The sequence below is a fragment of the Athene noctua genome, chromosome 4 (genome assembly GCF_965140245.1).
Source record: "Athene noctua chromosome 4, bAthNoc1.hap1.1, whole genome shotgun sequence".
Lineage (NCBI taxonomy): Eukaryota > Metazoa > Chordata > Aves > Strigiformes > Strigidae > Athene > Athene noctua.
This window is the reverse complement of record NC_134040.1, coordinates 39,639,727-40,216,442: the sequence shown is the minus strand read 5'-3', so window position 1 is coordinate 40,216,442 and position 576,716 is coordinate 39,639,727. Positions and strand designations below refer to the sequence as shown.

Here is a 576,716-nt window from a genome sequence, read left to right as displayed (position 1 = left end):
GAATGTTATGCTTTTCTCCACAAAGTCGGCAGCAAGCAGCCACATTGCTGTGAAATCCAATCAAGTCCTTTTAACTTGGTGACTTCTGCTTTTGGGGATTGGTTCTTGCTAACTTGCAAGTCTGAGTCCAATTCAAGGGAAGAAGACCAGTGAGTGGAACAGAGACTAATAAACCACCTCCTCAGTCCTGAACAAACATTTAAACTTACTGTCACTAGAAGTATTGAAGGTTATGGGGCTGTAGGAGCCTGCCTTGTGTACTCAACAACTCAAGCTTCAAAAAAGTCTCATTCCTTAGCTCACAGACTGCTTTTCTTGTGGCACAGAGCAGCCCGCAACAGAAACTAGAACCATGTATTTAAGTGTCCAACTCGAAGTAAAAATAAAATCTTTGTAGATAAGTGTGTATGGAGGTACTTGCTGTTTTCAATTATATTGTTTGTAGGATTAAAAACAACCAGAAAATATTCCTTTTGCTACAGCAATCAAGTATACCCACATATAAATTTTTTAAAGAAAACTTTAAAAAAGGAAAAACCTAATTGTCTTTTAGAACATAAGTATTCCCTCTTAATTGTCTTATTGATGGAGGAAGAGAAACATCAGTTTGCATATTAGTTAAGGATTTCCCTTTGTTTGAGAAATATAGTGCTTTAATGGCACTTTGTTTTTGGTGTCAGTAAAGGTTCTTGAGTCCTTGAATTATCCCCCCTGGGCTATCTCTAAATCTAATCTTAGCCAAGCATTTACTAGTTATATGATAAAGTCGGAGATTACTGGCCAAATTCTCTTTTCAGTTATTCCACTGAAACCCATTGAAATCAATGTGAGATTGGACTTGTGTAACAGGGAAGAATTTGGGCTACTGTCTTCAAGAGATAAGAACAGGGCCAATACTATAACAGCCTTTTTCAACAAAAACAGATTCAGACAAACTTAGGGTCAAGTGCTGTTCTTGATGTGCATATAGAGCTTCAAGGGTTCATGTTGGACACATTCAGAAAAATACTTTTTTTCTAGTTGCTAAGTACAGAAGGCATTTGGGTGGAAAGTATCTTAAATTTAATTCATTTTCATTCAGGGTTATGAAGCCCTATATTTACTTCATAGGTGAGCAGCATTTTCAACGTCACAGTGTGGCATAGCGCAAGTGACCCTCCTGAGAAATAGCTGGTATTATAACTGTAGGTGATGAGGAGTGTAGGCAAACGAGGCTTTGCTGCAGAGTTTCAATACCTTTTGTGGAAGTAATCTGAGCTCTTCTCGCTTCACTACAGCACTTATGAGAAACAGTGATGCTTGGTGCTATCATGGAGTTTCAGTTTCTAAATCAAAGCACTCAAAAGGGGTAATTCTGGTTATGTGATAGTAAAAACCTCACCATAAACCATTAGGTTAGTTTGACCATGGAGGTGAATAGAGAACGAGTTCTCACAGTGTCAGGACTTTCATTTAGTTGGGACCTAGAGACACAAGAAGAGTGGTTTTAGTTTGCGTTTATGCTAAGCAGCTCACCTGCCTCTTCCATAGATCTCAAGCTTGGTGCATTTCTTGTTTGAGTGTTAGGCTTTTTTGATATAATAATGATTGAAATTGCACCTTAGCATCTTAGACACAGTTCTCTATTCTTGAGTTACTTTCATCCATTTTTACAAGCAGTGCCTCAGGCTCCCCTTAAATTTACTTTTGTGGGTAAGCAGACCTGTGGCCCTGTTTTCTTGGTAGCAGTGACCATAGGAGCAGCAAATTAGTCCATACTGATACCTTCTAACATTGCTCTGCTGTGCTTCTGCACCGGGATGCTTGTGATGCTGTCTTCTGTAACTGATGTAGTCATATAGACATGTTCAAAATGGTGTAGCGCTGCTTTGTGCTGTTAGGCTGATGTGTTGCATGTTAAAAGGAGCTGTTTTTCAGTGGCAGCTGGAGCAATCCATAGCATTATATCCAAGGAAAAAAAAACTATTCATAAAGTATTTTAGGATTCTTGGATGAAAAGGGTTTTATATAAATGTAAGGTAGTATTATTATAGTAATTTTATTAAATAACAATAGTAGGTGTCTTTCTTTAGGCATAAAATCTATGCACATGAAAAACAATAGTTGGCAGCCTGCAGGAACAGCACAGTGTGCTGAAATGATGACAATAATGAATAGCTCTGGAACACCAACAGAAGCCACTGTATTGCATGTGTACTGTGCAGTATGTGAACAGACTGCAATAGTTTTATCGAGGATTGTAAGGAAGTGTGTAAAACCAAGCTGCGACAGTGTAAAAAACACAAAATAAAGTGAGCAGGCAAATTGTAGCTGGGGGTCTTCTTAGAGAATAAATTGGATAGATAGTAAAGCAGAACTTGTGTTGATTGGCAGGTGACACTACCTCTTTCTTAAATTGGATATTTATTTGGGATTTTGCTGTAGCGTTGAACAAGTAAAGAGACCCATACAAGTTTGTCAGTGTGAGTCAGAAGTGCCAAACCTTTTGGAGGACCTGCCAAACTGAAGGTTTGTTTATTCCCATTTAAACAGATTTTGTTCTCTGAGATGTACCTAAAATCCTCATGGTAGCTTGACACCTTTTGTTCATTTGTGCCTGTTCTCTCTTTTTTTTTTTTTTTTTTTTTTTTTCCTAATTCTTCAATGAATGCCTGGATTTCTGTAAGGTATTGCTGAGTGTGAAAATATTGCCTTATTTCCTTAAAGTGAAGCAAGAATATTTCTTAAGAAAAGTAAAGATTTTGCTAGCAGCAGCAAAGCAAATGTAGATAGATTTGGCTGGAAAAGAAGAATTCCACATGTAATACAATATTGAGTTTTCCAAATTTATTTTTGTTCTTGGTTGGAGAGAACACTGCAACACTAAGTTCCAAATTATTATGAAAACCCAGAAATAGAGCCCTAATTACATAGCCTGCTGATCAAGGCAATCATCTGGGCTTTGGGACACTTGTATACACATTTCTTTCCAATTAGCATATTCCAGATGAGGTCCCAGTAGCTGGCCCAAAATCAGCTTGTCATAGATTCAGTAAATATTTTTCTGTGCAAAGGGGAAAACCTCAGGTAGTTGTGGGATGAGTAGATGATATCTTTGAACATTCTATTAGTTATTACCCTCTTGCTTAAAAAGTACAGCACATAAGTCTTCAGTCTGAATCTGAGAGCAAAGGTGTCAATTTTCCTCTCTTTTTTTTTTTTTTTTTTTACACACAGCTTTGTATTATTGAGTCTAAACACAGAGATTTGACTGAAAAAAATGCTATAAATTAAAACATTAGCATGTCATTGCATGGTTGTGTTTCTTGATAATGCTCTTTGTAATTTTTATCTAATTCGGGTTTAATTTTACTTTTTCAACTTTTTGTAGTAGCTTCATCCTGGATTAAAGTTTTGACCAAAATCTTTACATGAATATGTTTGGCTTAAACCACCCACTTCCCTGTAGGGAGGGACTTGTTTTGTTGCAAAACCAGTGCTATATTAACCTTCTCTTTCTATTAGAAAAGTGCACACAAGAACATAATAGTTGCATAAGTGAGAACTGTAGTCAGATTCATAAAGTAGGAAAACCTGTACCACAAGAAAACTTGCACTCCTGTTGTCTGATTTCAGGAAAGCCTGAAATTCTCAGAAGCAAAAGGCCATGTCACAAGAAACTAGCTGGAAGGCTATGGAAGAATTCAGAGAAGGGGGGAAAAGCTTTTCGTATTTGAGAAGTACGGTAACAGAATATACACATTTCCATTTATCTGGAATAGCACATTTATTGGGCAAGTCAGAGAAGTGCCTACATATTTTATTGCTGTGATTTAATTTTTCCTTTTTTTTGGTTTTTGTCTTGCTGCACAGGGTACATAAACCAGCTTTTCAAGAACAAAAGCAAATGAAAACTATGATTTTCCTTTTTCCATCTGCCCCAAGTGTTCTTAAGCCAACAAATAAAAATATGACTAGACATAATTTTTAAATACAACTCCAGGTAAAACTTAAAACTAAAAAGAGTCATTTTTCAACCCACAAAGCCTTTGAGAGACTCAAGAAAATGAGTGAAGGTAAAAACTATATATGTATATATATATATATTTTTTTTTTTTTTTTTGTGTGTGTGTGATGACAGCTTCTGCGAGGAGGAGTTCAAGTTAGAATTGACTGTCACACTAAAATTCTACTTTCCTGTTTTCCTGAATTTTTCTAGTCCACTGTTTCTATCAGTCCATTAGTCTTTGTTTCATGGTAGTAATTATATGCCCAAGCTCTTCAAGAATGAGTGTGCATCAAACACAGTGGTGCTCATGCTGTGGGTGAATTAATTAAAGCACCAAGAAATTCATGCTCAGCAATGAGAACAATTGGCTTGATGCACTCTAATGTAGATTTACTTGCAAAGACCTAAGGGCATGTGAAGTAACTGCTGTGAGCATCTACCACATATTGGAGCATACTGTAATTTCTGTGTCTCTGTTCTGAACTTAGCCTACTAGTCATACAGCAAGTGGCTCCTTCACCCACATCTGTTCATCCTGTCTCATTAATGGCGAAGACAGCTGTCCCCATTATGCTTCAGTGGGGTGGAGTATAGCGAGAACAAAAGTCTGGAGAAGACATTATGTGTAGGAAAGAAGGGCAGGAAGGTGTCCAGGACCCTGGAATGGAGGTAATTCAGATGAAGCTCCTATCTGACAGCAGGACCTGGAGGAGCGTTACTGCCAGGCCATATGGGATGGAAATTCATTAATGAGAGAACACTACTACACCATTCCATCATCTGTGAAGATTTCCTGGAAATTACAAGCCTTGATACATCAGGAAGTCCAGAACTGTAGAACAGAAGAGTGAGGACTCAATTGACAGCCTTTGTAAGAATTAAGCCCAAATGTAATTAGATCTTAACAGCTTAATTGAGTTACAGATGAAATTTCAGAGGTTTCACTGTGAATAAATATGTGTGTGTGTGTGTCACAGTTCATCCATTATTTAGCCAGTTACTGTTAGAAACTGGGTTTGCATTAGGTTACTGGGAACATGCCTGTGGACATGTATAGGCAGAAACAATCAATACCAAGGGCCTACTGCTGTCCTTATCAATGTCAATGAGTTTTGCAAAATTACTTCAAAGAACAGGGATAGCATTTAGGTCCTCTACTGCATATCTGAAAATAGAACAGAGTGAATGCAAACTGATCAAATAAGTCTGTGTCTATAGAATGTCTGTTATTGCTATTCATCAGCATACGATCTTACCACTCAATTTCACATGAGCTGCATTGCTTTTGTTAATACCATTTTTAAAGTTTATTTGGTTAAAACTATGCAACTTCCTGTATGGACAGTTTTATTAATTTAGTTCAAGATTCCATTGATTTAGTTTTATATGAGAAAGAAATCACTTCAAATTGATATGAATTGGGTTTAAATTGGTTTATGATAGATTGCCCGTAGACACTCTTGAGTCCACAAACTTTGGAAACCTAATAATAACTTCAAGCTTTCCTTCGTTTTCCTTCTTTCAAGCTCTGTAATAAGTCAATTGTTTCTCACCCCACTCATCTTGCAGAAAGACTTCCCACAGTGAATTAGAATCAAGTTCAGCATCTTTTTACACCTAACCTTGTAAAACCATAGACAAATATTGCCTAAAAGCCAGAAGGATTGCACGTGTAATATAATTTAAAACTATTAAAATCTATCGGTTGCATTTAGTCTTCTAATATAGCTTGGGGGCTTTCTGTTTTGTTTATACTGAGGATTTTTTTTTCCTATGTACTATGTCTTAGTAGGAAATTTTAAGATATTTGATTGACTTTCATAAGTTCAGACCAAGTGTCCTGATTTAGCACAGTGCAGGTTTAGCGCAATGTACTGCGATGGAGTCAGCTAGCTTTGAGCTACTGTCGCACCCCTCTTGTTCTAAAATTGGCCATTGGCCAGTCTGATTTGCTTCATGAATTAGAGAAAATTAAAGCTTATTGCCCTAGTGGTGCTTATTGGCAAATAGGAGTTGCTGGAACTTAGGGACATTGCAGATCTGTCCTTTTTTTTCCCGATTATGTTCTCTGTAGCAGAGCCCAGAAAAAAAGGGACATGGCACCACACCAGTGTTCCCGCTCATTAGTGACAGTCCTGTCCCTAGGGAAACTGTGGTATTGGGCATTTCCATTGATTGGCTTCAAAGCAGCTAAAATGGTGCTATGGCTCTGGTATTTAGTGGATTATTGCATTTAGTGCTACCAGCTGTGTCCAGAAAGTTTTTAAGAACTGAAATACATTCCTTTATAAATATGTAAAAGATGAGATACTGGAAGAGAGATAATTGTCACCTTGTGACCAGGTAGGCTTTAACTTATTACAACAAAAGCAAGAGCAAGAATGTTTTACATCCTTTGATTTTGCCTTTTTGTTGCTGTTCTGAGGAAACAAAACTATGCACTAGGAAGCAGAAACTGCCGGTTTGAAGGAGAAAGTACAGGTGAATGAAGGTGGTAGGAGAAAAGTGGTGAGACTTGTGGCAATGGAAAGACAAAACCAGATGCATTTGCAAACAAAAATCTCTGTTCTTTAAGTACTGATTCATCTATATCTTCTTTCTTCTGGTGGTTAGGCATCTCATTCCCGGAGAATGTGTAAGGCTAATGTCTGAAATATAAAGACAGTGAAATTATATCAGATTTGAAAAAAAGCCATTTGTTCAAGGAAGCAGCCTGCCAATGGTTACCTTGTGCAGTGGTAGAAAGCTAAATAATATGAAGTTATTGTTTAACATTCATCATCAAGATGTGACATTGGTCGGCTGAGGGGCCTGAATGAGATCCGTAAATATGTTAGGAACTAAATTATTCTAGTAGCACTCAAGTAGTAAAGTTTCATTTTAGAATGTTGTTTCCCTGTCAGATGCAGTATGAAAGAATTTGCAGAAATTATGATGTCTAGAAACATCTGAAAGAATTTGCAGTCTTTTTTTTTTTTTTTGTCTGCACGAATATATCTGTAGCCTGTGACAGAAAAGCAGACAAAATTACCAGATGTTGATCTTGCAGGATTTCTATCCAAGATAAGAAATAGTATTTCTTTCTCCTAGAAATAATATTCCCTTTGAAAATTTTAGGCATGTTTTTCAGACTTAAGAATTCAAAATAACTTTTACATTTCTAAAGGCATGTCTGCACACAAGCTGGTTGAATGTGAACAAGGATCTGCATGCAGATCATGCCGTGTATTAGTTACACAACAGGTCAGATTAGATAGTCTTTACTTGTTTCAAAATTACTATGGACCAAATCCTGCTTCTGAACTTTGGTAGCATCTCAGATTTTCTTTTCATATGCAAATTATGTCTATTTTTTTCCCAGAGTGGTTACAAATCATCTGCAATCAATGTCACTAGGATGGGATCAGGTTAAATCCAGTTCACTGAACTGAACTGTTTCATTGGCTTTAGTTTCTTTGAAGACTACAGAAAGCATTCATATAAAATAATCAAAGTATTAATTCCTGCTGTAAAATATACACCTGAACACAGTGTGGCCTGTATTACCACGGACAATGGAAATATGAACCCACTCAAGGGTTAGATCGTGACAGCTGTATCTCACATGGGGTTGCCACTTGTCTCATAGGAAATTATACTTCTCATAATACATTCATAACACATTCTGGTTTGGAGGTGTGTAGACTATTACTTGTATTTTCCAGTTCTATATGAAAAAAGGAGTGAAATCTGGCAACAGTACTGCTACAAAATCTTTCATTCATCCCTAAATTATTGCTGCTGCTTTCCTCGATGGATGGGAACACCTGCTTTGTTTCCTAAGGTTGCAACTGAAGCAAGATCTTGTGATATGTACTACTGGATACCTTCATTTTCTTCTGCACCTAACAAGGTGAGATACTATTGCAGTATCTCTCTAATCCTGGTCTAGCATATCTGGTGGATCCAGGAATTCAGGATCATTAAGGGCTGGACATTAAGTGATCATCACGGATAAGTGCATTAAAAAAAAAAACAAAAAACAAACACCCTTGATCCACTGCTTCCTCAGCTGTTGCTGGGGAATGTAGGTGGTGCATCGACCCTGTGGCATTGGTATTTATTTCCCTTATGCTTAGCAACTTCTTAATTGTCCCTTCATGAGAGAAAGGGACATTTGTGTCCAGTACATTTTAAAATGTCTTTTCTGGCACTGTAATCTTGGTCACTTAGCAAATGCAGAGAATTTGGGTCCCAACATCTATATGACCCACCTGAATGACACTTTAGCTTCACACTGCCAATTGCTGAGGCTACTGTGCTGGTGAAGTTTTAGAAGTGTAGAAGTGAAGACGCAGCCTTCTCGGATACTATTTACAAAATGAAAAGACCGTAAGAGGAGGTTTAAACCCTAAGGATAGCTTGATGCTTCATGCATTACTCATGTATTATAGTTCAATATGAGTGAATTAAAGAGGCAGAACTATGAGTCCTGAAGGCTGTTACTTTACAATGTGATGAAGCAGCTTAGTGCCCCAGCTTGTATGAAGAGTTAACTGAAATAGTTTGGTCCTACATCTTCATGGTGATATATCAAATACAATATTATTTTACATAACTTCAAGTTGTAAACTTTATTATGATTATAAATGATAGACATTACTGGATCATTACTGGATCATTAATCCATATAATAATACCACATTTTCATAAAACAATTTCAATTCGTTTAAAATTCTCCCTAAGAACCTCTCTGACACCCTCTACCAGAAATTGACTTTATTTTATTTATCCCTAATCATTCCACACTTCATTGGTTACACTAATTACTGCTTCAATTTTCAACTGTTTGTTCAGATCACCTTTAACCATAATTCCCATAAATTAAGAAACAGCACCAGCTTGTCAGACTTTAAATGAATGTCTGAGTGTATTAACCAAAGTACTAACTATAAGATAATGCCCAGCAAGAGTCCACGCATGAATCATGTGATTATATTCTATAGAATACAATTACGTTTATTGCTACACCATGTATAATTACTCAGGCAGGTGTTTACTGTCTTAACTAATCAGTCAGTTAATTCATGTTTCGAGACAGCCTAAGATCTGCAGCTAATGATTATCCTCTTTTGTTAAATTTTGGCAACTCGATTTTTCTAAGCATGACCTCATGAAATGCTAATCATTAAAGTTCTGAAGTCATAAACTGAGACAAAGGTCATTAGCTAAAAAGATAATAAATGAGGTTGTATAGTTTGATCCACTGCTTTGGAAAGCAGTGTCTTGGTCTTAGGGGAAAGAAAAAACCTTAAGCCCCAGGCACTCATTGTTTACCTTCGTGTACTATGCAAGTTTTAATTGAAGTCCACGGTTTGTGGTTGATATCAATTGGCCAGGTTCCACAGAAGTCAGGAAATCAAGCTCTATTTATACCTAATGCAACAAAACTGCTCACAATGGAATGAGTAAATAAGCATAGGCACAAATCTCAAAGATCAAGATCCTGAAATATGTTATATTCATTTATAAACTAGATTAGCATGTTGGATCTACAGTGGTATAATAAGGGCTCGAAACTACCCACGCAAATTTGGAAAAAGTCTAATTGTCAAATTTGAGTCTTTTTTTGTGGTTGATTGAGTCTGAGAATGTGTACATGTGTGGTTTGTTTATTAAGTTGGAATAAAGAATACAGTGGAATAAATTACAAACTTGTATGGTCATGGCTGGGAAGTTATAATTAATAAGTATAAACCAACTTTTTCATTGTTCAGATTCTTTTCACCTTTCTGTAAACCTACTTCAAAATGCACCTAAGGACAGATACATCATTTATAGCTGCCTCCAACTACCTGTTTCTTTCTAACTTTCCAACTTCCTGATCCAGTCATATTTCCGGGTGCCTCTCCCTCACTCAGAGAATTACGTTTCGTAAAGAATCAGTGTATTACTTGCCCTACTTCTATTCACATACACTGCTAAAGTTTGACTAGTGTCAGGAGCAGCGTGATCCCCCAAGTACTGCTCATTGTCTCAAGATCCCACTTGTGAAACAATGACTGCCTGCTTACAGATTAAAGTCCTTCATGTTTATCATACTGAAATTCTGTTAATAAATTTATCTGGAGATTGATTCTGACCACTTCTGTATAATTGCTATGCTTATTGAACTACAGCAGTAACCCATTATGAACCATATAAATAGGCATCAGCAAACTCCCAATAATTTAAGAAATGCTGTGTATAAACCAACATATAAGCAATTTTATTATTTATGTGAGTGCATCTGTCAAGAAATGGGTTTTCCTTTTTTAAGCTAGAGGATCCCTGAAGTAGGGAGGTGATGGTCCCCCTGTGCTCTGCGCTGGTGGGGCCACACCTGGAGTATTGTGTCCAGTTTTGGGCATCTTGGTGGGAGAAATATAGAGGTGCTGGAGCGAGTGCAGAGGAGGGCAACGAAGCTGGTGAAGGGCCTGGAGAACAAATCCGATGAGGAGCGATTGGGAGATCTGGGACTGTTTGGTTTGAGGAGGAGAATGCTGGGGGGAGACCTCGTCATTCTCTGCAGCTGCCTGAAAGGACATTGTGGAGAGGCTGGTGCTGGTCTCTTCTCACAGGTGATTAGTGATGGAATGGGAGGGAATGGCTTTAGACTGCAGCAGGGGAGGTTTGGACTGGACATTAGGAGAAAGTTTTTCACAGAAGGAGTGGTCAGAGAGTGGAACAGGCTGCCCAGGGAAGTGGTGGAGTCACCATCCCTGGATGTGTTTAAGGGTTGTTTAGATGAGATGCTGGGGGATATGGTGTAGGGGAGAACTTTGTAGAGTAGGGCTGATGGTTGGACTCGATGATCCCAAGGGTCTTTTCCAACCTGAATGATGCTGTGACTCTGTGATCAAAGACTTGTAATGTTCTGGATGCAAAATGTTTGTCAAACTTGGCATAACTTCATAGCCAGGCTAGGGGATATCTGAATTAAACATATCGAGATTCTCTTGTCACTTCATTTTAGTGGAGCAAATGCATTCTTTTAAAGTCCATCTTACTTGTTTAGCTTTGAAAATTAATTAGTAAATTGATCTAATATCTCAGGACGAACTGGCAGCTTCGCAATAAGCTCAAATAGTGATGAATAAGCGTACTCCGAACAAGTATATTCTAATGATTTGATTTTGAATTATGATCCAGTGTTCTGAAAGCAGCTATGTGAGGAACCATTTGAGTTTTCTTAGTTGAATTATTTTTTATAATTACTATGGAGCTCCAGTTTTATGAGATTTTAATTGTACTTTTCATCAGGCTCCTGTTCACTTTTGAATCTCTCTTTTGGCTTTTTTCTTTCAGAATTTTCTTTGAATAGTCCAAGTTTAGTTCAGTATTTTCAGCCAGGTATTCCATAAGATTCACATGTGAGCCTCTTCAGTATAAGCTGATTCTTGACAATACAGAAATTATTTCAGATATATATGGAAATGCTTCAGTATTTTCCTGCTGTTTGTCAGAAAGTGTTTTGCTTTTACAAGTGTCTTTTTTCCTTGATCTTCGCATTCTGATTGGCAAGATTTTTCTAAATAACTTTTTTTTTTCCTTTACTGTATGAAAGTAATTTGAATAATTATCATATTTCTTCACTGAAGTATTGCTGTGCTTTAAAAAATGCTTATCCAAAGACTATATGCAGTGACTTTTTTTTGTCTGATCTGAAGAAAGGTGATCATGAATCAGTTACTGGATTTCCCAAGGCTTGGATGTCTTGGAATTAAGACACTATATGCTTCTAAACGTTATCCAAGATGCAGGGACAAACACACTTGCAAGAAATCTCTTTAAGGAATCAGTTCAAAATTCATATGAAACCAAAGCTAATGCTGCTTTGAATTCAGCCTCTGTCTGCAAACTTTTCCCTTCCTTGGAACTGGACGTGTACAGAAATGATAGTCCTAAAGAAGCCGGCAATCAGTTTCTTTTCTGGCCCAGTTCATATATGAATCTTCTTCAAAGAAGTAGGATAAACCTCATTATGTGCATGTTATATCTTTACTTTTCCACGTTCAGAGAAAGACTGTCTTTTTTTCAGGAACTTAACTCACAGAGCAGGAAAAAGGGTGGCATACAGAAGCCGTGTACATATATTTATTATAGCTAGTACAAAAGATTTAGGCTCTGTCCCTATGAATGATCATCTATAATATTACCAAATTATTAGTTTGTGGAATATGTACTTAATTTTCCTACTTTTTAGTTCCTGGTGTGTAAAGAATGCAGTATGCAAAGTGGGTAATGCTACTCTACCTAAAATAAGGATTTATAGAAGTATTTGTGGAAATGTCATTGTTCAATGATAAAGCTCTAATTTGCAGAATTCAGTGAATGCTTTGCAGTGATTAATTTATCTACTCTATCTACTTTCTTGTTCTGCAAGCAGAACAAGACTAAAACACAATGTTTACAATTGAAAAGCTAAATGATAGAATTACTCTAAGTAAGACACATAAGGAAGTCTAGAAATAAGGATTTGTTTGCCGGCTTTTTTCTGCCTTTCTTTTAAAATTCTAATGTATGTGCTTTGTATGGGCACTGAAAAATAAGCTGGTTTTAGGACATTTCTGAATGGGAGAGAAGTCATTTAACATAATAGCAAATACCTTTGCAAGTGTTCAAACTGTTCTATTCAATATACAGTGTTATAATTTTGCCACACAGGGCACACAAGGAAATGATAAAAAAAAAGCTGAATTATGATGTGGTGATACTGTAAATGGACTATGATTTACAATGCATATGTTTTTCTGAATCTGAAAAGAATAGAAATTATATGTAGTCTGTTTGGGTTTTCTTGCAAACCATCATATTAAAATTTTATTACATGTTAGAAGAAAAATAGTACAAGTATTGGAGGAGTCTGGCAAAGAACATTTAACAAAAAGTTATCCAAACATTCTCTTTTATATATATATTCTTTAAAGTCTCATCTGTGACTAGTTCTTCTTGTCTATTGCAACTACAGAAGTAATTTCAGTAGATGTATTTTGAAATCAAATATTGAAAATAAGCCTGCAAAGATCAATAAAAAGATGAATTATTCAGTACCAGGCAGAACAAAACATTTTGTTCCACCTTTTATAAGTATTGAAATAAAGCCTCTGCGTATTTCTTAAGCAGAGGAGTATTTTAGTATCTTTATAAAAAGAAAAAAGGCTGATGCTAAAATCCACCTGGATGTGAATGATAGTATATTTGGTTTTGAAATGCTGTTCTCTCTTTAAATTGTAGAGATTTTAAGACTAAAGCCTGTCACATGCTAAACTTCCCATATAATTCAAGAGGAAGATGTTTGTTATTAACTTTTTTCTGTTATCTAGTCTCCACTTCCTCAGATTTTTTTACCAGTCACAAGGCCTTATGAGGAACAAAACAAATAGTTTTGATTGAAGAAGAGTTTTTGGTTTTGTTTCTTAAATCAAGCCTACTTAAGATACATTTGATTGGAGAATATTCACGTTTGCAAAGCAAGTCAAAAAACATTGGCTTTGTGCCTATAATGCATTTTGTTTTGCCTCTGTAAATAACGTTTTTGTATAGCATTAACAATCCATTTCCTTTCCTCTATGATAATAAGTATTTTACATGTCTGTATTTAGTTTAAAAAAAAAAAAAAAAAAAGAACCAAAGTACTGCAGCCACATAAGACTTGTACATGCTGGGTCTTTCATGATGGATTCTGCTGAAATCTAGAAGATTTCTTAGGTCTTAATAGTTTTTTGGTTGGCTCATTTGAATTTAGACCTCTGACGTGCTTTGCCTTTGCAAAGTGCACTGCAAGGACATAAGTATCTGGGGTCATAAGACTGTTCCAGCCTTCATAAATTGTAGCATTTTCTGTTGTTTCAGTTAAGTCTCTTTTGTTTTTTTTTCCCTTTTTTTCTATTGATATAGAGAAAAGAAAAACGGAGAATTTTCAGTTTTCTGGTCATGTGATCATTGAGTGCTTTATGTGAGGCCTCATATAAAATTAACTGAATTTAGAGAGGAAAGTAGAGAACATGAATATTCCAGTGGCTGGAAGAGAGATACTGAGATAGAAAGCAGTCCATTTTAAATTTTTTAATGAGCCTTTAAAATACACTGAGTCTTGCACCATGTAATACAGTATATAGTTCATCATAGCACATGCCCCAGTATATGGCCAATGGCTAGGTTGGGGATATCCCTGTATTCTTTTGAGTTCTGATGGCTAATTTATAAGTAAAAAATCAAGACCTAGATCAGTCTGGCACACTGCAAGATGACATCAGCCCACTCCATTTAGCAAACTTCTCTTTCACAACTGATATGCCAGCAGAGACATAATCTTGAGATTTCTTTTGATTTCTTTCCAGAAGGGGTTGTTGGGCATTGGAATGGGCTGCCCAGGGAGGTGGTGGAGTCCCCATCCCTGCAGGCGTTCAAGAGTCGGGTCGATTTAGAGCTTAGGGATATGCTGTAGGTGGGAACTCTGCTAGGCGAACAGTTGGACTAGATGATCTCCAGGGTCCTTTCCAACCCAGATGATTCTGTGTGTGTGATTCTGTGTGTGATTTGTCTTTGGTGAATAGCACATTATGATACTGCCGGCTCTCCGGGAGAAGGCAACTTGCTGTTGATGACAGTGAATTGTATAGCAAGGTGATGGATACCACCGCATGGAGGACAAACCAGCAGGCAGGTAAGAAGCACAAAAGCAACCTGGGTCACACAGCCAGAAGTAGGTGGTAAGACTCGTGCTCTTTAAGGATGTGGATTATCATGCCCTGTTCAGGTCTATGGGGTTTTGCAAAGATGTTTGGTGGAAGAGAGCACCATCAGAGGCTGAGGAAAGCGTGCATGCTCTGACCACTGAGGAGATGGAGAACAAGCAGGTGATGGCAATGGAGAGGCAAGTTGTTTGATAATAGCTGTTTTGATGATGGTGGAGCTGCCAGGTAAAGACAACCCCTAAGAAGAGATTTGTGTGCATCACTCCATCCGTTACACACTGCCAGGCATGCAATTAAGCTGCAGTGAAGCAATCATTAAAAATCTAATTGTGTAACATGCAGCATTATGGGGGGCACAACCCCAACCTTTTTCTTGCTCCCTGTTCAGCCAGTGGGAGTGTTTCCTCCTCCCTCTGCTTGTGAGGCAGTTATGTTAATACAACACAGCTTTCAACCCTGCAAAGACTTTGGTTGAATGAAACTGTACTTTTTGTGGAGTAAAGGTTGAATACAGTCATGCTTTTCTTCCTTGGTCAGATAACAGACGATGAGTTAGGAGCTGCATTTGATGCTCATTGTATAACCCTGTGCACTACAGAAGAGGCAGCTCATGATTTTGAAAGGTTTACTTCTAGCAGCTTGCAGCAAACTCATGTCATATGTACTGCTTTTCCAGTCATTTAAAGACAGGGATTTTTGTGATGACTTGCTTTCATGTAGCCAGGCTATAGTGTGTGCTGAAATAACAAACTATAATTTATTTTTATCAAGAAATGAATTTTCTGAAATTTGCTATGTTTGGTGCTTGTTCATTTTCCCTTTCCAGCAATGGATGGTAGTGTACAAGTTCAGAAGTTTCTAGCCTTGGAGAAAGAAGAAAATTGTGACTTAATTCTAGTATTTCTATCACAAGATGGAAAAATAAGAAAAGTGAGTGGGGAAGTAGCAGAAGTGGCTTACAACAGAAATTCAGAAGACAATTTAAAAGATTAATTTGAGCCTTAAGTATATTATACATTTCAGAACTGCCATGGAGTCTTCAGGTGTCCCCATTGCAGCTAATACCATTTTTAAAATGTGGCTTTCCTAGCATTAATTTGTTGTTTGACTAGCTTACCATGACTTCATGCTTTCTGCATGGGGGGATGTAACGTTGCATGTGTTGATCCAAAACTTAGTACCAATTTGTCACTGCCACGACCTAAATGGTAGCTAGTGCTTTCAATATCATGCTACTGCAAAAGTGCAGGGTTTTTAGTTTTATTTTTCTTCTCATTTCTTAGCCTTATGAGTCCCACCTCTTTGGCTTAAGACTTGTCAGGTGTATTTATGTTTCTGACCACCTGCAATTCAAGAGATTAAAAAAAAGAACTTTAGAGTTTGTGTAAATATCAATGGATACAACATTTATCCATGCAGAAAGTTCTGGCATTGTAAAGACAGCTCTGTACAGGTTTTACTAACAGCTTTAATAAAAATTCCTGGCCTTTGTCTTTTCTATGGTTATGGAGGTTTGGGATTTTTTTGGGGGGTGGTTTGTTGTTTTTTTTTTTTCTTGTTGTTTTTAGTCTAGAAGTGCTAACTGATGGATAAAATAGGTTTATGTTGTATTATTTATTTGGAAAATCTGCTGCCAGTTTCCACAGCAGCTCAGAGATCTAAAAAAGTGAATGAATTTTAAATATTTAAAATCCGGTGTCACCACAAATAGCATATATTGGAAACTCCAAAGATACTGAGGAGAATCATCTTGTGGACATTTGTTAAGTCTAATGCTTAGCGGAAAGGAAGAGATTCTATCTGTATCTTCAAGGAGGAAGGGAGTAATTCAGTTACTACATGGACGTTGAGAGCAATGCAGTGTTTGTAGGCGTAAGAGAGCTGAGGGAGTATATTAGCTTAATGTGGACCCTGATACAATATACCTGCCTTTTCCCATGTGAGAAGATATATTTGCGGATATAACCGATATTTCTTCAATGCCAAAATTTGCTGGCTTGCAAATTGCAAGATGTTTGTCATCTATCATACCTTTTAGACCACTCTTGTGGCCTGTCACTATAGCAACTCTATTGGCTTCTACAGCAACACCTGGTCCTATCAGTAGCTTTACCCTGTTGAAGTTTCTTCATAAATAATCCATGTGAAAGTGAATGTAGCTGTCATGTTAATTTGTGGCTAACCTGGTTCTGGCAAGTTTATAATTATATTTATGAAGCAAATAAAGCAGATTGTTTGCTTTTTCTTCAGCAGTGACTTAACACAAACTGACAGAAACAAATAAAAGAAGCTTTACTAATCATAGTCAAAGCAAAAAAGAATGTCATAAGGAAGTTCTAGTTCCTATCATACAAATACATTACTAAATCTGGCCTACTGTCTGTCTGACCTCTAGTTAATAGACATAATAGTACTCTTTACAGAATTTGTTTACCTTCACAGTAAATATTATATACAACCTTTGGTTGCTTAATCCCCTTACTCCTCCACTTACCCCCTTCAGCTCTTTTCGTTTTCTCCATCCCAGTCTTGTCTCCATCCCTTAAAGTTGGGGATAGCATCCGTGGATGATGACATAGCATTTATGCTTTAAAATTTTACATTAAATCTTAAAGGACACATTTGAGTTAAGCTTCTGTTACCACTCAAATGGTGGATAATAGTAGGCTGAGGCTTTGCATCTCCCATGAGTTACAGTGTCTCGTCTCCAGATTTGCTCTTAATTTTGTGGCAGATCTTTTCATATGTAGGTCAAAGAATCTCTAGCTTAAGGAGTTAAAAATTGTAAATTGTGTTAAAGCTTTTTCATTGCTCTTGATACCTGAATATAAGGGTGGGAGGTAGTTGGAGCAGTAGAAGTCTGCAATTCTACCCTTCTGTCACTTCAACAGACAGTCCAAAGAGAAAATGCAATATTGCTGGTATAAAGTAGTAGCAAATAATCTTAGACTGAAAATAAACTATTTGAAAAACTGTAAGGGAAAAGTGTGCCCACAGGACATAATATCCTCCAGAATTACTTCTTATACATCACTGTTCAGGTCTGATGAAAACTTTCTGATTACTTTCAGAGGACTAGATTGTTATCTCTTCAGCCAAGATAAACAACTAAGTTCACAAAATACCGATTGTCATCAGTGGGCAATGCAGTTTGGCACTGAAAAAGATATCATAGTATCCTAGAATGGTTTGGGTTGGAAGACACCTTAATATCATCCAGTTCCACCCCCCTGCCACGGGCAGGGACACCTTCCACCAGCCCGGGTTGCTCAAAGCCCCGTCCAACCCGGCCTGGAACACTGCCAGGGAGGGGGCAGCCACAGCTGCTCTGGGAAACCTGTGCCAGTGTCTCACCACCCTCACAGGAAAGAATTTCTTCCTTATACCTAATCTAAATCTGCCCTCTTTCAGTTACAAACTGTTACCCCTCATCCTATCCCTACACCCCCTGATGCAGAGTCCCTCCCCAGCTTTCCTGTAGCCCCTTTCAGTACTGGGAGGCCGCTATAAGGTCTCCCAGAGCCTTCTCTTCTCCAGGCTGAACGACCCCAATTCTCTCAGCCTGTCCTCACAGGGGAGGTGCTCCAGCCCCCTGAGCATCTTTGTGGCCTCCTCTGGACCCGCTCAAGCAGGTCCATGTCCTCCTTATGTTGGGGGCCCCAGAGCTGGACAGCACTGTAGGTGGGGTCTCACAAAAGTGGAGTAGAGGGGGAGAATCACCTCCTTTGACCAGCTGGCAACTCTTGTTTTGATGCAGCCCAGGATATTGTTGACATATGGTTATGCAGATGACATAATTATAGTTCTTTGTTTCTATTCCTGTTTGACAAAATGACTATTTAAACCATTGGTAAATTTTATGGATTATATTTCTGTTCATACAGATATTCTGCACTATATTTATATTTCTGGCAACTGAAATAAACTTATTTTATCTGTTAAAGAATTACTAAGGCATATGTTTAATTTATTTGAGACTCTATTTCTTACTATTTCCTGTATTACAGGAGACCTTCATTAATTTAGAGCAGTGTGACACTTTTTGTAGTTCACATCATATAGAACAATTTCTCAGTTCATAATTATACCATCCTGCCAATTATTCTTTCTGCCATTCTCTGAAAAGAATTCTTTAAATACTTTATATAAGACATGACTTACAAACCCAAAGTAACCAAATCAACTGAAATCAAAGTAAACCTTTTTTCAGGATTTAAATGAAGTCAGTCTGTACAAAACAACTACAACTTATGTTGTAGGATCATTGTTATAAAAAATTAGCTTCTTCTGTTTGTTGCCTCTTCTTTTACAAATGCCAGTTCAGTTAAGACTGTCTGTGAGTTTATATCGGTGTATATAATTCAGAGAGGAATTACATCTGGAGATGCTGCCTACTGAAATAGCTGACCTGCTTTTATCCCCTGAAGGATATTCATTCAACGCATCCCCTGAAAAAAAGGATTTGCTACCTCATCGTAGTGTAATACTTAACAACAATGAAATACATGCATAAAAATCTTGTTGAACTGAACAAGGCCATTAATGCAGGAGCAGTGAGTAAGAATGTAATAGAAAATGAGAGACAGAGGGAAGATCACCCTTGTCAGCTTCCTCTCCACGGTGTATGGAAGAGTCAGGGAGGACAGCCTGCCTCTGTCACAAGAATGCAAAGTCCAGCTGGTGACTCTGACCTTACTACTTCCAGTGTGTACAAAGAAAGGACCATCCCTATATACTGTGTATCTCATTAGGATTTTGAAAGAACACCATACTGAAAGCTGAAGGGAGTTATGAATATGGGTGATTGAGTACAATTTTAGACATTGATACATGTACAGGTGTGGGAAGTTCTTGTCTAAGCAGCATATTATGTGAAAATAAATAAATTAGACCAGAGCAACTTTGAAATACCAGGTTGAATAATCTCACATGTACTGGATGTATGTATTTGATATCAGTTCAATAATTCACTGGCCAAAAACGTAATTACTGCTGCATGTATATCTTGAAGATCAGGTTATCATATGATCCTAAACCAGTCTTCAAAACAGAATCATTAAGGTATGGCATGGAAAGGCTCTGCAATCCATTTGGGACCGGGTCCTAGTAGAGACAAGTGCAAGATTTGCTCTTGGCCAAACCAGTAACACTACCTATTTCAGAAAAAAAAAAAAATCAAAAAAAAAACCATGCAGTTCTCTGCTCTTCCTGGTCTCGGGTATTGAGGGGAACCAGAAGCAACATGCCTGCTCCTTTGGCTGTGCAGTTTCTGCCTGACATGTCTTGGTTGTTCCTTCAGGAGACCAAATTGTGGAGTGAGTCATAAGTGTAGAGGTGCTGAGAATTCAGGAATCATCTACTTTAGTCTTTACAGTGTACTGTAAATCTTTAACATTTGGCAGTGAAAGGAGCTGAAGTGTATCATCACTAAAGTCTGCCATAACCAGCTAAATTATTATGTATACCTGGAATGTTTTTCAGGGTAAATGAAGGTCAAGAAATGTAGGTGTGTGTATGTGTGTGTGTGCAGGGAGAGGAATGATGCATCTCCAGAGTCTCTATTAAGAATTATTAGGTTCAGATTTTACTTAACATTCCTCACACATGTGTCTGCGTGAAAATGGTAACATTTCTCATTATAAATTTTAAGAAGATTGCAACATTTTAAAATGTTACCTAGATTTTCTGGTATGACTTTACCCCATTGTCTACAGTAAGACTGCTGATGTAAAAAGGTGAAATGAGATTATTTGGTTATCTTTTGACTTCTTGATTAGTCTGTCTACTCTAATTCTAGTATCATCTGTCTTTAAGAATCAGTGTTCCTTCAGTCTTTCCGGTTTCTTCTTGACTACTGTTAGTTAATTTTAGATTCAAATTTGGAAAACACCATATACAGTCCTGCTCTTCCCTGTTTTCTTTTTATTGCAAAGGTAGAAGAAATATAGAGTGCCACATTTGTTATATGAGAGAAATGGGATGGCTTTAAAAAGTAGGGAAGATTGTGGCTAAATGTGCTTTTTGAGTACAAATATTGCTGTACAAAAAATGAGTAAATTTGATTTGATGCTGAAAAAATATCAAGAACAAAAGCCAAAGAAATTATCTACTAGAATAGGAAGCAACCCACCCCCACCCCCCCAACTGTATCTTAACAGTGTCAAATGATGATTTGCCACTTCCTTACATACAGCCTTACAAGCAGCTTTCTAAACTTCAAGACTTTTAAGAAGTAGCTGCAGATAATAAGCAAGACACAACAAATAAATCTTACTATCATTTTGTGGAGTTACTAGATGTTTCTTAATTTATAGCTACTTACTTGGGATGGGGAAAAAGATAATTTTTTTTTTTTTTAAATTAAAATTAACTTGGTATTCTTGGTATAGTGTCAGTAGTAATTCTATTTTGACATGGAGCTGAACAGTGGTATGCTTATATTTTACTGGAACAGCAGAAACTTATTCTAATTGTTATTAATTACTTCAACCCACAGGAGTTTCGCAAGTATTTTTGAGCTTGTAAAAATATTTGTGTCACTTTGAATTTGCAGGATACATTGTACTTGTTTTTCTTCAAATTATTTCCTCTATCTAAAGTTACTTTTTTATGATTTTTTTTTCTCCTTTCTTTAGTTAGCAGGAAAATGTTGCACAGTGACCAAGCAGTCTCAAATCTCAAAGCTTTTCCCACCAACTGATCAAAATAGATTTTAGGTGGAGAACTGCTATTTGAGGTTATAATTCTTGGGTGGTTGGTAAACCGCTTTAAGGTGGCTAATCCCATTCATCACTGAAATAAGAAAGCCTATTGGATTGGAGAACCAGATAACTTTAAATCTCAGTTTGAGTAGGAAAGTTCAAGTGTATATCTGAAATAATAGCAAATGCTGCACCCCAAATATTCTCAGCATAAAGCACAACATATTTTGATCAGAGACTATCTAATGTGATGTTTGCAAACTTCATAAAATATACATATCCTTCCCTGTCTGATCTTAAAACATTTAGTCTTTAAAGAAATTATTATGAAGTGTCTCGTGTTTATGTGTTTTTGTTAACTTTACTGCATTTTTGGGTAGAGAAGAAAGATAAAATAGAAGGACCTTGTAAAGAGAGAAAGCGAATTCTTGTTTATAAAATTAATACTGCCCCCCCCCAAAAAAATAAATACAGAGGAGTCTTAAATGCTTCTTAGGAATTATTGTATCTACAATACGCATCAGACTAGGTATTTTAAAGCTAGGTGCGAATAGGAGTCCAGTTCAGAAGATTTATTGAACAAACTGCAGTTTCTTTGTATACACACCTGGGTTTCCTTCCTGTGGAAATTGAGGAGTGTGAAGATGGTGCACAGCCATGTCCTGACCCCCTGTGTGCAGGGTGGAGGAAGCCCAGCAGAACTTGGGCCTAGAAATGCTGAGGTGCCCCCATTTCAGATGTATCCAGTGCCCATTAATTTATGCTTCTTCTCTGCAAGGTAGGTCACCCGTCAGGACTGCTGCAGCAGTGCTGCTCTCCATTAATTAGGCAGCTTGGCTACTGCTACCATCCAATATGTGTGTCCTAAACTGGATGTGATGCTACTTTGAAAGGGATAGCCACAGCAAAGAGAGGATGGGAACAGCATTAAGTGAAATACTGGTGTTAAAAATGCTGAAATCTTAAATGTGTCACCCTTGGTAAAGTTGGCAGTGCAGCTCTCTGCCTTCTGCTGAAGGGAGAGCAATGAAAACAGGAGGGAAGAAATAGGAGCAGTCTGTCTGGAAAGGGGCAGCACTAAGAGGTGAGAAACAACCATTTGCATTAGTCTGCAGGTGCAGAAATTGTAGGGAGAAGAAAGAGATGTTCAGCTAATCTGACTGCTTTGGGACAGGGTCCTTGACTTCTCTGTTTGCTCTGCCTGTGTCCACTCACTGACCCTCAAGATGTTGCATGTTTTTAGCCACCTTTTCACCCATTGTAGCACCTGGTATGGTGTGGCTCGCCACCAGTAGTTGATAGGTCCTGATATATCCATTTTGAGATCTGATTATGGAATCAAGTCCCACTTTGACTAATCCCACAGCCTCACCGGTGACTTTCCCTTGGCTCCTTATACCATCACACCGCAGTGGTTGTGGTGCTGTGGCATAATACAGAGCTGTCTTTGAAAATTCTGGGATGTTTTGGAAGAAAGATTTCTGCAAAAAGGTGCAATGATGTGAACCTGAGTAACAAATTCAGGAATGCAGTGTAATTTTTGTTTAGGAAGGGTTTCCATCTGTGCTTCAAAGCTGTTGTAATATTCAGGTTTCTTGCTTTCCTACTTTTATTTAGACTTATTTATCCTGGTCATCTGGCTTTATTTGTTCTGTGAACATGACTCTGTCCCCCTCAAGTAATTTTTAAACCTACTAAGCAGTCTGATTTTGAGAGAAAATGTTTTTTCAAACCTCTCAGAGGTTTGAACTGCCTACAATTTTCAGTGGCCCTCTTAAAGGAAGACATTATGTCGGTGATGAGAATTAGGGAAAAAAAAAAGGATAGCTTGAGTTGATCTGTTTTGTTGATGTGCTGGATGAGTTACTCAAAATATTTGTGGCTCAGAATCAGTCATGGTTGTTTCTTCTTTGTTAGTAGGTTTTGGAGGAGATGGGACAGGGATGGGAGAGCAGTGGGAGGAGTTTAAAGGATCTGGAGAAAGGACTTAATATTGCAAAAGTGAGAAAGATAGATACTAGAATGCAAAGAAAAGAACTAGAGTTACTGTAGAGAGGGACAGGGGATAAAAGAGTGTAAGTCATAAATGTATGGGAAGAACTTTGTTAGCCATACTCCTTGTGAAAGAAGTAATTTAAATGCAGAAAATTTCTGAAGTCTCAGATCTTTTCATTAATCTCCAGGTTATCACTTTTAACAGGTTTGTTATAAATTCAGCACTTGATAGTTTTCTCCCATTGGTGCAAGACTTCCCTGCATTAGACTTTACACCACTTTTTTTTTTTTTTTTTTCTTTCTTTCAGAATTAGCACCAAGCAGCTATATGGCACATGCACATTTCTCTATTATAGGCAAACCCCAGGAAGTTCATTAAGTTTTCTTTATGGCTCCTATGCACTGCTGGAACCGTACCTAAGTGGAGTGTTTGACTGTCAGTGATTAGATACCATAAGGGTATATACTTTAGAAAATATCATAGTTGGCATACAGAAATAGACAAGTATAACAGCACTGCAGAGGACCATTTATTCAACAGGCATTTCAGTTGCATAAACAGTAACACTTACCGAGTTCCTGACATTGGCTTCCAGCTTCAACAGTAAAATTGTTTCTGAAAGAGCTTATGTGTAACCATACAGTATGGCAGAAATAAATATATCCTAAATTCAAGGAAATTGTGGATGTCAGAGATGAGCAGATTCCTACTAGTTTAGAATTTTACTGTTTATAATTCTATTTTCAGTGTTTTGGTGCAAAAATACTTCTTTCAAGCGAAATACTCTTGTGAGAAATATGACATTGGTTGAATATTTGGTTGGGTATTGGGGGAAAATAATCTTGTTACTCAAATAGTCCCACTGAACATGATGCTTAACCTAAAGACGTTAAGTGGCAGACTGGAATAATGCCAGCAGATAGGCTACTCCTGAAGCAAAACATGCCAGGTCTGCAACTCTTCAGAGTTTTTATTAGCTCTTTTGTTGGTGATCATGAGGAACTGGTGCTGTTATCAAGGTAATCTTTAATAATACTCTAGTAAAAGTACTACAAAGAAATCTTCTTTTCCTTCTTCCTTTATTCCTTCCCCTTTTCCCAAAATTTCTGATTATCTGTTAACATTCTTCAGTTGTCTTTTTTCATAACCGATCATCTTTTCTATTTTAGATCTTCCTACTTCCGCGCCACACTGCTGCAGATTTATTGCACAGGTTTTGTTATATTTGAGTGGATGGGCTGATCTTTCATACTAAAATGCCAGCTTCCAACACTTAGAAGAAGACAATAATAAAAAGATCATATGGATATCATGCCCTGTGGTGTGTGTGCTTTAAAATGTTGTCATGCAGGGCCCACAAAGGTGTTTGTACCACTCATGTTTGAAACCCTCTTGTGAAAAGTTAGCCAATACGTTGCAGTTTACTATCGAGGAGTAGTTTAACAATGCCATTAGTCAGTGCATGCTTCTATATATCAGTCTGACTTAGACATGAAAGTGTATTTAAAACATCTGTTCCCTTCTTTAAATTGTTTGGTACGGTCTAAGCTGAACTAAATAATAGTCTCTGTTTTGCAGAGCAGCCCTACTGTTTTGATGTGAAACAACCACCAGTTCTCAGTAGCTTTTAATGCAATCTTACACAATGAGGTGTAAATTTCACCAGCAGCATAAAATATTATTAGTACAGTAATTTTCCGAAGTTTTGCCACCTTCATGATTTCAGCAGGGGCTAAGGCCTGCCTGTGCTGCTGTGATCTCTGGGCCTGGCAGGATGCACCCACAGTCACAGGAGGACAGAGCCGGGCAGCTCCTGCCACGGCTCCCCCATGCAGCCCACGCCAGCAGCGGCAGAGTGCAGGCTGTCATCGGCACCTTCTGACCCAGCAGCCCCGGGTATGACTCGACTTCCCCCATAAGTTAGAATAACCATGAGCTGCTCTAATTTTTCTTGGCAGAAAGAGCTCCCTGGAGGCATTCCTCTGTTTCCGAGTACTTTGTGTTTGTCGGAGACGCTGCCTCAGATACTCTCTGTCTCTGTGTCAAGGACAGGGAATACGTTGCATAAAAGCACTTTGCTCAGAGGCCTATTAAAGGCACCTTTATGTCTCTAATGGACTACAGCAGTGCCCAAGGGATTAATCAGGGGGTAGGAATGATCCCCCTTCCTTGTTTCAAGAAATGTTAGTATCTCACAGACCACGTTTTCATTTTCTTACAGCACTTGACAAGCCAACTTCAGGACAAGTTGCTTATTACTCAGGGACAATAAAGGATAGGGGTTCACTGAGGCAATATATTTACTCCAGGAAGAGTATCTTCTGTCAATTCTCATTTTCTCCTTGTTTTTGAGCTTGCCTAGGAGCAATTCTGGCAAGATCTGAAGGGAATTGCCACGGGAGGTCACTGGGATAGGACTCCCGTAAGAAGGTCTCAGAGGCCCTCCAATAGGAGATAGGGAGACATTTTTTACTTTCTCTAATAGCTTTGACAAAACAACAAACTCTTCTTCACCACCCCCAATGATAACCCACATGTTTTTGTGAGATGGTGTAGTTTTTCCATACCTGAAACAAAATTAGAGGTGATACAGTAATGGGTTCACAGCATTGATTATCTCCATGGCAATATATCATATACTTTGGAAACTTCTCCGTCTAGATGTTAACCCTTCATTTGTTTTCTAACTGGGTGCCTGAACTACGCTAATCAGCTACTTTGGTACTGTTATTCTTTTTCTTTTTTTTTTTTAATATCCCCTTTTTCTGTGTCCTCCCTATATCTTTCTTACTCTGTTAAGATGACATGATAATTTTCAAACCATTGTGTATGATTATCCTGCCATCAACTACAGGTGAAATTGCAGTTCTCCAGCCTCTATATGAAACAAAAGCAGCACTCCTACACTTTCCTCTTAAGCACCAAATACCCTAGAGGTGTAGAAGGTGGATGCTCTGAGCACATATCTTTCCCCTTGGGCTATCTTTCAGCAACTTCTGTGCTGCTTTAGTTGGTCCTGGCCTACTAATACCCAGATAGAAACCAAAACCATAAATTAACTCATGATGGGTAAATATTTATCACCACCATTCAATGTTTTTTTATATATTTTGTTTTGTAACACAGTGTTGGTTTCTAAAAAAATACATAGCAAAGTGTGTCACTTATCACATTTCCACTTCAAGGAAAGGGCAAAGAGCCTTTTCTTAAGGGACAGGTTCGTCATCAAAGTAATGCACCAAAAAATGGAAGAAAACAAAGAAGAGAATGGTAGAAATGTTGGTTGAGAAACGAGGTCACCCTGTGGACCATTCCTCTCAAACCAGGACTGTCACCAACCCTAGATCAGGCCAGCCAGGGCTTTTTCTTCTGGAGTCTGGAGAGCTTCCAAGGATGGAGTTTGTACTGCCTCTCAAGTTAACCTCTTCTCGCCCTGCCCCCCCCCCCCCTCCCAGCAAGGAACTCTCCTCCAGGATATTAAACTATCCACCCATACTAAGAAGATCTGGGCTGCGTCATGTTTGTAAGCACCCTCCAAGCAGCTGCAGGCTGCATAACCACCTACTCCCTTAACTAAACAAATCCATCTTCCTCAGTCTCTCTTCACAAGTCACGTGCTGTAGGGTCATTACTGTCTTAGTAGTCTCCTGCTGGATTTTCTCCAAATTCTCAACATCTCTCTCTTGGGCTGAAGAGTCCAAAAACTCTTTGCAATATTTCAGGTGATCCTCAACAAGTGCTGAGTTAGAAGGGTATAATAATTGATCTACTAGCTCTTCTCGTCCTAACAGGCATGCTTGCCTTGTTGCTATGAGAGCACACTTTTTAGCACATTTTCAACTAGGCATCCACAGTAACTGCCGGAAATTTTCCAGCATAGCTGGTACTTTGCAGGTTAGTTTCCAGACTCTACTGACACACAAGGTTATTCTGCCCTAGGTGAAGAACTTTTTGCTTTTCCTTGTTGAACTTGAGTTGGCCCCACTCTGAAGATTTTCAAGGTCCTCCTGGACTGACTGGGTATATCTCTCTATTCAGAGACTGAATCTCTAAAACGTGTTAGAAGTTCAGACTTAGCCAATTTAACCACACTGAATTAAGTTTATTACAAGAGTGAGTCTCTTCATTGTTATTAGAGACACATCAGGCAGTTAATTTCTTTCCCCTTGCTATAAAACACTGTGAACAAGAGTATTCCGCTGATATAGGAGATCTATGCCTGATCTTGACCCATGTGCTCTAACTTGTGTTATCATCTATTCTGTAAACTCCCAAAGGCCTGAGTTTTATCTTCCTCATTTGTTGTACTGCAATCAATCCAGATCATACTAAATCAAAAAGTTTCAGCTAGTCCGGCTCAAAACAGGCATTCTGAATTCTGGCTTGCTGTTGCAAGTATTACTAATCTTGTAGGAAGAGTTATTTCACAGGCTAATTTATTTCAGAATCATCTCAAGCATCAACAATTTTTAAAAGGCTACAATGCTACATTCTGCCAGGACCCAATGCAGCAAGTTCTGCTAGTAATTATTGCATTTTATTTCATTAATCAACATAAAGCTATTCCTCATTTTCAAATGCAAAAGAAGTAAGAAGAGCATTAAGATCAATTGTTTGTTTGTTTGGGTTTTTTTTTAATTGACTTAAAAGGTCTATTTCTTGTTTTACTTCACCACTGAATCATTTCAAAATCAGTGAAGGCAAAGGTGTTACACTAGTATAAAATCAATAAGAAGGGAGTTAAAAGGGCCATACTTTCTACATGCAGTGAATGAGAAATGAAAGCGAGGTTTATAATATCATAAACCTTGGAACTGTGTCTGGTAATTATCCCTGATATGGCCTTCCAGGGAAATGACCACCATCTGCTGCTGCCCACCAGTGCCCTGAAAATACAACCAGGCTGCTAGTATTCACTGGAACCAGCAGTAAACTAATCCTCTCAATTTCAGCTCTTAAGATTACATGTAATTGTGTGCAAGATGCAAGCTCAGTCTACACAGATTTTTCAGGCTCTGAAGTTGTGAAGGTTGAAGTAGTTCACATTTGTCCTATACTTGCTGTTCAGCTTCCCCCTCTGTATTTGTATTTCACTGCTGCTTTTGTTTTTAAATTGCTGGCAAAATGGCTACCTGCCGAGTTTTTGGTGTATTCTCTCTGGTTCATGCATTTAGATGTGGGACTTTTTGTCATAGAGCAGCTTTGGGCTCCTATAAGACTGCTTTTAAAATAAAGAAAATGTTTCAAGGTTCTAAGGGAGTTTAAGTAATATACACACATCTCTACAAGGAATATACAGAAAGTAGACCATGGTAAGACGAAGCATGATAGAGAAATCTGCTGAAATGAAAGACCTAACAGTACGAAGACATGACACGGAGAAGTTAGATTACAAGGAGGAGGTAAAATAGAAAGGGAGAGAATTTGTAAAGAATACAGGGCAACGCTAATTCTGGTTTGGCCATTTCTACATGCTTCTAACTTTCAATGCAATATAAAAGGATACCTTCACAGAAGGTTTTCTTAGTAAAATAAGTAGAATAGTAATAGAAAAACATACTGTGTGAGTTCCTAGTACTTCAAAGTACAGCAAAGAAGTACTAATATATTCAACCAATAAAGTCTAAAAGTAGAGGAATATGGAATTTAGGAAAAAATTGGAAAACGAATAAAGCAGAAAAGGAGAGAAGCTGTGGAGGGATTCTGTTTTGTTTGCTTTCCTTCCCCCATTTCAGATGGATTAAAGAATTATTAAAAATTAAAATGCAAAATCACTCTCAGACAAACCAAGTAAGAATGGGTTCGGCTGAAATGGGTAATATCTGGATCCCAGGGGACCCAATTCTTCATCTCGTTTTGGCTATGATATAAAGGGTCTCTCTGAATCATTTGGAGTGGCCTGCAGCAGTAATAATGTATTCCTTAGAGCTTATTGACAGAATGCAGGACAAGAGAGGCAAAAACCACCGGAGAGGCTTTTTTCGGTGTGAAACGAAGCACTTTGGCTTCTGTGAATGAAAACAAGACTGTGGTGGCATTAGATACAAATTAAGGATGAAAATAGGCTCTGTCATAGGAGGTATTTCCCAAGAGATAGCCATCTCAATTTTTTGGTCAGTGTTTGAAGGCAAAAAGGGTGTAAGGCTCAAGCTGAACTCGAATAAACCATAGAATGAGTTTGCAAAATCAGGGTTGTGAATATTTTAGAAAAATGTTATAAGGTTTTGTTCGTTTAATTGTGGAAGCATTATTAGGGATTCAGATAGAAAATGTTACACTGATAATGTTACAAGGAAAAATAAACCCACTGGTCTTTCAGGTAGTAATGGGCACTGAACACATAATTTTCACTCCATGACACAGAAAACCTTGTTCCATACATAAATAGGGAGGAAAATAAGGGTTTACATATCATGCTAAAACAACCCAGTGGTCTATATTAGGGACTCTCATGTGTAAGCTGATGAGAGTGAAAGACTGGAAATTCCCCCAACTCCCTTGCCTGCCTCCCTGGCTCAGTACGGAAGGGGAGAAGGGAGAGCAGCTGCCTCCAGCAGCAGGAGGCAGAGGGCACAGCAGAAGGTACTTTGGTACCTTGGGACTGGTCCTCTGAGACAGCTGCTGCAGCTCTTAGCTGCTTTTTTTTTTTTTTTTTTTCTTTCCCCTCTGTCTTAACTTTCAAGTCCGTGCTTTCCTTCTAATTATAAAATAATAAAGGAACCTCACAGTGGTTCTGTGCAATCATCTCGAGGTTTTAGTCCCAATTCTCAACTCGCAATATTTTTATTTCAGCTTAATTTCCTTCTCTCCAGTGATATTACTCCCCAGTTACATTGAAACACGACTTTCTGAACTATCTTTATGGATAATGTATAGATGCAAATTCAGCTAAATGTATATTAAGCAATTTATTGCAAGTGCCACTGTACATACAAGGAGGACGATGGAACCTAACGTGGCAAAAAGACAGATCGTTGTAAGACAGGTTCTGTTTCTACCTTTGCGCACACAGTGAGTGAAAGATGGCACAACGCGTAACTGTGAAGACAAAGGTACACTATAATACATTTATCCTTATACCACTCAAGTGAAACAGCTGTGAGAAAAATAAGGGTCCTAACCTCACAAGGCATATAAATGATGAATGTTCTATAATGTTTCCTATCTCTCTGTATTTTTTCTCCTTTGATAATGCTGTTATCTCAAGATCTCTGCCACAATATTATGGAATATATTTTATTGTTATATAAGTTGGTGTGCTATCTTTATAAATAAATATGTCTGGCATATCAATATGTTAAATGAAAACACTAACACTCTCATAGCATGCCTACAAAATGAATAGCATCTTTACAATGGTATTTGACACTATGAAGCCTAATGATATTTCTTGCTCAGAGTCTGTAGCCATTCAACTCGAAAACAAATAATTAAAATAAATTATACCCTTAGATCTACAAACTAAGGAGGTGAACAAAAATAGCTGTGCAGGAGGGAGGTTAACACAGGGATATCTGTTGACAACGTTATGAAGGCCTCGGAGGGATTCATACGTTTGCCTGCCTGAAGTGATGTGTGTGAGGAATCCCATGTCAGACTGTTAAGTTTAGCAAACAAGATTTCCAGTAATAGATTTTCAGAAAAATGTGGTTACCCAGGGGTATTGTGTACATCCCAATTACTTGAATATTCTGAGAGACGTTGGCCTTTTTCTCCTCTGTTTGAGTGTGTGTATATGCATATAATCCTTGGGTTTGCATGTTTTCTCTGTTGTTCTGCTTACGTGGTGCTGCGCTTGATGTAGTGAGAGAGATTTCATGACCTTTAACACAGCTGCCAGTCACTTCGTATAGGTGCCAGCACAGAGGCACACCAGTTTTTCTGATGGTGATGAGTTACTCTCACAGCTGTTGTCATTTCACCTCACAGCTCCTGTTAGTTTTCTTCCTGTTATTTTTTTGGTGCTCAGTGGAAAGTTCCTGTGTTCTCGAAACTTTAGGTCCCTAATATTATTAATGCTGAAGGCTGTGAGATGCAGGCCCCTCTGCTATGCTGAATAGCTAATGACCGTAAAGTTTCTACTGCAAGGAAATCATCATTAACAACCCCAAACTCTCAGCTTGGGGCAGGGCATCCTCTCTAGTCTTTCTGTGTGTTCCGATATCTGTTTATTGGCGCTCATTGTTTCAGAGGAAGCAGCCAACTGAGGTGATGTATGAGTAGAAACAAGGAGAGAATTTTAATAAGGAAAGCAGCATGGGCCAAGTGGCCTGTTCTGTACTTTAATATGCCTTGTGCTCTCCTTGTCTCCAAACACATCAGACTATAAATAGCTTCATTTTCACCAATCTGCTACTCTTGCAGAAGAGAAAAGAAGCATTAGGCAGGCCTACACTGTCTTGCTGGGCAAGAATGACCCATGTCAACCCCCTCGGTGCGTGAACTGCTGAGACAGGTCGTCAGGGCACATACAGATCACAGGTGTCCTGCCCACTGAGCACCTCACCAGGGTGTTTGTAGGCATGACACGCACCCCAAAGGGCTTATGGCACCCCCCAGAAGGCTTGACCCATTTAGAGTTATGTGTATACCCTAAAAATCAGTCTTCAACAGCTGACAAATAAATGGACTTACATGGCTTATCACCAACTGAAAGGGGGAAAACTGGAGGGACTGAGACAAAGGGGTTTGTGGTGGTCCGCAAAGAAGGTCCTGTTCCCCCCCGCCAAGGGATGTCGGTAGCTGTGCCACAGCAAGCAGCCAGGCTCCTTCCCAGGCTCTCATCACCTGAGTGCCTGAACAGAAGATGATGATGTTCCACACAACAACTGGAATCCAGCCTAATTTGAGATCTGAAGGTTAATTTGCCTTTGGACTATAATCTTTCGATGATCTAGGCTTCTCTGAATAAGTCTGGTTACAAGATGCTTCTTTTTCTACTCTTCTCTCCCAGCTGCTTTCTGAGGAGATCTGAGTCTGAAAACAAAAAGCAGAATAATAAAAAGTAAGAGGGAAATGAAGGAAAATATTCACAAAAAAAAAAAAAAAAAAAAAAAAGTTAATTCAGATTCAGAAGATGAGAAGACTTCTGGCTAACTTTTAAAATTCTTTTAAAAATCACTTACTTTCTCTAAACTAATGTCTGGAAATATTTTTTTTGCATTTAAAAAGGAGCCAGTATTTTAGATTTAGTTCTCCTTAGGGAGAACTATTGTGAGCTTGAACTTGTATCAGACTTATTTTTTGATATAAGTTTCATAATTTCGGGTATATCAGTGAACATTGTCACACTTAGCAGCTGTATTTATCTGCCTCTTTGGATTTGAAATAGAGTAAAAATACTTCAGTGATTCAGTTACAAGACCAGAAGTCAGAAGATCTGGGGATACATTTACGACTGGTCAGAATTCATCTTAGTTATTTATGACTTCAGAGTAAGTAACCTAATTTATATTAGCTCAAGACCTGTGCTTTACCACCTCTTCCCATCTGTTTTCAATTCTGGTAAAAAAAAATACTTACATAAGAAGTCCAGCAAATTAATTAACCCCTGTACCCCAGTTTTCTCTTTTGTAAAATAGGCTGACGATGATGATAATTACAAATGTTACTTGGATAATGATACCGAACAATGGAATTCAAGATTTTCAGCATGAAACATCTGTGGAAAGAAGAAACTGTATGGGAATGATATCTAGGAATATCTTACAAGGAAATGGCATACAGAAGCAGTTTGGGTTTAGAAGCCAAGCCTGTTTTGCCCATGTTTTCATCCAATCTAGATCATAACTCTACGAGGATAGATACCTTCACCTCCTCACTCTGGTTTCTGTACAGCTCTGGATATACTGACAATAAACTTTACTGAAAATGGCGAGTTACTGGTGACACAAGAATGTGCCTAAAGCACAGTTATTGCATTCATTGCCTTTGCCATTTCTTGGCCTATACATGTCTTTGTAGAAATCAAAGATTATTTCCGTCCTGAAAATGATGTTGATGTTATTTCATTGTGCTGAGCTTTCATGCAGTGCAGTAGCTAAAAGAAGTGAGAGAGCTGTCCATTTTGGAAAGAAAAAGCTGAGACCATCCATTTAATGTCACTTAGGACCTATTACAGCAGAATAATTTGGTCATTTAGAATTTTAGATCAAAGTATAAATAGTCTACACTGCATCCCAGAGGTGAGAAGATGGAGACTATTTGCAGTCATAATACCAGATGTTTAGCCACTGCTATAAATTCAACAACAAAAATGGAAAATAAAAAGTGAGCTGTTAATTGGGGATATTTGGAGTCATGTCACAGGTGAAAGATGATCTAAAATGCTGCTTCATAGCACAATGCAATAGTGAAATTAGCACATGTCTATTATCACTGCTTGCAACTCTGCAGGAAACTAATGGAAATAGCTTAATCTTTTCAAGCTCCTCTAAAAGGAGAAATATAGGATTTCACCTGTGTTACTGAGTTTTCCCTCCTCTCTTTATTCCTTGCCAAATTCTTACCGCACAACAGATTTTTATTATTTAATAATAATATATTGCCTTGATGGTAGATTGAATAAATAACCATAGAGATCAGGGACCTGATCATTCATTTTTAGAGGCAGCTGTAGAGATCCATTGTGGTTATGGTTAGAAAGGGGAAGGGTGCAATCCTAAAATTCCCCCTCTTGAACCAGTTTCAAGGAGTTCTTTTTCTAAAGCAGTAAAAGCAAATGCATTAATTATACATTTCCATTATGACAGAGCCAACATCAGCAGTGACTAAAACATAATTTGTTTAGGTGGCAGTGCAGGCTGTTCTCTGATCAAGTTTTGTTTCCCACAGGGAGGCATCAGTCTTAAATTACACAGCAAGCAGGCAAGAGAAAGGAAGCAAACAATAAAACACTTCCCAGAGGAAGAAAAGAGGAAAATTTGTCTTTTAATGTCCTATTAAATAAATAAATCTACATTTTTGTCACTTAACAAAAAATCAGCAATGGGGTTCAGCTTTAATTAAAGGAAGTATGTTTTCTGTGGGGCTTCATAGGATTACACTTTAGATTTCCAGTGATAAGTTGCTTTTAATGAAAAGGAACTTTCTCACTGGAATGAAAGAAGGAAAGGATGATAGAAAGAAAACTCCTTGGGAAGTGCTGACAAGGGGGAAACATGGGTTATCTTTCTTGTCCAACTGTAATCCATAAAAATAATTTGGATATTCTTTAGTAAGGTACGCATAGAACCAGAACCAGTCTCTATCAGCATATTTAATTGTACAGGAACGCTGATATCTATATAATTACGTACAATTAAAGTTGGATATGCATCTCTCTGAAGAAATATATATATGTTTTAAGCTAGAATTCAGTTTAATGCTATTAAGCACAGGCCTAATTTTACTTTATCTTCAGTTTCAGTGGATCTATTATTCTGCATAAATCTGTGAACATATTTTAGTACCTTACCAAATGAAAGACCCCAAAGGAATGCTTTTGTTATTTGCTTTTAATTTTTGGCTGCTATAAAGAACTGTTGGTTGTGATTTTCAATTGTAATTTGACTTTTAATATCACATCCCCCGACTGCTTCAGCCACTCCATATTTGGCATGCATAAAGCAAAAGCAAATATAAGCTGATTTCTTATTATCTCCAACACTTTCAGGAAAAACAATAAAAACTAGGATGAACTACGTGCCATTTAACAGGAGTATCTTCCTGTTCAACGTACCATTCCCCCTCCAGTGGAGTTTGCTGGCAATTTTAGATAAATGAATAGAAACATCAAAAAATGCACGTCATTTACCCCATGCACGGCAAATACCCCTTTGGAACTGCTATTGTGCAAAATTAGATTCTCTATAACACAAGCAAAAAACCTACATGTTATGAAAATCATTATGGAGAATGTTGTGTGAGCTTAGCTGGTTTGATTTAGTTGAGGGAGTTAATATTTCCAGTATTTAAAAAATAAAAAAAAATGCTTCTGACCACTCAAACTTTCCACAGCGATTAGATACTAAAGAGAGTCACTGCCAAGTATTACTTTGAAAGGGAATGAAAGCACCATTGTCTTCTTATTGCAAGCCCAGACTAGTGTGGTTTGTTTTATAATTTAAATGTTTATCTATGCTGTAATTATAAAATTAACTATTATGTACTAGTTACTTGGAACTTTAAACTATAGTGGTCTAAGAACATATATCTCAATACATCTGTCATTCATAAATGGCCAAGTTGCATTGTTGATTCTCCAAGAGGAATGATGGAAACACAAATAAAATGTTATATAAAGCCATAAAAAATGCTAAGAAAGTGGTCTGGGAACAAATGATCTCAGTCTTTTACATGTGTTTTCAGTTTCATTGCTCGTAAATGAAATAAGGAGCAAAGGATTAATATGAAGACTGGCTGACCTGGTGTCCCAAGATTAGATCACCTCAAGTCAGAATTTTGTGCTCATTACTGAAGTGGCAAAGGCTGCAAATCCCATTGATATATTATTAGAGTGTCTAATGTGGGGGGAGGGTGTCCAGGTTACATTATACATGGACACCCCCTTCTGGCTGTTCAAGAGGTAGAAACTCTAAAATAGCCTGACCGTTTAGAACATAGTCTGCATCCCTATACTACATGCATAATTACCTCTGAAGCATTCTATTAAATTATAACTGGATTTGCTGATCTGTATTGAAACTGGCTTTCAAATGGCACACCTACAGCTCCTAGCGCTGGTGAGCTTTGTGCAAGTAGGCAGATGAACTGCCTGCCTGCAATCAGTAATTTTCTCCTGAACACTTCAGGACAGCTGAGACAAAACCAGGGCATTTCACAGGCACGCCGTTTCCCTCTTCCTGCAGTGGAGGATGACTGTGGGAGCAAGGCAGTTCTGTGCTGCTGATAAGTATTTGCTTGTCTTTAATCAACGTGGTCAGACAAGAGAGATCGTATGAAACAGTGGCAAAGAAGTAAAAGATGTGACTCAGGATCTAACTTCTAATAAGCAGGATTAATTTTAGTTGGTCTGGTTACGTCCCTGAAATGCAGAACGGCACAGAGACCAGTGAAGTGAGAACCACGAGGTACAGTCCATCAGACTTTACAGTCATGCCTGACCCATCCAACCCATCTGTGAAAGCCTTTTGCAAAGGCAGAAAGTCAAATGAGTATATGTTGAAAAGGTCTGCTGATAATTTTTCATCCTTACTGACCCTCTCTGAAGGCCTAGTGAATTCACAGGAAAGAAGATAAGACCGTAGGAAGAGAACAGCTCTTCTTTCCTTGCTTTTTGGTGCACCTGCTGTAAATGAGGTGATGAGAGCAGAAACACTTCTGTGACCTGACAGTGCTCAAGTGCAGGAATTCTGCCTGTTCCTTGGAAGACTGTCTTGTCTCCTACCCCAAACATGCCAGTTCATTCTTTTAATGAGTTTTTCCTATCTAATATATACAGTTAAACCTTCCTAGGTGGTCCAATCCTTCACTTCCATCCTTGTTAAAGCAGAAAATAAAAACTATGAGTGGAATAAGTCTGAATAATCAGCCCTGCATTGCTCATAGCAAGAGTGTTGTATCATGGAGCAATGGACATCATGTTTTTCATCCAGGTCTCCATAGCTAATATTTCAATTTGGTGAAAAGCACCTTTTTTTTGTCTCTTCACCACCACCTTTTCCATGGGCCAGTTAATAAGACAGAGTTGCCCTGATTTATGATAATGATTTTACTTCAAGGACAGGAAAAGATTAAATGACTGGATGGAGTTTTGTGGGTTTATATATACACCAGTATGTGTATCCAATCTCATCTGTTGAAAATGGATAATAACAGGACAATGAAGTATGTAAATGGCACAAATAAAATGAGCAATGCTGATTAGATCTGAAGAATAATAATCCTGGCCCTGCTGATATTGATTGGAATAACTCCCACTGACTTGGTACAGGCCAAGGATTTCAACCAAAATGTCAACACTGAATGAACAGTAAGAGAATTTTATATAGACTGGGAAATCTTGTTCAGTAATGTACTCCTGACTAAACAAATTGTTAAGACTATTCCGAACTTAAAGTCCTATATGGAATTATTTCTGAACATGATGAACATTCAGGTCAGAAATTAAATGTAGTAATTCAGGACCAACCCTACATATTTATCATTTGGTACCATCGTTGTGTCCTTTATAAAATGTTCAAGTTAATAAAAAATTTCTGTTGAGAAATCATTCCAAATTGTGTGACAATTAAGCGTGATGACCGAATGGTCTCACTCTGATTGTCTCTTGATTTGGTTAGGGTAGAAGATTTCAGGGCTGTGGGAGGCAAGAAACTGTTCAAAACAGGAAAGCAGGCGGGAGCGGGAGTGCAAAAACACAACTGCAATGATAGACGCCAGCCTGCTGGAGCAGCTACAAAGTGAATTCCTGTGTCATTTGGATAGTTTTCTTTCTGTTTAGTTCATTTTAAAAAAATAGTAAAACCCCCTCTTATCTCAGTTTTCTGTATGCATAATTTTTCATAGGTCTTGTTATGTTTTGGTAGTTTAGATCCAAACCAAAATGAATCAGGCAACTTGAAGAAGTGTGTTCATTTTTTTTGATGCTGGAAGCTGTGAGATTAATTGGGTTTTGAAATGTTTTCTGTATTTCTAGATGTTGTTTATGAGAGGTGAATATTCCTAGAGAGAGTTTTGCATCTTTGTTTTTTTCTTTCCTTCAAAAACCTGTTATTTAATGATAATATATTATGTGACATTGTACATTCTGTTTGAAAAGCCATCTTTTATTTAACAGTGTTCTGACAATTTTTTTGAGATAATTTACCTAAAGTTATTGTCATTTATTCATACTGTTAAAATATCATGCAGGCTTCATGAATGGGGACACTGAGAACATCTTTGAAAGTTCAAAAATGCATTTTCTGCAGCAGCAGCTGTAATAGAGCTGCCTTGTGTTTATACAGCTTTTATGACCTTAAGGAAGATCTCAAGCTGATCCATAGATGTAAGATTATTTTCTTCCTCATAAATGTGGCACATAAGACTGACTACCCTGATTTACTGAAATCACTGAAAACATCTTCAGTTTCTTCATGTTGCAGATGAAAGCTGGGCAGCGGGAAGAGCTTCCCCCCTGTGTAAATGTTCTAGTTTTCATCTGTAGACATAGGGGCTTCCTGGAAGATGCCAGACTGAAATGGTTTGGATGTGAAGAGTGCCATTTGGTTATTATCCAGACGTAGTGAGCCATTATCTAAATTGTTCTTTTTTTTGGGGGGGGGGTACAATGAATGCTGGAATCTTAGTAATTTCCTTTCCAAGACCATTGAAGTGGACTAAGTTTTGGACTAAATACTGTTGTGAGCAGATTGGAGACCCAGATAAAAGGAATTAAGAAGAAAGGTTGCTCTGGCTGTTCATCTCTGTAATGTGTGTATTTGAAATTTGGAAGTCTGCTGCTCCAGATTGACTGCTTGTTTCCCAGGCACAGGCATTCTTAAGTCCCTTTTTAACTTGCTCTCCTCAGCAGGATTTCTTCTGCTTGCTAATTGCCAGCAGTGAAAAATCTACAGAGGCAAATTGATGAGGAAGAAAAGGTTTCCAAACCAAAGTGGCTAAAAGAATTCCAGCCACTGGGGGGGTGAAAAGAAAGGCAAAAAGCTTTTGGCATTCTATCTTCTTTCTCTCTCTCTCTCTTGTATATATATATATAAAATAAGGAAAAGATCTTTTCCTAGTGATTCGATTGACAACGATTTGGCACCTCGGAAAATATTTCTGCACAGTCTCATAGTCCCAGCTCCATAAATAGGCAAGAGATCTACAGCTGAAAATAAACATGGTAACTACAACTTCTAGATTCATGTAAAGATTATATATTTGCTATTTTTCTTCAGCTCTGAATCACAGTATAGCTTGAGCAGAATGGCACACAGTCCCCATTGGTGTGGATCAGCAAGGACATATGTTTTACAGCTTCAAGTAAGTGCATTTGTTTCTCCCTTCTGATCACGCTAAATAGCAGATATCTGTAATATAGAGTGATAGAACTTAAAAAGTAATTAATTTTACATAGGAAATCTTCTGCTGGGAGAATTTGTAACAGTTTCTGAAGTTTTCTGTTCTTGGTCCAGTACTAGCCAATATTAATATCTATTAACCAAAGTCATAGACCTAATTGGTATTGTTCTAAGTAAAAACAGCATTTGGCTGCACTGGGCTGGCAGGCTTACTGTGGGCCACAACGTTAAGACAAAGTACTAAATTTTACAGAGAAATGTATTTTCTCTGAGGTAAACTGATGAGACAGGTAGTTTTTACAGAATTGTCTAGGCCATCACATTTTCCATATTTCCAAAGTGTTATATGTATATGGATCAATATTACTCTTGAAACAAGAATATAAGTCATGCTACTGATATGACGTGTAGCATCACAAGTTTAAACCAGGCTCGTTATTTAAAATTGTAGGACAGGATTTCTGGATGGAAACTCAGGAGAATATGGAGTAAAAGCAGGTATTTGCTGTTTTACTGTATTTAACATTTATGAGAGCATTATCAATTGTTTTGTCACATTTTGTTGTATTTTTAAAATGAGTTCAAGAAAGAACTGCAGGAGTAAAGTTAAAAATATCTGTTTTTCAGCAGGAAAGGAAAGAAATACTAGGAAGCATACTATTCTAGTACCCACTCAAGAAGAAGGTTTTTGATGATTTTTCAGTTAGCATGCTAACTAACAAGAAATTCTAGGGATAGAAAGTTGAATCTAATTTCAGATTTAAAATAAGATATGTTTATAACACAGGATGCAATTAATTACTGAAGCAACTCTGCTGGGGATACTTCACTTGAGGTCTTCAAATGGAGTTTTAGGGACATGTCTTAACTAAACCAGAAGTGATAGATTCTTTGTAATGCTCACATGAAGTCAGTTTCTAACAGTCAGAGCTTTCTGTGCTCTTCTCAGCAAAGTTGTGAAGATTTTCCCATACATTGTCCCTATTCTAATCTCAAACATTTTTCCATGACTGTGTAATACAGGATGATCACTCCCTTTTCTGCAAGATGAAAAAGCTGAATTGCTTTAACTCTTTCACTAGAATGAGAATGAGGCCTGGATTTTTTTTTTTCCTTTGCTGAATTCCTTTGGTTTTTCCATACTCATTTTGAACTGTTTGTATCATGCAGAACAAGACACAGATGATAGGCATTTAATAAAGACCTTCTTAGCACTGTGTGTACATTCTTCAGTGTTAAATTCTCCTTTTTTGTCTATTCAAAGACTTCATTAGACTTTTAGCAATGGCAAGTTTATAAACTGATTTGCTTATAGTTGATGACTCTTAAATCCTGTTTTCTCAGAAAGGTTCTTTAGTCATAGCTTGAGTGTTTTCTTCATATATATCTTGCATGGAATTTTCCTGTATTAAAACTTACGGATATCCAGAAAATCTGATCATTCTTTAATGGTTCTTTTAATTGCTTATTATTCTTAAAAACTTTTGTAGATGTGGCAGAGTTGCTGGTAATTATATTGTAATCTGAATTACTGATGAAAATACAGAAGAGCATTTGTCAAAATATGGACCTCATAAGGGTCTGTTGATGGTTCTCTATCGGGAAATTTACAAGTTTACTTTAGTTAAGTAAAATGACCTGAAAAATGGAAAATAACAGCAGTGGCTTTATCAATCAAGCCTGAAATCTTAAAAAAAAAAAAAAAAAGCAAAACCCCTGTTTGCTAGAAGAGATTTAATCTTAGAAACCTGTGTGAAAAGCCCTCAATTATTTTTATGAAGTTTACTCCTCTTAGAGGCTTAAATAGATAGTCCCATTAAATAGTCCTATTCAGGATTCATCAGGACCATCACTTACAGGTTCCACGGGGCAATTATCCTTTCTTGGGATGAATATTATTATGGCTCACTGCAGAATAACACTGGAAGGTGAACATCTCAGAAATACTTCAAGCCAATATTTCCAGCCTCCCTGAGAGACTGAAATGCTCTCCTGGCCAGGACAATTCCCTGAAAGGAAGCTGAAGAGCCTGGTGATCGCCTGACGCACGGCTTGCGATCGAAGCAGCCATGCTAAGGAACGCTTCCTAGAGAATCAGTGATCCCTGTTGTGTTTCTGTAGTTCAGAAAGCAGAAGAAATCAGGAAGGTACAAATATCTGAGGAAAAAAAAAAAAAAGAGGTTTAAAGAGCGACTGTGTCCTAGGAGGTCACTTCATGGACTTTTTCTCCAGCAGCCCCTAGAGCCTTGTGGAGCTCAGGTCAAATGAAATACCAGGCGTGACTGCACGAAGTGGCCTTGCTGAGCTGCCTCCCCTCCTCTAGGGAAATACGTGATCTCTTAAAGGAGCTGTATGGGAAAAGCACTGGCTGCTCTCTCTGCACCTGCTACAACCTACAAAAATGCCGGTAGAGGTGAACAGGTGTGCAAGGAGATCATACTTTTCTCTGAGCTAAAGGGGAAAGTATGGAAGGGGGACATAACCCATTCCCTAGGCTCTCCTGCTGTGACAGAGACTGTTAATTTGACAACTTGCTCCAAATGCTGAGAGAACATTCAGACTATCTCAAATAAGAAAAGGGGATGATGGTAATTTCTCCGAGATCTCAGTGTGAGAATTCAAATTTAATTTAAAATGCAATTTTAATTTAAAGTTCCATCATCCAAACATACTTTGATATTTTAATGCCAAGTAAATTTTAATTCTTGTTCATATAGGTTTCCAAAGTGAAGACAAAGAAAAGCCATAGTAAGAGGTGAGAAACATTCTTGCTATAGGTTCAGAAATGAGCTAGAAATAAAACCTAAGTAAGGGAATTATTTATAGAAAGCAGAATTTGAAGAGAAATGCCAAGAGATGTCAAAACTGATTGAAACATGCAGCCTTGACAGCTCTGAAATTCATAGGCTGCCTGCCTGCCAAAATTTGTTCATGATGCTTTATTTTCTTCAACCGCTAGGTTTGGCTATCAGTATGGTATAAATGGGTGAAGGAAAACAAGAAACAAGGAAACATTTGCTAGCTCTACTTCCCTCCCTCAGTCTTGTGTGATGTACACTATTAATCACTCTGATGCAGTTGAAATGATAAAACTAATGTGTCTCACTGAAATACCACTCTCTTCAATTAGTAAAAAAAGATCAGTTTAAAGTAGATTTCAAAAACATTAAATTAGACACACTTCCTATGCAAAACTGATCGTTGATTATGATGCTGAATAATTATTATGTTCTGATCTTTTTAACACTTGTCCCAACAAAGTTATACAGAGAAGCAGCAGGTGGGAATGATACATAATGAACTCTATTTTGCTGTCGGGGTCCATGAGTACTATGTTTTTGCACTGAAAACTTTGAAGTTACACTATTATAAAAGAAGTATAATAAAAAGAGAATGAGATACAGTATTTTTTTTTTCATTGTAGCCATAGATTAATCATAGTTCTGTAACAGCAGCCACATAACTTCAGTGTAACTGAGGCATATTATATAAGCAAGCCTTGCAGCACCACTGAAAATATAAATATTATTATACTGTATTATTAGGTCTTTACCTTATTATTCTTTCAAAAAAAGCAAACTGAACTGTACAATAGTTAACTGACCTATTTAAAGTTGCACAGTATCTTCAGAGGTACATCTGAAATGAGATCTCAGATCGTCTAACCCTGATGTCTGCATGAGGACCAATAAAATGACTTTCTTTTCTACAAAAAGAAAAATAAATAGGTTTTGCACAATGACATCTTATGTAGATCCATATAAAGGCTTTGTCAGATGTAACACTGTAGGGATTCTCTCTTATTCAGGACCAGTTATAATCCAAATTATCCCAGAGACTTAGATGAAAGCAAGATACATGCCTTGTTCTTGTTTTCCTGATAGTTTAGAGGAAAACTATCTTAAATAGAAATAAAAATAGCAATTATGATTCTACAGTTTTAATTTACTTGTAAAGCTCTTATAGAGATACAGTAAAATAAGCACAGAAATGTGTTAGGAAGTATTCATCTGATTCCATTACTATACATTTCAAACTGGTATGTGCAAAGAATATAATTTATCTATTCATAACCACTTCTTAGAGTGGAAAAGTACACTCTTATAATAAAAGCAAATTCAGAAGTAATACATTAAAATTGTAAACAGAAGATGAACACTTCAGTATTTCAATAATCATCATAAATACCTTTCCAGTTTCAAGACATAGATATGTAATAAATTTTATCTTTCTTTAATTATGTTTCTTAGCATAACCTTCTGCTGACAGACTACTCAAGGCTTATGTCAACCAGAATAATAGGTTGCACATGTTATTGATTTAACTATCACTTCTAGGAACCGATCTTACGGTTTTATTAGACTGGTTTTAACAGTTCCTTTTGGACAAGCTAATTCTACAGATCTAAAGAAATATAGATCATGTCCTGTCAAGATGTACAGTTGTTATCCCTTCCTTTTAGCCATCTATGATAATCAATTAAAATTATGGAACATTCAAGCAGGTGCTCAGATGCATTATGTTGGACGCATTAAAGATAGAAAGATGCAAGTTAAGAAAGTGTGCGTATGAGGCAGGTTTACACAGAGACATTTTATCGACAAGTTGCCCCTTAAAGCTTATCTGTAGAGTTTCTGACTACAAATCATAAGGATTTTGTTTCCTCATTTCAGTTTCAATATATGCCCAGGAATTAAGGAACTCCACCAGGTTCTTCAGGGTAGGAACACCATCAGACCTTCCATAAAATAACATTCTTTGAGATTTGGTTGCAACTGTCTTAGTTAATGTTTTAAAGTCCTTTCTTTTAGATTCAAATACTAATTCAGTGTTCAATGAATTAGAAATAGTGAGACTTTTCTTTCACCACTGATATGTACCTGCATTTTCTCTCTTCCCTCTGCTTTTAACCTTTCCCAGCTGTGTGCTTCTGAATAGGCATTTAGATTTCTGCATTGTGTATTTGTGACCCTTACCTTTAGGTTCATGTGCGCACATTTACATCCTACACCATTTGCTACGTGCCCACAACGTCTGTCTGCTATTCATAGGTGGTCACTAAAATCCCAGGGATTATACTTAGCAAATAAATTTTGCTCCACTGAGGTGAACAGAAGACTGCTGTTACATAAGCTGAAGCTGGCATTTACACTGAAATCATGAAGTCTCAGCCTGCAGTGCTGGGCTGTGCAGTACACAAAACCCCCACAAAGTTTCAGTAGTCCTTCAAGCTCATGGGAATGGTCAGGTTGATACCTGTATTTACATGCTAAAAGCTGCAGATGCCTGGCTGGTTCTGTTGGGCACCAAAGTCCTCACAAACAAGAGATCAAGAATCTGAAGCAATGACATCATGTTTTTTAAAAACTCTTTCCCTGAATTTAGCAGTGTTTCTTCTGGAAAGCTCAGCTCACCTGTTTTTCTCACTTGATATTTCCAGGGATTTTTGACAGGTGACAGAAAGGTGAATATCTTTCTTTCCATTTCTATGTTTCCTATGTTTAATTTTCTTCATTGTCTTTCTTTTCTTTAATAGAGTTGAATAATTAATGGAGTTTCTGCCTCCTAACTTTGTAGTACAAACTGGTGAATCATCACAGATCTTTCAGTGTTACCTTTAGGGAAAAAGGGAACTACCTTCAAAAATCTCCTATTACAGGTAAGTAATATGATTTCTCTTCCCCATAAATCATTCTTTTTTAGAATATAAAATTAAAGAGATTTCTTGACATTTACCTACCCTTACCTAGAAAGAAAACAAAACTGAAAGACACTCCTTTTATGTTTGCTGTACTAAAACTTTGCAAGTCTTTTCAAAGTTGGATGTGTACAAGCTTTACCTTAGTTTAAAAATAAAAATAATAAAAATAAGATAAAGAAAATACAAAGTTTTCCTGTGAAGCACTCTGGGACTGAATTTCTTCCTTTGCACTTAGGCTGAGATGCTGATGAAATGTCAAATAGATGATGTCTGCCTCATCTGCTGAATATAAAGCTCTTGACAATCGGAATTCTTCTCATGTGATAGCATGTAAGCTTGGTTTGAACCATGCTTTCCATAAAGTTCAGAAAGAGATGAACTTATTTTACTTCTGGAACTCCACAGGAATCATATGGAAATACTTGAATTGCCTTCCAACTTACTATTGCAACATTTTGGTGAAATCAGTCTCACCAAAATTATGGACAAAACTCCACTGACATAAAAAACCCTTTACAACTTTACATTGCATTATTTGTTTTTACTTTATACTTACTGCTGTTCCTGTTTTACAGTAGTATTAGTATTATAGGAAAGAGGTTGAAAATAGTCAAATCATAGCAGAATTTTTCTTGCTTTCCTACCTTTTTAGCTCCAGCAGAATAACTACAAATGCGTTGGGAACAGATGCGTGTATAGCTCACAGATTTGCTTGATATGATTCAATCTTCTAACTCATTCTGTTGTACTTCTGCATAACATTATTCAAATCCACTGATGTTATTACATAGGCATATAATAGTAAAGATTGTATTCAACCCACTGTAACATGCTCTATCTCTTATAAACATCTTAAAGTTCATTAGAGTATCGTATTGTTTAATCCTTGTAGCACCAGTTTGAGGTATCTTAATTTGTTCAGAGGAATGAAAACTTATGTGTGTGTATACAGTCTCTTATCAGACCCACTGTGCACATATAATATATACAGCTACCTGTATATAAATTTATTCAATCTCAGTTGCTTTATCAAAATTCCCTTACTTTTCATTATAATCAAATACAGGCAGGCTTTCTGATGTTTTGGCTCCCCTTTTTAAAAAAGTGTTTTGAAAATGCCTTTTCATATGGTATTGCAAGCTTTCTAAATAGGTCAATTTTCATAGATATTTTCTTAAAAAGAAATCAAAACCACTACTGAACTCAAAACACCAAAATAGGTCCATATACTTGACAACTGAAAGGTTAGCAAAGATCTGTGAAATGTATCTGTGGTAGTAATTGCTATTTAAATTATTTTGCTTCTTTCTAGTTAGTGTGGTTGTCTCCTACAGCTGTAAAATATTTGTGATAACTAGGCAATGTAAAAGTTGTACTAAGAATGTGCTCTTTATCTTTAGTCATTTGATAGGTGTAATACATTTTAAAGAACAGGCAGAACATTTTGTTTATACAATTATGCCTATTTTAATGACATGCACTGCTATTTTAGGCCTGTTCAGAACAAAATCAGACTTGTAAAATATAGATTTTTTTAAAAAAAACCCTCAATAATAGACAAGTTACAGCTTGCAGGATCAATGCACTGCTGTGAAGAAAACTAAGAGGGATGAAAAACTGGAGGGCAAGACTGGTGAAAGCAAAAGAGAGACTGTCAGGTAGAGATGTGCTCTTGGAATATTTTAATTACAGAGTGTGTGCTAGTACATAGAGCTTCAACAGGGTGTAAAAATAAAATGGTTGTTCCTAATTCCTTATTTCTGTAGTGTGAATTTTTCCATTGAACGGAATTTTTAATTAGCTCTCTTGGTTTTGCACGATTTGTAGTGACCATACTGTCTAAACAATGCTTCTTTCAGGATACCTGTGTCACTAATTTATACTTACAGACTTTCATCAATCTTTTGTTAACAGTCATGGTAATGTTTCCCAGAACATCTTCTACCTAAGTACTAGTTTCTAAATCTGAGAGTTCCATGGATCCCAAGCACAGCTGGAACATAAGAAGAACCAAAAATAAGAAATTTTTCAAATCACAGTGTGCTTTATCCAAAAAGAAATTGATCTTATAAACTAGTCTTTAGGAATCTTTAGCATAAGCTACTTTATTCTGCTTCAGAGATTTGGAACAGAACTGTACTTTGCGCTACTTTTTATTAAGAACACTGTAAGCATAAGTAATATTAAAACTGAATATGTAGATAGAGTTGAGAATAAATGAGGTCTAAAAGAACTGAGACTGGTATTTAAAACTTACATTTGAGGTCAGGTAGAGTGCAAGTTAGTGCCTTCCTGCTTGCTCCCATTCTTTTTAGGTACTTGTTAAGTCAAAGTTAAATTGTACTAGGTATACAGTAAACAATTTTTTTTTTTTTTTTACTTCAGCAAAGCATATGCATAATATTGTATTTCATTTTTACATAGTATGCCTTAGATTATGTTTTAGCTGGTTTCTAGAAAAAGGTACAAAATAAAGGAATGTGCTGTTAAAGAAATAACTGGATATTAATAATTTTAGAAAATGATACAGCACAAGTTTATTTAAATACAATGGAAAGACATATTAAATTCTGCAAGAATTTGTCGGGTTCTAAACACAAATATCTATATGGGTGCAGTTACAATTCACTACTAGAGGTGTATCTTTCACTCACAGCAAGAAGGCAGTGTGGTGGTGTGTTTCTACAGAGCTTTAAACTACCTTCTTTGGAGTCAAAAAACTTACACTAACGAGAAACCTTGCAGTGATCCTAAGACACATAGTGTGAGATTTGTTTCCTAAATTCCTGAATATACTGTATGTGATCGATATTTGAATTATATTCATTTGAGAAGCCACTTATTTCATTTCACAGAGTCTCATTGCATTTTTATGTTACTTTCCACTCTTCTAGAGCACAGTATTGCTACTGGGTTGATTCTGAACTTTTTATATTTTTCAGTTACTGATAAATCTGGCAAATTATTTTTCCTTTTCTTAAATAAAAACATGTAGCTACAGCAATCTATGATTAATCCCATATGTGATGTTTAGCTTTTGCAAGTCTTTCAGAACTGGGGAATTTTAATGGAAAATAAAAAATCTTTTTTCATATTTTTATTTCAACTAAATATATTTTATTTTGCCAACGAAGAGATGATGACAGCCCATTTAAAATGTCAGGTCCTTATCTTTATTGTTTCAGTGAATTGGGTTAAAACCACCTTAAATCTCACCTGAGAGAAGGACCTCTGTGGGCACACAAACCCAACACAGAAACCTGAAGAAAAGGAACATGGATGGTGAATTTCCATTACTTTTACTCTGTCTCCTAGTTTGGTCCTTTCGTACACATCAAAGCATCCCACTCTTAATTAGATGCCATGATGCTGAGCAATGCTCAGGTTAAATATGAGACGAGAAGAACCAGACGGTAGTTTATTTTTGCCCAAATCTCCCATTCCTGGACTAGGTGAAGTTCTCATTCAGCATAGCTGCAAACATAGGGTTTGCTTACTCTGTGTCTTACACTACTTCCAGCATCACTGTGCTTGAGGGCACATCTGGGCCCAGATGAGTCAGTTTTCCTTCACCTTGGCACTGCCACTGGCACAGCGTGACGTGGCTCCACGGTGAGGCGACGGGAGTAGCGTGGGTCTCGCCAGGTGCAACACTGAGCATTTCACCTTTATGCCTGTTGTCTGAAAATTTTAGCTCACTGCGGACCACCCTGTGCTCTCCTGACTAAAAGGTCTGATTTCAAATGAACCAGTGACCAAACAAAAGTGGGTCCTAATTACTTAAATCGCATTTTTTTCTCTGATAAAGTTTAATGGGTATGAAGTGTTACTATTGATTTCCATGGGAACAGGAAAGGGCTCGTATTATCCAATGCATACTGAAAACCATATGACAGTTACTGGAAGGCAAAAAGACACACTAACTCTCCTTTAAATTGCAGGATGAAAATTGTGTATTAGAACAATTATGCCTCGGGGTGAATGTGTAAGTATAATGATACTGAAACTTGGCTTCTTTTCAAAATATACAAGTCTATGACAGTTTGGTATTGAAAAGCTAGTGATTCACGTATGTAAAAAATAGAAGCTGAGCAAAAATGTCAAGGTGCGGCAGAGGGCAAACCTAAATTACTTCCAATAACAAAAAAAATTGTTCATTTTCAAAAGAATAATTGCTGAGTCTCTTTCTAGAAATATATTTATATAATTAAAATATCATTTATGTATTAGACATAATTATAAGTTAGATGGAATAATTTTTTAAAAGGTGCAAGTATATAAAGAAGCCTCCCACTCTGCACATTTACGACACACAGAAACAGCTCACAGTACGGAGAGTAGGAGTTAATGGTCAGTTTTCTTGCTGGAAGAAAATCACCATGGAGTCCCACAGGGACGTATTCATCACTGATCTGAAAAAGAGAATGAGCAGTGAAGTGACACAGTTTGCTAAGTTATTCAGGGTAATGAAGGCAAGGGTAATGACAAAAAAGATGTGGAAGGTGCTCTCAGGGACTGGGTGGTAAAACAGCGGATTAAGATCCATGTTGATATATGTAGTGTGGTAAATGTAGGAAGAAAAATAATTGCAATTTAAAATACATAATGGTAGATAGTGAATTACCTCTTACACTGAGAATCTTGTTACTGAGTATTGTAAGAAACAGTTTTATGAAATTCAGTTTAATTTTCCTCCGTGATCAAAACCCCCAAATATCTTTAGGTAAAAAGATAACAAAGCAGAGAGCATTGTAACCCATTATACATACAGCTGTCATGTCACCTCTGTTTGAACACTGGGTGCAGGTCCACCCTGCCCTCAAGCAGTACTGTAAATGTGATACTATAGCATAGTAAAACTTGGTAAGATACAAAGAAAGGCAACCAGGTTAAGGAGAGGTTGGGACAGATTTTGGGCAAGTATTTGGGAAAATTCAGTCATGGAATATGGGGCAAAGGAGGTGGTTATATATAAAGTATATAAACAATAACGTTCCTGTGCTCCTATGCTCTTCTAGGGATATCTATAATTGATCAGTCAAAACCACACTGGTTTACAGACCACACTACACTAGCTTGCTTTTGAGTTTATGCTGATACCGCTATACTTATGAAATGTATGTACCTGCATAGTATACTGTTGAAACATTCTGATTATTTTTATGAGAGAAAATAACCTTTATATTTGCACAGACATCATCCTTATATACACTTGCATAGCTTCTGCTGAAGTTACTGGAGGTTCTCCAAATTCTAGTGAGATGATAAACAATTGGGCACTGAACTGAGTAACAGAGGAATTCATATGAATCCGTAAGTTGTGAGTAAATAGCTTAGCACCCCTTCAGGCCTCAAATCATGCATCTTGGTAAGTCAATTATATATAATAGTTACACTTACTGCCTTTACTGTGATCCAGTTTACAAATGAACTATACCACTCTGTCACATCCATTTATTTCCTATTTAATTCCTTTCTTTCTGGCAATTTCAAACCACTCTGTTTTTTTATTATAGTTTAACCTAGGACAAATTGAAGAAGAATCAAGAGACTAAATTACAAAAATATTTTTTCACTTTATCTCAATTTTTAAAAGTCTCTTACCTTCTTTTTTTCCACCATATTGCTAATACCGCCTGTTACTTTTTGTGGAAAATGTGTTTTAAAACAACATGGAATGTGTGCAATATACAGGTTTATGATGGCTCTCAGGCTTACAGTCAGAGTACTGTTTATCTCCAGTCAAAGAAACATTTAATTGTGAAGGGCCAAGACTTATTTTCAGGACTGGTTGCAATGTGGTTGGTTCAGAGATGCACAGTACTGCTTTGATTTTCATCATGCTTGGTGTGGGGAATCTCTGAAGTAAGTATTGTAAAAACTAGCCTAGAAGGATCTCCTTAGCTTGTTTGGGCAGTGGTTGCTTTTGAAAATCTGTCTTTAAGTCTATGTCAGCATTTTGTTTTGCCATAATGAAGATTTTGTTGTATTATGGTTATAATTCATTCAGTTAACCAGGTTTTTTTGTGTGGGTTTTGTTTTGGTTTTTTGTTTGTTGGGGTTTTTTTTGTTTTGCTTTGACAACATGTTTTGATTGCATGGGATATCTTCTAAAGGGACACCATGCTTTCTTCTTATGGTGACCCTTAGGTAATATGATGGTTTTGCTAAACCATTGTACCTGTCTATTGCAGGATAGACTGTTAAGAATCAGAGTTATACATTGTGAATGGATGGTTATGTTTCATACAGTGGTGATCAGGCCAGAAATTTTGTTCTGCTCCTGAAGAAAATCAGATCTGGAGCAGTTCAGTGTTCTCTGATCATTTCCACATATGAAGGAGTATTTAAAAGTATAATGTCTTCCATGGTCTTATTTCATCAATTTGAGGGAAAAATAATAACAGTATTAAATGAATTCCTATGTAGAAAATTGCCTAAGGATTCAGGCCTCAAATGGTTTGAATTTCAATATAAAATGAGAAATAGTTGCTTTTCACCTATCACAGCAATTTTTCCCTTCAGCTTTTCAGTTCTGCCTCTGCATGTTGTGTAGTTCCAAATGTACTGATACCCTGAGCATGAAGACAAGCTCTTCTGGATATTCTAAATCCAGATTTTTATGAATACTCTTTTGAAGTTACCTATTTACATACAAGCCTTTTTCCAGCTTTGTGTTCAGGTCAGACACTCTCATTTGGACAAGTGGGGAAATTGGTGTTTATTCATATTAAATCTATTAATATTGTTTTTATTTCAGCTTAAACATACATTTATTAGGATGAAACCTTACAGTGAATAAGATATTCATCAGCTGAGTGGCAGGGGGAGGGACAATTTTGTTGATTAGCTCATAACACCTTTTTGAAGCCTAAGAAGCATCAGTGTGTAAAAACTACAGATGCATGAGTCAATATTAATTAATAAACCCAGTTAACCCAATCTGACTATTTCTTTAAAAAATCAAGTAATTTCAATAAAGCCTGCCACTTAAACTCAGCACAGTCACGTTTAATTTGGTCTTGAACTCACTAGGAGATTCTCCAACATCTTAAAATCAGCTTGCAAATGGTAGAAACATTTTCCACTTTCAGTGAAAAACGTTAGATGTTCTAGCAAGACTGGTTTGAGCTGCAGGTCTTCAATGGTTTTGGTTTTCCTTGAATAAGTTTAAAAAAGTTCAAACAGGGAGAATTTAGTCTACTTCATTCTGATAAATCACTTCATGATGAACCTTTCCTTTATTTATCAGGCTTTGCCACCCCTTTAGCTCACACTTAATTCTCCAGCTTCCTTTTTAAGCTTTTGTACTTTGAATCCTACTTAGTAGGAAATAATAGTGTTATGCCAAAAAGCACTGTGAAGCACTCTCCCAATCACATATAATTTCCCATATATTTTTTTAAAGTTTCTGCATATTCAAACCAGCTGTTTCCAGCTCAATATGATATTTAGCAATGCAAGCTTTATTAAATATTCCAATTAATTCCATGCTAGCTGCTAGAAGGATCCAGGATTTATTTTCCATTTAAGTCTTTCCTCAGAAACAGACTTCATGCTCTTCTGCCTTTACAGATAAGAATAGGCCAAGTTGTTCGAATCTGGTAGCAAATGTTCAAGACCAAGGACATACATAAAATACAAATACAGTCCCCTCTCCTGTAAGCACATGATCAGCTACAACTACTACAGCTTGGATAGATTCCAAACAGCTGCCCTTACACAGCAAAACTGAGATACCAATAGAGAAAAATAACCTCTGTACAGTGCCAGAACTTGAACTATGGAAGCATCACACGAGGTGAAATGGGACTGCTTTGATTCCAAAATGGTGCTCTCTTTAAAATAAACTACAGATTAAAACTTGAAATTCAAAGCATAAGGGCTAAAGAATTTCACCAGATATGCAATTAAGAAGATCTACAGACTATTACCTTCCAATCTTGCTTGAGAAAACAAGGAGAGTCATTTCAGAATAGCAGAAAAAGGTATTTGTATATTCAAAGGGACCCCTGAGCTTCCCAGGCTGATGGAAGGGAAATGAAGGTCAGTGCTTATGCAAGGTGAGGTCTCTCAGAGACAATACCAGCAGTTTATTACGGGTGAAAAACATTCTGATTTGACCAAGGTCATGCAGAACAGCTCATTTTTTCTGGTAAAAAAAAAATATTTTATTTATTATGCTACATATCACACGATTTAAATCTTTCCAACCCTGTGCCAAGCATGTTTCTTAGGCCGTATTTCCTCTTGTAATACACTTTTTTGTAGAAATGTCTGTAAGAAAGAAATGTCTTTTTCACAAAAGGATCATCTCCACTGAAAAAAAAAGCCCTTGGGTATATTAAACGCTTTTTTTTTCTTCCTCAAAAATTATAAGACTAAGGTAAACATTCCACTTCTTTTACATCATTAATAATAACTGATTAGGGGGGAAAAATGGAGAACTTTATTTTGGAGTTCTGTTGCTCTCAGATTATGCTTTGTGGAGTTCCGAACACCTATTGACCTCCTCTTTTTCATCAACAGATTGAGTTTGCATAAGCTGTATTGGTTCATGAGCTTACATAAATTGTACTGCATTGTGCAATGACATGAGAGTGTGGGTTTTCTAGGAACTCTGAAATAACAGAAGCAAAGATCGATCTTTAACCGTAGAGCAAGCACTTAAACAAAGAAATTACGCAGTCTTCAGTTTACTGAGTCAGCACTATGTGAATTCCAGTTTCTTGTTTCTTATACAAGTCTTTAACTTACTTATAAGTTACGTGTGGAGCTCATGAAACTAAATTATAGCAGGATGCAGTTAGAACTAATTTGTTCATCCCTACATACAGATTTGCTAAATTTGAGCACTAAGTAATGCCGAATCGGCGTCACGTCTGTGGCAAGAAGCGGTAACTAGAAGCTGGATGTAAAATCATGTCATTCACTGATGCCACACCTGAGCCTGCCACCTGACTTTCCACACGCTGCTTTGAGGTGAGCAAGAAGGCTCCCCTCCATGAGTAACTTCAGACCATCTCCTCAGAGATCATTGTATGTTATTGCCGCTCTTCCCTGCGATGCAGCGGCAGCACAAGTGCTGTTGCAGAGCCTGTGTGCTGGAAGACTGGCCACGGGGTTCTCCTGCTTCCCTCCTCCAGTCCAGCTTCCCAGATGACTGAAATCCCTTGATATTTGCAGGGGCCTGAGGACACTGCTGACTCATGGTAACCGTCACCTTTGCGTTATGAACAAAGAGCCGTGACATCCATTATACAACATTTTCTTTGGGATCTCGTTAAAGACTGTGTAAGCTGGGAGTCTGCCCAAAATAAGATCTCTAACATATCATCTATGAGGAAAATCACCTTATTTTCCTGGGTTTATCCTGTGCTGGAACACTTTCCATATCGTAACTAAAACTTTGTCACAGATTCCTTTTACAAGACATTTAACAATAACATAAGCTTCAGCTGAGCCCTTTTATGGTAGATATAAGGTGTTATACATAATCTTCTTAGGAGCTTTGCATGCACTGCCTTATACAGGCGGAATAATAATAAAGTTACATTAACTTGCTCACCAAGAAAAAAAGATGTTACTACAGCAAATTAAATATTCTCCTAAACAAGCAATTAACAAAACAAGATACCGTAGTTATTGTTGGTCAATTAGAGATGTAATAATTATTCCCAATTAGCTGACAAGAACATGATAAGTGGGCAATTACAGTAAAAAACTAAAGTGCAAGTAAAATCAACTAAAGCATACATTATGTTGAAACAAGTAACTGGTAACTGAAGTACACCATCAAGTCTTCTGTTCGTCTTTTCAAGTACGTGCTAAATTTAAAAAAAAAAAAAGTCAATCTAGAATGGGAGAACTATTATTATAATATATACTATATAATTAATAAATTATATACTATGTTATTAATATAGAATAGCATAGACCGTCTCTCTTCCTCACTCTTCACTTCAACTTGCCCCAATCTCTGTAAAAACAAGAAAAAATTGGGCTTCCAGATTGTCTCAGATTCTTCTTAGAGAGAAATTCAGGTTCAAATGGGGATATATTTTTGAAATATTTTTTATTTTTAACATTTATTAGAACTGGGGAAACAACATACAAAAATTAACATATTCAAGATCGTATGTCCTTATTCTGTTCATAAATTATTTCCAGAGTGAAATGAAGGAATTCATTCTTATTCAAAATTACTCAAAAATAGATTGTGCAAAGATAGACTAGCTGTTCACTAGCTCTTTTTGTAATACCTAAATCATATTCCATTGTTCCTTTACTTTGATTAGATCACTAAAATATTTATAAATCTGTAAAAGGATAATCAAAGATTTTCTAGTGCTGAGTTCTTGAAGCTATCACTGAGATGCAGAGACTAACAAATACATCCATTAATGAAAAATAAATTTGATTAGCAAATATTTAATCAAATGTCATTGACAATAACTTAACCTTTCCCTTTTGACAGGAAAGGGTGCCTCTATTAGACACAAAGTAATTTTTATAATATTTCACATAATTTAAAGGGAGACACTGACTGTGGACTGCACTGCAGTATATTTTTTGTCGCTCAGCTGCTGTAAAGAGATTACAAAATAAACTCCATCTGCTCCAAGGGATAGCTCTAAAGCATGTTCAGAAGTGAATAAGTACTTTACACATCTTCTAAGGCTTGGTTTTCAGGGATCAGATCAGGGGTGAAAGTGGCCATAGCCAGAGTGCTTTTACAGGCATTGGGGTCACGGTGCAGCCTACGCACCGAAGGTTTTTAGTGGCTCTCTAATTTAGATGAGGAGCATGGACTCTTCCCAAGAACTGAATTCTCTCCCTGAAGAAGGGTGCCACAGGCATTTCTTTGAAGGCAGTACTGGCTTAAATGTCCTTATCTCTAACACTGTTCCCTGCCCCTCTTGCTGCTGGTACCTCTGTTTCCACAGCTTAGTAGTGAACTGGACACGAGAACTGATGCCTTAAAAAAAAAAAAAAAAAAAAAAAAAAAAAGTTGTGGTTTTTTTTTTTTTTCCAAGGGGATCACTTGCCACTTTTTAACTAAGTATTTCTTTACTCTCTGCCATAATATCCAGAAATAATGGATGCACATATTAGATTCCTATTTTTAGGACAAATTATGTCATTTTTAGATGTAATCATATTTCCATTGTCATACACTTTTAGATGTGCAAAAATATTTTCTAACTGTAGCCAAATCTTCTTTTGAAATGAGGTTCAGATCATTTTCTTATTTAATTATTCTTAGTTTAATTGAAATGTTCAGTATAATTAGGTAGATCAAATAATGACTGTGAACCTGTGAAGTGATGGATTCTGAATTCTAACATCAAATACTTCTATTGTTTTATTATTTCCCATTCATCATGTGCAACTTAAGAGGGGATCCATTGATTACACAGCTCTTTTGGTTCTCCAAGTACTTTAAAGATGCTCATCCCTTTTGCTTTCTGAAGAAGCTGCAACTTAGACCCAATGTTCAATTTATGCAGTTTTTATATTCCCACTTTGGGAATAGAAATCACTGCAGGTAAGTCCTTTATAATGATTATCGTCTTGTTGGTATGGAAGATGATGTGTATAGACCTCATTGTATTAGATACTGTCCTTATTTATCAACTTCTTTAAATAATAATACTGAAGGGTTGAGGGTACGTTAAGTTAGTGAGAGGTCACTATTAGGTGGAACTAATTTTATTATCCTACCAGGAAATGAAAGGGTCTTGCTTTTTCCTGATGGTGCTAGGACAAAAAATCATTCCATGATGCATTCATTATCTGCATATCAATCATCCTGGATAAGGGTGCACAAATTAATTTTTTTTTTTCCTTAAGCATCTTTAGTCCTTAAAGTCATAGAAGTCCAAAGCACAGACTTGAACAGCTGACTCTTTTTTAGTGTTACTTTGTAGTTTCATCTTGGCAAGGAATGTTACAATGCCAGCCTATTTTCCATTGGTTTTGTAATGTTATTTCTTAATCATGTCTAAACCACAAATTTGATGAAAGCAGAAATGTTAAATGGACAACTATGAATTGAGAGCTTAGGTCTATGGTCTGCTGCACTGTAGAACTGGACAGAAGTCAAGAATCCCTTCAATTATTGCTTAATGTTACGGGCAGTAAAATCTTAGCCTGGGAATTTGGATACTCAAGAGAATAATAGGATCTCAGTATATGTTCTTTAGCACGGTTCACAAAATGAAACCTTTTGTCTTTGTTCTGTAGAATTGGCTCTTTACTCCAGCCAGTTTCCACCATAAATTGTGTTTTGAACATGTGAACCAGAAGGATTCTGGACTTTCTAGTATCTCTGTTTCTTTACTGTGTCTTTTAAAATTGTTTTCAGAAATACCTGTGTTGCAATATTTCTTAATTCCTAACCTCAGAGATACAGATTATCTTGCCTATTATCCATTCAGTTTTAATTTCAAATAAACAAAAGGTATGCATCCAAACGTTTGTAGAGGTGTAGTCATTTCAGTGGATTTGAAGGCAACTCTTTAACACAGGGAACAATCTTTTTAGTGCAGAAATCACTGGATCCAACAGTGGACTACACTGGCAGTGTTTAATCCCCCGCAAAACAAAGGCATTTTCAGCTCTGCACAGACGTATCTTTGGGGAAAGTTTGATGGTATAGAACTTTCACAATAACTCTTAAAAAAGAAAACCTTTCTCCATAAAGCCAATATGTCGGCCTGGACAATCTCAATCTGCTGTTGGCAACTAAAATGAGTAGGAACAACTTTTGTGTTTCTCTGGCCTTTAACCATTAGATCAGCTGACATCAAGCATCGCCAGAATCCAAGGTCACCTTCTCACTGCACTTTTCATCTGAGCAAACTTGGCTACAATGGGTGAGAGCCTGGACCAATATATACTGATACGAGAAATCAATCTTTAATTCAGCAATAATAGCTAATTAAACATTGGTAATTTAAATAGAGACTCATAAGGAACATTTCCCTAATTAATGTACTGGCAAGAAAACTCTCTCAAGGAATGCCAGATTTATGTATTTTGAAATCACATTATATATATGTAATTTGTTAATGTGACTCTGGAGAAACTTGACATCAGAAACTCTAGAAAAGCGGTCTGTACTTTAACGTCTTTAGCCTAATGGAAGTTGGAGCATTTAAAAAAAACAGATGGAGAAAACTGAGGGGAAACCATGAAGAAAAGTACATTTAATTTCTAAGGTTCCAGCAATTTAGAAATATTGGAACACACATTGAAATTTTCATAGTCTTAAAATCATATCCAAAAATCTAATATAATTTGCTGAAACCCAAATTTGTTTAACCTCATATTTACTAAAAAATAAAACCCAAAGAAAACCAACCTCAACATTTATATATTACGACGGTTGTAGAAAAGTTAATACGTCAAAAGAGACACTAAGTCTAATGATCTTCTAAGTATTATAAAGCACAGTCATTTTGCATTTTTTGATTGTCAATAAGTGTATTACTATGTAAGCAATTTTGTTGACACAAATTCAATATTTCCTTGTGTAACCTGGATTTTCCCCAGTGATGGCGTCCAAACCATAGAACATATCTAGGGCAAGGGTAAAATATAACAATATTAAAATATTCTTCATCATCACCAATATCGTTATTACTATTAGCACTAGATTTAAAAAAAAAATCAATTTATTTCATTATTGATAACTACTAAATAACTTACTTAGCAGTAAGGTTCTGCTGTGGTTATTTTTTTAAAGAATGTCTGATCTTTACCTCTGTTTTCCTGAAAAAAAAATGTATGGACGTATTCTAATGGTTGCAGTTGTCTGGTCATTCATATAAAAGTGTAAGCAACGTTATTTCCAAATTTAGATTTATGACACAAAAATAAATTATACTTAGGTGTTCTCCCACAGAAAGGTGGACTTCTTAGCTAATGTTGCTGTTATTCTGTGATTCCCAAAGGATTTTTATTTAGAAGTTAGGTTCGTGGAGTGATAGTTAGCCATGACAGCTACAGAGTGTTCTTGGATAACTCAGATTTTTGTAGGAAGACCTGTCAGAAGCCAGACAGGTTGAAGTATTTCACAAGCTGTCCATTTTTAGAAGAGAACTTGGGAAGTACTGATAAAATTTATAGTTGAGAAAGAGCAACCTGCTGTGTAGTCTCATGGAATGTTAGATTAATCACATAAGAAAGACATTACTTTCAGTTGTATTTTTAAGAGATCAGAAATCAATAAAATGAGAAGACAATAACCTCTTTTTATCCTCTAAATTATCATATTTATTTTTGAGGGGAATATAAGAGGGAGAACGTGTAACTTCTTTGTGAGCTTTCAAATTTTGAGCACAGCTGTGGTTCTTTCAGGTACCACGCTGAAAGAAACCGTGCTGAGATAGAGTATTTTCTTTTTCAGAAGAGACTTCTGGAGATGTCTGATCCGGCACCTGGCTTAAAGCAACTTCAACCCTGAACTCAGATTCCACTCTGGAGTTGAACAAGGTTGCTCACGGCCTGGCCCAGTTGAAATCCTGGACGCATATTCCAGTCTCTCTAGACAACACAATGGCTTTCTACCTCATCAGCAACCAGACTACACAGGTGTGTGCGGATATTGCATCCCAGGTGCAAGGCTCTGTGTTTTCTTTTATTGAGTTTCATGAGGTTCTTCCAGTTTGTCAAGTTTGAATGGCAGCTTTACTCTGCAGCTTTTCAGCCTTTCTCCTGATTTAAATAATTTTATATTTCACCTTTCACTTAAAGTCTTCATAGAATGTTTTATGGGGAATAGTATCATAAGAAACATTCAGGAAATAAGGAAACTGTAGCACAGAGATGTAGCACGAAATGTCCAAGGTGACTGAACTTTGGTAATTGTACTGCACAGTCAAAATGGAAATGAAAAACAGTTTTTTATATGTCTTTTCTGGTCACAAAATGTACCAAAAGTGAGTATATAGTGTCTGAACTTATGGGTCTTAGGCAAAAACTCCCTTCAAATACCACTGCAGAACAGTCAATGACAAAACATGATAGCGAGGTAAAAGGGATGCAGAACACAGATCTAGGGATGGAAACCTGGGGAGGAACATCATGACTGAGTCTCTTAGAAACTGTGTACCTTCTTAGATATTTATTCTCTTAGTGGCTTATTAATATTTATCATGTGTGTGTTAATATCAGTACAGACTCCACTAATAATAACTTCTATATGATAGAAAATATTTTAAGATATAGCTACTTTTTTATTTTAGATGCCTGAGTTTAAGAGTGCCTGAACTGCAACAACTTCAAAAGAGCTAATTTTCAGTGGGTGAGTGGCAGGTTTTTTTCTGTGTCAGACCTTTTGACATTTCCCCTTAGGCTGAGGAAGGAAATAAGTTTTTTTCCCCTAAAAATCTAACTTTGTATTTGGTCAAGTACATACATTTATCAACATAGATCTATTACTACACAGACCTATGGGAAAGTCTGTTCTTTTTAGATGATTTTTAAAGGAACTGAAAAGTCTATTTAGATCCTCAATTATACAGGAATGTTGGAAAGTTTACCAGTAATCCAGTTAAAGCCAATTAACAAACAGTAATTAACAAGCAACAGTAATAACAGGCTAATAATAAGATAGTTACATTCATGATGAAAAAGATGAGAAGTGAAATCCTGCCAATTTGAGTACTGGATATTGAATATCTTCAGATAAAATTCCCCGGTGATAAGTTTGAAAGAAATGCATTGAACATTTAAACCTAAAATTTAAGGTGAAAACCACAGCAATAAAAATTGTCATTAAGCATAAATTTTATGGAACTTGAAGTACTCTTTTATTCTCTATAGACTCATATATAAATAAATTTTGCAAGTCTGTACTGATCAGAGAAGGAAATGCACTATGTTCCATAGTTAAAGTGCTTATGCAAATACATGATGCAATATTACATCTGGGAGACATGATATTGCTGCAGTAGCTCTAATATATCATACTAATGCACATTGTCATACACACAACATATTCAGAATATTAAAACATTAAAATGTTGCTAGTTGTAAATGATGCATTAATATGGTCTTCAAACGTAAGAAGGTATAGATTCTTGGGCATTAAAGGTAGAAGGGAACATTAGATAATTTAGTTTGAACTCTTCTTTACCAAAGGTGTTACATTTCATTTACTCCCAGGTATTCTGTCCAAAGAAACAGAGAATGTCTATTTTCATTTGTCTCATAGTTCATCATCGTCACTGCTTACAAATGTATACAGAAGTATATCCTTACAGTCTCCAACAACTGAGTCTGAAGTCATTAGGTTAAAATCATCTCAGCTGGTCCACCTGTGTGAGGCAATCATACTTCTGTCTGTATGGTACTCAGGTGTTTGATGTACCTTTCTCCAAGAGATAAAAAGAGAACATCTCAGAATTCAGTATTTTCTTGCCTTTCACAAATAATTCTACAATCAGAATTTGTCCCATGTTTTTTTCTGAAAAGACAAGGAGACTGAGATCTTTTTTTCTCACTATAAACATTTTTTCTAGTATTTGTGACTTCTCATTTTCATAATTTTTCAGTTTTGCTTTTGTAATGTGGATATGAGATCAGGATAAAACATTTGGCATTGGTATCTTCAGTGCTATGTAGGATTAACATCACCTCACTGCTCCTGTCCATTATTTCTGAGTTTAGAAGACTGTAAGATTGCTTTATTTTAATTTCATTTTTCCATACCTAAGTTTGTTGATCCACTATAATCCCCACAATAGATTTCTGTCCTTGGAAACCTTCTCTCAGTCCCCTGTGCTATAGGTAGAACTCCAATTCCTTTTCGTTAGATGAAAAACATTGCATTTTCTTCTTTTAAAACTCATTTTGCTAGAGTGAGCCCAGAGTATCAAGGGTGAAGGGATTTTTAAGGAAGACACAAATGCCTTCTACTAATACTGCAAACCCAGACAGCAGCAAAACTGAAGCTGTGCAGTCACAAGTGGCAGGATGGTGTGCTCAATAAGCTAATGAACACTGCTGAAAGTTCAAACGCCCTTGTTAGGCAGACTACATCTGCATGCTTTTTGAATCAGAGCTAGCACAAGTCTGGCTGCCTCAGAGCAGAGCCAAAGCCAACAGAAGTCAAATAAATATAACTATTGTAACCCAGATCACTCCAGATGAATGTGAGGCCTGATTATAATTATTTACCACTCAACCAATCCTTGCATGAGCCGTAAATTTTATCAGCAGTGATTTTGTGCTTACTTCCAAACCATTGCTCAAAATATTGAGAAGCCTTTATCGTAGAGGCCTGTAGCGGAGTCCAGTATCACTCCACTACATGCAGTGCCATATGTTTAAAGTCTGACTCAAGAAATATGCACCTATAGATGTATTCTGGTTGGAAGCGTATATATGTATATATGATTGGAAGTGTACTTTAATAGCAACAGATGATTCTAGAAAACTATTTATAATTTGACTAATGATATATTTAGAAAAATCACATCTAGCAATCATATACAAACCTTACAAAAAGGTTTTTATCATTAAAAGGCTGTGAAAACAGCTTGCCACACATAGGAGTCACAAAGGAAAAAGAGATACACTCAAACTACAGTTAAAATTCCTGTCCTGAAAGTAAGGAAGTCTGCATACCTTTTTATTTAAAACTAGTAGCCTGGATTCTGGCATCCATATGACAGTCTCAAATGAAAAACATGAGCGATTTTATATTCTTTAGGATTGCTCTAAGTTGTAGTCTTGAGCAACAACTGAATCCTTAGAAGACTGACAGAATACAATGTACTCTGGTCACTCCTCCTCTCTCCCCTCGGACACTCTTTTCTTTGAGATAATTAAAATAGTTGTTTACCACTCAGGTCTTCAATTATATGGTCAGTATCCCCAGCTGGCCACTTAATCCAGTTTTGGGTTTCTTTTTACCAGTAGTACAGCATAAAAGTACCTTTTATGCAGCTGGATCTTGTCTATACTTTTCAGAAAATCAATTAGGTTTTATTTGCTAATTTCATTACTGCTGTCCAACTGATGACTTTGCAGTCTTGTGCTTTAAGTATATTAAGTATATGCATCAAAATCAAATCTCTGTCTGCATAAAAAAAGCACTGGTCCAAAATGCAGATGGAAGAGTAACATGAAATTTTTTGGCTTTAAATATCTACTTAAGAAGGATATTTCGTCTTCAGATGCAGCACCAATAGAGAAGTATGGCATGGCTATCCCAGGGTAGCTCTTCTGACTTAAGTTTTCTTATACCAGTTTAGATTTTCCATGGCAGTGCCTAGAGGACATAGAGGGATAAGAATATCATTAGCTCAGTAATTCAGAGCACATTAGAATGACCTGGCTGTCCTAATTTTAAAGGTTATTTTAATTTTATGTAAATCTGTAACTGCCATTCACCCTAAAAAATCTGCATAATATGCTTGCATTTTAGTTTTACTTGTCATCCACTTCTGTACATGAACATGAGTTAACTTATTTTTTTTGTGTCTTCTGGTACACCAATGTCTTCTCAAGTGAAACTTGAAGAACTTAATTAAAACTGAAGAGGCTTTTCTCTGCTATCCTTATGAAATGCAAACTAGTAACTTTCCATGGTTATGGAAAGTTACGTAGCTTTTTGTTTTTATAGCTTTTATGGAAACTTACAGTCTTCTTTTTTGTTCACCGAACAATTTTCAAAATTATGTGCAGCTAGAACAGAAAAAGCTGACATTTTCCTACCTATGAAAAGAATAACCTGAACCAAGGAAAATATTAAAATGCTTAGGGTAGACTCTGACCCCAATACTCATATTAGTGAAGGGTTATTCACCTTATTAAAATTAATCCCATGTTCATGTCACTACCTGCCCCAGAAGACATTTCTTTATTTTAATATTTATTACATTTCATATTCTGTACTTTTAATTAATTTTTATCTTTAATAAATCCCCTTTTGCTTTGTTTCACCCTCTTCTGTGATTCACTAGAGAAGTTGCAGGGTAGGAACTCTTAATTTCCTGATTGGTTAAGCCTACTTCCAGAACAAATCTCTAAAGCTGAATGACCACGTTTTATACGCTAACAGAAAGATTGGCACTGGCCCTGGCTGAAAGAAATATCAGAGGACATTCTTTGAAAATCACCTGCTGGTCATTTTCCTGTTTGGTAAAAGAAAGACTTCACAAAGGATGATGTGCAAACATGCAAAACAGCATATGCTTTTTTGTTTTAAACAGAGGACATGAATTTAAGGAGGCATGAATTTTCACAGCTATTGGCACACAGTAACATGTATGAAATTCATGACACAGAGCCTCAGTTATGTAAGAACTAGACATCTACTCTCAATGGGTCTCCTAGTCCTCTAATCAATGCACAGAGAGTAAGAAAGGAGAATAAATTAATGCTGGAAGCTTCTATAAGGTAATGGGGAGAATCACCCTGTGTAAAACTCCGTCTTACCATTAGTAATGCTATAGATCAAAAAAATTTTCCAGAATGGTAAGAATCTTTACATTTCTGAAGAACAGATTGACAATTAAACAAAGATCATTACTTTCTGTCATGAAAATAGTAAAATTGAGTAACACCACAACATCTTTTCAAAAACCTGAGCTCCAAAAACTCCTCTTCAGGTAAAGAGATGCACCTCAGATACTAACACGAGTACATTTACCTTTCTAGCCATACAGTAGAATTATTTCTGTTAGTTTTGAAGTATTCGAATAATCTAGATTTTAATTGTTCCTGGATTTTAAATGTCCTGAAGCCTACAGCAATTTAGGGTGGACCATGAGTATCTAATTTATTTTCACATCACACTCTACATTTGTTAAATCTTCCTGTCTTTTCACACCTTTGTTCTGAATACGAACACGGTGATAATGAAGTCCTTACAACAGCAGCATCATATTAATCTTTTATCTGTTGCTGTTGATTCTGGACTTTACGATTTTATAGTTCTTTTTAGTTTAACTCTCACAATGACTTTGTTCATTGTTCTCATTTTATGTTCCGCAAGGCTCATCAGGAGGAGGAAAAAAGCTTGAAGCACAGGAAACATCACAGAGACTGTCAATTAATATCTCATTAATAAAAAAACCAACAAAATGAACAAATAAACAAGGAAAATAGGCTAAATGGAAAGGTGTTAATTGAGGAAGATCTGAAAGGCTTGAAAGATCTAAACATAAAGAATTAAGAAAAGAGTGAGTTTTTCATGTGAATTCATCTGCTTGGAGGTTTGAAGAATTGGTCCTGCACTGCTGTGATGTTGTGAAACAACATGAAGAATACAGGCATAAGCAAAATTGACAGAACTGGGAAAGAGAGTAGATGGACAGTCAGGATTCTGGGTTAGTGTAGATGGAACAAACAGTCAAAGACTTTTCATATTCAGATATCACTGGAAAAAAATATTCCAGTCATTTCTATTAGCTGAACACCAAGCCAGTGACCTGAAGTAAAGAATAAAAAACTCAACATTCAAGATTCCTGCTCTTCTTGAAGGGCTTAGTGTAAGGGATGTGTACCATGTTTCAGGTCTTTGGAACCAAGTCTCCCATACTGGTCACTCTAAAAATTTTACATTATTCTCTTGACCTAGCTATGTTGAATGCCAAAACAGATGAATGAAATTTGAAGACTAATTTAGTTTTGGTTTTGGTTTTTTTGGTTTCGTTTGGGTTGGGTTTTTGATTTTTTTTTTTTAATTTTATTTTATTTTTTTTTAAGAATGACTAGGAGAGGTGGGAAAATTGAAAAAAAAGGGAGGTATAAAAAAAGGGACAGACAAAATCTTTCACACATAAGCTACGTCTACTTAAAATCCAGTTAGGACAACCAGTGATAAAAATGAATTCCTGTGTGGTAGCTTTAAAGAAACAAGTTGGCATGTTCAGTGGCAATTACAGGCAAAACTAGTCAAACTAGAACTCTGACCACTGCATTATTGGCCCTCATTGAGTATTCTAATTAATTACAATAATTCAATTTGTTAAGGAAATTGCTTCATACTGTTGTGTAGGTCTAGCTATGATTAAATAATAAAACATACAAACAAAATATGAAGGTAAGTTTGATGCATTATGTTTAAGAGAAATTTTAGCTTCAGTCTTCTGTATGATTCTCATTATTAGCATAATGATCTAGTATTGTGTGTTATTGCTTCTCTTTCTTATTTTCAGTAAAAGAAACAAAAAAAAGCGTAAAGATCTTGGGATGTTCATATTTTTAAAGATTTGTTTTAATCTAAAGATTTTTATAAGATGGAAAAGACTAGCTGAAATCGGCATGGAAAGGAAAAAAAAAGCATGATTATTTTTAGAGATGGCCTCTTGGGCCGGGTGTGGGCATTTCAGCTCAATGGAGAAAATCTTGCAGTTCTAGTGTCATACTTTCTCATTGCATATTTTAGTATCTAATGCTGTCAAACCGTTTTATCAAAACTAAATTGCCTGAACTAAAAAAATAAAACCAAAACAACAGCAAAACCTAGACCTTCTTCATTAACCACAGTGAATAAGGTGTACAGTATTTTTTCCCCAAGACCAATTTATTCTGTGAACCATGCATGCAAGCTATCAAAAGCTGTAAATTAGTGGTCACCTCAGGCATTAGAAATAAGAGCTCCTTTACAGGAGCTCCCATTGAGTCAGTCTTTTTCATCTTTGCTAATTAACACTTTTTTACCATTGCCTTATAATAAATAATTGAAACTATCATGTAGGACATGATTCAGAAAAGAGAGAGCAAAAACTTTAAACTAGATCATTTTCAAAGAAATCTTTCTCTGATTGGCTTCTTCAGGAAAACCCTGAATAATTAGAAAATAAACTGTTTTCTGGCTTTAGAAAGTCTCTGAAACTCTCTACTACCTGAACAACTTTAATTTATGTACATATAGAATATCTTACTGGTGCTGAAAACCAAAGATTTCATTCCCTGAAAAGTGCAGGTAAGCCATAAAATACTTCACAAGCAGCCCAAGGATTGCAGCAGTGTACTCTCTAGTATGTAAGAATGCTTCAGAATCACAAGATTCTAAAATGAGGAAGCGACTTTTGGTATCAAAAGGAGAGAGTTAATCTTAAAACTTTTGGACTGTGTGTCTTTGATCCTGATTGTACAAGCAGAACACCCAGCCAACCACACAAACAAGGATTTGCCAATATTTTCTCAGCAGCTTGTAAACCATCCCAACTTTGTACTAATTCTGAGCTGGTATTAGATCTTGAGTACCACCAAGGGCAGCAGTTATTTGCATATTTTGAGCTACCCAAGGTAACATGATCACAAAAGAACATTTTTACAGTCCTGGCTCTCACCTGCACTTTTGTGTGCTTCGAGCAATTCTGTAATAATTAGACACACCTGCATAGCCCTCATTTGCAAGGAAGAAATTTCTGCCATACTGTGATTGTCAATATGAAGACTGGTTTGATTAAGCTGTGTTAGGCAAACGTTGAGTTTGCCTTTTTTCCAGGATTGGTCCACAGAGCTTCACTGCAAGGAAATGCTTTATGAATAAATATAATTACAGCAGAGGAAAACCTAAAGGTAATTTGATAACCCTCTGCAGAATTTAGCAAAGTGTCTAAAAATGAAATGTTGACATTTCTATGGTTACTTTACATATAAAAGAGGTACCTTTCATAAAAAGCAAAGCACTTACTTAACATTCCTCAAAGGTGGATCTAGTATTCTTCATTAGCTAAGTTTCAATTGCCTTTGTCAAGCTTGTCTTCCCGGCAAAGGTCTCTGTCAACTGTGAAATCCACTTAAGGTAATTAGTATTCTGTTAGATTTAACAGAGTCTGTGAATTAGAACTGTAACAAAAGAGAACGTCTACTTGTTTCTCCGTCATCAAACGAGTGGAGTTTCCAGCTCCTGTGGCAGCTGAATCTGGCTCATTTTCATGTCATACAGGCCACACTTAGAGTAAGGATTAATAGCCCTGCTCAAAAATTTGATTTTCCATTTTCCAGAAAATATGACATTTCAAAATGTTTCTTTTCTGATTCATAATAGGAGGAAATCTCATCCTCTCCACCATCAGGAAACAGTTTCCTCTAAATCAGTGTAGCATTTTATTTTAAAATTTTCTACAGCTGTTCAAATTTTAAGAAATTTGACATTTTCTTTGATTTTTATTTGTAAACTATAGTCATATTGTTATTTTTATATTTGATTATCTCACAGAAGCAATGGCCATGATGAAATGTACAACTGTTACAGACCTCTGAAACTCTGACAGGAGGTAACATTTTAAGTATTCTAATGCATACTTGATTTTTAACATCTGTTACTGAATGTTTGCCACTTGTTGACTGGAATATTTTATTTTCTAAGCCAAAGAGAGGGTTTTTTGATCCAAAAAAATGATGCTGGAATAAAATGTAAAGCTTTGCTAGCATCAAGCCTGAACAGACTTAGAAACAAAAGGTCTCAAGTAATTACAAGCAGATATAAAATCTGAACAAGGATATAAAAACTGGAAAAAGACTGAGTTATTCATTGTAAGGTCAAAGAAGAGACAAGGAGAGATAGTGGATCGATTGGTTGAAAATCTTACTGTCTGTATAGTAATGCCAGAAATATGGTGAATAAACAAGAGAAAAAAAGAAATCTTAATAGCTTATGAAAACATATGTTTTCGTCTCAATTTAGGATTTTGCTGGCATAACAGAAATTGATAGGGCAAGCCTTCTGACTGGAATATATTCGTGTTAAAACTCAATATATTATCAGTAAAAATTGACATCATATGAAATGAAAATGCGTTGCCCTGTACTAACGCTGCATGTGCACCCTTTGAACTGCAGACTATAAAAACGAGATGGTTCTGTTAGTGATCTGTTAGCCACAAAGAATGGCTCCTTTTTCTTCCTTTGCAGCCAAGGCAGTGTCCTCATCAGTCTTCTACTAGATTATACTTAGACATGCAGGCTGTTACATTACCCATGCTAGCTAAATTCAAACTAGAATGGATGTCTGTACTGTCATCACATCTTCAGTATGCTGTGTAGACATACTTTGAGATCAAAGTGTTTTCTGTTTGTCTTACAGTGACACAGTTTGACACTCTGGAGTATGAAACCTCTTCATTACAACACAAATAAGAGACATTTTTGAGGCAGACAATCTGTTTCAGTCTCTAGGAAGGGTTTGTCTACACGAAGACACTAGTGAGAAGCTGGGAAGAGTGTGAATTGAGGAACAGCAGCTGTTGCAGACTAACTCTCGTTTGGGCAGTTTCAGTAGGTGCTTATGGCCTTTGTGTGATTTAGCTAAAACCATTTGAAAATGTTTTTAGTAAGAAATAGTAACAGCCCCACCAGGGACTAGAATACATTAATAACACGGGTCATTTTAGAAAACAGGGTTTAAGTAGAAAATTTTTCTCTTGCCATGAATTAAACTGACAAAAACATGAAAACATGACAGAGTTCTGTACTGTTAAGTGTGAGTTTGAATTTCTGAATTTTTGAGTTTTTCACCCAGTGCTCCTCCAGGCAGAACTTCCACATTCCCAGCTGTCCTGTGTACGTCCTTTGTATCGCTAAGTCACGTGCTCTCAGGGTAGTGCTCAGGAAAGGAATTATTTTGGTCCATCTCATTTGTGTGTTCATGCAGTTGCCCTGTGGCACACTTACTACTGATAGAATTCTTCAAACAGCTTTCATATCTCTGCTGACATACGCATATAGCTTGCCTTACTATCTTATTTATGTATATGTTTTAGTTTTAACTATACCTATACTTTTTCCTAAGTGCCTGCTATTGTTATGAATTGTCCAGGGGCGCTTTTCAGAGCTCTGCTAATGCATGCACATGTGGCTGGAGAGAAAGAAAGAGTCCGGCTTGCCATCTTATTTATGTATTTATTTTCTTTAAAACATACCTATATTTTTCCCTAAGTGCCTGGAACAATATATGCAATAAACAATATTAATCAATAACCATGCTCAAATCATTCGGTTTCTTCAGTTCAATGCTGTGAAACAAATGTGAGAAACTAAATAGACCTTGTAGAGTGCCCTATAGTTCAATAAATCCAAGGCCTTTCTGATCACAGAGACAGGGTAATTTTAGCGATTGACATCTCATCTGCAGTACTCTCCATTTCCCTTCAGCTTCAACTGGAGAATTATGAACCTTCTTTTTCCGCTTTCAATTTATTTTAACTGTTATGTCATGAAATAGGAGGAGAAATAGTTAAAAAGAAGTAAATGGAAAAGGCTCAAACTGTTTCAAGACTGTCAGAGTACCACAAATAGCTTAATTTTTACTCAGGAAAAGAATCTTGGACAAAGAGAAGAAGAAATAAGAAACACTTACTGGTAATCTTTAGAAAATACTGAAATTCAGAAGAAAGAGAGAAGAGAGTTAGAGGAAAAAAGAAGAAGAAAGTGCCAGGCATAAGTAAGTACAGCTGCGTGTCTGAACTGTTAGTTGTATCTCTACGTGTGTTTTCAGTTCTTCTATATGCTTTGCACAGTTAATACTGTATTCAGTAGTACTCCATAGTAACTCTCATTCCCATAAATCTGGGAAATAATATGAAAGTAGTTTCTTCTCATCAAAAGCTGAGAAGAAAAAACAAGTAATTTTATTTTTCAAAACCATTATCACACCAAGCACTGGTTATTATAAAAATAGACTATGCTCAGAGTTTTCACCTTTGTATGTTGTAAACTTTTCCATTGCTGAAGTTTCAGACTATTAAATGGAAAAATGCAAATGTCAAGAGATTCCTGTCATAGGAAAATTAAGATATTTGCACAGCCATTGTGTCTTTAGCATCTAAGTGCACTAATAGAATAGGCCTGATACAATAGAGAAAATGCATCAAATCTGTATAATAAAAAATGTAAAAAGTGACAGCTAACAAGCGTTTATCAAGTTTAATTTTTATGACTCAATTGGGTTTTTTATAGCAGCTCTCGGATATCTTTAAAGGGTTTGAAGTTGAAATTACATGGACCCTCATAACCCTTGAAATATAGCTCCTTTGATAGTGGTCTTTAATTGAGTAACAGAAAGTGAAGACAACCTCTTCCCCTCCCTCAAAACACGTATCTATGACAGCAGTATGTTTGTGAATTTATGTAAGAAAGAAAACAGGCACACATCTTTCTGTTGTACTTATAAATTTATTTTCACTTTAAACATACCACTATTTTTCCCTGTGTGTCAACTATGGATATGAATTGTTCAGATCTTTTTTAAGTTCATGCTAATATCTTTGTATTTTCTTCACGTGCTTGTACTGCAATAATGTTCAGGAGACTCAATCATCAATGAGGTCTCTTTGGGCTGTGAATGGTGTATAAACCCAGAACAAATTATTAGTGATCCAATTAATCTGATTTTGTCCATACTTTCTTCTGCCCTTTAATAAGACTGCTTTTAAAAGCTTTTCATCGTTAGTTTTGAAGTTAGAATAATCCTTTTCTTTGCTGTGGCCTGATGATTTATTTAGCTTAAGTAGACTGCAACTTCAAAGTCTATATATTATTATTTTTTAAACTGCAAGACACATTTGTTTGCAGAGGTTTTATTGGTTACTGAGTAATTGTACTAGAGACAATATGTTGTATTGGCAAATCTATCTCCAATTTGTATGCACACAGCTTGATATTCTTCTGAAAGGTTCATATTTTAAGCACTGCAGTCTAGATGTTCAGGTTGATATCAGTCAAACAAAATGAAAAACTGAGAACCAAAATGCCTGCTTATCCTCAGGGATGCCACAACAAATTAGTAAAACGAACTCATATTACAACAATGCTTTCTGTTGTTATGGCAGTTGTCATATTTTAATTCTTTATGAGCTTTCATTTGGGCACTATCATCAAAATTCTTTGTACTAGCTAATTTGCTTTTGAGGTAAACCTCCCTTATTTCCCAGTTCTTCCAAGTATGTACCAGCCTGGTCCCCTGTGAATCCAGGCATCCTGAGAACTGCTCCATTTGCTAAGAGACTGTGTATTCCTGTGTTTTGGCAGCAGCTGATGATGGAGACACTACAGCCATTCCCGCTTGTCCCTGGCTGTGGTGGTGGTGCTGCTGCAGAGAATAAAGCAACTCTGAGCTACTTATGGATTAGGCAGGAAAGTAATCTGAGAGCTCTTTTAGTTGGGTTACAGCTGTTCTATGATTCCAGCATGGCACGAAGTGTCTATAAAACAACATTTAGGGCATGGGGTGGGATGACTGTCCTTTTGTATTCTATTCTAAGCTGTTAAGTAATGCTTCTGTTAATATTTGTCACCAACCTGACCAGGTTCAGACTGAAAATCGGTAGATAAATTGATACAACTATCTTTCTTAATCCTTGAGTCACTTCTGCTGTCTAACGAAAATGCTGTTCATTGGCATGCTGGGTCTTTGGCAAGAGGTTCTTCAGATTTCCATTGCATTTCTTCATTTATCTGGAAAAAAAAAAAAATTAATGCAGCAGTGAAGAGTCCACTGTCTTTATTCTTAAGATATGAAGTGAGTAGTAGTAGCCTTCAGACAGTGTAGATTACACTGTCCTGTACAGCTGTATTGTGCATCTCCATCCTCTAAAATGAATCTAAATAAACATACAAAGCAGCAAACCCCAATCTCGCTCTGATATCATGCATTGTGTGACTAATCCACTCTTGCTAGACAGTGGAAGTCTCTGTAGATGGAGAAAAGGTGTCATTAGCTGATTTTCATTCCAGGACCAAAACCATATAAAGCCAGAGCTGAAAAAACACAAAAATATATTAAGGTGACAAAAAAACTCTCCAGTGGGAAATGGAAGACAACTAAAAACAATGCTAATAACATTTTCATGTGCTTTCATTACTTGAGCGATTTGGGGATGTGCTGAACAATTCAGAAATATTTCAAATTGCTGGGTATATGCCATAATTGCTGGTTTACAAATATGTCAGATTCTTTACCATGCAGGCTTCTTTTATCCATTGCAAATAATTCTGATCAGATGTTTTCCATTTAAACAGTTAGAAGAAAATAGTGCAATCCAGAAATAGTATTAATTTGCATGGCTACACTGATGAGGATTACTGAAGCACAGTATCATCCTGGCATTTATCAACATGTAATCCTAATTTCCATAGTGTTCTCAATTAGTCCCATTCTGTATTAACTCAGTATAAGATAGAATATATATACTTGCAAATGTAAGTATAAAGCTGAGTAGCCTGGAACAACAGTTAAAATGAACACCTGCAAAGATGTTAGAATTATATGGCAATCAGCTTTCTTTTAGATTATCTGAATTAACATTAAATAATTGAACATTTATTGGTGTTTGTATATATATTGTAGTAGTAGTCACCCAATCTGAGGGTTTAGCAAAATAATAAATCTCTTTAACCGCTCATTAAATCAGAACAACTTTGATATCATTGTGGCTTTCTAACATTGGAAGGGTAAATTTTATATTTTAAAAATCACAGAATTTCCCTCCCCCCCGGGGGAAAAAAAAAAAAAAAAAAAAAAAGTGGAGACCAGAGTATCTCTTCTTTGTCTGATTTTACTGGTTAAGGAGAGAGAGAGAGAGAGAGAGGGTCAAAGGAAACCTTTTTGCAGTTAACTGCCACTTTAGACCTAGAGGAAATACCACCACTGATCAGGTGTTTGACAATCAAAGTTCATGGGGCAGTTCTCACTGACTGCTTCTCACTGTCTGCCGAAGATGAAGACAGGTGATGTGCTGTTTAACAGATACTCTGCCTGGAACAAGTTATTCTCATGTTTTCCCTCATATATTTTTCCAGGTTATCATCTCCATCAAAAATAAATGCTATTCCAACATGGTGAAAACTCTGAACAGCATTGGTGGGCCATGCAGGCATTGGGCAGTTGCTTTGGGATGCATCTACACAAAATTAATCTCCTGACCCATCTCGACTTAGAGTATGTTGGTTTACATTGTGGAACAGCCTCAGAGCTTGAGAAGCACCTCCTTTTGGGTGAAACAAAACTTGACAGATGCACACTCCAAGAGCTTACCTTCTGCACTTCAACCATCAAAGAACGCTCAGTCCACAGGGTGAGTATGAAGTAGCCCCTGCAGAGCACAAACAATCTCAACAGTGAATCCTTGGCAGCAGTTGTTTTGCTTTACTGTTGTGCTTCCACTCTACTGTAGAATTTGCCCTGGTAGCCATTGCTTTTGGCTGGTGGAATGGTACCAGCACCAAGGCTAAGAGAATAGGTGGTCTTGGAATTTCTTGTATTGCTGTGTAAAAATTAGGGAATTCCCTAATTCCCTTCACCTTGTCACAATCTGGGTAATTTCCTAGGGGATCTGGGAAAATCTTGACAAGTTTTAGTCTGCTTACATCGCCAAACAGTGCCACAAAACATGCTGGTCCCCCTGTCTTCGTATGATAAATTAACAGATATGTGTCTGTGAATCGCTAACAGAAATGAGCTTTAAACAAGATTCTAGAAATTTTCATTTTCTTGCAATGCCAAAGCCATACATTGCAGAAAACACTGCACAATGTCTGAGTAAATGTTTTCTATGAAACATGCACAAAGAATGATACTTTAATTGGAAAGTCTAACCCGGTAGAGGTTTTAGAAATGGAGTAGATTATAAAAACAAAGATTTGTTTGGGGTGGATTGTTTGTAGAAGATTTAAAAAACAGAGGTTAGAAAAAATATGAATGCATTTATATTATTTTACTTCTCTCTTGCATTCTCTGTAAATAGTCTGGAAGCAGTATCCTGTTAACACATTCATTTGCCGTAATACAATTACTATATTAAAATTTATGTTGTTGATTTACGGATGTCTGCTAAAACTGCCAAAGCCTCCCACTTGAACCTTCTGTTACCTTATGCTATTTAATGTGACATGATTATCTTAACTGATTTTGAAATTCATATATGGATACACAATGCATTTGAATGGCTTCTTTCTTATATAGACAATTTGCATGAGATGGCATTGATATAACTTAATTATGAGATGACTGTAAGCAAAATTCTAAACATGGACATAACTGTCCAGTACTGGAGAACTGCCAACCAGAAATCCTACACTTAAAAGAAGCTTAGGTCTCCAATTTATAGCTTAGGCTTGACTCTTGCTTTAATAACATTTTCCTATTTACACTATCATACCACTTTCAAGTCTTCCTGTATGGATTTGAGGGCCTCACCAGACTAAGTAAGTAAACTCAGAAGAGATTATCTAGGTCTGTGTCATTAAATAATGTAGAGGATCATGACAGAACAGTGAAACTAAGCTTATTATCATGATACATACTGGCCACCTAAATAATGACCAACATTTTGTAAGCCAAAAATATTTCTAACACTTATTAGATAATAACATGAATGTGAAAACAGGTAACTAAGCATATAGGTCAGTAATCATCTTACAGTATTTTCCTTTATGGTAAATAAGCAGTTGCTTTACATTTGGGAAGTAAGACTAGAATGAATCTTGATGAAAATAAGCAAGCAATGGATCTTGTGAAGGTGCAAACTGCAAGTGGTAGATTCACCATCACTGATTCTGCGCTGACAGTAAGTCACATCCAAGATCAAAGTCTGAAGTTTGTTCAAACTTTGAAGCATTTCAGACTTAGGTCCCTGTATTTAATTTGCTCCCAGACCTACTTATGAAGGAGAACTGGTGGCATATATATATGTGTGTGTGTGTACATGGATATATACACCAACATATAAATCTTATTTAGAAAATGGTAATCCCAAAATGTCTTGGTAAAGGAAGCATTTCATTTTGTCCATTATTACATTCCACTGGATGTGCTTCCTTATTGCATGTCATATAGTGAATTGAGTTCACGTTTGACTAGGCAGTAGGAAGGTTAAAGCAATCCTATGTTCCGATTATGTTACAGTGATCTCTCAAAGAACAAATATTGTATGATAGAAAGAATATGCCACGGTAGAAAACTACAAGGAACACGGCAGCGAACAACTGCAACTACAATTTCAACCTTACCCTGAACAACATTGGTAAGGCTCTGTTCAATAAATATTTAGGTTCCTTTCATCCATGCTCATTCTTAACATTCCTCATAAAGTTAGAACCAATACATTAAACAAATGTAAATGATATTTGTTTTATGACATGATACACCCATCAATAACTGAGTATTTCTCATTATCAATGTGATAACATGTGTGCATAAAAAAATCTGAGTTAAAAAATCAAATTCTATTTTAAATGTAGGAAATACACTGACAAGCACTGAGTCAGTGTAACCTTCAATACCGTGACTAAAACTCAGAATATTAAACTTTGTAGTTTTGTTTACTTTTAACATTCAGTGATGTGCTTGTGTGCAATACTGTAGTCCTCCTATCAATGGATACATGGTGGAATATATTAATAGTAATAATGCACATATTCTTATATATCTGACACATTTGAAGGATCATATAATTAAAATATAAGTAAATATATAAATAGATCCGATTCTGGAGCAGTTTCTTTAAAAATTAAAACTTCCTTTCTTTTTCTTGCAGTCATGAGAAGAATAGTATTCCCCCTTTAATCTGTAATTGGAAAGTCTTTCTTTTGTAGGCTTTTAGAAAAATGCAGAATACATTGGCAAATTATACATAGAGATCCAGAGTTTTCTCTATTATTGCAAACTGTAGATAATGGCTTCTTAAGTAACATACAGCAAATGTGCTGAAGTATTATAATTTTTAAAAATCAAATTGAATATGAAATGCAAATATAATTATGCAGTGTTCAATAGTAACTAATTCACTTGAGTGTCTATCTTAATACATGAAAAAGTACAGGTTTTTCAGTCTGAGTTTTCTGTAATGTTGAGATTATCTTCTTTGAAATCATGGCCTTACAATTATTGCAGTTATTATACTAATTAGAACATAGAGTAAAACTGTTTATATTTATATATAACTTAAGTACAGTGAAAATTTGGAGGACAAGACAAATATCTGAATAGTTTCCACACCCTGCTTTGTGAAAATTTCCATTCCAAGATAATCTTGAGCAGATATGATCTATAAGGAAGTGTGTCTGAAAAATAAGATCTTTCTATGAGAGCATTATTTTTTATCAGCTGGATGAACTGTGCAGCTGTTACTTTGGTAGTGTTTTAAGAAATGTGATACACAGTGGGACAGTTCACAAAAAGGATGAGAATTCTTGAGTGCTGACATATACTAAGTGTGTTTTCTTCCTTATGGACAAAGAAAATGTTCTTTTCTTTAACAGTGGCTGCACTGTGGAAATGAGGTGCTTGGTGGGTTTTTTTGCCAGGTAAAGTTGTAAAATTTGAGCATGTTTTCTCTGAAATTAAAAAATTTAGTTAACAAATGTTGAAAAGAGCTACTATTTTAAGTAAAGGCCACATCCACGGCAGAGCTTATCTTGCAACACAGAACATGAGGCACACGGGACTGATGCTGTCAGTCTGCAGCAGCAGCTGCACCATGGGATGTTTAACACTGTGCTCTTCCTCTGGTGAGTGCAAGCTGTAAGAAGCCATCAGTAGTTTTATTAGTAGAGACAGAGGCTCTACAGAAATATTCTGCAACATGAATCCTGGTATGCTTTGGTTAGAGTTTTATTTTTAAATGTTGATCTTTGGTATTTGACAGTCCAAGAAACTACTAGTTTTGTTGTAGGTTTGCACTACCAGTTGAATATAGTGCTGATTCATAAACTGCCCTGTCCGTACTTGGTTTGATGTGCTCCAGATTCTTATGTTGCACTAAGATTCTGTGCCCAGATATCTTCTGCAATAACATTCTTGGCATCTGTGTTTTAGTTGGTGTTGTGAGGAACAGTTTAGCAGCTACCTAGGGTTGAGGACTCTTGCCTCATTTGTCTCAGCTCTTCAACAGAAGCAGAAGGCAGCAAGTAATGTTCAAGCTCAGGTCTGTATCCTGAAGTGCAGCTCAATATAATCAGAGAGACTGGTAGGCAGCATTTTCCCCCATAATGCTGTGGCAAGGAAAAGCCTGGGGCTGAGAAAGAACCAAAATGGACACAGAATAGGGATGGATAAGCAAGAGAAGAAATTCACTATCTGAAATAGAATATATGGAAAAAGATTGGACTGTATGTAGGGAGGATTCACAGATATGGAAAGTATGTGGATGAAGATTGAAGATTAGGGAAAATAAAAAAGAATTCAGAAGAAATAGGCAAAAAAAAGAACAGAAATCTCAAAGTGCAGAATATCTTTTAGGTGATGCCCTAAACCTCGTCAGTTCATCAAGAAAAGAGAAAAGCTTTATATCCCCCAAGAAAAAGAAATACTGCAGACAAGAAAAGTATTTATCTTTCTCCTTAAGAGCAGGTTGTCTTCTGCAAGACAGAATAGCAAAAAAGAGAAACAGAGAAATGCCTGTTCTGAGGTATATACTTGCTAAGTATATGTCATCTACTCCAGGAAACATGAGAAAGGAAAACAAGAAGAGGCCCTGTTCAGCCACAGCAGCATTCAAATTTATAGATGTTTAAGTATTCCTTCAACTTTCACAAGTTCTATATTTAAACATGCATTTTTAATTGACCTCAGAAATAATTTCAATTTATATATAGATTTTATAAGTCTGGGACCTACCTGTCCTAGACCTATTTGAAGATGTATCTACAGAATCTTTTATGAAGGAAGGAGGGAGGATTTCATTTACAAAGGCCTAAATCCAAAAGCCTGTTCTGGAATTTGTCTTAATTATTGATGTGCAGTTACACAGGGATTTCCCACACAGCCTCCCAGCAGCATCAGATTACCTTGAAGTTACAGTAACCACTGTAATCTGAACAGGTCCCTTGTAGAGAGCAGAAATATAGGTCTGGATATGAAAAATTCTTTAATGCATTGCACACTGCCAGCCTGGGACCACACTAAAACTGTTCTTAAATGATGCAAGTAATGCCCTTTGCTACTTCAGATCCTTTCTTACCTATTTCTTCAAGGAAGAGAATCTCACAGGTTTAACTACAGTAGAAAGAAATGGATTTGCTTGGTAAAGTAAAATTACACGCAGCTGGATAGTTTCAGGCTTGAGGTCGCAGTATATGGGGAAAGTCTTTTAAAGATATTTGGGGTTGTATTTCTTGCATATTGCATATCCTACGTATTAGATAGATTCTGGCTTCCTTTCTGAGTCTTTAAGTACCTAAATATCTGCAAAATCTATCCTACAGTTCTTTTATCTCTTTGGGGGGTGTGTGTGGGGGGGAGGGGGTGGGGTGGGTGGTCATTCCTACACCCATATGGCAACACACTTACAATTTAAGGGCTGTATTCTTGATGATAGTCCCTGGAAATGCTCTGAACATGTATGGAAGACAAATCTTCCTATTCTTTCTGGAGTGCTGTTAATAGGACACTGTGGGAAAGGTTTCATTATTGCTACCCTTAAAGTGAGCATAAACATGGGCATACAAAAACAATACTTAGCAGTCATAAAACTTATATTTACCAACTTTCATCCAGCAAAAATTCAGTTTGTTTTATATATTGTGTTTTGTATATAGGGATCAGTTCAGTCACCTCTGGGGCAAAATTCAGCAGCTGTTTAATAGTGGCAGCAATGCTGCAGAACAGTTTTAGGACATAAAGAGTAGAAGAATAACTTATCTAATTGAAACTGTGTGGGGAATTTAAGTAGGCAGAATGTAATTACTCAAGCTGGAATTTGGCCATTCAAATATTGAAGCCTTTAAAGAAATGCTAATAACTATTCACAGCTTTAGGAATATATCTTCAAATCACAATTTTAATAAGAATAAAAAAGGGGAAAATACATTTAGCAGCTTCTGTTAGGGAAATATTGTATTAACTGCAGAGGACAAAAATGAAGGTAAATATTTAAATACATCTGTTATCATGGGATAAGACTTTGATGTATCAATCCTATCTCCACTAAAGCCTCCTACTATAAAAATAAAACTCCCACATTGAAGTATGTTTCTGTTTTGCTTTTGCTATGATAAATACCTATCACAAAAAAAAGGAAATTTGGCATAAAAGATGTGATTTAAGAAAATAACTTAAGGCAGTGGTTTTCATTACAAAAAGGTACAAAAGATGGAGCGGAGCAGTGATTTGTTTTGCATAAACACTTTAAAAAATATTGTCTTTGTGCTGGATAGCTTGTATACTTGCTATTCCACTGTATTAGCGATTGCTAGCTGGTGTGGTTATTCCTGAAGATCAAAAAACTTGGCAGAGTTAAAAAGGTGGCCTATAATTATATCAGAAGACAACTGCAGTGTCTATTAGGTAGAAATGATTTACACTGATAATTTCTAGACAACCTAGTCTTCTTCAAAGTTTAACTCTGAAAGCTTATATAGCATAACTTATGTCCACTATCAGGTTGCTGACAGCAATTAGAAATTTAGCAAGCCTCTTCAGTGATTCTATTTCATTAAAAAAAATCCAAGTAATATTTAAAATGCAAGTTGAAATCTGTTTCAATTTGGATGGTTAGCTGAAGTTTAGCTGGACTGCCCAAGAATCTGCAAGCTGACACAAAGGACTCACACTGGCAATGGTGGTACTTATATCTTCCTCTGCTAGTGAGAGTGATACCTATTGTTATCAACCTTGTCACTGATGGTGTCAAGCAAGGTAAGCTTGTGAAATCCTCCTAGAAATGCAACATTATGCAAACTAGTATGAATATCTTCTATACGTGGTGCAGTGCAGTGCAGTGCATTCCTAGGCAATAGCTACTGGTTTGTCTTGAAAGTACCAGAGCTCTGTTAGTGCAGTACTTTGTCTCAGCTTATTATGGTTGAGCTGATGAGCTTTATTGCTTTTGGTTTGGTCACGATGGGTTTAGAGATTGCTGCCTGGTGCTCCAAAACACACTGTAGACAGGCATCAAATTTATCTTAGGCTTAGATACAATTAAAAAACAATAACAACAAAAAACACAAAAGGAAAACTACAGTGCAGAGGGACAGTTAAGCACTTCTGTTTGAGAAACAAAACAGTCAGCATACTGAGTAAGGTTGGCTGCAGGATATAAAACTAACATGCTTTTCACACATTAGTTGAGCAATGAAGGACCAGAGTGCTGTTCCCTCCTCATGACAAAGATTTCAAATCTCATCTTTCCAGAGTCTGCCCAAGGCTACTCTACCTGTTCCTGTTGAGACTGGGACTACTTACTGCACAAGATTTGTGGAGACCAGGGAAAAGGGCACACCTGTATTTGCCACTGCTGTAATGTGGTGAGTCTGGGTTTGTCCCTTGGGCCAAACTGTCCTTCCCATCCTCTTCCAGGTGAGAGCTGCATGCATTCCTCTGAGTGATTACGCTCACACTGGTTTGCAGTCTGAAAATAAGTGAGAAAGGAAACAGGACAATAAACAAAATAGGGAAGGTTGAATGTCAGTACCTTTTTCAGCCTCGTTCCCCACAGCTGTCATCAGACTGCAATTATGTACCTTTCAAGATGCATCTGTGTGCCCGTCTGTGTGCCTCCCACATCCCCCAATAACTTTTGATAATTTCTGCATGGTTCGTTGCAACCAGATTTGGTGGAAGGCAAAGGTCTCAGAAATAATTACATGGGTTTGAGTTTTGTAGCCACGGACAACCTACAGAGAGAAACTGCACAGAGTCTTGCATAAATGCAATATTGGACAGCAAAGAATCCTCCCTGGAGAGGCCTCCTATAAACACCTTTATGGCAGGAAATTCTTTAATGAAGATTTAATTTTCTATCACACTAAACTAGACAACAACAAAAAAGAAAAAAAATATGAGAAACTTAGTTTCCTTAGTTCTATTGGTCATGGAACTGCCTTTTTTTTTCTTTTTTTTTTTTTTTAAAAAAAAAAGGCTTAATCATCCATAATTGTTGTAACAAGCCTCCCAAAAGGTAATAATGATATGCTATGACAAATTTTATACATTATGATACATGTCCTTTAGGCTTTATAGAGGCTCCTTGCGATGGGTTTGACAAGCTTCCCTGAGGCAACTGGGGCTCCTTTACATAGTTCATTAGTTGAAAAGAGAAATAGCCTTCAAGGTGCTTTAAAAAAGATTAATATTTTTTCAGTTCACTGTTCATGGGGAAAAGTACATATAAGATAATTCAGGGCCAAATTTGGCTTAAATCAGAAAAATATGTATTTGGGGGGAAAAAATAAAAAGATTTATAGCTAGTTGCATAGATTGATAGGTGACAGTTCATGAGAACAGAATGTGGCTCAAACAAGACAACTGCTGTCCTTAATTTTAAAACAGAAGTAGTTTATCCTCTTTGTGCCAGATGCTAACTTCACACTTTCTTCTCCAAGATCACTGTTCGTAACATGTATATCAGAGAACATTTATAATAAGCTAAGAGCATTAATAATAGGATAACCTAGGACAGGATAATGAGTGTTTCTCAGTCACTCAGGGAGAAAGAAGTGCAAAAACCTGACTCTCGTCTTGAGCTATACTGTCTTGTCTAGAGCTCAGCCATTAGTAAAGGCCTGTGCCTTAACATATTAGCATAACCTTTCCTTGTATTGTAGGTCAGAGAAAACTCCCATTTAAAATCTCCCTCATTTGTCAAGACAATTTCTCTTTTGACATCATCCAGAAGGTAGTTGCTCTTATTGCCATATCTCTACTATTTTTGCTGGAAACAGATTATGGGAGCAGCATCTATGGTCTTCCACATAATTACTCCCCTTCTGCCTTGCTACCAATCTTGATTTTTAGAGTGTGTCATTTAAAATGAACCACTGGCTTTTTTCCTCAGGTGTAAATCCTGCATAGGAGTCTCCACAGTGGCAATCATTACAATGTATCAAACAACACTAATAAAACAGATAATTAATGGTTTTTTACTCCTTCCTCTCTCTCTTGCAAGTCTTATATTTATATATCCTTGTCTATGTTAACATTGTAGGGCTTCAAAGTTATGATAACATGACTGAAATATTGACTAACATCACCTGTTGCTGGTAATCCATGTTCATAAAGTTCATGGGGATTTACTCCAAGCGAGCTTTAGTACATCTAGTAACATGTATGTAACTCTGAAATGAACTAGTAGCAACCATAATGGCAAAAAACATCCCAAGGAACTGATGTATAGATGTAATTTATGAAAATATTCTGTTGGCATTAATATTATGTTAATTTTCCCCATCAGGAAAAATTTAGAAATGTATGTGCTAAATAACTGGCAATTTTTTGACATCTGTTTTTTTAAATTTATATCACAATTAAAATGGCGTCAATAAATTCTGAGATTTAGTTATCAGACAAATCATAATCCATTCCTCTTCCTTGCCTTCAGTCATTCTTCAGTTATATTTTGTTAGAGTTACAATACTGTGAAAAAATTAAAAAACTTAGAAAACATACAAGTTAAATTGTTATTCTAAGAAATATCTCCAACTTATATGGCTGGTATTTTTTTTATTTTGGCTGGTATTTTTTTTATTTTGAACATTAATGAACTGCATTTGTTATCATATGCATGTGTAGTTATTGCTGATAGAATCAGCACATACAGGCATAACAAACCTGTAAGGGAAAATCTGTAAAGCTGGTCACACAAAGGTTTTTTATCTCTGTCTCTACCCACATAGCTAAGTCAAGCCTGGTTAAAAAAATGAATGCATGCAGCTTATATTACAGACTAATACAGTCTTTTGCATTCAGGGGAACTATCATGCACCATCACTCAGATTATATAACACTACATAAATAGGAGTGCCAATGGTTTATCCCTGTCTTTCAGTTACATATGTTTGCATTTCAGCCAAGTTTTCTATCAAAACTTTCAGTAGCTTGCTAAAGATCAATGGCTAGAACAAAAAAGGTCCTGATGTTAATTTTTTTCCCAATCGCAATTTCACAAGACTTAGTTTTAAGAACTGATACAGCTAAAAATTCCTCCTTGTTCAATATTTGAAAATATCTACATACTGTTTGTTTCAGTCCCAAATGTAATATTCTTTTAAGCACATCTGTACTACCATCTACTGGAAAGGTGAGTAACTATGTATCAGCAATCACTGTTTCCATCTGCTACTGAACCCAGACTAAAAATTAAAAAAAAAAAAAAAAGGTGAACCTTACATTTCTCCCACAAAAATTGCATCTTCATGTGCACTTTAAGCTGTACTGACACTAGAAATCTCTCATTGGTAATCTTTTGCAGAGATCAGGTTGAACTAAGGCTGGATAGTTTTCATGAGGATATATTTCAGCCAAAAGTGAGATATTCTTTATCATTTTCTTATGATAAGGTATTGCACGTCAATAGTTCTCTTTCAGCTTCTGAGATAAACAGAGGGAGGACAGCGAGTATGTCTCTGTGTGTGTGTACAATTACAGTTCTCAGGCAAATAAGGGAGTCAGAAAATTCAACAGAGGACAGCAGAGACAGGTACTGTGCATGCTATTTTCTATGCTTCTGGACTCCAGATCTCGGGTATGTTTTCTCACGATTCTGTTATGCCTTTCTAGGATATCTTGAAACAGCTCTGCCAAGACTGGCGAATTGTACTCTTGTTTAGCAAGATGAAGAAACATCTTCTGAAGTGATATTAGATTACTTTTTTATATATATACATAACAGCCTGCATTCTTCACTAAGCAGCTGTGCATACACACACACACACACACACAAATGCAAACACAACAGGAATTTTGCAAATAGTACAGCTGGATACCATCAAGGGAATATGAAAGCGATCTCTAGCTGCCTTGCATGTTATCAGCCTCCTAGACAACTGCATCATTTCTGCAACTGGTAACATACACACATTGTTACCTGCTTCTAGGCAATTAAATAATATTTGATACTGATTACAGACTTTTCCATTTTTATTCTTCAAAAATATGCACAGGCAGATGCAGGGAGAGATGTGCAGGAGTGTAAGATGAGTGTACATAAATGAAAAGCAGAGGATGGCAGCAGTGTTATTAGTTTCTGGATATGAGGAAATGGCTGTTCTCTGTACATCTATTTAAAACTTCAGAATATTGCGTATGAATTATTATAAAGAAGGTCATTGTGTTGTTCTTAGTCACATCAAGGACAGCTAAAATAATCATTATTTGTTCAAATAACAGTTAGATGAGGAACTATTAACAATGTATACTGTTATTAACATACATTATTTCAGCACATGTAAAGCAATGAAAAGTGTTGCAAAGAAAACTTTAAAAAATATATTTGACACATTAGATCAAGCCTGTAACAACTTAGATGTAGTTTACCTTTGTCCTTTTGCCATCTACCAGGGAGTGGAAGAAGGAACCCTATCTTTCTTTAGGAAGCCATGTAAGATCCATTGGGCATCATCGGACATCAGTCTAGCAGCTCATTTTGTGTCTCTAAAAGCAGTGATAACTTATTTCCAGTAACACAGCATGCAGCCCCTCTAAGAGGATATGAAGTGAATGCCTTCCACAAAGTGGACATGACATCAGGACAGATAGTGGATAATCTCCCTCAGTCGGGGAAAAAAAAAAAAAAAAAAGAAAATTGAAAGCAAAAAATGAAAGAAGCTAACCAAACACTCTCCATTCTTTCACACACTTTGAGTAATTCCTGCTGGCTTTTCACCTATTCTGTAGTGTCCTACCACACAGGGAGAGCACAGCACTTCACAGTGATTAACACACTTTATTATTTCATAGCCTTCCTTCAGCTTTAAACCCCATGTTTTCATCAGTATGAGTTTTTCCATCCCTAGCTTAAGAACTGAGACTTAAGAACCTTCTCTGATACTAAAGAAAACATACATGGCCATTCAGTCTCTTTTCTCCTTTTTACCTTCTCAGCAATGACATCTACTCCACCTTGTCTTGAATTTGTCCTTCATGCTTTGCTTTCTCCAAACTAGATTTTACCCTTCTCACTTCAGTGGCTGCTTTCTGATACAGTCGTATGTTCTTTCCTCCTTTAGTATACTTAGAATTAACTGAACTTGAATCCTGCAAGCTTTTTTTTTTTTTTTTTTTTTTTGTTAATCATCTTGCTTGATTGGCTCTCTTTGTTCCCATGCTGGTTGTTCATCTTAGAAAATATTGTAACATAATCTTTACTTGCACTTGCTAAAATTCAGCTGCCTTTCACTGTTTTTATCATAAATACCCTATATCCTATGTAAGGTTGCAGATACCAAATTTACTGGCAACAATATTCACAGATGTAATACTGTTCCAACTGATAAATATCTCTAATACTGTCATTTTTCTTTGACTGTATTATCTGTGCAGGATATGACTTAAAAGTGTGATTTTTTTTCTGATATTATCTATAAAAATGATATCTCTTTCAAATACTTCCTCAAGACTCAACTCTGCCCTAAGGCCTACAAAATTCTAGCTGTTAATCATGTTGAGGGAAGTGATGGGCTGTAACAGTAATTGCCTTCCTTTTCTTATTTCTTTTTTCTAATTAAACTCTCCATTACCCTCTCTCTAATTTTAAGTGAAAAAAATCCCAACATATAATTAATAGTTATATCAGTTCTTCCCTTTCTTTATTTACTTCAGCGTTGTTGCTGTATTTATTACCTATCCATCTATTGCACCTGTTAAGACTATAAGCCTGCTGGAGACCAAGGTTTGCTTTCTCCTCACTTGTTTGTACAGCTAGCACTACCAATGTCTAAACCTGAGGGAGGCTGTTGAATTCTGCTACCAAATAAAGGCAACATCTTTTCACTAGCTCACCGCTGTCAGTTAGGCTAAAAACTATTCTATTTTCCCCCCCACCCTTATTTTTTTTTTAAATGTTATGATAGAGGAAGAGAAGAGGGGAGGGAAGAGAAGGGAAGGGGAAGAACCTATCAGTTTTATTTGAGGCTAAGATACATGTCTAGTCATACTTGGGCTGGTTGTATCTGTTTAATCTGAATCATTTGACAAGACAAATTGTTTGGCTGATCTGCACAAGGGTTTGTAGAGGAACAAACTGAACTGCTGTCAGAGAACGGGATTAATTTCTCTGAGAAATTCCAATATATATGTAAATTTCAACATACTCATTTCCACCATGTAAATGGAAACATGTACATAGAAACATGCAGTTTCCAATCTTCTGACAGCAATTTGGGACTATCCTTCAAACAGTTCACAGATTTTTGACACTAACTTCCAGATCCATATACATCAGATGTAGTTTTGACCTAATATGGGAAGGTATTAATGTAGCAATACAAGAAATAGTAAACCCCTATCATGTTCAGAACATTTCTTCCTTCAGGCGTAGGTATAAAGTACACTACCACAACGAGCATGTTCCACCCACAAAAAGAACCACACAAAAAGACTACAACAAGAACCCACACCCCTTCCCCCCCCTCCCCCCCAACTTAAAGCCTGTTAAATTCTAAAATATGATTATACTCTCTAGTTGAGCAGGGGGCCCAGCAGGAGAAACAGTAGCAAAACAACACCCTACACCCACTCCTGGGCTGCTGCTGAATTCATGAATATTGCAGGAACATTTTAGCTTGATGAAAAGGAGAGTGAAAAGATCAAATAAGAGCACTGAGTAGGAAAAATAGTTCTCTAAGCCATTCACAGTGGGAGGAGAAAAATACAGAGAAAGTGAAGAGAGGTCCTTTTACACTAGAGAACGTTTGAGATTGGAATGACATGATTTTGCTCTGTCATTATTAAAATTCATTGTTTTTTAAAATAGCACATTTATACAGCTGTTTTCTGAGCCAGGCATGTAAAAAATGGGAGAAGCTATTCTTTAAATTACCTATTTCTGAACGTTATATCAATCGTGTTTATTGTTCTTCATGTGGCAGGTGTGAGTGGATCTAAGAGTGAAGAGTGCCACCATCAGGACAACTGGCCAAATGGAAGCAATTTGTGTGAAGGTTGGTTACGCCCCTCCTTTCCCAACTTCAAAGTTTACTTGTGCAAATACTCTCCAAAATTCTCTTACCTAATCTTACCTGAGCAAAGTTGATTGATTGGGTTATTTAAAGGAGGTGGAGATCTCTCTGAAACCTCGCACTCTTTTTGTTACTCTCTCCATGTCACAACACATAAGTGTTTTTTTGAGGTTTCACATTTTTCTGTTTGTGATCTGTGTTGTCTTTTGACTCTTTCACACAATGGCAACTAAATCAATCCTGGTCTTTTTTAAAATTTTATTTTGCTTAGTCTTTGGAGAACAGTTTATTTGGTTTCATTTATTGATAATCAAGAGAATACTTACTGTTCCTTCATTTAGTCTTGACGGAGATCAGACAAGCATGTCCAGAGCCACCTCAACCTCTGAATTAACAATATATTGCAAGATCTCAACAAACATGGCAGTCTCATTCTTCACATTTCATTCATACTGGGACTTCTTGAACTCAGAGGCATACAAACATGCTTTTGTTCTTTCATGGAATAAAAAAAATAGTCAATCAAATAAGTGGATTTCATTAAAAAGTTCATTAAAAGTGAAGCATACTTCAGCAAGCTGAATAACAAACTAAATCTTGCCTTGGGCAACAAGCAGAATTTATTTACTTTTTGTCCCTTTATCTTCCAACCTCTCATGTCAGACTGTAATGGATGAAAAGAGTTTCCACACCAAAATCTGAATTCTCAGCAAATTGCTGACAGCTGGTGTCATTCCAAATTAGAGATAGGCTATTACTAGTGATTTACTAGTTTATTCCATGAATTTAGTCTTCTTGACTGCTTGCAAATTATTTGTGAATTGGTTTTGATTTTTCATGTGCATTTGTTTGTAATTGATTTTTGTTTGAGATACTGTTTGTGTGGAGAAATGTTAATCATGTGGGAAACTTGTTTATCCCTGTATGAGCTTTGTAGTATTTTTTAGAAAACTCATCTTACTATTTTCATTCTAAACAAAAGAGGTTATTTTCTACTTATCATTTATTCACTAACATATTTTTTGAGAATTTGTTGTGTGAAAAATTTAAATTATGACAGAGGGATCTGCAATATGAACCATTCAACAAGTCTTTTTGAGCAAGTATACTCAGGTCTGTCTCTGTAAGAACATTCCTGCAAATGAAACCTGTCTATCAAATGCTTTATGACTGGACAGGAGAGAAAGGTCACTGATCACAGCAAGCACCATAGGAAAAGCACATTTTCTTTGCAAAAATATATAAAAATAACATTATGCTTCATTTGTGTGATTCTAATTCAGTGATCTCTTTTGTATTATCAGTTTCTTCCATGTTTATCAGCTCACTAGACACGACATGACAGTACCAGCAACAGCGAGAAATTAAAGGATATGTAAAAACAGAATAGCACATCTGTTTCTTTCCAGCATTCCTTCCTGATGTGAAGTAGATTGTCTTTCACCCCCTATTTTTTTTTTTTTCAACAGATAAGAGAACATTTAAAGAAGCACAGAAGCAGTAAAAAATCTTCACATTATCCTTTTGTAACTTGCTTATTATTCACTCCGTCTCCTCTTGGCTCATTTCCTAAGTAGGAGGATTCCCTCACATTTGATTTTATATTCTAAATCTCATGCTTCTCATTTCTGAACAAAAAATATGAAAAGGGAAGAAAGACTAAACCAAATTGTGTCATTCTATGCTGTTTAGATGATTATATACACAAAAGGAACCTTGCTGTAGTGCCGGGAAAATGAACTCGATCATCTGGAAAATTTTGTCAGGGAGGACAGACTTCCCTCTCCTTTCTGCATGTTACTTGAACCAGTTCTTTTCCTTACTTATTGTAGGACATTTTGTTCAACAGAGTCTTTAAATGCTTATATACTATCTTTACGCCATATTTCTCACAGCACAGAATTCATTTTCATCATTCTTGATCATGTTCATTAGGAGAAACAGTCCCAAATAAATCTTTACTATCTTTTATTTTTTAGCAGATGATGAAGTTTTGGAACATTTTTTCCTCTCCCTTTTCCCCCTTCAGTTAGATTAGAATCAAAAAAAGCTGCTCTCTGTGTCTGGCTCACCAGTGGTAAAATATGTCAGAACTCTCAGGAGACTTTTCTCTCATAGGAAGAGACAGGTCTGTATCAAAAGTGAATTGTACTTAAAATGGACTTCAGTTTGTGGAGACCTCATAAGCACATCTCTAATCAAAATGGAGTAATTGCTGCACCAAAGCAGTATTCATACAGAATTCACTTTTCAATGCAGCTGAGCTTAGGAGAGCTGAAGATTGAAATGTTTTCAGGAAGGGATATGCATGATTCAACACTGAGTAAAGGCATAATCTTTAGAGAACACAGAAAAGTGGCTCTTTTCAGAAGTATAATTTCTGCTGCGTGCAAAACACATTAACATGAGAAAAGAAGGTTGTGATAAGGTTCCATAATACTGAAGCTACATTTGTTTGTTCCGATGCTCTTCGTGTGACATCAGTATTTACTGCCTTACTGATTTGCATTATATGTCAATATGCATGCATCATTCTGGGGCTTCCATGAATCATATTGCTCCTTTCATTTTTTAGGTGCCACAATGTCAGCTGGACTTGTGCTGTCTCCATTCAAGGCTGACAAATTCAGCAATGATAAAGTCACTCTCCTTTTTCAGTAGTTATCCAAAATGTCTTTGCAAATTAAAAATGATCTATCATTATAAAGGTACTTAGGACACTGATACAGTTTTCATCCCTGCGAAAACTGCACCCTGTACAACAGCCCACTGATAGAGAAATACTATTATTTTCATTTTACAGATGTAGAATTGCAATAGACAGAAAAAATTACTTCTCCAAGGTTATACAGTAAGTCTACAGCAAAGCATGGAATTACCTGAGATTTCAAAGCTTCAGGCTAGCACTGTAACTATTGGACCAAGCATTTGTCTTCTTTTCAAGAACATACTGTATCCCAAATAGAGAAGTGACACAAATCCTTAGAGGAAAGAAAATTAATCCTAAAGCACATATTTCAAATCTGTATATAACATTATGCATACCATACAATTTTTCCAAGTATCGAGTATCAGACAAGCTTAGATTCAGGTGCTAGTCTTTTCTTTTTTTTTTTTCTTTTTTTTTTCTCTTGCAAATAAAAAAACCTGCAGCAAGTCTCCAGCAAAGTAGAGAATTACCTGAGTTTTCAAAGCTTCAGGCTAGCATTACAGCTATTGGACTAAATATTCATCTCCTCTTCAAGAACCTTCAGCCCCCTGAACAGAGAAGTGATAATAAGCTGCTGCAAATTTGAAAGCAAGTAGGACTGTTGTTTGATTACTTCACCGCACAGTAAGTAGAAACATTAAAGCATGAAATTTTCATATATCTTAAACAGTGGTTGATCAGAGTTGGAGGTAGGTGATATTCAGGTAGGAAAAGCAGAAAGAAGGGAAAGACTCTTACATAATGTTTACTTTTATTAATTCTCTGGTTTGTTCATCTCTTTTTAAAGAGAAAAAAGACAACTTCAGGTTCAGGTTTCTGAAGGTAACTTCAGGTTATTGTTACTACATAAAGGTGATAAAAGTTATTAAATTATAATGCCATTAACTCAATACATTAGATTTTTATTTATTTTTTTTTTTTTTAAAAATAAGAGTATTTCAGGTTTCAAAGCAGACTGGTTCTTAAAAATGTGGTTGAAATCTCTTTCCATCAATCTAAAATATAGGGAATAAAAACCTTTTTTTCCAGGCGTCTTATAAATGGAAAGGGAACAGAACAAGCAAGAGGTGACATGTACTTTAAAGCAGGCTGCAAAAGTCACATAACACTTGCAAAATTCATGTAACACACCCTGTAACTGGCCAGTTTTATTTCTTCTTCTATTTAGTGGTAGAACGTGGGTCCTTCCTTTTAGCATGAGTGGTAATATTGAAATAATGAAAGATTGGTAAACGGAAAACAATAAAGGTGTATGAAAAGCACAGTTCTCTTTCAAACTATAAGATAGCTGTAACTTAAGTGGTGGAAAAAGAAGAAATAAAAAAAGGGACCAATCATTATGATACAGGTGTTTACAGACCAGTTCCAGACACAGTCTAGTTTTCGGCCTCCTTTCTCAGATCTTTGACAGTCACATTTTTTAATGTGCCGTCACATTTGCCCATCGACGTAAAATGTTTGCTTTACACATTTAGTTCACTACTACATGGTGTAGTAGTAGAACTACTGATGTTGATGTTCATGTTTTAGTGAAATTCTTCACATTATGTTAATGTAGCTCTATATAAGACTCTATCCTTTAGAAGAAAGAAGTGAAAGGATATATGAGGAGGGTAGTTTTCTAGGGTATTTATACTGGCTGTTTGTGGCAAAAAGAATGGTATTAAACTACCTTGGTATTCTTAGAAAACAAAAATGTTGACTTAAAAAAATGGGCAAGTGGTATTTTACTCTGTTGCTAAACTGCCCTACTGACTTTTCTCTAGCGTGGCCCTCCCCACACACTTGCTCAGTGAATAGATAATTATTTACATCAGAGTGAGATTTGCTTTACTGTCTTCTGCTGAAATTACCTGTCAGGAAACTTGCCTAAAGAGTATTACGTAGAATGTCAGTCTTCATGGTTAGCATAGCCTTGTCTGGCTTTATAATCAATTAATCAAGCTTGATTTTAAAACCGACAGAGAACCCCTCTAGGACAGTCACTGTACTGCAGGGTGCTCCTTAGGGATATCGGAAAATTATGTTTAAGTCCCTGCTACGCATCAGTCAGGTAGATTGCTTTGAAATGGTATCTCCCACAGTGCAGTAAAGTGTTTTCACCACTGTTATTCGAGTACTCTTTTTGCAGGGAAAATACTCTGCACAAGGAAAGTGCTATCTAGGAGATGAACGGCTGACAGCCTTGTGCAGGAGACAGACTGCTGTCCAGAACTCCTGCCTCTGTTACACAGACTAACCCTGGACTAATTGCTCAAGTGCCATGGAAAGCTTCATGATCCTTTCTTTCTCCTTTTCTATGGTAAAGGATTATTTCTACAGATTCTAATTTGCTTTGTGTACAAGCCAAACTTCCTAACACAGAACTGTATAGCAACCAGAAGTCACATGTTGGAATACTGAGAAATCTTTAGAGCTCCTTTCTTGCAGGACTACTTTTTTTTTTTTTCCTCATCCATTCCATTCACTTCATTCCCCATCCATTCACTCCTCATCAACTCCATTCACCAAATAGGTTCAGGCAGCTAGGTGATATGGGTAACTGCATCAGGACAAAACATTTTCTGAAACCTTTCTTTGCTACGAAACTTCAGGTTGTCACAGATTGTTGTGGACCTCAAAGTTATAATCACCTGAGTAAAAAACAGAAATTCCTTTAACTTTGTTGTCTCTCTTGTTGTGGTGAGTTGTTAATAAATTAAGAAACAAACAAGGCTATTTTTCAAGTGTGACGTTGTTTTAGAACTTCAGAAAAGATCCATAAAGAATTTCAGAAAGGGTATCAATATTGCAGTCTAAGACTAGAGCTTTTCTATCAATTTTTTTTTAGGTCTGCCATAACCTAAAAGCAAAGCATGAGGTTCAAGTTGTAGCAGCGTATCAGAAAGATTTAAACTAGGTTTTTCTGATACTCCCAGTGAGTGATTCAACCACATCACAGTTAGTTAAAGCCTTGATCATTGCTTCAGGTGAGATGATTCCTTCGAAAGTTCAGTTCCTAAGCCTGTTGTAAAGCATTGTACGTCTCCAGAGTCTCTTATTGAAAAAGCTATTTTCACTGAGGTAAAATGGGTTTTGCTAATAGCAAACTTTGCAAAACTGCAGTCAGCTGCGTTATGCTATATATAATTGAAACTATAATCTTCCTTTCAGTTTTCCTCATGGCAGTAGAGACATACTTCATCACTGTAATTAAGTCATTATAAATATACATTGATTATTCTGAAACCTGTGGTCTGATATAAAATCCCAGCATTACTGGGCTTGAAAACATCACTTTGACATATTACTTACTATTACAGTATTGTACTCCAGCAAGATAGTAAACTATTCAGTATAGTACTCTCAAGGGAATGGAGGAGGGAAGAGATATAAAACCAAAAACTTGGTACTGTATCCTTTCATATTGATTTTAGTAAAATGGCTTAGTGCTTTCTGTAAAGGGCTAAAATATTCCCCTGCTTTGTTTTGGCTGTGAGAGTCAGACTTTTCATCTATCTAAACTACTGAGGTTAAATCTACAACACTATTTAGAGTTTGAAATCCAGCATTTTTAAAAAAAGTTCTGTGGATAGACAGAAGCTGGGAGATGTAAAATGCAGAGATGTGAATAGTTGGCAACAAAATCAATAGTGTGGGCAAATTTATAATGTATACCATAGAACTGTATATCTAGGATTTCTGTATTTCATCTGAAGGTTTTGGCAGGCTCTTACTATCGTAACATAAACTGGGCGAGAGAAACTTTTTTCTTTCTGGTAACTAGTGAACAAATCAGTTTTACTCCTTTTTATTTCCTTAATCCAGCCTTACTGATTTTGCAACATTATTTTCAGTTGTCTTAGCAACAAGAGTAATTTCTTAACTTTAAAATTAATGTCCTATAAGAAGGTGGCCACAACCTGGGCAACAATGCAGATGCAAATTTTAAGGATTGAGGTTGTTCTTGCTATGCCTGTTCTGTCTATTCAGTCTGACCCTCACTTCAGAGTCCCTGACTCATTACAAAGTTGGTGATACAGCTATTATGTTGCGTTGTATATATTAGCATACAACTTCATAGTCTCAGCCCTCAGTGACTCTCAGTTATCTGTAACAACACAGTCAATAAAAAATACTAAATTTAACACTCACGTTCATTTGCTTTCAAAGTTTATCATATAGGAAGGAAAACACAGTGTATTAATTATCCAAGAGCACACTGTACTGCGCAGTCACCATTACCTATTAGCAGCTGCTTGTCAGTAGAGCTTTTGTTTATCTGAGCTTTAACAAGAGTTAATTTTGCTCTTTTTCAGATTTGTGAAAACTTCTGTTACCTACAAGTAGAGTGTAAATGCTCTCCAGGAGGATGCGCTGGATCACCTGCTGGGAAATCGGTAATGTGTGATTTTGAAATTGGCTAGATCTCTTAGTGCTACTCAAAGTCATCCTGTCATCATCCAGAGGAGAAAGCAGGCTGGCTGGTTGCTTGGCTTCAGCTCTGTGAAATAACTCTTGGCAAGGAGGCACAGAGAGGTGAATGCTGTACCTTTTAGAACTCCACTCACCACAACACTAGCTTGATTTGCTGCTTTTCCTCTTTGTCCTCTGCTGGAACCAGTCATCTGAGGAATTGCCCGGGGATATGAGTTCCTTCTACAGTCCCGGCCATCAGAAGGGGTTGGCCATTTGATAAGCAGAGCCACGTGTGTTAAGATCACAGGAAGGATGGGGTCCGCTGAAGCAGCTATCTTAGGATGTTCAGTCCTGTGCAGATTTCACAGAAGGATGGAGGTGTTGGAAGGGACAGCTGTAGCTTTGTCTAGCTCAGTCTTGAAAAACTCCAGGGATAGGAAGTACACAACTGTTTAGGGCAATGTGGTCTCCCAGCTTTTGGGGGGGCTGTATTACTCTCCTAGTAAAGAAGGTTTTCCTAATATCTACCCTGAACATTCCAAGCCAAAACATAAGGCTGTTGTCCTTCATTTTACCATCTGCCACTACTACAAAGTGTTTATCATCTGCAGTTTCTATGAGTTAGATATTTGGGGCCAACCTGTGCTCTCTGCTGACTTTTTACCATGTTTGTCAGTGGTTTCATCAGCTTCTGATCAAGCTGGTGAAATTACAATAATAGAAATTACAAATTTTACTATATCGGTTTTGGTAATCTGGACTCGGAAAATTTGAATAACAACATTGAACGTAGTTTACTGAACCACATCTGGTTATAATGCTGGCTTTGGTTTGCAGTAAAGGAGAAGCTCAGTGCTGGGTTCTCAAATGAGTATTTCAAACCATACATTTTGTAGATCAGTAGAAGATGACTGATCTTTTTTATGCCTCTCAACATTTTCATTTTTTCACCTGATATATACAATTCTATGGTGAGTCTTGTTTTTTTTTTTTAAAAAAAAAAAACAAACATGAAATTCATTGCTAACCAGGTAATTCCACAAAAGTAGTATAATTACATGCTTTTAAACTGTGCATTATTGTGCCTAAATGCTAGGACAAAGACTGCTTAAAATGCTCTTCATAAAGAAATAGGGTTATTTTCTGGCTTTAGCTGAGGGACAGGCAAAGACACACTTAAACACCAAAAGATTTGAGTTTAATGTAGTAAAACAGTTAAGTGTGACCTTAATTCTAATGGTGAATTTAATTCATAGCAATATCTAAAAGATACTTAAATTAGCACTTTTCCAGGGTACTACTTCTATTTCCTTTATTTTTTTTTTTTTTTTCCAGTACTTGATGTCTATTTAAAAGTGCTATTCTAGTGTTAACTTTGAATTTCTGACCTTTTAACTCACAGGTCTCACTATTTAGCATTCACTTAATATCTGCAGTAATAATATCAGTAATATAATGCTAACTTAAAAGTTGATCAATATTGGACAATTGTGTTATGTATAGGTGCTTTAAATTAGGATATAGCATCCTTAACCAGATCATTTACTACTTCACAGAACTGACGATGGTGACATCTTTGTAGCTGATAGAAAAAGCAGGAACAGGAGTCATCAGAGAACTAAACAGCTAGCTTAAAAGAACTGGAGTTGATAAGATTTTAAGAATGGTATTGACATTGTTCTTACATTAGTATGAATATTGAGAGAAGTTAATTTAATACAGTAGAATTGCATCCATACAGCTGAACACTACATCTTATCTCCAGACTTTCTGGAACTCTGGATCCTCATTAGAGAAACCTGACTGTCGCTTTCATCCTTCAAAAGTAAATTAATTTAATACCATATAAATAACTTAGGAGTTCTTACGGGAAGAAATAATAAACTTGTTTCTTTAGAACGGATAAGAAAACTTTTACTTCACTTTTTGTAGAAGTGCAGTAAAAAATTCATAAAAATGTAAAATAAATCGCTACTACCACCTCCATATATGACCAAGCAAGCTGTTGACTAGTGTTTTGCATGCTCCTGAGCTGTTGCAAACCATCCCAGTGGTGATTTATATTTTAAGTCTGCTAAAGGCACGTGAAACTTATTGAAATCCTTCAGGTTAAAGGGTGCTATATAAATCTAGTATGCTTTAAAATATTTTTTCCCTGTCCATGAAGGCACCATATTTTCAGACATCAAGCAGAGAGTGCACTGGGAATTTTGTAATACTGATGGGATATTGTCATTAGCATCACAGTGGTTATTGAATAATACACATATTAAGGAAAACAACTGAGACCAGAGGTGACTTCAAAGTGAAATTCCAATCAGTTCACTGCAGCTTTTTCTGGGAGCAGGAGAGATTCCATTATTTTGATCTGTACTGTCATTTGCAATACAAGCACACCCTTTAGTGAACCTTTCTAAAGCTGTTTATACTTACAGATTAAGTTTCACAGTCTACTTTCCTTTGCAGCCCATTTAGGGAGTATCTGCTGCATGTGCAAGTCTTTATGCTTTTTATTGAACTATATGCATTTCCATTTCTTTTTGTCTTTGGCTAAACTAATCGTATGTTGATAGGAGCTCCTATTGCAATAGAAGAAACAGCTATGCTCTTTGTAAAGTTCAGCCATAGAAAGATGAAGAGAAAAGGAATGCTAAATAAGGTTTTGCTAAGTATTTCCTAATAATTTCTATGCTTTATGAAAACTGCATTTCTTGAAAACCAAAGAACTGTCAATATATTCATTCCTGTCTTTATGTTTGTGAAGAAAATGCTAAACTTCACTCAACAAATCTATTTTCCTTTTCTTTTTTCCCCCATGAAAATAAAATACATTATCTGTTCACCTTAAACAAGATATGTCTATTCTCTTAGAAAGATGCCTAAGGAAGTCTTCAGTTCTTAATCTAATTTTTCCTTTTTTTCCACGGCAGATAGGCACCTTCAAAAGTTATGAGAAAGTGCTTTAAACTTGTGCTTTAGAAGAGATCTATTCAGCCATTTTGGGGATGTGTGCAGGTAGCTGTGAGATTCTGCTTCCTGGACACCCTTCAACATTGCTGCAAGACCCTGCAATATTATATTTTTTAGCAGACATAAATCAGTTGATCTGAGGATCTGTTTACCGAAGGTTCTCAGACCACAACTACAACAGCTATACTTCTGTTAACTCGTCATTGAGTGGAGGTGCTTTGTATATAGTATTTTAATGCTGAAATCGTCTTCAAATACAAGAGCTGGATTCACATCATCCCTGTGCCAGAGACCTCTTAATCCTGTTCATCCCATCTGTCCAGAGAATCCTAATTATGCCAAGCACAGAGGGAAGCATCCTGCCTTTATTTTTGCTGAAGTTATTTCATTTTACTTAAAAGAATTCAAGACTTGTCAAGCAAAGATTACCAGCATTAGCTTGGCTGTGTAACCACTAAGAGTCATCTTGATACCTAGTCCTTGTTTGAATGATACCTTATCTATTCACATAATGTCTAGTTCATGTAAAAATGCATTAAGTTATTGAACTTGGATCACTCTCAAGGGAAAACTTTATCATGGGGCAGGAGTTACATCAGAAATCAGCACAGTCTAATCTGTGCAGATTACACAGGCAGCATTCAGGCATTCTGGAATTCAGGATTACACCACCAGGTTATCCTCTCCTTGAAGTGTTAATTCACTTACATTATCCTTCTATGTTATCCCTGTTAGGCTGTGAATTTTTATGAAGACAAAAAGAAAAATAATCCTGATGTAATCCCATACTAAACTTTAAGAGGAACGGCATGGGACTTGTTTTACCATACTCCCTTAAAGTTCTTGGTAAACAGCCCAGTCACTTATTTTGTTGTTTTTTTCTTCACTGGAGCTGCCATTATTCTAGCTCTCAATACTAGATCTGCAGAGTTCCTTGTGGTTATGAATTGGGAGTAAATATGTATAGTCATACACTGACAAGTGCATATTTTTAGCCAGGAATAGATAAAACCAACTGGTTTATATACAAACCTCTAAATTTATTTCACACAAAATAAGTTTTTACACCTTTAACCACACAACTTCTCTTTAATTTGATTTAAGGTTTTATATTTCATTTGATAGTCACTGAAATGTATTGTGTTGTTTCAAAGTGGTACTAAATTCTGAGCTGCCATCACCAACAGGGCAGTCTTAATTTTATCCATCAGCAGTATGAGACAAGAGAAAAACATATAATAAAATGGAGGAAGAATACACTTTGCAGAGTTAAGGCTTCAAGAAGACAAAGGCAATTAGTTTTTTACTCTCACTGCTCAGTCAACAATTTGCAACCTGGAGGAGTGACAAGACAGTCACTGAACAGTGTGTCAACACATGTATCTCATCTTTTATTCTGGCATTATCCTGCTGTTTTTACATTCTCAGAAGTGGACCTGCTACTGCAACTTATCATTATATGAAAATTAGGATCATTTAATAACCGTAGTTTGATTCCAAGGTTTTCCATGTAATTGGTTATTTTTTTCTGTAAATCTTTATGCAATGCCAAACTGGCAGTGCTCAGTTTCCACTTGGAGCATGTACCTTTATTTTTTCTGAAAATAATATGGTTTTGACACTTACATCTTAGCTTTTGGAATTAGAGGGCTCTCTAAACAGAGATAACACAGAGGTAGATCTCTTCCCACATACTGATGAGATAAATTATGAATTATTTAGAAACTTTGCTTGTTTTTTAACTTTTACACAAAGTAGTAACAAAATTAATTAAAATTGACTTCCCAAGTCTCTTCTGAAGTCTATGAGGGTGTTGATGCTGCCTACAGTGAGCCAAGGTCCCCTCCCCTAAAGTTTACCTTGGAATAAAAGACCACTTTAAGAGCTAAACTGAAAGCTTCCCTACTGAGGCTAATTGTGGCACCTTTATGATGTCCCCAGAAGCACTGTCAGAGAAAAAATATTTTGATCATTGAAGGAACTGGGCCTTCAGGCAGCACTGACAGCAGTGACACTGTAGTCACTGGCATAGAAGATGAAGGCAGTGAATTCAGGCAAGTGCTTAAACTTGAAAGCAAATGGGTGTAACAATCTCACCGAGTATGCCATTTTTGTGGAATGCAGACCCAACAGAGTATTCTTCATTTTCTTAAAGCAGGTGGGCTCTCTGCACAGATAGCACTGACACTTGGTAACTCGCAGATTTAAATCCCAGTTTACTTTCAAATTCTGTCTGTGATCATCATAGGCTACTCACATTGCTTACTGTACTTAATTTCTCATTTCCTAAAAGGAGCACGTCAGAAGGTTATTTAATGAAGAGAATTTTACTTCTGAATCAATTGCCTTTAGACCAACACACTGAGGGAAGACACACTGCGAGATAATCACGTCGCACAGCAACAGTGCACGTTTTAAAGTCATTAGCGGTCCAGGCAGTACCTGGTGGCCCCTGGCTCCCCACATTTCCCAAGACAGTGTTGAACACCCGCCCCCTTCCCTGTGAACTCTGGTTTCTTTGTAACACTGGGACCATCCAGGCAGTCTATGCAGCAGTAGGGAGGGCAGAGGCAGCATACTTGGAGAATGCAAGTGACTTTGGAAACACTTTTCTCCCTGACAATATTGCCTCTGCTGTGAAGGATTAGCTTCCTCCGACAGTCCGATCAGCACTGCAAGGTTCTCAGGCCTGAAAAGCTAACAAAATGGAGCATTCGGCCTTGCCTGGACTCAGACTATTGTTTTGTAATAGAAGATATAAATTGAACTTCAGCAAACAGTGAATAAATGGTGCTGCTGACGCTATAGTCTCTGAATAGAAGAGGCCGTATAGTTTCTGTCTGAAGAACATAAGTTAACACATAACCTGAGGTCTGCACCACTGACATCTTGCACCTTTATTCCGATTTTGTCCAGTCTTTTAATCTGCTGACTGCTGTTCCTGTTTGTGTTTGTCTACGCCTAGGAAAGCGTTTTCATTTTTGAATAGGGGAAGCACAGGAATTCAGATGCCTCCTTCAGAGCATAACAAGATTATAAAAGGAGTCATGAGACTGTTACCTCTGTTCATTGTTTGCATTAATTTAGACTTAGTAACGATGGAAATCCCTTTTCCTTGTTCAGTTGCTGGATTCTTAAAGCTGTCAGCTTGTTCTGGTTGGAAACAAAACTTCAGTAAAACCCTCCTCGAAAGACTGCAAGAAATGTTCCTAAGCCAACTTATTGTCATTAAACATTTAGTAAGAAGATTCAGTTTAAAACACCATGAGTTGGCCACCACTTCATTTAATTAACATTGATTCTGAAAGCACAATATAAATTTTAGTGCTTTTTTTAATCACTCTTTCTTTATATTCCAGTTGCACTGATTCTAAAGCTTATATGATTATAATCATCATGCTCAAAGTAAAAGGATTTTTCACATGCCTTCCATTCCTTAAATTGTTTTTAGATTTCCCAAGGGGCACATATTGTATAAGATTATGATGATAAAGATTTTAAGGCAATTAAGTTTCTTTAGTTGGAAGCTGAAGTTAATGTTTTTGAAGGCTGCGTTCCCAAGAGCCCTGGCAAAAACAGAAGCCATAATGCCTCTCGTTTACATCTAAGTCGCCCAGCTGTCAAAAACAAGGCAGAAAGGCTAGCCTAACTTTGTGAACCACAAGTCAATTTTTCACTTAATATATCTGCTTTTGGTTGACTAGAAGATGTCTATAACAGAACATTAACAAACACTGTAATTTGCCGGGGTCAGCCAGGTCTGTAGCTTTGTGACTCTGAGCCCTCTTAAATTATGCTATCAGCTTTCAAAATCTTATTAGGTTTAACCCATTTCGGCGCCACTGGCTTCTCGGAATCACCAATACACCTCTAATCAGAAAACCGCAGAGAAGCCAATCTGCTGCTATCAGAAACCTCAGTACAATTTTGTGTATTAATATTTCAGAAAGCATGTAGGAACACATGCTCCCTGCTGAGCATTACAACCAGGCAAGCTACAGTAACAGCGGAGATTGATCGCCAGTAAACTTGGCCAGAGAAACTTACTGCTGTCTCTTGTCTGGCTGTGGATTTGGTAACCAAAGAAGGGAAAATGAAATGGGTTATCTGGCTTGTGATTAATAAATTCCCATAACTGTCAAGTGAGACAACACACAGAAGTTACATCTCTTACAGGAATAGAAAATACCTAAAAGAGCGTCTAAGGGCTAAAATGTTTGCATCACCCTATGGCTTATGTTACGGACCTTTTGTTTTCTCTTCCCATCTCCAGGGAAAAGACAGCATTTCTGAAGTGCTTCTGGAACATAAGCAGCTGCGCACCCCCAGCGCAGATCAGGCTGTTACCGGACAAGCCACTGGAACCAAAACAAGAGAACGGCTTTCCAGTGGTGAGAAACTAGGCATCTTGCTTTCCCGCTTTCCTTCCGCTTGAAAGTCCATATTCAAACACAAGGGAAACACACCTGACACCTGTTTGCCGCGGTGTTTTGTTTTGTTTTTGGGTTTTTTTTGTTTGTTTTGGTTTGGTTTTGGGTTTTTTTTGCATAGCCCCAGCGGAGCAGGGCTGCTGCTCCGCCTGGACCTGGGCCGCGGCCTTCTCCCTTTGCGACGGGCGGCAGCGACAAGCGTAAGGCAGCTACTGTAGCAAAGGCGCCTTCCTTTTCCCTCAGACGGTTCATGGGCTTCGTGTCGTCCTGCCTTCCCCAGCTGGAGACGGATGCCGGCCTGTCCCCCGCTCCGCGCTCCCCGGGCGCGGCGGGCGAGACGGAAAGGCCGCCGCGCCCGGGCGCGCAGGTAAAAGCCACCTCCCGCCGCCGGGGTCCTCCCTTCCGTGTGTGCCACCGGGCGTGCGGGAACAAGGCGGCAGGGTTTTTTCTTTAATGTATGTTTTTCCTCACTTTGGACCCGTTTTATGTCGCCAGAGGCAACTTCTGTTCGGTCGGGTGTGGCGGCGGTGCGGGCCGGGCCGGGCCGAGTAGCCTGTCGCCCGCGTCCGAGCCCCGCGGTGGGCGCGAAGCCCGCGCTGGGGCCGCGGGCGGGCGGGAGGGAGGAGCGGGCCGGCCCTGCTCTCCTGCCCGCCCCTCGGGAGCGGAGCCGGTGTTAAATCCTGGCGCTTCTAAGCTTTCAGCTCTGATAATTTAAAGCAAAATAAGAACTACTGGGAATGTTGACTGTCGTGGGAGGAATGTAATCTTATCTATATTTGAAAAAACACCCCCATGAAATAAAGTGTTTCACTGACTCTCGTGATACTTAGTGAGGTGTTTTCCTTGTGGAGCAGGTGATTGAAAGAAAGCTTCAGCTTTTATTTAGCCTAGCTTTAATTTGCTTGAAAAATCATCTCTGAAAGCTTCCAAAATAAGAAGTAAATTTTAAATAAGAACTATTTTAAAAAAGAAGAGGTAAATTTGCAAACTGCAAAAATATTTTTTCATTGGAAAAAATATGTCATTTGGAGGTCCTGTATAACACTTCAGCATTTAACAGTCTCTCATCTTGCCCACTTCTTTTGCACTAGGCTGTGGAAGTTAATAATTTGGGTTGTTGTTATGAAATAAGCTTAAGGGGCCCATCAGGACTGTCTCATCTCTTCAGGTGTTACTTTTTTTTTCTAACTTCCTCCAGGCTAGTGCACAGAAAGCACTTTTGTTCTTTGGGACTTCTGTAAATAAACTATGACAAGAAAGTAACTGAATTTTAAGCAGACGCATACCCATTGGATTTCATAGGATTATGGAGAATACACATCAAAATAAATTAGTAAATGTACTATTTACATTATAATCTAGAAATTTAGCAGTTTGTATCAGGAGTTGTCCTGGCTCCAGGGAATCCAAATTTGAGATGCTGCTAAAAGTTACTAAAGCTTGTAAAGCCAACAGAGTTCGGGGGGTTTTTTTTTTGTTTGTTTGTTTGTTTGTTTTGCCCCCCCTTTCTTTTCTTTTCCCTATTTTTGATGTTAATGATATTTTGAAAGGATTGTCCTGGGCAGGTCAAATACACATGGTATTATAAGAGCAAAGCTTGATGGTGCTTGGTACTTTATAATCTTAAATTATCTGCTGGAGCAGGTGATGCTCTACCATATCAAAACCTAGAATTTTTTTTTTAGTACTCTTCGTGTCTGAAAAACTTAACAGATCTAGTTCTTCTCACCAGCAACAACTTCCTCCATGCTTTCATATCCTATTTTACCACTGTCTTTGCACCAAGATAGTGTGGTGTGCTCAATCTTTGAGTTAAATCTTTTCTACTTTGTATGACATGTTAATAATATTAGCAAGAGAAACAAATGTGGTAGACTGATCCAGTATTACGATACCTGGGAAGTTGAGCTGTTCATGCAGGATGTGAGACATCTCTGTTTCTCAGTCATAACTCTGAGGAGTGCTCCCTAGCACATTTTAAACTATTATGTAAAAGGTAGTATTTGCACTTTTCTGCTTTTAAAAACAAGTGACTAACACTGCTGAGTGATCTCAACAGACAAAACCCCCTTCAGAACTACACAAATTGATCCGTTTTGATCAGTTGATAATCTTCTGGGGATTTTTAGACCCCTTTTTTATATCTTCCAATCAGTATTTTTGTCAGGAAAGATACTTCATTTCACTTCTTAAAGGTAAGCACTATCTTTGACCTGAGCTAGTCATTTGATGGCTCATGCATGTTCTATATGCCCTTAAAGCACTACCAGCAACTCCCAAGTCTGTGTCAACCAATTCTTTGCATATCCTAGAATGACATCCAAGATCAGATTATTTGAAAACATATTCTTGCTGTATAATTTCCTTTGTAGATTTCAGATTGATTGATAGTTTTAATGACCCTGGCAAATCACTAATGCCTAAACAGGTCATTAAGAAAAACATGGAAGAAAAATAGGGACATTGGACAGCAGGAACCACTGTGCAGGCAGCCTAAAGAGACCATGAACATCACAGGCCAGAATGTAGAAGGAGTAAGTTAAATGCCTTTCTCTCCTGTGTGCACATAGGTGAAATGATTGCTGTTGACTCCGAGCAAAACTAGGTTTGTCCATCTCTGCTCAAAGACCGAAAGATGCAAAGTGTAAATTGTTGCACGTGTAGAATACTTATGCCAAATTTTTGTTCTGTACTGCCAGTAATTCAACTTTTATACTATAATTCTTCTTCACCTGAGAAAAAACAGTTATAAGAATTAAACTTTTTGTGAAGAATTTTGAAGATGAGTGCGCAAGATTTAATATTTATTATACATTTATTCATCCATTCACTTAGTCTGATATCACCTGAAGGAGTAAGCTTTTAGACACTAGTTTATAATGTCAAAATGCACAAGTAATGCAAAACTTCTTATAAAGAGTGGTAGCACCAGGAAGAAAAAGACAACTGCGTCTATCAGTAGCTAACTTGACATTTTTACCATTATGGCAGTTACAAGAAAAGTTTATAAATGAACACAGAAAAGGAGCTTGCAAAAATAGATCCCCTAATTCCAGGGTAACAGCCTGTCTCTAGTGGTGCATTTTTTGTGTGGGAGAAGACAAAACTACTTCATAAAACATTTTTTAGAAACATTTGCTAAATAAAAAAGCCAAGTAACTTTCTGGGAGTACAATGAGAAAGATGAGAAAAGGGAACCTAGTTTAATATTTAGGAATTGTTTTTCTTATTGCTAATAGCACATTTAAAACCTAGAGTTGTATCTGCTAGAGTCATCCTTCTGATGAATTGGAAAAGTAAGATTCTGTTAAAGAAAAAGAGAAGGTTAATTTTTAATTCCACAGTTATTCACATCAATATGAAGACAGCCATTTTAATGCCAATCTGACAACAGAAAGAGATGAAGCTGTCTTACGGTATTGTGGGTTTTTTTGTTCTAGAGTGATGCGGGTGCAGGGTAGTGGACTATAGCTTCTCACTGAACAAAGCTGAAGCACCTTCTCATCTTGTATGCATAGATTCTTATGACAAGATTATGGAAATCACCAGCTCATCCAGTTGCCCAAGGCTGGATCACAGAAATTCTCAAGCACATAAGGAACATTACTAGCTCTGATTGTAATCATAGAACTCATTTCTTGTGTTGAGTAATCCTAATACAAGCAAGTAACCCACTTTAAAAACTTTTTCCTTGCCCACCTAAGCACTATGATCCCATTTTCTTAGTGGGACTGTTGTCATGAGTATGGATTAAAAGATCAGAGAAATTATTATATGTATGAAGTCTCTCATACCTGTTTTCTGCACAAGGCTCTACATGCCAAATGAATGTCTTTGGGGAAATCCATATCTATTTGAAATCTGATCAGTGTAACTAATAGTCTTTCTTATGGTGTAGACTGTTGGGGGGCCCTCCAGGAAGGGTCTTCCACACCCTCCCCCCTCCTTATGTGCAACTTAAAAGGCTTTGAAGTAGCAAATAGAAATATACTTAAGGAGAAAAAGATTTAAATGTAAGAAAGATTAGTACACATGCGCAGACTTGTTTACTGAAGTGTTGAGGAAATGTGTTCTACAGGTTGAGGGGAGGGGGTAAGGGGGCTACAGATGTCACTGGTGCTTATCTTACAGTAATTTCATATTTTCGTACTCAAAAATTATCCTGATTTGATAGCAAGCTAGAAATTAAGCCACTTCTTAAAATAGTCTTGAGGCAGAAATCTTCATGCCATGTAATAAAATACACTTTTCTCAATTAAGGAAAACATTTGCATTGCTTTTTTCCTAGCGAAGAAGTTGTCTAGGAGAAACACAGTTTTATTGTGCTTCCATGAGGATTCAGGCAAAATCTTGTTTAGCTGAATTAAAAACGTAGTCAAGCTTGCCTCTTGAAACAACAAGAGCTAAAGGCCTTCTTCCAGATCTTGTTGAATCCTGAGAGGTCAGCAAATCTAGATGATGTGATCTGTGTGGGGGCCTTACGTTTTTGCTTTGTCCGTGGTCTCCTCCAAGAACTCTGGTTCACTTCTGACAGGATTCTCTTGATGTGCTGCTTGACTTCATCTTCCCAGAACCAGAGACAGTAATATTGTCTCTTCTATCAATGTTTCTAAGCTGTATTTTTTAATGCACACTTCCATTAATTCAGTTCTTTTTTCTTGCCCTCCACTTGCTGCAGTTTTATTTTGACTCCCCAAATATCCTGGGAACTGTACTGTAAAAGCATGACAGAGATTTCTTTCTAGATGCCCCTGCTGTCTCACTGCTTTGCTTCTAGCAATACAAAACTGACGAAAATCAATTAGGGTTTTGCACAATTTTACATAATGTTGGTTTTCTGTCGCCTTTCTGGAAGCCACATCCTACCTTTAGAATTTTGTAAGAATATATAACAAGTTCAGAATGAGTCTGTATTTGACTGGAAGAATGAGGAGAAACTGGTGTCAGTAAACTAATGTTTTGCTGTGGCTTTGTGTAATGCAGTTATTACTTAAAGCATAAAAGCTCATGCGGTAGTTGCGTACTGCCTTCTGAGTTATTAACATCTCATGCACTTTTTACAAGTTGAGTTGTAGTTTATGGGAAAAAAAATGGTATACTGAAAAGCACTCCAAATGTGTGGGCAGTACAGGTGCACACATACAATGCTAATGAAATACGTGCTTTTTCACTGACATCACATGTACAGTCTGTCTGCCTAGTGTCAGTATAAATAAGCACTTCTTGCAAAATTGCTTTAATTTCATCAATATGACTACAAGCTTCTGAGCCTCTTAACTGACTTTTCCGCACCTGGTTCATACATCTCCTCTAAGCACAAGGCTGTAAAGTTAACCCTTGCTTACAGAAGTGTCTTGCCTGCTGTTGTTCACAAGTCCTTCACGATAACCTGTGTAGTGAAGTAAAAGTCCTGATAGAAGTTAATTTGTTAAGAAGTTTCAGAGTGTTGCTAACTATACTTTGAAATTAATTTTGTTTGGAAGTTATATTGGTGTCTTGATATTGGGACAGAAGTTGGGAGATTAAAAGATTTTTTAGTTAGCTGTAAACCTGCCTTTGTAGATTTATTGGCATTAAAAGAGCTGAAAAATAATCATGTAGTAGTGTAGACTTTTCAATTCTTACAAACTTTAATAGCTAATAACCTGATAGTGCATTGCTGGAGTCTTATTTGTGCCAACAGGTGCATCGACAGTCTCTGTGTATTTTGGTTGGTGGAAACACTTATGCATGCATATAAATTAGTACATATGCCCCCAATTTAATGTGTGTTACAAGTAATGTGTATGGAAATGGACCTTCAGTTGCTTTTCATGAAGGCTGAAAAGATTTGTGGGTTGTGCCAGTTCTTTCATTAAACCCATTTCTGAAGAAGGGATGTTTATTTCCTTTCTTTAAAAGAAAGAAACTGGTTTGACGTAATGCATTCAGGACTACAGGTAGTCATGGTATGATTTGTTATTGTTTATATGAGTAAGTTTAGTTACTCTTCAAAAATGGTCTTTTACATGGTCTGGAAGTCAGGACTATTCCATACAGATATCTAATTTCTGTTAATTTCTGTCCGAACAGGATATTTTTGTATGACTGATAAATAAAAGCAATTTCAATTAATGGAGAAGCTTTTTTTTTTATTTCACAATTTTCAACAAGCTGCCAAGTAAATTATTTGGGATGTTAGAGGATTAGAATTGAGAAGACTTTCTAAGCCTTCTTTTTATACTGCCTAATTCAGTGTCTAAAGCACTTGCCTGGCTGGCTTTTGATCCTGCATCTTCTAAAGAATAGTAATTTCAAGTCATTTAAAAAATATGCCAATTCTCAGAGGCAGATTGGGCCTTTTGGAAGTCCTTATATGTAGGTAGGTATTTACAGTCTATTCCTATTGTTACAACCTAACCTTAGGAGGATGCCAAAAGTTGGTGGACCATTCTTGTTTGGTGGCTGTTTTTTTTTTTTTTTTTTCCCCAAAAAAAGCCCCTCCCCCTTTTTCTCCTGTAACTGGAAAGGCTTCTGACAGTGTAGAGATTAAGATTCTTTCTTCGTAATTTTACTGTGTGAAATAGTTCCTTAATGAGATAATACAATATTTAGCATATTGTAGCACTTGCAGTGCATATGACACAACAGTACTGCGTCTGGTTAGCATGCTTTTGCATCATTGATTACATGACCAAAATTTTTTCTGATTGTCGCATGTTTTCAATTGGATATGTTGCTTAGGAGAGCTTGAACCCTCATTGCCCTGAAAAATCAACAAAACAAAACCTTTATAGATTTCTTTGATAGTGCAGGTTCTCTTAGTTGCTTAAATAACACAGGCAGCTGTTAATTATTACTTTTTAAATGAATTTTTCCTGTTTAAATATTCTTGCTTCAGAACAAGAGCTTTATGTCTTGTTGAGGCTTCTTGCACATTGTTGACTTCTACTCACATCAGAAAAAATCGAGTTGCATGCAATACTCCAATGAAATTATATGGTATTATTCAGTATTACCTTAAAAGATAATATAACAAAATTTAATATCTAGCCAAAGTCTGAATAACTGCTAATGGTATCCTGTCAGAGTGAATCAGAAAGTCAGTATTGGACAGAGCAGAAAGTGTTACTCATTTTTAACATTGCCAGCAGAAATAACAGAACAAATAGGAAGGTACAGCACTGTGAGTTATCTGTGTAATTGGCACCACCTAAAGCTGACCTTTAGGTTACCAAAGCATAATGTATATCTTGGGTACACAGCAAGAAGAGGAAATAATGAAATTGACAGGCTGGACTCATCACTGGAAAAAAAAAAAAAAAAAAAAAAAATCCATTTTACATTGACACATAATTCTTTGAGATTCTGGAAGCCATCCAAAATCCATTTTAGTATTTTCAGACAAATGGCTGACACCTTAATGATCACCTATTTAAGGTCAACAGTTTGAAACAGAATAGTCTACTTGTTCCAAATGAAATTTAATGTTTGAAAAGGAGTTCAGTGTTCAGCTATATGTGCAGCATCTGAAAACAAATTGACCTCCTAGAAGGAACTTGTCTGCATATGTATCCATTTACATGCACATTGCATGATGTTAATAGTGTCATAAAAGTTGATCAGTTTGATGAAATGCATTTACCATTCTGTAGTAATGTACACAGTGACACGTGCATTATCTTATTAAAGTTTTACTTTATGAAAGGCAAGCCGGTTATAAAATGTTCTGTCTGCTGTGACATATTGAAAAACACATGGTGTGTATACCCAAATCACCTATCAGATCTCACTTTTCTAATTAATAAACATTGTGGCAAAATTTTACTGTAGGCATATTTTGACTTTTACCGCATATGTTTTTAAAAGTATGTTCCAAACACTGGTCTGTCATCTTGTATAGTTCTTTATTTCATAACTTAACAATCACAACAGATTTTTGTAGGTGTACTGCCTACTGAAAAAAAGCATCTTGGTCAATACAGTTTATTTAAAGGCAAAGAAAGCATTAACTGTGTTTAATATCATTCTCAGCATTACACATAACTGAACCAATGCTTTATTATGCTCCAGTGGTGATAAACAAAATAATACCTACAGCAGGATGAGGTATAGTTCACAGAATTTCACAGTGCTTTTAACAAGAATAAAGCTAAAGCTTAAGAGAATTACTTGCAGCATTGGTTGTAGAACACTTTGGATTATCTTTCTTGATCATTTGATTGAAAAAACATTTCCTACACATGCTTTCTCAATACAAGATCAGAATAATTACAGCTGAGTAAATGCCTCAAAAAACCCTCTTGTGTTTACACTGAATAAAACAATATGCTAAATTGCCCTTGCTTGTGCTTATACTTTCTCCCTGCTTGCCCCAGCTGTTTTAATGAATAGCTTAATATGAAAAATGCAGAAAAAGCTGCTTTATCTAAAACTTTTCAGTAATTGTGAAGTTATCAGTCTCAAAAGAGAATTGCTCCAGAAATATAAAAAGTTGCTTGTACCAGTCATACTATAGATCATATAGTGTGTGTCCAGTCCTAAGAAATAATTAAAGATTGTTGGACGCTAGTTTAGATGGTTTGATAAATACTGTTCAAGAATGCTGGCTAAAACTGCCAACACATTTGGACAATACAAAATGGGTGAAAGGTGAAAAGTTTTTTAACTTGCTTTCTCAGAGAGGGTGCCAGATTTTCACTCAGAGCCTGGAGAAAAATTAGGGTGTGGGCCTGCGATTGGTATTCCACTCTAGGGCTTGCTCAACTTGAAGTGATGGTGCTTTGAACAGGGGCTTGAACCAGGGGACGTCCAGAAGTCCTTTCTAAACTAGATTATTCTCTGATTTTGTCATGACCCTCTCCCACCCCTGTAAAGCAAAATCATGTCAGTGAATTTGCTTCATTCTTCTGAATCTGCCTTTTGTCCTCAGTTGCTGTATCATTAATTCAACTTGGAAATTAATACTCCTGATCAGCTATTCTGCTGGTGGGACTTGCAGAGGCAGCTGAGCTGTTAGGCTTTGTGGAAGCCACTTGCTTGAACTGCAGTGATTATCAGCCTTTTGTTTTCGGTTGTGAAACAGCACATTAGTTATCTTAGTATTCAGTGTACTTAATTTTCATCCTGTTACTGCATGCTGAGAGAAATAATGATGTCCTTTTAACTGATGGCATTTAATTTAACTGTCCAAATCAGAATCTCAGTTGCACCCTGGAACTGATGGTGTGTCGGGACCCCTCCTTCCTGCCTGTGCTGGAAGCGGAGTGTGTAGACCTAGCTATCTAAAGGTCCTGCAAATGCACGGTGATCTTGTACAGTATGGTACCTTCTGGTGGTAGCAGAGCTATGGGGAAGTAAGATAAGCTTTGCAAATGTATCCTTCCCAAGAGACTGAAATAGCTTGGTCAAAATGCAAATAAAATGCTTCAGTAGACAAACCCATTTGTTTAGTCATAGTTCTGTGTGACCCCCTGTTCTACAGGGAGTTATTTGCAAAGACCTTGTCCAGATTAGAAGGCTACTGCTCTTGAATGGTATTGTACTGATGCAATGAACCCATTTAATTCATTAATTGCTCAGCTGGTTTGAGATGGTAAGCAGTTGTGTGTGGAAGTGTGAGGGGGATGGACCTGCCGCACAAGGCGGGAGGTACAGCACTCCCTGAAAGGATGTTCCTGCCCCTGCCAGAAGGACAACTGGCTGCATCTGCAAGCCCCTTTAAACAAGGCTGGTCTGCAGCAGGGTAGAGGGTTCTAACAAAAGCTTAACTAGCCCTGTTCAAAACAATAAACGTAGGCAACTTTCTGTGCCTTGATGAAGCAAAGAAATGGACAGGAGAATCTTACTCTTTTTGTGATATAGAATGGATGAGTTGCCAGGTAGAAAATTTGAAAAAAGTGAGAACACCAGGGTTTGATTGAGAGCTATTACTACCTTCATTCTTAGAATATTAATAATTAAATAAATAAAATCCTTGTAGGTAAATATACAAAGGTGATGCTAACTATAATAAAAAACCCCTTCCTTTAGCATTTTTACAGTAGATCTTGATGATAAATCTGATTGGGGGGTTTTGACATGATGATATGTATCTGTTTAACCTCTCAGTACTAAAATAACTAAGGACTTGTGTAGAAAAAAAAATGTTATTCGCTATAGTTCCCATAACCTTTTCTCTTCTTCAGTTATTTACACCTATTCACAGTGGATGCAAACCAGTGTTAGATTGTAATTATCTCCTTGTGTGAAACAGTGCTAGCGTTTTATCATTTACACTTTGCCTGGGTGTAAATTACACCATCAGTCCCGGAGCATACTCTCAGGAGTGGATTACAGAAGAAAACTTGAGAATGAGGTAATCAAAGTAGTAAACTCTTAATTCATAATTTGAAAGTCAGTGTCCTGGTTTTGTTGAAAACTGTGTTTGTGGTTTTTTTCCACTGTCAGTGGGGAAAAAAAGTGAAAATGAGACGCTTATTTGAACTGCCTATAAGGGATTATAAAGAAAGGATGAAATAAGTTATTCACTGTTTCTTGGTTTGTCTCAGGTACAGGTAGTTGGCTCTGCAGTTATGTCCCAGTCGTGCTTTACTATTAATACTGCTTCACTTTCTGCATATGGAGCTTCCCAAGTGCTCCACTGCCAACACTATAGGAAGCTGTAGTGAGATCCTAAATGTCATAGGAGGTAATGTGTTAGTCTCACTGAATACATCAGCATATCATGGGCTGAAGAACAAGATGGTGCTTAATTACTTCATTATCACCTTTTTGGTTTTTGTTCACCCAGACCCTGTTATAGTTCCATGTTGCTAAAGGACTGCCTAGGGACAGACTGTACTAAGAAAAGTGCAGGTCCTGTAATTTCTGTTTTCTCACCTTATATTGTGAGAAGTAATCATCTTTGTTACTGGAATCCACATTCTTGAATTTTGGTTTGAACAGCTGTTTTTTAAACAAGGGGCTTGAACAGCCGACAGGTGTTGATAAAGGTATGTGAAAGAATGGCAGTGTGTTCAGTGGTGTGGCTTGGTCATGGGTAAACTTCATTGCTGTTGCAAGTTCTCTGAATACACAAAAATGGGCTTCAGTATCACAGAGTTAAGCAATGTGCCTATGAAGAGTGTGAGTGGTTCTGCTTTTGGTAATAATGCTGAGGATGAAGCTGTTTTAGACTTATTCTGAGGAACAAGCTGCAATTGAACAGGTTGGTAGTTAGGATGAAAATGATTGTGAAAGCCAAGATAAGTATCTGGGAGAAAGAAAACCTTTAAAACAGTAGACATTTGGATAAAAAGAAAAATCTATGAAGTTAGTATTATTAGTTGAAGTTAGTATCTATTAGTTGCTATATGAAGAATGCCCCAAGGAAAACATCTCACTGGTAGTAAAATAACACAGGGTAGACAGATGGCAGCTTTGAAAAGGGAACATCCTAAAGGCACAGTAATGGTCTGGTGTTGAAGAGCATAGCAAGATACCAAGCATATATTTACAAGGGGCTTTCAGTGACCTGAAAATCAAACCAGTACAAGAACATGACAGAAGGTATTGTTAGGAGTGGTTATAAAATAGTAACTTAAGAATGTTTGGAAGTTAAGGAATATTAAGGATACTCTGAAATTATCAATGAAAACTAGGAAAGCTAAAGGAAAGGCTCCGGTGCCTAGCCAAGCGAATAAGAAAATAATGGGTGAAATAAATGAGGCTGAAATGTTTAATGTCTGTGCATTCTAATTTTTAAATTATTAGTGATCATGTGGTCACCAGCATGATCACAAAGCAATTTCTATTAACTCTGAAGGCAATGAAAATAATAGGTCTAGAATATTTAAAAAGCTGTACATCTAAATCGGGATAATGTGATGAAATTTGTAGTTGGTTAGCTGTGGAGTTATCTGAAGAACTCTTTGAATTCTTAGTATTTGAAAATGGTCATAGGGTCCATGGGACTCTACATGAATGGAAGTAATCTGGCACAGTTATGGAGGCAGAGGAAGGTAGATCTAATATTCTGAACAAGTCAGATTAATGCTGATAACAAGGAAAACTTTGAAATAACTTATTAAGCAGTTTAAAAGCCTCCAAAGGTGAGAAGAAACAGCCCAAGCTCTTCTGCCAAAAACATTATGTCAAAAGCATTCTAATTTCTGTCTTGACAGAGTATTAGTTCTAATGGGCCTATTAAGGAGTAAAAGTTATGAATTACTGTGATTAGACTGTAACATTCTTATAAGGAGGAAGGGGAAATAATATCTGTATTAAATTTAAGTGCACAATGGTGTATTCCTAAAGTACCTGCTACAGTATCCGCTGTACACAACACAGTATCCACCAACACAAGTGGAGCGTATCAAGTATTATTTTTTACTTCTGTTACTGATTTGGTGACAGAACGGGGAACATATTCTAGTAGAAACTGAGCTGTAGTACTTCTGTGATTCTTATTAGTGTCAGAGAACCTGGGGACTCCAAGTGCCACATGTACAATTTAGAACAGGTCCGAGGGAACTATTTATTGACTACGATCATAGGGAGGGAATGTTCCCCCTCTGCTCCCCTGTTCCCTGCTGAGGGAGTGCAGACACACCACCCATCTACTGTTTCAGGGGAAAAAAAGATAGGTGATTAAACCCAGTCATTTCGTGTTAACAAATTCAGATATCCATCCTTGGGATGGACTCCTTAAGTAGCTTGCTAACTGCCACAAGGAAGAAAGAATCAACCCGAAGATAACAAGACAATATGAAGAGAGGACTCACCATGGAGCCTATGGGAGTGGCACACCCAGTATTATTTTAGCTCAGAAATGGGGAGCTACAAACAATTGCAGACTTAGCTTTTAGTCAAAAAGAAAGTTCTTTTAGTGAAGATAACTTCCTAGCTAGGCCTCTCAATCTTAAATATTAATATTTTAACAACTGCATTAGTTAAAGCAAAATTTGTGAGTGAAAATAATGTTTAGCCTTAGAGATCTTGCCAACATAGAATACCATTTCCCATAACTGGAATTTTCTTCTGATATAAGAATATGTATGTCTTCTGTAGTGCTTTTAGCAAAAATGACATAAAACTTCCCTCACGTTTCTTTTTCTATAATGTAGGCCAGTAGAGAAATCTGCTTTATTAAATTTAATTTGGATTTCTCAGATGGGAAGCACTCCAAGATGCAAAGAACAATAGTATTACATGTCAATAAAAAGTGAGAAACTTGTCCAGACTTTTTTTTTTTCCATCCTTCCATTTTAGTTTGAATTTGTTTATGTCTGGTCCATATTTAAATTTCACTAAGTAGGAAACCTGAGTACCTCGTCTGGAGGCCTGACATTTGTAGTGAATCCATTTTTGCTCTCTCTGGACAATTATCTTGGAATACATAGGATACCTTAGGTCACACCTCAGTAGTCCAGCAGGTATTTGAAAAGATCTTCATATTATAAGTGCCTGTAGCCTTAGCATGCCATTGATGCAAAAAGTATCTTCTCTCCGAAGTTACTGGTCTGGAGCTTTAAAATGCAAAGGTTTGCAGAAGTTACTACTTAATACTAGGAAATCACGTGAGACGTTGCATCGAGCGATAGAGAACATGTTTTTTCATGAAGTGTAAAAATAAAAGCCTGTTTTCCTTGATCCCTGTACTGCAGTAATTCCAGCTTTTCCTTTATTCCCTTTGACGTTTATCATTCTGTAATGGCTCCAGTTGCCCAACTATTCCTTTTCAGCCAGTAGTCTCGGTTTGTCCTGGTTAACAAGTATATGCATTCACGCTGGCTGCTCAGAAGACACAGCTAAGTATTGATGTCACACTTGCCTTTTCATGTTAGAGACATTTAACCTGGGTATTTTCCCTCTATCAGTTTTTCAGACTGCTACTGATTTTTCACAGAGCTTGTAGAAACTTGGTCTTTTTGATATCTCTATCCTTCTCTCAAACTGGCCTAAAATTGGCCAGTAAATCACAGCTTACTAAAGAAAATAAGCACAGAATGTAATTCCAAAAAAGTTTTGGGAAACTGGCTTTAGAACCATAACAAGCATCAATCCTGCAGCTCCATTTTAAAAGTGGTGGCAGAAAATCCAGAGGAAAAGTAGCATCATTTCAGTTTACTGGTTAGAAGTTGATAGAGGAAAAAATTTTGCAAGTCTGTAGCTAAAATAAGTCAAAGATGAGACCTGAAGCCATGTGAAGATGTGTGATTGATAGAGTGTACACAAAAGTGGAGCAGATAGATACCTGGTTTTCCTGATAGTAGATTGGTTGAGCTTGAGAAGCAGACGATTCAGCTCTTTGAAATAAAATCTGATGTCATTTGTGTTACCTTAAAAACATTTGATTAATTGTTTAAATCATGAAGGCTAAAGCAGTATATTCAGACCAAAATAGGGTATCTTACCTGCCTCCCCTTTCTATGGGGCTTGTTCCAGTCGTAACCAAGTGAAGCAACAGAAGAGTCAAGAGGTTCAAGCATAAAACCAAACATATCCCACTATATCACAGCATAGGATCCCTTAAAATACTATGAAGATTAAAAGTTATGATAAAAGCAGAAAGGAAGGAAACGAGAGAGAAAAGGAAACTTCTGACTTAAAGAGAGCTTGAGAGGTTACTTAAAAAGCTACGCAGAGCTGGGGGAGTCTTATCGGTGCAGTTAAGATGGAGAGGTAGTATAGAAGAGATGTGCAGCAGGAAGTTACCTGTGCATTGAGTAGGTAAAACATGTGGAAATGTTCTTTTGTTCCTCAAAAATAGTATTTCTTTCTCTATGTCTATTTTAATTAATGCTTACAACACCAATAACTAGCTTAAGTACGGTTTATTGCCCTGTCATGCTATAGCTCGTTGGCCTAAGTATCTCATGCACATGCCACAAACATAAAACTGTTAACATTTCTTTGGCAAAACCCCAAAGTATTAATAAAATTTTAATATGTTTTGGCAAGTTGTGCATTAAAAAAAGTATTTTACCTGGGGTATTATGGATTAAATATACATAACTACTGAAAAACAGTGATAAATGGAGTGGGGTTTTTTATATTTTACTTGCATAGGTCTTCTATATCTTGGTTAACTTTTATTATTTTTCCATGAGAATAATATCTGCTTTTTACCACTTGCACCCACAGGTTTTCTTTTCTTCTTCTGCCAAAATAACTGCCACTGGTAACTCCCAATTTTTCCTGAATTGTAAAGTTTTATATCTTTACACAAAAGCATGTTGTTTAATGCCCAACCAGTCTTAAAAACACCATTGTCAGGAAATCTGAAGAATATTTTTGGGTGATTGTATTATTGTCATCTGTTTACAGTAATTTACACTTGAATGACCTGTTGATCCGTTTCAGTGGGATGTAGAGTCCCCTGTTAGGTGTAACAGTGTATCTAAAATAATAGCTTCACACCATATTATGTGCCAGAAATTGTATCTGATGAAGAAATCTGTATCATGGGATACAGCAGACCTGTGAGATACTTAAGAGCCCCCTAGATATTTCCATCTTATGTTATCTTGGTTCTGAGTATCTAATTTATGATTTTGTACAGTAGACAAGAACAGAGCCAGTGATACTGGATGTGCTTCACATGTCTGCTAAACGCATTTCACAGCACTACCTTGATTTATTTGCTATTTCCCGTTCTCTAATTCAGAGCTAATTAAAGTCTTTTGACTGCTTTAAAGATACAAACTGTTGGTTTGTGTTGGTTTGTGTTGTCAATGGTACCCAGATACTTCAAAAACAGAAAAGCAAACCCCACACTTATTGTCCGCATAAACTGCATACCTTATCAGATATGTGAGCTTTTACATTCTATATTTTCCAGCTTCTGTCACTGATAAACTCAGTGCAGACCCGAATATTGCTTTAAAGGCAGTTTCTCTCACCTTTTCAACTGCTCTTTGTGTCCCAGGAGAAGATGGCAACTGTACAAAAGGCCCTAATATAGACAGGAATATTATTCTGCTTCTGATCTGAATGTTCCTCATGTGTGTATTACACATAAAATATGAAAGTGTACACCATGAAGTATGTATGTTATATTGCACTTCCACAGTGGATTGCCTGGATATTTTGACATTAGGTCCAATTCAGTAAAGAAGACGCTTATTCATTGGCTTTTTTGTTTCTTAGCTAACATGGAAGCCATAGAGATTGCTCTTCCTCCTGCCTCTCCACTCTGAGTATCTTATTGGTATGAGGATTGGGACTTGAAAAATGCCTGCTAGGCATTGGCAGTGCTTAGAAGAGAAAATATTACTGGTGACAAGTGAAGGTTTATTCTAATATAGGCAAAATAGCTCAGTGTCTTTTTCCACACACTGTGTAATCCATTTTTATGCCACCTCTGCCAAGTCTGAGGAAGAAGTATTTTCTTACAGTAGAGCTATAGTGAACCAGTCGTCAGAGATGTTACTGGACAAACACTTTTGGTTTATCTCTGAAAATGTCATTAACTCCCCAATTTAACTCTTGATGTCTTAAAATCTTGAATGAAACAAAAGACCCAGATCTTTTAAAGAGAGTTATAAATTTATACTCTGGAAATCTAAATCTTAAGTACAGCTATTCCAAATTTTATCTATGAGTAGTGTAGGTTAGGAAGAACAGTTTCAGGAATAAAAAAAGACTATGTTAAAAAGAAGTAGTCATAAGGGGGTTTCTTTTTAGTTCTTTTATCTTAATTTTTGGTTACATAAGCTCAGAGATTTAAAATAATTCTTTACTAGAGAAGCAAAACTTAAGCCAAGTTGCCAGTTTAAATATTTTATATGAGCTCTCACTTCCTTAGTAATTCCTCATGAAGAAAAGGTTACTTTTTGCAAATGGAAATGCCTCATCTTGGTGAACAATATATTAAGGTGGATTAATGGTAGTATTAATATTATGGTGGATAAGGAAAAAGACAAAGGGGACGTGAATTTTAAGGTAATGTTTGTAAGGCAGTGTATAGTAAAGGAAATCTTAAGTCTTTTCAAGCCACTTTACTGTACTGACCACCTGTGTTCCTTCTGGAGTTATGGGAACTAGTTGTTTTTGTGTTTATATTTGAATAACACAATAGTGCTCATAAAATTAAATACTGAGATTACTTAGGATGACTCTGTTCCCAGACAACTGGATTTTGGTTTATAGATCTAGGTATATAGATATCTAGGCTGCCATCTTTTAAAAGATTCCAGAATTGTATCCATTTTTCTTTTAATATTCTTGCTGAGTTTTTTATTCTTTTTATGGAAGGCAGATGTATCCATTAGATGCTGTAATTTTTTGTACTGAGCAACTTGTATGTTTAATATCAAATTATATGAAGACAGTGTGATCTAGAAGAGCTTGTAGATCTTGAGATTATTTGAAGAGGCAAACAAAACACCTGTCTTGTCAAACATCTGAATCACCAGGCTGTTCAGAGGTTTTCTTAATGAAGATCCAAAGAATGTAGGAATTATTTCTATGAAGATCAAGTAGTGTTGTTTTGTCACAGCTATATGTCTTAACAGCAGTGCTTTTCTTTATCACTTCAAAGTTCATATCCTCACATGGATTTTTTTTATATGTATATAAATACACTACTCATTCACGATTAGGAATCAGGGACTCCATGGTGTTGCACTGTGACATTTTGGGTCACTGGATCTTGTTTCACTTCCCAAACTAGCCTTTACAGCCTAATGGAGAGCTACAGTATCAGTATTTTCTGTTGCTCTTTGTATATACTCATTGTGTAAATGTTCTGGTTTCTGTGGAAGTCAGTTCTGAACTTGGTTTCACGAGTCACTGAGTTCAGGAACAGATTGTGAAGTTAGCTATTTGCTTTAACTCAGTCTTGACTGAAAATAAAGTAACTAAAAGTCTCTTTTTTTTTTCTCCTTCACAAGATTGCAGAATAAACACAGTTGGAAAACTTTATATGGGTACAGGTAGAGAATGAGAAACAAAACTGTATTTACTAGATATTTACATTAACTCAGTTTTTTCTTCTCACTTCCTATGCATACAGCTGACAAGTTGACAGATGTTTTGTAGACCGATGATACGATTTTTTGCAACCTTGTGATGTCAGGTCACCCTTATGGAAAGGAGTTGCATTTTGGGGGACCCACACTTTTTAAAGTATGCCTTGCATATTTTTAATTTAAGGGGATTTACTTCCTCTCTTCTCTTTTAAGAAGGCCTTAGTGTTTAATACTATGAAAAATCAGTTTCAACTGTTCTTTGCACTTCAGCAGTAGAAGCATTAATATCCATTGGGCATTGATAGATGCAGTTGTCGCCTATGCAAGTAGGTTAATTAGGTAAACCAAAAACGTATTGTGAAGGCTGTATGACACAAAATGTGTCATACAATTAATTGGCCTGGGTAATGTTCAATATGAGAGTAAAACATTTCTATATATTTCTGACATTTGTATATATATAAAGATGGACATTGCCAGTCACATCTAGTACAGCTCTATAAATGGGATTAAGACAAGCACTCTGTTACTGGCTGTCTTTTGAGACATGATATGATGGTTGGTAACAAGTCATTTTGGGGGGATACCAGGGCTGAGGTTCTGACAATTTCCTGAGCAATATGACACTATGTTTACTGAAATAATTTAAAACGACTTTCAAATAATCAGTTTTTGGATTTTATCACTGTTAAGAACACTATTTCTTGGGCTTAAAAATTGAAACTTTAGTTATTCTTTGATCATGTAAAATGCTAATGTGTTGAAGGTACATACCTTCAAGTATTTACCATATAAATATAACCTATGATATAATGGCCAATACGATTTTTATGTAAATGGTGGAGTATGATATTGAGAAGTATAGGGCATTCAGGCAATGACAGTTTTTAAAACCAGAAGGCATTTCACTAACGTAAGTCCCTAATTCATATAATCTTGAACATATTAATTCATTGACCAGCAATGCTTAACCCTCTATGCACTAATCAGAAGAAAGAAAAAAACAAAAACCAAAAAAACCCCAAACCAACAAAAAACCTCTTTAAAAATAAGTGAAAAGAAATTATGATGATTTTTTGGTTTTGTTTATACATTAAAGAGTTTGAGGCAGAAAAACACAAAACACTCCATGGATAGAAAATAGTAAACTGTTCTTCAATTTCTTGATACTCAGAACTGCTACCTCACTGCATATCCTATTTATCTGTGCTATAGAAAATAAGATTAGCAGGCCATAATTTAATTTTTTGCCCCTCTACAATTTGTCTGAGTTTTCTGCAACTGGGATAAGATAAACAGAAGTTAAATATCTGGTAAACCAGCAGTGAGTCCTACCTGAGAAAAGGATGTCTTTCTAGGATGCAGCCCCTGTTGAAAACTTCCCTTAGAGGAAAACATATTTCTGGGAGAAAATGGTAACTAAAACCAAAGTTAAAACAACAGTTACAGAAAAAGTAAGTCTTAGTTAAAATATAAACAGCTATTTTTCACTGTACAATTAATTTAAATACTATCATATATAAGTATGTACAAAAAAATTGTTCAGTGTAATAGAATAAATCATGAATAATAAATAGTTCAAGGCCTCCTTTCCACCTGGCTTTTCCTTGGAACATACCTTTTCTTGCATTCTGTTTCTGTACAAGTTCATTAGTTTTATCATTCAGGTAACATCTGCTTTTGTGTGCAAGTAGGAGGATAATGTGTGGTCTTATGCCTTTCTTCAAAGAGAGATGGAACTTCCTTTGGATTTGGCAATGAATGTCAGTACTTAAAAAAGTGACTTAAAACTTTCCAGAGAAAAATAAAGGTATTTTAATTCGTAATGGTCTTTAATTAAAACTCAGAAATAATTAATTTATGCAGTACATGTCTAACTGAATACTAAGAAAACTAATATTATTCAAGCCATTACTATAATTTGCTATATTTCTCGTATTTGTTACATAGTCAGTGACTTGGAAACACGCTTTGATTTCTTTCTGAAGGCTTTGAAGTTGCTTAAGTTGCTTAAGGTAGCTGTAAATGTTTAAAACTGGATGCTAGCAAATAAGTAAGTGGGAGTATGTTTCTTCATTACGAACATCTTGAATCGAAGGTCCATCCAAACTCTTATCTGCCTTCAAAATTACAGTTCATACATATTATGCTTCTACATTAACTAACTAGTATAAAATATCCAACAGAACTCATGAGGAGAAAATGTAAGTGAAGATTTCTTCAGTAAAAAAGTGCTATAGAAAACTGAAGATTTCTGTGCATACATAGAGCAATGAAATTCTCTAAAGGAGCAATCAACACATGTATTAAGCTAATTAATGAGCTTTCAAATGATTAAATTATTCTTCCTACATGTAAAAACATACCAGTATAAATAAAGTAGAAAATACGGAATTTGGGGTGGGAAGAGAGGGGAAGGTGTATTTGTTGTTCCTCAACAAATAGTTATTGAAAAGACCTTTCAAAAATGCGAACTTAGGCAACAGTATTTATCAATTATTTAGAGGCAAGGATACAATCTTTTTCTTCAGTGTTTGCAATGCGTTTTAGAAAGAAGTCTTGAAATGGATTTAAATTACAGAAGCAGAGACTTCAGACCCTCAACCTTAACTCAGGCCTGTAGTGACACCAGGAGAAAAAAGTAAATCTTCTAAAATCACTCTTCTCCAGGCTGGCATCTTGGTCACTAAAAGGCTTTTATCATGTCCTCATGATTAATGGATAGAATCAGTAACAGGAGCAAGCTGACGCCTCTCATATCTGTTTCTACATGTTTGGAAATCTTTTACATTAACCTTAACTAGTTTTTCACATTCAAGTACTGCTTTGTTTTGCCCAAATTTTTGTTATGTTTTAATAGCTTACCTTTTAAATTACTGGTAATTTTAATTACACCTTAAATCTAGAAATACCTTTATGTTGCATGCAACACACAGATATACTCTCTGACGTTGAGTGTGATCTTTACTTTCATCAGGAGAAATAGTTTACTATTGGATTTAAAGTAATGTAATTAAGTATGGCCACAAACAAATATGAGAATACTGAGTAGAAGAATAGTGGTTTTGTTTTCTACAGCAGGTTTTGACAAGTCCAATAGACTGAACTCATGTATGTGCTTGAATCTTACTTCATGCTGCATTCATGCTTCCAAACTTGAATACCTCTACTGTTAAGAAGTTAAACATATGAAATCTGCATGTGGATATTCAAGTGGCTTAAAGGATACGATATGGCTCATATGATGTTGGTGTGTAGTTTCCCAAGATGCAGAAGTAGCCTAATAGTATTCCTCTGGCTGTCTTTATCTGAATGCCAGTATTGTTCAAGAAGCACCAATAATTCTTACAGACTGTGAGCTTTCATGTTAGAAGCTTCATACTCTTTCCCTTTCAGTTTTCCTCGTGTAAAATTGTTTTTTTTAGGGAAGAGCAGGGAAGCAAACTCTTCTGTCTCTTTAATCTGAGCAGGTGGATGATTTGAGTCCTCAAAGTATTTTCTTGACTTCCATTCTCCATATCTCACAGGAGAAAGTAAGATTTTTTTTGGTTTTAAGTTATTGCTAGCAAAGGTTCTCATAATACTTGAATTAGAGAAGATTAAAATCTAGCAGCAGGAGCTTGTAAAGAAAATAGACAGTTAAGAGAGAAGTTGGGCAGTTTCCACTCTGTCCTGCAGGGAGCACCCAGAAACCCTTTGTTGTGTTTTACCTCTTCCCACATCATCCTGAGGTGTTTACTTTTATCTCGTCCAGGATCCTTTGGCACTTCGTAGCCACTGATAACTTAGGCCATCTGCAAGGAGGAACAGGGCAGAAAGGGCTTTGGGGGAGAAATGAGAGCCGTGGGTCAAATAGAATAATGCATGTGATCTAGTGTGTGGGTAAAACACTGAACAGGCAAATGTTGGATCGTGCACAGTTAAAAAACTATTTCTTCTAAATGTATTCTTTTCATAGTGATAGTTGTTTTGGGCCATGCTATCTAATGATCTGCAATGTGCTTGCTAATTATTTTTAAATCAGTTTTTGCACTATAGATTGTGTTTATGTAAAGATCTTCTTCTGGGTGCCCTGATTTCAATATGAAATTTCTGCAAATGTGAAGACTGTTTAAACATTGCTTTGTTCCTAAGATGACGTGTATAGAACACTTCTACAGGAAAAATGGCAAATTTCATTGGATTGCCATAACTGACAAACATGATATGACTCAGATATTGTTGCTTTCCTGCGTGCGCTTTATGAAGTGATGCAAAAATATTTCCAAGTTCTGTGAAGGAAGTCTAAAGGATTGATAACAGCAATAACTTTATTTGAGCAGAGTGATCAGTGAACAATCAGATGTATTTTTTGTTTCAGCAATGAACTTTTGATAACCTAAATTGAATAAGTACCTGAATTTCTCATAATCGTTTAGTATCTTTTTTATTAGCAAATAATCACTGGTGATTTTGCTTTTTCAGAACTGTCTCATGCTTCATTTAATACCTTATAAGCAGCTTCAGGTATGAAATGCTTGATTTGTGAACTCAAGGTATGTTTATATTAACAAAAAACCAACATATACTTTGATCCTAATATAGTACTCATATTTTAGGAATCTATGAATAGTCTAGTAATGGGATAAATAAATAAATTCACATTTTCAGGATTGAAGTATTCCTTGGGGACTAAGAAATTGTTTTAATTTCTCCTCGTTCCAAACAGTATAATTGGCAGCTGTCTTGGTCTTTTGAAAGCAGCCTTTCTATATTAACTGAGATGAATAATTCTTTGAACTTTAAACCTACAGCTGTGATTTACCAGATTCTAACCAGCCTCACCTTCTGCTTTCCCACACTCACTAATAGCTTTCTAAAAAATAAATAAGTAGTGCAAGTAGAATTTAAACCAGTCTGCCTGCCCCAATCTCCAAACTAGTCAAGTGCTGAGAGATAGTTCTACTTGACCATCTGCATCAGATGGAAAAAGTACAATGAACAAAGGTAAATGTCACATGCATTTTGATGAAATGACAGCCCCAAACAGTCTTGCTCTATCCCTTCGAAGCTTCACGTAAACATTGAACAAGAAAGGCAATAGAGTGGAATGATGAAAAATCTGCTCATGAGAGCCCTCTGGGCAGATGAGCAATTGTCCGACATCACCCTCTGAGACCTCCCTGAGAGGAGAGACCAGAGTCACTACACTGATTTTTGGCCATCCTTGCCAGCATCTGCAGATGAGTCAACAAAACTTAATGCTTCATGTTAACAAAGGTTGCTGACAAATCTACAATAATCAGCATGGAAACTTGACCTCTGTATTTTACCAAGAGGAGATCATAGACCAATTAAGCCAATGTAGTCTTTGTACCTTACCTAGGCTGAAAGCCAGATTGAAAAGGGTCATGAAAGTCAAAGATGCCAGATGGCATAACAGCTGCTTAACATAAACTCTCAGTCACCTTCTTCACTACAGGCAGTTTAGACATGGGATGACAATTGGTAAAATTACCAATACTAAGTTGACATCTCAAATGCAGGTGTGTAGCTGATTATTAGAATAATGGCATTTAGCTTTTCATGTACTGATGAGGAAAGTAGAGTTGATAACACTTATGATTATTTGATTCTGTTTCTGAAAAATAGTTTCATCCTGCCTCATTTTACCACACCTATCAGAATATGGTTAAAATGTCCAGAATTCTTGGAATTGGAATTGCTCCATGTATTTCTTAACACTACAAATGCCTTTTTTTTTTTTTTTTTTTTAATTTCCTGTGGACAGGCTAATCTTGAATCAGAAATCTGCACTTCCTCTAAGACCGTTTATTAATCTGAAGGATATCTGCTGGATACTGCTTTAACTTTTGCAGTTCAGCTGGATAAAACATCCATCTCTTTTTCTGCCAAGGTGAAAAACAAGCTGATGGTTCATATCAGTTATATATATATTACTATTTTGCCCAATTAATTAGTCCACAAAATTATGGATAAATTATGGGTAAAATTGTGTTGAGAATTATTTTTTAAAAATGTTTATCCATCACCATTTTTCAAGTGCAGAGACGCTTGCATTTTTTGAAAGAAATAGTTGAATTTATTCTTTTGTTACTGTGGAGCGTGAACTTCTTACAAATATATTCTAATATAAGAGTATTTCTTCTGATGAATCATTGTGATAAATAATAAAGAATTAGGTGAGATTGAGATGTCTAGGTTCAACTCAACCTACTGCAGTCTAAGGTGTTCAGGTCTGGAAATGTCTGTGTATAAGCTGGTAAATAAAGCTCTACATGCTCCAAAAATTTACAGCTCTAGCTGATAGATGTTTAAGGTCGTCTAAGAAATAGGCACTTAAACTGTAATTTCTGAAGTTTAAACCTCTTTAAATCTGCAGAAAGAGTGAATCCATTAGGCCTTGTGATCCTCAAGCCAAAATGAACACTGACAAATAGCAGAGTTCAACCTGAAATGTAGCAAGGGAAGAGGTTTTCCCAGCTCTTATAAAATAGCCTGTTGATTAGAAAACTTGCCCAAGAAGGGGGAAGCCAGGCTACAGAATTTCCCCAGTGTGAGGGAGAAGGGACCCACCACATCCCTTAGCTTTGAAGGTGTCCTAACTGCACAGCCTACAGATTGCACCATCCTTCCTGCTTCTTCTCATAACAGGCCACTGTGTAGAAAGAAATGCAAACTGGGGTTTGAGGAATAAGAATAACCTAGAGGAACTCTGTTTCTGTAAGCGTTAGCTCATTGAAGGCAGTCACAGCTTCAGGGACTGCTTGTGAATTTTACAGTTAAATGTATACCTGAAATGCACAAGTAGCATCAGCAGTGTGGACCTGAAGGCAGGAGGTGGGTCTGATCTGATCTGAAGCCAGACTGATGGTCTGCTAAGGTGTTTAACTTACTGAATAATAAAGGCCAATGAAGTTCTTCAAATTAAGTTTGGTTTCCTTACAGTTACTTCACTGTAGTGAGAGAATTCCTTTTGGAAAATGTCAGATGTAACCTAAAGTTTTCCAGTGAACAGCACATGTAGAAATGGAGACGCTTCAGGTGGTTTGCATACGCTTCCCTATTTATGTGAGACTGGACGCAGGTGAAACTTTGATTCAGTTTTCAGTAAAGAAAGCTCTACCCACACAACCACATCTTTTATCAGGCATTCTGCTTATTTCTAGGCATGAATTTACAGAACTAATGATCATCAAAAAACTGAAGAGATTCCCAGATGGGAAAAGGAAAGGAAAAGAAACCTGAAAGACAGTTGCTTTTCTGTCTGGAGTGGTATAGAAAGGCAGGAAAAAGTAGCAACTTGCACTCACTAGTAAGTGGAATTTTTTTTTTTTTCCCCCTTTAGACTTCCTTCTAGACTTTACATTAAAATGTAACAATTTGAAGAACTACAGGTATGTTCTTCCTTTTCTTCGGTTATCAGTGGCATCCTTGCAATAATAAAAGTGAAAAGAGTGATTCACCCTGATAATGCAGAAAGCTTTAATACGCTCCTTTTCCTTTACTTTCCTGTGGAGCTAATAGGTAGCAGAAAGGGGCAAGAGATGAGAGCTTTTGCACATGTGCATTTATGTTTTCAGCATTGCCAGTGTGTTCAAAAGAAAAATCACTGTGGGACTCTTTTTTTATGGGAAGATCTTTTGTTGCATTAGTTGAGAAAGGAAGTAATCACTTGGGAACAGCTACTTTATACAAGTTCAAAAGACTCCCAAAAGAGAAGAAAGTCATGCTTCTCTATACAATACAGCGAATGTGAGAAAAGGTGGGTCATTCTCACTGCAAGCCATAGGACACATGAGGCCAAATTTAACCCTTGCGCAAATTCCACTTGAACTGACTGGAATTACCAGAGGATGAAACTAGACAATCATCAATTGTCAAAAAAAAAAAAAAAAAAGTGACCGTTTTGAATATGTGGAAGTTTCATGTTAGTTTGCACAAAAGCTGTCTCAAATTATTGACTTGTTGGGCATTACTTACTAACTTTTTTTCCCTAGCCAAGTGCCAATTAGCTGATTAGGTACATTTTCTTTCTGTTCTATAAAGGTCATGGCTTCCTTACAGTCTGGAGGATGTTGCTAGTCCCAACCTAGGCGACTGGGTCTGTCTGTGGAAAGGTGTAGTGCAGTGTGGATCTGGAACATGACATCTCTAGACCTTACTCTGCTGGGAAGAATCGATAATCTTACAAACCACATCTTGCTGCATGCATCCACTCTGTGATGAAGCTTTGTTTCTCCCTAGTTTGCTCACTTCAGGATTTATATAAGGCCTACGTACAGGATGCTTCAAAATTAAGAAAAGAATTAAAGTTATCTTTAGTTAATATCTAAAATTATCAGCATACACAGATCAGAATAGAAATCCAGGGACAGGTAAGGGAGGAGAGCACAGATATGTATCTGTGGAGGTGCTGTGTCCTCAATAGTACATAAAAGTGAGGCCCCGTGGTTTTTGTTATAGTACCTGTTGTTGTTCAGGATTTTCAGAGCATGTAGTAGTCGCTTAATTCATATTTTGATTGGAAGCACCAGGATTTTTATCACTGATTTCGGATTAAACAGAGGTTGCGTAACACAAAGTGGAAGGTAGCATACCAATACAGTATTGAAGAAAGCATATTTTTAAATGCCGAATGCATTTAAAACAGAACATATGCATGTATATCTCTGATTGTGTTCAGTCAAAGAATTCTTCTGCTGTGAAGTCTTTGATTAAAAATGATTCAAACAACAAGTAAAATTGCTCAGTAATTACTTCCATCATCTTCTCACTAGTCTTGTATGTGATCTCAGATAATGCTACACTTCACAAAGTCTGACTCCAGGAGGTCCCTGCCACCTCTCTTTGTGTTGGCAGAAAAAAAGATAAAAATGTGTTTAGCAGTGAGACTCGGGAGTCTGCCTTCAGATGTGTCAGATATCTGAGTGTTTGTTTGTCTATAGCTTCTGATAACACCTTTCCCCTTTTGCTTCAGCTTTGGCACCCAAATGGATTCATAAATGCTACCAGCCTGATACTGGTCAAAGAATTCTAGGGAAGGATTATTTATATTACATTTTCTCCCTACTTTTTCTAGAGGAAAATTGCATTTTGTAGTTCTTTTATCAGTCTTTTAGGAGTTTTGGCTTTGTCCTGCAAAAAGGGAGCAGTCTATTTAGAATGCCTTTCACAAACAGAACTATGACTGGTTTATAAAACAAGTAGGTTCAAAATGCTGGAACTTCTTGCTAAGTGTATTTTCCTAGCTGACAGTTTTGTGGCATTCAGCTGCACTGCACGAGCTTTTGAAGAATTTTGCCTGTATTCACATACGTAGTTCTGAATCTTCTCTCAATTAGTTTTAAATTACTCTATTGCTTTACATGTCTAGTTTAAGTCTACCTGCTGTAGTTGCTTTAATGTACAGTGTTAGTAGTCATAAATCTGTTGCTGCTGAATGAGCATTAATTGTAGTGGATTGCATTCTTTTTTATTGGTGTTTTGAGAAGGCTCTCCAAATCTCTGCTTGACTCTACTTAAATAATACTTACACTAGTTACCGTTTATTTGTGTTAATTTTATTTTTTTGAAGAAATGAACGTGTTCAGGGAAAAAAATGTTAAGCGAGGAAAGTTTGCTCAAGCAAAAGGTTTTTCTAAGTATTGAATTTAACAGAAACAAGATTCTGTTGCATTTTTGTTTTGTTCTCTTATAATATTTGCTCTGATGGCTTCATTAGTTTCTTAATGTAAAGATGTAAAGTATATTGTACCCTCCTCTCATTGTGTACTAATTACCAGATTGCAGTAAATTTGTCAAGTTAGTTTGATAAAATCTTCAGCAATTATTTTGATTTTTACTATTGTTGCTCTACAGTTTTCGTCAGCTGCAGAAATGTTAACATATTCCCCAGGGCTTCCAGAAAACCATTAGCCATATACTTCTGGATGTGTATTCTAGCAAAGGGTCTCCAACAGTAATTTTGAGTGTTTGCAATTTTCAACCCAGCTGGTTGCAGAGCATCCATAGTGAGAGGAATGAAGCCAGTACTACAATTTATAATAAGAACATTCGAAACTCCTTAAGGATTAAATGTAGTCTCACTTAATCCCTGGCTTTTCCTCTGAAGTATGCGACACTGTTTTCATTAGGCAAATGCACTATAAATTCATCTCAAAAAGTGGTACAAATGAGGGTTGGTTTTATTTGGTTGTTTTTGGCAGCTCAGTCTTTACGTACTGTCTTCATTTTTCAAATGAGAGCATCATTGTATCTCTGGGATGATTTTGGACAAATTTACTTTCTGGTTTTGGACAAATTTACTATAACTGACAACTTACTACTTGTGGCTCTGGTTTTCTTTGGTACAAACCAGTGTCAACTGTGCCCTAGTGATCAGACAGTAAACTGGCAGATTGTTAATCCTTTCTTATTTGTACTGCATTTCCTCCTACCTCAGTGATTATAAGGTTTATTTCCCTGGCTCAATAGACATCATTTAAAGAACTAAATTATTACAGTATCACAGTGCTCATTCGACTAATTTTATGGGGTTTTCTTCCTCTTTATACATGTGGGAAAATAAACGACAATTTACTTTAAGACCATAAACTGCATTTGTTGCTTCTTACTAAATACAATATAATGGAAAGTTTCTATTGCATGTATGTACAAAATTCATTCAGATAGTCATGCTGTGCACACACATACCGTAATAGGCCAGTTACTATGTGCTCAGAGACATTAATTTTATCGTAAGTCGCCTGTATGATCACAGTTAGTCACCGGAGATCATTCTGTGTTTCTCTGGGGCTGAGGTTGTTTACAATGAGCAATGGGAAAGCGCTAATCCTCCCTCAGAGCTCTCCATCTGCAGAAGCAGATGACTGTTCATTTCAGAAATTTGTCCTGATACAGGGCAAAGAGCACATCTGCTTAATCACCCAAATGGCCCATTTTTATAAATGGATGCTTTCTTTTATAACTATCATGCACACATACAAATACAGACACAAACTCCACTGTAGTTTCAGTGATTGATTTCATTATTTTAATGGGTGATAATCCACATTATGGAATAACATGGATCTTTTAGCATAAAGCTTTACAAATCACTTTATTAGAATATGCTACTTAAAATAATAAGAGAAAACAACTATAGTTACTACTTAACATATATATATATGTATTTCTTCTGAATACCTGAACTGACAGACATCTAGCAACTGTTTATTGTAAAACATATGCAGTGAAAGAATTATATATAGCAGATATTATCCCTGACCCAAACAAGAAAACATTATAGGTAGAATCCTTTGTTTGAAAGACTGCTTCCAGAAGCACTGTTGCGCTTTCAGTACTTCATGCTCAAAAGCAACCCTTTTTACCTGCAGGAACAATGGCACAATTTTATGCATATAGAATTAGACTATGCAGTTTTATTAAGCCAGTACAGTTTTTAGCAGAAGATAGGCACTGAGAGAACATACTAAATTGGAAGTGGTATGGGTTTCTGAAAGAATTCTGGAAGATTTTCCATATATTGGAAAAATATTACAGTGCTGTGCAGTTTTCGTATTTTAGGAATGACAACATTATTTCCCTGTTGACAAGACAGACCTCAGCCCTCAGCAGTAATAGAGCGTCTTAACCATAGCAGTGAGATAACAGTGGAAAACAGTTTTCTATGCTGTGAAACTTTTCACCTTTTCAAGTTCTCCCCCCATCTTTCCTAAGGACTGAGAAAAAAGGCTTAACAGGTGTGTGTGTGTGTGCATAGAAGTTGATTTTCATAGGCAGAGGGATATAGAAGAGAAATAAGATGAGACAAGCGTAAAAAAAACCCCTCAGAAACACCAGTGTGTGATAGTCAAGTACCTTTGCTGACATCCCAAGTCAAGCTCTTAAATTAACATGGCTTGCCTTCTTTCCCGCTGGATGTTGTGTCAAAGCTGACTCACTCTGACTGAAATGTTTCATTTTTGAAACCCTGGCATTTCTCCAACAGCCACAATTTCATTAAAGCTTTTCCATTAGGAGAAGAAATGGTTCAGTGATGAGCTTCTAAGTGTGAACTCCACAGTATCTGTCCTACAGCACTGGTGAGGAAATAATGGTAGCTACACAGGGCTCCTGGAATGTAGCATGCCTACCAGATTGTATTATATGTGGCACACAGTAATGTAGAAATACCATAACGTGATGAATATTTTATAGCTTTCCTGGTATAAAATATTAATTTAGTTATTCACCTTTAATGAGCTAAATTAGAATCACATTTGAAACATTGTTTAAAACATTATCCATGTTTACTTGTCTTATAAGATAAACCCCTGTTAAAGATGCCATATATCAAGTTGTAGACTACATTTTTCAGATTCTCTTCTTCCTTACAACCCTTCTGCCAAGTTAGTGATAATTGTATCTTCTATTTTGCTTAGTTATATGAAAAATCGTAAGTAGCAGGAAGAGCTATACAGAAGTGCAGTTGAGACTGTGGAAAGCACACAAGAGCAAGTTGTGCTTCCTATTCCTCCTACTTCAGTCTGGAGCAGATGCACAAAACTTCCTTTTATATACTTCCTGCGGTCACAGCGTGAAACCATCTGACACGGCCACTCCAAATGACAAGGAGGCCTGGCTTCACTCATTAGATCCAACTGCAATTTAGACTCAGGTGGTAATACAGAATAAAAGCACTCATTTTCCATTGAGCATACTCAAAGGAATGTGGAAAGTACAGGATGAAATTGTCAGAACAAAATGAAGTAAAGTGAGGAAAAACGTAATGGGGAATGAAAGAGTAATCAAAAAGAATGAGGGGATGCTAGGTAATTGGCCAGGCAAATGGCATCAGAATGCGAAAGGGCATGAAAAAGAAACAGAAAAGGGTAATCAAGAAGATGAAGGAAGCGTATGTTAAGACATAAGACATCAAGTACAAGTGTTTAAACATTACCTGTGCGTTCTGTCAGGTATATCTGAAGGGGAATGTTTTATGCAGTCGTATTTTCAACTTTATGACTTAGTAATTACATAGCCCAACTGCCTCAGAAAAGGGAATTAAAATACAGTATTTAAACTACTATGAGCCGCTATCTCATCTGCCAGGTGTTAGGCGTTTCATAGTAGCTTGAGGACTCTATTTATATGTATTATATGGCTTTAAATATTGTACAGATGTGAATACAATCACATCATTTCAAATGTGCACTTTCAATGAGGCATCTGCGTTTTTCACAAACATCATAATTGCATAAAAGAGGGAATTGTGAATGAATCCTTGGATCTGTGATTTTAACATAAATATGTGGTAAATATTGTTAGCTCTCTATTAAAAGGGACAGGGGCTAAATACAATGAGTGGTGAGAAGTGGTGTAATTTCCAAGTGTTTTGTGTTAAATATCTAATCAGCATGGAAGATTCCATCTAAATCTCAGCAATATAAAATGAATGGCTTTTGTTTTATCTTTCTACTATATTTTTCAAAGAGAAGTGCAATACACTCTACTAAAAAAAAAAAAAAAAAAATCACTCCCAAACTCCTAACACTTGTTCTCCAAGAAATGGCTTTCAATGTCATATTTTTCTGAAAAAGATTGAGTTGAATGCAATTCTACCTTAGATAGTTTTTCAGGGTAGAGTTCTACAGTGTAATGTGTTTGGTGAAGAGAAATGGTCACTTTTAGAAACTATTGAAAAAAATTAAAATGCAGATACTTCTGTCTTTCAGGAGTGATTCACATTGCATTGCTATCACCTGACAGCTTCCAGTAGGCATGAGGAGGTGAAGGAGGTACTTGCTGCCTCCCACCTGAAAGATGTCTCTGAATGCATCCGTAACTCCTCCTCAAATGCTGTTTTACGCTGGTAAGAGTAGAAGCAGTTGATCATGCTGTGGGGCTGTTGTTTCACCTGGAAGGTGTATCCCTCCCAGATGAGAATGATCTGTTACTGTGCAATCCCTTCTCTTCAGTCTGTTCTGTGTTGCTTATTTACTTCTGATTTGTACTGGAATGGAATAGGCAGAAGTATGTGGTTAACTGGTCTCAGATGGGCAATTCCTCTGTGCTGTAATTTGGCCATGTCAGGGGAGGATCAAATGTTTATTCAAACCATTTTCAGTGGTTTTAAGCCTAAACCTACAACCCTTTTGTTCTGAAAGGACTAGATGTGTTCATATTGTTAGATATAGCAAAGAAACAGATTGAGGTTGTTTCCTTGCTGTCTTGTCCCACGTGGTGGGTTACAAGGGGTGTGAATCTATTGAATTCCCTGAGAGCCTGCGTGCAGGTGGAAGAGCCGATCTCTGCTTGGCAGAGCTGCAGGGCAGCTGAGTCACCGCAATGGCTCAGAGGAACAATTGTGTTGGTGACTTTATTAACTGACTGCTTTAGTGAGTGAACGGAGACAATTTGGCAACAATACACTGATAACTGTCCAGAGAACGAATAAAAGCACTTTGGTGATGAGACTGTTTTCCTAATAACCCGTCAATGATCAACGGATAGCAATTCAATTGCTACAAAATTTATACACATGAATATATGTGAGAAAGAGAGAGAGAGAAGAAAGAGGAAAGAGCAAAGAGAGAAGAAAGAGGAAAGAGCAAAGAGAGGAGGAGGGGATAGGAAAAGGGGAAATCACTACCCTTGGATCCCACGTTGTTGCAGAATAGCTGACTTGGTCCATGGGTGGTGGGTGGACCAAGACACACGTGGGGTATTGCCTTTCTATAATCTTTCTTATGCATGTGCAGTAGGTTATTCCAGAAGGTTCTCATCTTCTCTGTCTTGTACCCGTGCAGTTAGACAAGTTCTGTCTCTGGGCAACAACAGGAGGGAGGGGGAGAGAAACAGCCCCACTGCCCTGCCTCTGCAGAGCTCGCTCCGCTTCTCCCCCACAAGGCATCCCACTCAAGTTGTTTGAGACATCCCCTTTACGAGCAGTTTCTTGTTTATGAACAGTTTGTGACACTTCCTTTTTCAGCAGTTATTTGTGATCCTCCGGGTGAGAATCTATGTCAGTGTAACTGAAAGTGTATTTGCTATGTAATTACTGTGTTTAGTAAATATGAACACAACATGACTGAGTTTATATTCAAGAGTTTGACTTCACAGTGCCCACAGACGTGCCCCTTGTTGTGGTGTGTCACACTGTTCAAGCAGAAGATGTTTGCTGCAGAACTGATCTTTGGCCAATATTCTTGGTTTTGTTCTGGGGAGAGAGGCTTGGACTAATCTATATGGGAAGTGTAGTTTTATTGGGTTTAAAAAATCCCATTGACTAGGAATGTTTTCCCATGATGCAATGATATGTAATGGTACTTTTATACTGGCAAAACCATCTCCACTGAGATCAGGCTTTTCAAGTGTAGTTTGTTAGAAGCAATGTTTATTAAAATACATAGTTTTAAGAGTTTAAAAACATAAATTATGTATCTCAATTTTTCCTTTATTTACATTCAGGACTGAAAGTCATCAGAACATGTTTTTGAAAATCTGATTTCAAGCTAAAAAATTGCTATAATTTGATAACTAAACAAACACTCAAGTTTTCTGAAATGCAAGCAGCAGAATGTGAGACGTTTTTTATGACTTAGATTGCTGTAGCTCCAGGGGTACAGCTATGGATCAATTTCCTGAGGAATTTGTACCTAAAACCCATACCACTACCAGTTCAAGGTTATTATGTTCATACATCTATTTGGTTATTTTGAGCAGAGAATAAAATTCCAAAACACCTATGACATATTTATCATAAGTTAATTTTTTTTAACAAATTCAGCACATCCTTCTGAGGAGAGAGTTATTATTACTACTGTAAAATCATTTAGAATGCATTTGCATGGCTTAATTGACCTTGAATAATGCAAACTCTTCCACTCCGACTGACATGAGATGGAAGGAAAAGGCAGTGAGACTTGCATAATCTTCCTGTTAAATTCAAACTGCCAGAATGAAAGGAAAACTGACTTAGAATTTGTCTCAAAATCACTTTCCTCTTTCCCCAACAATTCAAAGATATGAAAATAATCTGAGAAAGAATTTGGTTAGCCATCAGGAAGGAACAATCATGCCTAATTTCAAGACATTTAATAATGGCTGACATTTTCTGTGGCTCATGGAGCTCTCCTATATAAAATTACAGTTTCAGCAATGGCAGGTTATTTTGAGTTCATAGAAACTTTTAAATTCTTTTTTTCTGTTAGAGATTGCTATTCACCATGCTGTTTCTCAGTGCATCATACAGCAGTGCTGAGGTTTTTTGAGATACCTAAGCAGCTTTTCTTGTTGTGTAAATGTATAAACCAGTCCTTTCTACAGATCTGTATGAGATGCTTATGTTTCCCTCTAACCTGTGATGACAACGCTGGTCTTCAGTTAAAATTCTTCATAAGTACTTTCTCTGTAACCTTCATTTCTTGTGCTGTTGGTTTTCACTTGGGAGCTTTATGTAGTTACCTTAGATATTTTAGAGAGACATTACAATTATATCCTGAATTTCCCTTTGGTGCTGGTGGAAAAGAGTTTCCAGCTGGTAATTCTGCAACCGTCTTCTCTCAAATGCCCCCGCCATGTTTTGGATTTTTTTTTATTTGTTTGTTTGAAGGCATATATTTTCCTATTTAAGTCTGATAGATGGGGTCTACAATTATATCCCAGAAAACAACCACACAGCTTTACTCTGATTTTTTTTTTTTTTTTGGTTGGGTTGAGTTCTGTGGATTGCTTTTCTAATTCTGAAATTGTGATTGCCTTGGAGCTACATCACTTACGGTGATTCTAACCACGTAGGTATAGTTGAACAACAGTAATCCAAATATAAGAGTTACTAGAATGCAAATTACTCATCTTTGTGTTGCACAGCTACAGTATCTGTGGGGCGAACTGGGCTTTCTGTGTTACAAGTGTACCTCTTCAGCATAGAATTTCCTGCTTGATGAAGTCTGAATATGTGTTTTAGACTTCTGATATTAATCATCCCCTGATCACTTCTGGTTTTGTTTCGTCAAGTTAACAATGCTTTTTCATTGCTGTCTTCTGTAGTCTTGCAGGTGAATAGTATAATTTATTGTATTTCCCTTGCTACAAAGCCAGCTCCATTTTTATAGAGCAAAAGCCACTGAAGAGTCTGTGGAAAAAGTATGGCTCCATTGCATGAAAAGTGTGGAGGAGTCTTAAACAGCTGATTGGAGTTGTCTGAAAAGTATTAAAGCTTCTTTAGAGACTGGAGTTCCTTTGCAAAGGAGCTTCCTTTTCCACTTGTTTAGCATTATTAGAAACTCAGGACTGGATCAGGACTTCAGAGTGTTCTTAGTGGTTCACTTCACGGTCCTTGTACTGCAGGTCTCCATACCGGTGGCTTTTTGGAACTGTGGAACAGTGGAAATGTAGTGGCCTTCCCATTTCAGGAAGAGAAACACAGAATGCCAGCACATACATTAATTTTGCTCTAGTACATCTATTTATTTTTTCTTATTGTATTTCTAACTATTGTGAGTCTTCCATCATCCTTTTGCTGACATTTCAGTAAATGTTAAAGAACAAAGATTAAAGAGCAGCCAATGCAAGTGTGACTTTAATTAAACTATTGAGCCAGGATATTTAATTCTGAATATTACTGAACTTGCATTATCTCGCATTTCATTGATTAGCTGCATTTAAATGTAAATTTTGATTCCACATAGCCTATATTATTTCTAATCAAGGCAATTTTGTTTTAAAATATGGCAATTTATTTCTGAATCAGTGTTAGTGAGAATATAGTATTTCCTCTAGACTGTTTTAGTATACTCCTTGGACCAAGGAAAAGTATACTTTGAGCTATCCATGTTTTTTCCTTCCATACCTAATGTAAGGCCTTTTGGCAACATTTCTGGATTTTTAAGCAAATACCACGAGTCTGTGTAAAGTATATCTGTGAAGTACAAGTAAGCATTGTACCACACAGGAAGTTGAAGTTATTGCAAATTCACGTACCTGACAACTTCCTTATTGCATAAAAGGAAAGCATTTTTAATATATTCAAATAAATGGTTTGTATCAGAAATAGTGACCATTTCAGTTCAATATATGCAAAGCAATACATTTGACTTCTCATTTTAAAACAGCAGTTTTTGTCTGAAAATTAATCTAGCCTAGGAAGTATTTGAAGTCCCAAAGAGATAAACCAGCTTCTTTCAAATAGAATATTTTTTAGCATTTACTTAGAATTATTTGAATTTTGCTTTTTTTTTTTTTGCATTATTAAAAAGCCACAACTCTAAAACATTTAAATTTTAACCAGATTATTTCTTCTGTCTTCTTTACCATAATACTCCATCTACTATGCCACAATATAAATCAGTGGCCTAATTTGAATCAGTCATTCAAAAGAGAGTCCATTCTTGCTATATTTAATGAAAAAAAGCCTCTACAAATTTTGTCTTGTGATTGCTTGGGAAAAGGATCAATAAGAGCAGCTATTTGCTTCCATACTTTTAAAAACAAGTATAACGTGGGCATCTCACTGCCTCTTGTGTATTTGAAAATTCCAAAAATACTGAACATGTGAATGGTAAGACTGGGTCAGTACGTTTGCTGTTGCCCTTGTTCCCCCCTGTTCAAGTTAATAACAACTGATCTCAAAGCTCCAGCAGCCCTGAAGCGTATCACTCCATTTATGGCCAGTCCAGCAAAATGAATCTTTTCAAACATGAGTTTAATCTATTTTGTTTATGCTTGCTCATGGGTTAGTGCAGCCTCTGCATCTTCTACAGCTGAGTAAAAAGGTAATCACACTTAGGTTATTCCCACTTGGAACTCAACTGGGTGTTCATACAGTTGAAGAAACTATTGATGCTTTACACTTTGGTGTGTACTTGTAAATTATTTGATAAATATTGAGAATATCTTTGCTACATAGCTTTTTTTTTTTTTTTTTTTTTAATTTTGGACAGGGAACGCTCATACCATCAGACTAGCTCAGTGAGATCCATGTTACGAGTTGATGGAAACCATTCAGACTAGGCTGGGGGGATGGCTATTAATCACCTTTCTTTTAAAGTACATGGTAGAGTGTAAATTAGCCAGTTGGGAAGTCTGCATACCTTGCAGTATACTTTAGCAAGATAAAAAAAATACTGACCTCTTGAGAGTGGTCAAAACCAATGTATCATAAAAAGTAAACAAAGTTAATTAAATAATTGTCAAATTAATGGTTACTATATATAATATAAACTCAGCTGACAAACCATGTCAGCAATTGAGAATGTGATTAAGAACTGAATTTTAGTGAACTACAATAGCATAGATATGATTTAAGCTTAAGAAGCAAATAGCCTGTAAAAGTCTTAAACCGAAAGGGGCTGTTATCTTTCCTAACCTTGCTCTGTATATCAAAGTAGACGTGAAAGAACATTTAGTGAGTAAGAGTCTCTAAGCAGGGTACAGTCATCCATACATCAAGAACAACTTGGACCTTATGATGGACTAGTAACTCCTTACCTGATGGTCATGGTATCATAGGACCCTACTCAAATTTCTGACTAGCAGCGGGGCTAAGTTTTTTGTTTTTTTTTTTTTTTTTTTCTAAGAACAAGAACAAACATTTGCTTATATTATGTTTTCAATGTACTATTTTGTATGCCTAGTCTGCTACTGTGGCTGAATCCTTAGCCTCGCCCATTAGGCTGTAGCATTGAGGTCAGATATATGAGGTAAGCTTTCTCTAGGATATTGACAACCTTGCTGGATTTAAGTTGACTTTACTTTTATAAGTGATATCCCACCAAACTGTAGACATTGCTTTTGTTTAAACTAGACTAGTAGCTTATTATCCTTATAATCATTTTTTACAGCAAATGGAGAAAAATAAGCACCTCTGAGATATAGTTCATCTCATCCTGAGGTAGATGTCTGAAACAGGCCACATACATCAAACAAAGTGCCTTTTTATCCTCAACAATTTTAAAGAGAGCTCAGAGTGATTAGCTCAAAAACAAATGTCTCTAGTGCAACAGTCTAAACCAAGGTGAAATAAATCTTGATATCCATGGACAGCTATACTCTTCCTTAATGGTTTTAAATAAACAGACTCTTTTGGCAAATGTATAATGACTTCCAAAATGTTTATCACCCTACTAAGATTGCTTTAACTAGAGAGGGATATATTTTTTCTGAATGTTTAGCTTCTGGTTTTACAATACTAACTGCACTGAGATGACATCTTTAAGTATCGTATTGTTTTACATAAGATTCAAGTCTTCCAGTAAACCAATTTTTCAAATACACTCTATCTGTTTTTAAAGTAAATAATCTCTTAATAAAAATCTTGTCCCATCAGCAGTAATTCTGTGAAGATACCTAAAAATCGTAGGGTTTTTATTCTGTGCAGGAGCTGTTCTTTCATATATATTAAATGATGAATAAAATTCTCCCTTAAATCTAGGGGTTTTGGCAGCTTACTATTAGAAATTCAGGTTCTTGCTAACTCACAATGAAAAGAATGAAAAATAAGTTAGTTTTCCCTGCTGAGAAATATCTCTAGTGTCAGTGATGAAAGGATTGTTCTTGGGGAACTGCAGAACAATTGTCTTGTGGCATTTGTTTAAATTAAGCCTATTATATTGGCCTTTTGCACCTCAGAAGGACCTCTCAGATTACAGTGGGTTGAATTCTTGTCATACTGTGATAAATTCATGTGGTCTCATTTTCACAAGCACTGAAGAGACACTGCTCATGTTGAAATCCATGAGAGCTGTGTGAAATAGTGCTTCTGCAAACGCAGGCCACAAAGTTGTAGTACAGTCTTATTACATCTAGACGAGGTAGTGGGATTTGAATTTTTATCTTAAAAGTCTGTAAGCTAAACCACCTCAGGTTAATGGGAATGCTTGAGAATTTTGTGACATGCCTCTCTAAGCACAATTATAGACATCCATCAGTGCACACACACACATGAGGTGCCTGGTCTTTGAGGAGCAGAATCCCATCTGAATATTCACAGGGATAACATGCACACTCATATTGTGATGATAGATGTGGCCTCCACATCTCAAGGAAGACTTTGTCAGTACATAAATAACCTTCCTAACAGGTTCATATGGAAAAGTGTATCAATGATGGGAAAAAACTATAAATGTTTGTATAATGTACAAATATGTTTCTATATGTATAGATGTACTATAAATATATAGTGAAACCTTTGCAGACAGTAATTTCAAGCTGACGGTAGAGTAGCTGCTGCTGAAATTACTAGCCAGAAGGGTCACTTTCATTTTGTATTGTCTTGAAATGTCTTCAAAATATCCAATGCTCATTATCTTGTGGTTTTTTTAATATTATTACTAGTTTTCAATGAGAGTTTACACCAGGTGTTTGCCGCTGTATATATATATATATATATATATATGGCTATGTGATTTCAGCATTTAGATTGCTGGGAACTATATAACAACATAACAAATTTAATTACACCATTGTAAACATTCAGAATCACATGTGCCCTAGTTCATTCTTCCCCCATCTCACTGCTTCCCAGGACTCTGCAATGAATAGGAAGGGAAAAAAAAAAAAAAAAATGATGGATTTTCTTCACTATTTGATAGTTTTCCTTGTTTACACACAGTACTTAGAAAATAATTTCAATTTCTCCATAAATTACAAACTGACATAGATTGTCTGATGAAATCTGTGCAAACGATATGACACTAATGTATATAGCACTTTGTGTGGTTTGATTAAAGCAGTACATCTGTGAGACATGTTTCCATTGAGAAGGATATGCTGTGATGTGGTATAAAGCTTTTTCTAAAAAAATAGACTTCTTTGTTGTACTTACAAGAATAAAAGCATTATTTTGGTTTTGTTTGCTCTATTAATCTTACATACTGTACTTAGTCTGTCACAATCTCCTTTTAGAGGTATTTCCATGACCGGTGAAACATGACACATGAACCATGAAAATCAGAGTTGTGTACTGAGTTATTTTGTGGTACTGGTGGTTCTTTTGTAAGTTCAGCTAATACAGCTTCACAGGTCAGCTGTGGGTTATAATTGAGTTAGATCATGTCCTTGTGGCTTTGAAACAGCAGATCATCCAGTGAAATGTTAACAACTATAACACTTGTAATGTACTAAAACCAGTCATAAGTAACGATAGTTTCAACTATTTTGAGTAGTGTCTTGTCTGTGAAGGTGCTACAAGGTGTTAGTTTAAATGTAGGTATATTAGTGTATGTAAATATATGTCTTTATAGAAAAAATTTTTGATACATAAATATAGGGGAGGAGTGGCTGGAGAGCTGCCAGTCAGAGAGGGACCTGGGGGTGTTGATTGACAACTGGCTGAACAGGAGCCAGCAGTGTGCCCAGGTGGCCAAGAAGGCCAATGGCATCCTGGCTTGTGTCAGCAATAGTGTGGCCAGCAGGGACAGGGAAGGGATCTCACCCTTGTACTCGGCACTGCTGAGGCCGCCCCTCGATTCCTGTGTTCAGTTTTGGGCCCCTCACTACAAAAAGGACATTGAGTGACTCGAGCGTGTCCAGAGAAGGGCAACGGAGCTGGTGCAGGGTCTGGAGCACAGGTCGTACGGGGAGCGGCTGAAGGAACTGGGGGTGTTTAGTCTGGAGAAGAGGAGGCTGAGGGGAGACCTCATCGCCCTCTACAGCTCCCTGAAAGGAGGGTGCAGAGTGCTGGGGATGAGCCTCTTTAAGCAAGTAACCAGCGATAGGACAAGAGGGAATGGCCTCAAGTTGCACCAGGGAAGGTTTAGACTGGCTATTAGGAAGCATTTCTTTCCAGAAGGGGTTGTTGGGTGTTGGAATGGTCTGCCCAGGGAGGTGGTGGAGTTCCCGTCCCTGGAGGTGTTTGAGAGTTGGGTTGACATAGCACTGAGGGATCTGGTGGAGTTGAGAACAGTCAGTGTTTGGTTAATGGTTGGACTAGGTTATCTTCAAGGTCTTTTCCGACCTAGATGATTCTGTGATTCTGTAAATAGATGACTTTACACATGCAGTTACCTCAGATGGCGTGAGTTTATTCAATATACTGAAAAGCTTTACTTATTTTGGATAAAGATGAAAGGATCTATTGCAGGTTTAGAAAAAAAAAGGTCATATTTTGGCAAACAAAGAATTATATTTAATTGAGGCCATGCATGGAAAATATGATGTTTTAATGAATGCAGCATGAGATCAGGGAAGGGCTTCCCGCATGCTGCAGAAACAGCTGTTTCTCATTTGTGAAGCTTTTTTAAGGATCAGATGAAGTTTCTGGAAGAAATAAGCTGTGGGCCTTGTTGAAGTCCTTCCCTCCAGTGAGGGTTCAGTTCATGTGACAAGTCTTACAGATTTGTATGGATTAAAGTCACTAGTTCACACAGATGAGTTTCAGTGGTTGTTTCTAGGGAAGCACTGCAACACTGCCTCCAAATTTCCCTCCCAGTGTTGTAGTGTACCTGTAGTGCAGATTGCTTAGCAATGAGAGCTTTACATTGAAAAGCAGAAATTGTAGTGTTAGTGCTCTAGGTGGGACTTCATTCATTATGCTGCCAGAAAAGGGAGTTGGGTTGTTGCTGTGATGTATGGCATGTCTGCTTCCAGAGCACTACCAGCCCCACAGGCAGCAGGCAACCCAAGTGTCATTTGACAGTGTGCTTCCAAACCAGGACTGTAGCCACAGGCTTTGTGTATCTTCTCTGAGGCAGCAGCTGCTGAGGTTGTCAAAAGGGCCTGGTTGTGGTGTCCCAGAAGGTGATCGTACTGATAGTTCTGCCCTGGGGCCCACAGGACCTCCAGGCCACCAGTGTGGCCTCCAGCACCCAACCCGTGGTATCAGCCTGCTGCAGCAGGGACGTCGCGTCTGACAGGATGGTTCATCAGTGTAATATTGGGGTCTTCAGCTTCAGAAAAAGCTCCCCATGCCTAGCTGTGATGGCAACAGAAGTTAAATCACTGCCACAAAGAAATGGGTGGTTGTAGCTCCTGCCTCGAGGCACAGCGTGGTCTGGGTTTGTAAGATGGAGCCAGAACTGCAGCACTCTAGGCAGGGGGTGTTGCTGGGCTTTGGATGCTGAACTGTGGGGCTGATATGAAAAAAAAATCTGCTGTGAAGTTAGAGGCCTGCCCTGGAGGCAGAATTGTCTAGTAGCAGAGATGAAAGTTCCCGTTGCTCTTTACTTGCCCTGGGGGTAGAGGCACGCAGTGTCAGTTCCAACTTGACAGTAGCTCCTGGAGGCCTCGCTGCATGGCTGCCATGCCACAGTCTTGCAGTGGAAACTGTTTCCACAGTAGGGGTTTTCCAGGAGTACAGTAGGAAATATTCAGACAAAGGATTATGTTCTTGGTTCTGTCAAACTGTGTAGATGTAGGCAGACATGCCTCTACACACATGCTTCCAATTTTCAGAAATTCTGGAGAGAAAAAGAAAAGTGTTTCCCCCATCCCATCTCCAAAGTATTTGTTGTCTTTGTACTTATCAGGGCACTATGCATACTTGGGGGCTCAGCCTTCCTTGTGTAATGTGAACTTTGTTGTGTTATATATGTAACTTTATTGAAAAAAATGATGTTTGAATGAGGGATATTTCACTGTGTAAGAAAGGGATATTTATTTCTGACTGTATAAAAGAGGACCTCACTATGATCCTACTCTGGTTTTGTGACTTCTGACGTCATGCTGGATGTTGGAGATACCTGTATGCAGACTTCTGGGGCTGAGGAGAATTAGTTTGTCTTTATTACACGGTCTGTGTTTCACAAGAAAAAGCTCGTGAGGGCATGACTGCTGCTTTTAAATTAGGAAAGAGAATAAGTTTTCCTCAGCTCTCAGTGCATCTGTACCGTAAGGGTGCAAAAATCCTTGCGTTCCATTTTGCTTTTATTGGCATCCCATTTTTGTGGGCAGAAGTGCTCAGGTTATCTGATTAACTGCTGGTTTGCTTTTGTGAACTGAAGAAAAGTAAACCATTAAGAAATGAATTGTAGACATGATTTTTTTTTTTTTTTTTTTTAATATTATAAATTGATTTGGTCATCTGGAGATATAGACTAGATTTTAAAAGAAGGGGACTGTTTATTGTATTGTTTTGGCTGTTCCATTTTCATTATTTCAATGAAGTTTTAATGAAATTGCAAAGAAGTAACACTAATCTGGATCAGAATGCTTGGTCTGAGCGTATATTTTTAACTTGAAATTTGTGCCTAATATTTTTGATCATGGCAGTGCAGGATTGAGCCCTGTAGTTTGAAATTAGTCAGTAACATAAAGATTGGTGTTACAATATCTTTTGTATCATCTCCATCATTGAATAATTGTAATAATTACCTAGGTCTATTAACAAAAGAAAGCAGTTAAAAGTAGGGTGCATTGTACTTTATACAATACTCCATGCATACGTACTATAGGGTTGCTTTCAGTATGTTAGGGAAGATGTTTGCAGATGCAGTTATTTTTTGGTATTTTTCATTGGCAGCTAGCAAAGAAGCAAATGTCTATAATAACAAAGGGAATTATTGATATTTGAAAGTGGTTTTATTATCTTCAAAAAATTTTCTCGAACTTGACTTTCAAGAATGAATAAAAAAGGTATTGTTTAAGTGATGGTTCATTTATTTCCAGCCAGACAATTAATAGAAGTCCTAGGTCAGCCAAGAGAGACAGTAAAGACAGATATATAAGAAATATAATTTTTGTGACAATATAAGGGAGAAGCAGAAAATATATATAATTCATGCTTTTTGTCGTAAGGCATTGTAACACATGTTTTGTACGTCAGCAGTCTTGAGGCAGTTTGTCCTCTTCCAGTAAGATGATTTTCTGTAGCGCTCTAGGGCACTGGGTCCCAATTGTCATAGGACTGCGCCAGAATTTAGCTGCAATACTCAGTACTAGAGCCATACAGGGGATCTTACTTCAGAGTGAAATACTGGTGTTGGTGGTTTGGGGTTTTTTGCGTATAATAATTTAAATTTTAAGTAATGCTATTTCAGAGACAAAAAAGGAAAACATGAGATGGGCATTTAAGTAGGGTCTGTCCTACTGGAGAGAACTTTCTATGAAAAACATAGTTCCTATGTCTTTCATAGGCCTTATATAACTTAGCAAAACCATGGTAAATTATTCTTTAGATTTTGTTAATGGTTTTAACAAGAACGAAAATAGCTTTCAAAAAGAAGAAAAGATCACCCCCCAAATTGTCTGCTTTGTGTACAGGCAAGCATGGGGGTTTTTTCAGCTCTCTACTTCCACCTGCTGAAAATGTTTCAGTCGCCAATCTAATCAGCCCTTTACTCCTCTTCAGACCAGCTGTAGGAAATCAAATGGAGATAATAGTGTGAATCAAGTTCAGGAAGTTTCAAATTTGATCAGAATCTCTGTTTGGCTGCATCTTACGTCAATGCCTACAGTAGTAAGTTTCTAAAATACAGGAAATTACAGTCTTAAAAATTAAGTGTTCATGTGATGTATCTCCATTTAAAAAAAAAAAGAAAGTTTTTTTTTTTTTCTTTTTGAACTAGTGATATGATGCTGCTCTGCAACTGTGGGTATGTTACAGCATTCTCTCCATGCAAATTGAAATGATAAATGATTGTTGCCTTGTCAGTAAGGGAGCATTAGATTTGGTTAGTATGTAGGAAAGTATTGTATTTGCTTCTTAATGTTGGATTTAATACTTTTCTCCTTGCTTGTGAAACTCATTTGCTTGATTTCAACGGAAACTTGAAATTCTCATGTAAATACAGGACTCCAGTATCATGTATTATTGAGAAATATTGAGAAATAAAAAAGTTGAAGCTGTGAGACTTGTGATAAAGTTATAGTGCCTGTGACTGTAAGCTAAATTTCTAGAGGAATATTTATAGATAAGTGTTTACTGTATTACTAAATAGATAATAAATAGATTTCATAATTTAGATTATTAGTTTATATGAAAAGGCTTTAAAAGCTTTTCCTGTAAGTGATTTTGGCATGGAAATGAGCATTAATGCCAAAAATCTGTTTCAAGATTTAAATGAAACTGTTGTTGAAGCTGTTATTTAGATATGTTGTATCATAGGACTAAAAGGTGGACAAAACATGTTTAATCTCCTGTATATGTATGTACATTTCAATTAACCATAATGTCATCAGGTGTTTTTCAGCATATATGTCTAAAAAGGGATGTCAGAAATGGGGATAAATTTACAATTTGATTTATCTCATAGAAGTAGCTTTTTTCATTAGCCTTTGGTAAGTGAATTGATCCAGTGTTTGATATGAGGTATCACCTTTTTGTTACATGTCGTCGAGATATCCTTTTTGCTGCTATATTATTATAGAGTACTGCCTATCCAGTAGTACTGCCTTTTGCTTTGGCTTTTCAGGAGAGAGTACTACATATGGTGTGTAAGGACCTACATTAGAATTCGATGAAAAAAATGTCTGGATTTGTATTTTTGTGCTCATAAAAAAGTCTGGCAAAATGATGTAATAGAGCTATGATAATTTATGATCAATGATAATGTCATATGAACCAAATCCTTAAGCAACCTACCATGATATTTAAAATGTTCAGTCGGCAAATCCAAAATGGTTAAGGGGGGCTAGAACGACAGAGTATTTGTAATCTGTTCAAGGTAATAATCATATTTCTTAATGATACCTTAGGCAGCCAAGAACCATCCCACTGTGATGATCTCCTGGCTTCCTTGTTTATTTGTGATAATATCATTAGCATGACAGGGAAGAAGCAAAGAGCTGCTATGCTCACCTTGTGTTTGCTGTGAATACCTGTGTTGATGACCCCTCTGCTGTTCAGCTGTGTTGGAGTAAAAGCTGATTTGTAGGAGTGCAGCTGCTCCTTTTATCTATAGAAGTATAGAATACTGTCCCATAGCACAGGGGTCTGTCTCTGAAATGCTTCCAGCATGTTTTTAAATTAAGGAAACTTTTTGTGTTCAGAGTGGTGTGTAAGTCCAATGAGTGATTTTACAGTTAAATGGTTCTGATTCTGTCTAGGCAATCATTGTGAATCTCTACCCATTTTTGTATGTTTTAAAGCAGTGAAAATACGATCTGCAGCTGCCTGTGTTACATCCCTACTGCTGATGGCAACATTAGTAAGGGTCAGGGCTTGTGGGTTTTTTAATCTTTGTGGTGTCCTGTCTTGCCCCAGAAAGATGTAAAACATCAGAAATTTATTCATTAAGCAAATTTACATTCCCTTGTAAATGTGCATGTTGATGTCTTGTTTTAAAATGTTACAAGAGCCATAAAAATCCTTGAAATGTATTTATTGGCTTCGAGAAGTGTAGTTGCAAGGCTTCTGAAATAGATACTAGTAAAATTCATTCAAGTACTGAAAAATCATAAGTCAAAGTAAAAGTCAGAATTTTGGAACTGACTGCAGACTTCATCTGCCATTTGTAAAGTTCAGTTGGTTATTGAGAAAAAAGACAAAGTATGTATAGTGCAATGTATATATTAACCCTTAATATATATTCTTCAAAGCATTAGTGACATATTCTTGCAAGATATTGACAGTGTTTTAGAAATCAATCTGATCTGTTATCCTCTCAGTGTGGCATTCTTCAGTTACCTTTCAGCACAGGGTTTTTCCTTTAACATATTCTCCAGCTCATTGCTAATTTTAACTATTTAAAAAAAGGATTTGCCATTACTTTTCACTATAAGTTTTCATGATACTTAATCTAAATTTACATTCTCTTAAATTCACCTGATGTTGCAGAATTTTACGCTACTAGTGCCATCCTAATGTTGTAATCGTACAGTCTCTTAGGTGTGTTTACATATGTCCATAATTTTTGCTGATTTTTATGGTCTTTTTCATCATGCGTTCAGTATTTACTGTTTTTAAACCACAGGTCTCACTTCCCATACTTAAGAGTTGTGAAGATTTTGCTGCAGCTTTTGTTCAGGTTCTATCCAGATTGTATGTTTTTAGTCACCATTATTCATTGTCCATTATTGCTTCCTCTGCATCTCTAAGATAAAACACTAACCTGTAACTCTAACCCCTATTCATGCAAAATCCTTCTGGATCCCATTGTTTGAAGACAAGAAATGCTGTTTGATAGCATAGCAAAGAGAATTAAGCAATAGGTTTCTTTTTCATGTAAAATATGTATCAATTAAGAAAAATTATTATAACCAAGAAGCAGGTAAGTCCCATTCCATAAAAGTTTGATTATCAAAGTTGTTTGCTGCATATTTGTAACTGTTTTGAAAATTCCTGCAGACATACTTTTTAATCAAAAGTGTACTTTATGCTATGCAGTTTTATGTAATGTTTCTTTAAGGTGAAAGGAGGTAGAGATTTGATGCTGCTGATGCAACTGAGATACAAATGATGATGTACTAAAACTGTCAGAAACTATTGTGTGATTTAGTCCTTTCAGGTAGCAAAGCAGAGAAAGCGCTTAGCCTCTTGGTCCCAATTCTTAGTTACACGTGACTCATCCATATGACTCATTTTTTTTACTTGTACAGATTTCAGTCATATATTTGGAACATATTACTTAAGTGAATAAATTATGAGCACATGTTGTGCAATATGCTTTGTATTTTAATTAAAAATGATAAACCGTGTATCTGTATTCTCATCTGCTACATTAGATTGAAAATGAAGGGCTGTGTTAAGGTGTTCTGTGAGAGAGAACTAAATGATACCATAGAAAATCCTGCATATATTATTTCAAATTTGATTTGTAATTTGGAAGGAGTATTATTATTAATTTCTGTGAGAAGAAGGAAAGAGATTTATTTTTCATGCTCTAAATCTTTCCCCTTCATCCTCTTATCATCAGTGTTTACATCCACAAGAAAGAGAATTTCCATCACCTGGTGATCAGAGTGTATTGCTTTTAAAAAAATTATCCTAGATGGGTTTATGGAGATTTTAGCACTCAGTGTATTGAGCAAACACCAGCTTGTCATTGCTGGTGTAACCCACAGCTGAGTCCACAAAGAGAACGAAGATATTAGTTTGATTTGGCTGTCTTTAAAATACCGTCTCATGTAACTACAGTGTCAATACCTGAAACATTGTAATATATAGTTATTAATGCCTGTGAAAAAAAGTAGGAAAACTTATATTTGAGAAAAATTTTGCCTTTTTTTTTTTTTAAATTTGAGAAAATAGCTGAGGAAATAAATCAGTTGCTTACTCATCCATCTTTTGTATTTTACTTGAAATAACTTGTTGCTTATTATACCATCCTCCTATTCTGATTACCTTTTGTAAAGGTTTGCCTACTTATCTAAGATCCAATCCACCATTTTAAATGAAGAATAACAGCAGGAACCAATAAACTGGAAAGACACAGATCTTGTGTCTGTGTTTGCTTTGTGAAAATGTTCCTGGTAGTTCTAAGCAACTGAATGAAAGGAAGATGAATGCAAAGCTGTTTTATAAAATTATTAACCTGCCACAGTAAACAAACAAACAAACACTGTTTACCAGAATTATCTCAGTGGTTTGATGGTAGAGGCAGGCTAAACCTTGAATATGGTGTCCCTTTGCCTTTTAGTAACATACCACATGCCTGGTTGCTTTGTAAGTAGCTTATCCTTGTGAATCCAGATACATAGATTGCATGGCACTTCTGACCATACTAATGAAGTCTGGAATATGTTTTGGCTAAATAATGAATGAATAAGGACTTTAGATATGTCTACCTCTCATTATAGTTCCTCTTGGAAAATACAGTGAAGCAGCAATCATTTTAGATCTCTGTAGAGTGTTGGGACAGATCTGTGTATGGCTGGTCAGAAGACACCATGACCATCTGACAATATTTTTCTTTTGTTTAAAAGCAATGTTCATAGTTCACAAAGATATTTTCAAATGAACTTGATTTCTGTCTTCCAGTTGTGTCAGTACATTTAAAAACATTGGAGACTCTTAAACATATGAATTCTTCAAAATCTGATGCTGTTTCCTTGATTGAAAAAAAGCAGAAATGCTATAGCAAGTTCCAATACTCACTTATGAATTAGAAAAAAGATTCTAGAAACTCATCTTATTTGCAGGTTTAAAAATAATGCTGTTTGATCAGCATTAAAAGTCATCAAACAGTGTGTGTCCTCCGTCAATTTAAAATTATACACTCCATATTCAGAATAATATATTGTCAAGATGGTAGCCCCTTATTATGGTGTTTAGCTAATGGACTGCAGCTTTTATGACTAATCATTAGTTTAGGGATTTAGCTATATAGAGAGTGGGCACAAAATCCTTCTTTAATCTTCTTTCTTTCTTTCATTAAAATTGTGGCCATTGTAGGATAACATAGTGATCTCTATAATGGTTTTGTTAAAGTCAGTTTTAGTAATATGAGTTAGGCAAATCTACTTTCTAGTCTTCAGGCTACTGAATTAGATATTTACAATTATTGAAGAAAAAGCTGTTCACTGCATACTAACCTTTGTAATATAACAATGGCTTGGCTTTATGCGTGCTATATATACAAAATGGAATATTTCATATTAAAAAGATGTTCTCATGCAGTAGGTAACGTTTCTTATATCTCTATAAATGTAAAAAATGGTCTTCTCAATTAAAAAAATGGCTTTGAGTTTTCAGAATTTTTGGCTGCTCAGCTGTGGTGATTATTGTGTTTTCTGTAGCTGTTTTTTAACCAATTTATATTTATATGTGGGCCCTTCATCTGTTAAATGGTAGGACAGTCCAGATAATAGTCTCAGTTATGACAAATCTAAATTTTTTAGCATGCTGTGAGAGAAAAATATGGTTGTAATTTGGGTAACGTTGGCTCTGATCCTGGAAAAGATTGACTTTTTCCTAGTGTAGATAGAGAGTTACTGGAGTAGACGTGTTAATCTTTATGCATATGTGTAAGCTAAATCAGAACTAAGTGAACTTCACAAGTTTTAATTTAATTTTAAACTTGTCTTTTTCAAAAGTTTTTTTAATCATACTGTTTTTGCCTGCTCTTCGTTAGTATTTATGCAGTTTGGATTCAGTCATTCAGATGCCTGAAACAGAAGTAAGTCTTACATATTTTACACAAATATAACTATGTTATAGTTTATTTTCTACAAACTTAGCAATGTGATTATAACTTCTGTGACTGAGGCACAAAAAAAATTAAATTTTCTCATTTTCAAATAGAAACCACAGAGTAAGTTAATTTCACAAAGGAGTTAATAATTTAAAGATGGGGGAAATTTGTCACTATTAATATGAACAGAAAGAGCAAAAAGTATGAGTTTAATCAAATCATGAATTACAACTTATTTGCTCAATTTATTCAGCACATTTTGCACATTACAGAAGTCACACTACAGTGACACCAGTAGTAACAGAAGTCTTAAATATTTAGGCATACATGTCTGAGAAACAAGCGGTAAGCATTGTATAGACTATGTGGATTGGGAAAATAAGGAAAAAATCTCCAAGTTGCCTGCACGAAGTCATAGTTCAGTCCGCAGTGCAACAGAGTGAAGGCTCATAGGCTCGGTATCAGTAGTTTCTTTCTTCTGAAGCTCACTCTTACATAGCATATACAGAATTCTTCTATCAGCACAGGAAATATGTCTGATACTGTTACTCTCATTTAGTTGTCAAGTACTCGCAGTCCTGATTCTTTGACTGTGATTTACCATCACTTTCCTTCACCAGTAGCAGTCTTGCTGGCTTCAAGGGGCCACCCATACAATGAGCTTTCATGAGATTAAGGTCACAAACAGATTCGTTTGCAATTGACAGGTTTTATTGTTTGTAAATATCAACTCTGTAATGAAGTGTTTGATGAACTTAAGTTTATAGGGCATTTGTTTTATAAGCATTGCACTGTACTGCTCTGAATCCATTATCTCCATCCTGAATAAGTGGGAACATTTGGATAAAAACTAAAGCAAGAAAGTCGAGCTTTGTATTTAAGTTGCTAATTTATGTGCAGATGCAGAGTAATACTCAGAATGCTCTGAAAGTCCACCACTAGCTCACTAAGGCTTCTAGCATGCCTGGATGCCTGTGTTAATATCCAATGCATGGTGAACAAAGAACAGCTCAATAACGCTGTTTTGGATAATGGCATAGTTCAGTCAAGATGAGACTTTTCTGTTGGATTGGCAGAGACTGCAACTCTTTTCACTCGCCAGTTCCCAGGTATGTGATGTGTATGCTGTTATACTGGCAGATAGTAGCGGCAGTGCCTGGAAAGCAGTTGAAGGAAGATGGTTGACTGACCAGAAGTGTGGCTGAGTTTTTATTGTTAATATTACACAGTGTCAGCATGAAATACAGAGGTATTCTTAAAGTTTTTTTTTAAAAATAATAACACAGTAATTGAAGTTCACCAGACTAAAAGTGTTAAGCTTTTAAAGAAGTATATCAGACTTTTGCATAGTAAATGAAAAAGTCAGATGGTCCACAGCTTCAGTGTGCCAAACTTAGCACTGTGCAGGAGAATGGACTGCAAGAACTTTATGCATTCATCTTTGAAAAAAGAAGTATGAGTAAGAGGGAAAATTGTTGCCTTGTTCAGAGTCCTAGTATTGTAACAATCTCAAGGAATTTTTGAGCATAATACATTTGGTATTGAGAAAGAAATACCAGAAACGTTAGATTGGTTTGTAATAGAGCTGAGAATATTCACACATTTTGTTGAGTATGTATTTTACACATCGTATAATTTGGAATAGAATTATAGGGTGAACTGCGAGTCATGGAAAAAGAATTATAATGATTCAAACATGCTGTAACTCTTTCTGAAGGTGGAAAGTAATAGAAGCATCAAACTGAACAACAAAAAAATGGAATCTCTTACATAGAAAACTGTTAAAAGAAACCTTGAAGTTACATTCATGTATACAAATGACAAAGTTTCAGAATGCGTATTTGGCAGAAGAAAAAAAAAAGAATCTGAGGTAAATTGAGTAATTTGAAGTGTAAAACAGTTATATATAGTTTTCAGGCTATTAACAGTAAGAAATGGTATATCAGAACCCTAGAACGAACATAAATGTCACTGTAGGGGGGCTCTCTTTGTAAATGTTTCCAAGAGCAAGGATTGGTATGACTGAGAAAACATTTAATGACAAAGAAAATTAAACAAAAGAACAGTGTTTAGTGTTATGTATACATAGTTGCTGGAACTAGATTTATAAAATATAAGACCAAGCTTGGCCTGTGTCTATGTATTTTGATCCTGTGTGTATTACAATCAGGTCTTCCACCAGTGTATTCAGGCACTGCATAGAATAGCTTGTGTTTGATTTAAAGTGTCTAGTTTTCATTTGAAGATACTGAGAGGTAGAAAATGAATAACTTTTCTTGGCAGTTTTTTCCTAATGATTAGTTTGAATTTGTCTGGGTTCAGCTTCCAGCTACTGAGCTGTGTTAAGCCTTTTTGTGTTAGAGACCTGTAGAAGCCCATATTTTCGCCCTTTGGAAGTGCTCATATACTGCTGTCAAGTCACCTCTCAAATTTTCTTTGATGAACTGAGCAGACTGACATCTCTGAACATTTTTACGAGCGGCAGTGAAATAAATTTTTTACCTCCCTCTGAATGGTTTGAGATCATTCTTTATAATGCCTGTCCTCAACATCGTTTACCATGCTACCATTTTTTGGGCTCATCACCCATAATTTTTTAATTTCATAATGATTGATATGTTGCATAACATAATCCCTAAATTTAAGTTCTGAGGAATCATACATCTATTTATATTTGACTAATGACTGTTTCTTGAAAGCTGCTTTAGGCATATATGTGTTATTCTGTATTAAATTCAAATTAGTGTAAGCTTCAGCAATATAGTATAGTGCTAATACTATAGGTTAAGGGTTTTTTTGCCAAGCAATATATGCTATTAAATTTCATACAAAGGTATTTATTAGTTTATATCATCTATGGAAGCCAGAATGGACTATTCTGTATAAACCATGTTAAACATAGCTTACATTTGTTTAACACTTATCATCATCTTCTCCTGTTGTTGATGCTGCACCAATTGCCTTATGTTTTCCTTAATGATGCTGCCTGCCATTTAAAACCATAACTTGAACACCCCTGATCTCTAGAATATCCCTGTTGTGTACGAGATATGCAAAATTAATATCTTCAAATTAGGAAGATCCTCAGGTGACTCATGAGTCCTGAGCACTAAATAATGAGGCTTGCTGATCTAAAAGAAGTTCTTGATCCATAGTCATAGTATTTCTCATTCTTCTTGAAATAGCTTTCAGGTTTTATTTTTTATGGTTGTCGTTAATGATGTTTTGTTATAAGTTACATGAGGCTTCCAGTATACTTTTCAGCATTTGAAATCTTCAGTAGTGTGAAGTTAGGTGGCTTTTTTTTCTTCTGCAATTCAGGATGGACCTTAAAAAATAGGTTCTTTATTCTCCAGTTTTCTTCAATGTTCTGTAACACAATTCTAGTCTGTATTTTTCTGTTGTGTTTTCAAGGTCTGTGGTTCTTTGTGATCCACAATAACAACAAAAAAAAAAGAAAAAAAAGCAGTCATATTTTTGATGTGCATTTTCTATACCGTGTTCATCCCAGACATATTTTAAACAATGTTTTAACACTTCAGTCTTTGTCATCCAAGAATTTCAAGTATTACCAGCTTTATCCCATTTCTTTTCAGCAGTACATATTTATGAGGCTCAGGAAGTGGGCCCTTGTGAACCTCATGAGGTTCAGCAAGGCCAAGTGCATGGATCAGGGCAACCATCCTATCAGTACAGGCTGGGGGATGAAGGGTTTGAGAGCAGCCCTGCAGAGAAGGACTTGGGGGTACTGGTGGATGGAAGACTGACTATGAGCCAGCAATGTGTGCTTGTAGCCCAGAAAGCCAACCGTGTCCTGGGCTGCATCAAGAGAAGTGTGGCCAGCAGGTCGAGGGAGCAGATTTTCCACCTCTACTCTGCTCTTGTGAGACCCCACCTGCGGTGCTGTGTCCAGCTCTGGGGCCTCCAGCATAGGAATGACATGGACCTGTTGGAGTGGGTCCAGAGGAGGGCTACAAAAATGATCAGGGAGCTGGAGCCACCTCCCTTGTGAGGACAGGCTGAGAGAGTTGAGGGTGTTCAGCCTGGAGAAGAAAAGGCTCTGGGGAGACCTTGTAGCAGCCTTCCAGTACTGAAAGGCGGCTTAATAAGAAAGATGGGGATAGACTCTTTATCAGGGGGTGTAGTGATAGGATGAGAGGTAATGATTTTAAACTGAAAGAGGGTATATCTAGAGTAGATAAAAAGAAGAAATTTTTCATTATGAGGGTGCTGAAACACTGGAACAGGTTGCCCAGAGAGATGGTAGTTGCCCCATCTCTGGAAACATTCAGGGTGAGATTGGATGGGGCTTTGAGCAACCTGGTCTAGTTGAAGATGTCCCTGCTGATTGCAGGGGGCTTGGGCTAGATGACCTTTAGATGTCCTTTCCAACCTAAACTATTCTATATTCTGATTTTCTTATTTGGGCCAGATTGTAAGGATGGCTGTGAAAAATTTTTTTTTCCCTCCTGTCCTTTCCAGGTTTGCTCATAACTCTCAAATATGCTTGGTTAGCACTTTCTTTTTCAGCTGTTGTGAATTTTCAGGCTGTTTTAGCTAGCATTGGGTTTAATAGAATAACTTCTCTTTCTCTCTGTGAATGCTGATATAGTCCCTTCTCTGCAGATCACAGAACTAGCATCTTGAGCTCCACAACAGGTATGTGTCAGCATATCCAATTATTTTTTTCATTCTTCAGTCTTGTTTGAATGTAAGGATTTTCAAAATCATTCTTTTCTTTAGCATGCTCTTCAGAGTCACACACTTACCAATTGTATTTCCACATTATCTTACCATCACCTGCACTTTTTTATCAGTGTCCTTGAGGTACCAGAAAAATTAATGGTTATGATGCATCTTAGGCACACGTCTTGAGCTTTAAGAACAAATCAACCACTTTATTCGTTCAGACTGTTGGCTCATCTCTCCTAATACCTTACCTGTTCAGCAGCATCTAGTAGACAAATACAGAGGAAGCAGAGTAGAATGATCCTTTCCTCACATGTCCAATCAATGGCATTAGTGGTTTCCTGAGGAATTACATTCCAGATCATTGTACTTACTAGCCACTAATGGATTTATCATGTCTTTCTGAGAGACCTTAAACATCTGGTTGTTGTTGTGATCAGTATGGTGTTCTAGCATTTCACAGTTGTATGTCGTCTTCAGACTGGTAAAAAGAAAAAAAAAAAAAAGATAAAAGAAGGTAGAGTTGTGCTTTCAACTCCTTGTTAGTATTCATTTTTCAGTTTAATAGGAATGCTGATATGACCTTAATAATGCTCTTAATAGCAAACTCACTCAAGTCGTATTCTGGATTAGCACTTTATTTGTTTGTGGGTTGTTGGTGGTTTGTTTTGTTTTGTTTTGTTTTTTAATGCAGTAGATAGGTAGAAGGAGTCTATCCCACTGTCACTTTTGTAGCCTTTAGGATCTATAAAATCTTAGAGGTGTTAAGGGGAAATGGAACTTCTTCACCCACAAAAATAAGAGGGTTTGTAATTATCTTTCTAACCTAGAAAACCAAACTAAATGTGGTGTACCCTTTCAATCTCCCCACTCACTGTGTTTTACTGACCCCTCCAGTATTATACGGAAGAATTTCTGAGGAAGCAAATGAAATACGTGCTTAAGGAGGTAAGAGGGCAAATGAGATTTCTCTCAAGTGCCTTGTTGCAAATGTGGCCTCTAACTTAGTCTTTTCTTGTGCTTGGAATTGCAAGCAATGAAGAGAGGCGATAAAGGAGCCTACCCAAAGGCATCTTCCAGCAGTTTGAGATTTTGACCAGTTGCTTCACAATGGTGAGGACAGTCCTACTTAAGATTAACTGAAATTGCCCCCAGATCACCAAAGATACAATCAAGATACCAGATATCAAGATTACAAGATACAGTTGTGATGGTAGTAAATCTCCCCAGGCTGCACAACTTGTGTGAATGGTCCTTTCAGGGCATTTAACAATCACAGAATGAGGAAAGTGGGAAAGAATTTGAAAGACAGTGGATGTAGTTCTATCAGTGCCTTTTGTTCCGCTACTCCGGGTAGTGATGCTCCACACAGCTGTACAATCACTTCACACCTGTCAGTATTTGACTTCCTTTGTCTTGTCAAACTGAAGTTTTGGCACCCTTGCCTTCATGAACTGTCCTTAATTTTGAAAAGAGACCATATTCCCATGTTTCAAAGGAGGCTGATGCTCCTAGATTAAGGTTCCTGAGTCTCCTGACGGTAGCAATCTGTTTATCATTAGAGTCCTGGGAAAATGAATCAATAATGGTTTCTTCAGCTGTATTGCCTTACAAACTAATTCCAGTTCTACTGGTAAACTGTTGAAGCCTGGAAATGAAAAATTGGGTACACAGAGCTACTTATACCAGCTTTCAGTTCTCTTCTATAGCTCTTGCTAACTACAGCACTAATTTCATCCCTTGCTTTCTCAGATTCCAATCCCAAACCCAGCCTTCATTGAGGTGGAGGAGTAAGAACTAAAGTAAAAATTAAAACTAAGGCACTTTTATCTCCTGATGTCAGCTGTCAGCTTTGCTCTGCCAACCTGACAGGATTTAGCAACAGTTCAGGCTGTGCAGCCCCAGTCTTTCTAAACCTGAATGTTAACCTCAGTTCTAACTCTAGCTCTTATCTTTTAATACAGACTCAGCATCTACTGCTGCTGCCTAAATTGAACATAAGACATTCAAATCGCCTAACAGTTAATAGAATAGTTTATGTAGCTCTTATTTTCCTTGGGTTTTTTTTCAGCCTTCAGCTGCAACAACAATATCAGCTGAGAATCTGGTGTGTCCAAGTTCTGTTTTTGAAGTTAGCAGACTTTTATTTTGAAACAGTGGTTACTAATGTCTAGTGCTAATTCTGTTTGTTTGCTTCCCCATTAATACCTTTAGTGAATTTACATTGGTTTAATCTCCCTTGTTCCTACATCGTCCAAACTTGAACCCTTTTTTGATAACAAGTGGCTTTCCCAAATTAAGGAATCACTTTCCTCATTAGTTGCAGACTGCATTGAAAGGATGGCATTTTACTAAGTTCTGTCAGTTTATTATTCATGTGTGCTACTGTGGCATCTGAATTTTGAGCTGACTTTTATTTCAGAGAGTGTTTTTGTAAGAATTTTCAGTCAATAGCTGGATTTTTCTGTGATGCTCTATATCAAAAAAAAGAAAACCCACAGTGCCATTTACTGACTTGCAAACTCCTAACTGTTGCTGTAAGTGCAGGGTTGTTGCAGGAGCTCATGCCATGTCCAACTATATCCATAGGTGTAACTCCTGTTCTGCGTGTACCAAACAGGCTCTTGGGTGTTAAGGAGGTCTTGGACCTGCTAGGTTTGTTGCAAATGCCAAACACTGCGTATGCAGACAGTCAGATCTTGAGTACCTTGTTTTCCTCAAAGATAGTTACAATACTTGCTCAAATGATAAGGAAAGTATAACTTTCTATGTCCAAGTAAATATCGGTGGGAAAAATATCAAGGGAAAAATAAAGCATAAAAAAAAAATTTACATTTGTTGAATATGGTTTTGACATACAATTTATAAAGGGAAAAGAAAAATTAGACAATGCCAGTGTAACTAGACTTGACTCTATACGTTTGGGAAAATACCCTAGACGTTTCTGCTTTTAAGTTTTATATAATTGCATTAGTCATAAAACAGGATGTTTGCTTTCTTTGAGACAAAAATATTATGTCAGTCATTTTGTCTGCAAACCAAGTTAAGATGATATCTGAAATGTTAGTGAATTGGAAGTGTCATCAAAATATGTTTTGAAAATGTCAATGCCAAGTTGCAATGAAGAAATAGCAGTATAGGAAAATGAAGTACATTATATCTTTTGATGAGAGTTGCCCATTGAAGAAATGTCAATTTAGCATAAAGAATTATCACTTCAACTTTCTGGGCTTGAAAGGAACCAAAAATCCTACTTTTGTGAGAGAAAATAAGCCATTTTTTCCAAAGGATTTTTCAGTTGTATTCTTTAAAAGGTACGAAGGAAAGTATTTGCAGTACCAATTAATGCTAAAATATAAATGTAAATCAGTGCTAAAATATAACTGAAAATATATGCAAATTGAAATATTAATGCTTTTTGGTAGGAAAGACTGTTTTAGTTGAATAGAATATCCTTCTCTTAAAAATCTTGACTGTAAAAAGTAATGTTTAATTTCTGGTTGGAATGGTTTTTTTTCTAATTTTGTGATTAATCTCTTGCATACTTCATCTGTTTTATTTTCATCTATACTAACACTATAAAGAAAATAAAAAATTCCTTGGAAATAATACATTGCCAGGTTTTGCTTTTGTCTTACATGTGGCATATGGGTATGTTCTAAACAAAAAAACTAATACTGCTGGAATACACGTCTAGAATATTTCTAGGTCAGACTTAAAACATTTTCAAAACTAATTGAGTCCAAAGAGTGCAAAGATAGATGGGTCATTCTCAGATTTTATCTTCTGGAGATTCATAAATTCCACAAGCAAACACAAAACTACATTGCAAAGGATTGGGGATTTTTAGTAATAAGTATCTATCAAGCCAAGAGATTGCAGTTTGATAGCAAGACTACTTACTTCAACGCTAAAATAGAATTTAGGAAGCTGATTTTAGGTACTTTTTTTCTAGAAGCCTTGACTCTAACTCTAAACTCACTCTATGCACATCTGCATATGTGGAACACTTCAGGTAAACAAATATCAGTCTATATGAGGAATGTTGAACTTGAAAGCAAAATTCTCTCATTATTTATTATGTTATCATTTAGTATTGCTAACACTCACTGCTTTTGGATTCTCCACACAGAGCTTCTTGTATCTCTTTAATTCTTTTTAGTGGTTCAGACCCAATTTTTCTGCTGGCAGAAATCTGTTTCTTGAATATGTTGAGTACAGTTCCTATACTTTTGCCTAATATGGGGAATGTAAAGAAAGGAAAGGAGATTGTTCTCTCTTCCTACTTGTGAGGAAACTATTGCATCTACCAGCTGATTGAGTCTGGGAGAAAATATCAGAGCTGCAAAAGCACTTACTGGATACAACTTTCACCGATGAGATTTTTTGCTACTATTCAGCAGTATTCTGGGAATATATATGCAAGGTTATTTGTAAAATAGATTACTCTGACCTGTATGAACAGGAACATAGAGAGACCTTCAAATGTTTTACTGTAATGTTGTAGTGCAATAACTCGATACAGAGCATATACACAAAACAAAAAATTGGATCTGCTTGTGATTATCAGAATAAATTTGTTGATTATTTTTCAGCTAGGGAGGAAATTTGCAGGTCTAATTTGAGGATATAGTTAAGGAACTAGCTCATTTTATGCCCAGGGACTGTGACTTTACTACCTTAAAGTCAGGCTTCATGGTGTTCGTAATTGGCATGGGCAACTTAAACTGCTGTTTTGTGTGGTTTTGATCAAGAAGGCAGTAATTATGCCTGTCCCGATCCAGTGTAAGGGGAGGTTTTGATATGATCCCAAGAGCGAGATTAAGACCCTGTACACCCAAATCAGTTTTTATTATTAGAAATGAAGAGTGGTAGTGATAGGACAGAACAGAAGGAAAAGACAGAATTCAAGCAAGCATCTGGGATGGAGTCAGCAGAAGAGTCACCACCATGGATCCAGCAGCGTCCTGTTGGTCCTCAGTTCTTCAGTGGTGGGTGCACACACAGCAAAGTTCTTTGTCGCCTTTTAAGGTCATTTTATCAGCTAATTAGCATACTAGACAGAGAGAGGCAGGTATTCCATGAACTCATTTCCATAAGAGATGAGGAAAAAGGTGGAGCATGGGTTCTGCGCATACATTGAGGGGGAAATGGGGTGCACCACCCCTTGTCTGACTGAGTCGGTGGTTGAGCTTGCCCTGCCCAACTTTGGTTTTGCCTCAGTTCCCACAGATCTGCTGACTTCATGCTTCTTGAGCAGTCATCCAGCTTCTGGGGCAGAAATGCTCACCCTTTATCGGTTCAATGGTGAAAGCATGAAGTCATCAGCAAGGCAAGCATGGTGTCTGGCTTACACCATAGAGCCACAAAGTATTGGGATTACACAATGGAGACAGTGATTAGCAGTACTTGTTCTTGGGGGGAAACATTTGGTTTCACTCAGTCCATGTTTCCCCCTTTGAGGCTTATGTAAGGGGTTTGTCAATACAACTGTAAGGGAGCGGGGGGGGGGGTTCATCCTTTGATACACTGATGCTTCCTTGGGTGATACTCCTTAGACAAATTACAAAGGCCACAGCGGGTCCTTGATGAATGTTTGAGGCATTACTTATACCACTCCATGACTCAAAGCACAAACACTGGCAAGCTTTGAGACCATAATTTGACATTTCAGTCTCTCACAATGCCAGACAAATCCACATTCTGTTTCTGAAAGTGCCTCAGTTAACTTGGAGAAACAGGTTACAGGGAGAAAAGAGATACAGAGAAATGCCTGAGCCATCTAGAACTGTGTGGCAAAAAGTGCTAGGTAAAGCTCTTTAAAAGAAAAATAATTTTATGCCATTGATGTTGGGCTAAAATGAGAACGGGATATCAGCTATCTGTTCACACACTGAAAGGCACTGTTATTCTTGCCGTTGAGGAAAAAGATCCCAAAAGATAGGACGAAAGAGGAGTTACGAGATAATTAAGAACAAAAGCATTTCAGGTCCAGGTACCATAAAATCTGGCACACAATTTAAAATACTCTTTTATATGGCAATATTCAGAAAGACTGGAGTGGACCAAGTTCTGATAAAATATGGAGATAAAAGCAGAAAACACATCTGCTTGTTCCATTTGTCTGTGTTATGTTAGGGAGCCATTACATCACAGTCAAGACTAGACTTGTAGACTTAATGATACAGACTTGCAGTTATCTGTTAAAACTCCCACTCTCACACCTGTACAGTGACTGTGCAAAGCAGTGACCACAGGATAATTCAGGTGGGAAGGAACCTCAGGAGGTCTCTGCTCCAGCCTGCTGCTCACAGCAGGTTTCACTCTGAGGTCAGACCAGGTCCCTTAAGGCTTTAGCTGGTTAGTCTTGAAAAGTCCCTAAGATGAAGACTGCACCGCCTCTCTGAGTTCCACTTCGTGACTGTCCTGTAGTAATCTTATTGCAAAACAAAACTGGAAAACAAAACTTGACACCAGTGGTCTGTATTGGAAGGGAAAGGAAAAAGGTGATGATTTTATATGGAAGTGTTGGATACAGTGGTGCAAGTAGAAATTTGAACCCAAAAGATGTGTTTGAAATATTGGTACACCTGCAGATTCTGAGCAACATATACATGGTGAGAATGCCTGACCTTCCAAGGATTTACCATCCACTATTTGCAAATGTCTCCATCTGTTTTGATGCCAGCAGAGTGCCAAGAAAATAAGGGTTTGTTCACCATCTGTCATACCCACAAGGTGCTTTTGAATTTGATAACTGATTCACACTTTAGTCCAGTACATGAGTTGCCATGAAACGGAGGACCTAGGACATAAGTAGCAAAATACAATATTAACTTTTTTACTTGCGATTTTGACTTCTGGTGTTTCAAGTTTTGAGGCCACTCTTTTTCTGATAAGGGAAACTCTTGTTTGTGAGATGTGTAGAATTAGGAGATTAGGAGATAGGAGCATTAGGTTTGTATTTGACTCAGTTATGGATATGCTGAATGCAGAGCAAGACAAATTATGTAGCTTGGCATAGAAAATCTCATCTTCAGAACCTGATCAGAATATTAACTGGGGGATCTCATGTTCTGTGGAACAACTGCACGTACTGCAGACTTATAATTTAGATATAAAAATTACCCCAGAACAGCTGCGGAAACTGCAAGTTCTGCTCAGATAGGAAGGGTCGTACAGGGTAGAGCTTTTGTGCTGGAATTCAGCAGTTTCTATTACAATCATAATCTTGGGTCAGCTTGGATATGACCAAAGACAAAATATTCTGAGAGTCCTTCCTCATCTTCTTGGCACTATAGAAAGTATTATGAAGAATTTGCTCACAAACATTCTTTTGTTTGGCAAGCTAATACACTTCGTAGATCTCATTTGTTAAGGTGTGACTGCATCCACTATATCAGGTCAGCTAACAAGCCTCACTTTCTGCTTTGAGTTTTAATTTCACAAGACCTTATTCTGGTGTATTCTGTTCAAATTTAATAGAAGAGTCCTGGAGGGTACAAATGTTTAAAGAATATCCTAAAGAACAAGTATTCATTTATGTGAAATAGCTGGATGATGGTGTTTTATGAACTTTCTGACAATTTCAACTTCGGTAAATAGTTTTGCTTCTCGCAGCAGTTGTAATAGTTTTTTTTCAAATAATTAGGGTGAATAAGTTCAGCTATCATCAGACTTCTAAAATAAAGCTGTTGAAGTGAAAATCTGTAATGGTTACATGAAGCACTGTAAACTCTCTACAGGGAATTCAGTATGGATGAACAAGGAGGAGGTTTGTGTTTGGTTGACTGTCTAAATAACTGCTGCATCCCAGCCCTGGTACTCAAAATTTTGATAGCTCTGGCTTAGGATAAGGGAGCATTATAGATTCACGAGAATTCAAGACAGATAGATTCCTGTCACAGTCACAGCAGTGATGAGAAGGTATCTGTGCCTTACACACTGCCTTGGTGATTTCTTACTTCTTCTCTTGGCATTTGCATGACAGTGTTCCACACTCACTGTGTAGAAATCTAGTACCTTGCAGACCCATTAGTGTTCTAGGATGATACTAGAGATAAGTTGAGTCTCTCAGTAGGAGTCCAACAAGATGGCCAAGCACTGTGTTCTCAGAAAGGAATGTGAATGTGAAAGTAAATGGTAACCTGCAAAGCCTTAGTTAGAGACAGTCTTGCAGCCGTGAATACTGAGTTCAGTCTAATTTGAGTTTATAAATAGTGAATCAGACACCTTCAGATCTGCATAGACCTGTGCATCTTTCTGCATTATGGTCCAAAATTTCTGCAAGAGACTTGAATATGCCTTGACTGGACAGTTGGAGCACCATAATTACATAGAGGGCATATGTGTATGTATACATGTATTTATGTACACACAGATACACACACAGTTATAATTAATAAACGCACCCTGTATTTTGAATTTTACTTTCCTGCGTTCTTCCTAAGTGTAGGTCAATTAGCTCTCAGTAGTCACAAGTATGTCTGTATGAAAATGCTCTTTAAATAAAAGAAGAGCTGATGCTTAAGGCAGTAGATTTTAGCTAGCATTCTCAACATGCCGCCAGATTTCATATGACCTTGGGCAAACTGTACTTATCCTGGGCGAACAGTGCTTAACTTTACATAGTCCTCCTTGTGAAGTATAACTGGACTACTTTCATGGTCAGCGTGAAGAGAACTGTCATCGAGTGGAGATGAAATTGAACAACTGCTCACGTTTTTTTTTTTTTTTTAAATGTTAATATTTGTTAATATTCTTTCAATGTTAAATATCTGTGGCTTCCCATCTTCAAAGTGTGGAAAAAGCCCTTTTTTCTTTCCTTTGTTTTGCCCAGTCATATTCCAGTCCTGCTACTTATCAGCCAAATGTATCCCTACACAATTTGAATACTTATTAAAGCCAAGAAGTCCTGACAGGGTCTCATTTTGTGAGACCTTAGGAAATGTATTTGGGAGAGCAACTTCTTAATATGTACATAAGGCTAGACACTATTGCAGTGGAGCCATAATATCTGTATTTACAATTTTAACCCAGGTAATACTTCAACTCAGTCCTGCACAATGTTATGAAATTCCAAAGCACAAGTTGTGTTAGAAGAAGAAAAGAAAACAAAAAACCAAGTTAGAACAAAATGCACCTAAGCTTGTTCTTGCAACTAGATTAACTGTTGTAACCTGCTGGAGGAATATTTTCATCCCCCCCAAAGAAAGAGGTGATTCACAAGGGTCTGCGGTAGTCGTGCCGTGAAGAAAATTACCTGTCGAATGGATAAGAACGTGTGTTTTACTGTATGAAATTTGGTTTACATTCTGTAGGAGATCCCTAGGATGTTATCATTGAAATTTTTGTCCCCGAGTTAATATAAAAATCTATTAACATTTGCAAGTCAAGTGAAGCCTCTCAATATATGTTAACACTTAACAGGAGGAAAGAGCAGGTTCTTGCAAAAATATTTTATTGTTCTATTGATGAATGAAGATGTGTATTTTCTTGACACGCTGGAACTTTCCTGGAAAAGAGAAAAACATTTGGGAAAACTGTTTCTTAAAGGGACGTGCAATGGTATTTTGAGTCCAGAGCAGTGGTTAATTCTGTTATTTCCCTGTGGAGGACAATTTGATGAAGTGGTTCTCAGAGGCAGTTGCAAACCTATTTTGTTTATGACACTGTTCATTCTTTCCAGGTTTCCTAAAGCGTGCCTTTTTGACCTGTACGTTTGTTCTTTCCTTTGTGTGGATCTTGGAGAGATTCGTGCTGCACAGCGTACATTTCAGTGGTAGGAAAAGTTGTCCTCCAGATGAGGAAACATAATAATATTTCATCATATTATGTTTGGTAAACACCCTGCAACTAGGGAGGTGCAGCTAGCACCATGAAGTAGAAATGAAATATTTGTGATCATGCTAAAGTGCAACTCCATGAAATACACCCAGTGCATAAGAACTAGTAGTTTCTGAGTAAATGTTTGATTCTGCTTGTTTCATCAGAAAAGAATAAAGGAAGAAAAGAATATTTTACAGAGCCTCCTCATCTGTGAGAAGGAGCACAAGAAAGAGGGGGTAGGAAAACAGACTGTTAATGAGTTACCTACCAGAAGTAATTATTAATTTAAGAAAAATCTAATTGTTAAAATCTCAATAAGAAAAGGTGTTACTGTAATATAAATGGCAAGAAAAGAAGGTCAAGAATAAGATCTGGACAATTCACCATGGTAGAGTGGGTCATCACTGGATTAATTGTTTTAAATTTGGCATTTGTAACCATTTACTTTTGTTCTACACAATATTAAAAAAATCCAGTAAATTAAATGCTCCACCGTATCATTGAAAACTTTGATGCTGTTGAAGCACTGGTAGATGCAAAAGGGAAATATGTTATGAACAAAAGACTAGATACATGTTACAAAATAATAGATAAGTGTTAATGAAGACAAATTATATAGTATAAGATTTTCAATTTGATAGTGCCCTTATAATGTTTTTACTACTTAGCGGGATGTGCTACAGGCTTAGAACAAGTAATTAGATTTTTTAGATTTATTTCCAGGCCAATGTTTTCCCAAGGCTGTGCATTATTTTATAATGCATTGCTTTGCCCTATAACTCTTATCGTGGGAAGATGTAATTATTTTACTTTGGTCTAGCATTGGGGTACCGGCATTCTCTGTCTTGCGTCTCTTCTGTTACTATGTAATGTATAGACTTTTGATCAAAGTGGCTTTTGGTAACATCTGTCAGTCTTCATGCTGTGTATTCTGGCAGCCTCAACTATATAATTTCTTTCATTTCTGAAACTTTTTCTGCTTAATGTTTGAGTCTATTATTTTATGGATGATGGCTATTGCTACATTGGTGATATTGCTAATACCTTCTATAAGTTGCATTAAAAAAAATCCTTAATGTTGACAAGAGTAACAGAAGCAACAAATTCTAAGTGTTTGCATGTCCAAAGGTCAGTCAGTGAGAGTCCCAAGGGAATCCCTATGTGAGAAGTAAATTCAGTAAAAATAATTTATTGTGAAATAAATCAGCCTGTGAGAGTTTTTCAAACCTCATACTCAATTCATGTAATTATGGTCTTTATTGCTGTCTATAAAAAGAAATGAGTTTGAGGCTTCATGTGACATAAAAAATTAAAAGTAACTTTTATGGACCCCCCCCAAGCCAAGGATAGGGTTAAGTAGTTTGTGAGCTTGAAAAAGGGCTCTGGTAATCAGTGAAAAACAGTTTCTATGTGGAAAAATATAATTATTCTTATTAACAAGGCAAATATGCCTATGAAATTGAACTTAATTTCACCATTACTGCTGTTAACTTTTTTTTTTTTTTTCTAGCTACCTGGCTGTGTATGTCAAACTGTTTTTAATTTATCATCTTGTAGAGAACTTTATTTTTGTCATTTGTTGACTTTTCAGCATACTCTGAGTCATTAAGTGCAATAAGAGGTCTTCTGTTCTTGCTTTCTTGCCTCTCTAAAGAATAATATTTGTACCATGAGGTTAATGCTCCCTAACGTATGTCAGTCTACCTCAAACTTCCAGTAGGTAAAACCCAGCGTTACTCAGTCTAACTGTACAATTCCTATCCTATCAGTTTTACAGGAACTTCACCCCAGGTGACTGTTAAAGGGAAGACTGAATTCAGGATTAACATACTGACTTTCAAGGTGCTTAGCTTTGCCTCCTGAATAAATTTCTGACTTACTAACCCGTGTCTACTGTGACAGATTTCCAGATCCTTTGCTGGGAATAAACTTCTACTCAGTAAGACTTTTAAAAAACCTTTGAGATTTTTTTTTCACCTGAATTCATTAAAGGCTTTAATGTCATCATATTTAGCATTTTTTTGTGTGTGTCTTGCCTTTGAATGTCCCAGAAAGCCAATATGACTTAATCAGAGTCATACCATGTACTCCTTCCTTAATCTTTTTTTCCTTAGCTATCACACAGGAGCACATCAGTTTTAACGTTATATGACAGTCCTTTGGGAAATCTGCCTTCACGCACTATTTTCTTACAGTCATTCTTGTATTTTGTCCGCATTTCCCAAAATCTATTGTATACTTTCAGGAAACCACAGTAGTCCTGTACTATTAGATACACACAAGACTCTAACCTGGCTTTCCTTTCAAGGAACAGATTAAAAAAATGTTTTATAGAGTTTAAAGAAAAAAGAAATTCTTATGCTTTGGAAACATTACTACAAGATTAAGATGAAATTATTTCTGTATTTCCAGAGGCTACATTAATTTCTTGTGCTCTGCTGTATGATGTGTAGTTTTGGGAAGCAGTGATAGCATTATTTAGAATCACTAGAAACTCACACACAGATGGGAAATGATGCATTGAAACCCCATGATTCTTTTCAGAAGCTGCTGAAAGTTAGCTGTTTTTTCAGCAAATTCTGGTTTTTCATATCATGTTCCTGACTCTTTTACCTTGCCTTTTCAACTCAAGACAATATTTTTCTAATTTCCATTGCCAAAGTACAGTCTTGCTGTCTGCTGCTGTGCAGGTGACAAATTCCTTCTTGGCTACACTTCAATAGCGGATGAAGCAATAGCATCATTCTGTTCTTAAAGAGGTTTGGGATTATTTAAAAAATGACCCTAAATTCAAACATCTCAATGTTGCTTTTAGAATATGTGGTGTTTTCTAGTGTAACTCTAAATAACCCAAGCACCATCAGCTATAGTGTATTGTAGTGTGCATCTTCTGTCAAAAGGGTCTGTCAGTCCTTTATAAACTTAGTTTAACATTCCATAGGACGAGTTGGATTCTCATATCTTACATCTTCTTGCCGACAAATTCAGCAAGAAGAGGTACTGAAGTCAGTAGTGATCACTAGCCTGGAAGTAACACGTTAAAGGTTATATTCATTATGTCAAAAGGCTGGAGTTACAAAATGTCAGCTAACTGTGTAAGATTATGACAAAATTAATTAGAGCAAAGTATACTGGTTATGGCTCACTGCAAATGGCATTGCTGGGTAAGTTTAAACAATCATAGAGATAAAGGTGACAAAGTGCAAACCTATCAAATAACACTTTATCATTCCCAAATTACTTCTACTCATCCTTGATCTGAACTGGGAGAGTGTCGGTTCTGTAAATCTCCTTCAAGGAAAGTTCATCTAGTAAAAGAAATTGGATGAAAGTTAAACCATTCTTTGATGCCTTTTAAGGATAATAAAGTGCTCTGAAATTAGGCCATGTATAGAAGATCCCAAGTTATATAACAAATATTCTTTCACAAGAACCATCATTAGTATAGTGTTTAAACTAGAGTTCTGGAAAACAAAGATTTTTTAAAAAAAGTAAAATGAGCAGTCCATAACTGGAAAAAAAAAATCATTGTGTTTCTGTGGTTCAGAGTAGGTGGTAGTTTTTGATTGTTATGTATTTCTGATTTACTGTATAGAAGGGTTTCAATTAAAAACCTTTCACAGTAGCAGGTAGGATTTTCAGCTCTCCCAGGTTTTCTCAGTTTAGAACTCAGGTACAGGTAATCAAAGATGTTTATAAAGCAAGTATGTCTAAACCTGTAGTGCCACCTTTATCTCTTCCCTTCCTGACCAGGACTGTTAGTAGACTAGTAGGAAGTAGACTAGTTTAGGACTGTTAAAATTTACATCTGTTGCCAAGAGCCATCTATCCACAGACTGGGTCTTAAAAAGTGCCATTACAGTGGGTGAGCACAGCCAGTGTCCCAAGGTGCTCCCAAGTAGTGTTTTCTACAAACAAGAAGGCATTTTATGTTCCCAGGCAAAGTTCCTGAGATACATATCTGCCTCTGTTCAGATCCTTTTCTTCAAGCTTGGCTTTAATGTTGAAAACCCAAATGCTTTATACAGCACTGTGTAAGTTTTTTTTTTTCCACCTCTGATTTTATGATCATTTTAAAACCAGTTACTGGGAAAAGTAATGCTTGAGGTTTTTTGTTTTATCAAGAAATGTCAATCTGACTTTTATGTGAAATCTGAGAGTATACTTTTAGCACCAAAAATTATGGGAAGGTAAGCTCCAGTTACCGGTGCAAAACTCTTCCTAACTCTAGTGCAGCTAAATCCAGGTTTGACAGCTTCTGCTGATAACACAATATTTAGAATAGTGGTTTGAGTATTTCAGTCTGATGAGGCTATTAAGCACAGAAGATTAAAGCACACGAACAAGATGTTCTAGCAGAAATGCTGAAAGTTACTTCATAGCATATGTGCCTTTATATTAACAAAACAAAAAAATGAGCTAAGAATAACATTCTAAACAAAATATGATTTAGAAGAAAATGGAATGCATGAATAATGCACAGAATTAGTAAGTAGTCTACCATCGGTGTTGGAAAAAAATGTTCTTTATTGGTACTTAAATTTTCAGCAAATACAACAAAAACCAGTCAACAACAAATTGTATTGCAGTGGGGATATTTACATATGACAATAATGTTTGAAAATGCAAGTCAAAAAGAGTGTCATGAGTAATTTTTTATTAACATTCTGTTAATATTTACAGCCAGTCTTCTGAAGTTGTAATGAACAAATCAACCATTAATATTTAAAGTGGTCTCAAAGTATATATTTTTCCAAGCTCAAGCATTACACAGATCATTCAAGCCTATTTTTTTAATCTCATCTCTGTTACCTTGTCAATATTTTACATTTGTACTAGAATTTACTTTGAGAATTACTTTATGTATGCACCTAATCATTGCTACTGCAGGAACAAGTGTTTAATTCTGCCACTTTGATTAGTCCAAATGAGATGAAGTGTATAAGTATTAGGGCCCTCTTTTAAAATATTATTACTTTAATCATCTCATGTCCTTAATCAGGCAAAAGGTTCATTGTCTTCAGTTTGACTGTGCCCTTAGTGCTAGTATGGTAAGGAAGCTATGTGAAAGAACGGTCGTAACTGGAGTGCTCCCAGAACATAATTTCCAAAACTCTGTCTATAAACCTCCTATCTTTCTTTTTACCATATCTGAAGGTTTTCAAAACATTTATTCTATCTTCTGTTTGCCTTTTGCTTTCTGCTGTATCTGCCACACAGTTTTAGTGTGGCAAATTACTATGGCAAGTATTCAAGTTTTAGTCATCATTGCAGACAGAGCTGTCTTGTTATAAATTGTAATATAAATCATGTTCTGATTAAAAATATTCAGTGTGTTGAAATTCACAAAAAGAAGTTATTCTATCCTGTTTGCTTGGAAACCAGGAGTATGTTTTGTTTGCTCTCTTTGTGGCAGTTGTAGAGAAAATAAAAGCAGTTGCATGTGGTTTATTTTACCTAGGAAATGGTTATTTTTGAAGTGGGAGCTGAGTGGAATTTATCTCCAATGGGATGGTACCTGGGTTTTTTTATAAAGCTCCTGAAACATAAGGAAATGGCACTGCATGTTGACCTCAAGAGACTAGCTAGTCTTCATCTTGATCCCAAAGCAACATTAATAACATGCATGCAATACGTTATAGATGGTAATCCAACCTGCTCTTGGAGTCATTGGTAACTTTTCCAGATAAATCTCTTCTATTCTTAGACAATTGAAATCTGTTTTAGAAGTGGGAGTTTTGTTTGGCTTTTTTTTCCATTCATCATATAATTTAAATCTTCTTAAGCTCCTCAGTTCTTGAACCACTCACCGTGGTCACTGAAAGCATAATATATTCCTTTTCTCTGTCACCTTTTTATATTTTTGAGTATCAGTATCTTCCCTGTTGCTCTTTCCTTTCATTATGAATAACTCCAGTTTGTGCAATCTGTAAGAGAGATATTATTTTCTAGACCTCTGGTTATTTCCAGTGCTTTTCTTGGAGTCTGTCCAATTTGTTTATCTCAGACTTGAACTACAGTGTCCAAAATTGAACACGGTACTGAGCTGAGAAAAGCAGAAAGAATGAACTTCATATGTTCTGAAGATTCTGCCGGTACATTCAGAGAAAATTTCTTGCCTTTTTCACTACAGCATGTTTCACATCTAATCCATTACATAATTTCCTGAAAAGAAATTGTCTCTTAGACTCATTTTTCACTCTGTATCTGTGCAGTTGGTTATTCTGATGTAAATAGTCTAATTCTTCTGGCCTAAATTGTTTACCTGCACTTCTCTTTTAACCCTTGCATCTCATTTTTTAGATACGTTCTCTCATTTGGGGTAATGCAGAAAAAAAATTTCTAAAAATATTTAAGAAAATTTGTGAGGATAAGGTATTTTCTGAAAGTCTAAGAAAATTTCTGAGAATAAAATAGTGCAGAAATACATTTATTTATATGTGGAGATATTTGCTAGGAGACTGGATATTCCACCCTGTTCATGATGGGAGACCAACCTTGCTTGATCTGGTGCTGCAGATACAGTACCGGAGTTGCACAAACAGATTACTTCTGCTTAGCTGTATATGTCTGAAAAATCTACTTTACTCTGCCCTCTGTAAATACTTTTTTTAGCACTTAGATTGTACTTCTTCCCTTCAAAAATATGGGCATGTGGTGTGAAAACAGCTCAAAGCCACTGAAAAATCAATCTCACTTGACCTATTTCTACAAGAATTTCACTGGAGGGGGGAAAAATTGGAGTATGTTAATAACCTCTAATTATCCTTCCTTATCGTCAAAGGCCCCAAATCTTCCTATCTATCCCTTCCCTGTCCTTTCCCCTGAAATAGTCTTGTAGCTTTAACTTATTTCTAATGATTAATATGATGATTTTATTACGAGTAGTGATGATTAATATAAAGTGTGACAGGAAAAGTATGGTGTTCATGCAAGTGTATTTGCATTTTAAGAAGTTTTCATAAGGGCAAATGACACCAAATTTATTGTATGTTAAACTAATAATTCTAGATTAAACCACTGTTGTAAACATTCAGTACAAGAAATATATCTGGATAAAAACATTCCAGAAACTTAATTTAAAGTAATATTCATTTTGCTTCAGTGAAATGTAAATTTTACCATTATGTGTAGACACTATAGAATTTCCAAGCTTATATTTGCTAAGGAATGACTATGCATCTAAATGTACATTTTTTCTGGCTCTTGTAAATTCTGGATTTATACCAACATTTAGCTTACTGTACATTTAACATCTGTGGTTTTCATCGGTTTCTGTTCAAATTTGAAATATCCTGCACAAGAAATACAAATGTGTAAGTTGGCCTGGAATGGTTAAAAAATGGGATCATCTGGATTTATTAATGGGGTTTGTTAAACAAATTGTTCCCAAAGTTTCAGTTAAAACTTAGTTCATGTATTTCCTGTGCATGTTTAGTGCATGTATTCATATCTTTTAATAATATTCTCAGTATTCAAAATTAGAACTTGTGTTGTAACTCAGGGCAAATATTCTGTGCTCCTAAATTTGGGTTCCAGGTCTTGGGCAGTAAAGACTGTTCTAACCTTTTGAATGTAGCTTTAGTTTATTTTTAGTGGGCTAGAGGCAGCTAAAAATTAATGTTACCAAAGAACTTCTAGACACAGATAACAGCTGAGAGAACTAATTCTCATTCATTTCTGATAAATGGCAAAACTTGGCTAGTGAATTTTCTCTGCCTAGCCAGTTCAATATTTATTTTAATTTTTTGTAACAGGTGGATGAACAGAATAACCTGACGCAGTTAATGCTTTTTCCACACTATCTAATTTGGGAAGCCATGGGAGCTTCAGAATGTGAAATCAGGCATGTTAACTGGCATAGCCCATCAAGCATAAGGAAGAGCAGTAGTACCCTCACTGTTACTGTAGATAATATATTCAAAGCCTGTCACTTTCTGATCAAAGAATATGTTCATTTAGATATTGTGCAGTTCTATCCATTTAAATTAGCTGCAGGTTTTATACTTTGCTGTATCAGCACAGGAGTCTTGAAGGCTTCCATAGAGCTGAAGCTCTTCTTACCTCCTGCCTTGTCCATGCAGTTACACTGAACTAGAATGTGTTGAAATTACTGAATTGTGATATAAATATAGAGCTGGTAAAAATTACAGTACATTAAAAAAATAATAATTCCTAAGGAGTTGTAACAAGTTGAAACTCAGGTAGCTGATTTCAATGTAAAGTTATTTCTTAATAACTAGTTATGTTAGGATTTGAGACTAACTTAACTATGATTAGAAGAAATAATTCAATGTTTAGGAACTAGATTTTGGTTTTTTTAATCTGTGCTATTCAGAGCATCAACAATGGAAATACAACAAATGAATTTCAAAATTTTTTGTTGTCAGAAGCAAGAAAAGTTTACTGTCTTAAAAAATCTGGAAATGTATGGAAACATCTTGCAAGGATAAATTCTAAAATTTAGTAATAGATGTGTGTGTGGGAGACACATCTAAAGAGAGATTTCCTATTAGCCACTTGTACATGTTTACAGAAGTTGCTATTTTAAGACGGTCTGATTGAGATTAAAAATTCCTTTGGGTTTAAGAATTTCTCATTTTATATTGGTTGGAAATCAGTATAAAAACCCTGATGTTTTGTAGTTCAAACTACAGATATGTATTTCAGACAGTATACTGGGCACAAATTGTTATGAAGTTATTTTTGAATCACAAAATTTAAATCTCTATAAAGAAAATAACTTTTTTAATGGGTTGTTTTAGCAATATAGTTTGTGAAGACTGATGTATTATTTCTATTATATGCTGCATATGGGGGAAAGGAATAATATAGAATATTTGTCTGTTTAAGTAAATTAAATAGTGTCTCATTTGTGAGGTTTGGCTCAAGCACAAAATCGATATTTTATTTTGCTAACTGAAACAAAATAACTTCAATAAATAAATTCCTTTTCATAAGAAATTTATATAGATGAAAATACTCTTTTAAATTAGGATTTTGGCAAGATCATGTATTTCCATACAACCACATAAACCTGAAAATAAATATATGTATAACCTAAAGTTGTAATTTATATTAAGAAAGCACCTGTTTCAGATTTTAAATCCGAGATAGTAGTAGCTCAGTGTAAAGAAGCTTTAATTAATTAACACCAACTAAGCAAGACCAAGCTAAAATGTTAATGTTTACAAGATCCTTCAGATTCTTACATCCCAGATCAAAAGACATTCAAAGCAGAATAAGTATGTGACGTGCTTGTCTCGTTAAAATACAACATCTAACTAGCATTTGAAACTATGCTAGTTTTAGGATCTGATTTAGCAGCTCTTGAGAACCTTAGAATGTTTACCATACCGTTGATCTTCGTGTCGGAGAGTCCCTTGCTTGTGTGGCTATCCTGATGAGGATGGTTTTTAAATAAAGAAAAACATCGACATAAAAGGTTTCTTCAAGGTTGCTAAATATGCAGCTGCTGACACAGAACCCTAAGGAATTTGCAGTGGAATATTGAAACCAGGTAGCCTGTATGTCACTGTATTCAGCTACAGTAGTAGAGAATAAAATTATTATTCATAATGCAAGCACTTTATCACTATTCTTGGAAAAAAACTGCCATGAACTTTGAGACCTTGAAAACTAATATGCCAGAAACAATAGTGGAGAGATGGGAAGTTAGAAAAGGTAATTATTGAACTGTTGTTAAATAAAACCCCTTTTGGGTCCCTGTATCTAGAAATATAAAAAAAGGAGAGAGTTTGCTAGCTGGAGAGCTATCAGAAAACTGCATTTTAACTCAAATCATTTTAGACTAGAGGGAATATAATTTGGGGTTTCACAGAACCTGTGGAGTTTTTATAAACAGTATCAAGAGTTTTGTTAAAATAAATAAAAATGTAAAGCTATTTCAGATGAACACTTTCCTCGGGGGAAATTATTTGGTATTCACTAAAGCAGGGAGTGAGAGGTGGTAGAGAGGTAAGGAAAAGATGGGATCAGCATCCAGTGTGCCAGATTTTTTTTTGACTGGCAGTAATCTCATCAACACTCGGGTCATAAAACTCATAAAAGCAAAGTTATACAAGTAGAGGAACAAGAAACAATGTAGAACGTTTAAGTTTGAAATGGACCTCATTTAGTTAGAGGACCTTATCTTCTTTTCTGATGCCCCTTTTCCTCCTGATTATTTTGCAGCTGTTCCCCTCTTTTCCTGATCCTTAGCTCTCCTCTGTACTGTCAGGCAGTATTTTTCCATTTCTCATATTTCTTGAGGAAGGAAATACCCAGGACATGGTAGCTGTGTGAAATGGAGCAAAGTTCAGAGACAGATTTGAGTGGAGAAGGGAAATGTATTGGTTTTGCTGGTAAAAGAGGGCTAGGTTCCACATAGGTGTTTCACTTTCTTTTGCCTTGACCCAGGAAACCCTGGGGTGTGTTTTCTATGTTTCCAGCGTGTGAGTCTGTTTGGTTTTGCCTGGCCTGAGCTGTCATGTCAGAGCAGTTTGTGATAGGGCTCAAGAGTTTATTTGATTTTTTTGCAGACTTCTGTGCTTAAGCACATACATGCAGGCCACGTTTCAGATGTGTATGTATGTGTGGGACACAAAGTATGAAATATTATCAGGAAGCCAGGTATTAAGAAGGCATACTTAGATGTTTTAAATTTATAGTGGTTTTATATTTGATATTGTTTGCAAACTGGGAAAAATTTCAATTTTCCACATTATAGCACCATGGCTAATATATATGTTGGAGGTAACTGCGTGTTTTCTTCCCTATTATCATCTTCTGCTGTTTTGAAATCACTTTTGTTCTATTTGGAAGCAGTGTCTTGGTGCATTCAATTTTTACCTTTCTGAATACTGGAAGTTGTCAGGTTTCATTAGAGAAATACATAAAATCAAATCTTAACATTGCTTAGATATGATTAAAGTATACCTTGCCATCCTTTTGGCCTTAGTGGCTGTAGTGTGGATGAAGATCTTGACAAATGGAAATATTGATGAACCTTCAGTCAAAAATTGGAAGAGGTAAAGATTTTTCAAAGAAAACATGCACATCCTATTGTGAATATTACCTTACAGCCAGGGCTTCAGAAAGCTTTTCAGTTGGATATAGCTTCTGTCGTTGCATATTGGCAATCTAAATGGGGAAAGAGTAAGTGCATAAGTTCTGATAGGTTCACCATCTTTATATAACTTCACATATTTATTAATATTACTGTTTTTAAACTGTACTCAGGAAGAAAAAGGAATCCTCATTTTATTTCAGAATATGGATCCTCATTGTATTACATTTCAAGTACGAAGCATGCAAGCACACCAGCACACTAAAATTATTTGCTGTTCATGTTAGAAGCAAGAAAAAAATAACTTTGATCAATTTGCTGCCTTGAAATGCCCCCTAATTTAACCATTACATAATTATATTTGATAGTGGCTCCACCAAATGAGCTGCTTTAGAAATCAGGAATGTTTGTGTCAATTAATGCTCCTGTCACTTGTGCATCATTTGTCTAAATAAAAACGTAAGCACTGCATTTCAGATTATAGAGTATGTTATTATAGGAATATTTGTATTCTTTTTAGTTAGCTTGTATTTGAGAAGTATGTGTCCATGTCTGGCTGTTGAGAATATCTTTATAACATCTTCAGTAAAGCTTTAAATTAGAACTGCTGGAATACAATCAATATTTTAATGAAGAGACCAATTCTTTGGTAAGATCAGTAGGCCTAGCAGAGGATTGTGAAGATTTTATAATTGATAGTTGTCTTGAATCTGTGCTACAGCAGCTGTCAAGTCAATTAAAGAACATAGCAATATGTAATAAAATGGAATTTAGGGATCTTTTTCTCAGTTGCTCTTTCATAAATAGATGTGCTCTCAGATATTTTCATGAATAAACTATTCATTTAAATATATATATGTGTGTGCACTTCTACGTTAAGTTTGCTTAGCTTGAAAATACTGTGTTTCTAACAAGTGCCCAATTATCACAGCTCCTGATGGACGGGGCTCAAAAGTGGATGTGACTTGTGGGTGCTGATGCTTATCCAGTGGATTAATAACAGTTGGAACAAGAGCACAATCATGACATATTGACCCTTCATCCCCTTCCCTCCATGCTGCGTAGTGTGCTGCCTTTTCTAATCTGCTATGAGTTACAGTGTTAAGATGGTAACAAAGCATGTTGTCTTGGCAAATCTGCTTAAACACTGAGGGACTGTTAACAGTGCTTTTGCTTTGTGCAGCAGCTTTACTTCTTTTCCCCCTCTCACCCTTGTAAATAATGTTTTGTATCATCTGTAAAGAGGCAGAATTAAATGTATTTCCTAGCTGATTAGTCTGAAAATGTGCCGCCATACCTGGCATATCCTGATGTTTCGCTTTCTTCCTAGAACATCCATATGTTGTACGTCTGAATGCTCATTCAGAAGCATCAGACAACCGAAGATAGGGCTGATCTCATCTAACCTTAGCTGTGGAAAAGTCATGCAATTATCTATACAGTTCTGCCTTAGACACCAGGATACTCAGTTGTCCTAAAATACTATCTTAAAATTGGAGGACTGACCCCTCTGCTGAGACTTCATGTATAACTTTCACCTGAAGAAATGAGAGACATCCCATCACACAGTCATTCCTCTAGTAGGTGCTACACACCTGGTTTTGGGTTTGTTCCTATGGATGAACTTTCGGAATACACTCAGGGCAACACTGGTGTGTAGCCTCTTGTGAGATTACAAAAAAAAAAAAATCCATTTGCTGAACAGTCTTTTTCTTTTGTTTTCTTTTGTTTGAGGTTCAGAGATTGACTTCACTGGCTACAGGACAGTTGCTGTGTCTGCTTTGCATGGTTTAGGAGAACTACCTAGTAATTCTTCTTATTACTTCCTGTGACAATCTCTTGTACCCTTACTGGTCCACTACACAAAATGTGCTTTTTCAAGACTTGCACTGATGATGCTGTTTTGTTAATACTATGTAATTCAGCTTTCAACAGAGGAAAAATGACATCAAATAGACCAACGTGATTTGCTTTATTTGCACTTGAATTACAATGGTTTTTGAAAAACTTTTTAAACATAAAAGCAATCAACAGCTGCCTTTTGGAAAGATAGTAATGAAATTAGGGCCTCTTTAAAAAAGAGTAAAAGAATGCTAAGCAAAAGAAAACCATGTAAATGCAAAATGAAACTCCAAAAGTACAGAGAAGGAAAAATCCCTATATTTTTGGCACAGAGAAGATCACACTTTTTTGTTTTCAGTTCCAATGAGTCCATTTAGCACTGTGTGCACTCTCTCTCTTACATACCATATTGTTCTAGGGGAGATAGCGGAGGTACCTTTTGGTTACTTTGATTGCTAAGTAAGGTGCATTTAATGCCACATAGCAATAGACTTACAGAGCAGTTTTTATGCTGTTTATGTTTACTCTGGTTTAATAAATAGACAATAGTATTTGTTTCAAATGTATGTATATGTGTGTGTTATACTTTCATTCCTCTGTTTAAGTTCATAGTTCCTCTGCTTTGGAACAAGAAAGAATAAAATTGAGTAAATCCAAACTATTCAAAAACATTTTCTACTGTATGTCAAATCTTGTAAGTTGCCCTACCTTTGATATCTTTGGTACTTTCCACTGAAATTTTCCCTTAGTATAATCATCCATGGTAGAGAAATACATGTAACTATTTAAGAAGGGTCAATCTCAAGAAATGTGCATTACTTTAGTACTGAAAGCTAAGGATTTACAAAGCCCTTTAAATTTACCATAAACTTTATAAATTATAGAATTCATGGTGTTTGTCACATGAAAGCTGTTGTTCAACATAATACATATATGAGTAGTACTCTTTTGTAGATAAAAAATCATGGCCTACCAGCCTGCATCAAATAACTTGGAAAGATGCAATCACAATTAACTTATGTACGTGGTAGTTGTATCTATTTTATTGCCGCTTTAAACAGAGATCAAATGTACTCAAACAAAAAGAGAAAATATAGCTATATTCAAATGGCCTCAATTCTACTGGTGTTCCTGAGTCTGCTGTTCCTAATTGTATCTTGATGGCTCCCATTTTATCCCAGCAGTTTATCTAGAGCATCTGGATTGCTTTTTAGAGGCTCTCAGGAAGCGTTGACCTTTCTCTGTTGACCAGATACATGAATTTACTGCAGTATTTTCCAGGATGAAAATCCAAGAATATTGTCTTCACCTGTCTATACATTTTTACAGATTGTCTTGAGTATTGCATCTTCTGGACTGAAACTTTTAAGTGATGCAGATATGTCAGACATTAAGAGAATTAACCATTGTAAGGGTGCTAGGGTTACACATCTCTCATTCAAACCCTTTCAGAGTGCTGTTTGCTATTCAGCTATAACTTTATCTTTGTAGCTATTGTGGGTGTATAAAACAGTTGTGACTATATATCTGCAGACTACATAGGATGAAGTGATTCTGTCAGGATATATCCAAAGGAAAGTTACTGGTAGAAAGCCTTTGTTTCAAGAGTGGGATTAGTATAGCAGTAGCTAAAGTCCTAGTAGGCTACAATTCCATTCAGATGCTGTATGCTTAAATTTATTACTTTTATGATTTTGTCTAGGGCAAAGGAATGTTATTTACAGTAAGACTAACCTGAATTTTGCATGTAGGCTTGTGATACTGTATTTAAAGAAGGAGATGCCACCTTCATAAAAGTGTGTTAACTGCAGCTGTATCCATACTTGAACCGTTTAGGGTGGGGATGTTCAGCTCCTTGACAACTGAGATCAGGTTGAGTTACAGAGTTTTGGTAGGCTACAGAAGTTAATGAAACATTGCATTGCAGCTGAATAGAAATGTCCCAGGTCCAAGGATCTGTAGGTAATTAGGAATAATGGAATTAGTGGTGCAATAGGATGTAAGGGTAATAGACATAAATATTTGGCAGTGTATTTGATCTTTCTGTTTCAGGACAATTTCTTTTCTGGTTACCATATTTTTTCTCATTTCTTGTTGATGTTATTCCCAGTACAGTTTGTGTTTAAAATGATGATTTGTCAAAACAAGAGCTGTTCATGTGGAAGGTGGTGATTGTGACTAATTCCTGAGGGGTGCAAGATTTCTGAAGAAAGCATTTCAGAATTATCGAGAGGTCTCATCTAAATTGTATTATAAATATTTTGAGAATCTAATTTTTTTACCATGATTTAGAAGGCTTCTCACTGTTAAATTTTATCATTTGATTTGGTATGGTGCATTCTAATCTGTTGCTTTCTCTTTTGAATGGCATGAGAAAAGATCAGTGTTAAGATGTTAGTTCTCTTGATTCTGAGTATCTGTGTCTAATTTAATTCATTTAGCCTTTTAGCTCATCAGTATCTTTTCTACTAATGCACACACATCAGGAGAACATCTGTTTTTTATGAACACCTTCATAATCTGGAGTTTTAGCTTATGCTTACATGCAGTCTTTTGTTCAGATATTCTGAACCATTGTTAGTAAGTAAAATGTTTGTTTTGCTTGCTAGTGCTGTGTCTACTTGTGTGTAGACAAATGAATTATCTGGATTTAATCTGCATACAGGAAGCATTTTACCTATAATAGCAGTGCTTACTTCTCTGGAATCTACTTAAATTTCCTAAATATTTCACAAATGAATGCATGAGTATTCTGGTTTTAAATAATTCATTTTAATAACTAGGGACAATATTAAATGATTGGAGTCTATGTCACTATGTAATATTTTTGTAATTTTCAATAGCTTTTAAATGAAAGTGTCAGATAATGGTCTTATTTTAAAAATTTGAAAGCACAGAAACCTCTTTATATCAAATATGCTTGTGTAGTAGAAAAAGTAAAACACTTTTATCTATGTAGTGGTTGAGAGAAAGACTGTTAAGATTTTGGGCCACATTCAAAACAATCCTATCCACCACTTTTCCTGTTTAAAGTCCTTGGAACATGCCTGAATATTCCTTGAAGGATGCTAACCTTTTCACTAGGCAAACCTTGCGATTATGGTCTACAATGCTTTCATCCACAAATCAGAATGCACTTTACAAAAAGCAATCAGTAATACTTCATGCAGATATGGCTTTTTACTAACACTTCAGTTAATCATATGAAAGAAAATAGTAATGATAGGAGGTGATATATGGTATACAGACGGAAGACAGTATTCTCCTTGAAGTTTTTCAAACTTGCTGGTTGCTTGAAAAGCACTGATTTTCTAGGAATTACTTTAATTATCAAAATGTTTCAACTAATAAAACTAGCTACTAAAACTTCTTTTTTTTTTTTTTTTTTTCCTCAGAATTCACACCGGAAAATTTATTTTAATCTTTACAAATGTATCAAAAATGAAAGATAATTTTAACTACCTGACTTGACTTAGTACTTATTATTCCTAACACAGTTTGTATATAAAATGATGATTTGTCAAGAGATATTCATGTGGAAGGGGGTGAAGTGTGCAAATTCTCTGAAGAAAACATTTTAGAATTACTTAGAATAGATAAATATTAAAATATGTAATGTAGTAACAGCAATAGCTGTATGAGAGTTAATCACCACACATTGTGTTCTCACGTCTATCCAAATGACAAAATTATAAGAGTGAGTTACAGTGAGTCATATTATTCAGATGAGTATTACATCAATACCATTTTCCATGCATAGAGGAAGTAGATTTCTTCTGTTCATTATCTGATGCCCAAATCCAGAAGACAACAAACAACTGAAGAAGTTTCTTATAAAAACTGCTTTTTAAATAACTATGTTTTCTGGAACAGACTATCCCACTTTCTCTTGTTAAACATAGTTCAGTAACATTTTAATTACATGAGATTCCTACACCTGAGAAACATACTCCTTTCTTGTTTTGAATATACCTTGGGACTGAACTTGAAATCGTATTTTCTTTAATACCTCAGTGTTATTCTTAACTTGCATGTGCATTACATTGCTCTTTTGGGGAATAATGTTGAAAATGTTATTGATGGAGTTTGGATCTAAAAATCAATTTATATTAAACTGATGTGAAAAGAAATGTATTGAAATAGGCATGCACAAGAAAGCTTTATTTTTTCATCCTAAGAACTGTTTCAAAATTTTTAACAGTGACAATGTGAATTAGGCAGCAGAATACCTTAAGCAATATTCTGAGTTTTTCTAATGAATTTCAGATTGCCGTCCTTAAATTCTTTCCATTCCAGTTTGATTTTGGTATAGAGGCATTGTCAAACTGAGTGAGTGCTATTTGATCAAGATATTCTCAAGAAAAAGCCTTCCCTAGCATATGTTCCTACTTCTATTCATAGAATCACATATATATATATATATGTGTACTTACACATGATCTTGGAAAGGTTAGATGAGATTACCTGCTTTCCTGTGCATGAATATTTCAACCTGGTTTTCCTTAGCAGTTAACACGAATTTGTGGACTGAAACATCAGAATCATTCATATAAGTACAGGTTTTCTGTAGAGTGAGGGAAAATGGGAAGATTCATCTTCCAGAGAAAGTTGTGGAAATGTTTGTGCAATTTAGGATGCCTAATCTTCGGGAAGTGCAGAGGCTTGCTCTGAGGCAAAGAGAGTAAGGTCTGATAAGGGGATTGATTTAGAAAATAGTTTAATCACATATTATATTCCTAAAGAATACAGAAAAACACTACTTGAACTTTATTCAGAACATTGACTTTAATCCAGAAAAAATCATTATCTGCGTGCTCTGCTGCTATTGTAATATGATGAAAACATAAAAACACTTCTATGCTTGATTCACTGATAATACAGGCAATGTTGCCATCTATGTTGTAGTGAATTATATTTTTTCAAGTAATCCAAGTGTGGTTTTGTGTGCTGTATATCCACGTGTATGAGACTAAAAATATATGAACATTACAGGGGATTCATAACTATAAGTACATTTCCTTTGCGAGTATTGATGTAATTGGAAAACTCAGTGACCACAAATACTCAGTTCTGTGTTTTACCCCCCTCCCCCCATTAATATGGTTAAACTTAGTTGTAAAGCTCAGATATGTAGATTGCTTATCAAAAGCAAAGTTTAAAAGTTAAATCAAGGGTTAAAAAGAGAACTGCTCTATTAATTATAAACAGTAATGCAGAATTAAGAATTATTTTGGAAATGTACATGTATAGACAATGGATTTTTTTAATAAAATGATTAATAGAGTTTTTCAGATAGTACACTCAAAGCTATTAAATAATTGAATTTATATGCAATATAAATACCAGGTTGCCATGACACTATAGATACTTCAAAGAAGCTTTTGGTACTGAACCTGCTACTGTTAAGAATGTGCACTCTAAATAGAGGTAGCATTACTGTTTTCCAGATGACAACAGTGAATTTTTAGAACCTTTTTAATTATGGGTTTTTTTAACACTTTCTACAGTAAAATGTCAAATACAAGTAAATTAAATATAACAAAACAAGTTAGAAATACGTGTATGCACACAAACACTAGTAAGGAAGAGCAAGGTTATAAGGAGCTATGACTAGAACTTGCAAAAAAATTAAAGGACAGACTCATAAAGTGTCTTATTAAAAGACAAATCTTTTTCTTTTCCTTCTGTGGAGTCAAAACTCGGACTGAGCAGCTGTACTTCTGGGAGAACTGCAAAGGCTCCCTGAAGGCCTAAAACTGAAGAAAAAAAGCTTTATAGTTTTAACCTTTTATATCTTTTGGTTTAGAAACCAAGTAATTTAGAAACTCTTTAATGTTGGGTTGGAAATTACTAAATGACAATGATTCTAGAAAGTTAGTTGTTTTTTGTTTTTGTTTTTGTTTTTTTTAACCCAAACCAAATCTTCCTGCAAAAACAGTTTCAAATGGTACCATTTTAAAACTGTAAGCATGGTAGTTTTGCTTATTCTGGTCAGATCTCTCATGACATAGTGTTGGTTTTCTCCAGCATGCTTTCTTGTACAGCACTTTCTAACCAAATACAGTTCAGGGCTTCCTGGGTGCTGTGTGCCTGTCTGTCTTAAGATAGACAATTTTGCTGATGAACCTATAATGTGTATGGTCTTGGGGACATCAGGAAATGATCCGAGGGTGACCCTTTGCCTTTGGTCAGCTCTAGGAATACTTTCCCATAGCAAACATCTTAAACTTTATTGTTGCTAAATTTTCATCTCAGCATCCTCCTTTCAGATTTCTTCAAGATGAGCAACATATGCTAGAGACACAGGCTTTTGTGCGAGACGTGTTGCTGTGATAGCTGTGAACACCATTGAGCAGTGTGCCACAAATCCTTCTCACAGGCTGCAGTTTCTTGTGACAGATTTTTAAAATGTGAACTTTTTTTTCCCCTCACCTCTCTAGCTAAAATGTTAATTACCATGCATGTATACTTCTGTGTTACAATGCAAATGATGATGCTGTAATCTAAAGGTAGTCATCAAAGATCAGGACTGTTCAGGAGCAGCACACCTTTTGTGGGTGCCAATTCTCAGCTGTCTCGTATCGGTCCCATCTTTATAGGGGTGGTCAGTTCAAAACTGCCTGTGGAAAAGGTGTATGGCTCAAAGATAGTGCCTCATGTTGCAACACTGGTAACTACATAGCAAACCTTAGTGAAAGACTTTACAGGAGGGGAATGCAATTCCTTTTTAAAAAAAAATGGTGTGACTTAATCCTCCCCTGCATGCTCCCAAGCACGAGGACATGTATATCTGTTACCGACGCTCTCAAATAAACAACCAACAAAAAAAAAAAAAAAAAAATTGTTAACACAGTTAACTAGCTCTCCGTAAATTACAGGTTCAAATGTCTGTGAGAGGAGAACAGAACAGTTTTCTACGGTTTAATGTCAACCCAGAACGTGTAACAAAGAACTGTATAGGGTTTAATGGCAACCCAAACTGCAGAACAAAGCCCCACTCCCTGGGGTTTAGCGGCAACCCCAAAGGCTTTGCAAAGCCCCGCTCCCTAGGGTTTAACAACAACCTGAAACACTTTATCACTCACCTGACAAGTGAGGGCTCTCACCCTCGAGGACCTGCTCAGGGCAGCATCCTGACCCAAGCCCCCTCGAGGAATTTCCTTGGGCGGCATCCTGACCCAAGGGGACACTCCTCGACCGCAGCATGCTGCTCCAGGGGACCAGCTCCAAATGGCTCCCCCAGGGGACTCCATTGATGCCCAGGCCGACTCTGACCTGGAGTCAGTAGCTCCACTGGCCAAAGGCCCCAATTACCACGAGGCCCTGAGAACAAAGGCATCCAGGAGCTGCCACCCCTCAGCAGCCAAGCAGCTCTGCTTTCACTGGGCAGGGGCACCTGCCACAGTATCCACGTGCCCTGACTGGTAGTCGGGTGCCCAGATGCTCATCAAACCCAGGGAGTCTGTCCAGTCCAGATCTGTTTGCTGGACTCTGGGGAGCATGGGGATCTTAGTGCCAAACCTGAACCACCATCCTGGGGTTTCCCGGGCTGACAGCACTTGCAGGTCTGGGAGACCTTCTCTGTCCCCTGTTGGAGCCCATTGGGATGACTCTCCTTCCTGAGAGCCCTTGGGGTTTCCTCGCTGCCTCCCTTCTCGGTGCCTGGAGAAGCAGTACATGAGGTGTGTGCAGTGGTTGGGACACAGGCTGATGTGGGTGTTGTTTGCTCCTGCCACTTTGACATCCCTTCTTCAGGGTCTGTTCCTCTTGTGGCTTCCACACCCTTCCAGCTCCATCATCCCTGTCCTAATGCTCCTATTGCCACTCTCTGTAAGAAAACAACTTTTCTTGCTGCTGAATGCCATGTGCTGATGGCTTTCTAGTTATCAGCTTCATTATGCTGCTGTATTTGCAAACCTCACCTACCTAGTTTGCTAATTCTTAGGTCAGTTATGTGGCAGCTCAGCCAAAACAGGGAATGACCTGTATGGAAAGCACACCTGAGGACGTGCTTCATGCAGGCTGGACAGGTCTAGCACTTTGCCTGGACTGGTGTCTTCCTTATGTGCTCTCTGTGCTTCTTCTAGTGTCTCGTGATTGATACCAGATGGACAACGTGGCCTGTGATTCTTTGCAGAAGGGTTTAGCTGTTGTGGGGAGCGGTGGCAGCTGGCATTGTCTGTAGTCCCTGTTCAGCTGTAATTTGAGTAAGACTGGGGTGTACAAGCATAAGACTTTTCTGGGACAGACCAGGTAAGCACAGATGAAGTGCAGAAATTTATTTTAGTTATGGATTAGCTTCATCCCTTCCTTCAGAGTTCATTATTTTTTCATTCTCCGTATAATTGTATCCTAGTTTTGCTCCTGAACCCTGAAACCTTCTCTTGTCTTACTGTTAACTAAGTAGCCTGGAAGGCTTTTAGAAGGAACCTTCTTAAATAAAGCTGAATTTCTTTGTGGTTTGTAAAGATGCTAGTGGATGATCTGTCCTTTAACACCACTTTTTTGGCATTTTCTTGAAAGTTTCTGGCAGCCTTGACCTTCAGCAGTTTTTCTCTGACTTCCTCAAGTTGGATGTTACAACTAAAAGCTTCTTCCTCTGAAGTTGTTTCTTTCTTTAGTGGCAACTTAATAGGAACTTTCAACAGAGCCTGCTGTTATGAGTACATCTCTGTAGAGAGGTTCGTTTTGGACAGACAGATCACAACATCTACAGCTGAAATCTTTGCACACTCTGACTGATAGTTAATCTTAAAGGAGGCTTTTAATTCTTATTTTGTCTCTTCTTTTTTTAAAAAAAAAAAAAAAAAACAAAAAAAAAACCCTATCCCTAGAAGACGTGTGCTCATTCATTGTCCTAGACACACAGGAACACAGTCAAGATGCAAGGGATATGATTTAATTAGGCTTCAACTGTGCTAACTCATCTGGGAAGTATCCAGCACTAATTCAAATAGGGTAGGTCATGACTCTTCTCTGGTGGAAGCCTGGATTGCTTCCTGATTAATCTTATTGTCCACCTGTTGAAGAAGTGGCCTGGTACCAAAAGTCTTGCATACCACCTGGGTGCTGGCACTTTTAATTACTGATGCAACTGCTCTCTGTGTCAGGGTGAAGAGAGGGAGGGAAGGAAAGAGCATTATGATGGTTCTGTGAGGATTAGATTTGTTATCTTGTCTTGAGAAGTTAAAATCAAACTAATATTCTTTCTTAAAAACAACTACTCATCATTGCTTTATTAGAATGCTTACCAATATTTCCCAACGTCTAAAAATAAAGCCAGCCTATGTAATGTTGCTGTAAGGAGATTAAACCATAACTGAAACTAAAACCAAGGTCCTGATCATATTTCTTTGGCAGCCTTGAGCCTGTAAGCAGCAAACAGATATCTACTTACATGTCTTTTTCCCTCGGTGTGGCATAGCAACTAACTGCCAGGTGTTTATTTCCCCAAAAGTAATAGTTATTCTGTGCCTGTAGTTTCTGCACCCCCGCAGCTGCTTCTGGCTGAACATTCCTCTTAAATGAAGTAATTTCAACAGTGGCTAATGTGCTTGGAGTTTGTACTGTTAACTGATACAAAACACATGAAAATTACAGATTTTGTGGGGGTAAGAAGGAGCTGGAGCAGATAGTGGCTGTGAAAGAGATCTCCTAAATCTCACAGTAACTTTTCTAAATGAAAAAAAAAATTTCAGACAGAACTGAACATTCACTAGTCTTCATAGCATTTAGGTATTTTATATTGGCTTAAATTACATGTCTTCTTGTTATATATTTATGAAGAAAAGCTCATTCTTTCCAAATTAACATAGGTGGTGTAGCCTTAGATGAAACATTCAAAAGAACAAGCAGTATTTCCTATTGAAACAAAGTGTCAGTTTAAGTAATAAATAAAAACACTGTTGATTCATTAAGTTCATGGAAGTAGCTCAGTGGAATTCCTACAAATGAGAGTGTTTTCTCCCTATAGAACTTTAGGAAATATTTTGGTTCATTAGAGATAACATCTGGTCAGCTGTAAGAAGTTTTTCTTACTTCAGAAATATTTTTATAGGAGACTCCGCTAATGCAGATATTTGCAGTGGCAACTGGTTCTAAACAGAGGATAATGGATTTGTCTATCAAGGGGAATGGTATACGTATTCAATCTCTTGCCACCGGTTATAAGGATTTCATGTAGATGCAAAAAGAAGGGAGTATAACAGATGACTTCAGGCTTCTTTAATGCTCTTTCTCTACTTTTTCAACTCTAGGCATATGAATCTTTGTATATTTAGCTTCTAACATTGATACATATTTTAGCAACTCAATACACGATTGGTTCTGCTATTGAAAATCCTATCAACCCTTCTGTTATATATACTATTTTTCTGAGGATGTTGCTTCATTTATTCCTCTGAGGTAAAATGCTCAAGATAATATTACCGGTCTCACACAGAATCTTGTCACATATCTGCCTATGTCTGTTGCTGGAACACTTGGCTTGGTAATTGGAGAGATAGATACATCAGATTCAGTTTTTAATCTGTTTCATCCATTGAGATTTAGCTTTCCATTCAATGATCTTGTCTGTGATTTTAAAGGTAGCTCACCTCAAGAATATCAAATTATCTGTCAATTAGATAGTTTTCACTGATCCTAAAGACTAGCATGGTATTGAAAAATGTGAATTTTTTTTATGTGACTTATGCTTTGCTCTTTTTGCTGGACAATAGTTTCAGGAGCTTTGTTTTTTTATTCATTTTGGTAGGGTTTCTTTAGCTCAACACAATTGTAATTCACTCTGCTGCTAGTTATCATTGCTTCCCTAGATTTTTTTTTCACTTACTGTCACTGAATTGGTATTATAGCAGAAAGGATTCCATTTTATGTCTAATAGCAAAGTCTTTTATTAAGTAGAATAATTTGTATGTGTACATGTAATATACAGAGATACACATTCATGGAAAAATATTTTGAGAATGTTATTAATATAGCAAAGCAACTGATTTAAAATGTAGGAAATACCAGAATTATGATTTTTTTTGTATGAAAGCTTTATTGGTCTTTCCATGTATGTTATCTCCTTCAATTAGATGATCCCTCTCTATTTTTCACTTTGAGAGTCCATGCACAGGGCACACTGTGTTACTGTATGTGCAGATATTCACAGTATTAACATTATTATCCCACAGACATGAAGGGTGATGCTGGTTTAAAAGTCAAGAGCCACTGCTTTTTATGGATCGTGGATCCCGCCCTCTGGGGGATCAGGTGGTTGTGTTAGGAATGGAGGGACTCGGTGGGGAGCCTGGTATCTTATCCGTGGGGCCTAACCTGCGGGGCTGGGTGCACACATGAACATGCCTGTCTAAAGGAATGACATCTCTTTCACCTGCTTTGACATGTTTCAAGGTTGACAAAATGACACTTGCTGCTAGGGAACAACAAGCAAGAAATTTCAGTGGAGAATTTCTAAACAAGTTAATGTTGTCCTCATTTTAGAGTTATACAAGTGAGACACAGAGAATTTAGATTGAAAATTTCGGGTAGAAAAGGTAGTAAGTCAGAGAACAGACTTGTCTGGAGTAAGTGATTTTTGCATGCCTAAAGAACTGCCCTCCTTGTTTTCCAGTGTAACTGTGAATAATCAGTTCAACCAAATCTCTACCTCTCAGAGTAATCACCCTGAAAAATAAATTAATGAATACTTATGATAACTTTGATTGATATACTTACCTAGTATTAAGTGGCAACTTTGTGGGATAAAGCCCAGGTTTCTAATGTAGCACTTGACTGCATTAATGTTCTCATCAGTTAACAACGCAGAAGTCTGTGTAAGATAAATAGTGTCAGTAACTTTGTATCCTTTGTATGCGTTTCATAATATCTCAGGAACAAGAAGCATGTTTTTCCACTGAGACCAAAAACTATTTCTTAGATAGCAGAGGAATGGTGTGACATTTGCTGTCTATGGTAAATCTCTCTTAGCATCTCTTGTCTGCTGATGTTCTTGACCTCATCCTGCCTCTGCTTTCTGCTCCCTTACTGTGTTCCTGTCAGCTTTGCCTTCCATTTCCAGTCCCATCCATTTCCTACTCCATCTTTCCTTAAATTTACATGAATGTTGTGTTTTGTGTTTTTTGTTTGGTTTTTTTTTTTTTTTTTTTAATATACACCCTCCTGGTTTTGCAATGAAATAGAATTGTTAAAATTCAGTAGAAAAGGAGAAGATTTTTCATTGTCATTTTCTGCTTCACTAATAATTTCTCAAAGTAAAATTCAGATGCTGTTTTTCAGTTCTAATCCGTATTTATCAATTTTCATACTAGAACTATTGCTTTGTGAGCTTTACAGTCTGAGCACATTGATATTCAATGTGCTTCTTTCTACTTTTCCAGAAGCTAACGTTCCAAAAATGCAACCATGAAAAAAACACAAGAAAGATATGCTAGTATCATTTTGAAGAGTACCTTACTTGACTTGTCCCTTTTAATATAGATGAGATACTCTTGTATGATTCTGACGTTTACTAAATGATACCTGATGAATAAGGCTGCCTGGAAAAACTGGTTTATCGTTAAGCCCATAATGAAACAGAAGATGTGTAATTTTTTCCTGTGGGTTTCAAACATCTCTCCTTCATGGCACATGCTGCATTGTAAAATAGTGTGTTGTAGGTATGTCTTTTCACGCTTTCTGTTTCAGAATACCTAACATTCTCCTACTGAAAGAAAACACCAAAAGAACCTTTTTTAATTCAGTTCGGTACAGGATGGAAGGCAAGCAGTCTTTTTTTTTTTTTTTTTTTTCCTTCTTTTTCCAGAATGGTTTTGATATCAGACACAGTAGACTCACCATTCTGTTGAGAAGCATGAATACAGCAATCAGCTTGAGATATTTTGAAATTATGCTTAGGTATGTGAAAAGGATGAAATATTTCTATAACTACTATTGTTAAGTAAACATGGAAATTGCAGATGTTTCTAGTATGTGTGTCAGTTCACACTTGTATAATGTATGTCCCTTTCCATTAATATATATTGCTAATTAATTTGAATAAAGATTTCTGTCTTTAAATCCATAATTAAAATAAGGCTCAAATTTACCTGACTACTGTCTCTTAAAAATTATACATTGTAGGGGTTAAGACATAATGTAAAAATCAAGAACTCTGTGTTAGATGCTGGGGAGATCTAACTTTTGTCTCAGCATCTTCTTTTCCTGGAATGCTGGCTTCCACCTCCAATGCTCAAATTTTACACACAGACAAAAAGAACTAGGGGGTGTCGTGTGTGTGCGTGAACAGCGCATGAAAAGCAAAAACTAGGGAGCATGCACTCCCAAGATGACCACACAGTTCATGTGATAGCCAACAGACATGCAGTGCCCCCTAGCAACATGCTGTGATGGCATCCCATGGCAACATACTGCGGTACAATGGCTGTGGTAAAATGGCAATGGTAACATACTGTGGTAAAGTGGCATAAAAGGCAAAGCCCAACAACAGGAGGTGGCTGTCTCCGGAGCTCCCTCACCACAAAAGAAGAAGACGGACACCGCGAGATGTTGCTGGAACTCCGCAGTGGTGGCTATCCTCTGCTTGAAACAAACTCTTGCATTTTTCTTACTTTTCTGTTTCTCTCTCAGGGTTACTCTGTCCTTTTATCCAATAAAATACAGATAGTGTCCTAACCAATATCCGACCTCACTTGTGTCATAATTCCGTCTCTACTGATCCACAAAAGAACCTCGGAACTCCGGCAGGACCAGATTCCAACATAAATTGGCGTCATGGACAGGATCACTTGAGTTTGAAAGTATTGGTGAAGGAACTGTATTCTGTTGGATAATTAGGAACCTCCTGGGTTGAGTTGGGGGAAGGTGGAGAATCTGGAAACTTCAAATGAGCGCCTCTTGAGTAGATCACCCTACTAGAGTAGTAAGTAGGGACCTCTACTAAGGAAGATGAGCGAAAGCAGATTTCTGGTCTGCTTAGTACTCTTTTGAAAAAATTAAAATCAAAACCATCCCTACCTGGCTTAGAATGGGCAAGAAAGAATTGGAGCAATTTACAGACCATGGCTGATTGGATGAACACTGTACAGACAGAAGCCTGAGAATGGCCCGACAAAAGAAAATCTATAGTATGTGCTGTTTTAGGGGCAGCTTTAATGACTGCTACAGAGCAAAATGAGCAGAGGCACTCTACTCCAGGAGAGTTACTGAGTCCCTCCAGGGTTTGGTAAAATCATTACAAGGGCAATTAGAAGAATTGCAAGATCAGTTAAAAGAAGAATATTCTCAAAACAGCCTCCTCCTAGAGGCCCTTAATGAGTGGCTTATAGCAGAAAATGCTGTATGCCTCAGAGGCATGTGTAGAATAGAAAGGAATCAGACCCACAATCATCTATCACACCACTGAGTTGGAGAATTTGAGAACCACGGTAGAAAAGTTAGAAGTCCCTCCCCGATCCTGAATCAAAACAGAATATACTTATGATGATAATGAAGATTACTCCCCTTCTGTAGTTACAAAAGAGGTCCCCCTTTCGGCCATGGAATTAGCAAAATTAAAAAAAACTTAGGCCATACCGCAAGGGAATTAGAGACAGAGTATGTGTGGAGGGTTTCATTATCCAGAGGGGACCAGATAATGTTAACTGAAAAGGATGCAGAAGGATATTGGAGACCTGGTGTGGTTTTAACCACTGGTAGCAACCACAGCCCTTGGTCTCTGACACAGAGGGCAGACTATTGGGCTGGGGCTTTAAATTCCCTAAAGAGGGGAGATCCCCTCGCCATTGTGGGAGGGACTGATCAACTTGTGGAAACCATACAAAAGACCACCTGCTTGCAGATGTTGTATTAGAACCAAATCACAGTTCTCCCATGATGCTACCCGTTGATCCAGACTGCCTGACCCCCTTAATAAGAGGACTTCCTGAGTCATTAAAGCCTTTAGGTATACAACTCCAGGGACAAATACAAATGCTTTCCCCTCAAGACCAGGTCACTTCAGTGTTAGAAGGAACGATTATCCCCGGTCGACCATGAACCAATGTTAAAATGTCAACATGGGGAAAGTAGCACAGGAGTTGATTACCTATGGCCTCAATTACAGCCTGGTAAGTGTAGGCTCTGCTGTACCCGGACAGAGACCTGGAGAGTGCAGTGCACCAAACTTAAACTCGCCTCATAGCCGGTAGCCTAGTCCAAAACTCACCCGCCAGATCCTAATGTAAATCAAGGGCACCTACATGGCTATTCTGATGAGCATAGCAGACGCAGAACTGCCCTGTGGATTGAGGGACTACAGAAAGCCATACCAAAGCCACTGATGGATAGGCAGCCTACTGAAATGTTGGAAGTGCAAGTTACCAATTGGCAGGGTCGCATCCTGAAGGGTTGGTTGCCAGGACAAGGGTGAAAAAGTCAGTTGTCTGGACTGCTCCTGCTTTGGGTGAAATGGCCTTGAGAGGGAGAGAAAACTCCTTCTCCTCCCCTCGCCCCTTTTGAGTGAGTTGGGGGGAGGAGGGTGGATGTATTTAAGGAGGCTCACTGAAAATGGCAATGGTGAACTTTTGGTTACATGCTCTGTAGGACCCTGATCTGTAGCTGTTACCTTTTTAGTCAACACTGGAGTGCAATTTTTTGCTCTAAAAATGGACGATATGGAGAGGAGCGTTATTACGCCCTCTTCTAAACACTTGTTCGCTGTTGATGCTTTTGCATATTCCCAACCTCATGCTGTTGCCAAGGTTAGGTGTTGTCTGCCCGGAGAAGATGACACAGTTGAAACATGGATGGTAATAGATCCCTTTCCTATCAATCTGTTAGGGATAGATGTATTAAAGGAAAGATCCTGGTTGGGCGATAGTGGGAAGACTTGAACTTTTGAAGCTTCCTCTCCAACACTTCTTTTGTTGCAGATCATCCCCTCTTTACCTCCATCTCAAATAGCTAACATCAAACATTGCCCCTACCATTAGGGGCACGGGAAGGGGTTACTCCCCTCTTGATCAATTTACAAGATCAGGACATTGTGATACCAGCTCAGTGTCCCTTTAATTCCCCTGTTTGGCCCATACAAAAGCCAAATGGGAAATGGAGGCTACTGAAGGCTAATACTGGCCCTCTCAACTCCAGTGGTACCAAACATAGTTGAGCTGATTGCTACTATACAGGAAGAGGCCCATCAAATTTTAGCAACCCTGGATGTCAAAGATATGTTTTTTACGGTCCCTGTGCAAAACCAGGATTGGGATCATTTTGCCTTCATCTGGCAGGGACAACAGTTTACCTTTACATGGTTTTACCACAAGGGTACAAGCATTCCCCCACTATACCTCATTGTGCTTTAGCGCAAGATCTTGAAGAAGTCTCTGTGCCCGGAAGAGTCAAGGTTTACCAATGTATTGATGCCATTTTAATAGGAGGAAGTGTGACCCCAGTAGTTAAAGAGGCCATGAATTGAATCACAGAACATCTAGAAAAGCTTGGGTTGCAATTCCTGAAGAAAAATGACAGGGCCCTAGCCCTGAAGTACAATTCCTAGGTATTTGGTGGAAAGGAGAGATAGTATTTATGTCCCCTGATACCCTGACAAACCTAGATCAAATCAGGACTCCAGGTAACCGGAAGAAACTGAAGTATGCCCTAGGTTTGTTAGTCTTTTGGAAAAAACACATACCAGATTTCTCTATCTTAGTGAGGCCCCTGTATGACCTTCTGTGTAAAGGTATGAAATGGGATTGGACACCTATGCATGACGAGGCCTTACGGTTACTCATCTACATATTGCTACATATCAGGTTCTGTTTGTCCTACTGATCCTGTAGAGTTAGAATGGGGATTTGCCATTTCCAGGATGTCAGTGCATATGTGGCAAAAGGGACCCAATGGTCCCCTTCGCCCTTTAGGATTTTATTCCCCCAGTTTTAAAGATACTGAAAAATTGTATTTGGTGTGGGAGAGGTGGTTGGTTATGGTAAGTACTGGCCTAAAAGAAGCTGAAAGAACCATCTGCAATCAACCAGTTGTATTATGTGGGCCCTTTAAGGTCATTAAACCAGTGCTGTCAGGCACCCCGCCACCTGATGGCATAACCTAACGGGCAACAATCCGAAAGTGGAACGCTCAGATAGAAAATTACTGCACCACTTTTAAGGTCACCAAAGGAGCACCCAAAACTCTTCCAGCTCACAAAGAAACATCGAGCACGACTGAAAATTACAATCCTCCACCCTCAGTTGTTCAGGTTGCTCCTGCCTTCTCTGAACAATTGAAAAACACCTGGTTTACAGACGCGTCAGCTAAGCACAAGAAAATATTATGGAAATATCATTGCTGTAGCTATACATGTAAAATAATTATTACAGAAGGAGAAGGTAGTGCCCAAGTTAGAGAACTGATAGCAGTGTGGAGTGTCTTTAATCATGTTAATCCCAATGACACCCCAATTTACATTTATACTGATTCTTATGCTTATTTAAAGGGTGCACAGAATGACTTCCCTTTTAGGAACAGAATCAGTGGGAGGTAAATCAAGTACCTGTGTAGCAACGAGAGCAATGTCAAGCCATCCTAGAGAAAGCAAAAAGGGGGGCCTTTTTTGTAGGATGTGTAGCCTCCCATCAGTTGGATGACACCCCTGAAACAAAATGGAACAGAGCAGATGAGTTAGTCCATATAGCCCTGCTCATAATAGGCACTAACAATGAAAAATGGGATAAATTACTAGAATGATTGCACTCAAAAAGAGAACACTCAGGATTTCATGATTTATTTAAGGAAGCTTCTAGCTGAGGCTGGCCTGTCACCAAAGAGGCTTGCAAAACTTGTGTATCAGCTTGTGAATAGTGTCGAACCCACCTGGACTGACACCCTTTAAATCAATGGCCCCTACACATCTGAGAAGGAAGGGAAATATGGCGAATAGATTATATTGGACACCCTTTAAATCTGAAGGAAAACAACATGTGTTAGTAGGAGTGGAGGTTGTATCAGGACTGACCCAAGCCCAAGCATTCACATGAGCCACAGGTGAAAATACAGTTAAAGCCCTTCAACTCTGTTTTAGTATTTTTCCTAAACCAACCTCAGTACCATCAGATAATGGCTCCTATATCATATCTAAATAGTGCAAGATTTGGCCCAAGATGAAGGCATTTCATGGGTGATTCACACTCCTTACTACCCTCAAGCCTATGGGATAGTAGAAAGATCTAATGGGCTCTAAAAGCGCTTCCTTAAACCTCATGAATCAGGATGTTCTAACCAGTTATGGTGAGCCGTCACCCAAGTAAACAATAGGTGGGGGAATTACCAGATGCGTCAAGCTAACTGTCTTTTGCCCAAAGGCCCCTTCTCTTTGTTTCTCAAGAAGATGGTCCAAATAAACCAAGAAACCCCTCACATTTCCCAGGATAGCCCATGTTAGTAGAATTGCCTACCATGGGAGCAGTACACCTGGTACTTGAAACCCCTCTCAACATTTATGCCTGGAAAGCTAAAGATGCTCATAGAAAGGAACACAAAATCAACATGCGATGGATTGTGCCATGCTTTAAATGTTGGCTCCCATAAATGGCCGAGCAGTTTGGTTCTTTTGTGTTTTGCAGGAATCCGCCCACGAAAAATAAGTTATGCCTGGACATCAGATAATCAGTGCAAGATCTTTACATTGTGTATTGTTATTCTATTTATAAAACTTGCTTTACGTATATTCTGGGGGTCTTACTTGTATATCTGTGGGTGTGTATGTTGTGCATGGTCCAAACCTCAAGCACTGCACCAAAAAATGGTGAGGAGTTTTCTAGGAACCTCACGTGGGAATTGATCCAAGGGTTTGTAAGAATCTGAAATCGCACAGAGCAAGGCTTATGCATTGCCTTGCCTAAGTCCTCTGAGCAGGGATTGCAATTTTTTGTGAATGCACCTGACTTATCTTTTGTTCTTAACATAACCAATGCCACATCCAAACTTTATTTACCGAAGGCATGGGTAAACAAGACAATATAACCATTAACTGACACCAACAGCCACTGATCCCCATTTGCAGGAAACTTGGTCTTCCCCTTACGAGAAATTAAATTCTGACCTTATGAATAAGATCTGTAACACCAGTCGTCCCACTTTCAACCTAATATTGTCAATATGATATAAATTAGCCCTTTAGTGGCATTAGGAAATCAGTCTCACGTTAGGGGAAATAATGCATTTTACCAATACATCGTCTCTCAAAGTTGTGGATATTTTCCTTGGGATCCAGCTTTCAGTGAAATAATGAAACCTGATGATTATGAAGCCAAATATAATCAAAATGTAACTGTAAAATGGTGTATTAAGCTTCCCAAATCAGAGTCGTTTTTTCTTTAAATACAAAAAATTTTATGTGGTTTTGGTTGCAAAATATTACTGTCATAAACCCCTTACAATCAGGTGAAAACCAAAAGTGGGAAAATAGCTGTTTATTTGATTGTACCAAAACCATTACATAGTGGTCCTGGAGATCTCCCAGAAACCTGTTTTTTGTAGGGGATACCAACTCTAATGAGAGATACGTGTACTTGTTGGGGATATCGCTCTATGGGATGGAAAAATAATGACATTTGGTGCAATACCACCCAGTCTAATGATATCTCATTGCAGAGAATCTGTGATGTTCCATATACACATTATCCAGTTCAAGTGTTACCCATTAATATTCAACCACCTGTATATTTTATGGATTATGAAGACTGATATTCATGTCAAAATAGTATATATCCTGCCCCTTTTGGCTTATCCTGGGAATGTTTGAACAGCAAATTTTACTCTTATTTAACCGTAAGTCAACATGTGGATTACATTGTGAGATTGTATTGCCATCTCTTTGCCCTAGCTAAACTTTTAATTGGACAACTTCCAAAAGGCATAGATGCAATCTAGTTCCTTCTTGTATTACCCATCTAAAGATTAATTTCCCAGAGTATTATACCACTGGACAAAAATGAAGCTTAGCTTTGCAATCTATCTTTCTACATTCAACTGTTTTGACTCACAATTGGGTTGCCCTTTCAAACTTGACATCATAAGTTCAAAGGCTAGGCAACGGGACTGCAAGGTTTTGCAGGGGATAAACTTACAGCTTCAACAAGTAAGCAAGGTGACACTGCAAAACCATTTGTCATTAGATCTTTTATTGTTAAAAGAATATTGATTTTGTGGAATATTAAATTTGTCTCAAAATGAATGTTGTATTGCTATACGTAATGCTAGTACAACAATTGAAGAAGGACATGTAATAATGAAAGAGATTGTTGATCAAAACAGCAAACTCTTTCAGACCCTACAACCTGTCAACTGGTTCGGGAACAGCTGGTGGGAGAGTTCCTAGCATTCCCTCATACTGATGGGGGTGGGGGTCCTGATTCGATTGGAATGGAATTATCTTATTGGTAGGATTTCTGTTTCTTATGATTGGCATTGGCTTTGTCAAATGTATGATTAACTGATTAGTAGCATCTTTGTCTTCACTTTCCAATCCTTCTGTTCATTGTGTTTGAATCACCACCATGGAAGAAGACTACACATATGTTCCACAAAATGAACAGAGTGATGTTCAGCCGCAGGGTGGTGTGGACATCTAACATGGCAACTTTTGTCTCAACATCCTATTTCCTGGAATGCTGGCTTTCACCTCTAATGCTCAAACTTTACACACAGACAAAAAGAACTAGGGGGAGGGGTGTGTGTGCGTGTACAGGAACATCGCATGAAAAGCAAAAACTAAGGGGCACGCACTCCCAAGATGACCACACAGTTCATGTGATAGGCAACAGACATGCAGCGCCTCATAGCAACACGCTGCGATGGCATCCCATGGCAACATACTGCGGTAAAGTGCCCTGAAAGGTGAAGCCCAACAGGAGGAGGCGGCTGCCTCCGGAGCTCCCCCACCATGAAAAAGATGGACACAGTGAGACATGGCTGGAACTCTGCGGTGGTGGCTATCCTCTGCTTGAAACAAACTCTTGCATTTTTCTTGCTTTTCTGTTTCTCTCTTTAAGGGTTACTCTGACATTTTATACAATAAAATACAGATAGTGTCCTAACTGATATCCGACCTCTCTTGTGTCATAATTCCTTATTTACTGATCCACAAAAGAACCTCGGAACTCCGGCAGGACCAGATTCCGACAGATGCGTAATTTTCACATAAAATGGATGTGTGTAAAAAATAGAACACTGTATAAGCCTGAACTAAAACATGGTAATTGAAGACTTTTTAATGATAGCAGGGAGGAAATAAAGAACAAAGGTATGTGCTCTGTATTTTCTTTATTTTGCTAAGACCTAGGAAACAACGTAGAATTACCAGAAATTCTTGCCTTCACTTGGACTGCCAGCCCTTGAAGCTGCTCATGAAGTGGGTCATGTAATCTTTTTTTTCTCTTTTTCCTCCCACCCCCCCCACCCCCCCCACCCCCGAAAGAAATGAACAACAATGATTTTCTGGAGGAGGTACATAAATTCCTTCTGCTTCCTGCTTCGGGTGTGCAGGTTCTTTTCTGCAGCTGTTTTTCCTTCCCCAAGCATATCAGCAGGTTACTGCTTATAGTTGCACTGCATATCCATTGCTTCTACAAGAGAAGATTAGTAAAAGCAGTCGATGCTACTTTTTTCTTTGTTCGGGTATTTTTGGTCTTTATTATTCTTCTATCTACTTTGAACTTGTGCCAGTAGTATACAATAGGGTGTTACATGCTTGTCAGGCAACTTACTATACTAATTTGTGAAACAGTTCTAAGCAGGATTATCAAAATAGGACTCAGGACTCTTCCCCCCCCCCCCCCCAACTAAATCTTTACTATAACTACTGGTTTTGTTTGCGTTTTTGTTTTTTTTTTTTTCACATTAGCCAAAGAAATCAGGAATGATGTACTAACGGTGTGGATTCAGTTCTGGTGAGATGAATCCTGCTGTCTGCTTCAGAAGGTTCATTGCCTTTTTATAAGTAGCCTTTCAGTCTATTTGAAGTATTTAAAGTCATTTATTTTCCTTTAGAAATACATTTTGCTGCTGAATTGTGTTACACAGAAGTGAGTCAATTTATGTAAATGACTATTCTGCATGTTGGAGATAAAAATAAATATATAAATAAATTAACAGTTTCAGACATCTGTGACAGAATTTCTAAGTGAAACAATGGGAATAGTTAAACTGAAAAAATTGAGAAAGGTAATACATGATTACCTTTTAATTCTTTAAATGTAAAATGCTGCTTCAAAAGGCAAGAGTAAATCTCACACCTTTGGAGTTTTAAATCACCATTTTGCTTTTATGCATGTTAGTTGTTTAATTATTTTCCTGATTTCTATTTAAATAAACACAACATCACAATAGAATATTATTCCTAAGCAGTCCATGCTGATGGAAACTACCTTGCCATGAGAATATTGTATTGAAAGGTTGACACCTTCAACAAAATCAGGCTGGTTTTATTTAAGTAAAAAGTTCTATCTTCTTCCTCCTGAATTCACTTCTGTGGGTCTTTCTTCAAAGGCAGACTTGAAGGTTTCCAAAAAGATAGAAGTGCCCCATCTGGGACATCAGAGAAAGTCTAAATGTTAAGAGAAAATATCTAAATTTGTAAGGCTTTACACAATGGGACAAAGCATTTACTGCTGTGTTTTCAAGAATCCTGAGGTGTTTAGGGGGTGTTTATAGTAGGACATTTAAGAAAACCCAAACTATTTAGGAAAGACATTCAGAGATTCAGATCTGATAGTAACATAGACAGTGAAATTTCACTCACGATAGAGTCGACTCATGACCAGCTGTGTAGTATAATGAAGGCTTGTCCTAAAGATAGAGGTATGTTGTACCTAAGCATCCAAGTCCTTTAGCACTTCAGCTTTTATCCTTTTTCTTGGGAGTTGCTCCATCCACTATTTCTTCATCAGTCTTTCTGCTGCTGATATTTCCTTAGCAGGAGCTTTTTCTCTCTTGCTAATTTTCATCTAGAAATCCTCTTTCAATTATGAGTGAGTTAGGCAACTAGAAACCTATAGTAGATTCTGTTGGTAGGTGTGTTTTCCTGCACGTATACACACACAGATCTAGTCCAGAATATGTCCAATCGTATTGTTAGCAGATTCATTTTTCTCGTTTTCCTCCTTATTTTCTCTTAAACCATAAAATAAGATCTCAAGATAAGCTTTTTCCACATAGAATCGCTTTTTCAGGAAATCACTGTCTGCCTTTAATCCTGCAATGTGTAATTGAAAACTAAAAATGTGATCAATAAGTTCTCAGGAGGTTCAGTAAATACAGCAGGATTACTTTTCTCCTTTCCCTCCTGAATTCGGTCAAATAATTTTGATACCTTCCCTCTGAAAGGAAAATATCTTTTGGAAGAGTTCAGTTTCCAGGCCTGATATTTTATGTAGGTAAAAGCATCTGAAGGTAGAAGACTTGCATAACCACAAAGTTGTATTTTCAGATCTCTAGCTATTATCTGTTGAGTGTAGAATAAGCAGTACTAATGTCATTGTTGATTCTGGTTTACAAGTATCTATTTAATTTTTTATTAATTCAATGTAAGATTTAAATCTTTCTTTTTAAATTCAAGGCACGAATAAGGTTTGAGTTCTGTTCTTGCCACTGCTACCCATTCCTTCCTCTACATTCTCTTTTCATTTTGCAACATACATTAATGTCATAAACTGGGTAAGGAATATACAGAGTCCATAACATGTGCTTTGCTAGTTTCTGTTGCTTTCTGTCTCTTCCATTCCATGCAAAGTCATTTTCCCTCTTAATTATTTTAGGTGTATTTTTTTTCATAAAAAAAAAAATCATTTCGATAAATGTAGAAATGCAACTAGAAAATTCAGTGAAGATGAGTTTTAATCAAATATTGTTATATTGCTTCATAATAGTCAGCTGCTTGTGAAGTTTTCTTTCAGTTAACTCTGAGGAGGAAAATTTTAAATTATTTTTAGCACACTGAATTGTGCTAACATGAATATATAAAGATTATTGTTTGGAAGCCGTGAGTTAGCTTTTTAAGTCTATAAAAGAATAACTTGAACTTAGGTTTTAATTGGTTATTTTTGGTTTAGTAGATCGTTTTCTCTAAACTGAAAAGACATAAGATTAGTAGGGAAAATAAATATCATTACTAAATGAGCTGATAAAATTGGGGAAAAAATGCAGGCAGGTTTTCAGGCACACAAACTCTCTTTCCCTCACCTGTGACAGTGAAAGTATGTGAGGTTAGCATTTTTCTGAATCACCAAGCAGCCTGCATAATCTTTTTTCTTGTATTAAACCAGGTTTCTTGTTTTATCTTGTTACCTTGAAACATTGATATCAAGTACTTTATTTTATCAGGACTTGCAATTTATCAAAATGTATCAGATCAGGGGACATCTCTAATCAGAGGGCTTGATCATACTAAAATATATAGTCAGTGGTACAACTTTATGTGTACAAAGTGGCTTGGGTTGATTATTCCAGTTATTCAAGGTAAAAAGGACTAATTGCCTCTTTCTGTAGTCCTTAGCACTTACTGAAACATACCAATTTACTTAAAGGAATCTAGACATAGCATAGCAAAGATTTCCTAAGAAAATTTCCATTTATCTGGTTACATCATCTTTCCACACCATGAATGAAGAATAGCAGTGAAAATTAACCATGCATTCTTTCCATCAAGTTATGAACACTGACTGCCCCATCCGCTGCTAAAAAGATGGCAAGAAAGTCCTTTAAAAACATCCTTTCTATTTTAACTCATCTTCAAAATCATGTTGTTACTCCTGCATAAACCTTGAGAAGATGAAAAACTGTAAGATCAATCTTTTAATTCTTTGGCCACCTCCAAAATTAACAAAAAAAAAATATCCATTTTCAAAAGTACTAAAAAATTCCTTGCAAATAGGTGAGTATAGTTGGCATGAAAAGCTTTTGCCAGTCCATCTGGAGAAAGTGAAGTAGGGTTTATTTAATAATCATTATGTCTCATGTATTATTCTGTCCTAATATAACGACTGCTTTTCAGACACTGTAGATGAGCTAAGATTTCAAACACACATGAAAAGAAATCATGTAGAAGCTACTAAAACTATAAAGATAGACTTTTTTTGGTCTTATGTTTTACTAAAGTCCACATTTTACATTGCTGGAAAAAAAAGGGAGGGGGAAGAGGAAGCTACTATTCCCTGTGTTATTCCTCTAGACAACAGTGTTGTGCAACTCTTCTGTAGGAATCTTTCTGGAAATTAAGGATACCTACAACAAGGTAAATAAAACATGGAAAATATAAGATATCATAGTCACAATTCAGGTTAGAAGCAGTAACTCTTTTGGGAGTTTTTATTTTGTAAACCAAAACCAAAAAAAAAATCAACTTGTCTTTCAGCTAAAAATAGGCTGTTAAAAGGGTAATAATTTCCCATGTACACTGAGAACCAAAAGCTACAGACCAGAGTCAGAGGGACATATGAGATCATGTCACACAAAGCAGGGCTTGGCATTAATCAGTATTGCTGGGATATTTACTGGAGGAAAACCTGTGGAATCCGTGTGCAGTGAATAAAGCTTTATTCAGTCACTGCAAAGTCACTACAAAACTACTGCTAAGCCACTACAAAACTTGTCCGCAGTCTAGGAGGAAATAAATTTTTCTTCTCTCTTACTTTCTTTTTCACTATACGGTATAGTTGTGATGGTGGTTTAGTAGGGCCTGTTTCAGTTCTCAGTGATGAGATGATTTTTCTGGTGTTAATGTGCTGGTGGCATCTAGGTTTGGGGGCATGCATACACAACATATAATCACTCAAAGGTTCCTAAATTTGGGCTGGCATTACTTCTTTGCTTTCTAATAAAGGTGAACAATTCCTATAGAAACAGTACCACCAGTCAGAGTAGCCCTGGGTCCTTGTCTGTTTGCTGAAATGCCTTTATTCTTTACATGTGCACTCAAAAGCAGTCACGCAGTAATAGTGTCACTTTCTTAAGGGAAGATGGCTGAAGTCAGATGAGAGCAACATCTCACTTCTCTGTTTTATGCCAGTTTATGAAATAAGATTAGTAGTGGAGACTGTCATCTTATGTCTTAAATGTGGATGAGGACAGGGCTGTGCTTATGATTAACTGTTACTGTTTTCCCTTTCATATTTTATTTCAAACTGGTGTTCTAGGAGATGAGAGAAGACTTGATAAGCATAAATCAGTCATTCCCAAAGGACAATCCAATGGCAATGCAACCATCACCTCTAGCAACTAACTGCAGGAGCCTGGCAGATGTGAGCAGCCCTAGGGAGCCCCTGGGTGGTGTAGGCTCTGTGCCTGGCATAGCACCTACACAGGGATGTTTGTCCAGCCATGCTGGGAAGATCCAGGTTAGCTTGCGGAGATCTGAAAATTTTAATCCAGATAAAAATGAGCGCCTATCTGAAGCATGGGAAAATACAGCATAAGTATTTTAAAAAAATAATAGAATACATTTTGCAAATGTTGCTTGGGGGGATTTATCTTCACAGTTAATGAGAAGTCTCTTACTTCCTACTTCTGTTTTTTAAAAATAATGTTAGATATAAATAGTGGAAAACATGAAAGGGCACATGAAAAGATATCATGCTGTAACTGTCTTTCCTGTTACATTTAAAGGTTCCAAACAAAGTTGTGTGATTTTCACTGGGAGCAAGAAAACATGCCTTCAGATGTTTCTATTTTTTTTCTGTTTGCCTTTGTTTTCATTCCTTCACTTCAGCTCTGGGCGTTATCAACAAATGATGGTAAATTGCAAGCTTTCCACCACTCTGTTCCTATGTATCATTTACTGCTTCAACAGGTTTTATTTTTCTTTAAAAAAAAACAAAAACACACTTTTTTTTTTTTTCCCCCAAGAAAGATCTTTGCCTCGCTTACCCTTCTCCAAAACCTTGTGTTGACTAGCACTGATGGGAACCGAACTGTATTTTTTACTTTTGCAGAATGCCATGCAAATGCTTACTACTACTTACAGCTATGCTTACTTGGCATTGGTTCTATTAATAATGGTGTGAAAATAACAGTGCTCTAATAAGTAAAGCCATAAATGCTAGCCTAATAATTATATGCTACCAACTAGTTTATGGGGTTTATGGAAACTGCAGTTAGAACATTATGAAGAATTATATAGATCTTTAATTGCACAGTCTTTTAAATTATGCAGTCTGTGAACACAGTTTTTTCCAGTGCTTCATACTACAGCAGTTAATTTTATATCCCCATACTCTGGAAACCAAAGAGTTTCTTTTAACAAGACTGTATTTTGCTATCAGCCAAGTTCTGAGGTTTTGTTTTGTTTTGTTTTATTTGATTTTTTTTTTTGTCTTGAATGTTTCTTTCATAACAAAGTTCTGAAAATGGTTACATGCAAAATTACCCTCAGTTTTAATTTTCAAAGAAATCTAAGATTCCTACTAGCAAGAAATTACATATATTAGAGAGAGTGCGTGAGTGAGTTAGTAGGTACCAGCATATGGTACTGAAGGTGCATCTCCATGGCCCTCTAGGCATCAGGCAGCTTCTTGAATTAAAAGTCCAGGGTTAGATTCTTGCACAATAAAATTCTGAAGGCGAGTTCCCTAGTTCACATATGTATCTCACAGACTTGAGCTAAGTGAATGCTTCTCTTCTTTTACATTTAGTGACCAAAACCCAACAAGATAGCAAGCTCAAGACGGCACAGATACCACATTTCAATGATGTGGGCTTTTTCTTCTCTGCTGGGAGTTCCAGTACATTTGGAAAATGAACAAAATATCAACCTATCCACTGACTTTTATAATGGCAAAAGAAAGTGGTGTAAGTGTAAGCCAGCTGTGGTACAGAGCATAGTTTTCATGTGATATCAGCATCATTTGGAAGGTTTCTTCTCTGAAATATCATCATCTGGTCTTTAATGACCCCCATGAAAAAAATATTTTTAAAAAAAAGGCATCTTTTCCACCACTGGTACCTAGATGACAAGTGTTTGTAGTTCAGAGGTTACCAAATGTGGACTTCAGTTTAAAAATAAAATAAAATTTTTTAAAAAATTGTCAATACTCTTGACGAGTTGGTGAAGAGGGCTTTAAACTAAAGTTGCCAGGGGAGGGGAACCTCAATCCATCCCACTCCTACCAGCTTGATGCCAGTGCCAGCAATAGATGCCCAGAGCCTGGAGGGGGGTCACAGGTCAGCAGGAGAGCACCCCAAGAGCTGCACAGAGGAATTCCAGCCAGTAAGTCACCTTCATCAGGGGCCCAACTTAAATGCCTCTATGCAAATGCACACAGCATGGGGAATAAACAAGAGGAGCTAGAGACATGTGCACAGCTGCAGGGCTACATACTGGCATCACGGAGGTGTGGTGGGATGGCTCCTATGAGTGGAGTGTTTGCAGGGAAGGAAACAGGTTCTTTAGGAAGGAGAGGCAGGGGAGATGAGGAGGGGGCGTCAGTGACCAGCTGGAGTGCATGGAGCTCTGCCTGGGGATGGATGAGGAGCCAGCAGAGAGCTTATGGGTCAGGATTAAAGGGAGAGCTGGGGCAGATGTTATACTGGGGGTCTGCTACAGACCACCCAACCAGGAAGACCGAGCAGATGAGGTCCTCTATAGACAGATAGGAACAGCCTCACGTTCACGAGCCCTGATCCTCATGGGGGACACTTCAACCACCCTGATAACCATTGGAGGGGCATCACATCAGGGCATAAACCATCCAGGAAGCTGCTGGAATGCATTGTTGATAACTTCCTTTTCCAAGTGATAGAGGAGGCAGTGAGGAGAGGTGCTATGCTGGACCTTGTTCTCACCAACAAGGAAGGGCTGGTGGGGAGTGCAAAGCTCAAGGGCAGCCTTGACTGCAGTGACCATGAAATGATGGCGTTCAAGATCCTTAGGGCAGTGAGGAGAGCATGCATCAAGCTCGCTACCCTGGACTTCAGGAGATCAGACTTTGGCCTCTTCAGAAATCTGCTTGGCAGAGTAACATGGTGTAAAGCCCTGGAGGGAAGAGGGGCCCGAGAAAGCTGGTTAATATTCAAGGATCAGTTTCTCCCAAGCTCAGGAGTGATGCATCCCGACAAAGAGGAAGTCAGGTAAGAACACCAGAAGGCCTGCATGGATGAGCAAGGAACTGCTGGACAAGCTCAGACATAAGAAGGAAGCCTACAGAGAGTGGGAGCAAGGACAGGTAGCCTGAGTGGAATACAGAGAAACTGTCCGAGCAGCCAGGGATCAGATTAGGAAGGCCAAAGCCCTGGTAGAATTAGATCTGGCCAGGGACATCAAGGGCAACAAGAAAAGCTTCTGTAGGTAGGTCAGTGATAAACAGAAAACTAGGGAAAATGGGGGCCCTATCCAGGAGGAAACGGGAGACATGGTTATCCAGGATATGGAGAAGACTGAGGTACTTAATGACTTTTTTGCCTTAGTCTTCACCAGCAAGGGCTCCAGACACACCACCCAAGATGCAGAAGACAAAGGTGGGGATTGGGAGGACGAGGAACCACCCACTGTAGTATGAGATCAATTTTAAGACCATCTTAGGAACCTGAAGGTGCACAAGTCCATGGGACCTGATGAGATGGATCTGTGCGTCCTGAAGGAACTGGCAGATGAAGTGGCTAAGCCACTATCCTGCTGACTGGAAAAGGGGAAGCATAATCCCCATTTTTAAAAAGGGAAAAAGATAAGACCTGGGGAACAACAGGACAGTCAGTCTCACCCCTGTGCCCAGCAGGATCATGGAGCAGATCCTCTGGGAAAGTATGCTAGGATAATGGAAAAATAAGGAGGTGATTGGTGACAGCCAACATGGCTTCACTAAGGGAAAACATGCCTGATGAATTTTGTGGCCTTCTATGATGGCATTACAATGTTGGTGGCTACATGAAGAGCAAGTGATGTCATCTCCCTGCACTTGTGCAAAGCATTTGACACTATGCATATGACATCCTTGTCTATAAATTGGAGAGACATGGATTTGATGACTGGACCTCTTGGTGGATAAGGAATTGTCTGGATGGTCGCACTCAAAGAGTTGAGATCAATGCCTCAATGTCCAAGTGCAGAACAGTGATGAGTGGCATTCCTTGATGGTCAGTGTTGGGACTGGTGGTGTTTAACATCTTTGTTGGTGACATGAACAGTGGGATTGAGTGCACCTTCTGCGAGTTGGACGATGAAACCAAGCTGTGTGGTGCAGTCAACACACTGGAGGGAAGGGATGTGCCATCCAGAGGAACCTTAGCAGGCTTGAGAGGCGGGCCTGTGTGAACCTCATGAAGTTCAACAAGGCCAAGTGTAAGGTCCTGTACATGCGTCAGGGCAATCCCAAACATAAATACAGGCTGGGCAATGAGTGGATTGAGATCAGCCCTGTGGAGAAAGGGCTTGGGGGTGTTAGTAGATGGGAAACTGACTGTGAGCCAGCAATGCACACTGTAGCTCAGAAAGCCAACCGTAGCCTGGACTGCATCAAGAGAAGTGTGGCCAGCAGGTCAAGAGAGGTGATTCTGCCCCTCTACTCTGCTCTCATGAGACCCCACCCAGAGTACTATGTCCATCTATGGGGTCCCCAATATAAGAAGGACATGGACCTGCTCGAGCAGGTAGAGAGGACATCATGAAGATGATCATTGGTCTTGAGGAGAGGTCCTGAAGGGTATAGGGGTCCAGAAGGGCTGTACGCTCTTTAAGAAGGAAGTCTTAATGACATAGGAGCAGGCTGTCCCCAGGTGCTGTAAGAGAAGCCGGCGACAGAGAAGACCACCCTGGCTAAACAGGGATCTTTGGCTGTAACTCAAGGAGAAAAGGAGAGTTTACAGCCTTTGGAGGAAAGGGCTAGCCAGTCACAGTGATTACAAAGAGGCTGGGAGGCTATGCAGGGTGGAAATCAGAAGGGCTAAAGCCCAACTAGAAATTAATCTGGCTTCTGCAGTCCCAAGATAAGAAATGTTTCTATAAGTACTTCAACAGCAAAAGAAAGACCAGGGAGAGCCTCCTGCTTGATGCAGGAGGAATCATGGCAATGAGTGATGAGGAGAAGGCTGAGGTGCTTAATGCCTTCTTTGCCTTAGTCTTTAATAACAAGACCAGTTGTACTGAGGGAATCCAGCTTCTTCAGCCAGAAGACAGAGACTGGGAGAACAACCCCCCAACATTCTAGGACGAGACAGTCAGTGACCTGCTGCATCACACAGACATGACCGGGGAGGTCCCGACAGAATGGAAATTGACCAATGTGATGCCCATCTGTAAGAAGGGTTGAAAGGATGATCCAGAAAATTCCAGGCCTGTCAACTTCATTTCGGTGCCCAGGCAGCTGATGGAGCAGCTCATCCTGAGTACCATCACACAACACATGGGGGACAACCAGGGGATCAGGCCCAGTCAGCATGGGTTTATGAAAGGCAGGTCCTGCCTGACAATCATGATCTCCTTCTATGACAGGGCGACCTGCTTATTGGATGAGGGAAAGGCTGTGGATGTTGTTTACCTTGACTTCAGTAAGGCCTTTGGCACCGTTTCCCGCAGCATTCTCCTGGTGAAACTGGCTGCTCGTGGCTTTGATGGGCACACGCTTTGCTGGGTAAAGAACTGTCTGGATGGCCGGGCCCAAAGAGTTGTGGTGAACGGAGTTAAATCCAGTTGGGGGCCGGTCACGAGTGGTGTCCCCCAGGGCTCAGTGTTGGGGCCACTCCTGTTTAACATCTTTATTGATGATCTAGACGAGGGGATCGAGTGCACCCTCAGTCAGTTTGGAGCTGACACCCAGCTGGGTGGGAGTGTTGATCTGCTCGAGGGTAGGGAGGCTCTGCAGAGAGACCTGGACAGGCTGGAGCCATGGGCTGAGCCCAACTGGAGGAGTTTCAATAAGGCCAAATGCCAGGGGCTGCCCTTGGGCCACAACAACCCCCAGCAGCGCTATAGGCTTGGGGAGGAGTGGCTGGAGAGCTGCCAGTCAGAGAGGGACCTGGGGGTGTTGATTGACAGCCGGCTGAACAGGAGCCAGCAGTGTGCCCAGGTGGCCAAGAAGGCCAATGGCATCCTGGCTTGTGTCAGCAATAGCGTGGCCAGCAGGGACAGGGAAGGGATCTCACCCCTGTACTCGGCACTGGTGAGGCCGCACCTCTATTCCTGTGTTCAGTTTTGGGCCCCTCACTCCAAAAAGGACATTGAATGACTCGAGCGTGTCCAGAGAAGGGCAACGGAGCTGGTGCAGGGTCTGGAGCACAGGTCATACGGGGAGCGGCTGAGGGAACTGGGGGTGTTTAGTCTGGAGAAGAGGAGGCTGAGGGGAGACCTCATCGCCCTCTACAGCTCCCTGAAAGGAGGGTGCAGAGAGCTGGGGATGAGCCTCTTTAACCAAGTAGCAAGCGATAGGACAAGAGGTAATGGCCTCAAGTTTCACTAGGGAAGGTTTAGGCTGGCTATTAGGAAGCATTTCTTTCCAGAAGGGGTTGTTGGGCGTTGGAATGGGCTGCCCAGGGAGGTGGTGGAGTCCCCATCCCTGGAGGGGTTTAAGAGTCGGGTTGACATAGTGCTTGGTGATATTGTGTAGTTGAGAACAGTCAGTGTTTGGTTAATGCTTGGACTAGGTTATCTTCAAGGTCTTTTCCAACTTAGATGATTCTGTGATTCTGTGAAGAATGATTCTGTGATTCTGAGTTCAGAGTATTCAGCTCAGAGAAGGCTCCAGGGAGACCTTATATCAGCCTTCCAGTACCTAAAGAGGCCCTACAGGAAAGCTGGGGAGGGACTTATTATCAGGGAATGTAGTGATAGGACGAGGGGTAATAGTTTTAAGCTGAAAGAGGATAGATTTAGATGAGATATGAGGAAGAAATTTTTTCCTTTGAGGATGGTGAGACACTGGCACAGATTTCCCAGAGCAGTTGTGGCTGCCCCCTCCCTGGCAGTGTTCCAGGCCAGGCTGGACGGGGCTTTGAGCAACCTGGGCTGGGGGAAGGTGTCCCTGCCCATGGCAGGGGCATGAGACTAGATGGTCTTTAAGATCCCTTCCCACCCAAACCATTCTGTAATTCTTTGATAGTTCTGATTCCTGTTTTCAGGTATCAAATGTAGGTCCTAACGTATTTAAAAATAAATATTTATATTTACTTGCCTTTCTGAAAATGTTTTCTGTGCTTGATTTGGTATGGATTTCACGGTTAGTCAATTCTGGAGAGTGAAATCCCAGAGAGGGCTAGGTCAGTGTAGGGCTGAGCTCATGCACCTTTCTGGGAAAGAAAATGACCTTTAATAAGCCAAATTTGCATTACATTAAAAGTTTATCATGCTGTGCAAACCGAGTAAATTTTTATGGTTTGTTGGTATGTATTTTTATATACAAGACAAATATTTTTCACATCCAAAAGAGGCTGAAAAATATGGTATTTCCGATGTCAATGAGAAGTGAAAGGGGAAGGGCATAATGACTGGAAAGATAGCTTATATATGTATTTTTGAAACTTCTCAAGAAAATGTGATTAGATTATATGAATTCTCTTAAGAATCTGTTCTTCTTTCTCTCCCACCTTATCAATTATGCATACAGATGCCTGCAGTATGTATATTTTCTGTACCGAGAAAGTGACCCAGAGGATATCTACATTTTCCTTGGGAAAAGAAGCTAAAAACCAGCAAATACAGTTTACTTCACTAAGATTGGGTGATGATGTACTCAGTTGTAGGTGATGGGGAAGAAAAATCACTGATAATAAACTCAATCTTGAAGGACTGCTATGACAAGCAGCAAAATAAAAGAAAAGATTACAGAATAATGATTCTTAAATTGACTGTCCTCTGCTTTAGCAGCCTTTCTGCAACACACATTTTCAATCACAATCCATAGAGGAAGAAGGAAAATCCTTTTAGTTATGTTCTGAATTCATTGAACTGTAATCTCAGAATAATATATTCATATCTCAATCTGTGTTTTTATGGGGTAAAAAATCCTCTCAGGAATATCACTTCTGTGTTGTTTCTTCACTGTAGAAAGATGGACCATGATTTTTAAAAAGCTGAGGTTAGAAAAATGCGTTTGCGTGAAAAACAACAACAGATGTCTGATTATTCCATGGGAACCTTATTGTCATTCATTTTCACTCTCTTCTTGGTGTAATTTAACATAAATAATTCAGAATAAGTAAAATAGAGTATAAAAAATGTCATTTGACAGAGATAAATATATAAAGTAGTTGAAAGTGGTGTCAGGATTTTACTAGCTGAATTAAATGTTTACTGCAAATATATGGGTATTTCATCTGACGAAAAAACACATTGATGTTTTTATCATTTATATGTATCAGCATAAACACACAACTCACCTTCCCAGTCATAAACAGAAATATATAACAATGGTGTTCTAAGATAGTGAGTCAATACCGTCTTGTACATGAAAGAACAAGTCTTACTAGCTTCAAGAAATCCTTTTCAATTTAAGTCACTTTTTGTAGGCATTGATGCAATGTGAATTAAAGCATCAGAGCAAAATTTGCATCAGAAACCAAGTAAATTCACAGTATTTTTACTAATGAATATTGAGGGAGATTGAAAGTGCTAGAAATTAGAGTAGACTGTAAGATGAAAGAAAAGTAATAATATTCTAGGGAAATAGCTTATTTTACATTATTAGTTGAAAGAAAATTAAATTATTCACTGATATTTAAGAGTTAGACTTCAATTAAATTTTCATTTATTCATGCCTTTTAAAATTATAATAAATGGTTAATGACTAACAATTTTCATAAGTCCATTAGTAACTAAGGATGTAACTGGTATATATAAAAGATTTTAGGTGAATCTAGCAAGAAACTTTAGCATCTATAATTTCCCTTTTTTTCAGAATTCTTTCAAGGGAAGTGTTAACATGCATACAGTGTAAAATTTTATCAGTCACATTTTAAAATAATGAAAATTTTGTTCGTTGGACTAGAAATATCAGGTTTGGTTTACAAGACACTGAGATTCATATTAAGAGATAGGCTAGTGTTCAGTTATACTTTCTGAATTTATTGATAATATCTACAGTTATTTATGTTGGTTGTTAAAATGTTTGCATTGATTTATATATTTCTCTTTATTTAAAAACCCATTTTATGCTCCTTTTTTTTTTTTTTTCTTGGTAAGATACTGAAATGCCTCTTGAAGAGCTGAAGATCACTTTAATTTTTCTGCTTTTATCTTCTCTGATGAAAGATAGTAATTTGAATTCTAGTATTAGGAATTCTGCCATTAATTTTGGGGACTCTTTCTATGGCTGTTGTGGTTTCTCTGAAATTCACTGGACTATTTGCTAGAAAACAGTATAGTGTGCCTGCTGAGTAGTTCTATTATGTCTAGATCTACTTGGATCTAAGGAAAATGTGGGTGTATGGTTGGGTGTGGACTACAGGGACTAGCTTTTGGTCTTTGAACTTTGTCTGCCTTAATTTAGGTACCCAAGTCTTTTTATGAGCCTTATTATGAATAATTAAACATTGTGTGTTCTTTCACTTTCTTACAAACAGCTTTCTACATGTTACCTTGCCTGTTCACAACAGTGGAAAGCAAGGATAGGCTGAACTCAATATTTTTACCAGCAAGGCTTTTTAAATACAGATTGTTCTAAATTGTTATGTCTGCTGAGCTCAAACTGATTGTAATAGCCTTGTTTTATAAGTTATCCTGTGTGACAGTCTGTATCCTATATACTGTGCTGTCCCATTGCTCTGAGCAGCCAAGATAGAGGTGATACATTAGGTATTCACCAAACAAGGTTTGTGAGAGGATGGAGTGCTCTGATTCCTTTCTAGAGCATCACCATTAAAGAAGCAGAGTTTCTGCACACTGCATCGTGCTCTCTGGGATCACTCAGAAGAATGGAATTGAGACACTCCTCTTGACCATGGACTACACTAGAGTTCTTCTCTTTTTTTGTGTATATCTTAAGCAGGTTAAAGAAGATAATTGAATTTAAATGTTCCAAAACATTTACAATGTGAAAAGCTGTCAAGCTATTTTTGAGATAATTATGTTCGTGAATATGCTGTGTTAATTTTCCTTTAATGATATTTATGTGTAGTTTAACTTAGATTAATTTTGCTATTCTTTTTTTTTGTTTTAGCTCAGGCTAATATCGTACAGCTTAAAATTTTCAAACGGGGGAAGCAATTCCCTTTCATTTGGGGAAGATGTTAACTGTGCTGAAATATATGATACAGGATATAAAATCTTGAAAGAAAACAAAAAAAATTTCCATATAATGCCTTAAAAAATTTTTAATGCAGGGTTCCATTTTCCTAGTTATTCCTTTATGAAAAAGGAATAAACTGTGTTAGAACTCTTCAATGCACTTTGCAGCTTCAATAGATTGGGTTGAATAGGTCTCTTTTTACCTGGATTATCACTGCATGGGTATTGAAATCATGTTCCTTGTGAACTGAAATTTCATCTTTGCTAACAAAGGAGACTGGCAGAGCTTTTTAGAAGTTAGCACCACTATTATGAACCTCTTCCTATCTTAGCATTAAACTGCTAGAGCCAATTATGATATGACGCTGTTTTGTCGATGCTTAAGACAAATACTTGAAAATAACTGTAACTTAAGAATATGATAGCTGTTTGTTAATATTTTATCTTTCCTTTTAGTGATACCTTAAAAATGAATGCTTAAGGGTATAAGGAAGTACTTGCTTACTATTGTTTTTGAGATATTTTTTGTATTAGAGAAGTCCCTAGCTCTGAAGAATGATTCCACCATAAAGCGACATAGCTTTCATTAATTTCAAAAGTCTAGTTCCAACTATTGTCAGCTTCTGTGCCACCAGACTGTAGGTTCCTAGGATTATTAACTAAGAGTGGCTGGAAATGTGCAAGAGTCACAGGGGTATGCACATAACTCTTAATTACAAAGAAACAGTTCATAAACATTCCTGAAAAGGAGTTGAAAAGAAGATGATAAAAACTTGTAAGAGGGCAGGTCCAAAAGCTGAAGGCTAATGAAGGAAAATAAAAGTTGAGTTTTCTTACTCATTCAGACAACTTTGCCATATGTACTGTTGGTATACTAGGGAAATGAACATTTGTGAGTTGGCATCTTTTACTGTAAAATCTATGACTAAAGGAATGGAGCAGTTATTAATAAATGTGATTTCTGTTTAGATTTGTATTAGACCAATGTTTTGTATTCTCCAAAAACTTCCAGTCTATTTAAAATTGATTTTTCTATTTCCTGATATCTTATACTTTATTCATTTGATGCTAGATCAAGCTTGTACCGTAAAAGATGCGGAAGAAGCAAATTTGGTCAAAACCAAATACCTGAGGAATCGAGGCATGTACAAGATTTTGTACATTGAAAATATTATTTTTGCAGCAAGTGGGAGAACACCAGGAGGAAATAGGATCTGCCAGACTATTACTGGAGACAAAGCACGTTCCTTGCTTAGTAACTGACCTGTAAATTTTCGTGGCTTAAATTGCAGTCATGGGCATGAAATAAAAATTAGAAGAAGTGACAGAATACAGCTGATAGACTTTAAGAAAGTTGGCTCATTTGCAAGCATTTGGTGAACATAGGTTCATCATGAAGTTTCTGTCCCAGAAAAGTGACATGACATCCCATAAAGTAGTTAAGCTTACTGCTTAACTACATCTAAGATTGTCTGATAGAATCAAAGCTTAAAGATCAAACTTGCTTAATCTGCACATAGGGGCTAGTAGAGCTAAAATTGTAAACCCATGATTTATTCCATCTCTTCATCAGTAAGGTTACATACAGATTTTTTAGAAGTGATTGAAAACCTTCACCTTGGATTATGTGAAAATACAAAGTGGAACATTGATTAAATAGGTATGTTTTACGTAAGTTACTTGATATCCTCATTTTTTATCTCTCCAGCCTTCTTTCCAATGAAATTCAGCACTTTTACCTTCTGACTGTTAAAACTCTTCAGAGAAAGCCGCACTTCTTTGGTAACAGTCAGAGGCCTTAACAGTATGGCATCGCTTCCCTGATTTGGTAGGTTCTCAGATTAAAAGACAGTTGATTTTTTTTTTCTGGGTTGTCTCTAATTAGAATACGTCTGAAAAGTAGTTTAGAATAAAATCTTCAAACAGAGGTCCACACTGCAGTCAGCAAAATTATTTTGAAGGGTAGCAGTGTGACTTGATGGACAGGCACAAACTGAGGAGATTTCAAAGGACTGGGAAAGGTCACAGTAGGGAGAAGGGGCTTACAGGTAAAAAAGACAGAACAGAAGGATGAACTGAGGAGGTGAAGAGGACAATAGCTCTACAGAATATAATACATAGTGAAAATTGAATCCATAAAAGATGGAAAGCAACACTGGAATAATAAAGATATACTACCTGTGCAGTACAAAGTCTGATGAAAAAGTAAAGGGGAGATTCTTTCAAAAAAGGCTATTTGAAGGCAAAGTGAGGGTATAGCGAAAATTTTTGTAGATCATGATCAGAAAGGTTAGAAAACATGGGAGGAAAAAATAAAGGGGAAGTCTGTGAAGTAATATAATTGACAAGGTTGACAGCCTCCTTACCAAAATGAAGAATATAATGAGCATGTGGAGTTACATATTTTTAAATCTCTTGAACAAATGTAATACATGAGAATGCAAAACATATTAATGGGCTGATTTGCAATGCCACTGACCATGGAGAATTTTAGAAGGAAAACTAAGCTTTTCTGACAAATATTGCAGGAAAAATAAAACAAAAGGTCTTTGCTTTGTAAGAGCATAATCCTTGCAAAGAAGTTAAGTGGCTGATTTTTTAAATTTGTCACTGTTGGTTAAGTAGATCAAAATGCTAAATGATACAGATATTGAAAAATAATCATTCCAAGTACTTGCATAGAATGTCCTCATACAACTGGGGAATTAGCCACATAGAGTACACTAAGGCAAAAAATGTGATGAATAGAAATTACGTTTTAAAATACTTTTTTTTTTTTTTTTTTAAACACTGAAGTAACCATTGCCATAAAGCAGGCAATTTTTTTTGTCTGTGACTTTATCCAGTGATGAGAAATATTAAAAATTTTTGTGATGTTATTTTTGAAGACAGCAGACATTAGTGCATGTCATGTTGTAGAGAAAGGTATTGGTATGAATCCCAATCCACTGAGGCAAGTTAAAAAGCTAATCTTGATGCCTATGGTGAGAGAGTAAAGATAGAACTAGTCTCCTTTTAATGGTGCCCAGTGACAGCATGAGAGACGGTGGACACAAGCTGAAATACAAGAAGTTCTGTGTGATACTTACTCGGTCACTGGGATTAGTTTACATATAAAGGTGATATGCTGCATATAATATTCTTACTAGCATTAACCTATCAAAATGCATCAGCAAAGACTTGTGTTCTTGTGAGGGTTAACTTTGCACTATTCATCAGGGAATATGTGATTTTCTATTCAATGAATGAAATGGATTTTAGTATCCAAAATGTGTTGATATCAGCGGCATCTTATTAATTAGTCTTACACCAGTTGAATGTGTTTGGGATTAAATGAAATTGATACATAATACTTATGATGACACCACTCCATTTTGTTCGTTTTCTGAAGTTGAAGTTGACCTGTGCTCTTTTTTTACCTCATCACCTTTGAAATCGCAATGAAATCTAAGTATGTCTATAAATAAGGCTATATATTTGTGTAGGGGGGGTTTCAAACAAAGGTGATTGCTCAAACTAGCACATATATGATGATAAAGTAGTATTCACTCTTGACCCTTTTACTTGATATTTTTCTTCTTTACAAGGTGCCTGAACTTTTAACTGCTCTTAAAAATTACTTGCTGACTTCATCTTCTTATAAGTAATACCAGAATACAAAGTGAAATTCTTCTTTGAGCCTTCCTAGCCATCAATTTTCACTCCCTTTTCTGACTTTATTCCTTATTTCTATCCACATCCCTAGAGTACCTAATTCTGATGGAAAATGTTCTTCATCTCTAGACTGTATACTGCAAATCTCAGTCCTATTGCTGTTGATGTCTTGGCCTTCTTAATGGTTATAAATATTTAACAGTGGGTGCCATTAGACTAATTAGTGGTGTGTGCTCTAATCATTTCACATGTGGACTCTTACAAAATTTTCCTGTTTAATAATTGACACTTAAAATCCGTTAAAAAAACATAAAAATCTGTTCTACAAATAGCTTCTTGCTATTGTACTAACTCTCAGCTAGGTCATCTACCAGTACAACATCAAGATTTGAAAGATACATTTTCAAAAGTAAAATCCAGCTTCTTTCAGTAGCCAGCTGAAAGTAAAGATAAAATACAGAAATATGCCTACAAGTTATGTCTGAAAGTTCCACAGTTAGTAGACTGTTATTTGCCAGCTATTAACACTGCTGAATATTGACATAGGCCTACTCAGGCTAGCACAGACCTACGGCTGAGCGTGGGCCAATGAATACACCTTCTTACCACTTGACTTGGTCACCTACACTGTAAACTATGAGTCACTTGTTTTGCTGATAGCTGCAGCTATGATGAAACTTTCTGCTGATAGGTAGGATTTTTTGGGATATTTTTAGCTTGTGTAATGAAGCGGTTTTTGATATGGAAACTTTGATATAAAACTGGGGCAAAGTTACCTGAAAGTAGGATAATTTAATCATCTTGCCAAATAGACACATCCAGATAATGTTTACTATGTGTTTACACATTTTCTATGCGGTTCACTGTTGTTTTCACAGAGCATGCTTGGAAGCTGGCAGTAATTACTCAGTAATTAGTGAAATTAGCATGTAAACAGAATGGCACTAACACTATTCGAGATGGTCATCTCTCCTTTCCCACCCAGAGCCATCCACCAGGATCTTGAATGAAGCCATCTGCTTTTTTAAAACTATTGAGTTCTTTTATTCTTTTGTATAAAGACTATAAACTTGTTCTAGATCTACCTTTTGTGCTGTAGGCAGCATCTGCATGACACTTAAAAATACCAGTCAGAAAGTAGTCAGCTGTTTGTTCTTTTATGTTTGGCTTTCAAAATCGTTGCTGACCTTTTATAACTGAATTCAAGTGGTTCTTTGTGTGGCCTCCTTTACTAAGTCTCAGGACTTTATCTCTATTTGGTGAGATAAAGCAAGCAAACATCATTTTCCCTGTTATGAGTTAGTGAAAGCCAGCTGGGATTCTCAGAGGAGCCATGTGGAAGGGGTGAGAGATCTGCAAGGTCGTAATGGGAGAGCAGGCAGAGTCTGTGGTCAGAAGGGATGGTAATATATCACATTATAGGAAGGATTCAGGATATCTCTTGAATTTCACTTGTGACTATTTAATCCATAAGTTTTCATGCTATCTTTCCTAAGATTTCGGTCTTTTAAGAATCCCTGTTATATGTCTGATCATGAATTTTGCATGCCTTTCTTATCTTCGTTCTGTAATAATGCACTGTGGTAAGACATGAAGACCTTATGAAATCAAAGCTGTAAATGTGGCTTTTTGACATTACAGGCTGACTTTTGCAGGTGGCAATTTCAGTTATCACCAAATATTGTGAGATAGGAAGTAATCAGAAGTTGTATGTGTCGGGTACCCTAGAACTTTCTATTAAAAGGACAAAGACCTTGAGCTCAAGATAAAGTGACATCTTGGGAAGAGGCTGAAATGGTAGAATGAACTTCCACATAAAATAGGGACAGTTGTAGGCTTTTCCTATTCAGTTCAATCTTACCCTATTTCAATGTGTGCAATGAAGTAAAGGCTGGGAAAATAGAAAGAAAAAAACCAAAAACTGTTAAAACCTTTCTGTAAAAGCATCTTTTCAAGCTGTCAAACTTACTTTAGGCTTCCTTATGAATGTAAAAGTTAACCAAAAAAATGAAAAAAAAAAACCAAACAACCTTAAGAATAAGAGGGTAGTTTAAAAGAAATTAAAAAAGGAAACCCCTCTTTTTCCTGTGGATTTCTCTTTTACAGAGTAAAATAAAATTCAGAATCATTCTGTGAATATTATGCTTGCATACTTGTTGAACCCCATAACCATTCAGTGGGTAGTATGAGTGTATTTGAGTGACAATTTAAAAAAACCCACAATGAAAAACAGTAAAGCTATCACCAATTAAATGTAAGTGAAATCCAAGTCATCTTTTATTATCAGGACTGAAAAGGCATGAAAAAGAAATAATCCATTGTGAGAATCCATTGTGAGATACAGATTTCATGCTTAGTTTTCAGGCCTGACAGATGAAAAAATCCTCAACAGATATCAAACAAAAGCATGTCTTTTTTTTTTTTTCTTTCAAACTGTTAACATGCCGACTAGGTTACTAGTCATCCTCCACTCTCAAATCATGTTCAAAGTTTGATATAATTTTTGTATAATTTTTAGCAAGTATTTTTCCAGTTTAATTTCACTAAAAAAACTCCAAACTCGAAATTTTGACAAAACAACATGAGATTAAAACAACAATAAAAATTCTATAGACATGGAAGAGAACATTCTTAAAATTGTGCTTAAAATTATGCTTCTGCAAGTAGGAAAGATCAACACTGAGGGCCTAAGAAAGAAAAAAAGGAAAAAAAAAAAAAACAAACAACAAACAAACCACAAAGTAATAGTAGATATCAATATTACTGAAAGTTACAGATTTCAAAAGCACCTACTTTTTACTAGGCAACTTAATCCTAGTTTCAAAGCCTTTAAAGAGCCTTAACCACATGGATTTTCAATATCACTTAAGGCTAAGTTACACAGAGAAGTTGCTTCAGGGCCATATGTTACCAAGCCTCAGCTGCTATGCAGTAATTGCCTTCACTTTGCAATAATTGTGATTTAGTCCACAGCAAATGCACAGCCTTCTCAGATAATTTTGCCCACAATTAGAACACCAAGGGGACTTCACACAGGATGCAGGCAACAGTTGCCAATGTCAGTGGTATGTAGTAGCTTCTCTGTGTATCTTGTTTGTATATACTAAGTGTATTTCTAAAGAATTTCCATTTCAAAAGTGCAAATAGGTACTAAGTAGAACTTTTTAAAGCCGGGCTCATAAACTAATTCAATATCAATAGATAAGTATCTTTAATTGCTTTTTGAAAGCAGGATTAAACTAGATTTATTTATTACAAAAATTCATGAATGTTTCCTTTTAATCCCAATATTTTACTTAGTATGTAGGAAAAGGAAGAAATCCTTATGCAAGAATACAAATACTGTGCAAACGAAGTTGCATTTTTATCTAATGTGGAAGATATGTTTTCATACTATTTAACATAGTTTGCTTAAATCTGTTATTAAAAACAGTTGATACAAGTTTTGAAGGATGAATCTACAAATTTTAAAACTTCCCCAAAACTTACTAATTCCAGTGGTTCCATTGTATAAGCTAAAGAAAGAAAATTTAGACTACATAAAAAAAAAAAAAAAAAAAAAACAAAAAACCAACAAACCCTTGTTTCCATTATAAATTACAAAAATGCATTTTTTTCATAGGGCTTTCAGCAGCCTTGTAGTTGTAGAGGGTTGAGGTTTTTAGAGTCAAAACCATGAATCTTGAAGGTTTTATAATGATTGATTTTAAGATTAATGCTACAACTTATATGTTTGATTGTGGTAAATAATGCTAATGCTGACATGGGAAGCTCAAGAATAATCAAAATCATCGGGGAAATCAGTGATGTTGAAATAGATTGTCCTGTTCCCATACAGGAAATTTATAAGTATCTGCTGTCATGTGATTTTTCTAAGGTTCATTTTTCCAATGTATAATAGCTATTTCACATAAGAAAATGTTTTAATTGTATTTTTTCTGCATTCTAAGTGTGATTTTTTTTAATTTGCTTCTATACCACTTGCAGTTTCCATGCTCACTCTGATTTAATGTCTGAGAAATTACATCAGTGAACACAAGGAATAGAGATGTGGTGTAATATTCTTTCTAATTCTAGTTCTGAGCCTTGAATAATGGTCAAAATTTATTCCAGAAAGGCAAGTAATAATCAAGTACTCAGGGTAAAAGTCTTAAAGCACCCATCTCCATGCATGAGAAACAGTCTTTGGGAGTGGGGTTTGCACATTTTTAATCTGTCACTATCAGTCAGGGGAGTGAAATGGGTTCATTTTACCACGTTTCTGCCCCAGTCATCTTGAGATGTGGTGTTTTGCATGGGCTGGGTTCTGAATGTGTTCCCAGCCACAAATAAAGACTTCAGACAAAATTAAAACTCGTCCTCACGCAAGACAGTAAAACGATTTTTAGATCATCTGTTTCTCACATTTATTTATATAAGGAGTTAGAAAGTCAAAGTATATCTTTAAATCCCCATTTAAATTCAAACAAGTGCAAGTTGCAGCAGCAGCTTTCTGAAGAGTGGCTTTCAGACTGCTGGTTATGATGGTGCCAGCTTTAACTGTACCAGCCCTTGCAGACTTCATCCTTCCCTGACCTGAGCCTTTGTGACAACTGCAATTAGATTAATTAAGGTTTCTAGAGAAAAGCAAGGGCTTTAAATACAGAACACTTAATGAGTTCATGTAGTGATATGACAGGGAAGCTGGCATGAACCCCATGTGTGTTTTGGTACATGGCTGGATGACAGTAATTGATGTCCTGTTGTAGTTGTCAGCTATCTCTCAGTTTAAGCATATGGCATTCGACTAAGCTAACAGCAAGGCAATACGTCATTGTCAGCATTTGGGTGTGTCTTTTCTCAGTGCATGCTGTACCTGAGGAGACACCAACATCAAATTATGGTAGGCTTGGGAGCCGATTCTCCTCTTGATTAATGACACTAATTGAAGTTAAAGTCTGTGCACACATCAAGGGCAGAACAGAACCTTCTTAATTTGTCTCTTTCTACATAGCTGACACCCACTCTTCGTGGAGAAGTTCCAGTGAGCATAGGCTTATAAACATATAAGGTTCCTGCTTTCTTGCTATAGGATGCTAATAAATCCCACCATCGTATCAGTTTTGATAAGTTATTTCTGCTCTACTTTTTTTAAAAAAACCCCAAACTATAAAGCTCTGGGATCATACTTCGTTCTGCTAAGCATTGCTTAACCTACACCCCCACCACCACGCCCCCAAGCTTTATAATGATAATAGGAGTGATGTCTTGCCTACTAATTGGTTATGTTGAAGCTCAAAGTTTGGATCAGAGTTATCAACATACTGGACAAACTTCTCAAACCTTTCAGTTAGAACAGATCAGGTTTTCTGTTCTGTTATGTTTGTGGGTGATTTACTGATTTCCTGGTTACTGATGAAGAAAGTACAAGTCTCTGTATTGATGCTTGGATGTGACTGGAAACAGGGAACAAATACAGTAATTGTTCTGCTTTGCTATTAAACTTGGAGTCAGTTTTGGGGCCCTAAAATAAAGTTTTAGGAATTTATAATTACTGAAGAGAAGTGAACTCTTGCCAGCTCCAAATTGATGCTGCTCATATTGCTCTGATTTATGCTACTTACAAAAAGCTAAATAAACCATTAAAAACTATCTGTCATTTAAAAGGAGAAAATGAATAGCTGATAATGTCTGGCTATCTTGTAATCCTTCCTATTGTACAGTTCATATCTCCTTTGCAGACTTTCTTTTTTATCATAATGAGTAGTGAAGGCCTTTCACACCAAAAAAAAAAAAGTTAAAGTTTTAAGTTTAAGACTGCTTAAAATAGTAACTAGTAACTGCTATTAGCATATATTTGAAATAAAACTAGAACCTCTTAAAACAAAATATTAGTTGCTTCTCAACCACTTGAAAATAGAGCTTTTTGATCTATTATTTTGGCTTACCCAAAGGTATCCCAGATTATTTTGAAGCCTGCGTAGCGTACAAACCCAAGGTTTTGTAAAGGCATTGGTAAACTGGAGTTTGAGAAATGATTTGCAAACTTACATGGGGAGAAGGGGTTTCTAAGGGGACAACACCTCTGTCCCCTGCTGCAGTGCATATTTTCAAATGATACCATGCTGCTGTGTTTGTGTATTTGTCCAATCTATCTAGATAATCAGCTGCTTATGGCACCGTTGTAAATAAAGCCATGGGATAAGCATAGAAATTACCTTCTCTCTTATCTGGAGTGTTGGAGATTGTAAATATATATGCTGAAAGATGGAGAATTAACAGAAGATCCTTGGAGACTCTTTTAGAGGTTCTGCAAGTTGGTGAGCATTGTCTTCCCTGAGCTGAAGTGGGAACTGCCCTTGCACAGCACCACTTTGATAGTTTGAGTCTTTGGGAGCTGCAGGTACTGACTGTAATTGTCACTGCTAGAGCTACAGTGCTGCTCTACGTGCATGTGTACTCTTGAGCACTGTTTGGTGTAACACAGGACGTAGGTGATGATCCTGTTCCTAGACAGCAACTGGAATCCGCCCACTTTTTACATGTTTCTGGACACAATGCAACCTTAATTTTGTTTTGCTTCCCACTGCACTTCTGCAGTAAAATTATGACATCCACCTACCAGCAGTTATTTAGTCTGTTAATATGCCAGTATTCTTCTAATTAACAATAATGTGTTTGACTTCATGATTTCAGACTGAATTGCAGAACTGGCATTTAGAAGCAGAAGACAAATCAAAAACCATAACCCCAAAGTAATTGCTTTTTGTGCTCCAGTAAAAAGTAAACAAAAACTTGAGTCACCTTTAAAGAAATTTTTGACTAGAATGGTATCTGTGACCATATTTGTGAAGTCTTGAGGATGCCCTAGTATTGGATTCTGGCCCAAATACTGCTGTGGTGTTGCATGTGTGACAGGATGAATAGGTCGTTTCTTCTCTTTCTTCACTAATAAGGTGGGAAATACTGACCTCTTGTAGAACACCTTGGTAGCTGTAGTCAAAAAGCTTTTATTAAGATTAGTAGTACTGTTCACACCCTATGTGCTTACAAAGAATGTCTTATAATCATCCATTTATAGCATAGCATATAAACTATGAAAAAAATATAGATGAGCAATTGCAAAATGGAGAAACGACTGTTTAGCCTGAAGAAAAGGCTTGGGGGGGGCTCATCAATGTGTACAAATACCTGAAAGGATGGTAGAAGAGGATGGAGCCAGTCTCTTTCCAGTGGTGCCCAGTGACAGGGCGAGAGGTAATGGGCACGAATTGAGGCACAACAGGTTCCTTCCAAACATCAGGAAATCTTTTTTTTTAAGAACAGATGAGATTGATATTTTGATGTTCACTATAATAAAAGTATTATTTTACTTATTTCCATATTATGCCTATTCTGACTGATTAGAGTATTATCTTCAGAAATTAAAACTAACCTTTTTAGTGCTTCAAGCAATGAAAAATAAAATTTCACTATGTAATTAATTTCATCAATATTTTTGTACTGTTTTCGGGACTACCAATTGTTCTTGCAAGTCTTTGAAAAATATACAACAATTTATTAATATTCTTCCTACAAGGCAGATTGAAATGTGGGACACTATTTTAATAATAGTATCATTAGTAGTGGCATTAATACTCTTTTCAAGTTTAATATGTTAATGTTCCCTGCATGCAGCTTTATTCTGCTGCTTAAAAATGAGAATTGTAAATTTCCACACATATCAGTGTTGGTTGTTGGGGGGGTTTTGCACATTAGGAAGAGATTTAGACTGATATTGCAAGGACCACTAGGTGAAAGAGGGTGTGGAGTTGAAGGAAGTTTTGTGCGTGGTAGGACATGTGTCCATCATTAGGATGTCTGGGTGCTTTGTCAGACAGTTGTTAAGATGAAGTTACTATATATAAAAAGTTAAAGTTTATTAGAAGTATTTTTCTAGCAAGGTTTTAGTCAGATCTTTACTTAAGTTTTTTTCTTTAAAGTTACTGGAAACTGTCTGGCTACCTGAATTTTTTTTTACTTCCTCCTGTAGTGACAGGACTTAAAAGCAGTTTGAGAGAAAAACTGACATTAAATTGTCTGTATTGAGGGACCAGAATAGTTGGACAACATTGAGCCTGAACACTGTGGAATATGAGTTAATGGAAGTGGGTAGAAATTGTCCAGTTTCCATTAATGCAGCCAAAGACAATGATAGTACACCATGATTTGATAAAATAAGGTGTCTTAATCAGAGTTGTATGTACTCCTGTCTGTTTAAGGGATCTGTATCTATCAACCTTGCTGTTGGACAACTAAGTGACAAAAAAAAAAAAAAATCACCATGCCCTCTCCGAAGTTTAGGAATATAACTTCATTCGTATCTGGGCCAGAGATACCAAGTGCCCTGAAATGCCTAAACCAGCAATACTGTCACTTGGGTTTGTAGCTTTTGCTTTTATAACAGATGGAAAGCATGCCCTGCATTTTTCATGGAGATGGGCTGATTATCTGGCCATGGAAGCCAAGGGTGTTTCAGTGCCACTGGTTCCTAGGAAGGGACCAGAAGACGAGGTGTAAGTTGCGGGGGACTGTATCCATCAAATTCCTTCTTTCACATCAGGACATATTTAGAGGGGCAGTGCATTGGTACTTTAAGTGACTGCTTGCTGCACACAAGCAGAGGTTATATCCCCCTATATGCGTATATTATTATACAAAGGAGTTGGTTCCTGTGGTAGCTACAAATTAGTTCTTCACGTTGTAAACTGGTAAGCATCATCTGCTCCAAGAATTTAGTATGTGATGCAGTATGGAGCAAAATTATTTTACTGGTCAGTTAGAATTATAGTACAAGTCCATCCAGCTGCACATTTCCTTGTAAAGACTTTATAACCCATCTGTGCTGACAATTGCAGACTGACCTTTTGTAGGCTTCAAGTGTGCTAGCCCTGCAAGCCTGATACACAAACACGATGACAATCTAAATTCTCAGTACTGGGTATGTGCTAATATTTGTAACAATATAAAAATTGTATATTAAGTCATGGAGACATGGCTGCTAAGGCTGGTTGGTCCTATGTTATGGAACAAATTTACTCAACAAAGTCTCTACCAACTTCAAAATTTCTGCATCGTGCCCTGTTCTTCTCTGGTTTAGAGAATGAAGTATCAGTGAGAAATAGTGCACTATATATTCAGATCCAGTTTACTGAACATTAGATTATCCCACACAAAGAAGAGTTCAGTTGTTTTGGGTTGGGTTTTTGGGTTGTTTTTTTTTAAATGTTTTTTTATATGATCTACAATATCCCTATACGGTCAGAGCAGGCAAGAAAAGCAGAAAAGCCTATAGTTAAATAATAATATATAGAAAAATACAGAGAAAAGTGTTCAAGTGTTTTGCCTCAAAAGCTCTAGTAATCAGTGCCAATAGAAAAGCATATAAACTGAAGGAGTTCAAATGTAAAATGAAAATTAGAAAGTAAGTGAAAACTTGAGGAGCAATTAGCTTATATTAAAAATAACACTGATAAGTATATCCAAAGCAAGAAGCCTTTGCTTCTGTTGTGGAGTTATGGAAGTAATTATAGATGATGAAAACATTACAGAAAATACTTGATTTATTTACTCAATTGAAAAGCAACATCCTGCCTCTCTTAGAGAAAGAGCAACAACAACAACAACAACAACAAAAAACAAAACAAAACAAAACAACAAAAAACAAAACAACATTGGAGAGCTACTAATAACCAAAAGTGCATTTTTTTTTTTAAATAATTTTTTTTTTCATTCTCCAAGCTCTGAAAAAATGTAGATGTAGAACAGCTTTTGGTACCTGGATCATCGAGATCACAGTGACATCCCACCAAGAATGAAGTCACTGGTGTGACACAAAGAAGTCTGGGATTAAGTTTGCACGATAGGTCCAAACAGCAATAAAGGAGAAATACAGAAAGAGGTTACAATTATTGAGAGAGTGTAAAGTCACAGATGGAAAATGGTTCTTTTTGAGACTCAAATATTAAAAATTGAATGTAGTTAAGAAGAAGAGGGAAAATAAGTTTAATGTGAGGGGTAAAAGCAATTCCTGTCAGTTAACTATGAGGAATAATCTCTCAAGGGGAAATAATGATACTCCTATCACTTAGCACTTTCATAATTGGGTTGCATAACACGTTCTGAAATATGCAGTACTGAAGGGAACAATTCTGCACTGTCAGGCCATTAATTTGTTACTCTTAATAAACCTTTTCTGTATTATGCTTATAAAATGTAAAATGTACAGATACTTTTCCTTCTTGATAGGCTAAGCACTTCTGTTGTGTGTGGCACTTACACATATGCAGTGATCTACATGCATAATTTATTTAGCCATGTAGAAAAATGAGCCACAAGTGTTCTCAGTAAGAAAGTTAATAACTCTCAGAATCTATCACTGTGAAAGGGACGCTGTGTTTGTTAACTTTAAGACTGTCCAGGACTTCATTAACTTTATTCTTTCAAAGATATTATCTGAAGAACAGATTCACCTAGATCATTTACTGCATATAATTTGAATTTGCTCAAACTATGTTGACATCGGAGATCAGATAATGATGGGTTTATCTTGTTTCAGATGTTTTTAGTACATCACTGATGATATATTTCTTTGGGGTCTCAAAATCTAGTCTAAATAAATTTGTTTTCACTGAATGTGATTATATCAACTTGATAATCCTAAAGAAGTCCAACAATTTCTATGGAACTCCCGTGCTCTCCTTTTGTCAAATTAACTGCATTTAATCTTTTCTCAACTATCTAGCATAGGAGAATAAGACTTCAGGACAGACTCATTAGCCAAATTCTTTATCAAAAGAAAAGGAATTTCTTGTTTACAATAGTTAGAGTAAGAACCCAGAGATGTAATGAAGATTCCAAGACCCCTGCAATTATAATCGGGGGGGCGGGGGGGGAGTGTAAGCATGTCTGAACAGCTAAGAACCACATAAAAATTACAGAACAGTTTGTGAGTTATATAGTTAGCCCAATGGACTTAGACTATCTTTTTCCTGGAATTAATACATTAAAAAAAGTTTACATGTATAGGATAGTGAACTGACACTTGAACTCATCAGTTGGCTCACAGTTGGACAAAGAAAGGTGCATAGTTTTAAATTTTGCTATCTGGAGCTGTTCCATTTAGTTTGTTTTTTAAAAATATTTTTCTTAATTTTATGACTACATTTTTAGGACGAGTTAAAAATTGAGCTTATATAAACATTTCAATTACTTTCTCCTTCCTGAGACAAAGCCTTCTATACTAAAGGAATGCAAACTCATGTTCTGAGGATGCTTTTACTTGTATATTTCAAGAGTGAAAATAAAAGCTAACTCATTACACAACAGAAAGGAAAGACAAGGGGAATGGGAAACGAAGATCTACAAATTTTTTACCTTGGTTTCTTTCTAGTCATTATTATGTTGTCAGTCATTGTGTTTTTCATATTAAGCACTGGAAATCTGAAGAGGACATTACTGAAAGGCAGAAGCTCTCTCTTTGCTCCCAGTAGTATACGTGTAGAAAAAGGGCTTGAAAACATCTCTGTATTTACTGTATTTCAGTTGCTTATTGATCATAACTAGAGACTTGCACAACTAATTAGATAATATATTGAAATCCATGTATTTCTGCTTATTTAGTCATGCACTTGCAAGAAGAGATGTTTGTGTACACTATATTGGTAGAATACATAACAAAACAGGCATCAAGCTTCTATCAAAGTACAGATTCTAATAACAATCTAGACAGCAATGTCAGCAAAAGTCATTAATGTAGAAAGCAAACCAATTTTATCTCTTTGCAATGGCAAATACAAAATATAGTTCCAAATTATTTAAAAAAAAAAAACAGAGGATTATTTCATGAAATGAAACCATTAAAGAAATCTCTTGTTATATTGATGATTATGTTATTCCTTACTCTGTTGACCTTTGTCTTTTCCTGCTTGAAACTCTCCTGTAGTCTGACACAGAGTACTATAGAACTCAATATAAAGATCTATGATGCTGCATTTTATAATAGTGGAATTGCTCTAGTTTGGAGGGAAGCGGCAGAAAAAAAATAGCAGAGGAGATTAGAAGAGGTTACTTACTATCCAGGGTGCCAGCACTGGGTTGTGAGGGATAGAATAGATTTTATGCAATGAAAGGCTGGTTTGAATGATTTTTATGCAATGCTGAGATTTTCCTACTAGAAGGCTGCCAGGCTGGAGCAAGCAATGTAAGGAAGCCTAGGATTTAGGATTGCTTCTTGAAGGAAAAAAAGAGCTTAGCTGTTAGCAATGGAGAAGCCTAGCCTGATGTGCCTATGTATAGCAAAGCAACAGAATGCTTAACATTTGATACATGCAGTGGGTTGGAGTAAGGAACATTTTTTCCAGGCATTTAAGCAACTGGAATCTTAAAGGAAAATATCATCCTGCCAAATCTGAGATCCTACAGGCTATTTGCTCTTTTTGTTTTATTTGTTAGTCTTGCATCCTATTTTGATCAAAATTTGATTTCAAGCAAATGGTTGTTGCCCAGTTAAGGGCAAAAATGTGTCTGGGTTGGAATACCATAGTATCTTATTTTCTTTCATGCAGAAGAGTATGTAGAGATGATCGAAACTTTCATTAAGTCAGAAGCATTCACTCTGAGGAAATACCATAAATGACAGCATTAAACAGCTTTTTCAACCTGCTGACCTGAGCCCAGTTACTATCATTCTGTATTTTGAGAAATCTGAAGGGTATTTCCTGATGACTTGTGAACCTTTAGCTGTTTGTGAAGTTGCACTTGGGAATATCTTCAAAATCCCTATCTGAAGCTGTGACCTAATACTGTGTGATTCAGAATGACTTAAACTCTGGCCTTTCAAATCAGCAATTTCCATTTTTAAAATAGTGTTGGTTTTGGAAGCCTAATAAAAGTTGTCTTGAATGTGAGTGAAAATGTGAGGAAAATTAGCAATGATACATCTCATCCAGTTCCAGTCTGCTGACAAAGACTTTTACTTGGCGGGAAGATGTATGTAAGTGGAGAAGTCATAGATGTGGTTCTTCAACCAAAACAAATTATAAATAAATCAAGAATGCAAATAGATAGTTGCAAATATTTATCACATAAAGTAATGGTAGGAAAAAATGATTCTAGAACACTCCGTACAAATAATAACCATTTCCATAGGATTGATGCATTTATCATGATTGTGAATTGTGAAATGTGAATAGTGTAACTTATGCAAGCATTCAGTTTTACATGCCATGGTCTAAGTAACAGAAGGACTCAGAATTTGTCTGTTATCTTTACAGATATTTAGAAAAACTGTAGGACAGTATACTTCTTTGTATAGTGAGATAAATATGTAATAGACTTCTGTACTAATAGCTCCTGCCTACAGCTGAATAGATTCAAGGCCAGGAAGGAAGCGTTAGGGCCTAGAAGGGGATCAGAAAACCATCAGGAAGAATGACAACATAGCTAAAAAAATAAAATCATAAGTGAAAAAGAAGTTGTCTGTTGAAACCTTTTTGAGCAGTAAAAATTGTTTCTTTTGCTAGGAGAAGGAGCATCCTTCTATGAGAACAGAGTAGATGTTGTTCATCTGCTGAGAATTCCTGTTGGATTATGCATCTGAAGCATCATATGTGGGAGAGCAGCCCCTCTGTTCTTCCTGGGAGAGCTTGGTTTGCAACATAAATGCCTCAAAATGGGATTCCGGTAAGTATACCAAGAAGCACTTTCTAGGAACCTTGACAGTTTGCTGGTGAAAACTCTGGAGAGTCTTAAAGTCTGATTCAGTTTTTCATTTAAATTTTTTGATCAATAACAATTTTAAGAACTTTATTTTTTGCATCTGAAACACATAGATTATCTAGACCTATGGATCTGGATCCTAGCAATTTTTTAACTGAATCTCCTCTGTATCAGTGATTTAATATAATTTATGTCATAACTGTTAGAGAATAACAAACGAAAGTTTCTTAAAAGACATTGTACACCAGCTATCTGACTGATTTCTAAATAGCTGTCCAGATTAGAATATTTTGAAGATGGCTGTTTTTGTAAAATTGCAGCACCTCAATGTTATACATACTTATTGTTTATCATAGTCACCGGTGATATGCAAGGACAAGAGTAACAAACATCACACAGCACAGATCTGAATATTTGGAATTCTGTTTTGAAGTGTGAGTCTTAAACTGGCCCTTGACAGAACCTATAGAAAGGAAGGGTAGCATAATCTGTTGTTTGGAATGCACTAATCATAATCAAAAGGACGTAAGTAGCTGAACTTATTGCTTCTTCAGATCAGTAATGTACTTGTAAACATTTTGTATGCAAATATATTTATTGATATATCCATAAAGAATTTAAAAAAAAAATTGAATTAATCCAGTCACACATCTTCTTGTGGTTGAAGATATTTATAAATGCATGCAAACAAAAACAAAAGTGGACTGACTTCATATTGTAAAGTAAGAAGTGAAATTTTGGTGGAATCTACTAAAGTAATTTCAAAATATTTTTCAAGTTCCTGGTCCTGTCCAATTAAAGACAATAGAAACATTGATATATATTTTATTTATCAGTGAATTTAGTCCTATAACCTGGAGTGGGATTTGATGAGGTCGTAGTGTAAAGTAGCTAATGATAATTACATATATTGCATTTTTCTTATCTTTCTGATCTTTCCATCTTTTAGATACTTTATTACAATCATACTAATTTAAAAATTAAGCAGTATAGTATGTGTCTGACAGTGGTCAGGAGCAACAGAGCAAACAGGAATTTCAATATGTTAAGGACAGTAAAGCAAAAAGGTGACAATGAAAGACAAGTAGTACCTAGCAGTTTTAATACAATTGTCTAGGCATTAAAACAATATTAATATAAAACTGTTTCTGCTAGTTAAAAAATAAAACAGAACAAAACAAAACTTTGTTTGGGCTAAGGTTAGTGAGAGCATTTATCAGTGTGATCTAAGGAGAATGTTTTGTTCAGAACAGCTTTCTAGTATACTTCAATAACTTTGATAAGCACTTTACAAGTTAACACAGCAAGCGGAAATTTCTGAAGGAAAAAATGTGTGTGTATGGTGTACTGAGTATTTATGTGCACTTTGAATACCCTTTCAGTTTTCAAAATTAGAACGAAGAATGTGTTTATGTACATATGACAATGTATTTTTCCTTGGCTTATATTCATACTAACTTGAATAGGGTTTCAGTGTGTAATTTAAGGTGGTGCTTGGGCTACTGTTTGTTTAATTTACACTTTTTGTCTTCTATGTATTATTTTTGCCCTCTGTTCACATTTTTCATCAGTGCTCTGTACAATCTATAATTTCTTCATTCCTACAGAATATATGAAGTTATATTTGAACTCATGTTTAGGATGCAAACTAAGTCCTCTTTATACCCTTGAGAAACAAAAGTACTTCTATCAGGATTAATAAGGTTTTAATTGTCACTGACAAATTGCTATGTATGTGGCTTTGTCAGACCTTGTTTGTTCTTTCTTCATGCTTTCTTTCTTTCCTGTATTTAACATCCCTTCTGAATGTATGAATCTTGTTTTCTTGAATAAAATAACTAAACTCATGGTTATTAAAAATACTGAAAAAAGCACAGAGGAAAACGTGGTACTTACTATCAGGCTTCACTTAACCTTTTCTTATTCCTTCCGTTTTTTTGAACTGTGCTCTGGTTTAATTTGGTTAACCAGAATGAAGAACATAGGGGTCAACAGATGCTACACAGAAATTGCTTAAAAGTGTTCAACACTTTATCCCTTGGCATTGATAACAAATCAATATCTGGCCATATTTTGTGTTCTTCTGGGGGGAAATACGGTGATGAAAAAAAGCTTATTCCTTTTAAAAGTAATTATTTGCTTAAAAGACTCCTTGGCCCTTCTAAACCCTATTGCTTTTTGAGTGTCATGCACAATCCACACTTACCCTTTTGACTAATCAATAGGTATTAGATGTTCATCCAAGTCTAGTAGCTGTGTCAGCTTTTATGTCCCTGTGCTTGGCTATGATGTGCTACCTTTTTACCACTTTAGGAGGACTTCTCTGAATGCTATGGAGTTGCTACATTCCTTTTCATTTGGTGCACCTGCAAAAAGAGTGTCAATATACTCCTTAGTGAGTGTAAGAAAATGTTGTAAAGTGCTAGAGCCTTCCATCATGTCACTCTCATTCAGTATGTAGAGACTCTTAGTTGTAAAGCTGAACAAGATTGTGACCCATGAGCTAAATTCCTCTAAACAATCCCTGTTTTTCTCATTGCTTAAGTCTTCGGCACCAAAAAGGAGAGAGCAAAAAGATCTAAGCAGTAGTTCAGGGATCATAACTTCATACTATAGTGCAGCAGCTTTTCACTGAGCAGAAGTGTTGAGATGGTGATTCTCTTCATAAAGGAGAAATATCTACCAGCAGAGCCCTGTAAAGAGCCCTTAACTTTGTCATTCTTTTCTGCTGCCTTCTACTATCTAGGTACCCCGAGGGAATGTTTCAGAGCTCGTTTCTGTTGGATTGTTTGTGAAAGGTGGAAAAACAGATGTGCAAGTGGCAGGCCAAACACTTGGATGAGTGTCTCTATTGTGTGTACTCTTGTTGGGTTTTTCCATGTGTCCACTCATGAAAGCTATGCTCTTATCAAAATACTTCCTTCTTAGTCAGAAAAAAAAGTTAATGCAAGTAAAGTCGTTCTAGAGGACAATATCAGAAACACAATGTAAAAACAGAGGGGAAATGCCAGGGAAGAAGAATGCATTTTGCTGCATTTACTCAGTTCCATTTTAAAATGCCACTAGTGTTTGGCATTTAGCCATTTGTTAGAGAAAACAGATTCCCAGTCTCAGAGTCCTAATGATGTACTAGAGATTAGAAGGGAAAATTATAATTAATTTTGTGTAAAGTCCAAAGGCGAAATGCACTTGAGTTAGAAAAAAAAAAAATAATTGTCCTATTTCAAGTGCTGGCATTCTTCAGAGTGATGATGGGGACACATACAGGAAGAGGAGCTAATGAGCTGCTGTTTTCTAATCAAAGCAGAAAAATCTAGTGGTGAAACGACAGGCCTCCCATTTCAATGTCATTTACAAAATGACAAAAATAGCCCGTTGCTTACTCAATGAAGAAAGAATTACAAAGTTTATTGCTAATGATTTTTTTCTGTTGTTTTTCTTATTAAGTCAAATGTATGTGTTCAGTGTATTTTATAGAAAAATGACACATCTCACATTTTTCTTACAGTTTATTGATTAGTCAAAGAAGGCAGGTATTGATAGATGCTGTCTTTTTTTATAAGCTTTTGAAGTTGAGAAGCTCTTCCTGTGCCACGTGTAGTGTATATCTGTGTCTGCCTATCTGTCTTGATTAATAATAGATACATAAAGTAAATAAGAGTAGAAAGTTCTGTGCAGCAGTGCAAGATGGCAGTTTACTGAAAGAAACTGGAAGGAAAATGTTGAGAAATATTAATTTGATCCCATATGGAAAAATGGTCTGCCAGGATGATGCACTTGAAAACTACAAAAAAATCTTTCAAAAATTTGAGTGGGGAGTAAAAAAAATGGAGAAGAATGATTTAATAACAGAAAAACCTAGAAGGAAAGGCTTATTCAGTTAGGAAGACATTGTTACAAAGAAGAAGGAGATACCAAAAAAAGAAATATGGTGCATAGTTTTGAAAAATTATGAAGTAACCTTTAGTCCCTAGATCTAATTCAAGTTTAAGCCATTTTCCAATAAATCCTGATATATATATATTTTTTTTTTAATGTCATCTGTTTGTTTATTCCATAAGGTAGTAGTAGTAGTCAGGTAAGAAAGACTGATGAGTAAAACAAACAGGATATCCTGGGAAAGAGCATCTCTTAAGGCTTTTTGAATATTTAACCAGATGGAATTCCCTTCACTTTGTAATATTTTATAAAGAAAACAATGAGTTTGTGTTCTTAGTTTTCTGAGATTCATACTACTTAGTAATAGCAATAATGTCCACTATAACTCATGCTGTGATAGCATTCGCAAGAGAAGAAATAGCCCTTGAAGATTTGACATTAAATTTGTGTATATTTCAGATAGGAATAGCAACACTAGCCTTTGAAGGTGAAACAGTCTTAAAACTTATGTCAGAGGTGTTTTTCTTCACCTGTATAAAAATGTCAGGTTCTCCATCTTCCACGAGTCAGATTTCTTGAAGCACGCTCTCCCCTTCATGTCTTTCCAACCTATAACTGATCAGGTTACACTATATCACATGACACATAGAAGTATCATTATCCGGTTATTTAAGATTTTGAGCTAGCTCTAAAGAACAATTGTCAATTATTTCTAGTGTTACCTTTTCTTATTCTTATTCATATATTTCTCATTTTATTTTCTTTCTTCTATGAGACAAATTCTTGCTGCTCAAATTTCTCTGCTTCAGTTCTCCCTGCTAACTGCTCTTTAGTTTTTTTTTTCTGCTTCTGATCCTGCCTTCCTTTTCAGTGCCTTTTTCTTTTTTTTTTTTTTTTTTTTTTACCTGTCCCAGCACCTCTGGATTCCAACACACACACACAACCCCCCCAAGGCTCTGTTCTGTGTACACTGGCTGCACATCAGTAAAACAGTAGCTAGTTCCCCCTGTGTGTGAGACAGAAGGAAAGGGCAGCTGCTGAGCACACATGCACCTTCAGTAGCAGTTCAGTTCCTTGTTGAGTTTTTAATTCAGTGCCCAGTTTCATTCAGATTAGTCAGAGCAAATGCTGTTTTGTGACATATTGCAGTTCTCAAGTTATGTGAAAATAAGCAGCCATGTAGGAGACTGAAGTTATTGCACCCTCGGTAAGGAATCACTGCAATATAAATTTCACCCTTAGTTTGACATCCTCACACTAACAACTAATCCATAAGAATTATATTTCAGATAGATCCATAAGAATTAGTTTTCAAATAGATCTGTTGGGTTTTTTTCTTTTAAAGGTGATGAGAAATATTTAGGCAAGGTATGTGAAATTAGTGAGAGAACCTGCACCTTGATCTTGGCTCTGGTAGAGCAGTGTCAAACTGTGACGGGGAAAATGGAGTGTCTCCTCACAGCTTGGCGTGGTTCCGCAAAAATCTTAGGACTTAGCAATGGACTAGTTCAGGTGCAGAACAAGATTTTGTAACTTACAAGTGCTTTCAGAGTTTTGTTCATCATCCTTATTCATGCCCAGGCTTCAGTAGCTAAAAGATTCAAGTTAACAGATCTAAGCTAAACTTCACGTGGATATTTTAGTTTTACTTCTATGTTGTATTTTTTTTCCAATGGACAGCTGCCTGAGCAGGCATTTCAAGTCTATTCATTTTTTAGTCTCAGAAAAAGTAAGTGTATCTGAATGATTTTTGGAATTACAATTTAGGTTCAAAGAACACAAAAGACACAGGATGGGAGGAAAACAACTGTCTGCACTGTATTCACAATTAATAAAAATTTAGTGGTTTATTCATTGGGTAAAACAATTCCGACTGCATATTTTGGAAGTCTTCATCTTTGTTTCAAAGGTAGATTTGCTTTTGCTTATATACAGATGTCTAAATTAAAGTATAGAGCAGAAGAGCAAATATGCATAGACTGAAGATTATATATACCTGCTAAGGTTCATTGTTTCACCCAGAAGGAAATGGCTTTTTTCTCCTGTATTTGCCTAGACAATTTATTACAGACATCACAGATGCCTTTCAAATATATTCTTATGCATGTATGGTTTGTATTAAAATAGTATTGTAAAAAACACATGAAGGATTGAATCAGGTAATGTTTAATTGTATACAGTGTGAAGTCTGTATATGTTGGCACAACTAACTGTGGTTAAAATGTAGATATAAAGAAAAGGACATGAAAAAATCTAACATTTCTTGTCAGTCTGCACAAATACATTTCTAACTGAAATGATGTGCCTTTGGAAAAACTCTCAGTAGTAAGTGATTTAAAATCAAGATAACATGAGATAACTAGTAAAAGTCCTCTATGAAATTAATTTGGTAGTCTAAATCAATACCCAGAAAACAAAAAAATCCCCATTCCTCATAGAAGAAGTAGACATTCTCTTTTCTTGCCTTCACCCCATCACAATTAGGAGCGTTTACACTGATGAGAGGTGTGGCAATCCCCATGGGTCAGGCTTGCAAGGCTAAGGAGGTTAGTAATAGTAACATACTGTTACGTAGAAGTGATTCACTTCAACCTCAGGCAACTAATAGTAGAACATCTGTTCTGGGGCAAAATACCTGGCAACAGTTATTTGAGAGGCAACTTGTGCTGCTCAGATAGTAACAGCTGAATTCAATGCGAAAATTGGGATTTCGTGTGGGGTAGGGAAGCAGCAGAACTACAAATCTGCTAAAGGGGCTTAGTTAAAAGTCTTAGGAAGGAAAATAGGAGGACAATGAGCAGAAACAAGAGCTACCTGCATGGAGGCACAAATCACTCACAGAACATAATAAAACTGAGCCAGTCTGGCATGGGTACATGTGTGGGTTTTGGCCCAGCAGCTGGAGGCAGGGCCATTACAGAGGAAGACCCAATCTGGCAGGCCAGTCTTAGGCAAACCAAGGGTGTTTGTGGGACAGCTTAGCCACAGTGAAGCCAGCTCTTGCAGTGGAGAGTCTTTCTTCTTTAGTGGCCAGCCTGGAGCGGCCAGACTCTGCCCTTCAGCAGGCAGATGTTTTGAACTAGAAAAAAAGCAGAAGCGGAGGAGGATATATTTATTATCATGTGCTTTTATTGGTTTTACTTGCATACCATCCTCATATATTACAGGATTGCTTGACCTTGAGGTCAGTGGTCATACAAATTGCCTGGACTCCAAGGTCATCTTCATTGTCCAAGGCACAATTCAGAATTTAAGATGGCATATCTGCTGTCTCCTAAGCCCTCTGGAGCTCTGCACTGCCTCTCTAGTCCTGACTGTTCCTCACATCTCCAGCAAGCAGGTTTGTTCTGGCAACAGCAACCACATTGTTTAAGGAAAGACACCAAAAATGCTCTGAAGATTTGAATGAGGTTATTACTGATGAGCAGGAAACTTTATGACTTAATCAGCAGACCCTTGTCACTTTCCAGATGCCAGCCCTCTCCTTATCCTTATGAAGGATGCAAGGGGGATAGTTTCCCTTACCTCGTGCTGTTGCTAAGAAGGTAGTGAATTTTTCCCCCCCTTTAGTTCACACTGTATTTCCTCTTGCAACTTTTAGAATAATTTCTGTAATAAATAAATGTAATATTTTAATTTGCTTGTTCTTTGCTGTCAGTGCTGTTCACTTCAGATCCATCTCCCTTAAGTGTTTTCAGCTTCCTTTGCTTGGGAGTTGGGAGGAAAAGTTAAAATAAATTCTTGTTGCTTTTAACTCTGATAACTTAGTCCTATTGTATCATCAAAACTATATTTCCCAGGATCCAATAGTCGCCCCACCCAGCCTCTTTTCCAAGGTCTGTATCTCCCATCATGCCTCCCTACTGTACAATCTCCTCTTCCTGCACTTGGGTCACAACAACCCCCTGCAATGCTACAGGCTTGGGGAGGAATGGCTGGAAAGCTGCCCAGCAGAAAAGGACCTGTGGGTGTTCGTTGTCAGCCAAGCTGAATATGAGCCGGCAGTGTCCCAGGTAGCCAAGAGCCTTGTATCAGAAATAGTGGGTCCAGCAGGACTAGGCAACTGATCGTCCCCCTCGTACTCAGCACTGGTGAAGTCGTACCTTGAATACTGTGTTCAGTTTTGGGCCCCTCACTACAAGACACTGAGGTACTGAAGTGTGTCCAAAGAAGAGCAATGCAGCTGGTGAAGGGTCTAGAGAACAAGACTTGTGAGGAGAGGCTGAGGGAACTGGGCTTGTTTTAGTCTGGAGAAAAGGAGGTTGAGGGGAGACCTTATCTCTCTACAACTACCTGAAAGGAGGTTGTAGCAAAGTGGGTGTTGGTTTCTTTTCCCAAGTAGCACATGATAGGACAAGGGGAAATAGCCTCAAGTTGCACCAGGGCAAGTTTAGTTTGGATACTAGGAAAAATTTCTTCACTGAAAGGGTTATGGAGGATTAGAACAGGCTGTGCAGGGAAGTGGTTGAGTCACCATCCCTGGAGGTAAAAAGACATGTAGATGTGGCACTTAGGGACATTGCTTAGTCATTAACTTGTCAGTGTTAGTTCTATGGTTGGACTCGATGATTTTAAAGGTCTGTGCCAACCTAAACGATTCTATGATTCCCTGTACTTCCAGTTGTAATGCAAATGTTGGGATTGGGGAAGCTGCTCTGAAAGATACTGCAGGACACAAGCTTCTCAAGGACCAGTGGATTTCAGGGTCTGGAGTCCTTCCTGATGATGATCCTGAGGAGTTTATAATCCACAAGTATAGATACAGCCATTAGTCAGATTATAGGACTATGCCTTTTTTGTTTATCAAAGATCCATAGAGTTACCTACTCAGCCCTCAAGCTGATATTCAGAAGAGGCATAATGAGGGATATTGTGATGTGCAGAGCTGACAGCAGTGCAATGCCTATTGCATGGCACAAGATTTATGTGTCCCGAGTATTGATCTAATTTCATACAGAATCCACACGCGTATCTAAGAGGTGAGGGAAATCAGTTGTTTGTAACACTAATTATAAGTTTCAGTGTCAAGTTCCATCTTTAATTTTCATTGGTCTTGTATATCTTGTGGAAGCCAGATACAATGAACTGTAAAAACTGAAAGAAAATAAAAAAAGTCAGCTAGATTCTGTCAACTAATGTCTGAAAAGAACTACACCTATGGAGTGAAAAAAGCCAATCACATATATATTTACACAGTATGATGTAAGAACACTGAAATAATTTTTCATGCCTATTTTTGCTTTTTCCTATAGAAAACCTTTGTGACATATCAGAAAATGAAGATTTTAATTAAAATTTATAATACTGAGCCAGCTGCTGCTACTGGCCTTCTTACTAAAAGGTGGTAGAATTTTTAGGAGCAGCAGTACAGAAATCCAGGCTAGGAGACTGCAAACTGCAAGGAAGTTAGAATGGCACATACTGCAATGGCAAATTCAGAATGCCAGTATTAATTAGGAAAGTTTATTTGAAATATGTTTTCCTATCAGTCAGTTCCTTGCAGCCAATGTGCATTTTGAGATTTATCTACTTAGAAAAAAATTACACATATCAGGATATGTGTAATCATGCCCACCAAAATATATGCTAAGCTATTTTATGCTAATAATACTTAACATATATTAACCTGACTCATATATATTACGTTATATATATGTTATATTAATATATAACATATATTAACCTGAGCCATATAGATCTCTGAGATGCCAGTATGTCTCTTGGCTTTTTGTTTAGTTACTTGATTCCTACAGTGGAGTGAACATTGAATCCCCATATGTATTAATTATTTGACCTTAGAACAACGCATCACTCATCTCATGCTCTGAGGGTAGATGCTAGAGTGATATCCTTCTAGCTTTAGGTAAATAGAAGGGAGAAAACCGCCCTTCCTCATAAAATAGTGGGGCTGAGAAACTGAGCTTTCAACAGCTTAGATTGACGTGAAGGCTTGGATGAACGTTATTAAAAGTGAACAAATATTAACTGAATAAGTATGCATAGTTTACAGTTAACTGAGAAAGTAATGTAATTACAGGCACTAGCTGTAAAGTTGGAACTGTATTAAAACAGTTATTTCATCAGCGTGCTTGTGGAGCTACACAAATGATTGAAAAGAAATGCTGGACAGACTTGGTAAAGATCTCACTTTTTTGTCAAAAAAATGGAGGACCTGAATCCACCTCTGTCTCAAAATACACGACAAATTTGCCAGATCCACTGCATGTAGTTGTTACATTTTTCATTGAAATGGTGGATATCAAAGATCTCTAAAGCAAATAGAGATATCTCTGTATCTCAGTTTCTCTAAAACAAATAACTTTAAATTTAGATTCCTTGATACAGTTTCTGGTACTCAGCTTTGACAAAGTACCAAAAACTATATTGGCCTTTAACTCTATGTTTGTTTACTCAGAAATAAAATGTGTTACACTCATAAACTTTTCAAACTGATTACAGAAGACTAAATAGTCTTATTCTTGGTTACTTTATTTCTGTTTTACCAGAAGTTAGTAAATTGGAGCATAAACAAAATATGTGGGTATATTGTCATATGATATAGTTCCTGAACGATACAATATTGCCATGCATATTCATTAGGTGTTATGTTGTTTGATGTTAGGATGTTACCATCACGTATTTATTTTCTTTCCTATATATTAAAACTTCTGCTACTTTGTTTTTTAAAAAGGGTAATTCGTCATCCAGTTTGAACAAAGCAGAAGAAAGTACTTATAAATAAAAACAGTTCATGCTTTGTTGGGGTTGTCCTCCAAAAATTCAGTCTTGATGGTCAGTACAGCAAGTAGTGTTAACTAAAACAGTTCCTTCAGAGTTTCAAACAAACAAAAATTTAGAAAATTAATGGTTACATTTATTTACATTATATTTGCTTTGATAGAAATTATGATTATTTTTTTCAACCTGTTAAGAGTAGTTTAGTATTTTTACTTAAATAGTGTTCAAATATCTTTGAGTTTAATTTAAAGGAATGTTTAATTATCATTTTATTTTATAGCAGTATATGCATTCCTCCAAAGTATAGGACTTTCTACTGCTTTTCTAGTCTGTTTGCTGAATTCAGAGGGTTTGTTCTTATTGTTGGGGGTATTTTTACCTTATTTTTCCTGTGGAATTTATTTTGCATAACATTCCTACAAAGGCACTTATAGATGCAGCCAATATACTCCTATTTGATTACCTAAACAGATTGATCTCTATCTGTCTCCTATGTTAAGAATGTTTTCCAGTCCTGTGACTTTCTTCTGAACCAGCTCTAACTTAGCAGCATCTTTCTGAGTCAGAGGTGTTAGAACTGGACACTGTCAGAGAGGTAATTTCACTTTTCTGCTCCAACTTCAGTCTCTCCCACTTGTGCATCCAACAGAACCATTGGCCTTGGATCACAATATTGTACTGAAAGCTTTTGCCCTACCAATTCTTAGGGGAGAGCCAGTGACTTTGTAGGGTTTCTTTTTCTGGCTTCTTCCCTTTCATTAGAACATTCATTAGGTGAATATAATTTGCATGTGTCTGCTTTATCAAGCTATTGTATTTTTTGTACCAGTCATCAGCCTTAATTATTTATTATTCCCTTCACATATTATTTCTCTATGTGATTTTGTGGATTTTTTTACTTTAGTGCTAAAATTCTGAAAGAGAGGGAGCAGGAATCCCTTCCTGTAGATTGCTAAAAGTACTTCTGCTTAGCAACAAGTCATCACAAAAAAAAATCTGGAGATACAGGCAGTTAGTTTTTAATGGAAATATTAGATGTTATATTGATTTTGTCTTTTTCCTGAAACTCCATCAAAACTTCATGTACACTTTGTCAGTTACATAAATGTGACTACTACATTTCTCCTTTTCATATACACAAAACAGATTGGTTTGGCAGAATTTATTTAAATCTGCTCAAATAGACAGGAATTAATTATATTGCCACTTTTAATTCTTCAATTCTTTATTATTTGGGTTTTGTAGCATGCTTTTTTTTTGAGACCAATAAGCCTGTAATTACATACCTCATCCTGTTTATCTTTTTATATGCACATTATAAACGCATTAGTTTTCTATCAGTTGCCTAGTTCTTCCTCAGCATTACAAGACGTAATGGAAAAGAACATTAGTGGTTGAAAGTGGTTCTTGGAGAAGTCTCAGATGCAACTTTTCTAGACTTACTGACTTAAAATGACTTAACTGATCCATTCTGTAGAACGAAAGTACTTCATCATTACTTAAAACTCATTTCTTTCTCCAAATGCAGAACAAACCTGTTATCTATTATTGACTGTTAATTGCCAGTTATTTGCTAGTATCTGCTTATTTGTTAATAGCTTTTTGTTTTTAGTGATGTTTGCTGTTGCCCCATGGGATCACAAATATTTTTTGACTCTTCAGAACTATCGTTTTCTAGATAAAGGAAAGCTTTTCCAGCTTCACATAGGGATACGTGGACTATCTGCTATCAGGGCTATTCTTCCATCGATGATCATCACAGAAGGAAGTGCCCAAGTTGCTTTAAAAGAAAAAAAAAATAATTTAAAAAGCCCGCAAAGTTTTCTGTTTCCCAAGTTCCTTTGCCTGCAGAGAAAATCACCTAGTAACTAATTTATATTACAAGTTTTGATTGCTAAAAAGGAGCAATTAAATACTCTAAATCTTGAAATCTCAGCAGTGATTAGGACCTGTAAGTCATTTTCTCATTTCAGTGCATATTTTCATAGTAGAGGTGTCTGCCTTTCATTCTGTCCAGCAAATTTAAGACAAAACCACCATCATGCACTGACCCTCAGTCATCAAGTAGGCACAGTCCTTTTCTTCATGGCATTTCATGTCATGTCTTTCACTGACATTCAGGAGTCAGAGAGTCTGCTGTTTATGATGAGAAGCACAACCATGAAGCCAAACCACCAAATGTATTAATTTTCCCCCTTTTCCTAAATGGGCCAAGGCTAGTGTCAGTCCGCTGAAGAAGCAGTGGTGTACAGAGAGCTGACTAAACACAATGGCAAGGAAACATCACTCAACATCAAGTACTATTTGTAGAATTTGTCACCAATATGTGATGACTACAAAAGGATCACATAAAATTCCTGGCTATTTTGAAGTTTGAAGAATTATAGTATCTGAAGGTTTATCTGAATTTCATGATTTATCACCTTCTATTGAGGGTTAAATCCATACCCCAGTTTAAGATACATTCAGGCTGCAGCCTGAGCTAAATTTGTTTTCCCTGTCTTAATGCAATTGATATATATATATACACACAACTATCTGTCTATCGCTTGAGAAAAGATTTCTGCATTTATGAAAATATTCTCTGAATGCTAACAGATGTGAACATAACAGGATCAGTTTAATGGAAATATATCGAATAGTCCTCTGATTAACTTTGGTATCAGGCTAGATTTATTAGCTATCAAGTTCATAACAAGTTTTGAAACCTGTTTTTTTTTATTATTTGTAGACAACCATGGAGGTAGTTTCCAATAAGAAGTCAGTTCAGTTTCAGTCCTTGTGGTATATCAGTAGGATTGTTTTGTGATTTATACTTCTGTCTTCAAGCAATGGACCGAAGTGACTGGCTTAATTTAATTTAAATGAAATTTGAATTCCTTTGGGCCAGATTTGTAAATTTATTTAAACATTTAAAAATGCCTAATGTCATTCCTAGCTTTAGGCTCTTTACAGTGCTGGCCAAAAAGCTTAAGTCATTTCAGAAAATAATACTTTTATTCTAAAGGACTTAAATGCTTGAAAAATTGTATTATTTACTGACAGCCATGTCTGCTAGCAACTCACAGTGAGATCTTGAAGGTTTGCAGTACAGATGACTCCAGTAACCAGTAAGAGAGGCAAGAATATAAAATTTCTTTTAACATTTTCTCAGCCATACAGCCCCCATCAAAATGTGAATTAGCCTTCCAAATGTAGCCAAAGCACGAAATGGTCTGGGTGACAAACCAGAATGGAAGATTATGTGAGTGCAAATAAGAAAGTATTTTGGTATAGTAATCAGATGATTAGTATTTTAGTAATTCATCCATGTAGCCAGCTTTCAGGTGTCTGAGTAAGAAGGGCAAGAATTACTGATATCTTTTATGTTTTGCACTATTAACTGACTGTGCTATCAGTTAGTACTGCATGGATTCTAAATAATTAGGAGGTCTACTAGATTGCAGAGTACACCACTGAACTTTAAGACAATACAATGTCATGTCAGTTAGTTACAATAAAAACCAAATGGCTCCTTGCACCATTAATGTTGTCACATGGTAGTGTTGGTTTTCTTTAAATGAAGGAAGTATAAAAATATATGTTTGTTCCTGGAGACCTTCACCATAATAGTTTTTAAAGTGTTTTAGGGAGAGTGAGCTTTACTAGCAGCTACTCTGTAATAGTGATTCTCCAGAAAAAGCCCTGTGATTAAGTAAGTTTCCTACTAATTTTAAATAGCTCCTTTCAGTAGTATAAGGAATAATTTATGACAGTGAGGATAAACCATGTGTACTGTACATGAAATTCATGTACTATTTAATTCAATCAATAAAGTAATTCATAACTGAATAACATCCTGTTTGTTGTGGGCACTGCAGAAAAGAATATAGCCAAAGCACCACATAGCAGAAGCTTAACTACCCTCTGTCACATTAGTTTAAGGAAGAATAATGCTAAACAGCTTTTCAGAACTGAGTTTTGAGGAAGTGTAAATCATGGAATGGTGACAAAAACTTGCAGAGTACTACAGCACAAAAAGGAACATATTTATATTATTTCAAGGGAAAAATTTAAATCCTTCCTTTCTCTTTTTGTTTCTTATTCATTCATTTTGACTTTTGCACAATGTTCTCTAGTATTGTGTTGACTTTTATACCTTGTCAGAGCTGTGCTTGATAAGAGAGTATGTGTCAATGAGAATCATGTTGTTTCAGTAGATTAAATCAGTTTTGCTTTTTTTTTTTTTTTTTTTCTAAATTTGATCTAGTCTAGGGAACCTGGAAAAAAATGGACTAGGCCCTACTCCTTCTCCCATGACTGTACTGGGAGAGGCAGGTGATCATTTTTACACAACTTTCAGAATAAGCTGCTGTTACAAAAAAGCTAAGACAAGTTAACTGCCTGGACAGTGCAAAACAGCAGACCTGTACCAGCAAATCTGAGACAGAATATTTAAGTAAATTCCACCTTCATGGAGAAACTCTGATAGCAGTTATACTTCTAAAGACTATTGAAGATGGTGATGTATAATGTAGGTGAACTTCAAAGACAGCGCAGATTGCACAGGTGTTTCTAAGAGGACAGTTTGACCATATAATCTGCTGGATGTTTTTCCTCCACTAAGAGGAGATGAATAATACATTAGATTATTCATATATGTGATAACTCAGGAAAACTCGTACTCCATGTATATTGAGTTCTTCTACTTTACTGTATTTTGAAATATTTGACAAATTGTTTATTAAAAATCTTACATTTTATTCTTTCTACTTTTGGTGTTCTTTTCTGTTCCCTGTCTGAATGGTTAGCAGATTAGAAGGAAATATTGATGCTCTCTATGGAAATGCTGTCTTTGTTACCATTCATAAAATGCAGAGGTGTTTTTCATGTACATATATTTTGTTTCACATGAACCAATTTGGCAGTTTGCTAGCTTGTGCATTCAGTTTTGCTCCACAGAATCTCAGGTTTTTCTCCAGAGTGAGTCCTGCTTTAGAAAATGCATTTGGAAATCAATATATCTCTCTCTGAATTTAAAAAAAGAAACAAGAGATTGATTTCCAGATCTATTCTTTCTCTCCATCTCTCTCTCCCACATATAAATACATATATATATGTATAGACATATATATGGAGGCATATATTCATACGTGTTTATGTACGTCCATGTCTGTAAATAGCACAACAGTCATTGGGTTCTTTTGTATACTTCTAGTAAGTCCTTTCTAAAACTAGATCTGCTTCGTTTCCTTAAAGGCCTCATAAATGGTCTGTGGTGATTCATCTTCTACCTGATACAGGCACAATGTGAGCTTCCCCTTCCTATACTTGACCTGCAGCTATACCTTCCCTGATCTGAGATAGCTAATCATTTCTCACTTTGCCTTGCACATAGTGGTTTCATTTCCTTGTATCATAATCCCCTCCTGAATTCCTATGAATATTTATTCAATATTTCATTATCTTATATATAATCAAAATGACAGTACATTTGGATGCTGAATGCTGAGGCACGTAAAGATGCAGTCCCTGTGTAAATGGTGGAAACCCTAATTTTCTCTGAAATGTTTATATCTAATGTTTTCTGAAACAGAAGAGCAGAATAAAAGAATTTTAATTCCATAATGATACAACACATAGCTGAGACTGGTTACAAGAGATCTAAATGTCAGAAGCTGCTTCTTTTCTACAGTCTCACAGATGCGACTCCAGCCCCACTGGGGTTTCTGCTTCTGTCACTGTGCAAAGAAGCCCTGCAACTGTTTAAACAGGGAGTCTTTTTTGTTTGTTTTTCCTTTTCCAAAGATCCATTTGCTGTGAGCTTATCCTCAGTAAGAATATAAATTGATACTGTATTTTTAAAGGAAAGTGGTCATTGTTATGGATTGTTTAATAATCACTGCTAAGTAGAAAACAAATAATCGTAATAGAGAATCTGATTTGTGTCATACATGACACAGAAGCATTAGTCAAAGTAATTGTATGAATTCATTGCAAAATGCATTCATCATCTCTTGCTATTACACATTAGCAAGATACCTACACATGGTTAAAAGACAACATTTGCTTGTGGTGTTCCAAACTGCAAGATATTAATAATTTATATTTCTTTATGAGGAAAAAATGGAATAATTAAATAGCTAAGTGGACTTACTCAAATTCTGACTGAAGAGAAGTATATGAGCTTCAAATTAGGTCCCAAGGTACATAGCTATCCAAACCATAAAATACGAAAACCAGGTTTTTGATCAAAAGCAAGCCCTCTTTTTTCCCCCTCCCCCTGCCTAAAATATGACATTGCACTGTATAATTGCACAGGAAATTAAAACTCTTTTCACAGGTTTAATAATAGATGAGATATAGGCTTTGAAATAATTGTTTTTATTGAGCTCTGCCATTCTCTAGCACAGCATGCAAGCTGTGGCTCACAACTTGCACCTCTGTCAACTCAGAGATGGATTAGCAAAAACAATACGGGGTTCCATTTGGAGACCACAGGAAGCAAACAGGTGCCAAAAGCACAAGTCACTCTCCTCTCCTTTTTTTTTTTTTTTTTTTTTTTCCCTTCTTTCCTTTTTTTCCCTTTTATGAGTGTTTGTTTTGAATCACTGAAACTCATCTGGAAAAAGTGCTTTGTGGAGTTGTACTTCACAGGCAGCAAGCTCCTTAGCTAGCTGCTGTTGTGGGCCAGTATCTTCTGGAAACTTCTGCCTGTTTTCACATCCAACAGTTCATTCTTCTCTTCTTGCCAAAGGTGCCATTTTTAGTTTCTGAGTGTCCTGACAAGGTACTGAGTGAACTTAAAGAGGTATAGACCCAGAATGTGACTTCAAGGAGAAAATAGCCCCACTGGGGTTGCTGAGTTGCTATGCTGTCACCCTGAACCTGGGTATTGCAAATGCTGTCTAACTTCATATCAAACTGACAAATATTGCATAATCAAACACAGATATACTTGAAATCCAAACCCATGATTGAACCTGGGGCTTCTGTAATCTCTATGATATTACAATTTTTCTAGTAGCACAGTGGGGTTGAAGTTATGCCAACCGTATTGTTTCAGCTTGTCAGGCATTATGCTATTTGAGTTTGCCTATGTCTTTTCTTTTTCTTGTGACTGAGTCTTAGATATTGTTGATGGTCTACTCAAACAACACTCCGAAGGTAGTTTGAGAGATTCTTGGGTAGAAGCAACAAGAGCTGGCTCTATATGCAAAGGCAAATGGGAATTTTAATTCCTAAAGTTGTCTAGAAAAAATAGACTGTAAATTGTAGCCTGAAGTTCACATACTTTTTGGGAAAGAATTTTCCAAATTCCTGTTTTCTTTTTCAGAAACTGTGACTTTTGAAGGTTTTAAACTTGTATCTTTGTTTTTGTTTTGCTATGCTTTTATTTTTTGATTTGCAAGTAGATGTTTCTGGCAAGAGGATGTTATTTCAGAAGCAGAGAAAAGGAAACTGTGAACACCTTGTGAGCAAGAAGCAAAGAATGGGATGGCAGGGATTAATGTTGCTTAGTAACCTTCAATAGGCAAGCATTTAAACAAAGTTTGCATACTTTGGGGCAAAGGAATGGGTTTGCTTCTCCTTTGGTTTTTCATTGCCTGTCAGACTTCAAGGAGAATCTGGATTATGGTCTTAGTCATATAGTTTAGTTTTAAGTACTCCTGTGAGGAGCAGGGAGTTGGACTTGATGATCCTTACAGGTCCCATCCAAGCTGAAGATATTCTAGGATTCTATGACTGTTGTACTCTTGACTTAATGTTATTTTTGCTTGGTGCTTATTTGAGGTGTTTGTCAGCAGAATATTTTTTTCTTGCCTTTTTAATAACGGTGCAAGATGGAAAGCAAAGAGCTGCTTTTTAAAAAAGTCATCAAATTTGTGTATGTTATGTGATATCACTGTGAATCCATACAGTCGTCTGTACCCTTATCTCTTTTTATAAGACTCCAGTGGTGTTATACACAAGGCAGCGGATGCATTTATAACTTTCAAATGTTGGACCTGCTCTGTAAAATGCCTGACAATCTCATGTCTTATTTCCTATGACAAGAACTGGGGGTGGCCACTACCAGAGAGACCTCAGCATCCAGGTCCATGAATATTATAACGGCCAGTAGTCATGTGCTAAAATTGAACAGAGAAACAGCATAATGCAGAGGAACTACTTAAGGAATAATAGTAGCATATAGGAACACATTGTACATAATCATATTTTGGTCATATTTTGTATTAAGGATATACAATTACAAAGGTTTGACAATAATTGGTCAATAGGAAAGAATTAATAATTTGTTGTAGCACCCAAAATGTGTTATCAGGAGCTTGTATCATTCATGTGTCTGTAACGTGCTTGTAACCTCTCATGTACATGTACTAAATACTTTTTAAAAACTTGTAAATTCCCTATTAGACATAATTTATTTAACATTAGTAAATATGTTGAAGGGAAAGTAGAGCTGATACTTTCTATGAATAGTATGGACAGTTATAATACAGGTATCTATATAAAATAGTTATCTGTTTCAATTTTATGAGGACTTCAGGATTTCCCAGCTAAGAGAATTTACTGAGCTATAAGGTTACCATACATCTCTGTTGATTAAGGTGTTCAAGAGGAATGCATACAGAGCAATTACTTTTAGACAAGCAATATATGAGCAAACAGTTAGGGGACCAGTTCCCAAGCTCTGGATCACTACCCTTCCTGGAGCTTCAAGTCCAGAATTGTGATTGGAAGTGGGAAAGCAGAAACAATTAGAAATTGTCAATTTAGGATATACCTATTGTCAATTTAGGATATACCTATAGTGCAATCACAGCTATTACACATTAGACCACATCACAGGAGTGCATCAAGCAGCAAAGATATCAGTAGTTTAACCTATTTCTGGGGTGAGTCTTACTGTCCATGCTGAACTCACTGTAGAAGACAGTTTGCACCTAGGAATATATACATATTTATATATATATATATTTCTATATTCTCAGAAGAAGAAGAAAAGTCAATTAGAGAACTAGGATGGGGAGGAGAGTTGGCAGTCTCTGTAAGGATGTGGGATTCAAATCTAAAAGAAAGCAAGGCTTCAAGAAAAGCTACAGAAAAAGTATGTATATATAAATTAGCATACAGGTTTTCATTTAGTATTTTAGATAGTTTTTTGTTTTGATACTGATGCTTACTTTCAAGAATGCTGTTTCTTTTCTAATCACTGCTGTCATTGTTCCCAGAAGGGAGGGAAAGGAAGTCCAAGCTTAATTTATGCTTATTGTTAGTACTGTATTCCTGCAATCTAGAGGCATACAGAGAAAAGGAAATTGTGTGAATCTGGTGTAAGGTTATTAATGCATGACTATGTGGAAAAATGCGTGAAGATATATAGGGAGCCACACCTATTTCCAAATTTAGGATGAATGTGGCAGACTCTGAGTTAAATAATCTAAAATTATGTGGAGTGCTTAATTTTAGTGCTTGACACTGCCATGGTTTAACTGGTCAACAGTTATTTCCTATCCAAAGATAACACGTCTCAAAAAATATTTTTTTTTTTTAATCTTCCTAAAGTGGGACATGGTATAATTTTATTTCAGTACAGTCTTATCTACATTCAGACAGAGCTCTGAGAATTTCTTCATGCTGTGTTAGTGTGTTTCAGTACATTTTAATAGCATCTTAATAAATGTACACCTCAGAATGACTTTTCAAGAACCATAACATTAATAATTTGTAAGTTTAAACCGTAAAAAAGAGTACGCAAAGTAGGGTGTATTTGATTTCTCAACACAGACCTCTGAAAGTATGATGGTGTCTTGTGTCACCAGGACATCAAGGCAGAAAAGCACAGAGATTTCTTTCCTCAAAAACGTCACAAAGCAACTGATAACGTTTTCAAAGCTGTACACTCTGAGAATGTTGTAGGTATGTATATACAGTCAGGACTGACACAGCTGAAAGAGTATCCAGCATCAGTTCAGTGGTGTGTGTCAGTTCTCAAAGGGTGCAAATGTCAACTTCGTGAAGTAGTTTGTGAGGAGGTTGAGGTCAACTGCAATTATCTGCGCTCAGGACAGCTGATGCTAGGGGCAATTACATTCTAGGCAGATTACTGCTGTGAGAATTTGAGGCCAAGTCTTGTTTTTTTTGTGTTTTTTTTACATTTCTGACTGGACATCTTTTGCAGAGTATTTAATATTCCCAGCTGTGTGGACCATCCATGACTTAAAGAATTATGTCTGAAATTCATGGGACTTAGTACATAAATGAATCATTGTATGTTAATGACAATCTCTTCCACTCTGAAAACAGTTCAGTGATCACAACGTTAAATCAGTGTTTGGACATGGTCTGCTGTTTCTTAAGCAATTTCTTTCACAAGTTTTTCATCAATTAATGCAACGTAAATACAGATTTTTTTTTTTTTTCCTATTCGATTCAAGCAATGATCTTGCAAATGGCTGAAAGTGTTCTTTCACACATTAAGAGCCAATGGATAATGAAAAGACTAAGCCTTTTGTGTCCCAGGTGATGCAGACATCTTGACTTGGCTGAATATTGACACCTGAGATGCTGTTACACCAGGTTACATGAAAAGTAACAGCACAGGCTAAATCCACCAAACTCTCATAAAGTATACAGGGTCAGGTGACAGAAATGATGGGCCATGGATCAGGGCTTTTCCTTACCGTTGTGACTTTACAGCCAGGTGCAGACCAAAATGTGAGTCAAACATAATTTAATACTATTGGTGCTATGAATGCTTCAGATTGGAGACTGGGAAACAGGGCACAAATTGTACTCTGATGGAAGACAGCCATAAAAACATCATTTATATGTTACCATGACTTCATATAAATTATGTTTATGGATCTCTTCTTTAGTGACCATTCCATTTGAATGTTCCAGACTGGACTAATGCCCCGTTGCTTGCCACTGGGAGGCAGCTCTGCAGGTGAGGAAATGGGAAATTATCTTCTAGTGAAGTATCACAGAGGTTGTCAACAGTCCAATAAATGACTATGCTTATTTTTGTAGACAGTTCTGTAACATCCATCTTTTTTTGAGTGTGACTGTGGTTCCTTCCTCTTTTTTTCTGTTTTGCAACTTTTGGGTAATAGTATTTGTTCTCATGTTCATAGAGTCAGCAGATGCAGACTGCTGAATTAAAAATTTAAAATAAAGTTGTTGACTGTGACCTTTGAAAAAAACACACACCTCTATTTAAAAGAGGAGGAAAGGTTTTATAGCAAGTAACCCCCCATTAAAAGTAGTTGTTCTTTGAAACTCTAACATTGAAAGTCCCACCTGTATTGCAATGTATGCTGTACTGATACTAAATTTAAGGACATCCCTCAAGAAGACCTTAAGCTCCCCTCAGAACAGATAGTTCTAAGGCTTTTATTATCTAGCATAGAGATTCTGAACTTCTGACCTAAACTTCCTCTGTAAATGCCGGTGTCCTATGTATAATAAAGTCAAAGCAGGTAATCGTGACGCAGAGACTTCCAAAAGAAAGGTATCAGTCTGTAAATGAGACATCTTTCCTAAATACAATTTTTTTAAAAAAGCGTAAGAATGCAAGATAGTTAATGATAATATATACCTTGAACCTGGAAATACAGAAGTACATTTAGTAGGTAGTATGCTTTTCACTTATACTCCAGCTTCTTCAAATTGCCCTGTTCTGGTATACCTACCTCAGTTACATCAATCTTGCAAGTTTTGTCAGAAATTAGCAAAGATGCTTTTTTCACTATATATCTCCACATTGCCAGATTTCAAGTAAACACACAAAAGGGAAGTAAATCACCTTAAAAGTTACACCAATCATTCAGCAAACGTGTCATGACTTATCTTCTATTTCTTAAGCAGCAAATGGGAGAGCAGATGTAGCAGAAACCTCTGTGCTCATCCAGAGGGCCTCAAGCAGAGAATTCCCAAGTGCAGGGAGAAAAGACAGTTTGAATGTGTTGTATGAGACTGGATGGTGTAGTCATTGTATGTATAAACAGAGACAGAGGTGTCAGCACTGCAGAATTTTGACTGAACTTTGACTTTCAGTGGAAACTCAGCCACCGTTTGGACCAATCAGATTTAATGATGTAGACCCACATTCTGCATCCATAATTCTGGAATAACAGCCTTGGTTGAGTGACATTGCTGTAGATTAACCCTTTGTAATTGTAAGTGTAATTTTCTCAGCAGATGCAGATGATGATGATTGTTTTTTTCTTTCTCTTTTCAAAATAAATAAAATAAAACAAGTTTAAATAAAAATACCTGACAAAAAGAGACTAACATGAAATATGTATAGATGCAATTTTTGAGCATTTGTTGAAAAATTATTTTAACAAAAGATGTATATAAGAGAAAGATGTTTATGTTCTAATAGCTGGAAACTATAAATCCCAATTTGGATTCAGCCTGTAAATAAAGTTGAGATTTTCTCACAGTGACAGGAATTAAATGTTGGTCCAAACTCTATAGAAAGTGTGGCAGACTTCTTGTTGGCTGATAGATTTAAATGTTTAAAAGTCTAGAGATTGGTCTTACCAGCAGTGCTGGAATTCATTCAAAAGCTGTGGTTTTAATGTAATAACCAGCTGACAAAAATGTAGAGCATTTGTTCATAGAAAGGCAAATCTCTGTGTGTGTTTACTAGGGGTGGGATGTTACAGGTGTTTCAAGTGCTGTTGAAATCATTTTTGTAGATACCATTCTGCCTATAGGGAAAATACATTTTCTGAGAGAAAGCATTCAATTTTAGGTTAGACATGTTGCCCTAGACATTTTGGTCTACCAAGAACTCAAATGGCACTTGCTGGGAGTTTTGTGTCCTAAGTCCAGGAGTAATTGGTTAAGCAGCTGCAGGAAGAAGTATTTTATAGCATTGTACAATAAGCTTTTTTTTTTTTCCAATCAAAGTGTTTGAGTTTAGTGTAGTTGTATATATCTATTACCAGTGTATATACACAATAACAGAGCAACTTGTATATCAATATTTATTTTAAATCTCAAAATCAGAGGAGAGAATGTCTACATTGTTGATCCATGCCTTTGAGTTATGTTGATTAATTGTAGCCACTAGAAGCACACTTTAGTTAGCTGTGTTTCCTGATGAAGCTTCATCTTTTTCTTTCCTGTGAGTTATTAAAAAGCAGTGTCTGTGTGGAACTTAAGCACTGTGTAGACAAGGTAGATAACTTACCCTATGATGAATTTTTTCAAGGCCATCAACCTCTTTCCCTTTTTTCTTTTGGGAGATGATGTTTTGATAGCCAGTAAATGGTTATTCTAAGACCGTAAGACATGACAGGCCATTGTTGGCAGCTGCCTAATGCTGTTTTCAGAGGCAAAGGGCAAACTACCTATTTCATGGTTAGTCAGGTGCTGCTGATTAGGATAAGGTCTAAAATGTTGGCCATATCCCAGTTATTTTAACATAGTTCTACAAGGGATCATAGAATCATAAAATGGTTTGGGTTGGAAGGGACCTTAAAGACCATCTAGTTCCAACCCCCCTGCCATGGGCAGGCACACCTTCCACTAGCCCAGGTTGCCCAAAGCCCCGTTCAGTCTCCCCTTGAACACTGCCAGGGAAGGGGCAGGCACAGCTGCTCTGGGAAACCTGTGCCAGTGTCTCACCACCCTCACAGAGAAGAATTTCTTCCTTACATCTCACCTAAATCTGCCCTCTTTCAGTTCAAAACTTTACCCCTCATCGTATCCCTATACTCCATGAGAAAGAGTCCATTCCCATTATTCCTGTAGCCCCCTTGAAGTACTGGATAGGCCACTATAAGGTCTCCCCAGAGCCTTCTCCAGGCTGTACAACCCCAACTCTCTCAGCCTGTCCTCATAAGGGAGGTCCTACAGCCCCCAATCATCTTCATGACCCTCCTCTGGACTCACTCCAACAGGTCCATGTCTTTCTTCTATTGTGGACCCCAGAGCTGAGCACATTACTCCAGGTGGGGTCTCATGAGAGTGGAGTAGAGGGGTAGAATCTCCTCCCTCGACCTGCTGGCCACACTTCTCTTGATGCAGCCCAGGATACGGTTGGCTTTCTGGACTGTGAGTGCATGTTGCTGGCTCAAAGTCAGTTTTCCATCCACTAACACCCCCAAGTCCTTCTCCACAAGGTTGCTCTCTATCTCCTCATCACCCAGCCTGTATTTGTGGTTGGGATTGCCCTGACGCATGTGCAGGACCTTGCACTTGTCCTTGTTGAACTTCATGAAGTTCTCTCGCGCCCACCTCTCAAACCTGTCCAGGTCCCTCTGGATGGCACATCCCTTCCCTCCAGCACTTTGACTGCAACAGACAGCTTGGTTTCATCAGCAGACTTGCTGAGGGTGCACTCAATCCCACTGTCTATGTCGCCAACAATGACATTGAACAGCACCGGTCCCAACACCAACCCCTGAGGAACACCACTTGAACATCAAACCATTGACCACAAATCTTTGAGTGCCACCATCCAGCCAATTCCTTATCCACTGAATGGTCCATCCATTAAATCCATGTCTTTCTAATTTAGAGACAAGGATACTGTGTGGGACAGTGTCAAAAGCTTTGCACAAGTCTAGGTAGATGATGTCAGTTGCTCTTCCCTTAGTCACCAGTACTGTAATGCCATCACAGAAGGCCACCAAATTGCTCAGGCACAATTTACCCTTAGTGAAGCCATGTTGTATGTCACCAGTCACCTCCTTATTTTCCATGGCCCTAGCACAGCTTCCAGGAGGATCTGATCCATGATTCTGCTGGGCACAGAGGTGAGACTGACTGGCCTGTAGTCCTCCAGGTCTTCCTTTTTTCCCTTTTTAAAAATGGGGGTTATGTTTCCCCTTTGCCAGTCATTGGGAACTTCACTGGACTGCCATGACTTATAAAATATGATGGATGAAGCTAGCCCTTTATTTATTTTGTAACTGTTTCCCTGGAGACAATCTGTGTGAGATGGCTAAATTTTCAAGAACACATGCTAATAAATAAATAAATTCATAATTAAAGGGGCTGACTGGTTTTGGCCTGGCTGCCACATGTCATTCCTCTGAAGTGATGATTTACAGTTCTTACAGACTGTGAGTGTTTGTTTTTCCAGGACTCTTCAAGTGAGACTATATGCTGTAAATGATTTATAATGCTGTGGCTGTGATTATTTAATGAGAATCCAGATGCACCAAGCAGGGATTACAATATGGTTGGTATTACACAGACAGTGATGAATTTTAAAATGAGAAGTTGTTTTAGAATAAATACTGAAAAGCCTGTTATTATTCATTTGTGCCTGGTAGCTGATGCTACTGTACTAACATTAGAATTATTATTGTAAATAATAATAATAATGGATTATAAATAATTAAATAGTAGTTTATAACTTAGTTCTCTTGTAGTCTATAATACCTGGTTATTTATACTGACAAATGACAAGAGGTGATGTGATGCTGATTCCCCTTCCGTGTGTACCTTTGTAAATCAGGCATCTACCGAAGAAAGCAGAGCTACTGTGATGGAGCTGGTACATGTGGGCAGAAGGAAGGCAGGCAGATAGTGACTGAACATCTGCTTGTAATGTTGTAGGTAGCTCAGTATCACTGAAAAGAAAGCTAGATGGAATTAAATTTTTTGTGACAGCAGCATGACATAGGTAGTTTGCAAGTGGAAATCAACTCAGCTAATGCAATTAGCAATTAGTTTTAACTAATATTTAAATTTCAATATTGCTAATTATTTACTTCCATTTTAGAATTAAAAAGCAAACAGTTAAGAAAAGGGTTATGGTTTTGATTTTGAGGAATTAGAACAAGGTTCTTCTAATTCAACTCCTAGACTCCCCAAAGTTTTGTTTGTGAAGCTGATCAAATCTTGTGTGTTCACTTGGTAGTCTTTGCTTCCTTTGCATACTTCCATCTTTTGCATTTGTTAATCTTGGGATTAAATAAACAGAAGAATGTCACAACCTGTAGCCACCTTTGTTTCCTGCCCTTTAGAAGCTAACAGCCTCAGCCTTCATTGCCAGGGTTTAGATTGAAAGTATCCCCATTTTGATGAAGCCTGTGGCTTTAGATGCTGTAAAAACATACTTCTGGAAAATAGATGTTTCTATTAGACTGTCTTTTTATGGGAGAAACTCCTTTACACATACAAAAGCCGAGGTAGATGTAGAGGTTTTATAGTGAGTGGTGTTCTTGGTGCTTAAGACACAATGCCTAACTTTAGTTTCGATAGCCTGCTTGTCCTAGGGTGTTTTTTATAATCAACTGTGGGGCGACAGACACAACACCACAATTATTTAGATTTGAACTTAAACCTCAAGCATTTGAAATCACTATTAGGAGAAAAGGCTCTTATTCTTTTTTCACTGACTATAAAGAGTAAAAAAGGGATGCCATCTTCAATAGTAATCCTCCCGTGTGCTGCTCTTGCACATGTGCAGAATGGAGGTGCTGCATCTATATCACAAATTAAAACAGGCTTACCACTGTTCTGTGTTTTGCCTGTGACGAAATGAATGAACAAGTGATACCCATAATATAAATTTTAACTGTGTTGTTATGAAAGCAAGGAAGACTGTTGTTACTGGTTTCTTTGATGGTTTTGTTTGTACTGAAGACTGTGCCTTAGGATATGATTGCAGATTTCCATTCCACTCCAGTTTTATGAATTAAACAAAGCAGAGCAGAAACAAAACAAACACAAAACCTTGATAGACTGATAAAGCGAGTGTGTAGAGCTGTAAATCACTGAGGACAGGATGGTAACTCTTTAAAATTACTGTGCACAATCTATTATATTTACATTTAAAGTGATTTTTTTTTAACTCCCCACTTCTTTTCTATAATGCACATTTATCACAATATAGAAGAAAAAGCAATCAAGCTTTATTTTGTAGCATTTGTTAGAAACATATTAATTTATATTGAAAGCAGAGATTCCATTCCATCTAGTATGGATGCCTATTCATTAAATCTGTATCACTAGGCAGACACCTCAAGCAACTTTTTTCTTCAATTTTTTTACAACATGATAGCAGGCAGGAAGGTTTCTGTGATGAAGCACTTGCTGAGGTAGGAAGCCAGATCTACTGCAAATCATATTAACATTGTAGCTAGAAAACTGTTTTAAATGTACCTTTTATAATACCTTCAACATAGAAATCAATCAATGAATAATAAGAAATACTTTTTTTTTTTATATTTCCTAGTATTAGCATGTCCATTAACCATAATCAAAATCTTTGTTATTGTCATGTTATTTAACTATACATGCAATAAGAAACCATATATGCAGTGCCGTGTTTTTCATAGTAGAGGTATAGCTGCTAGCAATGTCTTTGGAACTTCTTTCAGGTTATCATGGCATATACTTCAGTTTCATTGTTTTGGTTGTTTTTGCAAATTTCAACAACTTGAATTCCCAAAATGTTAAAAATATTCTAAAAATCTTTTTCCTTGCAGTTTATCTTGTGTCTCCTATTATGTACTATTTCTCTGTCAATAGCGAAAGTTGTAATTATCTGATTAGCTTGTTACTGTAGGGCTGTTCTGAAAATAAGCACAAGTGATTTTGTTAAGATTTTAAAAAACAACAAACCAACTTTTGCTAAGTGTGCATATCCTTACTGATTCAAAAAATATTAGTCTTAATTGTCATTGCCTGAAAAAATTATTATGCAAGAATTTATCTACAAGTATGTGAAATCTAGTATTTTTAAATGGTAGGCTTGCTTTCAGATCCAGTGAGTGTAAAATCTCAGCATTTACTGAGGCTTTCTGTTTGAACCATTGTAAAACAAAACACTGAGCTGAACAAGATTGTTTTTCCTCTGTTTTTGTGCAAAGCTATGGAAAACCTTGATACCTTATTCTTTAAAGAGAAAATAATAAATCAGTCAAACAAAATTTACAGATGGTTCCAGGTTTACTCATAAAAGTTCACAATATAACTTTACTGGATAGTAAAAATCATGGACCTGATAGAGATATCCATTTTATGACATGTGATAATTTCCCCTCTTCCTCCCAAACTATCGTATCATGCGCTACCAGCAGTAAATCTTCTCTCATCCTTTACTGTAAGAGAAAATTATCTTACCACCTTCTCCTGTTATAGTATTTCCTCTGTTCCAGTAGTCCTAACCATCTTTTCTCTTAGGTATTCCCCAATTAACATATCTGTTTAATCTCAGAGCTAGTGTTCTCTGCTTGCATTATTTTTGAATATTGTTCTTTTCTTTTTTTTTTTTTCAGACTGGGAGAAGAATCCATATTGCTGAAAGACTGACTGTATGAATTTGTTTAATAAAACATGTTGTGTTTTGAGGCACTATCATGCCTATAACAACCCTGTTATTCTTAGTACTTCAGTATTGAAAAAATTTCAGAGTGAAGTAATGTTTTGTTTAGTTCAAGGTTTCCAAGTGGAAACAAGTTTTGTAATTAGTAATTCACTGATAGTGTGGAAATGATTACATGTTCTGAGATTAATGGGGAAAAGAAGAGGATATTGTTGAGAAGATGATCTAAACTAAGGTCCAGCCTCTGGATGTTGTTCTCTGTAAAATGGTTTGGGAATTCTCATCTTCATTTCTGGCTGTTAAATTGTTTTCATCTAAAAATTTAATTCTGTTTATCCAGGTAAGGTATTTTATATTACAGACATTATATTCAGTTAGAGGATGATGTTAGAGCAGGTAGAAGAATAAGATTTTATTTAATTGTGAGCATGAGAAAGTGTTTCTTTATACATTACCTCTCTTACAATGAGGTCCATACAATGAAAATTTGGATCATGTCTCAGTTCAAATTAATTTCAAGCTTAGAAACATGGTTAAGTTTAATCATATATTACAGCTAAGTATACATAAGAAAATAGTAGAGTTCTAGAAGTTCCTAGAAACCTGTGAGAAGGCTGTGATGTGATACGGCCTGGGTAGGTAAGCACGCTATGATTGTTACAATTTATTTCTACTTTCAAAAGCCGTTTGGCAATGTTTGTCCTCAAACGGTCTTTTTAAAAAATCCCCTAAATTTTTAAAGAACTAAGGTTAAAGATGGTTAGTTTGATGATTGCATGCAACTGCATGTTATAAGAAAGAAAGGTGGTAGAAAATGGTAAGTTATCATGTCAGAGAGGGGTTGCTACTGGAGGCACACAGTAACATGGTGTGAGAGCTGAACTGTACACTGTATGTGCAGAGGGAGTTACCAGCAAAGCTACAGAAGAGGCTCTGCAGATTGTACTTAAGATTCTGCACACAAGATGTTGTTTTATTGTGAAGAGTCCCATTACTGAGTGATAGGGCAATAAAATGGCAGATGAAATTCAGAATTGATAAATGCAAAGCAATATTCTTGTGGAAAAGTAGTTTTAAGTTTATAAACAGTGGTGAGCTCTAAATTATCTATTCCTATCCAAGATGAAATGGCAGTATGTTTGACAGCTCTGTGAAACCATCAGCTCAGAAGCAAACAGAATTTTAAGAACATTATTTGAGGAATAGATACTGAAACAGAAACCATCCAACACTTCCCCTATATATGCCCATGAGATAGATAACAACACCTGAATGTTGGACATCTCTCTGGAGCTTGTATTTTGAAAAGTGAAAGTTAAAAGTGTACAGAAAGAGTTATATGGGTTATCAGAGTGTGCAGTTGCTTTCACACAAGGAGAACTTATTTGGACTAAGACTCTTCATCCTGGAAAAAAAGATGGGCATGATATATGTTTCTAAAACATGAGCATTTTAAAAAAGAGGGACAATAAGGTCATCACGATCCAAGTACTAAGCACATCAAGTGAGACTTATTTAAAGCAAAAAACATGTTTATAAAACAACCAATCTGTTTAAAACAAATTAAGTATTTCTTCACACCAGAGGGGCATTAAATTACACAATATATTTTGAATGCTAAAACTTTACATGGGTTCACAAAACCCCTGAACAAATTCACAAAAGAAAGAATTATCACCATCTATGACATAAAAAATAAGTGCTACCACACAGGTTTTTGAAAGGTGGGCAGGTTTTCTGAAATAAATATCATTAGTGTTTTTCTTTTTTTACACCTTCTTTAGGCATCGACTCTGGCCAGTCAGAGACAGGACACAAGGCCACACGGACCTTTGTTCTAACCCTGTTTTATTAGCACCTGATGAAATGCAAATAAATTATTTTTACCATTGTACTTTGAGAGCATCTCACAAAAAATAAAGATAAATGGGGATCCTGGACATCAAATATGAATAATGGCTAATAAAATATTTGGCAATTTCCTGGTAAATACATCATACAAATCCTAATGTTTCTTATTTTCTAAACCTTGCCTCAAAGTACTTAGTGTTCTGCCCCTTTTTTTAGGATACTGTCATCCCTGATACCTCTGACTTTTACATGCACTTTGTTCCATCTCCCTGCTGCAACTATCCATAATAGATTTTAGAAGAGACACAAAACTGAAAGTCATTTTCCACTTATAAAAAACGAGCAATGCTACTTTTGGGATGGGAAACCAGCTAACTGGAGAACAGATCTGAAATAGTTTCATTGACCATCTCTTACCCAATTTGGGCAGATGATTGATTTCTTTTCTTCTTCTATTTCACTTTAACTTTCACTGACTTTTATTGTTTTTTTTCTAAAGATTACTGACTTGTGTCTTAATACTCCATTATACTGTAGTCTCAGGAGTCAAAGAATTCAGTGACTGCTGGAGGTGTCCAGAGCTTCTTAAAAATTACTCAGAAAAAGGTGAGATTAAATCTGCAGGCAGAAATAAAGATCATTTTTGCCATGACATTTTCTAAGCTTTCCCTACTTTACTACATAATTCATTTGATTATCTTACATGTTGAAATTTGTGAACTATGAATTTTTGAATCTTGCATGACAAAATAAGTTCTTGTTCAGACACGTTTCTTTGAACTGAGTGTCTGAATTAGAACTTAAACATCTTTTTCATTAGGTGAAAATGTCACTTCTCAGTTCTCGGATAGGAAGCATATTTGGTAGCAAATTTAATAGGCAGGAGGTAGGTCTTGGATATTGTAGTTACACAGCATTTCTTCATATCAAAAGGTTATGGAGTTAGAGATGTTGCCTGCCAAAACTCCTAGAGTTATTATTCTTCAGTTGTCCTTTACTTTGATTGATATATGTTGGAAAGTCTATAAATAAATAATTGAGGTTCTTTGCAAGGTTCATTTACTGTTGAGACCAATATATGCCTTGTCTGAATGTTTGAGTGGTAGGTTGCTTTCACTCCAAGTTATTCTGAGCTATTTAAATATATTGAGAGGGACTTTCTTTCCACTGCTGTCCTCAAGCATAGCGCTTCTGTTCTGCATCTCAAAAACAATAGGTGGAAAGGTGTCTTTTGTCCAAAATATTTAAACTATTCTCGATGCATTATTTAAATAGGCTAATCTTTTTAAATCAAAATATTAAAGCATTTAGTGGTACACTCTAAAATTTGTATCAACTGTTACCTTTTCTTAATGTTTTTAGCTTACGACAGTTATGAACACAGAGATTGCTGATGAGGCAAAATTCGAGGTGTTTATCCTTTAAGATGCATGAATTGCTTACAAACCATATTTTTGATTATGCTACTAAGGGTCACACTTAGAAAGTTGTAAATGTGATTTACACAGAAATGAGCAATCATGTTAATTCACTCATTTAAGACTTGTTCAGCAAAAGACACAGTTTTCACCAGGAAGATGGAACAGGAAAATTATATACAATGCAGCTAATTGCCGTCAACTTCTTAACCCTTTCAGTGCAATAAGTAATGGAAATGCACTCTTGGTTTTAGTAAGAAAGTGTTCAGTCTTTTTGGTTGACAGGAGATGGAACCTGTCTCTTTATCTCCTGTTATTAGTGGTTTGTGTGCCCCCTTTTTCCACTGATTATCTGTCAGATCTTTTTACAGTGTAGAAGCCTATGTATCACTCAATAGATCTACAGATCTAAGAGGAATATATAAATACATATTCAATATATTGTTTTTACTTTTTAATTCATTATTTTATTTCTAATCTTTCAAGGACACAGTGAGCAGTGCCACACAGACACAAGCTATATGTGTAAAATAGCTCTCATGTTCTCATAAAATGTTTCACAGGAGCCACACATTTTTCATTTGTTCTTAAAACAGCTTGCATCAGTATATTTATACTCTATTACTGAAGCAAAAGCTGAAATGAGTTTTGGATTAGGAGTTATTCTTTTAGGGCTATAAAAGGATACATATTTGATTAAGGGGAAATTATGTGAGAGTGTGCTTTGCTGGCATCCTTTGACTTCACCAGGTTGATTACCTCTTGAAGCTGCTGCAGGTACAGCAACAGGTTCAGTGCAGGGTTTCTTTGGTCTCCCTTCACCACTCTTTATATATGTAGCTAGTTATGCTGGCTGATTCAATGAAATAGGAGGAGAGCAGGAATGGGACTTCATCTACTCCTCAACCATTATCTCTGTGCCGGGAAAGGACAGGGAATAGAAAAGACTCTGAAAACCCCACAATAATAAGCATATATTTTGGGGCAACTGTGAAAACAAGATGCAGCTGTCTCTTCTCCTGATGTTGTAATCCTATCAGCTTTCATTTGCTCTTTTAGAGTTGTAGCTCACTGTATGTATATGCCAACATGTATTTAAATAAGGCATTAATTTCCTGCCTTGTAGAATTTCTTCCCAGGTACACTTCTTACTATCTTTTTATATTGTAAAATTTACATTTTAATTAAGACTGGTAAGAGAAATGCAACAGTGTTTCATAGATGAAGAAAGAATTATTCATAGGAACAAATTCATTTCTCAGATACTAAAGCTGAATAGCCCCTATCAGTATGGTATATCGTTGTGTAAATATTGCTCCTTTCAGATGAACTCCTTGATTGCAAGTGGTTTAGAATGTGCCAAAGTTGTTAAAATACATTTTCAGTTATGAACTTTTCAAGAATAATCACTTTTGAAGGAAGAAAACATGAGAAATGGAAAACACAAAAGAGTGAAAAATGACAGTAGACATATCTACCCCATGGTTTCTTCATTTATGCCTTCAGTTAATCAGCTTCATTCTATGGTAGAAAGCGTTTTGCTGTCTTGTAATCTTGTCACCATAACCTTAACTGAGCAAGCATCTGAACAGACCAGAAAACAGGGTAATCCTTATGCAGCCCATATTCAGCACCTCACATGTAGGTGTTCCGGTTCTAGTACACACTTAAAACCAGACAAGTGCTATGGTTGGACTGTGCTTTCCTCCAACTTTTCTGTCTTCTGAAGACTGTGTTTTTCTTAAAACATTTTTAAAAATAAGTTTTAAGATTAATTGACATAGGATTCAGAAATTACCTGAGTTTGTGACATTTTTGCCAGTATTTTAAGACTGTGGTCTACTCCTGTAAAGTACAAAAATATTCTTTTCCTAACATCTGTTGTTTTGTTAAGTGCACAATGTTACCCTGTAACTTAGCCTATTGAGTGGGTTTATCAGTAAACTCTGAACCATTGTTGTTAACATCCTCCATGAACAAAAGAGCAGCCTTGATAAGTGTCTGTACTCCTCTGAATTTGCACACCAGCGTTCTCCAAACTGAAAACTCATTTGACTAGGCTGTGTGTTCCTGATAAACACAGCAAATTCTAACAATGTACTGTCACAAGCAAATATTCTGTAGCTGGAAACAAACAAATGAACAAACAAAACCCATCCAAGCAACCCTCCCTACCACCTCCCCTCCTCCACCCAAAAGCTTGTCTATGACAGGAAAAAATGCTTTGAAAAAGGTGAGTCATTAAGTCCTCCAGCTTTCTTCTCAGGAATAAGAAATAAGTACAAACTGATAAATCCAGATGTTTAGTGATATTCTAAAGATTATTTTAGGTTGGTATAAATACCAAGGTTAGTATAAAAATTAGAAATATTATGTGACTCTGGTGTACTATTATGGAGTTGTCTGCTCCTATTGACACATCTAAACATGGTGAAGAAAAGCACACCATGTGCTCACTAGGAAGGGGGTAGTGAAACCTCTAATTCCTCTTTGTCCTTCATATGCTCAGCCTGCTGACCTGGGAAGTCTTTAATGAACATTACAAGTGACAATGTCTTCTCCCCAGAGCAGATATATTATCTCATGATGCTTCCCAGTGTTTCTACATGGGCACTGTATTTCTGTGTTGCTCTTTCTTTGGGTTTTGACTCAAAGGCAAAGGCAGTATGTTAAATCTATGTTCAACATTAAGAATCTTTAAATTTTGGCATAAATTACATCTTCATGAGTGACATAAACACGAAACCATAATGATTAGTACCTATTCTATCACTTTATTATCTGCGCAAAGCATGGAGTTGTTTTGCTGCTCTTAGAGCTTTGTGTAATACAGTATAAGAAAAAGATAAATAATCGAGTGTTAACTAAAGTGTATATTCTAGTAAATAGATAAACTGGGTGTCAAAATTTTGGAAATGCTAGAAAACTGACGTAATTGTTCTCCTTCCATTAAAAAATATATCCATTAGCTCTATATTGCATAAGGTCTTCAATTTAAAGAATAAAACCCCTCAACTCTTAACACTTTTGGGTTTTCTTCCTACTATATATTTGACTAAATATGAAAACAAAGTTATTGATAAAAACCTAGTTATTATTTAACACTCATAAAAAGCTCTGTATTAATCTTTACAGGTGCTTTAATCATTATTTTAAGGTGAGCTATGATGAAATGAAAGTGAGTGTTGAGTTTCATCCGCCCGTGCAGATCCAGGAAATACTATTACCAATCCCCATTCATTGTAAGAAGAAAGGAAAAAAAGCTGATTTAGGACTCTCAGGTTTGATCTACAGGAAAAAAAAAAAAAAAATACAGTAGATTAGGTTTTTTATGCTAGATACTTTATTGCAGAAGGGTGTAAATAAATTAATAAATACATCATTTTGTCAGGGTCACTGATTATAAATAAGTGAAAAGTAGATGTCAGAGACACCGGTAAGAATTATTCCATGTAAATCCCTATAGAGGAGCACAATAAATGGCTTCATACACATACCTCCTATGAAATTCAGAGCAGACATTCGTGCAAACAGATTATCTCCCATGGTAAGAAAGTCCATTCCACAATCCTGAGAGGGGAGAGTCCCTCAAATAGCCCAGAAAATTCTAATACACCAAACCTGTTAATTTCTCAGCTCAGTTTTTGAGATAATTTAATGCCTTTGGAAATCACACAGAAGTTTTGACTGACGATGTGGCATTAAACTACATTTTAAGTGCCAACAGAAGATGCAGCAACATCATTACCTTGAATTAAAGAGCAAGAAGAGCATTCTACTGGGAACGTTATGGTACCTATAGGAAAGAAATAATTCACAAGTGCTCTTCATGAAATTAGTTTTTTACCTCAGTTCTAGAATAAATGATAAAATTGTCTACATAATCTGTCCTAAATCAGTAGAAAGCTGCCCCTCTTAAATCTCAATAACTGTCTAGGGTAATCTTCAACAGCTGGGTGCCGTTAGAGTTTGTACTAATGGTTATAATGTGGAATCCTCTAACCCAGAGCTTATTGCTACTTATCTAACATGGACTTGAAATGAGGTGACATAGTAATGAGTTGATACAAATTACTTTTATAACTTTCACACTGCTTCTAGGCAGAGGCAAGCAATCTAAGGAAAGCTATTGTCTGCTTTTTTGAGATAATCTTAATGTGTTCCATGTGACTGAATACAGCTGTTTGTTAAAATATTAGAAGAAAATGTGTCAATGGCTTCCATTTTCTACCTCCTCTTACTTGCTCTGGTTAGACAAAATTACTTACCTGGCTTTACCAAAATAATGATATTTATTTTCCTGATGACAGCAAAGCAGATGGCTGGATGGTGCGTGAGCACTTGCTATTATAACACAGCCTAACTATTAGAATAATTTGCAGCTCTGTGTGTTAGCTAATGCCAATTGGCGTGACTTTACTTATGGCACATCAATTAATAATTAAAGAGTATACCTGCAGACACTTTACATTTCCTGACACAGCAAAGAACTGTCATAAGCACAGTGATGACTGTGCACTTGATTCCTTCCTCATTTAAATCAGTGGGGAAGAAGACTGGAATGGTGCAGTTGGATTATCTGAAAGCAGATGCTGTACATGACAAGCCCTTTAGACTGTCATTTTTGCAGAAAAAAAAATGACAGACAAGCAAGTTTTACATATGCAAGGAGTCTCTGTGCGAGCAGCAGAAGACACTTTCAATTTTGTGGACTTGTAAAATTTACTATTTGCTCTAGATTGAGTGAATAATTTTCACAGAATGTTTTATTCAGTTTATTTAGCCGCTTCCTCATCATATAGAAAAGACTTTAGTTTCCCACTAAATTACTATTATTTGATTATTATTTTTCTCTGAATGTTGTTTTAACTTGTATGAGTTGATCTCAAGAATGTTTCTTCTGCTATTTGATACTCTTCAGACTGTGAAAAATATTGGATCAGATAAAATATGAGGAGAGACTGTGTTGAATATGGGACTGACTGCACATGCAAGCACTTCTAGTGTGGATCTTCTGACCATCACACCTATGAAGAATCATTCTTGTGTAGAATCATGATTGTACAATCTTTTTACTGTTATCATACAGGGCCATAGGGTGCCCTGTGGATGAGCGATAACATCACTTTATATAAAAACGTATCACTGAGAGGTCCTTAGAACCTTAAATGATTGAAAACTTCCAAAAGCACAGTATGGATAATTATTTGTTGGCTTTTTCCATAACATAAGCATCTCTAAGTATTTTAGATATTCATCTCCATATTATGTTACCTTGTTATGAATTATGGACCAACACAGGAACAAATTCATTGCCAAGTTGGAAGTAACAAGTAAAAAGCAAAGTAAAAGGGGCTGCAGTTTGTAATGTGTTTGATTGGTGTTTAAAGAATTAGCTCAGTCAAGTTTTATCCACACCATATGGGCTTTCATGGGGCTCTGAAGGATACTGGATCACTTTGGTGATTGTTTGCTTCAGGTTAATTTCCCAATTCCATGTGCTTGTGTCTGGCATCCAAGCAGACAACTTGAGCATAAACATGTATAGGATAGCAGTGGATTGGGCCCCTCTTTGCAGAGGACACAGGGCAACTCAAAAGCTCATAGAGCTGCGGCCCTCCTTCTGTCTCTATCTCTGGACACATTATAAAAGTTAATTTCCACTAAGTGTGCCTGAAGTTGGGAAATGTGATTGGGAGGCAGACCTGTATGGCATGGATGGATAACAGATCTCGCAGTAGGCCTTGGGCTTTGTCAGGATGTGGTAAAATTAACAATGAAAATGTGTACTCCAGTGCGCAAGATATACTTTTCTCAGTAATTTCACAGTTGTGGGTGAAGTTGCATGAAGAACATGCAAATTCCAGATCCTTTTTTACTTCTTACCAGGTAATATATTCCAACCTTGTATTCATTGCTCGGCATTTCTGGATAGTCATTCAGCACTGCTGTCTTAGCTTCAGCTATGTTGTTTATTAAATGTATTTATTTACATATTTAATCGTTTGCATAACCTTTCCATCCTTGTCAATAAGATCATGTTTCAGAGGGAGCAGGTGTCTATCAGCTTCTCTGGACTGGTATTCCTATTAACAGCTTAAGCATCTCAGTATCAGTGTAACATCAGTGTCTATGATGTTAAATTACAGATTTGGCTGTTGAAGATTATTGATTGTATGTGTAACTTTCTCACCCTCTAGAATGTGGCATCTTCCTGCCTGATGAAGAAACTGCACCCTCTCAATACTTTTGTCACTTTGTTGGGAGTCAGAAAGGAGAGGTTGTCATATATGTGTTCCAAACGACAAGGTTCCCGCATAGTTTGAAACCACTTCTCAAGTGTTCAGCAATTTTAATCATGTTGTACAAACTCTACATATAAAAGGAAATCACTAAACCCCTATATATCTATTGAGTTTTTCAGTAATCCACATGAGCAAAGGTAACACAGAAGTATGGTTACCATTATTTGGAAAGCCAATTTTATGAGAACTCTGAAGTTATTAGAAGTATTATCTTTAAGCTTGATTTCTTTTCCTTCAAGAATGGGCTTTCTAATGGAGTCCTATCTGCAGACTAATAGACTATTCAAGGCAAAGCTAAGGTAATTTGTTATTATTTACATGGAAAAGTGAAGTAAACATGAAGGTTTTTATGTTATACTCCACTTAAAATTTGTGGTGGAAATTCCATTTTGTTGGGATGGCTTGAAATTTCAGAACTATGTCTTCTCAGAAAAATAGGGTTGTCATATGTATCATCTGTAAGACTGTATTTCATAGACTTCAGTTAAACCAAGTCTGACAGCTACCATTTTCTTTACAGTTATGATCAAATTGTCAAGTGTTGATGAGATTCATTGCTAATGCTCAGCAATGGGAGTCTGAGATGGAAAGTCAAGATTAATTCACAAATGATCGAGACAATCAGATTTCCTGATATCATGCTGACCATCCTACTTGGTTCTCCAAAAGAGTCCTGAAGTTTAGGAAATCATAGAACTTAGTTGCCAATCTGACAGGAAAAGTAAGTGGGAAGTCAGAAATACCAGACGATTTGTTCCATATACAAGCCTCCAGAATGAAAAAGCATCTTATGAAATTAGGAGGAGGTTAGCACTGAAAAAAATCAGTGTGATTCATGCAGAAGAGATAAGGCATCCGTTATAACATCACTGAAACGGAAATGTTTTTGCAAAACATAGTATACATTTCAAAATATTACAAGTAGTAACAAAAAAAAAAAGCCATGGAATATTTTCTTTCTTAAATTTGATACTTGCTTTTCTTTCAGAAGGAATATTTTGTTGAGGATTTTTTTCATTTCTAAGGTCCTAATTTAATACTTGCAGAATAAGGCCCTCTTTTGAAAATGTAATTTCTAGAATGCCTCGTACAAAACCTCCATTCCACCACATAAAGGAGGAGGTTTTTGCTATTTGGTATCTATTGCTAGTTGTTTGGAAATTTTATTTCTGAAATGTCTTTCCTAAAGCTTGACTTGAAAAACAGTCCTAAATTTGGACCTATCCAAGTTTGATCCTAATTACCTGAGGAAAAGTATATTATGTAGATAGAAGTGAGTCTGATGTATTAGCTGTTGAGTCTGTCCGTTACTTAGAATCATAGAATCATTTAGGTTGGAAAAGACCTTTAAGATCATTGAGTCCAACTGTAAACCTAACACTGCCAAGTCCACCACTAAACCATGTCCCTAAGCACCATGTCTACACATTTTTTAAATACATCCAGGGATGGTGACTCAACCACTTCCCTGGGCAGCCTGTTCCAGTTCTTGAGAACCCCTCTGGTGAAGATATTTTTCCTAATATCTGATGTAAACCTCCCTTGGCACAGTTTGAGGCTGCTTCCTCTTGTCCTATCACTTGTTACTTGAGAGAAGAGACATACACCCAGCTCACTACAACCTCCTTTCAGGTAGTTGTAGAGAGATAAGCTCTCCCCTGAGCATCCTTTTCTCCAGACTAAACAACCTCAGTTCCCTCAGCTGCTCCTCACAGGACTTGTTCTCTAGACCCTTCACCAGCTTTATTGCTTTCCTTTGGACATGACATTGTGTAGGGTAAAGCCTACTCAAAAGCCCTTCTCATATAACTGAGGTCTTGATGACATCTGCTCAGCTCTAAGTTACTAGATAATCTGGTAGGAGCTAGAAAAACAAAGGAGCAATAGCTAAATTAAGTTCTAATGAGCTGTAGCCCTCCCTGGGAAGGGTGGAGAAGGTGGAGCTGCTGTGTGCAGGGGCCAAATTGCTATCCAGGACCTGATGTGATGCTTGGTTTTGGTGAGTGCCTTGTTCCCTGGGTCAGTGGTGCAGTAGCCTTGATTTGTGTGAGTGTCAAGTGTCTGAGTGTCATAGAGCAGAAATTTTGAAGTAGAGGTTGCTATCCATACACTGTACCCATCCAGTTTTAGTAAATAACTTCTAGATTTTAACAGGTGGTGATGAGAGCAGGACAAGCATGTATCAACACAGGTTTACAGCAGCTCGTAACCTGTACAGATTTATTCCAGCTTTACATTTACAGCTAATCTTAAGAACTAATAAGTGATACTGGGTTTATACTGACTCATTTCTTTGATGGTACAGAAGATTGCAACATAATAACAACACCTTGAAATAATGTAGTTAATTTTAGTTCAAAGACTTCAGCTTTTATTTTTAAAATCTGGTAGTTGATAGTCTTTTTCCTCTTCAAAGGAGGAGAAAATAAGAAACTCCTTCTTTGAGAATAAAATAATGAAACAAGAAAATGGTTCACAGGAAGAGTTTTTAAGACACTTTTATCTGAACTCATACTGACTCTCATACTTAGCAAAACTATTGTTAAGAAAACAAAGCAAAAAAATACCCAAAACAAAATAAAAAAGATATCTTAAAACATTTCTCACTCTTTCTGCCTTTAATAGTTCACAGGGAGATGCAAAAGTATTTTCTCCAGTTCTTTCTTTTGCTCTATGTGACATATGTGCCTTTTAGCTCTTTAATTTTCTTCCACAGCATCTTTTTCCCTCTCTGCAATTTAATGACTCCCAATTTCCTTTGTCGTACCATCTGGTTCACTACATGTCTGTGAGACATTATTCCTCTCAGACGCATGGTAAGTAACAATACCATGCCTAATTTTTTAACTGCATGTAGCATTTTACAGAACCAATTGTTAAACAGTTTTGTCAGTGGAAAATTGGGTGACTCTCCCCCAAGAAGGACAAAGACTAATGAAATAGTGAAATCCTGTAACTCAGTCACTTTTACTACGTGAAGTGTTTTCCAAAGTTTGGTCTTCGTCTATTGGTGTTCACAGCAAAAAATTAGGATCGGGTATCACTGATGAAATTCTTATAATTTATGTGTAAGAAACTTCCTAGATCCTATATTCCTGACTTAGAGAATATTCAGAAAAGAGAATGTTCCTTGTTTATGGCCTCCTATGACCATCACTCAGTCAAGAAGTGAGAACTTTCCCTTAATGCTTTTTTGGAGACATGCTGATATACCTGTTGAGACAGTTTTGTGCCTGCTTACTGTGTTTCATATTTCTGCGTCCTCTAAAACAATTTACTATTTATCCCCAAAGAGTAGTTGAACTTGTCCAAATCCTTGGGCCTAGCTAGCTCCCAAAATCATGGTGTTGGGGGATGATAAGAAGGACAGTATCTTGTGTCAGAGTCGTCCAATAGTTACTGCTTCAGCTGCCTAGTTGCATAAAGGAGTTTAACAGTTCTTTACATCTGTCCTAAATGACAAGTGACTGTTAACACCGATTGCTGTCAGCAATTCATAACAATTTCTATAACTTATCCATAGCATTAAATATTTAATCAGGGTTATAATAAATAAGTTATGCATGCAAGTCAAAGTGCAGTTACTCACACCTACACTGAGAAACAAAAAGAGCAAGTAGACTTTTAGAGTAACTATGTTAAAGGGAAACCTCATAAAATTAGGAATTCAAAAGCAATTCAAAAAGACCCGAAATGCAGTCATGAATCATAATAGAAGACTTCGTAATTGAAAACTGACGATTTTTTCACCTTTTCATTATATGTAAAAACTTTGCATTGCTTTTAGACAGATATTTTTCTGCTTCAATCACTAGGCATTACACAATTCATTTACTTACCGTTTCCAGACAGCATATTAATGATCACTTGAGACCATTTCTTCATACCCTATTTTATTTTTACCATTATTCACTTCTGTTTTCCTTTGCCAAATCTGAAAAATGTATTTCATTCCTTTCAACCTGCAGACTTTAAAAAGTTTCAAATTGAGTATGACATCCTCAGATGTAGGATTTCTATATATTACAGCAGGAAGTCCCCAGGATGACTTGTCAGGCTTGGTTTGCATGAGGCATTAAGTTGTATCTACCTCCAGGAAGGGAAGAAAGCTGAGGAGGAGGTGAGCATTGCAGGTCCTACTGACCTGGAAGAGGAACAAGTCAGTCTTCGAACTGGAAACTGGCCAGAAATTAATTCAAAAGGGCTCTGTTTGTGTTCAGCTTGTGCCTGAAATCAGTGTAGTGTTCAGAGTACAGAATCATGTCCAAGGTTATAAAACCCACAGATTTTGAACTGGACTTTCAGTCCAAAGCTGGTAGTCTCCTTGGTGCAATAGCAACTTCTTTGGATTTATCAGCCTTGCCTTGCTTGCACATCTACCTCCTGTATTTAATCTTAAATTTCCTTAGCACTGCTGCCTTCCTAAAGATGACTGTCAGTAAAGGATTGAGGGTAATACAGATGGCCCCAAAGTTATGTTTATTTATAGGCTGTCTAGTCAATATGTTATATGAGGCCTTTCTTGAAACCTGCAATGGACACTGTGACCACTGAGCATGGACACATTATTTCCATGACAAGTCTCATCTGTCAGCTCATCTGACAAATCATTTTTATTGATTTTGAACCAGATCTCCTGAATGCTCGTTCATCATAGCATGTAATACTTGTTTAACTCTTAACTATGTAATACAGAGCTACTAAGATGGCTGCCTAAGCTTTGAGACTTTAAAAAACCTGCCTTATAACCTTAAAAAATATTGTGGCCCTAGTAGTCTTCCTTTAGTATGTGTTAAGTGATTTCAGAATTGGATAATACACACATCAGCTGTGCAAGATGAGGGAATGAGCAGATTTCTAGTCTCTGGCTTTCACTGAGCAAGTGTAGTCAGAAAACAGATAAACTTTCTGGACTTCATGCCTAACTTAGGACATAGAAAATGTTTCTGTAAACAGGGCCCATGTGCACTACATCAGCACTGGATAGAAGATGCACGTGATGAGTTCACTCTTCAAATTCAGTATGTATCCTGTGAATTTTTTTTCCTCTTACTGATGCTGGTTACTGAAAAGAAACAACAATTTCAGAAAAGTCATATAGAAGAAGAAACAATCAGGGAGATTGTGTATCTGCATGTAGTTAAATATATGTGACTCATGTGGTAATGAATTAGAAAATTAATAATAATATTAATCTTTCTAAATGACAGAGAATGAAATTTCAGTATCTTGTGTATTTACCAAAAGATCCCATTTAGTAGTAAATTAGCATAAATATGTCGATATATGTATATTCCTAAAGTTTTACATAGCAAATAATGTTGCAATTATATTTTATGGGAAATATTGACCACTACTTATTTTTCAAACATGAATAGAGATCCTGACTTGAAAACATTGACATCCCTGTTTCATCTACTGTTGAATAACTGTAGCATTCATATTTGGCATAATCCTCTCTGCCATTTATAGAAAAATTGTTTTCTGTTGCTTCTGAAAGAAACATTAGCAAGAGGTCTGTTGTGAAATTTTGCCATTTCCCTGTTCCTTTAACTACCCACCCACACTTAACTCTGCACAGATCCGTTCTGGCTATGAGTCCTAGATGGTTAATGAAATTTAAAGCAGCTTAATAAATTAGGCATTTATTCTGCAACTGCCTCCTTTGATTCATCAGGCTAGCTTCGGGCAACTTTGCATCTAAGGGAGTAACTGTGGGTAAAATCACAGGTTGCAGAGAACATTGCAGTCAGCCATTCGGTTTAGTGACCGATTGTAGTGAGCATCTGGCAGCTGCAAGTGAGCGAAACCAAGAAGGAAGGAATGGACATTTTTCCTTTTTTTTTTTTTTTTTTTTTTTACTTTTTTTTTGTGTGAGCTGTAAGTAATTTGTGAAAGCAGATGCTCTTGGCCTGGTTTTTGCTCTTCCACCTCTTACAGTGCTGGTCTCCTGGCAAACCTCTTGGGGCCACCAGTCAGTAGTAAGGACATTGCTTGTGAAAGGGCTAGAAGGAATGTCCTATGAGGAGCAGTTAAGGACTTTGGATTTGTCTAGTTTGGAGAAAAGGAGTCTGAGGGGTGACCTCATTCCCCTCTACAACTTGTCGAGGAGGGGAAGTGGAGAGGGAGGTGCTGATCTCTTCTCCCTGGGATCCAGTGATAGCGCATATGAGAATGTTTCAAAGCTGTGCCAGGGGAGATTTAGACTGGACATTAGGAAGCATTTCTTTACTGAGAGGGTGGTCAAACACTGGAACAAGCTTCCTAGAAATGTGGTCAATGATCCAAGCCTGTCAGTGTTTAAGAGGCAGTTGGACAATGCCCTTAACAACATGCTTTGTCTTTTGGTCAGCCCTGAAGTGGTCAGACAGCTGGACTAAATGACTGTTGTGGGTCCCTTCCAACTGAAATATTTTACTCTATTCTATTCTATTTGAAAGTTGAAATGAGAGAAATTAAAAGAATAAGGTGTTTGTTTACCAGTTTTGAAAGAAAGATGGCTAAGAAAGTTCAAAACTCCTGTTATCAAAAGCTGGTGAGTGGAAACTGTCATTCCTCTTTGCCTGGAATGTATATTTAAGCAGAACTTGAAAAGCCATATCACAATACTGTTTTTAATTGTTTTAATATTCCATCGATGAATTTCTTATGTCAGCTTCCTGGTCTTTGAACAAATTTCTAAATTAAGCTTTATCTATATAGTTGTATCAGACTTTTCTAGGGGACCTAATAAGAAACCCATTTTGACCTTCTTTTTGGAGAGCTAGAAGATGACATTTCCTCAAAGGACTTGCTTTTTGGCATTAAACATTTAGAAGACAAAGAGATGATCTAAATCTCCAACAAACTAATGTCACAGCTTTACTTTCAGTCAGATTTCTACCATCAATAGCATTAAAGGATTTGCAGATCCTTAGAGTTGTAGGTCTAATTAGCCAAGTTAAATTAAAATATGAATCTCTGTGGGATAATAGATTATTAGATTATCTTTTCAATATTGACAACTAGACTTACTCATAGAAGGATTTTTCCCTAAGCAATTCACTTAACTCTTGTTATCCTGTACCCTCTGGGTTTGAGAACTAAAGATGATTAGAGCCGATGAATCCCGATAATGAAAGAATACCAGAGGCCGTGAGTTTTTGATTAAGTAAAAGATTTGTCTTAGCTCAACTGCTTTCAGTTGTCCACATTATAAACAGGAAAAGGAGAGGAGAAAAAGCATATGTATGTTTTAACGTGGGTGAAAAATTCACTGCAAATGCATGTTTCTCAAAAGGATAAAAGCAAGGAGACCTAGATGGATAGTCATCAGAAGAAAATGAGGTAAAACCAGAAGAAATGGAAGCCAATTTCCATGATCAAGTAAAACTCCTTGCTCAATAGCAGGAAGAAATACTATCTGGGGCTTCTGTACCATTGTATTTGTTGGATTTCTTCCATCTCTGCCTAATGGAAAGAAGCAAACAACTAAAAAAAGACATTTTGAAAGGGCTAGTATATCTCACACAGAGGATTGGAGATTCAAGATCATTTCCTTTATATAATTGGCAGTATTTCATCCATCTGTTGTGAAAGTTACAAGATAAAGGAAACTTAGAATTAAACACTCTCCCTTATGTGACCACAAACTTTTTATACTGTCTAATAGCATGACCCTACATGTACTCAAAATTATCTGTAACTTTTTTTGGTTTTACATTGCTGTACTCTATAATCAAGTTCTCACCTCCTTGAATTGCCTATAGAAATACTTTTTTGACATCATAATTTCTACATTGTCTTAATTCCTTTATATTGTCTTCATCTTCTGAGAAAAACCCTGATGTGTGAGCTAAAACTTTTTTGTGTTTGGATTTTGTAAAAGGATTAGAGATACTTTTAGCAATAATTAGCGCTCTAAAAAAAAAAAAAAAGTAATTATGTTATTGTGGTATGATTAATATTTGTTTTTATGTTAATAAAAATCAAAAGGATAGAAAAAAAATTAGTCTTCATGAGAAAGAACAATGCATCTGTCAACTTTAAACATACTGAAGCAACTCTGAAGCCACCGCAATTTGATAGCTGCATACACTACAGTAGTGTACTTTCCAGAATGTGCCTGTTTGTTTTTCTGAGTACCGATTCTTATAGTAAAGTTCCAAAAGGATTACTTGTGCTGGATTTATGCTTTTCACAGGAGTAACATTATTTCTTGAATTCTTATTGGGCACTGCAGAAAAAATAAATGCTCAACAAAAATGGGCCCTTAATCTTGCATGAAAGTATTTTGAAAATTTGTTTTTCTGTTTAAACAACTCAAAAGGAAGAAAATTAAATACTACAGTCTCTCTGTTATTATTTGCCAATCCTCAAAATCATATTTTAGTTTTACAGAGATTCCTGAGCAGGAAACTAAGAGTGACCCGAAGCCAAGGATAATTATGTTCCATAAATTCCAAAATGAGATAGAAAAATACTGTCTCCACCTATAAAAGAGGTACCCTTAAAATATGAATAGACATTTACACATGACTCTGGACTTGATGGAAAGGATAATGGCCTTTATTTAAACTTTTCCAATGTTGAAATTAGCATGATGATTTTGTTCATCAATTTGCCATAATAGTTTAAATAACTCTTGGTTAATATACATAAATTCCTTATCTGTGAACCTAAGAGAAATATGACTATACTGCAATTACCTGGAAAAGTTGTAATACTCTGTTAGAAACATAAAATCTTGCAGTGCCTTGTGTCAGTATAGTACTGAATTGCAACTGTAACATTTATGGTAGAATAGTAGCAAATGTCATTCTTTAGTTCACATGTATTGTGTATTTTGAGACAGCTGCACAATTGGCACTTATTCTCCTGTTCTTTACCTTGAAGCCATTATCATGTCCTATTTGGTGTGTTATATTTAGCATATATCAAAGTAGGGAGAAAGCAGCAAGTATTTTAATTTGATCCGCTTCTTTCTGTGTGTTCGAAATGCTGTGTAGTTGAAAAAAAAAAAAAGAGAAAGATTTAAAAACATTAAAAGTGAGATTTTTATAACGTTTTACCAAAACTCTGCAAATTCTTTCATTTAGGGAAATACTTAAAAGAGTGTTTTAAAAACATGGCTAAAATGAGTCAGACTTACTCTTTTTGCTGTGACTTAATGGAGAGACTATTACTTTTTCTGAGGGGCATTTACATTTGAAAATTTGATTATTGAAGTGCACAGCATTACTAGTATAGACTGTTGTTCAGGGGCCTCATGCTACAATGACCGCTCATGCTTAAGTTAATGTGTTAGGAACATTCCTGTTGAAATCTATATATGTAATGAGAGAACTTAAAATTATGTACATTTAAAATGATATGCTAAAACTTGGAATAGTTACGTATCTGTTCAACTTGTGAACACTGGTATTTTTCTCAGAAGTACCTTTAGAAATTAAAAATTGACTGAACCTCAGTATTTAATGAATAAAAAGAGAACAGTTTATTCCGACCCCAGAAGCATTGTTTATATCACAGATGTTCTAGAACAGATTCAAATTTACGTGGAAAAGAGCACAGTGTGCCTCTGCTAATGAGAGAGCAAGACATAAAAATATTTTTTTGTTTATCCTCAGATTTTGTTTATCCTCAAATTTTGTTTGTACTCAAATATTTTTACGTTAGCCTAAGACCTGATGGCCCATGGGAATGTTTGAAGTTGTAGGAGGATGCACTCGTCTTAAACAAGATCTGCTCGTATCTGTTTTCTGTTCATGCACACATCTTTCCGTGCATGTACGTTCAGCTTTTAGTACCCTGGAATTAATTCATTGGCATCCTGTGCTCAAGACCAAATGCACTTTGATGTCTGAATAATAAAATCTGAGACTCCCATGTTTATTACGTTGATCTATGTGGCTGACCTGAAAATATAATGCTTCCACAGGAGCTGTTAGGACTTTGTGCTTATAAAGTGGAATCTGTGGGAAAAATAATTTAAAAAAAAGAAAAAAAAAAAAAAGATAAATCAAAATAAATCCAATCAGTGAGATGTTAGAATATTCTCAGAGTGCCAAGGAATCATTCATTATAAGGACATTCAACAGGCAGGAGAGCATCTCATACTGGGTCCGTCTAGGTTGCAGCATCATGATTTCCATGCTGACATTTGGTTTGAGGAATTAACTAAAAAGAACAGGATATTGCTGTGCCTAGAAGGTCTCACTATCAGCTGCCCACCCAACATGGAGTTTAAGTGTATCCTAGCGTCTGGATAGACCAGAAAGACCACTAACTGGATGTGTAAAGCAAGTAGCACCTTTGGCATAAGCTAAGTTACATCTGCAAGTTGTTGCAGTGTAGGATTCCCTGTCCCTTTCCCAGCTGCTGTAAGCCCCTTTCACACCATTTCCTGCACCAAATCCTTTTCTTTGTCAGGGGAATGACATGAGTTACTTTGTGTCCTCTGTGTTTGTGCTCATGTTTGTGTGTGCCTGCCTTTCCTTCTATCAGAAACTCCTTTTTCTGCCAGCATTTGGTCCAGACATTGCAAACCCGTTCTCTGGGGTTGTTGTGGACTTAACTGCTGTTTTTTACACTGGAGACATCCTGATAAAGACTGCCTTCTCTCAGTCGGCTGAATTCTCAGAAGCCTGGCTTTACCCTTCAGTCAGAGTTCATGTGTATACTGGAGTGTGTTCATACTCTGTATGTGGTGTTAAAACCCCCCACCTGCTGTAGTCCTGTTGTGCTATTTAGCGTCAGTGATAGCAAACAGGATGGGTTTTCCTCCTTTGTTTCTTATTTTTTTTGGTGTGAGGGCATGAAGAGATTTTGTTGTGGTGGTTTTGGAGTGGGTTTTTTTGTTTCCATGGCACAGGTTTTGTATTTCTGTTTTTAGTGTCTTCCCTGAAGACAGAAAATCCTTTTTTCACTTTTCATCCTATTTGCCCACAGAGCTGATAGATGTGGTCTTTATGCTGTTTTGCTGCTGCACTGCATTACATCTATCATTAAGGAGGCTGCATGAGGCCAGATATCTAATTAATGACATTAGAAGGGCACAGGTTGAGGGAGAAAGGGAATACAGTTTCTGATGAGGTCAGGTTGATGATTACATCTGATGTTCTTCAGGCAGCTAATCCATGGGAGCAAATCCCATGTACCCATAGGAGGAAGGCGAGTGGAGTCTTGTAAAGGTACATATTCATGATGTTCACTAAAATATCACTGTTTTTTATCTTACCTGCCCAGAAGACTATACGTGCCTACTCAAGAAACAACAAAATATTAGTCCTTTCATGTCATATTATGGCTAGTACACTTTCTGTGTCTAAAATTCCACTTCATGTTGCTAGCAACGTGTTCAGACATCATTGTGTCGTGTAGCATAGTGCAGAATATTTCAGGCTTTTAAAGGAAAAAGGGTGATGGTTTCCTGGTAATATGCATTTGTAGCTTGCTACCTGTTTATGCTTTGGAAATTACTATTGTATGGCTCAGTCTAAATGAAAAATGATGTTGATAAAAGCCTTACTGGAGAAAGGGAAAAATAAAAAAAATCTTTTAAAGTTATGCATACCTTAAAAAAGCTTTTTAAATATATGTATTGGTCCTAAACAAAACAAAAAACCCCAAACCACCAAACAATTTTCTAGGATTTGATTTACAAAAGAATTTCACAGATTTTTATCTTTACAAAATTGAAGACATTTTAACAATGTCATTGTACACACCATAAATGTTCACTGATTTTTTCTTTAATTCCCTAGCTTACCCTCATTTTGCTTGTCTTTTTTTATCATATTATGAAGTACTCAACACCCATATTCTGTATAACATTTTCTGTCTTTGTGTGTGTGCATGCTGTTTGTAAGGAGTAGGGGATGTGGCAAGGCAGCTAACGAAAACAACATTGAGGGTAGCAAGAATAACTTGACTTTCCCCTGTGAACAGTCACTGTGGCAAGATTCCTGCATTGGTCACTCAAAGTATGGGTGAGTGGTGGTGGTGACAGAGGTGAGGGAGCACAGCGGGGGTTCATTTTAACCAGCTTAATAGTAGAGGGAAGAAAGCATCTTTATTCAAAGCACTGGTTACAATTTTGAGCAAATGGTGAGACTAACAAGCAGCATGTGGAAACTGAAGTCAGAATAGAGTCTAGTTCATATCGACCCCTTATGAAGATGGGCAGAGTTCCTCTGTTACTGCATGTGTATGATTTGACTTGCATCACGAAAACAAGGTAGCAATTATATAGCATTCTCTGTCCTTGTGGCACTGGAAACTTCCTGCTCTCTAGCAGTCACTGGAAATGGAAGAGGGTTAAAGGAGTCTGAATGATTTATGTACTGCCTGAACAGTTTTCCAGCAAATGGAAGTTTCTGATGCCAGGTCCATCCTTCAAAAAGAATCATTAGTCCCACTACTGATATTTTTATGACTGTTGCCCATGTTGACATGAAATTAAGTTGTATTCTGGCATCCTGTTCAGTTCTTTGTGGTTTGGGATCTGGAGTCTGGTTAGATATCTGTTTTCTGCCTTAGAAGGAGGGTCTTCCTTCCTTCACTCCTGCTTCAAATTCCTTTATTCCGATTGCAGCTCTACAGCACATGCATTTTGGCCCATCTCAGGTAGTGCCATAGTCACAATGTTCTTTTATGTGCCTCATCTTACAAAATTTGTAAACTTTTTTGTCTTCCCCCATAGACGAAGTATGTCTGAGCTATGTCACTGTTATGGAGGCAGTGCAACATGCAGCAAGAAGAACTTCTCTTCCCTTCAGGTAAGATATTAATATTACTACTGAAATGGTGTAGATTGTTGCATGGAAAGCAAACCAGACATACAAACAAGTGGTAATATCCAGCAGGCAAAAGAGACTATGGGGATGAGCTGCTGTAAAAGTTGTCAGATGGATCACCAACATGCTTCAGCATGGGAAGGTAGGCACGAGAACACAGCTGCGGTTTAATTTTCTCAAGCAAAAGATGATTTGTAGGTAAGACAGGAGTAAAACATCAGGATTTCTTCCCATTAACCTGGCTGTGTTGTGTTCACACAGATGTTTTCACATTTTTGCAACTGACTTTCTCCAGAATGAATTGTATGTGTAGACTGTCTGTAATAATTTACACAGCACTGTAATAAGTCTTGGTCAAAGTATGATTTGGAAAATGGGGTGAGAACCTGTGACAACTTAAAGTACCTGAACAGTTTATGTATTTTTTGCCGTTGGGAACTCTTTGTACAAGACAAAAACCAAAGGCCATCCTGTAAGGGAAGATTATTTGTGTCCATACTTGTCTTCCCAGTACTTTAAGTTGAATCCGACAGGAGCTGACGGTTTGCTACTTCCCCCTGCATACTCCTGCTGCAGTATAAACACAGAAACACTACAAAAGCTATGGAGTGGCAGTGAAAATGATGAAGGGGATCCCTGATGTCCTAGGTCGATGGAGCAGCAAGTAGGAATTTGTCAGACAAAACTGTCATGAGAACCTGTGAAGTGAGCAACTAACCCTTCAAGCTATGAGAGAAAGCGAAAATATTTTTAAATTCCTGCAGCACATCCTGGGAGAAAATTCTTTTGTATCGCCAACATAGTTAAACCTGAATGCATGAACAATCTTGGACATACTCAGCTCTGCTTCCTACCTTACACACTTCGTGTTCTCCACAACTGTATTTAAATAGGAACAAACAAGCAAACAAACCCCTTCATGCTTTACAGTAAACAAAGGAAAGGCTACTGTAATTAGCTCATTCTGTTGTGCAGCCATATGATAGATAAGACAGCTATTTATGTGTCCTGTTAACTTTTATTAATAGGTATTCTGTGTATAAAATTAATTATATTTCTCAGTGTTTGTGTAGGGGGAAGAATTTCACAGGCTCTTACGCAAAATATATATTTTAAGTCTTCTATCAACTCATGTCTACTTTTCCAAGTTACAGGATATGCTTCTGAAATAAAAATTAACTCTAAGCGTTGTCATGACTAATAATACAGTTATAACCACTGTATTAGAAGTTGTTGAGCTGAAAACTAGGTTTTTCACTGCATGTTTTTATATGTTGTTCAGATTATGTAAAGTCAAGAGGACACAATTTAGTACAGAAGGCAAGAAGTACTGATAAGATGATTAGCTAAACAAAATGACAAGGCTTGAACAATGGACAAGGGAAAAAGTATTATCTGTTTATTCCTAGTTTTGCTGAGGAAAATATGGAGAAGAGAGAGATGATGGAAACGAAGAGTTTGCAGACACAAAGTATGAATAAAAGATACTCTCTTCTAGCAGCAGAAGGGTAGAAAGCTAGACTAGGAAGTAGGGAAGGTCTAGGTACTTCTTTTACATTAGGAGAAAAGGAGTTTTTAATGAGTTCTGTTTGACAAGCTTTACTGATCTAAGCTAGGACAATTTAAGAGGTTATCACCTCCAGCTGTCCATCACATCCATTGAGTGGCGCTTACAAGTCCCAAATCTGGCTGAAGAGCAGTGGGTCTGGTCCTAAGGTGCTGCAATTCAAAATCTAGCATCTTAATGCAAACCATCATTGATTTTAGTCTGTGTTAATATATTGATCTATGAACTACTGTGGCTAAAAGCTGTGATTCATGATCGCTGTGGGATTTAGCAGCATTCAGGGGCAGAAGCCAATTCAGCCATCTTAGCTGGGAGCAAGGAGAGGCCATGAGACTAGAGAATGCCACCAAGAGGTAAAATTTGTTTATCTGACCACCCAGAGTCATGACAGTGATAGTCTCTGGGTGCGTATCGAAGTGCTTTGCGCTGCTGGGAGGTTTTGCTGTGACAGTTGATATAACAAATGGGTGGGGGGGTGGAACTCATTGCCTTATTGCACAGCACACTGGTTTAAAGCTAGTGTGGTATCAGCTTTCAGTAGCTCACTCACTGTATAGGCCCTGTATACTTTAATTCACTGAACACCTCCTTTTCCCTTTCCATTCTATCCAGTTATGCTATCTTCTGGATATACTGGTGACACCATCATGAGTGTTGCAGTGGTTGGCTCGCATGTTTTGCTGGGTGTCAACAAAATCAAAAAGTACGTTTGGTTGATGAAAAAAAGTTCCTTGCATTGTCAGTTGATGAGGTGCTGGTTTCAGGCTCAGGCTGGCACAGCATGCTTGGGGATAAGCTATACTACATAGCAGGCATCGTTAGGTCTCAAAATCATAACTTAGCCACTTTGTTCCAGTATTAGGTGTCCTGACAATGTTTCATACATGTATGAACTGCACTTCTGTACTTACAGGCTCTTGGGGTTTGTTTGTGTTTGTTGGCTTTAATAAAACCCAGTGTTATCAAAAATAATACTTTACACTAGAACTTTCACAAAGTCAGGAAATCCAAAAGTTTACATTCCAACAGTAATGATAATATACTTCCTCCTCCATATAATAAATTTAAATGGATGGCATATGTCTTTTTGGACGGAATAATTTTAAGTAAAAAAAAGGCACCACATTCAAATTGCTGAAATCTTAGTGAAATAATTCAAATTTTACTTTCCAGTTGTTTGGGATTTTTTTTAAGATTGAAATTAAGTGATAACTGTGAATTAAAAATAGGGAATGCTTACCTTTCAAGATTTTTTTTTGTTACTTTGATATAAAGTTGTATTACAGGTGATCAGAAAGTGAGGGGAGGAATATTGCTTTTTAAATTTTATTACATTTAAAGGTGGACTAAAAATACTGTTAGTTTATCACTATCCATTTGCAATACATTTGCCTCACCCACCTGAAGTATTCCAGGGAATGTGAGGGGGTTTATTGCTGGTAGCTTCAGAAATATTTGCGAAGTGAACATGAGAACAGACAAACATTCATGTTGAAGTGAATGAAATAATTCGGTAAGAATGTTCTCATTACCCTCTATAGGCTATGAGGCTCCTTCATGAGGCTTGAACTCCCATCATGCATCATCATCATGAAGCTATCATAGTCTTCAAAAAAAAGGAAACCAGTTATAATCTAGCAGTGAACTCTGGCACATAGAAAGGGGTGGAAGTACTCAGAATTCTAATTGCACATGATGTAGCACTCTATTAATTGAAGACCAAAGGTCAAGAGGAATTGCTCTTGTTTTTTGTTTATTCCCCAGAAAACTCTTAACTTTGTAGAGAAGATATTCCTTGAAATGGCTTGCCTTTCATTTTCTGATCAGTTTTTGGTATATCATTATTCTTTTTTTGTTCATCTCAGTAACCAAACTGCAGTGACAAAGGATGAGCTGTTTCACACCTTTGCTCTTACTATTGATTTTTCCAAATTCACTTTCCTGTTGCTATCTATCACAGCAACTATGCCTTTGTGATAATAAAAAAAAAAAAAAAAAAAAAAAAAGAATTTTACTTAGAACGTGTTAGATATTTCATAATGTGGAAAAAACTGAAGAAGCACTGGACTAATAGGATCACATTCAGTGAAAAAGGAACTCTCGGGTCACTGAGGTGTCTTCTTGAAGATGTTCCTTACATACACTGAAACATTTACAGTTTTTGCCCTGCATGGCATGTGACTTCTAATCGGAAGTATCACTACAATTGCAATTAAGTTGGAGCTATATGAGCACCTACTTATTTCAGGATTCATATGGTGAAAATCTCTTTTCTTGCTTGATTATGAAAGATGATCATGAAAAGCCCTGCAAGGCTCAGAAATAAGAGGTAAATGATAAAAAGAAAATTTTAAATATTACCTTTCAATTTTTAGTAGCATGATGTTAGTGAAGAGTGGGCTTTATAAAGGGATTGGGTTTTCCTAATGAGAAGTTTCTCCTACAGATCTTGAAATGAATATTCTGCACTCTTTAAAATTTTCTTTTCTAATATAAGAAAGAACATATTAATAATATCACAAGTACAACGTCACTATTTGTGCATAATACTTGACATTTACTTTTTCCAAATCAGGCATAAAGCCAAGAAAATCCAGGTTCTGGCAATGTGGTGTAAATATGCATGTATTTTTGTGAATATAAGGTAACTTTAATTACCTCAGAAAAAGTGCCTATGTATGTAGGCTTTAACAGAATGGCCAAAATACAGTAAATCTACCTCTTAATAATTCATCTGTGTAATTTCACCCTTAGGCTTCTTAAATTATGGCAGGGACTTATTCAGGAGCTGTTATTAGCTTAGAATCAGGAAACATACATTTTTTTACTCCCCTGAGAAATTCTGATTCATAGTCCAGAGAATGGGGTAAAGAAATTTATTGGGGAATTTTGAAGAGAAAGAGGGAATTCACTAAATCTGGGGAACATGATATATGTTGCATATTTGCTTTGGTAAGAATTCTTGGGGTTCTGGAGATAAAGGCTATTCCAATGTATTGAGAAACATAGGTCTTTCATTGTCTGGTGTAAAATTTGCTGTTGCTACTTCTTTTTTAATTCAACTGAAGTATGTGTAGACCAACTGAAAATCTGTGTACCATTTTTGAATATGAAAACGTGTTTGTTTTTTTTTTTTTTCTGGGGTATAGAAACAGAACACAGGGATTTTGAGAGAATGCAGAGATTTCAACAGATTTGCTGTGGAAGGTACTGAGGCATAGCTACAATATTTTTTGTTGTCAGCGGCTGTTGTAAAATAATTCAGTATAGATGATGTACATTTAGCTCCTCAGATGCAGTGCAGATGTTCTTTTTTAGCTTTTATTTGTTATATATAACAATTTGATTTATGTAAGGAGAACTCAGAAGAGCTAAGAAAGGTTTTAAAAGTTATTGAAGGGGTAATGCATTTCAGTAGGTCAGGTATTTGGTTTGGGGATTTCCTTAGGTAAACCCCTCTAATTCAGTTGTTGAATGTTTATCTGTACCAAAATCTGGACATTATAGCTAATATGAACATGAAAAAATAAATTACTCTGAGTCCAATGTACGCAACTTCTACGGCACTGAATGAAATGTGAGCCAGTCTGCCCTGCGGCTAAATTTGGCTGGATGTCTCCAGATAGCCACTGCTGATCTGTGAAGGAATTGAACATTTATGCATATATTCATATTCTTCTTTCACAATCACACTTTTCTACCCCAACTATAAAGGAAAAAGGCTATTTTACTATTCTGTTTCCTTCCTAATTCATCCAGCTGAACAGTTTACTTTATTAATTATTCATTACAGGGAAATCAACCATGATTTTGAAACTCAAAAAGAAAGAGTAGGAAAAATGTAATGTTAACTAACTTGTGAGCAGAAGGTTCAGGGCCTATCAAATCAAACTTTGTACAGTAAATTAACTCTCAAAACATAAAAGTTCTTCAGACGGAAAGGGCAATGATGAATTGTTTTAAGCGAGAACATAAGACCAGGGTCTCCTAATAAAAAGTCCTGACCCGTGAATGTTCAACAATCTGCTGATCTCAATTGAGCAGAAAGATTGCCAAATTTAAAATGCACTGGCCAGATGACTGAGTCTTATTTCCAGCATATAAACATGGTGGAAATAACTCTATTAGCATTCATATGCATCAAAACTTCTGTGTTTTACAAGACACTTCTTCAAGGATCTGGAGCAAAACTGTTACCATGAGATGCTGTTAAGAGCACATTAGCACAATTAACACAAAATGGGTGTGGCAAAAGTATTGAGGTTCAATAAAGAGGAAAGAAGATATTTAATTATGGTACAGCAAATTCATAATACAATGTTTTGGCTGGAAAGGTGATGAATAGTTGACTTGTTTTGCTAAAATGCAACAACACTATTGCAAATAAATGGAATAGATTACAGCATTTTTAAAAGGAGGTTACTTATTGAAAACTAATACAAAATTCAGCTGACAGTTGATAAAATAAAGATACCTTTTACATGTAAAAGTTAAATTCATATTTTTAGTTGCTTTGAGTGAAGTCTGATACAATGAAATGAAATGTAATGAAATGAACCCAGACTCAGTGGGGTTTTTCATAGCCTGAAGCTATTCTTAGCATTTATGTTGACATTTGGAATAGACTTTTGCAAGCTGTGTAACAATAGCCTGTAAAGATGCTGTACTAGCATATTTTCAGTTAACCATGAAGTTGTGCACGTAAGTGTTTATGAAGAGCTTTCTTCCAAAATCAGTCTGCTGAACCTTAAGTCGTCTTATCTTTTTTAAAAAACAAATAGTAGCTGTCTGTGTTCCTTTATCTATGTGGGCAAAATGGAGAATACTGCAGGAAGTGGTATGATCAGGGCCAGTAAGCATACAGAAAAGGCCAGTGAGCATACAGAAGCAGTGTTGTATGCATCCTGTTCTGCCTCCTCAAAGATAACATTAATCTTTTTTTTCCTTCTGCTTACTTTCTTAATAATTAAAAGTAACAGAACCAATATAGTACTGCATAGAAATGAACAAGTGTTGAACTAGAACAGTGCAAATTGTCCATGGAGAAAGACAGCTGCAGTAATATCTAGATTATTGCATTTCAAATAGCATGTCAAGAAGAGAAAAATTTGAAACAACATGAAGAGTAGAGTATTCTTGCCCTTCATGGGGAAATCCACTAAATTCCTCATTAGATGTGGAAAACAACATGGAAAATAAATGCTGAGTGCTGCTTAAACATCTATAAAGGATTGACAGCATGCCAGCATGTAACACAATGATTTTCGCTAATGATCTAGGAAATCTTTGAGTATTTCAATTTTAAATATGAGGACCTGCACATTATGTAAATGAAAAACTCCAATACCATATCTTAAATAGAATTAGAGTAGAAACAAAAATATTCTTCTGAAATCCTGAAAATATGGAGGTAGCAGACCATAAATTTAGATATTTTCCATTAACCTTGTAGCTTTTATCATGTTATCTTCTATCATTCATATGATGGGGTGGAAAAAATGTCATCTTACTTTTAATGGAAGTGATGTCTATTAATCCACATCAACAAGTGGCATGTTCTCATGATCCAGAGAAGAGCAGGACTAGGTCCATCATTCAACTCCTTCTTACTGGGGAAAAATGACAAAATAAATAGTGCATAGCATACTTAGCATAAATTGTTACCTTGCTTAGATGATTTTTTGGCTAGGTATGGCTAATTTAATCTTGCTTTATTTTTATGCTTTTTATTCCCTCTCCCCCACTTCTTCTCACTGATCTTTTGGCTCGTAGCTCCTTACCATTTCCCTCTATGAACTTTCTGCAGAAGTCTGTGCATTTTTGTCTAGATAAGAATACCTAGTGATGCTGAACTAAAACTGTGTCTTCCGCAGTTTTCTTAGGTGCCTAATGCATAAGAACTCTGCCTTGAAGAGAAAACTAGGAGATATCCTTAATGTAACAGGAGAATTAAAAAGTACTGGTGGGAAGGATTTGCTAATACAATACCAGGTAAAATGAACAGTCGCATGAGGGAGGGGGGTGCTGGCACAGGAGTTACCAAGTGCTCACCAGTGAGTCCTCTGAGCCACAGTGATCCTTGGCTCCTTCAAATTCCTTGAAGACCCAGCCCCCTTTACAAGTTTTTGAACACTTTACAACACTGTTTAAATCCTGAGGATGGAAAGAATGTGTTTAAATCCATGCCTCTAAATTCAGGTGCATGAGCCATAATGTTGCCTGGTTAGATTCTGGGATCCAAAAAAATACATTTCAGCTTGGCCCGTTAACATACCACTTTGTTTTCTAAGGCCCAAATCTGCTGATCTGCATGACCAACAGGACATACTGCAAAACTAACTTGATATTTTTTAGGTTTTTCAGCTTCGGAGGATTAGTGGGATTAAGTCCTAGAGTTTGTTCTAGGTTTGAGAAGGGTTTTACAAAACTTATTCTTAATCAGAGATGAGCAAATGAATTGTCAGTCAAATATTTGTACCGTTCAGCAAATTTAATGTTTTGATTTTATCTAATTCAAACAGCCACTGTATTTGATCATTCTGCAGAAGCTAATACGTTGTGTTTGTATTAGAAACTGAATTGGGAGGTAGCAATGTCTTTATATGCCTGAATAAACCAACCATGATACCTGAAAGCACTTTTTACACTCTCAAAACTGACTGAATAATCAAACCAAAAAGTATTGTATGACTGTGAAAAGAGAGTATAGAAAAGCTGTGTGCTGCATTTTTCCCATATACAAAATGAATAAACAAATGTTGATGTAGGTCCATGGTTTACTAGTTTGAATACTTACCCTAAAATATGATGTGCACTGGAGAAGTTTACAGGAACATTGTAGCTCATTTAAGAGGAAGATGACTGAAAAAAAGTTATTTCCACCCCCCCCCTTCCCCCCCCGAAGTAAAATAATCTCAAGTGTTCTTCCAGAGAATAATCAACCGTTGTCTTGGAAAAAGCTGAAGGACACAGCTATAACTTTTTCATTTCCAATTTTGCAACTTTTATGTTGGTAGAGCAAGCGTGTTTCACTGATAAGAATGACTTCTAAAATATAATTGAATATTTTAACTTTTAGTATATGCATAAGTTGGTTTATTATTCCTCCTCAGCCATAATATATAACATTTTACATCAGGATTACATTTTTTCAGACCAGGTATTTTATAATCAAATCTGTTTCACAGTTTAATCTTATCATTATATTACAGTCCAGTACTCTTAACATTTTTATTGTTAATCAGAAGCTGGCAAGATTCTGTATCATGTAGCTCTTCCTTGCTTCAAAAATACAATATCCTGAACCAAATAATGAAGAAAAAACAAGCCTCTCTAAAATTACCAATAATTCTAATAAAAAAATAAGACCAGGTTAAAAATAATCCTCTAGTAATCTGACTCAAAGTTATGAAATTCAATGGTTTTGAGAAATGTTATTCTTAGTTCATTATTTTATTGGACTGTATATTAGATTGGTCTAAAATAATACTTTTTCTTTCATATATGCTTTTTACTGCATTTGATTTTATGACTCACTATTAAAAGTGGTAATATTGAAAACTAAACTAACAAACACTTTTGCAAAAATTTTCCTATTTATGTGAAAAAAAATTCTTATTATGTGAATTTTCATTTAAGATCCTTCTTGCTCCATTCTCTGTTACTGTTTGTGCAATGGCATTTTACTGGTTTTAATGTTTACAGACAAATTCACAGGCAGAAGTTTGTAGGGGGCTTGTGGGCTGACTTCTTCCGTTAAGTAAGTTCTTTGCCTCTCATTACTTATTTCCTTTTGATGGCTAACAACTTTTTTAATATATTCAAGCCTTGTTAATACAGTTAACCAGTTACCTGGGAACACTTATGGATTAATAGCTTTTTTCTTAGTCTGTCCCAAATTCCTTTAAAAAGGTCAAAGTAAAATCAATGTGGATGACAGTAGCTTTTTCATTCTGAATGGTTATGATGAAATCATATCAGTACAGATGTTTTTAACATGTTTCTGAACGTTTTGTGTGCAAGATTAAAACTGTCAGATCACAATTAAAGCTGTTCTGCAACTGAAATGGTGGCACTGCTTAAGGCATAAAAAATTAGTACTGTTGCACTAAATAAAAAAAACCCAAATCATTGCTGCAACCATTCTGAGACTTCTAACGCTATAGATCTCCCATGGGTAGTACCTCCTCAACTGATTATATGTGGTGCTTAAAATCAATAGCAAAAACATATAAATCTACTGTCATTGTCTACCTAAAGGCTGTAAAAAAGAAGTCTCTGATGTAGCCTTGATAATTTGAGACTCAACAACTTTCTTCTTTTAATTCTGCACTCTCAGATACAGCAAAGGTTAGCAGGTCATAAAGATGCTGTCTTAATTAACTGTTAGAGAAGTTATTCCATACTTTAAGTGCAAATGCAGATATATTTACTATTATAATGTCCTAGCTATTACCAATTGTACCCTTGATACATAGCACAACCTCCATAATCAGTAGTAGCCTTCTGGTGCATTAAATCATGAATGTTTTGGAATAGCCTAAAATGTCATTTCACATTTATGACATTATAAAGGGAAATGCAGTCTAAACCTTTCATTATAAGTGTATATTTTTTCCCTTGGAAAAGCAGTATGTCACTTTCAGTATTACTTCTTGATAGTTTTCTGTACTGTAAATTTCAGTATAAGATTTTTAAAACTTCAAAATGACTGAGAAAACACAGTTACTTTTTGGTTGACTAAAAGAATGATTTGGAGGAAAAAAGGTACCTTTTGACAACTGTAAGTTTGTCCAAACTAAATCTTGTAAAAGCTTTATAGACTATTAAAGAAACATTTGCTGCTGCAAGAAACCTAATGTCTGGAATATAATTGGTAGTCATAATCTAGCTACCCATTGCCTGTTTTGATATTAATATGTATATATTTACATTTTTTTTCAAGTGTAAAATTGAAAGCTGTAAGTTAAAAGATAATTTAGTATGTCATGCTACAACTGTGCCATATAATCGTCTTTTTGTGTTTCATTTGCCCAGAGAAGCAGTTTGTGAAACATCCTGACTTGTCACACGTCAAAGTTTTGTACAGGAAACAAGAAAGCAAAGGTGGGGATAAAAACACATACACACACATATTTATGTATAAATATGTGATAAAAACAACACTTACCAATGACAAACAGATCAAACTTATTTCATTTTTATTGACTGTTTGAAGAGGCTCTCTCTTGGTACCAGTGACTCTGTAGGACTCTTCAAACTAGGGATCTGCAGCCTCCCTACTGTCTTAAAGCTGGAACTGCTTATTCCTATCCAACCTTCTCAAATTACCGTAGTTCTGCTGATGGTTTTGCTTTTTATATACATAACATACTTGGGATATTTCTTAGTTACCAGAGATTAATTACCAAACATATCACACAGATATTATGTTGGCCTGGAGGAAGCTGACTTCAGGCCTTGAAACCTGAATTTACCTGAAGCCTTGTTTTCCTGTTCAGGATCCAGAATGGGGAACACCCTGGACAACCTTATTTAGGCTGACCAGGATGAAACAGAGCAAGGCTTTTTCTCTTTTCTCATAACAGGATGGACTGTTTCTGGATCTGTTTATATATTACTGTAATTAATAAATGTGACATATGAATAAAAAATTGTCAAATACAGTAGCAATTTTGTCTTCAATTAAAAAAAATGGCGACAATATCATACATGAACATATGACATAAACATGAACATATGACAGGACTACTACCCTCTCCTGGTTTTTCAGGTAGGTAATGACGACATCACCAGGAGAAGGCCTAAAGCAATGAAGAGCAATTTCAGGTCCTTGGGGAAACTGATTAAGGTGTCGAGGGCACAAATTGTGTTCTCCTCCATCCATTTGGTTGGGATGAAGAAGAATACAGGAGAACTCAGCAGATGAACTGGTGGCTCCAAGACTGGTGTTACTGTCAGGGCTTTGGATTTTTCAATCATGGGTTGGTATATAGGTCATCAGACCTTTTGGCATTAGATGGAATGCATATTGGGGCAGGAGTTAGCTGGACTTATTGACAGAGCTTTAAACTAGATATGAAGGGGGAAGGGGTTAAAACACCAGCCCATCTGAAGTGCACGTATACCAATGCACACAGCATGGGTAACAAACAGGAGGAGCTTGAAGTCATGATGAAACAGGAAAATTATGGTGTAGTGGCTATAACAGAAACATGGTGGGATGTCTCCCATGACTGGAGTGTGCCAACTGATGGCTACAGGCTCTTTAGGAGGAACAGACGAGGCAGGAGATGTGGTGGGGTGGCTCTGTGTGTCAGGGACTGTTATGATTGCTTTGCGTACAAGTGTAGTGAAGACAGGGTGGAGTGTCTTTGCGTTAGATTCAGGCCAACAGGGCAGATGTAGTGGGAGTCTGCTATAGGCCACCCACCCAGGACAGGGAGGTGGATGAGATAGTCTATAGGCATTTAGGAGAAATCTCACTATCACTTGCCCTTGTTCTTGTGAGAGACTTTAACTTCCCAGACATCTGGAAATACAACACAGCAGAGCCGGACCAGTCCCGGAGATTCCTGGAACGTGTGGCAGATAACTTCCTGACACAGCTGGTGAGAGAACCGACCAGAGAAGGTGCCCTGCTGGATCTCCTCTTTGTGAACAGAGAAGGACTGGTAGGTGATGTGGTGGTTGGAGGCTGATGAGGGCACAGCAATCATGAAATAATAGAGTTCTCTATTCTTAGAGAGGCCAGGAGAGAGCTAAGCAGGACTGACATCCTGGGCTTAAAAAGGGCTGGCTTTGTCTTGTTTGTGCACCTGCTTGAAAGGATCCCTTGGGAGATGGTCCTGAAGGGTATAGGGGTCCTGGAAGGCTGGACGCTCTTTAAGAAGGAAGTGTTAATGGCTCAGGAGCAGGTGGTCCCCAGGTGCTGTAAGAGAAGCTGATGCCAGAGAAGACCACCCTTGCTGAACAGGGAGCTTTGGCTGCAACTCAGGGAGAAAAGCAGAGTTTACAGACTTTGGAGGAAGGGGCTAGCCACTCACAGTGATTACAAAGAGGCTGTGAGGCTATGCAGGGCAGAAATCAGGAGGTCTAAAGCCCAGCTGGAAATTAATCTGGCTTCAGCAATCAAGGACAACAAGAAATGTTTCTATAAGTACGTCAGTAGCAAAAGAAACACCAGGGAGAGCCTCCATCCCCTGCTAGACACAGGAGAAAACATGGTAACAAGTGATGAGGAGAAGGCTGAGGTCCTTAATGTCTTCTTTGCCTCAGTCTTTAATAGCATGACTAGTTGTACTGAGGGAATCCAGGCTCCTCAGCCAGAAGACAGAGTCTGGGAGAACGACCCCCCTGCAATCCAGGAGGAGACAGTCAGTGACCTGCTGCATCACACAGACACACACAAGTCTATGGGACCGGATGGGATACACCCGAGGGTGCTGAAGGAGCTGGCTGGGGTGCTCGCCAAGCTGCTTTCCATCATTTACCAGCAGTGCTGGCTGACCGGGGAGGTCCCGACTGATTGGAAATTGGCCAATGCAACGCCCATATATATAAGAAGGGTTGGAAGGATGATCTGGGAAATTACAGGCCTGTCAGATGATGTTGGTGCCCAGGAAGCTGATGGAGCAGCTCATCCTGAGTACCATCACACAACACATGAGGGACAACCAGATGCTCAGGCCCAGTCAGCATGGGTTTATGAAAGGCAGGTCCTGCCTGACAAACCTGATCTCCTTCTATGACAGGGCGACCTGCTTATTGGATGAGGGAAAGGCTGTGGATGTTGTTTACCTTGACTTCAGTAAGGCCTTTGGCACCGTTTCCCACAGCATTCTCCTGGTGAAACTGGCTGCTCGTGGCTTGGATGGGCACACGCTTTGCTGGGTAAAGAACTGTCTGGATGGCCAGGCCCAAAGAGTGAACAGAGTTAAATCCAGTTGGGGGCCGGTCACAAGTGGTGTCCCCCAGGGCTCAGTGTTGGGGCCACTCCTGTTTAACATCTTTATTGATGATCTAGACGAGGGGATCGAGTGCACCCTCAGTCAGTTTGCAGATGACACCCAGTTGGGTGGGAGTGTTGATCTGCTCGAGGGTAGGGAGGCTCTGCAGAGAGACCTGGACAGGCTGGAGCCATGGGCTGAGGCCAACTGGAGGAGTTTCAATAAGGCCAAATGCCGGGGGCTGCCCTTGGGCCACAACAACCCCCAGCAGCGCTACAGGCTTGGGGAGGAGTGGCTGGAGAGCTGCCAATCAGAGAGAGAACTGGGGGTGTTGATTGACAGCCGGCTGAACAGGAGCCAGCAGTGTGCCCAGGGGGCCAAGAAGGCCAATGGCATCCTGGCTTGTGTCAGCAATAGCCTGGCCAGCAGGGACAGGGAAGGGATCTCACCCCTGTACTCGGCACTGGTGAGGCTGCCCCTCGATTCCTGTGTTCAGTTTTGGGCCCCTCACTCCAAAAGGGACATTGAATGACTCGAGCGTGTCCAGAGAAGGGCAACGGAGCTGGTGCAGGGTCTGGAGCACAGGTCATACGGGGAGCGGCTGAGGGAACTGGGAGGGGTTTAGTCTGAAGAGGAGGCTGAGGGGAGACCTCATCGCCCTCTACAGCTCCCTGAAAGGAGGGTGAAGAGAGCTGGGGATGAGGCTCTTGAACCAAGTAACAAGTGACAGGACAAGAGGGAATGGCCTCAAGCTGTGCCAGGGAAGGTTTAGACTGGATATTCAGAAGCATTTATTTCCAGAAGGGGTTGTTGGGTGTTGGAATGGGCTGCCCAGGGAGGTGGTGGAGTCCCCATCCCTGGAGGGGTTTAAGAGCAGGTTGACAGCGCTGAGGGATCTGGTGTAGTTGGGAACTGTCAGTGCTGGGTTAACGGTTGCACTGGATGATCTTCAAGGTCCTTTCCAACCTAGTTGATTCTGTGATTCAGTGAAATGCAGTCAAAATCTGTATGTATGGGAATTATTTATATATATTATGACCATGCTATTTAAAGTGAATTGGTAAAATAAGAGGTATTTATACTACTATGATAATAATAGTCTGATGTGTGAAATGTAATACTTATTACAGGTGAGTGATACTACTGAATGATCTCTTACAAATATCAATAAGGTCAAATTTCTTTCATTTAAAAAGTCAGAATTCAAATTAATTCTATTGTGCTGAATAAGCATGGAGCTTGCTGGTATTTTATGAGTGATGAGAATGTTCTAGTGGACTTCATTATTCACAAAATATCGATAAACCAAACATTTATTCAGTTCAGCAAACCAGAAGGAAAACTGAACTGTGAATTTAAATTATATGAAAATAAAAGGATATGAAATAATGTGTAACTGCACATAATCGAGAAGAATAATCTCAGCTTTATTCCTTTAAACATGAGATTATTTAATATTATATTGAATTCCCATTGATTTAAATATTACTCAAGTATTTAAAGTCAACCATGCTCCAGGTTCAGCAGGGGTTCTTAACTCCTATTTACATTCCTAACCTCCTGCTGAAATCATGTGATTAGACATTTGCGGTATCAGACTGTTTCACATGGTTTTCTATACACATCATTTATTTACCCTTTTGATTTCAGACATAAAATTGGCTTATTATCAACTCCAGGTTTTCAGAAACAAGAAAGTATTTAGAAGCACAGGTTCTCTTCTGAAAGTTATAAAATACGAGTTCTTAATATTTTTGTAGTTCCTTTTTGTTACAGTCACACATACTTGCATACAGCAAGAGGGCCCTTAAGAAAACAGATTTTTCTTAAAGGAACTGAAATAATCCTATATCTCTTGTCTGACCTACCTCTGTGCAGTTCAAAATGTGTTACATACAAACCTGTATACAGAAATGTTCTAAAAGATTAACCTGAAAAAAAAGTTCTGGTGGAAAGGTACCCTCAAATAGCTAATTTTATTATTGCAATACATTTTGGTAAAGAGCTCAGGATGTCCACATATACTTAAAAATATCTTTGCATGGAACATTGATGCTTATCAATTTCTTCTTGCACCCTTTTGATTTGTATTTTCAGTACTTAAAAAAGGAAGAACTGCAAGGCATAAGGGTTGAGTCTGACCTCTGAGACTGGTGGAGCTTTTTGTCTTCCCTTCTCTCAGTGCTCCTGACCTGTTTGCATTTCAGTGGCAGGTAATAATAATTCTATTTCCCACAATTTCGGGTTATACCCACTTCACCTTCTCCATCCAAGTCCCACCTTTATAAGTAATAACATTAATAAAACTCTCCTTCTTTAATACTGCTGTAGCTCTTACATGGCTAAAAACACAATCTTCAAATGCGTTTCAGACTGATGAGAAGTGGCTTGCTGGTTTCAAAAAATAAAAGTTCCTTTAACTAGCAATAAGGAGAGACATTAAAAACTATTTGAGCATATGTTCCTTTTGCAACCTGCAGAATAAAGTTGCCTCAATTAAATTTTGCTCGTCTTTTACCAATATTGCAAAACTCTATATAATTTATGGTTTTGATATTTCTAAAATATTAGTGTTTCTACCTAAGAATAACAAGCTTTTTTTTTTTTTTTTTTTCAATTTTAGTTTGACCCAGTCTAACTGTATCTTAGGAGAAGAAGACCTGAGATCTTTAATATCTTTAAGACTATTTTTTTTCTAATTTTCTTTATACTTAAGCTGTGGATTGAATCTCTTCTGTGTACTTAAACTGTGTCTTCATCTGTTCACATATAATTCAGTTTTATGGCTCTGGTCATATATTTCTATAAAACTATACTTTAGTGTATTAAGGATATGAATCATCATGTTTAAGAAAATCCAAAAGAGAAGAAATCATTTAATAATAAAACAACATCAACAGAATAACATAAAATGACTTTGTAATGCTTCAGCAGCCCCATCTCTCTACTATCAATATAACAAGATAAAGGGAAATTGAAGTTGTGAATTATTCTCTTTTTCAAATATGTCCTACTAACCCTGGAACCTGAGTATAAGTGAAGAGGAAAATAAATTAGATTGCAACACATTAATGTGTATTACATTTTACAGTCAAGTCAAGAGCAAGAAAGAACCAACTGATTTTTATTATTTTTCTATATATCAAACATTCCTCATAGATTTTTCTCTGTATGCTTACCTGATATATCCTTTCATCCACAGTTCTGCAAATGTAAGAATAACTACAGATCTGGAAAATATGGACTATATGGAAAAAAGAAATACATTTTGGTTTTTAGCTTACATTTAGATGAATGGGCACACAGAAAATATAAAGTTTGCAGTCTAAGTTTAAATAATAAAACCGAAGGCATACATGAAATGCAATTCACAAGAGGTAGCAAGATTAACAGCAAGCATCGTGTATCGTCAGAAGAAAGTGAAAGAAAATGTTGATCCAGTGCTTGAGAAAATTATCAGCAAGCAATGCCAATGAAACCTGATTATTTAATTTTTAGTTCCCACTAAAAAAGGATCTAGTTAATGCAGCTGATTATAAGCAGAAAGGTCTCAAGCTTGTAGTTAAAAAGACACAAGTTACTGAAAATTTAAGTTAGATGGTGTCAAACTCACCAGGCCTCATCAGCTTCATCCCAGGGTACTTGGAGGTTTTCAGGCCCTGAGTGGACACAGCTCTGTGTTATCAAGCCTTGACACAGTCCTTTGATCTGCAGGTGGGACTGGAGACCTGTCAAGGTCCCTCCCAGCTCAGGGTATCCGAGATCCTGTCCAGTATATGGGATTTTACTCTGCCCCCTTTGGAGAACTGGAATGATACAGGTTAACTGAACAGAGCCTATGGAATAGCTGAAAAGAAAGAAATGGCTAAAAGAAAGGGTCTGGAAGAGAAGGTTACATAAATCAAGAATGTTAGGTCTAGTAAAAAGGGCAGTCGCAGATGTTCTCTCACATTAAGACTTGCTGCTTTTGACAGTACAGCCACACAAAAGAAAGACAATAGGAAAAACCCATCCTCTTCTTCTCCTGAAAGATATTTCATGAAAATAATAAAAAAAATGCAAACCAACAAAACTGAAAAACCCAACAAAACAAAAAAGCCCCCAACTGAACAAGTGCATTTAATATATATAGAAGTGCGATAACTGAGAATAGTTTACTGATTTTTTTTCCCTCATGGACAGATTCTGTAAAACCTTCAAACTTTGACAAACATGCCTCCCCATTTCTTAATAACTTGTGTATTAATTTCTCACCTAAATGTTTATTCCATATGTATTCTAAAACAAAGAATTATAATATTGCTTGGAATAAAATGTACACTGTCTTGATTATCCCTGGAACTCCTTTTCATTTTTAGTGAGAGATTGTATATTATGTTAAAGGTCTCTGTGGGTTTGAGAAGCAAGGGATGAAGTTCTTGTAGAGGAAAGTCAAGCAATTCAAGTAGCAGTGTTTGATGGCCATAAATACTCCTGAGCAGCCGGCTCCGCAGCCAGCCTGTGAGGAAACAAGCCAATGATGGATTTGGACAACAGGCAGGGAAAGGAGCAACAGATGGGCAGCAGCATCTGTGGGTTCACTGGAGACCATTGCTTTCTTTCTTTTTTTTAATGTTGAATGGTCACACAATCTTAAGGATGTTACAATGGAGACATTATTATATTCTTTTAAGCTAAAGGTCTGCAGTCATTTCTAACTGTCCTATGGCCAGTGAAAGAGTCTGTGGCTCTTCCCATTTCAGTGCATGGTAAGAAGGGGTCTGATGGGAGTTGCTCAAATTCTACTCACAAGTTATAACTAAAATATTGTAAACCATCAGTCAGATTAATTTGCCTTTATAAGGTAGTCGTCTTGACACAAGATGGTTGAGTTTCTATGGTCACCACTGAAGCCAGGTGAAAATTATAATTCTCTGAGAAATGCTGTGTATATTATCAGTTTGGTGTAGAATTAGGCTCTTTACTCAGCCTGTAAAATTATGCTGCTGGAAAGTAACCATAAGTGTTTCTGATTGAAAGCTAGAATTCAAAAGTGACAGGAACATAGTTGAAATGTGTTAGCATGACAAAGTTAAAGTGATGTTTGACATCTTGAGTTTACCAATAACTAAAAGAATGACTAAAAAAAAAAAAAAGAGGGAGCTAAACCAGCTGAAAGAAATGGGGTGACAAGAAGAATAGGTGCTCTTTACATGAAGGAACAAAATGTGAAGGTTTTTTTCTTTTTTTTTTTTTTTTCTTTCCTTATTCCATAGGTGTGTAGCATATGCTTCAGAAGTTATAGAAAATAGTGCAAGGGGATTTTATATTCCCCATATGATGATGGTCTAGACCCTGGCAAGCTCTCAGTGGAAGGGAAAGATTAAGTTAAATTTTTGCAAGACTCTTAGGATTTGACCGAGACCCCTTAATATGCTCAGTTTGCTGTTAGAATTAATTGCTGGCAACCTTGAATCTCTTATGTACTGATTAGTCTTTTCTGCTAGACTGTCAGCTTTACTACAGCTACATAAAGTGGAAACTTTATGTTCTATTTGCTGTTCCTTTTTCTTTCGTGTGGTCATCTATTAAATAAGTGACTGCTGTTCATGTAAATCGCTGCCTCAACATTAAAAAAGCAGTCTCTCAAAATGAGAAACATTACCATGTAAAAGCTTTTGCTAGTTAAAGAGGACAACTAGAGTGTATGTGAGTTACATCTTTAAAGAGTGGGATGCAGCGTTTGACTCTTAGGAAATAAGAGACAGGAAGAGCTACCTACTTAGGGCTACTGTGGTGAAGCATACTCACTCTGCTGATTTACAGCATTACATATGTAAGTGCTCATGAATAAGTGATGCTTCTGTGTGCAAGGCTTGTGCTCTGCTTTAATCTTTGGTTAGAGTTCTCACCTTGTTCTGAGTCTCCACAGAGAGGCATTTAAATTCCAGAGACTGGAAAGCCATCCTCAGGTCACTTAAAACATCAGCTCTGCTGAAACATGCATACAGAAAATGGTTTTGTAGATGTATGTATAGGCATATTGCACAGATTGCATATGTATATATATATATGATACATGTACACACATACTTAAACCCCCATCCCTACATTGCTGTGTATGAATTTTTGTACATAAGCAGTAATTAAATCCCAGTGAAAGGTAAATTTAGGTATTTCTGGGAAATGCCTGCTGAGGCTTTTCTGGTTCTGCCTGAGTACAAGCAAAATGCTTAGAGTTCATATATTTTATACATATAAATGGCTTTGAACACATTTTATTTTTGCTTATATTCATAACTTACACAAGTTATTTTTGCTTATACTCATATACAATTGATTTCATTCTGTAGATTATGGGGGAAAATGATGCATGATTGTATTCAGCTATATAAAGCGATTAGCATTTGACCATTTCTAGAGATCATTGCAAAATTATGTGGCAGTGGTGTAAATTTAAATATTAAGAGTTTTTAAAATAGGTTTGCCCTTCTCCTTGAGAATTGTGAGTACTGAATTCAATACTGTATATGCAGCTGTAACTTTATAGGCATCTGCATTACATTGCTTAATGCTGAACCCACTCTAAGAAGGAAATCTAAGCATTGGTCATCTGTTACCAGGTTTGCACTGGTATTTTGAAGAAACGGTGAATAGGCCATTGTATGTGATACTAGAGGAACTGTATGCAGAACAAGCAGTAAAAAACCCACATCAATATTCAAAGAAAAAAGAGGGTTTGGATAAAAATGTAAAATTGTTGGAGAAATAGGTATCTGTCATTGGCATTTCTTTGGAACTTTTTATGCAGTGTATTTCAAACTAATACTATGCTCATAAAGACAGACAGGAAACTTCAGGAACCGGTCTCTGTTTCTTCATAATTCCCCTGTTCTCCTGTTTAATTTACATACAGAGAGATTTTTTGCTCATTTGTTTTATTTTCTGTGTTTGCACTGGGATGGATAGTGTTATATTTAAACCACTCAGAAGGAATGACCATATAAAGGCCACATAAAAGAAATGACCTATGAAAATGAGAAAGAAATAATTCTCTTTTCCCAAGTTATTACCACCCAGAACAAAGACATGACATTAAAAGATGGACAAATTGGGAGGATGTCAGGAAGTTCTCAACAGTGTGAGGAGACCCAGTATCTGAATAATTGCTTTTGACGTGTGTGCTACAAGGGCCAAACAGGCAAGATCTTCAAAACTGTTTGTCATCTTCTCTTGCAATTTTTTTACAAGAAAAAGGAAAAAAGACTGAAGTTGGAAATTTATATGTGTTTTGAGGTTATGAGGAAAGCTACCAAAGGCCCCAATTTAAAAATTTCAGCTCTCTGAACAAGAAACGAAATGTTACAAGATTTATGAGGGGTTGGAGTTCAGTGAATGTGTGTCTAAAGAAATGACTTGCATTTTAATGAAGTATATTACACTTGAGAGGCAATAGCTTGGTTATCCTTTCTGAACAATGACTTTGACTCTGTCAAAGAGAGCTCATTATACCAAAGAAGTTATAATTCAGCTCTATAGATTGATATGATGGCCTCCAATTCATGGTATGCTTCTAAAAGCAATGGAACCAGAAGTGAGGGGCATCCAAAATGGTAATTACTTGTAGGAAATAACTTCATGGTTTCAACTTACAATTCAAAGGGCTCTTTTCAAGAAAAAGAACTTTTAATTTTGTCCGTAACCTAAACCTCAAGGCTACCCTTTAACTTTGCACAGCAGCAAAAAAATTTCGAGTCTGTCATATCATACAGATTGAGAGAAAGCATTTAACACACGTAGTAATTGACATGTAAATATTGTGTGTTTGTTTCTTTACATGTTTTTCCTGGTTAGTGGAATTTCTGACTACTTTGCTTGCTTGTTTCAGTTGTAACTGTTAATTGCCTGAACTTTAGTCCTAACATCAAGGTAACACTTTTTTAAGTGAATACCTATAAAAATTATATTTCCCTCTGTTGATGCTGTTTTCAGCCAGCAGACTTTGCTCACTTGAATTTTTTTCTATTTGTGCTCTGATTGATTACCAACTATTTCTTCTTTCTCAGTAGACACAGCTGCATTGTGTATGAAAATATGAACATGGGTAAGAAGATCTTCCCATTGATCCCTCTGTTTCATGTGCATATATGTTTCCAAAGAAGAGTTAGCCTTCAAGCCTTAGGCTAGCAAACAAATTTATCACAGCAACATTCACTGTAAAATAATACTGTAGCAAAAGAGTGTATATACAAGATTAAATGAAACACCACTTGAAATTCTGATACATATTCATAGGTTTTGTTTATTCATTCAGATTTATTCTTTTTATAGCAACATCCTGCTGGGATTTTTTTACCTCCTACATCAAGGAGTTAAATGAAAATCCTACAACCACAGAACAAAACCAAGCTTAGTTCATATGTTAATGAGTCAGGATAATTGCAGCTTTCCCTAGGTAATCTTAGTGTCAATTATTCATGAACCGTTGACAGCAGACATGACATTTCCAACTGACAGCTTTCAGTCGTTTTGTTTACAAGTATAAAAGTATGAAACATTAGATAGGAGTTAAGAATTGTGACGACTTTTTTTTTTTTTTTTTTTTTTTTTTTTCAGGAAAGATGGAAAAATAGGAAAAGAAAAAAAGGGAGATAGAGTGAATTTTCCTCATGAAGTATAGAAGAGGAGCCTATTCCTGCCAGGAACTTTTGCAGCATTGTTGGAATGAAGCTATTGCTCAGGTATTAAGATCCATTGAGCTCCAAAATCTATGCTGAGCCCAGGTAACAATAATATGTCCCATCCTGGCCATAGTTCTATGGCATTATAAGGGGGAGGGACCATGATTTGCTTCCCATCCCCTCAGTGCTTGTTCCCACCTAACCCACTAGTGAGTGTCACATATAACACATGCTTGGAGAGTACCACCAGGCTCCCTGCTTCAGTTCAGTCCTTTGCTCTATACCCATTTATAGGTCCAAACAACCTAATGACAATCAGAGGCATATTCTCAAGTTTCCCTTTTGGGAAACTGGACTCCCCTAACTTAAAATGCTGCACAGAAGTGAATCGCAAACCTTGCAACCTGCAATATATAGGTTCTTTTGCTAAAAGTTAAATTTTACTCACTAAAATTGAAATTCCTGTGTATCTTTAAATGCCTTTGGAAGTCTTATTTTATGACTGCTGTTCTTATATCTGTGAAGACATTAGAATATTTTCCAATACTAGCTCCCTAATTGAAATTAATTGATAATAATACAATAGGGAACAAGTTTTTAAAGGCATTTGAGTGCCTAAAGATGCATATAGGTACTTAGTGAGGTTTTTCAAAAGATTGGACATACCTCACTCCCATTATGAAAAAGTTTAAGGAGTCTCAGTCCATTAGTAAGCTATTTTAGTTTTTTAGCCTTTATACTAATTTTGAGATAATGAGTATTTAAGGAAATGCTCACCAAGGCCGATCATTTAGATTTTTTCTATCCAAGTTCTTTTTCATTCGAATATGTGTATTTCTTAGCATGTCATTACAGATATTTTTAATTCTGTTTTTGAAATAAAATGACAGGGCATAGTGGAAGAGAACTGGGTTTTAATAATGATTAGGACTCCATGAGTAATTAAAGTGGTTGGTTTTTAGGGTGCATCAAAACTCAATGTACAATATCGTATTTCCAGAAATCCAGTCTCATCTAAAGCACAGCACCCAAGACATGGACACGATTCTCCATACTCTTTTAGAGCATCTCCCCATGTTGACTCTAATCTTTGCAGCTTGCGCTCATAATTCACTCAGCTAATCCTTCATGGTTCATGAACTCCAGTAGCCCATATAAACACTGGTCCCTCTGGACACTTGCTGCTTCTACAGTTTCAAGACATATTACTTTTCCCTTCATTATTTAATTGACAATGTTCAATTGTCAGACTGAAGAGAGATATGTGGAATTTCCCAAAAGCAATGCTATTTTAATACTTTGTTATTGTCAACTTATCCATGTTCATACAGTCTTGTATAGTATGTATGTTCTTTTTCACTTTTTTTTTTTTTTTTTTTTTTTTTTTTTTAATCAAAGAAGTGTGTAGATTTGGAGTTCTGTTTTAGGGGTGAGTTTGGGGTTTTTTTTGGTAGACAGTAAATCACAGACAGAAACACGTTTAATATTGTTTAAATTAATGCTTTTAAATTAAAATTATTCAGATGGACTGTACAGTAAAATACTCTGAAAACATCTATCCCAAAACCTCAGACAGACTTCTTCATTTTATCTGACTCTGTTTTTATATTAAACCATTTGTGTTGCTAAGCAAGTATGGATGCACTGGAGGACTTATTCTTGCCTTGCAGTTTGCACCCAAAAAGTCCCTTTTATGTCAGTGAAATATGTAGCAAGAAAATCAAAACTGATCCATGGTACATATGGATTAAATATATAACCCTAGAATCCTCTTACTATTTTTACATGTATGTGGAGGTGTTTATAGTCTCAGCTTTCATGCTGATTTTTCTTTTGAAGGTAGAAGGGGAAGAGGAGGGTAAGGGTTCTCATGTGGGTTTTGCAGGTTTTTAAATCATTTGTGTCTCAAGCTGTTGTTGCAGTACAGTGGAACTTAAAATACCATTGCCAGATACACTAAAACAGTGATTTTATTAAATCTCAATTAAAATGCCAAGGGAAATAACATTCCGTCTTAGAAAACTCAAAATATATTAATGTTGATAAAACAAACTGTTTTCCTTGACTTCTGGTATTGATTGAGTGACTTCTAAACCACTTGATAGCCTAAAAGTATTTCAAATAAAAGGCAAACACGACCTTTTGCCATGATTAAGTTCCCCAGGTAGTTATTCCTGTTTGCATGCACAGACAAGCAGATACTGTACTGACTTTTAAAGATCTTCCATAGATGCTACAAAAAGAGGTAACATTTCCTATTCTAAAATAGATAATAACATTAAAAGCATCCCAAAAGACAGCCGAGCAACAAAATTTTTACTTGGAAAAGTTTCATCTCTCAAGTAAAAAGCAAAACCAAGTAGTATGAAAAATAGTCCAAAAGAAACTGTTTATTTTATTTCATATTCTGAGTAAACCATCTGTGATTAATTCTGCCATATAAATTTCTACTATCACCTTCCCAAAAATGGGACAGAAGCTGGCTTTTTTTCACAAGAATCTCCATTTTTAAAATAAACTGCGCAATGGAAACGCTAGTATTCAATAGCAAAGTATGCAAGCTGTTCAAGAAGCACTTATTTAAAAGTTTTTACAATTGCTGTTTAACTATTATGAAGTACTAGTGCATAATGGGCAACTCCCCTTTGTTAGATTACTATGCAGTCATGTATCTGTGTTATATCTCTGATGACTAACTATTGCTAAGTTTCTGCAGAATTTCAGTTCAAGGACAAGGCAGATTTCTAAAGCCGAGCTTCTGTTAGAGTCCTTACCTTCTATTGTACAGAGTATCATTAAGGAAACTCAGCTTTGCACAGGAGCCTATGCTCACCTCCACAGATAAAACACTTACGGTACACACACAGTACTCCTCAAACTTGTCCATAGTTCAGACAAAGGTCTTCAAATAGATATATAGGGCTTCTGAAATTTTCTTCATTAACATACTTTTCTGATACTCTTCAAAAAAGAGGTCAGGTTATTCTTTACAACTAAATGACTACACTGACATTGAATGCTGCTCATTGCTGTTAGTGTCCAGAAGAAAGGGTAAAATTTATCTCCCAGCTTCTTAAATAAAAAGGAAAAAAAAAATAATGTTAATTTTGAAAAGCAAAAATCTGTTTTGCAAATCAAAATGATTAATTTGTCATTCTCTTGGAAAAAGCTCTAATCAAAGAGACTCAAAATGCATAGTAAACAAAACAGAGGAATCTACAGAATAGCTTGAGCTAAAATAACCTTTCAGAGTAACCATTTAGATTATTTTTTATAACAACAATAAATGACTGTCTTGATCTTCAAAGGTAACATTATTATTTAACATAGCAAATGTTGGACTACATGATCTTCAAGGTCTTTTCCAATCTAGATGATTCTGTGATTCTGTGAAATACTAATATTGCATAAAATTGCAAATCAGTTTGAAAATCATTGACACTGCTCAATTGATATTTTCTGTTTACTAACATGAGCAGAAAAATAGCTCTACCATTATGGATGTCTGTTTTATACCGGTAAAGATTTCATCTTTGTGTCTAAATATAATTATGTTGAGCACCTTGCAAAATCAGAACACCTTTCATCAGATCAGCTGTGAAAGATCTTCTGTGAGCTCTCATCTGCAAATCAGCACCTTTGGGGGCAGTCCTAGCCTAACCAGGTGCATAAAGCTGAAGAACTTTTTCAGATATTGTATGCTTTAATAAAGAGGAGTAGCAGATAAATTGCTTTTATACAGTGGTAGCTGCTCGAGAACAAATTTTAAGGATTCCTCTAGGCTGAGCGATTAACATTACAAACATTATTTAACCCCACACACTTGAGAAGCAGGAGAGATGGGCAAGGGATACGCACAACAGTCTGGGCACTGAGCATCAGCAGCAGCCAGGGCCTGTTTCTTGGTATTTATACCATCCTGAACATATACATACATCCAGACCCAGAATCACTTTCCTTTCCATCCCTTTTAAGGAAACACACATTTCAACTTGGTTTTCACTTTTTTTTTGTTAGAAGAATGAAACTGCTATCAGTTTTGAAAATCAAATTTAGTCTGTACTTGTATCGAATTCGTATCAGATGCCAGATCTGATACTAAAAATATATATACCTATGTTAATTTTACAACACTAGTATTGTCACTTAATATTGTGTTTGAGACGAGAGCAGAAATTCCTTATTAGACAAAGGAGATGATGGTTGGATCGGTGGGGTCGGCTACCCAAACAACCATATGTCATCAACATTACTGTTTTTAACCACAGGTAAGGGATGATACAGGGACTTGGTGTGAGCTTGACAAGGCAGGCTACAATCCATTATATATATATATATATGTATTTTAAACATAAAAAAGACACGTGCCAAAGTTGGACATCTGTCAGCTCTGGATACAAGACTGACTGGCAACAAGTCCATGCAGGGAAGTGCTTTTCTTTGAAAGAGGAGGCTGTAGGGACAGCCCCCATCCATCTTATTCATGGGTCAGGTAAACACACCCTGAGGCTGTCAGTGCACTTAGATTCATGAATCAGTCAGATTTTTGTCTGACTTTTCTATTAAAGCTCCTTTTTCAGCAAAACACTTACCCACACTGAATTCTCTTGTTCTAGTCCATTCCTGTTCAGCAAATCATTTGTTCATGTTTAACGTATACTTCTGTGACACTTGACCTTCAGTAGGAAATTTGGCTACAGTGAAGATATATTTATCTACTTAGCCTCAGGGCTTATCTCTGAAGTGACAGTGAAGTAAGTGAAGAAGTGTAACACATCAGTTATTCCATATCAGTTCCCTACATGAACTTTTAAGTGTGCAATAACCCTTTCTGAGTAAGCATTAGTACTGTTCTACCATACCGTCCGTTAACCCTGAAGATCACCGCTCGTTCTGTAGTAAAGAAATAACTCTTTACCTTGACTGCCAAGCACCTTTCATCATAACCTAAGATTTTGAATCAATTCTATAAATATAGAATTTATATTATGGTATGCAGCAATTATATATTTTATTATTAATTATATGTTATGTTATGCAAGATTGAAATATGTAAGAATCATAACAATTTAACAGCAAACAAGAAGATAGCTTTTAAAATTCAAATTGGATTATAATTTCACAGTTTTAGTGCAAATATATTATTATCTACTATTTCTCTTTGCAATTTCAGGGCGTTGTAAGATGTTAGAAGAACAAGATCCAACAAAATTATAATACTTGTGCCCAATATATAGTTCTAAACGATAATGAACTGATGCTTAGTTTTCCCAAACTAACCAAACGTTTTTTATGATTCATAAAATAGCAGATGTATACTAATTAATGTATCACTCAAAGTTATTTAAGGAATGTTGTGTGCATGTGCTTAGTCTCATGGATAGCTGGGAAATGGATGACATTGCGAGCTGACTATTTCAAGTGACTTTTAGATGCATTTAATTCCTTGGTTGGAAGTGGAAATGCAGAACGTGCTTTCTGCTAGTACCTGTGCCTAAAGGAATTTGAAGTTTTCTGATTTATTTTCTTTCACCAAATTCACCTGTGTGTTTATACTAAGCAAAACGTGTGGAAAAACCTCAGTCATCGACCAGACTGCTGTCTCATCCATATGAAGACAGAACTTCTGGGTACAGAAATACCAGCTCACAGTGTAAGCCTACCTGTTAACTTTACTGTTCCAGAGCTAAATTTCCAGTAAGATTGAGATTTCTGTGAATACAATACACTGTTCAGAAGAACTATTACAAAAATGAAAAAGCAAAATGTACTTTACTGATCCGGTTAAATCAATGACAAAACTCCCATTCATTTCAGGAACAAATTGTTAACCTAGAGTGACCCCAGAATAGCTCTAATTGTCTGCAAGACAAAAGATTTTCTAATATACTACTTTAAACCTACCACATCAGGTCTTAATGTCCCACTATAAATAAAAAACACATTTTAAAGCCCATAATTATATGTTTATTCAGATTTCAGTGATAGGTCAAGGAAATTTATCTGCATTCTAAGAAGCCTCTGTATTACATGGACTGTAAAATGTCAGAAAATTTAAGGAGTTCTTAGTTATTATCTCTTTTCATTGCTTTTAGATGCACATGATAAATATTTAAATAATATTTAAATATTATTATTGAAATCCAAAATATTTTTTTTAAAAGGCCAACAAAATTACAAAGGAAATTGGATTTTGCATAGCAACATCCACTAGAAACTAGGCTTAAGCAATCATTTGCATCTCAAACAAACAAACAAAAAATTATGGATTGGCTTTAATTTCAGGCTTTAAAAATTCCTTTTTCTTTCTATGTTTATTCCACTGCATGATACCACAGAGTTGTAACCCATCACTTTTTTTTTTCCCTGCTTCTCACTTTGCCATTTCACTTTCTTCTCTTCCTTTATTCTGTTAAATTTCTTTAATATTATCACATCTTCCTCCTTCTTTTGTTTTTTCTTCTTTCCTCAATGTTATTTTCTCTCTTTTTTTTAGCATATAAATTATTTACACCTGCAAAGTAGTCCTTCTTTGGTGAATCTCACTCATGGTACAGTGTTATAAGCTATTTCCAGTAGTTTTCCAGGTTACACAGCTTCCTGATCACCTAAGTCCACACTCTATGTCAGGGGAATCAGTAAGCCTGATGACAACTCCATATGTTAGTTCCCCTGTACTTTTGCTGTCAGGAGCTCACATTAAGGAAACATTACTTTATTTAAAGTGGTAATTACTGAGTGGTGAGTACAGAAAAACAAAACAATTGTTGTGAATTGCTTAGTTAATTATACTTTGAAATGAAATTCTAAGCTTTTTGCACTATAAACATTTTATTTCTTTGCCAGTGAAAAGCAGATAATTTTAGAGTTAGTAGAGATATTAGCTTTATCTCTGGTGTCCTGAGCTGCAGTGTGATGATCATCGAAACACAGGCTGATGTACAGCAGGGCATTCCCATCCACTGTTTCTACTCCTGACACTTGCTGCTTTATCCTTCTCTGTACCCACAGCTGCACTAGTGGAATTACGTGGAGAGATGGACCATGGGCCTGATTTGCATGGGAGGAAAAAAAAATTTTCAGTCTGAGCATGTTTCTGATAGAGCTTAAGATGAAGAAACATGACTAGTGGTTCTGGCAAAGTGTAGGGATGGGCACGTGTACCTGAGGACAGGGGAGAGAAGTCAAGACTCCAAGCAGATGCCCACCATTATGTCAGTTTAGGATGATCATAAAAGCTCAGCATTAGGAATGATGACATGTTAGGAAGCCATAAAAATGCAGTATCACAATGGTATAGTTTGTATCCACATATAAAGTATCTTAACACATGCTTATCATAGCCAGCTGTATTCAGAAAGTGACAAAACTGAGCAGCTGGAGCAGGATTGTCATCATGCAAGTAAGTACACATCCCCTTGCTGCATGTCTATGAAGGAATAAACCACCCTCACGTAATCAGTCACAGCACCTCAGCTGAGAGGCAACATTTTCTAAAACATCTGTCATCTGTTGTAATTGTCTCAGGAAGTGTTCCTGCTTTATTTCACTGCAGGGTTAAATGGATTAGTTGAAGTGAGTACTGAAGTGTAAGCAAGCTGCTCCTTGCACCTTGCTTCTTGAAGTTTGGTATTGAATATAAACTGGTTTTAATATCAAGGAGAGTCAATACGTTGTTTAGAAGTTCCTCAGAAAGTGAAAAGCATTATTTCATCATGCTATTTTTTAAAAAATTGTTTGTAAAGCTTTCACTTAAATTGAAAAAAAGCTTGTCTTCATATGCAGTCAGTTAAGTACTTCCTTCATTGTAAATCACCTGGAATAGATGACCATATTTGACTTTTGTGGTTACTGAGTGACTTTGCACTCCATCAGTAAAATAGATTATGTACTCCACAGCTTCCTGGTTTTGGAAATGGAATAATTGCATTTTTTTACTAAAACCATGCTCTATCATCGCTGAAGGAAGCTTACTAGAATGCTTCTCAGTGCAGTACACATGCAAGTCCTCCTGCTCTAATATCAACTCTCTGGCAGAATGATCTCTCAAATGAATAGAACTCAGAAATGCTGAACTGTCAGCAGTGCTATAGTTTAAACTGAAGTCATTGTTTATTCCTAAGTTTTTACTTTACTGTTCTGTAGAGCATAATCTTGGTTTATTCAACCGATGCCTCATAATGGAACAAACTTGAGTAGCTGGAGCACATCTGAAACAGCCCTTGGTAAATGCAATAAACCTGCAGCCTCTGTTTATCAGCACTCATACTTCTCTGCCATTACTTGACAGGTGTTTTGATGAACAAGGATGATAGTTCATAAGACATTTGACCAGACTAAAACATCTGTCTTTTGTGTCTATGTGAATTGCAGTGACCATAGAAAACATAAAATGCTGGTTCCACTTCAGGTTTTAGTGAAATTTTTTTTTAATTATTATTTTATCAGTTTTAGCTTTACAGAAATGCAAATGGCAGCATAAGATAAAGCAAACCTGAATGAGCTGTGAAATTACAGAAACTGTTAGATTCACATCTTGTGAAATGATTTTAAAATTCCTCTTGGATCAGATACCAAGTAGGCTAAGCAAATCGGCAAATTTTTGGATTTCTATATTAGAGGGTTGTAAAAAAGTAAAATGTCTGTTAGGATGGTAACAATATAATGCTATTATCATATTTATTGAGGCTATGTGACAAATAAGCATAGTTCCAGAAAATAAGATTGAAAAGTAATGTGGGGTTTTTTCAGCTAAAACCTCACCTGCTTTTTAAATATATTTTAAATTAACCTGCAATGAAATTGTATTTTATATCAGCTACTCGACAGTACAAATCTGAAAATTAAGGGGGTCTGTCTATGTGAGACTTGCCTGTAAGAAGGGATAGTTTTGATCTATGAAGTGAATACTCAGCAAGATCAATTCTGCCAATTATGATGGCAAGTATATTATCCAAACTTGCAAATATTTACTATCTCTGAGTATTTTTGGCTGGATTATTCTATTCTAATAAGAAATTTATGCATAATAAAATGCTTTGTTTTCTGACTTTGCTTTGCTCTATCAGTAATGGGTTAGGTTGTAAACTGAACTAAATAAGCACTTGAGTTTTTTTTACAGGGACTGACACAAGAACAAGTCCAAGTCCAATATTTGATTCCTTCTATTGTCACATTGAGGCCTGTATGCATAGCCAGAGTTTTATACCCAACTGGACAAGTTTTTTAATTCTCCACTGCTGCTTTTACGAGGTGTTCTAACAGCTGAAAACGTCAATGCTTTAAAGGATTTCTTTGGTGATTAGAATTTTACTTAAAATTCAGCACAGTTTAAAGGAAGCTTAAGATCTAGCCAGAGCAAGACAACTCCACATCTTCAAAAGATGGTTTTGCAAGCCTGCATACCAAAGAGAAAACTTACCCCTGGAACAGATAACCTTGGAGGAACAAAGCTGCACCTGATTTACCTGTCAACTGGGTCAAGACAGCAGCTGGGAAGTTGCAGTCCTCTCACAGTGCCAGAGAATTTTTGTTTCAAATTAAGCTCAAGTCAAGCATGAGTTGCAGTTTCATTCATATTAAAATAAGTTGATGCATTATGGGGCTTGGAAACATGAAGGTTCAATATGTGTTTGTGTGTGTGTGTGTGTGTGTATTTTTAATATGTATGTATATTAACTCATGAAAATGAGAAAGTTCTTAAGAGGTACTGGTGCAGACAGAGAGGCATGAACATTAACTTCTAAAGGTTTCTTTTCCTCCATGTTCAAGATAAACGTTTGCCTCTGAGGCTATAGTGTTTTCTTTGTAAGCTTTCTGAATATTTCATTTGATATACATATAAAGCAATTGCTTTATCAGAATAAACAGACCACTTGTATACTGTGCTAAACGAACCTGAGTTTTTCTGACACTGGTGAATAATTCAAGACTATTGACCTTTTCCTTGTTCTTTCTCTCAAGAAATCTTTTATTTTAATTCTATTTCTTTCTAGTTCTTTGATTCTCTGTTTCCTTTGTTTTTTCTATCCAGGGCTACACCTGAGTTCTGGATGGAGTATGAGGATAAAAGACACTGCTCTAAGGCTAGCAACAAATTAATATTTTTTGTAATGTAAGCTGGCATGGACAAGACTAAGGAGAGATACCAAAATCAGAAATACCAGTCAAGGATCAGTTATAGAAAGAAAATTATCTGATTTTTTTTTTCTGTATGTAGCTGTGTAGAAGAGTAAAGGCAAACATGTTTATAGAATCTGTACAAAATAATTTTAAAGCAATATTCCAAGGCAAAATTATCGCTGCTTGCTCGATTTTTAAACTTCAGTGTGGGCTTTCATATAACATGGTTCAACATGTCAAAGGCTGTTCAGATGCAAGTCAGTGTTTGTTCTCTGTCTCTCTAAGCACACTGAGCAGTGCTACCAGCTCTCTCAGTGCAGCGCTGGCAATGGCAAGTGGCCACGACTGAGGTCCTGTGTATGGTGTAATCACACAGGCATTAAAAGAGTCTGTGGGAATCACTGCTGATGCCAAACTTGTTGTAAGCAAAGTCCCCTACTTGCTTTCCCATCCGTCACTCAAGTGGCCCTAATTCCAGAGGGCTAATGATTCATCTTAATTTGTTTCATTCTCCATAGAGTAGCACTATCCAGGGGGGGGAAAATGTCAGAATAATTAAAAACAAAAAAACAAACAGGAAAAAAGAATAAACAAGTAAGAAGCAGGTAGACAACGCTGTTGCGGAAGAAAAAGGCCTTTGATTCTGGGTAATGCAACATGCTGGGGAAGGATTTTTCTACCCTCTGCTTGTGAGAAAGACAGGCAGAATAGCCATAACACCAGTGGTTGGAAGTAGCACCCCTCTTTTCTCTTGTGCATCCCTCAGCCTAGCTTGTGGCTGACAAGAATGAGCAAAGTCCTCCTGAAAGAGCCCCGGTATAGATACTGGGGGTCCAACTCCCTCCCTGTGGCAGGAGACCTCTGAACTGTTTTTTCACAGTGACTGACATCTCTTTCCATCAGTACAACTGAATTCATGTTCTGCAACATTTTTTCCCCTAAGGACATTCTTTCTTTTTTGTTAATACTCTGTATGTATTTGATCTTCTCACCTTCACAAGACAATCAAACATGGCTTGTCAGCAGTTTATTATCGAAAAAGAAAGAGGAAGGCCAGAGAAGGGGTTACACGCACTAGGAAGATGTTGTGTTTGGATAAAATGTTATGAGGTCTGATCCTTTAGCATAGATAAGCACAATATTTTAAAATCATGGCTTTCTGTAATCAAACAAAACATGAAGCTGAATTGCTAATCATGCAAACCATTATTTTTCTTGAACCAGAAGTAAATTGTCACTTCGATGCTTTTCTGAAGGCTGCATGAATTGGACCAAAACGTTTTTTTGTTGCAAGCTAAACACTACAAATAAAAATAGACAGCTCCCTAGCAGGGACCTGTTTAGTATAAGTCTTATTAGCACTTGATAGGAGCTTCAAAGCAATGTCATGGCACAGCCTATTCCCCTCTTTGTCCTCCTTCTCACTCAACTGGCAGGAATGTATAACACAAACTTTCACTCCAGCTACCTGATATTGAGCTGCTTCACTCTGGGCTACACCAGCACGGAGAGGGTGTGTGGAGGGGGGGAGATGTTCAAAGCCATCTGGATATGGTGCCCATGCTCCAGTGGGGAGAGGGGTGGACTGGGTGGTCTCCAGAGGTTCCTTCCAACCTGAACTACTCTGTGGTTCTGTCTCAAAGGGCTTATTGCTCCTGGAGATGAGTTAAAAGATTTGCCTGTACACGAATATTGGCCTGCATAGAGAACTCTACATGAGGAGTAAGGGAGAAAAAGTTAGAAACACAGGGTCTACTTTACAACTGCAGAACTGATAATGGCCTCTCACATATATTTTAATGTATGTAATAGAAAGGAATTCCATGTCATTGCAACAGAAGCTTTGATTTTAGAATGATTTAAAAGTCTCATCTTGATATATATAACTCCAATAAAAACAGTGGAGATATGGAGCTCTGACAGTAATATGTAAAAGTGGCTGTCTCATTGTAAAATACTGATTCATATTAGTTTTACTTCGTCGGTTTCACAGAGCATTCTAGATGTATATCAATGTAAGCAAGATTAGAAACAAACTCGACGTCTGCAATGTTGATATTTATTATTAAGAAAATCATGATTCTCAGACTGGTCTATTACTCTTCCAGGCCTCCCAGTCCCATAATATACCTTTTCTGCTAAATGACAGTGAATATATTTTATATGACTTTTAATGCTATATCACTTAATAGAAATCTGACCCTCTTGCTTAGCCTTATAAGTTGTCTTCTCCCTACAGAATGAATATGCCATCACCTGCAATTTGTGTAAATCCAGATTCCCGTAGTGCACTATGAAAGACTCAGTGAGTTGCCTTTAACCATCGACGGACTCCAACTGCTTTCTCATACAGAGGCAAGGAGTCCTTCACTAATCACTGTGACCTAAAACTACATTCAAAGATAGCTGTAAGATAGAAACAGACAGTGCATTAATACTTTCACCATGTTCTATTCGTATATGGATGAGCAGAAATCTGGCTCTTGGCAACTGTAAAACATTCCAAGGTTCAGTGCTTCAAAGGCAAAAGAATTTTTCTCAATTATTTTGACTGGTATAAGTAACTTCTTCACTTCCACAAATTATACAGGAGTAAATCTAGAAGCGTTAATTTTCCTGAGCTCAGCGTATGCTTAATGTGAGCTGTAGCCCTCCTTCACTGCCACAGTTAGTTCATTAAAGCTTCTCAAAAGTACAAGTGGTCTGCTCTTTCAATTAAGTTACCAAATGTTTAAACAAAATCAAGTGAAATGTTCTGTCTTTGTAGCTAAGATTAATTTTATCTGTAAGGAAATAACCAAATAATTCATAAATCCTGAAACTTCTTCAAGACAAATATTTTGTAGCTAATTTATTCCTTTTACACAGAGGAGTAGAAAAGCAAACTTTCATCGTGAATGTAATCCTTAGAAACTTGAGTGGCTTTTGTATTTCTCTTCATGGCAAAAATCAGATTGAGAGCAGCAAAACAGTATTTTAGAAACAAGTAAATCAGTTTAAACTAATGATTCATGTAATACTGAAGCCTGTGCAATGTCTTTTATTCAAGAAATTGAAACAGATTGGAAAAAAAAAATCAAAATAAATTATTTAATAGACATAGCATACCTTCTCTGTTTTCTTGCCAAAATCTATTGTATAGGGAAATTGGGGAGGGGAGGGGGGGAAAAAAAAAAAAAAAAGAAGAAAGAAAAGGAGGATTTACAGAATTTGCAATATTATCATTTGAGAAATACTAACTAATGTGCAGACCTGTGGATGGATTTTGGCATATGTGTTGACCCAGTGCTATAGGTTCAGCACAGTGTAGGTAGCTCAAGAATCACTGTGTCTCTGGAGGGGAAAACAGTCCCTCCCCTCCGTCTTTGTGTAAAAAGTAGTGGTATACTCATGCATACAGGTAACTTACAAGTGACTGACTGCCAAGCAATGCATGTATGAAACCCAACAACGTAATATATTGCATTAAGAAAATTGTATTTCTTTTGCAGTATAAATGAATAACAAGTCAAAGTATTCAAGATGACTAAACATTAAAATCAACAAATAAGACATGCATAATTTGTATGAGACAATGTTCAGATGAAAATGATAATCTACTAAACATAGATAATTTACTGAAATATTTTATTATTCGATTTGATTTTATATAATAAGAATACAGACTACAGCCACAGATCCAAATTACTGATAACTAGCTTGAGTTGTTTCGGCTCACGTCTAGACTGTCAATGTGTCTCTCAACTCATTTCACACTTGACCTCCTGGAGGGCAGTGGAGCTATATACAAATGTACAGTATTTTTTCTGGTCCCTGACTTTGTTAAAAAGGAAAAAAATGCATCAGAAAATCTATAATGAATTAATACCCAAACAGAAAAACCTTATCTCTGAAAGTCTTAAAAAAAAAAAAAAAAAGGAAATAAATTCATGAATTGAAAGCTCTGCCTACATAAAGAGTTATAGTGCCTCTTAAGAGTAGCACTCTGATGCATTAATAGTGGAGGCAGGAGCTCAGTTTAACTATCGCTGCAGCTTAAGGTACACAATTACATTCTTCAGCGTCGACATTTTCACCTTGATAAGCATAATAATGCCATGCAGATGCAGACTAAAACCCGTAATTTCAGCACTCTGCTTCTACTCACGTTGATTATAATAAGGTATGGCACTGAAGCATGCACGATCCTACATTTAATTGTCAGCATAGCCCTTCATTTAAACAAGAAGTTAGTTAACAGTATGCCTTCTACGGCGAATGTGGGAGGCATCTTAAATAGCTGTGGCTAAACAGAGAAAGTTAAATGCACCAGTGAAAACACGTGCAAAAAGCTGGTGATGGCTTAAATTCACCTACAGGTTCTCTGTGGGTATCAGTGCAAATTGAAAGCAAAATATGATGTGTTTATGTTTGCAAGAAAGGGTCTGCTTTTTTTCCTTTCCTTTTTTATTTAAATTAGGAAAAGTTTCCCTGTAGTTAGCTTTGCATCAATATAAAGCAGTAAGCGAGATGATGACAGTGAAGGACAGATGCTGGTATGTATAGTAAGAAATGAAAAATACCTGAATATAATAAACATAGACGTTTGAATATTGAATATATAATATTAAAACTAAACATAGAAAAATCGCACAAGACAAGAATGTTGTATATTGCCTTTTGTTCACTAAGTCACTTCTGGGAGGAGAAGAAGAACATAATATAGCAAATAGAAAACGTGATTTAAACTAGGATGTCTCACATATAAGTGTATATATATATATATATATATATATCTCATTCATACATATATGAATCTATTGATTGAAAAATATCTAGCTGATAAAAAATACAAACATTTCTACCTGAAAGATTAATTTCTTGGATCTTTTAACCTGTGCTGTATTGTTGCTTGATTCTTGAAGTAGTAGTAGTTATAAAAAAAACCCCACACCCAAAAGTGGAAGCAGTCAGAGTAGCATTGGTTACAACCACCTTGTAAATTCTCTCTTACATTGCCATAATGCCTTGGTAATAAACTTCTTATCTCCTTCTGATCATATGAAAAGGAGAAAAGACTCTCAAAAATACATCATTTTGAAAAGGAAGGTTCTTTGCCCTGTCTTATCAAATGCCACATTATGCTTTCTAGGCATAATTCACAAGCAGGCACTACTTCTTACATGCACTTTGCCAAATGACATATCCAACGAGTTGCAGAAGTTCAGTGGCTCATCGTTTTCTCACTCCAAATTGAGGAGTTACCTCATGATTGCCAGGGGAAAGACAGCATGTGTCAACAGCAGAGCTGAGAAGCTGCTGGGAGGTCTGGGAAGACATCGGGTGGGTTCTGTGGCTGGCTCACAGTCAGACCATTTCTTCTGTTAACTGAAGTTAACGGCAGCCCCAGACTCATCTCATCAGCATCTGGCACTAGATGAATTGGTTTATTTTGTTGGAAATTTCATGATTCTGCTTTCTGTTCTCTATCAGAAAGTAAAAAAAAAGTTGTAGGCTCTCTGGGATATCCAAATAGTCTGACAAGATGCTTCTTCATTGGTTTAGCAGCAAAGTTATAAATTACTGTGCTGCATTATATATAATATAAGCTTTTGCAAAGCTATGATAATGTAATTAGCCCATGAGCTTATAGTAAACTACTGCAGCAGATTTATGCACACTTTTTGCGTGTTTATTTCCAACCAAGTCTCAAACCTAATGGGTATGATACTTCATGGTCAAATCTCTGCCTTGGATTATGAGGGATGCAATTCATAAACTTGTAATCAGTTGAGGCTTTGTTAAAATGACTCTTTTTATCCTTTTATATAGATGAAATAGGAACTCAGCAGCTTCAGTTAAATTTGTCAGACTAGCAAGTCAATAGGTAACAGATCATGAAATTCACAATTGAGGAATCATGAGTGGTGCTGAGGAGCAGTGTACGGTATTCAGAGGCAGAGGGACCATACACTAGGCATCGCAGAGATGAACTTTTTTCTCTTTGTCCCTTCTGTTTCTTCTTCACATTTTGTCAGAAGAGCCCAAGAGTTTCCATTAGTCATGTTAGTTATGAGTGGCACTGAAACTGAAAGGGGTGACACAGGCCACCACTCTTTTTCAGCTACAACTGAACAGCTTCCTGTTTTAGGAATGCTGTGCTGCTGGCCACAAGGAAAGGAGCAAACTTAAGGAGCTTTTATGGAGATGCTACACTATGTAGCACTAGGTGTTGTCAATAAAAGATATTTGCCATAGTAAGTGACTTGCAAGGTCTTTCCTCTGATGAAATTCTTCTTGCTAGGCCAGGGTACAGAGGTGGCTGCAGCACAAAGCAGCTGTGTAACAAAATCTTCTCCTAATGGAAAATGATACTATGTTGGTAGGGCTTGCAATTAGTTTAAAAAGTGCACTGTAAATTAAGTGCTCATAGTTTTGAAGTGTAGTGCTATTCAGATGTTGGGTGCTGTATACTTCCTGAGCTTTAATTAACCACTACATTCATTTTAAAAAAGAAAAAAAGAAAAAATGAAAAGGTAAATAATATTTATTTCATTGGAGAAAACAGTTGAATATGTTTAGATGAATCATTTAATATCTGTCAACAAATGATTACCAGATCTCAGAGGCTCATCTAATTGGCCCTTAGCATTTAGAAGTAGTTGAGTGATTGGGAGGATACTGTTACATAAATATTGTCACACATTATCTTATCTTAATAACTAAATTATATAGAATTTATATGACAAATTATGTCAAAGGCACCATGCATAACCATTTATTATTCAGAACGCGAGGTGAAATGAGACAACAACTAATCCCCACAACAAACAGTGCTCTTTATACATTGATACTGAAAAAATGAAGCAGTCAAACTAAATTCTGCCTAGCCTTGCCTATATAAACCAACTAACACCTCTGAAGTTGTCCTGATATGCCACAAGAGAGAGTTTCTTCAGTGATTTCATTACATCTACATTAATTTTGCAGCATGTTTTCTATTTCCTTTATGCTTAGAATTATACAGATGATGTTTACTACTTCATGTGAAGTTACCTTTCAAAACTAATGATAAAATTGATGTTGGAAAGGGAACCACATATGACAACCTTCTCAAAATCTTGCTAAGATTTCTTAGCAGGATGCTGTAAAATCAATACAAGACCATTATCATAATGCAATCATTTTCTGTGCATTCTTCCTGTGGCTGGCCATCTCACTTTCCTGTTAGGATTGTATCCTTTTCCTCTGCTTCACTGCTGCTGTGACCACATTTTTCTGTGCTTCAATGTGGGAGAGATGAAACTGCCTTCTCCAAGTGCATATATTCCTCTGTTGACTATAATGGAATCTAAATAAATTGTCCGTCTTAAATTATCTAATGCAGAGGTTAACTCCAAGGTGACATGACCCTGACAAATGATTAAATAAAAAAAGGTCCTCTAGCATCTGACTACTATTGTGTCATAGTTTCTCACACCTGTCAGCATTTTTATTCAAGATCCTAAGGCTGCATTACGTAGTAAAATTCTAGTTCCTTTTATACCGTTGTTGGTTTTGCTTCCTTTCTTCCCCTTCTCCATACAGATATAGAACTACATCTATATATATACAAGCCCCATGCAGAAGAATTATGTTCCAACAGCACTTGGGGAGGGGGGAGGTATTCTGGAAATACAATCACGAAACTGGCTCAAACTCTTGTTGTGTCACAAGCGTGAAGTGACTTTTTTTTTTTTTTTTTTTTCAAATCTAGAATTAGTAGGTCAGATCCTGATGTAATTTAGACATACAACTTATACGAGATCAATCTGAATTGCAGAACCATATGTGGCATAGCGTTATTAAATTTAGATGTGGTATTCCCAAATGGTTTCTTCATTGCTGTCTGTGCGCAGAAATTGGCCTAATTTTCTACTCACTGGTTCCACAGTAACAGAAGAGTTTCTTCATTGACACTGGCATAATGTGAACATAAATAAGATCAGTATGAGGCTAACTGCCTCTTCTATGGTGTGAAGAAAACCAGATTGCATTTCTACTTAATTTTTAGAGAAAAAAGGTCAGATTCAGAATCTACTATTTCTTCTTTTTGTCCAAAGATTAATTCCATACATTATTAATTGTAAAGTCAGTGTCTCTGGATAACCGTTGAAATTTGAGCTCATATGGTTTCTTGGAGAAAAGCGACCCATTTAGAACTGAGTCTTAATAGTGTATCAGAAAATGGAAATCATAGATGCAATCTTTTGAACACAAAGCTGTAAACTAATATTTAAGATCAAATATAATTTGATTTGGATTTGTTTATATTATCTATAATAATATTCAATTATATTAGGAAAATTAATCAAAATTTATATATAACTACATATTAATATATGTTTTCTTGTTTCTGTGTTTTTTTTAATCTATATTCTCTCTATATATAACTTGGGTTTAAATGGCTCTTGGTTTTCCACATTATTACTTTCACATTCCTGAGAAAAATTAACTATGATCCATTATATTCTAATGTAAATATAACTTCGTGTATATACACAAAACATACTGCAGAATCTGAAACTTTTATTTGTGGGGTAAAAAAAATCTACTACATGTTCAAAACAAAGTCTACACTCATGATGGAAAAAAAATATTAAATTACTTGCTAATTTTGTTTTCCCAAAAGCATTGGCTGAGAGGTACAGTCACATACAAGAAGTAGCATCTGTTTATAAAATTTGGAAAACTTGACCTTATAACTTATTTTGGTTTTGGTAGAGAAAGTGAGAGAACATACCTGTTTTGAAAGATCTTCTGAGATTGCTGAGAGTCCTGCTGGTAATACTAAGGGACTGCTAAATAACATACAGTACACTGCCTTCCTTTGCTTCTGGTTCAGGTCTGTATCCAGTTGTTTAGGACTGGCAAAAAAGCAGCAATATTAATAGTAAGTGGCACCAGTTACAAGTCACATTCTTGTATTTTCTGTCCCTGGTTGTCCTTGATACATTTAATTTTCATCTTCCATCCCTGATACAGATAAGGCTTTCTGGAATAAAAGTAAGTTTTTGAGGATATGTGGCTAATGGTTATTTGCATACTATAGGCTGACTTGAGCTACTGCTGTGTAAGTTCTGGTCCAAGTATCAGGTTGGGGCTCCTTCCAACAAACATTTTTATGATACTTCCTTTGTTTATCTTGAGCTCAGCTGATCATGAAAAAAGGTGCCATAAAAGCAACAGAAATACCATAACTGCAAATATGATAGAAATAGATATAGCTGCATATTTCTCTCCCCCCACTGCTGAACAGTTTGTGTAGATGTCTGATGCAGAGGTTGAACAGTTTTAGATTTTCTACTATAGCTAACATTAGAAGACACAGTAAAATGGGAAAGCTAGAAACATGCAGCTTCTGTTTTCAAAACAAATATATTACTCAATATGTATCATAAATGTAAAATCCCACAACATCGTGTTCCTGAAAAATAATCAATAACATTTCCTTCTCAAAACATTGTAAAACAGATCACAAACATCAAAACATTCTACACTGAAGAAAAACAGGTCAACTGCAATAGTGTTGCAATACATAAGAAATTCAGTGAGGTATCTTAATCTCTTTTTTCACAGAGTCAGTACTGTCTTAATCCAAAAGAAATGTCTTGAAAATGGGTGTTCATCATTGCCTCCCTAACCCCACCAGGCACTTGATATGCAGTTCATAATTTTCTACAGCAGAAGAGATAGGATAAAATCAAAACTGAAGTGAGTCACAAATCTTAATTGCATTTTTTTAATAGCATAATTTTCAGCAGCAATTATTTCATACTTTCAAATTAATTTGAATATAGTGGAGTTTATGTTTCTACTTTAACATTCTTTACATTCATTTTTGAGCATATTTGTGATATTGGTAGAAATATACCAAAGAGATGTGAGCATGGGTTTAGGTTTTTTGTCCTTATTAGCTGTTTAATTGTTTGATTTCTGCATCTATCAGTAAATGTGCCAAGGCTGCTATTACGCTAATTCAGAACACTTTTTTTTTTTTTTTCTCTGGGTTATTTTGATGAGGAAAATGCTAACCAACTGTTGTTGTAGGAGGAGGGAAAATAAAACAAAAAAGCATCATATGCATATAAAATAATTTTTCTAATGACTGAATTCTGACTATTGTTTAACTGAGTCATAAATGTTTGTATCTACTTTGAGATATGAGCATGATGCAGAGTATTGCTGAGAGAATGAACTCTTAGTACAAGTGCCTTGGGTCCATAGACAGTTGATAACACTCTCCTATCTTTATGACGGCATCTTTAGTAGTAGTATTATATATCCCCAAAAAAATATTTCTGAAGAAAATTCGATATTTAAAATTTTTCATATCAGTACATAATATAGGCACAGAGAATATTTTTTTGACCAGAGAGAATTGCCACATGTGTTACTTCATTTCAGCTAGTCTGTTAAACTTGCCTTTATGAGCACATGAAATGACAAAAAAAGCATATTTAAGGTAAGATTCAGCACAGCTTAAAATAGATATTTAAAATCTTTCAGATGATCTGCACCCTAAGAAAGTCTTCGTTGACTTTAAATTCATTGGAAGATGACAAGCTCAGCTGTAATATTTGCAGTGCAGGCAGCTAAGCTTAGGTGAGATTAATTCACCCTCATGACACACATTTTGGCCATAAGTGTTTGGATTGCTTTGCTTTGGATGATCGATTTTACTGAATGCAGACACTTTGAAAGCATGATTGCCAGTAAAATGGGTGCGTATGCAATTATGTATTGATAAACACACTGCAATGGGTTGGGGAAAAGTGATACCCAGATTTTTTAACATGCTCGCCCTAGGCTGAGAGTCACCTTCCTAGGAACATACTTGATCCTCAGCCTTGGAAAGCAGTCACCTCCCGCTCCTCCACTTCTTTCCATTAATGTTAAAGTTTCTCATTGTGTCTGTGCCTTTTTTCTTCCAACCTTTGATGATTTCATGGCTTTGTTTTAATCTGTGACTAACTACAACCAAATCAGAAACTCACCTCTATGTTTTTTCTCTCCAACGTGCTTTCATTAAAACTACAGCATGTGGAACTGACGTTGGGACAGAACAAGGAAGACTCTGTAAAGTGTCTTTATTTCAGCATTTGTTTTACCTTGAGAAATGCATTTTGTCTAATCAATTACTCTATACACAAATCAGTATTCAAAATTTTTCTCTTCTAACTTCTCCAAATGTTGCTACTGTCTCAGTCTTAGTAGGTCTCCATAGAAATGAAATAGTAACCGTTTAGTTATTTCCCACATAACGTTAACTTTGGATATTCTAAACCTTGGCCTGTTGTAATATATCTGAGCTCTTTGACCCAGTTTCCTGTTTATTGCAGCTGAATTATTACCCTGCTCACTAACCAGACAGTTAACACAGTTTCAATTCATTTTTCTGATATTAAGATTGCTTGCAACGGAATTAAGCTAAAATTAAATTGTAGTAACTCAATTTTTGCTTCTAGTCATTTGGGAGGTGTGTTTTTTTTTTTTTTTATAATTCATTAAGAATTAAATTATATTTATTTGTTCAAAACATCCCACTGGCCTTTAATATCTTGAAAGATATTAATAATTTAATATCTTAGCCTCACCTCCAGAGAATGAGTCCTTTTTTGTTTTATGTGAATTTATCCTACTGTTCTCTAAACCCTGGAAGATACAATCACTTTCTTCTGTCCATTTTTCTTTCAGTTCCACTCAAGGAAGCAGAATTTTGGTTTTGGAGAAGGGACTTGTGCTAAATTGCAATCACAAAATGCAATGTGCGCAGTAGGAACTGACACATCTTGGAGTAATTTGGATGAATCAGATATTCAGACTTTGAACCATTGGTTTTTCTTTTAATGAAACCAGTTCTCAGATATTTTAAACCTCTGTGTCAAAGGCTTTGGGCCTCTGCTGCAGTTTATTAGTTATTTATGAACTTTGGATAAAGATATACGTTCAGACTTTAAGACAGGTTGAGGTTCAGACTGATACGGGTCCTTGCCATTTGACTGTTGGGCTTTTGGGTGTTTTTTTCACAAAAAGCACATTTTGCCAGATATTACTCAGAGATTGAGAAAGATGTTCAGCAACATATAATGTGTGTATCCAGTCCTTTTCATTTTTGTAGAATGATTTTATTTAACACTTACCATCTTGTTATAGTCAGAGCTATGAAAACTTTTTTTTCCACCAAATAGTTTTTCCTGATTTTCCTTTCTTTTGTTCCATTTTCAGTGTCCTGACTTTGCATCTTGGCATCCTCAGAGCCTTGCCTTTCCTTTCCTTCCCCTCTATCTCCTTGTTTGTTTGGTTTGGTTTGGTTTTGTTTTTGTTTTTTTTTTTTTTTTCTTTCAACAAGCTACGTTTCTCCCGTGGCCTTGTGGAAAGCACTGTTTGTTCTATACTAAGTTTTGCTTCTTAACTTCTTAATTTAAACATTCATTTCAACTTGCACATAGGCACCGTCACTTTCTCTTCTTTTTTCATACTAACCAGTATTTAAATGGTCACCATCCATTCATGGAGACACTCAGACACTTGCTACCATCCTCACATATTCACTGGGAGAGCAAAATGTTTCCTTATTTTCCTTATTTTCCAACTGAAAACGGTTGCAAAGCTGGCCTTCCTCCTGGGACAAAGGTATTTACTAGGGGTCCCTCTGCCCGAGTTGCTATTGAATGCTCCAAGCAGAAATGCCAGTTTAGGACTAGCCTGACATCTTGCTTCTCCTGGAGTTTACCACAAAGCCCATCCATCCCAGCTTGCCTGTTTGATCACCAAGTCAGCCAGGCCAGTTGAGAGGGACACATGCTGTTACTGCCAAGTTTTCTCTTAAGGAAGAAATTGGCAACATATGAGATATGAATGTGTTGGAAGAGCAATAAATGACAGTAGAGGTACTGGGAGCCAAGGAGTCAGTAACTTCTTAAACTGGCATAGCCGTTTCTTCTCTAGTGTAATAAAACTTTGATGAGGATGTAAATTGTAAATTTACCATGGCCTATTCAAGATAAAGGAGAAAACCAGAGCTTTTTAAAAATAAATCAGTTCAAAAGCTAAGCATTTTTTTTTTTTTTTTAAGAATTGAAAAAGAGCTGGCACCTTCCTCTTCTTTTTTTTTTGCATTATACCTTTACTTTAAATAATAGTTTGACTGATTGCTTACCTTTTATTCCTGACCTTCAAGGTAACTACAAAAAGGTCCCTCAGAAGTCAAAACTTCTACTACATCAGACACATTTAAAATGCAACAAAATACACAGATACACCCAGTTTCTAATGCAACTTTTTGGACTTAAAACAATTATGCACTGACGCAGAAATATTTACATGCTTATAAACACTTTGATTTAGCAAAGCTGAAATAATGTATGGCATGACAAGTATGTGATCAAAATTTGTTGCACAAGACATAGTGTAGCAGCAAAAGGAAAACTCAGTGAAAACATCAGGCTATATGCAACTGCTCTTTTTCATGTATATTGTCCAATATTTTTTTTCCCAGACCAACCAGCGAGCTCCCACCGCCATCCCCTGCATTTCCTTCTTTTCACCGCTGCCCTTGCCCCCTCTCTCCCTCCCTCTACCCCCAGCTCACTTTCCTCCTGACATATGAATTAACTCCCTCAAGCAATTTTCACTTTAGATTTGTTAACAAGCACTTACCAGCACTCTCGCAGAAGGAGAAGCAATGCATTTATTGACTAAAGCGACGGATAGGAGAATTACAGGTAGTTTAAGAGAACAAACCTAAGATACCAAGTCACAGTACCTGATATAATCGGAGGCAGTACAGGCTAACTATTACTTGGCTTGCTAAGCAGAAGGTAGGGGCCAGCTTGCTTGTTGCAGGTACACCAGGTTGCCGTACACCAGCTGGAACAATCCCTGAGAAAGTAAATAATTGTTTCTGTAAGGTTATTTCAGAACTTCAGATGCTAAGATTTAAAATCTCTCATGTGAGCACAGATGGAAACAATGCTGTCACTGCAAAGGTTGCCATTAGAAACAGATTGAGCCCGATAATCAGACTGGACTACTAATGGCTACAAGTACACTTTGCCTAACCAGTACTGGCAGGATGCTTTCCTTACAGTTATAAATGTACAAGCTGTGACTTGCATTTCATTTCCAACCTTGGCAGGCTAAAATAGTCTGTTAATGAATGAAGACATCTTTAAGCATGCAGTTGTATGCCAACAGCAGTTGGTAATCCTCCATATCCATCTTATTTCATTCCATTTACAATTCCACTTGTAATCAAGCAACGAATAAACTACTGATGCTTGGCCAGCAATACCCACATGACCTTAGAAAGTGTTTGAAATCTGCAAAAAAGCAAAATATGCTTGTCACTAGTATTGCTTACATTTTCACTTTATCAGGCAGACAAGCAGTGCATTTGAAAGTCATTCTGAAAATAAACTGCAGCAAACTCAATCAAAACTTTTATTATTAAACATGACATACACAAAAAGGCTTTTGGAAATGGTTATTAACAATAACATTCAACATGGGATGTTTCTGATATAGCATATAGCAGAGTACATAAAACCCAATAACATAATTTTAGTAAAACCCAGAGATTTATTTGTCATGATATTGCCACTAAAGAGGCTGAATGTTACAGCAAGCTAGAAACCTTCAGTTGTATAATTCTCTACATTAAAGGTAAGGCTGTTATTTTGTGTTAAGAAGAAGGCAAATCAGAGGAAATAAAGATATACTAAAGTGCAGTACTCAGTTACCCACTGCATGATATACTTTCCCTTTTCCTTAGGCATGTATAGTCACTGTGGGCAAAAATGAAAGTATTTTGTCATTCTTTCTTTAGCCTTGATGGAAATGAGCTGCTGCCATTCATTAAAAAGTCAGCTGTTTTCTGACTAGAGGAAATAATTTAGTAATAATTACTGCTGCTTCTCATCTTACAGCACAACTCAGTTTCAATACTTCTGTTCTACTTTATTATTTCCCCCCTTTTATAATTCTGAGTTTACTTACTACTTAGTTCAATTTAAATACTTGAAGCACCTAAAAAATCTTACAGAAAACCTTATAGCACACAAAGGGATCTCTTTCAGTACACATCTGATAACTAGCAATGAGAAAACCTCCCCACCTCTTCAAACTTTCATTAAGGGAAGACTTATGGCAAATCAACACTCAGTCCTTAAAAGTCAATACTACAGGGAACTTGTATACTTGCATTGCAAGTTTGTTTTTTGGAAATAGATTTTAATCCTTGTTATAAGAACACAATCTATGCTAATAATTGTTAAGACATCTTTACTGCAGCAGAACGCTTAGAGGTCATATGTACACTCTGATAATTTGAAATTTCTGACACAGTTTATCTGATGTTTATTGTGGTATAATGCCATATCTATCCTCTTCAAGATAAGTAATGTGTAAGTAGGTATGATAAAATGTTTACTTAATTTGTCAGATAAATAATTAGCTCCACAGCGAAATGAGGAAGTTTACCAAACTGTTCACTAAATTAATATATTTCTGACTAAGTTTTATTGCACTTTTAGTAAATAACATTACTTTAGCTGCAATATCTTCTAAGTATTATTAAGTAACTAATTACTATGTAATACCTACAGCCAAAGGTAGTCTGTATTCCGAAAAGTTTTTAGCCTTCTTGGTGTAATCATGCAAAAAATAAATTAATATGAATGTGTTGTCCATTTCTTATCAACACTTTCTTCAGATATCTCAGTGTGTGGTAGGGTGGTATTTGGATATGAAGTGTGGAGCAAGAGCAGCATCTGTTTGGAGGTGGAGGTGTGCAATGCAGATCAGTGCTGGCTGGGGCACTGGGCATGCAGGGACACTCGCTGGGTCCCCTCTGACCTCTGCTGCTCATCTCCAGGCTGCTAGGAGCACCAGAGTGACACTAATGCAGGCTCCAGCACTTCAGCATTGGGTAATTTCACTTTGCTGCTCTGTTTCCCTCTTCCACTCACTAAGCTGCTGCTGCTCCCAGTCAGCTGCTGCGGCCGTAACAGCACCAGGACCTCTGAAGTGCTATCCCCACCGCCCTTCCAGAGACCTCCTTACTGTCACACTTGGATGCACCATTTGAAGCATCTGGAAGTAGGGGAGACGTGAAAAAGCCTCAGGCATAGGCACAACAGGTAGGAGGGTGATATCTATCCTGCAAGCTACTTGAAAATCAGCAAAAGCATGGGTAACTAGGCTAAAAGTAAAAATTACGGATGAACCAGAACTATGATTTACTCAAAACCAAACTGAACTATTTTTAAAGGTTACAGTCAGTTCAGAAAAGACCTGTTAGTCCCTACATCTGCTCATCAGCTTTGTTCATAAGCTCCAGCAAATCTGAACAGATTTCTTACCTGCTAGATGTTTGTTTCTCCCCTCTGCAGTCTTACAGCAAGGATCAGGTTCTGTCCAACTTCTTTCTCTTCCCAACTGTCTTTCAGATTAAAAGACACAGAATCAATAAAAAGACCACTAGCTTTATTTCCCCCACCGTTTCTCACTTGCCAGCAAAATTTGTAAATTTTCCAAAAGCATACTTTAATAGTTTCTGTAGATAGATAGATACTGTTAGGGATGAAGCTACCACTTCATTCACCAGACAGCTAACAGAATTAGGATCTTCATAACTTAACCTGTCCTGGATAAGATTTCTGACCAGTACTCATAATGGAAAATTTTGCCATAATTGGAAGCTTTGGCTTGATAAAGCAGTGGTTTTGTATCCAGCTGAAAAATAACTTTCACTACCAAAGCAAGGGGCTCTCCTAGCACTACTCCCAGCTATAGGCAATGCCATCAGCTGTAGATTGAATGAGAAACAGAAGAAGGATTTTTTTTTTTTTTCTCATTATGTCCAGATTCTTTCCTGTTTCTCTAAGCCAGGTGTGAGATTTAGTAAATCCATTGATTCATTACACTGCTGAGAAGACACGTTCTGCTGCATAAATGACCCTTAAAGTTTTCATCCAGTTTCCTGCGGACACTGAGGCGATACTGATGAAGAGAGAGAGAAGGAGAGAGGGAGAGCTTACTAGGAGATAAAAAAATTAAGTAATTTGGATCAATAGGAATAAAAATAACAATGAAATTTTGGCAAATGTATCTGTTAAAGTGGGGTTTGTTCTAAGGAGATGTATATAGCTCTGAATATTTTGGTGCACAGCTCTGACTGTGTCTGTATAGATACATTTTTATTCTATAACAGAGAAAGTTTGGAATTTGTTACTATATAGCTTCTGCAACTTACTGATAAAAAGCTGTCCATCAAAAGGGTTGGTGACGCACACATATCATCTCACTGGTGAGCTATTAACAACACAGATTGATTACATGAAGAGTGTAGAAAGATATCTTATCTTTCTGCTGTAGAATTTTATACGACTGACAAAGTGACGGGAGTTTGAAAAATACTTTTTCCTTAAACTACCTTGAAACAAGCTTGAAAGGGATCACTCAACCAGGTTTTTCTTCATGGACTTGCAGTGTTGACCTCAGTTCTTTCAGTTTATCTATTTGAACCTTTCTTCCTAACAGAAGGAAGAGAATAATGAAATCTATTTAATTATTTATTTTTTCTTTTTAAGATTTAATATTTTGGATGTATAAAACTGGTGTTAATAGTTACCTACAGTACGTTGGATATTAAGACAGACAAATCTTTTCTACAGTTCAAATAGCTAAGGTCTGAGGTGAATTACAGAAAGGAGGCTATGGAATTCCTATCAGTCATGAGCAGTTTTAAAGAACAGATTAGACAAACACCTGTCCACATAGACACAGGTATGACTGATCCTACTATTTGGCAGGAGAGTAGAGTAGATGACTTCCCAAGCTCTATTCCAATTTTTCTGATTCTAGATTGTTGCTTTTGTGGCGTTTATCCTAGGAGTGTAGCATCAGTACATGGCTTCAGGCATTTCTGACCTTTTGTGTAGAACGTGTATTATGAAGTCAGCATTCCTCAACAAACATATTTTTCTCTTAAGCTGAACTTTTCCCCATGATTAGTAATGTCATCTTCTATGTTGCTCTTACAATGTAAAGTGAGCCATGAAACCTCAACTAATCTATCAGTTAAAAATGAGCTTTTTCCAATGAATTATTGCCTTGATTTTCCTTTCTGAAAATTTACTAGCTATTTTGACATATGCTATAAGTGCACACTCCAAAAATCAAATTTGGCAGGTTTTATCAAGTAAATATAAGACATGAAGATGCCAAAGTGAAATCAACCTCATCCCCTCCATTTTCCTTTCTCCCCCACATATTTTCTACTATGTCTTTGTAGAAATATAGTATAGATGCATTTTAAAACGCAAATGACTTTGACAACAAAAGATTTGTATCATGGCTTAATTTGAGGTTGGAAAACAACAAAACCTTCAAATTTCACAGAGTATTCACAAGAAAGAGTGCTTTCAGTGAGAGTCAGGGAATCCTCAGTTAACATAGAGCATTCAGCATCAATTTACAGAAATATAGATCCTATTTTTTAAAATACATTTTTTTTAGTTTAGCTGCTAAGCCATTTTGAATAAAAATACAGATAATTCACACATACACACACAAAAAAAGCAGTTAGTTTTGAAGCTAAACCTGATACCAAATATAATCTTTGGCTTCTCACAGTGCTTATGTTCAGTCAAGCATACGTTAAGTGAAATCACTCACTCCCTAAGCTTCCCTTTTAACAATGTCTATCGTGATAGGATGGATGCTACTGAGAAAGCATCTAAGTTGCTCCCTCTGTTCTACCTGGGAGCCATGATATCTTTAAGTGTTTGCTCTAGTAAGGGTCCACACATGCCTAAAACTTAGACGAAACAGCTGCTTTGTGGTGTGTAGCTAGTTGGTCAAGTCTACATCCTTTCTTTGGCTTGGAGGTTTCTTACACATTGCAGGAGAAAAATTAAATCTCTAAGAGTAGGTTTACAGTAGGATTTACAAAATTTCAGTGCACATGTTTAAGGGAACAATTAGAAATTGTGATGGTGGAAGACTGTGCTTCAAATGTGAATCCTGGCAGAGGCAGACCTCTCTCCCTAGTTAGGATTCACAGGGTGACTGCCTGTTACAACAAAAGCAAGGTGACTTAACTTACCAGGACTATTTTTACTCACACACAGGCTGACCCATTTAGAACTAGACAGCTTTCTAGTTAGTTTAATTCCAAGCCTATGCCCTGAGCTTTAGTGTAAGACACCTGGGTTCACTCTCTTCTCTGCCTGAGAAGATCTGAATTCTTACCTTCCAGGAGAATATCCCACATAAGATATTCATGAGGGAGGAAAATATTTTCCCCCTCCCATTTCAGCCTGAAAGCTGTTCCACTCTGCAATAACTAATCAAATATTCAGTGCACCAAAAAAAGACTAAACTTGAGAGCAATTCCCTAGTCAAAGGCTATGGGTACCCCCCTTAAGACGACGATCCACAAATCCAGCTCTTGCTCCACTGAAAACCTTGACATGGTAATCAGAGAAACAAGAACTAAAATATTTGCTCTCAAGAGAGTGAACTACTCTACACAAAGTGAACAAAATAGGACTCATACTACTTCCCTCACCGTTATAGTAATTATTTTAGAGATATGCATGAAATGTTTTGTTGAATGTCTTCACGCAAAACGAAGAATTGACACTGGGTCTCCAGCAAGTAGATGGAATAACCATAGAGCAGTGCCACCACTGGCTTTCTGTCAAAGCTCATCTACTCCATGTCCTCTGAACTTGAATAACGTATTGAAATGTACAAGTGAGAAAAGTGATAGTCCTTACTGTGAAGGCCGAAGTGCTGCTGCTTAAATGCAGCATATTTACCCATGTACCTAGAAAAATGGGCTTGCAGTGTAAAGAGGTTATATCATTTAAAAAATCAATTATTCTACTATTCAAATAAATTGGGGGTTAGGAGGTTCCAAACCTTAAGGGCTATTGTTTGCTTAGATCAAAGTAACATAAAATGTTTAATTCTTTTATTCTATATTATTAATAACTCAGTGATAATAATTAACATAGAAATATGCCTATATTTATAAGCCTGAAAGGACAAAGTGATTTGTTAGTTGGCTAACTATAGTAATGATTAATAATAAATAAAGACAGTCATATTTCTTTCCTAGGGATATCATATCTGTCCTTTTAGCAATTTATAATGGACTTCTGGGTTACTTGTCCCAATTAGCAGGTTGAGACAGTCTTATTAAACATGTACTAAATAAAACCAAACTGTATTATAAGACAATATATACTTTATATGGCATATATGATGAGAAACATTTCCAACAATAGAATACAGAATACAGACTGTTCTCTCAGTGGAACTTTAAAATCTAAGTGACTGGGTAAACCACAGAATTTTACAGCATTGTAGCCATTTGTATCCAGAAGCTATTCTTCCTTGTTCCTGTGGTTACTATTATATTTTTAAACTAAAAGAGCTTAACAAACCATGGATGACTAGGGAATCTGTACAGCACTATACCTATAGTACAGAACTTTCATTGTTGTAAGTAAAAGTCTGTGGCTAAATCTTAAAAGATAGGAATAATTTTTTTAAACCCAAAGGAAGTCATAAGAGCAACTCAGAGTTCCCAGGGTGTATGGAGTCCTAAGAAAGAAACACCTTTTTTTCTGGTATGTTTTGGCACCAAGAAACTGCCAGCATGGGCCATGCCTAACCTGCTTGTGTATTACAGACCAGTTTTGTAGACACATTGGCAACGTTAAGTTGTTAGAGTCTGATATTAGAATGAATGTGAGACTACTCTTCATATTGGAATAGACGTTCATAGAAACACGATGTTCAAGTTGATTGACATATGTGTCATCTTGACTGCAGCCTCCCACAGTCAGATGGAGGACCCATAAAGGAGGAAGAGGAGAGAGAGAAAAAAAGAAAAGAGGAAGGGGAAAGAAAATATAACTGTTTATTTAAGGGTTGGTTTTAGCTAAAATGCTGAAAAAATGCAAAAGAGCTGGTGGCAACAGGAAATCACCCATAACTTCAAGGATAACAGGTTGGTCTTTCTAGTAGTTGGATTCTTCTGAGCTCTCTTTAATTGCTGGGGGATTTATGTATATGACAGAAAATAGATCATTTAGTGGTTATGTGACTGAAGTTTAAGTGACTGACTACCTGTCAAATGGATTTTTTGCAGGGTTTGGACAAGAAATTGTAAGTCCTTATCCAGGGAAAGAAGCGAATGACTAACCACTTCATCAGGTACTCTACAACTGTAGCAGAAGGGGTTGCAAAGCATTCTTATTCTCAGATTTGGTAGAATATTCTGTTTTGCCAGATGGTCTTGTAAGTGTATTTTGCTTTTACCCCTGATTTTTTTTCTTTTATCAAGGTTGTTTGTGACTAGGATCTTACTGAGTGTTCCACTGAAACAAGTTTCCCAGATTTTGGGAAAAGAGGGCAGTTTAAATTTTGTATTCTTCTCTACAGAGTGAAGGGAAAGCTGTCATAGAAGGAACCATACAATTTCAACTTTTAGAAATTGTCATCTTCAATCTTAATTAGTTTCTATAAGCAAGGGTATATTAAATTCATGCTCTTAATTCTGTATGATGTTAAATTGTAAATTGTAAATATTTTTCTTTCTGATAGAAAATAATTTTAATTTTCAACTGAAAATTAGCTTTTTCACACTTATATTTGAGTAACTGATTTATTGTTTATTGTTAATTCTGCAATGTGACACACGACATTGTTTAATGTGGCTTGATCATTTTGACTGAAGGTGCTGAACAGAATCCCAATTCAACAAAAATATCTGGCCATGAAAATAAAACCATTTTTAGAAAAGGAAGAAAACTACTTATGTACTTAAGCATTTTGAAGGATACTTAATGCCAGAAAACACAGAAACACACACCTCTCCCCAAAACCCACCACTAATACCTGTTTATTTTAATAGAAAACATACCTTAAAATGTATTTTAAACTAAAAATAATGCTCTGAAATGTCAGGAGTCAAACTATACTCTTTTTTTATAAACTTTTTTTAGACATTGCCATGCTTTATTCTCCATTTCTCCAGAAACGGGTTACCTGAAAGTAGCAATATTGAAGCCAACACTGGAGTAGTACAAGATCAAAATACAGATATTGTGGAGATTTGATGAGGACAGAGAGCTTCTATTTTATAAAAAAACTTTCTGTTTGTTGTGGTTTGGTTTTTTTGGTTTGTTTGTTTGGTTTTTTTTAAATCATATATATCAACTTGTTTAAATGAACAGGTTTTAAATATGAAAGTGTTATTTTGCCCCCCTTGCCCCCCATATTTGTCACAGGGTTGACTAATGAGCTATGAGTGATTTAGAGTTTCCTTGATAAAAAATCAGCCTTAAAAGGGAAAGAATAAGTTGTTCCTAAATAAGAACTGTAGCTAATTAAATATACATAATTTCATTCTCTCATTTTCTCTGGCAAAGCTTCGCAAGACTTAATATTACTTTAATCAGTATATTCAAAATGAAGCAATAAAAATTGAAATTAGGTTTGAAAAATGGAAATTAAGCAAACACTTGCAAAGAATTCTGTTCTTTTGTCAGAATGCCAAAACAGAATTATGAGTTAACTTTATGAAATTTATTAGAGAATTAGTGCAGTTACATGAAAGAGAAAATATGAAATTTTGCTGTTTTAATTATATGCCCAATTTGGTGCTATTACAGTAGTTTTTCTTGATTAAAATGTTTAATGGAAACACTACATAGAAATATCTGGCATATTGACAGTTTGAAGAGTTGAATGAGCCAGCTATTGAGGCCACTAAAGAGCACTCTCATCTTAATCCTGAACACTTTGTTCTTCTTAATGGAAATGCATGTGAAACAGCTGCCTGTAAAAAAATATCATTGAAGGTAATTTCATCATTCACTGAATCACACAACAAACTCTTATATGTAGTAAGGATTCATTTAGGATGTTCATGCAACAATGCAAGGATCTTTGAGAAAACTTTAATTTTATGGGGCCTTTTCTTCAACTTTTTTTGAATCTATTGATAGCAATATGGTTGGGCTTTTTCATTCCTTTTAGCAATATTTGTCTTTGATCTTAGTACCCTAGATTTTCTTAACTGAGAAAAATTAACAATACATAGCAAAATTGTAGTTGAAAAGAACATACTTTTCTTGCTTAATTATAAAATTTAATAGTGTAAATGTTTTTTAAACGTCTATATCTTCTGAAATGTGAATGTCAAATATCCCTGCTAGGCTTTTATGCAAGTCAAACTTTTCCTTAGCTTCTCAGCAAAAAATTATCTTTTCTCTAAAGGCAGGACATTTTTGACTGTTAAGCAGGAATCTGAGCACCTTTCAGCAATTGCCCTCCACAGCTTAAGTGCACCTGAGAAGTCTCTGGAGGCATTTTCTGAGATTTCTTTAGATGTAGCTCTTATCTGAGTGTTGTTCCATGCCTGATGCCGGAACACTGCAACTGGAAGCAGTTTTCCTTATTAAACATGAAACTCTGCAGGCAAGTTAACAAGAAACCTTGGCCCTATTGCAGGTGTTAGAAGATCTGAAAAAGGTGATGGAACAGCAGAAGAACATTTTGAATTCTGTTGAGCAAAGGCTGGTTAAATGGTCACTCACTTTGCTACTACTATCCCAACGCAGTGAATTAAGGAGAGGAACATTCACACGTGCCATTGAGACAAGTTGGACTATAATAGTAAGGAACTAGAGTATGTAAGAGGAGATGATAAAAGACCTCAGTTTACTTTGATGGAAGTGTTACATTTTATTACAAAGATGTTTATTTTTTTTACCTTGCTTTTTTTCCCCTTCAAAAACAAAGCTAAACAAGCCTGTATATCCTGCAGGATGCAGCTACTATGGAGATCTGTAAAAATTAATGCACAATTGGTGTGTGATTATATGTAATCTCATTAAGAAGTGGGTAGACAAAGGGTACTGACCAGTTTAAATCCACAAACCCACCTAGCAGATGTGCAGCTGAGCAGCACTTCGCACCTATAGTTAAATCCCAGATAAAGAGCATGTGCCAAACATTCCTGAATACAGTTTCCCCAGTGAATAGTGAAGGATGGACATTAAATCTAAAACTACTACTCAGATGCTACTTGTGGGACAATAATGAAGAGAAAGGAAAGGAAAGGAAAGGAAAGGAAAGGAAAGGAAAGGAAAGGAAAGGAAAGGAAAGGAAAGGAAAGGAAAGGAAAGGAAAGGAAAGGAAAGGAAAGGAAAGGAAAGGAAAGGAAAGGAAAGGAAAGGAAAGGAAAGGAAAGGAAAGGAAAGGAAAGGAAAGGAAAGGAAAGGAAAGGAAAGGAAAGGAAAGGAAAGGAAAGGAAAGGAAAGGATTTAGAAACAGAGAACTACAAGACATTCCTTGCTGGGGCATAAACAGCGTTTTGTCGACTTAAAATTCACACACCTAATGTGAGGACCAGCTCCAAAGCAAAGGTCTTCTCCTGATAGATATCCTCTCTGTAACTCCCTGTTGAGTTACAAGAAAAGTTATCATCAGACTCACCAGGCAAAATAAACTTGGAGGGTATATGCATATTGTATTCTCTCTCACTATCTTTTCTTTCTTTGCCAGTTCATTAATTCGGCATATACGAACCCAAACTGATTTCTGTCTATTACACTGACATACAGAGGCCCATCTAACCATTTGTTCTCTTTTGCTCTTCTGAAGTCTTTATCATTACCACTTTTCCCCACATTATCCTTGTTTCAGATAATTTTCTAAGCAGCAGTTTTTATCTTTTCTCTTCCCAGATCCACTTCAGCCCTCTCTCTTTACCTGTATGGGTATTTTCAACATTTCCCAGATAACTATCCACTCCAAAATGGTAATATGCTGCTCCTGCTCTTCCACAGATGTTAAGGATGACTGGACTAAGCGATGATTCCTGTAGCTCTCTGCTAGCTACAGTACTTTTTGATCATTACCCTTTACTTGTCATTGCCTAATGGCACAGTTCTCATCCAAGGTAATTTTTGAATTATATTTTCACTTAAGAAATGCATCAAGTGGCTTATCAAAGATCATATGTACTGCATGCAGCTCATATTCTTTGCCAACTAATGTTTAATTCTGTTTGAAAAGAGAAGTGCCCACCACACACAACTGCAGGGCATATTTATCCCACCTGCACTCCGACCCAGATGGATTTTTTTGCTGTGCTGGGACCAGGGAGCTGGTGCCAGTTGCTGACGCTGTAATATGGAGCAGCAGTGAAGTAGAACAGAGTTGATGCAAAAAAAAGGACAAAACCCCAGCCTTTCAGATACTTTAGGCCTACTCCAGTGCTTTGACCCACATAACCTGATCTGCAAATAGCAAATAACTTCTCCTGTGTTCTAAATCAAAGGGGAAAAATAAGCTATTTGGGTCAGAGCATGCAAAAAAAAAAAAAAAAAAGGCCTACCCAAATGACTAGTCTCTCCCAGACACAGGGGTGTGCATATCTTGTGGATCTTTTTAATTTGTAATTTTCCCATGGCTCCAGACAGATGTGTCAAACAGAGCTGAACATTAAAAACATTACCTAAAGCCACAGTGATTTTTAATATCTTCTATTAATATATTTATTTTAAATACAACATTCTGTGAAACTAGCACGGTCTTCCTAAAGGGTCTAAAGCATGTAGATGAAAGATTAAAAATAAACCCCTCAGCTTTATCTTACAGTTTCCACCCCATAGATTACTTTGGTGTTCACTTAGTATAATGACATTGTCTCTTTCCAAAGTGATCAGAAACATCCTGACTTCTCTCCAAATCCAGCTTCTGTTCACTCTGGTGCATTACTCATCACCCCCAAAGGATTTTTTGAGGCTGTGCACAAGGGATGGTATTCAGAATAAAGAGCTTACAAGCATATTGCTTCAGTAGAATACAATCGTTTATAAATTTCCTATTCATTAAGTTCTACATTCCCAAGAAACTTTAATACTAAATTTACACTCAGTTCGGAGGACTCAGCTGGATCTGTATCATAACTTACAATGGCACAGTGAGGAAATACCCCATTACTATAAAGAATTAATTCAAGGTGCAAAACTTCCTCAGAAACAAACAAAACTGAAAGCAGCCACCAATTATGTTTTTTAAAGAATCCATTTGTATTTTTGGCCAACCTGGGAGCCATTTGCAGGAGAAAAATAATAGGCCTGGTTATATCTAATGATGAAAATAATCTTTAAAAAGTTCCTGTTTTATATTAATTCTACTTTGTACACTTCATTTGGGATTGTTTAAAAGGTTGTATAATTTCAACGTATTCAAATATAACAAAAGAAATATATACTTTAAAACATTTGTTTGAATCCAATTTGCTTCATTATTATAATTTAGGGTGTTCACAGAGATAAAGCAAGAAGGATCCTTGCACATCCCAGAAACTGCTTTTTAGTCTCCTCTTATTTTGTTCAGGAGGAAAGACTGAGCTGGATAGAAGTCATTTGGAAGACTGAGGAGAGCTTGCAAATTTATCTGTAAGTAAGCAGCTCTTTTGTGGAGAAGCAGTCAGAGATGGTAGGGAATTCACTGAGATTGGGAAATACAAGTGACCGGCACAAGAAAATCAGTTCACAAAGATAATTTTCCCAGTGAATTGACTTGGGACAAACAGCCACCCAAGTCCTCTCAGTTAAATCCACTTGGGGGGAGCGGGTCCTGTCCTCATCACAGACCTGCCAAAAATCCAATTTCTCTAAACTGTGTTTACATAGGTCTTATAATGATCCCCCTGAACCAGATGTGACATTAAAAGACCAGCTGACTAAAGAAATCAGTCTAGATACCAGCGCAATATATGCCTGCAAAAGCTGTTATGAAAAGACAGTTCAGCCTGGTCTCTCGTGATGTGACAGTCTTCATATATCCCTATGAAGAAATGAAGCTTCACAGGGCCAGGGCCAGCCGCAGGACCCCAGTCCCCTCTCTCCAGACTCATCTCCTGCAAAGTAAAAGATGCCTTCGAGCCCCTTGCATGTTCATTGGATGCCTGAAGAAATGCAGGACTAGCAGTGCTTCTCAGGGTGCCTTTTTGCGGTACCTGCAGCACATAATACTGTGGCAGGAACACTTTGTACCGATAGTATCTTTTTTTCCCCTGAATCTGATTGCTTGAACCATAGGGAAAAGCAGCGTGACACATATTTTAAATATGAGAATTCTACATACTAACACACTTTTTTTCTTAAACGTAAGACTATTTACTGCAAGTCCTTAAGTAAAATTGAAAATAACATAATGAGAAACATCACACCTGGTTGCTTTAATTGGTTGAGAAAATTATATTGCCTGCATACATATACCTCTATATTATTTTAATCATCATAACATTATTAATTGTTTGGAGTACACTTTGCAAGATAAAGGTAAGAAATTTTTTATATCTCATTGTGAATTTTCATAATTATCTCTTAGCATCTCTAAGTATTACATTCCCCTCCAAACTGTTATCCGAATGTCAGTTCCCTGACAACTGATCCAAAGGTGCCAGAGGTATTTCAATCATTGAAATAATTTAAACCCAAATGATACGCAGCTAACACTTAGAAACTGTCACCCACCTAGATGTTTGAAAATATCTTTGGAAATATCTGAATAAAGTTTGTAATAATACATATGTAAAAACAGAAACAGATTTCAAGAGACAAGCACATAGAACAGCAAGATCTTATATCTGTGGACCTAACATTATCATTTCCATTAGTTACTAGGTAAAATCAGGACTAATCAGAATTCATTTTACATTCCTAGTATGAAGAAAAAAAAAAATCAGTAGTTAATAATCTATTTTAATTTTTAATTCTGGGAATGTAATTTTTTATCCTGATATTCTGCAGTACACAATATAAATAACAGGACAATCTCATTCAGATTTTGTTTTGCATCTCTAATGCTGTATTTTCTCAGCAATGTGCATTTTTAAGCATGTTTGCACATGGGTATACATGCAAAAGTGAATCTGGCAATGACTACTGAAGTTAAAACCGCATACCATTTCATATATACGAAACTCCTTTCAGTAACCCATAAATTACTGAAAGTTTTACTTTTGGAGATTAAGCATTTTATAGAAAAAGTAGGCTTTGAGTCATATTTAATTTTAAATGCAAAATTAAGTGCTGGTGAAGAGTTGAACATAAATGTAGTTCTGCCTGTGATGGGACTTAACATGTTTTCAAATATTTTCCCAATTGGAGCTTTAAGCCCATGATTTCAACCAACTCCATAATGGATACAGTCCCTTATATTTATTTCATCGCTGAGTTTCAGTGGTCTGTGGAAATACTTAGCCATCTATTCCTCCTGTGACATTTGGTGCCCTTGAGCAACTTACCATTTGTGACCCAGTTCCTTCAGACTGTAAAATGAATAGCATAGGAAGTATAAATTTTGCCATAGTATCGTCATCACTATTCAGTGGACTGCTATTCAGCTCCCAGCTTCATTGTACTAAGCAAATACAATAAAAGACAGCTTCTTTCACAAAGGAACAAGATAGAGGAAAGAAAGAAAGCATTATCATCTCTGTTTTTACAAAATAATTTCAATGGAGTGTATGAAAATCTATTACATTCCCTCCTTCCTCAGGAGGTACCAAAAATACCTTGGAAGTATGCTGAGAGAAGAAAAATGTAACTTTTGTTTTCCAAAAAAGCAAGTGAATTGCACTTGGAAGACCTTCAGGTGCTTTTGAAAAATCTTTGTCCCTAAGCAGCTTGACCATTCGAGACATGCACAGCCTAGTTAGAAACTAAATCCAAGTGTCCTAAGTTTTGCTTCAGTGCTCTTCTGACAAGAGCATTCCCTGCCAGTTCTTTTCCTCATAGATAAATACATAGATGTTTGTGCTAGAAAAGGACTGTGAAGTGCAGGAAGCAGTGCAGTAATCCTCAGGAATACAATACAGTGTCGACACATTAGCAGCTGGCTAATCACTTCTAAAATGCTGTGTTTGTGTCCAAACAGAAGACAAAAAACAAGATAAAACCCGGAAAAGGTCAGATGCAATACTTATGAATGAGAAGACTGTGTTCATTTTCCCCTCACTGTCAAACGCTACAACTGGTTTTGACCAAATTTACTATTAAAATTCAGCCTCAGATAGAGAACAGAGGATTTTCAGTCTGAACGGTGACAGTTTCTGAGACTAAAGAGCAACTACAGAAAGCTGTCTTGCAACCTGAACAACAGAAGGTCGTGACCAGAACACTTAGTGTAATAAAGATTTATTTAAATGCATCTCCAAGGAGAAGGTAAAAATATGCAAGAAAAACTCTTCTAGGTTTTACAAGCAAGAGCTCCTCTGACTTAACACTAAAGTACCATTTAGATTGAAATGTATAGGTTTCCTCCTTCTCCAAACTTCCAGGGTGTGTTGTGGGGGAAGCACTATCAACATACACATATCTGGAGTGAAACATAACTAAAAAAAACAAAAACAAAAACTAGAGGCTCTACCTTTAAACATATAGTTCTCATACTTCCCTTAAAACAAACAAAAAGAGCAACTATTGCTTAACTATAGTTTGGTTTTGTTTTTGTTTTTTTCCTACTGGTTTATGAAAGTAGTGAAAATGTGGCAGTGGTTCCCAGGCTTTTTGTTTTGATTTTGGTTCATACTGCCTTTAACTTTTGATTATAGGTTAGCACCATCATTTCTGCTACATACTTTTTTCTGTGTATTAGTATGTAAAGAGTACATTACATTAATTGCTTGCAAGAGTAGCCAACTATAAAAAAAAAAAAAAAAAAAAAAAGAGTTTTCTGCCTTTCCGCACAAGAGTGAGACAGCTCAGATAGATGGGCCACCCAAGTCTGGCAGACAAGTCACTTCTTCACTTAACAGCGGAGAGCAGAAGGGAGTTTTGTAGAGAGAGAACTGTGCTGAATCAGTAAGTCTCACCCTGAAAATATATACAAAAAACCTGCACACACAAGTGTGTTTTTATATATATACAAACACAGACATATTTTGCTTGTTTTCTTATGTGTATATATATATGAAAACATATGTGTGTGAGTGTGTGTGTATATATATATATAGGAAAACAGATACATATATATAGGAAAACAAGTAATATAGTCAAAGTAATTCTCAAGGCCTTTTTACTAGAATGAAATGCCTAGCAACTATTTTTAGGAGCATTCTGCTATTACATTATTCCTAAAATTTTAAAATGAACTTTTTCTCATTAAAAAGTGTGATCTAAGTAGTGCATCCATTTGTTAATTTTGAAAATAATGAATGCTCTCAAGACTTCTTCCAGATTCACATTGTTTCATATCATTTAGTATTTCACTCAAATGAAAAACAGTGAGATTGCAATACTTAGTTTCCATATAAAACAGCTTTTCCCAGGATGGGATTTTATCTTTTTTCTGAGATGTAGATAGTAATATTCTCTTATCCAGTGTTCACTGAAATTAATTAACAACATATAAAATGGTAAATTACAGAAGTTAGATGAAAGCCATTCATTACCTGTGCAAAGCTTTAAATTTGGGGAAAGATAAATGATTACCAAAACAGAATAACAATTAAACTAAGCATTAAACATATTTGTACTATATTTGTGTTGTAATTGCTATATTTACAGTCATTATTAATTAGAGTTCTCACTGAGCTAAAGAAATCTCTAAATCTATCACCTCTTCACCTCTGTTGTTACGGTTGAGAAGAAAAGACTGCAGACAGAGAAGAGGAATTTTCCCCTTGGTGATTTTGTAGAGACATTTTCATGATAAGTTAGCCAAAGTTCCACCTAAAGTTTTGGGTTGGACTGCAGAATAAATTTTTCTTCCTTTCTTCCTTCTTAAAATGTGATTGATTCTATTACTTTTTTTTTTCTTTTTTTTTTTTTTTTAAGAATTTGGAATAAGATTAGCAGATGATTGTATTAAAAATAATTTTACAGGAATACTATCCGATAAAAAAACAGACACTGGACTTGTTCAAAGTATTCCAGCTTGCATTTTCATTAAAAAAAAGAAATATCTGTTAGTGGATAGATTTTTTTTTTAAATATGTGATTTCCACTAACTGGGGAAAAAAACTACATCCCATGAAATCAATTATGCCAACCAAACTTAGATTTTTTTGCCATCCTGGTATTCTGCCATGATGCCTTATGGGTGCTGCAAATCTGGTACCTCGTTTTTCTGATCTGTCATCTTGGCTGAACTCCCAGTTTGTTGGTATATGCTCTCATGCACAAGGACAGCTATTCTCCATCAAGCAGGTGAGCTTCCATGATGCAATTTACTGCAATCAGCAGTAATATACTAAGATCCAAACATATTTTTCTGTATAAATATAAAATCTTCTTTTCCGACATTTCTCCTGAAAGTTGTCTGTCTTAAAATTCACTTTGTGTGCCCTTGTCAGAGTTATATGTTAATTGCTTCTGTACAGATATTCTTGCCCTTTCTATCCTTTGCATTAATGCACCATAATCACCAGGAAAGGTAACCCCTGTCTCTGAGGCATCTGGACATTGTGCAGGAACAGTTTTTCTGTTCCGTTTGGCAATGTGAATGAATTTAATACAACAATAGAAACCCAAATTACTTGATTGCAATAGTTCTATCTGAGTCCAAATTTAATATGCAGACTACAAGTGAAAATCTGTTACTGAGAAATTTTCTAGGAATTTTATGAAAACAGTGGTAGCACATATAGTCACTATTTACTTCATGTTGCTACATCTATTTCTGGAAGCTATTCATCCTGTTGTTAATGAAATGTGAAGTGTCTTTGAGATGTACTACTGTTCCAAAACATAAAGGAACTGAATCATCCCCTCTCAGTAATTTTGGAGCAAATAGGAAATAACAGCAGCAAAATAAACATGAGTAGACCAATGTGTGATAAAGAATCAAGCCCAACATTTTACAGAGATATCTTCATGGGCATGTACCACAACATAAATAAAAGCTAAAATATTTTGGAGTTATTTTGATAAATATTTGCACTGATCACCTGACAATAAGTTATATGTATATAAATGGTCTATGTATTTATTATGTACACTGCTTGACATGTTTACAAACATATCTCATTGCTGTGATTTGTGCTGCTTGGCTCCTAATCTGAAAGGTGTTCTGTGAGAATTTGTGGAAGTATTGTACATGTTTTATTCCACAGTGGTTTTTTAGTATACAGTTACTGGAGGCCGGCTCAAAATACATAATGAACCACACACTTCATTTAATTGATCCTTATGAATATTAGTCTTTAATAACCAGAGATAACATGATGTGAATTAAATATGAACTATGGAAACAGCAACTAATTTCTCTAATTTCCATACTGTACAACACATATTGTATAGATACCATTCTATACTAGGGAAGTTATGCATGTGACTGACCTATTTAATCTTATGTAAATGGTATTTTACTTTGATGTGTAGAAGCGTGTGGATTCACTAGACTATATCTTTACATCCTTGCATATTCACTTGGTAAATTTGTTTTAGACATTTGAGAGAATGAAATTAGTGAGCTATGACAAAATTACTTTTATATGCCAATAGTTAGACAGGCCTATTGTACAAATAGTAGGATTTCATTCTGATATTAGCCTTTTTTCTGATTACTTTGCTCAAGCTACTGCACAGCATTCAAAGCTGCCTCTGTGGGTGCTGAGGCTGTGCAGCACAGGGACTGCTGCAGAGGACACTGTGCCTGTATTGAGAGGTGGGGCTACAGCAATCTCAACCTGCTGATAAATCCATTCTGGTGTTTATGTCACAAGTGTTACAATGTGTGAATAAATAGAAGAAATGCTAAATAAAGGAACAATTCCAACCATCCTGACCTGGGACCGTATCAGAGTGGAATGCAGCTGAGAAGGGAAGACCTATCTCTAAGGGCATGGCTATATCAATGAAAGATGAAAAATAAATCCTAGCCTTGGGCTGATCTGAGCTGGTGAGTCTAAACGGTTTATCAAAAGCCCAAACCTGCCAGCTACTAGGAAAAAAATGTAGAGGCACATCCAATCTGAACACAGAGGCACATACGATACAACAAGTCCTGCTCCTTGTACTGGCATTGGCTTGAGCTGACTAACCCAGCAGGTGCACACCAATGCCAAAACCTGTCCTTTCATCATTTTCAGATTCTCAGAGTGGGGTGTTTGATAAATTCTACAACAGCATGAATAACCAGGGTAGTTATCCTGGAAATGTGGTAAGCTTTTAAAAAATTTCCTTCCAACACCTGATTTGCAAAAGGGAGCAGAGGGAAGAATTTGCTCTAGAAGTGTGACACATCAAGAGAAGAGGCTCTGCGTCTGCTTATTCTGAAGCCTAGGTTTTCCAGAGAGCAATTCCATCCCACAGCACCTCACTGATCTATCTGTGGTTAATCTAGTGCCCAGAGCAGAAGCAATACAGCTGGATGAGCGTGGCTCAGGGCTTGGAGCTAGCTACTGCAAAGCTTCTGTGTCATGCTGCACTGGGTAGCGTAAACATGCCCTCAGTCTCTGCGATTAGGTCTGGCCCATTTGGCATGAGGAGTTCAGTGCGCTGAACCTGACCCCCTTTTATGTCTGGGTGCTGCCTCATTGTCAGGGTGATGTATTCAACTGGCTGCTGTTTCACTTCTTAGCTCAATGAGCACAAACCTCATGATGCTCTCGGTTTCAGGCACCTACGAATAGCCTTGCAACTAGTTTCTGCAAGCTTTGCTATCATGTGAAGATTAAACATCCAAGCAAATAATCATAAAGCCAAAAGTAGCCATTTTCTAAATAACACATCTGTCAGGATAAAATCCTAATCCTTTGTGCTTTCTGTGTGCTTCGATCACCTAGGGAACTGGCATGCTAATTTTTGCTCAGAGGTTATAATATTGAAAGTCTTTTTTTTTTGTTTGTTTAACAGTCAATCTTAACTCTTGGGCTGACATTTTTCATGAATTTTCCAACATGACCATGTAATTATGTTTTGTAAGTGGACACGCTTATGTCCTAAAAAAAAAGAAGATGTAAGCGTGTTAGTTTGTCAATCAAAGAGTAATTTCACATAAAATGATTAATCTAAAACAACTCACAACAGCTATAAGGGTAGGAAGGATTATTTACTTGTTAAAGGTAGCTATGCTCAGTTAGGGAAACACAGAAAAGGGCTGGAATAAATTTTAATTATTTTGTTTGATTTTTCCCTTGCTACAATGAGAAGGAAAAAAAATCATTCAAAGAGCAACATTCAACAATCAAGCTACTCAAAATGAAGCAGAACAGAAGTGTTGGATTCACAATCTGCTGATTTTGACTTCATCTTATCCAGCAGTTCAGAATTCTATTTGTAGCCCCTCGGGTTATTTCTAGGTTGTCCTTGATACTTGTGAATAGCTACTGGGCGGTACAGTACAATACTGGACCAATTACCATCTCAATAACTATTGTAATATTTAGGAGTAGTGGTCTGAATTCTAACTGCTGGTACATACAGAAGACAATACATCAACCTACCTGATCCCTCTTTCATGGGTTCCTGGTATCTCTCCTTTTACTTTTCCCTGATCTAATAACTAATTAAAGTACAACTAGAGTCAACATCCCATTTCTCCTTGCATGTAAGCATTCCATGTATATAAAGACTTCCACTAAATCTCATTTTCCCCCAGACCAATCTTCCTGTGTCTTCCACCTCATGCTGAAATACCTGGGGTTTTTTGTTACTGTCTCAGGCACTAGAGATCACTCCTTTCCTCTGGATCTCTCTAGGTCCGTGTGCCAAATAACACTCAAAGAGCTACATGAACATAACTATTTCCATCAGCTCTCTAGAGACAAAGACCTATTGCAGAAGCCACATAATTATCCCTGTTCAGAAGGTAAGCTATACCATGCACAAAGGCAAAACGTACAAGAGAGTTCAGGAGAACACTTCATTTCAGCATTCCTCTTTCCCTCGTGAAGTACAATGCAAAAGCGCACTGTGAGTGCAGTTTGATGAGACCTCATAATGATACTGCGTTCTCCATTACCCCTCTTTGGTCACTCCTTATCATGGAACATATATAAACTAATGTTACTACTCTGATGTTTCTGTCATGTTTAGGACATAAGTTACCATGTCCTCATCTCTAAGAATAGCAAAGAACCTTATATTCTTAGAATCATAGAATTACAGAATCATCTAGGTTGGAAAGGACCCTGGAGATCATCTAGTACAATCATTCTCCTAGCACAGTTCCCACCTACAGCATATCCTTAAGCTCTAAATCAACTCTACTCTTAAACCCCTCCAGGGATGGGGACTCCACCACCTCCCTGGGCAGCCCATTCCAACGCCCAACAACCCCTTCTGGAAAGAAATGCTTCCTAATATCTAGTCTGAACTTTTCCTGGCGCAACTTGAGGCCATAAATTGCATTTAATTTAATTTTTTTAAAAAATTTTCTGCATAGCCTTACTTTTCTTTGACTGGGATTTCTATTATTATTAATGGTGAGTTGTCTAAGAGAAATGTTCTGTCTTTGTTGCCTCTAATTTCTGCAAAGCTGCACAGGGACCCAGCTGTACATCAGAGTGACCCATAGGCGAGGGAAGAATTTTAACTTGATCCAGACAAGTTAATCACCAAAAATTTTCAGAGGACTTGGATCATTTCTGTTGTTAATTGAACCACATCTCATGTCTTTCATTCTGTATGTCCAGAGACACATTTTTAGAGCCAGCCTGCTGCAGATGCACATGAACTGAAAAAGCTGATAGATCCTACTTGCCTTTCTGCAGTCTTCTTTTCAGGGTCTCTATCTGCAACCACTCCAGCCTAGGAAGACTGGAACCACACCTTCAGTACCTAAAACTGCACAGCACAAATTAAGTTTTTATACCTGATATCAATCTGTTCTTTTGTGGACAAAGGTGAACACAATTACTGAAGGAGTATGATAGAGAGAAGATAATTTTCATCTTCCATTGAAGTGCTGATAAAAATAAATCACCTCACTGAAGAAAAAATGCTATTTCTTGTTTATTTATTATAAGCTAAACTCACCATTGTATTCCACAGTTCAGAAAAAAAAAGAATCAACAGTGAATTTAATATTGTCAATATTCAATAAAAAGCATAGTAAGAGTAAATTGTTCAGATGGATTCAAACTTGTGAGACATCTCTGAACTCTATAAAACTACAGATTTCTCTAGAGTAAAGATCCAGGAGATCTTTATTAGGATTACTTGATATTACCAAGATTAACTTTTTTTTTTTTTTTTTTCCCCAAGAAAAAGGAATATATATTTAGAAATTGAATAAACCCCATATTTATTCATTGCTATCTCTAGTAAACATGGAAATTAAAGCCTACATCACACAATTTTAAGCCTATTCTGTCACATCAGGTGTCTCAGTGCTATCAATAGCCAATTTTCCCAAAAAGGTCAGACCTCAGAGAAATTTACTTATGATGAATTTGTCTGCCTTATAATGGAATTCATTAATTCACTAATTACTTGTTACAACATGAAAGAAGTTCCTGTCTGAAGGAGAGGCTGGATATATTAAAACCACCTCAAATCATTCCTCAATGTATACTCTTTTCTCTGCTTCCTGTAAAACCTGTCCAAGCTTATAACACAATTGTCAACAAGAAATTTTTGTTACACAGTTGATCAGTTCTAATATTATGAGAAAAATCAGATTCCATGCCATACAGATGTGACTGTTCAAATACACATCACAGGAAAGCGAAACGACTGTTTCTGTTCTGCTGCACGGAAAACGATGCATAGTTGGTTGGGAGCAGGTTTTTGCTGTTTTCTGGACCTCAGTCCTCAAGTGGTTGTCAGCAACCCAGGGGATGATATGTACAGTATGTAAAAACCTGTGCCCATCCAGCAGCTCCGTATTACAGGATGTTTACTTCCAGATAACTAGAATGAATGGGGAACACTTGATGGAAAACTTTTCTTTAGAGGAATAAGATTAGGTTACATAGAAAGATAATTTTCACACATGTTCAGGTATGTTTAATCAAAAGTTACTTTATAGATAGTATTTTTTAAAGAGTACAAGATTATTGTGAAATACTATGTTTTCTTATGAGGTTTTAAAACATATTTACAGAATGAAGGTGTATGTGTAAGTATCTTTGAATAGAGCTGTCATATATAAAAGTGAAAAATTTGTAGGTATTGACTAAACAATTGGTAATGACTCATGCCTATTTACCCCCTTTAAGAAATACTACAGGCACTTTTATTTAATCCAGAAATGCAAATGCTTTATCTGGTTTATACTGGCTAGCTGAAAGAAGGTTCCAAATCAAATAAAATACGTATCTGTACTAGATCTATTCTAATGCAAGTAAGTCTTCTATTAAAAAGAGATATTTCAGTATATGTGGAATTACCTTTTCCTCATGTTTTACAGTTATGATGCAGTTTCTCATATATGTAGAACTAGGAAGATTTACCCAGCTGGAGAGTTCCACTTTCCTCCTCTTTCATATATTTATGTGAATGTCTGTATCAAGATCCACATCTTGAACTCATATGATCGTATACCTTCCTTCATATCAGCAGTATTTATTACAGTTTTCCTCACTGAAGATGAAAGATGAGGTTTTGAGATACCTAGCAGCTTTTTACCCCCGTGGCGGATGATGCCTTTGCTTCCTTCATTGGCTCGAAATGAAAGGGCAGTACAACATGTGCTTTGTGAGAGCTTGCTTCATACCCTTTTACTTAGAAAACAAAGTTAATGGCATTAAATTTGCCATGCCTTTTTTGTACCAACTTGTTTTACAGAGATTTAGAAGGCGATTAGTATTGTTACCAGACCTTATTTGTTTCAGGGCTTTACACATTACCGGTCAGGGGTCAATCAAACCATGCATATTAAAGCTAGGTCAAAGTGACCCATGCACAGAAGGAGAAAAAACACATGAGAAACCTGAGCTAACTGTTATCATCAAGTATTAACATCACAGGTTAATATATGTATGACCGTATTAGTTCCATAGAGAGACTTGAATATCAAAGTCACAGAATGGACCAGGCAATAGGGCTGAAGAATGGTGAGACTTAAAAAACATTATGTCTTGACTCACCACTCAATGACAACGAGAGCACAAAATATGCCTTTACACTTTACAGTCTTTCCAGAAAGAAAGGATTCATTTCCATTAAAAAAAATAACATGCAAATATAAATAACAGAGGAATAAAACCAATGACGATCATTACCCTTTAGCCTGCCTTGGAAAGCCACAGTTCCAAGGTGAGATCAGGGCACCAAAGCTCTCATGGTTTTCTGTGCTTGTTTTAGAAGTGAAGAGCTAAAAGCCTAGATAAAGTAAAAATGAGTCTGCCAGCATTAAAATGCAGTGCAAGATGGGACAGAGGAAATGAAGGTCAACAGGATTGTCTACTAATAAGACATGAACTTGCATTACTTAATGATACTCTTGTAATCTGTCAAAAGTAGAAAGCTTAAGGAGTTAGTGAGCAAAGAGAGCTGGAAATGGAAATTAAACTGGGAGTGTTAGGAATATTTTAAAGAGAAAGAAAGAAAAGATTCAGAATTAAGCCATCTCAGAAACTAAAATCCACAGGCAAGCAACTATATGTGAAAGGGTACACCCAGAACATATAATTCATGTTATTTTTTTCAAAGGAGCACCTTATTTTAAAAAAGATTTCATTAACCTTTTGAATAGATTATTCTTGATTTTTCCTTCTTGTTTTTACTTATGTTTTCAGAGACTACCTAAATGTTTGGACTTAAATTGAATGTTTAGACTTGGTTTAAATGTGAATGCAATAGTTTTAATGACTTTCTTAAACATTAAACAACAATGATGGTAGAGTATCAGAGTCTACAAACAGACATTTGGCTAAAGGTTTTATCAAGATGTTCATGTAGCAACAGATGAAAAGATGTTGATATAAATATCTTTGAAATATTTTCATTTATACTAATTTAAAACATTATTGATATATCTACAGATATCAGTGCATTAAATTTATACGTATCAGTACAGTTTTAGGTGTTTTTTTTTCCTCTTAGAAATCAAACCACTCCAGTAAACATGGGAGATCACTTCAGAAACGAAAACATGTCAATAAGCATGTGTGAATGGATATAATACATAATCTCCATGGTCAGTTTACATAACACAAATTCCAAATGCATTTCCTTTTTTTTTTTTTTCTATTTGTTTGATTTAGTGAGAAAGTACATCTCCCATCTTCTTCCCAGCTCAGATCTTTTTCATGTTACTTCTTCAAGGCTGGACAATACAAATCCCCAATTTAGAGAGCCATTCTCAGCAATTTATTTAGATTGCATAAGAAACCAGTGGCATCGGAGAAACAGCAAGAGCTGCTCATCTGTTTCTCAGCTGAAATATCACCTGCTAATAAACTAGTGGTTTCAGATAAACCCTACCAACTTAATACAAACTTTCAAACTGAAGACCATTTAATTGTATAAAAAAAATCAGACAAATCCACAGTGGCTGTGGTGCTGACAAATACAGTCACTCTGATAGTTCTGCTATTTTCAGAATCTTTTCCATCAAAGGCTGTATGAGCATAGTCTACATTTTTGTTGTAATCTGTGTGACTATCCCTCTTGCATCTCATGATCAGAGATTAACAGTGTCTTCTGGGATAAATCATTACACTTTATCCTCATAACCTTCTGTGCATTTAGTCTCACAATACCCTTTCAAATGTGGCAAGTTCTCAAGTTACAACATGAAAGAAGTTTTATACCTGCTGGTCCTTCTACGATAATAACCCCTCCATATAAACAGATATCTGTACCACGACAAAAGACTCATGACAATGTGAATTTTTAAGTTTGGACTATTTTTAAATTAAGTTGATAAAACATCAACTTCATCAACTTTTTTTTTACAGTAGCAGCAATGAAATCAGTATCCCTATTAAGCTATTTTTGCATTGTCAGTGTAGAAAATGGACCTTAGCATAAACAAGGGATAGAGCTGTCATTTCTTTGCAAGTCAACAAAAATCAGACTATCCTTTCAAATTTGAACTTGAAAACACTTGACAAATACAATGAACTTCATCTTTTGTGCTTTGACATACTGAAAGAAACTCAGAGCAAAGCGGGTGAAAAAGGCTTAATGGGTTGGAAGAGATGACACATAAGAAAAGCTTAGAAAGATTAAATATGTACAGCTTGACTAACCAACAATTAAGTGGGGGGAGAGGGAGGAGATATATCTGTCAAAAGCAATGAGAAGGTAAACACCAAGGGGCAAGAGTAATTATTTAAGAATACAAATGGGATATATCTGGAAATAATGAGATCAAATTGAGAAAAGGACAATGTAGTCTGAATTTGAAGAATGACTTACTGTAAGTGAGAAAGGGTATTTCCACTTCTTTCTCTTGAGGTTATTCCACAATGCGCTAGATCTTCCGCAAAACAATTAAAATGAAATGGGTAAAACACAAGGGACTATATTCTATGTTACAATTCTGTATTGGCAGGGTTTTGCTTTTTGTCCTAAGAGACCTTTTCTAATTGCAATGACTTTTTTCCCAAATTAATAAACAACAAAAAAAAAGCTAAATAAAATGAGAAGTTATCAAATAATAGATGCTTGGGAATAGGGAGAAAGCTACAAGAAACACTGAGGAAAAAAAAGAGTAAGCTTTGTATCAATTAGATAAATAATGATAGGCCATATCAAATAATTTCTTAAGGTATTCCGGTCACTTCCAGTGCACTAGAAATCTTGTGTTTCCAGTCACTCAGTTATGTGACTTTGCACAGTTCCTTGAATACCCTGATTTTTATTTAATCGGGTATATAAGCATATTTGAGTACAAATATTTTTTAAATTAAAAAAAAATAAAAAGGAAAAGCTAAAAATGTATTCCTTTTAAGTTAAAGCTTATGGATTAAAGGAGGAAGGCAAAATGCAAAACAGTTACAAACTTAAACTGGAAGAAATTAATTCAATGATTACGTTAAAGCATACTATGTCCACAAAAAAAAAAGAAAGGAGGAAAGAGAATTTTAAATTCTTTTTCATGTGGAATTAACAGTAACATGAAAGGAAATTTGAAATTTGTATAACAAAAATAGAAAGAAAAGACTGCAGAATGCCTTTATCCAAATGAAAGCATTCTGATAGTCTGAGTGACATCATCTAGTATTTTGAATAGTAATGGTCAATTAATTAAAATTCAGTATTTTTATTACAATTTCTGCTTGCAGTGAGTTTTCGTTCATTGTCATTTTTATTTTCACCCTCCAATAAGGACATAGGCTGACTGTTTTTTTTTTCTTGAACAGATAAATTTATCAGAAGTAAAAAAGTAAAACCAATGTGAAGTAATATTTCTATGCAACTGAAGCTCTATATATTAAGAGAAATACAAGCAATTAAGAATGTAGCATCTATATTTTGGATGACTAGTTATTAATTCTTAGCTGTATGTGATAAATTAGGTTTAAATACATATAATAAGTGGTTGGCTGATGCAGATCACTGTTCTTTCAATACAGTTATTCTACATTCTTTCTGTGTCATTACACCACATATCTGAGTCAGAAAACTACATTTAACTTGGTAGTGTTAGTTTTTAAAAATCTGTCTAAACTGACTGATCTATCTAAACCTGCAAGTTGCTGTCTTCAGAAATGGTCACAGGTTGCTCTGCTGACCTTCTTGTTCATTAAGTGAATGTGTTACAAAGATATTAACCCTTCATGTTCAGCAAATTACTTATGGCTCTGATGAACTGATATACCACCTGTCTTTGAAATCAAAGAGATAGAAAGATAATTATGTAAATGAAGTAGTAATATTGAGTTACTTCAGAAACTTGCCATGATAACAAGTGAACATACATGTGAGTAATCTTTTCCAGAGTAAAGCAAGTTTATGTAATGATCTAGAAGAGTGAAATTTGCCTAAAAAGCAGTTGTTTCTTTGAAGTACTTGCATTTTAAAAGCATAAGCTAGTATAATACAATATGATGCACAGAAGTGTAAGCACACTCTCATAACCAGCAAACATCATTCTATACAGTAGCACTACTATAGTAAAATCTCAAAATGCTGCTCTGCTTAGAAGATGACTATAAAAAGGACAGAAATGTTTTTCATGCAGGCTGACCTTCATTGATATGAAGTGCTTAATTTACAAATACAAAAACAGAGCCTGTATCAGTTCCCACTGAAATCACGGTAATTTAATGAGAGAAGAGTTACACCAACTAGGTTTCTGAAAAATCCCATTTGTATCATATGTCTGTAGTGTGAATTTTAAAAGCAAAATCTGATTGCAAAAAGTAAATGATCATTATTTCCATCGTGTGCTGTTAAAAGCAGAAGATTTAATTAGATTCTCTCTTCACTATACCTCCAGTGTGGTCCTTCAAATACATGAGTCAAACCAAAAATCTATTCTGGGGGACAGTTTTTGCTGATAGAAGAACTAGTAAGAGATGATCAGGATGCTGAGCAAGGTTCTTCAACCCGCCTATACCTTTTTATGTGCAGAAGAATGGCAGAGGTAAGGGAAAATGCTTCAACCATGTTAAAAGCAGATAGCAAAAAGACATAAATAGTTACTTGAATTAATTTATGCTGAATACAGCCTCATGCTAGAATACTAGTGAAAATATGTCCCCTTTGTTAAAGGCCCTCGAGCCCTTGACCACTAGCTGAATTACTCTTATTTCTGCTATCAAGACCTCTTCTCCACACCTAGCAGCTGACCTGAAAACTCACATAACATTTTTCACCCAGTAGTGCTCTTCTGAGGGGCTGCATGCTGGAGGGACAGTTTCTAGGGGAGCCCTGGCTATAGTTATAAGACATAACTATGCCTGTGCAGTGACATCATCATGATTGCATTATCTGTACTATATGTGGCTCTTTGCAGACTTCTTACAGCACCTTCCACATAGCATTTCAAATAATTTTTGTCCAAATGGTTCTTAGGTATGTAGTTGGCTGTTTCTTTTTATTGCTAATATGAATTAAGAATTCATATAAAATAACATGCCTTTAGAGCTGAAAACCTGCAATATCTAAAGTTTTGTCTTTTTCAGAACTTGTATCAACCTAAAAGTACTTTGAAAAGTAGCAGGCATCTCCTTCATTGTATATGTTTGCATAAGTAATACCTAGTCCTGTTGTGTCCCATGGTATTATAATTATTAAGTAATTATTTCTAGGTAGTAAAGCTTTCTAGGTTGATCCATATGGTTACTGATTTCTTAGTAGAGCAGTCAGTTTCTAATCACATATTTAGTCTTATTGTCATTTGCCTTAGTTTTGTCTTGCTGCTTTCCTTAAATTTCTAGTTATCCTTTTACCATAACTTCCTTTACTCCCATGATAGTAATGCTATCCTTAATTGTGGTGTTAATTAAATTAATATCAATGCAAATGAGAGTATAAAACCTGAAAGACAGTTCTTGATTATATAATCTTTATGTATCCCTTGCACACAATGAAATGAGATTTGAATATTATAACAGGTATTTTTTTTAATTATTATTATTATTGGGCAGCATTTCTCACTGTAAGGATCATTGCTTCCCTGATTTTGTACTATTTCTTGAAAGAAAAGCTATAGAAGATTGCCACTGGAGGAAGATATTGGGAAAAATCATTATAAACATAACAATTTCATAGGGATTGACAGAAAATCCACACAGAAATTGTTAGATGACAGAAACATCTCTCTGAAACACCTAGAGATTTTAGAGGGACATAGAAACCTCATGCTGTCTCAAGAAAAATTGAAGACTGACTTTCAAAGCTGAAATGCCTGTGTAATTCAAAAGTCAAAACTTTGTAATTCAAAAGTCACCTCCACATCAATGAGGGGTGCAGCTCAGAGCTAACTGTCATTAAACAGAATTTGATTTTAAATTGGTACAGCATCCCTTCTACTAGAATGTTTTCTTTTGGAGGGATCAAGAAGTAAGAAGATAACATCTTTTACAATATGGCTCAGGCTAACATGAGCATTCTGTGAAAATCAAATTTAAAAGGCCCAAAAGAGGGCCTTTTAATTTTAAACCAAATTTCCCTACCCTAAAAGTCTATGAGGTATTTCAGTGTGAGAGATGTGGCCTGTTATTTCACTCCTTTATGTATTTATGCACATCTAAACCACAGCTTTGCTGAAAGAGGGTTCTGCCTTTTATTATCTTTCCAATTTTTATATTTAACTGATATTAGAAGGGCTTCAGCCTTAAACTAAGATCTAAATTAAATAAGTAGATGAAAAAATGTCTGTTTACAAAATATTGTCTTAGTTTAAGAAATCTATGTTTATAAAGAAACAAAAAAGATCAGTATGTTATTAACTTAATATGGCAACTGAATTTTTCAGATTATCAGGGAAAAACAACAAAAGAATCCGTCAGTCCTCTTGCATACAAAGGTTTGGGTTTTTTTCTCTCATCTTAAATTTTTCCCCCCTTTTCCTGTTAAATGCATCAGGGAACACCTGATAAAATCAAGCGAGTAATTACATTTTTAAGTGGAGGAACCTCACTCAATCTAAAATTTGGGAGGATAGTAATTAGAAAAGAGCCAGAACTTCAACTGTACTTCCATTACTGTATCTTTTGGATGACCCTTATTTATTTTGTTTATAGACTGCAAACTGCATGAAAATGTATATATTTCATATCAACTTAAACTTTGAATAGAAGACCTTCAAATTTCAAAATAGTACAAATCAAACCTCTATAGTTAATCAGATACACAGTACAAAAAAATTTAAAAGTGAGAAAGGGTATTAAAAAAAATATTTTAATACAAAATAACTTTTGGAAGACAGACTCTATGAGAGCTACATGTATTTTCAAAAAGTATATAATCAGGACCATATAGAAGAGTGCCAGCAACAGGAGACATCTGTATCACAAGAGTAGGGAAAAAATAATCTAAGGAATTGTCATGATTTGACACCAGCTGGCAATTTAAACACCACACAGCCTCTTGCTCACACCTCCTGAGGGATGGGGGAGAGAATTGAAAGAGTAAAAGTGAGAAGATTCATGGATTGAGATAAAGATTAATAGGTAAAGCAGAAGCCACATGTGCAAGCAAAGCAAAACAAGGCATTCATTCACCACTTCCCATGGGCTGGCAGGTGCTCAGCCATCCCCAGGAAAGCCGGGCTCCAGCACATGTCATGGTGACTTGGAGAGACAAACACCATCACTCTGAACATCCCCCTCTTCTTTCTTCTTCCCCCAGAGGTATATGCTGATCATGATATCATATAGTCTGGAATATCCCTTTGACCAGTTGGGGTCAGCTGTCCCAGCTGTGTTCCCTCCCAGCACCTTGTGCCTCCCCAACACCTTGTTCCCTGCCCCCCCCCGCCCCCAGCCTACTCACTGGCCGTGTGGGGTGAGAGACAGAAAAAGCCTTGGCTCTGTGTCAGCTCTGCTCAGCAGTAAGTAAAACATCCCTGAATTATCAACACTGTTTTCAGCACAAATCCAAAACATAACCCCATCCTAGCTACTATGAAGAAAATTAACTCTTTCCGAACCAAAAACAGCACAGGAGCTTACTTGGTTAGAATTTAGATTGAATTGTGTTCAGACATATCAATAAATATATAATTATTCTTTAAAAATCATGTAATATATATTTTATTTCTTTGTTATTTCTGGTTTTCTTGATTCTTTTTTAATGGAGCAAAAAGAAAGATAAAAGCCAGAGTTTAGGCAGGAATGATTGGAAGAAATTGTGAGCTTTAGGGAAAAAGAAATGAGGCTCAAGAGCAAGAACAACACTTCAACACATTTATAAAATGTGATATAGCTTTGATACAGTCAGGAAATGTAAGAACAAAAGGACTGAACTGAATAAGATAAAGTCAAGTTCTAATGGCCTGCTTGTCTTTTATCTATGTCCAAGCCATACCTGTAAAATATACATTTCATGCTAACCTACTGAGAACTAAAAGAGAAAGGTCAATTCTGAGCAAAACTGCATAAAATAATATCGATAACAGAGGAAAAATTTATAATGAGGGCTTGACTTATCAGGTACTACTTTAAGTGGAATTACACATCTGAAAGTTAGGTGTTCAGAAAATACAACTTCAACACATAAAACTACATCAGCTTCAGCTCTTAAAGAATATTGTACCCCACAGCTGTAAAATCTCTTGATTTGGAGCCTCAGTTTTCAGCCAACTTTAAATAAACAAATTTCAGTGAACTTACTCATCCCTTAAAGGTAAATAGAAGCATAATCTAACAAGACCAAGTATGGTTTAAAAATGGCTCATCCAAGTAAACAAACCCATAATCATCCAGATTCTCCTCCATTATTTCTACCTCCCTTCTATTTCTGTAACTTCAGACAGTGAAAAACTATTAGTATTGAAGTTCAAAAGTTAGACAGTCAATCTGAGATTTCAATTAACCTCTACAGAAGTTGTTGAAATTTTGGTGATGGACTTAATTCACTAATGTTTTCTATGGCAGGCTACTAGAGAACTAGAGAAGAGGGTGTCTTTTTCCAGAACATGTTAGATTCACCCCTCACAACTGTATTGCACATGCAATATATTCCTCAGGGGATAACATAAACGCCACAAATATATTTATATCACACTAAACACTTGTCACAGTCTTAAAATCAGATATTTTACATAGCTCTATAAACTTAATGTTCTTGTTATATAAGAAGCTTAAATATGCTGGAAATAAATATTGATTTCTGGACCTCAGCCACTTTCTATAAGGGTGATGGCTGTAAAAAACTCTTACAGAAGGATAAATAATATTTATTTTTCCCTGCATAAACCCATCTTCTAAACTATTGAACAAATGACATGTTTAAATTAAGCACATAAAAATATTCATATTTCTGTTCAGTCTTTACTACCAGCACTAAAATTCTCTCTAGTAGCCCGGATATACTCTAAGCAATAGGATGTGATTATTTGTAGAATATAAAAAAGGTTAAACTTTGATTTGCAGAGAAATGGAGCTTAGATTATTCAACTAGAAAAACAGTTTGAAGTCTCTTTACATAATTGAAAAACTTAACAAAGCACAAACCAAGATGTTTTAAAGGAAATCCTACTGCCCTTTCCAGAGAAAGCGTCAGGATAATTATTTTGATAAAGGCAAGATGAATTTCCCTAAGGTTGTACTTCACCAGCAGAAGTTTATACTATAAATTAATCCTGATTTCACACAATTCTTCTTGAAGCACCTTTTTAAGATGGACAGCTATCAGTGCTTTTCTGACCTGTTAGAACATTTCACATGGTTTTCACTTTGAAGATGAGAGCCAGGCATAGACTCATCCCAGCTAAAACACAGCATCAGTAGCTGAACAGGGGAAATCTCCACTTTAACTTCTGGCTTCAGTGTGTTTGGTTTCCCTTGTTTTGCAGGTCTTTAGTGCCAGAACTTTTCATTTGTCTTACAGATGCATCCTGATCAAGAGACATATAGAAAAGAGAATGCTCCCAGTCTTGACTGAGCTGTTGAATAAGCCTTGGAGGAACACACAGATCAGATACAGACTCAAGGTACTGGTCCTTCATTTGGGAGAAAACAAGTAAAGAAGGAACTTGGTTGTCACTCACCGACTTATTTCTGCTCAAATCATTGATTTGCTGCTTACTGTATTTTTATCTGTGGCATAGAAGACACTTCTTCCACAGCCCAGATTTACAACCAGAAAAACTTGGTGTTCACAGTATTCTCTGCCCCATCTCCCTAACAAAAAAAACCCAGGAATGGGCTGACAAAAGGATATAACCTCAAATTCAGCACTATGGACTCAGTGCTGTAAATATATCCCTTCCCTGTGAGGCAGTGGCTCCCAAGCAACACAACTTTAGTGGCGCCGCACGTGAAGGAACTGCTGCATCCACAGGGCAACTGGCTGGTAATTTCCCCTGGTTTCTGCTGAGTTTCTGCTGGTATTTAAAGTCCAAGCATGTGTTTAAAAAGGATTTTTGAACTGTTGTGACACCTTACTTTGAGCACCATGAGTGGAAGCACAGCTCATAAACCAGCCAACTTGACCTATTCAAGTTGCACACAGCCTGAGCGCCAACCCCCATGTGAAACATGAAACCTGGAGTGTACTGGCTGTAGACAAGAAGCTCAACAAGCCAAGCAGCTAATAGTGACTCTACAAAAGGGGAAGCAGGCAATATATTTTCATTTTGGTACCTTTAACAAGATTTGCATATCATTTAAATTACAATTAAACACCACATATCCCAGTTGCTTTTGATGAGAAATCAAAAGGATATCCTTGTGCAGTATTTAAAGGTAATTGATTTTCAAGCTTCCTGCCATTATCTATGCTACAGTCAAAGACTTGCGCTGTATAGCATGCAAAGAGAGTGCCTAAACTGTTCTGAAGTTCAGAAGGCAGCAGTATACTCTGCTCCAGCTCCGGTTTTCTGAAAGTTCAAAGGAAATCTTGTGATTGGCATTAATTTTCAACACTGCTGAACTGCATCAGAATGATAATTGGAGATACTAGTGCTTGAAATAAATACTTTGTACCAATGAAGCTCTCATAAAAGACTTGAATTCATGACTTTCCTAATGAGCATGTGGCTATAAGAGGCTGTATAATGATAAGGAGTCTTATTGATCAAAGAATTTTCCTATTTTACTGTGCATTTCTATAATTACATCTCAGCAATATGACCTATTCTCTCTGTCTTCCCTATCAAATATAAAGAGCATAATCTTATACAAAAGGGAAAAATCTATATTTAGCAAAGCTCATAGATATGTGCTTTAAGTAAAAAAAAATAAATTCTGAAGTGTCTTGGAAATCTGTTGTATTTATAGTTAGTTATGCTAATTTAGAAACATGCTTAAGTTTCGTATAACAGGCAGAATTAAGCATCATCTTCATGCTTCTTGATTGAGAATAGGAATGAAGGTTAAAGAAGAAACTAGCAGAATGAAGACTTATAGTAAAGATTTTCCTGACTTATATCCTCTTGGATTCAGGGCTTTTTATTGTTGTTTTGTATAATTGTTTTTCCCCCATGGAATTGTAACTAAACCTCCTTGGAGTTAATAGTACTATCTAAATTTTTATGAATGATCAAGTTAGACGATAGCAACATTTCACTGAGAAACAGAAATTAGAAATGTCCTCTTTTTCTTTCAGTAGAATTATAAAATAGTGTGTCAACCTTTTACACTAAAATTAATATGGCTTTGTATTCCTCTTATATTCAGATGTAACAGTAACAATGTCTAACAAATGGCAAAGACAATGAGAGAAGTAGGAAATGAATAAATACCCCCAGAAAATGTTAAGACTATAGAACTACCTTTCAAGTTTTATATAGGGGATTTCACCATGTATTATATCCATATATCTTGTTTCAAAACTAGTTTAAAAATATGTGTGAAGGAAATCTACATGCATAAATTTGTATAAATATGCAGTATTACACAACCTTTGAGCTCATTCCCAAAAAACCCCAACTGATGTTATTTTGCAGCTATTCAAGAAACAGCATAGCAATCAGTAGGAAAAATTAACTACTTATCTCTGTTGTACCCTCTGAAATTCAAGCAGCCAAAGACACAAGATTTAGGAGTATGAAAGACAATTATTCTATGCCTTGTTTTAATTAGCAATCTAGATTTCAGTAAAAACAGTCAGTAAGCATCATAATCTTTTAATTTCTAATGTATATCTAAAGGGTGCAAAGATTTCTTTAGAGAGAAAGAAAATGCTTTGTTAAAGGAAAACTTTATTTACAATAATTGGAATTATACTGTGCTTTTATATGTGCTTCTCAGGCAAGTACCTAAGAGTATCTGGTTCGTAAAAAAAGTCTAAAAAATGTCAGAGTAACCATAATGGTGGAGACCTGCTGTAGTTTAAGTTTATCTATTCTGAGATATTCATAAGTATATAGTTAAAATGCATCTTGTTTTGAGTTTGGCATGAACAGTTATTTAGAAGACATCACAAAATGGAATAAGAAGGTGGGGGTTTTTTTTGTTTTTTTTTTTTTTTTTTTTTTTGTTTTGTTGTTTTTGGTTTTTTTTTTAATATTTATCATGAAATCACAGAATGGTTTTGGTTGGAAGGGACCTTAAAGATTATCTAGTTCCAACCCCCCTGCCATGGGCAGGGACACCTTCCCCCAGCCCAGGTTGCTCAAAGCCCTGTCCAACCTGGCCTGGAACACTGCCAGGGAGGGGGCAGCCACAGCTGCTCTGGGCAACCTGTGCCAGTGTCTCATCACACTCCCAGGAAATAATTTCTTCCTTATATGTCCTCTAAATCTACCCTCTATCAGTTTAAAACCATTACCTCTTGGTACTATCCCTACATTTCCTGATAAAGAGCCCCTCCCCATCTTTCCTGTAGCCCCCTCTAAGTACTGGGAGGCCACTATAAGGTCTCCCTAGGACCTTCTCTTCTCCAGGCTGAACATCCCCAACTGTCTCAGCCTGTCCTGATAAGGGAGGTGCTCCAACCCCTGATCATCTTCAGGGCCTCCTCTGGACCTTCTCAATCATATCCATGCCCTTCCTATGCTGGGGGCCCCAGAGCTGGACAAAGTAAGTCTAGGTGGGATCTCACAAGAGCAGGGTAAGGAGGGAGAATCACCTCCCTTGACCTGCTGGCCACACTTCTCTTAATGCAGCCCAATATATGGCTAGCTTTCTGAGCTACAAGTTCAACACTGCTGGCTCACAGTCAGTTTTCCATCCACTAACACCCCCAAATAGAGTGCACCCTCAGTCAGTTTGCAGATGACACCCAGTTGGGTGGGAGTGTTGATCTGCTCGAGGGTAGGGAGGCTCTGCAGAGAGACCTGGACAGGCTGGAGCCATGGGCTGAGGCCAACTGGAGGAGTTTCAATCAGGCCAAATGCCAGGGGCTGCCCTTGGGCCACAACAACCCCCAGCAGTGCTACAGGCTTGGGGAGGAGTGGCTGGAGAACTGCCAGTCAGAGAGGGACCTGGGGGTGCTGATTGACAGCCGGCTGAACAGGAGCCAGCAGTGTGCCCAGGGGGCCAAGAAGGCCAATGGCATCCTGGCTTGTGTCAGCAATAGCCTGGCCAGCAGGGACAGGGAAGGGATCTCACCCCTGTACTCGGCACTGGTGAGGCCCCACCTCGATTCCTGTGTTCAGTTTTGGGCCCCTCACTACAAAAAGGACATTGAATGACTCGAGCATGTCCAGAGAAGGGCAACGGAGCTGGTGCAGGGTCTGGAGCACAGGTTGTACGGGGAGCGGCTGAGGGAACTGGGGGTGTTTAGTCTGGAGAAGAGGAGGCTGAGGGGAGACCTCATCGCCCTCTACAGCTACCTGAAAGGAGGGTGCAGAGAGCTGGGGATGAGGCTCTTTAACCAAGTAACAAGTGATAGGACAAGAGGGAATGGCCTCAAGTTGCACCAGGGAAGGTTTAGACTGGCTATTAGGAAGCATTTCTTTCCAGAAGGGGTTGTTGGGCGTTGGAATGGGCTGCCCAGGGAGGTGATGGAGTCCCCATCCCTGGAGGGGTTTAAGAGTCGGGTCGACACAGCGCTGAGGGATCTGGTGTAGTTGGGAGCTGTTAGTGTTAGGTTAATGGTTGTTCTGGATGATCTTCAAGGTCCTTTCCAACCTAGATGGTTCTGTGAAAAAAATAATTAAAAATGCAGTTTGTGCATATGATACTGAGTACAAACATGCCCGGTTTAATAGCAAAGTGGGGGACTTTACCTTAAGGACTACTGGAAAACAGCTTCAAAGAGAAATAAAATCTTAAACCACTGTCTTATCACACTTATCAGCAGCTCCCTTCCTACCTAGTTTGTTAGCTCTTGAATTCATTATGAAAGCCGGGGGATATTCACTCAAATTATTCAATGAGCCAGGTAACTGAAAACATAAGGTGATTAGCTTAAACTGAATGATCAAGTTTTTCAATGGCTGTGTTTGGGGAACTGAATCACTTTGAAACTGTTTTCAGCAATGTAACTCCAAGCCCTTATTAAGACGTGCTTAATACTAAGCTCTATGATTTTAATATTTATCTTTCACCTTCATTCCCCCTGCCTCCCAGTCCAGTGATCGGGGACATAGTTGATAGGTGCAAATGTAAGAAAGGAAGTTTGCACTTTAGATAGGGGGGGGGCTGTACCCCTGTAAGAAGTCTCCTTGCTGATAAATGCATGTGTGGTGCCCACTACGATGCTTTGGAGAGAAACCTCTCACCAGCAGCAGGTCCTTCCTCCTGCAAGGAGGCAGGGATAAGTCAGAAGCCAGAGGTAACCCCCAAAGCATCATAACACCATTAGCACAGCCCAAAAGCGTGTTTTTGAGAGGGTAATATCCATTGTCCTAGCTTTTGTGTTGAAGAAGAGAGTTGAAATGAATAACCAAACATTTTTGTCTTCATGACCCAAAAAGTATTTACAGGAATAAAGATAAAAAAGATTGAGAGAACGGATCATAAAGTACCTAATAGATTTTTGCTATTAAGCTCCTCAGTAAAATCTCTTAACAATTCACAGTTAAATGGATGGTCAGAAGTTTATTTTCCTTGTGGATTCTTTGCTGTTAAGAATAACAGTATAAATGTATCCAGAATCCTTCTAAATCCTACTTTGCTCTTGTGCAAAGTTTCTGTATTGATGTCAGTTCCCAAGCAACAAGCAAATAGAAGATCTTTTACTACAGACTATTACACTTCAAAAACAGACTACACAGCCTTTCAACTCTTTTATATGTAGTCAGTGTTTTTAAATATTTTATAACAGCTATCAAGAAGTTACAAGATATTAATCATCCAGAATATTAAGTTTGTGGTCATGATTTGAGTATATTTTTTCCTGTGATTTTCTTTTTTTTTTTATTTTGTTTTGTTTTTCCTTTTATTTTCAGTTTATTAAACATATTAGCTACAGGTTTGCTTTCAGAAATCTTTACTGACTACTTATTGGTTTGTTTGGTTTTTTTTTTTACCTTTTTGAATGATCATTGAAGTTTTCCACATAGAAATCACCAGCCTCGTAGCAGAAACATGCATACTGAAAAGCTAAGACTTTTCAGGCAATACAAACAGACAGTACAAAAATGATAAAACTTTCTACAAGATAATAATATGCTTTTAACCGCTCCACTAAAAAAAGAACAAGTTAAAATCAGTCACCTCATAAAGACTACATTTTGGAGGTTCACGGATGTAAATATGTAAAGGTATGATGTCACATGCATCGTATCCCTTGTCTTGACATTACTTCTATGTGATTACACTTGCATCAAAGCTCATTGTTTTGTATGTGAATTTGTCATTATTTTTCCCATGTACATTATTTAATACTTATAGAGACATCTGCCATTTTTTTTCCTGGACAGATTTCCTCACAAAGTCCTGCAACTCTTTAAAACTGGTATCTGCATTTACTGCCTCAAGGAACCCGGTATCATCAGCAGCACTGTCATCCTATTCCATAATCGCCTTCTGCATTGTCTGTGTAGGTCCTGAACACACATCCCAGTATGGATTCCTGTTGGGAACTTCACTTGGATACATACAGTACACGTGGAAAGAGTCGACATATATTTTTGCAAAGGGAAGCCCTGCTTCAAAAGCCTCTTGCAGGACATGGAGTCACTTCACTGATATACCATTCTGGAAGACTTGGGGGGAATCCCTCACCAAAGACTTTTAAGGGAAGTAAACAGCCTTGGTATCATAGTAGAGGTCCTTGCATGAATAAATAGTGGCTTAATAGATAGAAAACTAAGCAGAAATAAATATTTAACACTTGCAGTGGAGGGAGGTTTTCCTTTTTCTTGCTTTATACAAAGAGTTAAAAGCAGGATGGAGCACAGAACAGTTGCTCTAGATTCTGGTTCTATGGCTGAAGTGCAAAGAGAAAACGAACAAACTTCATTATATCTGTATGCTGCAGTTCACATACAGTTCCTTCACTTTTCATTTGCTTTTTCATATGAGTTGTTCAATATATAAGGTGTTGATTACCATGACAGAGAGTAAAGGAAAGTTGTAACACAGGAATACAGGATAGTCTGTTTCTGTTGAAATTCACTAGTAAATATTCTAAATAAGTCTTTTTTTAACAAGTATACTTTAAAAAATGTAAATTAACAGAATGATTTAGGAAGTCAGGAATAATTCTAAAAAGAACTGTGTTTTAAAGTTTTGTTACTGGTTTGATTATTTCTCAGCTAAATTACCCCACAGTTCTGACTAGGACTGTCATTTGAGAAGCTGAGTTTTAGAAAGCACCAAATAACTATAATTATCGCTATGTTAATATCTACATCACATATAAGTTATTTATTTAAGACAATTTAAAAATATATAATAAATTTGTTATAAAAATGACAGGTCTCGGGTAGTGGGGGTTTTTTATGCTGACAACACATATTTAAAGACAACTTTAAATAGCTTATTGTAACAGAGTTTAACCTTGCTGTACTTGCCACAGTGGTGAGCAAACATATAAAATGAATTTTACATCAAAATACATCTCTTTAGCCATTTTAAATTCATATATAGGTAAATTGATTTCAGTGGGAGTTACGTGCTTAATCACCTTTGAGAAACTGGGCCTCAGTCCGTAATCAAGTCTACTTAAATATGCTAACCAAATTGTTTTGAAAGTGCTGACATTCTGGAGCTTTGCAGTATCATCGGGTGTTTCTGGGTATTATAAGTAATAACACATATATAAACTTGTTTAAGAAAACATAATTTTTAAATTGGTAAAGCATTTTCTATGATTACTGCTGACTTTCATCTCGTAAGTATTACGTAGCCATGCTGCGGATGAAAGTATTAACACAGTAATGATTTAATAGCAAATAAAAATTTATTAATAACTAGAAAAACTTAATCATTAACCAGTTTAAAAGTTTACTTAATAATTTCAAATAGTGACTTAAGTACATATTCAAAGATGACAAGATTCACACTAACTTACTATATATTACTTTAAATCTCTACATATATACACGCACATTCACAAATAGAAAACATACAATCACACGGACAGACAAAAGCATTTGGATCCAGAGAAAATCTGTAAGTCCCCACACTTGTGAAAATAACTGTGTATATTTAAACACATCGGTAAGCAGAGAGCGAATGGTTGAAAGAGAAGCTAGCTTAAAGTAAAATTTCCCTCTTCTTGAGTTAGGGTAAATGCTTACAGTGCATTAGAATTTCTCAACGGGTAATAATTGAGACCCGAGAGGGCTGACTTCGCCCTGGCCTTCCGTCAGCTCCATCAGTGGATGGTCCCTCGGAGTTAATGCCTGAGAGGCTCCCACCTCAGGGGAGATGCTAGTTCCAGGCCCACTTGCAGTCCAGGAGATCTCAAAGAGTGTCACTTGGGGCTGCTGTTTATAGGGTCCAAGATAACTGACTTTTGTGAGATACTTGTCACTCCAGCCTCGGACAGTGAGGTGTTCTGGCCAGTTGCCAAGAACTAGATGGGTGTGCAATTCTGATATTGTTCTCCCAGATGATGGACTGCTATAACCATTCCCAGCTGATAAGGAGGGCAGACCCAAGCTCCTCAAAGGGGTGTCTTAATGCTCTAAGTACTGCCATCAGCAGTAATTATCTCCCCAGGTTGGTATGTGGCCCGGGAGGGGTGTGTGTTAATGTTTATCCAGCATGCAAACAATAAAAAGTACTGCATAATTTTTTTTAAATCCTTCTAGACAAACCTATATATAGACATCTGTATTATTTGTCCCAGACTGGCATAATACTTCCTTCTTGCTATGGTAAAATTAATTGAGCTAGATATTTAATTGATCTTTTTCATTGATGATTATGTTTTCTAACATCAGAATTGTATATCATAAAACTTCATTCTCAAAGGCCCACTGAACTCTCACAACCATGGGCTCATCATGTTCAAGAAGCCGAATCTTTTCAGGGTGATTACACTCAGTGTTAAACCAAGATTTAAAAAAATATTATTTTAAATAACTACATCTTTTCTTCTGAATGTGTCTTCGGGGTTTACATTCTATATAAATCCTTTGTGTTTCAATGAAAGATCCTGAATTATTGGAGATTCTTTCAGAGCAGAATACTGATTCATATTAAGCTTAGTGTAATGTTTGCATGAAAGCAGCTAGGGAATTAAATATTAGATTACGTATGTTCTGATAAAAATCACCTTTTTATCATTTCAATTTCTACATTAGGGATTAACATCCCAATAAAAATGGGATCCTTAAACAAAGTGTTAAACAGTATAGTGGAGTAAAGAATAATGAGGCAAGTGTGTTTAAAAAGAGGAGGAATTTGTGGGGTAGAATTTAAAAAGGGACTAAATGAATATTTTGATGTGAGAGAGTTACGGACTTTGAGCTTTGCAAATATAGGAGTTGTGGTTTTTTTCAAGATGATTGAAGTAATAATGGAGATATATGTGGAAAAGTGAGGGAAACTTGAAAGTAGATGCTTAGGAGTGGACCATGGCATATGAGATAGAAAGATAAGGGAGATCTAGGCATGCTGGGTTGGACAAGCATAAGAGGTACAGAGGAACTGCTAGAAGATATAGAATAAATGAGTTCGATAGTAAAAAGAAGAAATGGTCATTTAAGAGAAAAGGTGTGGGGGGAAAATGGATTAAGAAGGATGTTAAAACCAGCAGCAACAACAACAAAAACCCAATGGTATTATGTACTGAGAAGAAAGAAAATCCCTAGAAAAAACATGAAAAACGGAGGCATACACCGCAGATGAGAATGAGGGGAACAGAAGATAAAAATACACAAGCCAGTTACCAGGGTGTTTTTCAGTTTAAATTATGCATAAAATTTAAGCTAAACTGAATTTTACATGCTGCTTGGAATGTGTTGATGCACACGGAGTCTTGTCTGAAGACCACTCAAATCAACAGTAAAAACGTCCTGTGGTTATTTATAGGCTTAAATCACACTTAGAACTTTGCAGATCCAAAACAAGAGCTGAAATCTGATCTATGAAACACATATATATTTTGGGAGGACTTTGATCATGCCTCTTCTGCTTAAGCAAACTCTCTACAAAAGCTTTGAGTATTACCTAATTGAGGTCCCACAAGCATGCAACAATTGCCAAACTCAGAGCCCCTCACTCGCAAAAGTCAACTGATATAACACTGTTCTAGGATTCTGTGGCTGACACATTTGTGGGTATCACAAAACCCCTTGCAGATTTCAGACAAATATTATTCTGCTGGATGAAAGCTTGAGTATATTCTCTCTCACAATTGTAGTAATTCAGTATCAATCCAGCAGCACCATTATGCTTAAAATTCCGTACCCATTTTCATCATCAGTCTGGTTTTTTTGAGTGGTTTATAATTCAGCTATTTTGAATCACACTAGGATGAAACTCAGCTTACAATTTCTTATTCTGACTGTATTTTGTTCTCACAAAATTGCATTTAAATTGTTTCATTCTCGTTTTAGGTTAGCAACGGAAAGAAATAAATGTTTTAGGAAATACTGTTCGTGGCTTCTCATTAAACAGTGCTTACTTAAAAAAGGAAACTTCACTCATGTTAGATCGCCAACGCAGACAATCAAGAGATACTAATTCAGTACTGCTTTTTAAATTTGTCAATGTATTCTTTATAATGTCTTTATGCTATCATTGCAACAATAGCTTCACTGCGTGGCTGGTCTCCTGCTCTGGTCAAGTTGAAGAGAAACCTTTATGTTCAGACTAGTAACTGATTTTAAGGCAGCTTGTCATTTAAATACCTTGCCACCCTTGAATTTCCAGTTTCTGAAATGTACACAGGTATTGTAAGCTTCTTATTCTCTGAAGTGCCCTTCTCCACTTTCCATTCACTGTTACGCAAGTAGCCACATACATTTAGCTACCTACCATATTGAAGGGATAAATACTCATATTTGTCTTTGTAGTAAGCATCAGCTCAATGCAAAAATGTAAACAATCTAAGAGGTTGCACTTTAGCATCCAGATGACCATCATTGTTGTGATTCCTCACTCATGTGAGAGTGACAGTTAAGTAACACAGAAAGATACTTAATGACAAGTCATGCACTTCAAGACCAGTGTTACGAGATCATTAGGAACCAATTTTTACTTTAACTCAGATCTTTTCCTATTATTATATTAGCCATTTGATAGATGTTACCTACTACTAATGAATTACTACTTTGTTGTTGTTGTCTTTCAATAGTAACTTATTTGAACATTCTCTCAGAAATGCATACTTTGATTTCTCTGTTAGGCGTATATGGCCTCATCTCTGGGACAGGTGCAGTTTCACCTGGAAATTAGAAGGAGCTTCATTCAGAAATTCTATGGAACTGGCCTCCCAACCTTTATCAGTTTTCCATAAAGCCAGCAGGGCAACTTAAGTGGATAAATAAGACTATATTTTTGCTATGTTTTTTATTTCTAAATTTGGAATATTAATTGACAGAACATACTACATGTCATGATAGGAAAAGATTTTTTTTAAATGTATAGATATATATAGAGATGCATGCACATACAGTCAGATGTCTTTATATGTGTGTAGTGACATGCTTCTCCACATGGTACAAAATATACAAGAAAACTCATATCCAATGTAGCACCAAAATGAGGGCAAGGCAGGTTAATTTATTCTCTGTGCAGTCACACTCTGCTCTTACAGGCTGAAGTAGACCCCTTTCACTAATACTTACAAACCACCTTCAATTTTCAAAGCACTAAACCATAGTTTAAACCATACAAACCGTAGGTATTTAAGCTTCCATGAGAGACGTTGGTAAAGACTCAACACCATTTTACAAATGGGTAGGCAGAGAGGTTCATCCAGCTACCCCAGGATAAATGCATCATTATAGAAAGACTTAGATCATTCCTGGCTAATCAATCCATGGGAATACAGTGATTAGAGCTCCATTCTATCAAGAATCAGCTCAGAAAATGTTATAGAACAGTGAGTTGGATCTGCCCTAATTTAAACCTGTGCAACTTTGATGATATTGTACAATTTTAAGTCATGGTAAAACTAGATCAGAGAGTTACTCTAGATGAGTTACATAAAATCAAGTAATTACAAAAGACAAAAAAGAGGCAGAATTCTGGACTTTTTAAATATAAGATAAATATATAATCTATACTAGAAAATATTGTTTGAAGCACCTGAAATCTAGAAAGTGCTAATTCAAAGTTGATTTTATTGTGTCAGTGTATGCTTTTTTCCTCTTATAAATCAGGTTTGCATTAATCACCTAAGTGCAGTTCCAAATTTATTATGAATCCTGTTTCAGTCAGTGTAGAGGATGGATGTAGTATGTTTTTACTAAAAGATACTCAATGCTTTTTTTCTGCTTATTGTTAAATTTGCATTTCTTTTGCACTTCTTTTCTGAAATGTTGTAAAATATTTGGATTATCTTCAACATAAAATATTTCAGGCTAGAGAAAAAAATCTAAAATCAGGAAAAATATATGACAAATATGCAAAAAATTTGTTAATGAGTGGTACCATGAGTTTTTATCCGTGATGCATGGTAAATGCTAGTAAGTGTGCCAAAGAAGCTGTCAACTGAGAAATCTGGGTTACAGATTATAAAATTGAGGGTTATGTACTGCAGAGGCAAAAACCTTTTCCCTGCTTTCTTCACATACAAAACCTACTTTGAGAAAATTAGGTAAGTCTTATAAGAAAATTAGCAATGAACTGGTGGGTACCAAATAGTTTCACAGTGTGACAAGAACTCTGAAAATGTCAGTTTCTTACTATTTGCCTTTATATATCTATGTAATTTTTTAAAAGGAAAAAAAGTAAGACATTCCAGAAAACCTCTCAGGTATTTTTCTAAAGACTAATTTTTCCTACTACTGATCAATAGGAAAAGACGACATTCATCTGCTGATGCTTATTTTTTCCTAATACAAATGTGACTCTTAACTTGTCAAGGGTTTAGTTACTTTTGTCTTCTCCTAATTTTCTTGGGGATACCAAATTGCAGATTTATGAAATACAGAATTCCAGAAAACTAATTTTCTTGAAGCTGACACAGTATTAAAAACAAGTTATTGTAACAGTTACCAAAGATTTAGATAAGAAAAAAATATTAGTAATTAGAAAATGTTTGTGGATAAGTACATTTCATTAGAGGATAAGATCTCAAAGAAATTAAGAGCATTACTTAAGCTTTCCTGTTTCATAGCCAATGAAACTGCATTGATAAACAGACAGACTGCAGTTATGAATAGCATCTGCCATATTCTCAGACAGAATCAATCCCTGCTTCTATACATTTCACTAATATAAATTTCAAAGGTAAGGACTCCTCTATTTTCAGAGTCCTAGAACATCACAGTGGGAACCTACTTATCTGCGAGTATGCTGTGGTTCTTTGCATGACACCAAAAGGAGCCTGGATAGATTAGTCTCAGTAGGGCTTCATTCTAACATAACTTCACTTACTTTGTCAATAGAAAGGATTTATTATTTTCTTGGAGTTTTCAGAACAGAACAACAAGTTATGCATGCTTGGGGGCACAATTACAAATCCATTTCATGAAAGTCAACCTTACTTTTAAAGGAAAAGAACTTACAAGCTCGCAAATGCAATTTTGGGACCCAGATTTACTTATGGGTATAAATTACTCATGCTATGGTACTCCATTTTACATGCCTACCTGCCTGACAGTATTGAAAATACCAGGTATTATGTGCCTAAATGTGTTCAGAGTGGGCGTAGAGAAAGGACCCTATAAACTAGCAGTTAAAATAAAAAAAAAAAAAAAAAAAAAAAGAATTTATCAACTACTTTACAGAATGAGTACTGAGTAATTATTAACCTCCAAAGTACATAATACACCTACTGAAGATTTTCATTTCATTGTTGTCACCAACAATAGGTCATGCTAAGTAGAGCTTTAGATTTTTCTCCTTTAATGCACTGAAAGTTGAAAATTGAGTGTGAACACAAAAGTAAATTAAACTTCAAAATTAGTACGTGTATTTATTGATTATTTTATTTCAGCTGGGGTCATTAACAATCAGTCATACAAAGAGTAGCTTTAAGCCTTTTTTCTTTCCTAGCACTGCATTACACATAGAAACTCTGAATATACCTTCTGCTGTATTTAAAGCTCTCTAACACAAGGGTTTATTTTGAAAGAAAGGAACTGAGACATCCATCTTTGAAAATGTGAAATCTGCTCTGATGCAGTTAACATAGACAGGAAGATTTTCTATGGGTGCTAGTTTTGACACAAGAAATCCAGAAAGTGTAAAAACTAGCAAGCTCGGTTGAATACAAGCTGTGGAAAGCTTACAAAATACAACCAAGTAAGGTTGTGGAAGATACAACCAAGTAAGATAATGATTAGGACCAACAAAAAGGCTAAAACACCCTTTCATGTTCTACAGGACTCAGAGGAAAGTGCTCTGCTTTCCCCCTTGCATCTCCATCTACCTTGTCGCCCCCAACAAGCCTCACCAGTAACACCACACTGGGGGGCTGGGGAAAGACAATTTCCTCTTGAAAAAAGCCATTACACTCCCACAGCTGCAGCTCATACCCAAGAACATCAAGGGAGGCATAAACATGCCAGAGGAACAGAGCAAAAATGGGGAAAAGTGGGAATCACATAGATAATACCTACTACCTCTATCTTTTTCCACTGCATGTACTGCTCAGCAGCTTCTTCCTCCTCTCCATCCCTCCTCCTTTCGAGCAATCCAAACTCCTTTTCCCCTTCTACTTCCCCTTAATCCCCTTTCAATCCTTCCAAATATCTTCACAGGTAAACACACCGCTTGCTTTTCTTATTAAAACAGAGTGCTTCCTGAGTTTTACCATGTGCTTAGATTATGTTTTCCCATACTGAAAACCTGGGCCTCAGGCAGATGCTTGTTATCCCTTTTACCTTTCAGGATTCCTGTCAGTATTTGGATGTAATTTGATGCTGGCTGGTGGGGAGATACAGAAGGATGAGGCTCAACAGCTGTTGCACATCCCTTCGAGTCACCCACACCATGTGAAAACCAGCAGGCTACAAAGCTCCTTGGCTACCCTGTCTGCCCATATGTTTTTAGGCTAGGCTCACACCTACTGAGACTACTTATCCTTTTTTAGAAAGCTGTTTTCAGCGTTGATTCCCCCTGAAGGTAGTAGGTATCAGGTGGGAATTGGGTAAGTCTCTGTACATGAGACCATCTGGGGGAGGCTCAGATTTTTTGGCATGCTAAAATCAGCTACAGATTCCAGTCTGCTGCTGGTTCCCAGCCCCACAGGTCTCAGTGCAAGTTCTACCCTGATCTCAAGGTGTGGCTACACAGGCATACTTTCTGTCATCAACAGGAAAATAAATAAGTAAATAAATAAATCTGGGGGAAGGGGTTTTGTTACTTGTCTTATCTGGAATTTCCCGCTCATTTAATCAAAACACCGGAACACAAATCTATATAGCTCTCCAATTTTCAGCACAATTGAAGTAGATAATGACTTTTTAAAATGTTGAAATAAAAACATCTGACCTCTTTCGTTTCTGTTATAAAGCAAGTTATAACAGGTCTGCCTAGACTAGAGTTTTACCATGATTTGATATGAAGAAGAAGAAAAAACATAGCACATGAGCCAAAAGGCACCCATAGCAGTACGCTTGTTTGAATAGAATATCCTCTAACCTTTTGGGGGTGGGGGGTGTAAACTCACTTTTCTAACTAGTTTGGGAAAAAAAAAAAGTCTGACTTAAAAATAGATGAGATAAAATGTTCATCTTCCCATCAGAAAATATGAGTGTTGTTAAGTGCTGCTGTAGTGCTATATTCATGATAATGAGATTCATGCAATTTCTTTTCACTGTTACAGCTTTTCATTTTCATGTGATACTATACCCTGCTCAGCCCTATCAATGGCAGAGGCTGTATCAGTTTATGTACAAGTAGCAGCCTCATTTAGATGAATAAAAGTTGTTTATGTTGTTTTCCTTTTCCAGAGGGACATAGGATAAATAATTAACCCAGTGACCCCTACCCTGCTTGTTTAACATTTATGCAATTACTCAAAGCTTGTATCTGATGCTTCCATAGCCATGAAAGCTGTGGCAAAGAAGAGTTATACTGAACACACAGAGTAAAAGCTATATGACATGGGTTTTAATGCAGTGAGGCAATACAGGCAGCACCCTGTGATTTTTTTCCCTCTCATCTGCACTTACTTCTTTCATTCTTTCAAGTTTGTGAGACTAATTTTTTTTTTTATGAGCTGCAAGTGGTAATTTAAGACATGAATGTTGTATCTGTAAAATGGATACAAAAAGACACAAATATGCAAAAGAAAGCAGCCACTGAAACCCATGTTTCACCTATTTGTTTAGCATTTTTAACTCTTTACCTGTTTTTTAAAGAAAGCATTTGAATTTCTTTTAAATTGTTAGAGCCAACTTTTTCTACAGGTTGCAAAAACCTCCAAATACTGTTTTCTAAGATTAGAGTGCTTCATGATTTTTTTTTTTTAAATTTTTTTTTTTTTTCATGGAGGAGGTAATGCAAATATATACATATACATGATTGCATGAAACTAAGCTGGCACCAGTTATCCTCACAACACCACCTGGTTGTCTAATCCAGAAGCAGTACAGACATTTTAGCACAGACCTATACCTGACCAGTTAACGACTGCAGTTATTCTCATCAGATCAGACTTAGTACTGGGCTGACACATATATCCTATTTGCAGGTTACTATAGTTTATTGACCGGGACCTGAATGTAGGTCTATGCATCACAGCTTTGCACAATATAGGCATATCCTGAGACTGTCAGATAATGGAGTTACACATTTATAAAAGTACTATAGAAATTCTGAAGCAGCTTGTTGTAGTGCTTCTGAATTGTTAAACTGAATCATTTTGGATTTATAGTGAAGTTTAATTTCAATGATTCAGATTACTGGTCAAAATACTTCTTGAAGTTGACATAAACCATATTACTGTGTTTCCAAGCAAAGTGCTCTGACAAAACAATGTCTACAACTTACTGAAAAATTCAATATGCTCTGGTATTTCCAGATAAATTAGGTAGTAATTATTTTTCCTTGAGAACACATTAAAGTTCTGCAACCATCAGCTTACTATTGATTGTGATCATTAATAGCTCCAAGGATAGAAAAAAAATGTAGCCTAGATTGAGGAAGGAAAGGAATTACGTGCCCTTCACAGTTATTTCATTTTGTTTAGCTCCCACTCTCTCCTGAACTCGAGAAATCTGTTTTTTCCCCGTCTTTTATTCTATGTATTCTTAGCCAGATTCTTGGTCTGTGTGTGTTGGTGCCACTGTCATGGATGTAATGCACCATTATGCATTTTAGCATTAAAATTCAGTATAGCTGGAAACCTCACTTGCTTAAATAACCTTGTTTCTACAGGAAGGAAGTGATCTGATTTTTCAAATTTACTCCAAGCCAAAGAAACTGCTGTGTTGGTTGGCATCACTGTCAGGTTGGACTGAATTTTTTCCATAAATTAGAGGACTGGAAGTATTTGGTGTACTCATCTAATTCATCTTCTTGCATAACACAGGTCATATGACTTTTCTGATCTGGTTCCATTTGAATCAGACTACCTCATTTAGAACTAGCATCTGAACCTGATTTTAAAATTACCTGTGATGGCCAATCAACAAAAAACACTTAATTAGCTTTCCAGTTAAATGACCTAATTTTATTTTGCTTTTAGATACATCTAATATCTGATTTTAATATACCTATTAAAACTGGAGGCTTCCAGCCTCCAATCTTATATTTCTGTCTGCTAGATTGAAGGGCACACTATCAAAGTTTCTCCTCCCATGTAATAAGTACAGACATGCTCTGATCAAATTGCCATTTAAATTCCCTATTTATAAATAAAACGTAAAATGACAGATTTTATCTCTATTTAAACAAACAAACAAACAAAAACCCGTTCCAATCCTGTAATTTGTTTTTGTAATTTTTCATCAACCTCTTCCTATTTTATTAACAAATATCAGAAACTGTTCATGACAGAGCTGAACAGACTCCTCAAAGGACCATGAGAAAGGGACCCCAGGGAGGTCTCTAGTCCAACTGGCTACTCATAGCAGAATCAGCTCAGAGGCCAGTCCACACTGCTCAGGGCTATATCTGGTTGGTGTTGAAAAACTCCAAAGATGGTTGTGTGCAGCTTCTCTGGGCATCCTGCTGCACTGCTTGGCTGTCCTCATGGGGAAAATGTTTCTTATATCTGGTGTGAACCCATTACAAAACAGAGGGTATCTGCCATTAAACCCACTCCTGTTTCTAATTATGCCCATTGTCTCTTGTTCCTCTGCCTGTATTAACCTGGTAAATATTCCCCAAATACACTAACAAAGGTCATAGAACTGTAGAAGGGTTCTGGTTGGAAGAGACCTTTAAAGGTCATCTAGCCCAACTCACCTACACATCTTCATCTAAATCTTCCTCTAAATATTTCATCTAAAGACATCTTCAACTAAATCAGGTTACTCAAAGACCCATCCAACCTGGCCTTGAATGTTTCCAGGCATGGAGCATCTACCACCTCTCTGGGCAACCTGTTCCAACCACCCTCATAGTAAAAAATTTTCTGCCTTGTGTACAACCTAAATCTACACTACTTTAATCTAAAATCATTACCCCTGTTGCAACAGGTCCTACTAAAAAGTCTGTCCCCTTCTCATAAGCTCCCTTTAAGTATTGAAAGGCTGCAGTGGGGTCTCCCCAGAGCCCTCTCTTCTCCAGGTTAAGCAACCCCAACTCTCTTAACTTTTCCTTACAGGAGAGATGTTCCATCCCTCTGAGCATTTTTGTGGCCCTCCTCTAGACCCACTCCATGGCTTTTCTGTACTGAGGACTCACCAGTGGGGTGTGGGGTCTCACCAGCGCAGAGTAGAGGCACAGAATCACCTCCCTCAACCTGCTGGCCACAACTGTTGTGATGCAGCCCAGAATGTGGTGGCTTTCTGGGCTGCAAGTGCACATGGCTGACTCATGTCCAGCTTTTCATCCATCAATACCTTAAGTCCTTCTCTGCAGGGCTGCTCTCAATGCTTTCATCCCCTGTCTGTATTGATGCCAGGGGTTGCCCTGACCCACATACCAGATCTTGTATTTGACCTTGTTGAACATCATGAAGTTCATATAGGTCCACTTCTTGAGCTTGTCCAGATCCCTCTGAATGGCATCCTGCCCCTTGGGCATGACAACCACACCACTCTGCCTGATGTCATCTGCAAATTTGCTGAGGGTGCACTCAATCCTACTGTTAATGTTGTTGATGAAGGTATTAAACAGTACTGGTCTCAATAAGGACCTCTGAGGAACACCACTCATCACTGATCTCCATCCAGTCACTGAACCATTGACCACTACTCTCTGGATGCAACCATCTAGTCAGTTCCTTACTGACTGAATGGTCCATCCAACAAGTCCATATCTCTCTAATTTAGAGAGAAGGATGTTGTAGGAGACTGCGTCAAAGGTTTTACAGAAGTCCATAGCTCCATATATGACATCCATAGCTCTTCCCTTGTCCACTCATGCGGTAACTCTGTCACTGTGACCACTCAGGTGGTCTTGAACCTCATCCTCTCTTACAGTGGGAGGGACTTTTTTCCCCCAGTCCCTTGAGGTCCATCCACTCGAGAGGTGTGGGAAGAGAGATTGCCAGTGAAGAGCCTTCTCTTTGTCCACTGTTACCTGTTTGAAAGTAGTGTTCATCAATGGGGTACACTTCATAAGACTTCAGGTGTGCTCCAGTGTACCCTGCGTCAGAGCAACAGGCTGAGGGCCCTTGTTAACATTGGCATGTCATCACATGGCTTGTCATGGGTGAGCCTGTTATTGCCTTCCTCCTTCAAGTATAGTTTAAAGGTCTGTCCATCAGCCCTGCTAGCTCACGAGCAAAGACTCTCCTCCCCCTTTGAGAACAGTGAATCTCATCTGAGCCATCAGGCCTGGTGCCATGTAAACCATTTCATTATCAAAACCCACAGAATTCTGGCAGTGACACCAGCCATGGAGCCATGTAGAGATAGGACAAGGGTTAATGGCTTAAAACTGAAAGAGTACTGTCTTTACATTAGAATCAAGGAAGAAATTCTTTACTGTGAGGGTGATGAGACACTGGAACAGGCTGCCCCCTCCCTGGAAGGGTTCAAGGCCAGGTTGGATGGGGCTTTGAGCAACCTGGGCTAGTGGAAGGTGTCCCTGCCCATGGCAGGGGGGGTTGGGACTAGATGGACTTTAAGGTCCCTTCCAACCCAAACCATTCTATGATTCTGTGATTCCCAACAGTCCCAAGGCCCTGAAGTCTCTTTTAATCTCACTTGAACTATGTGTTGCAGTTTCATCATCACCCACATGGAAGAGAAGTAATGGGTAGTAGTCTGAGGTTTGTACCAGGGTAGGGAGTTTCCTACTGATAAACTTAATCCAGGTCCCAGGGAGGCAGCAGACTTCCTGAAGAGAAGGGTCTGTCTGGCATATTGGACCTGCTGTCCTCCTCAGAAGGGAGTTGATGTGGCAGGTGCACCTGCCCAATGAAAATAGGGCTTCTTGGCTGCTGAAGTGTAGCAGCCACTAATTGCCTTTGTTCTCGGGGCTTCACGGTAGTTGAGGCCTTTGGCCAATGGGAGCTGCTATTGACTACAGATCAGATTCGGCCTGGGCGAACCATTTTGATCTTGTCCCCTGAAGCAGCACGCTGGAGTCAAGGACTCTCCCCTTAGGTCAAGACACCACCCAAAGAAACTCCTCGAGGTGACTTGGGTCAGAACACTGCCCTGAGCAGGTCCTCAAGGTTGAGAGCCCTCACTTGTTAGGTGAGTGATAGAGCATTTTGGGTTGTCATTAAACCCTAAGAAGTTGTTCTGTTCTCTTCTCACAGACATTCAAACCTGTAATTTGTGGAAGGCTAGTTAATTGTGTTGACAATAAATTTTTAATTTCTGGTGGTTGATTTTTATCTGAGAGCCTCCGTAACAAATTGATGTAGTCGGCAGGATGTCGATAGAGGAGTTATTACAGTAGTTGTGTCCTTTGTCCCCCAGATGTGCAATGAGTGAAGGGGAAGTGTTTTGATCTTGTGGCAATGGTGAGAAATTTGGAACAAAACTGGGAGTTGGTGGAATAGTGGAAATGAAGGAAAAATGTGTGCCATTTTAGGTGCCTGATTGATTCAGGCACAGGGTTATTTTGTAGTAGGGGAGAAAGAAAACTTCGAGGAGCAGTTGGAAATTGATGATTTGTAGACAGAATTATTACTAGAAAGAGAGAGAAGGTGGTTTTTAGGAAAAAAAAAAAAAGAAATTACGTTGGCACAAGCAAACAAGCCTCCTAATGTTCAGATTCAAAAGTTAATTACAGGTGTTGTAGATCTTGAGGAGTGGGATGGAGATATTTGGGGAGAGTCTGATGAAAGTGGCTTGGAGGAAATAGGGGAATTGGAAGAAGGAAATGTGCAACCTCTCATTAAAACAGAAAGGCGTACAGGTCCACAAGGTGGGAACCCCCAACCCCCCGTCCATACAACCCCCTGGACGGACTCAAGCTTAGTGAACTTCAGGTTAAATATTCATGCAAATTGGGTGAAACTGAAACCGAGTATTTCTGGAGAGTTTCTTTAACAGGGGGGGGATTAAATTCTCTTGAGTAATGATGAGTCAGGAAGTTTCTGGGGTCCTGGAGTGTTTTAAGTGACGGACCACTGGGCAACCAGTCAATAACATCTTGGGCAACAACTGGGCTGGGGGGGTGGACCCTAAGGAGAGGGGGGAACCCATTGCTATTAAGGTGAAGAGATTGTCAGAACTGGTGAAGGGAGTACAAAAGGCGATTGGCATTCAGGTGATGGACGGGAGGGAGCAGTGTGGAATACCACTTGCCGCACCAGTGGATCCCAGCCACCTTAGAGCCCTTATATGTCCAGTCCCTCAGAAAGGTGCAAAGAGCTATTGAATGCAACCAGCGAAACCCCCCGGCCCCTCACATGCAGGTGTTAATGTGGTCAGAAGTGTTACAGGATCTGGTCGCTGATGGGCGAGAGATGGGCTGGACTGACGCTGGTGGGGGCAGGGATGGAAGCTGGAGGGTTCAGCCAGTCAGTCAGAAACTCCACCCCTGAACAGCCTCCTTCTAGAGAGTTTAAACCGCCCTGGGATAAGTCAGGTCAATTTTATGATTCAAGAAGGAATCATCTTTGGCGGAAGGCGTTGGCACTGGGGGTACCCCAGGCAATATTACATGGGCAATCTACTGGTAATATCTTGAAGTTGGTGCAATTGCTGGAGGGGAGAACTCGAGAACAAAGGAAAAATATTAGGGTTTGATGTTTTGGCAGGTAAACAATGGTGTTTACCAGATGGCAGAGTGTGGAGTTTTAGAGTTAAGGGGACAGAAGTTACCTGTGTCTCTCAATATCCATTGCTAACTGCTGCCAAACAAGGTATTTTTGAGGTGATTGATGATATTGAAAAAAGATTATATATTGTACTCTTCCCCCTATAATTCTCTGGTGTGGCCAGTCGCAAACCAAACAAAAGGTTTGTCAGCTGGGGGCCTGGTACAGCTGGACTGGGCGCAGCCCTACAGGAGCACGCCTGCCAGGTCTGAGATGGGCTCTTTATGGTTCCTTTGTCGGAAGCAAACAGGGATCACTTTGCTCCCCCATGGGAAGGTGTGCCATTTACATTTGCACGTCTTCACCTGGAATATTGGCACTCACCAACAATTTCTTCCTATGCACTGGCTCAAAAGCTTGCTAAAACCATGCCCGGAGAAAGGGTTAAGATCTCAGGAACTCCCCCCTCCTGTGAGTGTCATGCAGTGAGAAACTGCGAGGAAGTGCTATGTACAATTAGATCATTATTGCCATACACAGCAGATAGAGAACACCCAAATCAATTTAATCAGGTAACAGGAACCACTTTACTGCCAGGGTGGTCCAGGAATGGACACACAAGGAATACAGTGGGTTTGCACACCCTTTAATATCCTCAGGCTCATGGGTGTTGTTGACATACTTGGGAAGCCTTAGGTAAAGGTGGAAAAACTCACCGTATTGGTGCTCAATGGATAATTTATAATTTTTAACTTGATGCTCAGGTTCTGATCCAAGGCCTAGTTCTGTTTTTTTTTTTTTTTGTTAGGATCTTGGAGGAACAGATGATTTTGGCATCCTGACTGGAAATTGTGTTGGTGATCCATATGGACAATCAAGACTTGGATGACCACATGGTGGCAAATGAATCTTGTGAAATTAGCAGCATTCAGAAGAAAGTGGTTGAATATAGTGCTGTTGCATTAATGCTACTTTAGGTCAATAAATGAAGAAAGTAGCAAGAGACTTGAGGCAATTGTGTAATATTAAGCATTAATTAGTTAATTGGATATGTTTGAATCTTCATTGTTAGAATGGTTAATGAGCTTCCTTCAGTTTTGATTGTAATACATTGTATAGTTGGAGGGTTGGTTGTTTTTTTTAAGAATCGATTGTATAATCATCTAGGAATGACAATCCACAATGAGTATGGAAGCTCACCAGGACCGCACTCCCTTTTAACCTTGGAGGCAAGAGGTGACTGCAACACCACTTCAAGGAAACCAGACGAATCATGACTGTAGTCACAGCATGGATTTTGTGGCAGGTGCAGCTGCCCAATGAAAATGGGACTTCTTGGCTGCTGAAATGTAGCAGCTACTAATTGCCTTCTTTCTCGGGGCTTCATGGTAGCTGAGGCCTTTGGCCAATGGGAGCTGCTATTAACTACAGATCAGATTCGGCCTGGGCATCAATGGAGGCCCCTGAAGCAGCATGCTGCAGTCAAGGACTCTCCCCTTGGCCCAAGGAAACTCCTTGAGGTGACTTGGGTCAGGACGTTGCCCTGAGCAAGTCCTTGAGGTTGAGGGCCCTCACTTGTTAGATGAGTGATAAAACGTTTTGGGTTGCTATTAAACCCTAGGAAGTGGTGCTTTGTGCTGTGTCTTTGGGTTTTCGTTAAACCCTAGGAAGTTGTTCTGTTCTCCTCTCACACACATTCAAACCTGTAATTTGTGGAAGGCTAGTCAATTGTGTTGACAATAAATTTTTAATTTTTGGTGGTTGATTGTTTATTTGAGAGCCTCCGTAACAATTGCCTACAACAATAATCTTCTTTTTTATTCCTCATGTAATGGTTGTGATATAGGACACAGGCTTTCCTGAACTTGGCAACATCTCTGGTGTAGATGGACCATTATCCATATGATCTACTAACGAAGCTTCCACATCCAGAGCCTCATACCTGTTGTAAAGGGGCACCTGGCAAGGTGAGGTAGGCAGGGAGTAGGTTTGCCTGCTGCCCTGAGCATGGACTTGCCTCCATTGGCTCCTTCCTTTAACTTACTGCCTTCTGCTGGGTGAGGGGAGGATACAGGATCCCCTTGATCTTGGTTATTTTCTGGTGGATGTTCCTGTTCCTGTCTCTGGGAGGGCAGAGCATGATTCCACCAGTCTCTCTCTTTCTGAGCCTCCCCGATGCTCCTTAACCTGTCCGCTTTCTCCCAAAGCTCTGCCGCCAGGCTGAGCAGATCACCTGCTTGGTCACACCTCCCATGGCTGTTCTCCATGCTGCCATCAGGTGCCAGTGACAGGCTCTGGCACGCCCTGCAGCCCGAGACCTGAGTCGCTGTGTGTTTTCCTGGGAGCTCTCTCTGGGTTGCCATATGTGTTGTGGTGAGTGCAGAGCTGGTGGCCTTCTGCTGGGCAGGCACCACCGCTACGCTCCTTCTGGGAGGGCGATGACCACCGAGGGGAATGGCCTTTGGAGCTGGCAGGGTGATGATGCCCTTCAGCACCTACTGCTGCCCCTCACCCTGTTCACCCGCCCCGGCCGCTTGTGCTCCCCAGGCTGGTTCCTATAGGTGTGGGGTGGCTGTTGTTGCCCAGGTCTCTGTGAGGGTGGCCGGCTGCTGGTGGGTCTCTCTCTGTCTGAAGAAAACCCTCCTGTGAACCAAGATCTACCACTCACCCACAGGCCAGGCTGGCTCTGGAGTAGCTCACCTCCACGACTGATTGATAGCTACAGTTACACCACATTTAAATCTCCCGCTGTTGCTCTGTAAACACCCAAATTATATCTGTGCTTCTGTCAGAGTGTCAGGTTTGTAAATTTGTAATAAGGTGATTATCTTAAAGAGCTGGTGACTGATGAAAGTACTGATGTGCCAGGTAATTTACAATACACTTGCTGGGAATAAAAACTTTATTGTTATTCTCCTAAATGAACAAACTTATTTTTCGTATATTAAAATACAGAATCTGCCTGTGTCCACCTTGTACCAATGGCATACGTTGTGAATCAAAAACATTGTGGAGGTACCATTTTATTTTCTTGTAATAGAATGACAACAGTAATAGAATGACAACAGAGTTACAAGAAGAAGGTAAAACAAATAAGAAAAAATTATCCCTACAGTACTCTGCTGAGTCTGTTACTATTTCACAACCATCCTCTATTTGTAACTACATTTTGATTTCCTTGTATCATACCAAAAACACCTCCTGTTTGAATCCATTATGTTTTGCTAGGACTTGACAATCTGTTCAATTCTTTAATGAAATTCCATGCACTAATAAGTAAAATTTTTACCTCCAGCTGTGTTCTGAATCTTCACAGCACCTTTCACAGACCCTATCTAAGACCCTGTGCCTTTCTGGCTTCCAGTCCACTCCTTTACAGGTGTTATTTTCTGTGAGTCTTATGTGAGCATGGTGAAAGAAGGGATGGGACGCTAAAATATATATCACATAACAACCTAATGTAGAGTGTCACAGGTATCACATTATATGACAGTGACTTCTCATATCCTATTTGGTCTGTGTCTTACCAGTGGTTTCTTATCACTTTGGAGGAAGAGCACAACAGAAAAGGTAGTGGGAAAGAAAGAATTGGTGAAAGGACCCTGTGATCATACTCTGATCACAGTGTACTGAGTACAGTCCTCAAGGAAGTTACTGAAAGCTTAGCAGTCACTTGTAACCCTTCTGCATCTCTAGTTAGGAAATTACAAACCTCCTTTGAAGTTTTCTGATAATTCATAGAAAAAATAAAAAAAAAAAAAGGCTGAGATTGAGAAAAAATCCCAAACAAAATGTAATTTTTCAGATGAAGCAAGATTTCATTTATTAAAAAAGGGTTTTTTTGTACTTTCACTTTGGATTGCTTGGGTGATGGAGTATCTAGGAAGTAAAATTTCTTCCATAGCGTAGAAAATAGTTTACCAAGTATTGAAGTGATTAATAGTAGAAAAGTGCAGTCTACCTTTGAGTGCTGTGCCTCTGAAAGGCACTCATCCTGTGTAAGGTATTAGCAGAGTTACAATGAACTATCTGAACAAGAAACCTCAAAGGCACCTTGATATGATGTCAATATTTATTATATTTAATTTCTCCCTGTTCTGAAAATCCTTGTAGTGACACTAACTGGAAAGATCAGTCACTTCTGTAGGGAGGATTGTCTCTGGAAACATCTCTCTCCAGAAGACCAAAATATATCCTGCACGAGGATGTAAGGAAGAATATAAAACTCCATTGAAAATTTTGCTGTTAAACTCTGAGAGTTTTACTTAAGGCACACAAAACAAGAACATACCTTACTTGGACTCTCTACATTACAAGTATTTTAGGGCTGAGGAATCTCAGAAAAAGGATTGTGAATTGCTCGCGGACATGCAAACATTTGAGCAGTAGCCCTGATAAGCAAAGCTCAAGCCCTTTATGTGAATGTTTGCTCAGATCATGATAAGAGAAGTGATGGTACCAAAAGCAAGATGTGTATAGGCCTAGAGAAACATGTACGTGCATTGTAGAAATATACTGTTCAGCTTTCTCCAACTCTTTTGCCTGACTACAGCTCAAAGAAGATTATTTAGTCACCCCAAGACCTTCTCAGTTTTTCCTTTGATCTTCTGGATGCAACATCCCAAATCTGTTATTTCTGAGATAAACATGCTCATCTTTGGCACTCTGCAGGGCCAGTTTGTGATGTAATGGTTTTGTAAAGAGTGAAATTGAACACAAAAGGTCCTGTAAGCATGGAAGCTTTCAAGATTAAATCCAGGTTTTGCTGTATTACAGTTAGACTGCCTAAGCTTTTACAGTGTTATTTGACTTGAAATCTTTCATTAGCAAGAAGTGAGGACTTCAGAATCTAATAGTATGCTTTTATCTATATTTACTATCTACCTTTTTTAATGCATCAAGTAAACCCAAAAATTTATAGATAAAGAATTTGCAAAGGTTTTATAATTTTTTCCCTCTGGAAATTAAGGATAAGATATGATAGTTTGCACTGCACCAGTAATTAAATAATAACAAGAAATAAATTGCTGCAGGAAGTTAGGATTTTAAGCAGTGAAATCATTGCTTTTGCTCAATGTATTTAAAGAAGTGAATGGAAATTAATCCATCATTTATAATAGAACAGAAGTGAAAGCATTCAAAGGAAAACTAATTTTAAATTTTTTAATGCTGATTTATATTTTAATTATATAATGCTTATTTACAATTATAATTATCCATGTGCTTCTAAGCTGATTGACAGTGTAAAGGAAATGGGTTATATATATTCTTACATGAAAGCTAGAAACTAGACATTTAAACAGAAATTCCTCTGTGGTTGTGATGCGACGTTTTAAGAATGTAACATTAATTCATCAACATACATATATCTCCATACTCAGTAAGCCAAAATCACGGTAAAACTGTATGTTTAGGGAAACAATTTTTTTTTGCTTGCATTGTTTTAAATTTTGGAAAATTGCATGAATTGCCAAATGCTTTTTATATTGTCCTATATTGCCATTTAGTGAAGTGGCTGCTGTTACATAAGCACCAGATTTAACAAATTTTCTTCCCACTTTATTTCCTACTTCTCTTCTTCCCACAGAGTTTGGCAGTGTCTTTTCCAGTCTATTTTTTTTTTTTCTTTCATCCCTTTAACTCCCTTTTTGGGGAGAGGAGGTGAAGATGTCTTTTTATTTTCAAGAAAAGATTCTTTATAAATACCGCTGTGACAAATCCATTACACAGCACAGAAGTGATCAGCGTGGTGCCAATCTGGCTGAGAACTGAAGGTCCAAACTAACACTGTTCCAAAAGATCAATGGGGGACACTTCTAAACAGCAAGAGTTTTAACTGGCTCTATACACCACTGAAAGAAAATAAGAGATCAAATAGTAGTCTTCAAGACAGAAATAAATGCGTGTTTGTTTCTGCCCCTCTGGCCTACTCTTTAAATACAGCTTAGGAAAAAAATACATTAAGAGACAACAAAGAAAATACAAGCAGCTGAGAGCTGCGTTCTTCCGATAAGCTGTATTCTGATTCACAGCAAACTTTAAACAGCATAGGTAATTAACCCTGTGAAAAAAAAAAATAAAATAAAATACCAGGGGGCAGGGTAGATACTCTCCTGCTTGAATTGTTTCAAACAAGACTGAATCTCTTTATTCAATTTTTTTATTTATTTTTAAATTGTCAGTCCAAGCATAAGTTATGAAACAGAGGAACTGAAGGCTAATACTGTCTTAGGGAGAAAAAGAGGTCTACTCACAATGTTAAAACCTAAATGCTCTGATCAGGATATGTATATACATATTTCATAACTAACACAATTCATTTAAAGAAATTATATTTATTCTGAAGAAACAAATAAAAACTGTTTGTTTTTAGGTATTGACCAGATACTGCTGCTGAAATGCGTCTCAGGTATCAATCTTACTCTTCTCAGATTGTTAGCATACAACAATATATTGGCTGGATTGTGCTAGGCAAATTTCTTATTTCTTTCTTAGCAAGATGTTTCTCAGATATCTCCTGCTGATTTTAAAATGAGGTATCTATTTAAATCTCCCATAGATGTTACTGGAAGAAAACTTTTATGTCTTAAATATCTGAAAATTTTAACATCTGCTGTTTACTTGCATGCATCTTGCATTAAGGAAGAAAAAAGTTTTGCTTCAGAAGCCAATAAGGCTCTTGCAGTTTCACAGTCTTTTTAGTACAAAGAAAGGGTGAGTTTTAAAGTACAGCCATGACTCTACTTATTGAATAGGATTCAGGATTTTGGTGCTGGGTTTTTTGCCAGCCCAGGTTAGTCAGATTTTATTTCACTGAGAAATACTGACAGAAAAGATTGCATGTTGTTTCATCATCAATTTTAGGGAAATAATATGTTTTGTGATTAAAAACCTTCACAAAGAAACTTCAGAAAGATGTTTCAGTATTTGATACTTCACTTATAACTGTGACAGGGAAAAAACCCAAAGCAATAATATTTTTGTTTGAGATCTACCTTTCCCTGCTACTAGGAAAATATATTTCTAATTTATTTTCCTTTGTAGATTGCACACATTTGAAACTAAACAAAAGTATATAAAGACTGAAAACTCTCTAGTGTATTTTAATCATCCCAAGAGACAAATTTATGAGCAAAAACATTTATGAATATTAAGTGGTTTAGTTACAAAACAAGTGGCACAGCAAGAAGAGAATCTAGAACATCAGAAGATTGTTGATGAAACAGATCCATAATTTAAAATAGTGAGTGTATATTCTAATTTATACTTTAAAAACCCTCAAGCATTTACACAAATAATTTTCTATTTATCTCTTATTTTTATCCTTCTTTGTCCTAGTCAGCCCTAGAAATGTCACAAAACACATTACAATAGCTAGCATAAATATTATAAAAGGCTTGTTTCTCTCCTTTCTTCCTCGAAGTAGGAACATTTGTGGGAAGAATTTAGATCCTAGAACCACTTGCTACTTATCAGTCTTTTCAACACAAGCATGTGCATATTCAAAGAAGCTAAGACTAACCTCTAAGTACAGCTGGAACATTTATTTTAAATAGGGCGAGTCATATTTGGATGGTTTTGAAAAAGAGCTTTCTCTCTATGTGGTCTTAAAACGTCTCTCATATTGCCCAACAGAAAGCTTAATTTAGATTGTGAGAAGCAACAGAGAGTACTTTTCCTTCTTAAGCTCTCACAGTGAAAAAAGCTTTTCTCCTCTTTGGTGTCACATATCATCACCAGCTTCAGCTAGAATCTTAGACACATAAATCAAAAAACTGTCACTTCTTCTAAAAACATTCATACATAGCGACAATACAATTTTCATGCCTGACAACATAATGAAACACTTCTGTGTGGAAGCTGCTAGAAATGTTATTTGTTTGACTCAAGTGACCAGCAGCAGAAGTTCAAGCTCTAAGGAGCCTGTCAGGGATCTCCACTATCTTCTGCAGCTACATCTGGTCTGGAGGAGGATGTGGTAAACAGTATTTCTTCTGTAAACAAGGACTATCCAGGCATGGTTTACTAGAGGCTCAATATCACTTGATTAACACGTTTACTGAAATAGCACCCATTAAAAATAAATCAGGTTAAAGCATGGCCACTGCTGTAGAAATGTTTAGAAAGAGTTCCTGCTGCAAAGAGCTCAACATGTGCATGAAGTGAAAGTGGGACCTTGAATGCAGCTGGGCTGTTCCTTCCCAAGACCAGTTATACCAGGCCAGCTTACAGACCCTTCTGGAAGCCTGTCTGACAGAAAAGCTGTAGTGCTGTATGATGGGCATCGCTTGTAGCTGGTTGGCAACCATCAGCCAGCACAGCTATTTGCAAAATGTTTTCCACTTACAGTGTCTGATGTGTATGGGACTTCACCATCATCATGGCAGCAGCACTGGGCTGAGATTTCCTAACAGACTGCCTCCAGGGAAGGGTTCAGTCTTGATCTGAGATAAACATTTCCCACCTTCAGTGAGCATAGGAGATGGAAAGGGAGAAAACTGTAACAGGCTGCTTCATCCTGTTTCAGGAGGGTGAACAAAATGGTTCCTGTGTGGATGTGGTGTGACCACCAGAAGCTGGCAGGTTTGTTCTCATGGGAGCACTCCCAAATGCAAAATGTTAGAGTACACACAGAGGCAAATCCATCTGCTCTGAAGATGTAAAAAAAAGCAACCGGAAAAATCTTAAAAGGGACCTTCTATATATTGTCAATGACAATAATAATAAAGACCTGTCTCAGATCGAGTATTTTGATCATCAGAAAAGGGGTTATTAATATGAAAACAAATGTAAAGAGCTGCATCAGGCAGAAGTGGTAGCAGGAAATCAAATGTACAACTGCTGTATAGCAAATACAATAGAGATCTACAAGATAAAAGGGGGGAAAAATGAAGAGTGATTTATTACCTCATCAACTAAATTTAAATTTGTATTAATGTTAAATGCTTTTATGACTGTTCATGGGCACTGAAAACTGTAATGAATGTCCCTAGACACAAAGGGCTAGAGTTAATTCATATATAAACTATTCAGATATTCTTACTGGAACCGACAAAATTCGTGAGCTGAAGAAAAAGCACTTTGTGAGGTCAGTCAGAAATAACACAGATGAATCAGCATCATGAGAGCTATCTCGAGTAAGAAAGAACCAAAAGAACAGAAAGAATCTAAAGAACAAGAAGGAAATAAGTGACCTGATAAAAAGTACTGTATTTAGAGAGAAATTCAGGAGCTATTGTACTTCAAACCCTTTTCTTGATTTTTAGAGACAACAGAGGAATATGTTATGCAAAATATATTTCCTAAATAGCAGAACACAATACTATGATTGGTACTATTATCTATTTAAATTATAATTATTTCCTATCCAGCTACCCCAGACCGATACCCTTCAGACCCACCAGAAAGAAAATTACTAGTTTTCTTGCCAATTCAAGCCGAGAAACTGCAAGCAGAACCCTAGCTCTGATTACCTGATGTAATTGCCGGCTACCCTCTGCAGGCGAACAAATACTTTGTGTCTCAGCATTTTATCCCCAAGGTCCTTATCCAGGCAAGTTTCATGGAATTAAGCTCCCTGCCTTTCTCAGCACATGGCTGTGACAGAAGCCTCTGCTGCCTGTCAGGTTTGGAGGCTTGACAGTTACACAGCCGTAAAAATAACACAGCAGTAATAAAAAGCAATGGAGAGTTAGTAAACTTCAGACATTAGAACTTGTCTTCAACAAGTTGTTTGTTTTTAGTTTAAAACAACCACACAACTTCCCTCCCCCCCCCCCCCCCCCCCCGACAAACACAGCATACCCAAACAAAAACCCAAGAACCTTTAAATTAATTCAGAAAAAAATTCCTGTGTACCCACATATACCTCCAGAAGTCTAGGCTGTATAACCAATTGAAGCTCAGGTTTCCTTATTAAACATTCCATCACTAGTAATAATAATTGCTTCATTAAAGACTTCAGTAATTATCTCTGCTTATATATAATAAAACTGTCCTCAGTGAGATATTCTTATAGAACTCTGCTTCTTCACAACTTTATTGGAATTAAGGGGGGAAACATATTACTTTATGAACATAATATTAACTTAACACGCACAGTTAGAATCCAGTTGAAAAACCAGAAAACCTGAAATTCTTCCAGATGTTATGGGCTACTAAAGAAACATCTTCCCAGGCATTGTTAAAGCTTTCACCTAGTATAAGCAAACCATGCGCACAGAGAATACCACCACACAAACACAAAAAGCCATAGCTGATGTCCATGACACTCAGACTTCAGGCTGGGCAGTGATACCAAAACCAGCACAGTTATAATTGCTCACAGACCATGTCGGTGCACTTGGTGCTTGTCATTCCAAGACTGCCTGATGCTTGATAACTGCTAATCACCAAATACACTTATTCCCATCTCAGGGAACCTCTGACTTTTGTGAAGGCTGCTCCTTTACGAAACTTTTGCAGATGGCTGAAGAGAACAGCTGATGTTTTATGCAGCATGGCAGGGAGAAAGCCAGGCAATGGTCAGACCTGCAGCTCTGCACAGCCTGGGCTTCCACATTCCACTTTCTTAGTCACAATCCTCATTTTGATGAAAAGCAGCTTGTTAAAGCTGCTGTAAGATGAAAAAGCAATGTGAATAGGAATAATGAAAATCCTCAGATAATCTGTCTTTTTTGTGAGCTCCCTAGCTCTTCAAAAGGCCACCACCAACTACTTTCAGTAGCTGAAACTAACCAATCTTCATAAATAGATACACACAAAAATCCCACATCTTGACAGAAAACAATATATGAAAATGTCAGCATTAGGCTACTGTTAACAAAACTGTCTCCTCATCAAGGGTACTAATTCAAGTCCCTGCCTGTTCAATCTGGAAAAAACCCAAAGACATCACGCACTTACTTGACAATTAATATACTTTTCCAAACACTTTTCATACTAAAAGATAAGCTCTACTAATCAAGGGACAAGAGAGGAACATATTGGTGTATCTTTTTTTAAGCACTGTCACAGAATTCATACATTCAAGTTATTATTACTAATATTTCAAATGAAGAGTCATGTTCAACTAAATTTTTTTGGTTCAAAATGTTAAACTTGAGTGCTTGTTTTGCTAGTAACCAAGCAGAAATGATTCTGATAAAATATTCAAAAACAACATTACACTGGAAGAGTGACAGCATTCGTTGAACAACATGAACTCCCACCTGTTTACAGCAATTATCAGATACAAGGAATCAGACTGATACATTTGTGATACATGTCCCTGATGAATTTGGTGGCCTTCTACGTCAGGGTTACAGCATTGGTAGCTAAGGGAAAAGTAACTGACATCATCTACCTGGACTTGTGCAAAGCATTTGACACTGTGCCACATGACATCCTTGTCTCTAAACTGGAGAGATGGGTTTGACAGATGGACCCATCGGTGGATAAGGAATTGGAATTGGCTGGATGGTCACACTCAAAGAGTTGAAGTCAATGCCTTGATGTCCAAGTGCAGAACAGTGATGAGTGGTGTTCCTCAAGGGTCGGTGTTGGGCCCAGCGCTGTTTAATCTTTTGGTTTGTGACATGGGCAGTGGGATTGAGTGCACCCTCAGCAAGTTTGACGATGACACCAAGCTGTGTGGTGTGGTTCATACGCTGAAGAATGTATACCATCCATAGGGACCTTGACAGGCTTGACGTGGGTCTGTGTGAACCTCATGAAGTTCAACAAGGCCAACTGTAACATCCTGTACACGGGTCAGGGCAATCCCAAGCACAAATACAGGCTGAGCAATGAGTAGATTGAGTGCAGCCCTGTGGAGAAGGAAATAGGATATTAGTGGATGAAAACCTGAGACAGCTATGTGTGCTCACAGCCCAGAAAGCCAACAGTGTCCTGGGCTACATCAAGAGAAGTGTGGCCAGCAGGTCAAGGGAGGGGATTCTCCCCCTCTGCTCTGCTCTTGTGAGACCCCACCTTGAGTACTGCATCCACCTCTGGGTCCCCCAACATGATGACATGGACTAGTTCATATGGGTCTAGAGGAGGGTGGGTCATGAAGATGATCAGGGGGACGAACCACCTCCCTTATGAGGACAGACTGAGAGAGTTGGGGTTGTTCAGCCTGGAGAAGGGAATGCTCTGGGGAGACCCTTATAACGGCCTTCTAGCACTTAAAGGAGACTACAGGAAAGACGGGGAGAGGCTCTTTATCAGGAAATGTAGGGATAGGACCAAGGGTAATGGTTTTAAACTGACAGAGGGTAGATTTAGATGAGATATAAGGAAGAACTTTCCTGTGAGGGTGGTGAGACACTGGCACAAGTTGTCCAGAGCAGCTGTGGCTGCCCCCTCCCTGGCAGTGTTCCAGGCCAGGTTGGATGGGGCTTTGGGCAACCTGGGCTAGTGGAAGGTGTCCCTGCCCATGGCAGGAGGGGTTGGAACTACATGATCCCTAAGGTCCCTTCCAATTCAAACTATTCTATGATTTTTATTTATTTATTTTTAATCAAAGAAAGCTTTATCTTAATTCTAAATTCACATTCTTTTCCCAATGAAAATATATAATTGGGGCAACTTTGCAAATAAGTGAAGAACCATGTTCAGAAAGAATATTATGAACCCCATCAGAAGTTTGTAAAGATTGCGCTCCCACGTTGCCGAGCACAGGAGTAGCCACGTAGTGCATGGAGCCTCAGCCATCCTATAGAAACCATCTACTGAAAGTAAAGGTTTTAGACAAAGTGGACTAGCAACAGCTAATATTTTTAAAACAGCAGCCAATTAGGAAAGGTCATGGCCAAGGTGATGCAATTAGCCTGTGCTTCTCATACCTCTCTCACATGTTTTCTAATGAATTGACTCAGTGTATGTGTGGTCATTCTAAAGAAAGTCATCGTGGAAAGAAGTTCATTACACAGTGTACTATTTCATGCTAAACTGCACCCTCTCTCTGCTTAATGTTTTACATGGATTTCCTAAAGAAATGGACAGTAACATCATAATGATTTATAGATTAAATATTTTGTTGTATTAAACATAATAAGCATTAAGTAGAGTATGTTTGTACATCTTTGTTAGCTGTGGTATCTACTGGTACTGAATTAAGTCACTGAGGCACAGTCAGACCAGAAAGACCAATACCTGTGAACGATTTCTACTTGCATGATGTACTAGTTTTGGCCCTAGTATGCTTTGCACTAGAGAATATCAAACTGAAGTCACCAAAGATTGGAGCTGCAGCCAAAGGTAAACCTGGTGAGATGAGGAGCTAGGAAATTAAAACAGGATATAGAAATTAGGCGCTCAAGAAATGAAGGTATATCTTAGTTTAGAGATAAAGATGGAAGACTTAAAAGATCAGGCTAGGGGCTAGAGGCCCATTAGTTAAAAGATAACTAAGATTAAATAGGATAATAGGTCACAGTTGATGGGCCAGAGAGCAGAACAATATAGAAACTTTGATTAATAGAAGCTGTGAGGGAATGCTTCCTAATGGGATAGGAATCCAGCCCTAAAAACTGGTATAAACCAACCCTATGGTCCGGCCTGAGTCCAGGAGGCTACAGAGACTGCGCAAGAAACCAAGGTAAAACGTTCAACAGCGAGGAAGAGGAGCTACTTCATCTCTGCGACCCCAGCCCACGACCACTGGGACACACTGCACAGATGCAACTAGGAGGAGACTGGGACAGAACATATGAAAAAGATTTTCAGGCTCATTATAATACAAAGCGGGGATAGATCATGCATATGTATATCTGTGTATCATGTATATATGTTATGAATATGTGATGCTTTGTAGCATAAAGACAAGACAAGGTGCCATGAGAGGTACACACATTTGTGGCGGAATGATCTCTGTGCGCCTCAGCTCTGAATGAACATACCTACTTTATAACCTTAGAGGTTGTGGAGTTATGTTTCCGCAAGTCTCTGGCTATGTTCTCATGGCCATGTTGTTGCCATGCACTCACGTTAGCAGTGACTTCTAATGAACCTATGAATTATACTGTTATTTAAAACCAAAAAAAACCCCAAAACCCACAGACCAAAACCAATGGTTTCTGTTGATTACTTCAGGAGCTATACCAAGTATTTAGCAAGCACTGACAAATTACTGAAGTGTTCTATATACTTTAAAGCTGTAAGTGATAATATTTACATTCATAAAAAGAGCTAACAGATTAAAAAGATATGTTTAGTTGTACTTGCAGTTGTGAACATATATTGCCTTTAATTACCAAAAGTAAGTAGACTCGTAATCAGAATGTAATTCTGAAGTTAACTATTAGAATTTTTCCCCTTCTCCCAAGGAGAAATTACTGAGAACAACTGAAATAAATGGTGTGATGATTTCTCAGGTCTTACAAGAAAAAACATCAGCAATAAATAATTTGTGTACATAAAAAAGTTAACATCACTTTCTGATGCTCACCACTTTGAGGGTTAGCTGCTATAGCTCACAGAAATTAAGACCATTTTTATCCTTTTGCTCCAGAGAGCACATTCAAACCTGAAAAATTGTGGAAACTTGCAATTATGTCGATAGAAACACCTCCTATGCCCCATTTTCTATTGCCTAAATTAATTCTGTAAACAAATGGGGGGGGGGGGGGGGGGGTTGCTTGTTGTGAGTTTTGTTGAGGTTTGTTTTTCAGACCCCAACAGAATGTTTTCAAATGCTTTTTTTTTTTTTTCTTTTAAGTACCACTTTTTCTATTTTGATTTGAAACTGATTATTGCTAGTATACAATAGAACTATATAAATTCCTTTGTCCACATGAGTAAGGGGTGAAGATCTTGTAATGCAGGGGAACAGGAATAACCTCTGAGGAAGTGGGAAAAGACACCATCAGCCACTACTAGTGGGTGTTGACCTCTTTGTAACACAAGATCATGGACCTGGTAGGGAGTCTATGAGTGTCAGTATCTAAAGCAGCTGATGAGGTAAACACAAAATAGATCAGTGTCAGCATTTGCTGGGTAGCCCTGAGTTTTGTGAACATACACAACATGCCTGCTCCTTTTCTTCAAACACACCAATCTGACCTTGTAATACCATGTTAAACAAAATATGCCCAAGGGCAGCAGGGTTTGGTGGGGATCTGACTGGGCCACATGTGCAGTGCAAGTGTGCCTACACACGTTTAGCTAGTGACCAGAGGGCAGAGAAACTGCAGAGAGAGTTAGGGAGCTATTTAAGTATGCTGTTTATGTAAGGATCTCCAGAGACCTTAGAAAGTTGACATTCTTAAATCTTCCCTTGTTCAAGGAACACTGTGTTCCTCCACTCACTCATCTGCTTCTGCACGGCTTTGCAGTTTTATAGTGTAGCTGTCGAGCTCTGCTCAGTTTTGGGTCTCTAATTTGTACCACTGTCTTGTCATGAAAGGAGGAAAAAGCCTTCCTGTATATACAAAGGTGCCCATGAAAAAATAGAAGACAATTAAGAAATCTTTACATTATTCAAAACCAAAATGATAGCAGCATTATTACAGGCACGTATTAGAAACCATTCACCCCTGTTTCTAACACATGGACATAGAGAAAAGTTCTTTTGGTTTGTGGTTAAAGTTTTCCAAGTTAGAAGCAACACAAACAACTTTCAACTATTTTTTTTTTTACTTCTATATGTTCTTAGTCAATTAATATTATTAATGAAAATTATATTATTTCTGAGAAAATTGTCTTTAATGAATATTTAATGATTTGTGAACCAGTCTGAAGCAGTGTCCCTCTCCCAAACAGTCCTGTATCTTTAAGTTTTGGAAAACATTAATTTTTCCGTTCACTGTAGGGATATGTAAGTGTGATATTCTTTGTCACAGTGAAGGTATACTTCACTGAGTGTTGTTTTTCATTCTGTGTCATTAATAAATCCATCATGATCTGCTTCAAATTGCATGAACTGGACATTTTTCCCCCAAGATACCTGGTCAGCTGTGTAAATGAGTGTCACAATGCAACAAACCAGCCAAGCCACTCATCTAACACCACCCCATGGGGAAAAGCTAGTTCCCATCAAGTTATCTGGTTTGTAAGTATGGATCATGACATAAATAAAATAATGTCTAATTGATACACCTCACAAATAGAAAATGAATCTTTAAAAGATACTTATTTTTTCTTATCATGATTATAAACTACTATACCAGATCTACTTGCAAAGGTTTTGGTAGCCGAGGGGGGGTGAGGTGGGGTAGGGTGGAGTGGAGGAGGAGGTGGATAACTGTAGGTGTGACCTCTGTGAGAAGAGACCAGAAGCTGCCCCCGTGTTGGACAGAGCCAGTGCCTGCCAGCTCCAAAACAGACCCAACACTGCCTAAAGCAGAGCCCATCAGTGATGCTGGTGGCGCATCGGTGATAACATATTTAAGAAAAGGTAAAACCACTGTGCAGCAGCTGTAAGAGGTGTGAGAAAAAGTGTGAGAAGAACAGCCCTGCAGAAACCAAGGACAGTGGTGAAGGAGGAAGAGGGGGAGGAGGTGCTGCAGGCTCCAGAGCAGAGATTCCCCTGCAGCCCGTAGTCCCCAGCTGTGCCCCGCACCCACGGAGGTCAGTGGTGGGGCAGAGACCCCCCTGCAGCCTGTGGAGAACCCCACGCCAGAGCAGGGGGATGTGCCCGAAGGGGGCTGTGACCCCGTGGGAAGCCCACGCTGGAGCAGGCTCCGGGCAGGACCTGTGGCACACAGAGAGAAGATATATATTTTGAAGCTACACTACTTGTTTTTTTCTGATTTCTTTCTTTCAAAATAACGAACAAGGTATCTCTCTCTCTTTCTTCTGCATACACCTACACAATTTACTCATAAAAGTTCTGGGCGGAAAGTGGTAAATTCACAGCCCACACCATCTTTCAAAATTGCATCTATATCCAGCCATATTATCTAGATGTATCTTCCTTTTCTCTCTGATAAACCAGTCACATTTGGGTGCTTTATTAGCAGCCTCCACAGACATGACAGAGACTGTAAAAACAGTGCAGATCGAATTGCCTACAGGGCTTATTTCAAAATTTTTACCAAACATATATCAGAATAACAAAACCATATTATTAGAGTTCTCCCCTTCCTCTAGCCCCGTCTTGCTATTTTCAACTAGTTCTATTGAGCTCTGAGACACATATTAACTACTCAAGCATGTTTCTCTCTTTCATTCATTCCCTGAGGACAAAACACCCCAAAAAACCCCAAAATATTTTCAAATTTCAGCGTCTTTTTAAAAACAGCAATAATAATTAAAAATGTTTTGTAAAGAAGAAAAAAAAAATACCCTCTCTATTGCTTTCTATTTCTCTGTTATAATTTGTTTTGTGAAATGTTGCATTTTCCAGCACTTCACTGAGAAAATTAAGTTATCACTGTTGGAAAACAAGGACATAAGGAACTTCCTGAAGTGTGATAAACTAGTTTTTCAGTATCTGTGAAATTCAAGGGCATACATACATATCAGAGGAATAAGAAATCTTTCTGTCCACAAGATTTTTCTGAATATTAGCTGATAAAATGAAAACAGCTATTGATCTCTTAGGTTCTGTATTGTTATTATATTTCTGTAATTTTAACTTACACAAATATATTTGCATTTTATTAACTGTGCTATAGTAAGAAAGACCAGATTGAGATCTAAAAAATTATTTCTTAAAATTATTTCAAACTTTTTCAGTTTTCCTCATTACCTGCTTTTCATACACACATCAAAGATGAGTATTCCCCAAGGCAAGTCAGGGTTGGAAGGAGAGAGATACTATAAAATAAAGAGAGCTAAAATATAATTAAGTGCAAAAGATTATTTAAGCCAAGCAGGTATCTTCCTGAAACAGAAATCCCAGTAAGCCCATTATGGAGCAAAACAATCAACAGGATGAAAATTCACACTTTTTTTAAAGACTACAAAGAAAAGAACAAAATCTAAAATAATTTGTAGACATCCTTGTCTATCAGTCCAATGGGTGTAAAGGCACTGCACAGAAATTGAGGCATTGTAGGAAAGTTCCTGCTTTGGGGAATTCACTAACAGACCATGTCTTCTCATATAAAGCAGCATTGAGAAAATTTGGATTAATAGTTATTTGACTCATTATTTACTAAACAGAATGGTAGTGAGAAATAAACACCTATTATTTTTCTTCTCATGAGTGTTTCCAGAGATAAAGTGTCCAAAAAGAGAATGATGGAACAAACTAATAAAATAGAATCATATCTTTGGGACAAGATAAATTTTATACAGAAGTTCCTAAGCTGCTGTAGTGTAGTGATAAATTTGCACAACATGGTCTTCTTCATAATTTGCTCTACTAATTAGAACAATTGCAAGTTACAGAGTAAGGTATTTTCAATATGAAGAAAGTAATTTGATTTCCTCCTTGCAGCCTGTGAGGCCCATTTGACCTGACATATAGGGAAGCTAAATGTTTCAATGCTTTAATAAGTATTGTTGCTACTGTTTATGGTGCTGCTTTCAAAAAGTACTTTTTTATTCCTCCTTTCTGTGAAATATTTCAGGAGAGACTTACAGCAACAAAACCACATCAGACTCAGTGATCAATGTAATTATACAGTATTGGATTCCACCATTCTATTTACATACTCGTCCATAAAAATGAAAGTCTCATTGTAATTCCCTTCATCTAGAAGTACTGCTCTAAGAACATACAATCTCTTTCTAATGGAAATCAGAATTACAATTAGATCTATTACAAAAAGTACTAGTAGAACATTTTTTTTCTGCAAAAGATGCTGATACAGTAGAATCCAAAATAAACTTCAGAAGGACACATCAATTCTCTTGACATTTTAAACTCAAAACTGAGAAGGCTAGCTGGCTTGCCTGCACAGGCTTTTTCTGCAAAAGTTTGTCCTGGCAAGTTGTCCCTAAAAGTCTCCTCACTTTTGCAAAAAGACAAACTTGCTGGAGATCAACTTTACCTCTGAATGATACTCCCAGATCTCCAGTTGGTAACCGCACAGTCTACAGTTCCACTCCATCAGATAGACAAAGAAATGCCTGCATTATATATATATATATACACACACATAACTCTTAGTCTTTCACAACAATTTTTAACCTGAAGAGTTAAAAGAAATGCAACATTCAGGCGTAACTGGGTTTTAAGTAGAAATCCATGAAACAGTTTTTTAAAATAGTCTGCTGATAGATTATATTTTAAGATACTAACACAGAAAAGAAGATCAAGGTGTCTCTCTCCTTATGCCAGTTCAAAAATTATTTTCTTAACCTGGGGTAATTCTTACACTTTCTGTCCCACAGGAAAACATTAACCTCGGAACTACTGCTGAAAAATTAACTACTAGTGCCACTGATCTTACCCCTCTTTGTACCTTCAGTGTTAGATTTGGTGTAATCAGAATTTATCTGCCAGACCAGGTAAAAAAAAGATAACATAGCTGAAGAAAACCGCATTTTAAAAGTGAATAGTTTAAAAATAAAGTAAACACTTATCCCGGTTAGTACTTTAATGTTTCAGCACCTATAAACCAGCCCAAGAAAAGGAACATTAGATAGACATGTAGGTACTACACATAACCTCGGGCCTAGGTACAGATCTACAGTGTTATAGTAAAGGCTAAATGCTCATTGTAGACACCTGTGGTGATTCATATGACTTTAACCTCAGTGTCTTGCAAGAAAAAAACAAGTCCATTAGGGAAATGGTTTAATAGATTCATCACCTACTATTCAAAGTGGTTAATTATCATATGTAAACTCAACCAGTAATTAATTACATATAGCTGTCTAAACAGATGATTTTTTTTTTTTTAAATTATAAACTCACTGTAAAATATGTAGTGTGTGAATGGTGCAAAGAGTAAATATATCAAGCAGTAACCAAAAGATTTAGATTTACCCCTTCCTGAGGTAGAATTGTTTACTTCCCAGGTAAGTGATATGAAGCCTAATCTAACAAAGAAATATCTTCATGACACTACTTGTGATAGTGACCAAACTGCCTTGTAAAAGAGGAAAGGAATCTGGGAGTAAAAGCCTCTCTGAACCCAGGAGCCTTCAAAGGAAAGACTTACTGTAGAAGCTAACACAGCCTACCATAAAGGCAAGATGGAAAAAAGTGTAAAGCTCTAAATTTGTCTGAGGGTTCACTCTTAGGGGTGCCTTTGAAAGCTGTCATTGACAGAAGCTTTTGAAAGAGATTTCTTTAATGAGCATCTCAGAAGGAGCTGGTTTTAAAATAGGATTCATAACAGACCACATTGCCTGTGATGGTAATATTGCTAATATGTAAATAACCAACACATTTCCAAAATCACTACTTATCTCTGTTTTGTCAGCTCTTGAAAAAAATGATGATAAAGGCAAATAATCCCCCCAAACCTATAGAAACTATATTTTACTGCTTCATATCTGTCCTCTTACTTGACCAAAACCAAAAAAATTCAACATCAGTAGAAAACAAATACATTCAAACATATTCTCTTCTTCTCTTCCCCCCTAGAATGTCTAGTCTCTCTCTTTTGCAGAGCACCTGGTTCCTACTTGCTAGCTAAAGGTAATTAGCCTTTAATTATCACCAGTTACATTTTCACCTGCAAATCACTGGAAAGTCAGGCTTGCCCAATTAGCATATTCATCTCCCACCTGCAGGCAGTGAGGAAACACTTCTGCACTTTAACTGAAGCATTAACCTTTTATTTACCAGTGACTTAGCTGCATTCTCAACTGAACCCACAAAATGAAATTCGTGTATGTGTGTGCAGTTTCTGAGATCTGTTTTACTAGAAACTGTTGTTAAAGGTTAACAAGGTTAACTACGGGGAAAACCTTAAAAGATTTTCACAGTAATAAACAGAAGGGAAAAAAAAAAAAAAACAATGCACAGACGAAGTGTCCAATCCTTTCATTTTTCTCTCACTAGTTTAGTATTGCTAAGTGGAGATTTTTAGATGTTGATATAGCAATGAAAATGCAAAGTATGACATTCTCATGAATCCTTCTAAAAGTTTCTGCAATACAGGTAATGATGTCAAAGACAAGCAGTCTGATTCTCTCTACCAAATATACGTACTTCAACAGACCTTCCAGCAACCTATTTTCAACTTTTACTGGTCTTATTATAAAAATTATTCTCCATCTTAATTTTTGCTTGCACTGCTGTTTTTCATAAACATAATATAACCTTATTTTTTACACATACACAGATTTGATGATGTAGATGTTTGATGTTTGCAGGCTAGGGCTTTAATTGTGCAAGCAAACACATCGTTATGCCAGTGGCACATTCCAATGCTTTCAAAAGGACAAACAATATGTGTAAACACATCACTAAGGTGCATATTTTCAGGAGGAAGGCAGAGAACTATGAATTACAGACCAGATCATTGTGGCTAATGCCTGGAATAATATATGCACAGCTGAAATATAAATTACACTACATTCATCTTTAGTATAGAAAGTCCTAGTTTAGGGACTTTTTTTTTTTACTTTTTTTTTTTTTTTTTTTTTACATTTAATAAAAATGAAATGCTCTTTACCTAAGAGGAAAGAAACCATAACGTGTTCACAGATTCAAGCAATCTATTGTTTAAATTAAACAAAAGGCATGGAGAGAATCCTCCCTGAATCTAAGAACCTTAGTTGTTTTGCAGATGCAAAACCTAAAAAGTATCCTCCAAAGGCAACAGGTAAACTGAATTGCTACTGTCAATCTCCTAAAACAATAATTTTGTGTCAGAGTAATAATTTTACTTTTTGAGTATGTTTCTCGTGAACTACAATGTATCTTTATGTCACAACTGTGATTCAGATAAGATTCTGTTCACAAATTATGCATAAAATATGCATAAAATAGTTTATAAACCCTGTTTATTAGATTGGCTTTAATGGGTTCAGCATAACTAGGTCACTATCATTTTATTATCATCATATTAATTTTATTTATTAAAAATATCGCTACTAAAATAATATGGAGACAAAATATAAATTACAATTTTGAAATAATATTTAAAAAATATTTTAAAAGTAGTGATTCTGTGTTCTCTTTAATATGCAAATAGATTTTTCTTTCTACTTCATGTAAAATACAATTTACCAGCCACAAACAAAGCCTTCGGTGATGAACAGATGTTCATGATACAGTTTATCATAGCTAAAATATTTCTAAATGTTTTCTAAAAAGAGTTGAGGCTTTTTTTTTTTTTTAAATCTGCAAACAATATTATATTCTATATTTTGCCTCTTCATAGATGTAAAAAGATTGACTACATTTCTCTTCTGTGCTAAAACCTTGAGATACCAGGATAAACAACAGCTCAGATACTAATGCACCTTTTCAGCCTCCTAGATTTCTTCTTTGCCAGTTTACTTCAGATCCATGAAATTAGATGTTTGAAGGCTTAAACAGGTATTTAACCCACAAAGCTTTGATTTCTTCTGAATTAAATTTCTTTTTTGGTTTCAACGATTCCATCCATAACTTGAAAAACCCTCTTCACAGAGTTTAATCAAAACTAATTAAAAAAAACAAGTTTACCTGTGGGAACTTAACAAGACAGTATTTTCCACTGAAGATAATTTAATCAAATATTTCTGAGCTATACTCATCATTCCTTTCTGTCTTGCTGCACTGAGAGACAAGAGCATTCTGCTAAGATGTAGTGATTCTGTAAGTAGTATGGAATATGTGCTAAATTAAAATAGCTTAGAAATACAAAATGGCTACTTACATTGCAACTAGGGAACTGGAGTTGTTTAGTCTAGAGAAGAGGAGGCTGAGGGGAGCCTTCATCACACTCCACAACTACCTGAAAGGAGGTTGCAGAGAGCTGGGGATGAGTCTCTTTAACCAAGTAACAAGCAAGAGGACAAGAGGGAATGGCCTCAAGTTGTGCCCGGAAGGTTTAGACTGGCTATTAGGAAGCATTTCTTTCCAGAAGGGGTTGTTGGGCGTTGGAATGGGCTGCCCAGGGAGGTGGTGGAGTCCCCATCCCTGGAGGGGTTTAAGAGCAGGTTGACAGCGCTGAGGGATCTGGTGTAGTTGGGAACTGTCAGTGTTGGGTTAATTGTCGGACTGGATGATCTTCAAGGTCTTTTTGACCTAGATGATTCTGTAAATGGTGGAGCCATTTTTTCCATGACTAATAAGCTTAAATTGAGTTTATGAGAAGATCATACTTCAAACCAGAAACATTTCTGCGTTGAAACACTTGCTTAGACCAATGACCATATTTTTCCTCAAATGGAGATGTAGAGATGATACAAGGACAATAATACTAAAGCAAAGCACTGGTGTTAATGCCAGGATGATACTTCATCATGCTGCCAGATGAAGGGAGGACTGCTAAACAGTTACCCATGTATTTTGTAGATATAATAAATTGGAAACTACAATTTCTAACAGGTTACTTCTGTGATAATACCTGTGGAAAGCACATCAGCTGTCATGCACACATCCTTGACCTACCACCACCAATGGTGGTGTTAAATAATCTCAGTATTAAAGAAACACACATTTGTAAAGTATAGAATGCCAAAAGAACTCCAGTTTATTTTGATCAGTCTCAATCACTCAAAGAAAAAAATAGATGTAAAGTTAAGACCATACTTAAAATATGAAAGAGAATGTCAGTCTGACACATATTTTGAAGTATTCTAGAAAGCAGATATTAAGATAACATGTAGAATAAAAATGAATGAAGATCCTAGGAAAGCACTTACTGAAAAATCAGTGAGAAAATACAATATATATTTTTCATAATACAGTGATTCAAATTTTTAGAGGAGAGAAATTTATGTTCTTAGGACTTTTTTTTTTTTTAATTAAGCCTATATCAAGCCATATAAAAGTTATGACAATATGTTTCTCAAGACTGAAGGTAGTTTTAAATGCAATATAGCTACAATCCAAATGCAAATTTTCAAATTTCTACAGAAAAAAAAAATTCTAAACATTTAGAAATCTCTCATAGTCTACCAGCAAAACCAAAATATTTAAATAATTCAGCTAATTCTTCAGTTTTGTATTGTTCTGTCTCAGTTATTCCTCCTTCTTTACATTACCCACTCAGAATGTTAACATTGGTCTTGAGGATTTACAGACATATATACAGTAGATACTGCTACCATCCAGAAAACAGCAAAGATACCATATATTTTATGTCATGTTGCCATGACGTAGAAAAGAGTGTTATGTCCAAAAATATAAATTTACTATACATATAATTCACTGTTACATACATTTTCCATACACATTTCAGCTAGGAGACTATCTTTTTATTTGTTGGAGAGCTGTCATATTTGCCATGAAGTTTCTTCAAAGAGAAATAGGACACAGTTCCTTTTCTTGCATGGATGTCACATTAAATACATGATAGTTGAAGCACATTTTCTATACCAAGACAGAGCATCATTATAATACATTTGGCTGGAAATCAAAATAGCTACCCCTACCAAAAGCAAAGGCACCAAAAGCATTTGCTTTGACTTAAATGACTACAAAATTTCAGCACATAAGACAATACATCAATTTCTTGACACTTCCTTCAAATTGGCTTTTAACATGCAAACCCAATGAAAGTAATTTATCTTTTCTCTTCTTCAACAATCCCTTTTTAGTTTATTAATAGTAAGGTTTCATTAAAATACTTTGCATTAAATACAATCCTTCCTCCCTAGTAAAGAATCCACAACTTTTTTTTAAAGGAACTGTACTTGTTTAAAGTAGAGCTAAGAAATGTGAAGTTCATGCTTTCAGAGATACTTTAATTTGCTTTATTTTATCTAAAGTATATAAACTTTAATTAAAGTAAGCTTTAATTACATATATGTTATGTATGCATCTAGCATCTTACATTGACAGTCCAATAAAAACTTCTGTATGTGAATTTTATCAGTAATCAGCTTCAGTAGTTGATTAATTTAGTTGGCTGTCCCAAGTCATTAGGAAATCTCCACATGTATAACCTACTAATGTTATGATATCTTAATAACCTTTAAAGTTGCATTTTGAGACTTTATAATTCAGTAAGTAATCAATAATGCATGCCATTTATGTAAATAGCTTTTTCTTTCTGACAAAGAAGGTGAAAAAAAGCCCCCAAACAACAAGTAAAAAAGGCTTCATCCCTGTGTTGTCTGGTATTAATGGAATGATTCTCTACAATGTATCTGTGGCACAGAAACATGAATTTCTTCTCACTGTCCAGTCATGAGAAAACACATGACTGACGCTCATGTGGATGACATAGTTTCCTATCTTGAACATCTGAGATGAGCATCTGTGGTCTATCAGTGCTCAGTAGAACCCATTATTGAAATACTTGTTTTTCAGCAAAGCCTTATCTGGTTAACTACTTCAAGAACTGAACATATTCATCTTGGATTCTGCCTACAGCTTCACCTGGTAAATGTGTAAAGTGGCAAATAATTATTTTTTGTATATGTTAGGCACTCTATGATTCAGTGGAAATACTGTATAAAGAAAAAACGATAAAATGCTGTGTAGTATGTAAAAGATGACAAATTTTACTAAATCCATCAAACAATCCAGACCACATTCAGGAATTTTTGTGAATATGTATTCATACCTTTGTGCTTATTCCCCCAAACACAATGATCACATGTAAATGCAGGTTCTTTCCAAGAACAAGTCAGATACAACAGAATGGCCAACTATTTTATTGTGGTTTCTCTGAAATGCTACAGAAGGAAAAAGACACCTTTTATTCTGAGCTACTAATGCTGCATGAAGGTACATAATTGCATTCTCAGCCCAGTGAACTCAACCCAGTTGTAATTAAACAAAGCTGCTAGTTATTAAATCAAGGATTCTGATTTATTGAATTTTTTGTTATTGTTGTTGGTGGTAGCAGTGGTGGCTTCCCTTCTGGATATTTTATATATTATACATGCTACTATTTGAGGATTAACCAGTAATAAAAATGGTGTAGATCATTAAGCATACTCTGCATTAAATTTTAAAGTACTATTTCCATTTACTTTGGCAAACTAATAATGAGGAATATATTGTGGATTTCATCTGAGAGTTAATGGGATCATTAAACTTGGAGAGCTTGGTATAACTGAATAAAAAATTGTTTTATTGTCATTGTAAAGGATGAAGTAAGAAAGAAACTTAATGAAAAAGATAACTAGTTGAGTGTCTTTTCCTTAAAACTGTAGCTTTGCCTTTTACTTTCTCAGCTGTTTTCTCTTTGGAAGGTAGTGGTACGAATGGCATTATGAGTCTGTTTCTAGAACCATCAGAAACACCCCCCCCAAAAAAATTTCCAGAAAATTATTATTACTAAATGTTTAGATTGGAATAATTTAGTGTTTCTTTCCTCATAAACACACAACTCTTTTCTTGATAAGTGTGAATACCTAGTGCTTTTCTCCGCATTTGAAGAATCAGAACTGCAAAGGACACCAGTATACCTTGCATCTTCTGTCCAAAGAAAGAATCACCTATGTCTGTGTCACTCATAATAATGGCTGCCTAAAAGTGAAGGCTCCACAGTAATCCAAAAGTTTCATTGCCCACGCTCTTGAAGAGTTGCTGGGTTTAGGTGCTTGTTTGTATATTTTTTCTTTTTATTTTTTTTAAGTTTCTAAACTGAATATTTCTACCTGAAAATTCTTGCCTAATTCATGGCTGATACAGAGATTGTATAATTCCCCTGTTCTGAACAGTTTTCAAAACCATGTGTCTTTTACTATTTCAGAAATTGATGTTATTTACCTCTAAGAGTATCCTCTACTCCCCTTTTACCCCCCAAATGTCTTTATATTGAATAACTGAACTAATTCATTTCTGTGGGTCATGTTACCTGGAGTTCTGACCTATTATAAGGTCTGAAAGCGTAATGACTCTAATATCCTTTAAATTCTTGCCTGTACTGAGAGAAATATCTCATATTTTACACAAACATTTCTTCCAGAATAACATATGCTCTTGAATTAAAAATGGGGAGAAATGAGGTGATATTTTCCCTCAATTTTTTGATGACTTTAACTTTCAAAACTGTCCATTTAATTTTCTATCTCAGCGTGTGTTGGAACTGTTAGGTCCTATACACACCTACTTCACTATTTGCAGACAGTTCTTCCATTTAATCCCCCAAATCCATCTCTGATCATTAGGTCATTTTCCTTCCTTTAGATCCTATATGATGGCATAGAAAAGAGTCCTATAATATGGCAGACTGCTCCTGCATTTCTTGCTTCCTTTGTTGTTTGTATCATCTTCCAGCCACAGGCTTTGTTGTGTTTGTCTCTGGCAGATTAAAGAGCTTCTTAGAACCTTTTAGAGTCTTTATCTTTCTAATACCATGTTTATACATTATAATAAAATAATTTCTCGGCTTCTTTCAAGTGTGTGCCATTAGTGTGTTGAATTTTGAGAGATTGAACTTTTTTTTTTTTTTTCCTCCCTATAAAGTTTGCCACTTATGTTGCAATGCAGAATAACAGCAAATACTGCAAAAATTCCAGCAAAAGGGAGTTTCTTACGTTTTTTAAGAATGCTATGGAATGAGAGGAACTCAGGAAGGGGAAAGAAAAGAGAGGAGCTAACAGTCCTGTATAATAATTTTGTTCCAGAATTTATGACTGGCATTGCAGTTATCCATTTATCAACTAAACAGATGAAGTCTTAGGTTGGACTTTTACAGACTAAATAAAAGGGCAGGGATCTTTCTTTAGCCTTTATGTAAGTAACCACTGTGAATAATATAAACAGCAAAGGACTACAGAATGTCTTTTTCTGTAGAGCTTATAAATGGTAGATCTCATAAAGTAGATCTTTGACTATAACACTTATAACAACTGTTTATTTTTTGCAAATGGGACTTAATCCTCCATACTTGGTAGCATATATGAAATTTTCCTTTACCAGTTACAATAATATGAACATTCAGGGTAGGATTTGAAACATAGCACACTGCATTTTCTTAAAAAGGAAGACCGAATAATAACTGAGGAAGTAAATAATCTCAAACTGATTTTTACAATAAACAAAACAGAAGGAAGTTATTACATAAAAATTAGTTCTATAATTATGTAAATAATCAGAATCTGTTCTGCTAGCTTGTATGAAAATAATCTCTTTGCCAATGAAGTCAGTTTATATTTATATATACATCTTCTAACTAGGTGGAATTAAAAATAAATCTGTAGGGCATCAGTACATTTTTTAAAATGGCTGAAGACTGTGTGCTATGTTTACACAATGCTACTGATTTAGCTATGTAGGACTGAATACTGAACAAAAATAGATGGTATGGAAGTTAAGTACTTTTGCAGAGAACAAGGAGAAATAAAAATTACATAAGAATAAAGCCTGCAAAGAGTAAAAGCATGCCAAACATAGAATTTTCTTTTTCAATTTTGGACATATTCCCTAAAGTAAATCTTTAAGAAGTCATTTCAACTTTTGTTACTGTGTTGAAAATAATAGAAAAGGAAGGACAAAAGTAAAACTGTTCATGATTACTTGAAGTGTAGGCAGTCTTTCACTGTCTATCCTTTGTCACTGGGACATTATGTAAATATATACTCCTGACAAGAGCTTTCTCTTTGTTCTTGTATTAGATGTTAGCAATTTCAGAGGTCAATGGATCACTAAAACTTTATATAGTAGACTTTAATTCAAGTAGCAGAAACTGAAAAGATGACACATACGTTACCACAGATCCTGATCAGAACCACTGCATTGAAATCATGCCCCAGTGTTACACCTGTACTGACTGAAATATAAATAAAGTTCAAAAGAACCGCTGGGTGCTGCAGAACATCAATGTAAAATGGGGAACAAAATCATCATGGTATAGTCATATAGTTATATATCAGATACATGGAAAACTCTATCAGTTTTGTACATGAGAAATAGTTATGTGGCTCAGTGTAAGGTATAAGGACTATTGTAGAGAAGCTTTGGCAATAAAGTTATTCATAAGAAATGTTACATGTGATACATGAGAAATTGTCAGTATGCATCTATCATCTTATAAAACATGAAAATGCAATTATTATAACTGTATTAAAATTGAGCAACTTTAAAAGGACAACTTGTAGGAAAAAAGTTATTTTTTGAGGGGGAACGGGGGGAACCCTCCCCTGCAAAGGGATCAAGCAGGAAATAAGAAAGGAGTGTGATGTTGGGGGCCTCTAGAGAGATGCTATTGATCTCAGTGTGAAAGTACCTCTATTGTTGCCCACAGAAGTAGAGAAAAGTAGACTGAACTCAATAAGGGTTCACATCTAAACTGAGAAGTTAAGAAGAGGTAGAAGTAAAGTATATTTTGGCCTTGTCCTCCAGCTGTAGCTGAAGATCAGAGTCCTTGGGAAGAACAATGCTGCTGGACTGAATTATCCTGTCCATATCAGACCTATTCAGACTATATGAACATTAACTTTGGTCCACATTAAAACCAGTTTTGTCTTCTGATTCTGTTCTCAGAAACCTAAATTCAGGTTGCCTTGAACTTCAGTTAACTGGACATAAGGTTGTGTAGGAGAGCACACATGACAGGTGAATGTGGAGTTCAGAAGCCATTCTAAGATTCATTTTACATGTTTTTCCACTTTCCTTTTTCTAATAGGGAAGTAATAGGTAATAGGACCTGAGTCAAGTAGTGCTGAAGTCTTCAACAACAATGTGAGAGAAAATAATGACAGTTGTCTCATTTTCTCTGTGCTTAAATACAAACTTAGAGTACAAGACAATGTCACAAAATTGCTATCCCTCATGACACTCTTATCTTGATTATTTTTTAAATTTTCTATGTGCATTATATTTTTTTCCTGCTAACTAAAATCAAGAGGAACTTTCCCTTTATGCACTACTTTTGACTTCTTCTAATTAAATCTATTTATGACATCAGCATAACAAAGCTGACACAGCAACTGTGAGCAAACGTCAGCTTTACCACCTCCCAGCTTCTGCAAACCAGAAAAAGAGATGAATTCTAAGGGATGTATTTACTGCTTAATAATAATAATAATAATAAGAAGAAGAAGAAGAAGAAGAAGAATGGTGTTATAATTGGTCATTTGGGGAGAAAAATGGATCAGAAAGGTGGAAAGTAATTTGAATAATTTTCAGATGGTACACTTGTAAAATTTGACTGAGCATGAAGGTACATCTTTATTAAATGTTGAGTCACCCACCTTTCCATGTCCTTACATGCAAAATAATATCAGCATTTTGCACACCAAAAAGTCATATGGTGGAACACTAGATTTGATACTGATACCAGGGAAAAAAAGTGAGAAACAAATATTGAGAAGCTTTTCTTGGAAGGGATGGGATAAGAGAAGAGGTAATCACATCACTTTCAGTAGTATTTTTCCTAAACATGACACACAAGGTTTTAAAAAATAATAGTCTGCATAAGCAGCAGCTACAGACGTTATAAAACCTGAAAATAATAATAAAAATAAAACTATTATCTACTTATCTTTATTTATTGTATAACAAGTACAAAGCTAACTATATGCTTGTCTTTCTCCAGAGAACATAAAGTTTTTGACATATTTTACTCTGTAGAAATGGAAAACATTTAGCTGCTGGAATCTTAGACCAGTTTCTTGCAAGAATAAAAGGCTTTGGATTTTCTATGGCATTACATTCTACAGTACTAAAAGTTCACATACAAGTTGTATTTATTTTTGGCCTCATGAATATAAAAACGAAAAAGTTTTCATATTCTAAAAAAATCAATAACTGACTTGGTCTTATTTCAAAAAAGACAGAAATTTATTAAGCACCCTGACAGAAATTACTAGACATATACATATGTATATCTAGTATGTACAATACTAGATGTATATAATTTGTTGAGTATAGAAGTGTGGGTTTGAAATGAAAACTTACACTCTGATCACAGTTAGCCTTGGCTTTGTCCAGTCTTCAGGGATAGAGATACCACAACTCCACTGGGTAATCCTCTCCTGCGCTGCACTATCTCCTGAGTGAACAGAACAGAACAGAATAGAACAGAATACTCTTGCTCCTTCTTCCTTTGTAGGAGGTGTAGCTTTCTACTAGACCCTACCCAAATTCTTGATGTGCTTCCTGAACTGGGCCCTAGTAGTTCAGGTCCAATCCAAGTAGCAGTGCTGAGTAGAAAGAGATCTGATGATCTCCCGGACATGAATCTCCTAACTATAAGTAGCTTACCTTGCCTAATTGCAGTGAGATCTTACTATTAGCTCATCTCGAGTGTAGGATCTATCACCCAGATCCTTTCCAGCAATCTTCTTCTCAGCCAGTCTTGTTTCAGCCAGTCTTGTTCCATGGGTGCATGGGGTTATTCCACTCCTAAGTAAACCAAGAACCCTCAAGTGCACCAGTTCACAAGCAAACAAAACAATTGTTGCATATAAGGTGATGAATTAATCTGGTAAAAGATGAATCCCCTTGTGTTCTATCTGGTCCTCAGAGATTAGAGTGGCTAGGGGCGGCAGCACTTATCTCTTAATAGGTATGCCACTAGGGCCATAACTATAGGTCTGACCCAGATGCATGAACAGCCCGTGTGCTTTAGGTCTGGCTGCATTCAAAAGAAGCCATCAGATTCACAAATAGTACAGTTTACTTTCATGCAACATCTACAGATTCTTTGAGATTGCCTACAATAAACACACAAACTGCAGGTTGGCTATATAGCATTTACACAAAAGAAAAATTATTGCAGCCACAGAGACTTAGTTCCTGGGTAGTCACTCAGTGTAGCCAAGGGGATCTTATCAAAAGGTGTCCCTTGGGAGGAGGAAGCATGATCTGTCCCTCCTATTTGGTGTCGGATTATTGTTCCTCTGAGTTAGACACAAACTCGGGGTGGTATTTATCTTAGATGTATGTGTGAGTGGGTGGGACTGTAGTCAAGCCATTATCTTTTGAGTAATGACACATTACATTCCTCGGTGTGAGGGGGAACAGCTGGTTTTTGTGGGAGAAAGAGGGAGCATGAGAAACAAGGGCAGCTTGGTGTGAGGGGTGCGCTGGTTTTTGTGGGAAAAAAAGGAGAATGAAAAACACGGCTAGCTGGCCACTGCAAAAATAATCCCTTGAAAGAAAGGGGTAGAGCAGGAGATAAATCTGTCCTTGAGAAAAGCAAAAGAATGGGACTGCATGGCCTACACTTCTCTTCACATTCCTCCTTGGCGCCAAAACAAACACAAATCACCAGACCTCCATTCCATCCTCTGTTTATTCTGAGCACCCTGTGTCAAGGAAATATGTGTTTTACAGATTTCTCACTGTTTTGCTTTTCTCACACTTCCAACACCTAACACCAATAAATAAAATTCTGTGATAAAACTACAGCTATACACTACTACATTGTAATGTACAGTGTAGGACTACAATGACAATGCTTCTTTTTTCCCTGTCCTGAAGCCTCAATACAGGACAAAAAGAAAATGGAAAAAATAAAATCCAAACCATCCTTCTTGCAAATAGAGTTCATAGAGTTCATACCATGCATCCAAAGGCAATGTATCTATGATTGGAAAAGATGATCTCATAGCACAAGTTTTGAAAATGTCTCCTTCCCTTTTAAAACCAGTTCCACTGAGCTCTGAAAAAAAAATCTATATCCTCTGATTTGGATTTTAATTACAACATGTATTTCTGAAACAAGAAAGACTCTTCAAATACCACTGAAGCCAGGCAGAAGCCAGCGTAAAGCACAGTTACCATGCTGTACACCCATACATTCTCTATCGGTTTGCATTTCTGAACAGATAACAAATTACTCCATGAAGTCTGCTATACATAATCTGCATAGACCTTGAGAACGGTGTGGATAAAACTAGCTATGAGTACAACAAAAGTGTTTTGTCCAGAAGAAGCCTAGAATCCTGGTTTCAGGAACTATTTAATCACCTAAAAGCATAAATACATTGACTTGTCTGAACAACAATTATTATGAATTTGGATAATAATCTGGCAAATACATCTCAATTAAGGAGTATCTAAAATGGAGCTTCAGCTAGCTTTTAGCTTCACAGCTGCTGTCATGTCTTAGTCAGAATGGAGATATAACTGAAATAAAAAGTTATGACTGACACTTTTTTACACTGGAATGACCACGTCAGTTCAAACAAAATGCATTGATACAATGGAAATTACTGTATTTGAACAAAATGTATCAGTGATTACAAACCTAAACATGTAAGAAGATGGAGGAATACAGGAAAATACTTGAAGTTGTATCAAACTATGCAGTGGTGAAAATATTCTAAAGAGCAAAGTATGCAATACTATATAGTGAAACTATTCACAGACAATGTAATATTAGGCAAGTAATAAAAATGTTAGCAGGAGTTGGTGTTATTAGTTCCCTTAGCTACTATGATGACAGATATGTTTGGGTAAAGTGTTCCAGATTCTTTTAATGTTACCAGGTATCAGGAGGTGTGAACAAAGTAGGTAAATATATGACATCACTAAGTTTCTACCTTATCTGCTCCAGTGAGGGTTTGGATAACCAGTAATTATTACAAGATGAAGGGTAACATGACAGAGAAGTTCTAATGCTTGGACTGCAACCATTAACTTGTTAGCAAGTAAAAATTTGATGTTAGCAACAAGGAAACACATAAAAAGACAAATGTCATTAAATGAAAAGGCATGAGAGATACTTGAAAGGTTTCCATGAAGAGAAAAAAATTATAGGGTGTCAGACAACTTAGAGACTCTTATGTCAAAACCAGTTATGAACTATATTTCAAGTGTGCTCACTAACATTGTAATCAAGTGCATAAGAAATTAAAACTATCAGAAATAATCAGGAAAGAAAATATTTGTGTATTTGTTTAGAGGCTTAAGGAAACGTCAAAACTGATAGCAAATTGTTGGCTACTGCAAGAGTCTGACCATCAATAAAATGAAAGCGAGATCTCCAGGGTAACATATATCAGACATAAGCAAACCATAACCCACACTACATAAAGTTCTCAAATTTGAAGATGAAAAATACCATTTAAGATCTTCAAGAAAAATGAAGCAGAAGGTCTATTGAACTATTGGCAACCACTGTGTTGAGGTTTTTTGTGCACTATTAAAGGACACATACAAAAGTTCCATTTTAGATTTTCCTAAATCTATGTTAATATTCAATGTCCCATCTTCACAGAAAAAAAAAAAAAAAAAAAAACCTGTATAAAAAATTAATCTCTAAAGGGTATGATTGTTTCCATTTACTATGCTTTGGAAGATATTTGCCTTCAATTTGCTATCATCACTCCCATGACAATACATCTATCCACACACCCATTTTGGAAGAATCTCTATTGCCTGCATTAGCACCTAGCCCCTGTTTAATAAAAGTATGGCAAAATGTTGTAACTGTATATGTTGAATATTTGTAGGTTTTGGGGGGTGGTTTTTGGTTTGGTTTTTCCTTATATTAAGACACATTTTAGTGGACAATATTTTTGATGGCATCCAAAAGTGCAAACACTGAATCTATGCATTTTTTGTTGATTTGATAGCCAACAACAAAACATTTTTATACTTGAGTGAGTCATGTGGAACAAAAGAAATCTACACTATAATCTAGCAAGTAAACTGCAAAGATTATTTCTCCTCCTCCTAAAAATTGGGGGCACCTAAGGGTGTTTTCTGAGGTCCTTTTTGTTTTGTAACATTGGTGGAGGTAATCGCAAATTTATCATACCAATATATTGCTAACTAAAGCAGGATGATAATGCTCCTCAACACATGTATTGTTTAGCTTTAAGATTTTCTTGTTCAATAAAGAATGACATTAGATCCTTGGAGCTGATGTATTTGAAAACTGCAAATACCTCTGCATCAGTTGTTTTAACTTCAGATTCATAGAGAAGGGCTGGCTAGAAGTCAGAATTTGCATTTGATGGTAGTTCAGAGAAGTTATAAAAAATTTACTATAGTTTTGCTCTGTATGCATAGTGTATTACTGAATGACAAAGCATTAGAATGTGACCTAAACTTGACATTTAGAGGGTCAGAAAAGGATATAACTGAATGGATCATGTTCAGCTTTGACCTAAACCTTTCCTAGCAACAGGATATCAACAAGGAAAGTGACTGTTCACTAATCAAAGAGCTGCATAAAATAGATTGCAATTTCTTGGCACTCAGAAAAAACACTTATGAATGGATGTTGCAAGAAAAACATAGGTTGTTCAGACTTTATTCAGAATACATAATGAAGAAAAAGTTAACAGGTTATAAGCAATGGAGAATACATCTGCTTTAGCCTGCTAACATTTCTAACATTCTACCAATAATTGTACAAAACAGTTGACTGAAAAAGATTTACTCTGTTTTTGCTATTTTAAAATATATTCACCTTTGAATCACACAAACCCCAACAGACCCCACAGAAAGTGTATTTTATTACAAGCAATTAAAAGATTAAAGTTAAATGTAATTAAACGTGATTAACTGATAGATACCAGATGACCAGAAGACCCAAGTGATGGGTATTCTACATTTGTAATAAAATATGCAAAAAATTAATAGAAAATATCTATAATTGCACATAAAGTTTTAATGTATGGTATATTCATTATAGTAATTCCATTTTTTAATTTCAGTTTGGGTTTGTTTTGTTTTGTTTTTTTTTTTATTCCTTTTGTTTGTCTTTGATCCATTTGATATGGGGGAAACAACAAATGTGGCTATGTCTTACCTCCACTATTTAAATCAGCTGGAGGCCCAGATCTGACACAGTGTAGGACAACTTCAAACCTGCTGTAAACTGCAGTCTTGGAGAGGCTTCAGAACTGATTCTATTATCTGGAATTGTATTCAGTAAACTTTTAGTCATATTAATTCTTCAGCAGAAATTTTTAAGAAAACTGTCTATTCCACATGTGGATTATCTGCTTTTAAAAAATGAAATTGGTTTAATTTGCAGATGAAAATAAATGGAAAGCAAGCAGACTGTAAATCTAGCGCTTGGCAGGCTATGAGGATAGATGGAAGCATAGAAATTAATGATGCATTATATATCTCTTTAGAAAATGTTAAGCTGGTAATTATGGGGCAGATTCTGACACTTTGTTTATGTCAAATGTTGTTACTAAGAGAACCACTGAAAAGTAAAACATAGCCCTGTTACTCTTGCTTATTACTAGTGTAATTGTTATTGCTATTATATTAAAGTTTGGAAAGAAAGGAGATCTTTGATGAATCTTGGAGCACAGAAAGCATTACTGAACAATTTCTAGAGATTAAACTAGCAAAGATTTTCTTTGTGAATTTCCCAATGTTTTATGAAGTCATATAGGTCAAAAATGTAATGGGGCTCTTCTTGCTCTAGTTTGATGCCAGCTTTTCAATCCAATTAATAAACAAAAAGTAGGAAGCCATAAAATAAAAAAAGTTAATGAAACTTCATAAATTCTTAAAAAGCTGGGAATCAGTTTGATTTTTAGTCTCAGTGCAAAGTATAGCTTTATTTTTTATTAAAATTTGTTGATCTTTTGCTTTATCCTACTCATGTGCCTCTCCACAGATCACACAGTATCTAGAGTGGGGTTTTTCTGTTGTTTTTATTTTAATATTTAAACAGAAATAGTGATAATTTTACAAGAAAGGGGCAATTCCCCTTTTCTTCATATACACTTCTTTTATCTGGCTTTATGCAGAAGGAGATTCTATGAATTAAAAAGGCTATAAATCATTGCCAAGCATTTGATACATAGCACATAACTCTATAACAAGAAGATCTGTAAATTTCTTGCATTTCAGGAAGGAAATGAACCTTAGTACCTCATGCATCTTAGAGATAAGAGAGGAATGAAGTTTCTGAGATTATTTTCAGTCAGTTATTTGCAGTTCTTGGTGTTGTATATTAATATATTAATAGATTATAACCTGTCACTACCAGACTGCAGTTTTATTCAAAGTTGATTAGTAAGCTTTTGCACTTGTATATTCATTTTCCTTCCATATTTTCTCAAAATCTCTTCATGTATAGAATGCCATCATATATTCTGAGTTTCCAAATATTGTAAATCCAGTCAAGCTGAGTTCTTAGAATTAATGGGAATTTCGTTAACATTGTCAGAACTGTTGGTCGTTGTCTCCTGCCTCCGGCTTTGTTTACATATTACTTGTGCACTGTTAGTTCTGCTTACCTGGCTAGATGTTAGTTATGCAACAATCAGAAAAAAATAGTCTTTGCTAATATCTAAATTTTCCACCTATAAAATAAACTGTGTGCTAAGCTAGAAGTTAGTTCAGTCTTGACAAACTTATAGCACCATTACATCTGCATGATTCAAGACTGCTGAGATTCTACATTAGTGAGCAACATCACTAAGTTACTCAATTGCTGGTCATACTGTATCAGCAAATTCTAGCTCCAGGTGAAAAGATATTAATTCAGGTCAATGCTTTGGTACAAAAAGAGTAAAATCATGAAGATATCTTTCCTCTCCACATCATGTCAGAAAACCCACTGGTTTCAAAAGCAATATGCTCTTGGGAAACAGCATGACTTTGAAACCAAGATAATTAAACATATATGGGTACTTGCAACATAACTACCAGATGGTGAAGAAAGAGCAACTGAGTAAAAAAAAAAAAAAAAAAAAAAAAGTAAAAAGTCTAGTTTGACTCATCTTAAAAAAAATTATTTGATTTGAAGAACAGACATATTACTACTGACACCACTGAAAAAATAAGTCCTTGCACTCTTCCTACCTCTGCTTCGGTAGTGTGAAAGAAATTTGAAAGAATGAGGTCTCATGGAGGAAAAATCAGAAATATTTTCTTTCCGTCATGGGTACAATGCTTTGGGGTATAAGATACAGTTCAGGGTTCTAGGATAAATGTTCTCATAGAAATTATGGGGACTTCTGCAAAATGAATAATTTTCCTCGCAAAGAAGACTTTATAAAACTGTCATCTATCTACTTATAAATAAAGCATGGGTTTGAGAGGCAACTCATGGAAAACACTGAAATCACAGGAATAATTTCTGGAATTTAACACTGAGTACTGCAAAGCCTGAGCTTTAGGTGTTTTTTCATCAATTGAAATATGAAACATTGGCCAGTCTTTGGCCACCTTTTAGGTGGTAGAGGACATCTGCCATCCTGAAGCTGCACAGCTGCAATAACATGAAACTGTGCTGGCACTGAAAAGTCCACTGAAGATTTCATATAACTTATTTTACTGAATTATTTAAATAACTTCAAGATTTGGCTTATACACCACCAGATATACATGTAAGTGATGTAAATAAGCAACTGTCCAATCCTAACCATACAGGCATATCCTAAGTATGAATTCATAGGAACCAACACATTAAGCTGTGTTAAATGTCAAATATTCTCACTCATCTAGTATGTTAAAAATGTCATATACATTTGCTATGAAGTGCTACTTATTAATTACGGCGTAGTTAAAAAGACTCTTAAAAGTCCACAGTATTGCTGGCTGTTTTGAGAAGAAACAATTTCCAAAGAAATGTGCAAGAAGTTTTCTTTATAAATATGAAAAATATTTGGAACTACAGGTGTCAGTGTTTTTAACGTGATTTCAAGATTGAACGAAAAAGGGACAGTTAGTCTACTTTCTTTCAATTTACATTCAAAGCCTAGACAAATATTTCATCCATGTTCAGAGAAACAAATGCCATTGTATAATCTCTCACAAGTGGTCAACACCTTTGCAGAACTGATCGGTGATGTTGGAAGACATCTGCTTATCCTCCGATGTCTCACCAGCAGCAGCTTCACAACATCTGTTTTGCTCTTCTCCCTTTCATTTCTTCTTATATCTTTGCCTATTTTAAATACCCAGGGGAATGGTGCTTTAAGTCTAACCATCTGCTACTTATCTATTAAAAATAAATACAAATAATTATTGAAGCCTTGCTAAAAAGCAAGTGTGTGTATATCCACTGATTTTACAAGTGTAATTTTTAAAAAGAAATACTATGTAAGTGTAATGAAAATCACTAAGCCATGTTTTAGTCATTAAATCCACTGTTAAACATTTTAAGCATATGTATTTAAAATCTATACCCTTCAAAGTTAAAATTAAAGACATGATTAAGGTCTATATCTATAAAAAGTCATACAAATCTTTAAATCCTGTTGCCTATAAATAAACATCCAAATCTTTAATGCTTAATTACTTCAACTTTATTTTTAGTCTGACTCCAGATCTCATTTTGTCTTTTCTGTTTGAATAATAAGAAAGCTACTGTCAGAAGTCTGAGAAAGGTAGTTATAGGTTGTCAAGTCACTTCATTTTCTCTCAGAAAAATGAAATAGATCAATCTTTATAGTACAAAACATATTTCCCAGGCTGAATCATTCATGTAGCTCTTTTCATCTGAAAATGTCTGTTGCTTCATGATGTATGGACAGAAGTAGATACTCTAATAATTATATCCCAAATCTGTGTTCAGGTATGTTTTCATTTCCTACCACTGTTTATTTTTGCTGTTATATTCTTCCTCACAGATCACATACTGTACTGAAAATACATGCTTTATTGGATATCTTTTCTTAACTTTATACTCTTTTAATCATGAGTATCAATCAAAATTAAAATTTCCCACCTCATAAGATCTAGGTTTGACCATGATTTTTCTGCATTTTTTGACAGTGATTTGTACCTTAATTGCCCTTCTTTTATTTTACAGCTTCTATTGTTTCCTCTCTTAGTTGGTATGTTATCCTGTTTTAACCAACAGCAGTGGAACTGTGATGCTTGGGGACAACAAATAAAGGTCTATTTTACCATTCATCATTATTGATAAAATATTGGTTTTACTGATAAAAATGGTGTCTACACAAAAGTATTTTCAGTATTTTAGTTATAGACAACATATGACCTGAAAGATAGTATTTTATTAAAAATAATATAGTATAACATTGAGGAGTATTCAGAATGCATATTTTTCCCTAATCTTGAAAAAGTTATGTATTACATATTGGTGAGCTCAGAGTGAAAAGTGCTAAATCTAGATTTGTACTTTCTCAGGATTGGCATCTTAATTGCTTATAGATTATTCTATGATTTAACAATCACTATGAATAATTCAGTTGATTAGTAAATCATCTTTTCATGTGGAAAGAATTTCTTTAGTGTATGTATCCAGTGTATGCATAGGAAAATGTAAATACTATGCGCAGTTCTATATTAACTTTATATAAGTGTTGCAGGACTAAAATGCATTTGTCATTAAGATCTTGCAGCTATAATGGAACACTTCTTTATGTATTTCTTGGTTTTGGATACACAACTAGGTCTTATGAAAAAATTTGCAGCCAATTCTAATAATTTTTTGATTTTGAATGACAGATTTAAGTAAAGTATTCACATAAAGTAATGCATATAACTTCAAAGTAACTCATACATTTTGCCAACACTACTTCAAAACATACTGGGCATGAACACATTGGAAAATATCTTTATTGGCAAACTGCTGGCTTTAGATAATTTTTTCAGCTTGTTCCTGAGATAATGGCAAAGGTCAGTTACTTGATGTTTCACCCAGCATAACCCTGAGCTTTTCAGTGACCTGGTATGAGTAACACTATTGCTCTTACAAGTACCTCCTGACAACATTTGTATTGGTTTAAATTACTTCTGGCTTGCATTATATTTAGGTCATGTATAGTCCAACAAAGCTAAAAAAATATACTTGTATGTAATATTTAAAGCTATTTCAAGACAATTTAATGTAAGAAGATATTATCAGAGTGCAAATATTCACTGAAGAAAAAGGAAGTGATTACTATAAATCCAGCCTTCTACTTGGAAACTAAAATTTGTCACTACGTAACTAATTGTTTTCCTCTTCATCCGTCCCTCCATCTTCAGACATTTTTACATTGCAGTAGATATTAAGACTATTTTGTTGCGCTTAGCTTTTATGTGTGTTGGCAGTCTATTTTTTACAGCTTTTTAAACAGATGGTTTTATATCAGTAAAGCTTAACAAGACACAGAGCAAATAGAAATAAAACCTTCACTAGCAATATTGCTTTTCATTGCCCAGTTGCTGCCAACTAAGATATATTGGACCTATCTCTTATTAAGAAGCCAACAAAAAAATGCAGTTTCACAATTCCTAAGTGTATAATCTATTTACAAGACTACAAATTCTGGGAGGCATTTTGTGAACTGTGTAGTTATGGATTTCAGTCACAAACATTTATTGTAAAAACTAATGCGAAAGTGACTATTGGCAAGATCTGCTGCCAGATTTGACCTCCATTATTTTGTGAATACCGATGGGAATTTTAGCTCATGTGATCTAACAGACTGATTTTTGTTTCCAGGCTATTATAGCAGATTGCAGTGGACATATTGTATGTGCATTCTGTGGTATGGTAGGTACCAGTAATGACTGACAACTTTGTTTCTATCCATAATTCCAGAAGTTGTGACTTGAAATAGGTCCTCAGTACTAAAAAATAAACTTTGAAAATTACATCTATATTTTTATTTTTTATGTTTATTTTCATAAAGAAATAATTTTTGGTAATACTTAAAATGCAATCATACATATAAAAACAGGCATTGCACATCTCAGGTTAGTCTAATACATCACATCTTCCTCGTATACTGAGACAGAATCAATTCACAGTTTCTAAACCAGTAATAGATACTTTGTCTAACTTTGAAGGTCCTGATGATAACGGTTCAGCAATGCCTTTGAAAACCTACCTATTTTTTCCTTTATGTCATTCTACTCATATGATGGAAGAATAATTCAGAACAAAAAAATATCTAGAAACATATTAGATTGCAGTCTAATATTTTAGTAAAAAACCTTAAGTGCCAAAGAAACATATTTATCCAAGATTAGATAATATAAAATAGTATTGAGATAAAGGACTGGATCCTTATTTCTATGGTTTCATAAAACTGTGACTCATGTTAAAACAGGTGTTCTATCAGATTATATGTGACTTAAAATATGTATTGTTTAACAGCTGCAAATAACATGCATTTATTTGCAGAGGTGAGATAGCATGATGAGCATATATATTGTAGCAGAGCTCATACTTACAATTAATCCATAGAAGTCCTTTAACTGATTAACTGACTATTCCTCTAAATAAAGACTCCTTCTCTAAATTCAACATTAAAAGTTCCCAAATTATTCATCATATCTCTTTGAAGATCACCTTGAAATTCTTAGGGACTTCATGAAATATTTCCCAAGTTCTAAACATAGCTGCCAGTCAACAGTCACATACTTGCATTTGACACAGATACAACTCAAAAAAATCCTCATAAATCTCAGTGGAGTTACTCTAGATTTACACTAGCGTTCCTGAGATACATAGAAGTTTGCATCTTTTCCTAAGTCTTTAAAAAAAAAAAAAAAAAAAAAAAAAGGAAGCAGAACTTTGAACATCAAAGACTTAATTTGCAGCATCTAATTTCAGAATTGTTCAGGGAAATCAGAAGATGTAGTCACAATATTGCAAAGAGGGAAAACACAGAAATTCAGGGTCCCATTACCTGACATACAGAAAAGCTATTCCTGTACTCTTCACATGTCATGGCAATATTTGTCTGAGCAATGCAAGGGACCTTGAGAAGTAGGCCAGTTTCTCAGCACACAGAGAGTTAGTGAAGCTTTAACTAGCACAGCATTTCATTCAAGAAGTCAGCTTCAAGACTTCATTTAAAATTATCAGGGGCACATTATCTGGGAACACAACAAGAAGCAATTATTGGTTTAATTAGCCTGCATTCACCACGTTGTGCTCCTTCTCTTTGTTGGATTGCCAGGCAATTTTGTAAAATCATTAAGCAAGGGAACTATAATTCCATAATGACCTAATCTGCAGCTCCATCCTATCACACTGGAATATTTTAAAGTTATTTATGACTGTCCTCAATAAAAGCTGTCCATTGGGCAAGACACACTTTGGGTCTCCAAAATTCCAAATGACTTCCCTTATTGAAAGGTTTTTGTGGTATTCAGTCATCTGTTCTCTTCTAAGCTTGAAAGAGAAGTTTTGCTGTCAAAATAAATGCACATTGCTATGGAAATGCACAGGACACACTAAAGGATATATTTCTGTCCCCTATCTGTCCCCCGTCCCCCCAAAAAATCCAAACCTCAACCCAAAATTTCTTTTGTTTTCAACATAACCATTGATATAATGGACAGGAAGAGGAATTCTGAACTGTGTAAAACAAACTCAAAACCTGTTATATAGATCTTTTTCCTGAGAAGGCAATTGAGTTAACAAAGTTATTTTTCTAGTTAATCTCTCAGATTTTGACAATAGGAGAGATTTAAGAATGCAGTTCATGGCATTTTATGGTTTCTTATTTGTTGCTTTCATCATCATCACATGAGGTTTATATTCTTTCACCGTACCTTCAACACATGAAACTAGAAGAAAGGTTAGATTTATAAACTAACAATGTATCTCCATAACTTTTAAGTAGTAATTTAGTATAATATCATTGTCTTCAAAAATCCCAAAGCTTTATCATAAAGCATTCAGGAAGATTGCATATGAAACACTTGGAATAAATTAAAAAGTTGAAATTATCAGCTGATGATAACTGTCTCTGAAGATACCATTTGCCTAACTAAATTGTTTCACTAGGCTAAAACAAATCTGGGTAGAAAGCTGTAATTTCTTCATATGTTTTGCTAAATAGAAAGAAAAACTAATTAGGACAAAAGAAGAGCAATAAAGAGCACCTTTCATATATTTTGCTACTGAGATAAACTAAAATCTCTTCATGGTATTAAGACTTGGGAGTATTTAACAAACAGTAAAATTGCAATAGAATTTTTCATTTTCAAGGAACTTTACTAAGAATGAGTATGGCCTTATCTAACTAATTTATGAGTGAGATATGTTAAAAAGTCTATGCCAATATAAGTTATGTAAAATATAAAAAAGAGATTGAATTTCTGATTAAGGAAAACAAAATTAAACCACAGAATTTCGTATTATGTAAATCAAGGAAATATGATTCTTATTAAGAAACAGAATAACTTGACCAGAATGTTTTACTTTACTACTACTCTTAGCATGTTGGCCTGAAGCAGGTACATGGCCATTAGCTATATCATCTAATCCTGGTACAGCCGGACTGTTATTTTTTTAAGCAATTTCTGAACATCCAAAACCACAAAGTCCTAAAAGGCACAAAGGAAAAGGTGTTGGTATGTCTAAACCTCCATTATGGAATTATTTAAATCTAGGACGTCTGATTTGATTTCATTAGGTAACATATCCAGTGTAGATAAAAGATAATGTCGTCATAAATGTGCTTAATGAATAAAGTAAAACCTACTCTTTCTGTTAGGTTTTACCTAGAGCACATTAGCACATGAAAATGCATCAGGTTTTATTTACACTATGCATTGAAACACTGAAAATAGATTGACACTTGTTTCTTAATATCCTAATATTGTTCCTTTTTAGCCTTGGAAATTAAATTAACATTTCGTTTAGACTCTTGTAATGGTTTACATTTTGAAGTGATGTGTGCTACTATTTAATGAAATCAAAGAAAACTGCAGTCTAAGAAATTCCCAATAAACCAGCAAAATTGCAAATCACAGACCTCACCATTGCAGGAACTAAGAGAAATGAGACACTAAAAGCAGACAAATGTAAAGTAAGGATGCTGTTCAGAACAAAAATTTTTAAATGCTTATCTATGACACTTAGAGATGAAGAAAGGAAAAGAAAACTGTAAAAGTAATTACATATGGTTGTACAGTTTTGCTATGCAGAATTGTAAGGCTGTTTAAATAAACTCAGAAGCAGCTCATTCATGTTTTCAAAACCTGTACTACAGTGGAAGTGCAAGGGGGAATCAGAAGCGAGAGGAACTCTAGAGAGAGAAGTTGGGAAGTGACAGAATCTTATAAGAACAATGCACAAATGTAGAAAAGGTTAACTGTGCTCTCCTTTCTCATGGTATAAGATGAGTAAGTAGTCAGTTCTGCAGAGGTAATACCACTAACATTGAAACAAGTTGTTACCTGGACCGTGTTAATTAATGAAGTAACTGATGGCTTTTCCATAGGTATGTTTTTTACATTGTAACTTTCACTAATTTTTTTTAAAGTAGTTTTGCATCATAAATGTGGGTCTTTTCCTGCATGGTTTTTCTGAGGTCCAGATAACAGCTAATTTTTAGGTTGTAGCCACTCGCTGAAGCTCTTACTGTGTGGAACCTATGGGACCTTAAATAGCTTTGAAATTTTCACTTCCTGCCAAATCTGACAGGAATTAGTTTGGAGGCTAACATGGTACTGGGGACATGGATGCAACAGTCATGTAGCTCTTTTTGTCTCAGGAAGCTCTATTAAGAAAAATATGTTTTATGTCATGCAGGTATAGAAGTTAGGATAAGTGTCATAAATTAGAAGCAAGACTGCAATAAAAGTCGATGCTCTTTACTATTTAGTCTTTATACTTTAAAAAAAATCTAGAATGTTGCCTAGAATGTTCAACTGGTGTAAAGAACTTTAATACAATTTAGAAAAAAAAACAAACCACATTGTAGAAAATATGTAAAATTCTTCCACCAATTTTTCATTATAAGACTACAGATCATTATATTGCATACATTTTATCCAGTAGAAATTTTTTTCTAATACTGGATAACAATGAGCAAGAAGCCTCACATGTCTGAGATAACTACCTCAGATGCAAAAAACTACTTGGCCTGGTCCCTTCAGCTCTAGTACAAGTATCTCTGCGCAGCAACAGTGCAACCCTACTACAAGTTGTAAACACATGAGACTCACAGCAAAACCTTGCTTCTTGACTTTGATTTCTACATCTACCTTTGAGACAGAGGGAACTGATCAAAGAATAACATTAAATAGTATCCTTTTTTAATACAATAATTTCAAGGCAATGATGGTTATCAAACAGCCTGTTCCAACTCATGCACCATTGCACCCATCCAGGCTATGCAGTGCCCCAGTGAAGTGCTTTCACTGTGCAGAAAGGAGGTAAAAAGGCAGATATATATTTCAGTCAGCAGAGCATTTGCCGTGCAGGAGCCTGAATTCCAGTCAGGACTACAAGGACTGTTTCTAGTGGTAAACCAGCATTGCATATAATACTGGAAAGGTTCTGGGAGGAGGACTACAAACCAGGACTCTCCATTAATATTGTATGCTTCCTTTTAAGACCTGTCAGACACCTGACTCCCAAATTCACTGTCCTAGCTGTTTCTTCTCAGTAGTTGTGCCTACACTATTTTCGATAGCCATGTTAAATTCAGCCTTAAGTTTACGAATGCATGTAGTTTAAGACAGCTCTGTATGCTCTGTTGGTTTAGATTGCCTTTTGATCACTTCTGTTGTCCCTGCACTGCAATGTGGCAGACAGGCTTGATCTTTTAAATCACTCTCCTTTCACATTGTCATGCCAAACCACAACACCTGTATCTCAGATTACCTTTTGCACCGCAACTGTGACAAAGCAGTAGCCTTCACCAGGTGACCTTCACTTTCATATGGTGAGAGCTGGGTGATCCAACTTTTGTCCCTGTCATCATGGGATTGCATACTCTTTCTAGCTGCAAGGACACTTGCATTTCTCACAGACAGTAGAGAGCATTGCAGATTATAATCTGATTTTACCTTTTATTGCCTACATTACTTCCAGAGGAAAGACAATAACATCCCTTACTGCCTCGTACCCTCAAATTGATGGGTGAGATTTTTTCTTCTTGAAGAGCTTTCAGAGATGCTCTAGACATATACTGCTTAAAGGGCTCATTTTGGTGCTAAGGGTTAGCAATTATCTTTTGATGCTCAGCCATTCTTGATGCCTACCACTCACAGGTAAACAGTTTGCTGTGAGAAAGTACACCAAAGAAGCTGTGGTAGAGTTGTGAGTTCTCAATTTTGTGTTTAAAGTTGCACTTGCCTATGTTCTCAAGAAATGAAGGGAAGCTGCATGTCACAGTCAGGCATACACTGTAATTTTCGATAATTTAAATAGTATAAAGACAATTCTTAACATTAAAATCGGTAACCGGATTTTTAAAAAAGAAATATTTGCCATGGTGCAGAAGGACCGAATTTATGATTTAAACTGACTGCCTGCACAGATAACTTTTAGATAACGTGTACTAAGAAGCTTATTATTTCCATGCATGGCAATTTACATGTGAAATTCCCATTAGCGATAATGTCAGTAGCACATATAAATCTCCAATTCCCTTTAACATTAATTGCAGTCATCTATGTAAGTACTTGGATTTTCAATGACATTATATCCATAGCTCTAAAAAGTCAGAAGGGATCACAGCCTGGAGAGGCTAAACATTAAGCACTGTCATTACTGATGGCAGGTAATAACTAAAATCTGTATCTACACCATTGCTGAAGTATAACATCACATAACTTTGAAAAAATACTAATGAAATATGCTTGCTTGATTTACCGGATTCTTAAAATAAAACTAGTTGACAGAATTCTGAATTAAGCTGATTATAATTTTAAGCACACTCTGCTAATACTTTGAAAGTTACTGATTTACCATTTTACTGAATAGGTATAAGAAATTTGAATAGGTATGTAGAATCCACTTCAGACTTTTTTAAATCTTCAAGAGGTAGTGCTGGATTTCTTGTAATATGGGTTTTTGTGTGAGCTTTCAGTGCAGCTGTTGAAAATTATAAGTGAACCAACAGGCTATGAGCAATCAAATTCTGGGATTTTGAGAGAGTTCAAATAGGCTTCATATTAGATGTTAAGATATTAAGCAGAAATAACTCCAAGTACATTTTAGTTCAGCAAATGCATTATTTAAACTGAATTGAACTTCGGATATTTCTGTTAATTAAATTATCAAAAGCTTGGAGTTCTCAAATTATCTGTCATGAAAAATGACTAAGGTATATCTGAGACAAAGTAAATCCAAATTGTCATTGATAGCTTTACATAAAAATTACATGACAACAGATTTTTGTTTATTTATCTCTAACACGTAACTTTCATTATCTTACTTAATTTTGAATCAGATAAGGAAACAACCACTACCTGATCATGATATGAACAGTAACGAAAGTTACTGGTTTTGCATTCAGCATCCAAGAGAATCTGCAGTCATAAGACATCATCTTACTCAAATATCTAGCAATGAATTACGGAGGCAGAGTGCTTTTACAAAGCAAATAAGAATGAAACACAAATTAGTTTCATTCTTAAGAACACAGAAAAAAAATTTTTTTTCAGGATTCTGTGCAAATCTACATTCCAATCAACTGACTTACTGCTGAAGTGTTTGCAAAAATTCTTAGAAACTGAAGGAATGTAAAGCACTGTACCCATGATGGAAGTTTTCCAACTGAAATACTAAAGAAATCTTGTTCTAATCTTCATAGTAGTTTCCTCAGAGTATGAAATTGATTACTTTGGGATGATGTATGACAATAAAAATGTCAGTCATTGTGCTTTGGATTCAAATTAGGCCTTGTCTACACTTGTAACTAATTATCAAGACTTCAATCCTGAAATGCACTGTTAGCAAAATATTACCAAGATGAATTTCTTCCCATGTAAGACTAAAAGTTTAATAGTTATCTAATCATCCCAAAAATCCCTGAAACCTATCTAGAATCATTGCCCGACGGTGCCTATTTCTTCCTGTTGACTCTAAGATGATCTTGGGCAAGTATCTTAGAATTTTTGGATGTCAACCACAGGGTGAGAGAAATGCCACCCTTCCTATGGAGCTAACATTTATCAGCAGAATTATTATTTTATAAATAGTTATTCTAGTTCTTCTGGAGGATGTAAAGTCTTGTCAGAGAAAGTCAGTCTGTGTTCTTTTGTTGTCCTCTTTAACTACATTTAAATTTAACTAAGCAGCTCTGTGTTTTTCAGAGATAACTCATCAGATCTCTGACAGACAGAGCCATGCTGGCAAGTTTTAACAGTAGGCCTATCTTTAGATTAGTCTTAATGTTAAGTTAAATTGCATCAGTAGTCATGGCTCTCTTGAGGCTGATTCACAAAACTGGGATTAGCTAACTACTCATGCTAAACGTGCATTTCCTGTGCTTTTCTACTCCACAGAAATACATGGAGGAGAGCAGGGACAATTTAAGCATTTCTTTGCAAGGGAAAATCCTCAGCAGCCCTTTTTCAGCTATGTACAGGCATGCATGGGATAAGTGCACTGTGAACTAGGATGGCGTTAAAACGTGTGTAACATGGGAGGCAGCTTGGTAAGATTCAGACAGGTAATGAATCAATGCCTATATCCAACTGTCCCACATACACAAAAATATGGGCTAAGCAAGAAAATTCCTTTAAATCGTAGTTTTATTAAAGTGAAATTTTGTTAATTTTGGATGAGAAAGATACAAGCAAACATTTTCTTGCAACAGTCCAGCTACTCTTGATGAAGCAAAAAGAGATTATGGACTCTTTTTACCATTATTTTCCAGCAATTATATTTTGTTTTCTCTCCTGTTTCTCTCCACCCCCACTGTTTTTTAAAGCACTAGTTAGTATTAAATCTCTTCACTACCAGTCACCCGATATCTAAACAGTTGTCCACTTTTTTCATTACAAAGTTTTAAGTATTTTATCACACTCTATTGTGAAATTACAAAGTTAAATGGAAAGTAATGTTCATCTGTTACTGTTCAGTTTAGAATGTAACAATTAGTTGTGAAGTAGAGTTAATTTTATACTGTATTTGAAAACACCACCAACAGTTACCTATCTGTTTTCACTAGCTTGTAAACGGAGATAAATTTATGTACTTGACACACTAAATCTGCTTCAGGATCTTATCAACTGAATTGAGGTGTAGGTAGGTATCTTTTACATTTTAAAAGGTAGAATTGCATTTCTTACTTTCATAAGTTACATTAAGAAGGCATATAGTGGAATGTACAGCAAGTGCCATAGGGGGAATGATTTTTTTCAGGGAAGAAAACAGATCAGCTCTTTAACAGATTAAATATTTTCTCCTAACTGACAAAAAACCTGTAAGTTTGAGTGTTATCTTCTACCCAGTAAGAGACAGTAAAATACAAAATATTTTTTGACAATTGTAAATAATTCAATATTTGGGGAAATGAAAAGGAAATATGGAATTCTGGTCCGAGTAACTGCAATGATTTTTTTCAATTCCCTTTAGGATTTAAAAAAATTTCCTTGAATAAATAACAATCTATGTAATCTTCACATCTGATTGAATATTATTACAATAGGAAAAATATATTACTTTCTTCTTTATGGAAAAATTCTATTATGATTTGTCTTAATCTGTCTGTCTGTTTAAACTCTAAATAACAAATATTTGTAGAGATTCATATAAACAATCAAGCAATTAAGAGAAGAATTCCAGATATTGCCCTGACAAATACACAGGATGGAATCTATGAGATGATGTAAATCCAGCACCAAATATTGTATTTTTGTCTTACTCTCTCATCAGTTTTGAGGAGATTTTTTTCTTCCTCAATCCATAATTTAAGGATTGAATTGATCATGAAATTATCTTAGATTTTTCTAGTTGCCTCCGCTGACAAATACATGATCCGGAATTTTGTATATAATTAACAGATCAACTGCTCTGAGAGGCAAAAACTTTTATTGGAAACATAAATATTTCTTCACAAGTACCAGGCTTTTAACAGCACTTTTGGATTATTTGCTTTTTGTTTGTTTGTTTGTTTTCTTTTTTGTTACCGTCTGTAAAATACATGTCCATATTAGAGCTATGAAATCTGAAATGTCCTTCCACTTCCTACAGACTATGAAGAGGTTAATTTAGGCTTCATCTTATAGATGAAGTATCTTATAAAGATACTGACTTGTGTCATACAATTTCAGAATATATACAGTAGAAGTTTGGATCCCCAGCACACAGTATGGCTAGATCTCTACTTGGATCTTCTGAGTTTTATTGGGTTTATTGTCTATACTAAATTTTTAGAGTTATAAAAGAATGCTGCAAGTATGTCTTCTGAGAAGGTTACAGTATAGCTGTCAAGTGTCTCTAATAGATTATTTTTATATAGACAATAATTTTGGAAAATGTAATCTATAGTACTGTGGCACTCTGAAGGCCATTTGGAATTCAAGATGCTTTACAAACAGCAACATTTATAAACTGCGAACTGTATCCAGCAATTTTCACCACAAATGAGCTTTCTCAGTACTCTTAGTATCATGACTTTTAAGTTGTTTTCTAGCCTCTGAGGATATATACAAGATACAGTTTATTCAAAATTCAGAGATGTTGCAGATGAATTACATACACCCATAAATGCATTAACTACAACTACATATACTGCCAGTATATCACATACTGAATTAAAGAAATTGAGAATTTACTGCAGCTTACATAGAAATAAAAGCACAGTTTATTAAATCAGCCATATTCTAAATCAGATACATAACCTATCTAATCAGATACTTAATATATTGAATCAAAATCCCTGTACCTGCTGCATCAAATACATGAAGCACTGAATGAAACATACCATCCAAAAAGTATATCAATATTAAACAAAGTCATGTTGAACGGCCACATACTTTACTAAATTAAATAAATTGGGCCAATACAGTAGTCACTGAACCTAACATGTCAGATCATAAACAAACACAAAGCTTAGATGTTCTGAAAAAATTTGTTGCGAATTGACAGTTAGGTCTCTGTAAAGTATTATCTTTAAATGGACAAAGTTTTCCAGAATCTTGGGAAACTAATTTTTAGTCATTGAATAAGCATCTGACTAATTTAGGTGTTGAACACTTGAACAAGGACTGCTATCATTCCTAGATATCCAATATCTTCAAAAATTATAATACTAAATCAGAGATTCATGAAATTCATCTTAAAAATAATCCCTGAGAAAGTCTGCAGAAAATATCACATTTTAGCTGTTTTTCCCCACACCGCTTCTTATAACAAAATCATAACGAAAAGCAGCAAAGACCTAAGTTCAAGATGAGAAAATCTCATTTTAGAGATATTTTTAAGAAATAAGTGACATGTTTAAGCTCAGATTGCAAGTTTAATATGACACAAACCTGAATTCTTTCCTAAAATAACTTTTCAAAGTCCAAGCACTAGTTATCTAAGGCTAAGTAGTAAAACATCAGACTTCCTACATTAAATTTAATCAGAGTTCTGCCAATTAGACTGCTTTCTGTCCAGTAAGTACATAATGTTTTATCATAATTAATACTGTATATCATTTTATAATAAGCGTTGTTGAAGACAAATCTAAATGAGTATAGTCATTTTATGACACATTCAATATTCTTCAATTATAAAATACAGAACAGCTATTGATTTGCCTATTGGTGTTTGGTTGGGATTTTTTTTGAATGAGTTAATTCATAGAAAAGACACATCATGTTTCCAAATGTCCATTGCCAAGGCCTAATATACCTACATTTGTATCCAATTTGGAGACAAAATGAAGTTATTAATAAAGTAAATCTATGATTTTATATAATTAATCCTTACAAAATCTCTATAAAAATACATAAAGCTAAATGAAAAAATGAAGATTTCCAATTATTGGACAAAAATGTTTTAATGGGTAATTTTTTGTGTTCAGTTTGATCTGATTTCAAGCTTCTCTAAAGCCTGAAGTATCATGTTGACACTCACATTCCAACAGAAACTCCTGCCTTTTATGAATATACTCAAAACACCAAGCTCATGGAAAACCCATCCATTTAGTATTAGCATTTCAGTAATGAAGATGTTCAGCTGGGAGCTGTTTCCTCTGAGATGCAAAGCTACAAAATTATTCTTTTTATCATACAATAAATATTTAACCTCTGTTTTCTTTAAGTGAAACAGTTTCTGCCAAGGGATGGAGGAAAGATTAAAACTTTTAGCTTTTTTTCTCATCTTCCCTCCCAGTACCTCTAAGTGTTAGTATCTGTGGAATAACATAAAATCCCCTACAACTTCTCTCAGCCCCTGAAGAGGAAATTACACTGTTGCTCATTAAACATTTTCAACACTTACCTAAAAAATAAGGTGGTGTTCTTGGAAAAGATTAACAAATCCCAGGGTGTCAATATATGGGCAGATAGCAACCTTGCAGGAGCCTTTTATTCTTAATTCCCCTTGCCTGAGGAGCGAGAGACCAGCTGGAGTCTTTCACCCACTAAAGCATCATCTATAACGCAAACCAGCAATCGATACCAAAAGCAGATGTTTTACAAAAACTTCTCTTGCTTTCTCAGCTTCAGTCCCCTTAACCCATGCTGAGAAGTTAAAGTAAGAAAGAGGAACACTATTGATGTGAAGGGCAAAGCTAAGGATGAAAAAGCTGTATCAGAATTAGAAAAGGTACACTATTTTTTACAGAGAAACATATATCAAGTTCTTCAATACAGTAGATTGAACTCAACAGTTCTGTAATTCTCTAAATTAGACTGCTTTCATGCAAGGTTCAGAGAATCTGTGTTTTGAAGAAAATACATTTGCATCCTTAGAGGCATTCAACACTGCTTTAGAAAGTAATCTAGTAAAAAGGTCAATTGGGAGAACGCTAGCATGTCCATAACCTTTCATTTCTAATAAAATGCTAATAAAATAAAGTGCAGATTGCCGATGGAGAAACATTTTGTATAGTTTCTGTAAGTTTTATTTCAAAATCAGTTCCGACATAATACACTTAGAGAAGCTTTCGCATATCCTCCCCCCACCCTTTCAGGAAAATCAGTAACCTTGGCTATCATCTTGCCTGTGCCTTAATAGCCAAGGAAGGGTATGTTTAAATTTCAAATACAAGTTTTGTTTATCAAAATCGTATTTCTGAGCAGTTAGTTTGCTGTGGGCTGATGCGTGGTATGCAGTGTTTCAGAATATAAAGACTTTGTTGTGTTCGTATTTTTCTTAGAAATATACTGGGTATTTTTATATATAGCAGGAGAAAAAATAGGGCTGATATCAAAGCGCAATACACAAAGCAGAACTCTGCATGTAACCATTCTGATTTTTATGAGTGATTTTGTAGCTCAGAGATGCCATTCATGTAGATCTCACTGAAGGCGTGGTGCCATCATTAATTGCAGCTGAAATTGAGTGAAACTCTTAATTGCTTTGCCTTATTAGTAGATTGGTTTCAAAAGAAATGTATCAGTTGTTATTTCCAAACTCATTAGATGAAAACTAGTAACCTGGAACAAGGCAAATATTCAGACACTGACTAGGGGCAGGACCCAAGAAACAGTTTTGCAACACAATCATACTTTGTAAGTGAAATATGACTTAGAAGGGACAAAAGTTTGTCAAGAAGTCAAGTGGTGTTAGTTCATAAAGTGTTAAATGTCTAAGAGCTTAATTTAGCAGAGGAGCTGCTCTGATAAATCTGTTGCCTCTTCATGCCAGATTACCAAGAAAAGGATCAAAAAATTCCATTAACAGAGAGGGATAACGGGATATACTTGATAAGGAGTCTCTAACTTTGGCATATGCTTAGGCATCATGAGAATGGGTATGCAATGCAGCCATAATGGAAAGTTCATGTTCAGGTTGCAAGGAAATATGCAGACTAAAACCTGGAATTCTTTTACACAAGTTGTAAACTTTAACCCAATATATTCCATGGCAAATCGAATGCATGAAGATGCCCTGCTCTCTTACTGATAAAGTGTGTCAGCCATCTCAAAAGTTCTAAAAATATGTAGAAACTCTATAATGTATATCTATAATATTATATGTTGTTGCAGTAAAACATATGAACAAAAACTCTAGAACCCAGAGAGAGTTATAAAAGGAAGAATTCTTGATATTAACTGTCTGCAATATTTTAAGACATATGGCATACCTGATTTATTTTATTTTAAATCAACCTGAAAAATGCTTCTTTAAATTAAAAAAAAAAAAAAAAAATCCTTAGGGAGCCATTAAAACCATAACTTATTTCAATCATATCTTCATTTTATACATATATCTATATATAATATACTTATATAGAGAGAGATGTGTGTATATTATTTAAGGTAAGACTTAGGAAGGCCAAATTCCTTTGTTAGGCATAAAGCAAAAGCAGAATTTTTATCAGAAAATTTAATTGGCCTTTAATTTTCACAGAAACTTCATTCAAATCAGATTCTTTCACATTTTCTATGGTGAGATTTCACACTGGCAGCACACACCCTGGGAGGGGCAGAGGGTGGGGGCCCAGGTACCCAGGCACCCAGGGTTCACATAGTGAGTTAGGGACTGGGGTGTGTCCTCTGGAGAGCATACAATTTCTGACTGAAATAAAGGGTAATTTCCTTCTCTGCCTGTGCATCAGCCCTGGCTGGAGCCTCCTGCTTGCAGCCTGGAGCTGCAATGTGCCCATCAAACATAACACTGTGAGCTTCTCTCCAAATCGTGCATTTTTAAGTATTTTGTGGTCTGCTTTTTCATACTTACAGGCATTATTAGATAGAGTCTATCTACTGAGCTCACAAAAACAGGAGTAAAAAATGCATTGAAGAAAAAAAAAGCATTAAAAAAATAACTTGACTTTTTGACTTTCCCTGTAGAAATAATTTGAGTCATTTTTAATTTCATCCAGACTGAACAGATAGTATATTAAATAGTCACGTGTCGTATTACAGCAGTCTGGAAAAAAATGCAGACTTACATTTTACATCTTATTTTTAATTTTTTTCAACTTCATATTCAAGACACTTAAGATTGGACATTAGGGCATCAATTCCTTTTGCTAGAGTGGTATTTGACAGCTGCATTTTGTACTTTAGGTTGGTAACATAAGTAACAGAAAATAGTGTTAAACCATACATAAATAGAAGAAAACATTATAAATATTATTAAAAAATAGATGTTCATTTTAATAAGCATATAATCAAAACTGGTTGTAATGCATTTTGCAAACCTTTTGGGAAAGATGAAGCATGGTTCATTAAAACAGGATGGGGGAAAAAAAAAAGATACCAAGGGTTAATTCAGAGAGGAGACACCCTTTTTACTATGTGAAAATGTTACAGAAAATAAAAGAATATTAAAAAATATATATATTTAGTCTCCAGATATACATTTATCTATTAAGGCATGTATGATTATATATTTCTATATTTAACCAACCCATGATCTGCTTTCATTGTTTGAAAGAGATACATCATCTACTTTATCAAATTAATTAAATAAAAGGAAAAAAGAAAAAAATAATTATAAATAATGCACTAAATTTTGGGAATAGAAACTTTTGTATACACAAATAACACACAGGCACGCAGAAATACTTTTATTCCATTAAAGTGAAATTTTCATGTTTTCCTCCTGAACTTCTGGAAGGGCAAGGAAAGAGAGGGTCAATATTTCTGTTGAAAAAATTGAGGCAAAGTTGATTCTCACCACAAAATGGGGACTAAGGCATGAATGAAATGTATATTTATATAGAATATTAGATATCTCTACATGAAGATGATTTTAAGCAATTAGGCTCGAGCTCTAAAATCAACTACAGGGAATTTATTTTATATCTCATCACTTTTTCTATGTCTCTTTTTCCCTTCTTCCTCTGCTATAAAGTGTTGATGAGTCTTACCAGCGGTCTTTAAAAATGGAAGAAATTTATGCAAAGTGGTTTGACTAAGTTCTTAGAAAAACGATACAGGCTGTGAGGGGAACCTTAACCTCAGGGCTGAGAAATGGTACTTGTAAGCAGGTGAGTCATTACCTGTGAGAAATGAAATGGCAGCAGCTGTTAGGGGAACTTTCACACAAAAAAAACCCCAAGATCTGGAGCTCTTCCACGTCAGGATGCAGAACCTGGCTACTTTTCTGTTTACTTCCTACAGACTGCCAAGATTAAGGCTCATTCCTTGGAGATTTAGCATAAATACTTATCAGCACTCTTTGCTGAAGTTCTCCAGGGGTTTTTGTGGGATTTTCTTGTTTGGACTTACTGAGTATAATATGTAAATGAATTCTTGTTTCCTTGAGCATCCTGTTTGTACTGATAGTGCTAAACAAGGATTTACACATCTCTCTCAATTCCTGATGAATTACATTTTATTATGATAAACTGGAAACTACTAAGACTCCTTAGTACTACTTTTTTTCTTTTTTCTTTTTTCTTTTTTTTTTTTTTCCTTTTTAAAGCTCTCATGAATTACATTTAAAGACAGGGTGAAGCACCTGGCTCATTGTTAACACCTGAAAAAAGCACAAGGAGTGCCATTTGAAAATTGAAGCTCTATTAAAACAAACAAGAAACTAAGCAAAGGAGTTTAGTAAAAGGCATGAGACAGTTGCTGTAGGAATTCTGGGGAACAAAAGACATAGCTGAAATTAGTGAAGGACACAGTCAAATTCCTCTCTCATTCCGCCTGACATCACATAGGCTCATGCTCAAGTACCAAAGAGGCTGATGAGAGCCTGGATTTTAAATCTTGCTTTGGCATTGCCTTTCTGTGTAACACTGGGTAACCTCTTCATGTCTCAGCTACAAATAAGCCTCATGTATCCTCCTGTTGTAAAACCCTTTGAAAAGTATAATGAAAGTTAAAATATAACTGTTGTTATTATTAAATTTATTTCCTTTACTAAGCTCCTTGAAGAGATGAAGAAATTAGAGTTTTGGGTTTTTTTCCCCTGATTTTCTGTTTTCCCCCCTGAGAACTCAAATATGAGGCATGGGGCTGAAAAGTAATCGGTATCTTCTGATCCATCTTGGAGTAGGATATATATATAAAAAAAAAAAAACAAAAAAAAACAACTTGACTGAATACAAAAAAATGTGAGGAGAAATTTTCTCTTCTGTTAAAAAATCCCCCACCAACTTGGAATTTGTTTGACCTACCTTCAACTATTGAGAAAATCGCACATAGAATAAAATAAATTTCTTCTGAACTTTATTAACTGCTAGATTTCTCCTGTGTTAATGAAAAATGCCCCATTATGTTGTTCCCATGTTATTTTTCAATCCCAATTCGCAACTGCATCATTCTATCATTTCACAGAGAAAGTCCTGCAGAGAGAAGTAACTCATCTACATACTTACGCAGAAAAAAATAATTTAAACAAAAGGTGTGATACACAGAAAACATGTTGATTTAGCATCTGATTTTCATTCAGATGCATCAGTCTATGAATTTATCTGCCTGCAGAAGGCTTCAGGGAGACCTTATAATGGCCTTCCAGTACTTAAAGGGGCTATAGGAAAGATGGGGAAGGACTCTGTCAGGGAGTGTAGGGATAGGATGAGAGGTAATGGTTTTAAACTGAAAGAGGGGAGATTTAGATGAGATATAATGAAGACGTTCTTCACTGTGAGAGTGGTGAGACACTGGAACAGGTTTCCCAGAGAAGCTGTGGCTGCCTCCTCCCTGGAAGTGTTCAGGGATGGGGCTTTAAGTCACCTTATCCAGTGAAAGATGTCCCTGACCATGGCAGGGGGGTTGAGACTAAATGATCTTTAAGGTCACTTCCTATTCAAATCATCTGTGATGATTCTATAATTTTCCAATAAACGTTTCAGTAAGAGTTTAAAATGCATCACCCTGTTATTTAATTCTGACTGTCTCAGAAATAGCTCCAAAGAATTTGCTTATTAGCATTTGAAAGAAACTGTTACCTTTCAAGAAACCTTTACAGCCACAATTTGAAAATGCATAACACATCTTCCTTGGAAAATTTACTTCTGTCACAAAAATGAGTAGACAGTGTCTATTTCACTGGCAATGTTAAAGTTCTTCCCTTGGTATTTCCAGTAAGGGTGGATAATGACAGTTGCCTTGCTTGTTGTGTCTACAGATTTTCTTCAGTTTTATAGAACAGATTCTTCTGGTGCCTTCTACTTTCTCTGTATTGAAGTGGGTGCAGATGGATGGGAAGAACTGCTCTCTACACAATCCTACTCATTATAAGGATGAATTAAGTTGAAATTGAATCTTAGTTGCTCAAAATGTGCAAGACATAAAAGAAATATATATTTTTAACACCTGGAAATGACAAAAAAATGTGGGCTGAAAATTAATTTTGTGTTAAATAAAAGAGTTGGACTGTCCTAATAAATAGGAATCAAATAACACAAGGAATAGAACAAAATGTGTATGTATTGTTAAAAACAGAAAACCTGCTAATCTCTATTAGAAGTGTTAAGACCATCAAAAGCTGTTTAAAATGACACAGTAAGGTGTCATGACAATTTTCATTACAGTTTCTTCAGGTGCCATAAGCAATATAAAAGCAGACAGTATTTAAACATGTAGATTTAACTTTCTAAAGATTTATATTAGAAATCCTATGATAATTATAAATGTATATTTTTTTATTTATATATTCCATTTTGCCACAAATCCCAAAATAATGAGGGACAATGACTGTCTTCTTCATCACAATGTAACCCCCTACATGCAATGACACATGCACACTTATTTACTGTTTTACTACCAATAAAACTGAAAATGGCCAAAGCATACCACATGTCTCTATTCACAACTCTGAAAGTTATTTAGGCTTTTATGTATCAAGTCCACTCCAGAAGACTGGAGCTGAAGTAAACCAAAGGTTGACGAGTGCTTGCAATATAACAATTTATCTTCTGGCAAAATAACACTAGAAAATAACCCCTTTTTCTAAATAATTTCCTTTCAGTATTAGAATTTATAAAACTATTTACTCCCAGACATTGCCATTCCCTATGCACTGAGTCTTTGGTAGACATTCTGAGAACATTGGTGTCCACAAAGTGGAAACTATTTCAGTCTCTGGCTCCGAGTGCAGAACCCACACCTGCATTTCAGCTTCTTACTAAGGCAAAACCCAGATGCACACACCTTCTTTTTCTTTTTTAATGGCCTTGCTTCCTGGATGAGAAAATCAGGCACAGAAGGAGAAATTCTGTAAGAATAATAAAAAATCAGAAAAAAATCCCAGTTCATATTAGAGCTGAGAAAAAAATTCACCAAATATTTTTTTAAAAAAGCACAGTTTTCTAAAGGTAAAAAATAAATGTTAAATTCAAATACAAGAATTTAAATATTTTTTTTTTAATTCCACAATGTTATATAAAAATGAAATCTATTTTTATATAAAGGTATTTCAAATAGTTCTTTATTAAAAAACCCAATATTATATCCCTTTTCCCATTTCAGGTAGAGTTTTTTTGTTTGTTTATATAAGCTCTATATAAATTATTATCTAGTAAAATAATGATGAGCACTGAAAAGCACAGTTGGCAGTGCACAAGCTGAACATTAGGTGATTAGTTCAGGTAGTGCTTACAGGCCACCAATGAGGGAGAATTTCGTTCAGGAGAAATGCAGCTGTTGCAAAAGCCTCATAATCCCAGCATTGACAATGTTCTTGAGACAAATAGTAAAGAAAAATAAGGAAGAGTAAAGAACAAATTGTAAAATTGTAAACTCCAGCTGGGGTAAAATTTGAACAGTGTGAAACCTTTGAAACCTTCTAAACTGATCGACATTTTATGTGTTCTTGTGTACAAAACTCACCAAAATTTCCCTATTCCCAATGTCCTCTGTAAAGCTGATGAACTGCAGAAGTTTTTGATGTGTTCTAGGAAAATGTGATTAAAATTAACATTAGGTAAGGGACTTAAACCTGTCAGGAAATCAGGAGGGAGAAGAAGGAATTTCTGTGAGAAGAAATTGCTGAAGATTTTTATTTTAGTAAATTTCACCTTAACTGATTAACTTGTTCTCTCATTTGTACTGCTGTCAGAGATGCAGTGAACTGCTGCTACCCTATACTTAGCATTTTCAATATGTTGCAAAGACCCCCTGAAGAAAAATGTTCTTAATCAATCCAAACAGTTTGTAAACTGGATTATTAGGGGAAAGTCATAGCTTTCTGTGTCTTGCTTAGAAGTGGACATTTTAACTGGATGAGAGCTGTATTCCTAAATATTTAGACAGAAACAGTTGCTCCTGTGGCTTGCTTGGTACTCCTTTGTGTGTATATATATTTAAATATTAATATCTAAAACTTCTGAAGAGGAGTATTCGCCATATGGTTTAAAAGAAACAGTTATGTGCTCTGTAAAAGTAGTGCGTCTGTGTTTATGTGAATGGGAATCATTACTACTGTTTCTCTTTCCTACTGGGTGTCCTCCTGTTTTTTTAAGTGATGAGCTCGTTTATACCTGAAATAAATAAGTAATACACGTTTTGCTTATAGTAAGTTGCATTTGAAATGTAACTTAATAACACAGCTATCATGGAAATAAATACCAACTATTCAGGTGACAGAGATGCACTTTTTGGCTGATTCAGCTCCCACTGTGCTTTTTGCTAACATGTGCAGTGTCCAGTCATCAAACGGACACTTGCCTGCTCATTTGATTAACCCCTGGGCTCATTGTGAGAAAATGAAACAAAGTCATATGGAAAAATGTTATAGAGTTACTTTAGAGAGCAGTCTTTGGCTCAACTGTTAACAAGGAGAATGCTTTGCCTCCTCAAATACTCCCGTTCACAGGAGGACCATTAACAAGCAAGTCCATTCACACAGGAGGCTTCTGTGATGGTTTGTGTCCTTTGATTCCCTGCCAGTATAGATCCAGTCCCACTGAAAGGAGTTTCTTCTGGTACCGGCCCAACTAATTTCCATTTCCATTCAGCTTATCCATTTCACAGCTCTTGAGGCAAAGCCTCATGTCTACTCTTTGTCTCTGTCCAGACTATGAGGACTCAGCAATTAGCAAGGATCTATCACAACATTAGAGAGGGAAGCAGAAGTCAGAGGGAGAATTGTGGAGATCTCAGAAGACTGCCGTCACCCTTGCAAACAACGGCCATGTCCATGATGATGTATGTTGCTGGTCCACAGTCATAAATACTATATATTTGAGTGTGCACACACCCAGGTTGTTTCACTTATCACTAGTTCCATCAGCGGTAATGACAAATTATTTCCAAATAACATCTTATATGTATTCTAGAAGGTCTGTATTGGAATTAATTTATTTCCACAGGTAAGCAGGAAATTTAACATTTCTTATATCGCAGCAGGACACTAAACATTTGCTCTTTTATTGCTTTGCTTTCTCTGTACCCCAGAACAGAACATGGTATTTACTGATAAACATGTGAGTGAAAAAAAGTGAACAAATGCCACTGAGAATAACCTTCCCCATTCACAAAAAAAAAGTTCTTTCTTTCATAAAACAATAAATATTGTTCAAACTCTACAAAAAACAAATTTTCACAAAGTTAGTGAAAACAAGGTCACGCATTTACTTTTGATCCACTGATGTGTAGAAGTTTAAACAGGGTCATAATCTCAGTGTATGAAGAAAAGGCTTCACTTGCAGAGGCTGGTCCTGAATGGAAACAGTGTAATTTGAGGGATGTAGCACAGCATTCGGTATTATTAAGATTGATCTTCTCTGTATATATCAATAACCTTGATTTGAGAAATGTGTTGAACTGTGATGAAACCTAAAACAGAAGAAGACAATCAATATGAAATGGAGAAAACAAAACATATAAATACGTAAATATAATACGTTAAGGAAAGCAGAAGCATGGGCAGCTGTGTGCTTTATATGAATTTTATACAACATATTGTTAAATATTTTGAATACACTTTGCTGTAAACTATGTTAGGAGTTTGGTGTTTCTTGTGGAGATCTCTTTTTATTTGTACTAGCAAATGGAAGGCAAAAGCAAAATAAATGAGTTTCTGGAGTGGCTTGTTTGATTCCAACACTATTTCCTTGTTTCACTGTAATTTTATATATATGCCAAGAGAGAAAATTACACTGTTATTGCAGGTCCCATTTAATTTCTCTAGTAAAACCTGTATTTATTATAACCTTCTCATTCTGTTGCTTTCTGGCCCCCGTCTCTAGTTAAATATAACACTTTCTATTTTTGATGAATGTTAGGACTTTTTATAGCTATCAGTGAGGTATCCATGCTTCCTTCAGAGTTAAAAATAAACACACTGATTGTCTTATCTATTTCTAACAAGAGAAGAAAACAATAATTGATACATGTTTAAAGTATTAACCTTTTCTGCCAGATAGTATGGATATACTTAAATTGCCATGCAAATATTGCTGGAAAATGTTAAAGAACATTTTGTCTATTAAGATTTCCAGGGCAAAAGCATTCAGTACAGAATACTGGTGTGAAGAAAACTTCACTGTGTTATTTTTCAGTAGTGTGAATAATTTACAAAATCAGTTTTAATTACCTTTGACATCCACAGTACTGATTCTGCAGATCTCTCCCTGTTTTCATCACAGCAGGAGGAGGTGAAACAGCCTAATAAAGACAAGTAAGCATAATTGTTCATTACATGTTTAGGAAGACTTCTAGAGGGGATTTCACTTCCCATTGAAGGGTTGAGACAAGCTTATGCTACAAGACAAGCTTATATTGATAATTGTCTCACATCTTGATGCAGCATTATGAAAGGTGGAGACACTCTATGGTAGTGCTCCCCTAAACCCGGACTTCCAGGCAGTGTGCTATCAGACCCCTCTGCTGTGGCTCCCGGCTAAAGAATATTAAAGAAATTAAGACTGAAACTGACAGGGAGAACAAAGAATTACGGTGTCAGCATGATGCTTGCTGAATATTTTTAAACAACAATATGAGGAGCTTGGGAGTTGCTGGGAAAAAGTTTTTTTTTTCCTAATATATTTGTTAATTGTGAAAAAAGTTCTATTAACATTAGTAAACTAAAGAAAGACATTTCAGAATAAGACATGGGAATAATGCAGTAGTATCACATTTGTTTATGCAGAAATAGTATGAAAATCCCAAACTCTTTCTCTATGAAAAAAATAGTAATAAGTATTCAATTGATTCAAAGAAATATGTTTAGACATGAATAAATACAACCTAATAAAGCAATCTCTTGAGAGAAGATATCCGTTTTGTACAAAAATAATTCATTTTCTTCTGGAAGAAATGGACAATTCAACTCTTAATTAACATCATTAACTTAAAAGAAGTATTAAGAAAGAGAACAGAGAACAAGAACTGAAATGGAATCATTATGTCTATAGAAGAAGATTAGAAGCCAAAGTATTAGAAATTTGTGAGACAAATTTGCAGTGTATGATGATCAGAGTATATCTGGGAGAAAAGGGGAGAACAGTGCTGGAAAAGGAAATGGAATATATGTGGAATGATAGAACAATGAACTTAAATGGAACAAAATAATCAGCCCAGTCAGTGGTCTGCTAAATTTAACTCTGAGTGGAATCCTTTTCATTTATATTCATGGTCTTTCAGACTTTATTTATTGGTATCATAACGTATTTCAGGCTATCATCCTAAAAATGAGGTAAAGAAAGAGTAAATCTAATGAGAACATATATGAAAGATAGTGGATGCCATGTGTCTGGTGCAACTAAGAGACTGCTAAATAGGGAATAAACAGATGACTGGCACAATCACATTTTTTTGTAGGGAAATAGATATCAGGATACCACGCTGATCTGATCTGTCCTGGATACTGCATGAAAATTCCATCCATACTGGACAGTGACCATATTTAGGAAATGCACTATTGCTGGGCATTGGAAAACAAGTAACACTGAACACTCCATAGCATAAAATTGGTTCCTTTCAACCAACATCCTCCTCCCAAACAGTTCCTGTCCCCGTTTCAGGATCCTGAATAATACAGGTTTCATACCCACTGTCAGTTTGCACATAGTCATTTGGGTTTGGCAGCTATGGAGCTCCATGTCACATTAGCTTCAATACCTGGGAGGGGATCCTGGACTTGTTATCACAAATGTAGCCTGAGAGGCTGACTCCAAGAATATACAGCAGCAGCGTTTAGGCTGTTATTTGTGTCCCCTCTTCCTCCATCAAGCTGTGATTCAGATACCGCTTTGTACTACTAGACAATAGTAAAAAGAACAGGTTTCCTCTGAAGCACTGTGTATCTTTTATTTCCTGTTCTCCTTTACATTGATCAATGTTAATTCTAAAATTTTTGTCATGTACTCTTTAAAGCAGTAAAAAAAAAAAAAAAAAGAAAAAAGATATAATAAACCTTCCTATAAATTGCACAGTTCTAGTACTTCATTAAAACCTGCCTATGCACAAGAAAGATGAAAGCATTTGGATTCTGAGCCAAGATGGCAACTTCAATGGCAATTTTAATGCACTAAAAAAGGTCACAGTGATGGCCATAATGGGGATGCTACAAAGATCATTACTAAAACATTGTACTTTTGCCTAGGGATATTATTGTAGGGTTCTCTCTCCTTATACACCATTAAGTGTTGCTGGTAATTCATAAAGCTGATAATAATTAGGCAGTATAAAAACAACAAGGCATAACTAAACTATCAGATCTATTTGATAAATCATAAGGGATCATCAATCTGTTGTCACACATTAGAACTTTATTCAGCCATATCTCTCATTTTTAGATCCTTAGAATTAAAACTCTAAGTGGCTTTTCCAAAACTAATCTTCAGATTTCCATCAAAGTAAGGCTTATTTTCATCCACAGGGTGAACACTGGGGATTTACTGGCATATCCTATAGATTACAGGAGGTCCACCCATACTGGTTCACACTGGTGGCCAGGTCCTGATATTTTCCTCTCTTAGATCTCACGACACTGCAACCTCAACAGATCAGGTAAAACAGTCCCTTTTATATTGCAATACACAGCTGCTTTCCTGTTTATGGCAGCAGGAAAATGTTTGCCTTGTCTTACTTACATTTGCTTCCCTACCCTATTCCTCCCTCTCTTTTCTTCCCTTTCTCCTATTCTCCAGACCAGAGGGTACACTCACACTTGTGATGGGAGCCATTGCTTTTCTCTGGAGACTGTGAAATATTGAAAACAAAAATAAAAAGTAAAAAAACAAACAAACAAAACAACCAAAAAAAAAAAAAAAAACAGATAAAGAAATCCTCATTCAACCCCAAGGATAAAAAAATAGCCAAATGTTGTCAGAATGTCTTAAACTTGATTCTAGTAATTGATAGGCATTCCTACCAGTAACATAATATGGGTTAAAAGGATGTGTTCTGTTTTCTGGTATAGTGGTTAAGAGGAGAAAATACTGCTACAAATTAAAGTTATTACATTGAAAATTAAAATGAATGTTTACCAGATTGTTTTCTAGTGAAAACATAACAAACTACTTAAACTACTAATCAAACATAACAAACCACTTATGAACTCCATATCTTCCCCTTTCTGTCCATACATGTATATATCTACATCTATGTGTATATGTAAAACTTTTACAATTAAGATCCCAGAGTTTCAGATTTTCTTAGGGAAAATAATAACTTATTAATTGAAATGTTTTCTGTCTTATTTCAAACTGAAGGGCATTTGAATCTGAAAGTATTGCCCTCATCATTGTTTTAAAATCCTGATTATCAGTCTGGATTTTGGTCTAAAAACTGTGGGGGCACATATGATGAAGTCTGTTATTAGAAAAAGCACAGTTTCCTTCAAACTAGCAAGTTTCATGAAACAGACATAATGTGAAGAAAATTTTAATGGGAATATTTCTGAGATCCGAAGAGGAGCATCCACTATTGTCATCCTGCCAAATTGTACTACACAAGCAACAATAGCAGCAGCTGCAAAGGCTCGACTGATTTTGATCTTGATGAAGTTAGATGTGTAGTTATAAATGGAAACATGGGTGTCCCTCTACTTTTTTTCCCTGAATCTCTATCTGATTCAGGCAGAGAAAATACCTAAATCTACATGTGACTACACAAATTACATACTCTGTTACAGACTAGCTGTTTTAAAGGAAGAACGAATCATGACCAGGATTATGAAACTAAGTAGCTGTATTTTACAGCATTATACTCAAAAAGGATTCTTCATTTTATGAGAAACTTTTTGCCAGCTCTCCCACCAAGACACCTGCAATTCATTGTTGTGTGTAAGACACTAAAAAAGTAAAATACCATCAGGTATTAGTCTACCTGGTAAACATGGTCAGAAGCATACTTTTATTCCTCTTCAAGCAGCTTAAAATTTTGTCACCCCTCAGCTGGAAACTATTGCCCTATAATTACATGACTTTCAAGTGAGACAAGGTAATGGACTGTGTACGTTCTGATTGTCCATCGCAATGCATTTTCTTCCACTAGATAAATAAAATAAAATAAAATAAAATAAACCAGAGTTTGTGAAAATTAAGAGATGCATTTGGAAGAATTGTATGGATTTATGTCATGCATATTTTAGAATAAGGAAGTTTCACTCTAAATCTCTCATGTTATTTTTATATTTTCCTTTGTGTTCCTACTTAATTTATCCTCTTGCGCACTGTATATATGCACTTATTATATAAAAGAGGGGTGGAAGGAGGGGGAAAAGAATTATTTGAATAATTAAAACCTGAAAGAACAAAAAAACCCTTTTAAAATATCTAAATACAGACATAAAGTAACCTAAAATAATAATAATAACAACAGATATTTAAGGTTTAGATTGAAAATGCTAACTTTTTTTTTTTTACTTATGTATTTGAAAGGTTTAAACCAATTCATAGTACTTAAACAGCTACCAAAAGTACTGCTCTATTAACATTTAAACATTAAATCCCATGCTGAAATCTCTGGATTTTGGGCACTATTTGTAAAATACACATATGCACAGAGTTTCCAACTCTGAAATAAAATGTTCCCAACAAAGCCCTTGCTTAGTTTGCATGTGTAGAGCACCTAGCACATAATAATAAATTTCCTTTGTCACTTGTACTTTTATCATTATCATGAGATGAAAAGCACTCAGCATTTCCATTTTTGGAGAATTTTGTTGCTCTAACACACTTACTATCTACAGCTGTGTTCAGGAAAATATACCCTTCTTCCTGGAAAATCCCCCAAATCATCTTATTTTAGTGAAAAAGACAAAGACATGAAACATCTAAACTTTTCTAATATTTTTATAAGTCAGGTCATGCAACACAGGATTCTTCTGTTTCTATTATTTGTCCTACATGTGATGTCACTAATGTAAATAATGGTGATTAAACAAGGAAAAATTGTTCAAAAATTGATCATTATCTGAAATGACAATACATTAGTGGTCTTACATATCAGTCTCCTAAAAAAACCCAACAAAAATTAGCAAAAATTGCCTTAAAAATACTGGAAATCAGTATTCTCTACAACTTCTGAATTCTCACCACTTAGGACATAACTCATTTGTAGCTCAGCTCTAATTAATTTATTCTTTGCTCAACACTGAGCAAAGAAAGTGCTCATATTTAATATACATATATATTGTGCTCAAATAGTGTAGTTAAGCATCTTATAATATGTCAAATGAAAAGCATTGTACGTAACATGAAAATTTCTGAAGATTTTATTTCTTAGTTGTAAAATTAAGTACTCAATTTAAAAATATTTGAGATGTATGGTTATTATTACTTCCATAACCTGATGCCACAACTTGTCCAAGATTATACTTGTAATTAAGGTATAAAACTCCTGGTTTCTTTCACTTTAACATCCTGCATGCCATTCTTAAAGCTCTATTTCCAATAAAATTATCATGAGTACTTAAGTAACAGCATTAATAAATATTAAAAGTAAGGAAGGGTTGCTTGTTGTATATTATTGCTTTCTTTAGTTCCAGCACTTTGGGCTATGTTACTGAATCTAGTGATAAATTTTTATAGCTATGATTATATCTACAGTAAAACAAAATTTATGTACTTTTTATTTGGTCTATAAAAATGCATAGAAGAAATGAATGGATAAAACTACTTCTTCTGGTTTACTGCTAAGGTCAGGAATTTAAGGATCACATCTCTTATCACTGTGGCCTACCTTAACTGCTTATACTGAGAACAGAGAAAAATCTGTTTATTTGATGAGAATGAATGAACAGTTTGTTTTATCCTGTCTATAATATAATTGTGTAAGATAGGTGAGAAAAGGAAGATGGTTGAGTTTCAAAGCGTCCTATAAAACTGCATCAAATTTGATTGGAAAAAGAAGCAATAAGAGATTTCTAGTGAATAAAGGAAGTTCAGAATTACCTTCCCTGAAGACATGCAGATTCCATATAGCATGTATGAATGTATATACATTTCTTTAACATATTTTTCAACATAAATAAAAACTCAGCTGTGTTGTTCCTATAGTCACTTGACCATGCAGATTTCAAAGACGTGAAACACTTCATGCCTGTATACCCAACAGTCTTCTGGGTGTCTACATGTCTAATGCTTATATGTAAACACAACACAGGAAAGACAATGGTATTTTAATGAAATTTATCTATTTTTAACAATTTTAGACCAGGCAGAAAAATCAAAGAGAGGTTTATTGTCTTTAATTAGTGTTGATAGAAATATTTCTATCACAACACATTTTTAAAAGTCAGCCCTGAAATGTCTGGATAAGCGGTCCTGTCATGCAACATGTTATCAGAGTAACGTTTTCTTAACTGTCACATATTTCAGGTTTTATTGAGAATTCAATAAAACTTGTAATGACACTTTTGCCATCTGAGTCGCATATTCTGCCTGAAATTCCAAAAGGTCATTGTGGATATGATTTGCATGGTTATACTTGACCTAGTGTCTCTCTGTGTTCACAGTGAAACTCAGCCAACCGCCCAAAGAATGTAAATTAGCTTTACAAGCGTGTCATACTTACGAAAAGGTACCTCAGACAACTTCACAGACAAGTACTGTTTGTCTTACCAGAAACCTTAGAGTCTCTTCTGTAGCATAACATTTTACGGTTCATAATCTGTACACGTCACATGCAATAGACAAAACAAGGAGAGCGGGAAGAGTAAAAAAAAGCTAAATGATTCCCCTGATTCAAGCGAAGATCAAAATATTGGTGAATCAAACAGTGAATTATGACCTTCTGGTCATTTAAGTAATCTGAAAAATACCAGAGATTGCTAGTGCTCCCAACATGTCTCTTAGTCAGTACCTTCCTTTTCCAGGAGAGTGTGCCTTGTTAGCTTGCGGTCCCCGCATACTACTAGTGTACAACAGACAAGCTTATGCACCGTTTCTAAATGACAGACCACAAGTGTGAGATGAGCAGAAGATATTATACACCTGAATTTTTACTATGAAGGAAAAAGCACCCCTGTTTCTGATCAGAGTGAGCTTTTGTGTGGTGGTCTGGAGAGAGGAAGGACTTTGTAACTGATGGTTTATTTATGTTCGTTTATTTTTAAATGGCAGCTGTCTGAAGCTGTTCAGTGTTTGGAGCGTGAAATTAAGTCTCAGGAGAGATGGATTAGAGGATAGAATGCCAGGGAGTCAATCAAAAGTTCACGATATAAGTTGTTTACCTTACAGCTCTAGAAAATCTATCACAAAGCTTTCCAGTCTGTCATTTTCTAGTTCTAATTGTTTGATACAATCCTGCATCATATATATTATATATGCTTCTTATATATATACACACAGACACACACTTCCCTTCATACTGCTGGTATTCACATACATGCAGTATGAATACTCAGTACTATGAAATATTCCATGTAACTATATTATTGTTTTGTTCTAATAAAAATATTTAATAAAGACAATTTACCATATAAACCATGCAAATGCCAAATACCATCTCACACCATGTGCATTTGTCATGAATTCTTGCCTGACACACAATCCTTTTTTTCAGCCAGTAAGTCTGCTGTAGTACCCTCCACTTCTTCTATTATTTTTAAATAAAATCTTAAATGATACCATTCTTTCTGACACAATTTTTGCAAGGAACAGGGAAGAGAGACATTCTAATTAAATGTACTCATTTTTGATGGCAACCCAACTTTTTCTCTTCCAAAACTCCACTAAAAAAGTTCAGATGAAACATGATTCTTAATAATCAGAGACACAAGAGCATTGTAGAGCTGATGGTTTAATATTATTCTTTGACTTGACACCATTGGAGTATACTTTTTTCCCCCTGAAATAATACTTGACAAAGCAATAGCAATCAAAGTGCTATAGTAAACTAATAGATGTAATGAAACTCTATTGGCACCCAGAGACTTCTGAAACTGGAAGGAGACAATAGATTAATTTGAAAATCATTCTTTCATTAATTCATTACATTCCCTCTCTTCATAATTCTCACATGTAACCATGTTACAGCACATGTGAAAGCAACAGCTGAGAAAGGTAGAATCATTTAGGAAATTATTCATCAGTAGAGGGAATAGCTACTAATCTTTAAGAAAGCATCATAACATGTAACTTCTGATTTCTTCCTCTTACTCCTTCCCTTTTTGTATTTGAACCCTTATAAACCTCTAGATGCTTTCTTCTTGGGGAAGTGGGGATTGTCTTTCACTGAGAACTGCAAGAGAGATGACTTATACGTACTTTAGTAGACCAGAATGGTTTTTAATGTGAAATGCAGTGATGGAATCCTCTGGTCAGCAGGGGTGATAGCCTGGAAGTCTACAAAGAGGTATAATCAGTTATTACGGACTCACTCCAGCAACTTCAGCTGAGTAGACTCCATCCTAACACAAAGAAAGGGAACGAGTCTCTGAAAGAGGATAAACTGGTCCTGAAGGAACAACAGATGTGTATGAGACAATGACAAGATTAAGATTTGGTTTGGGTTATTAAGAAAAGTACATCTGAAAGGGATGACTTTCTGACTCTTAATGGGGAGACCATCTTTATTTGACTCAGCAGGGCCACCAAATCATACCTGGTACTTAAAATGGAATTTTTATCTAATGTGATTTGAATAGAGCTGTAGTCTTTCAAGGAACCAGAATGCTTCAGGAAATGTTACTCAACACATATCTCTGAAGTGTCACCTGTCAGCAGGAATAGCAAGTCCAGTAGCCACTGCCAGTATCCTCAGTGGTGAGGTCTTACTGCACAATGTGATGGAGCAGAAACCACACGTGAAGATCATAAAGAGTGAATGCACAACTAACAGCTCAATTAGATGTTGCTTCTGGAGACACTGGCAAATACGTGATTGTTTCACAGGCCACAACTCCATGGATAACTGATCTTTGGCCAAGCGTTGATCTAAACTTTCTACCTGACCCCTGAAAAGTATTTCATCTTGTTCACAGCTATCGAGGCACAGTGAGGGCTGGCTGGTCCTGATGGAGCTGGCCTTGAGCCCAGAGGCTGAGGAAGGAGTTTCCCCCATTACTAATAAAGCATAACTTTGTCAGCAGTGCAGATCACTCTTACTTAGGGGGCAGCGGGGGAAGAGGACTCCAATCCAACAGTTTGGTCTGACGCAAAGTTTGATCCCTGATTTTGTGTGTTAGCAGACTGGGAGATCATGATTCACATAGCACTCGTTCTAAAAGTTCTGCATTTACTATTTGATGCATTGATCCTTTCACTTAATAGCTAGCCCTTAAGCCATAATAACTTACAGATATATGCATTTATTCTACAATACTCTGAAAGGTCTTTTTAAATATTCATTCTATTCTGCTAAATAAGCAGCCCTCCTTTCCAGGAGTCCTGTGATTAATGCTCCTTTCATCCGTCACCACTATACACTGCCTTTGGGAAAGCCTGATCCTCTTGCCACTCTGAAAATGTAACTTGAACCAGAACTTATTTTGCCTACTTCTGCTACTGACAAGCTTCAGGACTTTAGGCAAATCACTTGACCTTACTGCATTGCATTTTCCTCTCCGTTAAAATGGGGATAGTGACTAGCTTCATAAAGAATGTCAGTTCTACAGATTAAAATAAAATGCTATGGATGAACTTAGTATAATGATTCTACACACAATGGAAATTTCATCCTTTAAGATGATGCCAATGACAAAGCTGTCAAACCAAAACTGCTCCTGGCAGCCAAAATTTTGTATAAGCACCATGGCCTAGTGCCATCAGTAAGGCCATAAATAAGGGACGGGACACATTTGTTCAGCTCACTTGACAGGATCATCATCGGTAGTTGGACTTCCAGGACTGTTATTTTTTTTCAAATGAATGCGGGATATAACCCAGTGTTACTTTATATAGGTAAACACAGAGAATTTTCTATTAAAAAGCAAGTTGGCAGCACAGTACCGTTTCAGAAATAGTTCTAATAATGTCTGCTAATGCTGGTTTAAAATGGTGATCTGCCTATTTGACTAACTGTTCTGAAGGCTGTGGGATAATTATTTCATACTAGCATCAAATTTAATTGTATGGTAAATTAATGAGTAAAAGGCTTCTTGCTGTTGTGTAATAAGTATGAAGGAAATACATTTAATTTTTCATATAATGTAGTCAAATTGCATAAGCAATAAGTGCACATTAGATGTCATATTTATTACATCAAATCTGTGAATATTGTTAATACATTAAGATTTAAAAAGGTAGCCCATGGCAAGTTAATTTCACAGCAATTAAAACTGAAAAACTGGTAATTGACATTTGATAAGTGTGTTAATTGATATCAAGCTTGCAATAGCTAACATGTTAAATGTCAATTAAATCCATGTGTTTTTACAATTAAAATTTATTAATAAAGAATCTAATTACAAAATGTTGGTTATGTCAATTTATGTTAATTATATAACAACTAAATTTATAGTAGAAAAACTCCTTCAGTCTTCAACAGCACTTTAAAATTTTCCCCAATTTTTAACATTTTGCATTTAACGTGTTTGTTTTCTCCTGTTCTAGCTGTAACAGAGGGTGGGGAAAAAGACTGATAGTGTAGAATCGCTGGCCCAATCTTACGATATTGAAAAAAAAATTAAGATGAGCACTTCTAGCATAGCTTTGATGATGACCACCTATTTAAATCTCTTCAAAATTTTTAAAAAATTATTCTATAGCTTTCTGAGAGTTCAGTTATGAAAATATTTTATCTCAAATGTGGTAAATATCCAGTAAACCCAAGAAATTAATTTTCTTCATTGTTCATGTGCTCTTGCTTTCATTCACAGACCAGCAGTTCTGGACACTAATCATACAACCATGCCTGGTCTACACAGATTGTAAGTATTTCCTCACTCCCTAAACTGGAAAAATGCCTATGTATGCAAAGCAATCAAGGCAAAATAGGGGATGATGGGCATCATTTCATAAGGCTGATGCTTAGTGTGGTGTTTTGACCCTGGCTAAATGCCGGGTACCCACCAAGTCGCTCTATCACTTCCCCCCCTTTCCCCTTGTTTTTTCAACAGGGCAAAGAGGGGAAAGAAAATAAGATAGACCAACCCTTGTGGGTAAAACAAAAGCAGTTTTAATATAAGCAAAGCAAAGCAAAGGTTCACGCGTGGAAGCAAAGAGAACGCGGATTCATTCTCTAGTTCCCATGAGCAGGCGCTGTCGGGCCTTCTCAGGATCAGGGCTCCCATACGCGGAGTGGTTGCCTCGGAGGACCAAGGGTGACCCCAGCCCCTTCCTCCTTTCTCCCAGCTTTATACTGAGCAGACGTCACATGGTCTGGAATGTCCCTTTGGGCAGCTGGGGTCAGCTGTCCTGGCTGTGTCCCCTCCCAAGATCTTGCCCACCCCGTCCCACTGGGGGGGAAATGTGGGAAAGAGCCTTGGTGCTGTGTAAGCACCGCTCAGCAGTAGCCGCGACACCAGGGGGCTGCCAACACCCTGCCAGCTCCCAGCATAAACCACAGCACCATGGGGCTGCTGTAGGGGAAAACCAATTCCAGATCAGCCAGACACAGTACAATTAGTCACAGAGATTTCTAGATTTTTTAACTAGAATAGTTCTGATATTTACCCATCCCTGCTTGGGACAGGAAAGTGACCAACGTGAAGCTTGAAGATTTTACTCTTGTTCTTGCATAAGAGAAAAAACATTTGATGTCTATTCTCTTTGATAGAGCATCCAGAGAGCAGGATATGGCCCTAATGTACATCACATTATTTGCAAGAGTCAGCTTCTTGTCATCAGATCAGCATAGTGAGCTAGATCCCACTCGGTTGCAATTTGCTTCTCACGTTCCCAGCTAAGCATCTCTTGGATTATTTACAGACTATCTGGGGAGATCTGTTCTACCACGTTTCTGGTTTCTACCCTTGGTGGCACCAGGCTTTTTGGGCTAGCAGGTACTGATGAATCCGGAAAGAGGAGGTATTGCCACCAAGGGCTTGAAGAGCGGGATGAAACTGGAACGTCTGTAGATGACTAGAGGCACCAGCCAGAACCATGAGCCACAGTGGAAAAGGCAGTCAGCTAGGAGAAAATGATACAGAAGGGAAACATCAGGGACCATACACAGGGGAAGACATAAGGAAAAAAAAAATTTTAGGCACATAGAGAGAATTAAAAGAATTACAAGAAGGGGAAAGAAGCTGGAGGAAGCAAAAAGGGGGAGAAAAATGAAGAAACCAGATTTCTGTGCTATTTCTTTTTTATGTAAAGATTTCTTTGAATTTTTGAAAAGATAAGAGAGTTCAAATCAATGTCAAAAAGACAGCAATTTTTTTTAATGATACTGTAAACTGTAAATCTTAATGACATATATATTGGGCTGTATTAGCTTAAATTCTGTAAAAATAAATTCCCATTAATTTTCACCTGTTTGATATCTTTAACTTCCTGCCTGTTGATATTGAGTCTTTGGCTGCTGCTTTAGAATTTGAACAGATACTCTTTTGTGCATTATAAGATCACCAACAACAAAGGTCCCTTTACCTAACAAAGTTAAAATTGATTCTCTATTGGTCTTGTTTGTTTGTTCAGAACACTCATTTCAATTGTCACTTCTGCTACTGCAACTTCTACAGCTTACTTTGCTTTTAATTTGACACTAATAGCGAAAAATTGATTTTATTTCCACTTATTTCCCAGCTTGTCACATGTTCGTCTCCATTTGGGGCAACATGCAATGCTGTCTCCCTTCACCATGAGAATGAAAATTAGGTTTACACCAAAGCAAGATCTTGTCAGGAAATAATGTTTTGGCTTGACAATATCTGTAATTACATTCTTAAAGGGAGGAATTCTGAGCTGAAAGTATTTTAAAATTAACCTCCTTTGGAATCTGAAGTGTAACACCTTTTGGTACCTTTAAATTAAAATTGATCTAGTAAAACAGAGGAGCCGATTTTTTTTGTTCTTTTTTTTGTCATTTAAAAAATCCAGAAAAAAGGCATACTTCACACACACTGTAACACCATTCATGAGAGAGAGAGAGAGAGATTAAGATGGGATTGGGGGAGTGAACAAAAAAACCCATCAAACCAAAAAAACCCTAAATCTGAGAAGTGGTAAAAAGCTGTTCTATAAGCATACGTAAGTAACACTTTCCAGTATTTGTTTAAATACCTGTTTAGGAAAACCCCATGTCTTTGACATATGTTTCTATAACTGTGTATCGTATGTACAATTAGTGGAAAAATTTAGCAGTGATCTTTCCCTGTAATCATGACAGAATCCCCAACTTTACACTTTAGGAAAACAATTTCTCAGATGGCTTTGCTTTATTTAGTTCTGCTGCTCTGAGCAGAACATTAGGTATAGAGGCTCTGTTGAGCTTTTTTGCAAGCGGTTGTGCTATTTTGCTCATATCATACAATATTTCTCTCTGTGACCACAGACAGAATAAGACAATCTCTGCTTGCTGTCTTGGACAAACTGGTGTCCCTCATCAAGGACATTAAATTTTATGTATCATACATATATATATATATATATATTAATTTACAGAAGAGGTTCATATCTCAGAAACCATTATTTGGAGATGGGTAGATGTCCTTGTTTTATAGCCACATGAATATTGGTACCATCATACAGTCTCAAAGCCTTTGTCCTCCTTTCATTCTGAATTCCTGCATAGCATGTAAATCCCAGAAGCTGTGAACCCTCCACTGGAAAGGGGAGGAACAAAGAAATTGTGGATGTAGAGCATACCCCATGGTGTAGGCTGGACTGCCATCATGGTCTAATATGCTGAAAGGTTTTAAACACATTTAAAAAACAAAAAACCCCATGCTTCTTAAAAAGCAACAGAAAGCACTTTGAAATTTGGGTTCATAGCTCGTTAAAGGAAAAAAAAAAAAAAAAAAGATCCTCTGTAAACTCTGGAAAATATTCCTAGCTGCCCGGAGATCATTACATTTGCTTGAGAAAAATGTTTCTTATTTAATTCAGATATCATTCCCCTAACCTATACAGATACTGTCAACTGCACAGTCACTGTCTTATGCTCATGCTCCTTACTGGGATCTGTTTGCATAAAGAAAGTCACTGAAAGAGAAAAAGTGGACTTATAGCCTTGGGATTTCTGTATCTGAGTTATGCAATACCCAGTTACCTGCTCTGCCTGGTCTGAAAGCAGGATCTTGCTCTTGAGTTTGCAACCCAATCTCTTTGCAAGTGGCTATTTCAATAGCTCTCCCTTCTTACCCGTAGCCTTCTGGTAAAGTCTCCCCATGATTAGTGAAGACCAGCATAAAAGAAATCAATGCTTTCCCAAATATATTTTCCTGGAATATCTCTGTCCAGATCTAGACGGTTCCATCTGAAGATGAAATCTGCAGCTTTGATCCCCGTGCAGCTTAGAAGCACTTCAATAATATCAGGAAGGCTGAAGGAAACCTTCAAAGCTCCTCTGTACCATCTTTTAGATGGTATTTAAATTATCCCCATAAGTTCTGCTTCTGATATAAATATATTTGAGATACTAAGCTCCTCCACAGATCCAAAATTCCGTCTTACACACTACAAAGCAAGACATCATCAATCAGAAAATGTTACAGCTTTTAGCAGTGCAATTCCAGTGAAAATGCATGCAGACCTACAATATTCAAATAGTTATTTCAAATTAATAATAATTTCATGTCACTTAGAATAATGGCTTTTGGAAGTTAATTTTTTAATTCTGCTGATTATAATAGGGGTGATACCAGCAACATCAAGTACAACTAGTACTTGACCTCTGTCAATAAAAAGATATTTTTAGCATAGACTTAAAGATTATGCTCAGGTTTATTTATTTCTTAACCTGGACACCTCTCTGTCCTCATATATGTCATCTTGAAGAATCTCTCTGAAGAAGAGTTAAAGTAAACAGCCTTTCATCTTTCTATGCACAGATGCAGGTTTTGTCCAAGGTCTTTTGTCCAAGGTGTTGTCACCCATTCTCAGTTATAGTAATTCCTTCTCAGTAGCTTTGGCATCAGAACCTGGATGGTCAGTGTTAAACCTGGCATCCTAATCTTCTCTTCTGGCTGTGTTACTTGCATTTTTGCATCCCTTCTTTTCCAAAGACTGAAGATAAACCATCTTGCTTGCTTCCATGATCTTTCAACAACATTTCTCAGTTCTGTTGAGGGTTAAAAATCAAAACAACATGCATTTCTATAATATTTTGCATTGCATAAAACAGGAGGCATATAAAAGGAATTTTAAGATCCATTAATGTAATTTTTAAATAGTTTCCTTCAAAATTTTCTTATCTTTATCCTTAGATTTATTTTTAATGACAGAAAAGTAGAAATAGTTTTTAAATGTTTTTTCTTTTTAAAAGACTTTAGAATAATTTTCTTCAGTTTAATAAAGTTGTTCAAAATACCTGCAACATTATTAGCATTTAAAAAATTCAAATGAATCTTCAAAGTGCTCAGCTTATGAGATTTGCAAAATTAACTTTGTAATTACAGTATGCAACAAAATACAGTGCTGATAGGCATTTTCCAACTGAATGGAATTCATTTCTAGCATTAAACATTATGTATCCTGTCTCAGATAATTTTGGCTTTCCCGAGGATGGATTCTGTAATAGAGACAGATTTCCCAGCTATTATCTCTAGAGAAAAATGTCAGAAACTACTCCATAGACTGCATATTGTCAGCCTGCTCATTTCAATACCTACCTGTTTTTGAAAGTGAATTTTGAAGGATAGATCCTGTTTACACAAACTCAAGTCTTGTTCTATTTATAAGCCCTGTTTGAAGGCTGCCAGGGTCATCTTCTCATCCCTCCAGTTTTCACTGAAAAAAAAATAAAAAAAAAGAACCTTCAAAAATGTAACTTTCTGCTCTATAATTAGGAACTTGGTTTTGTAACACATCAGGGACAATGTGAGATGACTTTTTGATTTTAAAACAAAACTTTTATCTCAGCACATAATAGTTTTATTTAGAGACTGAGGTGATTATCATTTTTTTTTACAGACATGGCATTCTGACTGTAAAACAATACAGTCAGATTTCAATCTTTATAAGCAGCTGATGTCAACAAGTATATTAATTTGCTTTTCACATTACTTTCTACTTTTTTTCCTTCTCCCCCTCATGCCCCTTCCCCTTCAGGCAAATCTTCAAAACATACTTCTGTCATATTTCACAATCAAAATATGGAACTACCCTACAGGTCTGAGTAAGAGTTCAGTGTTTACATGAGACCCAGTGGAAGATGAATACTGAGAAATGTAATAAAGTAAAAAAACCCACACCGAAAGCAGGCAAACAGTGAAAGAACTTCTCCAGCGATGTGGAGAATTCTCTTTATGCGTGGTATTTAGATTGAACGTGTAACAGGTCAAAACTGAGTTCACTGGCTTCTTTGATAGCTTGCATGAGCTGACCTTGTCCTTCACAATGACTAGGCCATGTAATCTGCCACACAAGGACACACATGTGCAAATGCACATGGCTAGATGCCACTGAGAAGTGGCTGGCAGACATTTATTGAGTTGTTTCACCGTGTGACCAAACACACTTGTATAGCCTGTTTGCATGCCCTGATACACAGGGATGCCTACTGAATAGTGAGTGGGCCTAGAGGTGATTTCTGTGACTGACATGTCCCAGCAGCCTTTCCTGTAACTGGATACAATGGGTCATGGAATAAACTTTTATGTTATTTCTTTATTTTTTGATTATTTATTTCACTGATCAGTACAAAGCTTCTCAATTCCTGAATCTAAATAACTCAAGAAATCAAGCTGATAGTAATACAAAAGTAAATTTTATAGAGTACTAGACTTTTTGATAATAATCTCTGTGTGGATATCCTTTCTACTAATCATTCACATCTGCCAAACACCAGATGCTATATTGCCCTGCATTAGCAGACACACTTATGAAACCTTATAATCTCCCATTTAAATTTTCTTTTTTACATATAAAAACATGCTGAAGACAAACAAATTTGCATGAGTGTTTAAAACCATAATTTTAAGGAAACCGTTTTAAAGAAGTGTACATATCATTTGATATCCAGAATCTTTATTAATAATGTTGAAGAAAGTGACATACAACACTACAGCTAGACTGCATCTTGGGGCAATATACGATCCCATATTGGAGAAGGCAACACCTGGTTTTGCACCTTAAATGATTTATATCAAGGAATTAAGACAACAGATTGTTAACTGAAACCCTATAAATTTGTACAAAACTTTATCAACATATAAGCCCTTGTCCTCAGTTAAATAGTTTTATGGAATAAAAGCAGGGGGAATCAGTATAATTGGAGACCTACTTTTCATGTTTCATTCTCGCACTTTTGAAAGATGTTAGAGGTTTGGGAAGAAGAGAAGAAAGAATGTAATACAGAACACAAGGACCTGGAAGCCTTTCGATGCACACTGCAATTATCTGGTTTGTTCCATTCATTGCCATTGTATGGTTTAATATGCACCATTAGCAGTTCACTAAATAAGTATCTGTTTACCAGGCTTCAGACAGGGAGGACCTCTAGATCTAAATGTTCACACCAGTATATCTTAACTTTGACATTCTGCTCAGGTTTTAGCTAGCAGGCACAATAACTGAAATTCTCATGGCTAATTTGCCAGCACCTTGGAAACCTTTTATCCTTCATACTCTGCAATGAAAAGACATATTGTATTCACATTCCACTTGAAGTTTTTCTTGAAACATCCTTCTCCTCAATTCTGAGATGTGTTCCTGAGTCCATATGAATTAACTGAATATACTTGTATAAGCTTATTACAATTATCACCATTTTTATTATATTGCCTAACTATGGAAAAAAATCCAAAAGCCAAACCAAAAGTATGCATTGCAGTGGATTTGTTTAATTAAAGATTTGTTTGTTTTTATTTCATAGTGGTGGTATCTTGAGAAGGGTTGGAAAAGGAGACATTCAGTAATCAACTATGCCACACCTAGTAGGTATAATCTCTACTGCAGCTTGTTTTTCTTTTCTGTCTGCAGATTAGCCCCCTCCCACAAGGGAAATTGATTCTAATTTAACAGCACTAAAAGCTTCTTGATGTTCCTATCTGGACACCCTCCAGTCTTTGAGGGAATTATGTCATTTGTATGGCTCTTTTCCAGCTTCTTCCTGCTTCCTAAAACTATGATATCCTAAAAAGAAAACCTTCTATTTTTTGCAAGCATTTGGAAACAGAGCAGGTAATTAACTATCACTTTCCTTTCATGCTAATTTTGGAATATTGTTGCTCTGTATCTGAGTCCGCATTCGAATGTGGGACATTTAAACAAACAAAAATGCAAACAATCTTGTAAAATATGATTAATTTTTACATGACATACAGGAAAATGAAGAAACAAAGCTCTCAGTAATTTATCCACTTAGAAAATGAAATATAATTTGGTTACTGCCTCAGTAATCCTCATGATATTTTCAATTCTTGCATTATGAAAAATGGAAAACCAGGATCTGTAAATAGCTTAATATCTTTTCAATAAATTGAACTTGATAAAATAAACAAAATCAATAATTTTTTTTTCTCAAACTTCATCTGAAGCCTTTCTTAGTCTGTCCAAGGTCACCAAGCTTTTCTATTTTAAACTTACAGGTCCAGATAAGTACCTTTTATTCAATCAAGTACCTGTAAACTTCAGAGCACATAAATCTGTGACTGAACTTTAACCTTGGGAAGATCCCCACTAGTTTGATGCATTTTAATCAACAGAACAGTTTATGTGCTTTCTGTTTTCTTTCCTCTGGCCTGGAACTGTAAATATTAAAATATTAAAATAATGTATGAAGTACCGTATGTTCTTCAAGAACTATCGTAGTTCTTCTTGAGGAACTATCATACACATGTTCATACAGAGCACATCACTAAAGAAAGGTTTGTGTTTTGTTTTCCTTTTCGCTTTTGTTGTTGTTTAGAAGTGGTTTCTTAAGGCTGTACAACATAATTTCCAGACCTAAAAGATATAGGGATCTGATGCCTAGTAATCATTTAAACACACAAGTCACCTTCAGAATGCTTTTTCAGTAATTACTGGATGTAATGAATAAATGTAGCTTAATGAAAGAAGAAAAAAAAATCAAGTAGAAAAAGTAGAATGCTCTAGATACTTACTGGAAAAAATGAACCATTCTTACAGTACAGATACCAAAATAGGAGATTTCATCGAGCTACTCCAGAGCCAAAATTTGAATAGCCACAGTAGCTAGGCAGAGACTGTCGTAGCTTAAAAGGAAGTGGTAGTGCTGTGAGGTAATCAGAGAGGGAAATATCCATTGTTACACAGATGAAAGTTAATTCTCTTCAGTCTAGATCTGCTACTTCCTAAAGATAAAACATACTTTAATGTCAGTTCTCAGACTCTTTAATTTCCTTCAGAAAGCCAGTAGGGACACGAAAACTGTGGATAAATAAAAATATATTTTTTTATCTACACCACATATACCCTAACAACTTGGTAAAACTGTAAAGCTGTTTCTCTCCACCACCCAGGAAACTGACTCTACAACTTCTACATTTTCTCAGACATTTCCCAGATTTCCCCCCACATAATCAGGCCTATGCTGAATTCCAATTTATTTCCAAATGTTTTCTCTCTTTTTACCCTCTTTCCCTCTCTTATTTTCTTTTCTAAGTGCTTCTTTGCTGATTTACCATTAAAGTGTGCATTACTATATCTGTATTGGTAGTAAGCCCTTGAATTATTTCTACAGTACATATCAATCATAACAAAGTAGAGTAAGAAGGACTTCAAAATTCAGCTAAGCTACATGTTAGATCAACATCACAAAAGCATAAACAAACAAATAATTAGTCTCTGACGCTATTGTAAACTTGCTATTGTAAACTAAAGACCTAAAATCTTCTCAAGAAATATTAATGCATGTTTGTGAGGCAAATAGGATCTGATTAACTACAATTTCGCTTCTTTTCAGAATTTAGAGGAATAAAATACTTTTCTGTCCCTTTTTCTTCTGACAGAACATTTCCACTTGCAGTATTTACTTTTTTTCTAAACCTACTCACAAAATCATTTATATTTTCACACCTTTAGTAGGTTCTGTCAAAATTCCTGTGTACCTAAAACCAAATGAAGTATTGTGCTGTTCCATTTTCAAATATGGGTGTCACTTAGGATCTTTCTTAGTTAACTACATTTTAAGACTGATTTAATAATTTTCTAGGCACTAGTTTGACAATATGTTATTTTGAGGATTGTTTCCTTGGGGTATTTTTTGCATGTACACCACATCTTATATGTATGGCACAACCACTGGTGATGCAAGGTTGACTTTTTTAAGATGCTAAAAAATAAAGAGAAAAAGCCCAAATATAGAGCATCTTGGTATAGTTATGCAGGGCTGCACAGCTGGTTTCCAGTGTTTTATAAAAAAATTTTTAGAAGCAGTAAAAGGCTAAAGCTTCACATCAAATACATACACACAACACATCAAATAATTGAAAGTGCTCTTTCTCCCACCCTTTTAGTCTCAAACTTCCTCCTTAGCCTAACTGAGGTCAGACAGCTTTCTCTCGAGCAGCTTGTTCTGCTTTGCAGGATCTCAGTTTATCCTTGATGCAGGCAATGACTTCCAGCAGGGTTGTGAATTGCTCCCTATGGTGATCCCTGTCCTCCTACTCTTAGTGATCAGATCACTTCAAATCACTTGAAAAAATTCCTTCCAACTTACAAAATGCACCGTATCAAATGAGATGTTCTTATGTAGAGCTCTGAAATAGAGAACAAATGCATGAGTACAGGAATCACACATCCAAACTGAATTGACATATTCAAAAAGTCATTTCGTTACCTCCATAAGGAGTCATGTCTGCACAACCTTACACCAACAGGTGCTACATGTACTTGGTTACTGCTGTAGAGGTACATGTGTTCACTGTAGGACTCTGGTACTGGAGATAACTTCAGTGCTCTCTTCAACTCTTTCAAGGCTAATGCATTTTCACACGTTTCAACAACCAGTGTGGGGAGCAACTACTACACTTAGTGGTCTATGGAACCTTAAAGCAAGTTTTTAACAGTTTCACCAAATCCTCTTCATCCTTCTAACGTACATTATATCCCACCATTCCACAGTGTATTATTACAAGCTCTGCAAAGTGGTTTTGCCTCCTTTGTCACAAAGGAGTGTCTCATCATCTTCTCCAGCAGGATAAGAAATAGTGAGAGACCTTCTGGATAAAGAAGATAGGTTTTTAATGCTTTCTGTCTGAGCTTGCACAGACTTCGATGAAAGAGGCACCAGAGCTGGAGCTGCTTGGACAGCAATAAAGCAGATGGCAACTGCACTCACAGTCCTATGCCAGAACGGCATCTGTTTGTGGGTGAGAGTTTGCTGATGGAAAATCCATAGAGGGGACAAACTTATCCTGCTGTGACTCTGAATGATACTCAAAGAAATGCTACAGAGTTCTGAAGCCATAAAGCTTCCCCCTGTTCAGCAAATGGTAGTTAAGATTACTTTTCCAACTATGCATACATTCATACTGAGATTTATGAGATTATGGATGACAAAAATATTAGAAATCCAAATTTAAGAATACAAATAAAAATCACATGTTCTAAAGTTTAAAACAAACGAATCAGTAAAAGCATGCATACCAAGAATACAGTTCTAACCCAATTTGTTGTGAAATAGTGGAAACGTTACCACAATCTCTTAATGTTCTATCCATATAAATATACAGACAGGGACATGTTATATGTGAGACAGCATTTTTCCAGTAAATCATCTTTCCAAGCAGTAGCAGGTGCCTCATGACATAAGCACAACAAAGATCAGGGCATGGCAAAATTTTCCAAACAGCTGGGAGTGTGGTACCTACTCTGGTAAACCAAGAACAGCAACGGCACTTTCCATGGACTGTCAATAGAAAGTTTCCTACAGGCAGGGAAGAGACAGTGCAGTAGTTCAAAAGACATCACCTGAAATAATATTTAAATTGTTAATGAGAGATAAGTGCAAAATTTGCAAAAAGATGCCTATTTCAACATTGTAAAATGAAACAAGTCATTCAGAGAAAAGCACTAATTCTTTCCTGCATTGCCCAAAAAGTTCAGCATGAAGTTGATTTATTCTGAACTGGGGAAATCTTACTTCAAAACTACAGCATGACAGTCTGTACTTACACAATTTTTATTTGTTTACTAGTTTACTCCTAAACCCCATGTATTTTGGGCCAGTCCTGCTCTTCCGCAAACATATCACATGTACGTTGCTTTTATGACATTTTTTTTTCCGTATATTTTTGATTATTAACTATCTATTGACCTTAACAGGACTATAAATAAAGAGTAACTTTAGTTTGCCCCAAAACTTAGACCTTCTATAATATTCCCAATTGTTCTCAAAGGCAGTGGTATTTAAACAGTAAGTACTTATGCACATGTATTCAGATGTGCCTTTCTTTATAAAAGTATGTTTTTAAAAGCCTTTATGATATTTTTGTGTATTTCACGTTATTCATGTTAAAGATCACCAGAAGTAAAAAAAAATTACATTTCCTTTTGAAAACAAATAAACAGAACCAAAGATGAATGTGAATTAAAAAAAAAAAAAAAAAATGGTAAGGAATTCATTCCAGTAATACAGACTCCTATGTTTAAACTCTAACAGAGAAATCCACATCTGTAAAGAAACTGATATCATTAAAAAATTCTAAATACGCTAGAGATCACCCATATTGCCTTAGATCTGCAATATCTGTGTGTACCTGTGTGAACATGCTTCTGCTTTACATATGTGGCTGGGGGAATTTCCCCTCTCATTTTATTAGGCCTTTCAAGACTTTCCTCATACTGAAAACCATTATAGCTACCTTTGTGTTTTGATCATATAGAAAATTGAGCCTGTTGGTAGAACAGTTATATTGTTAGTGATTCAAATCAATGTTTTCCAGATGGACAGTTGAAAGGGCTCACTCTCTCTGTTTTATAAACAGTGTCTGTTGTGCCATGTTTTGCTTCTCCCTCACAAAAAAAAAAAAAAAAAGAAAAAAGAAAAGACTGGTATTGGTGTGTATAACTTTGCATTCACTTCTAACATCAGAAACCTGCAATTTTGACTGCCAAAAAAATAAACATCAGAGATTTCAGAAGCCAACTCCAGGGCAATCTACAGAAAAACTCAGGCACCATTTCATATTGGGCACATGCCAAATCACACATATTGCTTGCACACTAATTGATCGTTACAGAAAACCCCTAACTACCGGTGGAAAGAAGCGATATGACAAACCCAGACACCGTTACAGCTCCAAAGAATTCTCTGGAGCAATGACAGCTTTACCAGATGCCTATCTGTCCTCATATTTTACAACTTGGCAAAAGAAAAACTGCTTTTTCTCATCAATTTTCAGGAGGAAAAAAAACCAAGTAAAAATTCCTACTTGATGGAAACAATCTCAATCCTTCTAATAAGACGATGATTTCATCACAATCAACATGTTAATGATTTTGTCTTAGGAACTGAATTTCCAACAATGTTAAAAATGCTTTTACTTCAAATTTCAGGCCAAATACTTCTGTCCAGGATTATTCAGTTCAAAAGGATTACTTTAATAGGCTTCTCCCATGGATTACATGCCAAATGACTTAGTTTACATTTATAGGCTTTTTTTCAGTTGTACTTTTAAGACAAAGGAGTAGGTAACCTTAAACACCAGTAACACATAAAGCAGTCGACAATCTTACCTGTTAATGCCATATTGAGCGATACCAGCTGTGGCCTGTCATAAATTTAAGGACTGCAGAATAGAAACGTAGAACTTTTTACAAGACGATTTTTTGATTCTTTCATATCTCAGCACTACTTACATACTAGGCCAAATTTTTATCAAGATATATAGAAAGAAGGATCAGCTCTCACAAGGCATGTATTATTTGACCACTGTTACTGCTGTTTGGGACTTCAAAGACATTTAACCTTCGACCCTACCCATACCACTTACCTTTCATGAGACATCTGGGTAACAGCTGATCTGTTAAATCACAGCTGTACCTGGAGAGTCACAGCCATAAACCATTTGAAAAAGAGCTTCTATATAGATTGTGTATTTGAAATATGACAAGGCTACTGTCCTAATGCCAACAAGGAAACTCAATCTTTATATGTGAAAATAAGTATTTAAAACTTTAGAGAGAGTAAGAGAGATGGTACTTTTTCTTCCACTGTATAGTTTCAAAGTAAACCCTTGCAGTCTAATTGTTCAAGAGTGCTATTTAAGAAATCTCTCTCATTTGAGCAAAAAGAAGTGCTCTAACTCAGTCCCTGGTTTTGCTACAAGAATATGATGTTTCATTTTAACTTAATAAAAGAAATTATTCTCACGGGGTACAGAATTTATACACATGCTGCCTAAGGTAGCATTTAAAGACAGAACTTAGGGCAATATGTTGCTGGAAGTTATTAACAGGTCTAATATCAACATAAAAATAGTACTGTAACTACCACAGTGACATTACTGATTTATTTAGCAGGAGCATCAGCAGGTTTTTCGCCCTTCTATCACTGTGTTATAGCCGACTTCCTATTATTCATTTACCTCAGTTCCCACATAAAAAGTGTTACTAGTTCTTTTTGGTCTTCCCAATTTCAACATCCCGTCTTGATCACTGCTTGGGCCACTGACAGCAGCAATATTTTATACCAAAATGAAATGCTGTCAACTACTTGTTCCAAGTCAGTTGCTTTTCCTTTCACACTGATTTCAATTAACTGGGAAGAAAAAAACATTCATATGTTATCGGGAAACTCAGATTTTCCTGTTCATTTCAAGCTGACTTGTGAATTCCACCTCTTAGGAGCTTTGTGTATTCTTTAGCCATCACTGAACATCACATTTTTTCTCTTAGTAGTATGCACAGAGTGAAAGAATAGAAAAACAGCAGCTGAAATCTAACAGGGACAGAAAATGGTTAGAGTTGTGCCATTCTGGACACCAAAACAAGAACCCATTTTATTGATATATGTGATGGGAAGAGAACAACAATGTAAAATTGTTGCTATTTTAAAGGATTTTCACTGGGGCAGGGAAAGGGGAGTGAAAAAACCCAAGTTTTTTTAATGCATTTCATCAAATGTTTAAAATTTGCAGAATGCCTTGCACATATACTCAGTTTTTCCAAAGGTACACTGTCTTGGAAGTGCATCTGTGGGTTTCCCTTACCCAGATTACTTGTTTATATCACATTTTTCTCATTAACTTCTACAGCTTTAGGGGTATCGGCTGAACTCTACTGCTATTAGAAAGGAGAGAGAGAGGAATTCTGACATTAAAAACTCAGTGAAAAGAAATCTCATCTTCTGTTTCCCATCAAGTCACTCACCTCTTGTGCAACAGTAATGCTGGGAAGCATGCTCTCCCAGTTCTTCCAGTCTTCTTCTGTGACTGTAAATGCTATTACCTTCTTCCCTAGATGCATACACAGTAGCAGCTGAATACCTTCTTTCGCTTTTAAAATCTAAGTTGTTAATTTCTTTCCTTTCATCCTCTTAAAAATGGTCTTTGTTCTGTCTTATCTCTGCTTAGAAAGTCAGAGGACGGGAAAGAGTGTTTTTATTCAGCTTGAAAAGCATCTCTGTCAAGGTCTAAGCCCAATAGTGCACTTTCAGGGCCATCTGACCGGGAGTGCTTTGCCTGCATGTGGCATTTCCTTGTGGTTTCTTTCTGCACCCTTTCTGTTTCTCTGTGAGAGATTCAGCCATAATAACAAGGTAAACAGATAAACCATAAAGTCTGCTAAATGTAGGCCTTACAGACGTTCTTCTGTTCAGGTTGGAGATACGAGTATACTGTTGAGAACAATAAATAACTTTGGTTCTGCGGAAAAATATTGTCATCTCCCCCCTCCATTTAAGGAGAAAAGTCTTTAAAATCTAACAATATCATCATTGCCAGAAATCTTATAAGGCAGCAGACGGAGGGTCTGGCTGAGGCCACAAAGCTGATTACTAAAAAGGAGCACGTACTTTACACACTGTTGAAGCATGTGGTAGACATGTCGTAACACGTTTCAGCAGAGCGTACCTTTTTCAGACATAGTGCTCCTTGGAGCTGCTCGCCCAAATGCTGGCCCCAGTTCACCCCTACAGCCATGCTTCTGCCCTTTTTAATAAATATCTTCTTTCCTCTGTGCTAACAGGCATCCTCATTCAGTTTGACTTTATAATTTTCTAGTGATTCAGAAGACTAACCCACACTATTACACCACCTCAGCAGAGGCTGGTTTTCCTCCCATTGAAGTCAATAGCAAAATTCTTGCAAGAAAAAGAGAAACTGACTGCAGATGAACATTAACCATATCCTTTCAACATTTTTCTCTGCCTAATGGAGTATATTAAGGCTTCTCTGCATAACTTCTGAATAACACTGTATGCAATTTCATTATTAAAGTTTCACTTAATTTAATTCTGCTTTGAGGTTTCTGGTTAAAAATAAAATATGATTAATGCTTACAAAAGAGAATGAGAAATCTGGGTGTTAAGAAGTCTGATAATGGCTACAGTTTCTGGGTAAATTGCTTCAGTAATTTTCATAGTAAAACACGTTAATGTTACCCTTGCTTATTGCAGTTCCCTACCCTAACAGCCACTGCTCTTCCCTATGATTCTTTTTTAAATTAATTAGTGTGGCATTTGGCTGCTTAATATAACACACTGAAAAAACAGCAGTTTTCCCTGAAGGTCATTAGTTTCTGTATACAATTGAAAGAACACGAACACCCAGTTGTAGGCGTTTATCCTGCCTGCATCATGAATGAATTTCAGTTTTACAACAAGGAGAATTACCAGTTCTCCCTCTGGCTGTCTGCTAAACCTGAGTTTTGAAGAGAAGAAAGCTCATACAGGCTAGGACGACAAAGGATAACTGTGATATGTTCCAGGTCCAGTCTGAACAGAGTAGCAGGATTCCAGCATTTAAGGACACCTTTAGCAGATCTATTCCCAATAGTGTTTTTTAAAAATCTACTCATATTTTTGATTAGATATTTGGATAGGGCTAGAACAACACTTAAAACTGTGTTTCCAAAATTTGAATTTATAAATTCTTGATCTTCTTGATCCATGCAGGCTCATATCCTGGCTTCCAGTCAATCAGTGGAAGCTTATTAGGATAATCAGGGATTCATTGGAGAAAGAAATTTGATCAGATGTGATAAAGAAAGCCAGAAACTGGAGCTTTCCTATGCCCTTCATGACCTACTTTTCCATTGTATGGCTTCAGCTGGAAATTTTTTCACATAAGATGCATGTGTATGCTTTCAGAGCCTATCTACCTATTAATGTGGTAAAATATAGTGATTAAGCACAGTAGATGTAGTATGATAAAAATGGAAAAAATAACTGTTAATCCAAAAGAAGTACCTTGGCTACATACCAAGCTAACCAGTCCATCTTCTTTATTAATTATTATGGATCTCCTATAATAACAATAATAATTAATAATACCTTTCCCAGTGATAGTACCTATGTAAGACTTGAATATAATGAGGTGATTTGGAATTCACAAAGAGAGAGGTCACCCTACAATTAAGGATGCAGATAATCACATTTTCCAATGGGTTTTGTTAATTCACATTTGGCCAAGACATTAAAAGCAATTATGGCATTAAGCTCTTATGGGTTTAAAAGAGGATCTTTTTAGATAAATAAATGTGCATGATAATAGATGCTTTATAAGAGTTGAAATTTATTCCACAGATGAGCTCCAACAAAACTGCTGAATTCCAAATGCTGTAGAAATTTAAATCTGCCTGCTAATCTAAACTTCACAGATAAATTTTAACTAAGCCTTATTAACTAGAGAGAACCTAATAAATGTGGTCCTTTTCCTAAGAATTATGCAATACTAGCCCCTGACCCAGAAAATAATCACCTTTGAGCATAATATGTAGTTCTATTAAAATCAATGGAAATTCCCATTAAAGTAAAATATAAACTTAAGCATGTGGTTTAGATCCTGTGAATAATCTGGACCTTACTTTTTATTTGAAACCTATCTTGAAAATAACAAACCATAATGATCTAGAGAAGGAAATAAATTACAAAAGAAGAAGTCAACAAATAAGTGATATTGCTTGCTGCAACTGCAGGTTAACAAATCAAATCTAAACCAGTTACTGCCCTGAGACAACAGGGAAATTTAGAGTAAGATCTTATTCATGACTAGTGGAGCCAGGGCTACTATTATTGTGTTTTAATAAATCTCTGGAGCCTTCGTTTATAGTCACACATAACTTGGCATAAGGAATTCTCCTTTTACAGTAATGAATAAAAATTTAAATATTATTGACTACAAAAGTATCAATAAAATTCCCAAATAATTGTGTTGAGCACTCAAAGCAAAACCTATAGATAAACAAAGAACTCGTATATGACTAAAGATATGCTTTCCAGCCTACATTCAGTCCACTTACAAAGACTTGTCATCCTTTTTGTAAATGTGGGCCCAAAAAAAGGCAAAACTCTCATATACACTGTATCTATCTCCTTCCCACTCAACATATGCTTTGCTTTTATTTTTCAGTTATATCTTTCAATGGAATTAGGTATGTTCGATAAGAAGAAATTTTTTTCTCTAGAATAATGAGAAAAGGATTGGAAAAGGAAGATTTGAGGAGAGCTTCTACTGCTAATCATAAAATGTTTTGTTAGCACAGGATTGTTAATGAATACAAGTTATTTTCATTTAGAAATAATAGGGAAATGAATATTTTTTCTCTTGCTTAAGTATCAAACAACTATATTTTTTTTATGGAGAAGACAGACTTGCTTAGAATTTGCAACTCTATCACTTTTGAGTCTCACCAGTGAAAGACTGGGCTTTCGGTTTAAGTTGTTATATTAAAAATCAAAGTATGTGGTAGAGACAATTAAAAATTTTATACATTCCCAAAGGTGTGGCACTATTTGTTAAATAAGTTAACATAAATCATGGGGACACTGCAGTCAGCTACAAGCAGAGTTTCCAGAAAGCAGATAAATTCCCCTGAGCAGAGAGGGGTGTGAAAACAGCTATATACCATCTCCCTCAGCCTGAGAGCTATGCTGCAAATGATTACAGGATGCAGAAGTACATGCTGCCTGCCCAAGCACTGCTGAGAGTGGGAAGGAAGGACTAAAGCCATTATCAATCCTTCCTTTTTTAAGAAATCAAACCTTCAGTTGGGAATGGAGTCAGTTCTAGAGCCCTCTGTTAAACATAACTTCTGTAATATTTGTTTCCTGTAAACAGTAATTTTCCATCCAAGTCAGGAAGAAAAGTTACATTCAGTAATTTAACTTTGCTCTAAATATTTCTAATGGCCTGTAATCAAAATTCTCACTTCAGTGAGAAGGACACAAACTTGGATCAAGATGTTAAAGAACAAAGTGAAGAATACCAATATATTTTAAAGAGTTGCTGATAGAGAACAAGCATTACTTTCCATTTACAAGGCCATCTGAGTGTTAAACAAGAGTCTAAAATGTAATCTATGTGGATTAATTAATAATGTTTTATTTAGCTATCTTTCTTTGTTAGAGTACAAACCCTGGGTGTAGATGGAAATTCATAAAAACCTTCAAAGCAAATCCCAATTTGCTGCCCACTTTACATAATCCATGGGAAGCATTCCTATAGGTTATAAAAATAAATCTACCCAAATAGTTGTCAGGCGAAAACCAGAAAAAGCTGGCCTTTTGGCATGGAAGATGCTTCTTGGTTTCAACATCAGCCACTGATAAAATAGGCTATGCTGAAGCAATGTGAAAACTTCAACAAGAAGGACAAAGTCTAAACAAGGATTTACTATACATGGTGTATTTGATCAAGTCCTGAATGAAGGGAAAATACTAATTCTGCAGAGCGGTCCTCAGCTGACATACAAAATGGGTCCTGGACCCAAATCTCAGGAACATTTTCAAATAAGACAGGTTTAGAAAAGCCAGAGCAGGAGCTATTAGCATATATGGCTGTATTTCAGCAGTCATCTCTAGTAACCACAGGAATACCTTTCATTAGTCTTCTTATCCCACTACATAAAATGACAGGTGAAAGACTTCTTCCCATTAACTGGGACAGAACACAGCTCTGTCAGCAACTGATGTGCTCCAGCAGAATGCGAATCAGCCGCTGCCTCTCTCCAGCTTGCCTTTCTCCACTCATGAACGCAAACAGCTCATCCACCCTCAGAAACATCTGTTCATCATCTAATGAGGAAGGAGGCAACTCTCTAATTTGTAGGTGCAATTCTATTAAAAAATTGATCTGTTCTCCAACCCACACCCTTGCACTAGCTCAAACTACTAATCCTTCTCTTGCAGTTAGGATCTGTAATGGTAAAATACCACCCATTAGTTTCTGGATTACGTTGCTTGTAGAGCTCTCCTACTGTACTTTGAAAAACAATATGACATTTGGAGTTGAGAAAGTTGAAAATGCAAGGATTCTCCTTGGAGATAAACTTTTCTCTTGCTTTTGGGTTGCTACCAGGAAATCTGAAAACCTCTTGATACCAGACCTACCTTCCCCTTTTTCTTTCTTTTTAATATTATTGTCTCTCTTTTAATTATAGTGGCACCAAGAGACCCCAAATGCAATCAGTGACTCATTCTGCCAGTCTCTGTGAAGACATATGGTATGAGACAGTCCTTGCCCTGAAGAGCTTACAGTTTAAATAGGCAAGACAATAATGAGACACATTAGCATTGTTATCACTGTCTCCCAGGTGGGAAATTGAGTCACAAAGATGAAAAGCAACATGCTCAAAATCACATGTCTACACCATACAGTGAAGCATGGTTCAGTCCTCTTGGAGTTAACAAACATTTAAGCTGATAAATTGACACAGTGGAAAGAAATGCTGATGTGTCAGTTTGGGTCCAAAAGCCCTACAAACTGGAAATGCACCGTTTTGGCCAAGACAATGAGCCCTGGAAGGAAATGTTGCCTTAAGCACACTTGCCGTACAACCAAGTCAAATGTCTGCACCACACTGCCATTTCTATTCAGTCTGGGCCACTCAGGACATACTGCACAGGTGCCCATGAAAACTACTACAGAAATAGAAATTATTCAAGACTTAAACAAATAGATTTCTTTAAAATCCATTCTTTCATGGTGTTCTTTGTCCTCAAGGTGGAAGGTGGACCTTGTTCACAGCAATGCTGTTGAGCTGGACTCCAAAGCACGGGCAGATAATCCCCATGTTTTCATAACAGTAAAGATCTGTTTGTTTACTTTGATTTCCAAATGAGTTTGCTAACATTACTTTGGGAAACTGGTTTAAAATGAAGTATACTGTACATATTTGAAAAATAATATGATAAGCTAAGGACCAAGAGGATTGCATGTAGTTTTAATTCCTCTGAGGAAAAATATGTTTCTGAAATGAATGAACTTCAAAAATATTATACCAGAAATGAGAGATTTCACACGTCTTTTTGAAGTGAAGTTACACATGGTGGATATATTGATTGATTCAGTGTTCACCAGTTCAGAGGCCACTGGATACTGTTATGCTGTCATATTGTTCTTTATCACTTTTTTCTTTCATCCGATTAATAGCATGTTAAATTTTATTTCTTTTATCAAGAAAATTGTCATACTGAGCTTTGTAAAATTTGTATTTTTTTTCAAAATCTAGTGGAAAAATACATAATTTGCCATAGTGCCTTCTTGTGCATGACTTTTTTTCCTGATAACCTCAGGATATCTAGTGATCTTCTGTAATAATTTTGAGTAGTCTTCCATTATAATGCTGAAGCACAAATTCATTTCCATAAAACTAGTAAGAATTGTGAAATAGATTCCCCCTCCAAAATAGAAATTAGCATGGGCTGTGTGACAAAAGCTCTCATTGTATCACATTTGTTATACTCAATGTTTTTCTTTTTTGGCAACCTATGATTTATTATCTTTTTCTTTTTTTAAAAAATACTTGAATACACTGTAAAGCATGTAGATTGCTGCTGCTTGTATTATCAGAAAAGTAGTTTGGAGGTACCGGAGTAGTACTTGACACCAAGCTGGTTAAGATAATGCAATACTTCTGCTCTAATTATTTACTTATCAAACACACACGTAAAGCTTTCACATATTAATAATCTATTATGTAAAGAAAAGCACCATACAGCAAGTCTTCAGAAGCGAAGTAAAATAAGCTAACATTTCTCTGAATGTTAGTTTGACTGAAGTGAAACAAAACCAGAAGGACTAGAAGAGATCTCCTGGATAAGGTCCATGCCACACTATAACCCTTTCATAAAGTCACCTAAACCCATTGTAAAACTAATTCTTTTACTTACCACCCTTTCGTGTTACTACTTTTGGTAGCAGCTCTTGATTGTATGAAATGAATGCTAATTTGAATTTTTTCCAATTAAAATCATGTTACTTATCATTCCTCATCTGTAAAGTCAGTAATTGTTTCCATGATTCAAAGGAGTATCACTGTGTAACATAAAGACTACTTTACATATCAGTCAGCTACTTAAAGTAGTAGCTACATGTTAGCTTGTTACTAAATCCTGGTAAGTAGTCTGTGGGGGATCAAGAATGACATCCCATTATCCAGATGGGAAGACCAAGGGAAAAAAATATTTAATTTCTAATCCAAACATACTGACACCAACCTAAAAGATTCCCATTTTATTTTCTAAGCTTTACTGTATCTACTGATTTAGAAGATCTGCAGACTGCACAGAACAGTTACCATCTCCAGAGTTCACTTATCACACATACTTGATGATCTACTAAAAGGTTATGCAGGAATGTATGAGAGAATATAGGTGCTCTGAATCAATTAGAATTAGCTGAGAAGACATGGTGTTCACACTAATCAGTTGTGATAAAATCTTCTCTCAAATAAAAAGTTCTCTCATGCCCTTTTATATAGACTTTTACATTCATTGGGTATTTGCATCATCTCTAAAATAATTTGCATATCTATTTAACATTTAAGGAGGTATATGATGGCCTCTAGTGGTGCATATCAGCATAAAAATGCTGAAATGTTGCTCTATTTCCTCATAGTTTTAAAGATAGCATGTAAGAAAAAAACATAAATTTAATTTGTATCTTCTGAATTAGAACAGCAGCAGAATATGGCACACAGCAAAGAATATGAATGTTTCATCACTTTTTGCTTGGTAACAAACAAAAAATTCCTTGAGCCAACATTATTACATTAGAATATTTTTTTAAACATTCCAAATCTTTACCATTTCATGTTGTTTTCTCTCTCCCAGGCTTTTGATCATTCTACACGCTTAAGCTTTACCCTGCTGATACTGTCAGTCACTAATTCATTGGGGATACTGTGGAGATGAAATCCATCTATGATTTTCCATAGAGAAGGTGCTTACAGAGTAGATATTCTTTAGCCTGAATTAATTCTTCATATGTATTTGTGAAATATTTTAAAGAGAAAGACAGTACTTGACAAATGAATTCATAACAATAAAAACACCAAAATAAACCTTTACTCTTACTAATTTTACCTTATTCTTGCAAAAGTAATCTCATAATGCGGAGAACTGTAAGAAGGCTCACACAGCTGATGGGATTTCCTATCATACTACAAAGTACAGACAAGCAGGCAATTAAATACTCATACATTCTTTAGTAGGTTAAATATTAAACAGATTATCTCTTTGTGCATCTTCTCTTAAATCTATTTGTTTTGATATTTTTATTTCTGCGTGGCCAAAAACTTGTTTTTGTCTTTCAAAATGCTTTGCAAGAATGTCAACACTTACAGGTTGAAGTTTTAGGCAGTAATTTCAGCCTGAAGATTTTCATATATTCTTGGAATTAAGATTATTAGAGTTCACAGATACTGGTTTCTTTCAAAGCAACATTATATGGTTGCTTGTTTGTGGGTTGTTTTGTTTGTTTGGTTGGTTTTTTTTCAATGAAAACAATTCACAGTATCCTGGGAAGTTTATATATCATATTTTTAAAAATCCTAGAAATAAACTTGTAAACATTTTTATTCAATAGAATATGAATTTACAAGAATTTAAAAGGCAAAGCTACTGATCTCAGTCAGTGTCCTCCGTAGCTCTGCTTCAAGCAAGTTTTCAGAAAGTAAGTCATAAGATAGATAATTTTCAATGCTCGTTCCTAAGGAAAAAGCAGAGATAAAAGGATTCAGTAAGGCCATTTAAGGGAGTTTATGAATACATCTTTTGCTCTGTTTTGCCAACGTTTTGCAAGAGCATCCTTCTCTTTCCTAGGCTATCTGCAGATTTAGTCCATGTATTCTGTGGACACAAAGTTAGGGGGAGAGAATGTTACAAGGATGAATTTTATTTCTCATTCTGAAAGTCTTTTCACAACTATTGTCAGAGAGATGGAAGCCTGAAATGTCACAGACCCTTTCCCTGTAACTTCTGCATTTTTGCCAGGAAGGTTGTTCAGGTGCAATCAGTTCTTCACACTGGAAAACAGTTTCAAAATCTCAGCAGTGCAAATGTAGCAAGTTGTCTGTGAACAGCACAGACTGACAGCAAGCAAAATGTTTTAACATCAGAACAGAGCAGAAAACTATAGGCAAGGAAATGCCTAATCGTATGATAAGTAACTGATTAGGCCTTTCCTGTCTATTAGTTTCTTCTAAGAGCAAAGAGAAGAAGTTGAGTGATTTTCTTAAACACTTCTGATAAGTTTTCAAGTATATATGGTTTTCCAGATGTACCTTTTCCTTTGCATTTTCTCACATTTCTCAGGGTCTTAGGAATTTTCAGTATCTTACTGCCTCTTCAGCTACACACAGCAACTTCTGCTACACAGTCCTCCCCTGAGCAATGTATCCCATCTCTCAGGGTTAGTGAATCACGGTTTCACTGAGCCAAAGTGAATCTACTAGATTCACCAAGAAAATATCCTTTCACAAAGGGATTTTCTTTCTCACACTCTTTCTTCCTCTGTGACCCCCCCACCTCCCCACCCCTCCGCCCCACTCAGCATCACATCTCTACTCTCCTGCTCTCTCTCCCTGGGATCTGGATGCCAAACACAGTGTGAAATATTAACTAGATAATGATTTTTATTTCCCTTGCAGGAGATCAGAGGAGCTACTAAGAAAACCATTGCTCTGAAGCAGAATGCAGAGAGAGCCGTCATGTGAGAAGCAGTCACCAGCCACTCTCTGTGCAGTGGTGATGTTAATGTACAATGCTATATCTTAATAGCCATCTCAATTGGCTATTAAAATGCAGCACTGCACATTAAAATCACTACCCCACTGCTGCAGGAATACTTACCAAAGATGCAGTCCCTGAAAATTACCTTTCAGCTCAACAGAATGCTGCCATGCCAAATGAGCTGTCTCAGCTCCTCTAATTTTCTGCTAAAGAAATAAAACTCTTACTTTTTAGTTTTAAATTTACATGATTATGCTGAATGGCATATTTAGCCGAGACAACACAGGCATAGCACTAGTGTACTGCATGCAGTGCCTCAGAATTCAATAGCAGAAGTACTCTGAACCTCCTCAAGAAAATTGTGTTAACTTCCAGAGGAGTTGTTATTCTCAGTTTCTTTAAAGAATGTCTTTAAAGAGCATTTGCTTGCAGGTATTGGAGAGGGGAGAACAGGAATATGTAGTGGGTAAGAGTTTGTTTCTGAAAACTTACAGGTTATAAGCAAGTGAATTCTGAAAGGGGGGGATAACAGAGATGAAGGCTAGAGGATGAATGTAAGGGTAAAGACATGAATGGACTACAGTCAAAAAGAGGAAGTGGAGAGGTTGGTAGGCTGTATAATAAAGGGGGAGTATGAAGCTTAAAGAAGAATCGAGTCTTTTGATCCAGAGAGTTGGTTTGTGGGACAACTTTGTCTCATCTTCTGAGTACATAGATTCAGATGAGAACAAGGAAAGCCACAGAGGCAGACGTAAAAGACTGAATGATGTAGTGAGCTCATGTTGCCCTCCCTGAGTCACAGTAGATGATGATCAAAAGTCAAGTCAAAGAGATATCTAGAATATAGAAAAAATATGTTTCAATTGCATAAGCTTCAAAATGTAGGAAGGGTCTCTGCTTCAAATATCTACCAAGATGAATTGATCAGATTTGAAGGGTAAAAATATATTTGTTTGATAGGCTTGAGCATCTTACCTCCTCTTTAGCTGCACACAGCTACTACACTTCTGTTGCACAGTCCAGCCCTTGCAACCATACCTGGATCTGTCTGATCTGTTTTTAAAGGTAGAACTAGTTAGGGATATTCTCATGAAACCAATTTTTTTCAAAGAAGAGCTGATCCATAAGCATTATGTTTTAAGTATACTGGGCATCATCATCTTTGCTTAATCTTTTACCTGAATTCCTGATGTGTCTGCCTAGGGGCCAGGGACAACCGCACCTTTTGGCAGACATAATTCATTAGTCTGCCCCAGAGCCAGAGACTCTTGAAGCTGCAGAACAATAGCCCCAGGGAGTCTGCTAACAGGGCTGTCCTGGCTCTTGAGGAAACAGGCAACTAACCCAATGGAGTTGACAATGTTGGCAGTTTCATTGCTAGTATCATCTGGGATGCTGACAAGGACATCAGTTTCAACTGAAAATCTAAAGAGACAGAAAGTTATTATTTGTCACAGAATTCGCATGTGATTTCTCAGATTTAGCCTAAAACCGGTTCTCTTCGCCCCTCAAAATCCACACGTGTAAACTAGAAACTGTTTTTTTGATAGCTCTACTGCAAAATTGATCCTTGTTTTTCTATTTAAGTCTTTCTATAAGAATATAAAACTGCTCAAGCTGTAAAAAAACCCACTCAACCAAGCAAGAATGTATTTGGAACTAACTACTTCAATAGATAGGATGATAGTTTATGTAATTTACTGCTAGAATTTACAAATATCTGCCATTACAGTTAAATAAAATTTGGAAAAATATTGTATAATTACCTCTTCAAATAGAAAAGACAAAAACACTGTTCTGCAGCCGAGATCACTCTCCCCCCTTTTTATTATGACATCCCGTATCAGTCTTTACAAACACAGTAACACATCAGACTACCAAGCAACTTTCCAGCCTACACGAGAGTGTGGGAGCAAGCTAAAAGAGTAAGCAGCTCAGTGTGCCTAAATGGAAGAAAAAGCTTTGGTCAGAAAAAAATCCTATGGGATTTTGAACTTCACAGAATGGTTGAGGTTAGATGGGACCTCCAGAGGCCATCTGGTCTAAGTCCTCTGCTCAAGCATGGCCACTTAGAGCTGGTTGCCCATGACCTTTCACTGGGAGGTACTTCTTGCCTTTGTAACTTGGTTATCCTTTTCAATTTCTGTTGAGAAAAGGCAAATATTTTTGAAATTACATGGGGAGAAATAGTGCTTCAAATTGTATAATAGAGTCTGGGCTGGATTTCCTATTACCCAGCACCAAAGCCTGCATGACTTCAGGAAAGGGTGACAGTTGCCATGTAAAACAGTGTCCAAATGAGCATCTGCCTTCAAAATAAAAATAAGTCTTACCTAAAATACAGTCTCTGCAGAAAAGAACACTGTGCCGCATCATGCCCTCCCCTCCTACATTTTCTTCCACCCCCTCCTATTGTGCTTTAAATAATCTGAGCCACTGCTTTATTCAACACCGGTATAAGCACCAGGAAGATACTGCACTGGTGACCTTGGATTTTCCAGCCCATTACTCCTGACTGGTCTCCACAAGACTGCTACATTGCCACCTGCCACATAACACTTCCCCCAATGTCGCGAGGAAGTCAAACTCTGTTCGCGCTTCCCCCAGTCCTACCCCCATTGTGTCACGGAGCTTTTTCTGTTGATCTGCGAATGGAAAGTGATCCAGAGCTGTCAGTGCTAAGGATTCTTCCTCCCTCTTATGCCTGCATTTGTCACATATCTGATAGGAGATGTAGAAGAAGAGAAAGGAATATGTGTAGAAACGTTTCCATTTTCAGCCTGGTTAAAGGAGTATTTTAAATCAACAGATGCTGAAAGCTTTATAAAGCAATCAAAAGCCCAGTAAATATTATAATTTTAAATATTTTTTCGGAAAGAAACCTAGATGATACTTGCAAGACATCAAGATGATTACACAGTCTGAATGATTATGTCCAGAAAAAAGGGTCAAAACAATGTCCTAGCCACTTGCAGCAATTTTTACATGCAAGCCATATTTGAAGTAATTAGCATAGTTGTTTGCCTTTTTACTTCTACAAAAGCAGCTGACAGACTACCCAGAGACCCTAAAGAAAATTGCCTCAGGGGAAGACAAAAGCTGTCAACATCAAGCTGCAAAGATCTCTTTGAGGAGGAAAACAAATTCCCAGCAAGAGAAGTTGATATCCCCACTGATGAGCTGTTCAAATATGAAACACAGACACTTGGAGGGAGCCTGTTGCAAACACATCCATAGAAGAAACAGAACATTTGGCAAAAAATTTGGCACAAGAAAAAATGAAAACCGAAAGCAAGCATAAGGATGTGATGGAACTAAGAAATGCTGGGATACTATACAGAGAAGAGGAGCTGAAGGGAAAGCAAATATGCCTAGCAAACTAAATACAAATACGTGTGCTGGCTGGCAACACCAGCTAATCCCAGGCTACTACCGGCAAGTAGTGATGCCACTTGATTCAAGTGTTAAGGGAGCATTTTATGTCACACAGAAAAATGTGGTAGATGTGTTGATATTACTGTATTTTATTGAACTAATACAACAGCAACAACAAGAAAGGTTTAATAACCTACCCCAGAGAGTTAGTAGAGAATTCTCTTGTTTCAAAAGCTTTTTTAATTCCTACAATGAATTTCTCATAAAAACATTTCCCGTAGGCATTGTTCACTTCTGTCTAAATGACTCGATTTTCTATTAGACAGTCAAAAATAAAACAAATCATTTGGACCAGTTCAGGTCTTTTTCTCCTTTTGGTTCAGCTTCTTGTCTGAAGCTGACATTTTGTGAGAGCAGCATTACTTCAGATGTTTAAATACTTCAGCAAAATTTAAAAGCAAAAATATGGACTTTGCATGTTCTTCAAACCTGTCACCATCTAGCGGCATCTTTAGTAGAGTCCTTGAGTATTCCTGTGAACAATTATTTAGGGAGACTTTTAGATTATGTACCCTATTTATTCCCATGTCCTAGGGGAGACAGAGAAATCTTGGCATCCTTCAGAGGAGTGTCCCAGAGGAGCCAATCATCTAAGAAAGGAGAAAGCTTCAATTTCTGTTTTGGGAACTTAAGTTTTCTCTACAGTCACAAGGTCCATTGAAAAATGAGGAATCAGCAGAGTCCACAAGCAGAAAATTCTATTTGAATATAGGTGTCCAGCATGTAATTCTAAAATAAAATGCCTCCCTCCTACTTCTACAAACATCAGGGAAGCCTCACAAAGTAAACCTTGAAACACACGTAAGCAATTAATGAAAACAACAAGATGTAAAAATACTTAATCTAAGTAATTTGATCCCTTTTAGCTGTTTTAGAAAGTAATTCAGGCAGAGCTAAGATAATAATTCCACTACAGGCAATAAGACAGTCATAAAATAGGGCAGGTAAAGCTATGACAATAATGAAATGATCTAAGTAAAGCCTATTATCTTCATTAATTTTCACTCACTTTCCACCACAGTGGGAAGATATTAACTTGGTAATATCTTCTATTCAAAATGCAATGCACCCCTTCAGCAAATAAGTTAAATTATTAATTTCTTTGTATCAGGATTTAAAAAATAGTAATTATAAATTAAATGTGTGCATAAAGTTTATGGTTGCAGTCTTTAGATGCAAAATGTGACTAATTGCTCTTTAAGAGAATATCCCTATCTTACCTTAGAAACTCTAAAGTCTGCTAAACACCTTGAAAAAGTCAGATTCTTTTACAGACCGCTTCAGTAAAAAAAGCTTGACTCATTTTACTAACCTTGTGTATTACTACAATTTTTTTAGATATCCTCAAGACTTTTTTGTATTAAAGCGTGCTTTACAGGTAGAATTGTCACTATCACTTTATTCTGCTAAACTGAATAATGACTAAATAAATGCAACAAGAAATGTCTCATGGTTTTGCTAAGAAATTTTGCTGAACAGTTGTGACTGGGACTCAAAATCTAGTTACTAAAATTAAATAACCAGTTGCCATATTCCTTCCGTGGAAGCTCTAATACCCTCTTCTGAGAATACAATGTGATGAACTTGATTGAAGCTATTCACTTCAGGTTTCAAAACCACTTTACCAATAAATGGAAAATGTTAGGAGTTAATAGGCACAAATCAATGATCTAAACCCATGTCCTTTCATACACAGTTAGACTAAAAGAATTGCAAACATGGGATTTTATTGTTCACATAGGAAAATAATTGCCTTCTGTAAGATTTCTTGGGCCTGGTAAACCTCCTGTTACATTTATGCCAGAGGAAATCTACAGCTTCCTAAATACATGAAAAGCTACAGACAAGTATTTAGTTATGTGTTTTTTTCCCGTGCTTTGAAGTCAGGTTTTTTAAAGGCAAAACTGAAAAGATGCAATGATCTTTTAAAAAAAAGTTCTCGGGTTATCATAAAAATCTTTAGAAGACCAATTTCTTTCATCTTTGTTTCATCATTATCCACAACTCTCATTCGTTATCCTTTTAGTAACTTTCAAAAGAAAATGTGTACTCATTCACATGAAGCATGTAGAAGAAATAAACAGACGAATTTTACTCAAGAGATCACTCAGCAAATTAAAATTTCCTTATAAACTGTAAAACCTGTGATAATACTACAAAAGCTACCAAAAATCCCAGTACTTACAAGACCTACATTAGAACAGCACAAAAAGCTTACTATTTATATGAATGCAAGAGAAAAAAACACAAAAAAAAAACCAAAACAACCCACTAAGAACTCACACTCTTTTCCATAACTTAAGTAAAATGCATAATGTACTCCTCAAAAGTTTCCATTGAAGAATTTGTCCAGCACCAAAAGTGGACACCAAAAATGGCATACCAAGGCATCAACAGGAATCAACAGTCATATGCTTCAAGTATTTTCAATAACTGCAAGCAAGTAATGTGATCACAGTCAGAAAATCAAATGGCTTAAACTAAAATTTGCCTGTGTTAACAAGAAATGTAACTCTAGGCAGGTGAAGTATCTCACAAGATCTTTCTGCAGCAGATGATTAAAAAAAGTTTATCAAACTCTCTAGTAGATATACTAGAAAAAAGATCACCAGAGAGGTCTCCTAGATGTAAAGTTTTATTTCTGTTGCAGATTCCACTAAAACATGAGAGTAGAATCAAGATAAATTTCAACTTCAATAACTATAAAAAGACTTAAATCTGTCACTCTGAAGTCATAAAAAGTAACTAAAAGAATCACAGGAGACATGAGAATTATGACTTGGAGGCAAAACACACATTCAATGGACCTCAGCTGACTAAAGTAGATTTAACTGAACAACAATATAAATCCAAACCCGAAAATTATACATGTCCCAACACATATTAAATTCATAGCAACAATGCTTTTATTGTTGATTAATTCCAAAATATCTGAATTTCAACATCTTTAAAAAGAAAAATAGAAAGCTGAAAGGACATTTTGCAACTGTTGTTAATGTACTAAAACTTGTAATACCAATATCAGAGATCAAGACTTAATATTATCTGGAGTCTTACTCAGCAAGATTGTCAGGGGAGAAGACAGCAGGTAATGGAAATAACTACTGTAATATATCAGAATTTGATTTAAATTGCATTTTAAGTTACATGCATTGCAATTCAAAACCATACATACCTGTGATTATATTCTTCAAAAGCAAAAGCTCATCAGAATGATGAGCTTGTTTTTGCACTGAGTAAAACAAAGCACAATAAATGCTCCAGAGATATTCTTGATGCCAAGACAACTGAATGAATCAAGTCCTTACTAGAACTTCCAGAGTCAGAAATTTTGCAGGGCTACAAAATCCAGACAAATATATCTGGATTTTCTCACAGGTTTTGCTACTTTTAAAGATAAGGGCTTGTCTCTCATATTGAGAGCAATAGACACAGTGACTTAAGAAGGGAATAAAAATAATTATTACTTTTGAAAAAGCTAGTAATGTGTCTTTATGTAGGATCAAGAGTTCTAATTTGTTTGTTCTAAGGGCTGGTATTCCCCAAACAGGTGAGACAGGAAGCAAGGTAGGAGGCAAATATGGGCTCACACCATAGCTTAATATATAAAATAAATTTAGTAATGAAGACTTCCTTGAGAACAAACCATCTGCAGTTAATTGATTTCTTTAAGTACTTCTTTATTGTGTCCCAGGTATAATGGGCTAAAGGTTTTTACTATTGATAGCTAGTCTCCAGAACAAGAACTCTTTAAATTATGATTACCTAATACAAAGTTTTAAAAAAAATCCAAAACACAATAAAACCAAACCACTAAAAGTGTGCAGTTATAAAACAAACCAACCATCAACTAAAAAGAGCATTTTTAAAGAGTAGTAGATGAAATAGATGACACGTGCATCTAACATAAATAAACACTCCCCCTATAAAACAACCAAACAAAAAGATGTCCAGACCCCTCAAAACAGAGAAACAAAACCCACCTAGAAGTCTGATGAATAGTCTTAGGGCCAGCAGGAATCATTTTGTCCCTGGGATTCCAGCAGATTTTTCTTTAGACTTTCCAAATATCTGCTCAGCAGAAGGCCTTATACCTTAATGGTACTGGTTACCATTAAAGCATGGACCTATGTGGCCAGCTTGCTATACGTGCCTTATGAATACACAATGCTAAAGGATATAATTATTCCTGGATTCTGTAGAGCAAGTACAAGTTACTTAACACTAGTGCATGCTAAAATAATTTTCATGGAGCTATTAATTTGATATTAAGTAGATCTGCACTTTAATTTGTTGCATAAGAGCAGGTTGGAAACAGTTGTAGTAGGAGGTGCAACTAAATGGATGAGAACTCAAACACTGGATGAGGCAGACCTTTGACAATTTACCCAGTAAAGCTCAAAGAGAAAGACACTAAAATACTTTATCCTCATGTATTTGGAGTTTTATTTTAACATGAATGTCAAAAATACAAGGAAATGTTTTTACCTGGTATGAACTAATGAAGCTCCATGAAAGTCAAGGAATGTTAGAGCTTGGGTTAAAAAGGAAAAAAAAAAAAACAACAAAAAACAAACAAACAAACAAACAAAAAACCAAAACAAAACAAAAAAAAAAAACAACACCAAACTAAACCCTAAACCCAACCCAAATAACCTAACAAAAACTCACCAGAATGTATGAGGAACATCACATCCATTTAAAATAAAGGTGGCAAAAATTAACCAAAAAAGAAAAAAAAAGGTAATTCGGACAAAACTCTAGCTGTGGAACACCTCCATGTTCATATATGATCCAAACAGCCAGAAAGAGAATTTGGGCCTCTTTGGTGAAATTTTGTTCTTCTTTAGTAAGATGCAACTCCCCTTTAAGTCACTAGAAGTCTGAGAGGCAGAGGACAAAATAACTCCTTAGTTACATTACAGACTACTCCCATCATTGATCTTTAAGAAATGCAGAATCAGGGAAACTCTTACTGAGGATGAGCCTCGGAGTACAAGTTGGCAGCTGAAATTTTCTAAAATTGACACAAAATGCACATTTACAAGTCCCTGAAAGCTTCTTCACCAGCTGAAAGGATGAATGGGAAATTACATGGTGGAAGCTGCTGTTGCAGAATTGCAGTAAACATAAATGATACCACATATGTAATGTCATGGTATAATACACATAAAGCTCCTTTTAAAAAGTGGGAAGAAAGAAAAATGACAGAATTCACCATCGGGAACAAATACAGGAGCTCTTTTATCAAAACTTCAATAGAAGTCAAGTGATGAATTTCAAAAGGGAATTTTGCTTAGCTAAGGAGAATTTAAATAAGAAATGAATAGTGGGTCAACACCTTCACTTTTTATTAGGTACTTCACTGCCAAAAAAAATATATCCTTCCTTCCTTTGTTTGCACATTCTGCATTCTGAACAGAATGAAAACATGCCTGAAAATTATAAATTCTCTAAATGCTGCTATTTTACATATTAATATATTATGTTAGCCTTAAATTATCATAGTGGACAAACTAGCTGAGCTGGCTTGCTTTCTATACAGGTGTTCCCAAGGGGAAAATGCTGCTTGTTAAAGCTGAAATCTCTTAATGTTTCCTTGAATGAAAATATGCAGAGAGCATTTTTAAAGCATCAACAATGTTATTATCTCAATATAGTGTTTACACAGGATAATGACTGTTACCATACAATAACATAATACATAAACTAATAAAAATGTGTTATCTGCTAAGAAAAAAATATCTTCCTCACACTACATTTCAAACACAAGCATGCTGTCCAAAGATTATTCTTGGTGTCATGACCCAGATTGGAAGCCCAGAGAGTCACAACGGTTCTGTGATCCCCTTGGGTTAAATTAAGGTGAAATGACACCAAACTACTGGTTAAAATGTTTTACTTGCAGTAGAGCACAATTTAAACTTGAAAAAGGTTAATAAGCAATGTGGTAGGGGGAAGGGGGTCAAACAAATCTAGATCACCACCCCTGAATCCAGCATTGTCTCAAGTCTGGTGATCTTGGGTGGTGGGTGCTCACACAGCAAAGTTTCTGTTGCGTTTTAAGTTCATTTTATCAGTTGATGAGCATACTAGACGAGGAGGGGTAGGTATTCCACAAACTCATTTCCATGAGAGATGAGAAAAAAAGGTGGAACATGTGTTCTACACATGCATTTGATACAAGGAAATGATCACCTGCTTGGCAACTTATTTACTTATATCAATTTAGAGCAACTTATAATGATTTCTGAATATTGCTTAATAATCCTGCTTGCCATGACCGTTCTGTGGAAACTTACCAAGAGCTACTCTTTCATCAAAATAAAGCAGTTTTCTGTGGAAACTTCAGAAGAATTACTGTGTTTGGCAAAAATAAGAGACATGTCCTTGGAAAGCAGATGGCTTCTAACTAGTTAAGTCTTTGTACTGAATAGATAGCCATATTTGGATGGTAGAAACCAATACACTGGTGCTTTTAGATAAGAGAGATGGTAAACCAGCTGGATAACTCTTGTTATTCAAGAAAATGGCCAAGAGAATCTGTGCATGCTCCAAGGAAAAGTACAAGGTGAGAAAGACTACGAGCCTTCCTCCCAAAGACCCCCGAAGATGCCCACCAGGAGGCAATGCCCAGGTGCAAAGATGACATAAACTGCTGACACCAGCCTTTTGAACTAACCCAGCCTTACTTATGCATATGTATGTTTGTGTTATGTAATCCAATGATCCACACTCTGTAAGTTTCTGTGAAATGTGCTGTTGGTGTGCAAGCTTTGTGGAGAAATCCCCTTGCATCTCAGCACCAGAGTAAACATACCTGCTTTACAAATTTCTGAGTTGTAGAGTCCATTTCTGTGAATTACACTGAAGGGGAAATGGGGTGCACTACCCCTTGTCTAATTGAGTCGGTGGTCGTACTCACCCTGCCCACCTTTGGTGTTTCCTCTGTTCCCACAGATCTGCTGACTTCATGCTTCTTGAGCAGTCATACTGCTCTTGGGGCAGAAATGATCAACTCTTATCAGTTTTTCACCTCTTCATTGATGACTAAGGCAAGAAGTCATTGACAAGGCAAGCATGGTGTCTGGTTTACACAGTAGAGCCACAAAGTCTTGTGCTTACACTCTGGAGCCAGTGACTAGTGGTACTTGTGCTTGAGGGGAAACATTTGGTCACTCAATCAATGATTACCCCCTTTGAGGCTTGTCTAAGGGGTCTGTCAATGCAACTGCAAGGGCGGGGGGTGTGTGTGTGCATCCTTCAATACACTCCTGCTTCCTTAGGTGACATTCCTTAGAGTAATCCAAATGCCACAACTTGTCCTTGAGGTTTTCTGTGTCAATGAATGTTTGAGATAATACTTCCTTCAGTTCCCTACACTTGGACAGGCTTATGAACTGTTCAAACTCCACTGTTTAGTTGACACTTGGAAAGTGAAATATTGGAACCGAATATTTATTAGGTGGGGTTCAAGAACAACTAAGCAATGCTGTTGCCTTTGGTGCGTGCTGTGCCTTGTTGCAAGAGCAGTAATGCTGCTGGTGCAGAGCAGCAGCTTAGGAAGGAAGTGAGTGAGAACACCCACACACAGCTTTCAAAAACTGGGATTTGCCTTTTTAGGTACTGTCTCGATCTGCGCTGATTCAGTGAACATATTTTTAAAATATTGTGTTCAGTTTCCTGAATGCCCATCAATAAGAAGTGCTTAGCACTCCGTGGGAGGAAAGATTAAAAAAAAAATTAAAAAAAAGAAAAAAAAACTAAAATGAAACTGGAACAGAATGTGGGTGTTTAGTATAACAAGTACACTTTGACAGAAATGTAAGCAGTTTGCAGAAAGTATTTAACTTGATTGGCAGAAATCTCTTAGAAGCAAATTAGCAATGCAAACTATTTAAAGGAAAATTAGAAATATAATTTAAGCATATTGGATACCCATTAAGGACTGAATTATTTAAAACCAATCATACAGTATGATCCAGCAGTCCTCAAACCTAGTAATGTTATTTGCATCATTTATTTCCATCACAATTTAATCAAAGAAGTATTTAGAGCAGTTGCGATGTGTCTGTATAAATCATATTATGAATTAATGGCCAAACAACAATAGTAAGCGTTCACTGGTCTGTACGAAGCAAAGCGTATGTGCTTCTAGTGTTGGAGTTACGATTTTGCCCTATACTGGAATACCTTAACTGGCCTGAGAACTTTCCGCCCCGATATCTCAACAACCCCTTTTTTTTGATTATGTGTCAAACTATGTTAATTATAATGGTGAGATCAACATGGGGTTGCTGGCAGGACTCTAGAATCCATTTCTTTTTTCCTGAATATGATGTCTTTTTGTTTCTTCTTCACTGTTACAGAGCAATAACCCAAAGATATTGTTAACCTGCTCTTACAGGCCATCCACTTCAGTGTCTCAACAAATTATATATCAAATAGAGAAATGAGATTGGGTAGGAAAAACACCTACTTAATAGCCATGAAAACTTGACTGGCTATCAGAATATTCAGTCACTTCCTTTTATTTTCTTTACTAAAAAAAAAGTGAAATATTTTATTTTTCTATTGTGAAGAATTACTCATTCTAGTAACATTGCCTAAGGGTGGAAAGATATTTTGTTTGTTTTACTGTTTACTGTAGAATATTTCTACAAAGAAACAAAATAACAAAAAAACCCACAAAACCAAAACAACCAACCCAAACCTACTCCACACATTATAATTTAGAAAATTTTCAATGAGTAAGAATACACAGAAAAATAAAATGTGAATTTATAAAAAGACGTCCATTTCATGTAATACTTTCTGATGGATTCAGGAAAAAAAAAAAAAAAGAAGTAATGGATTCAAAGAGATTTCTGAAGGTTGTTCTTTACAGTGTTACTGCAACATCAACAAATTCACCCAGAGGGAAGCAGGAAGAAAGGAGGAAGAGGAGAGAAGCTAGTGAAATCATAATCTTTGTTCACTGAGCTTCTGTTAAAAGATGATAAAATACTAACTCTCAAAATGCAGATGGAAGACAGCTCTAGGGAAGGATTGAGGTTAACTAAGGACCAAAACATTTGCAAGAACGACCAACAGGTAATTTGTCTCATATCCACAGAACCAGTAAGCCTGAAGCAGTCTCTCATTAGCTGTCCCATCAGATCACTGTTGATGAATATCAGAACTGAAACGTGTTGAATAAGAAACGTTTTATTTTCCTGCTTCACTGATCTTAAATGTTTGGAATGCCAGATCAAAATAATTTGTAATATTGTATTTAATAATCCAGATTGATAACTGTGTTTTACCTGCTGTTCCAAATAAAAAATTCTTTATGACAGAACACAATACACTGGAAATATATTCACTTTTTCTTCTTCAGACAGTTGTAGAATAACAGTTACCCATACTTTTTAAATAGTATTACATACATACTGATTTTAATTTCTCCAAAGTCAAGTGGGCAACATGTGCACTTCATGACCTGTCGTGTCATGTACTCAGTTATAAATATATCTCATATTTATTATGTTTAATTAGCAAGCTGGGAACATGTATTTCACACAAACTGTTATTTATGAAGTATCTGTACACTTTGTGTGTATTAATCAAACTAGGAAAGGCAGAAACATGCCAGTCAAAAGAGAACTGAATGACGTGAAATGTAATCCAACCTCTGGGAATTTTAAGTCTTTGTACTTCTCCCATTTTCAACAAGTTGTCTGCAATATTTTCTTTAATCCAACCATTTTATTTCCTTATTCTATAAAGTTTCTACAAACAGCAACCCAAGAAAACCCAAAACATATGCAGAGGAATCATTCCTTTTGTATTTAATACTTCTGTCTTTTTGCATTTGGTCAAAAATCAGTACAAGAAAGTGACATCTAATCCTACAGTTTTCCTGCTATATTAAAAAATTAATTTTAAAAAAAGAGCAAGAAAAGGCAATACAAGTCAGCAAGTTTTCAGAAGTAACAGTTTTTATTCCTGTATGAGGAATGGGTAGAGACTAATCTACAAGGGTGAAACTATGGATAAGTCTCCAATAAAAATCTTTGGTGTTCAGTTTTGCAGTTACCTGAAGACTTTTCTATTTCATATGTTAAAGTTTCTCACACAAAAAATATTTTTTTAGCACAATAGGCACCTGAAATAATTGTAGAGGAATTCTAACAATATATTAATTATTCTTTATTCTGTAATAATAAAAATTAAGATCTCAGAATAAAATACACCATTTTACAAATACTTTAAAGAAACAGTAACTCTATTTGAACTGATGCACTAAGGATATGCAAATGAACATCTACATACCATTTATAATTCCTACAGTTCCCAAGCTGCCAAACACAAAGGCTGCTATGGTACTTCAACTCAGCAGACTACTCTATAAAACACATCTGTTATCAGCACATTGATGAAAAGGCCTTTCCATAATATACATTAACATGTTAATATGCTCAATTTTATTTTTAACTTCTGTTAGTTTTCAAGCAAATTTATGACAAAGAGAAGTGTAGGAAAGGAAAGAAGGAAAACCACAAAAATTATGATCTGGGATAACAGAAATCCACAACCTTGACAAATCTTCAGGATTTCCTTGTTGAGTGCGACTGAGTGCATTTAGCAATTTAATGTAATCTAATGAAGCTATTCTTTTCAGTGCTCTTTGTGAATATAACCATCAGAGTACAAACTGAATTAATTATCCTAGTGAATCTATAAACCATACTGGTGTGTCCAGTTATTTTACTAGGTTTGTAAGTTCTTTTAACCACCTCTGTACTTACTTAGCTCCAACTGCTCTTATTTAAGGTAACCTTACCCTTATCCATATGAAGAATTTTTTAAGCTATATTGCTGCTGACCACACACACTGCGGCACCAGGATAACTCAATTATTTTTACCTGGGACCTTAGCAGACAAGGAAAGAATAAATATTTTTAAAAGTGATGGCCATCTTGACAAACATATGCTTCCTGTTTTTTCGTGAATTTGCTATGAAGAAAATGAGAAATGCTTTCTGGAAAATGTATGTAGACCAAGTTATCAGTCAATGAATAAGTAAAGACAAGGTGTTTTCAGTGTGCAGGCAGACACTGCCTCAGCATCATAAATTTTTAAGCCCATTTTTAGATAACAGATGCACATCCAGTGTAACACAGGATATATATACACAGAATTCCAGTAAATACCCTGGAGTTCTTTCTTAATCCTTTATCTTTCCATAAAACAGAAACTAGATAAACCTAGATTAATCTAATAGGTTGCCCTAAAGTTCAACCAATTCCAAACATAGGAAGGAATGCTTTGCAAATTCAAGGACTTATTACCAATAATGCTATCACAAGCCTTTTTAAAAACTCAAAAATCAGAAGCTGATCATTGTATTTTTATAATGCAAAATATTTAAAGAGCCTCAATAACACAGTGTAAGATCAACAATTCAAACTAAATATAAATAATGATAAAGTACTACCCTTAGAGGGTAACTCCAAAATACGATTAAAGAATATTTCTTATTTTCAAAATAAGGGATGTTTTTAAAACAGACTATTGCTAATAATCAAAATCAAGTATCAATCCAATAGTTATCAGCACAACTGAAAGAAGTATCATACAAATTGTCCCCTTCATATCCCACCTCTAATGCTAATTTGCCTGGGTTTTCCAATGTCACTTTTAACTTGTACATGACTACACATCTAAGTGCTTCCATTCTTAATATTTGCATAAGTTCAAATGAAAAAAAAAAAATAGAGATTTTGCCACAAACATAGCTGTGCCAGGTAATGACCATTTAATTTACACTGATTATCTTCTCAATTGTAAAGGTAATGGCATTGATTCCTCTATCTTCTCCATTGGTAAAGCTCCTGAGTAACTTCAGCATGAAGAATGGAATTACACATGTATATTATTGATGGGAACAGAGGATCAAGTGCAGTACAAAGATGAGATATTGATCAATAGTCTATGTCTAGATGCTCATTAAACAGAACTTAGAACAAATAACCAGAAAAGTGTGTTCTAAATAATGAAAGGTATTCTTCCCCAATCCACAAATATTTTAAGTAGCACCTGATGTCATAAGTTAGGTTAGTTTTCCCAGTGACAAAAAGAAGTTCAGACATTGGGAAACTTCACCTCGGAAAATTCTACTGTATTTAGACATTAGGATTTTTCTTTCAAAAGATATCCTACAGCCCAAGTATATCACCAGAATGTCCTGTTCTCACCTTGCATCCAATTCTTTGTCCTTTTCATGTCTATCTGTCCTGCAAAAACACTTCTATGTTCCAGCTGGTGCTAAGGGTACTGTATAGGTCAAAGGACATGAACCAAACTTTTGAAGCTGAATAAAACTTTAAAATTAAATAACTGAATGCCTAAAGAATACAGTATATATGGATAAGAGTTAAAAAAAAAAAATTCTATATATTTTGTATTTTCTATATTCTCTCACCCCTCCAACAACACATATCTCCCTGACTGTACTAACTCTCACCAATATAGTACCAGAAAACTTCTTCACTACGGGGATTTTAAACACCTTTAGTTTTTTTTATAAATACTCTATCACTTTTTTTCTTCATTTATTATTGTAGCACAATCTTCCCAAGCTTTAGTACAAGTGAGATATGAATGAATTTAAAAGGTTACAATTAAAGAATCAACTTCTACTGCAAACATTAATATACACACGCAGTCTAACTACAGGGTGACTCCACAGATACCAGAGAGCTGCTCATCTGAGGCCAAAGTTTCCTACTGCAAATCCCTCAGTGACAAAATCCAAGCCAAACATTTTATATCACATTTACATGCATGAATATCTAAAGAGAATAAAATACATATATAAATTACTTCAGGTGAGAGGAACACACACTAATCACAAATAACGTCCACATTATCATTTCTAAAATAATTCTTTTCAATATAATGTTTTTCAGTAGGTAACATTTTGTTAAATTCTTAAATACTTGATCAAAGTTAAATATATATATATAAAATATATATACAGAGCACAAAGTAAGTATTAAATTGTTATTGAAATATTTTTATTAAAGTAGTATTAGTTAAAATTGCACAATGAATGCATAGATCATAATTTGATTTAGATGACAGTGGTGGAAAATATTTTGAACAAACAAAATATATTTGTGTGAAAGACTACTCAAATGATAACTGAAAATATGTATTGAAAGGAACCAACTCACTTTTAAAAATAAGATCTTTAATATGTTTTTTTAAATTATCATTTTGTGAGGTTTGCCTCTGAATATAAAATGATTACCCAGTCATATGACCTTGTGAGGAGATTAATCTCTAATAACAAACACTGAGACCAGTTCTGACAAAATTGAAAATCAATCAACATTTATTTAAGAAAACCTGTGAAATTCTTAAATATATAACAGAAAAAAACTATTTTCTCTGACTATTTTCTTTCAAAAATTGATGCTTCTTCCTTCACATAGAATTTTTGAGAATGAAGAACCAAACTCAAAACAGTCATATGAATAAGGAACAAAAAAAGGGGCAATGTTCATTTAGGGGAAGAAACATACGTGACTGATATCATTGTTCAGATTATTAGAAAAAATCCCACCAAAACAGTGCTGTGCTTTCTTACACTAATAAGCAGGAACTAAAAATCAAGGGAAAAAAAGGAAAAAAAAAAAAAACAAAACAAAACAGAAAAATAAGCCCTGAGGATACAGAATTCAAAAAGAAGCCTGAAGAAAATTACTAAAATCCCCAAATGGAAAGTTGAGAAGAAAAAATTCATAGCACAGCCAGACAGCAAGGACTGTATCCTGGGAGCAAAGCAGTGAAATGATGCATGCAAATAAAAACTAATTGCTTGAAGACCTAGAAAGGACAATATGAACAAACACATAGAAAAAAAAATATCTGAAAATCTGGCACAAACATAGCATGAAGTGTTGGCCTTTTCAGCAAAACAAAAGGTGTTCCATTAGCTTCATGTAGAAGATAGTCTTCCAATTTTAAGTCATAAAGTGGGTTTTCCTTTCAGGGATTTAGACTGAAAATTGTTGTAACCTGTAACTTCAGAATAGAGACAAGGTATAAAAAAATAGTGCCTTTCCAGAGAAATATTCTGTCCTGTGAAATACAGTAAAAATATAAAACCTGAAATGTCTTAGGCTAAGAAGTAATAGGAAGAAGAGAGCAAAAGGAGCTTCACAGCCATTTAAGCCAGAGATATTTTGCTTGGGTTTTCTGTCCACTTTCTCTACCCCTCTGATGTTGCTAAATTACTAGAACTATAAGTAAAGCAAGTTTAGCTGAAGTGATGAATGAGCAGGGAAAAAAAGGGAGTAAAATTCGTGTAGAATGCAGAGACAGGAAATTAAATTTAAAGTCTCAGAAACCTTGGTTCATTTCTTTATAAGAACTTCTGAAGCATTGCTAGTACACAATTTTTTTATTCATCAGTGATAGCAGTTTAAAATTATCTAATCCACAGAGCAAGAGGTTTAATTTTCTGTCAGAAGCTTTATTTTAATTGGAAAAAAAGAAGTATATTCATGTACCATGATTGCTATAGAATATACTTATAATCAAGATTCACATCAGTATTGTCTCCAATGAAATCAAGGCTGACATGCGATAAGCTTTCTGTCCTTCTCTTAACATAATTCAATATTCTACACATAACAAGTAGAATATGTATATCTGCAAATTAGGAACAGAAACAAAGACATTAAAAAGCCCCAAATCAAAACAAGGCAACTGATTCTGGCCACAGTTTAGTGTTGTGGTAAACATGGAACACAAAGACCCTAATTAGCCAGCCCAACCATGCATCAATAAATCAATGTTGAATATCCAAGAGGAAGGGAACTTGCCGTGACTGAGCCAATGATTCACAGAGGATTATCCACACAGAATAAAGAAACACCTTCAAAAATGTGAGTTATATGTTGTCTTTTGGTGTTAGGAATTGCCTGTAAAGTGAACCATAACATATAAATTAACAATTGAAATTAATATTAATTTCTCACCATGTGTGTAATGAAGCTTAATTTAAGATAAAAAGCACTATGTACATCAAAAATATTGTGAACATACTTTCTGCTTTTCTCTATAGAGATCTGTACCAAGCATAAGCATCTTGGATCTCTTTGGTATTAGTAGTTAAATATAATGGTGTTTATAGAGAAACATTCTCCCATCTACTCCCTCAGTACCACCCTCTTATTTGAGCTAAAATCCCAGATTAGAAAAATAAATACAGGAGAAATTCAAAAGCAACAAAAGCTCTACTTATTATTTAATCACAGGGGCAGAAGCATAGGAATTTCTTCAGGGACTGGCTTCAGGACTTCTCCTTGATTAATCCAATATTTTTAGTGGGATAAAGCACCGTGTTTATGTACCTGAAGAATGATAAATTAAGTCAGATCTATGTGGATTTTATAAATACTGATTTATTGTTTACTGCCATGAAATGAAGTAAATCATAAAGCTTTTGATTTCACTGCTGTGCATATAAACGTTTCTCCAAAGATCAAAACTCAAACTGGGAATAGCTTGGATGATAGTGTAGTGACAGCTACAATAACTTGCCTATTAACACACATAAGAAAGAAGGACAGATTTTATTTTTGTGTTGTGTTCCAGTTAATTTTACTTTTATTCTGTAAGTTGCAGCAGTTTCCAAATTATGCCTTAATATCTAGAAAGTTCACAGGTTGCATCAAGTTAAACACTCCCTGAGAAATACTGAAATTATAGAAAGGTTTGGGTTGGAAGGGACCTTAAAGACCATCTAGTTCCAACCCCCCTGCCATGGGCAGGGACACCTTCCCCCAGACCATCTTGCTCAAAGCCCAGTCCAACCTGGCCTGGAACACTGCCAGGGAGGGGGCAGCCACAGCTGCTCTGGGAAACCTGTGCCAGTGTCTCACCACACTCACAGTAAAGAATTTCTTCCTTATATGTCATCTAAATCTATCCTCTTTCAGTTTATATCCATTACCTTTGTCCTGTCACTCCACTTCTTGATAAAGACCACCTCCCCATCTTTCCTGTAGCCCTCTTGAAGTACTGGAAGGCTGCTATAACGTCTCCCCAGAGACTTCTCTTCTCTAGGCTGAACATCCCCAACTCTGTCTGTCCTCATAGTGGAGGTGCTCCAGCTTCCTGATCACCTTTGTGGCCTTGTCTGAACACGCTCAAGCAGGTCCATGTCCTTCTTGTTTGGGGGCTCCAGAGCTGGACACAGCACTGCAGGTGGGGTCTCATGAGACTGGAATAGAGGGGGAAAATCACCTCACTCAATCTGCTGGCCACACTTCTCTTGATGCAGCCCAGGATACGGTTGTCTTTCTAGGATGCGAGCGCACATTGCTGGGTCATAATCAGTTTTCCATCCGCTAACACCCCAAGTCCTTCTCTGCAGGGCTGCTCTCAATTCACTCATTGTCCAGCCTGTATCTGTGCTTGGGATTGCCTCCTTCTAGTCCCAGCCTTTTCTTTTTGCATCTTGGGTGGTGTGGCTGGAGCCCTTGCCTACAAAGACAAAAAAGTCATTAAGTACCTCAGCCTTCTCCATATCCCAGGTAACCAAGTCTCCTGTTTCCTTCTGGAGAGGATGCACATTTTCCCTAGTCTTATCACTGATATATCTATAGAAGCTTTTCTTGTTGCCTTTGACGTTCCTTTCTCTGTGTTCCACCCTCTGTAGGCTTCCTTTTAATGTCTGAGCTTGTCCAGGAGCTAATTGTTCATACATGCAGGTCTCCTGGTGTTCTTCCTCTTTGTCAGGATGCATTATTGTTCCTGAGCTTGAAGGAGGTGGATCTGAATATTAACAGACTTTCTGGGCCACTCTTCCCAGCTCTTGGTTAGCTCCTCATCCATCCCCAGGCAGAGCTCCATGCACGCCAGCTGGCCACTGACGCCCCCTCCTCATATCCCCTGCCTCTCCTTCCTAAAGAACCTATTTCCTTCCCTGCAAACACTCCAGTCATAGGAGCCATCCCCCCACATCTCCGTGATGCCAGTATGTAGCCCTGCAGCTGTGCACATGTCTCTAGCTCCTCTTGTTTATTCCCCATGCTGTGTGCATTTGCACAGAGGCATTTACGCTAGGCCCCTGATGAGGGTGACTTACTGGCTGGAATTCCTGTGCTGTTCTTGGGGTGTTCTCCTGCTGACCTGTGACCCCTCTCCAGGCTTTGAGCATCTATTGCTGACCACTGGCTCCAAGCTGGTGGGAGTGGAATGGATTGAAGTTCTCCTCCACCATCACCTTTAGTTTAAAGCCCTCTTCACCAGCTTGGCAATCCTATGACTGAAGACGCTCTTCACCTTCTCTGGCAGATGGATCCCATCAACTCTCAGTAGACCAAGTTTCTAAAAGCAAGTCCCATGGTCTAAGTAGCTGAATCCCTGGCTGTGGCACCAGTCCCATAATCAATTGTGGATTTGCCAGATTTGACTGGTCCTTTCAAACCCCTTCCCTTTAACTGGGAGGATTGATGAAAAAATTGTCTGCGCTCCAAAGTCCCTTACTGTCACTCCCAGGGCTCTGTAATCCTCGATACTCCTCAGACTGTTTCTGGCTGTACCATTGGTGCGCATGTGAAATGACGGAAGTGGATAATAGTGAGTGGACAGTACAAGGCTCAGCAGTGACATCCCCAATATGAACCCCCAGTAAGCAGCACGATTCTCTAGAGAATATGTCAGGTTGGCAGATGGATGCCTCCATACCTCTCAGAAGAATCACCTACTATCATCACCTGTCATCTTTTTAAATGAGCTGATTGTTATACATGGAGCAGATGAGACTCCCCATATGGGAGATTTAATCCCTCTTATTAAAGATGTCCCAACATATTGAGGAAATACTTGAAGGATTTTTTTTTATTATTATTTTATAACTGCAGTATTTTTAACTTCATACCACCAGTTTACCCTTCAGCCATTGAAAATTTATTTGACCCACAATAATGAACTGATTTACTTCAGACATCGTGTGGTATATAAGGGTACCAACCTGCATTTTATATAAGGGAAAATTTGCTCTTTCTAATCCCTCATCACGCCTCAAGCTCATCTGCAAAATCACCACACAGACATAAAATTCAGACCAGGTCAGCCAGGCAAAACTCTTAGTTTTACCTTTTGTTCTTCATTGTCCATTTTTGTCATCTAAACAAATTATACATATAGCACACCTAGCTTGAAAAATTAAAATTAAGAACGTGCAACAGAATATGGAATAGAATGGAAGCAAGAAAAAGAGTCTATGACTGAATCCTGACATATCTGAAATTATGGCAAGGAAAAAAAATAAATTCGCTACAGTAGAAAAGAAAATTCATTTCAGTGAAGGGTAACTTGTAACACCTGTTTTAAAAATGCATTTTAATAATTTTTCCATGGAGCATAGGGAAATACCCAAATATTCAAAACCTATGTTCATGTTTGACTTTGCTCACAAGAAAGAGTTAGATTTTGTTGCTGTTTAAAGGAGCCTTTGCAACATTCAATCAGGGTAACAATGATTTAAACCATTACTGTAGTAGCACTTAATCAAGGGATGATGTAACTTCTGCATAATGACTTCACATTTTCAAACAACACTGTCTCCCTTTCTCAGCCTGAAGCAAAAGTGGAAGCAGATAGAAACCAATACTTTATGATTCATCCTTTGGAAAGCATCCTTAAGTTAGAGGAAAAGGTGTTTCCCATCCCAGGTGTGTTAGTGGTTGGAAGCAAACAATACATAGTGCTGCCTCTTGAGTCTAGAGGTGATATCAGACAAGAACAACAGAAAAATCCCTGAGTTGCCAAATATGTATTTGGCTTTCTGATTTTATTTAGTTGTCAAGAAGCTGCAAGAATCTGGGAGCAGCCCTCTTAAAGGATAACAACTCTTGACAGTAAATACTTGTCTTTCTTCAAATTGTTTTCCTCTTGCTGACAGCTTTCCAATCTTCTCCAGAATTAGCTTGAATTGGTTTTCTTTCCTTACAGTTCCAGTTTTCCTCAGGCTTGTGGTTAGCTGAAAGACAGTATTGTCTATGGTATACTACTTAATGACTACTACAGAAAAAGCTGACACTACAGCCTACAATAGTATCCCACAGTCCAGCAGTATGTGGCAATGAATTGACCTGGCCCTACTGTTCAGTCCATGAAAGGAATTGAAAAGGTGGGGTGATACATCCAATGGCTTCGATACCTTGGGGTACGGTTTCAGGACCTTCATGGCTCAAGCATCAGTCCTGCTATTTGTTCTGTATGAGGTTAGGTCATGAGGACTGTGAGTTTTGCATTACAATACCTTACCCAAATAAAAACCTTAGCAGTAGGGCTCATCAGTTTCCAGTTGGCCTCTAGTCTCTGCCACACTCTCAGGAAACAAAGGAGATATTTGCCTCCACCTGAAGAGCAGTATACCCAAAAGGACTAGACTTCAGGGACACAAACATCTGATCTGCTAAGAAATTGCAGTTAGAAAGACACTTTTTAGAATTACAACTGATATAGAAATGAGACATTTAATTAGAAAGGCAGGACAACATGTGTTTGAGGTAAAAGGGAAAAATCTATAATAAATAATTTACTGAAATTTATCATAGAATAGTAACATAATCAGTTTTCCCTCCACTGCTACACCCAAGTCCTTCTGCACAGGGCTGCTCTCAATGCACTCATTGCCTAGCCTGTTTCTTGAGATTGCCTTGACCCATCCATGGGCAGGACCTTGTACTTGGCCTTGTTGAATTTCATGGGGTTTGCACAGGCCCACATATCAAGTCCGTCCAAGTCCGTCTAGATGACATCCCTTCCCTCCAGCATGTTGACCACACCACACACCACATAAAGGGCACTGCAAAAATCAAACAGATGATGTGCTAATGGTAAAGTAGCAATGTGAAAACATAAAAGCAGAATACAACATGAAATATAAACTGCTGTATCAGATATTCAATAACAAAAGGGTAAAAATGTAGGAGCACATTATCAGAAAGCCTGAGAGCACCTGTTTTGCTAATTATTAGGCCTAGCACAAAGATGAACTAATAACCAAATTGTATTTGATACAAAAGGGTCAGTACATGGATGAGCACTGGGGGTACAAACAAGTCAGATGATACATAATTGACATCAATCCCACTGACCCCAACAACGCCACTGCACAACCAACGGGTGTTATAAATGGTGAAATGCAGTCTCCCATAGAAGGGACAGGAGACAACTGAGTCAACAACCCAAACACATGAGACCAAGAAAGCCACATACTGAATCTCCACACAGGCCACATTTACAAGAGCCAGACCTGACTGGAGCCCAGTTCCAGGGAATCAGGAGATCCTGCCCCAACAGAGAACTCTGCAAAGCACACCCACCCCACAGGCACACACTCCACCTGCAAGTGGTCCCAGCTTTTATCCCCTCAGTGGGACACCTGACCTTTGTTTACTTAAAGCAGGACACCCGGGGCTCATTTACCCAATGGCTCTCCCTGCATGGCCCGCCGCACCCTGGAGAGAAGCCTAAAGGTAAACTCACCACTCCTTTGTGAAGGGCTCTGGGAATCACCCATACGTCAACCTTAATTTGGGGCTTGGGGTGGAAACCCCAGCATTTCAGCACCCTTGGTTTCAGTGGAAATGAAATCCTTTACTGCATCTGGAGAATCTAATTAGTAACATTTGCAGGACACCTCAAATAAATTCACATCACTGGAAATAGCAATCAAGCTCATTGATAACCTTGTTCATATTCAGCCTTCTAAAATAGCAGTAAAAGTCCAAAACACAAGCTAAGTGTCCAAAAAAGAGCACTTTATTTAAATTGTGATATAGGCTCTTGTAGTCTTTGTAAACATGAAACATACCACCTGCATTTTAGGAGGGAACATAACATTCAGTATTCCAGAAAGAAGTAGAAAAGCAACTTCTACACATTTTTGAAATAAAAGGGAAAACTGTTTGGCAATAGAACTCTGTTTAATTATCATGAAGAATTTATTACATTATATCAAAGATATAAAAAACTGGCTGGACAACCGGGGCCAGAGAGCTGTGGTGAATGGAGTTAAATCCATTGGCAGCCAGTCACAAGTGGTGTCCCCCAGGGCTCAGTGTTGGGGCCACTCCTGTTTAACATCTTTATTGATGATCTAGACGAGGGGATCGAGTGCACCCTCAGTCAGTTTGCAGATGACACCCGGTTGGGTGGAAGTGTTGATCTGCTCGAGGGTAGGGAGGTTCTGCAGAGAGACCTGGACAGGCTGGAGCCATGGGCTGAGGCCAACTGGAGGAGTTTCCATAAGGCCAAATGCCGGGGGCTGCCCTTGGGCCACAACAACCCCCAGCAGCGCTACAGGCTTGGGGAGGAGTGGCTGGAGAGCTGCCAGTCAGAGAGGGACCTGGGGGTGCTGATTGACAGCCGGCTGAACAGGAGCCAGCAGTGTGCCCAGGTGGCCAAGAAGGCCAATGGCATCCTGGCTTGTGTCAGCAATAGCGTGGCCAGCAGGGACAGGGAAGGGATCTTACCCCTGTACTCGGCACTGGGGAGGCCCCACCTCGATTCCTGTGTTCAGTTTTGGGCCCCTCACTCCAAAAAGGACGTTGAATGACTCGAGCGTGTCCAGAGAAGGGCAACGAAGCTGGTGCAGGGTCTGGAGCACAGGTCGTACGGGGAGCGGCTGAGGGAACTGGGGGTGTTTAGTCTGGAGAAGAGGAGGCTGAGGGAAGACCTCATCGCCCTCTACAGCTCCCTGAAAGGAGGGTGCAGAGAGCTGGGGATGAGCCTCTTTAGCCTAGTAGAAAGCGACAGGACAAGAGGGAATGGCCCCAAGTTGCACCAGGGAAGGTTTAGACTGGCTATTAGGAAGCATTTCTTTCCAGAAGGGGTTGTTGGGCGTTGGAATGGGCTGCCCAGGGAGGTGGTGGAGTCCCCATCCCTGGAGGTGTTCAAGAGTCGGGTCGATTTGGAGCTTAAGGATATGCTGTAGGTGGGAACTGTGCTAGGCGAACGGTTGGACTAGATGATCTCCAGGGTCCTTTCCAACCCAGATGATTCTGTATGATACCAATGTTAATTTATCCCAAGTTAAAAGGATGTAGTGTGACTAGATAAAGCTTCCTGGGATTTTTTGGTGGTTTGTTTTGCTTGTTTGTTTTTTTTAATCGTGGTAAACAAGAAGTAACTTAGAAAAAGGGGAGGTTTGAAACAGCTTTTTTTTTTTTTTTTTTTTTTAAAGCAGTGTATTATTTTCTGTGAAAAAGCAAGCACATTAATAATGATTCAATCTTATTTTGTAAAGGGAGTCTGTGTGATGTAGAATTCCAGCTATGAATCTTACTTGGTACTGCTCGGCCTTTTATTTTGAAGCTTCTGGTTTCTTATTAAAGAAAATGCAAATTGCTCTGAAAAATGTTCTCCGTGTACAGGAAGAGGCAAATCTCCCAGGGAACAACCTACATCTCTCAGGCTGTGACCAATCATTTGGCTGTTGAAATTAAAAGATACTACAAAGTCTCAACTTTTTAGAAAAACAAGCAGCTCAACTTCAGAAATATAAATTGATGAGTACTTGGGTTTTATTTACCATGGAGGAAAACAAATTCTTTCTTACTTTTTATATTTTCTTCGTACTGCAATGGATCTCTGGCGTTTCTAGATGAATAGTATGCAGTGCCCTAAGGGTACTTCTATTTGTATGATTATAGGTGGCTTTGAGAGCACAAAGGGAAGCTGAGCAGTTCTATCCTGGGTGAACTATGAACGAGATGCCCTGTAATACAAACGGAGGCACCCTGAGGGCACCACTGAATTTGTGTGTGTGTCTATGTATCTCTGTGTGCACGCTTTAAAACATAACCAGGGCAGAACTCTTTAAGATGAGCTGATCTCTAAAGGTTGAAGTCTTTAAAGGACTTTTTTTTTTTTTTTTTTTCCACATGCCTTGGCTTGATTTCAGCATTATCAGTTTCTCTGATAACAAAACTACCTTTGTTTCTCTAATATATTCAAGGCCTTATGGTTTGAAAAATTTTCCTTTACAGTGACTGATTGTCAAACTTGTCATAAAATGCAATGTTAAGAAAAGTAATTACATTTAAATGAATTAAAAAATAGCTCTTCTACTGAAATTCAAAATATTCTCTATAATACTTGTATTGAAAGTAAGCACCTATATTTTATCTTAACTGTTTCCTTTCATTTCAAGGGTAAGAACCAACATTTACGTTGATATTATCAATGTAGACTCAATTTTTCCCAGCTTTGGAACAGCTGAAGAATTTTCTGCCCTCATTGTAGGTATTTGTTAACTAATATTTGTTCTACCCAAACAAATACAAACAAAATATAAATTCCCATACTGCTATTAAAAACATATATTTTTTAAAAGACTAACTTATTTACATTATCAGAGTGTTTAAATAAATCCTACTGAAAAATTAAAGTGGCTTTAATGTTCTTTGTAATACCACAAAATACAGGATAGGAAAAAAGGTGGGTCTGATCTTGCAAGTATCTGTGCTAACAGGAGCCTGACTCCTACAACTAATTCAATATGAATGGAAAAAAAAAAAAGTCACTCCATATAGCGTACACAGCATTGGAACCAAGTTGATATTCTTCCTTTGATGTAGTCTGTGAACATGGACTTCCACTTTATTTCAAGCATAAGTGCATGCTTTTTATCTACTAGTAAAGACAAACAGTAAAACTAATGTTTTTCTTTGCTGTCGTGACCTAGGCAGCTGTTGGCTTGCAGAGCTCCAACACGATCTTCTTGTACCTTGATCTAACTGTACACAACCATGGGTCTTTCTACTACAGAATAATTTGCATTCTTTAAGTATTTATGATTTTGCTTTCTTAACCAAGGTGAGTTCATTTCAAAGTCATTGAGCTTTTACATAAGCCTAAAGGACCCAGTAATGCATCCTCTGTGAACAGAAATACGCCCAGGAAACACTTTGTGCCTTCAGGCTGCAAAAGGCCATGAAGGCACAGCTGTTATTGATAGTGCCTAATGGTGGCATGCTGTTGATAAGGTACCTCAGAACATCTAAAAGACATTTAAGAATGAAGCAGTTTTAGGACTGTCGTCCTTCTAAATTTATTTAAATCATACAACACAACTGTCAGTTAAAGAATCTGGACAAGAAAATTTTATGCCAAACTTGGGATCAACCACCATGAATATAACTCAATTACTTTTAGATGAAAAAGCAAGACAAGAAAGTGGATTCTTACAAAGGAACTGACTGCTCCTATAAGAACGTTGAACAGTTTCTATAACGTGGGAATAATGACAACAAAAGTAGAAAGCTATTCTGTTACTTTGTGGCTTTATATTAACAAATTAGTAAAGCAGCATGAGAAGTTTTGTCAATATCTCCGATTTCAATGTTTACTCATTCAGAATGGTGCCATTTGCATTCAGTTATAACGTGCAGAGATTAGGAACAGAACAGGCATTAATTCTCCCTTTCATTTTTCTGGTTCTTTGTTAAGTGCTGCATTTTTCAGTTTTCAGAGAGTTTGACACATTGATTATATATCCATTAACATGGATGGACTTCAGTGGCATAGGATAATCACTGTGCAATACAGCTTAGAATGAGTTTAGACAGACATGTTTAATTACTGCTTTTCCCCATAAGACAGACTTCCTAAAAAGGTATAGAAATTTATTTGCAAACGCTAAGGGTGTTTTTTTTTTATTTTGCTTGTTTGTTTTTTGTTGGTGTTTTTTGGTTTGTTTTTTGGTTTTTTTTTTTTTTTCAGTCAATGAACGAAATATGTCTTTAACTACCAAATTTGTCTTTTAAGACAAAAGGTCAGTTATCTTCAATTCCATAATAGTATGGAATAATAGCACTTCATTTTATCTGTTAGCAAACACACCCAAAACCAATATTCATCATATTTTCAAGTTGTTTATTTAAAACAGCCTGGAACTTTGAGCCACAATATACTTTTAAAAATATATAGACAAAGGTTTTGCTCATTTTGGTTGAAATTCATTCTGTGCAGAGTTCTCATTCATATCTCTCCTAAAATTTAAACTAAGCTTCTCCCTCTCCCCTTAGGGAATGTAATTACTATCCTTCATTTCTAGTAGTTCCCATGATGTGCCTGTCTTCTAAATAGAGACTAATGCATTATCTGTGCCCCAAGGAATTTATGTTAGCAGATAAACCATATTATTGTCTGTAAAAATGAATGATTTTGAATTAAAAAAAAAAAATGCTAGGATGCAATTACTATGTTCAAGAGGACACATTTACTTCTGTTTAAATTGATGTGGAGAAATGTTGGATGTTTAATGGCACAGTTCAGCTAATAATATGCTACAACAGGAACTATATTCGTAAAGTCAAATGTAATTTGCATACAGATAAAATATCTGTTTAAACTACCATCCATATTCTAAAACAAATTATGGATTGATATTTGTTTCTGGTGTGACACAACTGTGGATATGGACTTAAACCTTTCCTTGATACTCAGTCACATGTTAAAAATCTATGCTGTGTTTTTTTATGCTTCCTAACTTGAATACGCTAGAGATTTTTCCAACACACCAATGCTATCGTATGTGCCAAAAAAAACCCCAAACAACCAACCCCAAAACAAACAAAAAAAACCAAAAAAAGGCACTCCCTCCCTCAAAAAGAAGTCCAAACCAAAACAAGTTCCAACCAAACCCAAACATATATTCAGGGTCATTTTACAATATTTAAAAACCTCAACTACAGCATTTTACTACATAATTGCAATAACTACATACCATTTCTCCATTATAATAAAAATAGCTGATAATGCACTATATTAGCAAGGACCCATATAGATAGGTGCAATTTTTTGAATGAGATAAAGCTTTTAATTATTTAAGCTTGCTGCTCTGTTTCATATTCATTTTACACATATATTTAGTGCTCCTGGCTGCCTGTATTTATTTGATAAAGAAATATATTTTTCCATTTTCATCCTAAACCTCTCCCTCTCTTTTTACATACCTATTAGGAGGAAAGGTATAAAAATGGATCTCCATGCTTGTTGATCATAGGTGAAGATGATGTGCATTTAAATGGCAGGATGGAAGATGCAAGACAGACATCAGGAGAAGAGAATGCTAAAAAGTTATCTAAGAGGTGGTTGAAGACTGCACCACTAGCAGATATTATGAACAATTTAATTGTATCAGGCAGGTATCAGTGGTATCTGATTCTGTTCTGAGGCAGATGGATGGACTGGATGGTTGCTGGAAGCCACAGACCTTTTCCTTGTCATTTTTCATGAATGTAAGTTTTAGGGTAGATTTTACCTTCTTAATTACAGCAAGATATGGTTTCAGATGAATGAATATGGTAACAAAATTATTAAACATAAGACTAAATACCATTTAAAATAGACTTTTATAATAACAGTACGAAGTCTCACAGATCTTATTTGTAACTTTTTGTTTTGTTTTCTTTAGACTGCCTTGTGTCATAGCTAGAAATACTTGATCACTCATGCAAAACCTCGACTTGAAATTCTTCATTTTCAGGAAGCATTGATGTGCTGTTTTTCTCATATACTAGAAAAATGTTAAATGAATTGACCTGTACAGGTTTCATTTGAGTGGACCTACGACAGCTACAATTGCAGTACAGTTTCAAGCCTGACAACACATCTGTATGTTTTCAAATACTGTAGTCTAAGGAGCATCAGCATATTTTTTTTGTTTGCTTGCTTTCAGATTCTGATTAACCATCTACCTCCTTCTTCCACAGTTACTTTAACACATTTCAACCAGAATTAGCAGAACAGTCTGCACAATGAAATGTGCAGATTTATTCTACCACCCTGACAGCTGAATTCTTTTGTATTAGAATGAATGGCACCTGTAAATTGACTTGTATGTCTTTCCTATTATGCATAAACCACCACCACATTTCAGGATAATTTCTGTGTATTTTCCATGCATTCATATTCCAAATTTATAATAGGGGCAAGCTCCTTCCAAAACCAGCTGGTGATGCTCAATGGATGGGAAACAAGATGACAACATCAGACATGGCTGATTCAAAACTTCAGGTCTTCTCTTATGTAAGAGACAGGTTTTGGCCCTGCATACTTTAAGTGACAAAAATTCAATTTTGCCTATACTACTGGAAAGCCTTTAGCTGCCACTAAAACAGGATAAATATTAAAAAAAAAAAAAAAAAGAAAAAAAAAAAGATATGACCAAGTAAGAGACAGCAAACATGCTCTCTACATTGGAAACTGAAGCAGAATACCAAATGACTTCCTTGGACTAGACGAAGACGACATTTGCCAGGCTCCAAGGCATGTGCTATGTGACACCCAACTCCTTACATCACAGCAAAAGATTATTTAGGCTTCTATTTGACCAGTGCAGGGTTTAAAAGCAGTTGAAATAAAATTGCAGTCAGCCATTTAATCTATGTTCCAATTTAATCCATCTTCCCAGTTTCAGAGTCAGTGGTGCTTATGATCTGTTATCAGAACTGCAAAGTCATACAAGTAGAGTGCCTCTCACATTTCTTTATAAAAAAAATAGTTAATGCTAAAAACCATTTTTTTCAAGTCTTAAGGAAAACTTCTCAAGCACAAACATAATCTATGTATTCATGTACATGCATCTGTACATATGCATGTAGAAACTACTGATTTTTCACAGTCATATTTCTATATAAAGATTAATATATATTCCCTTCAAAGGTTTGGCAGGTTCTAACGTCTTTTGTGCAGAGAAGAGTCCAATGTTTCTACTTTATAAAAATGAAGCTATTTTATAGACAGTTACAGAAAGGTCATTTGGCACACTTCAAACAGGTAACTAAGTTAAGAGAATTATTTAAGGATAGAGATTTTAGCCTTATTTCTGGCATTAGTTATCTTCTGGAATTTGATAAGGAATCTTTGAATTGTTAGACAATAATTTCTTCCAACAATCTTTGGACAAGTGGAGGTAAACAGTCTTCAAGAAGGGATTAAGTCCAAGGATTCTCTGTAAGAGTGAATTAATTAAAAAGGCTTAAGAGAATAAATGCTTTAATACAGGAAATGAGAACCATTTGACCCCTAAAGGTTTACTGAAAGTTATCACTTCTTTGAAGATGAGTGATCAATAAAAACTCAAAGGAGGAATTATCTTTAAAGACATTTTAAGAGCTTCTACTGGTAGAAAATAAGGAAAGTAACTCATGTTGTATGAGCTTCAGGTGCTGTCCAAAACATCACACAGAAACACCGAGGTGTCACACACAGCAGCAGCTCAACCCTGAGCCTAGACAAGTTCTTCCATCTTCTGAGGACTACAAAGAATTAAATGCAAGATCTCTTAAAAATAATACACACCTTATCTTTCTGTCAGTAGTTTGTCATTGCTTCCTTATGGTAGATTCACGGTTGCACACCTACCCTTTCATCCCCTCATTGGTCAATATCCATAGCTCATGGGATTCATCTTATCTTAATGAGACTATCAAGGAAACCAAGTCAGCATGGGCTTTCTGCTCCAGCATTGCTAGAGTTCCAACATAACAATAAAGCTTGGGTGTCAATAAATCAGAGAATTTCTATCAAAACCAAGGTAAACCCCGGATCTCTAAGAAATTATCTAGAATATATAAAAACTGAGAATTAAAAAACCAAAGGAAAGCAATGGCAGCCAGTTCATGGAACTGAACCATCCAAGTTATTCTGTTCTAGCTAAGCTGTTTACTAAAACCATTACAAATGCTGGTGAAAGTACTGAATGAGGGAGGCACAAGGAGCAAAAGATGATGCACTATGGGATTAAATTAACTCAATTAAATCAGAATAAAGCAAATGGCTAAAAAGCAACTAGGAATAATGAGACCAGTATTGGAGCCATCCTGACAATGGAAAGTTACCAGAAAATAACAAATTAAACTGTGATGACAGTATTGTAATGGATACATCCCAAGCACAGTAAGGGAAACAAATGGACAAAACCAAATACAGATACAAATCAACTACCTCAGTAACAACCACATCTTCTATGTCACTCATATGAAAATGCAGAAATGCAATTTATTATAAAGATTCCAGTGAAAATTGTGCATATGTTACCTGGAAGAAACATTAGCTCAACATGTATTTAATCTGATTATGGAAGTGCTGTCCACTACTTTCCTGGTACAGTTGGATGGGCAAAAATTCCAACTCCAAAGGAGCTGATCAGATCAACCTCAGGCAAAAATATATCCCAACTTCCTTGCTAGAAATATACTCTGATTCTGTGAATCATGCAGAGGCATTTGCATAGCAAGCACACAGTCTTGAACATGCAGACCCTTGTGAACAATTTATAGTCATGTGGAGATCAGCTGCCACTGTTTGTCATCTGTATTTCTGAAAAATGTCATATATGCGTCTGTCGATGTACTGAAAATTGTTTTCAAGGAATTAGTCCCCTGCAGTTTGAAGTGAATGATTTCAAACTGTTTTGTAGCAAGCTGACTTGATGTTGCAATAGGCAAATTGTGCGAACTATTTGTTTCCTCGAAGGTAGCCTTTTTGTGTGTCCAAGCGCAGGAGAAAGGAGTGTCTATAACACAGCTGCACTATTTAACTCACCAAAACTGGGAAACGTGCATGCAAATATAATGTATTTGACTACTCCCAGTGTTATCTACCAGCTACACGTGGTCCTAAAGAGACAGAAAAAAAAAAAAAAAACCACCCCAAAACCAAACAACAAACCAAAAAAACCCTTTTATCCCACTCTAAATCCAGATTAGAAAAAGCAAAAAAAAAGACAATCTGGTCCACTCTTCTCTGGAGATCCTTATCTTTGTTTCCCAAGGTTTCCCCAGGAGGGGAGTGCTGGAAACCCTGGGGCTGGGAGTGAGGAGATGAACTCCTATCACTGCACACAGGGAACGGTAACTTCCTAAGACTTAGTTGTAGATCAGTGGCTAGAAATTTTAAGTTTTATTAACATTTTGCAAGTGTCTAATATTTCAGTTTATTGCTCCATTGCTGCTATTGATCCTAAATTTATAGTTCACTGATTTGATACAAGTAATTAATAAAATCATAAACCGTTTTGGTCCTGATGTTGGTTTGAGCTATTTGAACTGTTTTTTTTTTTCCCTGCGGCTGAGGCTGCTACCCAGTCAGTAGATACCACACCACCTGTTCCGAGGTCCTCACTCAAATCAAGCACTTTGTCCAGCTACTTTGGACCTTATTTTCAGGGCAGAAGTTGCATTAGGCTAGCCAGACACGTATATAACACATGTAACACTGCCAAAATTTGCTTTTTATTACACAACAGAATAATCATGTCATAGACACTATTTATTTATTTTAACCTGCAGAGAACAGGAAGTTCTCTTGGCTGGACACCATTTCATCAGTTGCAGATACAGCCTCAGAAATTACAATGTTACCAGTTTAACTGTTCTTCCAATTTTGTTTTTCCTGCCTATAACCTTCAAAAATATTTTTAGTTTTCATTAAACATAAATTTAGTTGTATCAAAAGCACTTTCAAAGCTACTGTTTTAGAAAAGGTCCTCTTCCTCCCATCACTTAACATTGAAGTAAAATGCAGTAGAATTAAAAGCTCACCATATATTTGGTAAAGTAAGAGTACTTTTACTTCTCCTACTTCACTTCAACTAGATAATTGAAAGTTACATGTATACATTTCTATTCATGGAACAAAACTCAATGTTACAAAACTAAGCAATACTTGAAAGCAGAACTTTATGGTTGTCAGAAATGGGACAACCTATAAAAGCCAGAAACAGCTCAGGATGTTTCTACTCAGTCACATATGGCATCGAATCATCTTGTAAAACAGCAGCTGACTATATTATAACATCATTTCAAGACTTTTCCTAGTAAAGGATTTAAGCTTGTCCTTTTTCTCACTTATATGTTATAAATGATATTTCTTAGATTTAGATATCAGCCCTAGCATTTTTAAGGATTTTGTTTTACTGGCAGATAAAAACCAAATAATTTCAATCAACCATAAGTAAAGACAAATTATTTTTCTTACCAAAGCAAATAAAAAGTCAGTCATGTGGGGACAAACAATATTAGGGGTTTTTTATTTAGAGGAACTTGTCACTATTGGTTAAAGACCTGAGCTAGACTGACAGTATGATACTCATACTGGATAGAAAAGCTCCCTTGTGAAAGAAATGGATCAAATTTCTTCCATCCCATTTCAGTTTTTCAGCATTTTGGCTATTACATAGAACATCAGCAATGCAATTCCCCTTACTTCTAACAGACACATTAACTTAAAGATACGTTTCTCTGATAGTTGTGATATGTCTAGAGATTCCAGGCTTTTCCCCCCCAAATCCAGGAGATTTCTAAAAGTATGTCTTTTGAACTTTAATAAAAAATACTGTAATATCCCCTTGATGAAACTAGATTTTCGTTTATCAAATAAGCACGTATTTACATATGGTTTGTCAAATTAAATGCCAACATTACAAAATAACATTTAAAATTCTTTGCATTTAGGACTGTCTGATATGTACTGGCTTGTCACAAACCAGTTCATGAGATTTATCCCTAGTTTCCTTTAAGAAAAGTTAGCAAGGTTGATGTAGTACACAATTCACTCCATTCACAGAAAGATGTGACCTTTTATACCAACACAGCTGCACCTGAAGAGGATTCTGCTCAAAGCTTAAAACAAAAAAACTTAGACATCTGATCACCAAGATATTTAGATTTTACAAGTAAAGGCTTCCATACTTCCACTAGGTACCTATTTGGATCACAATAACTTTTGAAACAACATCAAATATTTAAGGCTTTTAATATAAAATTTTTCATTTAAAAAAGCTTTATTTTCCAACACATTTTTTATTTATTTTCCAACGTATTTTTATGTAAAAATATTGAACATGAGGAGCAGGAAAAGAAAAGGAGAGCGTGAAGCACCTGGAAGTAGAAACTCTATACAGATCATCTTCTCTCCTGTCTGAGAAAAAGTATTTGCTCTAAGCATTGCTGTAGAGATTTACTGTTTGTTTTTCTTGGAAAGTTAACATTTCAAGAGAATAGCACTCTGGACTGGACTAACAGAAGAGTCTGTGAAGAGAATATTATTAATTGAAAAGGTTATGCCTAGCTGGACTGAGAATACATATGCAACCTCTCTGCCAGCTTTTTTCTGCAGCAAAGATGGACTAAGTTCAAATATATAGTAATATCTAAAACTGATCAAAATAATTTTAGTCCCCACTCTAAATATTGGGGGAAGAGAGGAGATCTAACTATGTTTCTCACATACCCTAAACAGTACAATTTTTCTCACAGAGATACCAAGTTTAGATTGAATACAAAGGCATAAATCTTGAAAAAGAAAGAAGAATCACAAAAATCAGTGTGAATATTTTATCAACAGCTTCTGAATCTCTAATTATATGATTTTTCCAGGAATATCTCTTTCCCATGTTGATTTTCCCTCCTTGTACATCACTCAAGCTGTCAAGGTAGACATCCACTTCTAGTTTATTGCTCCAGGCATGGCCACCCTTACCACACTGACACTCTTCTAGTCCTAAGGCACCATCATCTAATGCAGATTGAATGATTTTGGGTCTATTTCAATGTCGGAGAATAAAAATTAGGAGGAAGAGAGGAGGAAAGTACTCAGATTTCTAACTTACTCTCCTCTGCTCACTGCAAGCCCACTAGCCATAATGTTCTCTTAAATCATAGAAATCATAGAATTACTCAGGCTGGAAAATTTTCTGGGACAACATTTCATGGACAAGAGAGCCTTGATGAGATTATCTAGCACCCTGAGCAGCTGTGTCTTGAAAACCTCTAATGATAGGGACTCCTGTATGTCCCTGGGGAGGCTGAAGAGTATGAAAGTCTTCAGACTTTTCACTTTACCGAGGGGAATACAATAAAGATTGCAGTTATAATTACATTCTTACTCAAGATACATTGAATATACTACTGTTGTCCAAAGAGACACATAATAATATTTCATTACACCAGGGATAAAGTCTTAAATTAAGCAAAGCAAATTATACAAAGAAGTCAACATGTTTCTTGTTCTAATTTATCAATAGATATAGACAAAAAGCTTCTTTTCCTCTAGAGATAACTACACAGAGAGGTTATCATGTGTAATATTAAGGTAATCAGATCAGCTGACTGCAAATAACCAGCAGTCATCCAGAAAATTAACATCTGTCTATTACTTCAAAAAGTAAAATTGGTTCTACTATTTTCTAACTATATCAACATAGATGATTCGCTTCACCTGTTTTTACCTCAGTCTTCTCCACTACAAGAACTAAGAAACAGATAATTTAGTTTCTCTGTGAAGAACCAGGGTACCTAAATAGGGCTACTGCCCTTTAACTGATAAGCAGTTTTAATGTATTTGGTGTCCTCTTCCAGAGGACAAACATTAAAATAGGTTTCTTAGGCGAAAAATGTTTAAAAAAAATCAAGGAAAATAATTTGATGTCTGAAATCAAACATATGATAAGAAAAATCTGAGATCTGAAATTTTGTTTACATTCCTGGAGCTACCTGGTGGCAGTGAGGTGCATATCCTTCAGTCAACACCACTATTACTTCATGTTTTTTGAGGAAAACCCGTACTTCTATTAAAGTACTTATATGACCTTAAGGAAAAACACAAACGAAAAACACCCCCACAAACATACAAAACAAGCAATCAGAAACAGTTTATGAGTGTCTTTGCCTGATTGCCTTAACTTGGTTTCTCTTCTGAGCAACAAGATTTCTGTCATCCTTTCTACAGACAAATAGGAACTTTTTCAGTGGGACCATTTGTGGGTCTTCTGCATATAATTACTGAAATTTATTGATATGGTTTAGGTACTTTTTCAAATGAGAAAACCCATTTATTTCATTTTCAAATGAGGAAAAAACCTCATTAAACTATGTCCACAAGAAATCCTATTTGTCATGCCTTCCCTGAAATTTTGGAAATATAATAATATGCTTTTTACTCTAAAATGAATTGCTAGATATAATAAAGACTCTCTGGTTGAACTTCAATATTATTTTCATTAAGCAAAAAGGGAAGAAATAAAAATAACAAAGGACCATTCAGTAAGATTACAGCATAAAGTCTGCCAGAGAAATGAACTCCAGTAAGCAATTGTCTTCAAGATGGTGAGATCCCAGCTGTTCACCCATTTGGATCAAACTGATGAGCATGTAGAAAAATCACACAACTGTGCTGCCAAACATTTCCCACTGCTCCAAGCACAGAGCCAACTGAGCTGCTGAAACCATAAGGTGATGCTCAAAATGAGCTCATTCACAATGTGCTCCTCTCTCCTTCTTGGTGTTTGTGAGAGAGCATGTATTTTGGCACTGAGAGACTTTGAGACACACAGAAACAGATAAAGAAAAACTAATTAAGCTCTCTGTATGCTTGCAAGCATTGCTCGTCATTGTAAACAGCAAAATATCTTGCTCACCAGCCACATTTCAGAGAATCCCAGAGGGCTACTGCTATCACCCAGGTAGAAGAAAGGAAGGAAGATTGGAAGTGTGACCAGCTGCATTGTCTATTTGCAGTGGAGAGACGAGATGCAAGGGCAAAGGAGATGAAAGGAAACATTGTATTAGATTTCACAGAAGGACTGTTAGAACAAACTTAAAAAGAACAGTTTGTTTAGTGCTCTAACCACAAGTGATGCTAATAGACATAATTTTCCATCATCTTCATGCGATCTTCTCTAATTCTCTCCCCTTTAATGCTACTTAAAACAGTTATTTTAATGTCATCTTGTAATTTCTGGATTTTGATTGTATGCGTTTCCCTCAATAGGAAAAAGCTATCACTTTAGTAGAATGTAGGCATCATCTTTCCATTATTTCTTAACCTTTGAACTCTTGCCTTTATGTAGATGTCAGAGGCCATCTCTGCAGCTGGTTAGAATGGTAATGAGTGAAAAAAACCACCTCCAGACAATAGCTGAAACTCGTCATTTAACTCAGACAAGACCTTATGTCTTTTGTCCTTTCCTTATTTATAAGCAGTTCCTTTGCTCTAAATCTCTTTGTGCTTCTACTTTTCTAACACTGGGAAGGTTTAAGAGAACTGATTAATGAGATGGTGTAATTTTTTTATTTTTTTTTTTTTTAATTTGTACTTGAATTATAGGTGCATTCTGTTTACGGGCAAGAGAAAACTGACAATTATTCTACCCTGCTCACAGGGGAGACAAACAGAATGACTTAAAGCTTTTCCACAGAACGGCAGAGAATCCAGACCTTTATAAAGGAATCTCAGATTTTACAAGAACTTATATCCTAGTGCTATACACTTGTTAAGTACAGCACTGTTTGTAACAGATATATGGGTACATGTGGGTACCAAAGCTGTCCTTGGAATCAGGAAAAAAAAAAAAAAAAAGAAAACCCCACAAAAAAAGCTACCCTTATAGGTTTATGCTCAGCAGTAAAGGGAAAATAGGGGGGTTTAGGATGGTTAGCCATTTTTTGCTTGGAAATTGGATGGGCATTGATTTACCCATGGGAGGTGGTAAGTGATTGTCTTGACATCACTTGTTTTATTCTCTATTCTTCCACTTATCCATCATGGCCTGAACTTTTTTTTTTTTTTTTTTTTAATTTTGACTCCCAAGTTTTCTGGTTTTTTTTTTCTGCCTTTCCTCTTCGCCTGTTCCAAGGGGGGAAATCAGCAAGCTGTGTGGTGTTTAGCTGCTCAGAGTTAACACACAACAATATTAGTGAACAGCATTTTCATTACCTTAGAAAAACCTAGTCTCCTTTTGATTACAAATAAACACCAACACCTTGTTGAGGAATTCATATATTTTAAAATTGAATATGAAATGTTTACTTAAATTAATTTTTACATAAAGAAATTATTTTTGTTATATCTTAGGACAAAATGTCCTATTAGTAGAAATTTTGATGACAGTAATATAATATCTAATTTGCTGACATACTATGCTTCCTTATTCCCTCTGTTTGGTTTTAGTTTTGAAATTTATTTCTACTCTTTTTTTGACAATGGAGCACAAAAATTGCTTGCCTAGTTCTCTTAGGTAGAGCTATGTAATATTGCAATGTATGATGTAGAAAAAATACTTTAAGTTCATAAACTTCCATAGATGAACCCTCAACATCCTGATTGGTTTTTTTGTACTGTTTATTGTCACACATACACACACAAAAAATCGTGGAAACAAAGATATCTGCTATAACAATTTCTCTATAAAGTAACTAAAAATCAGGGTGGAAGTATTTGACACGTACAGAGATTACATTCTGCTCAAACTGCACAATGAGTAGCTGCTAATGAATGGAAAGTAATGACTAATGAGACACTCCAAGGAAAAGTTTGATGTTCTAAACCAGAAAACTTACATTAATTTAAGTGAATGTTTTTCTTCACTAGAGACTGAAGCATTAGATTCTGCAAACATTACTGAGGGGCTGTTGGGATGCAGTAGTGGGGAAAGTTTGAGAACTACTTAGATTAAGTCCTGTTTGCATTAGTGAAACTACTGCTACTCGTAGTGAGATTACATAACTACATTTTGAGTAACTGAAATTAACAGCCCTTCAAGGTTTTGCAGTTTTGATTTTTTTGTTTATTTTAATGTAAACAGTCCCATCCCTCAATTCTGTGTTACAAAAATACAGAAATATTGGTTTGCCTCACTATAGTCCTTCAGCACCAATGCAAACTGTCCACATATTCTGAAAAATAAAAGGCTGGAAATTTTCTCTAACTCCAAAGTAAATGACAGAGTTAGAAGTTCTTTTCAAATATGAGTACTGATATGGAAGAATAATGTAGAAACATAAGAAATGACAGAAACGTGTAATTCAGATGACATAATTCAAAGAAGGCATAGTAGCAAAAATATGAGAAAGCTTACTGAGAAAACTTGCTAGCCTAACGTGCAGAATGAAATTTAGCCCACTGGAAAAATGGTTAATTGAAACATTTGATAGTTATGGTTGTTGGGTTCATTCTGTGATTATTTAATCACTTCCTATCTAGTCATCTAATTTTTTCCCCTTTTCTATGAAATAAATACTTCCTAAATTTCCTTAAAATAGGTTTTTTATCATTTTCCATTGCTATAATATTTTCCTTTTCATTATTCTGTGTATCTTAGGCTGCAACACAATTTGTTCTTTTCTCTGTTGGAATACCTCACCCTAAGATTTAATTCACCTGAAAGGAAACTGAAAGTCATTGCACTAAGATCATAATCCTATTTGACTTCCATGATGCATTTCAGTTGGTATTTTGTTTGTATAGAGGGGAAACATTTTTTTATGAGCAAAAAGTCTTCCTCTCTCCTTCATATATGGCAGCTGCCATTTAGTAATTTATATGCATGTCCTGGTTGCAGATCTTTTGCAAAGCACATCCTGCTGTTACATGAAAAATCTTTTTACCACAATATTAAGGAGAATAAGAACTTTAACATGAGGACTGAACCTGTTTGCTCATTGTTGTGAGGGGAAGGTAAATGTAGTTGTGTTTATTCCATTCCCTATGTCCCACTAAAAGAACAAATTATTTACTAATATTTTTACATTTACTAATATTTATTCTACCCCAATTGCTTGAAGTACATATTAGATTTATAAATTATGTGACTCTAGATAATTCTGTTATTTTGCTTGATCTCTTTTGTCTCTCCCTTCCAATTTTAGTACAAACAGTACTTATTTTAGTACTGAACTCAGCTGTCCTTACAGCACAGAGACATTAAAGAAAGAAAAACTTCATTTCTTCTCCAGGAACCCCATAAGACAGAGAAATATAAGGGAACTGTTGCAATTCTCCTTGAAGCCAGATCCAAGTGAAATTCCTAGGATGGGAATAGGGATATAGGAATAGGATAGGGTTGACCTCTTATTTCAATTTTTCATCATTGACGTACAATTTTGACAAAAGTACTTCATCAGACTTAATAAAAATGCTCTACAGAGGACGGTCTGAGAATCACCATCCTAGATCACTGGCAAATGACTAATCCATGCAATTTGATAATTCTATTTCTCTAGAGAAATTTCTGCTTTCTCTTCATTTTTTTAAATTCGTATTTTTACCCCAAACTACTTATTTTTATGTATAGTTATATACATATACACACACACTATATATATATGTATATATCTACACACACATATATATACAGTTCAGTGTATTCTTACTTTCATTTCGAGGCATCACTATTCCCTTCCTAAATAGAGTCTATACAGAACAAGAAACATGTCAGAAATTTTCACACACATAAACAATACTTAATATATGGCAGAACTAAAATCAAGAACTGGCAGTTTTCTAATCCTTGTGCTTTTTAACGTAGATCAAGTTTGATGAAGATCTAACAGGAACATTAGTATTTAGGTGAATAGCATAAGTAGCAATAGACAAAAAAAAACCCCAAAGGATGACCTTTTAAATAATGAAGAAGCATTTTGAATACAATGACAAAGTGAAACGAGGAAAAAAAAAAAAGTAAAATAGCCTAATAAAACCCATGTCAATAGATTTGGGAACATCAATGCAGAAATTTTTCAAGTCACCTAATTCCTACCAAGAAAAAAAATGAGTCTGAACTCTGGGAACATATACCTCCCACTATGCATCACACAGACCTGGTCAAGCACACAACCAAATTACAGTACTATCCATCATGGAGTGAGGCTTGCTTCTGGCCTCTGAAAAGTATCTTTCCTATGAAATTTTCATACAGGTAAGAGGAAGACAGAGAATGAAGTGGGATCTTGTCTGCCCTCTTAAAAAAAAAAAAAAAGAACACACAAATCAGTGATCAGTCACACATTCATGACTACACCTTTCTGAGTCTTATAATTTAGAGAGATACAGTTATGAAATCATTCAGCAAATGAAGGAGGCAGGTTTTCTTCTATTAGACACAATTCAAGAAGTCAGGAAGTTGTATCTCTGTAGAACTGCTAACACTGAATAACTAAATAATCCTGAAACTCAAACATTATATTTCTCTTTGGATTTGTGTTTGTTTTATTTGGAAGTTGAAATGAGGGTTATTTTCTTCTTATGTTTTGGAAATTTGAAATTAAAATATGCACAAAATAATCACCTAAATATATATATATATATATATTTAAAAAATCAGTTTGTCTTTATGCTGCTACTCTTCCAAGTATCTCTTAAAGATCCATTTTCATTGTGATAGTTGAGGTGAACTAGCTGCACAGTAATAGAGACTATAATATGGAATATTAATAGACGATTTGAAACCAGTTCTTTAGGTCACAAAGTTATGAAATTACATCTTTTCATTGTTAGTTTAGTTCTCCTTCCCAATTCCCTTCTATTTATTTCCTACCCTATTTGTTTTCAGACAAGACCACTATATAACCCTGTTTAAGAATCTTTTAGTTAACAATAGAATCCAAGTCTAATTTAAAACTAAGACTATACAGACCAAAATTACATTGATTACCTCAAAGTTAAAAGCAGTATTGCTTCATTTTCAAGCCTATTGTCCTAAAAGCACAGTTACAACAACAGAAATTGCCAAAAGCAGAACAGGATGATAGTTAAGCGTCCTAGTTAAGAAATAGCTTTTTCAAAAATTAAACACACAACAACAAATGCTCCCCAGAACAATAAAAAGGTGCAAGATGAAAGCATAAGAGCAGATAATCATAGAATAGAAGGCACAGTTACCATTATGCAAAATATTTGCTTACAGGGAAATATATTTCATTGTGACCAAAATAGCTAAAAGTGTCTACAGCAGTGTCAAAACTCCTTTAATCTTATTCCAAAGACTTTTGGAAAAAATATGGCATCTTTAAGAATGGAAAGCTTGAACCCTCTCTGCTGAGGTCAGGTTTTCTCTTTTGACATACTCAACAGCCATGATATTCTGAACTGTAAATCTGGCTGGGAATGGATAAAACAGAATATTTAAAGCAGACTAGTAATTCAGCATAATAGTTAAAGTATCAATTAGGTTAAAATTAAAAACATATCTGGTTTCCAATACCTTTATCCGAATAAAATATGGTAATAAAAGGAATCAAAAAATATTTATATATCTATACTTTATTTCCTCCTCTTGATTGGTACTGATTAAAAATAGAGATTCATAGCTTTTGCAGGAAGAAAATTTTCAGCAACATCTAGAAATACATGTCTTTGTGCTTTTCAAAAATTGTTAGACCTTTCAAGCAGTAATTTTCACTACAAAGTATCACCCTCGGGCTCTTTGTAGGATGGTATGGCCATTAATAATGCTTTGTTATTGCACATGATATGATTTACGCTCAACAATAATGACTTACAATCCATCCTTTTTTTTTTTTTTTTTTTTTTTTTTTTTGTCAGTATGAGCAAATTAGCTCTGTTTTCCTGGCACAATTAGTTGCAAGTCCTTCATTTTCATTCTGCTGAAAACTGAAGGACAAATCAGTGATAACAGAATCACTGGGTAGCACTTGGGTAGTCAGCTAAGATTGTTGTCTAGGAGCAATTTATCATGTAAATGGTGTCCGCTTTGTTTTATGGAAATCTGAAAACAGCTTTCTGCATGATTGAAGCCTTTGTCAATGAAAACCCCTTCAAAATGTGACAAATGTTTCTTATCTCTGGGAGATGCTGAAAGGACTTAAGTGATAAAAACTATATATACACTTACTATTTTTATCCAAGGCATACAAATATATAGAGCATTCTGAGGATTTAGCAGCCCTGACAGAAATACAAGTTTTCTATACTGAATCAATTCTGCGTTAGAGGGAAACCAATTCCATTCCAGAGTATTCAAAAAATATTCTTTGTTTTACCCATGCTATGTATAAATATTAATTACATCTCCATAAATAAACAAGACACAGTATGAAGTGGTTTCCCACAGAAAAATGCAGTGTATTACAGATGATTTCCAAGCTTTTATGGAACGTGAACTGTATATTTATTAATTGTCACATTTGTCACACACCTATGTATGTCAAAGAAGCCACTTGCAGGGTCTCATTTTCTCGCAGACCTCCTCCTTCCCACTCAGCCAATCTGCAGTCATTTTCCACTGCATGTCATGGCTGTATTACAGCTCCCACAGGTGAATTAGAATATAGATTCCACTGTGAATAAACACCACCAGAACGGGGCTTTAGATCCCTTAAAATGCAGACTTATGCTTTTTCTTTTTTAGTGAATTTTCAGAAGTCTGCTTCACAGAGTTCCGTCAAATACATTTAGCTGATTGCTCAATTAAGGAAATATTCTTAAACCATCTGGGATAAAAAAACAAGTTACCCTTAAGCTGAGTAGGAGAATAACATGAAAAACAGTTTTTAAGAACAGTGGCATCCAACACAAACTTGAACTCAGCAAATGATACTCTGGAATTAACAGAAATTTCCCATCTTCTACAATACAGCAGAAGCAAAACACTGATTTTCAACACAGGTCACAGTATTTTAAAACATGACCGAGTCCACCAGAAAATTAAATATGGCTTTAGCTATCCCACTCTTGTTCTGTTTGCTTAAAGAATCAAAGATTCACAAAAAGACCTATTTCTTAATTTACATGTATTTGCTTAACCTGTGCAAAAGCAGTAGAATTGTCCAAAAGAAAATAGAATATAAATCTCAAAAAAAGTCTGAATTTGTCCTTTTTTACTCAGCTTTCCTGAATTTCTTCTCTCTCACAATTTCCTAAGGAGATTTTGACATTCAAGGAGTTTGTTTTAGAATGTATACTGTGTGTACACACAGAGAGATGTAAATACCTTCTCCCCACAGAGAAGGGGGCAACATTCACTTTTATATTTTTACACACAGATGAAACTTCATATTCTTGATGGCCTAACAGATATCAGCAGCCAGAGGGCTTTAGCTATTTCTGACATTGTCTACTTCCTACATCTGCTTCCCTGAAACAGTGCAATTTCTCTCCAACAGCTTTTTTGGGGGTGTGAGGTGTGTAGGGGTTCTTTGTTTTTTTCTGAGCCACCAAAACCCCAGAACTGTTATAACAGCAAGGAAAATACCCATTATGTCGCTTCATCTGAAATCTCAGGAACAGGAGCCACCTTAACCAGGCATAGATGTTAGCAGCATAAACCACTCCCTCTCAGCAAGATATCCAGGCAGCCCTAAATTACCCATGTCAATGGCATAAAAGAGACATTGGCTTTCCCCCCCCCTCACCGAGAAAGAAGTCAGAATGAGTTCAGCTGTTCCTACCCACCCATTTCTAAAAACTGAGACAAAACTTATCCCAAGCCCCAGCAACCTTTTCCTCTTAGAAACAGTGGCATAGAGTGTTCTGATAATCTTTCAGTTATTGAGATTTCTGAACTTGCAATAGGAGAATGACAACCTTAAACTATTTGCACAGAAAAGTAATTTTCAGTTTAATCATCAGCAGTATGCAAAAGGCCAATAAACCAGATTGCTTTCACCTGGAAGATGTTGGAGACAATTCACTGTCTGGTACTCATATTTCTATTTCAGCAAGAAGCAGAGCATAGAGGAAGGAAGTAAAGAAGAGTGGAAAGAAAAAAAGTCTGAACTACTACTTTAATAAAATCATTGCAAGATGCTTCCTTTAGCACTGGCAAAATCCAAAGTATGTCAGAAGTCTGTGCTCTCCAAGCAGATAAAATGTGGTTTGGGTGGGGAAGATCTGTGTTGCAATCACATGAAGTGAAAAAAAACAGGTACAACTCAACCTGGCTAACCAAAACCCAGCTGTTTCACTGATCATATTTAGTAACCTGAAATTCCTAGCCCGTCTTAGCATTGCTGCTCATCTCCCCTGGTTTGCAGTCACATCAGCTTTTCTACACAGCCTGTAATATTCATGCTGGTTGATCTGAAATCACCTAACAGGCAAAAGTATTTGTTTACTGACACTCCAGAGTGAACTGATCAAGCCAAATCATGCTCTTCTTTATGTATTTACACTTGTTGGTTACAGATATCTTGGAATCCATATTTATGCACCACACCATCTCTGGGTTTCATACTTTTGAGTACAAACAACATTAAGAAGTTATTCCTAATTGCATATCTGCTTTCTTGTGCTTCTGGGTTCTGTCATCACACCTGTGATGAACGATGATGCCGGTAGCAGATTTTAATTATGTGAAATCACATAAGTTAATTTTAAGTCCTACAGTCTTCAACACTTAATTTTCCTGCAAAATATTTTCTAACCTCAAGCCATTTTTTTCCGTGGTTCTGGAATATACAACTTCTGTACAAACTCATCTTTGCTACCATTTTTTTCCCCACAGTGTTAGACTTCATTTTAAAATTATTTTTTTCCCTTAGCTTCCAATATATTCGTTTAATAAAACCTAATGAGCTCAAAAGCAGTCAGATTAAAGTGTGCATTTTTGACATAAGCAATCTTCCTTAATAGAAGGCTTGCTTTTTTTTTTTTTTTTTTTTTACCAAGTTTGCATTCACTTTCTGTGCAAGAAGAGAAAGTAATTTTAATTTTAACGGATTTTAATGGCACTCTAAAGCTTTACCAAATCTCCATCAGCCTGATAAATTTTGTCAAAAGATTCATAGGAATGAAGTCCCAGCAGAGTGAGAAAATTTGCCTGCATTATATACTAGTGGGTAAGAATATTTTTCTATTTCCTTTAATGTTTCCAGAGATTTGTTTTTTTCCCCTCAGGTTAATATAACTAAAGAGATTGGGTGATGGGCTGCAAGTTATCAGGCACAGGGTCTCTAGCTCAAACTGAAAATAATGGTGGACAAAGGCTGCTCAGGTAATTGAGTGTTTATGCCTCCAGCTGTATTCTGTTCAGCCTTCATCAGACTGATAGCATCTTCAGATAAACCCTCTTAGTAAACCATTTCATAAGTTGGAACCCATGTGCACTAAGAAGAGACTGGTAGCCAATTGAAATATTTTTCATTAATCTGAATGTTCCTTTTCTGGTAAAAATTCAAGGTCTGAGAGAGGGAAATACACATTAGAACAATTCAGTTATAGAATATTCCTTAACACTATAAAGAATAGACTAAACACATGCCATCAAGTAGCTGTTGGGAGAATATTACCACAGAACAACTTGTTTTTAATTTCAAAGAAAATCAGAGCTAATTAAACCTTTAAGGAACAAAATAAAATAATTTTTGATCAATAATAAACCTTTTTTTTTTTTTCCAGTTTTTATTATTCTTCCAGCTAGTTTTATCCCAAACATTACTTTTCTGATGGAAGCTCCAGGGAAAAGTGAAGATATATAGACATATATAGTTGAAATTTTTCTGTATCAAACACTGCAGAAACACTGCTTGTCTGAAATGGTCTATTGTTCTTTACATGAGCAGATAAATTCACAGATAAACTGCCTGAAATAAATTTTAAATTAACATTAAATGTTTTCACTGCTCAAAAGTGTGGATTTAAAGCTTGGAAAATCTGATTTATTTAAAGAAAAAGACAAATGGGTGTTTCTATGGTCTCTTGTTCACAAATTTAAACTAAACTAATAATAATAAAAACATCTCAGAGACCTGTAGCCTGTTTAAAACGTTATTTTTACCTTGTTAAAATTAAAAATTCCAGCCCCTGAAGTCTCCAAACAAAAAACCCCAAGCACACACCCAACATCTCCCTGCCCAAGCCCTAATATATTCCACTATTACTAAAAGGGAAAATAAAATGTTTTAAAATCCTGTTATCCCCTGACAATTGTTTTTATAAGTGTGATAGTTGAGGAAGAAAGATAAAACTTATGAACTAAGAGAGAAAATACTATTATGCTGTTATTAAATAGCAAAGAGATTCCACTTGACAAATTTTGTTGGGTTGAAAATTCACAAGAGGAGAATGAGTTCAAAGCATTCCATGTGGAAGCTCATAACTTTGCATATCATGTATACTGGAAGAAACAAACCAACCAAACAAAAAAAATCACCGCTTTTAGAGTTTTTCTATATTTCAAATGCCCTAGAAACCTTTCAATACTTTGTTTCAAAAACAAGGGATCAAAGTGATGCTTCTTTGAGCACAAAGAAAGATACAATCAGCTCCGTTTTTAAAATCAGAAGAAAAAAACATTACAATCTAGTCTAACCTCCATTGTAATGTTGATAAGATTTCAGCCCGTAATTCCTTCTTCATATACGTGACTTCTGTTTTCTTTATTATGAAGCACCTCTGTCTTCAGTTCATAGATGCCAGAAGAGACACCCATAAACATAAATGTGTTGCAGGCTTAAAATCTAATCTCTGGGTTTCTTTCAAGGTACAAAATAGTACTGGAAAGTTAGGGGTGACTGCTTTTCCATTGCATAAAACTGCCATTTTTAGTTGTGAACAGAAACAGTCTGGTAGACATTCAATTTTGAGTAACTATAAAGTTTACAGTTCAGTGAATTTTTCTGATGAATCTCTGAGAAAGTTTAGAATTGCTCTGGCAAAAATAAAATCAAATCTTCAGTACATTTCCTTCTTTCATTAAAAATTATGACGGTTTTAAAGACATTTGAACTGTCTGGTGTAAACTTTAAGGAAACACAATTTGGGGCTAAGAGAGAAGTATCATAAGTACATAGTGCATTAATATCATTACCCTATTTATATAAAACTTGTCCGTATTTGCACATAATTTTTATTATTTTCTCCTGCATTTCTAAAAGATGCTTAGATCAGGACCCCAGGGTGGTTTGAATCTTATAAGTGTGTTGAAAGGACAAGAACCACCGAGCCCACTGAAACTACAGAAGAGAGTCAGTGAGAGTTAGGAATTGATGCAGATCATGTTAGAGAACAGTAAAAAGGTGCCAGAATTGAATTCTTGATATTCTAAGACACAGTCCACTACCCTATTCATTGAATCTGCTTAAGTTTAAGACAATTAGTCTTTCCTAATTTCAAATAATCTTTTAGCTGCTAAAACACACAGAAATATGGAGAACTGTACAGCATTAAACTGCTCTGAAGACATTAAAATTAAAGTATTAGGCTTTAGTCTTAGTTCTATGACAATTAATGCTTCGCAGCTTTAGAATTTCACCACAGTATATTAATCAAGCCATAAAAATACAAATTAGCTCTTTAGTATAGAAAAATGCTTTCTAAATTATTTTAATAGTAATAAATTTCCTGTCTATGGTGTTTTAATTAAATCTCTTAAATTACATGAATCTGTCTTATTCAGCCTTCATGCTTGTGTTTATTTCTATTTAACACTTAAATAAAAGTCCTGGATATACACAAATGACATACATGGAATAACATTGCTCTTCATAGTACATACGCTGTCCTATCAGGAAGTCAGGACAATGCTTTATATTCATTGTGATGAATAGGACAACATATTTATCATTACAAAGGTCATAGTTTTTGCCAAGCAATCTTTATCCCTCAGCGAGATAGATTGGCCGGTGAAGACTATAACTTTAGACAGCACTGCACTTTCCAAATGATGCTCAATACTGAGATAATAAAGTGATATGTGAGCACAGCACAGGCAGGTCTGCGAGGCAGCAGCAAGGTAAAAGGTAACCCAGGAAAAAAATCCAAACAGGCTGTGGAAACAGCAGAAGATATTCAGCAAAGGTGAGAGTATTGGAAGAGGTACAGAAGGTAGAGAGATGACAGCCAACAGTAGTAAATACGTCTGGGAATATGCACAAAATAAGACAGAGGTTTTCAAATAACACACCCACACCTTGCAGATGCTGGTGAGTGCAGAATTAGGAGCTATGGCTGAGGGAAATACCTACTATGAGGGCACTAATCACAGTCAGAATTCAGAAAGGTTTGATTTATGTAGTGCTTGAAGAAAAAAAGATTTGTCCAGATCCTGGGGAAAAACATTCAGAAAAGATCTGCAATGACAGCTCTGTCAACAGACTTATCCTTACCTGTATATTTTCACTCAAATATCATAAATAATAAGTGTTACAAAGGAATTTCAAATGGTCATACTTGGAAACATCATCAAAATATCCATAAAATACTAGGTATTAAACTATTAACTGCTTAAGTGCATTACACACTCACACAAGGAAGTGGAGAAAGGATTAAACTGAGAAAATATTAATTTAACTGCCCGTTAGCTACATTGTAAGTGCACGTCTAAAAGATCGTAAGAGGAAAGATAATCAACCCTGAGCACTCCTAGCGTATCTTAGAAAAGGTAAAAATACCATTGTAAAAAACTTGCCAGCTTAACTGAACAGAGTTCTCACCCAGCTATCATGTTTCAGTAGAGGAGCAGTATTTAATAACAGAGATGCAGCAGCTATCTAAAAAGCTTAACTATATTGCGAACTCACATGCTATATTTTAAATGCTATGTTAACTAATGGTTTGGCTTCCTTCCTTCCATTTCACTGCTATATTTCTGCCACTTCCCTCTTGGGTTACCGCAGGCTCTGAACACCACTTTTCAATAAGAGGTACCCTAATCACCTTAATGGTACAGGATAAATCTGAAATACCATCATGCAGCATGTACAAGAGGAAAGGGATTTTTTTGGATTAGCTTAAATAATGCTACAGCATCCACTACTGGGAGAAATCCACTGTTTCCTGACACAGACAAGAGCTGCTCAAACTGTGTTCAGTCAATACTTCCTACAAACTAATGTGCAGAAGATGGACCCTGGTGAAACTCCTAAAGAACCCCACCCCCTAAAAAAAATCAAAAAACCCCACACTGTAACATGGAGAGTAGAAGCCACCTCATCTGTTAGCAAACAGAAGTGGTACAAGCACAGCACTGTCCTTCAAAGAAGATTTTTTGTTTGTTTTAATGAACACTGAGTTTGGTCAGGTTAAGTGTTGAAGTGAATTGCTATCAGCTCTTCATACATCAAGGAGACTCCCTCAACATTTCCTTGTTCAGCACACACGTGTCACACACTGCAATCTGGGCGAGAGATTCAGTTCAGCTGTAAAGGCACCATTAACATACAAGCTTAAAAAATATTTATTCATAGACACACACCATATAAGTAACACTGTCAGACATGGACAATTCCCTGGTTAAATAAAACTACTTCATGTCTTGCCGAGCTTGCCACTGCATCAGTCATGCGTATCTGTGTCAATCAAAGCAGGTCAAGGACCTGAGCACATTTTAGGGATCTGCCTTCCCACTACACTTTGGCTGACAATTGGTTTGCAAGGTACATTTTCCTTCTCCTGCATATCAAGATTACAAGTTACATTAGAGAATGAGCAGAATGGATTTATGATTCGGACGCTACAAAGAAAAAAAGAAAAGGAGGCAATGGGAGAAACTGGTGAGAAAGATGGACACAATTATGACTGCCCTCTCAGTTCCTTCTAGTTGCAATTCATTTCCCTAGGATATTTAACAGTAAAAAAAAAAATCATAACTGTATGACAAATGGTTAGTTTTATAGAAAATAATGACAGAATTAAGTTACTTGAAGTATTTAAAAAACTTTTTCTTTAGGTTGTAATGACAAAATAAGTAATTTTACTTTAAAAGAGTCCTTTTTAGACAAGTTAATTCATTAGAGGTTTGGATTGTAGAGTTTGGGCATCTAGTAATATTCTCGTGAAAAGTGCTTGTTTGCATCATAAATTTAAATCATGACTGTACTGAAAATTGTCAGCTAAAGACAGGTCCAGCTCAAACTCAGATTTAACAGTTACCAAGCATCAGAAGATAGTCTTTTTTCTATACTCAGCTAAAAACTCCCTCCCCAACCTGAAGAGAAACACTTTCCATTTTTACACTTGTTTACTCTCACCTGTCAGCATGACTCAGCCAGAGCCTTGCAGGTTTTAACACTTCAGGTTAGTGTTTCTTCTGAAACTCAGCTCTGTTACACAAACAAACAAAAATAGAAAGGAACTGCTGAGTTTATACCAAGGCTGCACTTCACTTCAAATGCCGAGATGGAAAAAAATCTCAATTTCTGCTGTAATTTATGTAGTCATTTATGGCAGTATGGAACTGATGTAAAAGACAACCATTCTGATTTGATATCATTTTACATCTCTTTTCACATATGTTGTGCCAGCTAAGTGACTGTGTAAAGTTCAGGGCAAAGACAGGCAGGCCCACTGGGCACTGCTGAATTTGTAAAATCTCAGGAAAGGATTAAGCAATTGACCTTGCAGAGAGAGAGATATTCTTTCTGGTTTGGTTTTGTCTGGGTTTTTTCAATACTTTTGATTTAGGTTCAGTTTGGTCCACCTAAAAATTTTTTGCTTCTCACAAATGAATGGGGGGATTACAATCAGCCAGAATAAGTTAGTACCCAGCAAATAAGCTCAGTCAAAAGAAAAAATCATTCTAGCTATCCCTGGAATTTTAACAAGTTTCTTCTGGAGTGACACAAGAGAACAATAGAAAGAAATTGTTTTATTTATTCAGAAAGCAAATAGCCATTTATGAAATTCCTCCTATATTTATTATTACTCCTTTGTTGTAGGATTTCATTTTCCTCCAGGAGTTTCTCATGCATAAAAAACCATGCATGATGGAATATTTCAGATCAGATCTGCAAATACAGTGTATTTACATAAACACAAACAAAACGTGTGAACAAATCAAATGATAGTTTGTCCACAGCATAAATCATCACAGACATCTTCAGAAAGAAATACAGAATTTCACAAGGAAGTGATTATTTGTGTCTTTCCTTATGGAACTCACAATTGAAGTATATTCACTGAAAGATTTGTTTAATTTTTATAATCAAAATTACTCGGAACTCTTCCTAACATGCTTTTGACATACTTCACAATAGCAAAGATTTATGTCCTGCCTAAAGGTTAGTTAACTATCTCAGTGGACATCTTCTATAGATAGCCATTAAAGAGGGAATACAGTTATATCATGTATACTCACAACTTCCCCCACTTTCTTATTTGCTGTGTCCCTGACCCCCTGCAAATCTATAAAAAGCCAATTATTACATACAGCAAAATGTTTTAAAATAAAATCAAAGATTAAAGGTATAAAAAAAAAAAAAAAAGAGAAAGAAAGCCTTATACAGTATGTGATATGGTACATATGGAATTAAAATGCACTGTATATTTTCCAGTAAACCCCAATTTTCAGGAAGGCACAAATTACCAGTCTCCTGTAGACACAAGAGCATACAAGGCATTTTTATCTCAATCCTTCAGTTACGGTTCTGGTCAGTGAATATTAATTATGTAAAAAGTAATAATTCATTTGCTCAAGCCACCTTAGATAGCACCTTTCTGAACTAATATAATTTACTGCACTCCAACAGATAACCAGAAAAGGGGAAGTGTAAAGACAGGGAAGGAAATAAGAAGCAAAATCTTTTGTTTGAAACACGTTCCTGACACAACCACAACTTTATTTTTCATTATCTTTGATGTTGTAAGCCAAGTCATTAATCCCAGAAGAAGAACCTTTCTAAAACATTTTTCCTCATCTGATGTAGTTACTCTATTTATAACCCACAGTAACATGACAAAATCAGCGGCATTTTGAAGTGATTGTTGTCCACAGCTGTGCAGGCTACATAAGGTAGGTTTTAATACTTTAAAGATTCACTACCTGCACTGACTGCTTAAAATTCTTCCACAGAACAAACACACACACAAAACCCACTCCCTCTAAAAAAACCTAAAACACCACAACGCAAAAAACCCAGGAATCATAAGATATAAGTGATAGGGAAGAAATTTGCAAATTTCCCAACAATCTTATAAATATTCATTTACCTATTTAGCTTCACCTACTCCCATCTTCTTTCTCAAAAAAACAAAAACACAGCAAAAAACAAACAAAGATGTAAATGAATATCTACTCATCACAGACTGTCTGTGCAAGAGGATTATGAACAGGAGGGTGAAAGACACAGATAAATAGATAATTTTTCTCTACTCTGTTAAGTGTTGCAACTTTTAAATAGCATGGCTTTGAATCCTCATCCTTTTCTTTCCCTTTTTCAGAAGTCTGGGCAAGAAATAAGCAACGTTTGCCTACAGACTAAGCATCTGAGTCCCAGCAAATAGAAAGCCAAGAGAAGAAATAAACCCAAACAGCATACAAACTCACAAGAAAACAAGACTAAGACCCCAGAGCACATCAACCACGTACCTGACCACCAGCAAAAATTAACACATCTTCAGTTCTTCTGCTTCATTAGTACTTGTCTCACTTCTTTCCTACAGAACTGGCAAATTATTATTTTTCTGGTTCTGGGAATAAGAAATGAGATAGATAACATACAGCAGCAGCTACCAAGAACCAGATCTATCATCAGAGTGAAATACCACACTCATCCTGAAACTGATTGGAAAGTAACACAAGCAGCTATATGACCTTTTCACCACTTCAGCTAGGCTTCATTCACACTAGGGCTTACAATCTTGCATGCATCTGAAGGTTCCCAGATACTATGCTTTGAGAGTCTTTGAGGGTTTCTTTCAATTCTTCTCCCCCACCCCCAATTATATTCCTCTTAGAAGGTGGTGTCTAGTCTCTAAGAAATACAGCTGATGGCTGCGTTGATTTGCTGTCCCTGAGGAAGAGCTTAAATTAACTTTTAGATACTCATTGTTCTACTGCTAGGTAGGAAGGCCTCGCTGCATTTAATGCTTGAAACAAACACTCTAATGTTGCTCATTTACTAACTAAATTAATGTTAGCCACTCCTCTTAACTACATTGACTGCCAGGTGTTCCTGTTACTTGAGTCCAGTATTAAACCATCTATTTGTCACAGATGCAAGGAGCAACCCATCAATCTTCATGTTAATAAAGATTTCTCTTAGTCACTTCCAGAAACTCTGCATCTCTAATCTATTACCCAAAGTAGTTATTTCCCTCTCTCTCCCATCTACTATGTCTTTGTCCTAGTTTTTGCTGGGATAGAGTAAAAATTTTCTTCCTAGTAGCTGGTACAGTGCTGCGTTTTTGATTTAGTATGGGAATAATGTTGATAACACACTGATAGTTTTAGTTGTTGCTGAGTAGTGTTTATACTAAGTCAAGGATTTTTCAGCTTCTCATACCCTGCCAGGAAGGAAGCTGGGGGGACACAAGAAGCTGGGAGGGGACACAACTGGGACAGTTGACCCAAACTGGCCGAAGGAGTATTTCATACCATATGATGTCATGCTCAGTATATAAACTGGGGGGAGTTGGCTGGGAGTGGGAATTGCTGATTGGTTGAGCATTGGTCAGTGAGTGGTAAGCAATTATATTGTGTGTCACTTGTCTTTCATTTCACTCTCTTTCTGCTATCTTCCTTTTCATTACTACTATTATTAATATTTTTTCAAATTATTAAACTGTTCTTATCTCAACCCATCAGTTTTCTTGGTTTTGATTCCTTTCCTTATCCCACAGGGTGGGGGAGTGAGTGAGCAGTTGCATGGTGTGTAGTTGCTGGCTAGGGTTAAACCATAACAGTCTTTTTGGTATCTTTTCACACAGACTCAATGATTTGGTAGATACATGTAATTTATGAAACCAAAGGAAGACTTGCATAATTGGATATGGTCCGTGCTTTCAAAAATTTGCCCTAAGACTGTTATCTGTAGTAGTCAGTAGCTCCTCTAGAAGTATCACAATGAATATATTGTGTCAGCAGTAGCCCTTACCTGATTCCTTTTCAATGTACAGTTAGTGTAAAGTTAAAAGTTCTGGTCAAACATCATCATAAATAACAAAGCAAAGATAACAATATTGGAATAATGCAATCACCACATGCCTGTGAATGTTTATATATATCCACAAGTGGTGCAGTTACAACAGGGAATCAGCAGCAGACATCCTTCTCATCAAAGCCACAGAAGATCACTACAAACAACACGAGAGCAGTGGTTAGGAAGAACTTCTAGGCGTGAAGGTGTTTTGCAGGACCAGTGAAGGAACTACTTTAGAACCAACACATTCACAGGTAGTAAAAGGTTCTCTACTGCTAAAATCTGTGGATGTTAATGGTGCCTAGATTTACAGTTTGTTTTCCACACACAGAAAATTTACAGATACAGTCTGACAAATTTTGATATGACAAAATTATTTCTTAGTCCTGTGAGACAAATGCAGAGGAATATCTTTACAGGAAAAGTTATCTGCATAGATGCAAGACGTACTGCAGGGAGGGAAACTTGCTTTTGAGTACATTTCTAAAGACCACAGGAGACTGGGCAGCAGCTCTACCACTACAAGCATCAGAAACAAAGGTGATGCTTGACACCAGCATGACTAGCCTACTGTTTCTTTTCCTCTGGATGGCCAATGAATTGTGATTTTTTTTTATAAACTGAGATTGTCACAAGCAATGTGTGGTAGAAATATATTTTCAATATAAATTCAAAGAACAAGCATGGCTAATACTGAATGCCAGAGATTCTCAAACCTTCAGGTTGAATTGAGAGAATAAATCCACACAACCTGATAATCCAAGAAGAGAGTCAAGTGGATTTGTGATGAAGTGCAGCTTACACTGTAAGAACTTCAGTATCCCTGAACTGACTTCATTATGGCCAGAGAACTGAAAAGTCACATTTTGGGCTACTTCAGTCTCAGTTGTGACACCTAAGTAACATTTCAGAATTTCATGGCTGTAGTTAAGAAGTAAATATGAGGTCATCTGTGCATGACTGAATCCTCAGTAGAATCTCTTCTAATTTACCACAGCAGATAAAGTAAATTAGGTGTTTTGTTGTAGGTGACTTAGTTATCAATAAAGCAAGGTTTCAATCATATCCTCTGCTACCAGCACCTTGGAGAAAACAGAGAAAATAATTAAAAATGGCCCCCAATACTGGCTTTCTCTGCCTCTCAGAGAAGCACTGCACACATATTTAATTGTGCATGGATATAACACAATATGTATCAGTGGAAAATATTCTACCATACTCTACGCACTCTCATAAATAAAATATGTAACCATATTCTACCACTGAGAATGCTGAATAAAATAAAAAAATGCTATTCATCACCTCCTACCTCCAAAAAAAATCGTCCACATTTTGAAGTGACTTCAGAACAAAGTAATTACTGGATCAGGGTTTGAGGATGGGGTGGGGGTGTGGCTGTGTGTTTTCCAGTGCATCTAGTTTATGACTTGCATTTCTCTTGAGACTCAAATATGTTACCATTACATCTAGGAGAGAGAGAGATGCGTCATCAACCTAGAAACAAAAAATATGAGTTGTTTTGAAGTCCAAGAACAGCTTGCTACCTGAATTATTAGTCTGGCTATAGCAATAAAAGCAACTCAATGAAAACTGAAATCATACAGTTTTGGATAATAAAAACCCACTTATATCAGCCAAAAAGTGAGAGAAAAATAACATTTGGATTTTTTTTTTTTTTACAGACCACCTGTTGTTGATGTACCTCAAGATGTAGTAATGTGAATTGTTCAGTGAGACCTCCCAACAGAATTATTTCAATGCTGAAGGCCTGCATGTGGCAAAACTTTCCCCTGGCAAAAAGGCAAACATTTGAATAGTCTATTTTTTTCACTTAACATGAATAGCAGAATTGATACTGCTTTTCTCAAAGCCTGAAACAAGCAGAGGAAATTCCATATAGTCAGCAAAAAGTCAAGACAGGAAATTTTGAACAATATTTTTTAAATTTCCTAAGTAAATTTCTGTTTAAAATAACCCAAACTTTCAATATAGTACTGTACTACATTATTTATTTTTCTCAAGCTATTTTCTAGTGTTTATCTTTGAACTGACATGAGTTAAGCAGTTATGGATTTATTAAATAATGATTTATGTTTTCTAGAAAATATTTATAAAATATTCTTTTTAACTAATTAGGCATTCATTAGTACAAAAAATTTTCTATCTCATGTGGATTTGTTTATTTATTTATTAGTGTATAGGGACTGTTAATTGATGCGCCTGTTTGATGTTACTGCTTTGTTTGAAAGAAGTTCGTGAAGCTAGCTTCTTGAGAAATCAACTTCCCTAAAACCAGGTTGTATCCCTGTTGTATTCAAAAAGGCATTTCCATGAGGCATGGCAGGCTGATGTTGAGGAAGATAGAAAATAGTGAAGTTTTAAGATATATCTAGAGGCAGGAGGGGAAAAGTGCATCAGTAATTTCCATTCACTGGGGAGGAGAGCCTTTTGATGGGACACCCCCCCCACCCCCCCCCAAGCCTTAATAACTGAAACTAAAATTAATTTGTTTTTATAACCATTTAAACAAGGATACAATGTCAAAAGGAAATGAACACCCAGCGCTGCAGAATTCATAACTCAGTTACTGGGGCTGCTATTTCCGATGTTGAGATCTAGGCTTACATTCCACATTTAGAAACAAGTTACTTGTTGGAAACAAGGAATCTTAAATCAATTCACTGTGCATGGAGTGGAGGATTAAGACTTTCAGGTTAGATGGTTGACTGAATGTGAGTTTCTAGCATGAAACCGTAACTGAGTGAGATAAACAATTCTGCAACATATAAAGAGAAGAGCAAGTTAGGAAAGTGCTGTTTACTCTTTGGATAATAAGCTGAGACTGATCATACATATGCTTGATTTCCCTATAATTTATATCTGGAGGCACATGACATACCTAGGACTAAGTATTTCCATTTTTGGATCCTCTACTTCAGAGAAGGGAAATGAAAAAGTAAGTTAATGTAAACATTTTAGAACATTTTCTCAGGCCGTGCTGAGGAAGCTTCCAGGAGGTGTAAGGACATAGGAAAGGTGTCCCAAGTGGTTTGCAACTCCTAAATCTTCAGTAACTTTTCACAGCTGAAAAGCATTCCTAGCATTTACAGACGAGACGATATTCAATGTTATAAGTGTTAATGTGACAGTAAACCAGAGTAGGAGATAAAGTATCAGCTGGACTTTGCTAATCACAAAATTGTGATATTGTTAAATAATTCACTTTTTAATTAATAGTGCTGATTGAAGTATTTAATTAAGAGCAAGAAAACCAAACCAAACACGCTGAATAAGAGAAATATAATTTCTTTTAGAACACTATCTTTGCCAGATCTACACTGGAGGTAAAAAGGGTTCAAAACCATTATGCAGTCTCCAGGTTATTTTTCTTTTGTGTTTTCCTTTAAAATCACTAAAAATAGTTTTTTTACAATAGCTTAGGAACCTAAATATAAAATACCATCTTGGAAAATCTGTGTCTCAAGATATTCTCTTTAAAAATTGTATCTGCTTTCAGGGGGGTCACAAGAAAGTGGAACTTTTTCATAATGTCCTGAACATTGTTTTGTTGGTATGCACTCTGAAAGTAAATGGTATCCTTGTTCCTAATTATGAACGGCAATGACAATCAAAGATACTAAAAGAAATATTGTCAATAATAATTACAAGGTAACTGAGTCTAGATTACAAACTTCCAACAAATGTTGAAGTAGCATTTGCTTTTCTGCAAATATATGTTGTTCTAATGATGTCCTTGTATTCACATTTAGAGCTTTGTATCATAGTGAAAGATAAAATCTTTCTAAAAGTGTTTAATCAAACCACCTCACTTTAGGAGAAGAATCACATGAAATGGAGATTTTTAGACAGCAAATGCCACAGCCTGGTATCACAAACAAAACAGTGAAGAATTCCCCAAAATTTTCCTTCCCCCTTCTTGGAAAAATATGGCAGCATAAATTACACAATTTCCTTATGCTTCCAGCTCAGATGCTCTTTACTATTATACATGCTAATGTAAACACCATGATATAATGCCAAATTAAGCAATGATATAGTGAGTTCATTTTCAGCTTTTTAAGATTATATCAGTCTTCTAAAACTCATTCTCTGCCTTAAGACTGTTGGAATAACAAATAATTTAATAAGCATGTAAACAAGGAGACTCTATACAAATTTAGAAGATACTGGAAATATGTCTGGTAACATCACAGTATCTCAACTTCTACTATGATGGTGCTAACTGAAAATTTAACTTTCTGGAGAAGAATTATCTCAATAATAATGTTTTAAAATATTCCTATACTCTCACACTCAGTAATACACTTTATTTAAACCTATAAAGTAATCTATAAAGAAAAACAATGGGCAAACAGGAGATCATTATTTTCCATCCCATTTTTTCACTTCTTTTTACATCTGAACTCTTCTTTACAGGTGTGCCCTTTGCCTGTACTGATTTATTGAGTCATAATTGACAACATTGTCCAGGTTACATCTGAAGTAACACAAACAACAATAAATCCATGAGATAGCCAGAAGGTAAAACATTTGAGGAAGCAACAATCTGAGACCCCTTCTGGACAACTTGCCTAATAACACCAAAACATTAAATCCAAGATGTAGTTTACACTTGTGATGTATTTGTTGTTCTGACTGTAAGAATGACTAAGCCTTGCCTATGAAGAAAGATTTTGACAAGACAAATAGTGGAATTATAATCAAATATATATATAAAAGAATATGCAAGTCACATCTGTTTTTGACATTATATGACATCAGCCTGAGTGAAGAATTTATCAGATTTCATATATTTTCCTGCTGTAAAAAACATAAAAGTCTCAGTTTGACATTTTTTCTAGAAATTAAGAATTAATATTCCCTAAAATGTTCTTTTCCCTTAAAACAATTAAAAAAAAAAAAACATTTTTAGTGACAAGCGCAATGGATCCATCTGTACATACTCTTAGAGTTATATCTTTTCTTTGCATTCTCAGGATGTTCTCAGAAATTTAACTTTGCACTGTGAGGAACCTGGTCTGAGAATACCAGGTAGCACTGAATAGCTTTATGATTTGTGATTATTTTTCCTGGAAATCACTGCAGAGAAATATAATATTCAAAACTTGACTTACTATGCTGATATATTATCTATCTAGTTTCTCTTATATACTGCCAATAGGCCAAAAAAAAGGGAAAGCAAATGAATTATTCTTCCTACAGGTAGACATGCACAAAGATTTGGGAGGTTTACAGCATTACTGACCCTGTAATTCTATTCTCAGTTGGCAGAGAAGTTAATTGTGTCTGTAGGAGGTACTTCTTTAATGCTAACTTAAATGCAAAAATAACTAACAAAATAAAACAAATTTAGTTATAAATTACCTCCAAGTTTCTGCACGATGACAGAAGCAGAATCTAGATTGAAAGTAATCTAAAATAAAAGAAAACTGAATTAGCTAAATATTTTATCATGTTAGTTGGAAGCTTAAGACAGTTATTTGCAAGTCCTGTTTCTCTTTCCTGTCATTTCCAGTAATGTCTAATACACAGAAAAAAATGTTTGAATAGGTTTTTGCTTTGTTTTATTTTGTTTTCTGTCTACAGTTTAAATCATTAAGGCCCCAGAAATTTTGCCTTTGCCTTTTGGTTGTGTTTGGTGAGACATTCCGGTAAACTGACAAACAAATTATTTATCTTTTCTGCAGTTTTTTGAAAAGAGATTAAGAACATTGGTCTGCTTTACAGAGAGAGAAAACAGAAACAGTTTAGGGAAGACACACAACATGGCCACTGTGTGCAATCCGTTCCCCCTGTATTACTTAGCATTCATGCTGAATTAAGGATGTAAATGATACATAGAGCCCGCTCCCGCTATTACCTACCCATGTCTAACCCTGCTTTGAATCTACTGATAGTGTTTACTCTGCAACCTGCTGTGGCCACGAATTCCATAAGTTTACTGCCCACTGAGAAAAAAATACTGTTTTTTGTCTAATCACATCTCCTAGGAGTCTCAGTGATTACCCTCCAGTTTTGGTTCTGTGAAATGTGGTGAACAGTTCTGCATTTGCCACTTTCCTGATTTTGTAAATCCTGATTATTATCCTTTCTCAGTTTTCTTTTTCTCAACTAAAAAGTTCCCCCCAAATGCTTTAACCAAGACAGTCCAGGAAGAATGTTAAACTAGGACAATTTCATGTAAAAATACTTTCAATTGCTAGGAACAAAATTTTTTTTTTTAAAGCTGAGAGATAGTTTTGTTAATACAGTGATACGTAGCGTTCAAAAGATTTTAAAATGAAACTTAGTTTAATTCAACATTTCCAAACTCAAATCTTCTGAAATTACAGGGGAAAAGAAAAAAAAAAAAAAAAAAGGAAATGAGCAGAGTTAAAAGGTTGGTTCTGTTTGCTGTAATCTGATTTTCTTTAATTCAGAGCTAGACATGCCTTCTGGCTCACAGGACAGCAGAAACTTCAAAACAGTCAGGTTTCTACAGTGTAAGTTGGAGTGCTTTGCAATGCTCCCCACAATCTTTGTTCCAGGATGTAGCATGAATATGGGGCTGTTTCATATTTCATCATCCCTTCAGACTTTTAATTTTGGCTCTACATTTGATTTGCCTACTGCATTTCCTCTGGTCAATTTTCCCCTATTTGATTTTTGGCTTTCTTTCCCCTTTCATTTCAATTCCTTGCAGTGTCTCCTAGAAAATCCTTAAATTGAATTTTCTATCAGAATGCATTTGTAATTTATCAGAATGAGTAGTTAGCACTGCTAAAAAATTGGTAATGCACAAGAAGCTGAGACAATTCTATGAGTACACATTTATTATAGGTTATTTAGTTTCATTTGGATCTCTAGGAGGTAGGTATATTCTCACTGGAAAAATATAAAACTACAGAGGACTAAGATCCATGATACCAGGTAACACAAGATGTCTCTAAGACATTCACCTGGAATGCCTCAGAGTTTGAACCTGAAGAAAGGAATATGGTGTGCCTTAGTGGAATTGATCCTTGTCCCTCCTCACAGGGGAGGCTGGGACATATTGCCCTCCTTTGGTTAAGGATACGCATCTGCCACCTGAGAGGGTGCTTATGAGAAAGTAGCCAAGGCTTAGGAGAAGTGCTGGTTTTGTCTGGGATAGAGTTAGTTTTTTTCACAGTAGCTAGTATGGGGGTGTATTTTGGATTTGCACTGAAAACAGTGTTGATAACACCGGGGTGTTTTAGTTACCGCTGAGCAGTGCTGACACAGAGCCAAGGCCTTTTCTGCCCACCCCACCGGCAGGAGCCTGGGAGGCACAAGAAGCTGGGAGGGGACACAGCCGGGACAGCTGACCCCAACTGACCCCAGGGGTATCCCACACCATATGGCTCATGCTCAGCATATGCAGCTGGGGGAAGAGGAAGGAAGGGGGGGGATGTTTGGAGTGATGGCGTTTGTCTTCCCAAGTCATCATTATGTGTGATGGAGCTCTGCTTTCCTGAGGATGGCTGAGCACCCGCCTGCCCATGGGAAGTGGTGAATAAATTTCCTATTTTTCTTTCCTTGTACATGTGGGTTTTGCTTTGCCCGTTAAACTGTCTTTATCTCAACCATGAGTTTTCTCAATTTTACTCTTTTGATTCTCTCCCTCATCTCCCTAGAGGGGAGTGAACAAGCAACTGCGTGGTTCTTAGTTGCCAGCTGAGGTTAAACCACAACAGAGAGAATCCCAACAATACACAATTGGTAGAAACAAAAAAAGAATTTAAACAAGCCTAAGGAAGAAAAGAAAATCAAGATGAAAGGGCAAGAAAGGATCAAGAGAATATCTTTATCTTCCCTTCCTACTTGCTGCTATGATCAGCCTGAGAGATGATCAGTAATAAAAAGGCTAAAATCAGCCATCAGGGTTATTCTTTAGCCAAGGAGCAAAATACAGATTAAACGTATCTAGCAGCTTTCAGACTCCATTTCTTTAATATAGATGGAGAAACACCATGTGTTTTGTTCTAAGATTGAACATTTTTGGTTTGGATTCAAATTTTTCATCACCAATCCAAAACTCAATTAATTATAAAAGCCCTAATAATCACCCATTCAAACTGTTCCTCTAAGACTGAGCTAGAATTTCTGTTGCTGTGTTTTAAATTTTTTTAAAATTCATAATACAAAATTGACTTTTTCCTCTGAAAGATCTGCTTGAAACATAAAACGTAAGGAGGAATACTGTGGTCCATGATATTCAGAAGCTCTAATTTGATGATTGTGACTAATTTCGTAATTTATCACTCTCTGATTTATACATTGTGATTTAATTACAGTGTCTAGGACCACTCAACAAGAAAATCCATAAAACCTAATAGTTTCATATTATCTCCTACATCTGAACAGACTCTTCTACTTCTGAACAGAATTAATATATACTGTCATGAGAAAATGGTAAATTGTCCTTATGCTGTTCAAGAAGTGAAAACATTATGAAAAACAATGCTGAGTCTTCTCTAGTGCTTGTCATTTTATTTTTTTTATTACTGAATGATTTTTTTCTAGAACTAGATGTATCTTCTCTCATATGTTTACTAAATGTTTTATGTTGGTCTTATCGTTTTTCACTATTTTAATCTATCTGTCAGAATGGTGGCTGCCCAGCTATCTTATTTTTACAGTTTATTTTCATGGTTTTGGTTTACTCTCTGTAGACGTCATTTTAAATGAACACCGTTTGCTATTTTTATGGCGAGATAGCTCTGCTATTCATACTGACTCAGATATTTCATAACAAAGGCAACTTAGGTTATATCTAAGATACTATGCTTATGTGAAATACTGCAGTTCAAACACCTATTTCATCCATTCAGTGTCCAATCAAGGTCCCTGGAAAAGCACTAGTTGTAATCACAAAACCACAGAGGTTTATGGAATCACTTGGGAGAGTCTAAAGAATTTTGGGCTGGTGATTCCAGCTACTGCTTAGACTGAAAGACTGCAAATGATTTATTTCCCTTCATGTGCAAGTAAAGTTACTACCGAATGCTTTTAGACTCAGATGTCCAGAGAGAGAAGGCAGTGGTTTTCATTCTGTTGACAGAGGTAGAGTTAGTGGATCAACAGGCAGTCACCAGACTTTCTGCAAATATTGCTAAACTCCAGCTTTAAGGTAACTTTTCTCTGGATGGAGGGATAGTTCAGCCTTCGTGCCAGTTAACTTCTCCCCAGAACTGCCAAAAAAATGACAATTAATGCCAGCTATGCTGATATATCTGATATGGACACTATTCCTTTGGGAGTTGGATTAAGTCCCATAAAATCATTTAATAAAGAAAAGGAACAGGTGGTGGAAGGTTTTAGTCATGCCAATTTGTGTTGGTCTTTAACCAAGAACGTAATTGTCTTTTAATCCATTACCATTCACTTAAACTATCCTTTGGGAAAAGATTTTGTTGCTGCCTCAATATTGAAGAAGCATCCTATAAGAAGACGGAAGATATTTTCCCTACTCGTAGGGAAAAAATGTTACCTAGATATTTTGTAGCAGTAAGACTATCAGCTACATATATAGGGTATAAATTTATTATGAAACACAACTTTCCTTTATAGTGTGCCAGTATTTTTATTTTGGATTTGCTTAATCACTTTTAAATATATTTTATGAAACTTGCATTTCATCACTTTGGTTTTTAGAGTGGATCATCCTGGAAGCATATTATTTTTTCCGGAGAACACAGATTTATAATATGTATTTTGATGGTACAAGCACCTGTTATTATTTAAAAGTAGTCATGTCGTAACATAAAGAAGGTAACACACTATGAAAATGTTAAAGGAGAATAAGAAACAAAGTTACTGTTTTATAACTGCAATTTAACCTAAATGATTATTTTTTCTTTAAAATCAAAATGTTGTCATTTCTTTGTCACTTTTAATGCTTGCATTTACTTTATCTTCAATAAAGCCTTCTTTAAGTTTGTCAGGTTTAAGTAGAATAAAGAAATAACATACATTTGACATTTTTAATAGGGAGAGATGAAATCAATAGAAATAAAAATGATAATTTGTGCAGTATAGCACAAGCTACTGCATCAGCTTCATCAATAAAATAGAATGTCTTTATATATGGCTATCATTTTACTTTATTAAATCTACATCCATGATCTAAAGCTCTATTGAATTGCTGCAATGGTCATGCATATTTCAGATGTTTAAAAATGAAATTCGACTTCACTAAGTCTCAACCAACCATCCATACTGCTAATATAATTGAAAACTTTATTTCCTTGCATGTCACTTATACAGCATTTAAACAAAGAGAGAGAAAAATTGTAAGGACTATGTGGAAGCCCTCTTAACTTAAACAGCTAATACGGACCAAAGGTATACTTTTAAGAAAAGCAAATGTCAGTATACTGTAATGGGAAAGGAAATGAGTGTTATGATTTACTTTTTAAAAAAATAGGTAAGTTCCAGGATGGAGGTGAGGGAGGGAGATGTCAGAGAAATCACATACAATCATCTTAAACATGCAGCATAACATAAAATACTTTCTAAAAGTCCTTGATGAGCTAGCTATAACACTCAAACTACATAGGTAACCTCTATAGCTGACTCAACATTAAGTCAGTTAAGGTAATTTGTTCAACTTTTCCTACCCTCAGTATGAAATCCTATAATGATAAGGTATAATACAACACTACCACAGTAGTAAAGTAACTAAGTAAAGCAACTAATGTAGGATATAAGTATTACAAAATGTCTTTAGTGACAGCTGTAGTGGGACAGTACTTGCTAGAATAATAATGTAAGATTTGCTACCTGAGATACAAGATTAGTAATGACAGTTTCATTTGTAAATAATCTATTTTTTCAAAGTAGCAATTTGTTAAATGCATGGTAGAATTCCCTCTCTTCTCATGTTCTTACCTTTCTTTTTTTTATTTTGAAAAAGTGGATTTATTTCTTATTTTTTGTTTCACTGATTTTTTTTTTTTTTTAAGTTAATGCTATAGCATTTTTCAATATTTTAAAGCAAGAGTAATAACTTTGGGAAGAAAGTGTGTTAGTGGTGAGAATACTGGCTTCAGAATAGTAAGACTCAGGTTAGAGTACTTTTTTATAACACTCGTCTTAGGTCTTCTTTAGAACACAAGTTCTCTATCACTTGTGTACCTCAAAGCTTGAAAAATAATGTAAAAAAAATTCAGGTTCCCAGCAACTCTACTTAAAAGTATCTGTGAGTCATTTAATACATAATTTACATCTGAAATATTATTTTTCCTCATCTTTTTTTTTTTTTTCTTCTCCTTTTCTTTACCAACCTCCTAAAAAAAATATAAATGAGACCACCAATGTATTCAACCTCCTTCTCCTTCACTTCTGTTCCCATCCTTTGTTGTATATGCATACATAATAGGCATTGTAGATCTTGAAATGCTGATTCAGATTCAGAGAGCTGATTTTTTTCCTGCCTTCTAATGCTTTTGAATTTAACTGTGCTACCGAAAGGGAATAGAGATGAGTAGACTTAGGTGTCTGCTGTGTGAAAGGTTTTCCTGATTTCAGCAGACTGAGATATCTCCAAACTGTGCAGAGATGTTCTTGCCTGATGAGGTCCCTGGGTGCTGTTAGAGAAGCCGGTGACAGAGAAGACCACCCTGGCTAAACAGGGATCTTTGGCTGCAACTCAGGGAGAAAAGGAGAGTTTACAGCTTTTGGAAGATGGGGCTAGCCACACACAGTGATTACAAAGAGGCTGTGAGGCTATGCAGGGCAGAAATCAGGAGGTCTAAAGCCCAGCTGGAAATTAATCTGGCTTCAGCAATCGAGGACAACAAGAAATGTTTTATAAGTATGTGAGAAGCAAAAAGAACGACCAGAGAGAGCCTCCATCCCTGGCTAGATGCAGGAGAAAACATGGTAACAAGTGATGAGGAGAAGGCTGAGGTGCTTAATGTCTTCTTTGCCTCAGTCTTTAATAGCATGACTAGTTGTACTGAGGGAATCCAGGCTCCTCATCCAGAAGACAGAGACTGGGAGAACGACCCCCCGCAATCCAGGAGGAGACAGTCAGTGACCTGCTGCATCACACAGACACACACAAGTCTATGGGACCAGATGGGATACACCCGAGGGTGCTGAAGGAGCTGGCTGGGTGCTCGCCAAGCTGCTTTCCATCATTTACCAGCAGTGCTGGCTGACCGAGGAGGTCCTGACTGATTGGAAATTGGCCAATGTGACACCCATATGTAAGAAGGTTCAGAAGGATGATCTGGGAAATTACAGGCCTGTCAGCTTGACTTGTACCCGGGAAGATGATGGAGCAGCTCATCCTGAGTACCATCACACAACACATGGGGGACAACCAGGGGATCAGGCCCAGTCAGCATGGGTTTGTGAAAGGCAGGTCCTGCCTGACAAACCTGATCTCCTTCTACGACAGGGCGACCTGCTTATTGGATGAGGGAAAGGCTGTGGATGTTGTTTACCTTGACTTCAGTAAGGCCTTTGGCACCGTTTCCCACAGCATTCTCCTGGTGAAACTGGCTGCTCGTGGTTTGGATGGGCACACGCTTTGCTGGTAAAGAACTGTCTGGATGGCCGGGCCCAGAGAGTTGTGGCAAACGGAATTAAATCCAGTTGGGGGCCGGTCACGAGTGGTGTCCCCCAGGGCTCGGTGTTGGGGCCACTCCTGTTTAACATCTTTATTGATGATCTAGACGAGGGGATCGAGTGCACCCTCAGTCAGTTTGCAGATGACACCCGGTTGGGTGGGAGTGTTGATCTGCTCGAGGGTAGGGAGGCTCTGCAGAGAGACCTGGACAGGCTGGAGCCATGGGCTGAGGCCAACTGGAGGAGTTTCAATCAGGCCAAATGCCGGGGGCTGCCCTTGGGCCACAACAACCCCCAGCAGCGCTACAGGCTTGGGGAGGAGTGGCTGGAGAGCTGCCAGTCAGAGAGGGACCTGGGGGTGCTGATTGACAGCCGGCTGAACAGGAGCCAGCAGTGTGCCCAGGTGGCCAAGAAGGCCAATGGCATCCTGGCTTGTGTCAGCAATAGCGTGGCCAGCAGGGACAGGGAAGGGATCTGACCCCTGTACTCGGCACTGGGGAGGCCGCACCTCGATTCCTGTGTTCAGTTTTGGGCCCCTCACTCCAAAAAGGACATTGAATGACTCGAGCGTGTCCAGAGAAAGGCAATGAAGCTGGTGCAGGGTCTGGAGCACAGGTCATACGGGGAGTGGCTGAGGGAACTGGGGGTGTTTAGTCTGGAGAAGAGGAGGCTGAGGGGAGACCTCATCGCCCTCTACAGCTACCTGAAAGGAGGGTGCAGAGAGCTGGGGATGAGGCTCTTTAACCAAGTAACAAGCGATAGGACAAGAGGGAATGGCCTCAAGTTGCACCAGGGAAGGTTTAGACTGGATATATAGGAAGCATTTCTTTCCAGAAGGGATTTTTGGGGGTTGGAATGGGCTGCCCAGGGAGGTGGTGGAGTCCCCATCCCTGGAGGTGTTTAAGAGTGGGGTCGACATAGCGCTGAGGGATCTGGTGTAGTTGGGAACTGTGAGTGCTAAGTTATTGGTTGGACTGGATGATCTTCAAGGTCTTTTCCAACCCTGACGATTCTGTGATTCTGTGAGGTGTCACCACTCTCCTGTGATGTTCAGGTAACTCATAATGAGAAGAGGCAGGTAATTAAATTCCATACCATGCAGCATTGCATAAAAGGTGACAAGCTTAGTATCTATGGATTCTTATTTGTGATGTTTCTAATCTGACTGGTTCTACATCTCAGACCTAAAGTTGCATTGTTGTAAAGCCCTATAATGCTTCTCCATGCCTAAATAATACACTTTCCTTTGTTTAAAATATTTAAAAGTTTTATTCAGATTTTATTCTCTCCTTTTTTCTCCCTCCCCCTTGCTGTGAATATGTGGCAAATATATTAATATCTTGTCCTAAGAAGCTCAGTGTTACTAAATAAAATAACAGAATCGTTAAATTTTTTAATAAATTTTTAAACTTTAAATTATGTAAGTACTTGAATATAGCCTTACTCATCATCTCTCAGTATCCCCTGGACCAATAGATATAATTTCTCTTACAAAAGTGAAACTCCCTTTACAGGAACAAAAGGGTGTGCCTCGTGCTTGAACAGGCTATGCAGCCAGACTGTTGAGGTGTCTGTGAACATAGGTGCCTTCAGAATTAGGAAAAATTGAATCCACAGGTTTCAAATTGAATTAAACCCCACATCCCATAGAAATCCTGCCTGCTACTGTACAGCAAAGATCAGGTGTTTATTCCTTTTCTTCTACTTTCAGGATTTCTTTTTTTCATAAATCACTGAAACTTTTTCTTCGCAGATCTCCTTTCAGAAAGAAAAAAAAAAAAAAAAAAAGATAAACACAAAAAGGATGAGCTAGGTGTCTTATCTGTTGTACATTTACTCACTTCCCAGTAACTATACCTCTTTTTTCCATGCCACATGATAGTTAAGATTATAAATTTAGAATTCAGGTAGTCATCTTTTCCATCAGTTTTTAGATCTTTAATTATTGTAGACTCATCAGATCTAAACAAACAGAAAAATTACTACATCTTTCATAAATAAGCTGCTTGTATTCATTCAGACAAGTGTTGAACAAGTTTCTGCTACTTAAGGAGGTAGTTCCAAATATTTAAATAATCTCAAAGATATACAGCGTTAGTATAATATTCAGAACTTAATTCCTGAACAAAATAAGGATGAAAAATCTCATTGAAATAAGTATGACAGAGCAGGAAAGGTTTTTGTTCTGGGAGCTTGCTCATCATGTGTAAAAAAAGGTGAGCAGTGTGACAGCCTTGTAGGTTAGCAAAGTTAATGCCCTTTTTTTCTTAAACTTCCTTTTTCACATTTCAGGCACATTAAGTCAAATTCTCACATGCCCTCACATGCATCACTAAGCTCAACAGGACACCTCCTTATGCTTCCAAGGGCAAAATTAGTTCTGTACTACTTTTGAAAACTTTTTAATATGACTACTCATATTTACTTCACTTTGTTTAAACAGACTTTTCATTTATTTTTGATCACTCCTTCTATCACTAATCATTCATATTGTGATCCCCTAAATTGACATTCTTATCATTTTGGTCAAAAGATCAACAGCTTTTTTTTTAGCAACAAGAGTGTAAATAAAAGTGCAATAAGAAACTTCCATGTCTTCTAAAGAATTATTTTTTTAAAATTCTCATTTTCTCCATAGAAGAATATCTTCATATGCAAAACTTAACTTGCTTACAGTTCTTGATCACTCACATTGCTATTTTGAAAGGACCATTCAATCAAAGTATATAAATATGTCTTTTTGATCATATGAAGCAAGCTCTTTCCAGATGGAAAAGCTCAGAAATTCTTTTCTTTGAACTGAGTGACATTCAAAGACATTTTTAAAGAACAAAGTGTAATGGATGCTAAACTTCTATGTTTCTAAACAAACACTGATGTCTATTCTCCCTGGAGCAAACATATAACAGAATATACATTTAAAATATAACTAATATTTCTGTATTTATATGCCTTGACACATACAATTGATACGGGGAGGTTTACTAAAGCAAACAAAATTAACTGTCTCAGCTGCTTATGATAAACATACAGCATGCTAATTTAAGATACCATTTTCTGTTTGCAGGTTACAAAGTTTAACATTAAATAATTATGATAAATGTGTGCTGATACATTTACACAACAAATTGCTGTTATTTGCTCCCCATAACTCTCTTCTGAAAAAAGCTATTAAATATATACAGTGATAATTGATTTTTTTTAATGCTTTTTTAAAGCCTTTGGTGTACTCTATCATTTTGTTTAGCTGGATGTCTCAATTTTAGCCATGTAAGAAAGAATAAACTGTAGTTTTTTTACCAAAAGTGGAAGTTAAGACTTCACTCACCACTGAATATATCAGCTTCTAGACAAATGCAGTGAGCATCTCTACTGAAGGTTGTAGCGCCGAGATACTTTGAGTAGTCTGGATCTGCTTATTTGACCTTTAATGGTAACTCAGCAAAAGGAGTTTAGTTTAAAAATACCTGTGCCATTCTCCAACTGTTCCATATAGTCATATATGTTATATGCTTGGTGAACTCTAGGTTAGGTGTTTATCACCATAGCAAAACACTAGTAAAAAAGAAAAGAAAAAAAAAAAAGCGCCTTATCCTATGTTTTTTGTAAGATCTATTTCTGTTTTGCAGCAAAGAGTGGTCTATTATGCTATATGAAACACACGGAGGGATTTTGGTAAATAATTCTAACAGTAGAAAAAACTTCAGGGCAGTTTTTTCCTTGCAAAGGTGTATATTCTCCATACATTCCCAGATGCTTTGATATAAAGATTATTCAGGGAAATAATACAAATATTTCTCAGGCAGATCATCACATCTCTACTTGGCTAAGTGTAGGATGCTGAGGCTTTTCTTCCCTTCCAAAAAAAAAGAGATAGGGAGTGAAAAGTCTTTTAGCAGCTCATGAAACATTTTGCGAGAATCAAATGCTGCAAAATGCATTCCCTAGTACAATGCACAAAATATATTTGGCCAAAAGGATAGAAACATTTTTTTTATTGGAAAACAATAAACATTCTTTATTGGAAAGCCGCTGGTGCCATCAGAAAAATGTGATTTCCCATTTTCACATACTTGGTGATTGTGAACATTCACTTGCAGGTAGTTTCAAGATATCACCGACAACACTGAATTAGGATAATGGGGTTAGAAAACAAAGCTATGTTTGACTGCAGGAACACTTTCTGGAATATTTTACCGTCTTCCACAGGGATCAGAACAGATAAGCAAATGCATTCAGCTGGAGGAGAACACTTGATGTCGTTTATTCTACCAGGAAAGAAGGGCTATCTTCTGGAGAAATAGAACGCAAACTGACTGTCATCTGGCAGAGTTGATTTGAAGAACAACTTCACTAACACATGAAGTCATAGTCCTACTATGAACAACAATCAGAGATTATAAGAGCCATGAGAATATTTTCTTTGCTTGTCCTTACAGACCATAAACTTTTAGGTTGCCGCAAGCCTACAAGATGACAATATGATTGTCAACACTTTCTCCATTTTAGAGTCAGATATTGACAGAATATAAACTAGCAGCAGGAACAGTAAGTTATGACAGTCCACATTCAGTATTCATTATCGTTAATTCTCCCGTACAACCTGTCTTCTGTGACTTGTTTCTAAAAGCTGCAACCTTTGTGGGGAAGAAAAACTCATAATATGCAATGCATTTGATGAGGGTGGGAAAGGGCAAATATTAAGGTAAGACATTTATTAAGTTTATTAATAGAAAGAGTATTTCCATAGAACTTATTTAACACTTGAGAAATAGTATGTATTTCGTTTTAATTGGTTTTGGTTGGTTTTTTTTGTTTTGTTTTGGGTTTTTTTTTTTCAAATATTATCAAATACTGTATTGGAAGAAATGCAAATTTTGTATTAGATCCATATAGTAACACTGAATTATGAGCTCTCAATCTTTCTGTTAGAAATATATTCACACAGGAGAGCATTGTTGCCTTGGTTTTGATCCCATGGAAGTCAGTATAAACCTGACCGTTGTTAAACCAACAGAAATAGTTTGAAAGCCCACCTCTATTTTATATATTATTATTACATAGCAAGACTGAAGACATGAATATTGACTCTCATGAGATAAGAATATTCTTTATAATCATCCAGTACTTTTCTGGGATTAGGAAGAAGCTTCTATTCTTTTCTTTTTTCTTTCTTTTCTTTTTCTCATTTCCCCCCTTTCCTTCTCACCTTTTCCTTTTCCTTCTTTTTTCTTCTCTTTCTTCTTCTCAGCATGCTTAACTATTCCACTCTCAAGGCAGAATATTCACCAACTGAATGATCTGAATGATCAAACATACTGAAATTCACAGTTTTTCTCTTAGGAATTAATAACTTCCTGAGACATGCAAATGGTGAAACCCATTTTCTAAGATTATGTTTTCACAGAAAGATCATTCTCTACAGCAAGTATTAATGGTATATGATCACTTCATTACTTTTGTAATAAAGTTTTATTGAAAATAACTCATGTAAATTGCAGGACTGAGTCTGTATCATTTAAAAATGTTACTTTTGTATGTTTTATAAAAGTATAAACTATTCCATTGTTCTTCTGATCAAACAGAACACGAGCAGTCCGTGAGGCAACAAGAAATGAATCCCGCAGTGCCTAATTCAGGAGGCATCAGACAGTCTACATTTGTAGACAGCCTGGAATGAAAACTAACAGCAATCAAATAACAACAAATTCAGAGGATAGTGGGCATATAACTATCAGACACTAAGCCAGGCAACTGGCACTGAATGTCAAACAATTTTTTTTTTTTTTTTTGCATTACAATAAAATGGATTATATTAGTATGAAAATCCCATTTGTATTACTACTAAGTAAAGACAGCTAGGAATCAAAATAACTGGGTCAAAATGGCAGAAGAACTATTTGAGGATAACTGGTTTTCATATGAAATATTTGCCAAAGGGCAAGACGTGATTATTAAATTACCAGGCAAATATTAAACCAATTAATGTATTATTAGAAACTAGTGATTGATAAAGTGTTGTAAAAAGAACTCTTCTCAGGAAAACTTTGAAGTAGAAGGTGATTGGCACATCAATAGTGTTAATTGTGCGTCTCATATGAGTTGAAATTTACAGCCCTATTTTGTTCAGCAGATGTTTTAATTACAAGCTTGGGGCACGCAGATGTTTTTGTGCAGTCAGGGAGAAAAAATCCTCCACGATGTCACAGAATTGCAGCAGTAAGGCTGGAACTGATCTGGAGACTGACACAGTCCATCTTCCTGCACTGAACCACAGTTAGACTCAGACTACCCCTGATGGATGTTTGGTTTTAAAAGTTTCTATTAAAGGACAGATTTTATAATTTCCCCAGTGAAGTTATTTCTGCCTTCCTAATTATCCTTTTTTGCAAAAAAGTTTTCCCTAGCATGTAACGTAATTCATCTTCCCTACAAATCAAACCTATTTTGTCTGATCCTAAGCCTTGAGGAGCCACAAGTAAATATTTGCATATGAGAATACTTGTCTGCCCCTTCTTTCTCTTTTAAAGTATTCAAAATTCCCCAAACAGCTCAGGTTTTCTGAGTCTGCAGTCAGTTTTAATGTGTGTTAGACAGCTGCCTGCAACACCGGTAATGTGTCCACTTGAGGTATTGAAGGAAAATATTTATCCCAGTAACAAGTCTCACCAATGCCCAGATACAATCTAATGTGGAGAGAGAGTTAAAGACTTCCAGAAGAAAAGTAGGAACACCTAAATATTGGTAGTATGTTTATCTTCTGCATCCATCTCTTTCTTAAATTCAAAGTGCCCAAAATACAAACAATATTTCTTCCAGATCATTATAAGTATGAAAAAGATTGCAGTAATACTGCCAGTATATTAATCTAACTTCCCTGTTAAATATAACTGAGATATGCATCTAATAATAAATTAAAATTAACTTTTTGATGCACTAGAACCATACTTTTGAGTACCTTTTTAGGTTAGCCCAGGTGTTTCACATTTTGTGCACATATTTGACCTTTCTTAAATACAGAACTTGGTCTAGCCCTTTAAAATACTACTCTGATATACAAAGATAATCATCAATTTGAAATTGGCACTCTCAGGTGCTTGCAATTTTATCTGCATCTTCTCATACCTGTTTAAAAATATGTAATTGAAGGTAGGCCAACATAGAAGTAACTGACAAAAACCCTGAACAGAATCATGTTCAGAAAAGATATTCATAATAAATCACCTGAAAATCTTTTCCACTTTTACTGCCTGCAACTAATAACCAGCTCTGGAGGTATTTTTTTCAAAATCTGCACTTTCATCTTAAATTGAAATCAGCTAGTTATACCACACTTCCTTAGCTGGCTACCAAAATGTGATAAGAAACTATGCAGAAAATCCTACTAAAGTCAGAATATATCTACTATTTCTAACTTACCCACTCTGCCTGTTTCTGGTTGAAGAAAATTAGATTGGTTCAATAAGATTTGTTCTTGACATATCCATGCTGTGTGTCCTTACCACCTTTTTATCCCCTAGATGCTTATAAATTTATTCATAATTTCTCTAGGTTTCTGTGTATTGCAGCTAGGCTGCTTGGTCTTTATTTCCCAAGAAACATAATTTTCTTCTTTAAAGTCCTTGTGTTTGCCTTTTGCCACTCCCCTGGGACTTTTTCCACCCTCCCTTACTTCAAGGGGATATACTACTAATGTTCAGAGACTTCTTGGGCTGCTTCCTTAAACTCTCCGTGACGAAGTAAGGAACTGACCTTACTTTACTACTTTAATTCATCCAACTCACATAATCGTTCCCTCACCTGCCTTCCAGTTTGTCTTCCATTTTTCTTGTTAACTACACTGATTGCTAATAAGTGGTAGAACTGTATTTTCTTTTGCCTTTCTCTTATTTCTCACGCATCTACATGAGTTCTCCTCGTTGCTTTAATGTCTTTTGCAAGTTTTTCTTTGTTGTTTCTTCCTCGTTATCTTCTGCACTTTCCATGCCAAGTGCTCTCAGAAACCACAGTTTTAACAAGTGACTATTGTACTAATGGGTTCTCAGAAGAGAACACCTGTGCAGTAGTTGTAAGTGAAAGGGTGCTATCCCAGTTTAAATTTTCAAGACAGTATTGAACAATCTTTATGTGAATTTCCATCATCCTGTGGTTCTTTCTTCTTTTCCATTTCTTAGAACTGCAGACTACGTTATGTGACAATTATTTCTCTTCAATTGCCTTTCACCCTTCACATGCTCAATCTGCTCTCCCTTACCTTTGCAGTGGATGTTACATCTAAGTTGTCTCCTCCAAGATAAGAAACTGACCTCCATGACTGCAAGAACTTCTTCGTGTCTAATGTGTTACCAGTGCATAGCCAAGCAATTAAAGTGCCTCCTTCATTAGAACAGGATACAGTCTTTGAATGCCCACCATAGCTTCCCCAAAACCTCATTCACCACTTTAATTCAGTGCAGGATTAAATTATATTTAATTCATACTGTAGTCAGTGCAGGACTTTTCCTTCTGTTGTCTTAACCCTGACTCTCTGTTCCTCCTCAAGGAGGCAAAGCAAACCGCCTCACCTCTCTGAGAATTTTAGTTTTCTGGGCAGTGTTAAACAATGAATTTACAGACTGCTACACAGTATATACATAGAGATTATAACTCAGAAGAGTGTTTCAAACCCATTCCCCAGTCACCCCTGTTCAGTGACCTGCTGAAAAAGGATTAAACTGTTCCAGCCCCAGAGAAGCTTATTGTTATGCTCACATTAACAGGAATAAAACACCAGGTAGAATATAAGACCTAGATATGGGTAAGGCCAGATGCCAAGGAACAGTGAACCAAAAGGTTGCAAACAAATTTCTCAAAATCTTACCAACATGATCCATTTTTCAGCAATTAAAGAGTTCAGCTTTCCCCTTAGTTTAGTTATTTCCTAGAATATTTAGCTGTTCAGTTGAAATATTCAATTTTTCAATACAAAAGAATTTCTCTGTGTGAGCTGACAATCTGATTCACTGCCATTCCCTCCCCTACTGCTTACAAAGCCCTCTCCCTACCCTTCGATCCTTCCACACAGCGAGCTCTCTAAATAGGTCATACAGTGAATTAATTTTAATTTGTTGTACAAAAAGTGTAATCTATTCAGATCTTATCTGCTAACTGTATCACCACATTTCACTTCAGATGACTTTAAACAGGGATCACCAGAAGCATTTTATTTTTTTCAGACTGAGTTCAGAATCTTGATTATAGCTTAGAAAGAAGTAAAAAGAATTTCTCACATTATTATTAGTAGTAGTACATTTATCTGGAAGACAGATTTAATCCTACAAAGTGTTAAAAGGCTCAATAAAGGGTCTGTCAAGTGTTTTCACATGCTTTGATAAATGCCATTATGTGCATGTCAAATGAATACTATTAATATGGATGATTAAAAAATTAAGAACTTATTTGTTCATCCTTCATTACCAAGAGATGAATTTGCATTTTGATTTTTGTATTTTGGAAAGCAGTTTGTATTGAGCTAGAAAACCTCTAAAATAAAATAAAATAAAATAAAATAAAATAAAATAGAACAAAACAACAACTCTGACCTTCAGATAGAGAAACACTTTGTAGCCTTTTGATTCTTTTTGGGTTTCCAACATATCATTTGACTATTGAGATTTCAATGATAAAAATCTACAAAGATAAATAGGGCTGACTCCAATGAAAAACAATGGAATAGTACCATCAGTTCCCCCTGTATTTTTGTCAGAACACGAGCAATCTTTATTCTAGCTTCTTAAACAAAAAACCTTGAAAGAACAAAACTGAGTCTTTAGTAAAAGGTTCAACATAAATTGCAAACATGGTGGATCATTTCAGCAGGAAATCTTAGCAACAAGTAGTAAATTTCCTAATATGAGATGTCAAAGTACTAATTAGAGAGCTACAGACTTCAACAGGCTTTAAAGTCACCTCCCCAGTGGAAACTGAACAATTTTCAGATCATGGAAGACATTTTGAAACTAAGAGATACTTGTTTTTTTATGCATTTTTTCTTTCTTCCTTTTCTGTTAATTAGTTAGTTAATAAGTTTGTTTTGTTTTGTTATTGTTATACAATATTTCTGGATATTAGGATGCTTTGTTTATACTGAGAAGAAAGAATGAACTTTCATGATACATGGTCCCTACAACTGATATTGAAAAATATGTTACTTAAAAGTCAGAAATTATTGATAAAAGAATTAGCTTTAGAAGGGTTCTAAGAGAAACTGCTTGGAAATATTCCAGCAAATTATGTTGATGTAGATCCTATCAGATCGAAGTATCTTAAGACAAAAAATTATAAAAGGGTGACTAATGGGACAATAAAAATTTAGCATTCCTGTGTGATAACTTCCATTATAACAGTTATGTTATATTCATTTCAGCAAGCTCTGAAAGCTGCAAAGATAGCAGTGGTTTATGTAACTAGCCACTTCATGTCTCCAACTACTTTGACAACTAGTTGCAATTTCATCTCGTTTTTAACCATCCGTGGACAGAGACCTTGTTAAAGTGGTGATATTCAATGGTTTAAAAGCACTCCAAAGTATCACCAGTTCCTCTTATGAATGCACACCAATGCTAATTAAACATCAAAGTTATTTATCTGAAATTGTGGCCAGCAGATGATATTGATACACAAAGTAGAGATCCCTCTATAAAATCCAGTTCTTTATGGCCACCCAGTTTATTACTGGAATACACTCATATTAATAAAATTGGGGCTGCACTATCTTTTTTTTAGAAGAAAAAAATAAAAAAGATTGCCATATATATAAGCTTTTGAATGTTCATTAAATTAAACAGCACCCAAACTATCACATGCTATGAAGTGTCACTCAGACATGGCCTTGAATAGAAAACACTGTCAACCATACAGGACAAGTCCTTGTGTTTTTTCTTTGCTCCTGCAGTCTTAGTTTTCCAGAACATGCAAATGACTGGCATGAAGAAGTACCTCTGGTCTATACAATCTGAGTGCCAGATTTAATGGAAGCACTCAGTCAAGAAGCAAAACATACCAAAAAGTAGGAAATAGTATCAAGTACAGAAAGACTTCTGCATTTTGTCTTCCCCTTACTCTTGTGATCAAGCAGTGTCAAAACACATCAGATTAGCTAATACAAGTACTTAAAAAATATATGTTTATGAGAATACCACAAATCAGGTCAAATTAAAGAACAGTTTCTGGTCTATAACTCCCGTCGAAATACTTTCTTTTAGCCAACTGTACAGATATTACAGATGTTGAACATGATACACACTTTATATCCACAGATAAAGGAAAAAAAAAAGTTTGATGTTCTGAATTTTAAATCTGTTCCTTGGCAGACAAAGAAATATGTTTATGTGACAGCCAAAAATGTCTGAGAACAGTGATATCTCAGTTATTCGTAGGGGATTTCTAATTTGTTCTCTTCATAAAAGTTTAATGCTTGACTTTAATTTTATGGTTTCTAAATTCACAAGTAGACAACGAGTATTTCAAAGCTGATATACATTTCTGAGAAGAAAACAGATATGAATCTGCTTATCTTTCCTTCTTGAGTGTTAATGGCCTTTATATAGACCTTCAAAGTTAAGTGAACAGTGTTTTAAATGTTTTAAGAACTTCATTATATACTGCTGACATGACTTGGCATTTTGGCAAGTAAAACTCTGTTCTAGTGATTAGTTGCTTTGTATTTCTTTAAAGAAAACTAGCATAGCCCCAAAAATGCAGTTAAATCTTTCTGATATTTAAACTATCAAATCCATATGAGAAACAAACATGTTTTAAACAGAATGGTCTTTCTTTTTTACAAAACTTTCCCTGAACTTGAAAGTTCTCTAAAACCTTAGCATAAAGAACTTATCAGTATAATCCAAGTAACAGTGATTCTAAATTCACACACACGTGTAATCAGCATTTGTTATCAGGCTTAGCAGTAAGATACACAAAAGAATCTGCTCTTCTTATATGGATACAAATATTAGAAACAAAAAAGTCTTGAGTTTGAGTGCTAAAGAATAAACCACAAATATATTTCAATTTTCAATAAGACATCCTCATCACACTTTCATCTTCATTGAAAAGCAAATAAATATATTTTTTCAATATTTAAATAAAAATCAGAACAGTCACCTCCAGTCACAAAATGAAAGTTGCTTGTTACGCATGATTATTAAAGAGAACAAGCTGCCTGTGATCATTTACATTAGCTTTTCACTGAGGATAGTTTTTGTGACTAAATTCTTTCTAGTACTACTCTGTTCTGATTTACTGTGTCAGAAATGAACAGTGGAAACTAAAATTTGTTAAAAATTTTGCAGTAAAATAGTTGTGATTCAGAAAATGCCAAGCATTTCTGAAGTAGCTCTTTGGGAGAAGTTGAATTCCAGAAAAATCTTTCACTCTAACTTAATTAAATTCCTTGTTAAATTCCTCGAGTGAACAAAACAATTTGCAGAATAGCCAACCCAACATTATGGTACTCACTCTACAGTGAACATATCTTCTTGCCTTGACAACAGCAGACACCTGTACCCATGCCACCAGAAGTCCTGCAAAGTGCCCAGTGATACTATGGTTAGGGCACCCAGTCCTCCAGCATCTATTATCTTCCAGTTGTATCTGCAAGCGCTCTTCTGTAATCACCATGGCTTTCTCAGTGCTGTCATCATGCAGTTTCTCAAACAAGTTAGACAGTTCTGACAAGTCAGTCATTTCTTGGCTGTTCAGAGCATCTGTGACAATGGGTACAGAAGAGTAACGAAGAGTTACTATATGGCATAACTCTAGATACTGTTCCAGATTTGCACCTGAATCCCTTTCATAAAATATATACAAAACCAAATCAAAGAATGTATTGACAAGGGAAAGGATGTGAATCTGTTCTGACACTTCTGAAAGTATATTGATCAGTTAAACCCAAAATATATAACATTTTCTTTAATGTTTATTCATAGAGCCAAAGTGTATTGATACTCCCAATGAGTGGGAAGTTTAAAAAACAAGGGATTTGTTCCTATTTTTTTTGGTCTGGTATCTACCACCACCAGGCTGAGCTCAAGTGTGACCACCACCTGTGCAATATTCATGTTAAGTTTTCCCTTTTTCCCTGAAAACTTCTTATTTTTCTCTCTTAGTTTATTTTATCCCTTTTTTTTGTAGCACCTTTTTTTTTTTTTTTTTTTTTTTTTTGTCATCTGGTTTTGTCAGAAAGCACTGAGCTGGTGTTTTGGTTTTTTTGGGTTTTTTTTTTTGTTTGTTTTTTGTTTTTGTTTGTTTGTTTGTTTGTTTGTTTTGTTTTGGTTTTGGTTTTGGTTTTGTTTTTTTTTTGGCACAGCTGAGAGTCCATGGATATAGAAGCAGTGATAGAAAAAATGACTTAAACAAAAAAAAAACCCTGACACCTGTACAACTAAATATTGGGCTGGTGTACCTGATGTCTCTCTTCTCTCAGTGTTAAAGTTTAAATTATGAGTCTGCCAGAGAAAAAGAAACTCTTTTCTAAGCCTTTGTGAGTTTTTTTCTCCCTGTGTCCTCACACTCCTCTTTCGTCTTTAGGGAATCAGCATTGTTCACCAACTGTAAAAATAAGAATAAAATCTCTCTCAAGGCTACATCTCCCAAAATTTCTTGCAGTTAAAATATGGCCGACTAATCCTCGGCTGGAATCAGAGTCCGCATTCTCAAAATATTCCATTAAAAAGCTATCCACCAGAGAGATGAAATAAAGCTGATATTAATTCCTGTTCAATCAGAAAGAATTACCTTGATATTCTACTTAATATATTTTTGTAAAGAAATTGTCATTAAGAAGTGGTTATTCCTAAGAGTTGTCATTCTCCCACTGCTCTCTCCTTTCAGTTATGCTAAGATTACCTTTGTAGGAATTAACACATTGACATCAAAATAAAATTTCTTTTGTTGAGAGGATAAACTAGTGCTGGATCTTTCTGGATATGTTATGTTTATGCTGCAGGTTTGTACCAGCATGAATCTGTACTACAGTATTTGTACCACAGGTCTGTACCACACTATTTCCTGAAGTACAATGTACTTTATTTCTGGTTTGGTGGGTGAAAAGCAAATGTGAGAAGGTGAAATGGATTGAATACTTCAATCTATTTGCTGACATGTACTGGGGGTACCTTGTTGTACTCAGAAACTTCAATGCATAGTATTAATACAGCATTTTTAATCCTTGTGTTATCTACTTACACATATCTACCCTTCCAATCATCCTCGAACAGAGATAGGCTTCTGATCTTATGTTTTTATATATATTTTCCTATTGTATAATGTCTTGAATGTATTTGGCTATCTTTTTTTTTTTTTTTTTTTTTTTTTTCTCAGTAGGTCTGGATATTTGTAAAACTAAGAAAATACTATGTTTCAGGACAGGTTTAACATGGTTTGCTTAATGAGAGAATAAATCAGTCCTCAGGGCTGAAAGGCTTTTTGAAAACTCCAGTGGTCATTTAGTTCTATCCAATAGTCCTGCTGTGAAATAGCAGAAGTATTTTTCTACAGTTCTATGAAGCAGAAACATAACAATACTCTTCCATTACACAATTGGTAGCAAAAACTCTAGAGTAAAATGGCTAACTCCACTTCTCACCAGACTTTTCTGATATAGCTTTGTTACAACTGATCTCAGCCTCTTGTCATTTCTTTTCTTCTTGCTTTCATCAGAATATGCACATAAAGAGTATGGAAGTATTTCCCTCTAGACCTCTAGGATTTTACAAAAACTCTGTTCGAAGTTAGGAAAGTGACACAGCATTCAATCAATTCTTTCAAAGATATGTAATTTCCTTACTATGTGGAAAGATTTCACTTGTGAGTGGCAAGAAATTGAATTGCCTTATTTCCTTATTCTAAATTCCAATCTCAAGCAGTTTTCTTTACTAGATTCATCTTAATTTTTAGGGTATAATTATCTTGGCAGAATTTATTTATTTTTACAAATACAAAAAGTAATTTTCGCATGAAAAATTAACTCTGCATAAAGAGGGAATTCAATTTCCAATGAATTAATACTTCCAAGGTAATTTTTTTTAAAGGAAATAGGACACTTTAAAATAGAAATCTGCTTAGTTACTCAGATGTGTTAAAAATGATGAGCAGTTTCCTGGATGTGGCAAAAATGTTCAGTTCTTCCAATATTAAACCATAAATTGCATCATATTACAAACGGTGCAAACAAGGTTAGGAGTAGCTAACCTTACCAAAGGTAAGATTGGTGATGATATGCAGTGGGATGATACTATCTGTCCAGTAGTAAGAATTGGTCTTCTCTGGAGGTATTATCAGGTTTAGAGACTAGTACATGTAATTTTCCCAGTAATTTCCTCTCTTCCTTGTGTTCCAGCTGATTACCACAATCTTTCCATCTGTTGAATGGATAGGATGGTACTTATTTTGTTAAATATTTTGAAACTTTTGAAGTGCTAGATGTTGAACCATGACTCTAGACTTTTTTCCAGTGGGGGAAAAAAAAGTTGCAGTGAGTGACTTAATCTATTTTGTTGACAAGCAGCGTATATGAGTTCTCTAAAGAAAGAGTAAACCTGGTAGCTAAGAAGAATGTACATCATAATCATTCATTCTCACTGCTTGGCCTGTCCCTTCCCTGTCTGAAATTCACTATCATCTCCTGAACAGATGTCCTTCACTTCCTTCCAAATTTTCTCACACTCCTAAGGAAGGAGGTGCATACAGGAATGAGTCCAAGAGCAGCAGTCTGGAATGTCTTATTTCAAGATTTACAAAGTTAATATGAAGTGCATCACGTTAGAGAGGCTTTCATCACACTGAGCAGAACTCACCCATAATCTGTTACTTGAGAGCTCTCATTGCATCATCTTGAATAGGTTAATAGATTTCATGCTTTCAACCTGATAAACATTACATAAATCTGAAGTATAAAGTACTGATGTCACCTTCACCCTGAGAGCTTGTGTAAATTGTTACTGTTTTCATATTTTCAGAAGTATCACCAAATTGCTTAACTGAATCCAGTGTGTTGAATCCATCATCTTAAACAATGGTAAGAGACAGAAGCCAAGCAACAAATATTTATCGCGTGTGTGTAAGTAACAATTAGAAATACCCTTGGTATTTCCGACAAGGGAGAAAAAGAAGTCACAAATAATCTCCAGATTATAGATGCAAGAAATGAATTTGTGTGAAACTGTTGGCAGTGACAATTAAGAAGGAAGATGAAAAGGTTCAGGAAAAATAAAAATTCTGGTCATAATTCCTTCCTTGACCTCTAAGATAAAGAAGCTAAAATGTTGGACTGGCTGGAAATATGTGGTCTAGCAACTCAGTATATGAGGACAACAGCATTTTCTTCTGAGTAAATAGCAGGAGCTTTCCATGGTAAGCAGGTAAGCTTATTTTAAGGATCATCACCTTCCACAAACAGTGAATTTTTATGCTTTCTACTTCTCTAAACAACACTTGATCCATGAAATCCTTTGATTGTAAAAGGTTGACTTAATGTATTATTCAAAATGTAAAGAAACACCCCTCTTCAGCTAGAAAATATTGCTATCAGAGTGTTGTGGCACAGTCATTATGTGATGTCATTGTTCATAAAATAAGTTTCATGTATCAATATTTCTCAGTGTTCATAAATGAATAGAAGACTGTTTTCAAAAAGATGCATAAAAATATTTAATGTAATTCACTTTTCAAGAATATGGACCAGAGTGGCATATATATGTTTGATCTATTGATTTCCAAGTTTATTTATGCATTAATGATAGTCATAATCATCTATGGAAGCTGAAAAATATTGGGTCAGCTGCAGAGATATGTCTTTCTTTAAGAATATTAGTATATACCTTAACACTGATCTGGGACAAGAGGTTGAAAAAGAACACTTTGTCTCCTACAAGACTGACACATTTTTATTCTTCTATGTGGGGAACACAATAAAAATTATTGATGTCATCACAATACATCTGAATCAAGAAAGAAATAGCAAAAGCAGTAGAAATGTTACAGAACAGAAATATTCTCTTTGACTTCTACCCGGTGAGATCTTGGTTTATCACAGAAACAGTGTGTCATGTCTTCCATGTGCACTGACTTTTGTAATATCAGAGATTACTTAGAAGTTAAAAAAATAACATTTCTAATGATTTAGACTATTCTTAACATTTGTTTATATTTAATGAAATAAAATTGTATTAATTCAATTCTATTAAATTATTCAGTTTTCCATCCACTAATATCCCCAAGTTGTAAGGGACAACCCTGGAGTGACTGTACTGTGAGCCCAGGCAGTACTCCAAGAGGAGGGACCAGAAGTAAATCATGGGGAAGGGCCTGGTGTCACTTCTCTTGATTTGATTGGTGTCCCAACCACTCCTGGAACTGGGGTGAGAGAAGGTTCCAGAAGTCCAGGAACTGGAGCCAACAAATAGGGGCACGTATGAGTCCTGGGGTACTCTCTACACCGAACACCCCATTGGCAGGTCCAACACTGGATCCAGGACTGGTGATATCTCTCTTTTCTTCCTCTCTCTCTCTTTCTCTTTTCTCTTAAAGTTTTAAAAATGTTAAAGTGGTTTCCCATAAAGCTGCATATGTTAGGTAGATAAAATTGTGAGAGTGCCAGCAATTACAGAATATTTGTTCTCTATGCTCCCTTTAAAGTTGATGCATGTACAGACCTTGAGCGTCCTTCTCCCCAGGGCTGCTCTCTATCTGCTCATGGCCCAGCCTGTATTTGTGCATGGGATTGGTTCGACCCATGTGCAGGACCTTACACTTGGCCTTGTGGAACTTCATGAGGTTCACACAGGCCCACCTCTCCAGCCTGTCCAGGTCCCTCTGGATGGCACGTCTCTTCCCTCCAGTGTGTTGACCACACCACACAGCTTGGTGTCGTCGTCAAACTTGATGAGGGTGCACTCAATCCCACTGTCCATGTCTCCAACAAAGATGTTAAACAGTACTGATCCCAACACTGACCCCTGAGGAACACATTTTTGGTTTTCATAGCCTTAATATTTATGTTGAAGTGCTGGAAAGAGAAGGAAGAAGATGAGAAAACATAAAATTAATTAGTGGGTAATACATCCACTATCAGCTTCCTTTCTATTTGGAAAGCAAGCAAATAATATTCTAATATCTCCTACTCCTGCCTTGTATTCTAAAGGCTGGACAGCCTTCTAGAAGTTGATATCTTTTGTTATTTCTTTTTTTTTTTTTTTTCCCAAGGTCTCTATTCTGCCCGCTTTCACTGTTTGTTCATGCTCCCAAGTTCCATGGTTCAGCATTCGTTCAAACATCCCACAGAAATCTGTTTTCTCAGAGTACTGTAAATGTTAACCAGCTCTAATAAGTTCTTGGAGTGATAAAAAAGTTTTTCGGCTTATGTTTGTAGTATCCTACATGGATTATTTCAGATATTGCCAACCTTTTGGTTAATACACTGTACTTGTAAGTTGTTGTAATTGTTCTTAATTTTATCTCCATAATTGTTCTTCATTATCTCCATAACATTGAATGAACTGTAGACTGGCATACAACCATGGTATTATATTTCATGTAAAGATTTGTATGATTTAAGCCTAGTTGGTAGGGATTATTAAAATAAAGTTTGAGCTTATGCATAGTGCATGTCAGGTAAAAACTGCATCAAATTTTTGATTGAACTTAGAATACAACCTCTAGAAAGATATACTTCCTAGATTTAAAATTCTACTGAGTAGGGGATCTGCTTTGTGACTTATTACTGTCTCTGGAGAAACCCTATTTCTAGTTTAACCAGAGAACCATTGGTTGTCAGTCACTTGCTGTGACTTTTTCTTCAGACCAAAGAGCTATCTGTTATCAAAAGTCTTTTTTCCTCGTACTTGTGTTAATATGCCATAATTACAATTACCTCCCAAACTAACCTTGGGCAGATGAAGTAGAGTAAAAGAATTAAACTTTTCAATCTGTACATCAGAATTTCTGATTCTTCAGTCATTCTGATGGCTTTTTTTTTCCCCTTCCAAATAATTACTAATTTATGAACTTTCTGTATTGTAGCTACTATACTACAGCAAATGTCTTATGGACTTGCTTATCCACCTCAGCAGAACATACTGTCCACCTAATCTGACTTCATATTTCCTTCTCTACAGTATCAGGTTGACTTTTGCCTTGTCAAAACAGTATTTCAACAGCAATATCTATGACCAGGACATCTAAGACATTTTCCAAATCAGTACGCAAGGTAACAACCTCCCTTCCTATAAGGGTGAATTCCATTACATATTAGCCTGTTTACGCAACTTTAACTACAGCAGTAAAAAATTGTGAAAGTGCATGATAATTTTGAAGCTGACCTTCAAACATGACTCAATAGTTTTACTTGCTAGACAAGCTTCCAAAATCTTTCCTTAGGCAAGACATACAGGTATCTAAAAAAATATATTTGCCTAAAAATTATGGTATACGTAAAGTTCAAGCCTTTTCATGATACCTGTATGTAAGAAAATAGGGAATAAGGAAAAACGGGCAAGTTCTCACCTGTTTTTTTAATTGTTTTCCCAGTAATAAAAAGGAGTATCTCTGGAATATATCCTGCTTCATACATCCTGCTAGACTTTTCTTTTGACAGCTGTTCTGGGTAATTCACCATCCTTCTCCATACACTTTGCTTTTCCAGTGACTTTCAGAGCAGACTGGCTGCCATAGAAGGAGACTTGCAAACACCACAAGACTACAAGAATTTTTTTCTATGTTTGGTTTAGAGACCAGGTCTGCTTCTTTGAAGTTATCTTTGTATCTTACAGGATGGTATATACTTGAAAGACTATTTCATAGCAGTTAAATGGACCCTTGATTTTAATAAGGAGGTACTGTAAAGATTAGAAAAATAAAGAATTAAAGAAAAAAAAAATTCTCAAACTCTTGAAATAATTAAAAATTAAGGAAAATAATTCTTTCCTTTTCTTTTCCTCAATTCACTGTTATTTAATATCAGTTATTATTAAATGATTGTTTTTCTTATCCATTTCTGGGTTACTTTCATCCATTCATGAAGTAGTGCATAACAGCAGGAGGGTCCCACATAGGAAGGGCAAACCAATTGCAATAAACTATTCAAAAAATGAAACAAAAAGTTTGAGCCTTAGAAAAAGACCATTTCTTAACTTAAAAACCAATGGAAAATCATAGTTTGTTTAAAAAATAAAAAAATCCAAACATAAAACACAACAAATTGTGCCCCCCAATCCCTTTTAAATTACTTTTTATCACTTTTTAATCCTGGTTCAGGGGAGTATTTTACATTTATTGAGTAACTTGAGTAAACAAAAAAGGAATACAAAAGTAAGAAAATAAACTGGGTAGCAGCACAATTTATTCTTCCCTTCTGCCTTCCTACATATTCACTAACCACCAAACCCTTACATCTGAAGAGGGAGTGACACTCCTCTGTTCTATATTTCTTTGCCACTGAAAAAAGGACATAGTGGAGAAAGTGGAATTTTGGGTACACAGATTAATTTATTTTCTTTTCTTGACTGGTCTACAAACAGAATAAGTTTTGTTGCCTTCTTTACCCAGGCTATCTGATAAACCATAGTCTGACTGTAACTAATAATATTTAGTGTCCCTATAAAGAATTACCTAATATTTTAGCAGTAGATACAAATCGAGTTTGTATTTCATAAAACCATATTTCCTCTTACTCATTTTGCACTGTTGGTATCTAAAACATTTGGCATAATTTTCCTCTTAATTACGCTATTTGATTGACACACTTATTCATCACATATTTAAAAAAACCCCTGAACTTTATGGCATTGTTTCAAATCCCTGCTCTCTGCTTATGTAATGTAAATCTTTCTCATTTAATCTCTTTGAAGCAAGCCCTAAAGAAGTATTGTATCTTAATGCTGTTCCTCACTAATATTTATGTTATAAACCGCTGCTTCATTCTAGAAGAATTAGTTGAATTCCCTCTGTAATGACAGTGATGCAAACAATAAGATCTCACTTTCAGCAAAATCAAATGTATCTCTCAGGAACACATTCTGTAAGTGTCCATCCTGATTAATGTGTTACTGTTTGATCTAGCTTTTTTTTTTTTCCTTTAAACAATTCACCACCCTCCATATCTTCAAACACACAAGAACCTTAGAATGTCAAGTTCCTCGGGATATTGGGTTAATCAGAATTATATTGAATTCTCAGGGGAAAAATATGTACTTCTGCTAAACAATAAATATCTACTTTTTTTTTTTCACCCTCATAAATATGAAATAAATAATTAAACAAGAATGAACATACAATCAGTCTGATGCAGGTACCATTTTTCTCACATAAAATTACACTCTTCGTATGAGTGAAGGCTGATTCGAGATGGATGGAGTGCAGCAGAAAGAACTCAAGGGAGCAAGGCATAAATTACTCTGCTTTAATTTGGCCACTGCAAGTGAGAGTAAAAACCTTTTATTTAGTGCCCATTATTCAAACTTATTAAATGAAATAGCTGTCACTATTTTTCTATGCCTCCACTGCAATGCAATAAAACTATTCTAGACCTTGGATCTAGAGGATGGATGTCAGAGGTACCCCTCTAACACAGGACAAGGAATGTGTTTTACAAAGAAGTTCTTCATATAAACATTCTCTCTCTTTGCTCATTTCAATGTAAAAATAACATATTACATCCTTTCCTTTACATCCCCCATATCAGAGTAATTTTTAATCTTGAAAGCACAGACTATAATTTAAAAAGAAGCTCAATTTAGTCTCCTAAATCTTGGTTTTCATATTTAAATCTACTTAGTTTTCATACTTATGATTTTATAGATTTTAGACGCATATAAATTTGCACACCTGTATGAACACATATGAATTATATACGTTATACATGTAAAACAAATTTATATATAAAAAAAGTAAATTGGAATATAGGGAAGATTCTCCATAGATGATGCATTTATTTATATTCTTAATTACACACCAGCTGAATACAAAGCAGCTCTCACTCAAATGAATACTTCCCCTTTTGAAATCGATGTAAATCACTGAGTGAACATCTGCCTTGAAGTCATTCAAAGTTATGTAGATCTGAACCTAAGAAGCCATCATTAAATGTGCACTTTTTAAATCATGTGCAGCACACAGTGAATTTATCTCTCAATTTAAACAATAAAATTAGGTAATGTGATCTTATTCTGAAATGCTTCTTAAAGCAGTTTCACACTCTTTTCATTCTGATAATGTTCTTACTTACTATCTATGACACCCATAAAGATTATACCAAAGATAAGAAAAATAAAACTAGTTGTTTCTGTGATAATGAATGACTCAGTTAAGGCACAGTAAAGACCTTATTTCTTTTAAAGAGGCAACCAGTTGTTTTTTAATTTTTTTTCTTTTTTAGGTTTTTCCTTATATGAGAGAACTACACAGCCAAAGGAAAAAGAAATAAGCCAGTAAGATACTATTGACTACTATAATTTTAGAACATTCACTTTAAGTGGTATTCAACCTTAGGTTTTTTCCTGTGTTATTGCAATAGTACATGTATAATCTAGAAAATAAGCTTTTGTGGTCAGCAATGGGTTCTTCATTATATTTGTACCTAGAATAGGGCTGGAATTTCTGCCTAAATGTCAAGCACACTGTGTGCATTAGTTTCAGCATTGTCAGACTGCTGTAATTAATTGCTGTCTTGAGAGCAGCAATGGAACTATCACTCAGGACTAGTTCCAGTAGTATCTGACACACAAAATATCACACTATGTAGTAAAAAGCTGATCAATATTTCTCTTCCTATCACCATACATAGTTGCTTTTACTCTTTATGTCCGCAGAATTAGGATTTTGTTGATTTATTAAAGACTTCATAAAAATTAAATTATACCAGTCAACTTCCCTGTAATTTAAAAGGTCTAAATTTTTGTATTTTAACACTGAATTGATTGAAATATTGTATAGAAAGAAATTTCCAAAGGGTAGGTGGTAAAAGAAGCTGTGATCATAAGTTTGTCTCAAGAGATTTCTGTTCCGTGTGTCTTTATTTCTCTGTCTTCTGATTCCTCAAACCTTGTTTTATCTTTGTTACAGAAATACAAGGGAATTTAAGAAGTGCCTAAATATTTTATCTTACCAATTCATAAGCATTCTATGAAGGCTGCTTAAAACACTATATTTAGCTTTTGCTACAAGTAGAGTATAAGATAACTCTGATGATAGAGAGGGTCATAATATTTTCAACAAAAGTAGACCTTGGCAAAAGTGAAATTCTAGGAACAGCCCAATAGATTTCAGAAACTGATATGCATTACATTACAGAGTGGCATTTGGCCTGGGTTTAAGCAGTAGATGACATACCCTTACACAGACTGACCCAGGTCATCTTCAAGGGTTAACAATGAGTGCCGATCACAAACTACCAGACAAGATTGGTGCCCTTCTGTGTGAGTGACTAGGATTTAACTATGTAGAATGAAATCAGAGATTTAGAGAAGCAGAAGGACACCGTGGAGAAG

At 36.4% G+C, this 576,716-nt stretch overlaps 1 pseudogene; it reads left to right on the top strand.

Annotated features, from left to right (window-relative positions):
* Window positions 1–193,250: 193,250 nt before the first annotated feature.
* LOC141959940 (uncharacterized) lies at window positions 193,251–195,019 on the top strand (annotated as a pseudogene).
* Window positions 195,020–576,716: the final 381,697 nt, after the last annotated feature.